Genomic DNA, 507,247 nt, shown 5'->3' on the forward strand with positions numbered 1-507,247 from the left:
TACCGCAAATGAAACATAGATGTTGCTAGAGGTACGATGTAGATTTGCCGGATTGTAATAATATGAATAATTTATGTTTGCAAGGACCCTCTAATGTAACAAAATATCCCAAGGAACATCACACAAAAATGTTAACAAACAAACTTTAACCCTAAGTTGAACAATGGATGTTATATTCGAGGATCATAAACTAGAGTGAAGAGATAAAAACCATGAAGCAGAAAAAGAAGGAAAGAGGCAGAGAGAGGTTTAAGGATGGCATTGCAGGATTTAAGGGGGTGGCAGCTTAAACTACAAGCATAGAAGACAGAGGAATTAAATTTGGAGATGCACAAGGTGTTGGAGTACAGTTATATCTAATGATTCTAGTGCTACAATGTTACAATGGTACTTTATTTGTCACGAACCAGGGTACAGTGAAATTCATTTTCGTATACAGAATCACAATACATAAGCACTTAGATACATCTTAGATAAGTATCTCAGATACACTACAAGTGTATAGCAATAGTTCACTGAGAGGATACTGAGTTGGATGATCAGCCATGATCATATTGAATGGCGGTGCAGGCTCGAAGGGCCGAATGGCCTACTCCTGCACCTAATTTCTATGTTTCTATTTCTATGTTTCTATGAGAGAGTATACAGAGTCGCCAGTTTGGTGCCATTTTGAAGTCCCAGGTTGTAAATGCAGGGTTCTTGACCTGACCATGAAGGCTCATTGTCCGGGCGATGTGGCAGGGTCGGCCTGGTGAGCGTAGCCATGGTGTCCTCCGTGGATCCCCGGTCCGTGGTGGGCGAGCTGGACCTTCCTTTGGCGATCCTCTGTCCGCAGTGGGTGGGTCTTCTGTCTGCAGCAGAGGAGTTCTTGGTCCGTGACGGATGAGCCGGGCCTGCTGGTGGACTTTGCCACGACTTGCCAGGATACTCCCTGGAGGATACTGAAGGAGATTACAGTGATAGGGAGAGGCAATGGCATTGGGAGACTTTGAAAACAAGATAACAAGTTCAAAATTGCTGTGCTGTTTAAAGGGAGTCAACATAGGTCGGAGAGAAGTGGTGGGTGTATGAGATCTATTCCAAGTTGGGACATGAGCAGAGAAGTTTTAGATGATCTTAACTTTACAATGGGTAGATTGAGAGGCTGCAAGAAACTGATTGGACTAGTCTACCCACAGGTATGAGATGGCATAAAGTGCTGGAGTAACTCAGTGGGTCGAGCAGCATCTCTGGAGAACATGATTAGGATTGGGACCTTTCTTCAGAAGGGTCACCTAACCATGTTCTCCAGAGTTGCTGCCTGACCTGCTGGGTTACTCCAGAACTTTGTGTCTTTTTTTTGTAAACCAGCATCTGCATTTCTTTGTTTCTACAGGTATGAGATGAGGTTGGGATGCTGTAATGCATAGTTACTGAGGTACAAACACCTTGATTGATACAAATACACCTATTGATGCTCCTGAATACATCATCAGTGATGTAACCTGGGGTCATTGGGTGTTTCGGGTCTTTCAACATCAGACTCCCTCACCCAGGTGACCCAGCCGTGGCTGATCAGACCACGACTTGTGTTCAGGTGGCATTCGCTCCTCCCCATGGACCTTCTCACCTGATCCAGAGTCATTTCGAGACCTTCTCTGCTGCCTTTGTGGTGTTCTTGATGGCCCTTCTCCTCGCCACTCCGTTTATGCCCAGTGCACTCAAGGCTTTGTAGAGCGATTGCCCTGCAAAACCTCTGCAGCCAACCTCGATGGGCATACACCTTGCTTTCCAGCCCTGCTTACAGCAGTCTATGACCAGCTCTTCATACTTGGCCATCTTCCTCTCGTGGGCCTCCTCCAGACGGTCCTCCCACAGCACTGTCAGTTCCAACAAGACAATGTTTTTGGTCGCCTCTGAGACCAGGAGGATATCTGGCCTCAGGGTGGTCGTGGCAATGTGCTGTGGGAACTTCAGCTGTTTCACCAGATCTACGGAAAGCTGCCAGTCCTACGCAGACGCCAGGATTCCTGATGGATTTCTGGCTGCTGTGGTTCTTGGCAGCTGCACTCCGGCCTTCACAAAGGTGATCACCTGGGTGGTGGGCCGTGCTCGTCTGCAGCTGCTGATTCCCATGCTGATGGCTTCTGCAATGGGTTTGAGAACCTGGTCGTGACGCCAGGTGTACCGGCCCTACCCAAGAGCCTTTGGGCAACAGCTCAGGATGTGTTCCAAAGTCCCCTTGCCTGAGCATTGCGGGCAATCTGGAGATTCCGCTTTGCCCCAGATGAAGAGGTTCGATGGGCTGGGCAGGACATCATACACTGCCTGGACCAGGAACTTGATGCGCTGTGGCTCAGCCTGCCAGAGCTCAGTCCATGTGACTTTTCGGTCCATGGCCTGCTCCCATCTTGTCCAGGCACCCTGCTGCCTCAATCCAACTGCTCTGGTACACCTCTCCTCCTCCACCACCGCCCTAACTTGGCCTGAGTGCCAATGCAGATACATAGTCCAAACGTGTTCAACAGTTGCGGCTCCCAAATCACCTATCCATTCCCTCCACAGATGCTGCCTGGCCCACTGGGTTTTTCTCAGGTTACAAGAAGTCTGGTTCAGCCTCAGCCATTTGGCTGGATGGAGGGTGTGGTTAGTGGTTCGAGTATTGAATTCATGAGGGAAACCAAAGACAAGGGTTTTGGAATTCCCTCAGTTTACTTGGACAAAACTTTCAGCATGAGATGTCAAACAACCTAACAAATGAGAAAACAATAGAGGGGTCAAGCCTGGAGGTGAGATTGATCTGGGTGTCATCAGCCTACCAGTGGTAACTACTGAGATGTTTGGGGAATCAGGGACAGATTCATAACAGGCATACAAGCAGAGGAAGTGAAGCCGCTGCATGTAATTCCCTGGCCAACTTTTAGATGACCAAATAAATGAAGGTAGATTGTATAAATTTTATTTATATAACTCCTGAGTTGAAACAATGTGGGATAATGACTTTAATTGATAAAAAGGACCAGATATCAGAGATAGAGAGAAGTGATTTCTCCTGCTAGAAATGAAGCGTAACAAAGCATAGTCTTCAAATTAAATCGTCGACACTCAGGTGCAAAATTAAGAAGCGTTTTTTTATTTTACATTAAGAGTGGTGGAACTTGGAATCCCCTCTTCCAAAATTCCCTGGATGCCATGTCAATTTTCAAGATTGAGATCGACAGAATATTTTATTGGCCTGAGGGACTGCGTCAAAGGAATCGAGGAGAGGTAAACAGACCCAGTTCTGTGAGCAATACAGTTAAAATTGTCCCATCTTGCTTCACATAATCTTGGGATGCCTTTTCACCAGGATTTGAGTTAAATAATATATGAGCTGCCTAGGATTAGATGATACAATGTTTTTAAAGTTCTCTCTGTTGTTGTGCATGCAGCTCTGAGGAATAATATGCAAATTTGACAGTGTTTGTATAATTGATATTCTACTTTGTAATTTTGCAGTTACCAACAGTTCCAGAAACTTACATTTGCAAATCAGATTTAAAATTTTGACCTCAGTATTATAAAATGTACAATTAGCAGGTTAAAACTACCAGCTGCACTGGAAATGTCTCCAAGCAATCATTTTGGAGGACATTGTGGTTATTACTGTCCCTTAGGTCATCCCTCACTTTCGCTGGTAATAAGCACGTTATGTGCAGCATTGAATATCAATTTATGGGGTTTTCTTCCATTGACTTTGCCAGAATGTCACATCATTGTTTTAAGATCTACATGCTGATGGGGCTATTCTATGTGTTGTGCTCCAACAGCATTCTTCTGTGCCAATCCTTACAAACCCTTTATACAAAATCAATGGGATGATTTCCTCACATTGCAATTTGGTTGGCAAGCATCATTCAATAAGAGCACTCGCCAAAAATTGCACATCATTATTTAACCTTAGGTACACAAAAAAGCTGAAGAAACTCAGCGGGTGCAGCAGCATCTATGGAGCGAAGGAAATAGGCAACGTTTCGGGCCGAAAACCATTATTTAACCTTAGTAGTTGAATTGTGACTTACCATGTCTCTCATGACCAATATGCTCTCTGGGAAGGTGATGGTGTAATATTAGAAAATTATCATTTTTATTGCCATTTATAAGGCACATTCAAGAGCGAGTTATTATGTATTAATATCTGTGTGCAAATGCAACATTTTATTAGAACTGCATTGGATTTTTGAGTCAAAACTGCATTATAATCTAACTCTGTTTCAAAGACTTCACATTGGACTTTAAGTTTAATATTAAATTAAAATATTAAAAATCTGGACATTGAAAAATGTGGTATGGAAAACCAACGAGAACAGAAGTTGCAGTGCAAAAGTCATTGCCATATACCTGAAAAAGGTGATTGGATTAATGAATACAACTCTCACTTGGAATTAATAAAACTGCAACTCATGCGATATTAATTTTACTGGCTGATATATTAAAGCATTGGTTCAGAGATAATGGAGTCATATTAGGAATCGAGCCAAAAGTAGGCGCTGTGAGGAAAATAAAGCTAAAAAGCTAAGGGACAACAGCTTAACCTATAGGTAGACAAAAATGCTGGAGAAACTCAGCGGGTGAGGCATTATCTATGGAGTGAAGGAATAGGTGACGTTTCGGGTCGAGACACTTCTTCAGACTGATCAGTGTTTCACCTTTTCCTTCGATCCATAGATGCTGCCTCACCCGCTGAGCTCCTCCAGCATTTTTGTCTACCTTCGATTTTTCCAGCATCTGCAGTTCTTTCTTAAACAGCTTAAACCATGGTTAATTTTCACAATGCAGATGGTGTTCTGAATTTGTTCATGTGATTGAAATATATTTTTCAGAGAAAGCTTGAAGCTATCTGAAGTCACACTTTTAATTCTGTCATGTATAGTCTTTCAGCTGACTGCATAGCATGCAGGAAAAAGCTTTTCACTGTACTTTGGTACACATGAAAAATAAACACTGGCAAATTTCTACATCATGAGAAATATTTTTCAGTGCTATGGAATAGAGTGTTGGAATGGGACGAACTAGATTGTTCTTTAAGAAGCCACCATCGATTGGATAAGATGATTGGTTTCCCACTTCTCTCATTGTGCCATAAGGATTCTTTGACTATTAACATAGTCACCTGTCAATTAGAGTCATAGAGTCATAGAGTGATACAGTGTGGAAACAGACCCTTCAATCCAACTTGCCCACACCGGCCTAAAATGTCCCAGCTACACTAGTCCCACTTGCCTGTGCTTGGTCCATATCCCTCCAAACCTGTCCTATCCATGTACCTGTCTAACGGTTTCTTAAATGATGGGATAGTCCCAGCCTAAACAACCTCCTCTGGCAGCTTGTTCCATACACCCACCACCCTTTGTGCAAAAAAGCTATCCCTCGGATTCCTGTTAAATCTTTTCCCCTTCACCTTAAACCTATGTCTTCTGGTCCTCGATTCTCCTACCCTGGGCAAGAAACTCTGTGCATCTACCTGATCTATTCCTCTCATGATTTGTACACCTCCATAAGATCACCCCTCATCCTTCTACTTTCCAAGGTATAGAGACCCAGCCTATTCAACCTCTCCCTGTAGCTCACACTCTAGTCCTGCCAACATCGTCTTATACAACTGCAACATGATCTCCCAACTTCTATACTCAATACTCTGACTGATAAAGGCCAAAGTGCCAAAAGCCTTTATGACTACATTATCCACCTGCGACTCGACCTTCAAAGAACCATGCACCTGTACTCCTAGATCCCTTTGCTCTACAACACTACCCAGAGGCCTACCATTTACTGTGTTGGTCCTGCCCTTGTTCTACTTCCCAAAATGCAACACCTCGCACTTCTCTGTGTTAAATTCCATCAACCATTCCTCCGCCCACCTGTCCATTCGATCCCGATCCCGATCCCGCTACAATCTTTCACAACCATCTTCACTGTCTGCAAAACCACTCACTTTTGTAAAATTAGCAAACTTGCTCATCCTGCCCTGGATGTTCTCATCCAAATCATTGATGTAGATGACAAACAGTAATGGGCCCAGCACCGTATCCTGAGGCACACCACTAGTCACAGGCCTCCAGTCTGAGAAGCAACCTTCCACCATCACCCTCTGCTTCCTTCCATGGAGCCAATTTGCTATCCATTCAGCTATATCTCCTTGGATCCCATGTGATCTAACCTTCCAGAGCAGCCTACCATGCGGAGCCTTGTCGAATGCCTTACTGAAATCCTGTACACATCTACGGCTCTGCCCTCATCGACCTTTTTGGTCACGTCTTCAAAAAAATCAATCAGATTTGTGAGACATGACTTCCCACGTACAAAACCATGCTGACTATCCCTAATCAGCCCTTGCTCATCCAAATGTCTGTATAACCTATCCCTCAGAATACTCTCTAGTAACTTTCCAACTACAGATGGTAAGCTCACCAGCTTATAGTTCCCAGCATTTTCCCTGCAGCCCTTCTTGAAGAAATGCACAACATATGCCATCCTCCAGTCTTCCGGCACCTCTCCTGTATTTAAGGATGACTCGTAAATTTCGTAAATTGAAAACATCTCAATTAATTTGAAAGCTGAAGAACTTCAGGGAGACTTTGTGTTTACTAAGAGATTTATTTTAGTGCATCTCAAGAGCCTTCTGTTCCCAATTCTTGTGTCTCATGCACTCCTGGCTGTCTTTCTTTCATTTTGCCACAGGCTTTCTCATCTTCTCATGTCACTGTTCATAATACCTGGGGAACACATTTGTTCCTTTCCTGCTGAAAGCAGTTTCAGGTTGCTTAGTTTTGGAATTACTAATTGTGGACAAGAGAGGTGCAGCAATAGACTTATTGTGAAATTGCTTGAGTTGACTATTTCCTAATCTTTTTGTTCTTGCTGCCTGCAATCTCTCCTCATCATTCAGAGTGAAAATCAAATTCCTGAAATCTATACTTATTGTTTAAAAGCATGGGTATTTTTAAATTTAAAAAACACAAGATGCTGGAAATATGTGTCTTTAATCTGAAATGTTGACTTTATTTTCTCTCTCGAAAGACGTAGCCTGACCTGCTGAGCTTTTCCAGTATTTTCTGCTATTATATTTGTACTTCTGCTGAGTGACACAGTGGTGCAGCTGGTAGTGCTGCTGCCTCACAACGCCAGAGATTCAGGTTCAATCCTGACTTCAGGTGCTATCCGTGTGGAGTTTGCATGTTCTCCCTGTGACCACGTGAGTTTCCTTTAGGTGCTTCTGCTTCCTCCCACATGTCAAAGATGTGCAGGTTTGTACGTTAAATGATCTCCATAATTGTTCCTAGTTTGCAGAGAGTGGGTGCAAAAGTGGAATAACATAGCACTGGTGTGTGAAAGGGTTATTGATGGTTGGTTTGGACTTAACAAAAGTTCCCATCTCTGCAATTTGTTTGATTTTAACACTATTATTTTTTCCTCATGCATATGTAAAAATGCACCATTTCATCATTTGTTGCATGGTCTTGCGCTAGTCATGGAAATTACCAGAGAAATGTGAAGTGTTGTGAGGATATAGTAAAGTCCTGACTGCGGCCGCACCAACATCGGCACTGGGCCTGTACTCGCTGATGTTTAGAATGAGGGGGTCCTCATTAAAACATACAGAATAGCGAAAGGCTTGGATCGAGTGGATGTGGAGAGGATGTTTCCTCGAATGGGAGAGTCTAGGACTAGAGGTCATAGCCTCAGAATTAAAGGACGTTATTTTAGGAAAGAGATGGGGAGGAATTTCTTTAGTCAGAGGGTGGCGAATCTGTGGAATTCCTTGCCACAGAAGGCTGTAGAGGTCAAGTCACTGGATATTTTTAAGACAGAGATAGATAGATTCTTGATTAGTTCAGGTGTCAGAGGTTATGCGGAGAAGGCAGGAGAATGGGGTTAGGAGGGAGAAATAGGTCAGACATGATTGAATGGCGGAGTAGACTTGATGGACTGAATGGCCTAATTATGCTCCTATCACATGACCTTATGATAATATTTCAATATATTAAGCACTTGCTCAGATTTCAGAGGAGAGTAATTTGAGGACGAGATTACACCAAGGTTTCATAAGCAGGACATAAGCAGGACGTACAGCTGCTAGTGCACCTAATCTGCATCCTTATTAGCAATTAATATGTTTATTTTCACTGTTTTAAATAACTTTTTGCATGGAAAATGCTTGTTAAACTGCTGGTAATTGCAGAATCTAGTCACCAACAATTTAATGGCTTGCAGTCATTTAAGTTATCGGTGGTGTGCAAATTTTATTAGGGAAAGGTATTGAGACAGTTATAATGACAACATTTAAAAAACATTTGGACATATACATGGATAGGAAAGGTTTCGAGGGATTTGGGCCAAGCGAGGCAAACTGACTAACTTAGATGGACACACTGAACTTTTTTTTTCCCGTTTATTATATTGTTTACAGTGTACTATGTTTACATATTCTGTTGTGCTGCTGTCAGTAAAGGGCTTGTCCCACTTGGCGATTTTTACGGTGACTGCCGGCATCTTGACTGACATATCAGGTCACTGAAAAATTTGTGGCTTGATGTGGCGTGACGCGGCTTGATGACGTATGACGCGTGGTGTTTTTTCAAGTGTCACAACATTTTTTTGTCGCCGCTGGATTTTGAAATGTTCAAAATCTTTTGGTGACACTGATATGACGCCGGCAGTCACCAAAAAATATCGCCAAGTGGGACAGGCCCTTAAGAATTTCATTGTTCTATCTGGGACATATGTCATTAAGACACTCTTGACATCTTGGTCGGCATGGGTGAGTCGGGCTGAAAGGCCTGTTTCCGTGCTGTACGATTCTATGACTCAATGAAATAAGTGGAAGAGCTGTGTTGGTATCAAGACCTTTCAAATCTCCTAAATATGTTATTCTGGCCTGTTCCCAGGCATTCAATGCAGATTAATTTCCATCCGTTAGAAAGTATAGGCCATCCGCCTCCCGATTCAGGGACGGTTTCTTCCTAGCTGATGTCAGGCAACTGAACCACTCTATCAACAACTATCATCTGCTGGCCAGGGCTTTTTCTTCCTAACAAGGAGCTTTTATACATATTTACAGTTTTCAAAGTACGGCATTACTCAAAACTGTATTTCATGCAGTTTGCAAACATTGACCATCAGATTACAACTTTGTCAGCCATATCCACATGGCACACTCTAGCTTCTGCAGCGACCAACGTTCACCAAAGGCCTCCAAAGGCCCCGCAGTTCTGCGTGCACCCTCTCCAGGGACATGCATGCATGGACATAAGCCTGGATGGCAGTCGACTCAGGCAGAACCCACGACTGCCCACTGACTGGATCATGACCAAGCATAGTCATCTTAGCCAGGGTGTGGCCAGGCCTACCCTGCAACCACAACCCAGTGCTGCCCAAAGGACTACAGGCCTTATAGCCAAGTTAAGACTCAACATTTTTTTAAACTCTGAACCTGAAGGGTACAGATGGTTCCATAAACATGTCACCCGTGTACAGCCTCAGTGTAATCTACTATTCTTACACTCTTGTACGTAAGTATGATTGTGCTTATGTATGGTAAGATGTCTACCTGATTATATGTGACAATGAAGTCCCATTGTTGTATAATTCATAAGGAGCATACTCTATATGTTACTAATTATGCCACATATCCACTAAGGTATTTTATATACAAACCAGTTCTGTACATTTGCCATTTTACAATTTACCTAACAAATGAACAAATCAGTGTCAGATGAAAAATCATCTGATAAAAAAACAAATAAAAGCTAGAAACAAGGAACTTCTGATGCTGGTTTACAAAAAAGGCACAAAATGCTGGAGTAATTCAGTGGGTCTGAGGATATGGAAAGGTGACCTTATGGGTCGGGACCCTTCTTCAGACTGATTGAAGCGGGGTGGGGGGGGGGGGGGGGGAATGCAAGAAGAGAGGAGAGGCAGGACAAAACAAACAAAAACAAAAATATATTAAGTTGCATCATAAATTTCACAGAACATGATTTGGCCCATCATCACCATGTCTGTTGAAACTCAATCCTACCCTGTATTGAAGCACCAAGTCCTTCGTTCTCCTCATGCTCTTCAAGCACGCACCCAAGTATGTTTCAAATGTGGTGACGGTTTCAGTCCTTGAAACTTTTTAAATCTCTTTCCTCGACGGAGATGTGACTATTTCGGTATTGCATCTGCGTCCGCACTGCTGTCTAACATCGTGGAGCTGGCGGTCCCTTTGCTGGGGATCGACTTCGGGAGCTCCAACCGCAGGAGTTTCGATTGCCCCGATCGCGGGAGCTTTGATCGTACCGACGCGGGAGCTTCGATCGCTGGCTGCGGGAACTTCGATTACCCTGACTGCGGTTGAGTTCGACTGCCCCGACCACGGGAGAAAAGAAGGGAAGAAGATAATACGTTATTGCCTTCCATCACAGTGCGCTGTGGTGGATGTTTATGTTCATTTTCATGTAATTGTGTGGCTTGTTGCTTTTTTGGTATGACTGTATGGCAAATCAAATTCCTTGTATGCTTTTACAATACTTGACTGAGAAATTAATTACAAAACAATACAATGTATGTACCGGCAAAAAATGTATTTTTAAAGTACCTACCTCAACTACCACCACTGACAGCTCATTCTGTATACTCAACACCCTCTGTGTGAAAAAGTTGCTCCTTAGGTTCCCATTGAATTTTTTCCCTCTCACCTTAAACCTAAGTTCTTGATTCTCCTACCTTGGGTAAAGGAAGGGCTCAGTGTATTCATGCTAGCTATTCCCCTCATGATTTTATACACCTACAGAAGATCACCCCTAGCCTCCTGCACTCTAAGGAATGAAGTCCTTGCCTACTCACCCTCTCCCTATTGTTCAGACCCTCAAGTCCTGGTAAAATCCTTGTAATTCATGTCTGCACTCTTTTCAGCCCAATATCAGAGTCAAAACCCTCATAAATGTATTATTGCTCAATGAAATGTCTCCTCATAGTCTCTATTCCAAATGGAACAATTATGTCCTATCCAAATATTGTAAATACTCAGCAGGTCAGCCAACAACTTGGGGGAGAGAAATACATGGATGACATTTTTGTTAGAGCTGTTAACATTTACAAACCTGGCATATTGTAAATTTTATGAAGGGGGAAGAGTATTGAAAACAAAGAAAGTAACTTTGATAGGGTGGAGACTAAAAAGATATGGATACCACAGATTGGTGTTGTTTGAGAAAGGGTGGCGAGAGCTCCTTGTTCTCAACCAATTTCTATGAAGGGAAAGTCTTGTGGGAAGTGTGGGAAGAACTGAGCCGTTCTCCCATTTTGTCTTTCAGCATGGGCAGCACTTCACTCTTTGGGAATCGAACTTTACTCCAGTGAATGTACCCTTCTGAGCTAGGCTAAACAGGCCTGGTGCAGGTGTGGCCCACGAACACAGTAACAAAGAGGGGCTTTTTTCCGCAAGGCTACACCTAGACACCCTAACCTTCCTGCATGGATAAAGAAGCATGTTTTTCAGGAGAAAGTTACCAAATGCTGGATCACAATAGTTAACCCTGTAAACAAGTGTATGTGACTAACTTTGCATTTATGCGATCAAAACTGATATAGAAATACTGCATTCTTTGAATCTGCAGAACAGTCTCTTGCTCGACTGTTCTCCTTGTCTGACAAGCTATTGCTAAAAAAGAAGTTAACTGTCACTCAAGTCTCTCGGAAAGTATTCCGACAGTCTACCAGGAACTTATCATTCCTAAAATGTTCAGGCAATATCCTTATAAATCCCTTCGTGCCCACTCCCGGGAAAAACATCTTTCCTGTATTTCTAACTGATAGGAGCAGAATTAAGCCATTCGGCCCATCAAATAATGTGGTGACTAAAACTAAGTTCAATATTCAAGCTGTCATATAACAAGTGTTTTATCTGATTCTAGACAATCCTCTTTGCTCTGATATTCTATGGTTAATCTTGATGGTTCATCCAGCATGCCACTGGGTTTACCAAGTATGTTTTACTTTTGATTCCATGCCTGTGAGCTGCAAACTTGAACAAGTTACTGGAGCAATGCAGTGAGTTCACAGCTTATAACTCCAGCAATTACTGATGTGCAGCAGAGTGAAGTAATTCCTGAAAGGACTGAATTTTCCAAGCAATTTTACCCATTCTACCGACAACTTCAACTGTTGAACGTTTCTACACATTAAGGAAGTTACTTACAGGTTAATGGAACAGCCAGTCAGAAAAGTCTGAAGAAGGATCCTGACCCAAAACGTCACCTATCCATGTTCTCCAGGGATGCTGCATGACCCGCTGAGTTACTCTAGCACTTTATGGGGTTTTTTAATAGAAAAGCCCACCTTTACTATTAGCTCTTTAGTTCTTTGAATGAAACAAGGATTTAGTTCCTTCAGTTTTCAGTGATGAAGCTGGTTGAAGCGTCAATTGGAAGATCTGATATAGCGTGACTATAGCCTAGTGATTTAGAAGTATTTCTAATCATCCATTATCGTTAAATGGTTAGGTTTAAATGCAACAAGAGAATTATAATTAATAAACACTTGTGGTATTTCGGAATTGGCTTCATGAAAATCTCACAGCAACAAATACAAGGTCAGAAACAACCAACCAATCTAAACTTGCCAAAAAGCCAAACCAATGAGACTCTGCTTTTAGTACAACTGATGTTGCTTGAAGTGTGGACACAAAGTGCTGGAGGGGGTCAGGCAGCATCTCTGGAGAAAAGATCCAGAGGACTGGAAAATTGCAAATTGCCATTCAAGAAGGGAGTGAGGCAAAAGAGTGGAAACTATAGGCCGGTTAGCCTGACCTCAGTGAACTTACTTTAAAGTTTAGAGATACAGTGTGGAAACAGGCCCTTCGGCCCACTAAGTCCACACCGACCAGCGATCACCCCATACACTAGCACTATCCTACACACCAGGGACAACTGGCAAATTTGCAGAAGCCAATTAATCTACAAACCTGCACAGCTTTGGAGAATGGGATAAAACCGGATGCACCCGGAGAAAACCCACGCAGTCACTGGGGGAAGGTGCAAACTCCATACAGACAGCACCCGTAGTCAGGATCGAACTCAGGTCTCTGGCACTGTAAGGCAGCAACTCTACCGCTGCACTACTGTGCCGACCTATCACCTTGTCACTTAATTCACAAAAGAGTTAACAGCATATTTAAAATGACGGTCCCAAAACTGACTCACGATTTAAAAAAGAGAAATCTATCAAGAGAAAGGCATGGAAGAGAACTGAAGTGAAAAGGTAGGCACACTGCTTTCCTAAGGCTTGGTGTTTTAGCTACTCTCGCCCAGTGTATGCTTGTCAAACAGATACTCAGCCATACCATTCTCAGGTGCTCCCATGTGGGTCAGATTGGTAATCTTCTTGATGACCTCAACTAGCCAATGCAAGTAATGGGTCTCCAGGAAATCGCACATGTGAGGGTGGGTCTTGTCAGAAGCCAGCTTGCAGAGGTCCAAGAGAGACTGTTTTACAGTCTTTTCCAGGTGAAGACCACACCACAGTGCCTCCAGGCCATTGCTCCACTCGTCTCGGTCACGTTTCGTGACGTCCTGAAGGATTGTGGTTAGTAAGATTTTAGAGTCTATTATTAAGGATGAGGTTTCCGTGTACTTAGAAGCACACGACAAAATAGGCCAAAGTCAACATGGTTTTGTGAAGGGGAGATCTTGCGTGCCAAATCTGTTGAAATTCTTTGAGGAAGCAAATTGCATGATAGACAAAGGAAAGTCAGTAGTTGTAGTTTACTTGGGTATTTTTTTAAAGCGAAGATTGACAGGTTCTTGATTAGTACGGGTGTCAAAGGTTATGGGGAGTAGACAGGAGATTGGAGTTGAGAGGGTAAAATAGATCAGCTATGATTGAATGGCAGAGTAGACTCAATGGGTTAAATAGCCTAATTCTGCTCTTATGACCTATGAACATAAACTTATGTTCTGCACCTATTTCATATTCACAGCATCTTCAGTGTTTTTTGTAGACTAAAGAACTATTTGGGCCTTGAAGATATTCAATGAGTCAGCCTCTGAAGCTCTCCAGGGTGAATAGATCCAACGATACTTTTAAGAACAAAAACAAGAACTTAAGAGTGTAAAGCATCTGGTCTACTATTCCATATACTCTTTGTAAAAACCTGAAGTAAATTTCTGCTAGAGGTTATGACTATTGCTGCATGAGAACATAACAAATTGAAGCAGGATTGGGATATTCAGCCCCTCATGCCAGCTCCACCATTCAATAACATTTAGATTTAGGTTTATTATTGCCACGTGTGCCAAGATACAATGAAAAGCTTTTGTTTCCGTGCTATCCAATCAAGTCAAATAACAGAATACATGAATACAATCAAGGCAAACACAGGTACAATGGGTAGAGCAAAGAGAACATGGCCAGTGTGCAGAATATTGCTTCTCAGCACTGTAGGCTAACAGTTCTAGAGTCTGATAGAGTTGGGCACCTTATCCAAGGAAGGATGTGCTGGATCTGGAGAGGGTCTAGAAGAGGTTTACAAGAACGATCCTAGGAATGAGTAGGTTAACCTATGATGAGCGTTTGTCGGCACTGTGCCTGTACTCGCTGGAACTTAGAAGAATGAGGGGGGACCTCATTGAAACATACAGAATAGTGAAAGGCTTGGATAAGTGGATGTGGAGAGGATGTTTCCACCAGTGCGAGAGTCTAGAACTAGAAGTCATAGTCTCAGAATTAAAGGACTCTGAGAAATGATCCAGAGGACTGGAAAATTGCAAATTGCCATTCAAGAAGGGAGTGAGGCAAAAGAGTGGAAACTATAGGCCGGTTAGCCTTCGGCCCACTAAGTCCACACCGACCAGCGATCACCCCATACACTAGCACTATCCTACACACCAGGGACAACTGGCAAATTTGCAGAAGCCAATTAATCTACAAACCTGCACAGCTTTGGAGAATGGGATAAAACCGGATGCACCCGGAGAAAACCGACGCAGTCACTGGGGGAAGGTGCAAACTCCATACAGACAGCACCCGTAGTCAGGATCGAACCCAGGTCTCTGGCACTGTAAGGCAGCAACTCTACCGCTGCACTACTGTGCCGACCTATCACCTTGTCACTTAATTCACAAAAGAGTTAACAGCATATTTAAAATGACGGTCCCAAAACTGACTCACGATTTAAAAAAGAGAAATCTATCAAGAGAAAGGCATGGAAGAGGACTGAAGTGAAAAGGTAGGCACACTGCTTTCCTAAGGCTTGGTGTTTTAGCTACTCTCGCCCAGTGTATGCTTGTCAAACAGATACTCAGCCATACCATTCTCAGGTGCTCCCATGTGGGTCAGATTGGTAATCTTCTTGATGACCTCAACTAGCCAATGCAAGTAATGGGTCTCCAGGAAATCGCACATGTGAGGATGGGTCTTGTCAGAAGCCAGCTTACAGAGGTCCAAGAGAGACTGTTTTACAGTCTTTTCCAGGTGAAGACCACATAACAGTGCCTCCAGGCCATTGCTCCACTCGTCTCGGTCACGTTTCGTGACGTCCTGAAGGATTGTGGTTAGTAAGATTTTAGAGTCTATTATTAAGGATGAGGTTTCCGTGTACTTAGAAGCACACGACAAAATAGGCCAAAGTCAACATGGTTTTGTGAAGGGGAGATCTTGCGTGCCAAATCTGTTGAAATTCTTTGATGAAGCAAATTGCATGATAGACAAAGGAAAGTCAGTAGTTGTAGTTTACTTGGGTATTTTTTTAAAGCGAAGATTGACAGGTTCTTGATTAGTACGGGTGTCAAAGGTTATGGGGAGGAGACAGGAGATTGGGGTTGAGAGGGTAAAATAGATCAGCTATGATTGAATGGCAGAGTAGACTCAATGGGTTAAATAGCCTAATTCTGCTCTTATGACCTATGAACATAAACTTATGTTCTGCACCTATTTCATATTCACAGCATCTTCAGTGTTTTTTGTAGACTAAAGAACTATTTGGGCCTTGAAGATATTCAATGAGTCAGCCTCTGAAGCTCTCCAGGGTGAATAGATCCAACGATACTTTTAAGAACAAAAACACAAGAACTTAAGAGTGTAAAGCATCTGGTCTACTATTCCATATACTCTTTGTAAAGACCTGAAGTAAATTTCTGCCAGAGGTTATGACTATTGCTGCATGAGAACATAACAAATTGAAGCAGGATTGGGATATTCAGCCCCTCATGCCAGCTCCACCATTCAATAACATTTAGATTTAGGTTTATTATTGCCACGTGTGCCAAGATACAGCGAAAAGCTTTTGTTTCCGTGCTATCCAATCAAGTCAAATAACAGAATACATGAATACAATCAAGGCAAACACAGGTACAATGGGTAGAGCAAAGATAACATTGCCAGTGTGCAGAATATTGCTTCTCAGCACTGTAGGCTAACAGTTCTAGAGTCTGATAGAGTTGGGCACCTTATCCAAGGAAGGATGTGCTGGATCTGGAGAGGGTCTAGAAGAGGTTTACAAGAACGATCCCAGGAATGAGTAGGTTAACCTATGATGAGCGTTTGTCGGCACTGTGCCTGTACTCGCTGGAACTTAGAAGAATGAGGGGGGACCTCATTGAAACATACAGAATAGTGAAAGGCTTGGATAAGTGGATGTGGAGAGGATGTTTCCACCAGTGCGAGAGTCTAGAACTAGAAGTCATAGTCTCAGAATTAAAGGACGTTCTTTTAGGAAGGATTCAAGAGAGTTTATTGTCATGTGTCCCAGATAGGACAATGAAAGTCTTACTTTGCTTCAGCACAACAGAATATAGTAGGCATGAATACAGAACAGATCAGTGTGTCCATATACCATTATATAAATATATACACACACAAGGATAAATAAACAGATACGGTGCAAATAAACAGATAATGGTAGGGAATGTTCAGCGTTTTGTTTCATTTGAGTTTAATAGCCTGATGGCTGTGGGGAAGCAGCTATTCCTGAACCTGGACGTTGCAGTCTTCAGGCTCCTGTAGCTTCTACTTGAAGGTAGCGGGGAGATGAGTGTGTGGCCAGGATGGTGTGGGTCCTTGATGATACTGCCAGCCTTTTTGAGGCAGCGACTGCGATAGATCTCCTCAATGGTAGGGAGGTCAGTGCCGATGATGGACTGGGCAGTGTTTACTACTTTTTGTAGTCTTTTCCGCTCCTGGGCGCTCAAGTTGCCGAACCAAGCCACGATGCAACCAGTCAGCATGCTCTCTACTGTGCACCTGTAGAAGTTAGAGAGAGTCCTCCTTGACATACCAACTCTCCGTAATCTTCTCAGGAAGTAGAGGCGCTGATGTGCTTTCTTTATAATTGCATCAGTGTTCTCGGACCAGGAGAGATCTTCAGAAATATGCACGCCCAGGAATTTGAAACTCTTGACCCTCTCTACAATCGATCCGTTGATATAAACGGGACTGTGGAACCCCATCCTACCCCTTCCAAAGTCCACAATCAGTTCCTTGGTTTTGCTGGTGTTGAGGGCCAGGTTATTGTGCTGGCACCATATGGTCAGTCGGGCGATCTCTCTTCTATACTCTGCCTCGTCCCCATCAGTGATACGTCCCACAACAGTGGTATCGTCAGCGAACTTGATGATGGAGTTCGCACTATGACCTGCTATGCAGTCATGAGTATAGAGTGAGTACAGCAGGTGACTGAGCACGCAGCCTTGAGGTGCTCCCGTGCTGATTGCTATTGAGGCTGACACATTTCCACCAATACGAACAGTCTGTGGTCTGTGAATGAGGAAGTCGAGGATCCAATTGCACAGGGATGTGCAGAGACCCAGATCTGAGAGCTTGGAGGGGATGATTGTATTAAATGCCGAGCTGTAATCAATGAACAACAGCCTGACATATGAGTTTTTGCTGTCCAAGTGGTCCAGAGCGGAGTGGAGAGCCAGCGAGATCACATCCACCGTTAATCTGTTGTGGCGGTAGGCAAACTGCAGTGGGCTCAGCACTTCAACTCCCCCTCCCCCTCCCCCGGCTCAGCACTTCAACTCCCCCTCCCATTCCCAATCCGACCTCTCTGTCCTGGGTCTCCTCCATTGCCAGAGTGAGTAACACCGGAAATTGGAGGAACAGCACCTCATATTCCGCCTGGGTTGCTTGCGTCCGGATGGCATGAACGTTGAATTCTCCCAGTTTTGCTAGCCCTTGCTGTCTCCTCCCCTTCCTTAACCCTCGAGCTGTCTCCTCCCATCCCCCCGCCCTCGGGCTCCTCCTCCTCCCTTTTTCCTTCCTTCTCCCCCCCACCCCCCATCAGTCTGAAGAAGGGTTTTGGCCCGAAACGTTGCCTATTTCCTTCGCTCCATAGATGCTGCTGCACCCGCTGAGTTTCTCCAGCATTTTTGTGTACCTTCGATCTTCCAGCATCTGCAGTTCCTTCTTGAACAACATGTAGTGGGTCCAGATTTTTGTCGCGGTAGGAGTTGATTTGCGCCATGATCAACCTCTCAAAGCACTTCATCACCACCGACGTTAGTGCCACTGGTCGATAGTCGTTGAGGCACATCACCTTGCTCTTCTTGGGCACTGGTATAATTGATGCCCTTTTAAAGCAGATGGGAACCTCAGATCTCAGAAGTGAGAGGTTGAAAATGTCCGTAAAAACTCCAGCCAGTTGGTCCGCACAGGTTTTTAGAACACGACCGGGTATACCATCAGGTCCAGGTGCTTTTCGAGGGTTCACCCGTCTTAAGGATTTTCTGACGTCAGCCTCGGTGACTGAGACTGAAATACCATCCCAGCGAATGGGGGCTCAAGAAGGCGCATCAATATTCTCCCTGTCAAAGCGTGCGTAAAACGCATTGAGCTCGTCAGGGAATGATGTTTCACCGACATTTGAGCTATCTCCTGATTTTGCCTTGTAGGAGGTGATTGCATTCAGGCCCTGCCTCAGCTGCCGAACATCTGTGGAGATGAGGAGACATTTATTTAGTCAGAGGGTGGCGAATCTGTGGAATTCTTTGCCACAGAAGGCTGTGGAGGCCAAGTCAGTGGATATTTTTTAAGGCAGAGATAGATAAATTCTTGAATAGTATTTGTGTCAGAGGTTATGGGGAGAAGGCAGGAGAATGGGGTTAGGAGGGAGAGATAGATCAGTCATGATTGAATGGCAGAGTAGACTTGATGGGCCGAATGGCTTAATTCTACTCCTATTCCTTATGACCTTATGATCAATGTGCACAGTGAGGAAGGATGGAAAACCAGGAATGTATCCTAGCTTATGGAAGGACCGTTGTGAAGTCTGGTAACAGAGTGGAAGAAGCTGTTCCTAGTCTGGTGGTATGTGATTTCAAGCTTTTGTATCTTTGCCCTGACAAGAGTGGGGAGGAGAAAGAATGATCTGGGTGGAAAAAGGTTCTTGTAAAGATTGTGGCTTTTCCTCAGCTCCATTTCCTTGTTCAAACACCATTTCCTTTTATTCCACAAACATTCAAAAATCCAACTGAAAGGGTTTATCATACTCTGAAACGTTGCCCCCAAATTCTAGAAACCCATATGAGAAGGGGGATTTTCGTACAGATGTGCTGGGTATAGATAGATAGATAGATATAATTTATTGCCACACAACCAGGGTTGGTGGAAATTTGGGTTGTCAGCAGCAGTACAATAATAAAGAACACACAATAAAACTGTAACACAAACATCCACCACAGCATTCATCACTGTGGTGGTAGGCACAAAAAATTGGCCATCCTCCTCCATTTCCCCCCCGTGTACAGGACCAGAGTCCAGTCAGTCCAGGATCGGCTCTTCCTCACCGAAGACCGCGGCTTTAGATTGTTGTAGGCCGCAGGCCGGCGGTCGAGATTTAAAGTCTCCGCCGCAGCCAGAAGCACCGTAGACTGCAGGGCCGGCGGTCGAAGCTCCCCTCCAGGAGTGATGGTAAGTCCATGCCGCACACGCGGTAGAAGTTGGCCGCGGGCCGGCAGTGATGGCTTCTTCTTCCCCCGGGTCCCCCACGAGGGATCCCGGGCTGTAGACGCCGCACCAGCTGGAGCTCTGCAGACCGCGGCTTCAGGCTGCGACTTCAGGCTGCCGGCTGCCCCGGGCCAGCGAAACGGAGCGCTCCCCTCCAGCGAGGGCGACCCGCTCCACATCGAGAGTCCACGCTGCGCCCGCCGCTGAAGCCCCGGGCGCGTCTCTGGGAAAGGCCGCGTCGATCCTTGATGTTAGGCCACGGGGGAGGCGACCTGGAAAAAGTCGCCTCTCCATGGAGGAGGCGACCGAAGCGGTTTCCCCCTTACCCCCCCCCACACCACCCCCCACACAAAACACACGAAGAAACACAAAATACACACTTTAAAACATACTAAAAAATAAAAAAAAGCTGGAAAAACTGACGCGCTGCTGACATGGCTGCACACAGAGGAGCGCCCCCTACAGTATGTGGAATGAGTTGCTGGAGGAGATAGTAGTAGCAGAAACTACAACATCATTTAAAAGACATTTGGATAGGCACATGAATAGGAAAGGCTTAGAGAGATATGGGCCAAATGCAAGCAGGTGGGATTAGTGTGGATGGGGCACCTTGGTCGGCATGGACAAGTAGAGCCGAAGGGCCTGTTTCCACACTGAATAATTCTAAGACTTAATGAGAGGAAGTATTCTCTCAAGATTCTCTCAACCTCTTTAGTCAGAGGGTGGTGAGTCTGTGGAATTTGTTGCAACAGAAGGCCAGGGAGGCCAAGTCAGCGGATATTTTTAAGGCAGAGATAGATTCTTGATTAGTACAGGTGTCAGAGGTTATGGGGGGAAGCAGGAGAACGGTGCTAGGAGGGAGAGATAGATCAGACATGATTGAATGGAGCAGTAGACTTAATGGGCCGAATGGCCTAATTCTACACCTATCACTTATGACCTTATGAGTTAATTATTTCTCCAAGTATAATATTATCCATTGTGACTGATGGAGAAGCAGTAGCAGAACGATACCAAGAAAATTTAACAGAGAGGATGGTTAGTCAGGTCATAAATAAGAGGTTTTGAGTAATGAGGCTGTTAGAAATAAATGGCAGAGGCAGTATTTTCACATTTCAGTAACACCAAGTGGCTTTCCAAGACTCCCACATTTACAATGTAATATTCAAAACTGTGCAATAAACCTCTGAGGAACTGTTAAGAACTATAGTTGAAAAACTAAAGCATGAAAAATGTATTTAATTTAGGGGGGGGAGCTGTTTAATTTTGTTCAAATTGATAATTGATGTGACTGGTGGAACAGCTGAAGGACAGTTATGGTGTTTACCTACGGAGGGAGATAAACAGCTTTCAATATTTTCACATCACTTGCCCACAAGTCAGTTACGTGCATGATATATACTCAATGTATAAGAGCCTAAGGGGGGGACAATTGTCTTTAGAATGATATTAAGCGGCAAAAATTACCCAAGTGTGATATGTCAAACAAAAGGATATTAATGACCCTGAGAACATAGTCGATCAGGCTGCTCTTCTCCCCACACGGTGTTGTCATTTCTCACTACTTCTTTATGGCTCGGGCAGCTCCAACTGCACAAAACCTTAGAACCAGATTGGTAACCAGATCAGTTTATTTATTCATGTGTGTATATATTTATATCATGGTATATGGACACATTTATCTGTTTTGTAGTAAATGCCTACTATTTTCTGTGTGCTTAAGCAAAGCAAGAATTTCATTGTCCTATACAGGGACACATGACAATAAACTCAATTGAACTTGAACTTGAACTAATTCTGCTCCACAAGATACTAACAGGAAAGTTCGGGCCAGAGGTTAACGTCCTAAACAGAACAGGTTGAGACGTAGTTATACGGGAGAGACCAGTTTCACTGCAGCACATTAACATTACAAAGGCTGCAAGACTTACTATCGGGGACATCAATAAGCTACAACACTATGAATAATGACCAGTAATATTGTACGTCAGACTACTGTCCTCTGGTCTTACACCACACAGCATTCATTGACAGGGTTATATTGTTTTTAAGTAAAGAGTCTAATATATATTTATTACAAACATCTGCATGTAAAGTTAAAGATGTTCAATAAATGGTCGTTGCTCGTATCTTTGAATATTGATATAACACTGCAATCTGTCAAATCTACATGAAAGTGTAACTTAACCGGTATTGCCCAAGTTTAACAGCAACTAAAAGTGTTGTACAATCCAGTACTTCCCCATGTTGAATTAACATAGAACATAGAACAGTACAGCAGATGGAATGGGCCCTTTGGCCTACAATGTTTGTGCTGAGCATGATACCAAGTTAAACTGATCTCATCTGCCTGTACATAATCCATACCTCTCTATTCCCTGCACTTCCATGTGCCTATCCAAAAACCTCTTAAATGCCACTATCATAACTGCCTCCACCACCACCCCTGGCAATGCATTCCAGATCGCCACCATGCTCCATTAAACTCCACCATACTTGCCCCACACATCTCCATTAAACTTTCTCCCTCTCACCTTATAACTATTGCCCTCAAGTGTTGGACATTTCTACCAAGGGAAAAGGTTCTATCTGTCGACCCTGTCTATACCTCTCATAATTTTTATATATGATTATGAATACTCATTCTGAAATTAGTTCATTGACACATCTACAACCTCAGCATATAATTGATTGGTCCATAAAAAAATCATATCTGCAAAATGTCTATGTTATTGTACTGTAATTTAAGGTTAACATGAAGAACGTATAATGACTAGATTCAAGAACCACAGTTTAAGAAGCAGGGCTAAATATTAGTGTTGTAGACTCATAACAACATGGAATCAGGCCTTTTAGTCCAATGAGGCTTTGTTGATCATCAAGCAATCTATTCTCCATGTATAGTCAACGAGTCATACAGCAGGAAAACAGGCCCTTTGGCCCATCTCGTCCATGCCGACCAAGATGCACCATCTAAGGTAGTCCCATTGCCCACCTTTGGTTTACCTCACTCTAAACCTTTGCTATCCATATACCTGTACAAATCTTCCTTCTAATTCCTTTTTATTTTCCCTACTTTCCCATCAATTTGCCCCAGATCCTACCATTCACCTACACATTAAGATCATTTAAATAAAAAGCCAACTAACCTAACAATGTGCACATCTTTGACGTGTGAAAAACCACAGTGGCACAGCGGTAGGACTGCTGTGACACAGCGCCAGGGATTTGTGTTCAATCTTTATCTCGGGTGCTGTCTGCGTGGAGTTTGTACGTTCTCCCTGTGATTGTGTGGCATTCCTCCAGGTGCTATGATTTCCTCCTATATTCCAAATACATGCAGGTTTGTAGATTAATTGGCTTCTGTATATTGCCCCTAGTGTGTGGGATAGAACTAGTGTATGAGTGATCGATGGTTGGCGTGGACTCGTGGGCTGAAGGGCCTGTTTCCTCACTGTAACTCTAAACTAAACTAAACTAAAACTGGATAGGGGCGGACAATAGAAACCTGCATAATCAGAGGGAAATCGTGCAAAGTTCCCACAGACAGCAATAAAAATCAGCAATGAACACAAATCCCTAGAGCTATGAGGCTATGCTATACATCTGATATCAAAAATGAGGATCCAAGTAAAATCAAGTTACTGAATCTCTCACGTACATTCAAGTGTTTAAATACAATGTTCTATGAACAGGACATGCCAATGGTACTGAGGGCACCAAGTGGAAGAAAAAAGATATTGCAGCAAAAACAGCAAATTTGCCAATAAAAAAATCAACCAGTGAGGACGCAATAATCCAGAACTGAACTAGGCAACAAATTTCCTTTACGGTGTGTGCCTGTAATTAAAAAGTTAACCTTTCACATAGTGCCTACCGGTTAAATTAACACCTTTAATCTTCTATGAGGAAAGTATTCTTTTTTTGAGATTTTCAAATAATCAACTAAATTTGTGAATTATTAATTCAAATTTTTTACACCACTCAGGGTTGTTTGTGATATTTTAGATTTTTTTGCCTCTTAGAAAGAATTTAGAAAATGGTTATTTTTGCATTGGGTTTAGTAAAAAATCTTTCTATACATAAGCACAATCATACTTAAGTACAAGAATGCAGGAATAATAGATTACACAGAATCAGGTTTCAGGCGCCACTTTGTATGATTCAAGTTCTAGTCCATAAAGGCCCATTGTCCTGGAGGCATCACTGCGTCTGAGTTGCAAGGTCAGGGTCAGCCTGGCCAGGTGATGTTGTTGGTGTCCCCCATCACTGGCCTGCTGCTTCTAGCTGCTACAGACCACGTCCAACCTGCATGCTCAGTCTCTTGGCACGGCGTCTGATGCATTTGAACCCATGGCTACTGCAGGGCCTCTAGTGGCCCATTTCAATGAAGTCCCAATCAGACACATCAACCTGCAAGCACACCGTCCCTCACCTCATGTGGCCACTTGTTCGGCCTCTCTGTCCCGGGATGCCTCCTGCAGCTGACCTCAGAGCATCCAGAACTCCTCAGAGGACACCAGAATTAGGACACACATACCCATGTACTGGCACCGTCGTTTTCCTGCAACACCACCACCGGGGGCTGAAGCCTCTTAAACAAAGTGTTAGATCAAATCAAGTCAAGTTTATTGTCATTTGCAAAAATATGGCAAGGTATACTGAAAATCTTGTTTGCAGCAGCATCACAGGCACTTTGACTCAGACGACATACAAACTTAAATTATACATAAATAGACTTGACTGGAGGCTCAGACAGATACTGGACACCTGTGGCAGGGCCTGCACGCCATCACTTCCCACAAGGTGAAACCGAGTAGTTCAAGAGACAGCTATGCATTACTCCTGGTTGAGCTCAATGTTTTCTTTGCTTGCTTTGAAAAGGAAGAACAACAAGGTACCTTCACAAGCCCTCAAAGTTCCTGATGACCATGTAGTATCAATCTCCAAAGCCGACATCAGAAGATCCTTCTCGACGAAAATCCTGTCCCAGAAGATGATGATAGATGCCGTCTTCTTGGGGCAATGCTTCATGTAGTTGCTCTCCATGGTGGTGAGGCTGTGCTTGTGATGGACTGGGCAGAGTCCACCAATGTCTTCAGTCTCTTGAAATCCTGTGTAGTGTAATTGCCCAACCAAGCCATATTGCAAACAGCCAGAAAATGTTCCACAGTGCATCTCTCGAAGTTAGTCAGAGCATTCAGTGACATACCCAATCTCTTTAAACTTTTAAGAAAGTTGAGGTGCAGGCATGCCTTGTTTGTGATTATATCCATGTGCTGGTCCCTGGACTGATCATCTGAGATGTCAATGCCCAGGAATTTGAAGCTGCTAACTCTCTCCATCAATGAAATCTGGTGCGTGGTCTCCTGACTTCCTCTTTCTGAACTCAATCCTTAATTTCTTGGTCTTATTAATGTTGAGCAAGAGGTTGTTGTTTTGACCCCACTCAACCAAGTATTGTATTTCTCTCATCTAGTAATCATCAGCAGTGAATGGGGGCGCCGTGCTTGAATTTATAGATGGCATTGTCATAAGTGACAGAAACAGAATTAGACCATTCAGCCCATCACATCTACTCTGCCATTCAATCATGGCAGATCTATCTCTCCCACCTAACCCCATTTGCCTGCCTCCTCCCCATAACCCCTGACACCTGTACTAATCAAGAATCTATCTCTACCTTAAAAATATCCATTGACGGCCTTCACAGCCTTCTGTGGCAAAGAATTCCTCAGATTCATCACCTTCTGACTAAAGAAATTCCTTCTCGTCTCCTTCCTAAAGGAATGTCCTTTAATTCTGAGGCTATGACCTAGACTCTCCCACTAGTGGAAACATTCTCTCCACATCCACTCTATCCAAACCTTTCACCATTTGGTACGTTTCAATGAGGAATTTGAGGTTCGACTTGTGAGGGAGGTATAGAGGACCTCCCTTAGAGTATAGTGATGAGTATGGTGGGATCATTGAGTTGAAGATCAAGCCGATGAACGGCAACCCAACAGTGCTTCTGTTATTTTGCAATGAACTGGACATTGAAGATGGGTGTTGAAGAAAATCATAATCAGGCAATCAATTACAATTTCAGAAAATTACAGATAATTACCTCTTCATGGCATGATGATCCTCAGTCTACTTCTGATAATTGATTCAATTATTTTACATGGGTTAAAAATAAAGTCTACAGTTATAATCAAAATTCCTCTTTTGAATATGGTACCATATTTGCCAGCTTCCAACCTATGTATGCTCCCAGTGACGTTACGCTATGAAGTGCTATTTAAACTCCTGCATATCCCTGGCATCAGGGGCTGCATCACATTATTTTGCTATCCCAAATACTCAGTATCCTTGAATGCTGTATTAATTTCCATTTTCTATAATAAGTCTTTTTTTTATGTAAGTATCTTTATGATCTGGAATTTTGCAGGTTTTTAGGTTTTAATAAAATAAATCTGAAACATTGAAAATGTGGCATGTCATTCTGAAGATTTGCATGTTTTATTAATACATTCTCCAGTATTCCCCAGATTCTGATTATGTCTGTCCCTAAGTCTCCACATTTCTATAATGCCAACATTTATCAGCTTTCTGCCTGATAAAGTTTCATTGCGGATCCTGTTTGCCAACTGCCCTCCTGTCCACCTTTGAAGCAACAACAGAAAACCATTTAAATTACAATGATCCTTGCAAACTCAGAAACTCTATCATTTAACTCCCTAAAGCCCCAATGAGCATGTAGAGGGCAAGGAGTTAACCTTATGTAGGGGAGTGTGTACAGTTTCTTTCATCTTACTAGTGGGGACACGAAGCCTTTGCAAAAGATATAGAGGAGGGCAACTGAAGTGGCAGCAGAGATTAAACTCTTCATTTGTGGAGCAGACTTAAGGAAACTGGGAATCTTCAGACAAAAGGCAACACTTGTTTTCAAAATCCAGGAGATTGGTGGAAGAATATTCTAATAAATAAAAACAGCATAAAAAGGCATTGCAATGTATGTGACAAAACTAACATTGAATTCTCTAACTTCAACAACCCTTGCATTCCCTCTCTCTCCGTCCCTTCCCCACCCGTCGTACCAGCTTCAAATTCGTCTTGTTGGATCTCATTGTCAATACACGTTCTCACCTAGGCTACAGCTAACAATGGCCTGTTTCCTTTATCATTGTTACTTTTTTGCATATCTTTCATTCATTTGTTCTATATCTCTCTACGTCACCGTCTAAATCTCTAATTTCCCTTTACCCTGGCTCTCAGTCTGAAGAAGGGTCTTGACCCAAATTGTCACCTATTCCTTTTCTCCAGAGGTGCTGCCTGACCCGCTGAGTTACTCCAGCTTGTTCAAGAAGGAACTGCAGATGCTGGAAGATCGAAGGCACACAAACATGCTGGAAAAGCTCAGCGGGTGCAGCAGCATCTATGGAGCGAAGGAAATAGGTGACGTTTCGGGCCGAAACCCTTCTTCAGACTGATGGGGGGTGGGGGAGAGAAGGAAGGAAAAAGGGAGGAGGAGGAGCCCGAGGGCGGGGGGATGGGAGGAGACAGCTCGAGGGTTAAGGAAGGGGAGGAGACAGCAAGGGCTAGCAAAATTGGGAGAATTCAATGTTCATGCCATCCGGACGCAAGCAACCCAGGCGGAATATGAGGTGCTGTTCCTCCAATTTCCGGTGTTGCTCACTCTGGCAATGGAGGAAACCCAGGACAGAGAGGTCGGATTGGGAATGGGAGGGGGAGTTGAAGTGCTGAGCCACCGGGAGTTCAGGTAGGTTATTGCAGACTGAGCGGAGGTGTTCGGCTAAACGATCGCCCAACCTCCGCTTAGTCTGAGTTACTCCAGCTTTTTGTGTTTATCTTCAGTTTAAACCAGCATCTGCAGTTCCTTCCTTAACATTACCCATGTAGTCAGATGGAAAACTCTAGTTCTGCCAATGTTGTCCTGAATTTCAAAATAGTCCCCTTATTAAGTTCAGTAGCTTAAAGCCTGCCCTGGAGTCAAATACATTTTGCATTTATTAAGGTATGATATGCATGATATAGATTTCTCTGAATCTATTTCATTTTGCAGCTGTGGTTTTGAAGGAGACATTATCGAATAATCTTCAAACAAGATTAGCTATTTCTATTGAACCAGCACACAATGTCTACTTTTTAATGAAAACTGTAAAAAAGAAATTTTAGGTTTGTCTCAAGTATTAAGTGCCACAGTTGGTAGATATTTAAAATATATTTTCGCTAGCTTTATACATTTATTCACTCATCCCGCAATAGGCAAAATATTGGTTGCAAGCAAGGCATCACACGTAGCTAATTCAGTCTACATTTACTTCAATAAATCTAACTCAAATCTATTTCAGTATCTTGTTTCTAACATAAACATGCATGCAGCTCCATCGAAGATTAAAGGTGGCCATTTATTTTATTTGAGGATTTAAATAAACTGACTGGATACAAGACTAAGAAATTGTTAAGTGTTGTGTTGCCCAGTTAAACATTACTCTGAATTCCCCCACAATTTAAAAGGTTGCAGAATGCATCAACTAACTCAATTAAAAGTGGTGGAAGACATTTACAGTGTACAATATTAGACTTCTTATTTAAGAAAGGATGTTAAATGCATTGGAAAAAGTTCAGGAATAATATCAGAAATGGGTGGGTTACTTATGAGGAAAAAGAACAGAATAAACGTATCAAATGAAGACACGAGGAACTGTGGATGCTGGATCTTGCATAGTACACAAAGTGCTGGAGTAAATCGACAGGTCGGGCAGCATTTCTGGAGGACATTTACAGGCGGAGTTGGGGCCCTGATTCAGAGCTCCAAACAGAGATGCTGCCTGATCTCCTGAGTTACGCTTTCTGTTCTTACACATGCATCCCTGGAGTTTAGGAAATTGAGATGGAACCTGATTGAAACAAATACAAATCTTGAGGGGTCTTGACTGGATGGATGATTCTTGGAGACGGGTTACTGTATAAAAATAAAAGGGCACCCGTTTAAGACAGGGAAAAGGCAATTATTTTCACTCTCCTTCAGCGAGTATGTTTGGAACTCTCTGTGATTGAATATTGATGTCAGAGGTAGATAGCTACTTGATAAACAAAGCAGTGAAGGATTAGCACCTTCATATAAGTTCATATAAGAATACAGAGTTGAGATTAGAATTAGATCAACCATAATACTATTAAATGCCCTGCTGGCTTTCAGATGCCACTGGCCCATTCCTGTTTTTAAGTCTGTATATTCCTACATAGATATAAAAGTAGATTTCGAGGATCATTAATTCTAGGCCTCGGTGTAGAAGTAGCATTGATTGAAAAACAAAAGGACTATATAATTAACCAATTATTTTGTAAGACTGATGACACTGAAAATTGTTTTAAAGAAAACCTATTACTATTGCTTTCTTGGCTGAAGGAACTAAAGCCAACAAACCTATTACATTCTTAATATCCTGGGGCTAAATATTTATCTTTTATCTGAAGCAGAGGGAAAAAATGCCAATTTTAAATAGGAACCAAAAAAAAACAAAATTGGAAGTGTTTTTCAAATGTTGATGCAAGAATGTGATATAATTTACAGTTATGAGAAAATTGCATTGACAGTGCACCTGCAATAAATATTCTTTAATGGGTCTCAAGTAACAAATGAGCCAATGTGCTGATAACTTCACTGAAGAATTTGTTAGCTTTTTACCAACAGTTTTTGTATGAATAATGAATAAATGAATAATCAGCTGCAAGGGACAGCATGGTGGCGCAGAAGTAGAGTTGCTGCCTTACAGTGCCAGAGACCCAGGTTCGATCCTGACAACAGGAGCTGCCTGTACAGAGTTTGCACATTCTCCCTGTGACCGTGTGACTGTCTGTAAAATTGTAAATTGTCCCTAGTGTGTTGGATAGTGCTAGTGTAGGTAGTGATTGCTGGTCAGTGCGGACACAATGGGCCGAAGGCCCTGTTTCCATGCTGTATCTCTAAAGTTGAAAGTAAAAGTGCAATGTATATCTACTGTGAACCCATGGCAAAAATTGATATACAGGAATGGGTCTCAGTTTGAATAACTGTGCTTAATCTTAACCTTAATGTATGTCAAAATATCACAAATGGGATAAACACTGGCCCACTATTTGGAGATCACCTCATGAGGATCAGAAAAAATAATGCACCTTTTCAAAACTGTGCAAAGATAAATATGGCAGCAAAGGCGTTCTACAGGCAAGTTAGTACAGTATTTGAGAGGGAAAAAAATAATGCAAAGGTATGAGTTCACATTTCACAACTACTGCCAGGAGATTTAAACTAATTTAATAGACGAAGTCTGGAATTATAATCTGATATCAATTGTGAACCTGACATAATCATTTTTTGGTAATAGAAAATACATTTAATTTACCAATGAGCTTCATCTTTCTACATGACTCCAAATTCAAAGCAATGAGATTGACTGTTAACTATCCTCAAGCCAATTGTTTGTATTAAACTGCTTTGCAAAAACAATCATAATTAAACTAAACAGACTGCCTGATATCATCCAGACATTGGACGCACACTGTGCAAGATCCTCCTCGCTTACATCTGGAGACATGCCAAATATGGAACCAGTGACTCTCAGACCATCAAGCATTGGCCTGATGGAATAGTACTTTCAAACCACTGTCCTAAACTCCGCATCACTATTCCGCTATTATAGAGCTTCAATCACTAGTCCTAGTTATAGAGCTTCAAGGGCCTGTCCCACTTAGTGATTTTCTCGGTGACTACCAGCATCATTGACTGACGTATCAGGTCACCAAACAATTTGCGGTGTGATGCGACATGACGCAGCATAATGACGTATGACTCGTGGTGTTTTTTCAAATGTCGCAACATTTTTTTTGTCGCCGCTGGATTTTGAAATGTTCAAAATCTTTTGGCGACACTGATATGACGCCGGCAGTCGCCAAAAAAATCAGCAAGTGGGAGAGCCCTTCAGTCACTATTCCTATTTATAGAGCTTCAGTCACTATTCCTAGTTATAGAGCTTCAGCCCTCCACAACAAAAAGAAGCTGATGGTACAGCTGTACATGCAAGGAAAATATACCCTGGAATTAACATAGATTGGTACTTTATGTTGGTATCCTTTATGAGGGCAGCACAGTTTAGTTTAGTTTAGTTTATTGTCACGTGTACTGAGGTACAGGGAAAAGCTTGTGTTGAACAGTGGCACAGAGGGCAGTATGGTGGCACAGCCATGGAGTTGGTGGCTTAGCGTATCAGAGAGTGGGGTTTGATTCTGACTACGTGCACTGACTGTGCAGAGTTTGTACATTTTCATTGTAACAGCGTGGGTTTTGTGGTCCTGTGTCCTTCCACAGTACAAAGACGTGCTGGTTTGTAGGTTAATTGGCTTCTGTCAATTATCCCTAGTGTGTAGGATAGAAGTAGTGTACAGATAATCTCTGGTTGATGCAGACTGTATCTCTAAACTAAACATGGTAGGCCGAAGGACCTGTTTCTGTGCTGTACAATATAACCCCAATATTGACAACAGGCTGGATACAATTTACAGGTCAGCATTTGCATGGAAAATTCCTGATTACATATAAAAACAAATAATCCATTAATCTCACTTTCTATCGCAAGCAAATTTTAGCATGGAAGCTTCAATTGATGGTCCAGCACTGATCGTTCTAGCACACCACAAGTAGCATGTTAGACTGATAATGGTCCATGTTTTTCCTGATCCACCTTATGTTCTTTAACTAATGTTCCATAGGTTAACACATATCCCAAATCCAAGTACCACTATTTTGCACAATAACCTTTTCTCCTGCATCATTTGAAAAGTGTTCTTATTAAAATTCAAATGCATTGCTCTCTGTAATTCACCCCATTTAACCTGCAGGTTATGTTGTCAAAGAAATGTATTATATTGTCAAAAAACAATTTTCATTTCATAAAAACAAATCAGATCTAATTATGATTTTCTAAGAGTTCTGTTCCCACGTTCTTAATAATGGATTTCAAGGATATAATTAAACTAGAAACAGTGCAAAACAGATCAATACTGCTGTGGTACAAGAAGGAACTGCAGATGCTGGTTTAAACCAAAGATAGACAAAAAGCTCGAGTAACTCAGCGGGACAGGCAGCATCTCTGGAGAGGACAAATGGGTGATGTTTCGGGTCGAGACCCTTCTTCAGACTGGTTAGGGATAACAGAAATGAGAAATATAGATGGTGATATGGAGAAATAAAGAACTATGAATGAATGATATGCAAAAATGTAATGATGATAAAGGAAACAGGCCATTGTAAGCTGTTTGTACGGTGAAAATGAGAAGCTAGTGTGACTTGGATGGAGGAGGGATAGAGAGAGAGGGAATGCTGGGGCTACCTGAAGTGAGAGAAATCAATATTCATACCACTGGGCTGTAAGCTGCCCAAGTGAAATATGAGATGCTGTTCCTCCAATTTGCATTTAGCCTCACTCTGACAATGGAGGACAGAAAGGTTTGTGTAGGAATGGGAAGGAGAATTAAAGTGTCCAGCAACTGGGAGATTAGGTTGGTTCAGGCGGGCTGAGCGAAGGTGTTCCGCGAAACGGTCACCCAGTCTGCATTTGGTCTCGCCGATGTATATGATTCCACATCTTGAACAACGGATACAGTAGATGAGGTTGGAGGAGGTGCAAGTGAACCTCAGCCTAACCTGAAAGGACTGTCGGGGTCCCTGGACAGAGTTGAGGGAGGAAGTATAGCAACAGGTGTTGTTTCTTCTGCGGTTGCAAGGAAAGGTACCTGGGGAGGGGGCAGTTTTGGTGGGAAGGGCTGAGTTAACCAGGGAGTTGCAGAGGGAACAGTCTCTGCGGAAGCAGAAAGAGGTGGAGATGGAAAATGTGGCTTGTGGTGGGATCCCGTTGAAGGTGTATGAAAATTTCGGAAGATTATGTGTTTTATGCGATGGCTGACGGGGTGGAAGGTAAGGACTAGGGGGACTCTGTCTATGTTTCGACTAGGGGGAGGGGGAGCATGGGCAGAACTGCGGGCCAATGATCTTATAGCGAGCAAGATGGTCCACTCCTGCAAAATACAATGGACTGACATGTAGTACGCACCGGAGCGTAACTTCCATCATTTCAGTAACCCCGACCCGACTTCAGTTATGCCTCTCGCAGCCTTGAGGGGGGAACAGTTTATGTGTTTTTAAATGTTTTGAATGTTTTTTTAAATTTTCTTTTTAAACGGCACATACCTTGTACAGGGTGGAACTGCAGATGCTGGTTTAAACCGAAGACAGACACAAAAGGCTGGAGTAAATCAGCGGATCAGGCAGCATCTCTGGAGAGGTCTAGGTGATATTTCGGGTCAACTTTTTCGATAGCTGCCATGACCCGTTTGATGTCATTCTTCGCCCCGGCTACTGGTCTCAGCCCGCACCGATCTGCCAGACATGCTGTGTGTGTGTGTGACTGTGTGTGTTTGGTGGAATCTGAGGGGAGAAGCGCCGGCACCAAGAGCGAGCGAACGCGCGGACAGGCAGATGTAAACAAAGATCATAGAGCGGCATAGGTGGCATTTCGAGACACTATCTTCAGTACTGTCTATATCTCTTGTTCCCCTTTCCCCTGACTCAGTCTGAAGAAGGGTCTCGACCCGAAATGTCACCTACAAAGATCTTTGGTCACCTATTCCGCTCTCTGATCGTTGTTTTTGTCCATCCGTCTGTCCGCGCGTTCGCTTGCCCTTGGTGCCGGCGCTTCTCCCCTCAAACTCCGCCAAACAAACACACACACACACACACACACACACACACACAGCATGTCCGGCAGATCGGTGCGGGCTGAGACCAGGAGCAGGGCAAAGGATGACATCAAATGGATCATGGCAGCTATCGAGAAAGTACGGAAATGGTAAGGGGGAATTTTTTTTTAAAACCAAGGAAATAGATGTTTAACACAAAAAGGGGGGGGGGGGGCGGCAATCGCTCTGTGTCCGTGTCGGAGGGAGGGGGGGTGAGGATGGTTTGAGTTCCTCTTTCGCCCTGACTCAGTCTGAAGACGGGTCTCGACCCGAAATGTCACCTATTCCTTTTGTCCAGAAATGCCGCCCGACCCGCTGCATTTAGTGTCTATCCTTTAATCTCTCAGCCTAATATAGCAGAATCTCCCTGAATTAGCTTGACGTCATGACGTCACGGAAATAGCGCTGAAGATTACCCATGACCATACTATGGCTTTTTAGCGGAGGGCACCATCTTGCTCGCTATAAGATCTTTGCTGCAGGGTATCGAGCAGACACAAGTAAGGGCCTCATCTATGATGGGAGAGGGGAACCCCCCGTTCCCTAAAGAATGAGGACATATCGGATGTTCTAGTATGGAACACATCATCTTGGGCGCAGATGCGGCGTAGGCGGAGGAATTGGGAGTAGGGGATAAAGCCTTTGCAGGAAGCAGGGTGGGAAGAAGTGTAGTCAAGATAGTTGTGGGAGTCAGTCGGTTTGTAATAGACGTCAGTCAATAGTCTATGGTGAAGTTGATGAAGTACATGAATTCTACATGGGTGCAGGAGGTAGCTCCGATGCAGTCATCAATGTAATGGAGATAGAGTTCGGGGATAGGGCCAGTGTACGCCTGGATCAGAGATTGTTCAACGTACCCTACAAAGTGGCAGGCATAGCTGGGGCCCATGCGTGTGCCCATAGCTATGCATTGGACGTGGAGGAAGTGGGAGTAGTCAAAGGAGAAGTTGTTGTGTCCTAGGTACCTCACATGCCCTTCGTCTCTTTAATGACTTCCGCTTTCCTATCCCCCACTCCCTCATCTTTACTATGAACATTCAGTCACTCTACACCAACCCCCACCAGGAAGGCCTTAAAGCCCTCCTTTTCTTCCTCAACTGCAGAACCATCCAATTTCTCTCTACTTACACTAAGCGGAGTAGAGTGGGCAGAAGCAGGCAGAAACAATGGGTCTGCCAGGGCAGTTGTGTTTGTGAATTTTGGGGAGAAGGTAAAAACGGGCTGCGTGGATCTGGGAAACAATAAAGTTGGAGACTGTGGAAGGCAGACAGAGGAGGGGTTTTCAGTTTGCAAACCTGCAAAGGGGGGGGGCTGTGTGTCTCTCTATCTGCGTGTGTGTCTGCGTGTGTTTCTCTGTCTGTGTGTGTGTGGGGGGGGGGGGGGGAGGATGAGGGAAGGAAGGGGGGAGAGGGCGGAGGGGAGAGAGGAGTGTACTTTGCTTGGTGGAGAAGAGGGATGTGGGAACGCTGTACGCAGGTGGTGACTCACTCTCACACTGGGATCCCCCCCCTGCCTTTGCGCAGTCTATCTGACTCCCTGCATCCCCCCCCCCCCCCCCCCCCCCCTCTCCCCTCTATGGAGCAAAGGAAATATGCAACGTTTCGGGTCGAAACCCTTCTTTAGACCCGGCCCGAAACGTTGGCTATTTCCTTCACTCTATAGACGCTGCCTCACACCCGCTGAGTTCCCTCAGCATTTTTGTCTACCTTCGATTTTCCAGAATCTACAGTTAATTCTTAGACGTTTTGCGGTGATGGCTGCATCTGCGGTTCCTTTCTGTTGGGGGGGGGGGGGGAGAGTCCTGGCCCATGGCGGCTCCTGATAAGTGATGTGTTCCCTCCGCGGGTGCTGCCTTGCCTGCTGAGTTCCTCCAGCACTCTGTGTTTTTTATTTGGCTCTGAAGTTGAAGGTGGACCCCCCTGTGTCTACCTTCAACTCCCTGTCTGTGGTGGCTCAGCGGGACGGGCAGGGGCTCTGGGGAGAGGATTGCGGTTCTGGTCGAGACCCTTCTTCAGACAACCACAAATACTCTCACCGACGAGAGTTCAGTTCAGTCTAAAGAAGGGTCTTTTCTCCAGAGTCGCTGCCAGAGGTGAGCGGGCCGGCAGAAGGTGCTGAGATGGCAGTCGGTTCCGCTGTCCGGTGATGGAGGCCGCTCGTAGCCATGCGAGCTGCTTCTCTCCCTGGCCACAATGTGGTGGCTCCGCGCCCGGAGCGCCGTTGCAGTGGTGAGTGAGTTTTACTGGCATAAACCCCGACCCTCTCCTTCTCAACGCTCCTTCCCTCCTCGCAACTTTATCCCTGGCTAGACTCCCCACACGCTGTGAAACAAAGATCTTAGAGCTGTGAAAGGAACTCTTCCCCCGAATTGTCATGTTACTCACGACACGTGACTCAATCATAATTATATATTTATATATGTCTACGAACATTTTTCCCAATTGGGCCCCGCACCTCCTAAGGCCGGCCCTGATTCTAAGTATATTCCGGACAACTGACGTTACACTAACTGTTGTACCTTACTTTTGCTTCACTCCTTTCCTAAAAAAATCCCATCAGTTATCATTCTCCCACAGATAATGAAATAATGTTTCTCCTGTTGTAGGCCTTTGGGAGAAGCCAAAAGAGAAAAACATACTCTCCTGGAACCCCAAAACCTTGCAAGTATCTACAAGGCACACATCAGGAATGTTTTGGGAATAGTTTTTCCTTGCCCTTGTGAATGATATGGTTCCATTTATTTAATGGAAGTCATTGCCATCCAGGGCAAAACAGCTCATTTTGTTTCCTACCTTATCCGCCACCTTAAATATTCACTTTCTCCATCCAGCAACAGGGTGGCAGAGAGGCACATCTAGTCGAGTGTTGCCTCACACCTCCAATGACACAGATTTAATACAGATCTCCAGAGCTGTCTGCATGGAGTTTGCAACTTCTCCCTATTACTGCAAATTGCCCTTCGTGTGCAAGTGAGTGGTGTAATCTGGGGGGAGCTGTTGGGAATGTGGGGTGAATAGGTTACAGGGAAAATTAGTGGGGGAATGGGATTGCTCTGTGAGCTGGTATTGTCTTACTAAACTAAACCAAAACTAATGAACCAAATGGTTACTTTCTATGCCATAAAGAAACATAAATAAGAAGACCTCACCATGGCTGCTTTGTTAACTGTATGACTGAATTTCCATGACTGAATTAAAAAAATTGAATTCAAATATAATATGCCGATATATTGTACTACATCATTACATAATATTTAATTTTTTTTTAATTGAACTGGTAACATCATTATTTCAATCTTTTCATTTAGTCAAAGGCATATTGGAAGGGACCACACAAAGCATGTGACAGGCCCTTTGATGTGAGAACAAAGCATACTACAAATAAATCGATTTATTCAATGGGAGAGTGTGGAAAACATTACAATACTGGGTACAAAATGATATGGAGACCTACTGACACTTGGAGAAGGACTTATGAATCAAAATTCAGAATAAGTAGTGATCAATTATGAATGTAATTCTCTGTTTCAAAGATCTAATTTTAGACAAGCTACTTACTGTTCTCTGCTCAAGTTACACCAACCTTCCAATAAATATAACTGGCACACTGTGAAATCAGGCTTGTCAACATTACAGCATACTGACCACAAAAAAAGTTTGAAAAAAATACCAATTACCATTGAGAAAAACAAGAAAAGTTAACTTAAGTCTTAACTTTTCTTTATGGTACTTCTATTTAACCACATCAACCATCTCATGATAATGCTCTTTTAGTTATTAAAGCAATCTTAGAGAAACTATTCGTAATACCACATTGTTAATTTTCAATTATTCATTTTGCATACAGAGTAGTCTTGCTGGTTACATATAGTGCTTATGTCTACTGTGAAAGATGTTATCTTCCATTGTTTAAATAATCTTAAATATAATGAATAATGCATTACTTTTTTCATGACAGCATTTTGCATGTAATATTGGTTATTAATATTCTGGTGGAAAATACTCACAGGTATAGCTTATGGAATGTAAAGTGGTAATTTGTTTCAAAGTAACATTACAGGTGATGCTATTGTTCCCTAATGACAGCTTGTTTAACTCCAAGCAATATAACCCAATTGTAACTCTACAGCATTGTCATTACAATGCTGCTGCTCAAGAGCCCTCTCCATATGTCATTCATTGTGTTTGAACAATGTGCTTAAGGCTGTATCTAAATAACCTGCATTGTGGATTTCTGGGAAGATTTTCGATAAATCATAGTAGAGTTGTCAAATTAACTAGAGTACCCTGTATAACTAATCTATCGGGTGATTGTTGAGACCTTTCCATCTTCTGAAAGGTCCATCGTCTACCTCACTATGATTTTCCTCTGGGCTTAAAGGAAGATTCGGGTGAACTTTTTCTGGGAGAGGTGGGTATCTTTGGAACCATTCTGAAACAGGAAAGATGGAATCTCACTTTGTTTGATGTTTAGGACTAATCTAATGATATTACCGGTTTATTAATTTTCACAGAACTGAATGCAGTTGATAAAATTCTTTCAGAAGTTCTCAAAGCACCACGTTTTAGCAAAATGTTGGCCTATCCTATGAACAAAAATAATGTTGAGCCCAGTGAAACCAAATCTCGCCAACTAGGCCATCAGAAATTTCAAGCCCACCCCAGCATTTCATAAGATCATGGCTGGTTTCAACTGTGTGCCATTTCTCCATGTCCCTCTGATCCTTAAGTCATCAAATGCTTATCCACCTTCACCCATTATCGCCACAATGCCTCTAATGATCTAGCTTTCACCATCTGCCAGAGCAGAGAATTCCAAGGTTTTACCAACCACTGTGAGAAGAAATATCAACATACTTTAATTTTAAATGATTGTCTCTTGTGTTGGTCCCCTTGTTCAAGACTCTTCCACTACTGACAACAACATTGACCCCCACTCCTCATTCTCCTAAACTAAGGAATATAGGCCCAAACCATTTAGCCTTTCATGGAAGTCAACCATCGCATCCCAGGAATTAGCTTTCCCATTGAGGCCTCAACACCCTGTACTATTACAGTAAAACCACTCTCCATTAGCTAGGTAGGCTTTCTCATCCCCACTACAATCAATCTGTAGACAGGTCCCAACCTGAAACTTCACCTGTCCATGTCCTCTAGAGATGCTGCCTGACCCACTGAGTTACTCCAGCACTCTGTGTTTTACACATGATTTCAGTATTGCAGAACATCATGCCTACATATTCCACTTGTTACATCCTGTCAGTCACAAATGGCCTAATTTACTCCAAATCATTGCTTTCTATGAGAGAGAGAATTCTCAATCCATTCTAACATACTTCCTTCAATTTTAATTTATCCTTCCAATCTGGCATCTTGGCAAATGCCTTTTGGATATTTAAATACATCACATTCACACAATCTCCTATTTTTCAATTCTCTTTGTTACATCCTCAAATCATTTAGGCAAATTTGTCATACAGGATGTACCTTTCAAAGAATTTGAAAGTGAAAAAACAAGAAATCTATGATAGAGTTTGTATAGCATTGTTATCCATGAATCAATACACCCTTATTTATTATTATTACTATTGTTACTATTATGTCATCTGTTTAACTGCAATTTCTGTCCTGCTCTTCACTATGGTTGCAAACTATATGAAATGAATCTTCTCAATTACCAATTACTCATTTAGAGAGTGCGCAGGCAAGAATGTAAGGGCCTTTAAGGGCCTGTCCCACTTGGTGATTTTTTCGGCGACTGCCGGCATCATTGACTGACATATCAGGTCACCGAAAAATATGCAGCATGATGATGTATGACATGGCGATGACGTGGCGTGATGACATATGACGCGGCGTGATGACATATGACGCGGCGTGATTACATATGACGCGGCATAATGACATATGACGCGGCATGATGACATATGACGCGGCATGATGATGTATGAGTTTATGTGTTTATTCATGAGTCATAACATTTTTATTGTCGCCGCTGGATTTTGAAATGTTCAAAATCTTTTGGTGACACTGATGTGACACTGGCAAAATCGGCAAGTGAGACAAGCCCTTAAAGGCCCTTACATTCTTGCCTGGGCACTCTCTAAATGAGTAATTGAGTTGAAATGTATGTGTGTTCATTTTCTCAGGTTTCTAAAGGACCTGATGATCTTAGTTTACTCAAATTAGGTCATTTATATACTTGTGTTGTGACCCAGTTTACATAATAAAGAATGCTTACGGTCAGTATTTTTACATCATGATGATTAGCAAATCATCGTTCAAATAATTCAGGCCCATGTCTTAGAAAATTATAAAGCCGAGAGAGAGAGGCTTAATGCTTGGTAATAGTCCTTTGTCTATAATGTTGAATATTCAGTGTGTCAGATACAACACTTTATATTTAACACAGCGTGACCTTGCTCTATAGCAAGAGGATTGAAGGGAGGTCATACTTTCTCTCTACAGTTCTCTCTACACTGCTACAGCCTGGGTTGGACAGGTGCCAGTTAAATCAATATTTGACCCGAGAGTTGGTAAAACACCAGATAATATTTCATTTTGTATAAAAATCTATGAATTACTTATAGAGTGGGCAAAAAGCCATGTTGGTAACAGAGTGTTTATTGATACCATTCAACCACAAAAGGACACATTTTATTATTAGGCTTAAATCCTGGACAAATCGCAGCCTTCCAGACTCAATATTGATCTCCACAACTTCAGGAAACTCATTCTCTTATAATCCGAAATTATTTATCTTGCTCCATTCACACAACACAACTCACGGCTCCTACAGCTCTGCATTTTGCACCAATTCGCATTCCATTGCCTGTATCCTCACTCTCGAACGTCCTTCATGTTATTGATTTTGTTACATTTTTTCTCTCTAACTGTAACCATTAGTCGAGACACAATATACTGCAGATGCTGGAATTCTGAGCAAAAATCAAAATGTTGGAGGAACACAGCAGGTCAGGCAGCATCTGTGGAGGAAAAAGGACGTAACATTTCAGGCTGGGGTCCTTCTTCAGAAAAAGAAGGGTCGGACCCAAAATGTCTGAAGAAGGGTCCAATCCGATTTGACATCTGTCCTTTTCTCTCCACAGATGCTGCCTTAACCTGCTTAGTTCCTCCAGCACTTTGATTTTTGTAACTATTAATCCCTTGACAAGAACACCTCCACAACTTATCCTGATGGCAACCCTGACATCACCCTGTCACTGATACTCACTTTTTTCTTTTTCCAACCCTTTCCTATCTTCTCTGCAACTTAAAACAAACTTGTTTTCTCTCACCCTGTCAGTTCTGATGATCTACATTAACTCTTGTTTCTTTCTACTGATGCTGCCTGGCCTGATGAGTGTTCCCAGCTGTTGCAGTTTATTGCAGATTTAAAGCATCTGCATTGTATTTAATTTGCACATTACTGGATATTGTACATTAAATAGATTGTATTTTCTGCAGTAACTTATTTGAAGAGTGGACAATGTCAAATTTCTCCCAATATAAACAAAATAAATTATCCAAAGTAACAGAGTAGAGGATCCAAATGGTATACATAAAATCAACAATGACCTGGATGCAAATGTAGATGGGTAGTGAGTATGTTGGCTGACGACACCAACATTTGGAGGAGCTGCAGACAGTAAGGAAGGTTGTCAGAAGATATAGATCAGCTGCAGAAACGGGCAGAGAAATGGCAGATGGAGTTTAACCCGAGTAAGTGTAAGATGTTACACTTTGGGAGGTTGAATGTAAGGGGGAAGTATACAGTTAATGGTAAGACCCTTAACAGGTGTTCAGAGGCACCTTGCAGTCACAAGTTCACAAGTAATTCGGCCTTTTGGCCCATCAAGTCTACTCTGCCATTCAATCATGGCTGATCTTTGCCTCCTAATCCCATTTTCCTGCCTTCTCCCCATAACCCTTGACACCTGTTCTAATCAAGAATGTATTTATTTGGCTAGTCCTAGTTCATAGCTCACTGAAGGTGGCAACACAGGTAGATAGGGTGGTAAAGAAAGTGTATGGTGCACTTGCCTTCATTGCTAGGGGCATTGAATATAAGAATCAAGAAGTGTGATGCAGTTCTATAAGACTTTGGTTTGTCCGCATTTGGAGTATTGCGTGCAGTTCTGGTCGTCCCATGACAGGAAATATGTGGAGGCTAAGGAGGCTTACCATAATGCTGCTCACATTTGAGGGTTTCAGCCACAGGGAGAAGTTGGGCAGACTTGGATTGCTTTCTCTGGAAAGTCAGAGTTTGAGGGGAGACTTGATGGAAGTATATAAAATTATAAGGCATAGATAGGGTAGACTGGCAGAAACATTTGCCCTGGATTGAAATGTCAGAACCATTTTCCCAGGGTGGACATGTTCAACACCAGAGGGCATAGCTTTTGATACAATTAGGAAAGCTTTGATTCGGTCAACAGATGTGGCCTCCAGCAGGTACTGGTGATTGGATAACCACCACGTCTTATAAACCTCATTTAGTTTTTCCATGAGAATATGTGTGGTACAATGCAATTTAATGGTGCTTCATCAGTCAATTTCCCCATGAGAAGTGGAGTGAAGTAAGGTGTGTCCTAGGTACAGTGTTCAGCACTCTATTCAGCATCTTCTAGCATCTTCGGCATCTGCGCTGCTGTCCTTTGCCTTCACATTAGAAACAATGGGAAGCTCTTCAATCTAGCAAGGTTGAAAGCCAAGATGAAGGTGAGAACTTTGCTTATAAGAGAGCTCCTGTATGTCGATGATGTTGCACTAATTGGCCCAATGGAACAAGGACTTCAGGGGCTGATGGACAATCTGTCACATGCTTGCAACAAATATCACCTGATAATCAGCATTAAGAAGGCTATTGTTGTGGGCCCGGGCACTCCACTCTTCCCTGAAATCACTCTTGATACCACTCCACTGGAAACTGTCAACAAATTTGCCTACCTTGGCTCTACGGTGGCTGATAGCCTCTCTCTGGATGAGGAAATCAACTCACTTATATGAAAGGCACTAACCAACTTTAGGAGGCTACCCAAGCGTGCATGGAGGAACAGGAAAGCACCAATCAAGACCAAGATAACTGTCCACAAGGTGTGCATTTTGAGCACATTTCTGTACAGCAGTGAAGCTTATTGACTTATCTACATAGATATAATTTAGATAGATAGAATTTATTGCCACACAACCAGGGTTGGTGGAAATTTGGGTTGTCAGCAGCAGTACAATAATAAAGAACACACAATAAAACTGTAACACAAACATCCACCACAGCATTCATCACTGTGGTGGAAGGCACAAAAATGTGGCCAGTCCTCCTCCATTTCCCCCCCGTGTACAGGACCAGAGTCCAGTCAGTCCAGGATCGGCTCTTCCTCACCGGAGACCGCGGCTTTAGATTGTTGTAGGCCGCAGGCCGGCGGTCGAGATTTAAAGTCCCCGCCGCAGCCAGAAGCACCCTAGACTGCAGGGCCGGCGGTCAAAGCTCCCCTCCAGGGGTGATGGTAAGTCCATGCCGCACCCGCGGTAGAAGTTGGCCGCGGGCCGGCAGTGATGGCTTCTTCTTCCCCCGGGTCCCCCACGAGGGATGTAGACGCCGCACCAGCTGGAGCTCTGCAGACCGCGGCTTCAGGCTGCCGGCTGCCCCGGGCCAGCGAAACGGAGCGCTCCCCTCCAGCGAGCCCCAGCGAGGGTCGCCCGCTCCACGCCGAGAGTCCACGCTGCGCCCGCCGCTGAAGCCCCGGGCACGTCTCCGGGAAAGGCCGCGTCGATCCTTGATGTTAGGCCACGGGGGAGGCGACCTGGAAAAAGTCGCCTCTCCATGGAGGAGGCGACCGAAGCGGTTTCCCCCTTACCCCCCCACACAAAACACACGAAGAAACACAAAATACACACTTTAAAACATACTAAAAAATAAAAAAAAGCTGGAAAAACTGACGCGCTGCTGACATGGCTGCACACAAAGGAGCGCCCCACGGATGGAAATGGAATAATTTTAATTCCTACTGTCTTTGTCGCATCCAGGGAGTTTCTTGGTAGGACAAAATCACCAATGAATCTGTCCTCTTCCTGACCAACATGCCTAGCATCCTAACAATCCTCAAGCAGAAGTGTATCCACCGGCTTGAATACAAGATGGAAAATGGACAAACCCACAAACATGTGCTATACAAGGAGGTTGCCAATGCACGGAGGCCAAGCATAAGATGAAAGCTTCGCTATGTGGACATGATTAAAAGAGATATGACAAATTGTAACATTGGCACTGACAACTGGGAAGAAGCTGCTGAGGACCAGGAAAGGTGGAGAAAGAAGCTCCACATGGGCATGAAGCATCACGACAGCATGTGGTTCAAGACCCTGGAGGCCAGGCAGCAATAGCACAATATGGTCAACAACAATACACTCCACAATTCAAAGGCCAGAGACAACTTCACTGTGGAAGCTGTGGGAGGGTCTACCTGTCAAGGATAGGCCTGGTCAGCCGCAGCAGGAAAAGCAACCACAGATGAAACATTACCCTCCCCAAACAGGACAACGGCAAAGCCGCACCATCATCTCTCGCAGATGGATGGATGCCAACAACAACACCAGAGGGCACAGCTATAAGGTGAGAGGGGGAAAGTTTAATGGAGATGTGGAGGTCAAGATTTTTCAACAGAGAGTTCTGGGAGCCTGGGACGCATTGCCAGAGGTGATGGTGGAGGCAGGTACGATAGTGGCATTCAAGAGGCTTTTAAATAGGCACGTGGAAGTGCAGGGAATAGAGGAATATGGATCATGTACAGGCAGATGAGATTGGTTTAACTTGCATCATGGGCAGCAGAAATATTGTGGCCTGTTCCTGTGCTGTACTGTTTTATGTTCTGTGTTCTAAAGTCACTAATAGAAGTGCAGTCAACATACTTGATTCACAGAGGAATTGTTTTGGTCGCCTCCATTCCAATTGTGTTGTTGTGTTAATGAATTTTTGTTACACTAATGACTGTAGCATGGATAGATCCAGTAAGAGGGACTTGCTGGTGGCACCCATTGTGAACATAGAGAGTCCTGGCAGTGGTGGGGAGGTCACCGAGAACAAGAGGGACTATCAGGATTCTAATGAGTACTTTGTAACTTTGTCAGCACCAGATACGTGGCGATTCTCTGTGTACTTTGTATACTGTCTGCAAAAACAAAGAATTTCACTGTACCTAGGTACATATGGCAATAAGACATCATGGAGATGAAAATGGGTAATGAAGGCTGGAAGGGGGTTGGGGAAAGTTATGGGAAAGGAAACAAAAATGGGAGACCAGAGGTAGATTTGAATGAGAGAAAAGGGAACATAGGAACTGACGATTACCTAAAATTGGAAAACTCAATATTCATACCTATACGCTGTAGACTACCCAGGTGTATAGTCATTACGACAAACCATTACCACTGTCCTAGTAGACAAACAACTCTCAACAGGCCACCCAATTTTCTGGCTCATCACCACATCATGAAAAATAAATTACCCAATTAATCGCACCAAGGAGCCCCTGTTTAAGTAAGATATAACCTACAGTCTGTCCTGAATGTTTTAGATTAAATTGTACATTGGTAGAAGAGAAAGACAGATTGCCTGTTAAGACCACAGGAACCATTGTCAGACATAAAAAGAGACTAGATAGATTTCCCATGGCCATTCTAACAGTTGTACTTAACAAGGTCATGTAATTCCCTGAAAAGAGTGGATTGAATTCATCAAAAGAGGTAGAGCTGGAGAACCATTCCCCACTCCCTGTTTAATCTAGCTACACCATCCACTAAATGCCAATATGCTGCTAGCATGAGGCCATTCTAAATTCTAAGATGGTTTTCAAAAATATTCTTTAATTTACCATTATTCTAAAGCAGTCGATTTAATTTAATCTTCTAAAGCAGTCGATGAAAATAAATTTAAAATTCCATATTTTGGATATCTGAAATAAAAACAGAAAACCCAAGGAACATCTGCTGAATGGCTCACAATATGAAAAGTTAACAAGAAGGGTCTCGACCGGAAATGTCACCCATTCCATCTCTCCAGAGATGCTGCCTGTCCCGCTGAGTATCTCCAACATTTTGTCTATCTTCGATGAAAAGCTAACTCTGTTTCTCTTCCGACAGATGCTGCCTGACTAGCTGAGTGTTTCCCAGCTCTTTCTGCTTATATTTTCACTGAAATGTTATTCACTGTTTATTACTACAAAATAAAAAATAGATATAAATCTAAAAACACTGCAAATACCCAGAAGACTAAACAACATGTGTCGAGAGAGAAACTGAGCTACGATTTCAGGCCGATGATTTTTCTATGCTAGAAATCAAACACATTTTAAATTCCAGAGAGAGAGAGGTGGTGAGAAGGAAGGGAATAGCTGTGACATGATGGAGATTAGTGGAGGCTGACTAACACAAGTTAAGAGACCAGTTAGTTAACTAGTTATGGTGACTGTTTGTTAATAGAAAATCCAAGTTAATTTTATGAAGGAGATGTAAATAATAAAAGAGGAAGAAAACAAATGTTGGAACCATGGGGAAAAAATGGATGCACTCAATGACCAGGGATCATTTATGGTGAGAGAAAAACAGAGTTAATGTTCCAAAGCAAACTGTTGAGACTGATATTTTGCAATTGAAGTATTCATTGTTAAGTCTTGAGGGCAAATATGTTTGCCTGTTGCTATTCATGGAAAGTAGCTGTATTTCAAGTTTATAGTCTATGTGTAGGGGTGACACAGACAGGAAGCAATGGTGGACTAAAATGACTGTGAGGCTTTGATGATTGAAAATAGTATTGATGTTGTTTTTAATTGAAAGGTATGATTGTGGATGTTAAGAATTAAAGGCAATTGTGGGTCAACAAGATCCCGCCTTTGTGGGTGGTATAGTCGTGCATCCAGTAGATACATTACTAAATGACTACAATACAATACATTACAATACGGTTTTATTCGTCACATTGCACATAAAGTGCAAGTGAAATTAATTTGCCAGCAGCGGTACAATGAGAAAGAACACAAAAAAACACAATAAAAATTTAACACAAGCATCCACCACAGCATTTATCACTGTGGTGGAATGCACAAAATTTGGCCAGTCCTCCTCCATTTTCCCCCGTGGTCAGGACCTGAACCCTCCGCAGCCGTCGCTGCGGGCATCCAGATGAATGAAAGTCCAGGTAAGTCCTGAATCGGTGCCTTCCCCACCGGAGACCGCTGCTTCAGGTTGGTGTAGGCCGCAGGCCGGCAGTCGGTGATTTAAAGTTCCCGCCGTGTCGCAGCCAGAAGCACCGCAGACTGCAGGGCCGGCAGTCGAAGCTCCCCTCCAGGGGTCCCCAGTGAGGGACCCCGCTCCCGATGGTAAGTCGCCGCCGCACCCGCGGTAGAAGTAGGCCGCGGGCCGGCAGTCGGAGTGGAAGCTTCTTCTTCCCCCGGGTACCCCATGAGGGATCCCAGGCTGAGGACGCTGTGCCAGCTGGAGCTCTGCAGACCGCGGCTTCAGACTGCCGGCTGCCGCGGGCCAGCGAACGGAACGCTCCCCTATGGCGAGCCCCAGCGAGGGCTCGCACGCTCCACGCCAAGAGTCCGTGCTGCGCCTGCCGCTGAAGCCCCGGGCGCGTCTCTGGGAAAGGCCGCACCGATCCTCGCTGTTAGGCCACGGGGGAGGTGATATGAAAAAAAGTTGCCTCTCCGTGGAGGCGACCGAAGCCTCGTATTTGAATGTAATGTGCCAAGTTAGAAGATGAGATGCTGTTCCTCAAGCTTGTACTGAGTTTTGTCTGAACATTGGTGCTGCATTTGCTATAAGTGATTTACACTTAAATATAGAATTTAAAGTGTCTTTGGAAATATTGTAAGAAATGTGAAAGACACCCCATTAATGCAAAACATTTTACTTTAATTTATTTCCATCCTTTGAACATTTCTAAGAGGCTTAAGAGAGTCAAGTTATGTATTTTCTCAATACAGATCGCCAGAGCGTGGTGTCAAGTGTCAAACACTTTTGTCTATATTGTAATCCAAGATAGCGGCTGTTGAGGGTGAAGGGGAAAGATGGCAGCTGTGAACAGTCCATAAACCTACCTCTGTGCCCCCGGAAAGCATCTTAAAGTTCCATGTTGCTTGGGCAGGGCCGGATTTACCTATAAACTAGACCAGCTTAAACTTAGTTCCTCGAGGTCTAGGGGGGCCTCGGAGAGCCGGATCTACCATCAGGCTTCATAGGCTGAAGCCTAGGCCTTCGAAATCTAGGGGGCCTCCGGCCAAGGCAGGACACCTACCGTTCAACTCTGGGCGCCTCCCTCTCTTTCTCCATCTCCCCCCGCTATCCATGTCCGGGCAGCCGGGCTCCGCTCTCCACTCGCTCCTCATCCGCCGGCACGACAGGCCGCCTTGCACATGCGCATTGCTGCAGCCTGCACGTCCTCCCCCTGCACATGCGCACAACCATGGCCAGCACATCATCGGCAGCCCTGCGCACGCGCACTGCAACGGCAACTGGTCGGCACTGGGCACTTTCTCCCTCGCTTTGAATTGTGGGAGATTTGGACGCCATGGCTGCCTCGCCGCCAGCGCTGAAAACCAACGCGGAGGGGGCCTCACAAGTGGAACAGCTTAGGGCCTCTCTTCATCTAAATCCAGCCCTGGTCTTGGGAAGTGCAGAATGGTGGCCTCAGTGAAGGTAGCAGAGGGGTAGCTTGTGGAGTTGATGGAAGGCGAGGTTGAGGTGGTTGTGATGTTGATGGAGGTGGCCATGGGGGACTCTACAGCAGCTAGGTGAGTGAGTGGACCAAGTGTAGCCTGTGGCAGCTGCATTGGCAGTGGTGGGCAGAGCCAACAGCATCACACTGTGCCAGACCTACCGCCACATCAGCATCCTGGAGGCACTGGATAGTGCCATCAGGACACTGAGCCTAAATCCCAAAATATAAGAAATTTCATCTCATTACATCAAGTTCAAACTTTTCAGAGAAGTAGTTGCAAGATGGGGCTGGAATGTGGCAATTCTGCGTGCTGTTCTAGAAGAGGATCTATTGTACACACTATTGCATGATTTGACTGGATAGCATGCAGAACAAACATTTCACTATTTATTTGTGCATGTGACAATAAACTAACTAAATAAAACTAATTTACTTCCAAGTTATCTGCTGAACTTGTGCGAGCATTCCTACTTGCTATCCCTAGCCAATAGTTTGGTCCCAATCTGGAGAAGCAAGTTCTGCAAAAAAATCAAGGTCCTACATTTCCATTACATTTGGGATTATCATGCACCTGTTGTACTAAGGCAGGTGCACACACTGGAAATTACTGCTTATTGTTATTTTACAGAAAAATTGTTTACTAAAATTATCAAATTTTGATTTTGCAACGGTTTGAACACCTACCTTCCAACACCAACTTCTCTCCGTTGTTTTGTGTCTGAATTGAGCTTTTGTGCCATGTAGTGGACTTTATTTTAAGATCATGACCCAATGTTGGAATTATTTTTCCAACTGAATCTAGCAAACATCCAAAATAGGAAAATCATTGGACTGCACGGTTCCCTCTCTTCAGCAGTCCCTCTGAGATCGAGTATGAATTGCTTCCACTACTGTTGTGTGGACGATGAAATAACTGAAATGACCCTTCGTCTCAACATCTGGAAGACCAAGGTCATTTAACAACATGCCCTCACTGCACCACATTGCTCTCCACAATGAAAGTTCACAACCTGGAAAATCCTGGAAACATGAACCATTTCCCATTGACAAACATGAACATCAACATTGAAATACACCACTGTTTCAATTCCTTTGTGGATGAGGGTATTTGAAGATCAGGATATCAGACCTGCCACAATAGTCATGGTTTACCAGACAACAGTAATCCTCACCCTCTTGTGCGTTTCTGAGATCTGCACTGCCAACAGCAGGCACCTCCTGGAACTGGTAAATATACAATCTCTGCTGTCTGCCGAATCCTCCAAATTTTATGGTGCTAAACGAACATTTGTCAATGTTATCCTGCACCCCAACATCTCCAGCACTGAGGTCCTTATCACTCACAGTGAGCTATCGCAGGCTGGTCCATCATTCACATGGCTGGTAAAAGACTCCCAAAACACACTTTCTATTCCAAGCTCTATCATGGGTGGGGATTACCAGGCAGGTAGATCTGAGGTATAAGCTTTTAGTTCTTCCTTTACCAGTCAAACAGTGGTTTTATTTAAAAATAGAGCAGAAAAATACTGCTAACTAGCCCTGCGTGCAATCAAGCTCATTATATCAATGGCAAAAGACCATTAAATTCACGAAAATAAGTTGGGCATTGCCTTTGGACATTATCCTTTTATTAGTCGATATGAATCCAGTGAGTCTGATGGGACAAAATGTTATTGTGGAAAAGTGAAATGAGTTTAGTTAACCTCAACCCAGCCACCAGCATAATGTGTTTCTGCCTGTTAGGCGCTCCCCCCCCCCCTGGTGAATGCTATGTACTTACCTCTCTGTTTCTATCCCAAGTACAGGCCTCGTGGCTGTGAGTCTGGAATCGAGGGGTTAAAGGCTCCTGTACCCGATTGGCCAAGCTGCGTCAGGTGACGGTTGACTCATCTGAAGTATAAATACGAGAGCTTCCCAGGATTCTCTTCTCTTCGTCGTGGACTCTGACTGATGAGCAGTCTGTTGGTGGGGGCCGAGGCAGCCTGACCACATGGCATAGAACTTTGTGTATTTTCACCATTCCTTGTTATCAGATATTGTATTGGGACGGATAAGGGCTGACCTTAGAGTTTTCGTGTATTTTGGTTTCAGGGTTGTATCTCTTTGGGCAGGTTTTGGAATCTCCGGTTCGACGGCCCATGGTGTGGCTGGCTGGAGCATTGTTAAATTGTTTGTCGGTTTATCCATATCCCTGACTGGGTTGTTTATATCAGGTTTGAGTTTTGTGTTCAAATGAATAATTAAAACTGTTTTTTGAACCTGAACCTGGTTTTTGACTTGTGTTACGTGGCTCTGAAGTACTTGCATTCGGGAGTCGTAACAAAATGGGGGCTCGTCCTAAGTTTTGAGGACCCTAGACGTTTTTAGGGGGTGTTTTTGGTAGGCTTCTGGACTGAGGAAGTCTGTGTGTTGAGAGGGAATTTTTTCTTCCCTGTTTGTGGTAGCATTAAGGCCCAAGTTTTAGCTGGTGGTTTGGGGCTACATTAGAAAATGGAATTTAAGGTGAAAGAGTTTGTTGAGGCTCCTAGTCGGGAGGTGTTTGATAGATGTACGAGGGAGCATTTGATTTTGCTGGCTGAGAACTATGCCGTGACTATTGACAAGCATTCAAAGAAACACTCCATTAAATCGGAGTTGTGGGCTGCGTTGGTGGAGGCTGGGGTTTTGCCTGGTGGTGCAGACAGTCCCCCACCTTCTGTTCAGCCAGGTCAGAACATGGAGGCCATCATTAAACTGAAGGAGATGGAGCTTGAGTCACAGAGAATTGCCTCTTTGTTAAAAGAGAAAGAGCTCATGCATGTTCTTGAAATGAAACGGCTTGAGGAGGAAACCAAAAGGGCTGAATTTCAGCTGCGGGCAAAAGAAATAGATAATTCCCGGGTTTCTTCTAGGGAACGGGAGTTTGATATGAGCAAGAACATCCGCCTGGTTCCCCCATTTCGTGAGGAGGATGTGGACAAGTATTTCACAGTGTTTGAACGGGTGGCTTTGTCCTTGAAGTGGCCTAGGGACGTGTGGACCTTGCTATTGCAGTGTGTCTTTGTGGGTAAAGCACGGGAGGTGTACTCGTCTTTATCTGTTGAAAGCAGTCTGGACTATGAGTGTGTGAAGTCTACAGTATTAAGGGCTTATGAATTAGTTCCAGAGGCGTACCGGCAGAAGTTCCGGCGCTTTAGGAAGTTTGATAGTCAGACTTATGTGGAGTTTGCTAGGGAGAAGGAGGCACTTTTTGACAGGTGGTGCGCTTCTCAAGGAGTGAAGGATTTTGAGCTACTGCGGGCCTTGATGATTATGGAAGACTTTAAGAACTGTCTCCCTGAGAGGGTTACTACTTACCTTAATGAGCAGAAGGTGAATGAGGTGTCTAAGGCTGCAGTGTTGGCAGATGAGTATGTATTGACTCATAAATCTGATTTTGTTGGGCGATCCTATAGTTTTGGTGCACGGCCGGTTGATCGTGGTGGTGTCGCCGGTGGCAGTGTCAAAGCTGTTTCTGTGCCTGCAAGTGGCAGCACGTTGATACAGGGGGAGGTCCGAGCTGATAAGGTTGACGGAAATGTAAGGACTGATGAAGGTCCTGTGTGCTACTATTGTAGAAGGAGAGGGCACATGTTAAAGTCGTGTCCCGTTCTGAAGCAGAAAAATGCAAAGCCTGTGGCTTTGGTGGGAACACAGAAGGCACCTGTCGTACCTGAGGTGCCTGAGTCTGATGAGTGTAGGAATTATTCTGCGTTCATCATGAATGGTTTTGTTTCTCTAGAGGATGGGGGTGATAGAGTTCCAGTATCCATCTTGCGTGATACTGGTGCTACTCAGTCCTTTATATTGGATGGTGTACTGCCGTTTTCTGGGGAATCATCGGTTGGGTCAAGTGTCCCAGTGGTAGGATTCGGGATGGATGACATGGTAGTGCCTTTGCATACCGTGCGTCTCGAGTCCGAGTTGGTTTCCGGCCGGGTAACTGTTGGGTTACGGCCGTGTTTTCCCGTTGGGGGAGTTTCTGTGATTTTGGGGAATGACTTGGCAGGAGGTAGAGTTTTAGTCACTCCTGAGGTGACGGCTGTTCCGATGGTGCAGAGTCCTGATAGATTGGCTATGCAGCATCCTAAGGTCTTCGCAGCTTGTGCTGTCACGAGGGCTATGGCTAAGAGCCAGGCGAAGTTTGAGGATGTGGTAGACCTGAGTGAGAGCATTTTTGGGGATCAGGATGATAGATCCTGTGTTGTGAAGGGTGTTTCTCCATCTCAAGATGGGATAGTGTCTGGAAATGTGCCGGTGTCACTGTCACGTGACCGGCTGGTTGAGGAGCAAAAGAGTGATCCAGGTTTATCTGATCTGTTCGACTGCGCAGTGCCTGAGGGGGATATGGATTCCACAGCAAAGGGGTATTTTCTAAGGGATGGCTTACTGATGCGAAAGTGGTCTCCCTTGGATATATCTGGGCATGATGATTGGAGCGTGGTTGATCAGATTGTGATGCCTCGTCGGTATAGGGGCGAGATACTCTGTTTGGCTCATGATGGTCCTCTGGGTGGACATTTGGGGGTCAATAAGACGTATGACCGCATCTTACGGAATTTTTTTTGGCTAGGGTTGAAAAAGGACGTGAAACAGCACTGCAGGTGTTGTCACATTTGCCAGGTGGCAGGAAAGCCGAACCAATCGATTGTTCCTGCGCCTTTATATCCAATCCCTGTGGTCGGTGAGCCGTTTGAGCGGATTCTAGTTGATTGTGTGGGCCCTCTACCTCGGACAAGGGTGGGCAACAAGTTTTTATTAACAATTATGTGTGCGACTACCCGCTTTCCGGAGGTGGTCCCTTTGCGTAGAATTACTGCCCCTGCGATTGTTAAGTCTCTCACTAAGTTTTTTTCGTTGTTCGGTTTGCCCAAGGTTGTGCAAAGTGACCAAGGTACCAACTTCATGTCGAAGGTTTTTAGTCAGGTAATGAAGTTGTTAGATATTAAGCATTGTTACTCCAGTGCGTATCATCCTGAGAGCCAGGGAGCTCTCGAGAGGTTTCACCAGACTTTGAAATCTATGTTGAGGACTTACTGCCTGGAGTTTGAAAAAGACTGGGATGAGGGGGTTCATCTAGTTATGTTTGCGGTGCGTGAGGTCGTGCAGGAGTCTTTAGGGTTCAGTCCTGCTGACCTGGTGTTCGCGCATACTGTACGTGGTCCGTTGAGGGTCCTGAAGGAGAAATGGTTGCAGGAGGATACAAAACGAAGTATTTTAGACCACGTCTGTACTTTTCGCTCTAGACTGAGGAGGGCATGCGAACTGGCAATGGGTAATCTTGCCTCTGCTCAGTCTAGGATGAAGGACTGGTTCGACAGGAAGGAGCCTGTGGCGGTTGATGGGTCGGAGCTATGTCCTTCTAAGCCTGTTTTGGCTGCAGTGGTGCTGCCCCCTGACACGGGTGGTGATGTGGGGGAGGCACGGTTGTCTGTGGCAGTAACGCAGGGAAAGCTGAGTAACTCTGAGGCTTTGGAGACGCTTCCCTTGCGGTTGTCTCATTTGACTGGCATATCCGTGGCAAGGATAATGTATTGGCTGATGCATTGTCGCGCCAGTGATGTCTGTGTTACTGAATAGTTGCTGAAATTTGGAGGTGTTTTTTTTAGTTCATTTTCAGAAACTTATTCAGTATCTTTGGGTGGGGGTGTTAGGCGCTCCCCCCCCCCCCGGTGAATGCTATGTACTTACCTCTCTGTTTCTATCCCAAGTACAGGCCTCGTGGCTGTGAGTCTGGAATCGAGGGGTTAAAGGCTCCTGTACCCGATTGGCCCAGCTGCGTCAGGTGACGGGTGACTCATCTGAAGTATAAATACGAGAGCTTCCCAGGATTCTCTTCTCTTCGTCGTGGACTCTGACTGATGAGCAGTCTGTTGGTGGGGGCCGAGGCAGCCTGACCACATGGCATAGAACTTTGTGTATTTTCACCATTCCTTGTTATCAGATATTGTATTGGGACGGATAAGGGCTAACCTTAGAGTTTTCGTGTATTTTGGTTTCAGGGTTGTATCTCTTTGGGCAGGTTTTGGAATCTCCGGTTCGACGGCCCATGGTGTGGCTGGCTGGAGCATTGTTAAATTGTTTGTCGGTTTATCCATATCCCTGACTGGGTTGTTTATATCAGGTTTGAGTTTTGTGTTCAAATGAATAATTAAAACTGTTTTTTGAACCTGAACCTGGTTTTTGACTTGTGTTACGTGGCTCTGAAGTACTTGCATTCGGGAGTCGTAACACTGCCTTAAAGCATAATAGATATTAAATTGAAAATCTCACTCAAATATGCCACACTATAAAGTGGAAAAAGATCATATGGCTGAAGTGAAGGATGTTCTTCTAAGGTAAGAAATGATTGGAAGGAATTCTGGACTTATTCTGCCTGAGGCATCATCTTACTGTGTTGATACTGCTACTGACTACCTAAAGTACTACACATCGGGATCATTATTGTACTAATTAATAATTAAGATATATGATTTTTTCGGCGACTGTCACAGTCGTAGCAGGTCACCGAATAAGCAGCAACTGTACCCCCGCTATGACAATGTCTACAACAACCTACCACCTATTCGACGTCAAGCTAGGGCAAACTACCGACAACAGGCGACCCAATCGTCACGACTTAGGATGTCCACCTACCACCACACCTACGACAATCTACGACCACACAGGCGACAACCTACGTCAACCGAAGTCAACCTTCGTCCATCCGCGACAAGCAATGACAACCAACGACCCTGTCGGCGACAACTGAAGACATTTCAGTCACCGGTACTGTCGCCGGTTGACGTGAGATGATGTAGGTTGTCACCAATGGAATTCACCAAAGTCAGCACCCGGCGAAAACCAATGTCATCCTGGCCACAGCCTACAACAGCACCTATGACAGAAGACAGGCAACGTCAAGCCCACTGTCGCCGAAAAGCTTTGAACATTTCAAAATCCAGCGGTGACAAGAAAAATGTTATGACACTTCAGGAGACAACTCACGGCAATACAAGCGTCACCCCGCGACCATTGGTAACGACCTATTTTCCGGCTGTCGTCGAAAAAAATCGCCTAAGTGGCACAGGCCCTTAAATCTATTGACCCTATTTTGAAGGTCTCGAGGTTGAAACTTGTATCACTTATCTGATACAGAGACAAAGGTTGACATTAACCCTGCTTCTTTTGAAGAGGAGTGAATTTTATTATTTCTGTTGATACTTCAAGCATGGATTGAAGTTGATCCAAACTGTCAGGACTTTTGGGAGTATTTTTATGGCTATTTTTGAATGTCAGAAAATAAACTTTGTAATGGATTCATCGGTCTCAAGGTTTCATCGGTTTTCTTTTCCCAAGATTGTTTTCTAGTTGAATAATTTAGTTTAGAGATACAGGATGGAAGCATGCCCTAAGACCCACCAACTCACACTAACCATTGATCACCTCTTCACAATGCTTCTATCATAAACAACTTTCTCATCCACTCCCCACACACTAGGAGCAATTTCATAGTCCAATTAACCTACAAATCCACACATCTTTGGGATGTGGGAAGAAATCAAAGCATCCGGGGAAAAAACACATGCAGTCACAGGGAGAACTTAACTTGAGTATTTTTAAAGCAGAGATGGATAGGTTCTGTATTAGTAAGGGTGTCAAAGGATACGTGGAGCAGGCAGGAGAATGGGGTTGAGAGGGAATGATAGATCAGCAATGATTCAATGGCGGAAGAGATTCGATGGGCCAAATGGCCTAATTCAGTTCCTATGACTTATGCAAACTCCATACAAACAGCACCCAAGGTCAGGATCAAAACCGGCTCTCTGACGCTGTGAGGCAGCAGCTCTACCACCTGTGCCACTGTGCTGCCACAGTGAATACTGGAGCCCACTCACAAAATTACTGCTAGGTATCATAACAGATGGAGCAAATTTCCTCAGAATGAACAACTTTGGCAAAACAAAATGCTCTTGTAATTTATCACCCATTTTCACCTAAGATATTATTCTTAATTTTCTCACCATCAATTGTCTGCTCCCCGAGGGACATATGGGATTAGTCAGTAGGGAGAAACAAAATGCTGGAGTAACTCAGCAGGTGACGCAGCATCTAAGGAGAGAATGTATGGGCGACGTTTCGGGTCGAGACTCTTCTTCAGACTGATGTCAGGGGAGGGGGCGGGATAAAGATGAAATGTAGGCGAAGACAGTTAGACTAGTGGGAGAACTGGGAAGGGGAAGGAGAGAGAAAACAAGGGGTATCTGAAGTTAGAGAAGTCAATGTTCATACCACTGGGGTGTAAACTACCCAAGCAAAATATGAGGTGCTGTTCCTCCAACTTCTGCTGGGCCACACTCTGGCAATGGAGGAGGCCCAGGACAGAAAGGTCAGATTGGGAATGGGAAGGGGAGTTGAAGTGCTGGGCTACCGCGACATCAGATAGATTAAGACGGACTGAGCGGAGGTGTTCAGCGAAACGATTGTCGAGCCTGCGCTTGGTCTCGCCGATGTAGAGAAGTTGACAACTGAAACAGCGGATACAGTAGATGAGGTTGGAGGACGTGCAAGTGAATCTCTGGTTCACCTGGAAAGACCGTTTAGGTCCTTGGATGGAGTCGAAGGGGTAGGTAAAGGGACAGGTGTTACATCTCCTGTGGTAAAACTGTATGCAAATAATTCCCAGCCTGAATTGCAGGTTGCCCATTATTTATTCACACAATCCCTTTGCACTGGCTTTGGTTAATGGACCAGTGGCTTTTATAGCAGGTACACAATGTCCCTTGGGCAACATGGGGCAGGGGAGCAAAGCGTCGCACATGTTAATTTGCAGTTCACCGGATGCCAAATTTCGCCCATCCCCAGAAATATTGATACTGATAAAGGGGGGGGGCAACAGATAATCATCCGATCTCACCTTCCACCCTACCAGCCGTCACATACAACAGATAATCCTCCAACATGTTTGCCACCTCCAACGGGATCCCACCACTGGCCATATCTTCCCATCTCCCCTTTCGGCTTTCTGCAGAGACCGCTCCCTCCGTAACTCCCTGGTCAATTCATCCCTTCCCACCCAAACCACCCTCTCTCCTGGTACTTTCCCTTGCAACCGCAGGAAATGCTTCACTTATCACTTTGCCTCCCCCCTTGACTCCATCCAAGGATCTAAGCAGTCTTTCCAGGTGCGGCAGAGATTCACCCCTAAATTATCCCAAGCAGAAACATGCTGTCTCTGAACTCTTGCTATTGTGTGGAAATGAAATCTCAAGTCAAACTGACGACCATGGTAGTGAACAAATAAGCATCCTCTTCTTTACAGTTCTGCAATGTCGACATATGTATCCAGAACTTGGGCATTCGGAAAATTCCTTCAATTTATGGCACCTGCCAACACTTTATTGCTAAAATTGAATGTGCAATAATGCAAATAAATACGATGGATAACTTCGCAAAGATGTCCTCATCATCTGTAACTGAATAGGACAGTAGTTTGGAGTTAGACACATCTTGCAATTTGTCTAGTGCAGGCAGGTGGGACTAAGGGAAAAAAGTTGTTTGGCACGGACTTGTAGGGCCGAGATGGCCTGTTTCCGTGCTGTAATTGTTATATGGTTATATGGTTAATTTAACTACACTATATGTTTTTATAAGCATACTGATTATAACATATTGAATATGATGGTACAACTTGAAATATGATGATACAATCAGAGGTTATGGGGAGAAGGCGGGAGAATGGGGTTAGGAGGGAGAGATAGATCAGCCATGATTGAATGGTGGGGTAGACTTGATGGGTCGAATGGCCTAATTCTACTCTTATCATTTATGATCATGAACTTTATGATTTGATAATTTCACAAATTTTCAAACAAATAATTTCAATTTCAGCGTTTGATGGCACACCATTTATTGGTTTCATGTGATACATTTAGTTTTGTTTAATTATGTGGTATTAAGAAATTATTACAGTAATGTGTATATTTTTTGCATAATAGTCTGTTAAGTATTTTTAAACCTCTGTGATTTTAGGAATTGATTTTTTCATCATATCTTTACTTTCTTGTTCAGTCCAATTTGCAGTAGACATGTTAGCTGGTCATCCTTCTTATAACACAAGCTATCATTGGAATGTTTCTCTGTATTCTTTAGCTCTTATATTGTTGATATTTTTCAATGAAAAGCTGTTAAATTTTAGCAACTGAAACAAATAATTTCTGTACAATACTTTCTGTGTCAATGTTCCTTAATTTATATTCAGAACAGTACATTTACAAATGTAAGTGAAAACAGATATATAGTAAAATCAAAATAATATATTTTCTGAGATCAGGAACAAAGCAAGAATGTTCTGGAAACACCCACCAGGTTAGGCAGCATCTGAGGAGAGAGAAATAAATTAGTACATCAAATAGATGTCCTTCTACGTGAATAGCAAGATCTTGGCAGAGTGAGATAGTTGAATGAGTACATGACAGACCGGACAAAAGCAAGCATGGAACAAACAAAAGCGGAAAGTTGTGATAAAGGCGAGAGAAAACAAGTGATAAAAAAGAGATATTGCAAGGCAATGGAAGTAACTTTGAATCAAACACGAAAATAGGCAAACAAGGGTATAATTTAAGAGAGTTAAAAGATCAAAATTCAAGTCTTTAAGACACAATTAAAAAAAAGATTATATTATTTAAACCTGCATTTAGTTCCATTTGACACGAGCTAAAGGTCGAGGGTAGATTAGGAGCGGAATGCTTACTTATAATGGCAAAGAAGGAGACCATTCAATCCATTGTGTCCATGCTGGATCCCCGTACAGCACCAGTACCATTTTCCAGCCTGATTTCCCCCATAGACGTGCAACTTATTTTCTCTCACACGCACATCCCATTCTTTTTATTTTAAAGCACGTCTACACTAAGCACTGAATACACTAAGTACAGAAGCCAAATAACCTGCCACATATCTTTTTGATATAAGAAAACAACTATGATATGGAGGGAGTATTTTTCTTATAAGGAATACCTGAGAGAATTTACATGCAAATCAGTAGAGTCTTAGAGGTGTATTAGAGTCTTAGAGGTGTACCCTATTACAGGAAAAGCTAAATTAAGCCAATTACACATCTCTGACAATCTCCATTTCCATCACAATCTAAATTAAAATTGCATCAAGATCTGAGAAGTGCCATCTAATCCCAATTTGTGCGAATGGCTTACAGTAAGGGTATCGCACACTTCTCAAGTCAAGGAGTAAAAATCATTGCCAGTATGAAGTTAATAGTGGGTAAATACTCCTGCAGAGAAATCAGATCCTGTTGCACATGTCTTTATAGAAACCCCTTCCATCATTCCTTACCTTCACGGCAGTATTTTGTGCTGGTATGCCATGGTTGACACGAGTCTTATCCTTGTTTTTTGGTGATTATTTGGGCAGCGATTTGGCAGGTAGCTTCTCTTTGGAAATGCACAATTAAAGCTGCACCATGATTCTGGTGAAAACCACCCTAATAATTTTCATTATGCATTTTTCTGCATAATAGGCATGGCACCTTACTCTGCTTGGGGTCTGGTATTATTGATGCCTTTTTAAAGCAGGAGGGAACTTCAAACCCCAGTAATAAGACGTTGAAGATGTCCGCAGATCTCTGGCCTGTTAGTCTGCACCGGTTTTGAGAATGTGACCAGGTTTACTATCATGTCCAGAAGTTGAGGAAGCTCTCCTGAACTCTCTGGATGTTCACCCTCCTAAACACTTTTTCTAGAGCTTATGAGATAGATGTTGCCAAGAGGACCAGGTACTGCCTGGAGCTTAGTGTTAGACTTTTCTTTGTAACAGAATGGGGAGGGAATTGAGTGACGGTTGTAACAAGTTGAGTTAGTAGCTGCATAGTTTGCTCAGTTTTCAAAGTTAATTTGGGAAGCAGAAATGAATGTACTTTCATTTTATTATAGCTGTTTAGCACTTTCAGCCAGAGATAAAGTTCATATCTTAGAGGTAAAAAAACCTATAACTTCCCTTGTTTGTAATGGAGCCACAAGCATCAACTACCTCTCCAGAATATTGATCAGCAATACTCCTCTATGCTTTGTGTTAAATGAAACTGACAGGTTTCCACAAAGATACTTAATCCAATTGGCATGTTGGTGCACATTTCATTTCTGTACTAGGATTTGGAGTCTATATATTTAAAAATGTGGTGTAAGAGTTATGTTTTAACCTAGTTAAGAACAAGGTATTAACCTACTTCCCTTTCAAATTCACGAGATCCCAACAAATTCATTTAATAAACAATAGGTGCAGGAGTAGGCCATTCGGCCCTTCGAGCCAGCCATTCAATGTGATCATGGCTGATCTTCAAACTGTAAAACTGAAGGACAAGAAGTTTATATAAATTCAAATAAGTTGTAAGACAGAGTCCTTGCCCAAAATATCAACATTTATAAACAGTATTTATAAATTCATAAATAATATTTATAAATAACAAAAAACTCAAATTAAGAAGACCGCACACAGGTATACCAAGCACTGAAGACAATAACACCAAACAAAGCAGGCTAACCACTTCTTAGTCCCATCGACAGGCATCCACAGATCAGATCTGGGCTGTTTCCATTTGTTTCCCATAATCAAGTTCAAGCTGAAATCCTCAAAATATTCCAAGCGATGACTAGGACAGAAAACCACAATCATAATATTAAAGACACAGTAAACCACAAATGCCAACATGGAATTTTTTTAACTCGGCACATGGGAAAAATTACATTTTAAAAAAAATAGTTTATAAGGAAAGAAAACATATTCATTGGAAATGTCCATTAAATGTAACAAAGTTACAACAATTGTCCAAACATTTTGAGAAAGTCTCAGAATCTTTTACTCAGTAAAATTTGTTTTTTGGACAGTAATAATTAAAAGGAGCTGAAGCTCCTCAGCCCTGAATTATGCGTCCTAATTGTAAATTAAGCAAGACAGAATTATGGGGATAAATTTTGTTCCAATGAGCATCTGGGCTTTCTCCCTTTGAAAAGTAGGTTTTATTCTAATGGACACCTGGGCTATTTCTCTTTGAAAATATCCATAAGAGATAAGGTTGGGTAATTTTGCGTCCACTTTTACATAAAATGATACAAATAAAAGTGCATGGAATAATAGTCAGAAATCTCACCTATTCTGCTTTGCTCCATCATTGTACTGCATAGAAATATGTCCCTTTGATATATGTCAGTGCCACGCTCCCGAAGTAGGGCTAGTGATACTGATTTTGTAATTAACAATGATTGCCCACGGAGCTCTGTAACATACAAGTGTTCAAATACCACTTGTAGGTGCCCCTTTTATAGAAATTATATCATCAGAATTTAATACTCGAGTGTGTTTGGTACATGGGACTTTCTATAATAACAAGGAATTAGCAAAATGAGAAATGGGCCTAGTTTCCCCGCAAGTAAAGAACATCATAGCAATAGCAACTCGGGTATAATTGCTGGCTTAATAAAGACTTGCTCATTTAAGGAATTAAAGTAAATCCAAGCAAACTTGTCACTAATATTACTTTAAATTTGACCATTCCCAAGTTAATCAGATCTCTTGAATATGATGTGGACCATTTTACACCTTCTTAAATTTAATTTTAGCATTTTTTGTGTGCAATCAGAATGGGCAAATCCTAACATTGAATTAAAACTAGCTCCAAAATCAATTTGTGTCCACTAAAACTGCAAAGTTAAGCTAGGAACTATAGGGTGAGCTTAACATCTGTAGTTTGGTAGTTTCTACAGAGTATTCAGTAGCAATGTTACAAAATTTTGAGATTTTAAAAATCAAGTCTGTAATTTATCCCATCAGATAAAGCATAAAAATAAGTTTAATTTGACACCTAATTCACTTTCATATCTCAAGTATTTAAAAAGTTATGGCCATTTTCATACTCGGAAATGAGCATCTTGTTCCCTATTGATTTTCTATGGACATAACAAAAAAGCTGTGATCTTGAACAGTCAAAAGCCCATAACTTTCTTAAAAATTAAGAAAACTGAATGAAATTTTCAGTTATCATAGATTGAAGCATTCTGAAACAAATATAAAATAATCTTACTTGGATGACCTGAAATTAAAGCATATAATTAGTTAGTTACCTAATTGTAGCTAATTTCAGACTTCAATTACTAGATCTAAACATCTATCCATTTCTTAATAAATGATTAACATTTTTAAATAGCCTAAATGTCCAAATAATATTCACAAATAATTCACAATAAAACATGATTTTTAAATCTCATTTACATTAATTTATAGGCCAAATGGAAGGAATTTAGTGTTCAATTGCTGTAAATAAATGCCCATTTAAATCAGCTTTCTAGTGGGTCCCTGTGGAACGCGCTGGTTTAGAACGTTCACATTGCGGTAGATTTGTGCCCCAAATGCCCAGAAAAATACTGCGCGATATAATGGGCCCAAATTGAGCTACTCACAATATTAAACTTTGTATAAAGGGTTCTTTAGAAGCCCTTTTTAATGTAAATATATACAGCCTAACTTCAGCTGTTTGCTTTATGAGACTCTGCGGTTGCTGGCGGTCGCGGGTTTAGAGATTGATTTTTAAACTACTATAACTATTTTACGAGGCCTTTAAAACTAATAATAGCTTTTGCGACGGGGTCTTCCAGCGATTTTTCGTTAATAATTAACTAGGCTGAACATCTTCGATTTGAACAGCCTAGAGAAAATCGCGTTTTAAACCCGCCCCCTCTAAACGGCGCCAAAATCGCGCACACTTGCAACGGCAGATTTTCAACGACGCTTCAGGTAGGCTTTGCAACATACCTATATTCAGAGGGATAATATATGCAGGCATTTGGATGAGCAAGGGTTGATTAGGGAGAGTCAGCATGGTTTTGTACGTGGGAGGTCGTGTCTCACAAATCTGATTGAGTTTTTTGAAGACATGACCAAAAAGGTCGATGAGGGCTGAGCTGTAGATGTATACATGAATTTTAGTAAGGCATTCAACAAGGTTCCGCATGGTAGGCTGCTCTGGAAGGTTAGATCGCATGGGATCCAAGGAGAAATAGCTGAATGGATAGCAAATTGGCTTCATCGAAGGAAGCAGAGGGTGATGGTGGAAGGTTGGTTCTAGGACTGGAGGCCTGTGACTAGTGGTGTGCCTCAAGGTTTGATGCTGGGCCCGTTACTGTTTGTCATCTACATCAATGATTTGGATGAGAACATACAGAGCAAGATTAGCAAGTTTGTCGATGATACAAAAGTGAGTGGTTTCACAGATAGTGAAGATGGTTATGAAAGATTGCAGCAGGATCTGGTTCGATTGGCCAGGCAGGCGGAAGAATGGTTAGAAAAATGTGAGGTGTTACATTTAGTGACATCTAACAAGGACTGGACCTACACAGTGAATGGTAGGCCTCTGGGGAGTGTTTTAGAGCAGAGAGATCTAGGGGTGCAGGTGCATGGTTCCTTGAAGGTCAAGTTCACTGACTACAAGAGCAACCCCGCCTGCCCCCACGGTGATATCACACTGGCCAACGAACTAAACACCTTCTTTGCCCGCTTTGAAACTGGCAACACCACCAGGAGTGGAATAACCCCGGCCATGGCGGAGGGACAGGCCTTAACACTGAGCACTCAGGAGGTACAGGGCGCTCTGCGTAGGATCAATCCACGCAAGGCTGCAGGCCCGGATGGAGTCCAGGGAAGGGTACTAAAGGACTGTGCTGTACAGCTGGCGGAGGTATTCACGAGAATCTTCAATCTGTCTCTATCTCTGGCAACGGTCCCCAAGTGCCCGAAAACAGCCACCATAGTGCCGGTGCCGAAAAGGTCCAAAGTCACCAACCTGAACGACTACCGCCCGGTTGCCCTAACTCCAATCCCAATGAAGTGTTTTGAAAGGCTGGTCCTCTCCCACATCAAATCCAGCATCCCTGCCTCACTGGACTCTCATCAATTTGCATACAGGGCAAATAGATCAACAGAGGATGCCATCTCTCTGGCTCTTCACACTGTCCTGACTCACCTGGACAGACAGGGCACGTACGTGAGGATGCTCTTCATTGACTATAGCTCTGCATTCAATACGGTCATCCCCACCAAGCTCACCACCAAACTCCACCAGCTAGGCCTCAGCTCGCCGATATGCGATTGGATCCTGAATTTTCTGACGGAACGACCGCAGGCAGTGAGACTGGGCCCGCACCTGTCCTCCACTCTCACCCTGAGCACCAGCACACCACAGGGCTGTGTACTGAGCCCCATGCTCTACTCCCTCTTCACACACGACTGTGTTCCTGCATTCGACACCAACACCATCGTGAAGTTTGCAAACGACACAACAGTGATTGGGCTGATCACCAACGGTGATGAAACAAAATACAGAGCGGAGGTGCAGAACCTGGTGGACTGGTGCACACGTAACAACTTGTCACTAAACACCTCCAAGACCAAGGAGCTGATTATTGACTTCAGGAGGTCCCATAATGGAGAATACGCCCCAATCTCCATTTACGGGGAAAGTTTGGAGAGAGTGTCCAGCTTTAAGTTTCTGGGCACTCACATTTCTGAGGACCTCACATGGTCCACCAACACCGCTGCGCTGGTCAAGAAGGCACAGCAACGACTGTTCTTCCTGAGGACATTAAAAAAGACTGGTCTGCCCCAACAGCTGCTGACAACGTTCTACCGCTGCACCACAGAGAGCATACTAACGTATGGCATCTCTGTGTGGTATCTCAGCTGCACGGAGGCGGAGAGGAGAGCTCTTCAGCGCGTCGTACACAGAGCGCAGAGGATCATTGGGACACAGCTACCAGCCTTGGAGGGCATCTACCACACACGGTGCCTCAGGAAGGCCGTCAGCATCCATAAAGACTCCTCACACCCTTGTAACGGACTGTTCGAACTATTTCCCTCCGGCAGACGTTACAAGGCCTACGCCCGAACCTCCAGACTCAGAAACAGCTTTATTCCCAGAGCTATAGCGGCTCTGAACCGGCCCTGCTGAGTGCCCCCACCCCCCCTGGACTGTCTCCCTCGGATGGCCACGTCACACAGCTTATTTATTTATTTTACTCTTCTTTTACATCGGTTGGAAGCTGCATACTAAATCTCGTTGCACTGACGTGCAATGACAATAAAAGATATTGTTATTATTATTATTAAGTTGCAGCTAGATAAGGTGGTCAAAAAGGCCTTTGGTACATTGGCCTTCATCAGTCAGAGTATTGAGTATAGAAGTTGGAAGGTCATGTTGCAGTTGTATAAGGCATTGGTGAGACTGCATTTAGAGTATTGTGTTCAGTTCCCATGCTATAGGAAAGATATTGTCAAACTTGAAAGGATTCAGAGAAGATTTCCGAGGATGTTGCCAGGACTAGAGGGTCTGAGCTATAGGGAGAGGTTGAGTAGGCTGGGTCTCCGTTCCTTGGAGCGCAGGAGGATGGGGGTGATCTTATTGAGGTGTATAAAATCACGAGGGGAATAGATTGGGAACATGCACAGAATCTCTTGCCCAGAGTTGGAGAATCGAGAACCAGTGGACAGAGGTTCAAGGTGAAGGGGAAAAGATTTCATAGGAATCCGACGGGTAACATTTTCACACAAAGGTTGGTGGGTGTATGGAACAAACTGCCAGAGGAGGTAGTTGAGGCTGGGACTATCCCAACGTTTAAGAAACAATTAGACAGGTACATGGATTAGACAAGTTTGGAGGGATATGGACCAAGCACAAGCAGGTTGGATTAGTGTAGCTTGGACATGTTGGCCAGTGTGGGGAAGTTGGGCTGAAGGTTCTGTTTCCACACTGTATCACTCAATGACTCTATGACTCTATAAGGTATTTCATTGCTTTATTATATTACTAGAATAACATTAAATACAAAAATATATAAATGTGTGTCATTATGTTACACAACAAATAAAATGTTGACAGAATTCTGGGATTTAATAAGCTATTTTACAAAGTAGTTCTTGTTAAATACTGATCATAAGGAAGCAGCAACTTTTTAATTAATTATATTCAATAACATTTTTCTAACAAAATCTGTGTGTTTTTGTTCATTTATTCTACCCTAATTACAATCTTGAGGATATTTTCCAGAAGCTTGTGAAAATGTTTCCCATGCCAATCATTTATTCCAATTTAGATGACAGTTGCATAACGACCCCAACCATTACTTTATAATGTGTTAATAGGTTGAAAGCAAAACAGGGTATTTATTTTCACCCTGGCCTATGGATTAGTACAAGCATTCAATCAGTAGCTTGGACCAATGGTATGAAATCAGTAACTATCAGGGAGGAGTGGAATAATGGTTACATACAGTAATCACTTGGTACTGCATGTCATCACATCTGTCCGGGAACCAGTACTGCCAACATTATCTTTCATGGACTTCAGACACAGAGGTTACACAACCTTGCATGGAGATTCTGTGCATTGAAAATAACACAGAGGAAAAAAAAAACATTCTATACCGGAAATTTTCAGATGTAAAAGTCAAAGTACATTTTCCATGAGGCAATGAAAATATTTTGCCTGAGGAAATGTAAAGGAAAAGCATTAATTGTGAACAATGAAAATATGGCACTTTATGTGGACCTAATGAAGTGTACTTATCAGCATTATTACAATACATAGCAGGGTCCAATTATCCACTACTTTAGGTTATACATAATTTATTAAATAACAATATCATATCTCAACATATTAGAGGGAAAGGTTACACTGCCGTGCCTTATAATTCATTTGATCATTATAAAGGTCGCATGTGTGAACTCTGGTAAGTGAATGTGCATCCCAAGTGTAATGATTTACAGCGTTATTAAATGTTGAAATAGCTCGGTCAGAAAGCAATAAACAACACGTGCTTAAACTCACAAGTTAGGCAGCTGTCCCTTCTTTAACTGTTCTTTAGGTATGGGATACAGAGCCTCGTAAACTCTTTTATCACCAGAACCATGAATTGCATAGGCATTGAACTTGGTAACATCATCAGGGAAATATCTCCAAGGAACAAGTGCTTTGCCTTCCCAATGTTGATCATCTATTGTTGAGTCATATTTTAAATCCAATTCTTTCTAATATGAAGAGAAAACAGCTTTGTGCTTTTGAATTTTTGCTTCATTTTAGAACATTGAAACAAATACATTCTAAAGAATCTAATCTTCAAAACTCAACAAAGCAAAAGAGAAAATTAAATATTTAAATAATACAATAATCTAACAATAGACTATCAGTACAATTAGATGACCATAAAAAAATATATATCAATGTCAAATAGGTTGCAAAGTTACTTATTCGGGTTTATCTATAAAAAAAATATTGAAAGTCCCACTTTCAAATGATGGGATTGGTAATCAGTTACAGAACTGGTTTAGTTATGCTGGTATACATGAACTTGTGAGTTGCAACATTTTCTTGTGTGCTGAAGGCAACAGTCTCATGCTAATCTGATTTAATTAAACTTAGAAAATAATTAAGAGACAGAGGATGTGTTAAGACATGGACAGAGAGAAAAAGGGAAACATAAAAAATGAACAGTCCGTGATAAAAAATGGAAAACAGGAGATAAATGAACAATGAATAAATGGGAAAAGGTACAAGGTAAGAGGAGAAGGTAATGAAAAAGTAAAGATAGATCTAAAGAAGATGAACATCAGGAGTAGCCTGAAATTGTTGAACTCAGTATTGCATCCCTACAGCAATAAAATAAAATCCATCTGAAATCTGGGTGCTGCTCTCATTCATTCTTTCAAACAGAGCAGGAAACTGAGGAAGAGAGCCCAAAATGGAAGTGAGCCCGTAACTAAAATAGCTAGCTATGTCAAACAAGTAGTGGCGCTTGTGCACTATACAGGTGTAATCCATAAGATGGTCACCCAATTTGCAGTATGAATCTCAATTGCAGAGATCACATTGTGAGTAACAACTACAGTACACTAAACAGAATGATATACAAGTGAATCACAGCTTTATCTGGAAGCACTGTTTTGGACCTTACACAGCGAATAGAAAGCAAGCAAAAGGGCATTGCACCATCTCCTGCACTGACAATGCAAAGACATGGTGGAAAGGGGAGTCTGGGACAGAGGAGTGGTATAGGGTGACACAAAGTAAGCTGTCGCTTTAGACTGTATATAGAAACATAGAAAATAGGTGCAGGAGTAGGCCATTCGGCCCTTCGAGCCTGCACCGCCATTTAATATGATCATGGCTGATCATCCAACTCAGTATCCTGTACCTGCCTTCTCTCCATACCCCCTGATCACTTTAGCCACAAGGGCCACATCTAACTCCCTCTTAAATATAGCCAATGAACTGGCCTCAACTACCTTCTGTGGCAGAGAATTCCAGAGATTCACCACTCTCTGTGTAAAAAATGATTTTCTCATCTCGGTCCTAAAAGACTTCCCTCTTATCCTGAAACTGTGACCCCTAGTTCTGGACTTCCCCAACATTGGGAATAATCTTCCTGCATCTAGCCTGTCCAACCCCTTAAGAATTTTGTAAGTTTCTATAAGATCCCCCCCTCAATCTTCTAAATTCTAGCGTGTACAAGCCGAGTCTATCCAGTCTTTCTTCATATGAAAGTCCTGCCATCCCAGGAATCAGTCTGGTGAACCTTCTCTGTACTCCCTCTATGGCAAGAATGTATTTCCTCAGATTAGGTGACCAAAACTGTACGCAATACTCCAGGTGTGGTCTCACCAAGACCCTGTACAACTGCAGTAGAACCTCCCTGCTCTTATACTCAAATCCTTTTGCTATGAATGCTAACATACCATTTGCTTTCTTCACTGCCTGCTGCACCTGCATGCCTACTTTCAATGACTGGTGTACCATGACACCCAGGTCTCGTTGCATCTCCCCTTTTCCTAATCGGCCGCCATTTAGATAACAGTCTACTTTCCAGTTTTTGCCACCAAAGTGGATAACCTCACATTTATCCACATTATACTGCATCTGCCATGCATTTTCCCCACTAACCCAACTTATCCAAGTCACCTTGCAGCCTCCTAGCATCCTCCTCACAGCTAACACTGCCCCCCAGCTTCGTGTCATCCGCAAACTTGGAGATGTTGCATTCAATTCCCTCATCCAAATCATTAATATATATTGTAAATAGCTGGGGTCCCAGCACTGAGCCTTGCGGTACCCCACTAGTCACTGCCTACCATTCTGAAAAGGAACCGTTTACTCCTACTCTTTCCTTCCTGTCTGCCAGCCAGTTCTCTATCCACATCAATACAGAACCCCCAATATCGTGTGCTATAAGTTTGCATACTAATCTCTTATGTGGGACCTTGTCGAAAGCCTTCTGAAAGTCCAGATATAACACATCCACTGGTTCGCCCTTATCCACTGTACTAGTTACATCCTCGAAAAATTCTATAAGATTCGTCAAACATGATTTACCTTTCATAAATCCACGCTGACTTTGTCCAATGAATTCACCGCTTTCCAAATGTGCTGCTATCCCATCTTTAATAACTGACTCCAGAATTTTCCCCACCACCGATGTTAGACTAACTGGTCTGTAATTCCCCGTTTTCTCTCTCTCTCCTTTTAAAATGTGGGGTTACATTAGCTACCCTCCAGTCCTCAGGAACTACTCCAGAATCTAAAGAATTTTGAAAAATTATCACTAATGCATCCACTATTTCTGCGGCTACTTTCTTAAGTACTCTGGGATGCAATTTATCTGGCCCTGGTGATTTATCGGCCTTTAATCCATTCAATTTACCTAACATCCCCTCCCGGCTAACCTGGATTTCACTCAGTTCCTCCATCTCATTTAACCCCCGGTCCCTTGCTATTTCCGGCAGATTATTTATGTCTTCCTTAGTGAAGACAGAACCAAAGTAGTTATTCAATTAGTCTGCCATGTCCTTATTCCCCATGATCAATTTGCCTGTTTCTGACTGCAAGGGACCTACATTTGTTTTAACTAATCTTTTCCCCTTCACATATCTATAAAAACTTTTGTCCTCCTCTGCTGGACTCTGAATTTCTCCCAGTCCTCTGGTAGGCTGCTTTTTCTGGCTAATTTGTACGCTTCATCTTTTGTTTTGATACTATCCCTGATTTCCCTTGTTATCCACGGATGCACTATCTTCCCTGATTTATTCTTTTGCCAAACTGGGATGAACAATTGTTGTAGTTCATCCATGCAGTTTTTAAATGCCTTCCATTGCATATCCACCGTCAACCCTTTAAGAATCAATTGCCAGTCTATCTTGGCCAATTCACGTCTCATACCCTCAAAGTCACCTTTCTTTAAGTTCAGGACCCTTGTTTCTGAATTAACAATGTCACTCTCCATCCGAATGAAGAACTCAACCATATTATGGTCACTCTTGCCCAAGGGGCCACGCACAACAAGACTGCTAACTAACCCTTCCTCATTACTCAATACCCAGTCTAGAATAGCCTGCTCTCTCGTTGGTTCCTCTACATGTTGGTTTAGAAAACTATCCCGCGTACATTCCAAGAAATCCTCTTCCTCAGCACCCCTGCCAATTTGATTCACCCAATCTATATGTAGATTGAAGTCACCCATTATAACTGTTTTACCTTTGTTGCACGCATTTCTAATTTCCTGTTTGACGCCATCCCCAACTCCAATACTACTGTTAGGTGGCCTGTACACAACTCCCACTAGCGTTTTCTGCCCCTTAGTGTTTCGCAGCTCTACCCATATCGATTCCACATCCTCCAAGCTAATGTCCTTCCTTTCTATTGCATATAGAGATAAGTAAGATGCACTCGATGGTAGGATATTGTTGCAGGTGTCAGAAATGGCGTATAGAATCAGTGAACGTGGAGGCTGGTGGAGCAGAATGTGAGGAAACCATTGTTTCAACTCCTGCAGCGATTGAAAATGAATATTCCATGGAGAATTACATCATCCCTTGCACCCTTGATGTGGAAATCAAGTCAAGTGCGCAAGAGTGGCTAATGTGGATTAATCAAATGTTCCTTGTGGTGCAAAATGGTCCAGAAATAGTCATTAATGCATTTCACTTCAACTAAAAAAAAAAACATAATGCTGAAGAAACAACATAATAGAATTACATTTTTGAACAAACTTCCTTCATTATTTAATACTAATTGCAGCCTCAAGGATGACTGACATCCTTGAACTTCAAACACCATGCCATGATTACTGCAAATGGGCACCAAAATCCATTAAAAATAAATCTAAATATTGAAAGTTCACACTATAACACACTCTTTTGTTTCCTGCATAAAACTTTATAGATTTTGGAGTGATATTTTTGAAATATTTACAAAATTATTTAAGATAAGAATGGAACCTAATACTGAAATTATTATATTTGGAGTAATGGAAGATGGAAATAAATTGAACTCATCTCAAAATTTATTTTTTAATTATGGTTTAATAATAGCAAAAAAATTAATACTTAAATTTTGCAAAAATACATCAATACCAACGCTTAAAATGTGGATCGCAAGCATGTTGGACACCGCACATCTTGAGGAAATGCGATTCCTCCTAATAGATAAATCAGACCAATTCATAACGAGCTGGTCTCCATTTGTCGTCTTTTTAGAATCATATGGTGCAACACAATTGTAAAAGCTAACTGTTTCAGGACTGGACGAGGGATGGTCAAGATTATAAACAATGATCTCCTTACTTCTTTTCTTTATGTCTTATTCTCTTTTTCCTATTTTCATTCTTCTTTTTTCTTCTTTTTCACACACTATATATCTCACGTCTTTCTATTCTTTAATATCTAATTTCTTTTTCTTATTCTTATTCTTCTTTATTATAACAAAAAAAAATAAGAAGCTGTACATAAAATGTATTATGAAAATATATATTAGGCACTTTGGTGCCATATGATTGTACTTACTTCTAATAAAATTAAATTAAATTTAAAAAAAAAAGAAAGTTCACAAAGATTCTTCAAACCTCAACTAAAGTAGGAGTTTACTTCAAAGAATCTGTGGCAATTACCATTTATGTCATGTCTTTGACTGTTCCACTAAAATTATATCAAAATTATTTTGGAACGCCACGAAACCCATATGGAATTTGGCCAATATAATAATTTTGGACCAAGATAGTTTAATTTGTGATGTGTCGTAATGATTCAAATGGTCAGCAACCATCACCATACTATTTTTATCTTCCACTTACCTTCCATGCTTTTCCTTCACCAGCAAGTAATAGTACTAAATGCTGTCCATGTCTAACAATATCAAAACAAATGTTAGACAGATGTGACTGAAATGGAGTTAACCAAAAAACAAGTTTGCATGACATTGAATGGTTTACAAGAAGAAAAAAAAACATTTTAATTTCTCAATAAACTCGGTTAAAAGAAATAAGGAAGGAATAAGCGAGTTCAGAAATTTAAATTCATTAGTCATTAGTATATATGTATTTTAGTTCATTAATGAGAGCATTTAAGTAAGAAAATAAAAGCAAGTAAAAGGAGCAGATGTAAGCCCACTACCATTTCTGATCTGATTTTGGTCTCCTACATTGAGGTCATAGATGCGACTGAGGACTATCATAAGTTGTAGAAATATGTAGTAATCTTTCCGGGAAGAAATGTTGGGAAGAGGGTGGCTCCCTCTGAAGCCTGCGAGTAAAAGGTGTTGGGTGTCATCCCTTTTACCAGATGTCTTTCTCTTGTGTTTTGACCATTTTCCATCTGCTGAATATGGAATAACTCCATTAAATATAGAATTTTTTGTGGTATTTCTGGCCGTTCGATTGAAACCTATTGAATGCCCAGAACGATTGAAAAACCTATTGTAAACAAGCTGGTGATTAGGTCACAATTTAAGTTAATTTTTCTGAGGTTTCTTTTGCAGAGAGTTTTTCACTACCGTGTCTATTAATGCACCAGATATGTACTGGATTTTCAAATATCTATGCATAATAAAACTTAAAATATAGAACATTGCAACATAGGAAAAGTCCCTTCGGCCCACAATGTCTGTGCCAAGCATAATGCCAAATTAAACTAATCACTTTGTCTGCACGTGACCAATTTCCCTCTATTTCCTCCATGTTTACATGATTATCTAAAAGACTCTTAAACACCACTATCTTATCTACTTCAACACTATCCCTGGCAGCATCTTCCAGACACTCACCACTCTGTGTAAAAAAATTTGTCCAACACATCTATATTACTAAATCTCTGATCTTGACTGCTTTTAGCCGACTGTGCTGCGATTTCCGAGAGAACGCCGCAACCTACGGCCGTCATTTTTGGCCACCTCGCTCAGAGCCCCCCTCCGCCGTATGAGTGCGGAGGATTTTTTCCGTCAATGATAAATGAGAGATATGAATGTTTTTACAAAATTCCCCATTCTCTCTGCTGCCCCTGCTGGCGGCAGGGGGAGGGACTATAAAACCAGGAAGTGTCGTGCCTCACTCAGTCTCTGCCAGACCAGGAAGTGAGAAGGTCACGGCTCCCTGAGCTGCGAATAACACTGAAAGCACGTCTACTCCACAGTGAGTCCCCTCGATGCGGCTGTAAAGTGGCTGCGGCCCTTTTTAACAAGTTTGTGTTCACAAAATAAATTTTGGTTGTCGGGTGTCTGCAGCCCAATTGTTTGCCTCGCCTTTTTTAACAAGTTTGTGTTCACAAAATGAATTTTGGTTGTCGGGTGTCTGCAACCCAATTGTTTGCCTCGCCTTTTTTTAACAAGTTTGTGTTCACAAATGAATTTTGGTTGTCGGGTGTCTGCAGCCCAATTGTTTGCCTCGCCTTTTTTAACAAGTTTGTGTTCACAAAACGAATTTTGGTTGTCGGGTGTCTGCAACCCAATTGTTTGCCTCGCCTTTTTTAACAAGTTTGTGTTCACAAAATGAATTTTGGTTGTCGGGAGTCTGCAGCCCAATTGTTTGCCTCGCCTTTTTTTTAACAAGTTTGTGTTCACAAAATGAATTTTGGTTGTCCGGTAGCTGCAGCCCAATTGTTTGCCTTGGCTTGGCTTTTAAAATCGTTGCAACAGTTGGGTGCCTGCCCAAGCATCCATACGGCCCACAATGTCTATACTAGCCCTCTGGAAACCAGTACCTTCAGCCCGCAACACCCATACTAGCACAACAGACAGCCCCCCCCCCCCACCCACTGGCGAGCAGTATTGGAATTGGTGGAGAGGTGGAATATTGCGTTGGTGACCAGCCCTCCCGTGTGATGCTGGGACCCAACGGGTCCCACTTAGTCTAGTCTACTTTCAACGTTCCCTGTTCAACCCTAAAACTATGCCCTCTAGTCTATGACCATTTCACCCTGGGGAAAGGATTCTAACTGTCTACCCTATCTATGCCTTTCCTTATAGTATCATCTTCATCAGGTGTCCCCTCGGCCTCTAACAACCCCAAAAAAAAAACAATCCACAATAAAATCTTGGTTAGACCACATTTGAAGGATTGTGTGCAGTTGTGGTGACTGCATTACAGAAAGGATGCAGAGACTTTGGAGAGGATGCACATGAAGTTCACTAGGATGTTGCCTGAATTAGAGAGTATTAGTACAAGTAGAGGTTGGATAAACTTGGATGTTTTTTTATGGAGCCTAGGAAACTGAGGGGTGATATGACAGAAGTATACAAAATTATTAGAAGCATAGTAAACGTAGAAAGTCGTTCCAGGGAAAGTAGTAAAGGTAGAAAGAAGCTCCAGGGTGGAAATATCAAAAACTGGAGGGCAAGGCTTTAGGACGAGAGGAAAAAATAATTAAAGATTTCAAATGAGATGGGGAAATTTAACAAGATTTACGAGGCAAGCTTTTTTTTGCACAGAGAATGGTTGGTGCCTTGAATGCACTGCTAGGGAAGGTGGTATAAGCAGATACAATAGCAATGTTTAAGAGGCATTTAGATAGGCACATGAACAGGCAGGGAGTGGAAGGATATAGCCCATTTGCAGGCAGATGTGCAGTTTAAATTTGGCATCATGGTTGGTACTGACATCATAAGCTGTAGTGCCTGTTCCTGTGCTCTCCCGTTCTAAGTTCTATGTTCTTTAATGCGTGAAAATCTTGCTGGAGACAACAATGCATATCGTACTGGTGTTGATGGCATTTTACAGAGCTGGATACAAGTAGAAGAGCACTAGGATACTGGAACATTTCGCACCAAAACCACTATATGTTAATGATTAGCATTAATGCACCTGGACATTTATAACATTTCTTAATGTGTCTTTAACATATTTTTCACCTGAATAATGCCATTTTTTCCAGTATAACACAGATACATTTCTAGCCTGCGTAGCTTGTTAAATTAGGATCTTAAACAATCTACAACTTTCAAATATGGAGAGAAACAAAATGATGCTCACGGACACAATTCCACTTCAAGATATTGTTCTTTGCAGCTATTCAAGAAAAATGCTTCCACAACTGTTAAACATGGAAAAATTAAAACATTAAGATTCAGAAAGCAATTGTCAAAATATCTTGGCAATGTTTCATGTGACTGAATAAAATGTTGACACGCCAGGCTAGCTTTATATGCAGGAAGATTATCCAGCAACTAAGGTTTCAGTCTCCTCAGTCATTACTTAAATGATAGTCAGGATATTTCACTGTGTTCACTGGTTACTATTATCTGTCCCCTTCAGCTCAGTTTTTTTTTTTGCCTTACAATAACAACTGAGATTGTATGGCTGCATGGTAACTCATTTCACTGTACCTTAATTGGTGTATGATAAATAAATGTGAACCTTGAATCTTGAATGATACAGAGAGTGACAAAAAACCCAAATAAAGGGAAAGATTAGGTAAAGATAGTGAAAGAGACAGAAACAGAAAGGGATTTTTTTTTTACTTGACATTTAAAAAAATCTCAATTTAAGAAAATGGAATCCATGGGTTTCATTAATTACTCTTTGTGCTTGACGGTGGATGGCAGTCATTACTGAAAAAAACTACTTTTGTTATTAATGCACTAAAAACAGGAACTTCACTTACCTCACAGGGAAAAATATACATGAAATGCCAGTTTCACAAGATGTTGCTGCTGAAGGTCTCAACTGAAATGTTGCCTATCCATTCCCTCTACAGATGCTGCCTGACCCGCATAGTTATACCAGCACTTTGTGTTTTGCTCAAGTTTCCAGTATCTGCAGTTCCTTGTGCCCCCTGCTAAAATTGCCTTGATAGAGACATCCCAAACCAAACACATTAAAACTTGAACAGAATCAGAAGTGAAGCGTGATTAGAAATGGAATAGAAATTAAATTTATATTGTTGGTGTTGATATACATACATTAAACTAAAATGGTTATTCAAGATCTATTGGGGTTTGTTTGTCCTTTCCATTCCATTCCCAGAAAATGTCATAATTTTCCAACTTTCATCTCACATGGAGCATAACAAGTTAGAAAAAGCAAAGAATAAAGAACAGAAAAATATATAAGGAATGGCATATGGCGTTTAATGCAAGCAAGTTGAAAGTGGTATGCTTTGGGAAGTTAAACCAGGGCACACACAGGCCCTTGGGGTGTGTTACTGAACAGAGGGACCCAATGGCTCAAATACATAGCTCCCTGAAAGTGGTGACACAGGCAGAGAGGGTGGTATAGGAATGCTTACTTTCATTATTTGGTGCTGAGATCAGGAGTTGGTATGTCATGTTACAGCCATACAAGACATTTGGATAATCTGGGACTGTTTTCCCTGGAGCAAAGGAGGCTAAGGGGTGAACTTATAAAGGTGAGCTTATAAAGGCTTATAAAGGTGAACTTATAAAGGCTTATAAAATCATCATGGGGGGAGATAGGGTAGATAACCACAGTCTTTTTACTAGGCGTAGAGGAGGTCTAAAGCTAGATAGAATAGGTTTAAAGAGAGATGGCAAAGAGATCCGAGGAGCAGGTTTTCACGCAGGATAGCGGGTATATGAAATGTGCTGCCAGAGAAAATGGCAGAGACAGGTTCAATAACAACATTTAAAAGAAATTTGGACAGGTACGTGGATAGAAAGGGTTGAGAAGGGTATAATCCAAAATCAGGCAACAGGGACTAGCTTAGGTAGGCACCCACTCACACAGGCACCCTCTCTTTTATTGCATTTCAAGAAGCCTAGCTCTTTGACCAAGCTCTTGAGTCACCCATTTATTTTATAGATCAGTGTCAAATTGTGATTGGTTACGCCTTTATATAGTCGCTGAAAATGTTTCATTACGTTGCAGGTACAGTGTTCTATGCAATGAATCGAACTGGATGACGATGAATGTTCAGAGATTTGTACTCTCCAAGCCATGATTTAACTATGCTATAGCTTTTAATAATAATCAAATGTCACAAAGTTCATGACTGAGTTTTTCAATTTCCTAAGATGTGCTTTCAGAAAAAATATCCTAGCACATGTAGTTTAAGAGAATCAGAAAATGACAAGAGATATCAAAGTAAAGAGGAAAACAAATGACTAACTAATGGAGTGGCACTGCAGTATAATGTGAAAAGCAGAGAGGCCACAGACAGTGCCCACACTAGCCAGCACAATAACTGGTGGCAATACTGATCATGACCTCCAGTACATTCCAACATGTGCACTGTAGAGCACAGGCTTGGAAACCTGGAATATACAGCTACAAGCACAGCAGCTCATCAGCAATTCTCCTCAGAATCACAGGATTTGTTGGCAGTGCATTCAAGACCAATGCTCATTTCTGGAGCTGGTTATTTATCTCTGACAGTGGAGGGAAAAGTGTTCTACTAGTCTGTTTAATTAAAAATGGGCTAAAAGATTGCAATGGAAAAAATATTATAAACATTAAAACTCTTTTTTTAGTATTTCCTGAACAATAAAACAGGCTTACTTGTGTTTTTCAATATAAAATTTAGTAAAACAGGTGTTCACGGTACCTTCATAATTCCACAGCTGATTGTAAGGCTTTCCTCTTGGGCCAGCTGGGGATGGCGGATCATTGAAGAAAGGGGCATTTACCTCCATTAGTATTCCCTCATCATCTGGTTTGAGTGACATGGTGATTCCCTGGTGAGTGACTGGCGAACTATCCCATGTTTTTGTAATTGTAAACCTCATCTGGATAAAATTGTAATAAATCAAAGATTTTTTTTAGATAATTACTTGATTTACTGCTATACTTAATAGAAAGATTAATGTCATAAATTACCTTCAGTTTCAGCACAGTGTATTAAATAATAATGTATAAACAACCTGGAGTGCTCCATCTAGTGACTTAGTCAAGAATTAGGAACACTTAACCATCAAAACACTCAAGCTTAAATCCCAGCAATGATGGGGACTTAAAGATCATTAAATAAAAACATTTTAAACAAGAATGACAAATTAAAATAAACTCACGTAAGTTATTGGAAATCTGTTATTATTTAAGGGTGCAATTAAAATCAATTGTGGCGTCAGCTGATACACAGGCCACTTATGGTCAAACCCTCGTCAGTAGCTACGAGGGCTGGCACGTGTTGTCACAGCCTAGGGAGAGTGTCCTGCTACTTAAGCTTATCTCACCTTGAGACCAAGGGAGTCAACAGGTAGCTGGGCCCGAGAGAACAACCTCGCTCAGCAACAGCAGCAATGACAATTACGTTAGCGGACCAACTTAACATGTAACACCTGAATAAAACTACTGTTTGAACCTGCCTGACGTCTGGCCTTATTCACCACGTTTGGTGCCGCTACAATCAACATTATTTTTTAATCACTTAGCAAGCCTTTTAAAAAATGATGCAAGAAGGAACTGCAGATGCTGGTTTAAACTGAAGATATACACAAAAAGCTGGAGAGTGGGACAGGCAGTATCTCTGGAGAGAAGGAATGGGTGACGTTTCGGGTGGAGACCCGCCTTCAGACTCGACCCGAAACGTCACACATTCCTTCTCTCCAGAGATGCTGCCAGTCCCACTGAGTTACTCCAGCTTTGTGTTTATCATCAGTTTAAACCAGCATCTGCAGTTCCATCTTACACATAATTTTGTCCCATTTCATTCCAGCTGTCTGCAATTAAAACCAACCAATATATTAGCCTCTTAACAATGTATTATATCTATTAGTATTGAATTATTTCTTTTCTTGGACCACTCTATACTCTTTTGGGGGAAACAGATAATGTATTAATTAATGCAGACAGAAAGAATTGCAGATACAGGTTTACAACAAAAAGACACAAAGTGCTGGAGTACTTCAGTGGCTCAGACAGCATCTCTGGAGAACATGGATAGGCGACGTTTTGGGTCGGGACCCTTCTTTTAATTGTAGTGAGGGGGAGAAAACTGAAAGAGGAGTAGGGTGAGACAAAGTTAGGCAAGTGATAGGGGGAATGTGTAGGATAGAGAGAGGGAATGCCGGGGCTACCTGAAGTGAGATAAATTAATATTCATACCACTGGACCCAAGCTAAATATGAGATGCTGTTCCTCCAATTTGCATTTAGCCTCACTCTGAAAATAAATCAGCACTAGAAATTTTGTGGATAGATATTCAGTTAGTGTTGAAAGTTCAAGAATATACTGGTAAATTGTAACTGGCAAAAGTTAAACAAGGTTTTGGTGTGCATTGCAGCATCAAACAAACATTTTTTGTTAATGTTTTAATTTATTGTAACTGTCTAGTTAAAAGCTGAAAATGATAATACTTAACTGTTGAATGCTTCTAAACACATTTCAGTTAAAACACTTAAAACTCAAGAATACACAATTGTACCGCCCACCTCAGTTGACTATAAAATCTTTTAAGTGCCCTCATATTGCTTAAAAGTCAATTAGGAGATATTTTTTATATATCTTTGAAAGATTTAAAGAAAATCACCAATGGCACAATTTTTTTTTAAAATCTCCATACTTGAGGCTTTTGTTTCCAATTGCATCAATTCAAGAAGAATACCGCTTGTTCTCCTTACACCCAGCACAAAATTCTAAAATAGGGTATTTAAGCAAAGTTCGCTCTCGAACTTCAAAAAGCTAGTCAGGCCACAGCCTCTTGCTGCCAATTAGCCTCTTGCTAAGGGCCCCATAAATACTCCACACCCACTCCCTCCACAGTTGCCCTCCACCAACAAATTTGGGAACGTCAAAACAGCAGCAAAATCCCAGGTTGCAGCGATAAGAAGGAATGAAAGCAATGCTGACATTTTCATCATTATTATTCCTTATAATCTGGGCCATTATCCTCAGCTCAGGTCTCCGAGGCAAAATATTAGGATGTAAATATGAAGTGAAGAGCTTGAAGTCTGTTTTCTGAGTTATAACTCCAGCTATCATCTTTCCTTGAACATATCTAAAATCTTCTGCTGATGGATATGTGGCTAGAATTGCTTTATTTTGTTGACTAATTATGAATTTGAGGTGTGAGGAGCTATTTCCTTATATTTGGTTCTGTAAATTATTAAGTGGTATTTAGCAGCTTAATCCCGAGTATAATTTCTGAGTTACTGTTTAAGTGTAATTCTGTTGCTAGCCCAATATGGCTTCCAATTACACACTGCAAATGCCACCAATAACAAGTAAAATAGTGCACAATTAATTTGCGTGATTCCTATTATAATATTCATCAATTAAAGCATCGATGTTTAAAATATATGGTCACATACCATTCAAAAAGTGAAAAAACAAAAGCAATTTGCAGGAAGATCTATTTTAAGGTGCAAGTATCAAAAATGCTCATTAAATCTGTGTAAAACAACAGTGTGCACTCACATTTATTTACCCTGTCAAGGTGTACCAAATCCAAGAACAAACATAAGCAAATAACATGAGATTAACAAGAGAATGTGAGAGTACCTCTTGAGTACTTAAGCCTTCTAATCATCTCTAAATAACACAAGATTACAGTTATAATAAATTTAAATACAGCTGCAATGCAGAGAGATTGGAATCAACTGGTCAAAGGCAAAGGTAAAAAAAATTATATTAGCCATCGCATTCAGCAGGAAAATCACATTTGTGCTGACATTTCCACTATAAGCTGTGCAAACTATATGGGAGAGTAAGCAACATTTGCTAGACACCAGATGTCTATGTGAAAATTGCTCGTTTCTAAGCTTCCCCCCAGTCTATTTTCAGTAAAAACACTGAATCAGGCACTTGAAACAACTAAATTTTATTTTAACAAAAGCGCGTCACAGTTCAACCACTGTACCTATTCCACCGCGGGTTCAATCCTCGTATCTGCCTGTTCAAACCCTCTAGGCCTCGCTCAGACAGAGACACTCCAGAAGTTCACGCAGTCCCAAGCACTCTCCCAGAAGATCGACCCTGAACCTCATGATAGCAAACTTTTATATGTCCCGGGACCTCGAGGGACCGAACCACATGGGGATGGTCTCTTAATAACCCAATTACAGATATTGATGAACCCCATACATAGCAGATATTTCCCTAACCCAATATTACAACAGCTCATACATTGCATGAGAAAGAAATAATAATAATAATAATAATATATTTTATTGTCATTGCACATAGGTGCAACGAGATTTGGTATACAGCTTCCATCCGATAGTCTGCCCCATAACAGCAGCTGTTGGGGCAGACCAGTCTTTTTCAATGTTCTCAGGAAGAATAGTCATTGCTGTGCCTTCTTGACCAGCGCAGCAGTGTTGGTGGACCATGTGAGGTCCTCCGAAATTTGTGTGCCCAGAAACCTAAAGCTCCACTGTCCCCGTAGATGGAGATTGGAGCGTATTCCCCATTTTGTGTCCTCCTGAAGTCGATAATCAGCTCCTTGGTCTTGGAGGTGTTTAGGGACAAGTTGTTACGTGAGCACCAGTCCGCCTTGTTCTGCACCTCCGCTCTGTAGTTTGTTTCATCACCGTTGGTGATCAGCCTGATCACCGTTGTGTCGTTTGCGAACTTGACGATGGTGTTGGTGTCGTATGCAGGAACACAGTCGTGTGGGAGGATGGAGTAGAGCATTGGGCTCAGTACACAGCCCTGTGGTGTGCCGGTGCTCAGAGTGATAGTGGAGGACAGGTGCGGGCCCAGTCTCACTGCCTGCAGTCTCTCCGTCAGGAAATTCAGGATCCAGTTGCATTTCGGCGAGCTGAGGCCTAGCTGGTGAAGTTTGGTGGTGAGCTTGGTGGGGATGACCATGTTGAAGGCAGAGCTATAGTCTATGAAGAGCATCCTCACGTACGTGTCCAGTCTTTCCAGGCGAGTCAGGACAGTGTGAAGAGCCAGAGAGATGGCATCCTCTGTTGATCTATTTGCCCTGTGTGCAAATTGATGCGAGTCCAGTGAGGCAGGGATGCTGGATTTGATGTGAGATAGGACCAGCCTTTCAAAGCACTTCATGGGTATTGGAGTCAAGGCAACCGAACGGTAGTCGTTCACGTTGGTGACTTTTGACTTTTTTGGCACCGGCATTATAGTCTTCAGGCACTTGGGGACCGTTGCCAGAGATTGAGACAGGTTAAAGATCCTCGTGAATACCTCAGCCAGCTGTACAGCACATTCCTTTAGTACCCTTCCTTGGACTCCGCCGGGCCTGCAGCCTTGCGTGGATTGATCCTACGCAGAGCGCACTATAACTCCCGAGTGCTCAGTGTTAAGACCTGTCCCTCTCGAAGAAAGCTCTCTCAGGAAGCTAACGAGAACAAGCATTGAAACGTGCCCTGAAATTCAAACAATTTCTCCAAGGCTCAACAGTTCGACCAATCATCAATTTACAGGATGACCGTCTTGCAACATTATTTATACTATTTACAATGCTTTTGCAGCAACCCAATAGAAATGATGCATTTAAGGTTAGCTTGCAAAACCATGTTATCAATTTAAGAGAAACATGGAGAACACCTGGACCCCTTGCCATCCTGCATATCAGTCTGAGCCTAGACTAGCTGGCGCCAATCAAAGCCTGTAAAGTTCAGCTGACAAGGGTTAAGCAATTCTGACAAGTGCAGGGATCCTCCATTCTATGGTGTCTTTAATTTAGCCAATATTAACATTCCCCCGTTTTATCATTCATGATTACCCTCAATATAAATGATAACTCCAGAATACAATTATGGCTGCTATACTTTAACAATGGTCTAACAAGATGTTGATGTAGCTTCCCAGAATTACATCGAGCTTCCCGAATTTTCGTGGGCGTAGCTCCATGATTTCCATCTGATGAGTCTTCACCTCCCGAGTTTTCGTGGGCGCGAATTCCCATCCATCAATCTTGATAGTCCATTGGTCCTTGATTAGAATTTCTAAGAAAACCTGGGAGAAAACAAGTTAACTACTGATACATTCACTAATACTTTTACAGTGATGAAGATGCACCCAGGCATTTCTTACTTCTACCTTTACTGCGGTCATTAAAATAACTTGGTACGGTCCTTCCTAACAAACTTCCGATCCTTTCCTTACCCAATTCTTCACTAAGACATAGTCTCCAGGTTTTACTTCAATGGGAGTAACCATTGAAGGCATATCCTCATAGGCTGCTCTCACTCTACAATGTAAATCCCTTAAGGCTCTTGTCAAGGCTAAGATATAGTCGGTCATCTCTGCAGTCATATGGTGGAAATTAACCCAAATGGTTTTCAGGGGTCCACCGTAAATAATTTCAGCTGGGCTTAATCTCGATTTTCCTGCAGGCGTGACTCTCATCTGAAATAGGGCTATTGGGAGTAATTTAATCCACCGAAGTCCAGTCTCCACCTTTAATTTGGATAATTTGGTTTTAAGGGTCTGGTATGCCCTTTCTACAAGTCCGGCAGCCTGTGGTCGATAAACACAATGTAATTGCTGCTGGGTCCCCAGCTGTTCACAAAATTCCTTATTGATTTGTCCAATAAAGTGTGGACCATTATCTGAGCTAAGTCGAATGGGAATGCCGAATCTAGGGACAATTTCTCTCATTGGCATCTTGACAACAGTAGCGCTTTATTGTCAAAGGTTGGGTATGCTTCGATCCACCGGCTGAATACATCGACTATGACAAGAACGTATTTGTATCCATGGCATCTTTCTAATTCAATATAGTCCATTCGCTATGTCTCAAAAAGACCCATAGGCAATGGTGTTTTCCCTCCTTCACATCCCATTCCTTTCCCTGGATAGTATTGCTGGCAGGCCAGGCAATTACTGCTTACCTTTTGAGCAAAAGATTGTAATTTTGGATGCCACCAAGTAGCTAATAGAGTGTCCCCTACTGCTCTTGCACCACAATGGGTTGCATAATGCATACACTCGATAACCCATACGGCCAATGAGTCTGTCATGCAAGTTTGCCCTGCTGGAGTGGTCCATAGCCCATTCATACAATCCAGTACACATCCCAATTGTCTCCATCTCTCCTTATCTTCTTCAGTAGCCTCTTCTTGTAATCGAACGATTTCTTGGAAGGTCGGGATCAGTTTCTCCAAGGGGGACTTGTTAGTTACACTTTTAGTCTGCCTCATCATTCTAGATACCACCACCTTATGTTCCCATGATACTCTTTTAGCTACTAAATAAGCATTACGATTTCCAATGTCTACTGGGGTCTGTTCTTTAGTATGGGCACTACATTTTATTACAGAGATTTGTCTGGGTAGCATTAAGGCCTTCAATAAATTTGTCACCAATTGTTTGTATGATATTTGGGTTCCTACAGAAGTTAGAAATCCCCTATTTTTCCATAATTGCCCAAAATCATGCACCACCCCAAATGCATATTGAGAATCAGTGTAAATGTTTACTTTTAGATCTTCTCCAATAATACAAGCCCTAATTAAAGCAAATAATTCAGCTTGTTGTGCTGAATAGGGTGATTCAAAAGCAGCTGCTACTACAATTTCCATCTTTTGATTAATAATTGCATACCCAGACAACCTCTCACCCCGTAGTCCAATGGATGCACTACCGTCCACATATAATGTGATGTCAGGGTCTTCTATGGGTATCATCCATCATGTCCCCTCTCACTGATGTTTCCTCCTCTATAACAAATAGACAATCGTGTTCTGCTCCTGCTCGCTCTTCTGGGGTTGAAATAAGAAGAGGCTGGGTAAATTAATGAACAGTGTTTAAACTGCAATTTCGGATTGTTTAACAGGTGGATCTCATACTTATTTTGGCAGGCCATTGTCAAATGCTGGGTTTGAAGCTGCCCCAACAATGCCGATACCGAATGTGAACTGTACACAACAATTTCCTGCTGGAGAGTCAAATTAGCAGCCGATTGTAAACTATTGTAGATTGCAGTTATGATTTGAGTGCAAAGAGGATGTCCCCTAGCTATTGGATCTAATTTGGAGGAGTAATATGCAACTGGTCCTTGCTTTTGCCTTAATACCGATGGCACAGTGGGATAGAATTGTACAATACAGCTGGAAAGGACGATCATATAATGGCCTTCCCAATGCCAGGGCTTGCATCAATGATCTTTTCAAGTTCTCAAATGCTTCTTGTGCATCCTTTGGTAGTTAAAATTCACCCTCCTTGCTGGTATAGGGTGTTAGCTCCTTTGTTTCTAGAGCTATATTTGGAATCCAGGGTTTGCAATAATTGACCATGCCCAGCCATTGCCTCATTTGTTTGGCTTCTTTTGCGACTGGAAATTCGCAGATAGGTTCGAGTCTGCTCTTCTCAAGACTTCTTTCGGTGGCCGAAATTATAAGCCCTAGAAATTTTACTTTCTCCTGAGCTACCAGTACTTTTGATGGGGAAACCACTTATCCTAGATCGGCTAGATGATTTAGAAGTTGTGCAGTGTCTTCCCGATTACCGGATTCATCTTTACTAGCCACCAATAGGTCATAAACATACTGCACTAATGCTGAATTTATTTTAAACTTTAAAGGACTTAGCTGATCCTGCAAACACCTGGAAAATAAAGTAGGCGAGTTGATAAATCCTTGAGGCAACCTGGTTCAGGTATATTGTTGGCCCTTATAGGTGAAGGCAAACAAATATTGGCTGTCTTCATGAAGAGGAAGAGAAAAGAATGCATGTTGTAAGTCGACTATCGAAAAGACTTTGGCTTCAGCAGGTATTTGGGCTAGGATATGGGCAGGATTTAGCTCTAGGGCATGAAGTGGTTCTACAAGAGAATTGATTTCCCTTAAGTCTTGTACGAGTCTATATTGACCTTCCTTACCCGGTTTTGGAATGGCAAGAATAGGGGTGTTACAGATAGATTGGCACTTGACCAATATTCCTTGTTCTAGCAAACCCCAAATTAATTTGTCCACGCTGCTGATGGCCTGTAGTTTCAATGGATATTGTTGGATCTAAGGAAGTGTTACCCCTTTCTGGAGAGCTACATGGATGGGATTGATGTTCGTGCATCCTACCTGAGCAGTGTCCTCCACCCATACTTGAGGGTTCACATACTCGTATACCTCGCTCTCCAGATGACGACGTAAGTGGGTAACAACCTTCCTTGGGGCCTGGTGAAATTCAACAACAAATTGATTAGACAAATTTTGCTTCTGGTAATTACTCGGGTTTGCCAAGGCAATTGCCTTTCTTACCATCGTTCCTGGGTCTTTAGCTCTAGCCGGGAAATTCACCTTTCGAGTGATATGAGGAGCAGCCTCGTCAGTTCTTTTCCATAACTATGCTGGTATTTTAACATATTTGGCAGCTCCCTCTTTCCCTTCCAATAGTGGCAAGACTTTTATTTCCCATTCCTTCGTATGATTTAAAGAAGGTTTCCAGCTCACTATTCTTTCCACTTCTATCATAAGCCAGTGTAATGTGAAGTGCGGGTTCTTCGTCCAGATCTAAGAACCACCATTGAGGGGTCACTATGGAGTAACATCGTCATGCAGGGGCCCAGGGGGTCACTACTGTACCTCTATTGCCACATTCTATTTTTAGTTGGAAAGCACAGAGTAAATCTCTCGCCATCAGGCTGCAATCTAATCCGGTGGTTATCACAAATCTATGTTTGATTGTCTTTCCTCCATACACTACTTCGACTGGCTCAGAGATGGGATACTGGCAAATTTGTCCTTGAAACCCAGACAGATTCTGAACTTGTCTTGATTCTAGTCAATTATAAATTGATTGAAGAGATGACAAGGATGCGCCTGTGTCTACTAGGAAGGTACAGATTTTACCTTCAACCTGTAGAGGCAACATAGGTTCCTCGTCAGTCACTACCAGGTTTGCTAATCATAGGCGTGTAAATGGGTTACTCTGAGAAAAGAAGATTTGTCCCCTTGACTCCTGATGCTTCCCTACAACATTGGTCTGGATATTCCGGAACTCTAACTTCTCCCAGTCCATAGTTTGCTTGTAGTCTAGGGATCCATGATTCGGAGTCAAATTTTGGTATTTCTTTTCTGATCACATATTCAGTTCTTGGTTTTACTGCAGGCGGGCTATCCTGCTTCTTTATTTCCTTCCAATGATATATTACAGCCCTAGCCATTTGACTGGCACTATTTTCTGTCCATGTTATTAGTCTTAATGGCTTCTGCTAAGTTGGTGGGGAAACAAATCAGTAGGATGGCACAATATTGAGGGGAATTTACTCCATTTCTGTAATTTAAGTCACCCGATTGATCCATAAATAATTTAGAAACTGGCTTTAAAAACTCATCCGCTCCTTCTCCCCTTTTTGTCTTACACCTAATATTCTGGCCAAATCGATTGGTTTCTGAAGGGCGTTGGCAAGAGCTGTTTAAACAGCTTCCTCCCTTGCTCCATTGTCTGCTATTATATCTGCAAGAGCTTCATGCGACGGATGTCCTAAATTTGTTAGGAATCTGGCATGCTCACGGGGTAATTATTTGCTGGATCACCGCCCATAAATCCCGGGAATCAGTGTGATAAATGCGCATTGTGGTTCTTAAGTGATCCACAAAAGAAGCGGGTGATTTTCTACGATGGGGTATTTGACTTAAATAGCCGTCATCTCGTTAGGCTTCCATGGGGAATAGACTCTAATTGTACGGGGATTATTTGCACTCACTGCATTGGTTGGATCAAAAGACGGATTAGACATTCCCCTTACAGGGAACTGTCTAAAGGTTGTTTGTTTAGCTTCAGGATCCACCTCAATCTCTTCAATTATGGTCTCACACCCAGATGTCTCTTCCCCTTCACCAGGGGGTTCACGGTACTTTCTAAAAGATTTCCTTCCTTCCTCAACTGCTCGTTCAATTTGTCTAGGGGTATCTTCTTCTTTTGCCATAACTAATTTAGTCTTTTTCCCAGTTTGGCTTCTGGTACCGTGAACTGCTGGATTGTCTGTAATGGACGGAGCTGTCAGAGTTAAGGAAGTTTGTGCCTTGGGATTTAATTGTCTATTCCTATTACGAACTCCGCGATGTGCATTTGAGGTATTGGGATCGTAAGGTGAATAAGGTGGTGGACCTGAATTTCTAGGTCTAACACTCTCCCAGTCTTCTAAATAATCAGTCATCCCCCGTAACCAGTGCCAACCATTGGGTCCTCACGCTTAAGACTTATGGATGATAATCTTTCTGTAAAAGATTTCCTTCTACCTTTATCTTTAATACTCTCAAGCTCTTCCCTTAGGCTACCTGGAGGTTCAAATGCTTCAGTATATTCTAATACTATCCCCCGTTTTAGAGTTGCTTCCTTCCATCTTGCCATTCTTTCTCTGCTCTACTCGCTTTCTGTTCCTCATAATAATTTCTCCACAATTCAATTAATTCTTGCGCCTCTGTATTATCGCTGCCCTGCAAAATAATCTGCTCAATGTATTTTAATCCCTTTACTGTATCTATGCCCCCTCGGGGCCATAATTCCTTCACTAATTCTCTATTTAACGATCCGGAAAGGATTTTCAATCGATCAGCTTTTTGTGGAAATTCACTGCATATTTCTTGCAGATGACTTTCCGAGTCAGCGGTCATATCTTTATTTGCGTGGCTTCCCATTCTGTTGGATAAGGAAGCAACTCTGAACTACTCGCACCTCTTAACAATTTTCTCTTTCTAATTTCGAAATTAACAAAGTCACTTTAGACAATTTTCAAATCAAAATGCTCCAGGAAACAACCAATCACACTCACATACGTTCTCGCAGCCCGTCTCCTATCCCCGATCTTAATCTGAACGCATGCAAATGAACTCTAAACACGTGAGCAAAATTGAACACAAAAAGGAAATTATTCCACTTATAAGAAGTATACGTAACCACACTCCTGCATAAATCAAAAACATTAACTTATTACAAATCACGCACTCCAAGAAATCCTCCACTGGCACGATCAATCAGCGGGATGACTGCTCCCCGACGCAGCGATCGAAGGAGTACGACCCCCGATTCAGATTCCTACACTACGATCTTAAACAAATGCAAATATTTATCTCACACACACTCCTACTTCAAGTTTCGAAATCCGTAAACACTCACAAACACGCAGCAACACAAATGACGGTCTGCGAACACACGATCTAAATCTTAACCTTTAATTCTTAAAATACTCTAAGTTTATTTACATACATAGAATATTTACAAAATCCGGATCCTATGACAATACGAAAAGCTAGATTTTTACAACTTACAAAATGATTTAAAGCACTAGCGCTCAATTCAAGAACACTCAATCTCGACACCGCATCACGCTGTTATCACGCAGTGAACCTATCCCTCTGATACCGAAGATTTTCCCCTTCCTAGTTTACTCTTTGCTGAGGGGTACTATTCCTTAAATGACTACTTTTCCTCCCGAATGTTACTATCCCCCTGCTAAGACTGGACTTCTATAGGGGGACCTCTATCCCTCCTCTCTAAGTTCGACAGAATTAGGGGTACCCTTTGCTATTTGGATTACTTTTCATCAAGTAAACAGGTTCCCGTCTCTCAGGTACTCTTCGCTATCAGGGACTAATCAACAATTGACCAGAGGGTTACTATTCACTGTTGATCAGCCGCTATTCTGAATCGATCACGGACATGCACCAACTCCGAAGTTCTATATACAGGAATTCAAATTCCACCTTACTGGCAGAACCTCAATATGAAATTCAGTATTTGAAAATTTGGCTTTGCAAATATAGACACGAACTCGAACTAATTTTAGTGCGTATCTCTTCTACTATGCGGGCTCTCGAATCAGCTAAAATTGCCCAGTTGAATTCTTGAACGGACTGGAGTATTCTGGCTAATCTATACTCTGTCCATCCAAGCCCAGTACCTTCTCGAGGCTCTTCGTCCGTCACTTCAGGGAGAGACTCAGATACCTACACACAGAACTCCTCTCTGCTGGGCACCGAGTATCCAGCGGCTAGCCGCTTCGTGCTGTGAGTTATCAACGCCGATTTTCAGAGCGCACCTTTTCAATTCGCACTCCCGGCAAAGATCCGATCGAAGGCGAGACCTGTATTTTAATACCCCACCAATTTGGATACCAAGACTAACCCTGGGGCACTCCTCGCCCGATGAAGCGCGTTAAAGCAGCTGCAGTCTGCCAACTACGACCAAAGTTTTGGGCCTCTAATCCAGGAAAGGGACTCTAACCCAACCCCAGCAGGGCCTCTAACCCCACCCTGGTTTTATGGACCCCTAACCCAAAGGCGTGCTAACCACTTCCCCGCGCTTGCTAGACTCTGTTCTAATGATGTCGTTTAGACCCTTTCCCAAACCCGCGAATAATCGAACTGCTCGGACTGACGAAGTGCCAAAAATCAATGTGAAAACTGCACCGTAGGCTCGATTTCACTCGCGATCGAAACAGCTCAACACCCTTGATTGCAAAATTGTGTTTGGGGGTCTTTTGAGATCCAGGACGAGCCTCCAATGTAAATTGCTCGTTTCTAAGCTTACCCCTAGTCTAGTTTCAGTAAAAACATTGAATCAAGCACTTGAAACAACTAAATTTTATTTTAACAAAAGAGTGTCACAGTTCAATTACTGTACCTATCCCACCGCGGGTTCGATCCTCGCATCTGCCTGTTCAAGCCCTCTAAGCCTCGCTCAGACAGAGACACTCCAGAAGTTCAAGCAGTCCCAAGTGTTCTCCCAGAAGATCGACCCTGAACCTCATGGTAGCGAACTTTTATATGTCCCGGGACCTCGAGGGGCCAAACCACACCTTAAGGTGGTCTCTTACTAACCCAATTACATATATCGATTAACCCCATACATAACAGACATTTCCCTAACCCAATAATACAACAGCTCATACATTGTTTAAGGAAGAAAGCTCTCGACGGAAGCAAACACGAACAAACATTGAAACCTGTGCCCTGAGATTCAAACAATTTCTTCAAGGCTCAATAGTTCGACCAATCATCAATTAACAGGATGACCATCTTGCAACATTATTTATACTGTTTACAATGCTTTTGCAGCGACCCAATAGAAATTATGCATTTAAGGTTAGCTTGCAAAACCACTATACATGTTATCAATTTAAGAGAAACATGGAGAACACCTGGACCCCTTACCATCCTGCCACACCAAACGCCACACCAAACGATGGAGGGAGAGATGAAAGAAGGAAATGTCAAGCAAGCTGATTCAATGTGATGCTTGCAGGATGTGGGTGGTACAAATGTGAGAAGTGTATCCAGGTACAGTTCCTGAAGGACCGTGTTGAGGAACTGGAGAAGCAAGTGGATGACCTCAGGATCGGCCGAGAAACTGAGTCGTTCCTCGACAAGTCCTACAGTAAGATTGTTACACCTAAGGTACTGGAAGAGAGAAGGTGGGTGACGGTGGGAAAGGGAAGGAAACATGGAATGCAAAGGTCCCCGGGTGTTGTACCTCTTGAGAACAGGTTTAACCACTTAGGAGCTGTCGGGACAGAAGACGTTAACACACTGAGCGGCGGACTGGCTTGCGAAGTAAATAGTGCTGTTGAGCCAAAACCAAAGAGGCTGACGTCAGGGCGTGGTAGTTGGAGACTCCATTGTGAGAGGTACGGACAGGGGTTTCTGCAGCAACAGACGGGATTCGAGGATGGTGTGCTGCCTCCCTGGTGCCAGGATCCAGGATGTCACGGACAGAGTGCAGAAAATCCTCAAGAGCGAAGGTGAACAGCCGCAAGTGGTAGTGAATGTCGGCACAAACTATGTCGGAAAGAAGGGGATGAATATTCTGCAGCCTGACTTTAGAGAGCTCGGAAAAATGCAGAAAAGCAGGACCTCCAGGGTGGTTATCTCCAGTTTGCTTCCAGTTCCTCGTGCTGGCGAGAGCAGAAACAGGGAGACACAGGATCTGAATGTGTGGCTGAGGAACTGGTGCAGGGGGCAGGGGTTTAGATTCTTAGACCACTGGGATCTGTTTTGGAGTAAGGGGGAACTGTACAAAAGGGACGGATTGCACCTTAACAGGTGGGGGACCAGCATTCTGGCAGGCAGGTTTGCCACTGCTACACGGGTGGTTTTAAACTAAATAGGGAGGGGGGGTGTCAAATGGGATAGTCAAGGACGGAGTTAAAGGGAAAGAGTAAAGGTATAGTTAATGACTCCAGAATAACGGAAAGAAAGCTCACAAACGGATAGGAGAATATGGCCAAGTGTAATAGGGATCGATGTGAAAGGTGAGATGCGTAATGAATTAAAGGTATTGTATATGAATGCGCAAAGTATAAGAAGTAAAGTAGATGAGCTTGAGGCTGTTAGAGGTTGGTAGATATGACATTGTGGGGATTACTGAGACGTGGCTGCAGGAGGACCGGGCCTGGGAACTTAATATTCAGGGTTACACATCCTATAGAAAGGACAGGCAGGTGGGCAGAGGAGGGGGGGTAGCTCTACTGGTGAGGGATGGAATTCAGTCCCTCGTGAAGGAAGACATAGGGATTGACGAGGTAGAGTCACTGAGGATTGAGTTGAGCAATTGTAAAGGCAAGAAGACACTAATTGGTGTTATCTACAGACCCCCAAATAGTAGCCGGATGTAGGGTGTAAGTTGCAGCAGGAGTTAAAACTGGCATGTAACAAAGGTAATGCCACTGTGGTGATGGGGGATTTCAATATGCAGGTAGACTGGGAAAATCAGGTTGGTTCAGGACCCCAAGAAAGAGAGTTTGTAGAATGCCTCTGAGATGGATTCTTAGAGCAGCTTGTAATGGAGCCGACCAGAGAAAAGGCAACTCTGGATTTAGTGTTGTCCAATGAACCAGATATGATAAAAGAACTCGGGGTAAAGAAACCCGTTGGTAGTGATCATAATATGATTAGTTTTAATCTGCAATTTGAGAAGGAGAAGGTTAAATCGGAATTGGCAGTGATGCAGTTGAACAAAGGGGACTATGAAGGCATGAGAGAGGAGCTGGCCAAGGTAGACTGGAAAGGGATCCTAGCAGGAATGACGGTGGAACATCAATGGCAGGAATTTCTGGGCATAATCCAGAAGACGCAGGATCATTTCATTCCGACAAGAGAAACTGTGCCCCTGTCCCACTTAGGAAACCTGAACGGAAACCTCTGGAGACTTTGCGCCCCACCCAAGGTTTCCGTGCGGTTCCCGGAGGTTGCAGGTGGTTGCCGGAGGTTGCAGGTAGTGGAAGCAGGTAGGGAGACTGACAAAAACCTCCGGGAGCCGCTCGGAATCCTTGGGTGGGGCGCAAAGTCTCCAGAGGTTTCCGTTCAGGTTTCCTAAGTGGGACAGGGGCATTAGGGATAGAATAAAACTAAAAGAAAAGTGTATAACACAGTAAAGAGTAGCCGGAAGCCAGAGTATTAGGAAACTTTCATAGGACAACAGAAGGAAACAAAACGGGCAATACGGGCTGAAAAGATGAAGTACGAGGGGAAGCTGGCCAGGAATATAAAGGACAGTAAAAGCTTCTATGTTAAGGGAAAAAGAGTCGCAAAGTCAAATGTGGGTCCCTTGAAGGCAGACACGGGTGAAATTATTATGGGTAACAAGGAAATGGCAGAAGAGTTGAACAGGTACTTCGGATCTGTCTTCACTAAGGAAGACACAAACAATCTCCCAGATGTACTGGAGGACAGAGAACCTAAGGGGGTAGAGGAACTGAAAGAAATTTTCATTAGGCGAGAAATAGTATTGGGTAGGCTAATGGGACTGAAGGATGATAAATCCCCCGAGCCGGATGGTCTGCATCCCAGGGTTCTCAGGGAGGTGGTTCGAGAAATAGTGGACGCATTGGTGATCATTTTCCAATGTTCAATAGATTCAGGATCAGTTCCTGTGGATTGGAGGATAGCTAATGTTATCCCATTTTGCAAGAAAGGAGCAAGAGAGAAAACGGGGAATTACAGACCAGTTTAGCCTGACTTCGGTGGTGGGAAAGATGCTGGAGTCAATTATTAAAGAGATAATAATGGGGCATTTGGATAGCAGTAAAAGGATTAGTCCAAGTCAACATGGATTTTTGAAAGGGAAATCATGCTTGACTAATCTTCTGCAATTTTTTGAGGATGTGACAAGTAAAATGGATGAAGGGGAGCCAGTAGATGTAGTGTATCTAGACTTTCAGAAACCCTTTGATAAGGTCCCGCACGGGAGACTGGTGACTAAAATTAGAGACATGGTATTGGGGGTAGGGTGTTGACATGGATAGAAAATTGGTTGGCAGACAGTAAGCAAAGAGTAGAACGGGTCCTTTGATGACACAAAACTGGGTGGCAGTGTGAACTGTGAAGAGGATGTTAGGAGGTTGCAGAGTTACTTGGACAGGTTGAGGGAGTGGGCAGATGCGTGGCAGATGCAGTATAATATAGATAAATGTGAGGTTATCCACTTTGGCGGCAAAAACAAGGGGGCAGATAATTATTTCAATGGGGTTAGGTTAGGTAAGGGGGAGGTACAGCGAGACCTGGGTGTCCTCGTACACCAGTCACTGAAAGTTGGCGTGCAGGTATAGCAGGCAGTGAAGAAAGCTAATGGAATGTTGGCCTTCGTAACAAGAGGATTTCAGGATAGCAGCAAAGAGGTTCTTCTGCAGTTGTATAGGGCGAGTCCAGAACCAGGGGCCACAGTCATAGAACAAAGGGGAGGTCATTTAAGACTGAGGTGAGAAAAAACATTTTCACCCAGAGAGTTGTGAATTTGTGGAATTCCCTGCCACAGAGGGCAGTGGAGGCCAAATGGATTTAAGAGAAAGTTAGATAGAGCTCTTGGTGCTAGTGGAATCAAGGGATATGGGGAGAAGGCGGATTGATTGGGGACGATCAGCCATGATCACAATGAATGGCGGTGCTGGCTCGAAGGGCCGAATGGCCTCCTCTTGTACCTATTTTCTATGTTTCTATCAGTCTGTGCCTAGACTGGCTGGCGCCAATCAAACCCTGTAAAGTTCAGCTGACAAGGGTTACGCAATTCTGACAAGTGCAGGGATCCTCCATTCTATGGTGTTTTTGGGGGCCAAGGAAAGAGCGTTCACGTCGCGGCCCTGTTTCAACCAATCTTTTCCACCACCACGCACAAGAAGCGCAAGACAGACACCATTGTGCAGATGCCGAGAAGTGTGTTCAGCTCTGGCTGAACAACTTCTAATCTTGTGTGTGGACTCGATAAGAAGAAGATGGTGTTTTTAATTGAGCCAATATTAACATATGCAACTTGTCATGTAGTTCTATTTTATAACAGCATCTCCAGGATAATGGGTGGCACAGTCAAATCAACTGACCCAATGTGATACTCAAGCAAAAAGGCTAATTTACAACATTAAAAAGACCAGGGTTGAATCTAAAGCCTGGTTATCCATTCAGCAAGATAATAGCTGATGCTTGCCCCAAACTCTTTTCCTGTCTCATCCACATAACCCTCAATTCCAACAAAAAATAAATTGAAAATCTACTGCCTTTATGGAACTCCAGAGTATAATACCACTTTCATCACCTGGTGTCAGGCAAATAGACAACATGGCCCAGTCACCAGTGTTGACTGAGCGTGATCAGACTCAGTTTTTGGAATATTGGTATGGAGATTATGACATGTGACATGGATTTGACTGACCGTAGATTACGTAGAAAGGCAATTTTGGATTTAGTGTTATGTAATGAACCAGTTTTGATAAGGGAACTCAGGGTAAAGGAACCATTAGAAGGTGGCGACCACAATATGATAAGTTTTGTCGGTGGGGGCGCTGCAAGCCGGCGCCCTGTCAGCAGCGTGTCCGTTTTTTTCTACTTTTTTTTGTTTTTTTAGTATGTTTTAAAGTATGTTTTTAATGTTCCTCTGTGTGTCTTGTGTGGGGGGTGGTGTGGTGGGGTGAGGGGGAAACCGCTTCGGTCGCCTCCTCCACGGAGAGGCGACTTTTTCCAGGTCGCCTCCCCCGTGGCCTAACAACGAGGATCGGGCGGCCTTTCCCGGAGACGTGCCCTGGGCTTCAGCGGCGGGCGCAGTGTGGACTCTCGGCGTGGAGCAGGCGAGCCCTCGCTGGGGCTCGCCGGAGGGGAGCGCACCGTTTCGCTGGCCCGCGGCAGCCGGCAGCCTGAAGCCGCGGTCTGCAGAGCTCCAGCTGGCGCGGCGTCTACAACCCGGGATCCCTCGTGGGGGATCCGGGGGAAGAAGAAGCTCCGAATGCCAGCCCGTGGCCAACTTCTACCGCGGGCCCGGCGTGAACTTACCATCACCCCTAGAGGGGAGCTTCGACCGACGGCCCTGTAGTCTGCGGTGCTTCTGGCTGCGGCGCGGCGGGGACCGCCGGCCTGCGGCCTACACCATCCTGAAGCCGCGGTCTCCGGTGGGGAAGAGCCGACTATGGACTGGCTCTGGACTCTGGTCCCGACCACGGGGGGAATGGAGGAGGACTGACCAAATGTTGTGCCTTCCACCACAGTGATGAATGCTGTGGTGGATGTTTGTGTCAAATTTTTATTGTGTATTGTGTGTTCTTTCTCATTGTATCGCTGCTGACATATTCATTTCACTTGCACTTTATGTGCAATGTGACGAATAAACCCGTATTGTATTGTATTGTATTGTTTTAATCATCATATTGTGGTCGCTACCTTTTAATCTTAATTTTAAGTTTTAATCTACAATTTGAGAGGGAGAAGGTGATATCGGATGTGTCGGTATTGCAGCTGTGCAAAAGGGACTACAGAGGCATGAGGGAGGAGCTGGCCAAAGTTGACTGGAAAGAAACCCTAGCAAGGATGATGGTGGAACAGCAATGGTAGGAATGGCTGACAAGGGAAGTCAAGGACAGTATAAAGCTAAAAGAGAAGGCATATAACATAGCAAAGATTAGTGGGAAGCCAGAGGATTGGGAGGCATTTAAAGAACAGAGGGTAACTAAAAATACAATACGGGTAGAAAAGATGAAATACGAAGGTAAGCTAGCCAATGATATAAAAGAGGAGAGCAAGAGTTTCTTCAGTTATATAAAAAGCAAGAAAGAGGCAAGAGTGGACGTTGGACCACTGGAGAATGATCCAGGAGAAGTGATAATGGGGAATAAAGAAATGACAGAGGAGTTGAATAACTTTTTTGCTTCAGTCTTCACAGTGGAAGACACCAGCAACGTGCCTGAAATTCAAGAGTCAGGGGTGGAAATTAGTGGAGTGTTTATTACTTGGGAGAAAGTTCTTGGGAAGCTGAAAGGAGTGAATGTGGATAAGTCACCTGGGCCGGGTCGACTGCACCCTAGAGTTCAGAAAGAGATGTCTTTAGAGATTGTGGAGGCATTGATAGTGATATTTCAGGAATCACTAGAGTCAGTAGTGGTGCCAAATGATTGGAAAAGGTTACGGAGTACTTAAAAGTTCACGATAAAATATGCCAAAGTCAGCAAGGCTTTGTGAAGGAGAGGTCTTACTTGACAAATTTGCTGGAATTCTTTGAAGAAGTAAATAGCAGGACATACAAAGGACAGTCAGTAGATGTTGTTTACTTAGATTTTCAGAAACCCTTTGATTAGGTGCCACACGCTAGGCTACTTAGGAAGATGAGAGCCCATGGTATCAAAGGACAGGTATTAGCATGAATAGCAGGTTGGCTGATGGCAGAAGACAAAGGGTGGCAAGAAATCGTTTTTTTTCTGGTTGGCTGACAGTAACTAGTGGAGTTTCACAAGGGTCGGTGCTGGGGCCACTACTCTTCATGTTGTATATTAATGATTTGGACGAGGAGATTGAAGGCTTTGTGGCAAAGTTTGCGGATGATACGAATATAGGTGGAGGGTAGCCTAGAGAAAGCAGGGGCAATGCAAAAAGACTTGGACAGGTTGGGAGAATGGCAGAGCAGTGGCAGATGGTATAAAGTGTAGCAAAGTGTGGAGTCATGCATTTTGGTCGTACGAATAAAGGCATAGACTATTTTCTAAATGGGGTGAGAATCCAGAAATCGGAGGTGCAAAAGGACTTGGGAGTGCTGATGCAGGATTCCCAAAAAGTTAATCTGCAAGTCGAATCATTAGTAAACAAAGCAAGCTCAATGCTAGCATTTATTTCAAGAGGGCTTGTACACAAAAATGTTATGTTGATGCTCTATAAGGCGCTGGTAAGGCGGCATTTGGAATATTGTGAGCAATTTTGGGCACCATATCTGAGGAAGGATGTGCTGGCTCTGGAGAGGGTCCAGAGGAGGTTTACAAGAATGATCGCAGGAATGAGTAGGTTGACCTATGATGAGCGTTTGTCAGCACTGGGCCTGTACTCGCTGGAGATTAGAAGAATGAGGGGGGACCTCAGTAAAACATACAGAATAGTGAAAGGCTTGGATAGAGTGGATGTGGAGACGACGTTTCCACTAGTGTCTGGAGAGTCTAGGACAAGAGGTCATAGCCTCAGAATTAAATGACATTCTTTTAGGAAGGAAATGAGGAGAAAGAAAGTGGTGAATCAGTGGAATTCTTTGCCACAGAAGGCTGTGGAGGCTCAGTTGATATTTTTAAGGCAGAGATAGTTAGATTCTTGATTAGTACAGGTGTCAGAGATTATGGGGAGAAGGCAGGAGAATGAGGTTAGGAGGGAGAGATAGACCAGCCATGATTCAATGGCCTAATTCTCAATGGCGAATGGCCTAATTCTATTCCTATTCCTATTCCTTATGATTTGTTAATGTACTACAGGCAAAGAAAGACTAAGAAAGGCTAATAAAATTTGTGAAGGACAAATAGTTTTTAGTTACAAGGTTGCCAAAGAGTTCTGTTATGCTGCTGCAAGTAAGAATTTCATTGTTCTGTTTTGGCATTTCTGATAATAAAACACTCGACTCTCTATGTGTGCCAGGTGCTGAGCTCAACAGACAAAAAAAAGTTTTACATCTTGACTTCTATATTATTAATCTTCATGTTGGCTAGTACTTCATGTTAACCACAGCTGTCAAGTATTATTTTTCTAAATAGGTCGGATTTTAGAGATTTTAGAAATGACATTTGGAATCAGTGATATGCCAGACTATAAAATAATTTGACAATCCTTGGCTTTTTATCACGTGCGTTCTATCACATGATTACAATGGATGGAAGTAAGTCTGATTTTATTTAGTCAACTTTGCAACGTTTTGAATGAACTATTTAGCAGGATCCTTCAAAACCACATAACTTTTCAAAGTATTTTATTTATAAATTCATGACATAACTTGTGTTAAAATACTTTATTTAGCATCCATTCGATTCTGAAAAGTAAGATGAGGGAGGGCGAATCATTTTGAAAGTATACACAAGCATGAGGCAAGACCATTGGTTGTGGTGAAAAGGGCCACTATAACATTTGTTTGGTTCATGAAATCATGAAAAGACTTAACGCCCACTCTCCTGAAATCTTCCCACCTTTTAACCACAGAAGTCAAGTACAATACCAACTAACAGAGACTGTCCTCTTATACAAAGCTGTATGGGATGAACCTCAACAATGTCCAATGACCCTCACCAGATTTTGTGGCAAGTGAACCTTCTAGAAAGAACACATATAACAGTCTCATCTCCAGCACAGTGTCCTCACGGGCCTCGTGTAGAGATTTTGGCTGTGAATGAAAGATCTGACCGGGAGGTCCCTTCTCACCATCAGACAAGTAAGGCCATGCCGTTTCTTTGAAATTTCAGGTGAAAAAGCATCATGTTAAGTGACTATGCCAGTTTGTTCTGGGTACAATTCAACAAAATCCATCATTCTGCCTGGCTTTGAGGACTTTTCACACAGTTCACAACCTGACTAAAGCGGTCAATAATGTTATTTTATATATATTTTTCATTGAGGGAGACGTCACACCAAATGGTTCAACCTAAAAGAACATCACACCGAACAAAGCCGCACCCATCCTTCACAACAGGACACAGATAAACCTCAGCACCTAGTGGCATTTGGTGTTTGCATGCCCGGGATTATGTACAACTTCAAAATAGCCACACACAAAAGCAATCATCAAAGGTAGAACCACTATGAGTGACAACAGAACACTACTGACCACCCCTTGTACTATCATGGACTTATTTATTTTTCTAATTGTGTTTCGCACTAATGTCTTGGACACACAAGGAACTGTCGATACTGGAATCTTGAGCAAAACACAAAATGCTAGAGTAACCCAGTGGGTCAGGCAGCATCTTTGGAGGGAATGGACTTTGTCCACCCAGTGTGTCAATCAAACCCCGTTCACCTACTATCCACCTATCACAGGCTTTATCCTATCTTTGCCTCTTCTCCAGCTCCCTACCCCACACAGACCTTCAATCAGTCTGAAACAGGGTTCTGAACAGGAACATCACCTATCGTGTTCTTCGGTGATGCTGCCCGTCCTGCTGAGTTACTCCAGCACATTGTGTTGCACTAATGTCCCGTCTTTTTAAACGTCTTGCAGAATTGTGTGTAATTTCCGTGATGCTGTTGTTGCAAGACTTTCGTTGTACCTGTACCTCACTGTACTTGTACACATGGCAAGCAGGGTCTCGACCCGAAACGTCACCCATTCTAGGTATTTTACAATACTTACCTTCAGCGGCGCTGCAATTCTGCCACTGGCCGTGTGCGCGATTTTGGCGCGTTTGAGGGGGGGGGGGGCGGGGTTAAAACGCGGTTTTTTTCCGACCTGGTCCTGGATTATATTTGTTGGAGTGCAAGATGTTGCTAAAGAATCGTTCCTACGGCCATTCTGTGTGTTTTTTTTTTTAAATTCGCCCGACAAGTTAATCGCTGGAGTCATTTTAAAATCAGCTTCTGAAGCCGTCAATGCCGACAATTATGTAGGGGACAGGTAAAAGAAAGTAGTTTATTTTTATGTATAAAAGTGTTTCTTAAGATGCATTTAATTCATATTTTAAGTTGCGAAACGATGATTTTTCCCCCCGAAGAACCGGCAGTGTATTTGCTGCCGATATGGGGACTAAAATCACCGCAATCTCAGCGTTCCAAATGGTCCCGTTCCAGAAAAACCCACAGGCAAGTTGATTTAAATGGCCATTAATTTACAGGTATTAAACATTAAATTCCTTCCATTTGGCCCATAAACCCATGACAATGAGATTTAAAAATCATGTTATATTCTGAATTCTTGTGTGACTGTTATTTGGACACTTAGGCTATTTAAAAATGTTAATCTATTCTTAAGAAATGGATAGATGTTTAGATCTAGTAATTGAATTTTGTAATTAGCTACAATTAGGTAACCAACTAATTATATGCTTTAATTTCAAGTCATCTAAGTAAGATTGTTTCATATTTGTTTCAGAATGTTTCAATCTATAATAACTGAAAAAAAATTCAGTTCTCTTAATTTTTAATAAAGTTATAGGCTTTTGACTGTCCTCGATCACAGCTTTTGTTAAGTCAATGAAAAAGCAATAGGGAACAAGATGCTTATTTCCGAGTATGAAAATGGCCATAACTTTTTTAATACTGAAGATATGAAAGTGAATTAGGTGTCAAATTAAACTTCTTTGCATGCTTTATCGGATGGGATAAATTACAGACTTGATTTTTAAAATGTTGTAACATTGCTACAAGCAGGGTCTCGACCCGAAACGTCACCCATTCCTCCTCTCCAAAGATGTTGCCTGTCCCGCTGAGTTACTCCAGCACGTTGTGTCTATCTTCGGAATAAACGCGACTAGTTACTTCCTCCCTATTCTATTTGGAGACTTGTTGTAAACAGTTTTGCTGCAGGCAGTGGCAGAGTGTGGGCTGCACCTGAAGGGTGGACGAGGGAGCGCTGTTGCTGTTCCTGCTGCATCCAAGCTCACACCAGCCAAAGGGCCCCGTAAACACCCCCATTCAAAGTTTCCCTCCACCATATATAACAACATAAAAACCCACACGCCAAGCTCTACATACGACTACAACTACTTACAGCTCCGAAATGCTCAATCGTTTCGAAGCTCTCTTGTGGTTTCCCGGGCACTTTGCAGTAAACGTGAGGTTGTCAGAAGAGGAACAGTAAACACGACCAAAGATACTCTATGATCTTTGAACACGAGCGAGTGGCGAGACAGGCGCCAGCAATCTGCAGCGGGCGGAACTGTAGTTGTGGCTCTGGTTGCCCAGCCGGACGCTTCGGAGCGGTGGCAGCGCTGGGCCGGGCGGCGGGGTTTTAAATCTCCGAAGGGCAGCGGCCGTTGAGTGCGGGCCGGGCCGGGCGGGCGGACGGGCCGGTGTCGCTGGGCGGTGCGGAGTGAGGGAGTCAGTGCGGCTGGAGGAGGAGCAGGAGCGGATCGCTGTGGTCGGGTCGGTCCCGCTCCGCAGGTCGGTGGCCGTTATTTTCCCCGGCGCGCGTTGTTCGGTTTCCAGGGCGACCGCGGCCCCCGGGCGTCATCCATCCACCCGGCTCCCCGGCTCGCGGTCGGGCAGCTGCTCCCCTTGCTGCAAAACCAACTGCATTCACTGCAGGGTGCTACCAATGATGCACCTTACTTAAAGTGTACAGTGATTTTTTTTTTTTAAACGGCGTGAGCAGCAAAGAAAATATACTGCAAACACGTTGCACAGCAAACGGTGCTGGAGTAATTCAGTGGATCTCCATAAGATAGATGCAAAATGCTGGAATAACTCAGCGGGCCAGGCAGTCTGTGCCGCTGATATCACCAGCATTTTATGTCTATCGCCTATCCATGTTCTCCAGGGATGCTGCCTAACCCGCTGTTACTTCTGCATTTTGTGTATTTTTTTTTTTCGTAAACCAGCATCGGCAGTTGCTTATGTCTACAATGTAAATGCAGTGGAGGCTAATTCTCTGGATGCTTTCAAGAGAGAATTAGATAGAGCTCTTAAAGATAGCGGAGTCAGGGGATATGGCGAGAGGACAGTAACTGATTGTGGATGATCAGCCATGATCATGGTAGTGCTGGCTCAAAGGGCCGAATGGTCTACTCCTGCACCTATTGTCTATTGTCATTTCATCTTAAAGGTTTCAACCGTTTGATTTAAAGAAGATGTGTTTTAATATTTGGTATATTAAAAGGAGAAAATGTTGCGGATTTGAGGTTGTGGGGGAAACAGGCAGGAAAGCAGCGTTGACTAAGATAAGGCAAGCTATGAACAAGCAACAAACATCAGAAGGAACTCCGCAAGCTAAGCAGGGTCTGCTGGGGGAAATGGACAGAGGACCTTTTAGAAAGGTCTTGATCCAAACGTTATCTGTCCATTTCCCTCCACAGATGCTGCCTGGCCTATTGAGTTCCTTTTGAGTAGCTTTTTTTTGCGCTCAAGATTTCAACATCTGCAGAGCTTTGTCTCCAAGGCAAGTTATGATCTTATTGAATGATGGCATAGACTGGAGGGAGCAAGTAAAATATCATAGGTACATAAAAAAGCTGGAGAAACTCAGCGGGTGCAGCAGCATCTATGGAGCGAAGGAAATAGGCAACGTTTTGGGCCGAAACCCTTCTTCAGTAAAATATCATGTTTTGTAGTTGAGAATTTTTGTCAAAATTGTGGTAAATATAAAAATGTGATGTCAGCCATCAGCATTGGTTAAATCAAAGGGTAAATTCATTGTTTGTTGTTCTTTATTATCTCCATTGGCCGAGAATGGATGCTCAGTCATCAAATGTCATTACATGATTGCTTGAAACAATGGTATAAATAATTGTCAGGTAATTCAATGGAAATGTATTGGGTAATATAAAATATTTTATGATGGTAAGGAATAATGAAATGTGTGCTTAATTTTGAGCTATTAAAGATTTATGCCTCAAATATAATTATAGGGGTCACAGTTTAAGGATAAGAGGGAAGTCTTTTAGGACCGAGATGAGAAAATCATTTTTTACACAGAGAGTGGTGAATCTGTGGAATTCTCTGCCACAGAAGGTAGTTGAGGCCAGTTCATTGGCTATATTTAAGAGGGAGTTAGATGTGGCCCTTGTGGCTAAGGGGATCAGGGGGTATGGAGAGAAGGCAGAGATGGGATACTGAGTTGGATGATCAGCCATGATCATATCGAATGGCGGTGCAGGCTCGAAGGGCCGAATGGCCTACTCCTGCATCTATTTTCTATATAGCTTTCTTTTATTTTCCGAATGCTGGCATGCATTTATTTTCAGTGGTAGACAAAAAAGCTGGAGTAACTCAATGGGTGAGGCAGCATCTGTGGAGCGAAGGAATAGGCGACGTTTCGGGTCGAGACCCTTCTTCAGATTGATGTCGGGGGGAGGGGCGGGAAAAAGAAAGGAACAGGCGGAGACAGTAAGCTGTGGGAAAGCAGGGAAGGGGAAGGGAAGGAGGGAGAAAGCAAGGACTGCCTGAAATCGGAGAAGTCAATGTTCATACCGCTCGGTGTAAACTACCCAAGCAAAATATGAGGTGCTGTTCTTCCAATTCGGGACTTAGTGTTAAATAGTTTTTCACTAAGAATGCCCTGATTCAAATGGTGTAATCTTAATTTGTAAGGTCAAATTTCAATCCATATTAATAAGAAAATTGTTGAAAAATACAATATATGGAGATCTGAATGATCCAGTGCTCCATCATTGCATTCATTGGACCAGTTTCAATAAGATGACTGGCCGACTGCCTTGGACATGTGCAGTAAATAGTGCACCAAAGTGTTTACTTTATGAATCATAGCAACATTTAAAAAAAATTCCACAGCAACCAAAACAAGCACAGTTAGGCGTCATCAGGAAATGCTATTGCTTTGTGAAACTTAAAACAAAAGTTAAAAAAGCACTTTGGGCAGTTTTCAATTAGTGCTCATATATTAATTTCTACCTTGCATTATAATAACTTGAGTCAGATTCTGCATATTTGTTCTCAATGGTCCTGAATGTAGTTACAAATTTACTAATTTTGGGCCGTCTGTATAATTTTAAATCATAGTATGAATTACCTAATCTAAAATGTTTTGAAAAGATCTATGAACTTGATAACTAACACTACAGAATGCCACTATATAATTACCTCTGGTCACCAAAACCAGAATGAAATCAAAAACTGCAGTTGTTGGAAATCCGCAATAGAATAGAGAACATAGAACAGTACTGCTCAAGAACAGGCCCTTTGGCCCATAATGTCTATGCCAAACACGATGCCACATTAAACAAATTCTACCTGCTTTGTAATTCATATTCTTCCATACCCTGCATATTCATGTGCCTGTCAATAGACAATAGGTGCAGGAGTAGGCCATTTGGCCCTTCGAGCCAGCACCGCCATTCAATGTGATCATGGCTGATCATCCCAAATCTGTACCCCGTTCCTGCCTGCTCCCCATATCCCCTGACTCCGCTATTTTTAAGCCCTATCTAGCTCTTTCTTGAAAGCATCCAGAGAACCTGCCTCCACTGCCCTCTGAGGCAGGGAATTCCACAGACTCACCACTCTCTGTAAGAAAAAGTTTTCCTCGTCTCCGTTCTAAATGGCTTACTCCTTATTCTTAAACTGTGGCCCCTGGTTCTGGACTGCCCCAACATCGGGAACATGTTTCCTGCCTCCAGTGTGTCCAAACCTTTAACAATCTTATATTTTTCAATAAGATATCCTCTCATCCTTCTAAACTCCAGAGTGTACAAGCCCAGCTGCTCCATTCTCTCAGCATATGACAGTCCCGCCATCCTGGGAATTAACCTTGTAAACCTACACTGCACTCCCTCAGTAGCAAGAATGTCCTTCCTCAAATTAGGGGACCAAAACTGCACACAATACTCCAGGTGTGGTCTCACTAGGGCTCTGTACAACTGCAGAAGGACCTCTTTGCTCCTATATTCGATTCCTCTTGTTATAAAGGCCAACATGCCATTCGCTTTCTTCACTGCCTGCTGTACCTGCATGCTTACTTTCATAGATTGATGTACAAGGACCCCCAGATCCCATTGTACTTCCCCTTTTCCCAATGACGTCATTTAGATAGTAATCTGCCTTCCTGTTTTTGCTACCAAAGTGGATAACCTCACATTTATCCGCATTAAACTTCATCTGCCATGCATCTGCCCACTCCCCCAACCTGTCCAAGTCACCCTGCATTCTCATAGCATCCTCCTCACAGTTCACACTGCCACCCAGCTTTGTGTCATCTGCAAATTTGCTAATGTTACTTTGAATCCCTTCATCCAAATCATTGATGTATATTGTAAATAGCTGCGGTCCCAGCACCGAGCCTTGCGGTACCCCACTAGTCACTGCCTGCCATTCTGAAAGTGACCCGTTAATCCCTACTCTTTGTTTCCTGTCTGCCAACCACTTCTCTATCCATGTCAGCACTCTACCCCCAATACCATGTGCCCTAATTTTGCCCACTAATCTCCTTATCAAATGGGACCTTATCAAATGCTTTCTGAAAGTCCAGGTACACTACATCCACTGGCTCTCCCTTGTCCATTTTCCTAGTTACATCTTCAAAAAATTCCAGAAGATTAGTCAAGCATGATTTCCCCTTCGTAAAACCATGCTGACTCGGACCAATCCTGTTACTGCTATCCAAATGTGCGGCTATCTCATCTTTTATCATTGACTCCAGCAACTTCCCCACCACCGATGTCAGGCTAACTGGTCTATAATTCCCCGTTTTCTCTCTCCCGCCTTTCTTAAAAAGTGGGATAACATTAGCTACCCTCCAATCCACAGGAACTGATCCTGAGTCTATAGAACATTGGAAAATTATCACCAATGCATCCATGATTTCTAGAGCCACTTCCTTAAGTACCCTGGGATGCAGACCATCAGGCCCTGGGGATTTATCAGCCTTCAGTCCCATCAGTCTATCCAACACCATTCCCTGCCTAATGTGGATTTCCGTCAGTTCCTCTATCAAAAAACTTTCAAAAGCCAATATTGTATCTGCTTCCACCACCATGTCTGGTAGTGCCTTTCCAGGCAGCTACAGTACTACTCTCTGGTTTTAAAAAAACCTGCCTTGCAAATCTCCATTTTAAACTTTCTCCCTCTGATGAAGCTGTGCACTCTAGTATTTGGCATTTCGATCCTGTGGGAAAGGTTCTGACTGCACCCTATCAGATCTCCCCTCAATCTCTTCTCTGGCATTCCAGAGGAAAACAATCTAAATTTGTCCAATCTCCCTTTATAGCTAACACTCTCTAATCCAGACAGGATCCTGGTAAACGTTTTCTCCACCATCTCCAAAACCTCCATCCTTCCTGTAATAAGGTTACCAAAACTACACATAATACTCCAAATGCAGCTTCATGAATATTTTGTAAAGCTCCATGACTTCCTCACTCTTAACATTTACCTTTATTACTCCATCTAGTTATGTTGCCACTTTCAGGGAACTATGAACTTTTGACCCCAAGATCCTTCTGCAGCAATGCTGTTTAACAGAAAATGCTGAATATATTCAGCAGGTCAGAAAGCGTATGTGGAAAGGGATGCTGAGTTAATATTAGATTTGTTTTAAATATGCTGTCCCTGCATCTTAAAACCATGCACTTTTTAGCGAAATTGACTCATGAGGCTTTATCAATTATTATGTTTATATATAACTACATGCTTTTGTCAATGCTTCTTGCAATTTCATTATAAAGGCTTGTCAGGTAAATATTTTGTTTGACAAATCTATGCAGTGTGTTATTAATAAATCCAATATTTCCAAGTAATAATTTTGTCCAGCAGTTATGTCCTTTAAAGATGCCAACCAATTTTAATAGAATGACAAAACAATAGTTACTGGGTTTGTCCATTATCCCGTTGTTTTGAATATTTATAACTCTTTGATTTCCATCATTAAGGACTGAAAAGTTGCAACTAGAGTCAATCTGCCATTTCAAATTTATGTTTCTCAGTAACTTAAAACATGTAACAGTGACATAGGATGAGTTTTTACTCACTATCTACTTCTAAAGCAATCTTTATATACCTTCTTTACTAAAATATTGACTGCAATTTCCATTGCAGACAGATGTAAAGTACTCCTTCAGTACCCCATTACTTCTTGATCATTGCTGACACTGGTTATATTCCCCCTTTTCCCTTACTTATCGGTCTCATTTCTGTCCTTGTTTTAGTTAGGTCCTCATTGTTGGTTTACAATCATAATACCATGTTGCAATTTGGTTCTGTTCACATAGAAAATACATGGGTTGCCCAACTTCCTTCTGCTATGCAATTGGCCCTTGAAGCCTTCTTTGCACTATTTTTCCGGACACATCTATATCTTGTAGTTTTTATACTCATTAGGTTGTGGCACTAAGAATAACACAAATTACCAACTTTTTCAGGTTTGCCCTTTAGCCGGCTCCTAAAAGTGTAATTTAAGGTACAAACAAGGAACTGCAGATGCTGGCTTACAAAAGGGACACCAACTGCTGGAATAACTCAGCGGGTCAGGCGGCATCTCTGGCAGATATGGACAGGTGACATTTCAGGTCGGGTCGTATGTCTGAAGAAGGGTCCCGACCTGAAACGTCACCTATCCATGTCCTCCAGAGATGCTGCCTGACCCGCTGAGTTACTCCAGCATATTGTGTCTTTTACTCTGTAATTCAAAATCTATTTTAACACCATAGATTTTGGGTATACGAGAGATACAAGAATCTTCAGATGCTGGAATCTTATTAAAAAAATATGAATTTTGAATGTTTTCCCAGTAATTTGATGTAAACCTCTGGAAAGTGACCATGTTAAACATTTCTCTCAGAAATGTATAATTTGAACATATTGTAAATATATTAAAGTTTTATTACTCGTATTGAATTGTCTCTGCAGTGAAATGACATTCTTAAACCATGACATTCTTAGACCTTCTTTTAAGGTCTGACATCTGGAAACTTTGATTCCAGTGCATTTCCAGTAGAGGGAGTTGTAGACTCTTTGTTGTAACATGTAATCAAAAATAGACAAGCAGAAATTAGCACTGAATGCATAATTACTTTGCTACATTTGGTGGAGATGAATTTCAGATGTATAGATTTTACTAAATTGCAGTTTAAAAGAAGTAATTGATGAGGAAAAAATGTAGTGTTATGACTGAATCCATTTCTTTGAAGCTAATAGTTATAAACAGACTTAATGGTGCCAATTGTCAAATTGAAACAAACTTTTTTTTTGCGAGAAGCTACATTTCAGGAAGAAGTATTTCTAATTGCTGAAGGTTCATAATCAGAGGACATAACTTTAAGCTCAATAGAATCAGAGATCATAGAAAATATAATGAGTGGTAGGATTTGGGATGAATTATCTGTAGGTCAGGTCAAAGGGCGTGACACAGAGTAGCTCAATCTTTCTGTTGTACAAGGCAGCTTCCGGCATACAATAGTAACACACGCAACACGTACGTTCTTACCTGTTAAAAACTGCCAAAAATGGTCAATTTTTGCGCTGTAAAAAATTGTGGAAATAGGGGTAACGGTGAGAGAAAACCTCCAAAATCACTGACTTGCGAAAGAGCAGCGTGCCGGCAGATTGAGGGCAAGTCCCGGCCCACGACTGCCCAGGGCTGGAGAGTGACTGAGTGCTCTGAACCCGAGCACCAAGGTGTAAGCGACCAAAGGAGCGCATCCCTCGGGACAGCCCCCACTCACCCCCGGGGTCAGCGCTGTAGGGCCATGGCCGCCCTCCGCCCCGTCTCCCCACTGTGCGGCCGCACTGTCATGGGCTGTGGGTCGGCAGCGCGCACACACACGGGGCCAGATGGAGCGGGGCCGCGGCTCCGGGCAGCGGACACACGGGGACGATAACCCGGCAACGTCCCAGTCAGCTGCGGCAGAGTTGAGGACTGTCTGGTCCCTCCGCCCACCCAGTGTCACTGACCGCGCTGCACCGGTACCAACACCCCCACACCGGGGTGATTCACCGACCCCCGGACCCCGACCCACACACGGGGTAATTCACCACCCCCACCCACACACAGGGTGATTTACCCCCCCCGATCCCCACACACGGGGTGATTCACCCTCCCCCGGACCCTGATCCCCACACGGGGTGATTCACCCCCCTGGACCTCGACCCACACACGAGGTGATTCACCCCCCCCCCCCCCCCCCGACCCACACACCGGGTGAAGTTCACCCCCTCGACCCACACACCGGGTGAATTTCCCCCCCCATCCCCACCGCCAGTCAGCATGGAGTCCGGATGTCGGGACAGAAGACGGGCCCGCTCTCCATAGTAAGTGCTTACCTGATGTTGTACTCCAGAAGGCGTTGCGTGGCAACAGTACGGGTCACGGGTCGTGACCTCGACTGCCATGTAACCTCCCTATAGATGATTTTAAAAGAGAATTGGATAAATGTGAATGGAAAAATACTGCCAGAGATATCAGAGGGAGTGAAAGGACAGCTAACACTCAATGTGATGAATATTTTGTTTTAGTCCTATATTTATCAATCGTGAAAAACCTATAGGTACTCTTATTTTCAATTTTGAAACCTTATATCTTTTTCAGACTTCAGCTGGAGACACCCACGGTTTGCGTCTTTGGTTTGCGATTTAAAAAATCCAAGAGCATGGATACTCCTGAAGTAGACTTTCTGAGAGATCAAGGTAAATTTTGCTTAGCAGTGGAGTAATGTTCAGAGCTGTTTGTGATGTTTACTTAAGTGCGAAAAGAACATCAAGCTTAAGGCACAGTTTCTAATTGAAAAAAAATAAATGGAACTAAAGTTACTAAGCAAATCATTTGTGAAGACATACATGTTTATATTTTAATTAATATTTCAGACCTTCCATAAGATCATAGAACAGTACAGCACAAGAATGGGCCTTTCGGCCCACAATGTTTGTGCCCATCGTGTTGCCTAGCTGAACTGATCCTATCTGCCTGCAAGTGATCTATATAGCTCCATTCCCTGCAAACCTACGTACCTATCTAAAAGCTTCTTAAACGCCAGTATTTTATTAGCCTCCACCATCACCCCTGGCAATGAAGGGACTGGTTTCCAGAGGGCTAGTATGCAAATTGTGCGCCAAATGGATTCTTGGGCTGGCGTCTCAGTCAATCAAGCCTGTTGTGCTGGCAACTCACTCACTCACGGCTGGTGGGCTGGTAGTTGACTCACGGCTAATCCATGAAATTCTATTTCAAGCAGGGTATAAGGCCACCAAATTCAAGTGCAGTTTCTTATCCCTTCTAGCAGGGTGCAAGGCCACCAAATTCAAGTGCAGTTTCATACCATTTGAAGTAGGGTGCAAAGCCACTAAAGACAGCAAGTCGTGACCTCTCCCTCCCTCCATCTTGCAGAGACTGAGCCACACCCACATTTCCGGGTTTTATAACCCCTCCCCCCCCCCCACCGGAAAAGGTGTGGCTTTCATGGAGTGATTGACAGGAGAGAGATTCTCAACATTTAAAAAAAAACTAATAACACTTTTATTTTTCATTAATGGGAAGAATTCTCTGCATCTGCTCAGCGGAGGGGGACTGAGTAAGATGGCCAAAAATCACAGCCGTAAGTGGTAGCGTTTTATCTAAAATTAATATACAGTGCAAATAGGAAGTAAGTGCATTTACAGTAGTGCCTTTTAACTTCAAGCCAAAGCACCCAAGCCACCATTTGCAGTAAGTAGTGCCTTTCAACTTCATGCCACCATTTGCAGTGCCTTTCAACTTAAAGCCAAAACACCCAAGCCACCATTTGCAGTAAGTAATGCATTTTAACGTCAAGCCATTGCACCCAAGCCACCATCTGCAGTAAGTAGTGCCTTTCAACTTCAAGCCACACCCAAGCCACCATTTGCAGTAAATAGTGCCTTTCAACTTCAAGCCAAAGCAACAAAGCCACCATTTGCAGTAATAGTGCCTTTCAACTTCAAGCCAAAGCTCCCAAGCCACCATTTGCAGTAAGTAGTGCCTTTCAACTTCAAGCCAAAGCAACCAATCCACTATTTGCAGTAAGTAGTGCCTTTCAACTTCATGCCACCATTTGCAGTAAGTGGTGTCTTTCAACTTCAAGCCACACCTGCCATCATTTGCAGGAAGTAGTGCCTTTCAACTTCAAAGCTCCCAAGCCACCATTTGCAGTAATAGTGCCTTTCAACTTCAAGCCAAAGCTCCCAAGCCACCATTTGCAGTAAGTAGTGCCTTTCAACTTCAAACCAAAGCTCCCAAGCCACCATTTGCAGTAAGTAGTGCCTTTCAACTTCATGCCACAATTTGCAGTAAGTGGTGTCTTTCAACTTCAAGCCACACCCAAGCCACCATTTGCAGTAAGTAGTGCCTTTCAACTTCAAGCCAAAGCAACCAAGCCACCATTTGCAGTAATAGTGCCTTTCAACTTCATGCCACCATTTGCAGTAAGTGGTGTCTTTCAACTTCAAGCCACACCCAAGCCACCATTTGCAGTAAGTAGTGCCTTTCAACTTCAAGCCAAAGCAACCAAGCCACCATTTGCAGTAATAGTGCCTTTCAACTTCAAGCCAAAGCAACCAATCCACCATTTGCAGTAAGTAGTGCCTTTCAACTTCATGCCACCATTTGCAGTAAGTGGTGTCTTTCAACTTCAAGCCACACCCAAGCCACCATTTGCAGTAAGTAGTGCCTTTCAACTTCAAGCCAAAGCAACCCAGCCACCATTTGCAGTAAGTAGTGCCTTTCAACTTCAAGCCAAAGCTCCCAAGCCACCATTTGCAGTAAGTAGTGCCTTTCAACTGCATGCCACCATTTGCAGTAAGTAGTGCCTTTCAATTTCAAGACACACCCAAGCCAACCAGGGAGGGGAAGGAGGGGGGCTTTCTGGAGCGCTAGTATGAACCATTTTAGAACCAATAGACATTTTTTTTGCAAGCTTTAGAACCAATAGACATTTTTTTTGCAAGCTTTAGAACCAATAGACATTTTTTTGCCGGCTTTAGAACCAATAGACATATTTTTGCCAGCTTTAGAACCAATAGACATATTTTGCCAGCTTTAGAACCAATAGACATATTTTGCCAGCTTTAGAACCAATAGACATATTTTTGCCAGCTTTAGAACCAATAGACACATTTTTGCCAGCTTTAGAACCAATAGACACATTTTTGCCAGCTTTAGGGCCAATAGACACATTTTTGCCAGCTTTAGAACCAATAGACACATTTTTGCCAGCTTTAGAACCAATAGACACATTTTTGCCAGCTTTAGAGCCAATAGACACATTTCTGCCAGCTTTAGAACCAATAGACACATTTCTGCCAGCTTTAGAACCAATAGACACACTTCTGCCAGCTTTCGAACCAATAGACACATTTTTGCCAGCTTTCGAACCAATAGACACATTTTTGCCAGCTTTCGAACCAATAGACACATTTTTGCCAGCTTTCGAACCAATAGACACATTTTTGCCAGCTTTCGAACCAATAGACACATTTTTGCCAGCTTTCGAACCAATAGACACATTTCTGCCAGCTTTAGAACCAATAGAAACATTTCTGCCAGCTTTAGAACCAATAGACACATTTCTGCCAGCTTTAGAACCAATAGACACATTTCTGCCAGCTTTAGAACCAATTGACACATTTCTGCCAGCTTTAGAACCAATAGACACATTTCTGCCAGCTTTAGAACCAATAGACACATTTCTGCCAGCTTTCGAACCAATAGAAACATTTCTGCCAGCTTTCGAACCAATAGACACATTTTTGCCAGCTTTCGAACCAATAGATACATTTTTGCCAGCTTTCGAACCAATAGACACATTTTTGCCAGCTTTCGAACCAATAGACGACTTTTTGCCAGCTTTCGAACCAATAGACGACTTTTTGCCAGCTTTCGAACCAATAGACGACTTTTTGCCCGCTTTCGAACCAATAGACGACTTTTTGCCAGCTTTCGAACCAATAGACGACTTTTTGCCAGCTTTCGAACCAATAGACGACTTTTTGCCAGCTTTCGAACCAATAGACGACTTTTTGCCAGCTTTCGAACCAATAGACGACTTTTTGCCAGCTTTCGAACCAATAGACGACTTTTTGCCAGCTTTCGAACCAATAGACACTTTTTGCCAGCTGTCGAACCAAGTCATTTTTTTTGGAAGCTTTAGAACCAATAGACACATTCTGCAAGCATTTTAGAACCACTAAGGGCACTTACATTTGAGTAGACATGTGTTCAGTGTTATTCACAGCTCAGAGAAACGTGACCCTCTGCCTTCCTCCATCTTGAAGAGACTGTGTGGCACACCACTTCCTGGTTTTATAGTCCCTCCCCCCTGCCGCCAGCGGGGGCAGCAGAGAGAATGGGGAATTTTGTAAAAACATTAATATCTCTGTCATTTTTAATCGACGGGAAAAATCCTCGGCACACATGCGGCAGAGGGGGGCTCTGAGCAAGGTGGCCAAAAATGACGGCCGTAGGTAGCGGCGTTCTCTCGGAAATCGCAGCACAGATGGCCAAAACCGGTCAAGAACAGACTTTTAGTAATATAGATAGATGAATGAAAGATATGCAAAAAAGTAACAATAAAGGAGAAAGGCTAGACGTTCCCTCTAGTTTGTCCTCTATGAGTACCGCCATGACCTTCTTGATTCGCAAAGCAACTCTTTTACCCCCTTCTCTATTCCGTCTGAAATATCGAAACCCAGGTATGTTGAGCTGCCAGTCGTGTCCCTCTCTCAACCGAGATTCCGTAATTGCCACAACATCATAATTCCAAGTACTGATCCACTCTCTAAATGTATTGGCTTTACCCACAATACTCCTTGCATTCAAATAAACATACTACAGCCCTTCATTATCCCCATAGCCATGAACCTCTCCCTGCCTTTTCTTCCTTTGAGACTTGATTGTTTTACCCTCTTTTATCAGCCATTTCTTTAGCTGACCTGGTGCTCTGGTTCCCACTCCTCCTGCATTTCTAATTTTGAGGAGGTTAAGCATTAAAGGTAAATTCTAATGGGTAAATAGACTAACTGGATATTACCAGCAGATAGGAAAATAATTTTAAAACATTATATTTCTTTTTATAAACAGATTTGTTTTTTGAGGATATTTTTCTGAGTAGATTTACTATTTTTTAGAGTTTCTTCTGACCAATCTAATTTCATAGGGGTACATCTATGGTGGTTAAGATGAACCAGTGAATGGTGCGTAGCCAAGTGGATAGAGATCGGACAGCATGTCATGCAAACTGATATGAAATGTGCTTGCTATACAATCACAATCAGTTTTATTCGTCACTTGCACATAAAGTGCATGTGAAATGAATTTGTCAGCAGCGGTACAATGATAAAGAACACACAAAAACACAATAGAAATTTAATACAAACATCCACCACAGCATTCATCACTGTGGTGGAAGGCACAACATTTGGCCAGTCCTCCTCCATTTTCCCCCGTGGTCGGGACCTCAACCCTCCGCAGCCACTGCTGCGGGCGTCCAGATGAGTAGACGAGGTAAAAGTCCAGGTAAGTCCTGAATTGGTGCTTCCCTACCGGAGACCGCGGCTTCAGGTTGGTGTAGGCCGCAGGCCGGCGGTCAAAGATTTAAAGTTCCCGCCGCGCCGCAGCCAGAAGCACCGCAGACTGCAGGGCCGGCGGTCGAAGCTCCCCTCCTGATTTAACTCCCCGCCGCGCCCGCAGTAGAAGTAGGACGCGGGCCAGCAGTCGGAGCTCTTCTCCTCCCGGGTCCCCAACGAGGGATCCCAGGACGCCGCGCCGGCTGGAGCTCTGCAGTCCGCGGCTTCAGGCTGCCGCAGGCCAGCGAACAGAGTTAAATGAAGCAGCACAACTTTGTTTGCTGAACTGCTTCGTGTCTCCAGAGGAGGGATTGACGACAACAGCTTACGGTGTAATGTAGAACTGTGTTTATGTTTCATATGATCCTTCTCCCTCTCCTCCACAAAATCCTTTTATTCCTTTTTCTTGGTGTACCAACCTGAGTTTCCCTTAAATCTATCTATACTATGTTCAGTCCATAATCCTATGGTAGTTAGCTCCGCATTCTCGCCTCTGTAGGCGATGAGGTTTTTTCTGAATTCCATATTGGATTTATTAGTAAAATGCCTTATAGTTAAAATTCGTAGATCCTATTCCCCATCTTCATAAAGTTAGAAAACTTTTCTCACAGGGATTTCACAACTATAAACTGCATTTGACATCTCGTTCATTGCATTTTAATAGGAGGATGCTGTTTTGCTGAACATAGAATAAAAAATGGAATTTTGAATGTTGTATTGTGTTCAATTTTATCTCTTACAGTGCAACGGTTAAATGCTGTGCTCGCTCAGTACCAAGCAATGCAGCTGCCCAGCTCTGCTATTAATGAGGTACAGTGTCGTCCAAAAATTATTATATTTTCCAAATGTTTTCTTATAGCTTTACATGTTGTAGCTGAATCATACATTATGGATGAGAAAAAATGCATGTGGAGTCGGGCATTTACTTTCAGAACAAACTCTTTATTGGCCAACTTGGGATACACAGGTCTCAGGACAGATGCTCTCATGTCCTAGAATGGATGCTCTTGGATACAAAGCATACATTGCTTTTTATTCTACCCCTTCCTTACATTACCCCACCCTTGGAGTCTGAGGAGTGGTGGCTAGGCTGTATCCAGGCAAGGGTTCACTTAAGGTCACTTTATTTGCAACAAGTCACGGAGACTGGTATAATCCAGTTTCAACCAGGTTTCAATAAAGCCCCTCACCCAGGCTTGAGGATCATCTTACATCTTAGGCTGGTCTGCCTTTGTCCACTGTCCACTTTAACCCAACGTCTGCCTTGATCCATTATGTACCTTTGCATACAGTCAGACAGAATTTTTACTCTGTTCATCTGAAGAGAGTTAATTTTAGTTTCTAATTTGCAACCTTTAACCACAAGTGTGTTCTGTTTAACCTTCAGAACTCCATATTCCTTTGAGTGAAATCAGCAAACTGAGACACAGCTTAAGCTCAGTGGATAGCATAGTGCCATAGAGTTAGATAGAGCTCTAGGGGCTAGCGGAATCAAGGGATATGGGGAGAAGGCAGGCACGGATTACTGATTGTGGATGATCAGCCATAGTCACAATGAATGGCGGTGCTGGCTCGAAGGGCCAAATGGCCTCGTCCTGCACCTATTTTCTATGTTTCTATGGCACAACCAGTCAAAATTGTTGTCTGACAGCTCGAACAACTAGGGTTTAATCCAGAGCTCTGGTGCTACCTGTGCGAAATTCAACCATTCTCCCTGTGGCTGGTAAACTAGTTTAGGATGAGTATAAATGGGTCTTTGATGGTTGGGTAGGACCCAATAGGTCAAAGGGCTTGTTTACGTGCTGTATCTCTATGAGCTTAAGTTCGGAAGAATTGGCTGAGTAAAGGTTGATTTATAATAAACAAATCTGCTATTATTTTTCAATCAGAAATTGATCTTATTTAAATCAAAACTGGGATTTCTGGGGAAGGCTTGTTATATGATAGAAAAGATGCTTTGAAAAGGTTGCATATTAGTTGTTTTTTTCTGTTGATTTAGGTGAAGCATTTAAAAGAGCATGATCCTCCAGCACCTTGGCTCATGGACAAATGGTAAGGGTCACCTTGCTAAATTTTGTTGATAATTATGTTCACTTTAGTGTCACTCACATAGGTTCGTACAGCTTGCCCATGCTGACGAAGATGCAGATCTACACTAATCCCACTTCCCCATATTTGGATTGTATCCCTCTAAACCTTTCCTATCCACGTACCTGTCCAAATATCTTTTAAATGTTGTTAAAGTACCTGCCTCAAGAACCTTTCGTTCCATATACCCATACATATACCAATGTATGCTGTGTGAACATGTTTTTCAAACTTTAATTATCTGAATTGAAAATGATAAATGTTGAGTGATTCAGATTTTTTTTTTGTATAATAAGATCAAAAGGTAAAAGTGTTTGTTTCATACTCTCGTTAATTTGAGTAATGTGGTCATTTCCATTGCCTTGCTGTTAAACCTACTCACGACTGATATGTGATGCAGAGATAATGTACAGATAAAAAGAACAGAGCTTTTAAATGAAAGGGAAACATTGTATTAAAGCCTTCAGAACTGCCAACACATTGAGTAGTTTTTAGAGATAGTGTGGAAACAGGCCCTTCAGCCCATGGAGTCAGCGCCAACCAGTGATCCTTGTACACTAGCACTATCCTACACTATGAACAATTTACAAATTTACCACAGCCAATTAACCTACAAACTTGTACGTCTTTGGAGTGTCTGAGGAAATCGGAGCACCCGGGGGAAAAAAAAGTTCACGGAGAGAACGTACAAACTCCATATAGCCAACGTCCATAGTCAGGATCGAACCGGGGTCTCTGGCGCCGTAGGGCAGGAACTCTACCGCTGTACCACCGTATCGTCATAGTACAATCCTCATAATTTATATTAAGTAAAAGAATGTTGATTAAGTTTCATGATTTATATTATTTGAAGTTGCTGAATTTCTCTAAGTATATCATTTTTATTTTTTTTTAATTGAATTTCCTTTCTTCTCTGACAGCCTTATGGCACCTCTCATAGCAGAGTATGACAAACAGTTGCAAAAAGTGAATGAGCAGTTGAATTGTCACCAGGTAACCTACAACTTGCATTGCTTTATAATTTGAAGATTTTTTTTTAAGTTTATACATCTTCCTTCCAGCAACACATTCTCTTTTACATTTTAACATAGATTTATATGAATGAGATCAAATTAAAGCTTGAAGTTGTTGTAAGAGAAAATGAAAGGTGAGATTACCCAACTTTTTAGTTTAGAATTATTGGCAAGTTAAATATAGTTGGACTTTAAATTGTGCTGTAAAATTATCTTGGCATTATTGATTTGCTTTATCTAAGAATTTGTGAGATGAGATAAATGCATTGTTTGATCCCCAAGACACAGATTTCAACAAACACAGGCTGGTCAGACCACATTTTCAGTTGTAATTCTTCCCTTCAAACACAAACAAATTATCCAAGTGCTTGCATCCAGTCAATGACTGCCATTCAAAGAGTTTTGACATGAATTATCAGGTTTGAAAGCGAGAAGATCCATTTAATAGTTAAGGATATCTTGCTCGTGTTGCTGATGCGTTTCTAGCACTGTTCACAATTTGGCATTGTTCAAAAGCTGAAACCATTTTCTCATTCTCTAAACTGGACCTAATGTGCCACTTATTTACTCGGTATGTGGACGACATCAATCAACTCAGCATAAACTGTAGACTGAACGTCAGACCATCTAATTATTATATTGTTACCTGCAATTAATTCAGGGTAGTGCTCTTATCTACACAAATCATTAAGCACTATATTGTAGTGAATAGATCTGAGCTTAGACCTTTAGTTTTCTTGACTACAATTTCACTGTACAAAAACATTTCACATTTAAAGAAATAGTTAAGTAAGACACTACTTTCTAACTCATTCTCTAAATTGGCTCTGCTCCAGATTGCATGCAGAATTACAGGAGAGTGTTGAAAAACAATTGGAATCTCTACCTTCGAGTGCAAGAATTGGCGATGTTGACATTACAGAAGGAGCAGTGGTGAATAATCTGAAGGAGCAATTGCAACATGCTAAAAAAGTAAGCAATTAGGAACAAAGAGATGGACCAACTTAGCTTTCAAAAAAAGAAAACACGCATTACCATGACGATTTTGAAAGGAGTTAATTGTGTTTAGATATAATCATCTGAAAACCATAGTTGAGTGCCATGAAGACTGGATTCAGTAATGCTTCGATTAGTTTGATAACCAGTGTGTTTTGCAATTGTCTTGATACATTTCATTATTATCTTTCTGGCACCATCTCACAATTTACCAGTATTATCAAATTCAATTGGATAACTTCCATTCTAAATCTCTGTATTACGTTCACCTGAATTATTAATTAATGTAAATGGTAAAAGCTATATGCTCTTTAATATTTTTTCATGGCTATTTTGAGATATGTTTGATTAGTAATTTATCCAAGTTACAAATCCGTTATTGTTGCACAAAAAGAAAGTTAGCTTTATTTTTATATCAATATTTATTGTTTTGCATGATAAAGAAAATTGGAGTTTGTAGTTATATAAACACACAGCATCTGTGGAAAGAGAAATGGGGTTAATGTATTAGGCTAATGAGCTTCCACTTTTTCTGATGAAAGGTTATTAACCTGAAACATCAACTCGGTTTCTCTTTACATAGAAGCTGCTTGACCTGTTGATTATTTCCAGCATTTTCTGACTTCAGTCTGGCAACTTCAGTCTTTTTACTTCTCAAACTCCAGATCAATAAATTGCTTTGCACAAAGCTTCCCTAGTTCCAAGCATTAACATTGTTTCATTTCTGAAATTAAACCCATCTTAATTGTGTGTTTTACTGCAGTTTGAGTGCAACCTTTGAAAATAATATACAGGTGGATGATATCCCTTGGAATGCAGTGACATGAGATTTCAAGTTTGAATTGGGATGGGGGGGACTCTATTAAACCAGCAGTCATTTTGTCACAGCTCAAAGGAGGAAAATGGTATTATTATCAAGTTTATTAACTTGAAAGTTTAGATTAAAAATCTCCTTAAAGGATAGTTCTATACAACTGTTTATATATTACCCATTCTAGCTGTAATATAATTCATGAAACAATGTGAAGAGTGGATGTGTCTTCACAATTCAATTTTAATTTTGTTTTAACTTTCAATTTAATTTGTAGTTTTGTATTCTGATTATTGGCAGAATTTTATTTTCATGGCCTCGCCATAATGGAATTTTAAGTAGGATAACAGTAAATATATATACTACTTTACAGTGTAGGTTAGTTGTTCTTGGGTTTCAGAAAATGTTAAACTTTTTTTTTACATTGATTATCAGATACATCCACAATTGATCTCAAATCTGACTTCATCCATTTATTCACATTTTTGGTGCTGAGGAATAATAAGCTTGTGCCGCTCACTCTTCTAGTACCTCAAAGGAAAAAAATAGTTCATATTTAAACATCTTATCGTAGAAATAAGAAGACCCAAAATATTAACATTCAGTTAGTTTTGAGACATTGCTGCTATTACATAGCAAAACATAACAGCTAATTTATACCCAATTCTATGCTCGAAGTACCAAATGAGATGAGTATTGCGAGAATTTTTTTATTTTTTTCTGTTCTTTGTGCTTCTCCTCAGCAACTCGTGTTTTATATTTTCAGTGGCGTGTTTTATCATTTTGTAGAGTTAAAGAGCTCATTTTCGACAGTCATGTCATAGCTGTATTTCAATGATCAGCAGTAAAATTAGTAAATTATGCAAAGGGACTTTGAGAAAATATTAGATCTGTATAAAGAAATGGTCTACAATTTTTTTTTTCCCCACTGTCGATGCTTTATGCCTAAAGTAAGTCATGCTATAGGATTTAGTCCATAATTATTTTAATTCTAAATTTACTTGATAATGGAAAATCACTTTCATAATAGGCCTCTTTTGTATTCTAGGAAAAAGACCTAGCCTTGGAGTTATGGCAATCAGTTTCGCAAACTTTGGAGCAAATGCAGCAGATGTACCAAGATCACGTGTCAGCAACTCAAGATCATGTCTTTGACCAACAGCAACAGACTGTATGATTTCCTTAGCATTTCAATATTTGATAAGAGTTGGATGAACTAGTGACGGCACAGTCGTGCAGCTGGTAGAGCTATGCCATGGACCCGGGTTCCATGCTAACCTCTGTGTGGAGTTTGCACATTCCTCCATGCGCTCCGGTTTCATCCCACATCCCAAAGATGTTTGGGTTTGTAGGTTAATTGGCCTCTGTAAATTACCCCCAGTGTGTAGGGAGTGGATGAGAAATGGGAAAACATAGAATTTGTGAGAACGGGTGATCAATTGTTGGCGTGGGCTGAAGGGCCTGTGTCCATGCTGTATCTCAAAACTATCTTATTTCTGATGAAATGTAGAGAAGGGTTTTTTTCATTTAAATAAATGTAAATTCCCAAATAAAAGAATTGATTTTAAAGATATGTCAACAAGTTAATAAATTGCTTACTTCTGAGCACTACCAGCAAAAGCATAACTTCTTATGGTATTTTTGTTTCAGGATCAGTTGGCTCAGTTTCAACAACTTGTTCAGCAGCTTCAAATCGCTAATCAAAAATTAAAAATGGTAAGACAAACGCAAGTAAAATGGTCATGTCATATCCAACCCAATCTGTGATTTAATAAAAAGAACTCTTTGGAAAATAATTCCATGAAAAGATTTTGATCCAATACACATTTAATAGAATTGTGTTATGCGAGCTTGAGGATCAATGTATCTTATCTACCAATATGACACATTTTCCTCAAATTTTCTGCTTGGCCCAATGATAAAATTATTACTTTAATCAATATTGAAAACTTCCAGGGACCAGATTCAATAATGGGGTCAAAAGAGACTGCAAATGTTGCAATATTGAGCAAAATACAGATTGCTGGAGGAACCTAGTGAGTCAGGCAGCATCTAAGGAGGGAATTGGACAGACAACATTTTGGATGGTCAAGACCACCTCTTCATACTTTGAGGTGCTGTCTGGACAGTTGCAAATATTTGTAAACATTGCAGTTTTCACCCATCACTTCCTCTGTGTTGCTATGTTAGAGAAATATATTCCATCTAATCATTTAGAAGATCAGAGGCATTATTTTAGGTCACAATTCCCTAGCAACAGATGCTACCTCCCATTGTAGCTTTATCTCGGACTGTCAGACTATTCATATCTTCAATTTCTTAATTGAATGTATATCCCATAAACTCTCCATCACCTAGACTGCCTATATATCCTCCTCCATACTTGCATCTCCTATCTCTCACTTGCCAGGCTTTATCCCACCCCACCTCTCTTTACCAGCCTACTTCTCCAACAGTCTGAAGAAGGGTTCCTACCCAAAATGTCATCTGTCCATTCCCTCCATAGATGCTACTTAACCGCCTTAGAGTTGCCCTAGCAATTTGTTTGTTTTTTTTGCTCGGGATTCCAGCATTTGCAGTTCCTTGTGTCTGTGTTGTTTGGCTCTTGACCTGTGTCAGCTGATCTGTTGTTCGTCCATGCTTTCTGGGCTTAGCCAATCTCTCCTGTATTCTGTGTAGGAAGGAACTGCAGATGCTGGTTTAACTCAAAGATGGAAAACTCAGCGGGACAGGCAGCATCTCTGGAGAGAAGGAATGGGTGCCGTTTCTGGTCAACACCCTGCTTCAGACTGAAGAAGGGTATCAACTAGAAACGTCACCCATTCCTTCTATCCAGACGTACTCTCCTGTGTTCTCCTGGTTTGCTGAAGTATATTGGCTCCTGCAGCCTGTATGCCGCAGATTTTAGGTTATCATCTATCTGGTCAAATTTCGTCATAATCCTTCCATTACATTGCCTGCCTTCATCCAGTTTAGGCCTTACACCCCCGGTCTTCTGCCCTGCCACTGGACCTTCACCTGCCGAGACACCAGGCTGTGGAATTTTCTTTCCCACCACTTTCATGTTTGGAACAGTTAACAATCGTTCCCCTTAGCTATATGTTGGGTGATCCATCCTACTGTTGTAGTGTTAGGCAACATGTCAAGTCTTGTTGAATAGATAACCTCTGCTTATATTTTTTGCCACATGAAAGAAATGCCATGATGCTGGAAACGTTATCTTTCAGACAAGGCATTAAAATAAGGTCTCATCAGTCTGCAGTTAATGATGTCAAAGATGCCCTGGATTGTTTTTAAAGAAGTATCTTCCTGATTAGTGCTCATAGCTGAACCATTATTACCAACATTATAACCTTTTTCAGTCACTTACCTCGACGGAGATGCGCTTTTTCTCCGTGTCACACCTCCGTCCCCTCCTGTGGCCCACAACGTGGAGTGGTGTGGCCTTTCCTGGAGACCGGCCCGGAGCTTCAAGTCGCGGGTGCGGCACGGACTTACCATCGCAGAGCCTGGGATCTTTTGCCAAGGATCGCTAGTGTTGGAGCTCCAACCGCGGGGCCTGTGGACTTTAACACCATGAAGCAGTGGTCTCCGGTAAGAAGCGGCCGACTCGGGAGCTCCATGTGGAGTGTTCCAATCTGTCCCAACGCCGGAGTTTCGATCATCCCGACAAGAGGGCTTGAACAGTTCAAAGGCTCCGACCACGGGTGAACAAAGGAGAAAGATGACTGAACTTTATTGCCTTCCATCACAGTGAGGAATGTGGATTCCACTGTAGTGGATGTTTATGTTAAACTTTATTTTATGTGCTGTGTGTATTTTTGCTTTCTTAGTATGTAACTCAAATTTCACTGTACCTTACTTGGTTCATGTGACAATTAAATTGAATCTTGAATCTTGTTCATTGATGGTATTGTAGTTTGCTTGAACACATTGTCGAACATATTTGCATGCAAAACAATAACTGTTGTCAAAGCAATTATTCTGTTGCCTGCGAAATATTTAATGTATCCTATATATGTAAAGTCACAACATGTATCTGAATATTTTGCTTTATTGTAAACACAATTATTTCTCAGGAAGATACAAAATGCTGGAGTAACTCAGTGGGTCAGACTGAAGAAGGGTCTCCATGCGAAACGTCACCCATTCCTTCTGTACAGAGATGCTGCCTGACCCGCTGAGTTACTCCTGCATTTTGGGTCTACCTTTGATTTAAAACAGCATCTGCAGTTCTTTCTACACAATTATTTCTCGTATGCAATAAAAATAAATATAGACCTAAACACTTAAGACCAATTTTATTTGAGTTGGATAATGATGACAAATTGTTGGCTCGTGGCAGGACAGTGATGCATATGGTGTTTAAAAGTAGAAATCAATGTTAAGAATATTTTAATTGTAAACTTTAAAATAACATACTGTTTGTACCATAATGTTTGGAACAAAGACCCATCATTTATTTATTTGCTTCTGTACTCCACAATTTGAGATTTGGAATAGAAAAAATTACATGTGGTGAAAGTGCACAGTGTCAGATTTTATTAAAGGGTATTTGTATGCATTTTGGTTTCACCATGTAGAAATTACAGCTGTGTTTATACATAGTCTCCCCCCCCCCCCATTTCAGGGCACCATAATGTTTGGGACACATGGCTTCACAGATGTTTGTAATTGCTCAGGTGTGTTTAATTGTCTCCTCAGCACGTAGTCTTTCCTCCAGTCTTTCCATCACCTTTGGGAACTTTTATTGCTGTTTATCAACATGAGGACCAAAGTTGTGCCAATGAAAGTCAGAGAAGCCATTATGAGATTGAGAAACAAGAATAAAACTGTTAGACATCAGCCAAACGAGCTTACCAAAATCAACTGTTTGGAACATCATTAAGAAGAAAGAGAGCACTGGAGAGCTTACTAATCGCAAAGGGACTGTCAGGCCAAGGAAGACCACTGCTGATGACAGAAGAATTCTCTCTTTAATAAAGAAAAAATCCACAAACACCTGTCCGACAGAAACACTCTTCAGGAGTCAGGTGTGGATTTGTCCGCAGAAATGAACAAAAATACAGAGGCTACACTGCAACATACAAACCACAGGTTAGCCGCAACTGGCCAGGTTACAGTTTGCCAAGAAGTACTTAAAAGAGCAACCACAATTCTGGAAAAAGATCTTGTGGACAGATGAGACAAAGATTAACATATCAGAGTGATGGCAAGAGCAAAGTATGGAGGAAAGAAGGAACTGCCCAAGATCCAAAGCATACCACCTCATCTGTGAAACACGGTGGTGGGGATGTTATGGTCTGGGCACATATGTTTACTGAAGGTACTGGCTCACATCTTCATTGATGATACAACTGCTGATGGTAGTAGGATAATGAATTCTGAAGTGTATAGACACATCCTATCTGCTCAAGTTCAAACAAATGCCTCAAAACTAATTGGCCGGCGGTTCATTCTACAGCAAGATAATGATCCGAAATGCACTGCTAAAGCAACAAAGTTTTTCAAAGCTAAAAAATGGTAAATTCTTGAGTGGCCAAGTCAATCACCCGATCTGAACCCAATTGAGCATGCCTTTTATATGCTGAAGGGAAACCTGAAGGGGACTAGCCTCCAAAACAAGTATAGGCTAAAGATGGCTGCAATACAGGCCTGACAGAGCATCACCAGAAAAGACACCCAGCAACTGGTGATGTCCATGAATCGCAGACTGTAAGCAGTCATTGCATGCAAAGGATATGCAACAAAATACTAAACATAACTACTTTCATTTACATGACATTGCTGTGTCCCAAGCATTATGGTGCCCTGAAATGGGGGGACTATGTATAAACACTGCTGTAATTTCTACATGGTGAAACCAAAATGTATAATAAATGGCCTTTATTAAAATCTGACAATATGCACTTTAACCACATGTGATTTTTTTTTTTTTAATTACAAATCTCAAATTGTAGAGTATAGAGGCAAATAAATAAATGATGAGTTTTTGTCCCAAACATTATGGAGGGCACTGTATGTAGTTATGTTATTGTTTCTACTTGATTTGAGTGGCAGACTCTTGGTTGTGCATAGAATCATTGTACAATTTATTCTAAATGAACAAACCATTTTGTCTTTTAAACAGACTAATCAACAGTTTATAAACACAGTGACAGATCAGAATTTGGAACTGGAGCAAAACCACAAAGAATTGAGGTTTGTGTATTATACATGTCCTCATTATAAACCACACCTTCATCCAAAAAACTACCATGAATGTTTGTCTACATTAGAAATGCTGGATTTGTATTCTGTGTAAAATTGATTAACATTTGAGCGGAATATCCATCATCATTACAACATTTTACTGATCTATCTCTTTCTCATTGGCAGCACAGTGGCATACTGGTAAGTTGCTGCCTTATATGCCAGAGACCCGGGTTCGTTGTAACTACGGGTGCTATCTTTATGGAGTATGTACATTCTCCCTGTGACCGTATGGGTTTTCACCGGGTGCTTCAGTTTCCTCTCGCATTCTAAGGATATGCAGGTTTATAGGTTACTTGGCCTCTATAAATTGCCCTATTGTGTAGGACATAGAACTAGTGTATGGGTGATTGATGGTCCGTGTGATCCCGGTGGGCCGAAGGGCCTGTTTCCTCGCTGTACCTCTAAACAAAACTAAGCATGCATCGGTGCATGGGAGTCTTAATTATTATTCCTATAATATAATAGGGTATTCTAATCATTGAATCATATAAAATAGATCTGATAAAAGATCATTAAACTGAAATCTAATCAGACACGTGTGACGAGTCAGACATCTTCTGTGAGTAGAGAAACACAGTCAATGTTTCAAATTGATATCTTTTATCGGAACAATGGAATATTGTTTTGGTATCGGCTAAATATTAGCCCAGAATTTGCAGTTAGTAGTGAGCTGTCTGTGCTGTTGCTGATCTCCCAGATAGGTTTCCAGTCTGCCTGTTTGCTTCCCCAGAGCCAATCTGATCCAAAAACAATGGGCCTGTGTGATAATGGGCCTTCCCTGGTGTTCTTCTTTCATATAAGCATCCAGAACAACGTTTCAAATAGCTGGGAGGGAAATGCTTTAATTCTAGTTCATAGTAAAATATCAAGTTTGTCATGCATTTTGAATGCTTCTGAAAGCTATCAACATTTTGGGGGGAAAAAAATCAAAATATTAAAAATCAATGTAACAAAAATATATTTACAATTATTAAACATCATTTTAACTTTTTTAAAGTAAAAAAATGTTTAATCCGATTCTATTGACGGGTCCAGGACCTGAAATGATATATAGGATAGAACAGTACAGTACTGAAAACTCCACACAGACAGCAAGGTCAGAATTATACCCAGGTCTCTGGCACAGAGAGGCAGTCGCTATGCCAGCTGTGTCACTCCGCTGCCCTGAGACTCTTGACTCTTGCCGATTTCCATGTACAAAATGTTGCAAGCAAAATACTCCAACTTGCAAAGTTTTCTGGCAAAAAAACATGAACTTATATCTGTCTGTCAGAGTTAAAAGTTTCAAAAAATCGCTTCCACCATTGTAAACCAACTGCTGGGGGATGAGGGAAATACCAATTTATCGAATTTTGTAAACTAATCTAAGGAAGTTAGTTGCAAAAAGTGGCTGATGTAATCTCAGATTCCTCCTCCCCCTCATAGTGTCTGTCGTCAATATTTTTCTGATCCCACTTCAGTACTGTGGATCCTACCAACCCACTGACCGTCACATTTACACATTACATTCTTAATTATCCCACCAGTCTCCATCTTCTTTCCTCACCCCAACAGCCAACTCCCAACTGATACAATTGACTACACAACACCCATGACCACTCTCATCCAAACCACTACTTAACAGTCACCTTAATGCTATTGATTTTCAATAGTATGGTTATTTTTCTCATCAGCTTTGATATTAAAAATGAAATAAGACATTCAAGTGCAAGAACAATTTTTGGGTAGATTTTGGTTCTCTGCTAAACATAGTGTAGTATAATTGTGTTGTACTCTGCTTCCGAAATTCAATTCTGCTAACATTAATGAATTTCAGACAGAATATAGCATGTCGTCACTACAGTATTGTGCTGTGGGCACAAGTGATCTCTTGCTGCCATTATCAATCCGAATAAGGTATTTAATTGTCCAAATATTTAATTTTACATAGATCAAATTTAGTATTATCAAGATTTGCGAGCAGATGTGGCACCCAATAAAAAGTGTGAAATCTTTAATCCTTCAAGTACAGACTCCGCATTCAAAACCTGGCATAGTAATGGCATCAGTAGTATCAAAAACCTATACAAGGATGGTATTTTTTCGTCTTTTGCGGAGCTTTCGTACAACTATAGCCTCCCAAACTCCCACCTTTTTCGTTTTTTCCAGATTAGGAATTTTGTGAAGAAGATATTCCCCCATTTCCCAAATCGTCCCCCTGAAACCCTGACCGATTCCATCCTAGCTCTAGATCCCAACCGGAAGAAATGCATCTCTTTTTTGTACAACTTGTTAGGGTCGGGTATATTGAAACCTCATACCTCATTAAAAGCTGCATGGGAGGGCGAGCTGAATATGAAACTAACAGACCAGCAATGGGACTCTGCCTTGGATTTGATCCATTCTTCCTCCATATGTGCCCGTCATGGCCTAATCCAATGCAAAGTCCTTCACAAAGTCCACTACACAAACGCAAGATTATCTAGAATATACCCCGCTGTTAAAGACACCTGCAACAGATGCAATCAATCCCCTGCCAACCATAGTCATATGTTTTGGTCTTGCCCTAAGCTAGCAACCTTTTGGAGGAGTGCTTTCGACGTGCTAAGCAGAGCCTATGGCCAGACTATTCCTCCAAACCCACTGTCAGCTATTTTTGGTATTCCCCCCAACACCAACCTCTCTGTTGCGTTGAAGCGGGTCCTGGCTTTTACAACCCTGTTAGCCCGGAGACTGATTTTGTTTAACTGGAGACTTACCTGTCCCCCGACACACGCCCGCTGGATCAAGGAGGTGGTCTACAACTTAAAGCTTGAAAAACTTAGGTTCTCTCTCAAAAGCTCTACCAAGACATTCCTAGATACATGGAACCCTTTCCTGGAACTTGTTAACTCTCTTAACTTGTTTCCGGACTCGGAAGAGGACTGAGTGTATCACAGCTCTGTCTTATTGCAGCTGCTATCCCCTCAGCCCCTCCCCCCCCCTCCCTCCCCACAATTTATTTATTTATTTATTTATTTTATTTATTTAAACTTTTTTATTTTTTATTTAAAAAAAAAAAAATTTTTAATTATTTTTTTTTTAAATCGTATTTGTGTGGATGTGTACGTATGTGAGTGTTGTTTGTTCCCGGGTGGCGAAGGTGGGTAAGGGTAAGGGTAAGGGTTTTGAGGGTCGTTTACATACTGTTGTACAATTATGTCCTGATTATCACTGTCTGTTATCATTGTATGTATGCAAATTGCTGTTAAATTCAAAATTCAAATAAAAAGATTTAAACTAAAAGTGTGAAATCCCACAAAATCGGATTGAATGATTGTCCAGGGTGTTTTCTGGTGTGAACTAACAATTGGCACACTTGTACCTCTTTTTATGGTGAACATTTACATCCACCCATACAGAGACAAGGTGTGGGTTTGCATGTTCAACAAATGAAAAGCAATATTCTTCAATACTTTACTGAATGTGGCTTTGGCGATGTGTGAAGTGATTCTTGAGCCAGGCCCTACTAGTTCACGTGCAAGTATGTTGTTAAATGAACGAAGCAGATGCTTAATTAGTATTATCTACGTTCCCTTGTACAAAGCATTTGTCGAAAATGTCTCTTTTTTTGTACAGGAAAGCAAAAATTGACCTGCGAACTGCAACAATGAAAATGGAAGAAACGAATAAACTGATGCAAAGCATGCAAGAAGATGTGCAGAGAAATGTATGTTCCAAGATAAGTGGATAAGCCATCTATCTGTGGGTTGTCATTGAATAAGGAAACACATGCAAACACATTTTTTATGATGAGAGGTTGCAAATGCTATTTCATTCAAAGCTATGTTTAACCTATGGATGTTTTCATAGAACCAGAACTTTGTTTTAGGCAGCACCCCCTTTATTGCTTGTGATTTCATTCTCCAATTGTCAGATGTAGCTGAACAGGACCATCAAGTTCAAGTTCAAGTGAGTTTAATGTCATGTGTCCCTGTATAGGACAATGAAATTCTTGCTTTGCTTAAGCACACAGAAAATAGTAGGCATTTACTACAAAACAGATAAATGTGTCCATATACCATGATATAAATATATACACACATGAATAAATAAACTGGTAGTGCAAATAACAGAAAGTGGTTGCTAATAATCAGAGTTTTGTCCGAGCCAGGTTTAATAGCCTGATGGCTGTGGGGAAGTAGCTATTCCTGAACCTGGTTGTTGCAGTCTTCAGGCTCCTGTACCTTCTACCTGAAGGTAGCAGGGAGATGAGTGTGTGGCCAGGATGGTGTGGGTCTTTGATGATACTGCCAGCCTTTTTGAGGCAGCGACTGCGATAAATCCCCTCGATGGAAGGAAGGTCAGAGCCGATGATGGACTGGGCAGTGTTTACTACTTTTTGTAGTCTTTTCCTCTCCAGGGCGCTCAAATTGCCGAACCAAGCCACGATGCAACCGGTCAGCATGCTCTCGACTGTGCACCTGTAGAAGTTAGAGAGAGTCTTCCTTGACAATCCGACTCTCCGTAATCTTCTCAGGAAGTAGAGGCGCTGATGAGCTTTTTTGATAATTGCGTTAGTGTTCTCGGACCAGGAAAGATCTTCAGAGATGTGCACCCCCAGGAATTTGAAGTTCTTGACCCTTTCAACCATCGACCCGTTGATATAAATGGAGCTGTGGGTCCCCCTCCTACTCCTTCCAAAGTCCACAATCAGTTCCTTGGTTTTGCTGGTGTTGAGGGCCAGGTTATTGCGCTGGCACCATATGGACAGTTGCTCGATCTCTCTTCTGTACTCTGACTCATCCCCATCAGTGATACGCCCCACAATAGTGGTGTCGTCAGCGAACTTGATGATGGAGTTCGCACTGTGGTTCGCTACGCAGTCATGGGTATAGAGTGAGTACAGCAGGGGGCTGAGCACGCAGCCTTGAGGTGCTCCCGTGCTGATTGTTATTGAGGCTGACACATTTCCACCAATACGAACAGACTGTGGTCTGTGGACGAGGAAGTCGAGGATCCAGTTGCAGAGGGATGCGCAGAGACCCAGTTCTGCGAGTTTGGTAACCAGTTTGGAGGGGATGATTGTGTTAAATGCCGAGCTGTAATCAATGAATAACAGCCTGACATATGAGTTTATGTTATCATAAATGTTATCAAAGAATGGATACATGACCACCTTTTTGAGTTTCAAAAATGATTTTCTATTTAAAAAAAAGTACCATTATATGATACAATACATTGATAGGTCATGTCTTATAAATGTCAGTAGACTGTTCCATTAATATACCAGGTTTAAATTGCCTCAGTATGACATACATTTTTCTTCTGCATTCCTCCGTTAGCAAAAAGTCCCAATGTATATATTACACACCTATTCAAGCTATTCAACAAGAGGTGGCGGAAGGGCATAAACCTTAAGGGGCTGTCCCACTGCGGGGACCTAATTGGTGAGTTTAGGAGAGTTTGAAAAAGTGTCATGTTGAAGACTTCCTTCGACTATGTTGAAGACTAGCTTCGACTAGCTTCGGGAAAATTGGACACCGAATAGTGGAGAGTGAAGACTACCTCCTTCGAGCATGAAGGAGAGTTACAAAGACCTCCTAGGACCTCGTGTCGACCATGCTGCGAGTATGAGTCGAGGGCAAACTCTTCTAAACTTGCCAATTAGGTCGCCGCAGTGGGACAGCCCCTTTACCCCACAGAGCCTGTGCAGTGACTAGACTTTAGAGATTCAGCATGGAAACAGGTCCTTAGGCCCACCAAGTTCATGTCGACCATCAATCACCCCCATACTAGCACTATCCTACACACTAGGGACAACTTACAATTTTTACTGAAGTCAATTAACCCACAAACCTGTACGTCTTTGGAGTGTAGGAAGAAAATGGACCACCCGGAGAAAAGCCACGCGGTTACAGGGAGAACGTACAAACTACACTCAGCACCCGTAGTCGGGATCGAACTAGGGTCTCTGCGCTACTGTGCTGCCCCAATGGCTACATCAGGTTTCAGTAGGTCCCTTAAGAATATTTGATAACAGATAGCTACTTTCATTGGAAGACCAGCAGGTTTTGCACCGATCAGAAGGCATTTTTCACTGAGTTACTGATATTCCAAAATCAGTTGATGCTTGTCTCGCTGTCTCTGGCTGCTGCAAATAAGGCACAGAACACTGTGTTACATTGCTGCTCAGGATGATCTTTGTATCAAATGTATGTTCTAAAAATAAAATTCATGCAGTCATATCCTACAATTCTTTGGGCGACTGAGGAGACTACTCACGACCATACAGGCGATCATGTGGCGACAGCCTAGTTGCCTGTAGTCGTCTAAAAAAATCACCTAAGTGGGACAGGCCCTTTAGTGTTGCTATGTGCTGAGATTGTGAAGGATATGACTAGTTATGTTGCTGTCCAATTATTTAGATTATGCTGTATTGGCTGTTCCTGGTGAAATAGTGTGTGCACAAGAACATATTCACCTTGTGTCATAAAAATGTTGTTGCTGTTCATGGTTGTTTGATCTGGTGAGGAATCGCCATCTGCTCCATTTCTAAGACTAGATTGCACGTTCACCTTCCAGCACCTGAGTCCCGGGTTCGATCCTGACATTGGATGCCGTCTGTACAGAGTTAGTAAAAACGTGGGTTTTCTCTGGGTGCTCCAGTTTCCATCCACATTCCAAAGATGTACAGGTTTATAGATTAATTGGTTTCTGTAAATTGTCCGTAGCATATATGATAGAACTAGTGTACGGGTGATCGTTGGTCGGTGCGGACTTGATTGCCTGAAGTGCCTGTTTTCATGCTGTAATTCTCTTTCACAAAATTATCTTTAAAAAAAATAATAGTGCACTGCTTGAAATCTGAAGTTATAAATAGTGTAAGAAATACTCAGTCATTCAAGCATAATTTGTAGAAACAGAAATAGAAACATAATAATTTGGGGTTACTGAACATTCATCAGAATCAAATAGCCTGGAAACGTTTTAACTTGATTATGCCAAGTTTCTAGCTTGGTTTGTAACAATAAAACACCATAATTCAGTGTTAAACATTGCCATAAAATAATCCCTTCAAACCCTCTATGCAGGTTTGATTGTGAAGCTTGACGTTTTAGCAATGAACAAGAGTCTATCCAACAAAGCTATTGAAAATAGTTAGTGACTTTTTAAAAGTACATTTCAGACCATTGAATATCGGCTATCTGCTACCCCTAAGTGGCATATTTCCCATCTAAACTTTATTGTTGCATGGATAGCTGATGGAGAAAATGTCGCCAGTTACTAAGTTGTTTGTAGTTTAGTTTAGAGATACAGTGTGGAAGCAGGCCCATTGGCCCACTGCGTCCCCGTCGACCACAATCCAACACACTCAATGGGAACAATTTGCAGAAGCCAATTAACCTACAAACCTGCATGTCTTTGGAATGTGGGAAGAAACCAGAGCACCCAGTGGAAACCCATGCGGTCACAAGGAGAACGTACAAACTCTGTCCAGACAGCACCCGTTGTCAGAATTGAATCCGGTCTCTGGTGCTTAAAATTAAGGCAAAAGCTCTACCGCTGCACTACTGTGCAACCCCCTTGGTTGAGAAGTTTTGGGTATTAGACTAAGGGAGGAAACTTCGAAGGTAGACAAAAATGCCAGAGAAACTCAGCGGGTGAGGCAGCGTCTGCAGTTCTTTCTTAAACAAGGGAGGAAACTTGTTACATTTTGTTGCCTGCAATGATTGTCATGGTTGTTATTATCAACAACATCTTTAATGTAGAAACAAACTTTGGTTAAGAATAATTTTGCTTATCTTGATACCACATTTTTTTCATTATCTGTAGGAGCAGAATGCTGCAGCTGCACTGGGGAGAGAGGAAGCTTCAGACAAACGATTGCAACAGTTACAATCTGCGATAACCCAAAGCGAAGCCAGGTATTATAAAATCCTGATGTCTGCAGTATATTGCATTCTCTTTTACATGCATCTTATGCTGATTTTTTTTTTTCATTTATAAGTTATGCCAAGAATGAGATATTTTATACTTACAGTAACATCGGCTTTTAATCGGCATCTTTCTCCAAATGTAAATACAATGGACAGCCACCAGTCTGAGGAATGGTCTCGATCCGAAACGTCACCCATTCCTTCTCTCCAGAGATGCTGCCTGGCCCGCTGAGTTACTCCAGCATTTTGTGTCTATCTTTGGTGTAAACCAGCATCTGTAATTCCTTCCTACAGCATTGGTTATTACTGATTATGATTATTAACTGTGACTAATACAGAAATTAGTCGAGGTAAATTGTACACTGCTTTTCCCTCCCACTGCGAATGCTTGCTTTAGTGTCTGACAATGTTACCCAAGCCATTCTAGAATATTATACAATGCATTTCCCTTCATGATAGAAAAGTGGGTCAAAAAGAAGCCAATTAAATATTGCATAATCTTGGAAGTAATTATAGGCATGTGGGAGTCCAAATCCTTCGACATGTATTATTGGACTATTGGATTATTTTACAATAAATTCTGTAGCATGTTTTTTTCTTAAATACCAACTAGTTACCTGATACAGTTGGATAAGTTAATCTATGTCACACACATCTATTTAGCAGCATTCAATGAACAGTTACACCAAACTATCAGATTGCAATAATTTTCACATAACTCCTCTAGAGGGGTTTATGATTTTTGAGAACCATGGTAACAATTGTACACTGGTGCAGAAACTTTATAGTAACCTGATAACATTAAAATGATTAAAGTGTAATTAATAAAATTGATACCTATATCTCAGGAAATTAGATTTTTTACAAGATTTGTGCACTTATGCTTGATTGTACTCGTGTCTGGTATGATTTGCCTAGATTGTACACTAAAGAATGTATTTATCTGTATCTCTATAAAACCTTTTTGTGATATCCAAAGATTTAAAAAATGTTTGTTTGGTTTGGAAATTAGAGACAGAGTAATTTAGAGGAATGTCCTAAACTCAAGCCCTGTATATCAACAAACCTCTAAGGCATTAAATAAAGATTAACGCTTTGATCAATTTAAATTTACTACAACCTGCTGATGCTTACAAGTCTGGCTGATCACATCTATGATTTAAACACTTGTAAGTTTACACTGGCACTCAGAACTAGCTTTTGTACATTTGTGGACATTACAAACTGCCAAGAAATAAACAATTTTCAGAAGTATGTGCTAGAATTACAAGAACAGTATGAAATGTATGGCAGAACACTAATCACCATTTCTGTGATGGGCCCTTATGAAAATCTAAGTAACACTCAAGGCTTCCAAGATTAGTTTTCCATTTATTCATTTTTTAAAGTGCCAGTGAAGACCAGGACCAGATCCTGGAGTTCGGGGCATGAGGATGGGGGCAGGAAGTGACAGGATTGTGAATGGAGGGTCGTAGCTGGGGATCAAAGTCCAGGTTGAGGTAAGAGGCCAGATTAGAGGTGGTGGTAAGAGAAAACTGTATTATCAAAATGAATCAGGCCTGGAGGAGATTGGGATGTGGGGGTACAGTGAAAAGGTATACATTTATACAGGTACACATTTAGACAGGTACATGGATAGGACCGGTTTAGAGAGATATGGGCCAAACGCACACAGGCGGGACTAGTGTAGATGGGACATGTTGGCCGGTGTGGGCTTGTAAACCGAAGTGCCTGTTTCCACGCTGTAAGACACTATGACTATAAAGAGAATTGGTATTGAGAGTGGCATCATGATTGGGCTGAGGTGGTTTGTCAGAGATTGGGATCTCCTGGGGATTGCCAGGTCACTAGTCAGGGCCGATTAGCTGCTCTTAGGGTTAGGGGAGCATCATTATCAATATGCTGGAGGAAGAATGAGGGATGCAATGGCTTTAGAGGTACAATTTAGTTTAGAATTTAGAGATTCTGTCTTTGATATTTCCACAATGGAAAAAAGGTTCTGACTGTCTACCCTATCCATGCCTCTCATCATTTTATAATATTCTATCAGGCCTCTCCACAGCCTCAGACATTCCATAGATACCAATCCAAGATTATCCCACTTTATAGCTAATGCCCTCTAACCAGGCTGCATTGTGGTAAACCTCTTCTGCACCCTCTCCAAAGCTTTCATATCCTTCTTGTAATTGGGTGACTAGGACTGCACACAGTATTCCAAATCCAGTCTAACCAAGTCCTATAAAGCAACAACATGACTTCCTGACTCTTGTATTCAATGCCCCGACTGATGAAGGCACGCGTAGCATTTATCTTCTTTACCACTTTATGAGTATAGTGCGGAAAAAAATAATCATAAGAAATATTATATTTGATAGTCTTTATTGGTGAAATCCAGTTTATTGCTGCTTCTGAAATTTCATAGCAAAAGTTTACCTAATAATATCCCCAAAGATATAATAAACAAGTATAATTCTGATGATAATATTATCTCCTTATCATAGGTCGTCTTCAAGTATGAACTAAAGGTGAGAATTGATAGGCTATTTGATTCTAAAGGGCTTAAATGAACAAGATTGGAATCCATTTCAAAAAGAGATAAATTATATTTGGGTAACATTTTCTTATTCTCTCCAGCAATCTCAGAGTGCTACAAAACTGATGAATTGCTTTCAAAAGATAATCTTCCAAAATGTCAGCAGACATCACAACCTTTTAGGAACATTATACCACTTACTAGAAGAACTGGGTGTTGATGATTATATAACAGTGAGGCTAAAAGTGAAACGTTAGATGAAGCACTACAATTCATTAATGTAAATTAAGGACTTTGAGAAGGAGGAAGTGCAACATACAATGGGAATAGCACCATTAAATGAAAATAAAATCTGCATGGTTTGTTTTTATGAAAGATTTTCATGAAAGTGCAACCTGCAAGAATTAATACAGACGCAAATTGCTGGAGTAACTCGGCAGGTCAGGCAGCATCTCTGGAGAGCGTGGCTAGGCAACGTTTTGAGTTGGGACCCTTCCTCAGACTGATTGTCCCACCCCCACTTCTCTTCCAGTACTCTTCCCCCTCACTACAAGGTCAGGTAAGTGGTTGGTGACCATTTCATCGAACACTTGCTTTCAATCCGCCAAGGCCTACTGGATCGAATGGCTAGACACAAAATGGTAGAGTAACTTAGCAGGTCAGGCAGCATCTCTGGAGAAAAGGAAGGGGTGACATTTCGGGTCAAGATCCTTCAGACTGAGGAAGTCTGAAGTACGGTCTCGACCCAAAACGTCACCTATTCCTTTTCTCCAGAGATGCTGCCTGACCCGCTGAGTAAACGAACATCTGCAGTTCTTTGTTCAAAAGGGAACTGCAGATGCTGGAATATCGAAGGTACACAAAATTGCTGGGGAAACTCAGCGGGTGCAGCAGCATCTATGGAGCGAAGGAAATAGGCGACGTTTCGGGCCGAAACCCTTCTTCAGACTGATCTGCAGTTCTTTCCTACACATTCCACCTATCACTTGCCTAACTTTGTCCCACCCTACTCCTCTTTCAGTTTTCTCCCCCCCACTACAGTTAGTCTAAAGAAGGGTCCCGATTCAAAACATCGCCTATCCATGTTCTCCAGAGATGCTGTCTGAGCCACTGAAGTACTCCAGCACTTTGTGTCTTTTTGTTGTAAACCAGTATCTGCAATTCTTTCTGTCTGCATCAATTAATACATTATCTGTTTTCCCCAAAAGCATATAGAGTGGTCCAAGAACAGAAATCATTCAATATTAATAGATATAATACATTGTTAAGAGACTAATATATTGGTTGTTTTTAATTGCAGACAGCTGGATTGAAATGGGACAACATTATGTGTAAGAAGGAACTGCAGATGCTGGTTTAAACTGATGATAAACACAAAAATCAGGAGTAACTCAGTGAAGGAATGGGTGACGTTTCGGGTTGAGTCTGAAGAAGGGTCTCGACCCGAAACGTCACCCATTCCTTCTCTACAGAGATGCTGCCTGTCCTGCTAAGTTACTCCAACTTTTTGTGTCTATCTTCGGGACATAAATGATGTTAGGTATACAAACCTGATAGTTACATAAGGAAATAATACCTTTAGTTGCAGGTATCATTACCCAGGTATTTTGCAGTAGTGATTCTGCAAAATGAAACCAGGGTTAACAATACGAAAGTGAAGACAGAGTGTTTCAACTAGTTTTGTATTTATTTGAGTATTTAGGGTGAAGGGTGATCTAATTAAACTGTTCAAAGTAAAACTGAGCAACTATTGCCTCTGGGATTACTTTGGAACAAAAGGCATAACCTTGAAATTAGAGCTGGGTAATGTGGCGGAAATGCCAAGAAGCAGGTGGTTCGTGCAAAATAATAGAAATCTGGAATTCTCACTATCACCAGTTGTGATGAAGTCTATTGGAAATTTCAGATTTGAGATGTATCCTTTTTTTGTGTAGGCCAGGACATTAAAGGTTAAGCAAACATGATAGATGGATGCAATTCAAATAGGTAGCTTGTTGATCAAATAGATTTGAGCGCTCTACATGTTTCAATGCTCCCATGTAAATCTTTTCTAACCGAGCAGTCAGGCAAATAAGATCCTGGCATTCTATAATACATTTTAATATTGTTTTTACAGATTGCGGGCAGCTGCACAGGTTGCAGAGCAGTTGCAAAAAGAGAAAATTGGTTTTGAGCTGCAAATCGGCGAACTTCAGGAAAAATATGCACAAGCAGAAGACGAGAAATATGAAGCAGTGGCCAAGGTTCGAGATAGCACGCAACTACTTGAAGAAGCAAACTTGCAGAAAGATCAGGTAAGATTTCACAGTAGGCTCTGTCCTTAAGTCAACTAAAAAATCTAAAGGAGTAGCTGTTCTATATCTTCGTTGACAGCAGTGTGGAATGTCCATAATGTACTCAGACTTTTAAGGATTTTTAATGTACATGGAGTTTAAGTCGATATAAATGTATTTGAAGATGTTATTGTTTCACACCTTAGATAAAATTCCGATAATATCTACAAATATGTAGAGCCAAAACTTACTTTTAAAATGTGCATAGCAATAAAATTACAGAGATGGATCGATAGAGAGAAAACATTTTGAAATGAAGGTGCTGATTGTTGAAAGTGCATTCTCCACTGGAGGTAGTGTCATATAGCTCAACTTGCCTAATTCGACCAACATGTTCTATCTACACTAGTCCCACTTGCATGCAATTTGACCTTTTCATTCTAAACATTTTCTATCCGTGTACTTCTCCAAATATCTTTTAAATGTTATAGTATCTGCCTCAGCTACCTCCTCTGGCAACTCGCTCCATATAGTCATATGTGTGAAAAATGTTGTCCCTCGGTTTGATATTAAATCTTTCCCCTCTGACCTTAAACCTATGTCCTCTGGTCCTTGATTCCACTACACTGGGTAAATAAAACTCTGTGCCTTCACGCTATCTATTCCCCTCATGTATCAGTATCCGGAATGGAGTGTGAGTTCAATCAGGAATTGAGAGTTGTCACACAGCAAAAGTAGAAAGGTTGATGACTTGGAAATAAATAAACGCAAGGATGCAAATTTAAAGATGTCTAACTGAGAATCATTGTACATGGGAAGGGACAGAATTGATGAATAAGTGAATGCATTGGATAAGATATGAGCATGAGACATTTGGTAGTACAGGTGCACAACCTTTTATCCGAAAACCTTGGGACCAGACACTTTTCGTAATTCAGAATTTGTCGGCCTTCGGAATGGAAAATTTTTAGCGTAGATTTTAATGGCTGGCTCAGTGGTAGAGTGCTCGGCTCATATCCGCAAGGTCGCGAGTTTGCGCCTTGATCCCGGCAGTTACTCGGTCGCGAGTTTGAGTCTTCAATGTAGTTTTTTCTTGCAGAATAAATGTTTGTATGAAATGCAGTGTAGGAGAGGTGTACTGACTGTGTGGGCAGAACTTTGGAAGTGATTGCCCACCAGTCTAAAAAGCCGCTGTGTCTCCCTGTCCCTGGGATAGCAGGGGACAATCAAACAGCACAATACCCCCCTCCCCCTCCAACCCCAGAGGAATCCGCTCCCCGATGGGCCGCTACGGCAACAAGTGGCAGTTTGCCCACAGCCCGAGCTGCGCCCCCTCATCCGCCACCCCAAGAACAAGACGTACCTTGCACACCATCAGCTTCTGCCCCTACGTGTTCCTCTGGAGTTGGAGCGGGGCTGGGCTGGAGTTGCTGCTGGCTGTGGGTCTCTGGGATCTCCGTGCTTGCAGTGGGCCTGGGGGTCGGTGTCCCGTTGGTCCTGACGTCTCCGGCCACCCCCCTGGACTGGAGCTGAGACTGGGAACTGTACCGCCCTTGCCCCCTCCCTCTGCAACTGCAAACAACCCCACTCTCCTGCAAGGGCGGTACAGTTCCTGGAGGATGGCAGGTGGCCGGAGACGTCAGGACCAACGGGGCTGGGCTGCTGTTGGCTGTGGGTCTCTGGGATCTCCGTGCTTGCAGTGGGCCTGGGGGTCGGTGTCCCGTTGGTCCTGACGTCTCCGGTGACGCACTGACCTGCTGTCATCGCCGACGTGAAGACAGTGCAAAGCCCCCGCACCGGTGCAATGAGCGGGGAGCTGGAGAGGGGAGGGAAGGGGTCACACACATGGCCGGGAAGCAGAGGGGTGTAGGTGGGGTGAAACTGAAGGGAGCGACAATCTGCTGCTGCCTGCCCGCTGAGTTAAAAAGTTCCCACGCAAGACTCACGATACACTGTGTATCGTGAGTCTACCGTGGGAACATTTTAACTCAGCGGGTAGGCAGCAGCATATTGTCAATTATTAACCCTCCCGCGCAATATACCCTCACCTTCTCTTTTATGAATGGGGATTTAGTTCCCCTTTCTTCGAGGACCGACCGGAGGTTCCGCTGTCACCTCTGCGGGCCGCCCTCGGTGAACGTTTTCAAGGACCTTTCTTCAAGGACCGAAAAAATGTCCGCTATTCGGAGGTTTTCGTTATTTGGATCTTCGGATAAAAGGTTGTGCACCTGTACTGAATTTTATGGTGGATGGATTAAGGGAAGAATGACAAGGAGAAATTAAAATAAGATGCAGAAATTGTGGATTTCCAGCTGTTACAAATGTCCAGTTTTTGTGATGGAATCTATATTAGTTTAGGAACAAGTTGCCATGGGATTGACTCATCCTACAACGACAATTGGGGAATAAAATTGTGCCAGGAATAGTTTGAAAATTGGTGGAAGGATAAGTCTTCCTATTGTTGTTAATGTAAATTTTGGATTATTTATGATCAAAATTTATTACAAAAAAGCAAAAACGGTAATGTCTTTATATATTTAACATAGTTTAAAATGTATTCAGGTGCTTTACAGGAGTGTTATCGAACATCATTTCATAATTATGTTTGAACTGCATAAGGTATAGAGGTGAATAGATTTAGACAAGGATTTTCGGAGCTGAATGGTGTAACCTGATTGACATAGCATTAAAGTCAGCCACACAGAACAGGCAAAAATACTGAGAGGCTTGTGGGACTAGTGGAGTTTGCAGAGATGACAAGGACATGAGGATATGTAAACAACAATGAGATTTGTTAAGTCAAGATCCTGCTGGATAGTGTAGTTAATTGAGCTCAGAATTGGGAAAGGTGAAAACGACATAATGCAAGTCTACGGTAGCTGAGGTCACCATGTGAGAAGCTGGCCAGGGGTGTGTAGGAACGGTTCCATCCAGAAGAAGTATGCTTGAAGGATGGTTTCAACAGTAGATTAATTAAGGCAGGGCTGAGGTTGGTTGAGTCATGGATGTTATAGTGCCACCTTTGTGTTGGAGGATTGTTAATGATCATAAATAAACCACAGACACTGTGCAGTCGATATCCGGTCACCAGCTTGTCAACTCATGCTTTATGTGGTGTAGATGATCTTGCTGATGAATTCTTAACCCCAGGTCTTGTAGATCACTAAACCTACAGCAATAGACGGGTAAGTCAAGCCTATGCTCATGAAACAAAGTTTGTGGGTGACTAAAGATGATGGCTTCAGCCTCCTCGAATTTACTTGAAGGACATCTCTGCTCCTGAACAAGCAAAACAATAAATTAAAATAAATGAATGACAGTAGAGAGGAAGAATGATTCAGTGAAATACAGATGGGTGTGATCAACAAATATGTGGAACTGGGATGTTTTTAGATGCAGTCTTAGTGGCATAGCATTTGAATATGAAGTAGCAGGAAGCCACAGCTAGTTCTTTGAGGAACAACAATGCAGAAATATGTTGCAGATGACTGGACAGATAGGAAAGGAAATGGGTGAGGACAGGCTTACCCAGATGGAAAATGGACACTTGAAAATGTCAGTTCATCTAAGTAGCAGTAAGCAGCAATGGTCATGCAATCAGTATCTCTTAAATATTTTTTAAATAGATAGATAGATGGATAGATAGATAGATAGTTAATGTTTTTTTCAAGCACTATTGCTAAAATTAACTACATGGTCAATTCATAATGCTTTGATCATACTTTAAATACGCCAACTTAGACCTATATTTAGAGCAAAACATTCTTAACTACGTATCCCATGACAGGACGAAAATTGGCTGATTTGAAATATTAATGCTAAAATTAAAAATAACCATCAAAATGAGTAACTTTGTTTCTTTTCCCACTTTTGCAAAACATTCAGGTTTTATTACGTGAAAAACAAAAAGATGAAGAAGTGGCAAAAATGAAAGAATCTATGTTTCAGCTCGTTCAAGAAGCTGCTGCTCGAACCAAGAAAGAGGTTGTCAGATCACGGCACTTTTCAACATTTATTTAATTCTGGGTGTAGAACACTGGACCTAACATAATGTTCAATATGGTTTCAATAATTTAAAACAAATGAAAAATATAATACAGATAAGCATTTTGGTACAAGTTTGCTTGTTCCTTTATAAATCTTGCAGCTTTAAAGCATTGACTAGAGTCATTATTTAATCATGAGGTTGTAGATGTAGCCCAGTCCATCACAGACACCAGATTGCACAGCATTGACTCCATCTACATTTCACGCTGCCTCGGAAAAGCAGCCAATACAATCAAAGACTTGTCCCACCCTGGTCATTCCTTTTTCACCCGCTCCTGTCTGGCCAGAAGTTACATAAGCTTGAAAGCACACACCACCAAACTCAGGAACAGTTCCTTTCCCTCTATTTTCGGGTTCTGAATGGTCCTTCCATAAGCTAGGGTACTGTCCAATTCATAGTGTACTTTGGACTTTGTTTATGGAACTGAAGCGCTACAGTTCTGAGAACTATATTCTGTATCTTCCCCTTTGTTCTATTTATTGCACTGGAGTTTGACATGCTTGTATTTATATATAATATTATATGATTTGTTTGGACAGCATGCAAAACAAAGTTTTTCACTATATCTACCTAATAATAAACCAAAACAATAGTCAAGTATAAATATTCTGAGTCTGAAGAAAAAGACCAGAATACTTCATCTTCCATTGATTACAAAGCCTTGACTGTCTTCAGGATTTTTGTTTTAATAACTTAATTTTAGTGGAATCAAAAGAATTGGCCTTTAAGATGGAAAAATTTGAACCTTTTGAGTTATTCCTATAAATTTGTCAATTTTGTAGATCTGCATTTTTAGATATATTGCTGGTTCAGAATTTCCTTTATCAACAGCAATTCAACTTCCTTTCACAAAGCTGACCACACCGGGTCTTGATGGCCAACGTGTAATGATTAGGTCCAGTCTGTCATATTCATCTTGTGCATAGATTTGAAGTCAGGCATATGAACGCAGCATTATTCAATGTGATCAACATTCACTTAAAGTCAATAACCAAGGTCTGTTTCCTTAGGTGCAGCAATTATTTCAAATTTAGTCAATTGATCGACTCTGAGTATCTAAGAATTATGTCCAGCAAAAATCAATTGAAACCACACAGGTGTGCCCTGTGTGCATAATTAGTTAAGTGATGAACAGTGAACAACAGTCAATTGAAGTCCAATTACAGTGCAAGATCAAGAGCGTGAAACCAGTTCATTGATTGGCCATCAATTAGTTTTTAAAAAGAAAATGGCTTACTTCCTTACAATTTTATGCTCATTGTGACACTGAAGAAGACATTATTCTAGTCAAAATTCAAGTAGAATTATGAGCAGCGTTTATTTTTTATACTCAAGTTTGCATACACCTTCAACATACCTTTGCTTTGTTAAACTGACAAAAGTCCAGCACATTGTGGCTGTTAACTCCAAAATTAGATAATAAATATCCTAACACGCTATTATTTATGAATCTACTGCACTAATTTTGTTGACATTGAAACTGTAGACTGATTTAACTTAAACTCAAAACAAATTGCATTTTCAGAGACATTTTTAATGAGGATTAGTTTAATGTTTGATATTAATTGTAATTAATATAATACATATATTTGAAATATTTAATATTTGAAATTAAGTGCTAACTTTTTTGTTTTAATAAGGTTAGTTAAATTGAAGTAAAATGCATGAAGGAAATGCCATAACATTCTCAGTTTTATTTTCCCTGTAGATTGAAAACGTCAGAAAACAAAGTAATGTACAGATATCCCGTTTAACTGAGGAACTCTTTGCTATGCAAATGGTATGTATGTTATCCCTGTGAACAATAAATTGAGGTGAAGGGGGCTGAACTTGATCCAGTATTTAATCACTCGCTTTTTCTCTCAGACAGTTAAAGTCAAGAGCCAGTGTGGGACGGTAAGGAGAGCAAAAGCAAGTTGAATAAAAGTGCAGGTGAAAATGTTAGTTGCAAAAGCACTAGTTAAGAACAGCATAGATGAGGACTTGGGGCAAATTTGCCACGGCAGAGGTCAATGCAAACTGTTTGAGGTGATGATTCCATGACACATGAAATTATTTACCACTTGCCACGGTGGCATAGCAGTAAAGTTACTGCCTAACTGCGCCAGAGAGCCGAGTTCGATCCTGACTACGGTGCTGTGTGTATGGAGTTTGCACGTTCTCGCTGCGACCGCGTGGGTTTCCTCCAACACTTCGAAGTCGTACAGGGTTGAAGGTTAATTGGCTTTGGTAAAAATTGTAAAGTGTCCCTGGTGTGTCGGATAGTGCTAGTGTAGGGTATTGCTGGTCAACACACTCATTGGGCCAAAGGACCCGTTTCAACACTCTACCTAAAACTATTAGTACTAATGCTGTATAAGTCAGATATATAAGCAACGATCAAGTTGCTGAGAAAATATGTCTTCTCAAATGAGAGCAAAACGTGGGTTTTTTTTATCATGTTTCTTTTAGGATATAACAAAGGGATTCATAGCAGATGAAGTTTAGTTACTGTTGTAAAATAGGCACATTAACAGCCAAATTATATACAACAAGCTCCCAGGTTGAATAACATAATAATTGTTGTAATAAAGCTGAGGAAGGGATTAGTATTCACAGCAACAGTGAGGTAATTTCCATGGTCTTTCAAAGAGCTAAAAAATCTTTTGCATCCATGTCAGAGAGCAGATGGAGACTCAGTTTAAGATCTACTTGTTCTGTGAGTGTGCAGTGTTTTATTATTATTAGGAAATAAAATGATATCTTAAGAGTGGCATAATCAACGAGACATCTGGCAGCATTTTGGTTATGTAATATAGTTTCTCTAATATTATAGGAAACCATTGGTGTTTTACTGAAAATTTAAAAAGAACACGACAAATTTTAGCCCTTTATCAAGTTCAAAACTCTTCAAATTTAAATGTTATAAAACATTGTTGAGGCATTTTTTTGTTTAGAGGGATTAATTCTGGATGATAAATCAGCCAAGATGACCAATTCAGACATGTTGAGTATTCAGATAAATAATTGTGCAAACGCCTTCATAGATGTTGATGTTAAATAATGAGATTTATCCTCAACTAAAGTACAACCGCTGTCACAAACAGACATTTCCCTAAAGTAAAAACACAAAATGCGTCAAATACTCAGTAATTCAAACAGAACAAAGTCAATATTTCAGTTTGATGACCTAATCTGAACTGTTCTATTGACAGGTTATGCTAAGTTATGGAAATGCTAAGTCCATTCATCTCTCCAAGGCTGCTGTCTGAGCTGCTGAATATTGCTAACTTTTTTTTTAAATTTCAGAATTTCAACACCTGCTGTTGTTTTGCTTGTTCAAACCTCTGATATCATAGGTTTCATTTATTTGCCAAAGTTTTATTATGTAATTGTTTCTTCCTGATAGAATTGTGAAGATAAACAAGGTCAGATTGATCGGGCTATAAGAGAGAAGCGAGCTGTGGAAGAAGAACTTGAAAAGGTAAAAGAAAAACAAAGTGTGATGAGTTTTGAGGAAATTCTTAACTATTATAAGCATCCATTGCTTTCCTTTCCAACTTAATTTCCCCCCTCCACAATCAAGAAGTCTAACTGTTTTTTGTAATACTTTGTGCAAAAGTAAGGCTGGATATGACATTAACTGAATCCCGGGACCCAATAATAAGAGGTGTCGCTCCAATCCTAGCAACAGGGAAGAAATGGACTCCAGCAGCAGTGGTACTGGACGCAAAAACCGCCCTCCAACACATAGTGGGCCATGTCCAACAAGGCCGAGGGGGCTTTGGCCTGGGAGCAATGAAACCTACCTGGCAAAAGGCTACTCCACCTGGTGGTGGATTAGGTGCGCCACCAGGAAGAAGCAGCCAGGTGTGCCAAAGCCATATCCCAAGCCAAACAAGGCCGCTGGATGAGGTGGGATGGCATTGAGAGGAGGAAGATCACATGGAGAGAGCTGTGGACCATGGAGCTTCATTATCAGAGCCACATATGACGTCCTTCCCTCTCCCATAAACCTAAATCTTTGGCTGGGAGAGGATCCAGCCTGCCCCCTGTGTGCAGTTCCAGCAAACCTCAAGCACATCCTGGTCGGTTGTAAGACCAGCCTAACACAAGGCAGACACACCTGGCGACACATCCAGGTGCTGAGGTGTTTGGCAGCTGAACTCGAGTGCCTGGATTTGTGCCTGGAAGGTCATGTTTGACTAATCTACTTGAATTTCTTGAAGAGGTTACTAGGGAAATTGATGAGGGTAAAGCGGTGGATGTTGTCTATATAGACTTCAGTAAGGCCTTTGACAAGGTTCCACATGGAAGGTGCACAAAGGAGGGCAATAAAATAACTTGCCAATGCCGCCGAACGGTGCAGTCACTGACTGGCGGAAGAGAAAAGATGCTGTCTGGGCTGCCACGTGACCATCTAGAGGCTAACCATAAGAGACACACCCAGGTCTGATCAACCTGCGGTGGGCCTGCGACTGAGGGTGTCTTGTGATAAAAGGCTGAAACACCCAGTGACGTTGAGGTACACAACTGAAGATGTGTCTGATTAGTAGCAAAATCACCTAGTGGTCATCCCCAAGAATGTCAATTGTAGTGAAAATCTTAGGGATTGTAACATCCAGTCCTACGAATCAATCCCCCTCCACAATCAAGAAGTCTAACAGTTTTTTGTAATACTTTGCTATAATGGAAATTACAACGTGCTCTCTGGCTTCTCGTAACTGTTTCAAAGGACATTGCTATATTTCTCCAATATGGATAGAAACAGATAAACAGATTTGAGATATTTAAGTATGTGTAAGAAAGAACTGCAGATGCTGGTTTAAATCGAAGGGAGACATAAAATGCTGGAGTAACTCGGGGTGAGGCAGCATCTCTGCAGAGAAGGAATGGGCGACGTTTTTATAGAAGGAACGTCGCCCATTCCTTCTCTCCAGAGATGCTGCCTCACCCGCTGAGTTACTCCAGCATTTTGTGTCTTCCTTTGAGATATTTAAGATGCAATTAAAAATGCTGGAACACCATAAATACTCAATTGGTTGGACTGTGTCTGTGGTGAGAAAAATCAAGTGAATGTTCTAGGTCGATTATTTTCAGGCTATTATGTTGCCTAAAGTGAATGGGTTGAATGTGGAAAAGAATCAATCCAAGGGAATGGTGAGGCTTTTAAGGTTGAACAACCTGCACAGACTAACTGACGTTTGGGCAAATAAATGGAGGGTATGAGAAGTCCTTAGGATCTGTGGGATCTAAGCAAGGGGTCAAATCGAATGATAATTTTTTTTAAAGTAAAAATGATCTGATATACGTGTCGGATGTCTTTCTATGAAGGTTTTTCTCTTTAAACTATTTTAAATATTTTATGGATTTCTAGGTCTTGTTCTTAAGATTTTTGGCTGCTGGCCACACCTTGATCAGAATGTGCCTTAATTACTGTTAAAATTCTTACCGTTAGTCTTGCTTTGATCACTTTAGTTCTGCATTTTTACATGAAATATCCTTTGACCCTTGTCCTGTGACATTCTTCCATGCTGACCCTGCCTGACTGATCTTGTTTTGCAAACTGTGAGCATGAAAATTTATCATAAGCAGTAAAGCATTCGGGGCTGAAATAATTAGTGTGGTAATTGCAAAAAGAAAGGAAATGAAAATAAACTTTTTTTTTCTAATCAGTTGAACAATATTACATTTTAAAGTAATTGCATTCTCCTTCTGAAGAATATAAAATTTGGGTGCCATTGAGTGGGGGAAATTCCACGACATTGACCAAGTGACAGGTAAAGAACTGGTAATACTTGCCCAAATTAAAACACTGAGCAACTTGGAGAAGATAAAGGTGCTGATATTAGTTGCTTACTCATCAAGATACTCAATCATTTGTTTATATTCTCTAAGTATCACTAAATTGTGATCAGCAGGAGATACACCAATTCTATCATTTATTTGCCGTTATCCTACAACACACTGGCAATCCATGCACATATTTCACCTGGAATCAATTAAGACTAGTACAATCATTGTCTGTAAAGCTTCTAAAGTAATTTTTAAGTCTCTAGTTCCTGATCTCTCATTCGTTGGTCACATAACCAATTTGTATGATGGAAACACAGATTAAAGCAGAATTATGTGTTGGAACACTGGAACAAAACAGAAAATGCTGGAAAACACAGCAGAGTTGGCTGCACCAGTGGAGAAGGATTAACAAGAAGCCTTAGCTTGGATATGCTGTTAAATGCCAGTTTGTAGGGAGCTTCTTCGCATATGTATTAAATGCAAATGTCCTGAACTAATTTGGCAGATGCAGCTGCCGTATCTCTCAATGTATGATTAACTTAGCTCCCTAGTACTGAAATACCACCCTGTTGAGGGTTCCCCAGCAGAGGGGGCAGATAAATGATCCCACTGATCTTATTGGGGGATTATTGGGTTTACAGAGAAGTTACTGAACGGAAAAGTTTTTTAAATGTTTTAAATGTTTTAATTATTTCAATATTGTTTGCAATATTTTCAATAATTTCCTTTTCTTTTTTTAAATCTAATTTTAGATTATTTGTTTAAAAGCTTTTGATTTTCATGACATTCAGATCTGTCAGTAATGACGCAGAGTTATTTAGATACATTTCATAAGACTGACAGCCAGCAGGTTTTGCCTATTGTGAAAGCAAAGATTTCAATCATTTTTTGGGTTATAGTTACTCGACACAACTGGAGTCTGGAACACTTTGGCACAACAGGGTAGGCATTCTGCAAGCAGACTCATTAAGCTTGGACGTAGCATTCCAGTAAAATCTTGTCCATTCACTCTGTTTCTCCGAATGCAGATGTCATCTACTCCAGTATGTTTTACCATTACATTGTGGTTTTAATGCATCTGGTGCTAGAAGGAATGTCACTAGTGTTATCCAAATCTGAAATGGAACAGTTTCTATGTTTTTAAAAAAGAGAAGCAATTGAGAATTGATACTCAGACATCTATACTCTTTTTATCATTTAATTTTTTCCCCGATGCTTCCTTTTAAATCCCAAGTTTACCTGCAGATTTTAAATTCTAACAACAAAACCTCTATTTCAGATTTATCGGACTAGTGCAGGCAATGAAGAAGATCGCAGAAAAATTGATGAACTGCACCTGCGATATCTGAATGCAGAACGTTCAAAAGATGACCTCGCAATTAGTCTACAGGCGGCACAAAACAAAATCAGGAAACTCGAGATGAAGTAAGAACAGATTACAAACTTTTTCTTGGGGTATAAGTGTTTATCAATCTCAAAATATAATGTGGTAGCATCAACATTACAAGGGCCTGCACCTGGAATATCCTAGTCGCATTTCCAGGTACCATGTTTGTCAGTACTCTCGTAAAGTTGATGTAGCATAAGAAGGGTCCTGATCTAAAATATTGCCTGTTCATTACCTCTACACATGCTGCCTGGCCCACTGAGTTCCTCCAGCACGTAGTGTTTTGCACAAGATTCACAGTGAAGGTCCTGCCCTGGTTTGACTTCCCAAAATGAAACACCTCGCACTTATCTGCATTAAACCTCATTAGCCATTCCTCAGCCGGCTGTTCCAGCTGATCAACAGCCTGCTGTAACTTTAGATACCACCCTCTTTAGTGTCATCTGCAAAATATTCTTGCCAATTTTTGTTTTTGTTCTCTGGATGTGTTATTTCCCGCTTCTTCAAATGAGGTTTGATTTTGACATCCACCTCTCTGACACCATATGTTTTCTAATAAATTATTAAATATGTGTAGTAATGTTTGTAATATCACACAGCAGAGTTGGTAGACCTACTGCCTCACAAAGCAGGAGACCCGGGTTCAATCCTGACCTCGGGTGCTGTCTTTGTGAAGTTTGCACGTTCTCCGTGACCATGTAGCTTTCCTCCAGATGCTTCAGTTTATTCCAACATCCTAAAGACATGCGGGTTTGTAGGTTAATAGGCCATTACCCCTATTGTGTAGGGAGTGGATGTGAAAGTGGGATATTGTAGAATTAATGTGAATGGGTGATCAAAGGACAGCATGGACTCGGCGGGCCAGCCTGTTCCTTGCTATATCTCTAAATTAAACCAGATATCTCTTCCCTAATTATCATAAATTGTGTGGATGCCGTTCATCAGACCAAGAGTTTCATCCTTGATTAGTTTATGTATGTTCCCTTCTATTTTAAAAACAATTATTACTCACATCGTCATCCAGTGTCATATTTACTTGTTCTACCTCCCCAATGGATACTAAAACTAAACAAGACTTTAATACCGCTCCCATTTGACTTGTCTATCCCCAGGTCTTCTAATTTCCATTCAGATATTTCTCATTTTATTATAAAAACAAAAAATGTTGCAGTTCGCACAGTTTCTGTGAAAGGAGAAACAGTGGTAACATTTCAGATTGAAAACATTTCATCAAAACAATAGAGTTCTGATGAAGGGGCCTTCCACCTGAAACATTATTTATATATCTTCCCACAGATGCTGTCCTGATCTGCCAGATCCAGCATTTTCTGTTTTTTATATCAGATTTTAAGCATTTGCAATTTTTTGAAATTGTCCTTATTATGACATTGTGTCTGTACTATATTTAGCTTTTTCTTGATGAGTCGCCGCATAATTTGTTTGAATGTTATGCACTTGCATTTGGACCTCAACTTGAATGTTTCAGGTTGAATTCACTCATGTTAAAGTTTGTAATTACGGTTACAAGCTCCATGCAATTAGTGATTGATATCTCACTAAATAGTCAATGAACGCAAACATTCTTTTGCTCTAAGTAATTGTTGTGTGTGAAAAATGGCAGGGTTGCGACTAGTTTTCTCCAATGTCTTGGTTTATTTTAAAACCAAATACACCACCTGTTACTAAGTGCTATAGGCCAGGGTCAAGTTGTTGGGATGAGGTAGCTGGTTGACATAAGGAGCAAGCAATGACATTTTTCTTTCGTGCCTCAGTGAGAGGATTGGAAAGGGGAAAATGAACAACTATTCTTCTCTGGAGCTCAGTGTTGCAATTAAAAATATATATTATTATTGTTTGGTCATTTTGTGCTCGGGCTTGAAGTACTGATATCTTTCAAGAGATAACCCAAATTATTAATTCCCATGAAGAAAGTTGGGGTGAATTTTCAAGAATGGTCATTAACAAATATAACATTTCCATATTCGCAGTAAAGGTTGTCAATGATTACAGGAGTCATTGTGCTTAACATTCTATTTAATTGTGCTTGTTTTATAGTCACGAGGAGGAAATTTCCCAGTGCAAAGAAATGATCCAGAAACTGCAGAGCAGTCTGGACAACATTCGCAGCGATTGTGATGTGGTCAGTGAAGAGCGGTTGAAGCTGCAAAGAGAAAATGAGCAATTTCATAAAGAGATGGAAGAAATCAAGAAAGCTAGTATGAACATTCAAAGGAAAGCAAAGCAACAGGTATGGAGATTGTACAAAACGAATTGTAGATATTTTAAGATGGCAAAGTGTCCAATCTATATACTACTGCAAAAGGAGAGGAAAACATCAAGATATTGGGGAAAGTCTTGTTGTAATTTAAGTGCAGTCTAGCAGCTTAGATCAATAGTTAATCAACCGAGTTGGAGAAGAACTGGTAGGGTGATTCCCCTGATAGAATGATTTCGTTCTGAGCTGAACAGAAAGATGATTTGAACGTGAGTATGAGAAACACAATCTTGAATTATTTTGAATAGATTTAACAGAATGTGGATAACTCAAGCAATCCTGCCACTTAATTCCTCTTGATCTTAGGAGACAGAAGTCAATTGCATTGATAATCTGGTGTCGTGCATAGGTCAAACTGAGTAAGTGCAAGATTTACTTTCCTGAATGGGCATTTATCCAGAAGTTTCACATTTATAGTCACATAGGGTTTTTTTTAAATCAAAATTGTATTTAATTACTTCAATTTGTATTTCCCCAGCTCTTAAGATAGGATACAATCAAATCTCTGGCACAATGATCCAGACCTTGGGACACTAGGCAGTGAGTAGTAGAAGATATCATTGACCATGCAAACAGGATTTGGATAACCATTCCACGGTCATTGAGATTCAAGGGTATGGGATGCAAGTAGGAATGCAGCTCGTGGACAATAAGTGGACATTTTATATTTTTATATATATATATAATGCAAGCAGCACACGTTGGTCAAACCATAAATATTAAATAGGTTTATGCATTTTTATGAGATTGTATGCTTGCATATTTAATACTTGCCTTGTGTCATCTGCCTCCTAACACAATCAGCAAACACTTAATTTAATGAAACACATTTAGGTGAGATAATATTTAATTTGTCACTCCAACCATATGAAGAGTGGCACAATGGTGCAGCTGCTAAAACTGCTGCCTCACAGTGTCAGAGGCCCGGGATCCTAAAATCCTGTGCAGACCAACTGGCTGGAGTTTTTACGGACATTTTCAAACTCTCACTTCTGAGGTCTGAGGTCCCCACCTGCTTTAAAAGGGCATCAATTATACCAGTGCCCAAGAAGAGTAAGGTGACGTGCCTCAATGTCCATCGACCAGTGGCACTAACGCCTGTGGTGATGAAATGCTTTGAGAGGTTGATCATGGCGCAAATCAACTCCTACCACGACAAAAACCTGGACCCATTGCCGTTCGCTTACAGCCACAACAGATCAACGGTGGATGCGACCTCGCTGGCCCTCCACTCCACTCTGGACCACTTGGACAACAAAAACTCATATGTCAGGCTGTTATTCATTGATTACAGCTTGGCATTTAACACAATCATCCCGTCCAGGTTGGAGCTGTAGCGGCGGCAGCAGCAGCGGAGACCCGACTCGGCCCTGGAGCTGTGGCGGCAGCAGCAGCAGCGGAGACCTGACTCGGCCCTGGAGCTGTGGCGGCGGCAGCAGCAGCGGAGACCTGACTCGGCCCTGGAGCTGTGGCAGCGGCAGCAGCAGCGGAGACCCGACTCCGTCCTGGAGCTGTGGCGGCGGCAGCAGCAGCGGAGACCCGACTCCGTCCTGGAGCTGTGGCGGCAGCAGCAGCAGCGGTAGCGGAGACCCGACTCGGCCCCGAAGCTGTGGCGGAGGCGGCGGAGACCTGACTCGGTCCCGAAGCTGTGGCGGAGGCAGCGGCAGCGGAGACCCGACTCGGCCCTGGAGCTGTGGCTGCAGCAGCGGCAGCGGAGACCCGACTCGGCCCCGAAGCTGTGGCGGAGATAGCGGCAGCGGAGACCCGACTCGGCCTCGGAGCTGTGGCGGAGGCAGCGACCACCCGCGGAGTTTGAACCGTCGCCTCGGCGCAGAGGGAGAACAAAGAGGGAAGAGACAGAGACTTTAAGATTTTGCCTTCCACTACAGTGAGGAGGTGTTTGGTGAACTCACTGTGGTGGATGTTAAATTTGTGTTGATTGTGTGTTTTTGTCATTTTTTAAATTATATGTATGACTGCAGGGAAACAAAATTTCGTTCAGACCGAAAGGTCTGAATGACAATAAACGAATCTAATCTAATCTAATCTTACCAAGCTCTCAGATCTGGGTCTCTGCGCATCCCTCTGCAATTGGATCCTCGACTTCCTCATTCACAGACCATAGTCTGTTCGTATTGGTGGAAATGTGTCAGCCAATCAGCACGGGAGCACCTCAAGGCTGCATGCTCAGCCCCCTGCTGTACTCGCTCTATACTCATGACTGCGTAGCCGGTCATAGTGCGAACTCCATCATCAAGTTCGCTGACGACACCACTGTTGTGGGACGTATCACTGATGGGGATGAGTCAGAGTATAGAAGAGAGATCGAGTGACTGTGCATATGATGCCAGCACAATAACCTGGCCCTCAACACCAGCAAAACCAAGGAACTGATTGTAGACTTTGGAAGGAGTAGGATGGGGACCCACAGTCCCGTTTATATCAACGGGTTGATGGTTGAAAGGGTCAAGAACTTCAAATTCCTGGGCGTGCACATCTCTGAAAATCTTTCCTGGTCCGAGAACACTGATGCTATTATTAAGAAAACACATCAGCGCCTCTACTTCCAGAGAAGATTACAGAGAGTCGGTTTGTCAAGGAGGCCTTTTCTAACTTCTACAGGTGCACAGTAGAGCATGCTGACCGGTTGCATCGTGGCTTGGTTTGGCAACTTGAGCGCCCTGGAGAGCAAAAGACTACAAAAAGTAGTAAACACTGCCCAGTCCATCATCGGCTCTGACCTCACTTCCATCGAGGGGATCTATCGCAGCCACACACTCATCTCCCCGCTACCTTCAGGTAGAAGGTACAGGAGCCTGAAGATTGCAACAACCAGGTTCAGGAATAGCTACTTCCCCACAACCATCAGGTTATTAAACTTGGCTCGGACAAAACTCTGAACATTAATAGCCCATTATCTGTTATTGGCACTTCATCAGTTTATTTATTCATGTGCGTATATATTTATATAATGGTATATGGACACACTGATCTGTTCTGTGGTCATGCCTACTATTTCATTGTCCGATCAGGGACACATGACAAACTCTCTTGAATCTTGGATTGATCCTGATCTCGGGTGCTATATGTGTGTGAGGTTTGCACATTATGCCTGTGACCACATGGGTTTCCTCCCATAACACATGTGGGTTTGTAGGTTAATTGGCCTCTGTAAATTGCCCGGAGTGGATGAAAAAGTGGGGTCACATAGAACTGCCATGAACGAGTGATCGATGGACGGCATAGACACAGTGGACTAAAGTGACTGTTTACTTGCTGTATCTCTAAACTAAACTGAAAGGAAATTAACTGTGCAAGCAGTCTTTTGTAAAGACAAAATTGTTTGAGCAATTTGGTTGGTTGGTTATTTTTGGTAATCATGACTTCTCCTTTCTGAAATTTAGAAAGGATGCATTCTGATGGTCTTCTGTGTGATACTGCAAGTTTAGAGATATGTGGAACCAGGCCCTTCAGACTACCAAATCCACCCCAACCATCGTGTTCACACGCATTCTATGTTATCCCATTTTTGTATCTACTGCCTAAACACTCGGGGCAATTTACAGAGGCGACTTAACCTACTGCACATCTTCGGGATGTTGGAGGAAATCCACATGGTCACAGGGAGAAAGTACAAATTCCACACAGAGCACCCGAGGTCAGGAACAAACTCTGGCCTCTGGCGCTGTGAGGCAACAGCTCTACCAGCTGCTCCACTGCACATTTCAGTTTTTCCTGTATGTGAATCATTAGTGGTGAAGAGCAGAGATTTATTATGCACGTTTATGTTTGATAACAATTCACCAGCATCTAAGGTTCCATCAGCTTGACACCCATAATTGGGAATCACTCTAAATCCTTTGCTGCTGGTCTTGGCCAAAATATTTTTGAATGCATAAACACTATCAAATTGGCAAATTGCCCTGATTAGCAATTTGCTCAATCTGATGAACTGTGCAAAAGGGCAAAGTCATATTTTTGATTTCCTTATAATAGAGGCCATTCAGCCCATCAAATCCATGGTGTCTCAAAAAACAATTCCATTGCTCAACTGATTTTTGCCGACAATGATTTCTCTCACTAACTGTCCCCAGATTCTACTACTTGCATGCCCTTACACCATTTTAAATCCAGAAATATATGCACATGGGGCAGCAATATACCAAAATTAGTCTATATTTTGTTTTGTGTAGGTAGGCACTCTGGAACATGAGTGCTCTCTGAAGGAACGTGGATTCGAAATCCAACTAAGGGAACTGGAGGATACCAGTCGCAATTCCAACACTGAATTGAAACACTTATTAGCAGCACAGCAGAAAGCAGCCAGTCGGTGGAGAGATGAAGCCAGGAAACTAACTGAAGCATTTGAAACTAAACAAAACAGCCTGAAGTAAGTGAATTATACCTACTTAGACCTTTTAAAGGTTTAGAAGGAGGGGGGGGGGGGGGGGCTATAAGCAGTTTATTTCAATGATGTTAAAACTGTACATATATCACCCAAACACCAGACTAACATTGGCTTCCATGTGTAACTGACCCGATTGTGCAACAAAGAAACAAGATGGCCTTGAGTGCTAGAATCGTTGCATCCTATGCCATAATATGGTTCTGTTTTCTTGTTTATGTAAGCACTATCCCTGCACAGTCTGAAACCATTTGCCAGGTGGCCTTTTCAACTGCACTTTCGCTTTGAGACAAAAATAACTTTCCCGTTTGAACATGCTATTTTATTTTTCCCTACATTTTCAACATACTACTTTATTTTCAACTACATTTGTTATCTATTCACCCGCTTGGCTAGGATCTCTCTCTCTCTCTCTCTCTGTTGTGTTTTTCTGAAGTTTTCTAGGGCTCTATATTTTGCATTCATCAATAACAACTATTTTGCAGCATAGGATCTTGCTTAGTGAAAAACTTTAAATATTGCATAACAACTGCTCCCAATCCCAGCCTATTTGTGAGATTTTTATGAGCATGCAATCAGAAAATTTATAGAATATGAATTTGCGTGACGAATACTTGGATTTGGTCCCCAACCAGAAAGCTCTAATCCATAAGCTAAATATTTCTTTAAATTGAGTATGTCATTAAGTTAGAATTCAATGAATTTTTTGCAATGTTTACAATGGATTTGTATTGGTGTCTATGTCTGTATGAAACCTCACAAAGTGTATTTTGCGTGTTTTACTTTTTTAACATAATTGGTAGCAAACCTTCGTTTAAAATAAAGCAAATCCAAATTTTGTTGATGAATTGCAGATGCTGAAAATAAAACCGGCACTCCCTTTTGTTTTCATCTCCGTAAAGTCGAAATATTTCAAATTATGCTATTTGACTCTTTTTAAAGTATTGTGATAATAATCATCTCAACCTCTTGTTGTAGCCTAGACAGGTTGGGAATATTAATTTCTGAGATAAATAATACACATTAAATACTCCTTTCATTCCTTCTGTTGGCAGGACAGAGCTCAGTCGACAAAAACAGCACTCCCAGGAATTGGTTTGCCAGCTGGAGGTTACACATGAGAAAGTGGCAGAGGTGAGGTGATTGATCTAAATCACAACTCTAATCAATAGCAGATTTATTTAGCATCCTCATTTAAGAGTTGGAATTATCATTGTTATTGAAGCTTGGTACCCACGTCATTTGATGTCCCCTGAATATAAAGTCTTAACTTTTTTTGAGCTAGATTTGAACTTTTAAAAACCACTGAGAAAAGTATATTATCCATATACAGCAAATACATTTTCATCATCTGTGCTACCTGAATTATCCCTTATAATAGTATTAGTGATATTCCCAATATAAGTAGCAATCAATACAGATTACTCACAGTGAAACATCTGAAATAGGGCTGTAATTTTCCAATTATGTATGCACATGTTAAGAATTACACGATTTATTGTTCGCTAGTCTGTTGTTCATAGCTTTGATACTTAAATATGAACCTGGTGGTATAAATTTGAATTTAAACATTTTCACATGGTATGATCTTAAGCAACTTGTGTCTCCACATCTGCAGACAGTATTTAAATTGAATCCATCTCCTTGCGCAGAAGAGTGGGTACATTGCCCTTAATCCTTGCATTGTGCTTATACATTGTGGCCACACATTGAAGAAGTTTTAACATTTTTTTCCCACTCAAAGCATCTGCTGTTCTCCAGTACTTTGTATCATTTTGTGTAAACGAGCATCTGGTTCCTTGTTGCTGTAGTTCTTTTTAATTTCTCTTCAAACAACTTGGTCACTGGCATGTAAGTCCACACTAAAGCCTGTTGAAATTGCTTATAAACAAGCCCTAAAAACTCTTGACAAAAATCCCAGAATGTACCATCACTGTAGCATCCTGAAGAAATTTGATCTGCTGAGCTGGGAAAACGTAATAAAATATTCGGACTCGATTTTGGTTTACAAAATCTTCCGTGGACTAGCCCCACCTCCGTTAAAGGACTTCATAAAGAAAACCACAAATAGGTCGACAAGAGCAGCCTCCAGGGGTGATTGTATAGTCCCGTTTAGGAAAAGTGTCTTTGGGCAGTCAGTATTTTCATATCGAGCGTCGCAGACCTGGAACGCGATACCATGCGTCATACGGGATCTGCCAACCCTTACCTCATTTACCAAACATCTAAAAACATGGTTACTGCAAAATCAAAATTGCAATCATAATCTACCTTAAAATTATCCTATGGTACTCTTTTATTGCTACTTTTTTACTTTATTGTTTGTTTTGTTTTTGTCTTTTGTTTTTACCTTGTTTGGGATGTGTTTACCTTGTGTTGGGACTAAAGGTGGAAATTAGCTACTGGCTACAATCTTGCATATTACATGCAAATGTTTATTAATATGCACTGTCCCTAATAAAATCAATTCAAAAAAAAAATCAATTCAAATGCTAAATGTTTTACTGCAATTTTATCTGTAATTGCCTTTATTGCTGAATTCTGAAGATAAATCAAAATAAACCATCAAATGGTTTGTGGAAAAGTTAATTTGCTATTGCAGCAGAAGGAACAAGTAGTATGAGCTGGAAGAGTTTCTTTCTTTTCTGTTATTAGAATTTTATTTTATTTTAACTTGATTCATGAATATATTTGCTGAATTGATATTTAATGTATATACTTGCCATCAGTTTATCTAATCCTTTGAGGTCATATTACAATTCAAATGCTGGGGAATTGTTGTTTACAATTCCACAAGAAAAAGTTAACGATCTTTCTCCACAAGAAAACATTTCGGCCCGAACATTTCTGGACTAGTGAATCTGATGGAGTTTGTTACTGTTTGAAATTTTTACATCACTGTTACATTTCTTTTCACCTCATTTGACTAGGGAGGCAAATTGATTATATGTAACAGGTCTACTAAAGGTGGAACTAATAGCCTAACTCCTGAACCATTGAAAGGAAAGAACAATAAATAGATGGAGACAATAATTGAATGAGACTGAAGGAAGAAGAGATGGAGAGGATTTTTTTTAAAGCATTAAGAACGACAGAATTCTGCTCCATTTCCCGGCCACCAGTGAAATGTGGCATGAGGACCATAAATATTTACTAATAACAGTCTATATAATATGAATTACTCACCCAAAAGTGGCCATGACCAAAAATTGATTTTGTGTATGGGGAGTATTTTATGTATCGGTGTGGAAGTAGGTAATTCTTCCAGTTTTTAAACAATGCTAATCAACATAAATCATCCAATAATTTATAGCAAATTGTAACTTCAACCCCATCCCTTTTTCACACTGATAATGAAAGGTCCATACCATTTATGGACTACTATATTTTTCTTTCACCATTTCTTCTACCGCTGGGATCTATTATGTTTTCCATTCATATTTAATAAAGATTATATTAATTTACAAGGTTTTAAAATCTTTATTATCATGAAAGCCTTTTGATTCATTTTCCTGTCTTAGCAAAAATGCATCTTTTACACATTTCCATTTTTATTTGGAACAGTATCAAAAACAGCTGTCGGAAAATCAGGAAAACATTAACAGACTTCAAAGGCGGCTGACTCACTCTGAACACAGAGCGGCTACAGCCTACCAAAAGGTAAACGGCACGTCATCAGATACTCTGGTTAACAACAGTGGTCATTTAAACTTTGAGTTAAAAGATGTTTTCTCCTTTTTTGCCATAAATACAGAGTATTAATTACAGAGAAAATGGCCATTCGAGCTTCATTGGCTTCAAATGGTTTTAGAAATGGCAAGTGTAAACCTGGGCATTGATGGAGGAGGATATTGCACAGGGAGAGAGAATGTGTTCTGGAATAATTGATAGAATGTATTTGTTGTTTTAAGAAACAATGGAGATTCTACTATACTAAGGCTATTTTAGACTGCTACTTAATGGAAAGGATATTAAGAAGCAAGTTTGTAGGGAATTTCACAAATACAAAAGCCACAGTGACTTCACTATACAATTTATAACATGGTTCAGAAATGGCATTATGGGTAAAAAGCAGGTAGTTTCTTAAATGTATTCAGAGCAGTATGTTTCTGGCCCAAAGAAGTTGATAGGAATGTTGGTCCTGGTGAAGTAAGGATCAATGGGGGGAAGCAGTGATCATAATATCACAGCATGATATAGAGTACTCCAAGGTAAAAACAGCCAACTGGAGGAAGGTCACTTTCAGTGGGAGAGGAACAAATATAGCCTGGGTAATTGGAAATAAACCTGCTTTGCAAGACTAATTGACTGATGGGAAGCCTTCAGTGGCACCATTTCAGCCATAGTGTTAATGCATTTCCATAAGAGTTAAGAAATAGAAGCCAGAGTTGCTTGTTCAGAAGAATCATTTAAAGGTGTGTGAACATGATATAAATTGTAACTGGAATCCTATTTGTAGGTATTCAGCAAATCAAGGTGAATTTTAGGTAACATTGGTTCAGCCATTGTCTTATCTGAAGTTTAGTCATCAGTTCCAGACACCACATTTAAGGAAGACGTGAAGGCTTAGGAGAGGGTGCAGAAGAAATTTACCAAAATGTTTCCAGGGATGAAGAACATGAGATGTGGATATTCATATAGTTGGGATTCTACTTCAGATATCGGGATGGCGCAGCAGTAGAGTTGTTACAGCGCCAGAGACCCAGGTTCAATCTTAACTACGCGTGCTGTCTGTGCAGAGTTTGTATGTTCTTCCTTTGACCGTGTGGCTTTTCTCCATGTGGTCCGATTTCCTCCTACACTCCAAAAACGTACAGGTTTGTAGGTTAATTAGCTTTGGTAAAAATTGTACATTTTTGCTAGTGTGTAGGATAGTACTAGTGTATGGGGTGATCACTGGTCAGCATGGAATCAGTAGGCCGAAGGGCCTGTAATTCACTGGGGTGGCAATAACAGATGGTATAGGTGACGGAATCAATTGTAGTGTTCAGAAGAGATTGTATCAGTACATGAAAGGGAAGAATTGGCCGGGCTACGAGAAGAGGATGGGTATCGGGAATTGTCAATGTACATTTCAAGCTTTGTTTTGGCACTACCTGTTGTTTTCCACTATGGCATAACCTGCCTGAATAGTACATAGATAATGTTTTTCATTGTATCTCTGTGCTCGTGACAATAATAAACCAAGAGCTTCTCTCAGAGCAAGAACTTATTGTCCCACCTTCCTATGTATAGTATGGTCTGTCGCAATCCAGGATGGGGCAGGTTATGTACATTGCTGCTAAAGTTCACTGCTGGGGTGAAGGAAGGAAGGAAGAATGATCGAAGTGGTCAATGCCCAAAGGGACAGCCTTATCCTTGCAGCCACAATATTTGGTGTAGCTGTTCCAATTGAGCTTTTGGTTCCTGATAATCCCTAGAATATTGATAGTCAAGATCTAGCACTGGCAGAGCCACTGAACACTATGGGAAGTGATTTAAAAGTTGTGTTACCCTTACAAGAGATGGTCATTGGGGAATTTCACTGGAATAGAGTATTGTTCTTTCTGTAGACGACCCTACTTATCTGGTGATGAAAGGGAGGTAATGAATGAAACAGCCATAGCAGTTGAATTCATGAAGTGCCCCAAGGATCTCCAGTGGTCATTGATCATCCTTCCTCTTGGGTTAGATGTGACTTCTTGTAGTAGGGAGTTTTCCCTTGTTCCTCATTCTACTCTACAAGACCCCTTGAGTCAGTCAGTGATGCCTCATCACCAAGAACAGCCATTCTTGCCTCATTTAGAATTCACCCTTTTTATATTGAATAAGAAATGGAGCAAAAAGATATTGCCAAAACCTTAGTAAACATCACTCAATAACACTGTCATCTTTCGTTTCTCTGCTGACAAACGTGAATAGTCAGTAGAATAGAACTTGGACGACCTGGATTATGACTTTGAATTTTGTTTTACTACAGCTCAGCACAGTGGCATCACAGAGAAGAAAAGCCGACACGCTTTTTGATTTGGAAAGCATTATAAATCATTAAGTACTTGAACTCCCATCTTCCAGTGGAAATAAGCAGTTAACCTGTGCAATAGTATAATCTGTCAAAATGACCAAAAATAAATCCAGGTCTGCATTACACGCCATCACCTGAATTAAAGCTCCTGCTATATGGATTGACAGTGTTGGACGAAACATCTCATCCAATTTATAGATAGATGAAGTTTGTTCATGAAATGATAAATCTAATGGGGTTCTGCCGAAATGTTGGAGTTTTGTTTGGTGCCCATTTGTCTTAATCTTGTCACCAGAGCACATGAAAACCAGTAGTGATTTGTTAATCTTTCAGAATTCGAAGATTGAAAAAAAAAGGTTTGAACTCTGCAAAATGTGACCTCCGTGAAACTCTAAACCACTCTATTCTGAGACTTATAACATAAAATTCAAAGTAACATGCCCGAGCTCCTGTGAATCAGTAGAAGGGTTGGCGAGGTGAGGCAATATTTTTCCCACTTGAATGAAAAGGCGGTGGAGAAGGAACACTACAAAGTGGGATTAACCCAAATTATCATTTTTTGGACAGTATGGTCCAAATGGCTTTTTTGGGCACTGCAAATTTCTAATCACAGTGAAAGTAGCTCTGCATAATTTTGAGCAAGGTATCTTTTTTGGAGATAATACATTTACAAACACTAGTTTTATTGCGTGTTTGGGAGGGCTATCTTGGCCCATTTTCCCTTTTACACGTGTGTGTATTTCACATACTGAATAAATCAGTGTTTCTGTTTAAATACAAATGTCATGTAAATAGAAATTCTGCAGGTTCAAATTGTGCAACTTGTACTCAGCCTCAGCGTGTGGGCTCACAAATTGGAGCAATTTGCAATTGACAGCATTATTTCAGTTTCAAAAGGTGTGCAATGGTATCCAAAAAATTGAAAGCCATGGACAATTTGTCAAATTTCCAGGATGGAATCAAATGTTTTTGAGCCAGAGTTGTATGCTGTGATTTTTTTTTTAGAAACCTAACACAATTTATATTGGATACTGTTATGTTTGTTCAAAATACATTTCTTATGAAAATGCTTTGTAAAATGTACCAGCAAGTTTGCTATGAAGCACCAAGTCTCCAATTTTCTATCTTGGTTCTAGTTTTGGTACACGTGACAATAATAAACCAAGACTCGGTTCATTTGCCATTAGTTTTTCTTAGATCTCTTGAAGTACAATAAATATTTATGTCATTTACCTGTAAATAGTAGTGAGATTACCAAAATCTTAACTTGATAAAACACACATCTCAAAAGTGTATATTGTAGTTCAACTTTACTGGGGAGAAAACAAACATATACATTTATTGCATGGTGCAGACTGGTACATATGTCTTCTAAAGCACAGTGCCTTATTTCAGTGCTCCCACAGTACTTGTAAAAAAAGGTTTTCTATACAAGAATTAGAAACCTACAATGTTTCAGCCTACAACACCAGATGTTGCCATAAAAGGGAATTAACATCTGGCAGAGAAAGCATATTTGAATTAAATAACTTAAGATTCTGTTGTGTTGCTTTGCATAGGAAATGTATAGAACAATATTTGAGAAGAATGATTTTCCCAGACCCAACATATTTAGATAGTGTATTTTATAATAGCACTGCCTTAAAGTCCAGATTCATTGTAATTATGAAAATCTCAATTTATGAAAACATTCCAGATACATAAAAGACAGTGTGCAGACCCTTATTTTTATTCTGGCCTACACAGACCCACAAAGAAGCCCAGTGTCTCTTTCTGTTGGTTCCAGATGAGATTTAATTCTGAGAAATATTTTACAGATTGTTGTACTAGTCTCATACTACTGATGTAAACTCAACATATCAAACACAAAAAGGCACAATTCATCTAAGTATTTTCAACATTCACAGAACAGAACTTTATCTTTTAAAAGTAGTTTTATAAATATTTTACAAGAAAAATAAATACATCAAAGAGCCAGGTAATTTAAAATAGTAATCTCTGTATAAATTTTATTTATCCTTTTATTTTCATGCTCTTTGTAACTAAATGGACACCAGTTAAACTTTGCTAGGCACATGGTGATAGATTTCTTCTGTACAACACCACACTGCAAAGTTTGTTCAGCAGGTCTGTACGGAACAATCAGAAAGGGGATGTGTAAAAACTGTCCCTTTTATATCACTTTAGTGTAAAACTATATATGCATACCAGTAGCAACTACACAGTAGCTCAACTAGCCTAATGTTAAACTACAGTCTATATCATATGAAACTCATACTTTAAACACAATATGGGGAAAATAAATTTTAACTTGAAACTATCAGTCTAAGTTATGGTCATCAAACATACCATTGTACTCAAACTATTAATTTGCTGACTATCTCTACCCAAAAGATTATTTAGTGCAGGTGTAAATCAGTTGGGCATAAAATTAACAAACATTTCTTATGTACAGCACAATGTGATGATACCTGCATGTTAAACACTAACAAAAATTAAAATGCTGCAAATATTTCAAACTAAGTTGCATGTCCAAGATGCATAAATACTCATGTCAAACATGTAAGCAAAAGACCTTTCTACAATTTAAAAAAATAAACACATAGCTATTGCACTGAATAAAGATTAGAAAAGGCCACTTAATAAAATTAAATATACATGTTCAATATTGATAGTGTCTATATTTTCAAATGCATTACAGCACGAGCAGGACATAATTCAATACAGTGCATGCAACACTATGTATTAAGATTTTGAGATTTTTAGTTTAAATAGGTTTCCCCACAATTTACTAAATATGGCCATTGTGTGTTTTAAAACATATATGGGGGTACGATGTTGACGTTTCTTTGAGAATAACAACAGTGGGTTTGTCTGAGACGTTGAATCCTTTTACTAATCCCTAATGGGATTCATGTTTGGTCAAGCCCATCCCTCACTGCACATAATCCCAGGTAAACTGTACCAAAATTTAAAGCAAAAAGGAATGTCCAGTAACTAAATTAAAAATTGGATTACAAAGGTAAATTAAGTTGCCTTAAAAAATCTTTTTTTAGTGCTGCTTTTGTACCCCTTCACTTGTACAAATGTTAAACAAAGACTCATGCGGATTACTAATGAATACAAAAGTAACAGTTTTCTACTGTCGCTTATCCAATATTGTTGCAGGTTAGACTTTCAGAGGGGGACAATTAAAAATGGCGAATTGGAAATGCTCTGGCCCCTCATGCTAATACTGATGCTGCAACCCCAATGGATAATGCATCCCATTCCTCATTAGTCATACAGTTCAGAAATAGGCAACAGGCCCTTCGGCCCAACTTGCCCATACCGACCAAGTTGCCCCATCTGCCCACATTAGCCCCATATCTTCTCTAAACATTTTCAATCCATAGTTCAAATTGTTCAAAACAAAACTCAAAACGAAAAATGTCTTGACAATTCTGTAGTTTTCTCCTCATCCCTTCTGCTTAATTGTTGGACTGGGCTATTTCTGCATTACATATCCCGCCCAACTGCAGATTCAATACAAGTGCCAGCTGATTCAAGTATGTGGAATGAGTCAATAGCATTTAAAAGATCAGTCTAAAATATTGGCAATACCTGCAAGGAACAGACATGTGATCTTTTAAAACGATAAATGCGTAATAATCTTCCATATTATCACATACTAAATGAGTTGTACTCCAGTTTTTCAGGAAGGAAAAAAATGGGGTACATCGCAAAATTCTGGGGGGGGGGGGGGGAAATCATGTAACAACTTCACATACTCATTAAGTGACAAGCCATCCTTCATTAAGTTGCAAGCAATCCTTGCATGTACATATTGCAGAATTTATGAAGCATACAGGACTCCTTGCAAGTTCTGTCTATCTGAACCTCTCTGCGTACACTGCTTAGTGTGGTTCACCCTGACCAGTGAATACTTTGAAGAACTTTGTAATTACAATCTAATACTGCTGAACACTGGGTTGTCATCAATTTACTGAAATGAAAGTTACATCTGCTGAGGCACAGAATTTGCTGCATTTACTTTGCAGTCTGTTTTTATTCAGAATACTAGATAAAGTCTGGTCTGACCTATCACAAGGCCTAATGATTTTTTTAAGTTATTTTAAGCTTTTTTTAAATCATGCTTTAAAAAAATAAACAATAATGAAATGTGGTACACTAACCGTTCAACCACTGAGATCCTAAATTTATTATTTTTGAAATGTTTTTGTAAAGTGTTTAAGGTTTTTAATCTTTAAAGCTGACATGTTAATGATCTAGTTACTCCCCAATAATCTTTGCAAAAGGTCTACCTGGTAACTATACATGGGGCAGATTCATTAGCTGCAAAACTGTAGCATGTGACTTAAACACAAGTGTTTTATTGACAAACATTCCACGACAGGAAATGTCCCTGGGTACCAATACTTGGCCTGAAGAAACATTGTATCACAACAAGGCATGTAGATAAAATATTGTTGCGACTGGTAATGGTTATCAGACGAGGAGTTGACTTCTATGGCCGCACCCCGACCCCACAACCCCAGATCAGGAGGCCAGGATGCTTCTTCGAATAATATCTGTCCCATACCTCCTGTTCACTATTTGAGTTCAGCCGCTGTGGCTTGCAATTGTCTGACTCTGTTTCCGAATCACTCATCTCAACGTCTGGACTGTAGCCATCGTTCTCACTGTCTGGCAGCAGTCTCACCTTGGTTCTCTCCTTGGGCGAGGTTCGCTGGTATTGGGTGGTTTCGGAGATCTGCCTGCAAGCCTCCGGTCTCTCCTCATGCTGCTTCCTTTCTCCCTTTTTGGGGATTTTGAACCCACCCCAGTTTTTCACTGGACTCGTAGGTGTTGTAGGCACTTGTGGTCCAGGAGGAACAGCGGACTGATTGCACGCTACCTTACTCAAGGTACCGTTAAATTTGGTGTGCATGTGACTGCAATCCCCAGATAACCTCCGAATACTAACGGAGGGAACTTTACACACAGTAGCGCACAAAGCTCGCTTGTTTTCAGACTGCCGTAAGGTCAAATCTGCAGACATGTAAGATTTGTCACGTTTTGAACAAGCTCTCTCTCTCGATTCAGTTTTACCTCCTGTACTACGTCTACTGACGTCAGTTTTCTTCCTGTGGTCAGTGGTAGTCAGACCATCATTCCTCTCACAAGTATTACCTCTGACCTCACCACGAATCATGTCATATGGCAGAAGGAGGCTTGGGCTGGAATAATCCTCCCTGACCCTGTGAAGGTTGGGTGTGTTTTTGCATTCACTGGATCGATTTGATTGTTTCAATAAGCTCTGTTTAGCAGATTCAGTGTGGCTTTGCATTCTGCCACTCAACCGAGAACTCCTTTCATGCCAGACTTTATCAGGATGTTGGCTCGTCTCCAGTTCTCTGTTCAACTTCCATTGTAAACCACCCGTGTTGGAAACCGGATGTGATTGTGCCAGCCAACCAAGGAATAAAGCATCTGATGATGGGAATGCTGAAGGCACACCTACAAACAAAGCACACACATTATTCAGATGTTGTCATATTCCTTGAAGGCCTGTATTTTGCATTACATTAAGCCCAAACTTTAACTTTTAACATTCAATGAAAGCATTTATTCTTCAATCTTTTGCAAAGGTGGTGGTACTGCATTGGCAACAGATGGCAGTGAAAAATGATTCCAAGAAAACAAACACAAATAGCTATTTTTTCTGACATTAAATATGCAATATCAGCCTCTATAGTTGAATATTGTCAAATTGTAGCAGTAAGAAAGTGTTATCCAATTTTCAACCTTGGTAAGTTCTATTTAAATAACTTCAGAAAAGTTGTAAAATGGGGGAAAATTCCACAGAAATGAAAAGCATGAATTGTGAAATGTCGTAGAATTTCTGGCATTTACCCCATAGAGTAATAAGTCATTCATTTTTCATTTGTTAAGTTTTCCAAACAGCTTGCAGGATAATTTGTGCTGTGCATGCTTTAATTGAATGCATCATATAGTCAGGGTTGTAGTCTTCACTTTTGTATGTCACACCAACCAATATCATTGCAGAGAAAAGGATTGGCATTACGATGTTTCAGGATGAGATTTTGCACAGTTCCAAAGTTGCCACTTGGCATTTGGGTACAAGCCGTGGCTCAGGAATAGCAATTTTATTTCTGAGTACAAAGGTTGCCCCTTCGAATCTCACTCCAGAGACAAAAGTACAAAGACCTGACTGATGATGGCATCTTTGACTGGAAAGCATTCTCTTGCAATATCAAAGAGGGCTGTTATCGTCAGATTAAAGAGTTAAACCGTTGCCACCTGCATCCCGAGGTGAACACATGAGATTCTATTGCACCTTCCCGCAAGTAGAATGAGAGTGTTCCAGCAGTCACCATGTACAGTATTTCTCCCTCGACCAACTCCCTCTACAAATTGCAGTCATGTTTTCTCCAAGAGTGCATGGCAACTGTAGAATACTTCATGATGTTGGAGGTCGTTAAAGACATTAGACCTAGTCATGAAGAGATAATTCACATGGTGTTTATAACTTGCACCGGCAGGCTTATACGGTGATACTTCCCAACCATCCATAGCTTGACCAGAATTCCATGGAGTGCTATCATCAGCTGATTTTGCTCAGATTGATGAAATGTGGAATTTTAATTAGGTGACTGAGGCAATCAGCAAGGGAGCGTTTAAGGGGAAGACAGATATTAAGCACAGGGCGTTATGACGGAGAAGCTTGAGGAGAAAAGAATGAAGTATGTGGCGTTAGAGTGAGATGAGGCAAGACTGTGCAGAGTATTAACATTCACAAAGACAAGGCCGGACAAACATCCTTTTTTGTGTTGGAAAATTCCACGTCCTGAGAATGCAGTAACTCAAAAAATACATCCTCAACTACAACTCAAATGCAGTGATGATAATGTCAAGATCATCATTTAGTTATTGCAATCACTCTCTCAATCACAAGAAGCATGAATACGGAATCAAACCCACCCCTGTAATCATTCTGAAGAAGGTTCCCAACCTGAAACGTCACCTATCCATGTTCCCCTGGGATGCTGCCTGCCTGACCTGCTAGGTTATTCCAGCACTTTGTGTCTTTCCTTGATAAGCCAGCATCTGCAGTTCCTTGTTTCTACAAGCTGAGTGATACCTGTTTCCAATCTGTTGCATACTCATTCGATAACAAAGTATTGTCAATAAAGTTGAAATCACAATACTGAGCAACATTTAGCTCAGTAAATGCACACTACATAAAGCCGAACAAAAACATCTGCAAGCAACAACATTTGATGGAAATAGGCTGTCACGGAGCAGAAACAAGTCAGGAGACCAACACTGAAGTTTGCCGTTTAATCACTGGTGAGTTCTCCATATTACTATTTAAAATGCTGATTTCATAAACATTGCCCCAAAGAATGGCATCCAATAAAGCACAAGCTCCAATTCTGTAAATCTACTTATACGAAAATGGCAGGAAATTAAGCTCCCAGAGGCTTATATCCTTTCAATTTATTGAGCAAACAATCTCATACAACATTGAATTCTGAAGGAGGAAAAGCAATTAATTCAGGTGCAGCTTACGGCTGGTTTGCTGCAGTACTGAAGACTGGAGAGAAGCCAGTATCATGACCACTGCATCCCTTCTCACAAAGGCCAGGGCTGATAGAAGGAAATACCAAAAGTAACTCAGTAAACCAATTTCCATAACTTATCTCCACCAGCTTCAATGGTGCTGTCAATACCAATCAAAGTTCAAGGACTTTTCATGGATTTCAAGGAAAACCAATGCTCTGTAATGTTTAATATTCTCAGATTATAGAAATGACAGTAATGCTGATTTTTTTCTTCTATAATTAGTTTTCCATTTCCTCCAAAATAAATATGTTTCTTCGACCAGTTATCGTGGACTAATCCTTTAATTACACAATGTAAGAAACTATTCAAAACACCGACTCCACTCGCCACGTACAGCCCCCCTTGCCATTCTACTCAACGCACCGACTGACATGCTGCTATTTCACAGGTCACTACAAACATCAAAGTTTAAAATTGGGTTTTTTTAGACCGTGGTTTAATCTGATAAAATCCACATCGCCTCATGCAAAAGTTCAACACAACAGCAATGATAGATATAGAAAACAGCAAGTCCTTGTTTTCTTTAACTTTAAATTTCTCATTAACAATCCACCTCAGGTATACTGAATCTGTAAAAAAAAGACAGAAAGTGCTGGAGTAACTCAGCCTGTTTCTCTGAAGAACTTCAGCTCTGGCTGGACAACTTCTAATCTTGTGTGTGGACTCGATAAGATGATGGATAGGTGACGTTTCGGGTCAGGACCCTTCTTCAGACTATACTGAATCTATGTTTGGTAAAGAGCAGATGTCACCAATACATTCCTCATTCATTCACACTCCTGTTCATCTTTACGTCTCCTGTTGGTCATCCCAACTTCAATCATCAGGGTATGATAAACAAACAGTCCTTATCCATGTGCCCTTTCATGTGCTGAACCAAAGACATCATTGATTCATTTATCAAAGCAGACGGAATAATTGATCTTGCTCTTAACATGTGTAAAACAATGACCCTCTACCAACCTCCATTATACAATAACAACCTTTGACAATAAAGACCCACAGCAAGACCATGGAAAATGGGGACCACTTCCCATATCCTGGGAACGACCTTAAGGAAAAGGCAAGCAACAAATGTAAAATTCATCATCATCTTCAGAAGCAATGCCTGAAGATCAAGACTACAAGTTGGGCATAATGCTCACGATCTATCAAGTTCAAGTTTAAGTTAGTTTATTGTCATGTGTCCCTGTGTAGGACAATGAAATTCTTGCTTTGCTTAAGCACACAGAAAATAGTAGGCATTTACTACAAAACAGATAAATGTGTCCATATACCATGATATAAATATATACACACATGAATAAATAAACTGATAGTGCAAATAACAGAAAGTGGTTGGTAATAATCAGAGTTTTGTCCGAGCCAGGTTTAATAGTCTGATGGCTGAGGGGAAGTAACTATTCCTGAACCTGGTTGTTGCAGTCTTCAGGCTCCTGTACCTTCTACCTGAAGGTAGCAGGGAGATGAGTGTGTGGCCAGGATGGTGTGGGTCTTTGATGATACTGCCAGCCTTTTTGAGGCAGCGACTGCGATAAATCCCCTCGATGGAAGGAAGGTCAGAGCCGATGATGGACTGGGCAGTGTTTACAACTTTTTGTAGTCTTTTCCTTTCCAGGGCGCTCAAATTGCCGAACCAAGCCACGATGCAACCGGTCAGCATGCTCTCGACTGTGCACCTGTAGAAGTTAGAGAGAGTCTTCCTTGACAATCCGACTCTCCGTAATCTTCTCAGGAAGTAGAGGCGCTGATGTGCTTTTTTGATGATTGCATTAGTGTTCTCGGACCAGGAAAGATCTTCAGAGATGTGCACGCCCAGGAATTTGAAGCTCTTGACCCTTTCAACCATCGACCCGTTGATATAAATGGGGCTGTGGGTCCCCCTCCTACTCCTTCCAAAGTCCACAATCAGTTCCTTGGTTTTGCTGGTGTTGAGGGCCAGGTTATTGCGCTGGCACCATATGGACAGTTGCTCGATCTCTCTTCTGTACTCTGACTCATCCCCATCAGTGATACGCCCCACAATAGTGGTGTCGTCAGCGAACTTGATGATGGAGTTCGCACTGTGGTTCGCTACGCAGTCATGGGTATAGAGTGAGTACAGCAGGGGGCTGAGCACGCAGCCTTGAGGTGCTCCCGTGCTGATTGTTATTGAGGCTGACACATTTCCACCAATACGAACAGACTGTGGTCTGTGGACGAGGAAGTCAAGGATCCAGTTGCAGAGGGATGCGCAGAGACCCAGTTCTGTGAGTTTGGTAACCAGTTTGGAGGGGATGATTGTGTTAAATGCCGAGCTGTAATCAATGAATAACAGCCTGACATATGAGTTTTTGTTGTCCAAGTGGTCCAGTGCGGAGTGGAGGGCCAGCGAGATCGCATCCACCGTTGATCTGTTGTGGCGGTACGCGAACTGCAGTGGGTCCAGGTTTTTGTCGATGTAGGAGTTGATTTGCTCCATGATCAACCTCTCAAAGCACTTCATCACCACCGGCGTTAGTGCTACTGGTCGATAGTCATTGAGGCACGTCACCTTACTCTTCTTGGGCACCGGTATAATTGATGCCCTTTTAAAGCAGGTGGGGACCTCAGACCTCAGAAGTGAGAGGTTGAAAATGTCCGTAAAAACTCCCGCCAGTTGGTCCGCACAGGTTTTTAGAACACGGCCGGGTATACCATCAGGTCCAGGTGCTTTTCGGGGGTTCACCCCTCTGAAGGATTTCCTGACATCGGCCTCTGTAACTGAGACTGAAATGCCATCACAGCGAATGGGGGATCGGGAAGGCACATCGGTATTCTCCCTGTCAAAGCGTGCGTAAAACGCATTGAGCTCGTCAGGGAGTGATGTTACACCGGCATTCGAGCTGCCTCCTGGTTTTGCCTTGTAGGAGGTGATTGCATTCAGACCCTGCCACAGCTGCTGAACATCTGTCTCGTCCTCCAGTTTGGAGCAGAAGTCCCTTTTGGCCTTTTTGATGGCCTTACCAAGGTCGTATCTGGTCTTCATGTAGGCCACTGTATCGTTGGAAGTGAATGCCCTGTGCCTGGACTTCAGGAGAGTGCGGATCTCAAAGTTCATCCAAGGTTTCTGATTGGGAAACACTCGGAAGGTTTTTGTAGGGATGCAGTCCTCCACACATTTCTTTATGAAGTCTGTAACGACTGTGGCGTATTCATTCAAGTCCGTTGCCGAGTCCTTGAACATTGCCCAGTCTACAGACTCCAAACAGTCCTGGAGTTGTTCTTCTGCCCCCCCCGACCAGCTCTGTGCTGTCCTCACTTCTGGGGGTGCGCTCTTTAATTGCTGCCTGTAGGCAGGAAGAAGCAGCACCGCGGTATGGTCGGACTTACCGAAGTGAGGGCGAGGGATAGAACGATAGGCATTCTTGATGGTGGTGTAGCAGTGGTCGAGGGTGTTAGGTCCTCTGGTGCAGCAGGAGACATGTTGGTGGAAGTTGGGGAGTGATTTCTTGAGGTTCGCCTTATTGAAGTCCCCAGCAATGGTGGTAAATGCCTCGGGGTAAGACGTCTGGTGTTTGTTGACCACGGCCTGCAGCTCCTCCAGTGCCAGACGGACGTCTGCCTGGGGTGGGATGTAGACCGCGGTCAGGATAACGGAGGTGAATTCTCTCGGGAGGTAGAAGGGACGGCACTTCACCGCCAGATGTTCGAGGTGTGGAGAGCAGGAGTTGGACAGGACTGCCACGTCGGAACACCACGCAGAGTTGACCATGAGGCAGACGCCCCCTCCTCTCCCTTTCCCAGATGCCAGGGTACGGTCCATGCGGTGGATGGAGAACCCTTCAGGCTGGACCGCTGAGTCTGGGGAGCTGGGGGTGAGCCATGTCTCTGTGAAACAGAACACAGAGCATTCCCTCAGCTCCCTTTGATAAAGCAGCCTTGCCCTTAAGTCCTCCACTTTGTTTTCAAGGGACTGTACATTAGCCAGTAGGATAGTAGGGAGAGGGGGCCGAAGTCCCCTGCGCTTCATTCTGACCTGGAGTCCTGCCCGACGGCCACGTTTCCGGACACAATGGAGGCTTCCCCTTTGTTTCCAGGTACTGTACTTGCTGTACCTGCTGTTTCTGCGGACCTGCGCTGGAACGGGGATTCCCTCACAGACGGCAGCTCCAGCTCCGTAACGAACGGGGGTTCCCTCAAGGTCGGCAGCTGCAGCTCCAGCTCCGTTGTTGCTGGGAGATCCAGCCCGTCGGCTCTGGGGGTCATCCCGGGGTTTCAAGGTACAGTACCTGTGATCCTCAGTCGGGTCGGGAGTTCCACAGCCAGCGTGGGAAAGTTTAAAGTCCAGGGCTCCCACATCTGCGGGAGTTCGCGAAATTGCGAGAGCCTTGAGGATCTCAAGCAGCTTGTCCGAAACGGCACCGATATCTGCCGTTTTTCTGATCCAGGTAAGTTGTTGGAAATTGTAGTTGAGCCTTTTATTTTCCGGAGCTCCGCAAAAGTCGCCGCAGGCAGGCGCCATCTTGGGAGGAAAGCAGTGATACCGATTCTCCTGTCTGCCTCTGAGATAGCAAAGCACTGGAGAGATTCCAGTAACATAAATGAACTATCGTCCTCGCCAGGGCAAACAGTGGAACCCTTATTTCACTGGGCATACCACATCAATTACATGCCTATTTTCATATGTTGTAAAGCAAGAAAAAGACTTAAGGGATCTCAAAAAAGGCAACGTCCTCACCCGCTCTTGGGAATCTTAGACTCGTGATCACTCAATCTGTGAGGAGCATTTGGGATGGTTGTGAGAACTTCAAGCCCAGCAAAAAACAACAGAAGGAGCTCTGAAGAAAGATCCTGCCCCAAAACGTCACCTATCCATGCTCTCCAGTGACGTTGCTCGCAAGAACAACACAGGCTCGACGGTCCGCCTAAACCTACCTGATCTCCCAGTGTTAAACACTTTAACTCCCCCTCCCATTCCCACACTGACCTTTCTGTCCTGGGCCTCCTCCATTGCCACACTGATGCCCAGCGCAAATTGGTGGAACACCTCATATTTAGCTTGGGCAGCTTACACCCCAGCAGTATGAATATTGACTTCTCCAAGTAACCCTTGCTCTCCATCCCTCCCCCCTTCCCAGTTCTCCAACCAGTCTGAATGTCCTTGATTACATTTTTATCTCTGCTTTGTTGTTAGCTTCACCCAGCTAACAATGGTCTATTCGACATTCTCCTTGGATACGCATCGCCTTTGTCTCATTTTCACACCTTACACTTCCTTATCTCTGTAACTCCCTCTCCCCTGACTCAGTCTGAAGCAGGGTCTCAACCTGAAATGTCACCCATTCCTTCTTGCTGGCTCAAAGGGCCAAATGGCCTACTCCTGCACCTATTTCCAATGCTTCTATCCAGAGATGCTGCCTGTCCCACTGAGTTACTCCAGCATTTTGTGTCTATGTTGCTTGACCCACTGAGTTACTCCAGCACTGAGTCTTTTTTTTAACAACAGGATCTCAACACCTCGCAAAATGCCCACCTGTCCTGTCAAGCACCCACTGTGGCAGTCCGCTGGTCTGATAGACCTCATCTGTCAGATCAGAATGCACCGAATTGAGCAGAAGCCTTGCCCCTTAAGAATTGCCTTGGTCGAGGAGGAAGAATCGGTTTGTTGACAAGCAAGACCTCGAATAATAGAGCAGCTTTTCGCAGGTTAAAACAACAAACAGACAAAATGGGACATCAATTAAGAAAAATAATAATCACTGATTTATTTCCCGACATAAAGTGAAGTCGGCACCTACATTTCATTCCAATTCTACAATTAACTCTTAAAGATAACTTTCTGTCTCTTGAGCATTTCAATACCAATCCTTAGTCATTTGACTTCAGTCAGACTTAAAATTTCTAAAACTTCCTGTAGTGAGCACACCACAGGAGATGAGAAATAAAAGTAAATTAAAAAATAAGCACAATATAAAGAAAGCAAGCTGGTTCATTGGTGTTTCTATTCTCAAGGTGAGTGGTCCTTCTGATTGGCTTTCTAGTAATACGCAAAGGAGGAACATTAAAAAAAAAAACACTTTGGAGAACTCTGCTCTCCAATTCTCACTTCCTCAAACCATTGTCCAAACCACAGACCACCTGCATTTCATCTAATCTTGCTTATTAAACCAACATCACAGGAAAGCACGGGAATGGAACCATAACAAGAGTGCTAAAAGTAAGAACAGCAGAAACCCTAGATGTGAGCTTGGTGCAGTGAGCTGAGGAAGTGGTGCGAGCAGTCAGTAATTAGGCAATACTGCCTCCACTTTGTGGAAGATGCATCATGATCACTGAAAGTGGCCAGATGGACTGCAGATCATATGATTTTTACAGCTGAGGGAGCAGTGAAGTTCCTGCCAACAGTAGTTTTAAGAAATCTGATTGTAACACTGGGTGACCATCCAGAAGCAGAAAATTATCTTAAAGGGTAAATAGAAATGGAAAGAAGGCAGGTGCTGACATTTAACAAGTTGGGAAATAATTCAGTGATCTTTATGTTCTTAACGTTGACAGTGTAAGGGAATTTAAAACATCTAGTGTTGGAGATGTGCGTTCTTGTGTTCACTGCTTATCACCACAAACGGCAACAAAGTGAAGCTAGTACATTGTTACCATGACCTCATGCACTAGATGTGGCTTAGTTATGTAGACGGCCAGTACTGACAACTCCTTAAACTCTAGATCAGCCTTCACCCCGCAAGTGAATCGATGCTAAATTAAAAACAATAAATGTGCTTTTATTTTATTTACAATAAGTCAATACATGGAAATTAACCCCTCAACTAAACCTGTCAATGAAAAATGTAAAAGCCAACATTAATCTTACTTACACAGGTAAGTGTCTAGGATTTTTAGCGCTCTTCAAACCCCACACGGACAAAGGAAAAGACAAACAATTGCATTTCAGGCACACAGAGGGTAAACAGATGCGTAATTGGGAATCACAGACACAGAGGGTAAACAGATGCGTAATTGGGAATCACAGACACAGAGGTAGTCGTTAATTAAAGTAACTGGAAGTGTTAAATGGAGCGGAAGTCCATGACACCAAAACAAAGATCAGGATCTGAACACCTGGTGCTCATTGAACACATCATTCATTGTATTAGGGGGAAGGGGATGGAAACCTGCAGCATTAACTGTTGTTATAGCTCCACAGCTGTATCGATGCAATATAGATTCAGTGTTATGAATGGGGAGTGAAAACCAAGCATGAGAGAGCACTGAGTGTTCAAGGCTGCAAGCATTGAGGAAAATCTCAAAACACTTCACAACTTTACAAATTGCCAGTGGCATCTTGAGCAGTGTATGCACCCACCAAGCCTCTCCTTACTTCCATTTGGAACTTGGTCCACACCTGGTCCATGGTATATTCTGACCATGAATGCTTAGAATCTTAAGAGCGAATCTTTCAAATCTAAATACTACCCACACAAATTCTAGAGGCTTTCTGGGGTTCACATCATTTGGGAGCGGCGGTCTGGGAAATGGGTGGCTTGGCTGACCTACCACTTTTTTGGACTTTCAAGGATTTGAGTATAGGAGCAAGGAGATCCTACTGCAGTTGTACGGGGCCCTGGTTTAGGACTGAGGTGAGGAAACAAATTTCACCCAGAGAGTTGTGTATCCGTGGAATTCTCTGCCACAGAAGGCAGTGGAGGCCAATTCACTGGATGTTTTCAAGAGAGTTAGATTTAGCTCTGAGGGCTAAAGGAATCAAGGGATATGGGGAGAACAGGAACGGGATACTGTTTTTGGATGATCAGCCATGATCATATGAATGGCGTGCTGGCTCGAAGGACCAAATGGCCTACTCCTGCACCTATTTTCTAAATTTTCTATGACTTACCAGAAATGCGCTCTTCTTCGAGAAGTTTCATTTGATGGTGGAATATTTGCTCTTGGACTCGACAGATTGATCTCTTAATCTTCTCCCTTCGGCTCACCATGTAAGTAAGGTTTCGAACCTATTGGAGGAACATTGGAAGCTGTAATCCCAGTCACTCAGAACTAGTTATCAACACAAGAAAGCATCCCTCATCTTAAATAATGATCAGAACTCTACGAATCGCCGGTTAATAACAAATGCCGCTTGTCTGAAAACTTACCTACAATGCTTCTTTAAAAAAAAACAAAAACAATATTAGTCCACCTAAAATACAAACAGAAACTGCTGGAACAGCAGGTCAGTCAGTGCCTGCAAGAGGAAGACACATGAATTTCTTGGCCTGTTCAGAACTTTTCCTGATATTTAACTACGGATTATGGAACACCTATGGATTGGTAATGAGTTTTATGAAATCCATGTGTGACTCACCAAGATGACTACACATTCCCCCACCACGAGAGGTTGACCTCATTTCAACAAGCATCACAACTCAAGATGTCTGAAGGCAGCCTTACCACCACACCATGAACTAAAACAGGGGCAGGAAACAAATTTATTCCGGAAAAGCATTAAGAGTTCCCATCATATTTCAGATGTCAAACAAAAGGGAGCAAGAGAGACACCAGGACAAAAGTAAAAGATGCTTTCCTTGAAACATTTTATGCTTATTTACAACAATTAAACCTTATAGTCTTAAAGACTTGACAGAAGAATGGTGAGTGTGTTATTTACATACAGGGCAACATTTGGTGTAACACTCTCACCTTTACAGCACTTACCATCAGCAATATCACTGGAGACATGCTGGCGTCTGTTAATTATCTAATATGGTACAGGTCTCCCCCGGTTAGCGAACCTTCATTCGACAGCTTTTCACTACATCAAAAGACACTTGGACGGGTACATTGATAGGAAAGATTTAGAGGGATATGGGCCAAACCTGGGCAAATGTAACTAGTTTAGGTGTGACACCTTGGTCGGCATCCGTGCAGTATGATTACGATAAGGAACACATTTGGATGCCACCTTTCATACGCAAGTCCCTGAAAACCAGTAACATTTCATTGGGGAAGGAGTCTTTGAAATAAACACTATCTTCAAAATATACACTCCTCCATCTAGCAATGGGGTGAATGAATTATCAATCTCACCTTGTGAAAACAAACGTGTTTGCTTCTGATTTACTGCATCTTTACTGGAAAGGAGATTGACCAGCTTCTGACATACTCTGTGAGACCTAAGAGTTTACTTTATGTTCCACTCTACAAATTGTATTATTGTACAAAGGGTTCTCCGGGAATCTAACACTCTTCCTTCACCAAGGGAGGCCTGCATCCAAACATTGTTTAAAAAATAAAAGTACTTAATGGAAATGGTTACCATAGCTGAATACTCAGTTAGAAGCCATTGAATGTCCTGAGTAAAATCTGTTCTATTGAGAATAGTGTTGGGCAAGTGGTCCCAACTCCCTCACCCCAAGCACGCAAGGCATTTCCACAACACCAATTAAAAATTGCTTGTACGCAGGAGTGTGAGATGTACATGCACGGAAAGGAGCTATTAATCGACATAACAGTAACTGTTAGCAACTGGAGAGGTAGAGCAGTGCACATCTAAGAGGACGCAGTAGCTATTACTGTGCTATACTGGCAATAGTTCAGAAGACAGTGTCAGAGAGGATAGGAATAAGAGCAGAAAATAAGGTCAATCACACAGTATGTACAATATAAAAGAATGGACCCAATTTTATTGGATTTAATTACAGTACATGTCATAATACTGTACATTCAATACTGCACAGAAGTAAATGCCAACAATTTGAAAGAAAAGTAAAGCCATAAAGGGAAAAGCAGAGACACACCTGATTGCAGGTACAGATTAGAAAGAATACAGGTAACGCTGCAACAGCAAATATCTACAGCTTATTCCCTACTGCAAACTGTTACAATGGACCTTACCCCTCAAACCCAGAACAGGCACAGTCCTCATTGCAAACTCAACAAGATTTTGTCACAAAATATTTTGGATACACCACTACTTAGCACACTTCATCGTGGAATGGAGGATGTCCAAAATCTGATTGTCTGGCACTATCAATTCTAACGCTGCATTTAAAGGCAAGTGGAAAAATAATCACCTCCATACAATCAATTCTGCAGAAGAAAGTGGCTCCTTTCAACATGCTAAAAACAGTTGATTTATGAAAATATTCACCAAATTGGATCACAGAACAAAAACAACATCAATTCAAATTAATAGCACCAGTACAGATGGAAATTAATTACATTTCAATTCCTGATGCCACATGAACCTCATCAAGCTGCCTGAATGGAATCACTTCTGAAATCCTGTGTTTAACAGATTGACTTTGCTACAATTGAAATAAGCATTAAGATAACAGCACAGAAATTATGTTAATACAATACCACAGAAATAATTATGATTTTAATTCTAGAATCTCCATGCACATAGACATAGCTGACCATATCCGTGGGCGCTTTCTCACAGTTATGCCCTCTCAATTAGTCTGGTGAATGAATAGCTAATTCACTAAGGAACCATTAAAAAGTGATCAGGATTATGCATAGTTAACAATCGGAATGATCGAGAGTAAGGGACAGTGCCACATAGTGTGAAATGCACATGTCATCATCTCCAAGATGATGACTAACCGAGGCAGAATAATCAGTAACTAGGTTTCTGTTCCTATAGAGAATATCAGAATGAGTCCCTCAATCTGCATGGTTGCACATGACAAGCAAACAATTCAGAACCACTCACCCCAAATCCAATCATCCATTCTCACTGCTGCACTTCTCATTTTCTGCAAGCTTTATACCTAAACTATGAATATTTAAAATGTTAAATGGAATTTGTTTTGTTTTTTAAACCATGAATGACAGAAAATTGATATTAGAGTGCAAGGTCAGAGTTGTAATCTAAATCTAATTCCATGTAACTCATCCTTCATTGGACATTATTCTATATTTATGCCACAGGGTAAAAATAGCACAGCGCTCTCTGCATTACAGCTATTTCTAGATATGTGGAAATATATGCCAAAACTGTATGTTAGATCAGCAACTCTACTAGTACCATGTAAAAAGAAAGAAAAATCACTGATATGTAATGAGAACACTTTGGAACATGACGAGGGAACACAGTGCAGACCAATGGAACAAATCCCAAAAGACAGGACCACAAAAAGAAACAGTTTTACGAGACAGTTCTTGCCATTTAAGCAAACATTTTGCCTCTTGCTCATTTGTGTTTCATTTATTGCACAACCCCAGAAATAAAATGCACACAATCAAAGTTCAATCAAATAATTTAAAAGTGCAATACAGCTTTGTGCCAAATGTGAAGCAGCTTGTCTGAAAGTGATCTGATCTCTCCTGCAATGTGGTAGGAAGTGTTTGTTGTGCCACAGTTATTACACAATCCCCATATGCTTTAAAACCACAAAAGCAGCTGGCTCTGTGCTAACTGGATGGAATCTCAAAAATACTAATGCATGAAACAACTACATGCTCCATACAGGATGTTTTTTTTAAGACCAATATGTAGAAGAACCGAGTGGCGGGCAGGCCATCCTAGGTATTGTGTAATGTGGAAGGATTAGTTAGTGATCTTGTTGTGCAAAGCCCCTTGGGCAACAGTGACCATTACATGGTGGAATTCTGCATTAGGATGGAGAGTGACACACTTAATTCAGAGACTGGGGTCCTGAACTTAAAGAAAGGAGACATTGAAGGTATGAGATGGGAATTGGCTAGGATAGACAGGCAAAGGGTTGACGGTGGAGATGCAATGGCAAAGATTTAAAGACTGCATGGATGAACTCCAAAAATTGTTCATCCCTGTCTGGTGAAAATATAAAACTGCGAAGGCGGCTCAACCTTCGTTAATGAGGGAAATCAAGGATAGTGTTAAATCCAGGGAAGAGACATATGTTGGCCAGAGGAAGCAGCAAACCGGAGGACTTGGAGAAATTTAGAACTCAGAGGAGGACAAAGGGGTCAATTAACAAGAGGAAAAAAAGAACATGAAAGAAAGTTTGCGGGGAATATAAAAACTGACTCTGAAAACTTCTTCAGATATGTAAAAAGGAAAAGATTAGTGAAGACAAATGTAGGTCCCTTACAGTCAGAGACAGGTGAATTTATAATGGGTAACAAGGAAATGGCAGAACAGTTAAACAAGTACTTTGGTTCAGCCTTCACTAAGGAAGACACAAACAATCACCCAGAAATACTATGGGACTGAGGATCTAGTAGGAGGGAACTGAAGGGAATCCACATTAGTCAGGACATGGTGTTAGGTAAACTGTTAGGACTGAAGGCAAATAAATCTCCAGGGACTGATCGTCTGCATCCCAGAGTACTCAAGGAGGTGGACCAAAACATCGTGGATGCATTGGTGATCATTTTACAATGTTCTATAGACTCTGGATCAGTTCCTGTGGACTGCAGGGTAGCCAATGCAACTACACTTTTTAAGAAAGGAGGGAGAGAGAAACTAGGGAATTATAGACCAGTTAGCCTTACGACAGTAGTGGGGAAAATGCTGCAGTCAATTATTAAAGATGTTATTGCAGCGCATTTGGGAAGCAGTGACAGGATCGGTCAAAGTCAGCATGGATTTATGAAGGAGAAATCACGCTCAACTAATCTTCGGGAATTTTTTTGAGGATGTAATAAGTAGAATGGATAAGGGAGAGCCAGTGGATGTAGTGTACCTGGACTTTCAAAACGCCTTTGACATGGTCCCAGACAAGAGATTTACAATATACATCAACGATTTAGATGAAGGGATTCAAAGTAACATTAGCAAATTTGTAGATGACACAAAGCTGGGTGGCAGTGTGAACTGTGAGGAGGATGCAATGAGAATGCAGGGTGACTTGGACAGGTTGGGTGAGTGGGCACTTGCAGTTTAATGTGGATAAATGTGAGGTTATCCACTTTGGTAGCAATAACAGGAAGGCAGATCATTACCTAAATGGTGTCAAGTTGGGAAAAGGGGAAGTACAACAGGATCTGGGGGTCCTTGTTCATCAGTCAATAAAAGTAAGCAAATGGCATGTTGTCCTTCATAACAAGAGGAGTTGAGTATAGGAGCAAAGAGGTCCTTCTGCAGTTGTACAGGGCCCTAGTGAGACCACAGCTGGAGTATTGTGTGCAGTTTTGGTTCCTTAATATGAGGAAGTACATTCTTGCTATTGAGGGAGTGCAGCGTAGGTTCACAAAGATAATTCCCAGGATGGCGGGACTGTCATATGCTGAGAGAATGGTGCGGCTGGGCTTGTATACTCTGGAATTTAGAAGGATGAGAGGATATCTTATTGAAACATAAGATTATTAAGGGGTTGGATACACTGGAGGCAGGAAACATGTCCAGAACCAGGGGACACAGTTCAAGAATAAGGGGTAAGCCATTTAGAACGGAGATGAGGAAACACTTTTTCACACGGAATGTTGTGAGTCTGTGGAATTCTCTGCCTCAGAGGGTGGTGGAGGCGGGTTCTCTTGATACTTTCAGGAGAGAGCTGGATAGGGCTCTTAAAGATAGCAGTCAGGGGATATGGGGAGAAGGCAGGAACGGGGTACTGATTGGGGATAATCAGCCATGATCACATTGAATGATGGTGATGGCTCGAAAGGCCGAATGGCCTACTCCTGCACCTATTGTCTATTGCCTATTAAACCAAAGATAGATGCAAATTGCTGCAGTAACTCAGCGGGACAGGCAGCATCTCTGGAGAGAAGGAATGGGTGATGCTTCGGGTCAAGACCTTTCTTCAGACTCTAGGTCTCGACCTGAAACTTCGCCCATTCCTTCTCTCCAGTGATGTTGCCTGTCCCGCTGAGTTACTCCAGCTTTTTGTGTCTATCTTTGGATGAGTGGGCAGATGCATGGAAGATGTAGTATAATGTGGATAAATGTGAGGTTATCCACTTTGGTAGCAAAAAAAGGCAGATTATTATCTGAAAGGTGTCAGATATGGAAAAGGGGAGGTGCAACGAGACCTTGGTGTGCTTGTACATCAGTCACTGAAAGTAAGCATGCAGGTACAGCAGGCTGTGAAGAAAGCTACTGGCATGTTGGCCTTCATTGCAAGAGGTTTTGAGTTTAGGATCAAGGAGGTCCCACTGCAGTTGGTGTATTGTGTATCCCCTGGTGAGACCGCACCTGGTGTATTGTGTGCAATTTTGGTCTCCTAATTTGAGGAAGGATATTAATGCTATTGAGGGAGTGCAGCGTAGGTTCACCAGGTTAATTCCCGGGATGGCAGGACTGACCTATGATGAAAGAATGGGTCGACTGGGCTTGTATTCACTGGAATTTAGAAGGACGAGAAGAGATCTTATAGAAACATATAAAATTCTTAAAGGATTGGACGGGTTAGATGCAGGAAAAATGTTTCAGATGTTGGGGAAGTCCAGAACCAGGGTTCACAGTTTAATAATATGGGCTCGGCCATTTAGGACTGAGAAGAGGAAAAAATATTTCACCCAGAGAGTTGTGAATCTGGAATTCTCTGCCACAGAAGGCAGTGGAGGTCAATTCACTGGATGTTTTCAAGAGGGAGTAAGATTTAGATCTTAGGGCTAAAGTGATTAAGGGATATGGGGGAAAAATGCAAGAACGGGGGACTGATTTTAGATGATCAGCCATGGTCATATTGAATGGAGGTGCTGGCTCGATGGACCGAATGGTCAACTACCGCACCTATTTTTCTATGTTTCCATACCCACATGGAGCTCACAATCTCCTGACTCATTCTCTACTGTACAGTTTCAGCAGCCAATCTGCTGGCATTCACAGATTATTAATAAGTTGCAACTAAACTCCAACGTAAAAAGGTGGACAAACACAACAAATTAAAAGCAGGTCGAAAATTAAAACAAAGGACAAACCCAACGTGAATTAAAAGGCGTAACACACTTTTGGTTGATCACATACACCATGAGTTTCCGTGCTGCATGACTTTATGCTGGGTGCACAGCAGGTTACCCAAGACTAGAAGATATTTCACAAGCTGCACGCCACGATTAAGCTGCACATGAATGTCATACAAACCCTGAGATTGAGATATAAAGAAATATAAAACAAATTTAAAAAAATAGAAAAATGGTGAAAATAAATATTATTTACTGATTATAAAGTAGTTGGAGGACTTAGTTCATAACAGCAGAGCTTAATCCAGGGCGGCACATTTACTTAACTGTTGAAATAGACAAGTGTAATTTTATGGACATAAATCTTTAAACAATCATTACAGTTTTGCTAACAGTCATAACTGCCCAAGCCCAAATTAGTTCCTATTAGTCAAAGGCTAACAATTTCTTCACTTTTGAAAATCATGTGCATGAGATATTTTATATACATGTAATATACTATGTATATAATATATAACATACATAATGCATAGTTTATATATAAAATAAAATATAAAATAAAATCTATTATGCTACACAATGTCAAATTAATCCATCATCTTCACTGCCAAAGACTCGCTCTCAACCTTCAAATGGAAACTAGGAATCATGGAGGGGCAATCCAGAGATGCAAACTCTATGACATCCCCCCACCCATCCCCAAAGCAATATTCAAGCATTAAGATCGTTAAAATGTATCAAGAACTTGCTGATGTGGGGGAGAGGGGATGTCAGGGGCTGCACTGATGCAACATCTTATTACATCCTCAGATGGCAACTAATGAATTGCTGCTTGAGGTGCGGGCACAACTAATGGCAAGGTAAATGGGGAAGGTAACCTGAATATGAAGCCCCACACAAGGGACAAGGTGGCAAGTCACATGAAGGAGAAATAATGGCAGAATTCTTAAGAATTTCTTAATATGAATCTACAGAAAAACAAGGAGAACTAACAACCGTTTGTAATATTTGCTGCATTAAAGTCACCATTTCCATTATTGAGGCTTTGTTCATCATGAATAAAACGTGCTCCCATCCCGCCTGCAGAATTCTGGAGCTTAGTTATAGTTGTTCTCGTCAATTGTCTCCTCAAGTATTTTCAGCAAAGAAACAATAAAGTATTGGTGTGCCTTTGATTTAATGTCGAGGAATTGTTCCAAAGGCAGTTTCGTCTTCAAATTCCTTAACTAATGGCAATGATTCATTTATTGCCCTAGCCAGTGAGTGTTATAGGAAGCCAGACCCATTTCTCCATCATCACCATACCCATGCAAAGGGATAACAACCTGGAGAGATTCATGAATGCTGTTACCTTCCTTAATCTGCCATTGCTCCATTAAGAAGGAACTTATTCCATTTGGATCAGGAACAAAGCTGAGAATGTGTGGCCTCAATAAATAGGAGACAAGTGCCTGGGATTTGCAGATCCTGGTGCAAAAAAAGCATGGCACATGGTTACTTTATGGTCATCCAGTAATCCACCACCTTCCCAGTGATGAGTGGAATTGCAAGATCTTTGGAGCCTTTGCTCAATACCTGAAGCGATGAACAGGGAAGGTATGGGGAGGGGAAATACAAAAAAAAATGGAGTAACTCAGTGGGTCAGACAGCATCTCTGGAGAAAAGGAATAGGTGACATTTCGGGTCGAGACCCTTCTTCAGCCTGGCATGGGATGGAACTCGGAGGGGATGTGGGGGAGAGAGGGGACGTTAGGAGCATCTGCACGTCTTTGTAAGATGTTTTAAGTTCTCTGGGAAAATATCTACAATACTTGCATACCTTTTTCATGTCTTCACAAAACTAACTTGCATCCATGCGAGGATTTACCTATAAAATTTGAAACTGAATTTTGTAAACAAAACTTCTGATGAAAAATTAGATCTGATCTGCAGAGCACTTCAAGCGTTTCTGTTTCAAGTTAAGTACACGAGGAAGTGAAAGATGTGTTTGACTTCAGGTTTAAATATTCATTTGTGCCCTCAGAAGGTTTCACAAACTTACAGCAGATAAACAGTGCATTTTGCTATTCCAAGTACCCTAATTTTATTTAACTCATTTTGGGTTTCTTCCAGAGGAACTTTCCCTTCCTGGTGACAAACACTCATAGAAGAAGAGAAATGTGATATTGGAAGCAATGTGCATTTCAAGTCAAATTTAAACAAATTGCTCCTATAGTTGATACATTAATAGCCAAAGTCTCCAATGGTGAAGGGAGGAGAACAAAAAGCAAAAAACAAGATTTTTTACCAAGCATCTTTCATGTAAACAAACAACTTGGAGGAATACAAGTTGCAAAATGAAACTGGATCTTCTGAAATAATATAAAGCACCACTCTTCTTGTAAACTGTACCATGTGTCTGATTCTCATGCCTTCCTGATTGTCTGACCAACCAATCTTTCCTAAATCAATGTTTTAAATACTGAAGAGTATATTTTCTAGTTTACAAAATATCACCCTGACTTTCAGCTGAGGCTTTATAGAATTCAAATCACTCTTTATTTGGCACAGAGCCATGCTGGACACAACGTTGAGACTGCTTAGTTTCCAATATATGAAGTGTTGGAAGGTAGTTGCTGAGAAGGGGTTATGATAAGGTCCAGGCAGCCCACTAAAATCTTGCCATTGAGGGGCACGGTTGAAAACACAAAGGCTGACTTGAGCACCTTGATAAAAATTAAGATGAATAGGTCCCGCGAGTTGACCAGTGGGTAACCACTGCTCTCTCAACAAATACAATCTTCCCAGCGGTTAAGTTGTCAATCAGTGCAAACAAGAGCTTCAGTAGAACATTTCCCCTCTATTTTCCGCATCAGCAGGAACAGTTAACAACAAGGATCCAAATTCTTCCTCCCGCAATCAGCTCAGCCACCACTGTTGTGCCTAGAAGCACCAGAAGTGAAACTATAAGCAAGCTCAACAACTTCTCATTCTGCAGTTACAATAATGTTCTTTACTTTCCTATCAAAATGTCACTGTTCTACTTCAATGCAATGCAAATAAAGTAATGCTGGTGTAGATGTTCTGTTGTAACAGAACATCCCCTTATGCTAGTACAGAAAATATCACTCTGTGTTTAAATGTGGTACTTTGGTCACCAATTGCAAAACTGTTGTCAAATATTTACTGCAGAGTTCCAAAAGGAATTCTTATTTTACATAACAAGAGTGATACCAATAAGGAGTTTTTGGACAGATAGAAATTCCTTCAAAATGTTATTGCCTCTTCCTTATTCAACAGTTAAATTTGAACAGCTTAACTGGGGGTGGAGAGTTGGACGATTTTATTGATGGCAGCAGTAGAACTTTCTCCCTGACCCAGGGCAAAACAGTGCACCATAAAGTTAACATTCTTGAAGTGCGCTGGATTGCTTTGCTAAGTGAGTTACTGATGACTCAGCACCAATCGGCATCCCCTTGCATGGGATAATTTATCCAACATGTTTCTTCCAGTTTGAAGCAGCACAGATGGTGATGAAAAACGTGCACCCATCTAGATGGTGGGAATTTTACAAATGGAAGAATATCCTTCAAAGACAGACAGAATAAAAATTGAATTTGTCTTATAAAGACCAGCTCAATAAAAAGCAATGGTAAAAACATTCAGAATCACAACATGAATTTGCTAAAAGCAGGGGAAATTTGTAGGGAGGATGATATTAAATTGCAGAATTGCAGCTCCAAGCAACAGCACTCACCCTCTCAAGGTCCTGTCGGAGGTGGGTGAAGAGCTGCAGCCGTCTGAATAAGACATCTTGCTCCTGCTTTGCCAGATTGTCCTCCTCGTCCTTTTTGGGAGTGAAGAGAGGCTTGTTTAAATTGCTCTTCCTTTTTCCTTTCCAGTACTGGTAAATAAAATCCACAAGCTCCTCGGACAGTTTCAAGTGCTGGGACACTTCAGAGATGCTGACAAAGTTATAAAATTCGTCCTCCAGCTGTTGGAGTTTCTGCTTACGGAGACTGATCCTTTCAGCCTCTGCCTGAGTCTGGTCCATGCTGTCCAGAGCACTCTCCACAATGGTGGGTTTCTCCTCCATCTCCGTAGTGGAATAGTCTTTGGTTCCCTCGCCTGGCTCCTTGCTGCTGTGCTTTGGGCAATACGACTTGAACTTCACTTCGTCATTTTCCGCCAGTATGGTCTTCATTTCCAAACTGCGATCAAAAGCGCAAGTCACATGAAAGGCTGTTCGACAGTTCTTCACTGAACACTGTAGGCATTAACAAAATTAAAACATAGTCGTTATAGAAGACAGTATATTTCAGTCTGTCATGTAGACAGTTCTACTACATCAGCTATTCCTTTGCAATCGTGCTAATTAATTTTAAAGGGGGAGGAAATCAGTGCACATGTCCATTAAGAACAATGATCAAAACCATATTGCTATCCTATCAGAAAGAACAAAACATAAATCTGATTTAAATGGAGAGAAACAGCCTTTTCCTACCCTCAATGCTGGGAACAGTTACCTAATGTACACATTTTAAACTAAAAATCAAGGAAACTGTTTAATTTAGAGAGGAATAAAATATATCCATTATTTAACTTTATACAAAGAACTATAGAGCGCAATGAAGGAAATTGCCCTGAATCTTTAAAAGGCATTGGGATAAGACTCAGCTGTGCAGTGATACAACATACAATTTTAAGCATCAAATAATAGGAAAGACTTCAAGGCCAGGGGTAGCTCTCTGTAAAGAAAGGTGCAAGGGATGGGTGACCTTGGTAATGGGGAAAGGCTGGAGAAGTGGAGATTGAGCTTCTTTGAGAGGATGGGATTTAATTTGATGTTCAAAATAATGAGGATCAAAGAACAAAGAATAATCTATCTGGCAGTGGAAGTAGATTCTAACCAAAAGTTACTGATTTAAGATAAACAGCAAATGTTGAAAATACACAGTAAATCAGGTAGCATCTGTGAAGAATCAGAGTAAACTTTCCAGATCAGTGTTCTTTCCCCATAGACACTCTTATGCTGCTGAATAATTCCAGATATTTTGGTATTCTATCCAATTTCTAGAACCTGTTGCAGTGATGTTGATAAATATGCAGTTTGGGGTAGACAATTATAATCTAGTACACACTTCCTGAAAAGGAGGTGGTTCAATAATCACTTTCTAAATGTAGTTGTGAAGTACTTACAAGGGGAGATCCATCAGGCTGCATGGGCGAAAATCCCGAGGGGGGTGTGGGGGGGGAATGGGGGGACGGGTCTCACCCATGTTTTGAGAGTTTGGGGACATTCCCCTATATTTCCTTGTATGTCAAAATGTAACTTAGGCCTATTCTCTGGCCCCTTTACCCCTCTAAGTGCTCCCACCCACCACCGAAGGAAGCTAGCTAGCGCTTCACTCTTCCCAATTAAGCCAGTGCTAACTGCAATTACCGTATCATGCGTACATACATACGCGTACACCAGGTGTCTCCAAACTATGGCCCGCGGGCCACATCCAGCCCGCCACGAGATTTTATCCGGCCCGCAGCAAGCTCAGCGCAGGACGGAGTGTGTGTCAGTTAGGTGTTGAGTCAATTCGAGTCGGAGAGCACGGCGGCCCGGAGATCTGCTCTTAGTGTTGTTACTGGGTAGGTCCCTTGAATTGTCAGAGCTGAGACATCACAGGGCCGCTGTGAAGAAGGATGCAATGGGGAGGGGGGGGGGTGATTGTTCGGCGGCGGCGGTCTGAATGGGTCGGCGGCGCATTATAACGTGCGATCGTTCCTCTCTGCCCTCTCTCTCTCTCCCCTCTCTCTTTGTTTTAAAAGCGGAGGACTATGCCCTGGAATGGGGGGGGGGGGGACTATGTATAAACACTGCTGTAATTTCTACACGGTGAAACCAAAATGAATAAAATTGACCTTTATTAAATCTGACAATGTGCACTTTAACCATCTGATTTTATTTTCTATTACAAATCTTAAATTGCGGAGTACAGAGGCAAATAAATATATGATAGGTCTTTGTCCCAAACATAATGGATGGTACTGTAATATCATACTCCAAATTTTTTTTTTTAAGGTATGCCTTTTAACAAAATGAGCTTAATTCTCATTTGATGAAACTTTACCTCATGTTCATTGATACGAAAACAGTTATTTGGTGTTATACTTGAAAAATTGCTGGAAAATAAGAGTACGATGATTATTTTCCAAACCTGTATGCAGGCTCCAGTCTTCTCAGTGCACAAGCTGCACACCAATGCCCATCTGCTGGCAGGAACATGTGATATCTTTGTTATGGGCTCCATCTTTTCTGGACAGCCTATGCTAACCTAAATAAACAAGCAAAAAGAAGTGTCAACTAAACTAGACTGATTTTCCTTTTTATTAAATGAAATAAATGTCACGGATGTCACAAGTACACAGAGACAAATGAAATATTGTCTTTATCTCAATATCAATTATGCTTCGCTGAGCAGTAAAACAAAACAAGCCTTTTTATTATTTTTCCAAACCCAAGCCAAATCTCCAGAGAGTAAAATAACGTTTATCTTGGCTCCAACCAATGGCCATAATTCTGAATATTATGCAAGAAATACACATCACGAATGGGTCATAGAGTCACAGAATCATACAGGATGGAAACAGGCCCTTCGACCCAATCTGTGCTTGACGACCAAGGTGTCCCATCTACACTAATCCCACCTGCCTGCATTTAACTCATATCCTTCCAAACCTTTCCTATCCATGTAGCTGCCAAGCCTTTGGTAGCCATTGAATATGGCTATCCCTATTCTGGTGAAAGAAATTGGAGTCAATTACTTGATTCTATTCAGGTTATTTTGGGCAATAAAGTGGCAATTTGCTGTTACATGCACAATGCATGTAATCTTGCACTTAGAAAATCACTTTAATATTCAAAGATCATTACACCTTGATTAAAATCAAAGTTGTCCATGAAAATTTACTATAAAGTGTAATATTTTAAACAGGATGCCAGTCAAATTGAGCTTTTGCTGGTGAACATCAACCAGAAGCTCAGAATTCTTAACATAATAAAAACGACTTATTTACTCCTTCTAAAAAGACAATTTTGCTGTAAAAATTCCAGACATTGGAAAAGTGGTTATTGTACCCTTACATCACAATTTAAATGTTGAAACTTTAAAACTATAAAAGTACAGTCCCCTCCATAATGTTTGGGCCAAAGACCCATTATTTATTTATTTGTCTCTGCACTCCACAAATTGAGATTTGGAACAGAAAAAAAATCACATGTGGTTAAAGTGCACATTGTCAGATTTTATTAAAGGGTATTATTATACATTTTGGTTTCATCATGAAGAAATTACAGCTGTGTTTATACATAGTCCCCCCCCCCCCCCATTGAAGGGCACCATAATGTTTGGCTTCACGGGTGTTTGTAATTGCTCAGGTGTGTTCCTTAATGCAAGTATAAGAGAGCTCTCAGCACCTAGTCTTTCCTCCAGTCTTTCCATCACCTTTGGAAACTTTTATTGTTGTTTATCAACATGAGGACCAACGTTGTGCCAATGAAAGTCAGAGAAGCCATTATGAGACAGGGAAACAAAAATAAAACAGTTAGAGACATCAGCCAAACCTTAGGCTTACCAAAATCAACTGTTTGGAACATCATTAAGAAGAAAGTGAGCACTGGAGAGCTTACTAATCGCAAAGGGACTGGCAGGCCAAAGAAGACTTCCACAGCTGGTGACAGAAGAATTCTCTCTATAAAAAAGAAAAATCCCCAAACACCTGTCCGACAGATCAGAAACACTCTTCACAAGTCAGGTGTGGATTTGTCAATGACCACTGTCCGCAGAAGTCTCCATGAACAGAAAATACAGAGGCTACACTGAAAGATGCAAACCACTGTTTGGCTGCAAAAATAGGATGGCGAGGTTACAGTTTGCCAAGAAGTACTTAAAAGAGCAACCACAGTTCTGGAAAAAGGTCTTGTGGACAGATGAGACAAAGATCAACTTATATCAGGGTGATGGCAAGAGCAAAGTATGGAGGAGAGAATGAACTGCCCAAGATCCAAAGCATACCACCTCATCTGTGAATCACGGTGGTGGGGGTGATATGGCCTAGGCATGTATGGCTGCTGAAGGTACGGGCTCACTTATCTTCATTGATGATACAACTGCTGATGGTAGTAGCATAATGAATTCTGAAGTCTATAGACACATCCTATCTGCTCAAGTTCAAACAAATGCCTCAAAACATAGGTCGGCGGTTCATTCTACAGCAAGACAATGATCGCAAACATACTGATAAAGTAACAAAGGAATTTTTCAAAGCAAAAAAAAAAAAAGGTAAATTCTTGAGTGGCCAAGTCAATCACCCGATCTGAACCCAATTGAGCATGCCTTTTATATGCTGAAGAGAAAACTGAAGGGGACTAGCCCCCTAAACAAGCATAAGCTAAAGATGGCTGCAATACAGGCCTGGCAGAGCATCACCAGAGAAGACACCCAGCAACTGGTAAGGTCCATGAATTGCAGACTTCAAGCAGTCATTGCATGCAAAGGAAATGCAACAAAATACTAAATATGACTACTTTTATTTACATGACATTGCTGTGTCCCAAACATTATGGTGCCCTGAAATGGGGGGACTATGTATAAATATTGCTGTAATTTCTACATGGTGAAACCAAAATGTATAAAAATGGCCTTAATTAATATTCGACAATGTGCACTTTAACCACATGTGATTTTTTTCAATTACAAATCTCAAATTGCAGAGTACAGAGGCAAATAAATAAATGATGGGTCTTTGTCCCAAACATTATGGAGGGCACTGTATATGAAATTATGAGACCGGATAGAAAATTCTCAGAGGCATAGATAAGGTATCATAACCATTTTCCCCAGGGTGGGAAAATCAAATACTAGAGGGCATAGCTTTAAAGTGAGAGGAGCACCGTTTAAAGAGGTGTGGGTCATGTTTCTTTTTCAGACAGGGTTGTGAGGGTATGGAATAATAATAATAATAAATTTTATTTATGGGCGCCTTTCAAGAGTCTCAAGGACACCTTACAAAAATTGAGCATGTAGAGGAAAAACATGTAAGGGGAATGAAATAAATAGTAGAGACATGACTAGTACACAAAGTAAAGACAGAATTCAATACAAAACACAGTATGAGGCAATTAATGCACAGATGAAAAGTGAGGTGGACGTGGGGCTAAGGATAGGCAGAGGTGAAGAGATGGGTCTTGAGGCGGGACTGGAAGATGGTGAGGGACACGGAATTGCGGATCAGTTGGGGGAGGGAGTTCCAGAGCCTGGGAGCTGCCCTGGAGAAGCCTCTGTCCCCAAAACTGCGGAGGTTGGACTTGTGGATGGAGAGGAGACCGGCTGATGTGGATCTGAGGGACCGTGAGGGTTGGTAGGGGGAGAGGAGGTCAGTGAGATATGGGGGGGGCCAGATGGTGGAGGGCTTTGTAGGTGAGGACCCGGATTTTGTAGGTGATCCGGTGGGAGATGGGAAGCCAGTGAAGTTTTTTGAGGACTGGAGTGATGTGATGCCAGGATTTGGTGTGGGTGATGAGTCGGGCGGCTGCGTTCTGGACCAGTTGGAGTCGGTTGATGTAGGTGGAGCTGATGCCAAGGAGAAGTGAGTTGCAATAGTCCAGTCGGGAGGAGATGAAGGCATGGATGAGTCTTTCAGCAGCAGACGGTGTGAGAGAGCGTCTAAGTTTGGCGATGTTGCGGAGATGAAAGAAGGAGGTTTTAATGACATGGCGGGTATGAGGCTCAAGGGAGAGGGTGGAATCAAAGATCACGCCAAGGTTGCGGGCCTGGGGAGATGGGGAGACAGTGGTGCCGTCGATGGTGAGAGTGGGGTTATTGATTTTGCTGAGTGTGGCTTTGGAGCCTATGAGGAGGAATTCTGTCTTATCGCTGTTGAGTTTGAGGAAATTATGTTGCATCCAGGTTTTTATAGCTGGCAAACAGGAGTTGATATGGGAGAGGGGGGGGTTGTGGGGGGATTTGGTGCCAAGGTAAATCTGGGTGTCATCAGCGTAACAGTGGAAGTCCAGATTGAAGTGGCGGAGTATCTGACCAAGGGGGAGGATGTAGATGATGAAGAGGAGGGGGCCGAGTACGGAGCCTTGGGGAACGCCTTGAGTGACTGCGGCTGTAGCAGAGGTGTGGTTGTGGAGAGAGATGAAGTGGGATCTGTTGGAAAGGTAGGAACGGAGCCAGCTGAGTGCAGAGCCTTCAATGCCGAGGTCTTTGAGTCTGGTGAGCAGGATGTTATGGTTCACTGTATCGAAGGCTGCGCTCAGGTCGAGGAGGATGAGGATGTTGAGGGAACCAGTGTCAGCAGAGGTGAGGAGGTCGTTGAGGACTTTGAGGAGAGCAGTTTCTGTGCTATGGAGGGGGCGAAAGCCAGATTGGAGGGGTTCAAGTAGGTTATACGCAAGGAGGTGGGAATGAAGTTGCGACGCAACGATACGCTCCAGGGTTTTTGAAAGAAATGGGAGGTTTGAGATTGGGCGGTAGTTAATGAGAGAGGAGGGATCAAGACCAGGTTTCTTTAAGATTGGTGTAACGGCAGCAGTTTTGAAAGCGGAGGGGACAATTCCTTGGGACAATGAGGAGTTGAAGAGATTAGTGAGGTAGGGGCAGAGAACGGGGAGGCAGGACTTCAACAGGGGAGTGGGGAGTGGGTCGAGGGAGCAGGTAGTGGGTTTGGAAGAGCTGATGAGTTTGGAGATTTCAATAGGGGTGACTTCAATAAGCAGTGTGGAGGAGGGGTAAGGAGGTCAGTGGAGATGTTGAAAGGAGGGGCCTTGGTAGGTGGTGGAGTAGATGCTGGGGAGTCGGGTACAGGGGATAAAGATTGATAGATGGTGCTGATTTTATCAGCGAAAAAGTGGAGGAATGAGTTGCAGAGATCCGGAGTAGAGGTAGGGAGAGTGTTGGCTCGAGGCTTGAGGAGGTTGCCCACTGTGGAGAAGAGGGTTCTGTGGTTTAGGCAGGGATCGGTGAATATGGAGGAGAGGTAGGCAGATTTTGCAGCAATGAGGGCATCTTTGTAGTCAGTGAGGTGGAGTTTGTAAGCTTCAAGGTGGACTGTGAGAGATGATTTCTTTATAAGTCGTTCGAGTTGGCGACCAGTCTGTTTCAGTTTACGAAGTGCAGGTGTGTACCAGGGTGAAGATGTGTTGAAAGTTACGGTTCTTGTTTTGAGGGGGGCCAGAGTGTTGAGGGAGGTAGACAAGGTGGAGTTGAGATGGAATGTGCTGCCAGAGTTGGTGGTGAGGTAAATACTACATTGGCAATTAAATGGCTTTTCGATAGGCTTATGGATATGCAAGGAATGGAGGGATGTGCATTATGTGCCGATAGATAAGAGATGGTCTTAGCATGATGTTTGGCACAGACATTGTGGGCCGAAGGGCCTATTCCGTTATACTGTTCTATGCTGTACTGTTCTATATCAACTGTTTCATGAACTGAATTATTTTATCAATATGGCTACCATCGAATCTCTGACAAAACTGTATCGAGGAACCTTACCTCAGGAATCCATAAAGCACAACTGACATGTACCCACTTTGTCCCACTGCGAGTGGGCTTCATGGCTCCACCTTTCTTGGGGCAGAGCAGGCATTTCGGCTGGACACCTAGTGCACAGGTTCGACATAGCCAGCTACCTTCAGGAACCTTCAGAATCCCATAACAAGCCTGTAACAATTACACAAGGGGGAATTGAATGTGTACTTGAATTGTCTGACACACACAGGATTCAGACACGCCTGTGAATGGCAAATTTAGGTATTCACTGCCAGATTACGCTGCATCAGTTAAAGCAAACCTCACCAGCAACATTGTCACTTGTATGTCTGTCAGTGAGATAAGCATGAAGACTTGGAACATTATTATTCTAGTGGCACCGCATTCAATAATCATTAATGTTGTCCAAATACTGAAGATTATATAGTGCCATTCTCTCTCTCTCTCTCTCTCTCTCTCTCTCTCTCTCTCTCTTAGCAATAACTAATAGTCTTGAGATAGTCAAAGAGATAACAAAGCCTTCACAGACAACATCAGGAATAGCTACTTCCCCACAGCCATCAGGCTATTAAACCTGGCTCGGACAAAACTCTGATTATTAATAACCACTTTCTGTTATTTGCACTTTACCAGTTTATTTATTCATGTGTGTATATATTTATATCATGGTATATGGACACATTTATCTGTTTTGTAGTAAATGCCTACTATTTTCTGTGTGCTTAAGCAAAGCAAGAATTTCATTGTCCTATACAGGGACACATGACAATAAACTCACTTGAACTTGAACTTGAAATGTACAGGAATACAGGGCAAAATTGTGCACCTGACTGGACAGTTCGCTGTTCAATGATGAAGTTATTCTGGTAAATCAGGCATTTTTCATTAACATTGAGTAACGTGCAGTAAAATAGGTATGAGGACAGAGATGAAGTTCAAATGAAGAATCAAAATATAATTTTAAGTTACTGCCCTGGACTCTCGCACTGCTAGAGAAAACAGTTTCTATCAAGCTCTTTAGTCCTATTAATCTCTTTTATCATTTTCAATTAGATCATCGCTTAATTTTTGAACAAAACCAAGCAGATACTCCGCAACAACCCAGATTTGGTTATCAAACCCGCCGACAAGGGAGGTGCCGTGGTAGGCTGGCGCGCCGATCTCTACAAAGCTGAGGCCACGCGCCAACTCTCGGACACCTCCTCCTACTTACCCCTGGACCATGACCCAACTGACGAGCTCCAGGCCACCATCTCCAGCATCATCACCGACTTCATCAACTCCAATGCCCTACCCGACCAAGCCTCCAACCTCATCGTTCCCCAGCCCCGCACGGCCCGATTTTACCTTCTCTCCAAAATCCACAAAACTGACTGTCCCGGAAGACCCATTGTCTCTGCCTGTTCGTGCCCCACTGAACTCATTTCCAAATACCTTGACTCCATCCTATCCCCCTTGGTTAAATCCCTCCATACCCATGTTCAAGACACCTCAGACACTCTCCGTCGTCTCTGCGCATTCCATTCTCTAGGCACTCACCCCCTCATCTTCACCATGGACGTCCAGTCACTCTACACCTCCATCCCCCACCAGGATGGACTTAAAGCCCTCCGGTTCTTCCTCGACCAGAGAAGCAACCTATACCCAGCCACTGACACTCTCCTCCGCCTAGCGGAGCTGGTCCTTACCCTCAATAATTTCACGTTCGACTCCTCCCATTTCCTCCAAATACAAGGCGTAGCTATGGGCACACGCATGGGCCCCAGCTATGCCTGCCTATTTGTCGGTTACGTCAAGCAATCCTTGCTCAATACATACCAGGGCCCCATCCCCGACCTCTACCTCCGCTACATCGACGACTGCTTTGGTGCCACCTCCTGCACCCGCACACAACTGACTGACTTCATCCACTTCACCACTAACTTCCATCCGGCACTCAAATACACCTGGACCATTTCCGACACTTCCCTACCAATCCTTGACCTCACTATCTCCATTGCAGGTGATAGACTTCTGACCGACATCCACTATAAACCCACTGACTCCCATGGCTATCTGGACTACACTTCTTCCCACCCTGCTTCCTGTAAGGACTCCATCCCCTACTCCCAATTCCTCCGTCTACGCCGCATCTGCTCCACGGATGAGGCGTTCCACACCAGGACATCTGAAATGTCCTCATTAGTCAGGGAATGGGGGTTCCCCTCCTCCACCATAGATGAGGCTCGCACCAGGGTCTCTTCCATACCCCGCAACACTGCTCTCTCTCCCCATCCCCCCACTCGCAACAAGGGCAGAGTCCCCCTAGTCCTCACCTTTCACCCCACCAGCCGTCACATACAAAAAGTAATCCTCCGTCAGTTTCGCCACCTCCAACGTGACCCCACCACTCGCCACATCTTCCCATCTCCCCCCATATCTGCCTTCCGCAAAGACCGCTCCCTCCATAACTCCCTTGTCAATTCTTCCCTTCCCTCTCGTACCACCCCCTCCCCGGGCACTTTCCCTTGCAACCGCAAGAGATGCAACACTTGTCCCTTTACCTCCCCCCACGACTCCGTTCAAGGACCCAAGCAGTCGTTCCAGGTGCGACAGAGGTTTACCTGCATCTCCTCCAACCTCATCTATTGCATCCGCTGCTCTAGATGTCAGCAGATCTATATCGGTGAGACCAAGCGGAGGTTGGGCGATCGTTTCGCTGAACACCTCCGCTCGGTCCGCAATAACCAAGCTGACCTCCCGGTGGCTCAGCACTTCAACTCCCCCTCCCACTCCGTCTCCGACCTCTCTGTCCTGGGTCTCCTCCATGGCCACAGCGAGCAGCACCGGAAATTGGAGGAACAGCACCTCATATTCCGCTTGGGGAGTCTGCATCCTGGGGGCATGAACATCGAATTGTCCCAATTTTGTTAGTCCTTGCTATCTCCTCCCCTTCCCCAGTCCCCCTGCTGTTTCCTCCCATCCCCCAGCCTTCGGCTCCTCCTCCTTTTCCCTTTCTTGTCCCCGCCCCCCCCCACCCCCGATCAGTCTGAAGAAGGGTTTCGGCCCGAAACGTTGCCTATTTCCTTCGCTCCATAGATGCTGCTGCACCCCGCTGAGTTTCTCCAGCTTTTTTGTGTACCTTCAAGCAGATATTTAACTTGGAATTACTTATACAGCAAAAAATAGTCACACTGTCATGGAGATATATAGGAGACAGGCCCTTCCCTCTTTATGGGGCGGAGAATGGGGTTGAGAGGGAAAGATAGATCTGCCAGGATAAAATGGTGATGTAAACTAGGTGGGCCAAATGACTTACTTCTGAAACTATGACATGACCTTTTCTCACATTTTCTGCTTTTATTTGGGATGTTCATAAATGTCAATTACTATATTTGGTACTCTCTCTTCCTGCAAAAGACTATTCACCAATAAAGATTCAGATTCAGATTATCCCTCTAACGTTTCACTGCTCACTGTTTCAGATTCTCCGCAAGTTGCACTGCTCATCTTAAACCACCTGCACATATACTTATTTGTTATTCCTATTGTAATGCAAGAAGGTTTCATACAGTCCAATTCTTTTCATGGATGGCTTAATAACGGCAGCACACTCAATAGTTCTGTCACAGGCATATTTTCCAGTTGAATGAATCCATTCAGTGAAAGTCACAGCATGCATGATTGCATGCAATCTTACCTGATGGACACATATGTTGCATTTGTCACAGAAAACCATCTCATTGCCATCTTCACCATCTGGAGACTGACACACATCACAAACCACATCTTCATCATATTCAATCCCGAGACCTTCTTCTGTTTCAATGGCATGGTTCATATTGTCGTCACATCTCCGCTCCAAGTCTTCCATGACCCTCTCCATGGTGAACTCATCTAATTCAGCCATCCCTGTCACAATCAAAAACAAAAAGTAATAATATTGTGCAAGTCTACAGTGTGCATTTGTTATTAAGTTGAAATTTTCCCAACTACTCCCAGTTCAACAAGTACCAATTGTTGTTTCAAAACAGCTGGCCAAAGAGGTTCCTTCCAACTTCATTAGGACTCTAAAATTATTTAGAGCCCTGCAGCACATCAAATGAATTAAAACATAATCTATGATTTATTTTTGTTTAAAATGTCATTAATGTCCACGAGAAAGCAGTTTACAATTTAAGCAGATTTTTTAGGTGCTTTGAATTCGAGAAGATGGTGCAATAATTTAAGTCCTAAAAACAAATCAAAGACATACCATAGCAAGACAAATTAGAGTATGATGAATGGACAACATTAAACAACAGCCTCAGATCTTCCCAAGTGCTTTGAAGCATTTGTTAAAACTCAGGCAATTTTAATCAATTGCTGCAGGGGGTCGACACACAGTTTGTTATGTTAACAGCTCTGAAGAAGTCACACCACAAGCTTCATCTGCTTCTGGTTTTCTCAGCGTGGATCTGTCACATCGGACCTGTTTGTTCAGTTTCCAAAAGTGTGCCTCTCAATGTCCATCCATCTACTGTTATTACAAGCTAACACCAAATTCAACACTCATTTACTTTTCTCCCAATAAGAATCGATTTCTCTCTCTCTCACACATCTTTCATATAATAGCACTTTCACATGTATTTAATTTGTGTAGTGGGATTCAGAATACAGTGAGTATTCTTCAAACACTTATCCTGCTGGCCTCCTACTGGACAACAAATTTTTTAGCATAATCATGAAGAAACTTCATAAGAATATATGCTCCTTGCGTTTGAATTATGCATTGCTGAGACATCGCAAGTGTACCTTCAATACCAAAGCCTGATTTACACGCTCATATTTTTGGAATAATGCACTCAAATTTAATGATGACAGCGCAGTCACAAATATGCTTAACTCACACGTTTTTGAATTACGCGCAGTTTTCATGCACGTAACCCCCGTATAAAATGCAAGGTGGGTGCCTGTATACATTGAGCAGAAAGTGAATATAAGCCTCTTTTCATAGCTCACTAATCAGAGAGATGCATTACTATGGATATATTAAAGTTCTGCTGCACTAAAGGTGGTAACTTTGCAGCATTTAGTGAATAACTCACCCATGTTCACAAGTTATTGCATTAATCTTTTCAGGATCCTAAAGCCTCATTCAATTTCCCTTTGTACTATAAAAGGCACCCCTAACTAGAGGAATCTCTGACCAAGCACAGACTTTACTTGCTCAGTGTGTCGGTAGAGGAAATCTCGGTGGAGAATGGCAACACTAGTCGTTGCCGTCCCGGCACACTGGAACTTTAGGATAACACTGAATATCTTTCTCAGACAAGATTTTGGTTTTGTGCGGCAAAGTGGTAGAGCTGCTGCCCCACTGCGCCAGAGAACCAGGTTCGATCCTGACCTCGGGTGCTATCTGTGCGGAGTGCGCATGTTCTCCCCGTTACCGCATGGGTTTCCTCCGGGTGCTCTGGTTTCCTCCCGGGTTTGTAGGTCAATTGGCCTCTGTAAATTGCCACTATTGTGTAGTGGGATAATGAGTGCAAACAAGTGAACAATGGTCAGCGTGGACTCGGTACACCAAAATACCTATTTCCATGCTGTGTCCTTAAATTAAACTAAATTTTGGGAAGCGGGCAGAGGTATGGGAAGAGCGAGCACAGGACGAGATTAAGAAAGTCAACAGTTTTTATCTCTCAATTTTATAAATGGTGGAGACACTAAAATGGGAATATAAACGGCACTGCAGATTAGCAATAAAAAGAATAATGGGCAGGTAAATGATATGCGGAGAGAGTTAACGTTTGAGGTTGATACGTTTTCATTGGGACTGGTGAAAGTTTAACTGTGGAGTTTAGTTTTGAGTTTAGAGATGCAGCGCGGAAACAGACTCTTTGGCCCACTGAGTCCATGCCGACCAGAAATCCCCATATACTAGCACTATCCTACACACTAGGGACAATTTACAATTTTTACGGAAGCCTAATTAACCTACAAACTTGTACGTCTTTGGGACGTGGGTGGAAACCGGAACACCCTAGAAATCCAGCGCGGTCACAGGGAGAATGTATAAACTCCGAACAGACAACACTCATGGTCAGGATCGAACCTAGGTCACTGGCGCTTTAAGGCAGCAACTCTACCGCTGCGCCGCAGTATTTTCCGTGCACCTTGTATTTTCCCTTGTTCTGGGTGCAATCTGATTTGCTACGTATTTTGAGAATACCTTCACCACCACATCTTTCTTGGGTTTGATTTGGGCACAGAGTTCATGCAAGTCAAAACCCAGCTACAATTCAAATCAGGCTGATAATCTTCTACATTTCACATCAAAATGACAATTTCACTTCTTTCCCTGCTGTACATAAGAATCCTATTGAGATAGACTCTGAAATGTAATTATTGTTATTAAGACAAAATACATACAATTCAGGAAAGATTACCAATAAGTGCTGAAATATCTCAGCAGGTCGGGCAGCATCCCTGGAGAAGATGGATGGATGATATTTTAGATCGGGACCCCACTTCAGAATTGAAGAAGGGTCTCGACATGAAAAAAATTACCGATCCACGATCTCCGGAGATGCTGCCCGACCTGTCGAGTTACTCCAACACTTTGTGTCTTTTTTTGTAAACCAGCATCTGCAGTTCCTTGTGTCTAAGATCAAAATTAAATTGGCAAGTGCGTGATTCACAATGGAATGCCAGGTCAAGAGTTTAAACAGATACCCAGATCTTATTTTCCACTTCTTTAATTTCAACAAGATAATTTTGTGAATAAAACAGATAGTAACTGTTGATTTTTATGTGTAAACGAGGGAAAATATACTCCGTCTGAGCATAAAGCGATCTCTAATCAAGATTTGTTCTGTTGCACAGTGGACCAGGAAGAGCTTAATCTTTAGTTGGTTCAGCAGCACCAACATTTGTAATACTGTTAACATACATTCATTCCTTTTGTATGAAAAACAAAATGACATACAAAACATTGCTTTGTGTTTGAACTAAAATATTCTTTCCTGAAATATTCAAAATGTGATTATTTGGCAAAACCTTAATAAAATCTGAGCAACTCATGAATGTCAATTATCGAATTAGACACTGCTAGCGTGCCCATTTCACACCAACATACTTTAATACTATAAAAAGATTTAAGCCTCAAATCAGTTTGTAATACATGTAAATTATAGTACTTTGTATTGTTGCATCTGTTCAGTAATACATATATCGCAAAGGATAAACGAAAACTACCTTTTCCTTGCAGATTTTCAGCAGATTAAAGCTAAAAGCAGATTAAAACTAAAAAAGAGCAGCATAGTAGTAGAGCAGCCTAACCATGATTCAACCAAAATTATTGGTTTAAACCCTACTGTGTCACTAATATCCTTCATGGAATTTAAATCTACCAACTTGTACACAGCCGAAGAGACTCCAAACCTAGCAATGCTGTTGACTCCTGACTGCTCCCTCAGTTCACGGATGAGTTAGGAATGGACAATAAATGGTGGCATTGGTGTTGAATGTCCAATTAACAAATAAAATTCAAAGAGAATATACCATAAAACTACATTTACCAACTAATCTTGAAATATAACAACCCGTCACGGCGAAACATCAGCTCTAGAGGGCGGCGTCTTGGTGGGGGAGGCGCGAGTCACGGGGTCGGTATCTGAGTTGTTATTTAAGGCCCTTGTCAGCTGAGGAGTAGGGAGCTGTATGCAGAAGAATAAACACCTCTAGAGCACACAACCTGTGTCCGACTAGTTTTTGGCTGGACTCCTGCCAGTCCCCATCACAAGGAGCATGTTATTACGAAGTACCTTAACAATTATGCTAATGAATGACCAGATGGCCAAATTCTGCCCCTATATTTTATGGCCTTGTGTTCTTATGGTCAGGACCCTTTTTCAGTCCCACCCAAAATGTCGTTTGTCCATCTCCTTCCACAAATAATTTCTAGCCCACTGATTTCTTCCAACACTTTGTATTTTATGCCCAAGGTGAAGATGGAGGCAAGAGACACACAACATTTAAGAGGTATCTTGGCTTATCACCTTCTACGCACTTGAATTTCAAAGCGTAGAAGGTGAGAGGCCAAGTGTCGGTGAATGGCATTTGTATAGATGTGTGTTTGATAGATAATAGGGACATAGTGAGCTGAAAGATCTGTTCCTGTGCCGTAGACTTGAGGTGTGTTACTACCTTGCAGGTTACAACTCTTCAACTACACAGTCACGTACTTTTTAAATGTGTTGAGGGTTTGTGTCTCTTGCAGGATGTGACCATTGAATTTTGAGGAAAGATTTGACGCATGCGGAATTGAAAAAAACCGGTATTTCCGCGTAATGTTCTTAACATCGACGATGACCACAGAATGGTCCAAAAGGTTTAACTGTTTAAGGAGTAAATGTGAAGCAAAGTCAATGTTGTCTGAAAGAAATGCAGCAGCCAATTTGTGTACACAAAGAGCATTTAAATGATTACCAGATAATCTGATTTAGTGATGTTAACTAAAATCAAATATCATCCAGGATATCAGTGATAACGTCCCCCACTATTGTTCAAAACAGTGCTATTGGATCTTTAAATGCATGTGAAAGACTAGGCAGAAACTTGGTTTATTGTTTCATCCCCCACTATTACATCACTCCCTCAGTAGAGAGCTGCAACATCAGTCTGAATCTGTTTCATTTTCTGGGCTGTGACTGGAAACGTCTGACCCAGAGACGAGAACTGCACAGCAAGTGAAAGGAAAAGGAAGCCAAATGACAGAAGCAAATTAGCCAGTACATCTGTCAACAGAATACAAGCAAGTGATCAATTTTGGAGGGTGTTACGAGAGTAAAGGTACATAGGCACATTTGCTGAATGTTGCTGGGCACTTTGACTTTCAGAGCTTTTTTTTTTTAAACAGTCAGAAGTAGCGTAATCCTGCATATAATTTTTTTTTTTTTTTTAAACTGCAAAATTGACTCATTGACTATTGACCTCAAGGCAACTATGCCAGAGCAAACAACCACAGTAGTCCCACAGTTAACTGTGAACCAGCCACTTCACCATCTTGGAACATTTTTTTTTATTACCTGGCATTGCATCTCTGACATTATATGGTATCAGCACTGCACTGCACATTTCTGACAAAAGAATTAAGGCAAATAAGCTTCCCTATTTTATGGAAATGTTTCCTGAATAGAACCATAATTCCCTGTTGATAACGTTATCAGAGGAAAAGGATTTGGAATTTTCTACATGGAAATTATGTAGATTTTATACTATGCGGGTGATTGCTTGGACCCAACAGGTTCAAATCTACAGCAAGTGCAAACACAAGGAAAAAAAAGAATCAGCAATTCACCAATCTTCTCCACACACCTTAGTGTTTGGAAAGTCACCAAATTATCTTGCAACCTGTTGCATCAAAACGGGTTTTAGCTTCATAAAATTGGTCATGTTTTTCTATATTCCTCTGGATTAATTAGTCAAGTCAAATCGCTTTTATTTCTAAAGCACATTTAAAAAACAACTCTCGTTGGCCAAAGTGCTTTACATTGGTGGAGGTACTAATGTTATACAACATTGGTTCATAGATCAAGTACATACATAAATACATACATATAGCCCTCCCTCAGAGGACATCAAGAAAGGCTTGAGAGTAAAGATGAGTTTTAAGTCTCGCATTAAAGGAGTCGATGGAGGGGGCAGTTCTGATGGGAAGAGGGATGCTGTTCCACAGTCTAGGAGCTGCAACCGCAAAGGCGCGGTCGTCCCTGAGCTTATGCCCAGACCACGGGATGTTCAGTAACCCCAAGTCGGCCAATCTGAGGGACCTGGAGGTGGTGTGGTGGGTAAGCAGACTTTTGATGTAGGTGGGGGCAAGCCCGTTAAGGGCTTTGTAAACAAAGAAGGATCTTGAAATTTATTCGGAACCACACAGGGAGCCAGTGGAGAGGCCAGAATCGGGGTGATGTGGTCCCTTTTTCGGATGCCCGTCAGGAGTCTCGCTGCGTCGTTTTGGACCATTTGCAGGCGGGACAGGGAAGATTGGCTGATGCCAGTGTAGAGGGAGTTGCAGTAATCGAGGCGGGAGGAGATAAATGTGTGGATGATCTTTTCGAGGTCATCAAACTGGAGGAATTGATTTATTTTAGCTATTGTCCGAAGCCGGAAGCTAGCTTTTACCACGGCATTGACTTGTTTGTCAAATTTCAATGCCGAGTCAAATATCACGCCAAGGTTTTTGACGTGAGGTTTGAGTAATGCGGTAAGGCTTCCAAGGCTGCCTGCTATCATTCTGATTGAGTCCGAGGGGCTGAGAAGGATGACCTCAGACTTACTCTCGTTTAGTTGGAGGAAGTTCTGGGCCATCCAACACTTTATATCCTCAAGGCAGCGGGTAAGGTTAAGTAGATTTGATCGGTTTTTGGGCTTCAGGGGGAGGTCGAGACTTAAAACTCATCTTTACTCTCAAGCCTTTCTTGATGTCCTCTGAGGGGACATTGTGTATCGTCTGCATAGCAATGGAAGGAAATGCCGTGCCTTTGAATGATTTGGCCTAAGGGGAGCATATACAGGGAGAAGAGAATGGGGCCAAGGATGGAACCTTGTGGAACCCCACAGCAGAGGCTAGCTGTCTAGGAGCAAGTAGGAACAGTGCCAGTGGCCAGAGAACTGTTGAAGATGGCGAGAATATTGGGACCGGCTATTGTAATAACATCCTTCAGAAGGGCAGAGCGGACAATGTCAAGGGGGCAGGTAGTAGGTTAGCAATTAGCAGTGCTACTTTATCATGCTCAATGTCACACAAAGTCAACACCATTATTGGGCTTAGCCACAATGGTCAGATTTCCACATAGACAAATACAGGGACAAGATGTGCATCAGATCATAACACCAATATCTTTTAGGATTTCTTTGCTTTACAATAAATCTTTCCTTGTGGCACAGCATAGCAGCTGGAGCCTGTATTCCCCATAGTATTAGAAAATGGAGCACCTTGGCCTTCTTAAGTACTAATTAACAAGCTCTAGTTCCACAAAAATGTCATATGGCTACACTGCACTTGCTGTAAAAAGATCACCAGTCATTCATGTGGTTTTAAATTTGTCCCATCAACTAGCATCCTGCAACAGAAAATACATTTCAAACTTGCTCCTTGTCAAACACATCTACACAACTGTTTTGGCTGGTTGCATGATGGTCTGGTACGGCAATTCCGATGCACAAGAACACAGGGGGCTGCAGAGTGGTGGACTCAGCCCGGTCCACCACGGGCAAAGCCCTCTGCACCATCGTAAGCATCTACACAAGGAGCTTATCATTGAGGATCCCCCAGTCCTCTTCACACGCCATTGAGGAGGAGGAAAGAGCCTGAAGTCATAGAACAACTACCAGATTTGTGAACTTGACCGACACAACCCACATTTAAGAAGGGTTGCAAGCAAAAGCCTGGGAAATATAGACCAGTGAACTGAACATCTGTGGTAGGCAGGTTACTGCAGAGGATACTGAGGGATAATATATATGTGCATTTGGATAGACAGGCTGATTAGGGATAGTCAGCATTGTTTTGTGGGTGAGAGATCATGTCTTACAAGTCTGCTTGAACTTTTTGAAAAAATAACCAAAGAGGTTGATGAAGGCAAAGCTGTAGACGTTGTCTACATGAACGTCAGCAAGCCATGGTCGGCTGCTCTGGAAGGTTAGATTGCAGGAAATACATGGGATCCAGGAAGAGCAAGCTAACTGGATAGACAATTGGCTTCATGGAAGGAAGCAGAAGGTGATGGTGGAAGGTGGTTTAACAGATTGGATGCCTGTGACCAGTGGTGTGCCTCCTGGGATCAGTGCATGGGGCCCATTGCTGTTTGTGGTTTAAATCAACAATTTGGATGAGAATATAGACGGCAATATTACTAAGTTTACAGATGACACTGAAGTGGGTGGTATCGTAGACAGGGAGACAGTTTCAAAGAATACATTAGGATCTTGGTCAGTTGGGCAAGTAAGCTGATGAATGGTTCATGGAGTTTAATAGATAAGTGTGAGGTGTTGCATTTGGGATGTTAAACTAAATCAGGACCTTTACAGTGAATGACAATGCCCTGGAGTGTATTATAGAGCAGAGATCTAGGAGCGCAGTTACATAATTCCATGAAAATGGTGTCACATGTAGATTGGGTAATGAAGACTTTTGGTACATTGGCCTTCATCAGTCAGGGTATTGAGTGCAGAGGTTGGGATGTTATATAACAGTTGTACAAGATGGTGGTGAGGCTGCATTTGAAGTATAGTGTTCCATATACTATAGGAGAGATGTTGTTAAGCTGGAAAGGGTGCAGGGAAGACATAGGAAGATGTTGGCAGGGGTTGAGGGCATGAGATATAGGAAGAGGTTGGATAGGCTAGGACTTTATTTCTTGGAGAGCAGTGGCTGAGGGTAATTTAGTAGAGGTGTATAAGATGAAAAGGGAATCGATAGTGTGAATGCACAAAATCTCTGACCCAGAGTAGGGGAATCAAGAAGCAGAAAACATAGGTCTAAGTAAGGTGAGAGAGAGGAAGATTTAAAAGGAAACTGAGAACAGGCTTTTTCAACAGAGGATGTTGGATATATGGAACAATCTGTCAGAGGAGGTAGCTACTATAACATTTTTTAACATAAAAAACTTTGGACAGTTACATGGATCAGAGAGGTTTAGAGGGATATGACCCAAACGCAAGCAGGTGGGACTAGTGTAGATGGGCATCTTGATCGCGTGGGCAGGTTGGGTCGAAGGGGCTGTTTGCTGCAGTATGACTCTACAAATCTATTCCATGGATTTGTTTTTCTAATTGTGATTTGCATGAATGCCTTATTTTTGCAGTCTTTTAATCAGTCTTGCGTAATTTCATTTATATATCATTTATGTACAATTTATGTTTTGTGTATTGTAATCTGTGAAGCTGCTGCAAGCAAGATTTTCACTGCATCTGTACCTCACCATACAACAATAAACACAACTCGATTTGAAATTAGTCATATTCTGGTTTATATCTAGTCGTATTATGAAATTTAATATTTTACAAAAATAACTAAAACAGTTTCCATATTTTACCATGTGGCATTAACCACACAAACACTATCACGGTGAAATTGTCTAACATAGCACAAGTCACCAATAAGTTTCTTGTGAATCTAAGCAAAATTTGTGAAAATGCATGTGGATGGTGAAAATTGCTTTTAGTTGCCTGTCCGAAGTGCATAATCTAATAGCAGTTACCCACTGCATTCACTCCTGGAATACCATTCCATCGTCTTCAATGAAACAGAATTTCAAAAGCAAATAAATATACAACATGACTGTATCACTGGCAAATAGGCACATTTGACCACAAAATTGGCTGTTCTACTAGTACAATAATACAATAAAATAAATGCTAACTTTGTACAAACAAGTCTCAACTCTAACAGTGTCACTTGCATATTATTATGCTAAGATATTAACCCAAATTCAATTCAAAGTTGAGGATGTTAAGAGTATATTTTAATGGAAACTCATAACCATATAAACTTGCATGCTTCACAACATTCCCAAGCATATAATGACCAATGATCTAATTTAGAAGTGCAGTCACTGTGTCATTGATAATCCCATCTTTGCTCCCAGCAGAGGAAGGATATTAAGTTAATATGATAGAGTGAGGTAAATTACAGTCAAAGTGAGATTTATTCGTAGCACCATTCCGAAATAAGCAGGGGGTATTCTCCTGGTGTTCAGTACCACACTCATACCTCAACCAGCAGCAGTTATAAAAATAGATGACTTGGTCTGTTAGCACATTGTATTGAGCTGGGCTGACTGCTAGGATTCCTACATTAACCTGTGACTGCACGCCAAAATACATCAACCACTATAAATCACTATGGGTTGTTGCGAAAGACTCACATTCACATACTGGTTTATAAAGCTCCTGTAAAAGAGGCTCTTAAATACAGCTGTACGGGAGACAAGATCCATTTACATTAGGCACATTAAAGACATACCCATTCCTCTGAATTCTTCATTTAGCAGTTCAAGCCAGGCCACATCCATATCATCTAGGTCATAGCGACACACACTGTCAGCAAGTGTGCGGATGTCCACATAGCCAAGTTCTGGTGGCTCAGATCCCGAAGAGTGAATATACTTCCTTGGTCTAGAAAATATCACCGCTTTATTCTTTTCATCAGTTGCTCTGTAAAAGCAAAAAAAAGTTATATGCTGTCTGTTCCCATGTGTGGAGTTCCATTGCACCAATCCTCAACAGGAAAGCTAAAAAACATTCAAAGACTCAGAAAACATGATGTTTCTAAGATGTCCTGTGGAGCTTTAACTGAACAAATTCTGTTCACTGGTTTCCAAATACCTCATTAGGGTGTACTCTGGTGGTTCCTGCATTTTTGTTCAAATATTAGAATAACAGTTCAGAAATCAGGCAGTAATTAGTCTGGGGAAGGTGTCCAATATCACTTTGTGGACAATTTTAGGTCATTATAAACCACAGGAGAGAAGACTAGTGCATGCTTTAGTTTCCTCTACATCTAGCACTATTAAACATAAATTGAAGTCTGCAGTTTTACGATGGATATTAAGAAAAACTATTCAAAAGAAGTAGTCAGCTTGTTTCTGGTGAACATTCACTAAACCACAGCCATGCAAGTTACTGAATTAAAAACAGGAAATGCCAGCAACACACCAATGTAATCAGAATCCAAAATGGAAAGAGTAGTGAATGCTTCAGCTAAGATCAACATAGAAAAAAGTCAGGATGCAGGTCATATTCTAATTGCTATGACGTGTGACAATTATGACATGAAATAACCGTACATTAAACTAAATTTCATGTGCATATAATTCTTTTTTACTTAAGGGATAAACTTAATAAGTTCCATTTGAGTTAACATCCATTCCATTCTGTGGAAGCTACACAAGTTTTACACACTGAGCAGATCAACTCCTCGGCATCACATATTGATCATATTATGGCAGAAAACAATGTTATCTCTCCTAAGCAGTGAGCATCAGAAAAGCAATGAGCATCAGAAAAAAAGTGATTTTTTAAAAAAACCCCATAATGTTTCCTGTATCCATACAAATTCTAACTTAACAGGGAACAGCACAAAAAGACGACCTAACATGTCTCTGATAGAACCCACCCCGCCCCGCCCCCCCGGTCCAATAAACCCCACAGGCCAAGTATTTTATTTATGCCACAGAGAACATCGGATCAAAGCAAAAAAATGAAATAATAGATACATTTGTACAAAAAAAGAAATAAATATATTCAACAAATATTAAAAAATGCAGGGAAATAATCACCAGGGAAAAGCTACCCTCTACCAATCATGTTATGGTTTTTTGATATCCATTGGAGACAAGAGACAGCTTTTAGATTTAATATCTTATCCAGAAAAAAGATACCTTCGACAGCGCAACACTCCCTCAATATCGCATTAATGTGATTCTTTTGCACCAAATCCCCAAGTGGATTGTAAGTGAAAACCATTCTAAAGGGTTGTGGGGGGAGGAAATCAAAACATTCTAGAGCCATTAATGTGCAAAAGTAAAACAGGTTAAAGTTGCCATCAGGGTTAAAAAGAAAAGCCAAAATGTAATGTACAATTAGCATGATTTATTTTTGCTGTGCAAGGTCTCGGGTCTATAAGTAAGCAATTAAAGAGAGTGTGGCAATAAATCCTGGGATGAATTAAGTGTTTCAAGGCAAGGATGGTTTATGAAAGTCAGGTGGGCAGTGAGCAACTTCAATCCAATTCCCCGGAGGTAAAAATATTAGTAGCTATGGGCAGTATTGTCACCAGATATCTCAACTTACAAAGTAAAACATCTAGTAAGGATCTATACAGGTGACATATGTATAAATTTACATATTGTAAGGTTTAGAATATTTTTAAACTGGGCATCTTAGTTTGAAACGGTATGTACAGCCTTCAAGGGAGGCAGAACAAAATTTAATGGCAGCTTTCAGAGAATAATTGGGTAAATACGTGAAAAGGCAAGTTATACAATTGGAGGAACAGCACCTCATCTTTTGCTTGGGTAGCTTACACCCCAGGAGTATGCACATTGATTACTCTAACTTCAAGTAGGCCCTGCTTTCCCTCTCTCACCATCCCCTCCCCCTTCGTCCCACCAGTCTTACTGTCTCCAAATACATCTTATCTCTGTACCGCCCACTCCCCTGACATCAGTCTGAAGAAGGGTCTCCACACGAATCATCACCCATTCTTCTCTCCAGAAATGCTGCCCGTCTCGCTGAGTTACTCCAGCATTTTGTGTCTACCTTATACAAGACTATGCAGAATGAGCAAGAGACTGGGACAAATTGGACAATTCCTTCAAAAGATTTCCTTTGGTGCTGTAAAGGAATTATGTTGATCCATAAAGAGATTATACATCTGTACGATAGACTTGGTGGAAAGGGATGCCAGGCAACTAGAGTAACTGAGACAAGCAATGGGCCTGGAACTACAATTTACTATCTCTGTTAAAGTCTCCAGAGGCTAGTAGCAAGCCCATAGTACACATAGTATCTCGAATATAGGCCACCTGGGGTCTAATAACAGTACATCTTCCATCTTCCATCTTCCAGTCCCGCCTCAAGACCCATCTCTTCACCTCCTTAGCCCCACGTCCCCCTCCCTTTTCATCTGTGCTTGAATTGCCTCATATTGTGTTTTGAATTGAATTCTGTCTTTAATTTGTGTACTAGTCATCTCTCTACTATTTATTTCATTCCGCTTACATGTTTTTCCTCTACTTGCTAAATTTTTGTAAGGTGTCCTTGAGACTCTTGAAAGGCGCGCATAAATAAAATGTATTATTATTATTATTACATCAGATATCATTTCATTTAGGATACCTCCTGTTGTGCAAGGTCTATATTCTGGTAACTAATGAAAAAGGCCAATTTAATTCACTTAACAAGGATAGCGGTTGAATTATTCCACTATTGTTAGCAATGTGACCTCGAGAATAACTTGTGTCATTGTTTCACTATCTGAAGAATGAACTTAGCCAAGACCCCCGTCCACTATTTGCAACTATTTTCAAACTCGATGGTTGTGCATCATTTTAATTCAAATTATCACCATTTTGGTGGTTAAGTGCACCACCATTTTTTTTCTGCCCGATGCAAATACATGTAAATGGGATGCTCAAAATAAATCAGATTCCGAATAATTTCTGGAACTGTAGTAACTTAATACGTGGTTTACAAATGGCCCTTATTACTGAGAAATCAACAGCAGTTCTAAATGACTGCATTTTTTTGACTTATTCTTTGTTACCTGGCTAAATCTAGCTCTTGGACTAAGTTGCTCCACAATAAAGTCTTAATAAGGACATTTGTCTAGGCTTGTTGACAAATGCTGAACACAGGCAGGCTGCATAACTGGGCTCACCACAGGGAAGCTGAATATGACAGCACCCAAGGCAACATAACATTCCATGAGAGTACAGCCACATACTTGCACCAAGTGGGGGAGGTTTCAAACTTATGAAACCTCTATCTCAGTTAATTTGTAGGTGGGCTCATCAGTAGTAATCACCTCGCCTGGTCAGAAGATTCATGTCTTAAAATCTACCGTGGCTCATTTTCTCATGCACGCAAGATCCGTGCAATTCACTTGAACCTGCTAACTCTCACTTTAAGACGGTTCCCATTTTTATTAGAAATGAAACTGTGTAGTGAATATAAATAAATTAATAGGAAAAAGGGACTAAGGCACCCTCGGTCTTGGATTATTTCCTGCAATTAACCACGTTGAACTCGCTCTTACTGCAAGCAGCGAAGGAAGATGGGAAGGAGGGGCTGTGCGAGTGTGTGTATGTGTGCGTGTGCGCTGGGAGAACCATACCAGTTCCACTGGGCAACTGAGACACACAAAGGACAAAACCCCAACCATTATCATATTATAAAGCGTAAAGTTTTGGAGCTTGGTTATTATTGCCACGTATAACGAGATATAGTGAAAATCTTTGTTTTACATGTTATCCAGGCAAACTGTTCCATACACGAGTACATTAAGTAGAGCAAAAGAGAAAACAAAGTGCAGAATAGTGTTACAGCTATCTGCAGAGGAAGTGCAGGCAAAAAAAAATACAAGGGCTTCAATCAGTTAGATTGGTTGCTCAGTAAGCTCATCTCCAACATACGAGAGGTCCATTCAAGAGTCTGATAACCAGGGGGTGTCGTGATGCTATGCTGCTGAGCTGTCTCTCTCTCTCCTTTATATACTCCGTCTCGTCATCATTACAAAATCATCGGGTGAAACTGAGTTCTGAGCGTGGAGAACTTTTTTTTTAATTTATTTTTTTATAATGTCCTTAAAGTTTTAAAGCACAAATTGAAAATAAATTACCAAAATGAATCTTCCAATGAGAGAAAATATTGGTTACGAGTTCTGCTAGCTCTGTACCCCAGTCGGTGTCAAATCTAGTGCTTAACAACGCTCACAAGTGAGAGAGGGAGACTAGCATGTGATGGTAGTCACATCTGTCAGAGTACTGAGAAAAGAAGTTGTGAGGTCATGTTACAGTTGTATAAGACGTTGGCGAGGCCACATTTAGAATATTGTGTTCTGTTCTGGGCATCATGTTATTGGAAAGATGGTGTCAAGCTGGAAAGGGTACGGAGAAGATTTACGAGGATGTTGCCAGCACTGGAGGTCTGAGCTATAGGGAGAGGGCTGCGACTCTATTCCTTGGAGCGGGGCGAGGATGTGGGGTGGTCTTGTAGAGGTGTATAAAATCATGAGAGAAATGCACAGAGTCTCTTGCCCAGAGGAGGTGAATCGAGGACATAGGTTAAAGTGATGGGAAAAAAAAAATTTACCAGGAATCTGAAGGATAACTTTTTCACACAAAGGGTGGTGGGGGTATGGAACAAGCTGCCAGAAGTAGTCGAGGCAGGGACTACCCCAACATTTATGAAGCAGTTAGACAGGTACATGGATAGGACAGGTTTAGAGGGATATGGGCCAAACGTGGGCAAGTGCTACTAGTGTAACTGGGACATGTTGGGTCGAAGGGCCTTTCAAAGCTGTACCACTCTATATCCCTATGTAGGAAGCAGTAGTGGCACACTGGTACACGTCCATCACCGATTTTGCATGGGGCATCATGTTGGCATGGACGAATTGGGCCGAAGGGCCTGTTTTCATGCTGTATGAATCTAAGGCAGGAGACGCAAGGAACTGCAGAAATAGGTCCACCACCAATTTTCTGACAACTGGTGGTGGACCTCATTTAATCCAGACAGAATTATGAGAGTGCACTTGAAATCACCCCCAGTAGGTAGCCCCAAAAAAGTGGCGCCTCGGCTGGGTGAAGCGACCGATCTTGACCTTATTGGAACATCTGCGGCCGATTGGCGGGTTGAATTTGCCCCCTGCAGCTGGAGCTCTAGAACTCTGGCCCGGCCAGGGTCGGCAGATCGGCACCCACAGCCGACTTCCATGGCTGATTAATGGGTCGAAATTGTCCCCTGCTGCCAGGGCTCTTGAATGCCCGCCCAGCCAGAGCCGGCAGATCCATCTCCATATCCAGGCCGGTATCTCGGTCCTCCAGCAGCCTAGGCAGTCCATTAGACTACGCTCGGAGGTCATGATCTCTGTTGGTCTGGCAAAACAGATAATCTAGAAAGGCTCTGGAAGAAAAGTGCCAGAAAACCGGTGGTGGGCCCGAATAGTGTTACCCAAATCCAAGCCCTGTTAAATCTGCTTGAATCTACGAGTCATTAAAAAAGAAAATGCATAATGATTTAGTTATCTACATTTATTTCTTATTATTAAATGCCATATGCAAACTCTGTCCAATGACTAAACTTCATAAGTTGCCTGGCATATTATCCCTAGACTTTGAACATGCAATTTACAGGCATCTATCAAATGTTTCAGTGCACTCTCTCAGGCACTAAAAGTGACATGCCAAGTGATCATCTCCACATTGACTGGCAGAAGCCACAAGAAAGCCACACCATAAATTAATTAACACACTAACTTCCTTTCAAATTGTCTAACTGGCATCGGGTATTTAGCCTGTGTCATCGCCGAGTGTTTGCTGGTAGGGTTCATCACTTTATCAAGTTTGCAGATGACAACCCTGATTGGACTAATCCAGGATGGGGAGAAATCTGCCTACAGACAGGAAGTGACACAGCTGGCGTCCTGGTGCCATCGCAAAAGCCTGGAGCTCAATGCTCTCAAGACAGTGGAACTGATTGTAGACTTTAGGAGAGCTCCCCCTCCTCTCACCCCACTCACCATCAACAACACCACAGTCACATCTGTGGAGTCTTTTAAGTTCCTGGGAACCATCATCTTCAAGGACCTTAAATGGGGGGAGCCACCATCGACTCCAGTCAAAAAGGCACAACAGATGATGTACTTCCTGCGGCAGCTGAGGAAGCACAATCTGCCACAGGCAATGATGGTCCAATTCTATACGGCCATCGTAGAGTCTGTCCTCACCTTCTCCATCATGGACTGGTTTGGCTCAGCCACCAAAGCACGACACCTGGAGGCTGCAGCGAATCGTCCGATCAGCGGAGAAGGTTATTGGCTGCAACCTTCCCTCCATTGATAATAATAATAATAATAATAAATTTTATTTATGGGCGCCTTTCAAGAGTCTCAAGGACACCTTACAAAAATTTAGCAGGTAGAGGAAAAACATGTAAGGGGAATGAAATAAATAGTAGAGACATGACTAGTACACAAAGTAAAGACAGAATTCAATACAAAACACAATATGAGGCAATTAATGCACAGATGAAAAGGGAGGGGGACGTGGGGCTAAGGATAGGCAGAGGTGAAGAGATGGGTCTTGAGGCGGGACTGGAAGATGGTGAGGGACACGGAATTGCAGATCAGTTGGGGGAGGGAGTTCCAGAGCCTGGGAGCTGCCCTGGAGAAGGCTCTGTCCCCAAAACTGCGGAGGTTGGACTTGTGGATGGAGAGGAGACCGGCTGATGTGGATCTGAGGGACCGTGAGGGTGGGTAGGGGGAGAGGAGGTCAGTGAGATATGGGGGGCCAGATGGTGGAGGGCTTTGTAGGTGAGGATCAGGATTTTGTAGTTGATCCGGTGGGAGATGGGAAGCCAGTGAAGTTGTTTGAGGACTGGAGTGATGTGATGCCAGGATTTGGTGTGGGTGATGAGTCGGGCGGCTGCGTCCTGGACCAGTTGGAGTCGGTTGATGTAGGTGGAGCTGATGCCAAGGAGAAGTGAGTTGCAGTAGTCCAGTCGGGAGGAGATGAAGGCATAGATGAGTCTTTCAGCAGCGGGAGGTGTGAGAGAGGGTCTGAGTTTGGCGATGTTGCGGAGATGAAAGAAGGAGGTTTTAATGACATGGCGGATGTGAGGCTCAAGGGAGAGGGTGGAATCAAAGATCACGCCAAGGTTGCGGGCCTGGGGAGATGGGGAGACAGTGGTGCCGTCGATGGTGAGAGTGGGGTTATTGATTTTGCTGAGTGTGGCTTTGGAGCCTATGAGGAGGAATTCTGTCTTATCGCTGTTGAGTTTGAGGAAATTATGTTGCATCCAGGTTTTTAATAGCTGACAAACAGGAGTTGATATGGGAGAGGGGGGGGTTGTGGGGGGATTTGGTGCCGAGGTAGATCTGGGTGTCATCAGCGTAACAGTGGAAGTCCAGGTTGAAGTGGCGGAGTATCTGACCAAGGGGGAGGATGTAGATGATGAAGAGGATGTAGATTGATGAACTGTACACTGCAAGGTCCAGGAAGTGAGCGGGTAAGATCATCTCTAACCTCTATCACCCTGGCCACAAACTCTTTGAATCACTTCCCTCTGGAAGGCGACTCCGGACTCTCAAAGCTGCCACAGTCAGACATTAAAAAAAATTTATTCCACGAGTAGTAGCTCTACTCAATAACCAAAAATCTGTAGCCTCTTTTTGCTCTGGTATTTTTTTTAATTCACATGTTTAATCGATAATGTTTTATTATTAATGTTTAATGTTTTATGTATCATTCCTAACTGTCACTGTATGTCACTTGCGGGTGGAGCACCAAAGCAAATTCCTTGTATGTGAATACTTGGCCAATAAATTTATTCATTCACTCATTCATTTATGAGGTCTTGGTAGCAAACAGAAAAGTAACAGGATCGGTCCGAGTCAGCATAGATTTAAGAAGGGGAAATCATGCTCGACTAATCTTCTGGAATTTTTTGAGGATGTAACTAGGAAAATGGACAAGGGAGAGCCAGTGGATGTGGTGTACCTGGACTTTGAGAAAGCATTTGATAAGGTCCCACATAGGAGATTAGTGGGCAAAATTAGGGCACATGGTATTGGGGGTAGAGTGCTGGCATGGATAGAGAAGTGGTTGGCAGACAGGAAACAAAGAGTAGGGATTAACGGGTCCCTTTCAGAATGGCAGGCAGTGACTAGTGGGGTACCGCAAGGCTCGGTGCTGGGACCGCAGCTATTTACAATATACATCAATGATTTGGATGAAGGAATTCAAAGTAACATTAGCATATTTGCAGATGACACAAAGCTGGGTGGCAGTGTGAACTGTGAGGAGGATGCTATGAGAATGCAGGGTGACTTGGACAGGTTGGGGGAGTGGGCAGATGCATGGCAGATGAAGTTTAATGCGGATAAATGTGAGGTTATCCACTTTGGTAGCAAAAACAGGAAGGCAGATTACTATCTAAATGGCGTCAAGTTGGGAAAAGGGGAAGTACAACAGGATCTGGGGGTTCTTGTACATCAGTCTATGAAAGTAAGCATGCAGGTACAGCAGGCAGTGAAGAAAGCGAATGGCATGTTGGCCTTTATAACAAGAGGAATCGAATATTGGAGCAAAGAAGTCCTTCTGCAGTTGTACAGAGCCCTAGTGAGACCACACCTGGAGTATTGTGTGCAGTTTTGGTCCCCTAATTTGAGGAAGGACATTCTTGCTATTGAGGGAGTGCAGCGTAGGTTTACAAGGTTAATTCCCGGGATGGCGGGACTGTCATATGCTGAGAGAATGGAGCAGCTGGACTTGTACTCTGGAGTTTAGAAGGATGAGAGGAGATCTCATTGAAACAGACTAGATTGTTAAGGGCTTGGACATGCTAGAGGCAGGAAACATGTTCCCGATGTTGGGGGAGTCCAGAACTAGGGGCCACAGTTTAAGAATAAGGAGTAAGCCATTTAGAACAGAGACGAGGAAACACTTTTTCTCACAGAGAGTGGTGAGTCTGTGGAATTCTCTGCCTCAGAGGGCGGTGGATGCAGGTTCTCTGGATGCCTTCAAGAGAGAACTAGATAGGGCTCTTAAAAATAGCAGAGTCAGGGGATATGGGGAGAAGGCTGGAACGGGGTACTGATTGTGGATGATCAGCCATGATCACATTGAATGGCGGTGCTGGCTCGAAGGGCCGAATGGCCTACTCCTGCACCTATTGTCTATTGTCTAAAACAGGCGCTTCAGCTCAACTTGTCCACGCCAACCAGGTTGATTAACCAAGCTCAATCCAATTACCAGTGCCTGGCCCATATCCTTTCCCATCCATGCCCCTGTCCAAGTATCTTTACATGTTCCGCCTCTATCACTTCTTCTGGCAGCTCGTTACATATACGCACCACCCCCGTATGAAAAAGTTGTCCCTCAGCCACCTTTTCAATCTTACTTTAAATCTATGCCGTCTAGTCTTTTACACTTCTACCCTGGAGAAAAGACTATGGTTATTCACCTTAACTAGGCCACCTTATGATTTTTGAAACTTTGATAAGGTCTCTCCTCAGCCTCCTATGCTACCGGCTAAAAACATCTACCCAACCTCTCATAGTCTAAACCTTCCAGACCCAGTAACATTATATTAAATGTTCTTATCTTTTATGCACTCTCCAGTTTGATGACATACTTCCAAAAGCAAGGAAAACCAGAACTAAATTTGCGGGCAGCTATTGCTTTTGAAATGACTCCAATTTCTGATGCGGTTATTCAATACAGCAATATATATTACCAGGGTCAAGATAAAAATATAGATTATTTTTAACATTTTTGTTTGTTGGAGGGGAGCACTACAAAAACAGGTATCCAAGTTGTCCTTCTGAAACTTTGGAAGGGTCTAATATGGAATCTAACCTTTAAATTCAACCGACATTAAAAATATTGGGTACTATTAATAGAATAGATTACATTTCCAAACTAGATTAACATTTTATTTCCATCACTGGCTATAAACTTAATGGTGACAATACAAAGGTATTTTAAATTCCAAGGAAGGAGTTCCCCAAAGATGAATGTTCCAACAAGACTAGAGTTTGACCTGTACCCTTACATTATTTTCAGAAGCATCCACTGCACACTTTGGCAATAGAATTTGCCTTGTTTTCCTCTTGCTCGTTTCTATTCACTCTGAGGTCAGCTTAACCAAATAAATCAAAACCTTATGGATCCAACTGTCACTCCAGCATTTGCTAGATGCCAAGTCAACAAATGCAATGTTTCAGATGGCAAGTTTTGAATATGATACCAAACTGCAGTCCAGATAAATAGATAAGAGTCATAGAGGTATGGATACAGGCTCTTCGGCCCAACATGCCCACACCGGCCAACATGTCCCATCTACACTCATCCCATCTGCTTGCGTTTGGCCCAAATCCGTCTAGACCTGTCCTATCCACGTACCTATCTATATCTAAATGTTTCTTAAATGTTGCGATAGTACCTGCCTCAACTACCTCCTCTGGCAGCTCATTCCATAAACCTACCAGCCTGTATGTGAAGATGTTACCCCTCGTATTCCTATTAAATCTTTCCCCCCCTCACCTTAAACCTATATTCGCTGGTTCTCGATTCCCCTACTCTGGACAAGAGATATCATGCGCCAATCCGATCTATTCCTCTCATGATTTTACACACCTCTAAGATCACCCCTCATCCTCCTGCACTCCAAGGAATAGAGTCCCCGCCTGCTCAACCTCACCCTTTTGCTCAGACCCTTGAGTCCTGGCAACATCCTTGTAAATCTTCTCTGTACCCTTTCCAGCTTGACAACATCCTTCCTATAACATGGTTCATGTTCAAATTGACATTTATTTGTCACACGCACCAATTAAGGTACAGTGAAATGAGTTACCATGCAGCCATACAATCAAAACTAGCAAAATACACAATAGAATTTAACATAAACATCCACCATAATGGAGTCAACATTCTTCACTGTGATGGAAGGCAATATGTTCAGTCAATCTTCCTCCTTTGTTCACCGTGGTTGGGGCCATGAACCCTCCGCAGTCGCCGCTACGGACGGCCCGATGAACACAATACTCTAAATGCAGCCTCACGAATGTCTTATACAATGTAACATAACCGCCCAACTTTACATTCAAAGAAAATAGACACAAAAAGTTTGAGTAACTCAGCGGAACATGCAGCATCTATATTCAATGCTCTGACTGATGAAGGCCAATGTGTCAAAAGCCTTTTTGGCCACCCTATCTACCTATGATGCCACTTCCAACATTCTATGTACCTATATACTCCTAGATCCCTCTGCGCTTTAACCATCTTCAGAGCCCTACCTTTCAGTGTAGGCTCTGCACATGCTAGTGCTCCCAAAATGCAACACCTCACATTTCTCTGTATTAAATCACATCAACCTTTCCTCAGCCCACGTGCCCAACTGATCAAGATCATGCTGCATTTTTTGACAACCATCTTCACTATCTACAATACCACCTACTTTTGTGTCATCTGCAAACTTGCTAACCATGCCATGTACCTTCAATCCAAATCATTGTCATAGATGAACAAACAATAACGGGCCCGGCACCGAACCCCGAGACACATCACTAATCACAGGCCTCCAGTCCGAAAAGCAACCATCACCCTCTGCTTCCTTCCATGAAGTCAATTTTCTATCCATTCAGCTCTCTCCTTGATCTCCATGGGATCCAACCTATCATGCAGAACCTTGTCAAATGCCTCACTAAATCCCATGTATACAACGTCTACAGCAGTGGTTCTCAACCTTTTTTCAGTGATGTACACCCTGTGAAATATTTTTTCAGCCAAGTACCCCCTAACCAGCGCAAAAATCTCACGTACCCCCTGGAGTGCCTTCACGTACCCCCAGGGCTACTCGTACCCCTATTTGAGAACCACTGGTCTACAGCACTGCCTTCAACAACCTTTTTGGTTACATGTTCAAAATAACTCGTGAAACACGACCTCCCACATACAAAACCATGTTGACTAACCCTAATAAGCCCTTATCCATCTAAATGCATGCACATCCTATCCTTCAGAATACTCTCTAGTAACTTTCTGATCACAGATGTTAAGCTTACCAGCCTGCACATTCCAGCCTTTTTCCTGCAGCCTTCATGAAAAGAGGCACAACATTTGCCTCCCTCCAGTCTTCCAGCACCTTGCCTGTATTTAACCACTCATAAATCTCAACGAAGGCTCCTGCAATTTCCTCTCTAGGTTCCCAGAGTGTACTGGGATATATCTGATCTGATCTGATCTAAAAGCTTTCACAATCATATCGTCCCATTGCTTGGGTCTTCATTCCCTCCAAATCTAATAGCATGAAAATCAGCCTGATCAACTGACAATTAATCAGCTAATTAATCATTTAATCTTTTTCAAGAGCGCACTGTGCACAAATTAGCTGCCAAAGCTGATCCCTAAAAAAATTAATTACATTAAATTGTTTGCTTAATGTACCTCATTGCAAAAATGCCACCCAAAGAATAAACAGACACTAAATCAGGGGTTGGTATTCGGAGGGATGGACAAAAGGTTGGTAAAATAGGTGATAATTACAGAGGATCTTAAAGGAGGAAGGAAGAGTAAAAGAGGCCAAATATTTGGGCCAATGACAAGTAGTTTGAGGCCAAGGCAGCTGATGGAAAAGCTAAAAGAAAAAGTGAGTTAAAGTTGAGGAGATCCATGCCAAGCCTCAGTTAGAGGAAGAGTTTGGAGCCTGATTGTGGGGGGGGGGGGGGGGGGGCATAGAGTAGGTGGAAGTAATTCAGTAAAGGAGGAATGGAGGTTGGAAGTTCAGTTTATGACTGAAAACAATGCTGAGGAAATCTGGCTCAGTTGAAGGGGAAAACGAAACTGACAAGTGCATATAGTTTTGGAAATCTGAAAAGTTGGATATTGAAAAATATGACAACTTCACAGATGCACATAAAAGTGCAAGAGACGCTACAATAGAGGTCACTAGTCTACGTACACCTTATCTGCAGATGGTGTTACCATCAGGAATCGAGGGCTTTATTCCTTGGCGCACAGGATGATGAGGGGTGATCTTATAGAGGTGTAGAAAATCAGGAGAGGAATAAATTGGTTAACCGCACAGAGTTGTTTGCATAGAGTAGGGAAAAAAAAATTTACACACAAAAGGGTGTATGGAACAAGTTGCTGGAGGAAGTAGTTGAGGCAGGTACCACTGAGGCAGGTACTACTGAAGCAGGTAACGTTTAAGAAACATTTAGACAGGTACATGGATAGGTTTCGAGAAATATGGGCTAAAAGCAGGCAGGTAGGACTAGGTTAGATGGTGCTTGGTGGTCGGTGTAGGTACATTGGGCCGAAGGGCCTGGTTCCATGCTGTATGACTATGACTACGATTCTACCAAGAGCCAGTATGTGGGTGAGAAAAATAGGGCAATGACAGATGCTTGGGAAGATCAGAATGAATGGCGTGGCAGTAAGAAAGGATGACCTCGTTGGATATGCCCTGGTTCAATGGGGAAATACATGGACTGAGCTGGACAATGGAAAGCAAATGGCTAGCAATCATACTGAAATGTTAACATGATGGTAACAGCATTAGCATAAAGATAGATCTGTATGACTATCCAGTGCAACCACAGCATGGAATGACTTTCTGTGAAGGCTAGCTGGTAAATATGCCTCGTAACCTAGGAACCTGGTGTCAAAACAGCAACCTGACAGGGTCGTAGATCCGCATCCAGGTAAAACAAGTGGAAAAAGATACACAAGAACTTCAACAGGTGCTAAAGCAGATAAAAATTATGCTGCCTAACGTGCAACACACAGATTTTAAACTCAAATCCCACCAAAACAATGTGAGCTAGATAAATTATTTATGGCCAAACATACACCGCAACCGCTGCACCATCGAGAGCATCCTTACCAACTGCATCACAGTATGGTATGGCAACTGCTCTGTCTCCGACCGGAAAGCACTGCAGAGGGTGGTGAAAATTGCCCAACGCATCACCGGTTCCTCACTCCCCTCCATTGAGTCTGTCCAAAGCAAGCGTTGTCAGCGAAGGGTGCTCAGCATCGCCAAGGACTGCTCTCACCCCAACCATGGACTGTTTACCCTCCTACCATCCGGGAGGCGCTACAGGTCTCTCCGTTGCCGGACCAGCTTCTTCCCTGCGGCTGTCACACTACTCAACAATGTACCTCGGTAACTGCCAATCACCCTCCCCCCGGACACTCCTCCCACAGGAAAAACACTATGACTGTACGCATATAAATAGATTTATTTATTGAAATCATTCTATGTCGCTCTTCCAGGGAGATGCTAACTGCATTTCGTTGTCTCTGTACTGTACACTGACAATGACAATTAAAGTTGAATCTGAATCTGAATACATGGTATGGTACAGAAGAACAAATCTGTGCACTGATCATACCTTCCTATTCTTGCTTGACCTGCGAATGACTCTTGGTAATCTGACACGTCACTCTGAATTGTGCAAACATTTGCAACTGAGGTAACAAGGGAATAGCTATAATTGCAACCTTTGCAATGCTGTCCAATTCCCAGGAGCGAACAGCAATTGAAGCAGCTTACCTTCAAGATGAACCTGCCGTCTGTTATCTTAGGCAGCCTGAGCACCTGATAACACACTACGCTTTGCTACACTTACTGCAGTTTACACCCAAGATCAGAATTATAGGTTTTTTTAAAGTCAAAGTCAATTTTATTTGTCACATACACACTACATGCAGTGAAATGAATTTGCCAGCAGCGATACTTAAAAGAACACAAAATACACAATAAAATTTAACACAAACATCCACCACAGCATTCTTCACTGTGGTCGAAGGCAACAAAGTTCAGCCAGTCCTCCCCGTTCACCCGTGGTCAGGGCCACAGACCCCCCCGCTACAGATGGCCCTCGATGTACAGGCCCTCTCGTCAGGATGATGTAAACTCCGACGTCGGGACGGTGAAACACACTCCGCGGCATAGAGTTTCCTATCGGAGTCTGCGGCTTCAGGATGTTATGGGACTTTATATCAGAGATCCTATATTCAGTGCAAATCTTCCCTGCATGGCTCAATTTATTCTGAGTGCTGATACAAGAGGCTGCAGATTCTGGAACCTTGAACAAAGAATAAACTGCCAGAGGCACTCAGCAGGTCAGACCGTATCCGTGGATGGTCATCACTTTGGAACAGGACATTTCCCTCCGCAGATGCTGCTAGACCTGTTGAATTCCTTCAGCAGGTTATTGTTGTGGCTCAAAATTCTGAGCAGTGATTGAGTAGAGAAGCGGCGTAATATCTATATTTTTTACACTTCTAAAATTTCACAAAGTATCAGAGATGTTCACATTTAAGATAAGGTATCGCCAAACCCCCCCAGTACGTATTAATCACAACAATGCTGGAAATGCGGGAAATAACTATACAAGGGAGTTTATATTTGAAAATTCCCATAACGATTCGAACCAGAGTTTGCAAGACTAAAAACAGGGCTTCTGATGTGCCGTTTTTCACCTCTGCACTGATTATCTCAGTTAGAGAAAAACTGCACTTTAGCCTTTCAAATTGCATTGTTTTCCTAATCTGGGAGGAATTGCTGGTGGCAGTGGTAATGAGCACATTATATGTCACTCAGTAAAGATTCCTAATGAGGTGGCTAGGGCCCAAATCAAGATATCCAATCATTTTGCTTTTGCTCCTGGAAAGGATGGACTTCACTTTTTTTTCCCCTCATTTATATTAGTCACAATCAATTAACAATGGTAAAAGAGGGGAGCTCTTTCAGTTGGACCATTTAAATTAGTTTAGATTAGAGATGCAGCCCGGATACAGGTCCTTTCGCCCAATGAGTCAACACCAACCATTGACCACTCTCATTAGTTCTATGTTATCCCACTTTCTCTTCCACTCCCTATATATTAGGGGGTCTTTTTCCCCTCAGTAGAATATTAACTTACCAACCCACACGATTTTGGGATGTGGGAGGAAACCCATACAGTCACAGGGAGAACTTGCAAACTCCACATAGACAGCACCCTCAGTCAGGATCGAACCCAGGTCTCTGGTGACGCGAGTCAGCAACTCAACTAGTTGCCCCACTGTGCAACAATGGGTGTCACTGAGAAGAACATCACTCATCCCTTTCATATAATAAACTCTACAAAACTATTCATGTTGGTATTCTGGCTACAGCATAACATTTCTGGTGGTGTATTTATATAAACATCTATGAGTGACCTGGTGGTCAAAGAATCCAGCAGATGGAATCTCTCATGTTTGATGACCACTGCAGTTTCCTCAGAGTAGCCGCCAGGCTCCCAGATTAAATGTAATACAGAAGGACTCGTGCCTGTGGCCACCGACCTCCGACACTTCCCATCCACACAACAACAATGAATGGTCCGTGCCAAACCCAAAAACAGCCTGAATTGAGGAACAATCATTAAGTACCACATGGCTTCAATTAAGAACATGAAACCAACCAATGTTATGGCAACATTTCTCTTCTCAAATACCTGACACTTGCTTGTGGCACTGAGTCAGGGCTAACAGGTACTTGAACTCCTTTCTCCCATTCCTGTCTCCACGAATCAGCCAGAATATAATATTCATCAGAACTCAGCTGGTGCGAATCATGCAGCTTCATGGCCGTTATCAAGTCGGTTCTGTAAACCTGAAATGCAAAGCACAAATTAGTCTGCGGTGCTGATAATTCCTAAATTCTCTGGTAATCAGGTGATTTTATTATCACACATTGCAACAAAGCCATTGAAGCCTAAACCACCCAAACACCATGTCACATTGTACACAAATCAATGTTTAACCACTCCAGCATGTTGATCACTTCTTCAAAAGTACATTAGTGATGTACTTTAGCAGATAATGCTTCAGACTAATTAAATATATCAGGTATTCTAGATACGATTGAGCACACACCGTCCACCCCTCAATGAATTTTGATCCAAAAAAAGCCAATTTTCAGCAAAGGTGGCAGGGTGATTACTATCAGGATGTAATCAGTTTCTTTTGAAGACTGCAATCTGGCAGCCAGCACTGCCTAAAATAAGTTAATTTAATTTGGGGCAGGAATCTATAAAGGGATCGATTATTTGTTTGCTTTGTATTGGACAAGTACCACAGTGCTCATTCTAAGTAATCAGAAAAGCTCCACTGACAATTTTCAATAGGGTATCTCACCCCACTCTTGCACGGTTTTAACGGCCTTGAAAATAGGGCAAAAATACCAAATCCGCATTAGTTAGTAAATCCAGGAACTGCAGATGCTGGTTTACAAAAAAAGACACAAATAGATGGAGTACTGCTGTTAGGTTAGTATCAAGGAAACATTGGCTAAACAATGACAATGTTTAACAACAATGAATTGCCACATTAAAAATGCACTAGTATAATAGGAAGCTAAATAAACTCAACAACCCCTAACTATCATGACAACACGAGGATAACACCGTAGCCGGCCAAAGCGGAGATGACCATGTAATTTCACCGTCAATCAAACTCATGGTATATGTGGTTGATTTTACAAACTTAACTTAACAACCTCCATTTGTCTGTAAAATTACCGTTTCTGCTGCGAGAAGTTGACGGAGATTTTTTCTGGCCATAATATAACAAACTCTTTACTGAGTCATATGCCATGTCCCCCTCCAATTTACTGGGATGGCAATGCCAGCAAGTTCCGAGAAATCTGATTTTTTTTAAAGTATGGGAAATGAATTAAGTGGGACAGGAGCAGGCAGAAACAATGGTTCTGCAGCACAGTTCTGTTTATGGATTGAGGCTAAAGAAGGGTCTCGACCCGAAACGTCACCCATTCCTTCTCTCCAGAGGTGATGCCTGTCCCGCTGAGTTACTCCAGCATTGTGTGTCTATTTCCAGTAAGTTCTGATGCAGGGTTCTGACCCGCAAGATTAACAATTGCCTGACCTAACCCCCCCCCCCGCATGCCCACCCACCGCTTCTAGAGGGATCAAGGAACCACTTGGTTCCTCCTACAGATTGTTTGTTGCTCCAAACTAAATTATGTTGACTGTGCAATAAAAATACCCTAAATTTAAAATACAGATTTTATTTGCACCAACAATGGTTCAATCCAATAGGTTAACTGGACTACTTTGACAACAGAAGGGAATAAATCCAGTCTCAAGGCAATTAAAAATCTGTTATCACTTTAGCCTGGAGGGAAAATGTGATGGAATTCAATAGAGTTTGTAACTCAGTCTGAAATAGGACACAATTCTTTTGCAGGAAGTACATAATGTTACAGCAAATTCTTGAAACACCAGCTTTAAGTCTTCCTGAGTTTTACTAGTCCATTGAACACAACATCGCTGGCAAGGCTAAGTTATTATTCAGCAGTAATTGCCCCCAGGATATTGTAAAGAACAGCTATCAAACATCCACATTGGCGAAAAGTGGAATCACACGCAGGCCAGACAGGGTAACAAAGTTAGAACTCTTAGCTGAAGGAGGTTCAGTCGACTAAACACGGGATGGTGCGACTAGCGTAGATGGGGCATCTTGGTCGGCATGGCAGAGTCGGGCCGAAGGGCCTGTTTCCATGCTGTATGACTCTAAGTTGAGACTAATGCAGTAACCTAAGGCAGACAGGCAAGTGACAACTAGGACAAAAAATGTGCTGGAGAAGTGAAGCCGAGTGCTGACAGTAAACACGTGGAGATTGATCCAATGTTGCGCAGATGAAGCAAAGAATAGGGACAAGGACAGATCCTTGGGCGAGCATGGACAGTGAGAAACCAGCCATTTTTGGAATTGTACCAGTTGCTTGCAGACAGATTATTATTACATAACACGCATAGATAATTGTAAGATATAAAACTGTGTGCAAAGATTGAAATAGTAAACAAACCCTCAACTTCCTCCCTGCAAAACAAATCACCTAAGCAGGATTAATAATGATTGGTATTGAATGATATGCTAGTCGGCATATTTTCCTTCCTAGAGGGGAAATAATTCATCTGTAAAAAACAAGCTTAATTGATCATTGATCTGTTTTGAGTAAGCTTAACTGATCTTACAATAACTTGCGCTTTAGTTTATTAAGTAGCACAATCCACTTCTCTTTCGTGACAGCTGAAAATTAGGTTTTGAAAAATAGAAAAGGGATGTAATAAAGTGCTTAAACACATTTGAGCACGTTTAGTTTAGAAGGTAGACAAAAATGCTGGAGGCACTCAGCGGGTGAGGCAGCATCTATGGAGCGAAGGAACAGGTGACGTTTCGGGTCAAGACCCTTCTTCAGTCTGACGTCACCTATTCCTTCGTTCCATAGATGCTGCCTCACCCGCTGAGTTTCTCAGCATTTTTGTCTACCTTAGATTTTTCCAGCTACAGCTCTTTCTTAAACATTCAGTTTAGTTTAGGTTAGTTTAGAGATACAGCGCGGCCCACTGAGTTCGCGCCGACCAGCGATCTCCGCACACCAACACTATCCTACACACATTAGGGACAATTTACACTTAAACCAAACCAATTAACCTACAAACCTGTACGTCTTTGGAGTGTGAGAGGAAACCGAAGATCCCAGAGAAAACAGACGGGGGACACGGGAAGAACGTACAAACTCCGTACAGCCAGCACCCGTAGTCGGGATCGAACCCTGGTCTCCGGCACTGTAAGGCAGCAACTCTACTTCTGCGCCACTGTGCCACCCTGGAAGTATTGTTGATAATAACCAGTCTCACAGCTCTCCAAAGGGACAAATTTCCAACAAAAACGTACAGAGTCAATTCTCATAAACTGTTATTTCAGTTTAGTTTAGTTTATTATTGTCACGTACCAAGGTACAGAGAAAAGCTTAGATAGGCACAAAATGCTGGAGTAACTCAGCAGGACAGGCAGCATCTCTGGAGAGAAGGAATGGGTGATGTTTCGGGTTGAAACCCTTCTTCAGAGTGTCCCGCTGAGTTACTCCAGCATTTTGTGTCTATCTTTGGTTTAAACCAGCATCTGCAATTCCTTCCTACAGTGAAAAGCTTTTTTGTTGTGTGCTATCCAGTCAGCAAAATGACTATACATGATTACAATCAACCCATCCAGTGTACATTTACAGGATAAAGGATATAACGTTTAGTGCAAGATAAAGTTTATAAAGTCTGATTAAAGGTCTCCAATGAGGTAGATGGGCGGTAAGGACTGCTCTCTAGCTGGTGAGAGGACGGTTCAGTTGCCTGATAACAGCTGGGAAGTTATTAAATTGTCAGATTATATTGACTCTTGAAGGCTGAAAAGTATACGCCTGATTTTTAATATATTGACCAAGAGTAAATCTTGAGGACATGCGTTTATGCCTTGCGTTTGTGACTCAAAAGCTCAACCACAGGTATGTTTGAATATCGGTTCAAACTGGACCTTGATTTTACTTCACAGCCAGTATGATTCATTCTTCACCCTACATCAAACCGATGGTCTTGACGATGGGTTCATGAAAAGAACACGATGGCCCACCTCCTGCACAACACCATAGACTTGTTTTATCTAATCATGTTTTTGCACTAATGTCCTGTTTTTTTGCACAGCCTTCTTTCTTTCAGAAATTCGTTATTCTGGTCACCTTGAAGTGACCACTGCTGGAAGGTTGTATGTGTGGCTACGATCAGCTTTAATGGCCTCCTATCTCTGAACACTGATGGCCAGAGCTCATGTAGAACAGAACCAAAAGTTAGCCACTGGTTAGGTGGTCACAAATGCTTATAAGAAGACAAGCATCATCAGGAAAGGAAAATGGGGGAAAACATTTTTTGTAGACTCATGAGCAGAACAATACCTCGGATGGTTTTCGATCTTTGTGCCTGGAGGTTGAGCTTCTTCTGTGTTGCGATCTGGAATGCTGCGACCAGGAAGTTGAATGACCTAAAAAATGAATGAACAGCATTTTTGTTCTCTTCTGATCAGTCATGAATCGGACAAGTGATCTTTTGTGGTAGGGCAATTTGTCATGCAACAAATCTAATCAGAAACAGCATTTAACCTGTCTGGAACGTTCTGCTTTTATGGATGAGCAGTAAAGTCTCATTAGTGAATGATGTGCTGTCTTTGATCATTTTTCCTTCTCGTGAAAAGAACATTTACACTAAATAGTTTCATATACTAAAGATGTGTCCCAAACCACTTCAAAATCCCATATATCACATTTGAAGATTTCTGGTTTGAATTCCTTGGAAGAGTTGTCAAATAACAGTTAATTTGTTTTGTGGTGTTTTGTGCACTTAAACAGGATGAATGGATACCTCAATGGAAGAGAGAAATTGACTATCAATGATTTTAATCAATGGGTGTCAGGGGTTATAAGGAGAAGGCAGGAGAATGGGGTTAGGAGGGAGAGATAAATCAGCCATGATTGAATTGATGAGCCAAACGTCCTAATTCTGCTCCTATCACTTATGAAATGACGTGACTTCCCTTCCCATTCAATCTTTTTATCCTCTGCCAGAATGATTCCACATGCAAACTGAAAGAACATCACCTCATATTCCATGTGGGTAGCGTACAACCCAATGGCATGAACATTAAATGGCACAATTACAGGTAACCAACCCATTTCAGCTCACCCTTCTCGTCCACTGCTTTGTCTTCCCTTCCCCCCTCACACATCTTTCTGCTACCTCCGTTTTTTTACCCCGTTTTTTTCTCCATCCGAGTTCTGCTGATCTGCTACCCCTCCCCACTCCAAGTTGCCCATTTACTTTTTATTCCCCTCCCCCCAACTCCACTTAATCCCTTCCACCATTGTTTCTCAATAGACAATAGGTGCAGGAGGAGGCCATTCGGCCCTTCGAGCCAGCACCGCCATTCAATGTGAACATGGCTGATCATCCACAACAGTACGCCGTTCCTGCCTTCTCCCCATATCCCTTGACTCCGCTATCTTTAAGAGCTTCAGGTTTTGCATTTCACTCCTCTTTTTTCCTTATCTGGCATACTTTTGTCTCCACTTCACCTCTAACCTTTATTACTGTCCCCAGCTGCCTGCCCAAACACCCTGCTCCTCACCAGCGTCCACCTATCACTTGCCAGTTTTTGCCCCACCCCTTCCCCTCACCTCTCTTTACCAGCCATGTCCACTCAACTCCATCTTTCTGAAGAAGAGGCCCCACCCGAAACATCGTCTCTCTGTTTTCATCCACGGATGCTGCCTGACTCGCCGAGTTCCTTTGGCACTTTGGGTTTTTTTTTACAAAAGGATTGTAAGATGGGTTGAGAAGACAATGAAGCTGGACAGGATGGGAGAGAAAACTGCAGGACAGACCACATATGTTTACATTTCTCCACTGTGTCCCTCAGAGGAGAGGGTTAGGGGGCTTGAACTGCAGAAAGTGCCAAAGAACCAAATACAACTATAAATCCTATTACCTTTTAAAGGGAGCAGAGTTGAATCACTGGGTGTCATGAGAACATCAAACATAATGATCAGTCACCTGATACAGATCCATAATTAATCAGATTAATACAAAACAGCACTACAATTACAATTTGTAATGAGTGGGAATATGCACAGCCGTGCGCAAACCATCCAATCCTTTTACACCTTTATGTTAGATGTTAATTGCAACTTTAACATGATGAAACTCACACAAATGGTTGCTTTCATTTAGTTCCTACGGGGGCAAAGGGCAAGCAAACAACACATGAAAGTCTCAAAACCAAAGATCATTGCAGCTTTGTTACACAAATAAAGAAAATGAAAACCAACTTCAAAAACACAGCTGAACCGATTAAAAGATAACATGGTTAAATGAGAAGCATGCCCTCTTACAGATGAGTTGATTCATCGGAACACACTGCGAATTGTGGCAAAAGAAAACTAGGAATGTTTAGCAACTAAAGGTGAGAATGGATGGAAAATTCCACGGGGCCTACTGACCTATGCTCTGACATGTATGATTTGCACACTCCCGTCAGATGACACTGCAGTTCAGAACTCAAATTGATAAAACAGACCCTCACGTATCAACGTCAGGGATAGTTCATAACATGATGTGGTTATGCAGGCGATTGGGTCAGAGGAAATAAGAAGGAAAAGTGAGCAAATATAAATGTTTCCAACTAACATTTCCTTCACCCGATAATTATTAACACGATCATTATTTTGTAATTTTTTTTCTCTCGTTTTCCCGAGGTCTGGGCATACGGTTCCACAAACTGCAGCCATTTCAAAAGCAGCCGTATATGCAAGGACAATGCCAGTTGTCAGAAATCCAGGTGCACTCAAATCTAGCAGATCACAATCTAGTCTTGGAACGCCTTCCCTCTGCCAAGCAAACAAGTCAGGTTTAGAACCCCGTGAACTACCTTAGCTGAAATCTATGCAGCATAGGGATACGATCTGTAACCTTTCTGCTCTTCATGGGTCGGTACTACCTGTCCACTGACCCAGTGAGGGAGCTGTTTAATGTTTTCAGTGAATGCCAGATCTCATCAGATATCCACCATCAGATTCCTGTGACTGAGAGATATGCAAGCCTAATGCGCATGACTATTCAGGAGCTTCAGACCAAGTGCCAAGGATTGAATTACTTCAGTGGTTACTCTTCTGTGTCACTTGTCTTAAATGCTGAGCTTGATACAACCCGGAGGCTAGATCACTTTCACTGTAAGCTAGCAAAACACTCACTGTCATTGTCATCAGAATCATCACTGCTGCTCGGAAGCCGGTTTCTTTTCATGGTCTTCTCTATTTCTGGCACAAAGGCTGTTAAGAAACAGATCAGAGTTAGTGCCAAGGGCCAATTAACCAACATTAGTCCACATTGTAAAAGAGGGAAGCAAATTGGTTTAAATGCCGCAAACACCATTTGTTCTCTTTCTTCCATCAGGTCAGCCTGGACTTCCACAAGTCAAAAAGCTTGCACTTTCAGCAATGAAGTTGGCCGAATGTCATAATGGAAACGTTGCCTGTGCGCATAGGTCAGATAAACGTAATGGAGTGCATAGTCAGGGGCCACAGCTTCAGATCTTTATGTAATAGAACATCAATAAACAGAAAAATAAAACAAATTGCTTCTGGATGATGAAGAATACCAGTGGTCTGCCAATCCACCCTTTATACAATAATAGCAAACAATAAATTATTTAAATTAAATGGTCGAAGACCTCTGCTAAAATAGCAGTGAGAACATTTTGCAACAAGCCCCACTCTGTAAGTGGCCCATGAATACTCATGTTTACATGGAAACTGCTTAGTAATTAAAACACAGTTTGGTAGACAGTCTAATATTGTCACTAAAACAGTGCAAGAGCCTGATCAACAACCCAACTTCATGACATTCCGTGATTAAAACAAAAATACAGCTGCTTCTTTATGATGTATACATTCTAGCAGCAAAAAAAATGCTGTACCAAGCTACGTACTTGAGTAATTCAAACAATGAATGTCTAGGAAACATTTTCACCTCCAATTTTCTCGCTTCTTCTCAAAAGACAGCACAATGGCACAGCAGGTAGTGCTAGTGCCTCAATTCCAACAACCTGGGGGTATCTAAAATGGGGCATCTTGGTTAGCATGGGCGGGTTGGGCCAAAGAGCCTATTTCCATACTGTATGGCTATGACATTTGCCACTCCCTCAGCTGCTTACTGCTCTAGGTAGAACACTGTAGAAATTAAATCTGGGGTGCAGAATCTGGTAGGATTATTCCTGCACAGTGAATGAGGTGTGAATTCATTATTCTTCATAGTTCACACATAACGCTTTACAATTTGGATTCTGCCCCTGATAACGACTATGTGCAGCTGCATTACGGATAATTTTATCTTTCTAATTCACAACAGTCAGATTTTCCTCCTAAAATCACTCGCAGGGCATCCTTTTGAGGTGACTAAATGACTGTATAACTTTGAAACTTAGTACTCAAGATAATATATTCCAACTGGAACCATTACCTTAAAAATCTAGTTACAACGGATAAGCGGTGAAAATGGCAACTGAGAGTATTAAAAATTAAGTGTCATGTCTCAACAACATAGAATGCAAACCACAAAACTGGAATGGTTGTAAAACTTATAAAAAATGCACTTAACATTAGTGTTCAGATGTTTGAAGCATCTGTACAAAAAGCAAAAATGTTTCCATTGCATTATTTATTCCATCACAGATTGAAATAAAGTAGAAGATAATACTGGTACAGTATGTTCATCACAACTGACTATAGGTTTCATTCATGCTTAAGTTTATGGCAGTGAAAGACACTAAATGCAGATGCAATTCAGCAACTCAGGCAGCATCTCTGGAGAACATGGGTAGGTGACGTTTCGGGTCAGACCAGTCTCCAGACTTATCAGACCAATCTGAAGAAGGGTCCTGACCCAAAATATCACATATCCATATTCTCCAGGGACACTGCCCGAGCCGCTGAGTTACACCTGCATTTTGTGTCTTTCTTTGGTGAACCAACATCTGCAGTTCCTTGTTTCTAAATTAAGTTTTAGGCAATTGAAAGATGGCAGAGTTGTATAGTCAATGTTAGATGCAACAAAATCTCAACAAGCATTTTAGTATATGACAAAATGCAGGAAAGAACAGAGAAAGAATAAGGAGGCATCTATGACACAGAGAATGAATGGGCCAAAGCTCAGTTCAAATAAAGTTAAAAGGCATCTCATGTAAATCCGAGTGGCTGAGAGGATCATGGAACAGATGGTCAATGCAGGCACAATCACAAGGCACAAGAAAGTTAACCTTGGTGTCCCTAATGTTAAAATGGAAGAAACCACAGCTCTCCCAAGACTGAACAACAGATGCATTGGATGACAAACAGGGTCTTACAATGAGAGTCCGGAGGCAAGAGTTTTTAAATTGTCACATGTACCAAAAATACAATGAAATTCTTACATGCAGCAACATAACAGATTGCAAACACTATTCATAGATAACATGACAGAAAAACCTAAAAGTCCCAAATCGTTACAAAAAACCCTACTTCACTAATTCAACCAAGACACTTCGTAGTTCATTGTTTAAACACTGTTCATGAATCTGTTGGCTGTTTGGAAGAAGCTGTTCTTGAACCTGGAGATCACCGCTTTCAGACTCCTGTACCCTCTTCCCAATGGCAGTGTGTTGTGGTCCTTGATGATAGTTGCTGTTTTTTCGAGGCAATGCTTCCTCTAGATCCTTTCGATGCTGGGGAGGACAGTACTCGTGATGGACTGGGTGGTGTCCACCACTTTTTTTGTAATCTCCTACGTCCCTGGGTGTTTGAGCTGCAGAATTAGGTCTTGATGCAACCATTTAATATCCTCTCTACCGCACGTATGTAGAGTTCAAGAGAATATTCATCGACATACCAAATCTTCTCAAACTTCTAAGGAGGTAGAGGTGTTGATGGACTTTCTTAATGAGTGCATCAATGTACTCGCCCCAGGACAAATCTTCAGAGATATTCATACCCAGGAACTTGTTGTTAGCTCTCTCTACCATTAGCCCTTTAATGAAGGCAGCTCAGTGGACACTTAGCCCCCTACTTCTAGAGTCATAATCAGCTCCTTGGTCTTGCTGACATCGAGAGCAAGGTTATTATTCCAGCGCCATTCATTCAGACTATCGATCTCCCTCAGATATTGACTCAACATTACCAGTAATTCGTGCAACAACAGTGGTGTCATCGGCTATTTTAAAGGAGGAGTTGGAACTGTGTCCAGCTGCATAGTCACGGACAAAAGTGAATAGAGCAGAGGACTGAGTACACAATCCTCAGGTGCTCATGTTCTGATGGTTAGAGGAAGAAATATTGTTGCCAATTCGTACTAATTGTGCCAATTGTATTCGGATCCCAATGGGAGTGTAGAATTGCCTTTGGGAAAACTTCACTGGGAACTGGGTCTCTGCACATCCCCATGCAACTGGATCCTCGACTTCCTCAACAGAACAGAATCAGTACAAATTGGCAACTACTCTTCCTTGCCTGGGTTCAAAGTCAGTCTGAAAAAGGGTTTCGACCCGAAACATCACCTATTCCTTTTCTCCAGAGATGCTGCCTGACCTGAGTTACTCCAGCATTTTGTGTCTATCTTCAGTATGAACCAGCATTGGCAGTGCCTCCGTACACATTCAAAGTCTGATAGAAGGAAAATAAGCTTTTTTTTGGATTGCTAACTCAGTGCTGGATTTAAGCAGACGAATACTCGTCATACAACACTATTTGTCTTCTTACATTGTTGTTGGTTATCCGACTGCCCACTGAACACAAATTGCTTTCTTTAAATGTCATTGATTCTCCTCCTTCAACCTGGACAGCAGTTCATTATAGCATTATGAGATAGCACGACTTCACGTTTATTTCAGCAACTGACAACATCTGAATAAGGGGGAAGCCATTTAGAACGGAGATGGGGAAATACTTTTTCACACAGAGAGTTGTGAGTCTGTGGAATTCTCTGCCTCAGAAGGCAGTGGAGGTCGGTTCTCTGGATACTTTTAAGAGAGAGCTAGATAGGGCTTTTAAAGATAGCGGAGTCAGGGGATATGGAGAGAAGGCAAGAACGGGATACTGATTGGGGATGATCAGCTATGATCACATTGAATGGCGGTGATGGCTCGAAGGGCCAAATGGCCTACTCCTGCACCTATTGTCTATTGTATCTAGGTCACCACTGAATTACACGGCATGGACAGTTAGTTTGTGTGCAAGTGTACGATTGTGCAAGGTCAGAAGGGAGCTAAGTGAGCGAGAATGCGATTGTGGCTGTACAAGTCTATGATAGTGCACACATGTAGGTGAACGCGCACATCTCCCTGTACATGGAGTGCACGAGTGTCACAAGCACATCATCCCAGCTGTATCAGCACCACACTATGTAACCTGTGCTGAGCCTCCCTGTACATGGGAGTGCACGAGTGTCTTTATTTATGGAGGCACCTTCACCAACAAAAGCAGGTTCTTCACTGCCCAGTGTACTTATCCCAGCTGTACTACGCGCCACTTGGCAACCACGCTGCAGCTATTTGCTCTCGTCTGCATTTTGCACAGGACAAGCGTACAATGGTCTTTGCTAGGATGCATGGTCCAAGGAAGGATGACTATATCCGTCAGCCAGGGCGGCATCTAAGGGTCTCTGATTCGTCGATGCTGCCATCTGTTGCAGGAAAGCAGCTGTTCCCTCTCAGTTTACAGGAGAGAAAAAAAACTTCCAAGATCTTTTTCCGGAGTTGCTGACATTACATTGCAGCAGAGAGAAAAGGCAGAAAGTGGTGACACAGCAATAGAATCCGTCCCATTGCATTACAAGAGCAGACTGCTGAGGTCGTCACAAGGCCATGAGGCATTACTACTGACTGGCAATACACTTGCTGGAGCTGAGAGAGAATGTGTTCAACTCTCCCCCCTTGCCACAGAACAGACTTCTCCTGAAGTGAATTAATTATGTTATAAGCAAAACACATTCAAGATTGATGTGTTTCAATTAAAAATGAAATTGGCGCTTTAAATATATTCCCTGACCCGTGATTAACCTCTCCCAATGGAAATACAGATAATTTGTTCAAGGGATGAAGGAGGATGAAGAGAAGAATTACAATACATGCCACAGGAAATACTTTTAAATTTAAGGAGCTTCTAATCCCAACAATCCAATTAATTACTTTTTCTTGATTAGTACAGGTGTCAAAGGTTATAGGGTGAAGCTAGGAGAATAGGGTTAGGAGGGAGAGATAGATCAGCCTTGATTGAATGGCGGAGCAGACTTGACGGGCCGAATGGCCCAAATCTACTCCTATCTCTTATGATCCTCCGTTCAGTCTGCCCACAGTGGCAGTCTCTGCAAAGTGGACTGCTGTTATTTCCCACAACTTGCTCAATCCCAGTTCCCACACCCATGACCTCTACCACCCAACAGGTCAAGAACGCCAGCACGTGAATGTTCCCACCCAGAGAGGTTACATGTCATCCCAACTTTGAAATAAATCACCACTCCAGAACCCTCAAACGACAAGCACCATGCAAATGTTTTCTCCACTATGGCTGTAGGAGGTCAAGGCAACCATTTACCTCCAGCCTCCCAGAAGCAATTAAAGATGGGGAATAAATGCTGACCGTACAAGTTCATGTACATAGGTCCTTGGAGTGTGATAGACCATTCGGCCCAGAGTCTACTCCACCATTCAATCATGGCTAATCTATCTTTCTCTCTCAACCCCTTGACCCCCATACATCATAAAGTATCTGTCAATCTCCATCTTAAAAATATTCATTGACTTGACCTCCACAGCAGTCTGTGGCAACAAATGCCACAAATTCCCCACCCTCTGACTAAAGTAGTTCGTCATCTGCTTTCCAAAGATACGTCCTTTCATTCTGAGGCTATGACCCTTGGTCCTAAATTCCCCCACTAGTGGAAACATCCTCTCCACATCCACTCTATCCAAGCTTTTCACTATCCGTTAAGTTTCAATGAGGTCCCCCGTCATCCTTCTAAAGTCCAGCGAGTACAGGCCCAGTGCCGTCAAAACACTCATCATATGTTAACCCAGTCGTCCCCAGTTTCATTCTCGTAAACCTTGTCACATCCTGTAAATTAATTTTTAAAGCCATCATCATCAACAAGTTTAGGTTGCGCTAACCCTCCAACTTCCCCCTTTCTTTTGCAGATGACACAAAGCTGGGTGGCAGTGTGAACCATGAATCTAAATGGCGTCGTTGGGAAAAGGGGAAGTACAACGGGATCTGGGGGTCCTTGTTCATCAGTCTATGAAAGTAAGCATGCAGGTACGGCAGGCAGTGAAAAAAGCAAATGGCAAGTTGTCCTTTATAACAAGAGGAATCAAATATAGGAGCAAAGAGGCCCTTCTGCAGTTGTACAGAGCCCTAGTGAGACTACACCTGGAGTATTGTGTGCAGTTTTGGTCCCCTAATTTGAGGAAGGACATTCTTGCTATTGAGGGAGTGCAGCGTAGGTTTACAAGGTTAATTGCCGGGATGGCGGGACTGACATATGATGAGAGAATGGAGCAGCTGGGCTTGTGCACTCTGGAGTTTAGAAGGATGAGAGGACAAAACATATAAGATTGCTAAGGGTTTGGACAAGCTAGAGGCAGGAAACATGTTCCCGATGTTGGGGGAGTGGCGAGTCTGTGGAATTCTCTGCCTCAGAGGGCGGTGGAGGCAGGTTCTCTGGATGCTTTCAAGAGAGAGCTAGATAGGGCTCTTAAAAATAGCAGAGTCAGGGGATATGGGGTGAAGGCAGGAACGGGGTACTGATTGGGAATAATCAGCCATGATCACATTGAATGGCGGTTTTGGCTCGAAGGGCCGAATAGCCTACTCCTGCACCTATTGTCTATTGTATATTCTTCTCGAGACAGCTCTTGCTGACTCCAACAATAACCATCCAGACCAAGACCATCCGCAAAGTGGCTTTGATCCATGGGTGACCAGAGGAACATAGAACAGTGCAGCATAGGTACTGGCCCACAATGTCTGTGCTGAACATGATGCCTGCACATCATCTATATTGCTCCATAACCATGTGTCTATCTAACAGCCTTGTAAATAGCATTATTGTTTCTACCTCCACAAATGGTTCAATGGAGCTTCATTTGTCACATGTGCAAATGCACAGTGTAGTTATTTTTGTATATTTACATATGCAGGCGCTGCCATGTTTTGGCGCCATTTCCACAGTCCAAAGTCTGGTCCACCCACGCGCTCCGTCTGCTGGAGCAGTTCCCGATCCTGGTAAGAACAGGCTCCTGCAAGGCCTCCTCCGTCGTTTGCGACTGAAATGGCCCGCAAACTGACATCCCTCTCCTCGTCCAGCCATCGTTGTGTCCCGGGGGTGACTCCTGCAACCGACCTCGAAGGCGCTGGAGGCATCACCCTGGTTTAACCTCCTATCGGCCCTTGCTCCTTGCATCCATCGTCTCCAGCGACTCCCTCCCGGTTCTGCTGTCCACCAAGCTTTTGGATTCTCAGGGTGGGTCCCCTGTTCAGAAGCCACCACAATATGTGGCAGCGAGTTCCAGGCACCCACCACCCTTTGTGTAAAAACACTTGTCCCACAGATCTCTTTTAAACTTTGCTCCTCTCGCCTTCAAGTCATGCCTCACCCAAAACCAGCTTGTTGAAATATCTCAGCAAAATCCAGGACAAGGCTCGCTGAGGTAAACTCACACATTGCCTTACATACCTATTCAGGAGCTGCAGAAGCTCCCCACAGGTGTTATTCAGACTTATTGTATTTATTCATTTTATTGAGATGGACGCCATTAGCAAATTCAGAATTAAGTGCCTATCCCCACGTGCACGAGACGGTGATAGTTTGACACCTCTTTGAACAACTGAAGTCCTGGTGAGGGTACTCCAACAATGCCATCACATGGGGAGTTCCAGGATTTAGTCAGCGACAGTGAAGGAAAGATGATACATTTCCAAGTAAGGTCAGGGTGCGACGCAGTGGGGAGGCCGCTAGGAGTGGTGTTCCTTTGCGGCTGCCTTCCTCCTCCCTCATGGGAAAGGTCATGGTTCAGAAGGTGCTGGCTTTGTACACTCCATGAACAACAGCAGTCTACTCGGTAGACCGTGGACACCACAGCCAGGCACACTGTCTGCACAGGGAGTGAACGCTTAGGGGGTTATCAAGCTTCTTAAGCACTGCTGAAGCTGGACTCATGCAGACAGATGAGGAATACTCCATCCTGAGCACACACTGCTCTTGAATGTCGATCAGCTTGGGGACACAAACCACCTGTAGATCCCAGCAGTTATGCTTAATTGAATAATTTTAAATACATTATTGCTTTTAAGCATTTAGGTAATCCCAATAAATTTGGGGGGAAAAGCAGCGGTGTGTTCAATAATTTTGTATGATTTGGGGTTGATTTTGAACGTTTGTGCATCTTTTTCTTAGGTAATTCCCTGCACTTGATGGCAACGTGCTTCCATTCAGGTTTTGGGGGCCAAAGCGGCCAAAGTCTCCCAACTCACTGAGGGCACAGCCTGCAGATAATACTCTGCGTATGCTCGAAGGTCGAGGACCATGACATGGTTGACTCATTCACGTTTGTACATTGAAACCATTTGACAGATGCTTTGATCTAATACGTGTTGTTACCAGCTGTCGCGGGATTCCACTTAGGAAGGCCCTGCTCTATCAGGGACATCACCCATCGCGTTGGCAACAACTGCCTTCAGGAATTCTCACCACGGAATCCCCTCATGTGGGAGTGGTTCGCTGAATATTCCAGGCATGGTTCTTAAATAGCTGACTTTTAGTAACTGCTCATACTGGTAAAATCATACTTAATATTAAATTATAGCTTCTGAACATAATCACCATCCTGAAAGCCACCAGTGTTTTTAAATACCAGCATGCATAGGCTGTGAAACTACTAAGCATGATGAGAGAGAGCTCATCATCAGTTGATCTAGCAAGGTAACTCGAACCACGACAAACAAAAGCGGCTGCGGAAAATGGTGGACATTGCCAGATCCATCACAAGTATTGATCTTGACGCGTCCTATCAGTTCCACTATGGGCTCCACCATTCCTGGCCCTGACTTGTTCTGGTCTTATCCCACCTACAGTTTATTTCCACCCCCACCCCCATCATCTCCCCCTCTACTTTCAGTCAGAGGAAGGGTTCTGACCCCAAAGGCCACCTATTATTTTTCTCCAGAGATGCTGCCTGATCTGCTGAGTTTCTGAGGCCCCCTTCAGTCATGGCTGACCATGGATGTCTCCAGGGTTGGAGGACGCCAATGCGTGACTTTGTTTAACGTGGGGAGACAGCCACCACACGGTCCTTGACAGATCTGGGTCAGGATCCAGTGGCATGGAGTCCAAGACTGGAGACCCTTTTCTGCTGCAGCCTTCATCCACCTTCCCAGCCGTTGTGATGCTTCACTAAGGTCAGCCATCTTCCTCCGCCTGTTCCACCATTGAGGTCTTGGTTGGATTGCTCTTTGTCAGAGACATCCCCCTTGACCTTACTGCTATGGGTGACCCTACCAGGAGCATAGCTCCAGACAGCATCGCTCTCAGGACCACACAAGCTTCTCCACCACGACAAGGTGACAATCCAGGGAGATCCAATTGCTGTGTTACTCATGCAATTTATGTCTATCTTCGAGTTTTGACCTCTCCACAACTGAGAGGATCTACAGGAAGCCCTACCTCAAGGCTGCAGCTGATATCATCAAAGACCCGTATCAACCTGGCCACACACTCATCTCACTGCTACCATCATGGTGGTGGTTCAGGATCCTCAGAACCATTATTTTCACAGTTCATTGGCCAATATGAAGATCCGGTCCGAGGCGATGGCTGAAAGCCCAGCAGCAGACCGGGGCTCGACTGGATCAGGCGCCACTCCACGAGACCGAGGGCGGATTCCACCAAGATGCAGTACAGAATATCACCGGAGACCCTTCATTCCTGTGGCCATCAAACTGTACAACTCCCCCCCCCCCCCCCCTTTTGTCATGGAGTACACTGACTGATTTCTCTCCCCCCCCCACAATCTTTGGGCATCCCCAATCCTTTCCACTCGTCACTTTCATTTCATATTTTATGTGTCTCGTTTTATGACTGTTGGCAGATCAATTTCCCTCTTGGGATAAATAAAGTTATATCGTGTTGTATCGTGCGCGGTCTGCAGCGGCATAGAGTGGCGGAGCAGCGGTGAAGGACACCTAAAACTTATCTTGGCCAGACCAACACTGCAACGCTGCCAGGACAACGTGCCTTTATGGCCAGCTGCACTTAAAGCAATATGGACTTTGAAAGTGGCGACAAAACCTGGCGACCTGACAATATACTACGTGGAACATTTCTATACACATAGAAACATAGAAAAATAGGTGCAGAAGTAAGTATTGAGTATATGATCATGGCTGATCATCCAAAATCAGTAACCTGATCCTCCTTTTTCCACATATCCCTTAAGTCCTTTAGCCCCAAGAGCTAAATCTAACTCTCTTGAAAACATCCAGTGAATTGGCCACTGACTTCTGTGGGAGAGAATTCCACAGATTCTCAACTCTCTGGGTGAAAAGTATTTTCCTCATCTCAGTCCTAAATGACCCTTATTCTTAAACTGTGACCCCTGGTCCTGGACTCCATCGGGAACATTTTTCCTGCATTTAGCCTGTTCAATCCTTTAAGAATTGTATACGTTTCTATAAGATCCCCTCGCATCCTTCTAAATTCCAGTGAATACAAGCCCAGTTGACCCATTCTTTCATCATATGTCAGTCCTGCCATCACGGGAATTAACCTGGTGAACCTACGCTGCACTCCCTCAATAGCAATAATGTCCTTCCTCAAATTAGGAGACAAATATTGCACACAATACTCCAGGTGCGATCTCATCAGGGCCCGGTACAACTGCAGGAGAGCCTCCTTACTCCTAAACTCAACTCCTCTCGCAATGAAGGCCAATTAGCTTTCTTCACTGCGTGCTATACCTGCATGCTTACTTTCAGTGACTGATGAACAAGCGCACCCAGGTCTCGTTGCACCTTCCCTTTTCCTAATCTGACACCATTCAGATAATAAACTGCATTCCTGTTCTTGCCATCAGTGGATAACCTCACATTTATCCACTTTGTACTTCATTATATGTAGTAATACTTTTCTGAACTGTATGCAAAAAAATTACTATACCTCAGTACATGTGACAATAGAGAACAATTGAACTCAAGAACATCAACCATCAAGCTCTTGAAACACACTTCACAACCTTAACCACAACCCAACCTCAATAATGAATGCATTGGTAGACAAAAATGCTGGAGAAACTCAGCGGGTGAGGCAGCATCTATGGAGCGAAGCAAATAGGCAACGTTTCGGGTCGAAACCCTTAATACATTGGACTTTGTACAGGTTACATGAGGTATTTTGGCTTGCTTACCTATTATTACGGATAATTTAGTGTGTTATTATTTGTGTGCCTATAAAGCTGTAGCAAGTAGGAATTTCATTGTTCTGTTGCCTAATGCATATGAAAATTTTACACTCTTGTGTCGAGATGGATTCTATCACATCAATCAGTAGCATCTTTCAAATGGGGACAGGAGGCTGTGGAGTGAAAATTATTTGTACACTAAATTAAGAAATGACAACAAGTTTTGATTCTGTGATGTCTCCTGCAAGAAATTCATGAAATTTGAGGAAAGAGGCCATTCAGCACCTTGAGATCATACTATCATTATTTAGATCATCTGGTCCTTGTCACCTTCTACTTGAGTGTTCATAACCCCCAATATTAATTAATCTCATTCTAAAATGCACAATTGAACTTGTCGGCATCCTTCGTAGTGTGGTGGCGGGAAGCATGGTTGGGATGGAGAAAGAGTTCCAGATTTCCTCTATTAAATGGGCTAAATCTAATTTTACACAACTCTGAGCAGAGGAAATAACCTGTGGCCCTCCACCCTGTGCAAACTTTTAGTCACCTTGCAAAGTGATTGAAATAGTTTATAGAGCAGACAGATGGGAGTTATTTACACTCACATACTTTTTAAATGTTCAAAGCAACACGTTCCTCTTTACATGCTCCCTCCGCAACTCCTTGGTTCACTCATCCCTTGCCACCCAAGCCTGCCGCTCCCTGGATACTTTCCCCTCTGCAACCTCAGGAGATGCAACATCTGTTCCTATACCTCTACCGTCGCCTCCATCCATGGACACCACCAGTACCTCCAAGTGAGACAGAGGTTCACATGCACCTCCGAAACATCTGGTGCTCTTGACATGGCCTCCTTTACATAGCCAAGACCATGTGTGGACTGAATGACCATTTTGCCCAACACTTGCACTCGGTCCACCTTGTGCTGCTGGATCTCCCAGTTGCTAACCATTTTAACTCCCCTTCCCACACTGCCCTTTCTGTCCTGGGTTTCCTTCATTGCCAGAGACAGGCCATAGACAAACGAGAGAAACAGCACCTTACATTCTGCTTGGGTAGCTAACAACCCAACCTTGAATTTTCCAATTTTGGATAAAACTCCCCTGCGCCCCAATTTTCCCCTTTTCTTCCCTGTGCCCCACCTGGGTGCATACCCATTTCTCCCACTAACTTGCCCCCATTTCCTCTCCCAACTATACTCCTTCCTCCGTCTTCACATTTCACTTCCATTCTATCCTTATCCTACACCCTTTTGTCTCTTTTTCATCTCTAACCTTTGTCCACCAATCTGCCAATGACGCCCGCATCCACCTTTCACTTGCCAAGCTTTGTCCTGCCCCCTCCCCCACCCCCAACTCTTTTCCAGCTTTCCTCCCCATACTACCACCCATCTGAGGAAGAGTCCTATCCCTCTACGTCATTTATCCCTCTCTAGAGATATTGCTTGTCCAGCTGAGTTACTCCAGCATTTTGTGGTTTTTCTGTTACACCGCACAAATCATGGTCACAAATCACAATCCAAAAATTTGAGATGCAGAATAAAATTTGCTCTCACGGAAATTGGGTGTAAATAAATCAGTTTTTTTTTTTAAATCTTGTGTTTCTTTATACATGCACAGAATATGTGGCTTTGCATTGCAGAACGTTTTTGTGGAATACAATCCCTACCCTGCCTCTCTCCCTGATAAAGCAAGGTCAGCTATACTGCTTATAATTACTGGCCCAGCGAGACAAGGTTGCATTTCCTGCAATGTTTACCATCACAAGAGAGGAAGATCCACTCATGAATGAAGGAGGATGGTAGCCTAAAGCAAAATATAAATGCGTGCAAGCCTTTAAAAGCAGAAAGTATAACTGCCCAAGCATTAAATATCGAAATAGTTTACAAGATTTCATTGATTACAATCTTTTATCATGAGAGACAAATTAAAGGATTGGGACACACGCCTAGAAATTCCATTGCAACACACGCTTTCAAGCATTGCACAAAAGGAATTAATACAAGACCTAATTGTTGAACACAATGTGGTACTTGAAACACACGCAATATCACATGGTTTCAAACTTAAGACCCTATGTTGCAATGTATGAATCATGTCAGTCTTATGACCTTCTACAATTATATTGTAGTGACAACCTCACCTTTAGAAGCTGGCCTAACCAAGAACTACTGGAAACAAGCAGCAAGGATTCAGCATTGGATAGCAAGAAGTGCTTTGCTTGGGAGGTCCCTGCCTACCATCATCCCTGACCTTGGTTCACAACAACAACAACTGATGACTCACCCTCAATGTGAAGTATGCTCCACGCCCATTCCTGCTCCAACAGGGGTAGATCCCAAGGCAATGTCATACTCTGCGCCTAGCATCAGGCCAACCAGTTTGCATACACAAATAATAGGAAAGCTTACTGTAACACACATGATGACTTCCTTGAATGAAAGTTCATAATTCACAGGAACAGAATTAGGCCATTCGGCCCAGAGTCTACTCCACCATTCATTTATGGTAGATCCATCATTCCCTCTCAACCTCATTCTCCTGCCTTCCCCCCCCCCCCTCCCCCACACAAACACCCCAAACCCCTTACTAATCAAGAATCTGTCAATCGGCGCCTTAAATATATCCATTGACTTGCCCTCCACAGACATCTGTGGCAATGAATTTCACCACCCCCTGACTAAAGAAATCCCTCCTCTTCTTTTGAAAGCTACTGAGGCTGTGCCCTCTGGTCCTAGACCCTCCCACTGGTAGAAACATCCTCTCCGCATCCACTCTGTCTATCCAGGCCTTTCATATCGGTTTGGATAGAGCCCTCTGGATGCTTCAATTAAGACGTCAATTGTTTCAATACCTTATACATTGGGAACGTTCTAGCCCACCACCTCAGCATTACAGGATTTAGAAAATATATAAATCATTGGCAGAAAGCATAAATGTTTCTGGTGGTACAAGTGTATATCTTTGACAGTTACACCACTCGCTTCCACCCCTTTTAGAGACAATACACACACTTTCTAATTTTGGAGATGAGGTGAAAAATGTTATTTGATACGCGAGACAACCTCAGGAAGCAGGAAGTGCAAATCACAGTTTTAGTAAGTCTAAAGTTGCCAATATTTCCACCTGCTCTATTCTTCAAGATGGTTTTCAATTCAAACACTGTTGCTCTACAGAAGGTGGATACAAGGACCAACAGTTAATCACGTGGGAACTGGTGCCAACCGAATGAACCAGAAAAATTCCAAAGTGTAATACCGGAGATGGAAAAAAATCTGAACTAAAGCATAAAATGCTCCGTATTTGCAGCTGCTGCCTCACAGCACCACAGGCAAGGGTTTGATCTTAACCACTGGTGCTGAATGTGTGAAGTTTGCATGTTCTCCCTGTGACCATGTGGGTTTCATCCAGGCGCTCCGGTTTCTTCCCACATCCCAAAGACGTGATGGTTTCCGGGTTAATTGATTTCTGTAAGCTGCCGCTAGTGTGTATGAAGTGTACCCCAAAGTGGGATAACATAGAACTAGTGTGAATGGGTGATCGATGGGCAGTGTGGTCTCGGGCTAAAGGGCCTGTTTCCATGTTGTATCTTTCAATCAATCAAATTCAGGCAGTCACTGTGGCAAGTGTTACTTCCCTGCTGAAAGGTCATTGATGGAGTCAAGAGTCACATTCAGCTCACCATATCCACACTAACCCCAAGCAAACATCCATAACAATCCTATGTTTCCTCTCTCTTCGGCATCTGTCAACCATCTGCATTGGAGGAAATTTACAGGAGCCACTTAATTTGCCAACCATACATTATAAAGTTAACTGATACAGTTATCGTGGGTGAGTAATTTACATACAGATTGGGACAACCTAATTGGTAGTAGCGCTGAGGAAGATTTCCTGGAATGTTTACGGGATGGTTTTTTAAACCAATATGTCGAAGAACGGACTAGAGAACAGGCCATCCTCGACTGGCTATTGTGTAATGAGGAAGTGAGTATTGTGTAATGAGCGATCTTGTTGTGCAAAACCCCTTGGGCAACAATGACTATAATATGGTGGAATTCTGCATTAGGATGGAGAGTGACGGATAATTCAGAGACTAGGGTCCTGAACTTACAGAAAGGAGACTTTGAAGGTATGAGACGGGAATTGGTTAAGATAGATTGGCAAATTATACTTAAAGGGTTGACGGTGGAGATGCAATGGCCAAGATTTAAAGACCGCATGGATAAACTCCAAAAATTGTTCATCCCTGTCTGGCGAAAAAAATAAAACGGGGAAGGGGCTCAGCCATGATCATATTGAATGACGGTGCTGGTCCGAAGGGCCGAATGGCCTACGCCTGCACCTATTTTTCTATGTTCTATGTACTCCGAGCCATTCACTGTTTCTCTCACCAGAGATGGTGCCTGATCTTATGAGCATCCCAGCATCTTCAGATTGAACCCAAATAAATCAGTTGCTTAGATTCATTCCTTTTGGAATAAATCTTATTAAACAACCACAGCAAATTCTGGAGCAGGAAAGTAAGCTGTTAAACACAGAAATCCAAAGGTTAGCACCAGTGATTCAACAGTGGCACAGCTTGTAGAGGTGCTGCCTCATAGCATCAGAGTTCCAGGTTCAATCCTGACCTCGGGTCCAATCTGTGTGGAGTTTGCATGTTCTCCATCCCCATATGGGTTTCCTCTGAGTGTTCTGGTTTCCCTATGTCCCAAAGGCCTGTGGGATGGTAGATTACTTGGCTGTTGCAAATTGCCTCTGTGTGTAGGTGAGTAATAGGATCTGGGGAGAAACGATGACAACATGGAAAGAATAAAGTTGGATTAGATGAGAGAAGGGTTGTGTAAGATTAGTGTAAATGGTTGGCTGATGGTCAGTACAGACTCGATGGGCCAAAGGTCCCGTTTCAATGCTTTATCTCGCTATGATCAAGTTTGTAGACTGAAAGCACCCAAACACACAATGACATCACAACGATCATCTAAATCCACCTTTAACATTTCCAGACTCTTTTCGTACCTCAGCTCAGCTACTGTTGAGTACTTCCTCTCTCCCTCTTACCTCCAGCGTTGCGCCTTCCATCGTTCGTTTTGCATTAGACTCTGCCCAAAATCATCATTTTTTTTTAAAATGCACGCTGTACTGAAATACTCACCAAGCCCCATTCACCAATCGCTTTTGTGGTTGCTAATCCACATTGCTCTCTCAGTTGTTTATTATGCTACGTGTTAAAATTCCCACCTCTGTTTACCAATCTCTTCACAGCCTTGATATCTTTAACTCAACCCCCCCCCCCCCCCATACACTTCCAATGCTTGTTTCCTGTTAATCTCCAAATTTACATGCCGTGTTCCTGGCTGATGTGCTTCAGTATTCTCAAAACGTATCCATAAAAATCATTCCTTAAACCTCTCAATCCCACTGTCCTTCTTTATTGCGCTTTTAAGGAAACCTCTCCCCTCCCACTTTAATTAAATTACTGCTCATCTGCCCAAAATGTCCATGTGGTTTGGTAAGAAATATTTCTGGTAACACTTATATAATGTTTTGGGAATTTGGTTAGTATAAAGTCACGGTATAACATACAAGTTGATACTGCAGAAATAATGAAGACAGGAAATGCTGGAAATTCTCAGTCAAAAAGGGTCTTCAACCTGAAACTGTTACTCTTCCTACAGATTCGCCTGACCTGAATATTTCTGTCCTTTTTTCAGATTTTCAGCCTCTGCAGGTTTTCTTTCATTTTCTGCTACATCTATAATATTGTGCGATTAGGTTGCATGCAATCGATATCGTAGATTGTTGCTCATCACTTTCTCATTTCCTTGCAGAGTTTTGCAATCAGTAACTGAGGTGTGCATTTCCTAAGAGGGGACCCTTCAAGTGGTAGAAGAAATTCACACGTTGCTGCCGAGGACTTGCTAAAACATCATGCTTTAAAACTGTTGTCACTAGAGGGAGGAAATGATCACTGTACCCGGTTGCACGCAATTATTCCATTGCCAAAGACAAAAACCATGAAAGGGATTAGAGAGGGCCACACAAATTCTTCAATTATCTTTTTGCTACATTCACGTATTATATGCCAGCTGGAGGGAAACGCAAACTCACCGATACGTTTAATACATTCACATTATTTTGCTGCACATTACTCTTAGTTTTCTCCTTCCTTCTCCCACACCAGCTACTTTTTCAACAAAACTCAAAGTGCTGGAAGAACTCAGCGGGTCAGGTATCATCCGCGGAGAGAATGGACAGACGGCATTTCAGCTCTGGACCCTTTTCCCCACCCACTCCAATGTCTGAAGGAAGCCGGAAAAGACAATAGACAATAGGTGCAGGAGTAGGCCATTCGGCCCTTCGAGCCAGCACCGCCATTCAATGTGATCATGGCTGATCATCCCCAATCAGTACCCCAGTTCCCCATATCCCCTGACTCCGCTATTTTTAAGAGCCCTATCTAGCTCTCTCTTGAAAGCATCCAGAGAACCTGCCTCCACCGCCCTCTGAGGCAGAGAATTCCACAGACTCGCCACTCTCTGTGAGAAAAAGTGTTTCCTCGTCTCCGTTCTAAATGGCTTACTCCTTATTCTTAAACTGTGGCCCCTGGTTCTGGACTCCCCCAACATCGGGAACACGTTTCCTGCCTCTAGCGTGTCCTGGAGAAGTGGGGCAGGATAAAGCCTGGCTAGTGATAGGTGGATACAGGTGAGGTGGTGACTGTCAGATGAGTGGAATAAGTGACAAAGGTGAAAAGGAGGCAAAATGCTGTCAGAAAAGGAGAGAAGAGGGGGAGTGTTAGAGGGATATGGGTGAAAGGAAACAATGGAAGATGAAATGATGCGCAATGAGTTTGGAAGGAGCAGGGTGACGAGATGTGTTAGAAAATGTATTGCCACTAGGGTGCGGTGGGGGGCGCTTGGGTTTGGAATTGGAGCGCTGGGTTGTAAGCTACCCAAGCAAAATATGAGGTACTACATTTTCAAGAGGGACTGTTATTAGACTGACAGTGACTTTAATATAACGCTACATTGTCTGCTATTGCCATTGTTCATTTATCATGGTTCACGTTCAGAACTGTGGTAAATGTTTTAAAACAGCAGATGAAAATGCATAACATTTGAATTTTCTTTCTCGCTAAATGACCTGATGAATGAACTGTAGGATGATGCTGTCTTTTTAAGCTTGCTCGCATGTGTAAAAGGTGCTGCCTGGGGAAGCTAAACCCCAAAGCTGTTAATGTCTTTGAGTGGATCCAAATGCCTTGGACATCCTTCTGTATGCAACAATCACTTTGTTGTCTCTTATGGGCCTGTCCCAATTAGGCAATTGTACAGACGACTGCCGGCGACTGTCAGAGTGGAACACGCACACACACACACACACATCGCTTCCTTCATCAGCCCGTTATGCTGGCGGGGGACAGGGCAAGCGGGGGAGCACTGTCCGAGTGAAATTCACACGGTGCAAAGCCAATGTGATACAGACACACACCACGATGAACAGGAAGGTTGGCGCTGTAATTAAGATGGTGAAAGCAAAGTGTACGGGAAGGGTCACGCAAGTCCATTAAAAGAGGGGGGGGGGAAGAAGAAGGGAATAAAAAAAAATAAAAGGGGGGGGGGAAAGAAAAGAGGAGAGAAGGGGTGGAGACAACTTTTAAGAAGCCAGAGATACACGGCTGTGAAGCTTGTTACCGGCCGGTTATCCTTGGTTCTGAAAACTACTGCTTACTTTTTTTCATCCCCAATGAGCCAATGAAATTCACCGGTCAGCACCAGCTACAACCTACGAGAACTTACGACAACCTTTGACCTCCTGGCAACCCACTACTACTGTATGAGGTTTCTCGCTCCTCTCCATGGCGTCTTCATTCTGGTCACCGCTAATATTTCAACTTGTGGCAACCATAATGAGGCCGCGACTAGTTCCCAGAATGCGGGAACTCCTCACCGGTAACCACCTGTGAACATGTGGCGACCGCATAGTTTCCTGCAGTCGACTAAAAAGTCGCCTAAGTGGGACAGACCTATTGGTCACATGATGCCTTTTCCTCATGTGCCACAATTTATAAATATGGATATGGTTCCATTTTTATAATTTTTATAATGGAACCATATCCATATTTATAAATTAAGGATATCCATATCCTCTAAATTAATTTGCAACATCACCAAAACAACTATTTAACATTATAGACATAGCAATGTTGGTTCTGTTTTTTTAGTGTTACGATATTTACTTTTTGAATTAAACAGCAAGTTTTTCCCCAGCATTCCTATCTCCTTTAGGTATTAACATCTTGTTTGGGATTTGGCTTCCCCAGGCAGCACATGCGAGCAAGCTTAAAAAGACAGCATCATCCTACAGTTCATTCATCAGGTCATTTAGCGAGAAAGAAAATTCAAATGTTATGCATTTTCATCTGCTGTTGTAAAACATTTACCACAGTTCTGAACGTGAACCATGATAAATGAACAATGGCAATAGCAGACAATGTAGCGTTATATTAAAGTCACTGTCAGTCTAATAACAGTCCCTCTTGAAACTGGAGTCAATCCAGAAGAGGGCAGTTCAAGTGATAGACAGTGACACTTTATCAGCTGAGCCAACATGAGCATTTTTTTGCCAGAAAAAAGGATCCATGGCTTTGAAAGCACAGTAAATCCCAGCCAAGGACTTTGTTTGACAGCTAGATATGAATACCAAAACTGCAAAGATGTAGAAAATGGGAAAATCACTAACGTTATGGAATAAGCACTTCTTTTTGCCTGAAAACATTTAACTGAGGATGTGTGAAGTTTGTGCAAATATAATGATACTCACCAGTGGCACCGTCAGACCCAAGAACACTGCTACTCAATATTGAGCACAAGACCAACATTTAAGATGCAGTGGTTTAAAAAAAGTGGTTGAAACTCTGCAATATAAACTAGAAATCACATCAAGATTTGGATGATTTATTGGTAAATATCATGATAGATCCACACAATGGAATACGTAATTAGAGATACAGCTCCTTGCTACAGTGCACTGAAGATTTTGGAAGTGCATGAGATTCATTTTTCACGCGGGGTTGAGTTTAATGAAAATATTAACTTATTAGAAAAATTAATTGGTAATTCCAGGGAAGCTTTTAAAACCCTGATTCTCAACTAATGTAGTGTACCAAAGCTTCATCAACAATCATTAAAATATATTCATTATTCACATTTGTCATACCAATACTTTAAGCTAGAAATATGTCCACTAATTTTGAGGTAAAAGACATGCAGGTTTGTAAATTAAGTATAAATTGCCCCTAGTGTGTAAGGCGTGGATATAAAAGTGGGAGAACATAGAATTAGTGTGAACAGGGCCGATGTGGACTCGGTGGGCTGCTGCGCCTGTTTCCATGCTCTATCTTTCAATCAATCAATCCTCATGCATAGGATTATTGTCTCATCTTAAGTAGTGAAAGAAATAATGAAAGGCCTGGATAGAGTGGGGGAGATAATGTTTCCAATAGTGGGAGAGTCTCAGAATAAAAGGACATACCTTTAGAAAGGAGATGAGGAAGAATTTATTTAGCCAGATGGTGGCGAATCTGTGGAATTCATTGCCACAAACAGCTCTGGAGGCCAAGTCTTTGAGCATTTTAAAGCGGAGATTGACAGATTCTTATTAGTACGGGTGTCAGGGGTTACGGGGCAAAGGCAGAAAAATGAGGTTGAGAGGGAAAGATAGATCATCCATTGATTGAATGGCGGAGTAGACTTGATGGTTCGACTGTCCTAATTCTGCCCCTTTGACTTTTGAAATAACATGAATATGTTGGGGGTTTGGTCTAATTTAACAAAAATAGTTTCTAAGCTTTCATCTCAAAAGTGCCTACTATGGAACTGATGATCCTTATCATAGTCTACAATGCCTTGTGATTTGACATCAAGCTTTTAAGTAAAAATAATGTATTTTTAACGTAAATTTATATAATAATGGGAAACATCTCAGCTGCTTCACAGAATCATTAATACATATTAATTGGTACTGAAGTTAGTTTGTTTGTGTGATGCGAGTGATATGAGTGAACTGAAACTAGTGAGAGCAGATGGCCAAAACCTTGGTCAAATGGTTAAGGAATATCCAAGGAGGAAAGAGAGATAAAAGGGCCGAGAGAATGAGAGGGAATGTGAAAGAGGGAATACCAAAGCTTAAGATCTTGGCAGCCGAAAGCACGGTCATCATTGATAGAGTGATTGACTGCAGAGAAGCGCAAGTTACCAAAATTCAAACCGCATTTAAAAAAATTAAAAAAACAGAAAAGAGTGCTGGAGAATATGACAAAGTGAAAGGCAATATCATGAGGGGACTGAAAGCAGAGATGAGATTTTAAAATGAATTAAGGCTTTACGATGCTCGGTCAGAAAGAAAAAGGATAATGGTGAATTTTGAGTAACATCAAGTTTATATACAGCATGTGAAGAAAGGTCTGAATGAAATGTGTGGTGATAGTCAAGCCCAAGGGTGATGAAGATGTGTGTTTAAGAGCAGGTGAACATTTTCTGAGGCAGCTGTAGTAACATCATGCCCTTTTACATATTCTATCCTGTGGATATCATTTCCCATTTATTATTTTTCACATCCAATAGCCTTCTATTTTTATCAATAATCCAACTAAGAGGTATATTGTTACTTCATATCTATGCAAACACCTATGCTCCAATTCTATTTTTCTTCAGTAGAGGCAGATTAAACATGTCTGCCTATTTCAAAGAATCTGGAGCAAACATTACTAATTCATACGTTTAATTACTGATTTCTATTTGGGGAATCTATATAGTAATAAGATAATTGATTCCATCGGAATAAATTTGACAGTTAATATTTAATCACCAGGTGACAACTCAGATTTTAAAATCTGCTTTATAATGTGAAGGTACATTTAAATACACTTAAATACTCTAGGTCTTCATAAACCCAGAATTGAAGAAATTAAAACACATGCAGCCAAAACAGATCTGGCGCATGGAATTATTTACCCATAGAGGATCACTGATAAAGAAAAAACGGTAAGATTTATGCGTTTGTGCACATTTTCAAAAGGTTAATAAGCCACTTAGCATTTCAAATATCAGGTACCAGAACCACCCACCTGGTTTTACAAAAGTGTCAATTCTGGCACATTTGGTAATTAACTCAACTCTGAGTCAGAAACTTTGTAGGTTAAATCTGGTACAGAGACATAGTAACCCATAAGTAAAATAAAGACTGACATTCAGATACAGTATGGAAGTGCGTTGGAGGTAGAGGTGGAGGTGTAATCTTCCCGATCAAACATGAAATCAAGGCCAGACCAGGTTTTCAAGGTGGCTGTTAAAGGTCACATGGCACTATTTCAGAAAAGAGCAGAGCCGTCCCAGCCACCATTTAACCCTCATTCAATATTACCAAAAACTGTTTTCAGGTGGTAAAACTGTTGTTTGCAGAGGTTTGCACAAATTTGCTACCACATTCTTTATATTACAATTGCGATTGCACAAAGCAGTGGTCTGATAGGGATGTACAAAGGCCGTGTACCCAAAACGTTGCCTATCCCATGTTCTTCAGAGATGATGCCTGGCCTGTTGAATTACTCCAGTGTTTGTGTAAATCAGCATCTGAAGTTCCTTGTTTCTATATAAACACATCAACTCTCCTTTCTAAATGAACCCCGACGTCATTGATAATTTGCTTATAACTTACACCCAATGGTCCTTACCAAAGATAGACACAAAGTGCTGGAGTAACTCAGCAGGTCAGGCAGCATCGCCAGAGATGCTGCCTGACCTGCTGAGTTACTCCCGCACTTTGTGTCTATCTTTGGTATAAGCCAGCATCTGCGGTTCTTTGTTTCCACCTGATGGTCCTTGATTGACAATATCGTATCCAAGGAATTATAATAGCAGAATATAAAACTTAAGAGATCCCAGAATTTAAATGCAATCAACTAAATTTCACAAATTTGTAACTCTTAGAAAAGATCAATACCACAGATTTACTGAGAATCTTCAACACAACTACAATGCATTCAGAAAGTATTCAGACCACTTCACTTTTTCAATTTTGTTACGACATAGCCTTATTCTAAAATTGATTAAATTCGTTTTTTTTCATCAATCTACACACAATACCCCATAATAAAAAAGTGAAAGAAGTGTTTAGAAATTTAATTAAAATGAAATAACTGAAATATCACATTTACGTAAGTATTCAGACCGTTTACTCCAGGGGTCGGCAACCTTGTTCTGCATAGGGGCCGGGAAGCATGTCTGTGAGCGGATGGCGGGCCACATCTATCACGTGTACACATGGATCCCATCCCCATCCCCCCCCCCCCTGGATGGCAGGCATCAAATCACGTGTTCACATAGATTCCGCCCCTGCGAGGACGCACTGGCCCCTAGTTACGGGTGCTCACGAACATGGCGCACCCACGGACCATTGCCTTGGCTCTATCCTGAAGGCGGTGGCTCAAATATCACACTCACTTATCCCCGGCCGATTAACAACCCCGATCCCGACAGTGAAGCCCAGACACAGAAGATGCACGGCCGTGCCTGCGGCTTTGCGCAGGATGTGGTACAGCCAGAGCTCGCTGCGCTCGGCGGCGCAGGCTTCCTTGAGTCACCGCGCCTGGGCGCCGATGCCTTGGGAGGAGGAGCCCGGCCTCATGCAGGGCGATGTGCAGAAGGATTGAATGCGCTTTTTTCCCCACAATGTTTCACCTGACCCTCGGTCTGAAAATCACCTTCCAGGTTCCAGAGATGTCTGCGGGCCGGATGATTATGGAAAAAAAAAAATACGCCTGCGGGCCGGATGATTTCGGGTTACGGGCCCGTGGGCCGTAGGTTGCCGACCCCTGCTTTACAAAGTACTTTGTTGAGGCACCTTTGCGATTACAGCCTCAGGTCTTCTTGAGTATGACGCTATAAGCTTGGCACTCCTCTCAAGCTCTGTCAGGTTTGATGGGGAGCGTCGATGCACAGCTATTTTCAGGTCCCTCCAGAGATGTTCGATCAAGTTCAAGTCCAGGTTCTGGCTGTGCCACTCAAGGACATTCACAGACTTGTCACAAAGTCACTCCTGCATTGTCTTGGCTGTGTGCTTAGGGTCATTGTCCTATTGGAAGGTGAACCTCCGCCCCAGTCTGAGGTCCAGAACGCTCTGGAGCAGGTTTTCATCAAGGATTTCTCTGTACTTTGCTCCGTTCATCTTTCCCTCGATCCTGACTAGTCTCCCAGTTCCTGCCTCTGAAAAACATCCCACAGTATGATGCTGCCACCACCATGCTTCACTGTAGATATGGTATTGGCCAGGTGATGAGCGGTACCTGGTTTCCTCCAGACATGACGCTTGGCATTCAGGCCAAAGAGTTCAATCTTGGTTTCATCAGACCAGAGAATCTTGTTCCTCATGCCTTTTGTCAAACTCCAAGTGGGCTGTCATGTGCCTTTTACTGAGGAGTGGCTTCCATCTGGCCACTCTTTCATAAAGGCTTGATTGGTGGATTGCTGCAGATGTAGTTGTCCTTCTGGAAGATTCTCACATCTCCACAGAGGAACTCTAGAGCTCTGTCAGAGTGACCATCGGGTTCTTGGTCACCTCCCTGACCAAGGCCCTTCTCCCCCGATTGCTCAGTTTGGCCGGGCGGCCAGCTCTATGAAGAGTCCTGGTGGTTCCAAAGTTCTTCCATTTAAGAATGACGGAGGCCACTGTGCTCTTCGGGACCTGCAATGCTGCAGAAATTCTTTTATACCCATCCCCAGATCTGTCGCGACAATCCTGTCTTGGAGGTCTACGGACATTTCCTTCGTCTTCATGGCTTGGATTTTGTTCTGACATGCAATGTCAACAGTATATAGACACAGGTGTGTGCCTTTCCAAATCATGCCCAATCAATTTAATTTACCACTGGTGGACTCCAAACAAGTTGTAGAAACATCTCAAGGATAAGCAATGGAAACAGGATGAACCAAAGCTCAATTTTGAGCGTCATAGCAAAGGGTCTGAATACTTATGTGAATGTGATATTTCAGTTATTTCTTTTTAATTACTTTGCAAAAATTTCTAAACACCTGTTTTCGCTTCTTCATTCTGGGGTATTGTGTGTAGATTGATGATACAAAAAAATGAATTTAATCCTTTTTAAAATAAGGCTGCAACGTAACAAAATGTGGAAAAAGTGAAGGGGTCTGAATACTTTCTGAATGCACTGTATGTACTCTTCTATATTTAGCAATTAATGATCCGACTTTAACTCAAAATTGAAAACCTACACTGCAACAAATCTAAGGTAACAAAGGTAAAGATATACTAATTTAATACAGCACTTAGTTATGTTAAAAGCACATCAACATTGCATTCGGCAGGCTATACAACTTTTCATTGATCCAAATTTCTTGGTTAGGCCCATTAGGCTATGAAATCCAAATGTTGAAGGCACTTTCTTAACATTATTAAAAGGTAAATAACAATTGCAATGTGGAAACTAAAGTAACACTTGGAAGTTTGCAGCAACACTGACATTTGTTTTTCTTTATCTTGACATAAAATAGATTTACATTGGTCATGTCAAGTACACAATTATAAAAATAAACACACAGCCACGTCAACACCCAGGGAATTCTGCAATTTCACAATTAAACATTAGATAACACACCTAATTAAAGATGATTAAGGAGTTTTATTTTAAAAGAAACTTGATTTCTAAAATGACGAGCCAAGGCTGTCAGATCTGATCGTTCTGCTGGGAGCGGATCCATAAACGCAAAGAATCGGAGGAGTTTACAAATTCCATTCTAGCCTGCAAACAAGCTGAGCTTGCATGAGGTGATGTTTCCAAAAGACATTTATGCATGAAGGATAACAAGCAAAGAAAACAAATAGCAGAAAAATAAATGAATCATCACTAAAGTTAAAAGGGAAATGCCACAAACCCCCAACACCCTAAATTGTTCTCTGGAGATTTGTGTGTTTAATCTTCCTCCTCACAAGCACAAATGCATACTTCAGAAAAACCAAGCCACATGCTGCCAGCTTACACCATTTAATTACAGGCCTACCATTGATAGCAAAATAACAAACCTCCTCAGACACGTAATACAGCAAGTCAGAATTAATTCCCCTTCCCCCCCCCCCCCCCCCCCCCAAAAAAAATTCTCACGTGAGCCAGCAAAGCGATTTTCACACTACTATTGCCTGTATGTAGCTCAACAGCAGGGAGCATATGGCTTTTAACACGTTGTTTGGGTTCAATTGACTAAATAAACAGCTTGGGACACCACTCTGGGTTCAAGCACTCTCAAGAGCTCCTAAAGTGCATTCATTCTCACAACATGCTCCCCATCAACAGGCTCAATTTATAATGTTCTCTGGTCTTCGTCCGGCCTGTAATATTGCACAGTTGTGCACTGGCTGGGAAAGAAAATGTTAACAACAGCACAAAAAAAAATTGTAAGGTCTCACAAGGAGAAAGAATTTATCAAAATTGGTGAACAAAATTGCTAACAAAGCCATATGACTGTAATGATCAAAGTAAGTGTAGAAAGGAACTGCAGATGATGGTATATATACCAAAGATAGACACAAAGTGCTGGAGTAACTCAGTGGGTCATGCAGCATCTCTGGAGAAAAAGGATGGGTGACGTTTCAGATCAGGACCCGTCTTTAGACTCCTGATCAAGGTAACTGGGCAACAAGTGCTGAGCCACAACTGGCCATCTTAAAGTCAGAGGTGCGCTTAAGTCAAGAAAGTCACCATCTTATAGAGAGGCGTTTATGTACGTCCATAAACTGAGAGGAGAGGAAAGGGTCAGTGCCCCTGTCTGCCTTCCCTCTGTGTACATCCCTGCCTTTGATGATAGGAACTACAGCTATTCTCCATAACCTCACCACACTGACCGCTACTGTCTGCCTTTAATCGCTCACTGCAGCAAACCACTGTCTGTCCCTGCCCATCACTCACCACCTTCTGGAAGCCATCTATGTCCACCCTTCCCAAAACATGAAGCATGTCTCATGAAAATCACTGCTACTCGTGCTGTGCACCGCTTTGTTCATCCCAAATATTTCTCCCTTGGGACATAATGCCACATGATCAGCTTCCGTGTGTACAGCCACATCTGAGGAAGGGTCTCGATCCGAAACATCACCCATTCCTTCTCTCCAGAGATGCTGCCTGTCCCGCTGAGTTACTCCAGCTTTTTGCGTCCATCTACCAACAATGCCAGTTTTATTATTCCGACACAGCACACAATGTACTACCATCTCCCGCTCTGATTAAACCAGAATTTGATCCAGCACTAGAGTAACCAAAGCCACACTACTCCCATCACAATCAAAATGATGCCCATTCCGACAATTTCCAATCGACGCTGATCCTCTACAAAAATGAAAATGCCTATTTTAAATTCGAGTCTTACACTTCCTATCTGACCTTTAATTATGATGCTTCAATTCTACTCCCATTTCAGTAGTCCTCAGCCACACTGACCCACAACAACATACTTCTGTGCCTTTGACTCCACGCTTAAGTATCCCAACAGCAGGCAGCATATTTATGGCTTTTAACAGTGTTTGGGTTCAATTGATTTTATAAACAGCTTTGACAGCACCTTGGGTTCAGGCACTCTCAAGAGCTTAGAGAGTGTATTTATTTTCACAACATGTTCCCCAATAGCAGGCTCTACGCTTTGACACATTTACAATGTTCTCTGGTCTTCTTCTAGATTGTCCAACCCACCCAGCTTTTCCAACCCCCTCCACACACAAAAAGGTCTAAGGATTGGACAACACCTACTTACCCTATTGAGTAATCATTCGCGCCATCCTTTACAAGCTTTTTCTAGTTTGTTGACCTCCAAAACATTGTTTTAAATCTTCCTACACAGCGTTCTCAAATGCAATCTTCTCCTATTCCATTAACCTAATTTTTACCTTCACCGTTATCCTATTTTACGTATCCCAACCCTCTGTAGCAAAGCCGGCAGGTTCTCCACTGATCTCTCCATGTTCTTCACCATCCTATGCTCGCCTAAAACCTCACTCCCCATGCCAAAAGAGATGCTGTGACCAGACTTTTGTAAAGTGACAATTCAATGCAAATATGGCTTTTTTTTTCCAGTTACAAGTGTTCTTTACTGCAATGCTCTCAAAGTAAGTGTGCATGACATTGGTGCACATGGGCTAAAAAAAACCCAAAAAACTATGTTTTTGTGCTGCTCTGCTAACACAAATGTTACTCATCTATGGTTGCTGGTCTTATACTTTAGATCCAGGTTCAATCCTGACTATGGGTGATGTCTGTACGGAGTTTGTACATTCTCCCTGTGACCACGTGGGTTTTCTCCAGGCGCTCCAGTTTCCTCCAACATTCCAAAGATGTGCACGTTTGGAGGTTAATTGGTTTCGGTACAAATTGTAAATTGTCCCCAGTGTGTAGGATAGCGCTAGTGTATGGGGAATCGCTAGTCAGTGCGGATTTGATGGGCCGAAGGGCCTGTTTCTGCGCTGTAGTTCTAAACTACTCGTCCTACAACAGAAATAAAACAAATATGGGCACTAGTAACTCCACTGCATTGCAAGAGAGTCTCCATTATTACATGCAACAAAAAAAATTGCATTAACCATAAACATTTCCAGCATAAAAGGAGCTTCCAGGCCATAACTTTCCAGTTAATATAATTACCCACATAATTACCAATGTTTCTATGACTATTCTATGCCTTTAATCATGCAGCACTAACTTTTAAGAAACAGTTTTCATTAACTTTGCTATGGATTTCCAATATAAAAACCATGGATTGAAATCATTTCTACAATGTGTTTACATTTTTTAAAATCTCCAGTGTAATACATCAATCTGCCTCCTTCGAAAGGCAAAAGAAAATTAATCCAACTGTCAAATTACTATTTCATTGCATTTCCGTTGCAACAATATATTTTTATTGGAAACTGTAGACTTTAGACGTTAGTGACATAGCTTGGAAACAGGCCCTTCGGCCCACCGAGTACGCGACACCCAGCAATCACCCTACACTAACGCTATCCCACATACTAGGGACAATTTACAATTTTACCTAAGCCGATTAACCTACAGATCTGTGTGTCTTGAGAATGTTGGAGGAAATCAGAGCACCCAGAGAAAACCCAAACAATCACAGGAAGAATGAACAAACAGTGTAAACAAACTCCGAACAGACAGCATTGAAACCCGGTTCACTGACATTGCAAGGCAGCAACTCTACCGTCGTGCCACTGTGTCACCCAGCTTTACATAAAGTTCAAAATTTCTGTATGAGATTTGCTAAGTCAACCCACCTCAATGACAATGGTCATATTTATAATAGATCTTTTCAATGTCTGTGCAAAGAGATCTAAAAACCAAACGGATTCGGAAATGCAAAGACTTTAGGAACGTCAACAGCAGACCACGTTTTTAGATTTCAATACTTTCAGTATAATTCTCAACCACGAAGTCAACCTTGGTAAAAGTAAACCCGTGCATTTGCATATGCCTGTCAATTTAAAGGTTAGAATCACCATTGACATTTGACAGGAAAAGTCAAATTGCAGAAATTAGGCAACATGCCTCTGGTGGCACCAGCAAACACTGCCTCGCCAACAGTCTGTCTGTCCTTTCCTTCTTTGTGTTTTAATTGTATGTGTTAAATGTATGTTTTTAATGTTCTTCAGCTTATTTTATGTGGGGGAGGGGGGGGCTTTTTCTAATCTGTTACCTCGACGGAAGTGTGATTTATTTCCGTATGGTATCTCCGTCCACACTGCGGCCTAACATCGAGGAGTTGGCGGCCTTTGCTGGAGACCGATTTTGAGAGCTCCACTGCGGTCGTCTGCGGACCTACCATCACGGAGCCCGCGGTCTCTGGTCAGAGACCGACTTCTGGAAATCCAAGCCGCGGGAGTTATGACCGCCCCGACGCGGGCGCTTTGACCACCAACTGCGGGAGCTTCGATGGATGGTTCAACTGCCCCGACCACAGGAGAATAAAGAGGAAGAAGATTGGACTTTTTTGCCTTCCATCACAGTGAAGAATCCACTGTGGTGGATGTTTATGCTAACTTATGTAGTTGCGGGTCTTGTTGATTTTTTTTCGTATGGCTGTATGGTATAGTAATTTGCATATCACTCTACCCTAATCGGTACATATAACAATAAAAGACCTTTGAAACATATCAGGAAGAAACTGTGTAATCAACTTGTAATACACAATGGATCTGTCATTGTGTGACATTACACAAGTACAAATGTCAACCACATAACAACCACAACACTCTGTTAGCATAAGATTTCTTACACTGACCCAGGTTATGTCAACAAGGTGTTCATTGTGAAAAACAATGTGAGAAGGGAGATAACTTTCACAGGATATATACACTTTGCAAAGTCTTTGCACCACCCCAGCCCCATTTAGCGGATTACTGAAAGCAATATTGGGTTTTGAGTAAAATACAAATGGGAACATAAACAAATAATCAATTTTATATGGTGAAAGGAAATACTTAAAAGGAAATAGCTTTGGTAGGTATAATATATCTTCATGATTTTTAAGACAAATAAATAAATTATAGGTGGACTAATAGCAAGATTACAATGATCACTTTTACGGTGATATATACCAGTCAGTTCAGCAGGTATTCAGAAGGAACAAGGGCCTGAGGCCAGAAAGGAAATTTTACAGATGCTACCATGAATACAATTGCTTCTTTATGCGACTGGTGGACTAAACAGAGTTGTTTCCTTCAGAAGACAGGCAGCTAAAGGTACGTTTAATCACCACTTAGACAGGGCTAACAGAAAGATCCTAAATCCCTTCGTAAAGAGGTCAATAACTCAACGACATCAATACAAAGGTAAGAAAGAAATTACACAAAATACTTTTGTTCATTCTAATGAGCAGTAGGTCTGAAATTCACTGCCCAAAAGAATAACGAAGGCATCATTCATTATATTTATCAAATACCCAGATAAGTAGGCATTAAATGTCTCGAATGACGTCTTTGGGGCCATTGTTTATTTTGCTTAAGCTTTCACACATAATTTAACACGTACTCCATCGGAAAACTGTAAAAGCAGCAGGAATGTGCGAATCCACGAAGATATCGGCAGAGTGTACAATTAAAAGACATTTGTAAAGTTAATTTAACAAATCAGGGTAGGGATGATTTGACAAGGATGTCATGATTTCAAAAGCTAACGATTGATGGAGTGCTTCCACTGGTTGTCAAAAAAAGCACAAAACTTTAATGCCATCATAAAAATAATTGAAATGGTGTTTTAACAAAATGTATTTGCACAGAGGACAATTGGAACTTGCAAAACTGTGCAGTCTGCAGACAATCCATGGTTAAAGTAAAACTGAACAATTGCTTTAAAGAGTATTAAAGGGTATGGAAAGATAATTCACGCAAAGAAAAACTGCTTCAAGATCCATATACATGTTTTCCACTAACAATCTACAGATAAGAACATTTTAAAATATAGTCACAGACACCAATTGTCTCCTTCAAAATGAAAGGTTACGTATTGGCATCATTAGGAAACGAAGCCTAATTAACTCAGTGTAGCAGCATTAACACGAGATAAAGGAGAAACTGGCTATTCCCCCCTCTTTTACTCTCTCCTTTAAAAAAGGTCACACAAAGGTCTTAAAAAAGGCCTTCCATTAACTCCATTTCTTCACTGACCCCATAAATCTTGATTTATTTGTTGATCTCTGCCATAAACATATTTAGTGAACGTGCCTCCACAGAACTCAAGGGAGAGAATCCAAAACTCTTGTACCCAGAGTAGGTGAATCAATAACCAGAAGACATGGGTGTAAGTTGAGGGGGAAAAGATTTAATGGGAACCCGAGGAGCAACCTTTCTGTACGGAGGATGGTGGGTATATGGAACAAGATGCCAGAGGAGGTAGAAACAAACTGCAGATGCTGGTTTATACCAAAGATAGACACAAAGTGCTGGAGCAACTCAGCGGGTCAGGCAGCATCTCTGGTAAAAAGGATAGGCGACATTTTGGGTTGGGACCCTTCAGACTGAAGAAGAGTGCCGACCCGAAACATCACCCATTCGTTTTCTCTAGAGATGCTGTCTGATCCGCTGAGTTGCTCCAGCACTGTGTCTATCTGCCAGAGGAGGTAATTGAGGCAGATACTATAGCACCATTTAAAATATGGGATATGGGCCAGGCTGGTGGGACTTGTAAAGATGGGGTATGTTGGTCGGCATGGGCCGAAGGGCCTGTTTCTGTGCTGCATGACTATGGCCATGGCACATCCAGCAGATGATGAGACCACAGGGCGAGGGTGGTCTGGCCGTGCACAATTTATAGTGCAGCCTCTAGCCCAATATCTCAGCACCAAGGAGCTGCACCACTCAGCTCAAACCCAACCCCACCCCCACCCCCACCCAACCCCAGGCAGCCCCTGCACCATGGCTGCTGCCTCCACACGGTGCTGCCCAGAGATGAGATCACCGTTTCATTGTAGGGGCACACATGGAGAGAAGGCCCGAGGGAAGGACTTTATCTTACACTAAACAAGGCACATGATGCACACAACAGGTGGATATCATTTTTTATAAATAAGTAGTTGTGGACTGCATGCCAAGAGCACTATAATCAAAGCAGCTCTACGTGTTAGTGCTAAGCAGGATATATCTACACCCAGGTGTGATTTCACCAAGATGCTATGAAAATATTGCACCACCATATTCACTTGCACTCCAATTCTTTCCTAATAAGGCTAACCTGTCATTTGGCCTCCTGATATTAATGCAACCTGCATGTTAACTTACAAGAACATTTCACAGTAACTTATAATTTTAAATCAGACTTTACTGCCTTTAATTAGATATTAATCAAACTTTACTAGACTTTATCTTACACTAAACATTATTCCCTTTATCATGTAACTATATGTAACATGCAAAAAAAGCTCTTCACCGTACCTTGGTACAAGTGAGGATAAACTAAATGAAACAGACACTTTAGTAAACTAAATGCACAAGAACACGTGATTATGTGGAGTTGGCAGCTGGCCCTTCAAGCCAGCCCCACTATTCCACATGATTATCACCTGTGTGCCCCAGGCCTCAAATCCTCTACTGCATCAGTTCCACATTCAATTCCCTAACCTTTCAAAAATTAATCTGCCTCCCAGTTAAATACACCGAGCTATCTAACCTCCGCCACTCCACACACGGGCTACACCACTGGACATATTCAACTGGAAAATTCCAGAGACTTGCCATCTTCTGCAATAAAAATTCCTATGCAGATCAGTGTTAAAGGTTAAAGGTTCACTCCTTTGTCTTTCAAAGGCATCTCCCTATCAGTGGAAACATCTATACATCTTCATTGTCATGCTCCCTGAGGAACATGTTTCAATAGGATCACTCCTTTTCTAAACTGCAAATAATACAAATCTAACTGTTTCACCCACCTATGATAGGACAGCCTTCTCATCCTAGGAATTTAGCCCAAAGGATCTTTTCTGAACAGGCTCTAATGCCAGTATATCCTTTAAAAAAAAGCCTAATGCTGCTCATAATAAAGTTGAAATGGATAGTAAATAGTTAAAGATCATTTTTGGTTCCTTTCTGATGCCCACCTATTGATCCAAAAGCAACTATTTGCAATTCATTTTCTCTCTCTTTTCTATCTGTTAAAACTGATGACTTTATTTGTACTATAAAAATGCATTATTACCCCCTTCCTACATGTTCCCTACTATTGATGTCAATCTAAAGAGAGACCTAACCTAAAACTTCACTTATCCATGTTCTCCAGAATATGCTGCCTGGCCTGCTGAGTTACTCCGGCACTTTGTGTCCACTCCTGTCAAGCTAACTGTTCTACATTTGATGTTTTTATATTTTAGTCCTTTATTTAATAGCAGGATTACATTTCATAGAAAGCATTGAAACATGCAGGAAGAGCAGGGAGCACAGTGAATAAAGAGAGCGAACTGTTTTGGATCTTCTGAAAATATTCCAAATTTACAAATGTTCAAAGAGGCTCCAACTGCCAACAAATAACCTACCACTGCACATTTCCAAGATCTATAATATTCTCCATCATAGGGGATAGACTACTGACCGACATCCACTATAAACCCACTGACTCCCATGGCTATCTGGACTACACGTCTTCCAACCCTGCTTCCTGTAAGGACTATCACCTATTTCCTTTGCTTCATAGTTGCTGCCTCACCCGCTGAGTTTCTCCAGCATTTTTGACTACCATCGATTTTCCAGCATCTGCAGTTCCTTCTTAAACTTAGAAATGAAAGATAATTTTGCTATTAAAGAAACGCCACACCATTTAAAACAAAAGCTAAGCGACAATCCTTAGTGTCACGAGTCATTGTAAATATAGATCTGCAAAAGGCACAAAAGACAATGAATAAAGAATATGTGGAGAAGGAATATGGATCATGTTCAGGCAGATTAAATCATTTTAACTTGGCATCATGTTCGACATAAACACCGTGGGCCAAAGGGCCCGTTCCTGTATTGATCTCTGTGACCAGAATTCAGATAAAGGATTATAAACCAAACTTTGCGACTCAAACCACTCAATCTTTGCCACTATAATTGTGATAGTCAGATTAAATCCCTTCATATTCACCTATTGATGTTTAATTATTATCCAGCATTGGTTACTCTGTCAGGAAAAGAATAATCAAAACACAAAGTGCTGGAGCAATTCAGCAGATCAGACAGCATCTATGGAGGGAATGGAGCAGCGACGTTTCGGGTCAGAATCCTTCAACGTGAAGAGGGTCTCGACACAAAACGTCATGTAGTCATTCCCTCCAGATATGCTGCCTGACCTGCTGAGTTCTGCTCAAGCGTCCAGCATCTGCAATTCCTTGTGTCTCCAAGAGAAGAGTGTTGCTTATAATCAGACGCTACACTCCGGTCCTTAATCTAAAGAGCAGTAATAAAACCCAAACAATGTGACGATGATACAGACACATTTTCAATAATCAGATTATTATTGACGGCGCATTTAAAAAAAATTATATTAATGTAATGAAACTGACAAGAACAGCTGGCTGAACATCTGAATTCAGATTTAGGTTTACTATGTCTCATTAAAAATTAGGAGCATAAGAAAACTAGACCATTACGCCCACCTAACATATCCCACTCACTGAACATGCACAACACTGATGTTGCCACCAAATATCGTGTTTCCTTGAATCATACCCCAGTCTAAAAGCACACAACTCTGCAATTAAACCTCATGTCCCTTGGCGAAATGAATCACTTAAAAGGATTTCATTTCAGGACTGTAAACCACATGCAAGATTCCACCTTCACTTTACTTCAAGCAACTTTTTGCTCTGAGAAAATCTGACAACCCCTGCCAGTGAATGAATGGGTGGCTGGTTGTGGGAGGGGGAATAACACTATGGGATTTATGGTGTGAAAATGGCTGCCAACTATTCAGCAAGTCTGCATTATAGTAACAAACTTGCTTTGTAAAGTACCAGGGCAGGACGCAAAGGAAAAGGTGGTCCGGTTACTCTGTGAAGAACTAGTTGTATGGCATGTGGTTGGATGGCATGCGCAGAATAGAACAAGTACCATCATAAATATTATATTAAGCAATAGGCTCTGGCATCAACAAACAATTAAAGAGCATACAGCAGATTTTAAAAGTTGGTCATTTAAAACGAGGGGTTTATAAGTGGAGAATGAGTACAGAATCACTTCACTTAAAAGGAGGTAGGAAAGTTACCATGGTTGGCCAGTAAGATAAAATACGTAAATCAACAAAAAAAACCTGTATATACTGGAAACCTAAATTAAAAAGAGAAAAAGTTAAAAATATTCAGCAGGTCTGGTCACATTGGACTGTTTTTCTTCCTTTAGATACAGTCTGACCTGCCAAGCATTTCCTGCATATTATATTTTTATTTTAGGTGTCGACCAAATCAAGACATTTTGATCACTTACATAGACACTAGGTGCAGCAGTAGGCCATTCGTCCCTTCGAGGCAGTACCACCATTCAATGAGATCATGGCTGATCATCCACAATCAGTACCCCTTTCCTGCCTGCTCCCCATACCCCTTGATTCTGCATGCCCTAAGAGTTCTATGTAACTCTCTTTTGAATGTATCCAGTGAATCGGCATCCACTGCCTTCTGAGGCAGAGAATTCCACAAATTCACAACCATCTATGTGAAAAAGTTTTTCCTCATCTCAGTTCTAAATGGCCTACTCCTTATTCTTAAACTGTGGCCCCTGGTTCTGGACTCCCCCAACATCGGGAATATGTTTCTAGCCTCTAGCGTGTCCAACCCCTTAATAATTCTATGTTTCAATAAGATCCCCTCTTATCCTCCTAAATTCCAGAGTATACAAGCCCGAGTGTTCCATTCTTTCATCATATGACAGTCCCATCATCCCGGGAATTAACCTCGTGAACCTAAGCTGCACTCCCTCAATAGCAAGAATGTCCTTCCTCAAATTAGGACACCAAAACTGCATACAGTACTCCAGATGTGGTCTCACCAGGGCCTTGTACAACTGCAGAAGGACTTCTTTGCTCCTGTACTCAACTTCTCTCGTTATGAAGGCCAACATGCCTTTAGCTTTCTTCACTGCCTGTTGTACCTGCATGCTTACTTTCAGTGACTGATGTACAAGGACCCCCAGGTCCCGTTGTACTTCACCTTTTCCTAACCCAACACCATTCAGATAATAATCTGCTTTCCCGTTCTTGCCACCAAAGTGGATAACCTCACATTTGGGAAAAGAGAGGATTTTAAACAAATGGGTGCAGAGTGATGGAACTAAGACCAATTATGGAGAAGAGATTGTTCGTCCAGATACCCTTTTTATCATGTTTTTCAGATCTTTCAAGGGTGACTTTTTGATTTGGATCCGAGGACAAGCTCAACTTTTGAGAATCACCGCCTATAACATTTCCATAATTTGAAATTATATCCATTTCAATATGTAAATCATCCATGTTTAACAAACTTAACCATTGCCTGATTCTTTGTTAGCCAGGCAATGTTGTGCAAGCACTTTGTACAATGAACCGTTGGCAGTGCTGAAGTGTCTCATATGCCAGTGGCACAGATAACAGAACCACTGCCTCACAGTTACAGAAACCCAGATTCAATCCTGACCTCATGCTGCATTGACTTTGCATATTCTCCTTGTAACCTTGTGGTCGTCCCCCCCCCCCCCCCCCCCCGTCGTCGTCCCCCCCAAAAAAAAAAAGTGTTCCAGTTTCCTCCCATATGCCAAAGATATGCAAACTGGTAGTTTGGCCACTATAAATGAAATGTCCTGTTCTCACCATCTCGGCATTTTAACCCAATTTTATATTTAACCCTTATAAAGCATTTTGGTACAAATAATTGCATTTCAGGCCATGTGATTAAACCACAGTCATATCCAAAAAACAAAAATCTGTACAAAAAGGTTGGCTGAGTTACTAGTTTATTACACTAATTAACTCTCAGTTCTTTAGTCCATATTTTGCAACCAATTTAAATATGCGTTAGTCATCCATGTGAAAGGTCAATAATTCCAGGTTGTAAAGTTTCATGTCAAATCAGTGCAATGCTTGTACTGTCCAATCTTTATCTCCTCTCAGAAGATTAATGGGCTGAGATTTAGAATGGGAAGCACCACGAAGTTGTGTTTAAGTTGACTCTTAAAGCTTTCCAAGTCTGGGATCTCATTCTTCAAAAAAGGCTATTGAATTGAAGACTTTATGAATGTATTCTGATTTTTATCTCTTTCTTTCAAAAGGCTCATCTCTCCTTCCGAGTTGTTTTTTTTTTGAGCAAATTTGTAGTTCCCATGTCATGTTTCGTGATTCACACTCTGCACATCTTAGTTAGGAGAATCCTTCCATCTGAGTGCGTGGGGAGCCCCAGTGCTGTCTATTGCATGAGCACAGATCTCTGGTCAAGAGCAATGGGCTGGAAAATGAACCAAGCCTGTGGGTATGTGTGTCAGTGAGGCGAGCAGCAAATCCTGTCCTTTCATCATTGAGAGCAAACTCCATACCCTTAAAGCTTACAGCGAGAAGACTTCTGAAGGCCAAAAAAGAAAATGTGGAAGAGAAATGGGACCCCGTTTGGTCCTCTCCTTTTGAGGACAAGGGTGTATTTTCATTCACAATTTAACTTTTCTTCAACTTGTTTTTACACTTGTATAGAAAGAACTGCAGATACTGGTTTGAACCAAAGATGGACATAAAGTGCTGGAGTAACTCAGCGGGGCAGGCAACATCTCTGGAGAAAAATGATGGGTGATGTTTCGGGTTGAGACCCTTCATTCAGACTCAGAAGTCTGAAGGGTCCCGACCCGAAGTGTCACCCATTCTTTTTCTCCAGAGATGCTGCCCGTCCCGCTGAGTTACTCCAGCATTTTGTGATCCACCTTAGATTTAAACCAGCATCTGCAGTTCTTTCCTACATAAGAAAGAATTTGTGTATTCAAAAATACAGCGCACAGGTAACTTAGTTTAGTTTATTGTCACGTATACCGAGGTACAGTGAAAAGCTTTTGCTGCGTGCTATCCAGTCCTTACTTCCTTCATTATTTTCAGAACAGATATTGCCTCTTAATATAATTTCAGAAATACATCCTACAAATGGCCATGTTAGTCTTTATGCAGCTCTTCCACCAACTATTGTGGCACACTGTGATAGACTGTGATAGATAGTGACCCCACCAAACTGCTGGATGATGAACACAAGAATCAAGGGGCAATGAAAGTTAAACAGACTTCTGATGTTGACAAACATTGCTTTCTCCTCATCCCCCATTTCCACTTTGCTGATCAAATCTCTGAATACACCCGGCAGGATCCAGTACCAGGTGGAAGGAAAGCTTGCTGATATTACAGCACAAATAAAAGAAAACCACCATGGGAAAGATGCCAAGGATGCACCTTGTATGAAGGCAAGAAACAGCGGAAGTGACAAATGACGCAACAATAACCAAACACCTTAACAATGATTCAACAAACCAACCTCTGTGCAATAAATAATCAGGCCTGAACCAGAGATGGATAAAATGTGGTTATTCATACTTCTCATGCAAGATGTCGTTAAGCCCATTTAGTTTAAGTGGGGTATCAATTATTTCCCACTATCTCTACTGCACCCATCAATCTATTTGACATGTTTATCTCTTCACCCACATGTACTGATGATAAGTTACAGTAACCAATTAGCTCAACCACCATCATGTGTTCGGGATCTGAAACCAAAACAGCCAGAGGAAGTCCACATGGGCAAATGGAAAGCAAGCAAACTCCACAAAGGCAGTACGCGAGGTCGGGATCTAACCTGGGTAACTGGGGCTGGGCAACAACAGCCCTCAATTTGCATCACCTTATCACTGTCCAATCACATGAATCTGTCTTTTATGAAGATGCCAACACGATGCATCAAAGATACATCTGCAGCAAAAATCAAACATGTCATTGAAAGTCAAAAGTGGGGAACTTCTCCTCCGATGCATATATGGGTAATGTTCACCCAGTCAGTCATATGTTGTAGGAGAAAAATTAGGCCATTTTGCCCATCAAAGGTCTACTCCACCATTCAATCATGGCTGATCTACCTTTCCCTCAACCCCATTCGCCTGCTTTCTCCCCTTAGCTCATGCCGCCCATACTATTCAACTGTCAATCTCTGCCTTAAAAATATCCATTGACGGCCTCGACAGTCTGCAGTGGCAATGAATTCCAGAGAATCATCACCCTCTGACTATAGATATTCCACCTTATCACCTTTCTAAAGGTACATAGTTTTATTCTGAGGCTATGGCCTCTGGTCCTAAACTCTCCCACGAGTGGAAACATTTTCTCCACATCCACTATATCGAGGCCTTTCACTATTCGGTAAGTTTCAATGAGGTCCCTCCCTCTGATAAAATAAGATAGAGGGTGTAACTTGGCTCCAAAACCTAGATAGCAATTTGCTACCACAGACAAAAGATAATATAATATCATCTGGATAAACAGGGTCTGATTAGGAACAGTCAACATGGATTTGTGCCTGGAAGGTCATGTTTGACTAATCTTCTTGAATATTTTGAAGAGGTTACTAGGGAAATTAATGAGGGTAAAGCGGTAGATGTTGTCTATATGGACTTCAGTAAGGCCTTTGACAAGGTTCCACATGGAAGGTTGGTTAAGAAGGTTCAATTGTTGGGTATTAATAGTGGAGTAGCAAGATGGATTCAACAGTGGCTGAATGGGAGATACCAGAGAGTGATGGTGGATAACTGTTTGTTAGGTTGGAGGCCGGTGACTAGTGGGGTGCCTCAGGGATCTGTGTTGGGTCCACTGTTGTTTGTCATATACATCAATGATCTGAATGGTGGTGTGGTAAATTGGATTAGTAAGTATGCAGATGATACTAAGATAGGTGATGTTGTGGATAATGAAGTAGATTTTCAAAGTCTACAGAGAGATTTAGGCCATTTAGAAGAATGGGCTGAAAGATGGCAGATGGAGTTTAATGCTGATAAGTGTGAGGTGCTACATCTTGGCAGGACAAATCAAAATAGATAGATCCTTTATTGTCATTCAGACCTTTCGGTCTGAACGAAATTATGTTGCCTGCAGTCATACACAGAATCAATAATAACAAAACATACAATAAACACAAATTAAACATCGACCACAGTGAGTTCACCAAGCACATCCTCACTGTGATGGAGGCAAAGTCCTAGTCTCCGTCTCTTCCCTCCTTGTTCTCCCTCTGCGCTGAGGCGATCGATCCAGGCCAAAGATGCCGCTCTCCAGTCCAGCGGACCTCCGTGGTGTTGTCGCCGCCGCCGAAAGCCGAAACACCGTCTCCACTCCGAGACGGCCCGCCACAGCATCAGCTCCGGGCCGCCGCCCCAGCTCCAGGCTGCCTCCCCAGCTCCAGGTCCCGCAGTCTCCGCTCCAGGCCGCCGCCCCAGCTCCAGGCCGCCGCCCCAGCTCCAGGTCCAGCAGTCTCCGCTCCAGGCCGCCGCCCCAGCTCCAGGCCGCCGCCCCAGCTCCACAAATGAGGACGTACATGGTAGCGAATTGAGGAATGCAGTTGAACAGAGGGATCTAGGAATAACTGTGCATAGTTTCCAGAAGGTGGAATCTCATGTAGATAGGGTGGTAAAGAAAGCTTTTGGTGTGCTAGCCTTTATAAATCAGAGCATTGAGCATAGAAGTTGGGATGTAATGTTAAAATTGTACAAGCCATTGGCGAGGCCAATTCTGGAGTATGGTGTACAATTTTGGTCACCAAATTATAGGAAAGATGTCAACAAAATAGAGAGTACAAAGGAGATTTACTAGAATGTTGCCTGGGTTTCAGCACCTAAGTTACAGAGAAAGGATGAACAAGATAGGTCTTTATTCTTTGGAGCGCAGAAGGTTAAGGGGGGACTTGATAGAGGCCTTTAAAATTATGAGAGGGATAGACAGAGTTGCCGTGGATAAGCTTTTACCATTGAGAGTAGGGAAGATTCAAACAAGAGGACATGATTTGAGAATTAAGGGGCAGAGGTTTAGGGGTAACATGAGGGGGAACTTCTTTACTCAGAGAGTGGTAGCTGTGTGGAATGAGCTTCCAGTGGAAGTGGTGGAGGCAGGTTCGATTTTACCATTTAAAAATAAATTAGATAGGTATATGGACGGGAAAGGAATGGAGGGTTATGGTCTGAGTGCAGGTAGATGAGACTAGGTGAGAGTAAGTGTTCGGCACGGACTAGAAGGGCCGAGGTGGCCTGTTTCCGTGCTGTAATTGTTATATCGTTATATGGTAAATTATCCATCAGAAAGCATGATGCTCCTAACTTCTTCCAAACAAAAACAAAAATTGCTGCATGTTCACCTGGTGGTTCAACAGATTAATGATTCAAGGTATGTGCTATGTTGTTGGCAATTTCATTTGGCGCACACTACACACTGTGCAAATCCACGTGGCAGAGATGCAACATAATTACTGTACATTAAAAAAAAATGCTGAATTATTTTTAAAAAGCAATAAATCAGTGCACATCTAAGAAATAGGCAGCAGTTGTAATTCAGATTCCAGCAGCTACAAGTCAAGCTGTCAATGTCAATGGCAACATGCCTAACATTCCCTCAGAATCTGGCATTCCCTATTTCACACAGTTCTAACTAGGAGCAAAACAAACAATTCTGACAAGTGGCTACATCCCAGACAGCTGCTGACAACAATAGACCACTGGAGGGACCATTTTTCACTGACTGCATGGTGAATTCTGTATGTTTGCTGGGAGCCAGTGGTCAACGACCTTGCCTGGGCTTGTGGTTTCTCCAGAATTGTACTGCTTATCGAGCCTGATGTCAAATGAACTGGTGGGACCAGGCCCTTTTCATTGTACAAATGAAAAATTCCCATTACATACCAACACAACAAGTCCGCTGACTTTCACACAACTTGAATGAACATTAAAATTGCAACCCCTCTCTGGCTGATCAATGAGTGGCACCATCATTTATTCCCAAATGAATCTTGCATTGGGTAGGCAGATGAATAAACTGCAGTCACAGTCCCGTCTCCTCCAGATATTTCCTTCTCTCCTGCCAATTCAGCCAGTCCAAACACTTAGCTCAGGGCATTTAATCTGTGCATTGTGCCAAGGTTGTACATAAATCCCCTGCAAACACAATTCCTTTGAAAGATTAATAACTTTTGTATTGTGCTGTGCTCAACATTAGAGCTATCAGTTTGGCAAAACGACAATCGTCAGGTGTCAAATTCCAAAAAGCATTTGTTGGAGGATGGTGGGGACTTGATAAAGGGCGAGTTGGGGAATATTTCACCATGATATTATCGATCTATCAGTCCTAGCCACAGACAACGTGAATCCCACTAAATCTGAAGAGTATCACAAACCTAAATGCTTAATCAGTGCTCATTAACTCTCAACCCAAATAAAACAATTATCAAATCACACTGCAAACACACTTCAAAGAAATCTTCCAGGAAATGCCTTCTTTGCAACTCCTCAGTTATGCTTTGGAAAGGAAGATTACCATTTCACAAAGCAATTATTAATCTCCATGCTTTCCACTTGAGGGATGCTAAGCAAATGATTTGGTAATCAACTTCAAAACAAACTCCACTTGTGGAAAGAAAAGATGCAATTCAGTGAACAACTGAAAGTTCCAGGGTGGTAGAACTACAAAGACACCACAGCAGATAAAAAACCCACAGTCCATCCAGGTATTGCCAATGCACAAGGAGTTGCTCCAAAATCATTTCTAGATCATTGTTAAGAGCTCAGCAAATTGGTAAACACTTTGTTGTTCTAACGATCAGCTCTGACAATTCAAATTCTTCCAGATTCCAGTTTGATGTCTGAAATAACTAGATTACTTGTCGCCAATGATCACTAACGTACATTATTACTGGACCCCATCTCACACATGAAACATAGAAAATAGGTGCAGGAGTAGGCCATTCAATATGATCATGGCTGATCATCCAGAATCAGTACCCCGTTCCTGCTCCCCGCCCCCCCATATCTCTTGATGACGTTAGCCCATAGAGCTATATCTGACTCTCTTGTTACTAATACCTATGAGAGAGAAGCGAGTGTTACCAAACTTCTGAATTCACTGGGGTGGAACCCTCTCCAAGACAGATGTAAAGCTCACCGTTTGACCTGTTTTTTCAAAATGTTAAATGGTCAGCTCGACATAGATTACCAAACCTACACCAAACCCAAACCTATTAGGAGCAGACGAGGGCATTCGATCCAATTTGAGATACTAGCTACCAAGACAGATGTGTACATCAATTCATTCTTCCCCCGCACAATTAAAGCATGGAAGAGTCTTCTTTAGTAGCTCTTTTTCTCCAATAACCCTTTTGTGTTTAAGTCCACCCTCCACTACCTCCAGTTTAAATTCCATTTGGAATATTTTTGGAGTTCCAGAAAACCAAGAAGAAACAAGAATACATCCAGTGAATTGGCCTCCACTGCCTTCTGTGGCAGAAAATTCCACAGATTCACAACTCTCTGGGTGAAAGTTTTTCCTCACCTCAGTCTAATGGCCTACCCCTTATTCTTAAACTGTGACCCTCGGTTCTGGACACCCCCAACATCGGGAACATTTTTCCTGCATTTAGCCTATCCAATCACTTAATAATTATATACGTTTCCATAAGAAGCCCTCTCATCCTTCTAAATTACAATTAATATAAACCCAGGAAGGTCAATAACCAGAAAGTTATGAATCTCCACCGAATTTCCACCACGCTAAGTCATGTCAGTTAATGGTCGCTGTCATTTGGCTTCAGTCATAATTGTTCTCCGATCCATAGCAGCAAACTTCAAATATTGCTTTTGTCCCAGTGAATCAAGTTAGGGCAATCTAGATATAAGAAACCATGCTTGTAATAGGTCCATAAACGTAGACCACGTCTTTTGGAATTGGTCTGCTTTACCTGCTAAGAGGAATCTCATCTCTTCCAGATGTAATGTTTCAAACATATTTGATGTCCACATTTTTATTGTTGGTGTGGGCGCATTTTTCCAAAATTTAAGTATGAGCTTTTTTCCCATTATTAGCCCGTAATTGAATAAATTCTTCTGATACACGTTTAATTCAGGGATACCTTCCGATATTCCAAAAATTATCCATTCTGGTTTTGGTACCAGTTTTATTTTAATTAATTTTGAAAAAATATCAAATATTCCATACCAGAATTTTTGGATTTTTGTACAAAAGACAAAAGAATGCGCTATGGTAGCTTCTTGACACAGACATTTATCACAGATTGGTGAAACATTAGGAAAGATTTTATTTCATTTAGTTTTTGAATAATATAGTCTATGTAAAGTTTTGAATTGGATAAGCGTATGTCGTACGTTGATCGAACATTTATGCACCTGTAGTAAATGATTATCCCAGCTCTCTTTTGAAATTTTTATAGCTAATTCTTGTTCCCAGTCTCTTCTAATTCCATCTGTTGTGGGTATTTCTATGTTTAAAATGATATTATATAAGTACGATATTAGATTAGCTGATTCCGCCTTTGTCTTCATTGCTTCATCCAGTAAGTCGGAAGGCATATTATGAGTCTTTTGTGTATTTTTTCAGATAATCACGAATTTGAAGATATTTAAAATATTGGTTATTTTTCAAATTATATTTCAGTTGTAGTTGTTGAAATGATAGTAATTTTCCCAATTCATACAGATCTTCGAGCGTTTTGATTCCCATTCTTTCCCATTGTATAAATGATTTGTCTATGATTGATGGTTTAAACGATGGGTTATTGACTATTGGTATTGAGAGAGATAGGTTTCTTAATTTTAGATTCTGTTTTATTTGTTTCCATGTTCTAATTGTGCTATGTATAATTGGGTTTTTATTATAATTTTTATTATTCAAATTTATTGGTGAGAGGATAATCGCTCCTATATTACTCGGGGAGCAGTCCCCTTTTTCCATTACAATCCAGTCCGCCTGCTGGGCAGAGTTGTCCAGCAGGTGAATCATATTTTTAATATTTACTGCCCAATTATAATACATAAAGTTAGGGAGCGCTAGACCCCCCAACTCTTTTCGTTTATTAAGGTGTGTTCTTTGTATTCTATGGGATTTATAATCCCATATAAAATTTGTAATGTCTGAGTCCAATTTTTTGAAAAACTTTTTTGGGAGATATATAGGTATTGATTGAAATAGGTATAGAATTTGTGGTAAGAAAATCATTTTTATAGCGTTTATTCTGCCTATTAAGGACATCGGAAGTGTTACAAGCATGAGGTGTAATAGGTCTGTCCTTATAACACTTCATTACCCACAAATAAATAAATGATGGGTCTTTGTCCCAAACATTATGGAGGGCACTGTGACATCCCCGCCAAGAAACTTGAAGTTTTCAACCCTTTACACTTTAGCTGATTGGAGCATGTTCTCCACCACGCTTCCCGAGATCAATAACTTAGCCCTTCATCTTGCTGACATTGAGGGAGAGGTTGTTGCCCTGGCACCATTGTCTATTAAGAACACAGCTGCTACTTTAATCACATAGCCATTGAGAACTGATCACTTTTATTGAAACTTGTGAAATGCAACTCCATTAAACAATATATCCTACAGCCTTGGGTGTTTTTCGCTTGCAGTAACAAAAAATATTCTTATCGTTTTGAAATTTTGTGAAGATCCTGCAGGAAGAATAACTGTTATTGAGCGTCTGAAACTCGCTAGCCCCTAAACTCCTTTCCAACAGTCTTGACAACACGATTTTCTACAACACTATGTTCCTACCAGTTGTAGCAGAACTACTGGGTGGAAAGAAATCTATGCAATTCTGTTCTCAAAACAAGACTGAGAATGTGGGAAGAATAAAAAGATGGATCGATTAATGTTATCAATGATTGTCATTGAGAGCCGGGTGGAATGAAATACTTGTTTTATCTGTCATCAATTCTGGACTAAAATAATATCCCTGATATCAGCACAGGTCTGCATGGTGGAAATAAATGCTTCACATTCCTATTGCAACTTCCAAGCCCTTAAGATATAGATGTCCTTTATATTTCAAAAATGCAATTCTAAAGCCAGATCCTCAGTTTGTAGCAACAATAATATATGGATGCAGATCCTTCTAGATCTTGTAATCTATCAACTGATGTTAGTACAAGCATTAGAGTCAGAGCCATAGAGTGTAGAAACAGGCCCTTGGACCAATTATCAAATCTGGCTCTGCCTCCTCTTTACATCAACTGTGTGTGACAGACATCATTTTATCCACAAATTCTCCAATGTAATTTCTTCTAGGACATTCCTTCCTCTGGCTTTATAACTTGTAAATTATCATTTCGTCTCTAGCCTTTGTCCATCTGCTCATCAAAAAGCGTCCTTGTCTGGGTTCACCTATTTCCTGCCACACTTTATCATGCCTCTACTATCTTCTAGCTTTCTCCCCCACTGCAGTAAGTCTGAAGAAGGGTCACCCCTATCCATGTTCTCCAGGATGCTGCCTAACCCACTGAGATACTCCAACACTTTGTGTCTTCTTTGAAAGGTGTTTCACATCACAAGCCTACATGCTTTAATTAGTTTGAGCAGTACAATGTAACATTTCCTAAAATCATGTCTTCATTATACAAGGGATCAAATACAAAATACAAAAGATTCAATATATTCTCAACGACATTTCCATTCAAAACCGGTGAAGAAAACAAAAACAGTTTTTGGTTAACTCTCGCCAAATCTTTCACAGAACATAAGAATTAGAGGTCTACATTTAAGTTGAATGAATTTGAGATTTATATCAATCTTCATATGCTTAATTATTTACACTGGTGAAGGGAACCTATCCCAAAAGAACAGTCTAGCCAAAGTTTATATAAATATTCACATTTGAAATACAGTGAATGCAGGCAATCTAGAAAATGCATCCGTAAATAGCAATTGTTCGTGTGCTCTCAGCTTGCCAACTATTCTTGCAACTTCTGAAAGACTAAACAGCCAACCCTGACAAACACTGGAAAATTCCACTCTCTCACCACAGGTTTTCAAACTGGCAAGCGACGTAGGGAGAAATAAAAAACCTCTCAACCAAAATGAGTCCACTATTTTCTGGTAACTGCTTCTCATTCATCAAGAACAAACCAGCTTGAAGGTTGACTGCTGAAACCCAAATCTCTTTCCTCCACCGTCACTAAATTATCAACTTCATCTCCAGCATCTGATATGTTCGCTAATACTGCGAAGCCTGATGAACTCATCACCTTCATAACTGTAATAATTCCATTCGTTGCTCATCCACTCTGTCCCTTGCCTAAAACCGCCTGAGGCTGAATGTGATACCAGCACCATTACTAAGATCATCAATTTTTACTTCCGTTAATATTGGCAACAGTTTAATGTTGTTACTTATACCAGGTTCAGTGAAAAACTTTGTTTTACATGCAATCCAGGCAAACCATACCATGCACTTGTACATCAGGTAGTTGAGGCAGCACAGTGGCACAGCAGTAGAGTTGCTGCTTTACAGCACCAGAGACCCAGGTTCAATCCCGACTACAGGTGCTATCTGTACGGAGTTTGTAAGTTCTCCCTGTGACCCCACAGGTTTTCTATGAATTCTCTGGTTTCTTCCCACACTCCAAAGACATACAGGTTTGTAGGTTAATTGGCTTCAGTAAATATTGTAAATTGTCCCTAGTGTGTGGGATAGTGCTAGAGTAAGGGGTGATCATTGGTTGGCGCGGATTTGGTGGGCCGCACTGCATCTCTAAAGTCCATAGTAAAGTCTAAAAAGAGACGATAAACAGATTGAAGAATAGTGTTATAGCCACAGAGAAAGTGCGGATATAAGAAAAAGTGTAAAAAAAGGTGTAATGTGTAAAAATAAAAGAGAAGTAGTACAACGAAGCAAAGATGAGTGGGAAGCAAGAGGATTGGGTAATGTTTAAAGAGCAAGATAACTAAAAAGGCAATACATGGAGAAAAGATGAGGTATGAAGGTAAGCTAGCCAAGAATATAACGGAGGATAGTAAAAGCTTCTTTAGGTATGTGAAGAGGAAAAAATTAGTTAAGACCAAAGTTGGACCCTTGAAGACTGAAAAAGGTGAATTTATTATGGGGACAAGGAAATGGTAGATAAGTTGAACAAGTACTTTGGATCCGTCTTCACTAAGGTGGACACAAACAATCTTCCTGATATATTAGTGGCCAGAGGATCTGGGGTGACAGAGGAAATGGAAATCCACATTAGGCAGGAAATGGTGTTGGGTAGACTGATGGCTGATAAATCCCCAGGGCCTGATGTTCTGCATCCCAGGGTACTTAAGGAAGTGGCTCCAGAAATTGTGGACGCATTGGAGATAATTTTCCAATGGTCTATAGATTCAGGATCAGTTCCTGTGGATTGGAGGGTAGCTAATGTTGTCCCACTTTTTAAGAAAGGCAGGAGAGAGAAAACAGGGAATTATAGACCAGTTAGCCTGACATCGGTGGGGAGAAGGTTGCTGGAGTCAATTATAAAAGATGAAATAGCAGCACATTTGGATAGAAGTAACAGGATCGGTCCGAGTCAGAATGGAATTACGAAGGGGAAATCATTCTTGACTAATCTTCTGGAATATTTTGAGGATGTAACTAGGAATATTGGCAAGGGAAGGCAAAATCAGGGCACGTGGTATTGGGGGTAGAGTGCTGACATGGATAGAAAACTGGTTGGCAGACAGAGTAAGGATTTACGGGTCCCTTTCAGAATGGCAGGCAGTGACTAGTGGGGATACAGCAAGGCTCGGTGCTGGGACCGCAGTTATTTACAATATACATCAATGATTTAGATGAAGGGATTCAAAGTAACATTAGCAAATTTGAAGATGACACAAAGCTGGGTGGCAGTGTGAACTGTGAGATGGATGCTATGAGAATGCAGGGTGACTTGCACAGGTTGGATGAGTGGGCAGATGCATGGCAGTTTAATGTGGATAATGTGAGGTTATCCACTTTGGAAGCAAAAACAGGAAGGCAGATTATTATCTAAATGGTGTCAAGTTGGGAAAAGGGGAAGTACAATGGGATCTGGGGGGTCCTTGTTCATCAGTCATTGAAAGTAAGCATGCAGGTACAGCAGGCAGTGAAGAAAGTGAATGGCATGTTGGCCTTCTTAACAAGAGGAATTGAGTATAGGAGCAAAGAGGTCCTTCTGCAGTTGTATAGCGCCCTAGTGAGACCACACCTGGAGTATTGTGTGCAGTTTTGGTCCCCTAATTTGAGGAAGGACATTCTTGCTATTCAGGGAGTGCAGCGTAAGTTTACAAGGTTAATTCCCGGGATGGCGGGACTGTCATATGCTGAGCGAATGGAGTGGCTGGGCTTGTATACTCTGGAGTTTAGAAGGACGAGAGGATATCTTATTGAAACATAAAAGATTATTAAAGGTTTGGACACGCTAGAGGCAGGAAAATTTTCCCTATGTTGGGGGAGTCCAGAACCAGTGGCCACAGTTTAAGAATAAGGGGTAAGCCATTTAGAACGGAGACGAGGAAACACTTTTTCCTCACAGAGAGTTGTGAGTCTGTGGAATTCTCCCCCTAAGGCAGTGGAGGCCGGTTCTCTGGATACTTTCTCTTGAAAGTATCCAGAGAACCGGCCTCCACTGCCCTCTGTACCCCGTTCCTGCCTTCTCCCCATATCCCTTGACTCTGCTATCTTTAAGACCCCTATCTAGCTCTCTCTTGATAGATAGGGGTCTTAAAGATAGCAGAGTCAGGGGATATGGGGAGGAGGCAGGAACGGGGTACTGATTGGGGATGATCAGCCATGATCACATTGTCTATTGCCGCATCAAGGTGGATTGGAAGATTAGGAATGCATCCTTGGCATAATACGCTGTTCTTGAATCTGCTGGTGTGTACTTTCAGGCTTTTGTATCTTCTCCCTGACGGCAGAGGGAATAATAGACAATAGATGCAGGAGTAGGCCATTCGGTCCTTCGAGCCAGCACCGCCATTCAATGTGATCATGGCTGATCATCCCCAATCAGCACCCCGTTCCTGCCTTCTCCCCATATTCCCCGACTACGCCATCTTTAAGAGCCTCTCTCTTGAAAGTATCCAGAGAACCAGCCTCCACCGAGGCAGAGAATTCCATGGACTTACAACTCTCTGTGAGAAAAAGTGTTTCCTTGTCTCCGTTCTAAATGGTTTACCCCTTATTCTTAAACTATTAAAGTCCCTGGTTCTGGACTGCCCCAACATCGGGAACATGTTTCTAGCATGTCCAAACCCTTAACAATCCTATATGTTTCAATAAGATCCCTCTCATCCTTCTAAACTCCAGTGTACAAGCCCAGCCGCTCCATTCTCTCAGCACAAGTTATAAAGATGCCCAATTCCAGCCCTGCTTCATCTCATCTACTGCGGAAATCCCTATCCAAGTCTTTGGGTGGGTGAAGCTAGAGCTAAAAAAACGCTTGGTTGTCCTCTCTTCCTTTCTATATACTCTGTAACCCAAATTCCAATGGATCTCATTCTACCACTGCCCCCAAGTTAAGAAAAAAATAAATTTTAAAATAATTCCATAGTCATAGTTAATTTTAGCAATGGCAACCCTCTGAGGAAATTGTGCTCTTCTACTTCTCCCTCCCTCACGTGCTCTAATTTTCCTCAGCTTTGCCCCTTGAAGATGCTCCATACAACTTATCTCCACTATTCCGAAGTCTCCACATGTGGCTTGATGTTGAATTTTGTTGGGACAGTGTTTAAAGTAACTTTATATACATAAGATGATGCTGGTTTGTGTGCCCTAACAACCAGAGGTAAACTACCAGATCTGCACTAAACCAAGGTCCCTAGAAAATCAAGTCTGTACATTCAATGCTCAAAGTTTTACTCATGATACCCAAAAGTTTATAATGTAAGAATGAAAAGCAAGTCTTAAATGCTGCATATTCCCTATGCACTTTGACTTCCATAAATCTGCGATACTGGCAGCTTCCAAACTGATATGACATTTATATTGATTCAACAAGTTGAGGGACATGCTTAGCATCCGGATTTAGATCACACAGATCTATTGTGTACACACTTGGACTGTGCAAGACTACCCACTCTACGCTCAGCAGATCTTGAGTGCTTCCCCTATCACACTGCACCCTAATCCCCGATTAATACGTTACATTTAATAGCATCACTAACTAAAAACTTCTCCCTGGCCATCCAACGTTATCATAGATCCTTGCCTGTGCACAAAATGATTTACAGACAGTACTTAAAATTGCTGTACACTGACGTGCATTGGAAGTAAGAGAGACTCTCTCACAATTTTCTGCGATTAAAAATTATTGCTATCACGGTTACAAGCCTTGAATTATTCTGGCCATATAAAAAGGTAAATGTTGCAAATGTATTTCTGAGCCAGGAGGATCGCTCAACAGCAGCACTCACTGCAACAGTGAGTGAGGAGCTAGGTGACGCTGCCTCATTTTCCAGCCAGTACTACACTACCAGAACATACCCATGAAGTTTAATTCAAGTGCTAAGAAACCCAGATGACAATTTGAAAACATTTTTTACTGTTTTTTTAAATTAATTTTAATGCTAAATGATGTACAATCACACCCCAAAATTATGGCTCAGTGAGTTTGTTGTTTTAATAAATGAATGGAATCCAAAAGAAAAAAACTCATAAGCAAATGGTTTCATAAATGCTTGGGACTCAAACTGTAGATGGTGGTGTCAGATCTCTGTCATTTGTGGCGCCTTTTGTTTGAAGCAATTACTTAAACTGCTTGGCTTATTTGTTATTGTATAAAAATGGCAAAACATAGTAAGGCATATTTTGTTTGTGATTCATCAACTAAACTCTGAGATTCTGGATATCCTCATCCAATAGCTCCCCACTAATTGGTGTCATTTAACTGCACTTGAACTATTAAGATGTACCTCATCTGGACACTTTCTTGAACACTGCTAGCACACGTGCACAGCCTTAAGATCAGAAATCCAACTGTAACGACTGAGCCTGCAGCCACAAAATGAGGTTAAACTTATAACATGGTTCAGACATGGTTCAGATTCTTGGCTCGGGTTCCATAAAGAGCTGACAGAAAATGGGAAGGGAAATTAGAAATACAATTCCAGAAGCACATGAAGTAATTTAACTAATTGTTTATATTGAGACCAACCTTAAACTTCCTCTTAATGACAAAAATAATTTGAACCTTGAGTTTTTATACTTTTGAGCCAACTTTAATAAACTATATTCCAACAACTTTCATTGCTACCACTTTTTCAGATGACATTATATATTCTATTTGCAATGCGTCCAACAGGTATTTCCAGGATATTAAACTGCCAAGTACTGTAATTTTTCCCAAATTAGATATCAGTAGTGATGACACAAATCACCTCCAACACTGACACAGAGTTTGTTAATCCACAAATAGATGAGGAGGCAAGGACGTGACCGGTTTCAATGGCGGTACATCTCACCGCCAACAACCTGCCATCACAGTGCAGCACGTACACTCACACACACTCACCTGGACAACCGAGGCCATGAGGGAGCACAAGATCAACAAGGAAAATACATTATAGACACAAAATGCTTTCCAGAGATGCTGCCCGTCCCGCTGAGTTACTCCAGCATTTTGTGTCTACCTTCGTTTTAAACCAGCATCTGCAGATCTTTCCTACACAACTAATCAAAAGGCATGGCTAAATGTACTCAAAACAAAATACCAAAGCAGAGGATGGAGTGACTCAAAGTCTGTGTTCAAAAATGTTGAACAATGAAAATAAGAAGCCCATTCCGCTCACTCTAACCTGCCTACAAGATCAAGCTGATTCTGCATTGCCTTCCAATCCCATCTGCTGACTTCCCTGGACTCCAAACGGTTATCATTCCCAGCCTTAATATATTCAACGAGACCTTCCACTGCTATCAGATATTGAGAAGTCAGAAAACTTGTATTCTACCGCCTTAAGAGATTTCTCCTCATCTCAGTCCCAAATGACAACCCCCTAATTCCAAGGGGATGCCTAAATTGTAGACTCTCCAGCTTCGGAAATAACGTCTAAGAATACACCCTTTAAGCCTGCTCAGAAATTGCATGCTGCTGTTCTTCCCTCGGCCAAACTCGCTCCTCATACCAACTAAGCGATCTGAGATGATTTGTGAATATTGCAGTTCTTTTTAGCCCACACACCACTGACTCCAGCTTCTCAAATGGGATCAAACACTCCAGCAACAAACTCCACGAACCAGCAAAGAAAGTGAAATAATATCCTACTCGTTATACTATGTGAACACAACAGCTTCAGGCACTGCTGCTTAAGAAATTCATTGAATGAAAATCAACAAAAGAGACAGACACAGGAGGTACACCTGTTGTATTTGAAAATTAAGTGATTTTTTTTTCCAAATTGTAAAACAGTACAATTCACAAGCACCTGCCCAATTCCTCTCAACTGAATGGAGCAATTTTAACAGCACAGCTTCTTCACATAATATAAACACTTTATGAACACTAATGAAAGACAGCATTAAGAACCATTAGCGACAGCATCTAGACAAAACTGTTATCATAGTCATATAGCACGGAAATAGGCCCTTCGACCCAACTTAGCAACTCCGACAATAACAATGTTGAGTGGTTAATACAATATCATCGACTCAGGACCATTTCTTTCATATTTCAAACACTTCGAATTTTACAAAAAAATTGTTGGTCGGTGCGGCCTCGGTGGGACGAAGGGCCTGTTTCCATGCTGTATCTCTCAACTAAACCTCACATAAAATGCTTTATAATTTACAGAATTACTAAACTTAAGATTTGCACGTACATACAGATATTAGAGTGGCTCCTCAGCGCAACAGAGGACACTTGATAGAGGTGTACAAAATCACGACAGGTCCAAATAGGGAAAACAGAGAAACTGTCCAATTAGCAGATGGTTCCAAAACACAGGTAATATTAAAGTCAAACAATGTGTAGAAGACAAAGGTTGAACAAAGATGTTTCTTGTTGTAAGCTGCAACTCACTGTCTGTATGGGTGGTAAAAACAGTCACTCAAGGTTTTTAAGATGCAAGTGAATACTCACACAAGGGAAAATAATTTACAAATTAACGAAGAGTAATAAGACCGAATGGATTGCTCTACCAAGAAATAGAGAGAGAATATGCTGAAACACTCAGGTCTGTGGAAAGAGAAAGAGGGATCTAACCCAAATTAACGCCATTTCCCTCTCCACAGATGATGCCTGACCAAATGAGTGTTCCCAGCATTTTCTCTTTTTATTGCAGGTTTCCAGTATCTGCAGTTTTATTTTAAAAGCAGCACAGTGGCGATGTCGGCATTGCTACTGCCTCGGAGCACCAGAGACCCGGATTCGATCCCGCGCTCAGGTGCTGCTTGCGTGGAGTTTGCTCATTCCCCCGGTGACTGCATGGGTTTCCTTTGGGTCCTCCAGTTTCCTCCCACTATCCAAAGGAAAGCGGATTTGTAAGTTATTGACCTCTGCAAATCGCCCCTAGTGTGTAGGCAGTGGATGCGTAACGGGTGATCGAAGGTTTGCATGGATTCAGTGGACAAAGGCCCCGTTTCCATATTATTGTCGCTAAGGTCAAATCTGCTCGTATTTGGACTCGATGGGGCAAATCTCCCACCCTGCAGCAATTCCAGGCTAAAATAATTAACCTGCAATGAACACATTTAGTGCAGCAACATGTTCCTGTAGGTACACTAATTATATAATTAATGCAACTTTGACTGTTCCAAAATAGAGTCCACTTAAAACTTAAAATGCCCACTTAAATAAAAGCATCCCAGGGCAGCAATAGAATCAAGCTTCAGAGAACCCTAAAACAAGAGCCCTATAACTGAGAGACAATGGCAAACATAAACCCAGTTGCATCCAGTAATTCAGTGATGTTGTCAGCTAATTAACTGATCAACAGCTAACTAATGTAACATGGGTCTTTTCACCACAAGTCTACAGACAGTGCCTCGGAAAAAAACCTGTGCACAAACCAGCACCATGGGGTTAAATTTTATTCACGATTTTTGTGGCAGAAGCCGGTGTTTGAACTGGCCTTGAATTCTGCATAGAAATGACTGGCACAAATCAAACAAGTGACAGCTTCTTTATCTTATGGAAAAATAACATTGGAACTGGTTACTTTTTAAGAGAGAGCGCCCCTTGCTCAAAACCACATGATTAACCACAGGTATAATGTGTATACATGATCAGTCACAAAATTAAAATACAAAACGCACTTCCAAGGTTTCTACTGGAAACTAATAATCAACCTCCAATCCCCATTTACTGAGAGATTCAGTTGGAAAAAAAAGAACTGAATAATTATTTTTACTAACCGTAGTGAGTACCTAGTGTCCAAAATAAATCTGTCATAATGACAATATTGTGCAAGCCTTTAATCATAAGCTGAAGTACTTCAATGCCAAGTCTCTGCTTGATGTTTCAGAATATTTTAAAACATTCAAGATACGGGAACATTAAAGTGGAGAGTAGAGAATTGTCAAGTTATCAGAATAAGTTCATGAAAGCACAATTTGACTCAGCAATTTAGAAGTAAGCAAATGCAAGGACGTAGGTGTTAGGAGAGTTGACAGCAGCAGACAATCCAAGAGTGAAAAACTTGCCCAGTATGCCCCAATCATAGAGAAAGTATGACCAGCTTGATAAGAAGGCCATCTAATCAAAGTCACCTTATCATTCAAATCCAGTCAAAGAAAAAGTATGTGCTTGTTTCATGTGACAAAACTGAGAAGCATTGAATGGTATTCATCAATCTAAAATATCATTACTCCATTAAGCCCAGGTAAGGTTGTTATAGTGTCATATATTATAGCATATGTTAAGTTAGACCCGGCCTTGCCTGCACCAGAGCACCAGTCTGGGCTCAGCCTCCTCCAGTCCGGCGCTCCACTGGGCCGCGCTGCGGGCGGCCTTCAGCCCCGACCTGGAGTTGGAGCTGGCTTGGACTCTGGGCTTAGGGCTGGGCGAGGGAGAGTGAAGAGGTTGCTGCTGCCGCCAGCACCACCATCACCAACAGAGCAGCAGCTCCAGCGGGAGTCTGGCCTGCCCATAGCCGGCAGGAGCCCTTCCGCAGACTCTCTCTCCGGCCAGGATGACTCCAGCAACAGCGGCTCCGAGTCACCCCTCTTCGAGCAGGGCCAGCAGCTGCCCATCTTCAGCAGGATCTCGGTGTCGGACTGAGGGGGGGGGGGGGGGGGGTGGTGGAGGTGGAGGGCTGCCGGCCAACTCGGCGGGACAGGCAGAGCCGAGCTGGAGCCAGCGGCTGCAGCGCCGGCTCCAAATCTGGGGCCGCCCCGCCAGCCCAGGGCCACCCTGGACACCTCCGGGACACCCAGGAGGGGACAGGTACGGCCCAGCAGCAACTCAACAGCGGCCGGAGAGCCAGGCCCGACCCCGACCACGGACAAAACGCAAGCCTGCACACAATGCAGCACCACCATTGCCGAGACTGTTTATCGCAAGTGACCTATGACCTGAGCATGCTCAATCGGAGTACCTAACTCGCTTATTATGAATGGATGCATCTCAGTCTGGTATGGCAACTGGTTTGCTCTTGAATGCCTGAAGCTGCAGGGAATGGTGAGCACAGCCCAGTCCATCACAGGCTAGTCACTTCCTTCCATCCAGTTCATTCTTCGGGGTGTGCTGCATCAAGAAGTTTTGTCAAGGCTGCCTGCCACCCTGGCCGTCCCCTTTTCTTTTCTACCTTCTGGGAGAAGACACAAGAGCTTGAAAGCAAGGACATCCAGACTCAAGAACCACCTCTTCCCTATCTGTAACAGACTCCTGAACCAATCACCTCTTTTTTGTAGCTCTTCAGTTTAAACCAGCACCTGCAGTTCCCTCCTATACATTTGTCTGCTCCACTGCAAAATCCCCTCAAGGTATGCCCACTTTGAAGGTCTCCTCCTCTCCGACGAGTGTTCTGCAACATCCTCTCTCGCTGCACCCCTGTCAGTCCTCCTGCTTTACTTTTTTGAATATCTTTCATCCATCTGTTCTATACCACCATCTATATCTCTCGTTGTCCTTTCCCCCGACTCTCAGTCTGAAGGGTCTCGACTCGAAACGTCACCTGTTCCTTTACTCCAAAGATGCTGCCTGACCCGCCGAGGTACTCCAGTTTTATGTGTTTACCTCTTTCACACACCCTTCCCGAGATGGAGGCATGTACAAACTCTACATCACTCAATTATTCCGTAATTTGCACTACTTTACTGTATTTGCACGACTTTAGATTGCACTAAAGTCTTCACACCATTCCGTTCTGTACTTGTCGTTGTATTTATTGCTGAATCTATCATTACGATATATAGTATTTACAATAAGAGCTTCATGCGAGCAAGAAATTTCATTGCAACTGGTGTAGTAAACGACAGATTAATCATGGTCTATACATCAATTGATAAAAGTTTCTACAAGCCACACAAAAATCAACTGCCTACACAGAAATAATATATTTCATATTTTGGAGTATAATTCAAAGTATAGTTAAACGGTAGGTATATCAAACTAATGTTGCATTGCAATTCCTGCTAAGTTCCAAGTTCCAACAATCACAATTCACACCACCACCACAGAAAATGAAAATTGCTAAAACAAGCAGAAAACAGCAGAGCAGCATCAGAAGAAAATAGACCAGGTGTTCACGGGAATGCATACCAAAGATGACAATAGGTGTTCCCCAACCGGAAGCCATGGATGAACCGTGAGATCCACTCCCAGGTGAAGTGCAAGTCTGCAGTGATCAAGTCAAACAAATCCCAAGCCGTGCACAAAATCTATTTATGACCTTCGCTAATCCATCAAGGATGCCAAGGAGCGATTCCAAACTAAGCTAGACAACCAAGACATGGACAACCCGCCCACTGTGGCACGGCTTGCATGATATAACGGACTGCAAAATTGAAGTCGGGCTCGGTATAACTGCTGTAGATCAAGGCTGTATGGGAGTCTGGGGTTATTAGCAACAACGTGTCCCTTCCTGATGAACTCAATGCTGACTTTGAACAGAAGGTCAACGGAAGGATGTTACCAGTCAGCCTCGGGTGCACCTGCAGTCACTGCAGCAGATGCAAGATCAGCCTTCCTGAGAGTAAGAAAATCCATGGAGAGCAACTGGCCCAGAGGAGTTCCCGCCACATCCACCGGATCTGTGCAGATCAGCTGGCAGGAGTATTCACAGACAGGTTTAACCTTGCATTACTCCATTATGAAGTCATCTACATTAAGAAGACCACTATCATACCAGTGCCAAAGAAATGCAAGGTAGAGTGCCTTAATAACTTCAGTCTAGAGGCTCTGATATCCACCATCATGAAGTGCTTCGAGTGACTGGTGATGCCGCACATTATTAACTCCAGACTCCCATACAGCTTTGATCCACAGCAGTTTGTTTACCATCGCAATATTCACAAAAGACGCCATCTGCCTGGTCTTACAATGATCTCTGGCACAACTTGATAACAAGGACACTCAAGTCAAACTCCTATTTATTAGCTATAACTCAGACCTCAAAACCACCAAACTCATATTCAAACTCCTGGAGCTAGGAGTCAACAATCCCCTCTACCACTGGATCCTTGGCTTTTTTATCCATAGACCACACTCAGAGGACAATACATCTTCCACAATAACTCTCAGCACCAGTGCCCTCAACAGCATGCATTCTCAATCCCCTAATTTACTCCCTATAGGGTGATTTCACGAAAGGTCACTGGATCATAGATCCTCACCCACGTGACCGCAAAATCCAACTGGGGTACAAGCGTCACTTCCGGTACATGTTATTGATGCTGAAAACATGCACTTTCACACCCGTTAAAAACCGCGAAAACGGCACGTTTTTTGAGCTGTAAATAACTGTGCCAGTCGGGGTGACCGTGAGATAGTTATCTTACTTTACAGTCCAGAAGATAGATAAAAACGAAGGTAAATACAAGAGGGAGCTGAAGGGGCAAAAACAGCGGAAGTGGTTAGCGGACATTCGCCGTGGAGATATAAAGATCGAAAATATCGGGAATTATCGCGTTTGCTCGCTGCATTTCATCAAAAGTAAGGCATTATTGACGTTTTATCTTTATTCATTTGTTATATGAAAAGTTTTAAAAGTGAAAAATCCGTCAGTAAAATTGCAAAATCGCCCATGGTTCTCAGGTGGGTTTTAACATGCAAAATGAAAACGCTTCTGAAGCTACATTTACCATTTAAATAATCGTAAACTATCAATGCGTTTTGAAATGAATTTTACTCAGATGCAAGCTAAGGAATGGGATAATTGTCAGCTGTTAATTGGACAAAATCAGGACATTTTATTATTATCCAATTAACAGCTGACAATTATCCCATTCCTTAGCTTGCATCTGAGTAAAATTCATTTCAAAACGCATTGATAGTTTACGATTATTTAAATGGTAAATGTAGCTTCAGAAGCATTTTCATTTTGCATGTTAAAACCCACCTGAGAACCATGGGCGATTTTGCAATTTTACGGACGGATTTTTCATTTTAAAACTTTTCATATAACAAATGAATAAAGATAAAACGTCAATAATGCCTTACTTTTGATGAAATGCAGCGAGCAAATGCGATAATTCCCGATATTTTCGATCTTTATATCTCCACGGCGAATGTCCGCTTGTTGTTGACCCTTCAGCTCCCTCTTGTATTTACCTTCGTTTTTATCTATCTTCTGGACTGTAAAGTAAGATAACTATCTCACGGTCACCCCGACTGGCAGTTATTTACAGCTCAAAAACGGGCCGTTTTCGCGGTTTTTAACGGGTGTGAAAGTGCGCGTTTTCAGCATCAATAACATGTACCGGAAGTGACGCTTGTACCCCAGTTGGATTTTGCGGTCACGTGGGTGAGGATCTATTATCCAGTGACCTTTCGTGAAATCACCCTATACACTCATGTCTGTGCAGACAAATTTGGCCTAACACCATCTACAAGATGTCACCACTGTGGTGGGCTGGATCTTGAACAATGATGAGACAGGACAGGAAGGAGTTAGCTTAATAATATGGTGTCAAGATAACAAGCAGAAGGAACTAGTTATTGACTTCAGGCAGCATGGTAAAGTATGTGCCCCAATCAGCATCAAAGGTGCCAAAGTGCAAGGGATTGAGCACTTCAAGTTTCTTGGCGTAAATATTCCCAACAATCTGTCCTGGACCAGCCACATTGAAGTTACGGACAAAGAACAACAACCACTCTACTACCTCAGGAGTCTAAACAAATTTGGCTCGTCTCCAACGACTCTTACCAACTTCTACAGATGCACGGTAGAAAGCATACATACCCTATGATAGGGTGGTGTCACAGCTCGATTTAGGATCAGCTCTGTCCATGACCACAAGAAACTGTAGAAAAATGTGGAAAAAGCCCACTCTATCACACAGAACAGATTCCACCTTCACTTCACATTGCCTCATGAGGACAGCAAACATAGTAAATGACCTTTTTCACCCAGGTCAATCCCTCTTCACCCTGCTCCTATTCGGCAAAAGATACAAAAGCTTGAAAGCACATTTCACCAAACTCAAGAACTTCTTCCCCTCTGCTATCAGACTTCTGAATGGTTCTCTCAAACTAGGGTGCATTTCCAATCCTCTAACCTACCTCATTGCAGACTTTATACTTTTTCTCTGGAACTGTGACACGACAATGCTGAAAACTATATTCTGCATTCTAGTATTTTTCTCAGTTTAGTTTTTAGTTTAGCGATTCAGCGTAGAACAGGCTCCTTTGCCCACACCAACCAACGATCCCCACACACTAACATTATCCTGCACAAACTAGGGACAAATTACAATTGTACCAAATCCAATTAACCTACAAATTTGTATGTTTTTGGAGCGAGAGGAGAAACCCGAGAAAACCCCCGCAGGTCATGGGGAGATCAAACTCCGTACAGGCGGCACCTGTGGTCAGGATCAAACTCAGGTCTCTGGAACTGAAAGACACCAACACTATGTTTGCCACGTTGCCGCCGCCCCTTTGCTCTACCTATTGTGCTTGTTTTTAGTTTGATTGTATTCATGATTTAACTGGTAGCACACAAGCAAAAGCTTTTCACTGTAACTCCGTACATTTGACAATAATAAACCAATATCAAAATGAAGTTACAATACACAAAAGGACACAAAGTCCTAGAATAACTCAGCAGGTCAGGCAACATTTCTGCAGAAAATGGATAGGTGACGTTTCGGGTCAAGACCCTTCTTCAGACTTAAATTTTACAACTGTATTTATTTCCAAATAAGCATTTCCCTTCTACTTCTTCACAAAAGATAAAGTCTGAACTTTTTCAAATTAAAAATGTTATTACATAATAGAAACAAAAGGTACAGGAGCAAGTTCAACCAATTCTAGTTAACCTGCACAGGCAACTTTCTGCACAAGGATCAGTCAATGAATTTGTGTGCTCAGCAGTCCATATCCAAAACATTTGCTCTCGCAAACAGCAATTTGTTTTCCAGTGTTTTATTATAGCACATATTAAGAGGGTTTTTGTTTAAAGTCCAGCCCCCAGTGAATGAGCTACTCTGTGCCAGTTATTCAGTTAGCAACACTGTCTCTGATGAAAAGTACGACACTGCAACACATCCAAGATACTGTAAACTCCTACCCAGTTTTGCTATCAGTGCCACACTGAAACAACCGAGACAGAAAGTGCTGGAGTAGCTCAGCGGGTCAGGCAGCATCTCTGGAGAACATGGATAAGTGACATTTCGGGTCGAGACCCTTCTTCGGACTTTTTAAGTCTTATTCAGACTGTTTAGTCTGAAGGCCTCAACCCGAAACGTCACCTGTCCATGTTCTCCTGGGATGCTGCCTAACCCGTTGACTCACTCCAGCACTTTGTGTCCTTTCGTGTATTAATCAGCATCTGCAGTTCTTTATTTCTATGTATATACACACACAATGACATGGCAGAGACTTTTTTGGAACAAACAATTATCTCACCAAACCAAATATAATGAACAGCAAAAGTTAATCAGGAAGTTTATCAAACAAAGCTGTTTTTTCTCTGAAATTTTGATACAGCGGCTTGAAATATATTCAGTCAACTCGGCATTAAAAAAACATAAAACGTGGAAAGGCTGCAATCATTAAATCAGGAGTGTGCCTTTAGCCCTAACGGTATTGTTTGTCAACGATAACCTTGTCAATGCATACAGTGCAATAGCGGGGATGCATTTGGCCTCCAGATAGAAAGGTGCATCCTACCAGAATTAATGTTGCCTCAATTTTCATGCTGTTTCTGTGTCGTGAATACCAGCAGCTGTGTTTGCAGTGAGCATTCCTGAAGTGCGTGCGGTTTTTCCCCCCGTCTTAAAAATACCAAGTCACAAACTACGATAAATTCGAAAAAGAAAACCCATTCATAATTTCTAACACTATTGGATTATTTTTTTAATCGAGGGAGTAATAAATAATACGCGATATAAACAATACCGACCGCACTCCGCAATGAAGAAAGTTTAAGCCGCGCTGGTTTTGCGCACAAACGGAGGAAACTGACATTTGATAGCCAAAATAGTAAACATTTTATATAAACAAAAGAGCGTTGAGTTAATCACTTACATGCTAAAGTCCCACTGCGAATACACCTTATTTCCCTCAATGCTGTTATCTTAAGCAACATGTGTTGTTGGGCTGGTGTCCTGCCCCCAGTCACCCGTCCCTAAATAACGTGCTATACACATTTTCGGTGCCCCCTCCCCCGCAATTTTTTTATTTTATTTTTGCTCCTCTTGGATTTAACGCAGAGAGGAGGAGGAGGCATTAATTTATCCGGAGGCACCGCGGTGAACATTTCTCTGCAAGTGCAAACATGGAACTGGTAGCCAGCAAGGAGGGCGAGGGCGAGGGCGTTTGCACGCCTGCGAGCGAGGTTGCTTCACATGAACCACTCGCTGCCCGGGCCCGGATCCCGGGCCGTTCTATCCGTGTCACGTTCCACGGCGCCTGGCAACAGCAGCAGCCAAATATACACCGCCCTCTGACTCTGCACAGGCGGGACTCCGCAACCAACTCCGCCGAATGCAACCTCCGACCCCTCCTACAATTTATTTATTTTTGAAAATCCCGTTTGCAATTTTAATAATAACCCATGCATATTAAACATTGCAGCCCGGGGGACCCCGCCTTCCCGGTAACTTTTGCAGAGAAAAGGACACCCTGTCGTTTCCTCGCCTTCTTTCACACCCCCAGCCGGCCCGCCGGTCGCCGCCGCCGCCTCCCCGTTCGTCTCACAACACACAAGCTTTTGGCGCCATATTAATGACGTACTATATTATTTCCATCATTGGCGACCTTCGGGATCAAATTGCTGAACTGGGAAAAAAATCCCCTTGTAGCCGAAGCTCGGCCAACAACGGAAAAGGCATCAAAAGCTTGACATTTTCTTTAAACGCCGGATCTCCTCCTCGGCTTCCTCTCCCTCCCTCCCTTCACGTACTCTCCATCGTCCTCCTGTTTTTTTTCCTTTACATTAATTTCACCTCTCTCGCTCTCCCCTCCCCGAAAGAAAACGAGCCCAAGCGCTTAAAAGTATTGGAAGAGGACAGTACCTGCTGTAAAAAAAATTGTGTGTGTTTGTTTTGTTTTGGCTTTAAAGCTGGTCTGCTGACGTGAGACTGGATGGAAATGGTGAAGATTTTTTGAATGTGGAGTTCAGGCAGCTGCAGTAACAGATTGTGGCTCCCTCTACCTCTCTTTCTCGCTCCCTCTTTCACATATGCACTGACTGACGTTGGTCCTTATGGTGGAGTTGGTTGGGTGAAGCAAGCATTCTACCTTCTCTTTCTGTCGGTCACCACGCTGCCAGACGAGGGAGTGCTTTCATGTTGTGTCAACAAGATTACAGACAGCCTCCTTTGCAAGCCAGCTTTCGTTTTCAACTAGAACTCGATGCCTTGTTTAACAGACGAATTTGGAAAGCAACACACGTGAGGGAGGGTATTTTAGAATTTAATTCACAAACTAAACAGCGTATGGAGGTATACGGATTATGTGCCGGCTGATGAGATTAGTTTATCATGGCAGCATGTTCGGCACAGACAATATGGACCGAAGGGCCTGTTCCCGTGCTGTAAATTGCTATGTCTAACAACCTCACGGCGCCATGCTCAGCCTGGACGTTGTGGGCCGAATGGCCTGCTCCTGTGCCACGCAATACGATGCGCTAATTCCATTTAGAAAATTATTTTAAAAAATAATATTTTTGTATTTTCAAGACATTTTAAAATTGTTTTACAGCTGGTCACTTTCACCATGCAGAAAATAAGGTACTGTGTTGAGATAATTCAGTTCAGTCATGGCAACTGATGACATTTTAAAGTGTTTGACAGCTGACCGCTGTGGTAATGCAGTCAACACAGCAGGCAGCAAGGTAAAGGTGTTGAAATAATTCACTTTAGTGATAGTGATTGATTAGGACAAAAGAGAGAAACTCTTCGAATAGTGCTCCATGATCTTATACAACTGACAAGCCAGATAGAACTTCACTTTAAAGTTGTCCTCAGATACACGACTTCTGACAGTGCAGCAATCAATCAATATTGCAGTGCAGCAGCACCTTAGGTTGTGCAGTAAAGTCACTGGAATAGAAACATTTTTTAAAAGGGTGCAGGAGTAGGCCATTCGGCCCTTCAAGCCAGCACCGCCATTCAATATGATCATTGCTGATCATCTAAAATCGGGATCCCGTTCCTGCTTTTTGCCCATACCCCTTGATTCCTTTAGCCCTAAGAGCTAAATCTAACTCTCTTGAAAACATCCAGTGAATTGGCCTCCGCTGCCTTCTGTGGCAGAGAATTCCACAGATTCACAACTCTCTGGGTGAAAAAGTTTTTCCTCATCTCAGTCCTAAATGAAGTAACCCCTTATTCTTAAACTGTGACCCCTGGTTCTGGATTCCTCAACATCGGGAACATTTTTCCTGCATCTAGCCTGTACGATTTGAGAATTTTATGTTTCTATAAGATTCCCTCTCATCCTAAATTCCAGTGAATATAAGCCCATATGTCAGTCCCGCCATTCCGGGAATTAACCTGGTGAACCTACGCTGCACTCCCTCAATAGCAAGAATGTTCTTTCTCAAATTAGGAGACCAAAATTGCACACATTAGTCCAGGTGCGATCTCATCGAGGCCCTGTACAACTGCAGTAGGACCTCCTTGCTCCTAAACTCAAATCCTCCCGCAATTATACCAAACTTCTGTGCTTAAAAGCTATTGTTGAAGCAAAATATCTCAGGCTAAAGCGTCGGCAGCATTTCTACCCATATGATGCGCTAATGCACAGAGGTTGCCAGACAGGCAGAGTGATGTCAAGTGGCATACAATACTTGTTTTGATATCACCTGGGCAAAATTCTCCAAGCCCCATGAGAACACTGGTCTGGCTTTCGTAAAAGACCTTTGTCCTTGGACACAAAGTGCTGGAGTAACTCAGCAGGTCAGACAGCATCTCTGGAATCTGAAGAAGGTGTCTCGACCCAAAACATCACCTATTCCTGTTCACCGGAGATGCTGCCTGACCAGCTGAGTTACTCCAGCATTTTTGAACATGTATAGGTGACGTATTGGGTTGAGGCACTTCTTTGTAGGTTGCTATGAGAGTTTACCATGTAGGTAATGAAACACTCAATAAGACTGGCAGTATCAATAGAAAGAGAAACAGAGTTAATGTTCAGGTCAAAGTTCCAGAAAGCGTATTTTGTACATTTAATAATTTAGATTGAATTTGATAAATTGGTTATTGTAATTTGTCTCAAGTGTGTAAATGAGTGGGAAAATGGAGGGATACTGATGACGGAATACACAAATGTGATTTGTCCAAGTGGATGGTTGTAGAAACAAGAAATTGTAGATGTCGTTCAAATCCTTGTTCTGAAGAAGGATCCCGACCCAAAATATCACCAATCCATGCTCTCCACAGATTTAGACTTTAGAGATACAGTGTGGAAACAGGCCATTTGGCCCACCAAGACCACGCCGACCTGCGATCGCCCTATACTAGCACTATCCTACATACTAGGGACAATTTACAGCAACCATTTAACCTACAAACCTGTACCTCTTTGGAGTGTAGGAGAAATCAAGAGCACCTGGAGAAAACCCACATGGTCACAGGGAGAACGTACAAACTCCGTACAGACAGCAGACTCCATGAATAACTCCATTCTTTCTCCATTGGAGCTGAAGAATTCAGGTGCTTTATTTTAAATGCCTTAGCTCCATTACAACTAGATTATGTCAGAATGACCATCTTGCACCCAACCCCACTTTTACAGCTCTATGGTTTATATTCAATAATCTGCGCACTATAGTTTAGTTCTCCTGTGTTCAATTTTGAACCGGAATGATTAATCTTCAGAATCATTCAAACATCCTAAGTATATAATCAATAAAGCATTCATTGTCTTTATCACTTCAGGTGCTTCGAGAGGCTGGTCCTGGCACACCTCAAAAGCTGCCTACCCCCCACACTGGATCCCTATCAGTTTGCCTACCGCAAGAACAGGAGTACGGAGGATGCCATCTCAACGGCACTTCACTCCGCCCTCTCCCACGTCGACAACAGAGACACTTACATAAGAATGCTGTTCATCGATTACAGCTCAGCATTCAACACCATTATACCATCAAAACTGATCACCAAACTCGGTAACCTGGGCATCGACCCCTCCCTCTGCAACTGGATACTGGACTTTCTAACCAACAGACCCCAGTCTGTTAGGTTAGACAAGCACACCTCTTCAACCCTCACCCTGAACACCGGCGTTCCACAGGGCTGTGTGCTGAGCCCCCTCCTCTACTCCCTCTTCACCTATGACTGCACACCTGTACATGGTACTAACACCATCATCAAGTATGCAGATGATACAACGGTGATTGGCCTCATCAGCAACAACGATGAGTCGGCCTACAGGGAGGAGGTCCAGCACTTAGCAGCATGGTGCGCTGACAACAACCTGGCCCTTAACTCCAAGAAGACCAAGGAGCTCATTGTAGACTTCAGGAAGTCCAGGGGCGGCACACACACCCCCATCCACATTAACGGGACGGAGGTGGAACGTGTTTCTAGCTTCAGGTTCCTGGGAGTCAACATCTCCGATGACCTCTCTTGGACCCACAATACCTCAACTCTGATCAAGAAGGCTCACCAGCGTCTCTTCTTCCTGAGGAGACTGAAGAAGGTCCATCTGTCTCCTCAGATCCTGGTGAACTTCTACCGCTGCACCATCGAGAGCATCCTTACCAACTGCATCACAGTATGGTATGGCAACTGCTCTGTCTCCGACCGGAAGGCATTGCAGAGGGTGGTGAAAATTGCCCAACGCATCACCGGTTCCTCGCTCCCCTCCATTGAGTCTGTCCAAAGCAAGCGTTGTCTGCGGAGGGCGCTCAGCATCGCCAAGGACTGCTCTCACCCCAACCATGGACTGTTTACCCTCCTACCATCCGGGAGGCGCTACAGGTCTCTCCGTTGCCGAACCAGCAGGTCCAGGAACAGCTTCTTCCCGGCGGCTGTCACTCTACTCAACAACGTACCTCGGTGACTGCCAATCACCCCCCCCACCCCCCGGACACTTATTATCACTTATTATTATTTATTCAAATCATTTGCTATGTCGCTCTTCCAGGGAGATGCTAAATGCATTTCGTTGTCTCTGTACTGTACACTGACAATGACAATTAAAATTGAATCTGAGGTAGCCTCAATCCTTTTCTTTCCCATCCCGTCCAGTGTCATGCATAAGGCCCTGTGAGTTCATTTTCTACAAGGAAATAACATGCAGTGTATGCAATGAAACCTCAGAGGAACACCGAGACCCCCTAAAGTTTGTGTCTGATATTTGAGGTTCTTGGACTGTGAGTGCACAATAATATACATTTGACCAAACATATCATGTATCATATCATATCACATCTCCTCTGGAGTGAGTTTTGGACAGATAGCCCTCTGTCTCAAAGGGACAAAAGCCACCAAACCTGAAGCAAACTTGAAGTTGGCTGCAAGTAAATAAGAGAGTCAGGGTGTTCTGTTTGCTTCTAATTGCGGACATTAAATTAACACTTATAAGCACTAGCTAAACTCCACAATATGTTCTAGGCTTGAAAAGATTGCAAAATATAGATTTCATATTTGTATTTCTATTTTACTAAAAATGCACAAATGCAGTAATTTGCTGCCAGAAACACATTAATGACTTTTCTCAATTTAGAATTTCAACAAATATGAAGTGAGAAGGGATCATTCGTACTCTCAAGGAATGATTGAGCACAGAAACAAGTGTGATTTGGCTTTGTTTCAGCAAGTAGATTGACGTGCAAAAATGATTGAAGAAAATCCAATATCACACTGGACTCATAGATTCAATGATAGCATCAAACACCAGTGCAGAAGATGTGAGCTGCCAAAATAGTAAGATTAAACGAGAACTTACCAGTTTGAAGTTTGATCTGTATTTTATGAGGAGGAACGTTGAGGGAATACATGAAGAACCCACTTACGACGCATGCGTGTCATCCTTCAAAGCAGCGGTGTGAGGTCACAGAAACACTATAATGACCTAATATAGTAAGATTATCAAAGAGATACCAGTTTAAGATATGACTAATCGAGGGTGGGAGCGGAGGGCACGTATTCGCTCAACGTTCCTCCTCATAAAATACAGATCAAACTTCAAACTGGTAAGTTCTCGTTTAATCTTACTATTTTACTTCGGAGTCACGTGAGTGACTATGTGAAGACTTCAAAGCTCTGTGACCTCATGCCGTGGAACGAGTCCATGCTTCACAACTGCCTTGGTTGTGGGGAGAATGATGTTAACATCATTAAACATAATACGATATTGAAACCTCCTAGATAAAAAAGGGTAAGTAAAGAAAAACGAAGTTCCCTTACGTTCCTGTTGCAGGTTCAACCCCTGCCGATTTGGAGGAACGTCCTTCCTCCAGCGATGACGAGTTCGAATGCGTGTAGCGATATGACACGCATGCGTCGTAAGCGGGTTCTTCACGTAGTCACTCACGTGACTCCGAAGTAAAATCTATGACATGCATGCCCAAGCCTGCTTGCACACAATTCCCAAACCTATGCACAATTACACAATTATTTTGAGCAACTCAGGTGGTGAATCTTTTCAGCATCCTTTGCAGGTTAATGTCGTAGGCCCCCCTCGGTCATGACTGACCATGGGTGATGCATCTTAGTTGTTGGCTGCGTGCTCCACACCTCGGCTAGAGTAGTGTCGCTTGTGGCTGAAGAGACCAATGTGGGAGTGACAGTTGCTGTCGCAAAGGTCACATTTGTGCGTGGTCTCTAGTTTGTTGAAGTTGCTGCGCTGCTTTCTGCGTGCCCGCTTGTCTGCCGCTGTGTTCAACAGTTTCTCTTCCCCAGATTTGAGATGTTGGTTCAGGGTACCTCTCCACCTCGTGCGGTCAGCTGCAAGGCTCTCCCAGGACTCCACATCAATGTTGAGCGCCTTCATATCTCTCTTGCAGACATCCTTGTAACGTAGCTGGGGGCGGCCGATGGTTCTCCACCCAGATGTCAGCTCTCCATAGAGGATGTCCTTTGTAATACGGCCATCCTCCATGCGGTGGACATGGCCAAGCCACCGCAGTCTGCGCTGCCGTTGACACAGGCATTGTAGACTGCTATCTTCACTGTCAGCTTTGGGTTGGTCCACACTCGAGTTGTGAGGCGAGTGAGAGTTGTAGCTGCCTTCCCGATCCTCTTATCAATCTCTGTGTCCAAGGAGAGGTTGTCGGTGATGGTGGAGCCGAGGTACGTGAACTGATAGACGGCAACAAGTTCGTAGCCGTCGATGGTGATGACAGGCGGCGCCTCTGTATCCTGCCCCAAGACATTCGTCTTCTTCAGGGTGATGGTCAGCCCAAAGTCCTTGCATGCTCGATAAAAGTGGTCCATCAGTTCCTGCTGGGTGTGGGACACAACTGCAGCGTCATCGGCAAACAACATGTCTCTGATGAGAGCTTCACATACTTTTGTCTTTGCTCTGAGGCGGGTGAGGTTGAAGAGCCTGCCAACTGATCTAGTACGCAGGTAGATCCCCTCCGTTGCAGTGCGAAGGCATGTTTCAGAAGCAGAGCGAAGAAAATCCCAAAGAGTGTGGGAGCGAGGACGCAGCCTTGTTTGACACCACTGCGGATGTCGAAGGGCTCTGAGAAGCTGCCATTGAACTGCACTGTCCCCTTCGTGTTGATGTGGAAGGATTCTATCATGCTCGGCAGTTTTGGTGGGCAGCCGATCTTTGGCAGAGCCTTAAGTAGGCCATCACTGCTGACGAGGTCGAACGCCTTGGTGAGGTCAATGAAAGCAAAATACAGGGGCATCTGCTCTTCTCTGCACTTCTCCAGGAGCTGGCAAAGAGAGAAGACCATGTCTACTGTTGACATTCCAGCTCAGAAACTGCACTGTGACATGTCGCAGAAACCCCACCGGCGACATGTCGCGGAGTGAAGCCTGTATGGTCGCGAGTAGTCGCCCAAAGAGTCGTACCTTGTTCTGGTCACCGCTGGATTTTCAACATGTTGAATATTTTCGGCGACCTGCAGTCGGGTGCCGGCAGTCACCGGAAATGTTGCATAAGTGGGACAGGCCCATTAAAATGCTAAAAGCAAAATGAATCTTTGCAAGTTACTACTCTGGAAGATAGAGGAAGCTAGAATAGCCGTAGAGAAGGTGGATGCATTTTTGAGGATTGGGTAAATTGGGTTATGCGAAACTGGCACAGAAGAGGAGTTGAATGAATGAATATTTTATTTTCACATGTAACAAGTCACAGTGAAATTCTTTGCTTGCACAGCCCGGGTATGCAAACAGTCGCCCATAAAGGGCGCTTACAAAGTTAAAAAGTGCTCCCGCACTAGGTCCCCCTTTGTTCTCTGAACTAGTTGAGTCTAATCTAGTATAGATCAGCTGCAATCATGTTGAATGGCAAACAGCAATTTCTCCATTGTTATTATCCATTTTACATGCCTCACCCTTCCCTTCCCTGTCTCCCCAACACCCTCCCCTTGTGCCCCACCTATACTCACACCAATTTCTCACCTCTCCCTCCACTCACATTCTTTCCTCTGGCTTCACAATTCACAACCCTTCAATCATTTTGTCTCACACCCTTTTTTCTTCCCTGGCCTTTGTCCAATCATCTGCTTATCAAAACACCCATGGCATTTGTGAACCTATTACCTGCCACGCCTTGTCCTGCTCCTTCACTCTTCTAGCTTTCCCCACCTCACCGAAGTAGGATCCCGACCCGGAACATTGTCTTGGACAGAGTGGATGTGGAGAGGATGTTTCCGCTGGTGGGAGAGTCTAAGACTAGAGATCATAGCCTCAGAATTAAAGGACGTTCTTTTAGGAAGGAGATGAGGAGAAATTTCTTTAATCAAAGGGTGGTGAATCCGTGGAATTATTTGCCACAGAAGGCTGTGAAGACCAAGTCTGGATATTTTTAAGGCAGAGATAGATAGATCATTGATTTGTTCAGATGTCAGAGGTTATGGGAAGAAGGCAGGAGAATGGGGTTAGGAGGGAGAGATAGCTCTTCACTATTCCCTTCATCATCTGGAATCACCGAACACCTATGCACGCATCCTGTTTATAGATTTTAGCTCGGCCTTTAATACTATACACCCGATTAAACTCTACAATAAAATGTTGGACATGAGCATCCACCCAGCCATGTGCCATTGGATTCTACACTTTCTAACAAACAGACAGCAAAGAGTCAAGGTGGGTGAAAAACTCTCCAGCCCTTTGACTCTCAACATAGGAGCCCCCCAAGGGTGCGTTCTGTCACCCCAGCTCTTCTCACTTTACACCAACAACCTCACATCCCAATGCAGCTCAGTTAAAATTTTTAAATATGCAGACGACACAACAATAATTGGCCTTATCTCAGACAACAAAGAATCACAATACCATCAAACAGTGGACAGCGCAGTCAAATGGTGCGCAGACAACAACCTCCAGCTTAATACTTCAAAAACCTTAGAAATCATCATAGATTTTAGACGCAATCAAAACCACAAACCCCCGGTCCATGTCAACTCCTACCCCATAACCTCCACGAACTCATTTAAGTTTCTAGGCACCTATATCTCCAATAATCTAAAATGGCACATCAATGCAGACCACGTCATCAAGAAAGGTCAACAACGTCTATATTTCCTCAGACAGCTCAAAAAGTTCAGAGTTGATAAACACCTCCTGGTCCGTTTCTATCAATCAATCATTGAAAGCATCATCACCTCCTCAATCACAGTCTGGTACGGTAACACCGATAGTCACTCACTGCACAGAATACAACGCATTGTCTCCAAGGCCTCCAGGATCATCAACTCCCCCCTCCCCTCAATCCATTCAAGTTATCTCCAACGTACCTCACAACGGGCAAAAAAGATCATCTCGGACCACTCCCATCCAGCAAATCACCTTTTTCAGTCTCTCCCTTCGGGGAGGCGCCTCAGGTCACTTGCTACTAAAACCACCCGCTTTAAAAACAGTTTCTTCCCCTCAGCAATAAGAACTCTCAATTCCGTCCAATAATCAGACAATAATATGACTTTTGATGTATACAGTGTCTTGTCTATGGTCTTTGTTTGTTCTTTTGCACTATGTATTGTTGGTGAGATTTGTGATTTGTGATGTGGTATGGATGCACTTTATTACGGTGATCTGTGTTATTAGTGTTATGTAACAAAAGCAGTGTACCATCATGTACCGAACCCAAATACCACCAACCCTGGTTGCGTGGCAATTAAAGATTCTATTCTATTCTATTCTATTCTAGATCAGCCATGATTAAATGGCAGAGTAGACTTGATGGGCCAAATGGCCTAATTCTACTCCTATCACATGATCTTATCACTCTTATTACATGATCTTATGACCTACCCATGTTCTCCAGGGATGCTGCCTGACCCATTGAGTTATTCCAGCAATTTGTCTAATTTTTCAACTTTAGTTCAGAGATTTATTTTAGAGATTCAGCATTGATCAACTGTTCACACTTATTCCACTTACTCATTAATTCCCTACATACTAGGGGCAAATTACAGAGGCCAATTAACCTAGAAACCCGCACGACTTTGGGATGTGGGAGGAAACCGGAGCACCCAGAGGAAACCTTCATGACCACAGGAAAATAAGTGCAAATTTCATGCAGACACCACCCAAGGTCAGGATTGAACTCAGGTCTCTGGTGCTCTGAGACAGCAGAGATTTACCGGCTGTGCCACTGTGCTGCTATAAACATTGATTCAATTTCTTAAGCTAGTATTATGGCATACCTGTTCAATCTAAACATTGAATGTCTACTTTCACCCATGTGCCTTGCTGTGTGCTAATTCTTTAGCCTCAGGGATTCTATAGCACACGCTGATATCAACAGCAGCAGCAAATTCTTATTGTACAACCTTAAAAATTGTTATCATCTCCGAAGAGCTGAAAGAAAGTATGGTGAGCTTTATAAACTGATCACATTTTGACAATATTTCAAGAACAATATATTGTCATAATTGATGGTTAAGCGTTCATTATCACACTTGATCTAAACAGTAAACTTGGAATATACCAAAATAGCCACTGGAATGCCTGGATATATTACAGTTATGTTTGAAGATCTTTTACTTGGACTTTTCCAGCAGGTAATTACTTGTTAGTGTCTTATGTTATCAGCAGTCCTTTCATTTGCTCTGATATCTTGATAGACTGAGTTCCATGTAATAAAGAGTAAAAATAACCTCTCAGATGCCTTCTGTCACTGAGTCCATCCCTGGCCTCTTCAGGCTGTGCTGCAGCTTCAGAATAATAGGATCCAATTACCAAACAAATGTAATTAACAGCAAACTGCGGCAGAAAAATGTATTTATAGCATCTGCTAAAGTGTGCTAACTTTTGTTGTACTGAAAACAATAAATTGTTCAGAACCCTAGGATTACCACTGGGACTATTTTTACTTCCATGTATTTCCTTTTCATTCTTTCTTCACCAGCTGTGGAGTTCGCTCGGCTTATCTTACTCTGTACACAGATCCCATACAAGCCCATCAAAGGTTCCAGATCAAGCTCAATGATTTGAATAGGGCAGGCTGACACATCCCACAAGTGCAGTAATTGGGGCAAAATGAGGATACCTGTTAATTTTTTTTAAACTGATAAATCAGGAACACATCAGAACAAATCATGCAGCTGTTTTATTTTTTCAATCACAACTCTCATTGAAACCACATGGCAACTGGCTTCAATTAATTAAAACATTAATTTATAATCAAAAGTTTCATCTCAATTGCTTTAGTATCTTGAAAATATAAAATGAGCAAATGCAAAATTGGAGGAGGTTCTGTTCTTCTTAGTTACTCATTTCTTAAAATAGCGTTGGGACATTGTTTCTCCTGATGGTATATTCCATTCATGAACATGACTCCCTAGGCTGTGAATCTCTGGAATTCTCAGTCCTGGAAGGCTATGATATCACTAGGTATTTAAAGAGGATGTAGATACATTTTTGAAAGATCTGGTAACTGTGGGTTGCGGAGAATTGGCCCGGAGAAGAAGTTGAGGCTAGGGATAAGTCAGCCATGACCATATTGATTTAAAGATAAAGCATAGAAACAAGTCCTTTGATTCCCAATGAGACCACGCCGACCTTCGATCACAAATTCACACTAGTTCTGTGGTACGCACTATCACATCCACTCCCTAAACATTAGGGGCAATTTGTAGAATCCAATTAACCCATAAATTTGGATGTGGTGTAAACTGAAGCACCGGGAGGAAACCCCACAGGGAAAACATGCAAACTCCACATAGTCAGCATGCAAGCTCAATATCAAACTCGGGTCTCTGATGCTGTGTGGCAGCAGTTCTACCAGCTGAGCCACACAATGAATGGTGGGGCAGACTTGCCATGTCAGCTGGACTTCTTTTGTTCTTATTTATTTCTGTTCTGAAGAGTCAAGTTGTGCTTGGCCATTTCTATATCTGGTTCTCACCCATCAAACCTGCTGGTGGTTGCTATAAACTCTGGTGGATGCAGTGTTCCCGACATGCCCTTATTGTTGTGGTCATTCGAGAGGGGCAGTGGGTGTCAATAGTGACCAGGCCATTGGCAGTGGAAACTACGCCTAGATCACCCTGCTCAAAATGCCATTTAGAAATAGTTGCAAACTATTCCATTAATAAAACAATTAACATTTCCGACAGTTAATGAATGTTTAAAAAAACGCAGCTGATGGTAATCAGAAAGAAAAGCAGAACATGCTGGCAGCATTGGCGGCACAGGGGTAGAGTTGATGCCTTAAAGCGCCAGAGACCCGGGTTTGATCCAGACTACAGGTGCGGTCTCTGTACGGAGTTTGTACGTTCTCCCCGTGACCACATGAATTTTGCCCGGGTGCTCCGGTTTCCTCCCACACTCAGGTATGTACAGGTTTGTAGGCTAATTTGGCTCCGGTAAAAATTGTAAATTATTCCTAGTGAGTACAAGTATACAGGGATCACTGGTTGGCACGGGACTCGGTGGGCCGAATAGCCTATTTCCGCTATGAATCTCTAAACTAAACTCACTTAGAAGGTCAGGTGGCGGCAGTGGAAGAAGAAACAGAGTTAAATGATTGTTAGAATAGGAAGCCTCTGACAGGGATGGACAAAGTATATGTGTATTTCAAACACAAGAGACTGAAGAAGGTGGTAACTCAAACATTGCCTGATCCGCTGAGTTCCTCCAGCACTTCGTTTTTTACAAATGAATGTGTCAAATTATTCTTATTGGCTGGTATTATGTGTTGCTGACTAGCAATCAGTGCAATTCCACCCTTTGAATTCTGTTTCATCGTGAAATATTGCATCTGTGACATTCGTAATACAATGCTGAATTGCACGAGGAGATACCTTAGATGTCCCTGTGATTAGGAAATCCCTCTCTCTCCATCCCTCCTCCTTCCCAGTTCTCCAACCAGTCTAACAGTCCCTGATTACATTTGATCTCTGTTTGCTTTGTTGTTACCTTCTCCCAGCTAACAGTGATGCATTCTACATTTTCCTTGATCTCCACCTCCTTTGATGTCTCGTTCTCACTCCTTACACTTCCTTATCTTTCCATCTCCCCCTCCTCTGACTCTCAGTCTGAAGAAGGATCTCACCCAAAACGTCACCCATTCCTTTTCTCCAGAGATGCTGCCTGATCCGCTGCGTTACTTCAGCATTTTGTGTTACAGTATGCATATGATGAGCATTTGACGGCACATATTCGCTGGACTTTAGAAGAATGAGGGGGGATCAAATTGAAGTACAGAATAGTGATAGGTTTTGATTGATTGGATGTGGAGAGGATTCTTCCAGCTATGTCCTTCATGATTTTCTAAGATTCCTTGTTAACTTCCTTGGTTCCAAGAGGAACAAGAACCAAACTAATGTCCCTCATCCTTGCCCATAATTTAGTAGATCACTTCTACAATACAATACGGGTTTATTCATCACATTGCAAATAAAGTGCAAGTGAAATGAATATGTCAGCAGTGATACTATGAAAAGAACACACAATCTATATATATTACTAAAAGTCTGTTCTTGACCGGTTTTGGCCCACTGTGCTGCGATTTCCGAGAGAACGCCGCCACCTACGGCCGTCATTTTTGGCCACCTCACTCAGAGCCCCCCTCCGCCGTATGTGTGCCGAGGATTTTTCCCATCGATTAGAAATGACAGAGATATTAATGATTTTACAAAATTCCCCATTTTCTCTGCTGCCCCTGCTGGCGGCAGGGGGGAGGGACTATAAAACCAGGAAGTGGTGTGCCTCAATCAGTGTCTGCAAGCTGGAGGAAGGCAGAGGGTCACGTTTCTCTGAGCTGTGAATAACACTGAACACATGTCTACTCAAATGTAAGTGTCCTTAGTGGTTCTAAAACGCTTGCAGAATGTGTCCATTGGTTCTAAAATGTTTGCAAAAAGTGTTTATTGGTTCTAAAATGTTTGCAAAAAGTGTCTCTTTTGGTTCTACAATGCTTGCAGAATGTGTCTTTTTTGGCTCTAAATTATTTTTTTAGGTTCTTCCCCCCCCTTTCCTCTCCCCCCCCCTCTCCTCTCCCCCCTTTCCTCCTCCCCCCCTCTCCTCTTCCCCCTCTCTTCTCCCCCCCTCTCTTCTCCCCCCCTCTCCTCTCCCCCCCTCTCCTCTCCCCCCCTCTCCTCTCTCCGCCTCTCCTCTCCCCCCTATCCTCCTCCTCTCCTCCCCCCCTCTCCTCTTCCCCCCTCTCCTCTCCCCCCCTCACCACTCCCCCATCTCCTCTCCCCCCTCTCCTCTCCCCCCTCTCCTCTCCCCCTCTCCTCTCCCCTTCTCCTCTCCCCCTCTCCTCTCCCCCCCTCTCCTCTCCCCCCTCTCCTCTCCCCCCTCTCCTCTCCCCCCCTCTCCTCTCCCCCCCTCTCCTCTCCCCCCTTTCCTCTCCTCCCCCCTCTCCTCTCCCCCCTCACCCCCCCTCTCCCTCCTCTCCTCTCCTCTCCCCACCTCACCCCTCCTCTCCGCCCCTCTCCCTCCCCTCTCCTCCCCTCTCCTCCCCTCTCCTCCCCCCTCTCCTCCCCCCCTCTCCTCTCCCCCCTCTCCTCCCCCTTCTCCTCCCCCACTCTCCTCCTCCCCCTCTCCTCTCCTCCCCCCCCCTCTCCTCGCCCCCCCTCTCCTCTCCACCCCTCTCCTCGCCCCCCTCACCTCTCCACCCCTCTCCTTCCCCCCCCTCTCCTCTCCCCCCCTCGGCTCCCCCCCCTCCCCTCCTCTCTCTCCCCTCTTTTTTCTCCCCCCCTCCCCTCCATCCCCTCCCCACCATTCCTCCCCTAAACCCCCTCCCCTCCACACACCCCCATCCCCTTCCCTCCACCCTCCCTCCCCCTCCCTCCTCCCCACCTCTCCCCCTCCCCTCTCAGCACACCCTCTCAGCACACCCTCTCAGCACACCCTCTCTCTCCCCCTCTTTCCCCTCTTTCCCCTCTTCCCCCCTGCTCTCCCCCCTTCTCTCCCCCCTCTCTCCCCCCTCCCCCTCTCTCCCTCCCCCTCCCCCCTCTCTCGCCCCCTCTCTCTCGCCCCCTCTCTCGCCCCCTCTCTCGCCCCCTCTCTCGCCCCCTCTCTCTCGCCCCCTCCCTCTCCCCTCCCCCCTCCCCCTCCTCCCCCGCTCTCTCCCCTCCATCCCCTCCCCCACCCTCCCTCCCCTAAACCCCTCCCCTCCACACCCCCTACCCTCTTCTCTGCACCCTCCCCCTCCCACCACTTCCCTGCTCCCCACCTCATCCCCCTCTCAGCACCCCTCTCTCTCCCCCTCACTCTCACCCTCTCTCTCTCCTCCCATCCTCGCCCACCTTTCCCCCCTCACCCACCTCCCTCTTATCCTCCTCTCCACCCCCTATCCCTCTTGCCCCTCTCTCTGTGTCTCTGTCTCTCTCTCTGTCTCTGCCCCTTCTACCTCTGCCCTCACTCTCTACCCCCCCCCCCCCCCCCCCCCCCGCCCCCGCCCCTCTCTAGATGTGACTGCAAGTTGGGGGCTATGCGTCAGTAGATAGGGTGGTTATGGGGTAAAAGGAGCAAATTAATAATATTAATATAATATCAAGGGGGTAATTAGTGTGAGTGCGGGGGATAGTTAGTGTGTGTGACGCTGCGTGCCGCCTCCCCCCCCCCCCCCCCCCCCACAACCGCACGTTGGGGGAACAGACCCAACGGGTCTGCACTTGGTCTAGTACACAATAAAAAATTAACACAAACATCCACCACAGCATTCATCACTGTGGTGGAAGGCACAAAAATTGGCCAGTCCTCCTCCATTTCCCCCCGTGGTTGGGACCAGAGTCCAGAGCCAGTCCATAGTCAGCTCTTCACCACCGGAGACCGCGGCTTCAGGATGGTGTAGGCCGCAGGCCGGCGGTCGAAGATTTAAAGTCCCTGCCGCAGCCAGAAGCACCGCAGACCGCAGGGCCGGCGGTCGAAGCTCTCCCTCCAGGGGTGATGGTAAGTCCACGCCGGGTCCGCGGTAGAAGTTGGCCGCGGGCCAGAGGTGGAAGCTTCTTCTTCCCCCAGGTCCTCCACGAGGGATCCCGGGCTGCGGACGCCGCGCCAGCTGGAGCTCTGCAGACCGCGTCAGCTTCAGGCTGCCCCAGTCCAGCGAAACGGAGCGCTACCCTCCGGCGAGCCCCAGCGAGGGCTCACCCGCTCCACACCGAGAGTCCACGCTGCACCCGCCGCTGAAGCCTCGGGCGCGTCTCCGGGAAAGTCCATGCCGATCCATGCTGTTAGGCCACGGGGGAGGTGACCCGGAAAAAGTTGCCTCTCCATGGAGAAGGCGACCGAAGCGGTTTCCCCCTCACCCCCCCCCTCACCCCCCCACACAAAACACACAAAGAAACACAAAAAACATACTTTAAAACATACAAAAAAACCAAAAAAAGTTGGAAAAAACGGACACGCTGCTGACAGGGCGCGGCTTGCAGTGCCCCCACCGACCAAGTGGTGCACCCTTTTTAAGCGTTACATCTTTCCTGTAATGTGGTGCCCAGAGCTGATCCCAATAATACAGTTGGTGCCCAACCAGTGATTTATAAAGTTTATTTGTTCATTTATTTTTTAGCCATATTTATAACGCCCACAGTCTCATTTTTTTTTTTTTAACCACTTTCCCAACCTGTTCTGCCACTTTGCGCAAAACAGGTCAATGGATCCATCAAGTCTAACCCAGCTCATTCGAAAGGCATTCCAATTAGTAGCTTCCCACGTTTCCCTTCTCCTCTGCTCCCTAAATCGTGTTTGACATCTCCACTAATAGCTCACTCAGGTGACTGTTATTTATGTGAGTGCTTATTGCAAACTTTTCAGCTATGATTTACATTAATGCCAGATCTGAGCCTGTCCTCGCCTGATTTCTGTAACTAAATACTTTCCATATGGTTCACTGGGTCCCAGGTATGTGCTGGAACCCTGGTTGATGAACTGCTTCTTCAGGGACTTTGAGACCAATGTTAGGTAGATATCAGTATAGCTGAAATCAGCATGGGAAAGTGTAGAATATGTATCTGTCTGCTGTATTTAAAATTATGCTTACTCAGCGATAAATTTACTTCAGGTAGATCAAACATTAGACAGATCTGACAATTAAGGTGAAAGAGATGGCGTTTCAAGTCTTTATGAAATCAGATTACTGTCAGAGAATGACGCTATCATTAGATATAAAATGATTTACCTGCAATTCTGCTGAAGATGTGTTCCATTTGCAGGCTACATTTTCTTAATAGAATTGCACATGTGACAACCTGACAGCTTTAAGTGGATTCTCTGATTTCCCCACAAATCCTCCAGCTCAAAGGACTTCTTTGATGGAAAGAACTCAATATTTGCACTATCCGTGGCACAGTCTTGGTTTTACCTCTCAAATTAAATTACTTTGACTACATTCTTTAGTTCTGCACAGGCATTAAAGTATGCATTGCACTTTAAAATAGAAAAATCTGTTTGCTGGTAATTCACATTGCTGTGGCATATCATATATCAATAAAGGGACTACCCTTCAACACTACAAGGTCACTATCACACAGATCACAAAACCAGCCTTGTTCAGCACATCGTCTCAATCACAATTGCAATTCCTAATGTGTTTTCCTATATCATTAAGCAGTGCATCATTCAGATCATAGCAATATCACCCTCATGTTTTATTTGAAGATAGACAGAAAATGTTGGAGTAACTCAGTAGGTCAGGCAGCATATCTGGAGAAAAGGAACAGGTGACGTTTCGGGTCGAAACGTTCCTTCAGAATGAGATTCAGGGGGAGGGAAACTAGGGGTGTGAAAAGGTTCAAAACAAATCAAAGCTGGCACCGATGACCAAGGTCTGTTGTTGGCTGTGGAAGAGGATAATAATGGGATATATGGATGGGAGCAGTGCAACTGGCAGGATGACTAGGGGATGGGAGGGGCAGAGAGAGAGGGAATGCAGGGATTACTTGAAATCAGAGAAATCAACATTCATTCCGCTGGAGTTAGACTCAAAATGCTGGAGTAACTCAGCATTTTGGGTAAGTTTTGGGTCAGGACCCATCTTCACACCGTGTGCGGATGTGGCGCCGACAGACAATAGGCCGAGGCAAAGAAGCCGAAGTCAAAGAATAGAAACGAGGCCGAAGCGCCAATGAACCGAAAGAGTCTGAAGACGAAACGCCTACTAACCGAAAGGGCGGGACGCCTAAACACCAACAAACTGAAAGGCTGCGTCGCCTAAAAGCAAACTTACCGGATGACCGCTCTGTCATCATGTATTGCGCGCCCAGGTGAGAAGCTGGACGTGCCGCTTGCATCTATTCAAACTAGTGCGCTCTAATTGAAATCCCACATCTTTGCGAGGGAGGGATGGAATAGATGTAATCACCGGCTAAAACAAAGGCCGTTAGGACAGGGAAATAATTCCACCAGTTAATTAACCATGTTCCCGAATGTAAGAACGATTTATACATGTAATACATGATATACACCAGTTAATTCACCGTGTATAAATGTATATCATGCATTACATGTATAAATCGTTCTTACATTCGGGAACATGGTTAATTAACTGGTGGGACGGTACACCGAGATGGTAATAAATAAACCGTCTGTCCCCGCGGCCGGGGTGAATCACCCTGGTGTGTGTGTCAAAGACCGGGGGTCGGAGGGGGGAATCACCCTGGTGTGGAGGTTGGGGTCCGATGGCGGTGCATCGCGGTGACTGTGGGACGCTCCCGCGGGTGGAGACGGAGGAAAGAGAGAAGGGGGAGAGAAGGGGAGAGAGAGAAGGGAGAGAGAGCGGGGGGGTGGGGGGAGAGAAGGGGGAGAGAGAGAGAAGGGGGAGAGAGAGAAGGGAGAGGGGGAGAGAGAGGAGGAGAGAGAGAAGAGGGGAGAGAGAGGAGGAGAGAGAAGAGAGAGAGAGAGGGGGAGAGAGAGAAGAGGGGAGAGAGAAGGGGGAGACGGGAGCGTGGGGTTCATTTTCCCACACAAGCCATAGGTGACTGGGCAATCTGAACCCAAGCACCAAGTTGAAAGCGGCCGAAGGTGTGCATTCCTCGGGACAGCCCCCACTCTCCCACGTCCACCCTCCGCGGGCTGCGGGTCAGGTGGAGCGGAGGTGTGGGACAATGTTCATGCCTTCACGGTGATGTGATGGACACGGGGGTCTGGAACAATCGCTGACAAGTCCCTCCCCCCAGCAACGTCGTCCGTTATTGGACTTTTCTGTTGATTGGCTGTCGATCCTTTGGCCTGTAGGCGCCGCCGCCTTTCGGGTAGGTGGCGTTTCGACTGAGCGGCCATTTGGTAAGTTTGCTTTTAGGCGATGCAGCCTTTCGGTTCATTGGCGTTTAGGCTTCCCGCCCTTTCGGTTAGTTTGCATTTAAGCGTTCCACCCTTTCGGTTAGTAGGCGTTTGGTCTTCGGACTCTTCCGGCTCATTGGCATTTCGGCCTCGTTTCTATTCGGTTCTTTGGCTTCGGCTTCTTTGCTTCGGTCTTTTGTCTGTCGGTGCCACGTCCGGGTACCTTTCAGACACAGATGGAAGCTCTGTTCTCCCAGTACAAATAGGCAAGAAAGTTAGTGTAGAGAAAAAACACAGATGCTGGTCTATACCGAAGATAGATACAAAAAGCTGGAGTAACTCAACGGGTCAGGCAGCATCTCTGGAGAAAAAGAATAGCTGACGTTTTGGGTCGAGACGCTTCTTCAGACCCAAAGCGTATCCTATTCCGACTCTTTTGAGATGCTACCTGATCCGCTGAGTTACTCCAGCATTTTATGTCTATCTTCGGTGTAAATCAGCATCTGCAGTTCTTTCCTACAGTAGCTTTCTTGCCTAGTTGCCATTGTTAGTAAGATATAGCATGAGTTCCAGATCTAAGCTATAAAGAAAAACATTGGGAAATTGACAAAACTTCGTTTTTCAGCCACTTCACCTTATATTTTGGAATAATACCCCTCGCCAATACACTTCCATTTCATTTTGTTTTACAAATTGGGATGTTGTTTCAAGATTAGAATGGGCTACTTGTTTGTGGGAATCTCATAAACCTCATACATAATGGACTAAATTGAACCTTGTGACTTTGGTCTGTTCAAGATGGCTTCTTACAAAGACATTAGCTTGTAAGTTCTACACTTGTCTACATCATCTGCACTTGCATTTTGCTTCAGTCTGGTTTTGTGTGTAATCCCAGCATGCAACCTATAACCTCATAGCAATGATATATACTGCCCTCTACCACTACTCTCTAGCAAGGAGATCATTAAGTGCAGAAGAGTTGGCTGGAAACACCACATCTAAAAATGATGAGGTGCCAGCCTAGTAAAGCTATTAGGCAGTACCACCTGCATGCAAACGAACAAAACCAGCATGAAGTAGATGAAGCTAAATGATCTTACAACCAAACAGATCAGGTTGAATCTTTACAATGCCACCACATATAGTTGTGATTGGTAGCAAACAATTATGCTGTTAACAAGAGAAGGAGTGCTCCAAGAACATCCCCACTCTCAATAATAGCAAGTCCCAGTGTCAGAGTGCTAAAGAAAAGGTTGAAGCAACCACAACCTCATGCCAAATAAATTATCAATTTTTGGCTATTTCCTTCTGGAACTTCTGGAGGGTGGTGAATCTGCGGAACTCATTACCACAGAAGGCTGTGGAGGCCAAGTCAATGGATATTTTTAAGGCAGAGAAGGATAGATTCTTAACTCAGCGGGACAGGCAGCATCTCTGGAGAGAAGGAATGGGTGATGTTTCGGGTCAAGACCCTGTTCGATTTAATTATTCATGCCTTAACCTGTGACCCAACTCATTCCTGCGTGCAGCAAGACCAAGACACCATTCAGGCATGGGCTGCTAAATGGGAAGTGCCATATACTACAAAAGAATATCCAATCACCTACATTAAATGGCATTACTATCACTCAGTTTCACACTCTTGACCAGAAACTTAGTTGCACCTGCCACTCTTTAAATGTTGCTGTTAGTTATTGATGCTGGGTCATGCACCCCGTTATGCTTTTTCTCAAGCCAGCCGTTCCGTCTCAAGCCAAGCACAGGAAAACTCCAAGTAATTTGTCAAGCTCCTGATTGCTTTTCTCTTTAGGTGGGCCAGATTTAAGATTTGTCGAGTAATTCAAGAAGATTTATCTGGACAAACTTGGGAAGGTGAACCATCCATCAGGAACTAGCTCAATTTGTCTCACTACATGACAACAAATTGGAGGAAAGACACAAAATATCCGTCCCTGCAATCAACTGAAGAAGGGTCCCATCTCTAAACGTCACCTATCCAAGTTTTCCAGGGATGCTGCCTGACCCACTGAGTTACTTGAATTTTGTCTTGTTCCTCCAATTAAGCTTTTGTTGGCCTGTAGTGGGATAAATTGAGTTAATTCCTGATCGTTGAAACTTGGTTCACCTTCCCAAGTTTGTCCAGATAAATCTCTTTGAAATACTTGTGGCCCGGATTATTCAGGTCCCGACCCGAAACATCACTTTCCATGTTCTCCAGCTATACTGCCTGACCCACTGAGTTACTCAGCATTTCACATCTTCCCTTAATAAACCAGCAACTGCAGTTCCTTGTTTCTACAAAAGATTAATCCGCATCATTTATACTGTTCGACGTAATTACCGATCAAGAACAAACACGGATATGGCATTCAATATTAATAGGAGGAGAATTGACTTTGTAAGGTGGTGTAATATGGATAAAGCACCTTGGCAGCCATCAGTTTTTATTTCCAAAGACATTAATGGAATTCAAGATCCATCCGAATAACTTCTATCAAACTGAGAGGCCAGATGGAAATAGTAAGCTGCTGCCATAGTTTGTTTGAACATATTGCCACTGCATGGCAGTAACGTACATTGCATTGATTTATAGCATTACTGCCCTGCTACCTTGGAGCTGGTAATTCATAAAGCAGGCTATTTGGCCCATCCTGCTCATACTGATTCTGTCATGGAACTATCTAATCAATTCCAATCTTCATCTGCTTGCCAATTATGTTATATTTTTATTTTGCTGTCAAACATTTATTCAATTCTATTTTAAATTTACTATTAAAATTAATAATACCATCATTTCAGGCAATATGCTCTCAATCATGAAAAAAATGTTTTATTGATTTTGACAATCATTCTAAAGTTGTCCCTTCCAGTTAATGATCCTTCTACTATTTAAACAACTTCACCTTAATTACATTATTAAAACTTTTATTTGAATAATCTGCACCCAACCTTAAATATTCTAAGGAGGACACCACTTTTACACAAAATGTGGCGGGTGTATGGAACGAGCTGCCAGAGGAGATAGTTGAGGCAGGGAATAATGATGGTATTATTAATTTTAATAGTGAATTTAAAATATATTTGATTAAATGTTTGACAGCAAAATAAAAATACAACATCATTGGCAAGCAGATGAAGATTGGAATTGATTAGATAGTTCCATGATAGAATCAGTATGAGCAGGATGGGCCAAATTGCCTGCTTTATGAATTACCAGCTCCTAGGTAGCAGGGCAGTAATGCTATAAATAATTTTCCAATGTTCTATTAGCTCAGGATCAGTTCCTGTGGATTGGAGGGTAGCTAATGTTATCCCACTTTTTAAGAAAGGCGGGAGAGAGAAAACGGAATTATAGACCAGTTAGCCTGACATTGGTGGTGGGGAAGATGCTGGAGTCAATTATAAAAGATGAAATAGCCGCACATTTGGATAGCAGTAACAGGATCGGTCCGAGTCAGCATAGATTAACGAAGGGGAAATCATGCTTGACTAATCTTCTGGAATTTTTTGAGGATGTAACTAGGAAAATAGACAAGGGGAGTCAGTGGATGTAGTGTACTTGGACTTTCAGAAAGCATTTGATAAGATCCCACATAGGAGATTAGTGGGCAAAATTAGGGAACATGGTATTGGGGGTAGAGTGCTGACATGGATAGAAAATTGGTTGGTAGACAGGAAACGAAGAGTAGGGATTAACGGGTCCCTTTCAGAATGGCAGGCAGTTACTAGTGGGGTACCACAAGGCTCGATGCTGGGACCGCAGCTATTTACAATATACATCAATGATTTGGATGAAGGGATTCAAAGTAACATTAGCAAATTTGCACATGACACAGAGCTGGGTGGCAGTGTGAACTGTGAGGAGGATGCTTTGAGAATGCAGGGTGACTTGGACAGGTTGGGGGAGTGGGCAGATGCATGGCAGATCAATCAATCAATCAATCAATTAGTTTTATTCGTCACTTGCACATAAAGTGCAAGTGAAATGAATTTGCCAGCAGCGGTACAATGAAAAAGAACACACAAAAACACAATCAAAATTTAACACAAACATCCACCTCAGCATTCATCACTGTGGTGGAAGGCACAAAATTTGGCCAGTCCTCCTCCATTTTCCTCCGTGGTCGGGACCTCCACCCTCCGCAGCCACCGCTGCGAGCATGCAGATGAGTGAAAGTCCAGGTAAGTCCTGAATCGGTGCCTCCCCACTGGAGCCGCGGCTTCAGGTTGGTGTAGGCCGCAGGCCGGCGGTTAAAGATTTAAAGTTCCTGCCGTGCCGCAGCCAGAAGCACCGCAGACTGCAGGGCCGGCAGTCGAAGTTCCCCTCCAGAGGTCCCCGGCGAGGGACCCCGCTCCTGATGGTAAGTCCATGCCGCGCCCGTGGTAGAAGTAAGCCGCTGGCCGGCGGTGGGAGCTTCTTCTTCGTCTGGGTCCCCAACGAGGGATCCCAGGCTGCGGACGCCGCGCCAGCTGGAGCTCTGCAAACCGCGGCTTCAGGCTGCCGCGGGCCAGCGAAATGGAGTGTTCCCCTCCGGCGAGCCCCGGCGAGGGCTCGCCCGCTCCATGCCGAGATTCCGCACTGCGCCCGCAGCAGAAGCCCCAGGCGCGTCTCCGGGAAAGGCCGCACCGATCCTTGCTGTTAGGCCACGGGGGAGGTGACATGGAAAAAGTCGCCTCTCCGTGGAGGAGGCGACCGAAGCGGTTCCTCCCTTACCCCCCCACACCACCCCCCACACAAAACACACAAAGAAACATTAATAACATACATTGAAACATACTAAAAAATAATGGATACGCTGCTGGCAGGGCTGCCGGCTTGCAGCGCCCCCACCGACCAGATGAAGTTTAATGTGGATAAATGTGAGGTTATCCACTTTGGTATCAAAAAACAGGAAGGCAGATTACTATCTAAATGGCGTCAAGTTGGGAAAAGGGGAAGTACAACGGGATCTGGGGGTCCTTGTTCATCAGTCTTTGAAAGTAAGCAAGGTACACAAAATTGCTGGGGAAACTCAGCGGGTGCAGCAGCATCTATGGAGCGAAGGAAATAGGCGACGTTTCGGGCCGAAACCCTTCTTCAGACTGATGGGGGGTGGGGGGGGGGAGAAAGAAGGAAAAGGGGAGGAGGAGGAGGAGCCCGAGGGCGGGCGGATGGGAGGGTGGGAGGAGACAGCTAGAGGGTTAAGGAAGGGGAGGAGACAGCAAGGGCTAGCAAAATTGGGAGAATTCAATGTTAATGCCATACGGATGCAAGGTCCCCAGACGGAATATGAGGTGCTGTTCCTCCAATTTCCGCTCATACTCCGTCTAGGGGACCTTGCGTCCGTATGGCATTAACATTGAATTCTCCCAATTTTGCTAGCCCTTGCTGTCTCCTCCCCTTCCTTAACCCTCTAGCTGTCTCCTCCCACCCTCCCATCCGCCCGCCCTCGGGCTCCTCCTCCTCCTCCCCTTTTCCTTCTTTCTCCCCCCCCCCCCCACCCCCCATCAGTCTGAAGAAGGGTTTCGGCTCGAAACGTCGCCTATTTCCTTCGCTCCATAGATGCTGCTGCACCCGCTGAGTTTCCCCAGCAATTTTGTGTACCTTCGATATTCCAGCATCTGCAGTTCCCTTTTGAACACTTTGAAAGTAAGCATGCAGGTACAGCAGGCAGTGAGGAAAGCGAATGGCATGTTGGCCTTTATAACAAGAGGAGTCGAGTATAGGAGCAAATAGGTCCTTCTGCAGTTCTACAGAGCCCTAGTGAGACCACACCTAGAGTATTATGTGCAGTTTTGGTCCCCTAATTTGAGGAAGGACATTCTTGCTATTGAGGGAGTGCAGCGTAGGTTTACAAGGTTAATTCCCGGGATGGCGGGACTGTCATATGCTGAGAGAATGGAGCAACTGGGCTTGTAGTTTGTTTAGTTTAGGAGTTTAGAAGGATGAGAGGAGATCTTATTGAAACATATAAGATTGTTAAAGGTTTGGACACGCTAGAGGCAGGAAACATGTTCCCGATATTGGGGGAGTCCAGAACCAGGGTCCACAGTTTAAAAATAAGGGGTAAGCCATTTATAATGGAGATGAGAAAACACTTTTTCTCACAGAGAGTTGTGAGTCTGTGGAATTCTCTGCCTCAGAGGGCGGTGGAGGCCGGTTCTCTCGATACTTTCAAGAGAGAGCTAGATAGGGCTCTTAAAGATAGCGGAGTCAGGGGATATGGGGAGAAGGCAGGAACGGGGTACTGATTGGGGATGATCACCCATGATCACATTGAATGGCGGTGCTGGCTCGAAGGGCCGAATGGCTTACTCCTGCACCTATTGTCTATTGTCTATTGTCTATTGTCTATTGTCTATTGACTATTGACTATTGAAATGTTTAAGAAACAATTTGACAAGTACATGGATAGGATAGGTTTAGAAGGATATGGGCTTAAGAAGGATATAGGTGGAACGAGTGTAGGTGGGACATGTTGGTCGGATAGGGAAAGTTGGGCTGAAGGGCCTGTTTCCATGTTTGCGTGACTCTATGAAGCTTTGACACAGTTTCTCCCGTCTCTTCATATGGTTGAATTGCTTCATCCCTTTCCAAAGGTATTGTATCCACAATTGCACAGAATATCTCCATCTGAGATTTCATAAAGGTTTACATAACTTCCTTGTGATCATGCTCTATTGTTTGCAACAATGCCTTTGATCATGTTTGCATATTTACCAGCATGCACAACTTGTCCTACTTTTTTTCATATGTGTACATGTATCCCTATATTTGTTCGATTCTACACTGTCTTCAAAATTTAGTTCACATAGATTATCTTTATCCTTATTTCCCAGCTGTTTAATGGACCCTTCAGTGCATTTTCTTTTACACCTATTTGCCTTAGTTATGCCAAAGTCTCTTACTTTCTTCCTCTTTTCTTGCACTACCTATTTAAATGTTGTATCACCTGCAAGTTTTTAAATTATTCATTGTACATCCAATGGCAGATCAAAAATATATTACAATGTACAATGCTCCTAAAGCAGACAGCTTGAAAGTGAAATAAAAATCATGTACTGGCTTTAACGTAATGAAACCTCCAAAGGTGCTTCAAAACCTTTCTTTCACAACGAAAGTTTAACTTAGAAATTCTGCATCCACTCCTCCTGAACATCATTGGTTTTAATTCTGCTACTTGGACAATTACAAAGCATATTGGCAAATATATTTTTAAAGTCCATATTTGCAGCGTAATTTCATTCTCTCATTAATTCTTTCCACTACTATGTCATAAAATTGTTACTGACTTTCAATTATTGACTGGAATCTCTCAATTCCAACTTGTCTCTAAACGTTTCCTTATGACCAACAATAAACCTCCACTGCCCACTTCAGTCTGACAGTAAAGAACTGGCTCAGCCCACAATGGTTTCAGTGGTAACTCTTCATTATACAGGATTTACGATAGATGCTGACTGCAGAGCTGTTTTATGTGGTCATAAAATGCTTCATTCTACCTTCATGCTCATTCAGTGCAAAGGACTTGAATGGATGCAGTCTGCCATAGAATCATGGATTGCTGTAATGATGATGACGGCCATTCAACCCACAGTAACTGTGCTGGCTTTTAAGAGCTATTCAAGTATTCCAATTCACATGTCATTCCTCCATAAATCTAAATGTTCCTCATTCATGCATCAATTGAATTCAGCTTCTGAGGTGCTAATGAACTGGCTTTCATCTCCTATTCTGGGTGTGCGCTTCAGATCATATGTTCTCAAAATTAAAATTTAGAAACTGCTTTTACACCCGAACTGAGGTAGATAAAAGTGCTGGAGAAACTCAGCGGGTGCGGCAGCATCTATGGAGCGAAGGAAATAGGCAAGGATTCGGGCCAAAACCCTTCTTCAGACTGATGTAGGGTGGGGGGGGGGGGGGGGCGGGAAGAAGAAAGGAGAAAGGAAGAGGATGAGCCCGAGAGTTGAAGGAGAGCTGAGAAGGGGAGGAGACAGCAAGGGCTACCGGAAATTGGAGAAGTCAATGTTCATGCCGCTAGGGTGCAAACTGCTCAAGCGGAATATGAGGTGCTGCTCCTCCAATTTCCGGTGGTGCTCACTCTGGCCATGGAGGAGGCCCAGGACAGAAAGGTCGGATTCGGAATGGGAGGGGGAGTTGAAATGCTGAGCCACCGGGGGATCAGGTTGGTTAATGCGGACCGAGCGGTGGTGTTCGGCGAAACGATCACCAAGCCTATGCTTGGTCTCACCGATGTAGATCAGCTGACATCTAGAGCAGCGGATGCAATAGGTGGGGTTGGAGGAGATGCAGGTGAACGTCTGTCGCACCTGGAACGACTGCTTGGGTCCTTGAATGGAGTCGAGGGGGGAGGTAAAGCGACAAGTGTAGCATCTCTTTTGCGGTTGCAAGGGAAAGTGCCCGGGGAGAGGGTGGGAAGGGTGGGAAGGGAAGAATTGACCAGGGAGTTACGGAGGGAATGGTCTTTGCAAACAGGGGGGGAGATGGGAAGATGTGGCGAGTGGTGGGGTCACGTTGGAGGTGGCAAAAATGACGGAGGACTATTTGTTGCATGTGACGGCTGGTGGGGTGAAAGGTGAGGACTAGGGGGACTCTGCCCTTGTTACGGGTGTGGGGATGGGGAGAGAGTGCAGTGTTACGGGGTATTGAAGTACTATTGGGTGCTTTTTCAAAACAATAACTGTGCAATGCTTCTGATTTTTGAAAGAAACAGTCCAGAGGGGGGGAACAAGCTGGAGACTGGGTCTTACAGGATGACATTGGAGATGAAGGAGGCGGGCAAGAGGGAGGAGCAAAAATAGTCCAGCTTTTGTTGCAGATTTTTCTTGTCAAGATTGTTTTTTTGTATCACTTACAGCTCATTTTGTAGCTCTCTCACCATGTTGGATGGCCACCGATTTTAGTCCCATTTCAAAAAAAGTTGTGCTAACTGTTCAGAACAAGGCTGAGGGAGGGCAGACAATCCAAACTACAGATGCTGAAAATCGAACACTAAGGCACGAAATCCTGGAAATACTTGGACTGATGAAGGATCTCCGACGTGAGACATTCGCGCTGTTTCTCTTCGCACAGGTGCAGCCTGACCCGTTGAGTATTGCCAGTAGGTTCGTTTTTGTTGAGGGTTTGCTGCACTGTCAGTGATGCCATTTGTGTGTGTGGTATTTATACAAGACTTGTGAGATCACTCAAGTGGATGCCAGACATCCCACCGCACCATTTCACAGAAGAACAGAGGATTTATCCTCCTGAAAAATTGTTATTCCTCAAAGAACATTTTTTTTAAATTGAGTGTTTGATCTTTATCACTTTGCTCTTTAATGGGAGTTTGCTGTCAGCATCTTAGTTCTCTATTTTCCCAATTACAACAGTAATTACACCTTAAATGTACTTCATTGGCTGTGAAGCACCTTGGGATATCCTGAAAGAAATATGAAAGGAGACATATGCAGTTTTCTTTTCTTTACTCAACTTTCTGTACTTTACAAAACTTTATCAAGGTATGAGGCCATCTTCTGAATGTTTTTGGATGTGAATAGATATCTAAGGAAATTGCACAGAGCGTTTTTAGTTTTAGTTTAGTTTATTATTGACACATATACTGACATACAGTGAATAGCTTTTTGTTCTGTGATACCCAGTCAAAGAAAATACTATACATGGTTGCTATCAAGCCATCCACAGTGCATAGGTAAATGATAAAGGGTACAACATTTAGTGCAAGATAAAGCCCGATAAAGTCTGATAAAAGATAGTTCAAAGATCACCAATGAGGTAAATAGGTCAGGGCTGCACTCTATTTGGTGAAAGGATGGTTCAGTTGCCTGATAACAGCCAGGAAGAAACCGTCTCTGAACATGGAGGTGATTTTCCAACTTCTGTCCTTGATTATGCTGGTGGCCTCACCGAGGCAGCGTGAAACATTTTATTTCCTTGGAGCAATTAGAATCTATATTTGGCCAAATCCCACAATGGTTGAAATGTGATGAAGACTGAGCATATTGCTCAGAATAGTTGAAAGGCAATGATGTTCTGCTACTGATGAAACAGAGGAAGTCACAATTAAGATAACCAAAAAGGTAACTATATGGCCAAGGACAAGGTCACGGTCTGTTGGCCATAAACTAAAAAAAATCAACCATTGTCAGCTCCATAGACAGATTCTCTTGGACTTTTAACAGATGGTGACTGCATATGGATTTGAAATAATTTGGAAAAAGCTGTAGAATTGTTGGCAATCATCAGTGCATCACCTGTCATTGTTACAACAGAGTTAAGAGATAACACTAAAAGTAAACAGATGAATAATGCAACATAGATCCAGCATTGGCAAGCAATATGAAATCTCATAATGTCTGTCCTAAGGTATGGAAATATTTTGACTTGTTAGAATCAAGATTTTTTTCTTTCCATTGATGGTACGGATGTAAACTAAATTCACCAACTTTAGCTGGAACTCTATGGTGTTACAACATATGTTGTATGTGCTTCATTCACCGTGTGTTTGGTTCATACAAACACTGACTTGCAGAACTCGCTGCCTTCAGAAGGCACAAGATTCACACCTTTGTGAGTACTGAATAAGATGGTCACTTCTCCATAGAAACATCCTTAGACAAAATGGTTCAATGCTTCTTTATTACCACATATGCACAGCACCGTGAAATTCTTTTTGCACAACCAACAGATGCACAGTTGCCACATTTTGGTGCTGTTTACAAAGAAAAAGTCCAAAGTCCAAGTCTGGTCCACATGTTGGAAACACTATCCAGGTAAGACCAGGCTGCAGCAGGCCCATGACCCGCATCCCTCTCCTCGCCCAACCGCCTCTGAGTCCCAGCCGACCTTGAAGGCTCCGGAGGCAATATCCCGATCCCTCTCCTACCGGCCGACTCTTCACATCCGTCATTACCACTGGCTCCCTCCTTGACTCTCCTCTTCACCTGTAAAAGAGTAGGGAGCGATGAGAAATCCACCAGGATGCATGCTCCCAAATTGGACAACAAATGGTAATGATGAAAAGGAGAGAATATCAGTGAGTTAAAACATGCGATGCTCACCTGTAATGAACACCTCCCTTTATACACTAACTAAGAACACCCAAGAAAAGAAAAATATTTCATCTTTTCTCTATCTTCTGCTTTAATTGCATATGACAAAAAACAGAATCATGGAATTGGAGTAATGCTTCTTGTACTGTGTTGCCAATCATATTTATAAACATATTATTAATCATTGTTGAAATACATAGAATTATAGAATCGTATAGCCAGGGCCAGCCTTAAGCCGATTGGACTGATTTCTCCCAATTGGGCCCCTTCCCTAAGGGGGGCCCCGTGTTAATTTTCCGTATTTCGTACGTAAATACAAATTTGCTTTGTTAAATAAAGATTTAAAAAAACATTCGCCAGACGGATTTTTTTACAAAACGAACATGGATAACAAGGCGATCAAACACAAACGATTTGTTAACTACTACTGTAGCACTTGTTAACAGCCAGTAGTTAACAAGTAGTTATACAATGTGTCATCAATGCCGTTCCAAGTGGTCCAGCTGCCGAAAGGACTCTCCCGACGCCGGGGCAAGACCACCCGGTGAGAACGGCCAGGAACATCGGGCCTCCGTAGAGGCAATTGCGGTGGCCTCAATAGGCCTGACTTTGGGGTGAACATGGGGTGGGGACTGGACATTGTGCCTTCCTCCACAGTGCTACCCACTGTGGGGGGATGATTTTTTTGGTCTAATTGTAGTCTTGTAGGTCTGTGTCCAAGATGGCTGCCGTGAAGGGAGAGTGAACGCTGGCGCGCTTTGGCTGCCGCTGCTCCCTCTTCACACTGTGTTTTTGATTTTCTGTTTTTGGATTGAATCCTGTTTTTAATTTGTGTCTCTGTGATGTCTTTATTACTTGTTTTATTCCGATTATATGTTATTCCGATATACTATGTAAGGTGTCCTTGAGATGTTTGAATAAAATTTATTTTTATTATTATTATTATCAATGCATTGATCCACATTCCTCAATAAATGTAATTGTGTTTTGAACAAGTATTAATGATGCTGCGTTCCTTTGAATACAATTGACGCGGCGTCATTAATACTTGTTCAAAACACAATTACATTTACTGAGGAATGTAGATCGATGCATTGATGACACATTGAGAATTTCTTAAAACTCACCATCATGATTGAGGGCATCTTCTTGGTGAGCTTCTTGGTGTGCAGCAGGTTAGTCATTCAATTTACCTACCGACCCACGTTGTGTCTCCCTGTCTTTCGCTCTCTCTCCCTCCCTCTCTCTCTCTCGCGCTCTCTCTCCCCTGCACCCCATCTCGTCTCTCTCTAGCTCTCTCGGCATTCCCGGAATCATTGATGTTTTGCGGTAGAGAAAAATGCTGGAGAAACTCAGCGGGCGAGGCAGCGTCTATGGAGCGAAGGAAATAGGCAACTTTTCGGGTCAAAACCCTTCTTCAAACCCAGCCCGAAACGTTGGCTATTTCCTTCGCTCCATAGATGCTGCCTCACCCGCTGAGTTTCTCCAGCATTTTTCTCTACCTTAGATTTTCCAGCATCTGCAGCTCCTTCTTAGACGTTTTGCGGTGACGGCTGCATCTGCGGTTCCTTTCTGTTGGGGGGGGGGAAGCGTCCTGGCCCATGGCGGCTCCTGATAAGTGATATGTTCCCTCCGCGGGTGCTGCCTTACCCGCTGAGTTACTCCAGCATTCTGTGTTTTTTGTTTGGCTATGAAGTTGAAGGTGGACCCCCCTGTGTCTACCTTCAACTCCCCGTCTGTGGTGGCTCAACGGGACGGGCAGGGGCTCTGGGGAGAGGGTTGCGTTTCTGGTCAAGATCCTTCTTCAAACAATCACAAGTACTCTCACCGACGAGAGTTCAGTTCAGTCTGAAGAAGGGTCTTCTCTCCAGAGTCGCTGTGCTGCCTGTCCTGCTGAGCTACTCCAGCTTTTGCCTATCTTCAATTTCAGAGTGAAATAACATTTCTCATGGGGCGCTTATAGCGTCTACCCCACCCCCACCCCCTTCCTGCCCAACCTCAGCCTCACGGACATTAGCGTATCCCTGGTTCCTAAAACCCATTTCCATCACTGATTGCAATATATATGTAACCACATTGCAGGTTCTACAAAGATTTTGATTATATTGAGTGGATGTTTCTAGATTAATTTATGGGAATTAAACATTAAATCCCTTCCATCCGCCATATAAATCCATGACAGTGAGATTTAAAAATCATGTATATTGTGAATTCTTGTGTGAATGGGATTAGTTTGTTATTTGGATACTTAGGCTATTTTTAAAAATTATTCTTTTCTTAAGAAATGGAATCTACAGGGCATTCTTAATGGGAAAGTAGTGGGCAGAAAGGCATGTCATGCGTAGTTTGTAGAGCCAAAAACTTGTAGTTTACAATGCCAAAATTGAAAAGTTGAGGAAAACAAGGTGTACAGATTTGCTTATTGGTTACAATCTGAGGAATATGATGATGCTATTGATTATGATATGCCAATGTACCAGCTAGCAACTGACTGTCTCCATAAAGACTTGCTCTATTGCTAGAAATTGTAATTTATTTACCTATCTGTTATGGGCTTACAGCATATAATACAATAATATTAAAGTTCTGATCTTGAGAATATCATATTTTTGAATTTTCAAGGCAGTCTGGGTGTTTATTACTATTTCCGTCACAACAGTCAATTTTGTAATTAGCTACAATTAGGTAATTAATTAATTATATGCTTTAATTTCAGGTCATCCAAGTAAGATGTTTTATATTTGTTTCAGAATGCTTCAATCTATACTAACTGAAAATTTCATTCAGTTCTCTTGATTTTTAAGAAAGTTATGGATTTTTGACTGTCCTCGATCACAGCTTTTGTGTTAAGTCAATGGAAAAGCAATAGGGAACAAGATGCTAATTTCCGAGTATGCAAATGGCCATAACTTTTTTAATACTGAAGATATGAAAGTGAATTAGGTGTCAAATTAAACTTCTTTTTATGCTTTATCTGATGGGATAAATTGCAGACTTGATTTTTAAAATCTCAAAATTTTGTAACATTGCTAGAAAATGTGCCTGCATCTTGGAGGCCGAAGGTTAGGTTGTTAGCCAAGAAAGATAGACTTTGTTATCCCTCAGTACAGCAACATCAAGAATGATGTTGTTGTACTGAGGGATAGCTAAGTCTATCCCTCATTGCTAGCAGCTGATGGGAAGCGGCTGTAATAGGACAGCGCTGTGGGGGGGGAAGAGTTCCATTTACAGCATGTGGGTAGTCTGTCCAGGGGTAAAGTTGTGGGGAGGGCAGGAGCATTGAGAAGGAGGGGGTCGGCCTGGGATCATCCAGCTCAAGAGTGGGTCAGCGGACAATGGATAACAGGACAGCGGGTGATGGAGCTTACTCCATATGTCAGTGCGAGTAACCTCAATTGATCCCTTGTTCGTGCTGACACAGGAGTAAGCTCCACCACCCGCTGTGATATTATCCATCACCCGCTGACCCACTCCTCTCTATGATCTATGCTCTTGAGCTGGTCCCCTCACTGTTCAGACGGAGAGCACTGCCAGTGGTGAGCGGGCAGAAGGCGCTGAGATGGCAGTCGGTTCCACTGTCCGGTGATGGCGGGCGCTCGTAGCCACACGAGCTGCTTCCCTCCCCGGCCACAATGTGGTGGCTCCGCGCCCGGAGCGCCGTGGCAGCAGTGAGTGAGTGGGTTACTGGCATGAACTCGACCCCCTCCTTCTCAACGCTCCTGCCCTCCCCACAACTTTACCCCTGGCCAGACACCCCACACGCTGTGAAAGGAACTCTCCCCCCAATTGGTCCCTTGAACTAGTATAGTAATTCAATAAGATGACAACTGATTCATGTTGTCCCGGTGTGCTCTCATTTTTCCCACCATCTTTGCACCTGCCGTCACCCTCCACCTCCCACCCATTCAGTAATTCAGAATGAAGGAGACTTGGAAGCCTTGGGCAAATTGAATTGTTATTTTATTTATTTTTATTTTTACTTTTACGGAGAGGAGAACAATCTGCACATGCGCGGTTTAAGATTTTTTTAAAGCCGACTGACTGTCATATTACTCACTCACGTGACTCATTCATAATTATTTATTTATATTTCTATGAAAATTGTTCCCAAGTGGGCCCCGCACCTCCTAAGGCCTGCCCTGGGACAGCACTGAAAAGGACCCTTTTAGTCCACTTTGTTTCATGCCGACCTAGTGCTTATCTGGGGTGGAAGCTTGCAACCTTCACGTGGTCTGTCCTGTTTCGACTAATGAAATCAACTCGACGTGCACAAACAGAAGATCAAATAGAACAAGTTGTCCTACAACTTTAGGCTGTGCATGCCACACGAAAGAAGAAGTAGTGCTTATCTGTGTTAATCCCATTTGCCTGCATTTGGCCCATATTAACATTTCTTATCCATGTACCTTACCAAGTGTTTTTTTTAATGCTGCCAGAGATCCCCCCTTTCCCCTCTCAACTTGATTCAGATTCCTGATTCCTCTACCCTGGGTAAAAGACTGTATATTCTGCTATCTATTGGTCTCATGATTTTATGCACCTCTGTAAAATTATCCCTCAATCTCCTGCACTCTAAGGAATAAAGTCCTAGCCTGCCTAACCTTTCCCTATAGCTCATATTTAGTCTAATCAAAGAGTAGATTACATCTTTAATTTGTTACCAAATTGGCTCTATTTGGTCAACAATAAAACCGGTAGCATGACTAATGACAGTGCTAATGTTGACCTCTGGCTATCAGGTTCTGCTCTCCTTTGGGAAGTAAGATATGGACTGTTATGTTGAAATTGAGACTGGGGATGAAGTGGGGAATTTTCCTCTTCTAACCTCATGACCTTCTGACTAACATTGGTTCACTCCTCAAATCAACGGATATAATGCAGTCATATCTTGTGACATTTTGAATTGGATCTGTTACTCATCTCACATTTAATTTCCGCCCACATGATTCAAGTTATAAGTCAAGAAATGTTTTTATTTTTTATTTTTTGTTCATGTCATAAGTTGCTCTGTCATAGGAACAGAATGAGCCCATTCAGTCCATTGAGTCTACTCTGCCACTCAATCATGGCTGATCTACCTTTCCATCTCAACCCCATTCTCCTGCCTACTCCCCATAACCTTTGACACCCGTACCAATCAAGAACCTGTCAATCTCTGCTTTAAAAATACCCAAAGATTTGGCCTCAACAGCCACCTGCAGCAATTAATTCCACCAATTCACTACCCTCTGGCTAAAGAGATTCTTCCTTATCTCCTTTCTAAAGGTACGTCCTTTTATTCTGAGGCTGTGCCCTCTGATCTTAGACTCTTCCACTGGTAGAAACATCTTCTCCACATCCACTCTATCCAGGCCTTTCATTATTCGGTAAGTTCAACGAGGTATCCCTCATTCTTCTAATCTCCGCATATAGAAACATAGAACATGGGTGCAGTAGTAGGCCATTCGACCCTTCGAGCCAGCACCGCCATTCAATATGATCATTGCTGATCAACCAAAATCAGTACCCTGTTCTTGCATTTTCCCCAGTTTTAAGTTTACCTTATCGGAGAAAATCAAAGCAAGCGAAGGGCACAGGGAAACTCCACAAAGGTCTGAAAAGTCTGAAGGGTCTCGACCTGAAACATCACCCATTCCTTCTATCCAGAGATACTGCCTGTCCAGCTGAGTTACTCAAGCATTTTGTGTCTATTTTCAGTGTAAACCAACATCTGCAGTTCGTTCCTCCACAAAGACATCACCAGCTTAGTCAAGCCATGGAGTCACTGGAAGTGAACATCAGCTACAGTGCCTGCACTTTTCTCTTGATCGTTATTTCAAGCCATACTAACCAAGTGGGGCACATAGAAATTCATGACCTCTTCTTAAAAGGGAATGGCAAGTTAGTTTCAAACTGGATGTACTCTATTCCTGCAACAAAATTGTGCAGAATATATTTCAAACATACACCCGATGCTGTATCCCGACATTGCGACTCAACCTCCTGGAGCACCCATGTTGCCCCAAGCGCAACCACCTACCTGATAGAGACCCCGACTCCACGTTACAGAACCGGGCTCGACCAGAAACAGTCATCGTCTCAAGAAACTCGGACAAGCTAGACTGAAACAATGTGGTTTTGGGTGTCCCTTCTTCAGCATACTGTTAGCAAATGTACAAGCTATTGATAACAAATTAGATGAACTTAAAGCTAGATTTATTTACCTTAGAGAACAGAGGTTCTGCTACGTGCTCTGTTTTACAGAGACATGGCTCACCCCCGCCTCACCTGACTGTGCCATTATACCCGAGGGCTTCTAGCTATGCCGGATGGACCACACGGTGTCCTTGGGCCAGGTCAAGGGTGGAGGCGTCTGACTTCTAATTATCTCCACATGGTGGCAGTCCTGACGAGCTCCTGCTCTCTAAAACTGGAATGCCTGACGGTCTGCATCACTTTGGCTATCCTGACATCCGTTTAAGCAGTACAGGACCAGAGCCATCAAACATCACATGTTAACCCAATCATCCCCAGTGTAGATTGATTATGCATGTCAACCAATCACATAGAAGTTAGCATCACTAACCCCACCCCACTACAACATTTATATTAACACTTGCATCCGGCATTGCTCAATTCGAGCAGCAGTTAGGATGTTCTGACATCTAACCATCCTTTATGCTGTTAAAGTCTATGTGCTGATTAAAGATGACTTTGGATCACATAGCGTGTCTGTTGCCTGTCTACACCCAAGATCATTCTCATAAACCTCCTTTGGACCCTCTCCAAAGACAGCATATCCCTCTTCAGATGTGGGGCCCAAGACTGCTCACAATACCTAAAATGTGGTCTGACCAGTGCCTTATAAAGCCTCAGCATTACATCCCTGCTTTATATTCTAGTCCTCTCGAAATGAATGTTAACATTGCATTTGCCTTCCTTACTACCGATTCAACTTGCAAATTAACCTTTTGAGAATCCTGCACCAGCACTCTAATGTCCCTTTGCACCTCCGATTTCTGAATCCTCATCATATTTAGAAAATAGTCTATGTCTTTATTCCTACTACGAAATTGCCTGGCCGCACAATTTGGTATGCCATCTGTCACTTCTTTGTCCACTCTCCCAAACTGTCCAAGTCCTTTCTTCTGCACTTTCTGTCCCTCCGCCTATCTTCATATCATCCACAAACATGGCCACAAAGCCATCAATTCCATCATCCAAATCATTAATACACAACGTGATAAGTAGGGGTGCCAACATCGACCCATGCGGGACACCAGTCGTTACTGGAAGTCCACGAAAAAAATCCCCCCTTTATTCTCACTTTTTTCCTTCCGCTCTTTAGCCAATCCTCTATCCATGCTAGTATCTTCTCTCTAATACCATGGGCGCTCATCTTGTTTAGCAGCCTCGCATGTGGCTTTATCAAAGGCTTTCTGAAAATTCAAGTAAACATCTTCCACTGACTCCTTTTTCTATCCTGCTATTTACTTCCTCAAAGAATTCCAACAGATTTGTCAAGCAAAATCTCTCCTCTACAAAACCATGTTGACTTTGGCCTATTTTATTATGTGCTTCTAATTTACTCAGAAACCTCATTAAAATGGACTCTAAAAATTTACCAACCACTCAAGTCAGCCTAACCAGACTATAGTTTCCTCTCTTTTGTCTCACTCCCTTCTTGAACAATGGAGTAACATTTGGAATTTTCCAGTCCTCTGGGATCTCTCCTGACTCATGTGATTCTTGAAAGATCACTACTAGTGCCTCCCCAATCTCTAAAGCCACCTCTTTCAGAGCCTTGAGGTGTAGTCCATCTGGTCCATCTGACTTATCCACCTTCAGACCTTTCAGCGTCCCAAGCATCTTTTCCTTAGTAATAGCAACACCACTAACCTCTGCCCCCTGACTCTCTTGAATTTCTGGCATTGTTGGTGTCTTCCACAGAGAAGACTGATACAAAAAAATATATTCAATTCATCTGTCATTTTTTAATTCCCCATTACTACTTCTCCAGCATCATTTTCCAATGGTCCAATATTCACTCTTGCCCCGCTTTTATTCTTTATATATCTGAAGAAACGTTTGTTATCCTCTTTTCTATTATTGGCTAGCTTACCCTCATATTATATATTTTTTCCCCTTAATGCCTTTTTAGTTGACTCCTGTCAGATTTTAAAAGTTTCCCAATCCTCTGTCTTCCCACTAATCTTTGCAATATTATACGCCACCTCTTTTACATGTTATGTTTGACTGTGTTTGACTTCCTTTGTCAGCCACGGTTGCCTCATAGTCTCCTGAGAATCGTTCTTGCTCTTTGTGATTAAAAGATCCTGCATCTTCCAGATTACTCCCAGAAATGCCTGCTGTTGCTGCTCTACTGTTATTCCCTCTAGGATACCTCCCAAACAACTTTAGCCATCTCCTCCCTCATGCCTCTGTAGCTACCTGTACTCATGAGTAATACCGATGAGTCCATCATCTGAATCTATCCTCTTCCTCTCAAACTGCAGATTGAATTTTATCATATTATGATCACTCCTACTAGGGGTTCCTTGACGTTAAGCTCACAAATCAAATGTGGTTCATTACACAACAACAAATCCAGTTTTGCCTTTTCCCTTGTAGGCTTGTCCACAAGCTGCTCTCAGAGGAATTCTACAAGAAGCCAATTCAGAGGCATTTTACAAGTTCCTTCTCTTGGGGTCCAGTACCAACCTGATTTTCCCTGACTACCTGTATATTGATATCACCCATGACCAATGTAACATTGCCTTTATTACATGTCAAATGTATCTCCTGGTGTACTTTGTACCCTACATCCTTGCTACTCTTCGGAGGCCTGTATATAACTGTATATAAAGTATATAACTTCACCGCAAACATTGTGGGCTGAAGAGTTTGATCCTGTGCTTTACTTCTCTACATTCTATGTTTTATGCCCAATAAGAGCAATTGCAATAAGCACTTCTCCACTGACATCAATACAGGAGAACAGCTCTGAGGGATTCCGTGCTGACATCTTTAGATTTTTCTTAATTGAGTTTATTTAAATATTGGTAAATATTTTAAGTATTTTTGCTATTGCTTAATTATGTTCTTAATATATTTTTAATGGACCAAATTAGTTTAGGCCTGAAATTTATTGGCTGTGGTCCCCATCCATCCAGATACATTTCCTCTTGATTCAGAGACTAGGAAGAGCTTCCTGTTTTCCTGAGAGGCATGCCACCGGGTGGACGGGCTGTGGCAGCATAACCTTAGGCTCTGCCTCAAAACTGTTTGAGGTCTGTCGCAGCTCACCTACTTTCCAAGGCCTTTGAATTGCTTTTAAAATCTCTACATAAAATGCCAATAAATCATTTATAATTAAAATAACTCAAACATGAACAAGTAAAATGCTGGGAAAAGTCAGCAGGCGATGGATGCAGTGCCTTTGGAAAGGGAAACAGCATTAATGTTTCAGGTCAGAGACTGGAGCAACCAGAACTACACACAACACTCAAAATGTGCCTGAACCCTAGTTTTATAAAGCTGCAGCACGACTTCCTGATTTACATGGGCAGCATCAGCCCCCCCACTTTTTTGGCAAGATATGTTTCATAATGCGTAGCCTATAGTTAATGCACGCAGAGTACAAGTACCACATACTTTTACACTTGTGATGGAAGGCAAAAATGTCCAAACTTCTTCCTCTTTATTCTCCCGCGGTCGGGGCAGTCGATCCATTCGCAGTCGAGGCGATCGAAGCTCCAGCGATCGTGGAGATCAGAGCTCCCGCGTCGGGCCGGTCGAAGCTCCTGCGGCTTGGAGTTCCCGAAGTCAGTCTCAAACCAGAGCTCGCAAGCTCCACGATGTCGATCCCTGGCAGAGGGATCGCGAGCTCCACGATTGTAAGTCCGCAGACACCAGTGGCTGAAGCTCCCAAAGTCGGTCTCCAGCAAAGGTTGCCAACTCCTCGATGTTAGGCCGCAGTGCGGACGGAGATACGATACGGAAAGAAATCGCATCTCCGTCGAGGTAAGAGATTAGAAAAAGATCTCCCCCCCCCACCCCGCTACACACATAAAACAAGCTGAAATTTATTTAGCTCCTATCTCTCATGTAGGCCCTCCATTATCTTAAAAATACTTCAAACAAAACACATTGAAATCATACTACTACAATGCACTAAAACATGATTTTAATACATCAAATTTAATAATATTTGGGGTTGCCCCCCTCCCACACTCTCCCCCCGAGACCGGTGATCAATGATCGCTGAGCCCCCCCCCACTTCCAAAAACGCTCCGCGGCCCCTGTCTTATACTCAATGATCCAACTGTTTGAAGTCAAACATACCATACGCCTTCTTTACTACTCGAAATACTTGTGTTGCTGCTTTCAGGGAACGATGGACATAGACCCCAAGATCCCTCTGTACATCAATACTGCTTAGAATCCTGTATAATTCCCACTTACATTTAGATTCCCAAAGTGCAACACCTCACACGTCATCTTAAGGCCTTTAGTGTCAAATTTATTTTGATAATACAGTTGTGAGATGTTTGAGGTGTGAGTTGAATTAATTACAAGTTATGTATATTTCATGTTGATTCAGCACTGGTTGCACCTACAAAGATTGGACTGGTGTGACCTATGCAGAACCAATCGTTGATCACAGTTTTTGGCTTCATGGTTCACTGCATGTGTGAGCCTGTGAGAAGTTGTTTTCAACATTACATGGTATTGACAGCAGGGATGACAGTTTGTGTCATGATTGGAGTTGTGCATTTGCGGCCATTGAGGTAGGGATTCAAATTTTTTATCACAGTTCGTTTTTATATAGCCCCCAGGAATGTGCGCTGCATATTTATAGAAAGGAAAAAGGAAAGCTTAACATTTGCAATGAGGTCATTATAACCTCAGGACATTCCAAAGCAATTTACAACCAATTTGTGGAATATAGTCCCTATCCCATAAAACTGCTTGGAGATTAGATCATGCCGCATTATGTTTTTGTGCTCTATTTTCAAGAAAATAAAAACAAAGGAATGAAATTTGGGGACTTGCAACGTAGATTTGATTCACCAAAATCGGCCATTTTTGTTCGTGGTTCTGTCTTCGAGAGGCTGGCAATGGCACAGGGCAACAGGAGCCACCCGGTCAAGCTTGATACACTGCAATAGGGTGGCACAGTGGCGGAGCGGTAGAGTTACAGCACCAGAGACCCAGGTTCGATCCCGGCCTGTATGGAATTTACACATTTTCCCTATGACCACATGGATTTTCTCTGGGTGCTCCGTTTTCCTCCCAAACTCCAAAGACATACAGGTTTGTAGGTTAATTGGCCCTCCGTAAATTGCCCCTAGCATTTAGTGTATGGGTGATTGTTGGTTAGTGTGGACTCGATGGGCCGAGGGGCCTGTTTCCACGCTGTATCTCTGAACTATTTAGTTTACCACTGCTGCAGATGCCACTTCCCCAGCCACTAAATTTACGATCTAAATTATTTCAATAACCTTGTAGTTTCACAAACCCCTGTACGTTTCAGGCCAAACCTCAGCGCATTTTCAAGCAAGTCTGTATACCCCAGACTGGGAACCAGTTTAATAGATTCTAGAATATTCATTAGCTATGGAGCAGTAAAATCCCATATTGTAATAACTAACATAGAAACATAGAAAATAGGTGCAGGAGGAGGCCGAGCCAGCACCGCCATTCATTGCGATCATGGCTGATCGTCCCCTATTAATAACCCATGCCTGCCTTCTCCCCATATCCTCACAAAATAGGAAATAAAATAAATTCAGTAAGTTATAGTCATAGGAACATAGAATCATACAGCGTGGAAATAAGTTCTGCGGCCCAACTTGCCCACACCGACCAACATACCCTACCTACACTAGTCCCACCTGCCTGCTTTAGGCCCATATCCCCTAAACCTATCCTTGCCATATACCTGTCCTAATGTTTCTTAAATGTTTAACAAGATTCAAGATTCAAGATTCAAGAAGTTTATTGCCATGTCAACAAGTTGATAGGAATGTGTCTTGGTTCGCTCTCAGACAGATACAATACAGTACAATACAACCACCACAATAAATAATACAGACAATATCGTACGAAGGACAATATATACAGGAAGGACAGTACCCAGCAGCGTCATGTTAAGCGTAAGTGCAAGTGCAAAAGAAAGTGCAAAGTGATTAGTGCAAATTCAAATATCTGATGGCTTGGAGGTAGGTGCTGTCTCTGAAGCGAGATGTTTTACTTTTAATGCTTCTATATCTCCTTCCTGATGGGAGGAGATTAAAGAGGTAATGTGCCGGGTGAAAGTGGTCTGCTATGATTTTTTTGGCCTTTCTGGTGAGTCTTGTTGCGTAAAGTGATGTCACTGAGGGAAGTCTGCTGCAACCGATGATCTTAGAAGCTCGGCGCACTATTCTCTCCAGCCGAATCTTATCCTGCGAGGTTGTGTGACCATACCAGACAAGCATGGAGAATGTGAGTATGCTTTCTATGGTAGACCTATAGAAGTGGGTCATGGCTGGTCGACTGACCCTGAATTTTTTGAGCTGCCGCAGGAAGTAGAGTCGCTGGTGGCACTTACTGATTATGAGACTGGAGTTGAGCTCCCATGATAGGGATTAATGTATGGTGGTCCTGAGGAACTTAAAGGAGGTGACCCTCTCAACCACCTCTCCATTGATGAAGAGAGGGAGGAGGGGGGTGGCCTTCTTTCTGAAATCAACAACCAGCTCCTTAGTTTTTGAGATGTTAAGTATGAGGTTGTTGTTCTCACACCACCTTAGTAGCTCCTCTACTTCACTACGGTAAACGGTTTCGATGTTATTGGTAATAAGACCTGCCACAGATGTGTCATCTGCAAACTTAAATAACAAGACAGAGTCAGAGTGTGAACAGCAAAAGTGTGTGTATACAGAGTACAGAAGAGGTGATAAAACGCAACCCTGGGGGGCGCCGATGTTCAGGAACCTAGCCAGTGAGACATGGTTACCAATTTTTACCACCTGTTTTCTGTCACATAGAAAGCTATAGATCCATTTACATAGAGATGAGTTGACCCCTTCTTGAATCTTGAAATGTTTAACAAGTTCGCAAATGAAAGGCTTTAGGACAGAACAGATCTACTGCAGATTCCCACTTACTGACTTTAGGTCTGCCTTCAACACCGTAATTCCGACAGAACTCATCTCCAAACACCTGAGCCAAGAACTCAGCATCCCCCTCTGCAATTTCCCCCCCAACTTCCTCAGCCATAGAATACAATCAGTAAAGGGCCTGTCCCACTTGGGCGCCATTTGCGCGTCATTTACGCAACATCATTTACGCGTCACGACGCACGAAGCGCGTGTCGTGCATTACACGCACATGGCGTGCATTACGCGCGCATGGTGTGTGGTGACGTAGGCAGTGATGTGCGGTCGCACGCAGCGCCCCAGGATTTTGGGATTCACAAAATCTTCGCATGCCACCTGCGTGACGCGCAAATGATGCCCAAGTGGGATAGGCCCTTCAGGATAGATGACAGAACATCCTCCACAATAATTCTCAACACCAGTGCCCTGTAAAGCTGCCTTCTCAGTCCCTTACTATACCCCCTATGCACTCATGTCTTATTCTGTCTCCACTTCATTTAGGAGGAGCCACCAGGAGCAGAAATATCCTCCACCAACAATGTCAAGTGCAAAATCAAAATTAGCTGATAGTTATGCGTTGTTAATCAGAGAAATATTGACACCGAAGTTAGGCTGTTTGTTGATCAAAACTGGAATTTGTTAAACACAAATTCCTGTTCATTGGTGTTTGTTTTGTAGGTTACAGCTCCACAAGGAGTCAAATAATTAAAAAGTAGTTAATCCTATCAGTGCCATTTCAGGCCATGAGTTCCAACTTCACTCTTCAAGGAATAAAATAATTTTTCCTGAAATTCCTTTTACAAATAAACCAAATTCTATATCCTCCTGTCTCTGACCTCTCTGCTGAGGGAAATGAATTATCCCTGTTCACTGTCTCTCAGCCTCTCATTATTTTATGCATCTCTGTCAAGTCTCCACGCGGTGTACAGAAAAAAACAACCCTAGCCCAGAAATTCTCTTCTCAAAATCACCAAAACACCCTTATTAAGCTCTCTACATCCTTTCTCATTCCAGCACATCCTCTTGTAGTGTGGCAGTCAGAACTGTACACAGTCCCCTAGCTGTGACTTACCTAATGTTTTACATAATGTTGGCATAATCCTTCTGTTATTCTACTCTGTGCCCTGGCAAATAAAGACACCAAGAAGGATCTCGACCTGAAACGCCACCCATTCCTTCTCTCCAGAAATGCTGCCTGTCCCGCTGAGTTACTCCAGCATTTTTTGTCTATCTTCGGTTTAAACCAGCATCTGCAGTTCGTTCATACACATATCCATTTATCCTACTTCTTTCAGGAATCTATGAATATTTCCGATCCAAGCAGTGTTCTTCTGCACTTCTTGGTATCCTCTCATTTATTATATAGTCCCTTACTTTGCTCATAAGTGAGAGGAGCAGAATTTGGCCATTTGGCCCATCATGTCTACTCCGCCATTCAATCATGGCTGATCTGACTTTCCCTCTTAACCCCATTCTCCTGCCTTCTCCCCATAACCCCGACACCCAATTTCAAATGTATTACCACGTACGTCTCTAAACGGAATTCCTTTTCTCATTTCTGTGCCTGCGTATGTAGTTTGTTGTTCTCCTGCAGTTTAGACTTTTCCTATCACCCCTCCCCTCCCCCTCACCAATCCTGTCTAAATCATTGATATAGAACATAAAAATCCAGTATTGAATCACGGAAACATCATTGCACACAGATCTTCAGTGGTTAAAACGGCTATTGATTATTACTGGTTGCATACTGCCAAATTTTTATCCAACTTGTCCCATTGCCTTGAATCCCATGGACGTTTACTTTTCCAGCCAACCCACCACATCCATCAATCTGCTAATTCATCTTGCCAGGAGAAAAACAAAGCTATTTCCCTTTCCTGTACACTATCGCTTCATTGTTGGGCATATCCTGGAGAATTGAAAGGGATTCACAACAGCAAGCTTTTCTCTCTATCTCTCACCTCTCACTCTCCCGCAAGTCAAAGGCAATCAGGCTAATTTGGGGACAGAACCGGGATTGGAGAGTTTGCATGAGAAAGGGGCCTTGTTTGGGGGAAGGGTTAGAGATTGATCAATAGGTTTAAAAATTGGGTCAAGAATTAGATGCAGGGGATCAATAGAGGGAATGGATAAAATTGGCTATTGAGCTATTTTCTTGATAGTCTCTGACTGCAGCTGGTGGTTTCTTTGTTTTAAGAGATACACCACGGTAACAGGCCCTCGGGATCACTGTCCACGTCAACCTGTTATATTGGTGCCAGGTTATCCCACTTCCTCATCAACTCTCCCTACACACTAGGGCTGATTTTAGATGTATACATGTCAAACCCAATGTAGCCCAGATTCATTCACCAAGTACAAGTGCCTCACAACCTCACTCACAACCTCGCTTTCACTGGTGATTCAGGGCACTCCATAACACCAATGTTTTTTAAGGCAATGCTCCTTTCAAAATATAAATATACCCTGCACATTCTTTTCTTTAAACTTAATGAACACAAACAGTCGAGTTTACACCAAAGAAAATGTTGCAATCCAGTAAGCAATGGTGCGCACAACAAACAAATCTCCAAAAATGGCCACAATTTGTCTTTCATCCCTCTATTTCCCAGGGAATACTCCTTGTGATTGGCAATCCTCACCGACATTGTTGGCTAGTAATTAACATTAATTTACACTGTCACATATGAGTGCCACCCCCGGGAGCCCACGTTTATTAGACGGGGATTATGTACACAAGTGCCACACAATCTTACCTCTGCTATACAATGCCAGTGAACTTTCATTTGCTACCAATCATCCCTGGTGTCAATCAGTCAGACTTTCCTTTGTAAAAGTGCAGCTGTTCACAACTCCCATGAGGTTAAAGCATTCAGAGGATGGTCCTTTAACTAAGAATGCAATTTCAGACAACAGGGATAATGTTTAGCAACTGCAAGTGTATTAACCCAAGACTTTTCTAAACTTGGAATTTAATGTGTTGTAAACTTGGACCAGTAATAAATATTTTTTTTCAGCCACCTTGTTTGTCACTTACTCTTACAACAGTGGCATATATCTGACAATGGGGTAAATTGCCCAGTATATACTGTTCACAAAAGAAAAGGAGCAAATGAAGTCTGGCTTATGACACCTGAATCAGTTCAGTTTCATTCACTGGTAATGTGATGGAAGGCGTCATCAAAAATGCTTTCAAGCAACATTTACTCACTAATAATCTCCTCACCAATGGTTCAATGGTCTATTTATGATCACATGAACAGAGATACAGTGTATCATGTTCTGCATGAAACAAGTGAAAAGTTTGTTCTGCATGCTATCCAGTTAAATCATACTATACACGAGCAACAATAGATTCTCTTCTGGAACAGCACGCAGAGAGTTGTCACATTCTGGCGCTCACTTGCAACTTCCGTGTCTTTGAAATATGCAGTTTATTATATTCTCATTTTAAGACCGGGTATTCTGGAGGCACTGGATCGATGGGGCCGACCTGGCCCAGCGCGATGTCTTAATTTCGCCAACACTGGCGAGGTGCCTCCAGGTTTATTGCTGCGTCGAGCGGTGGGCCCATGTCCTTTGTTGCTGGATCCATTCTCCAATGTTGGTGAAATGGAGGTGAAAATACTCCGGTGGCTGGAGACAGGCCTTGCACAAAGCACAAGACCGCAAGAGATCCTCAGGATGGTGCCCTGTGTTCAATCATCTTCAGAACCTTTTTCACCAGGGTGAAAATGTCCAATACTACAGGGCATAGCAACAAGATGGAAGGGAGAAAGCTTAATGGAGATGTGTGGGGCAGGCTTTTTAGGCAGCGTATGGTGGGGGCCTGGTACGCATTGCGAGGGTTGATGGTGGACTCAGATACAATAGTGGAGTCTAAGCGGCTCTTAGATAGGCAAATGGAATTGCAGTGTAAAGAGGGATATGGATGATGTACAGGCAGATGAGATCAGTTTAACTTGGCATCATGCTCAGCACAATCACTTTCCTCTGCTGTGCTGTTTTGTGTTCTATGTATTCCTTTCATCATAAGATCAGGTGGGGATGATCACTGCAGTTCTATTCCACTTCCAGTTTCTAGTTATGCGGCACGGTGGCGCAGCGGCAGAGTTGCTGCCTTACAGTGTTTGCAGCACCGGAGACTGAGGTTCGATCCCAACTACTGGTGCTGTCTGTACGGAGATCTTCGGTTTTCTCGCACACTCCAAAGACATATAGGTATGTAGGTAAATTGGCTTGGTATAAATGTAAATTCTCCATAGTGTGTAGGGTAGTGTTAATGTCCAGAGATCGCTGGTCGGTGCGGACTCGGTGGGCCGAAGAGCCTGTTTCCGCGCTGTATCTCTAAACTAAACTAGTCCGCACCCTCATGCAGAAAGACACAGTCACACATGTTCCAATAAGTGACCCATTTAATTTGTACCCCATGAGGGCCAGACGACAAGCGGGGCTCTCCAACAAGAGGGGCCCTAACCACCCACCTTCAATGGTATTACCATCACTAAAACCCCACCATCAACATCTCGAACAGAAACTCAACCCAGCCTATGAACAACAGAAAGAACAGCTCAGAGACTGGTATCTTAAAGTATCTTTCATTCATTAATTCATTAATTCATTAATTAATTCATTCATTCAGCAAGTAGCTTACTGCCTGACACAAAAAGACCTTCGACCATGGTGCGTCAAGGCACATACTGTATCAGAAGCAAGACTCCATTTACTTGGATGACTGCACTTCTAACAGCTACAACAACTATCAAGAAGCTTAACACTATCCAAGGTAAAGTTCTCTGACTCAGCTCCCAATCAAATACCCTAAACAGTCCTTCCTCCCATCACCGGTGCAATGGCTCCTGTGTATAATGTCTACAAAATGCACTGCACTGACTCAACTGACTACAATAGCTCATCCTCAACACATAATTGCTACCACCTAAAGGAAAAAGGCAGCAGGAGCTTGAGAACACCATCACTGACAGACATCACCCTTACTTGGAAATGCCATCCGTTGTCATCACTGGGTTTATATCCTGGAGCTCCGTGCCCAAGGCACTGTCAGAGTTCAGGAGGACAACTTACTCACACTTTCTGAAGGGCAATTAAGGATGGTCATTAATTCTGGCCATCTATGATTTCCAGTTTGGGATAAATAAAACTAATAATACATTTCCAATTGGAGACACAAGAAACTGCAGATGCTGGAATCTTGATCAAAACTCAAAGAGCTGGAGGAATTGAGTGGATCAGGCATCATCTGTGGAGGTAGACACAATATGCTGGAGTAACTCAGCGGGACAGGCAGCATCTCTGGGGAGAAGGAATGGGTGATGTTTCGGGTCCAGACCCTTCTTCAGATTGAAGTTTCTGGTTAATGTGCCTGCAGGTTACAGGTTTGATGCTATTTTATTATGTTGTGTTTACCTATTATCTGTTGGTGGATTCTCCCTGACATTCGTTGCTCCATTGCTAAATAACTGCAGTGCTTCACTAACCTGCCATGTCATCGTATGCAATTTGAGATCCTAGATGGCTTATTGAATTTTAATTTTCTAAAATAAGCCTTCAACTGAAGGATTGAGGCCTACTTTCATTTTTGTTGGAAGGGGTCCAATTTTATCTGATCCACATCCAGGAAACAGGTTCATTGGCAAGGAGAACATTTTTTACTCATGCTTGAATGCCCTTGAGAAATTAATGGTAGTGAGCTGCCTTTTGTGAAGGCTGCAGTTCTTTTGGTGACTCTCACAATCATGTTACTGAGGCAAATCCAGGATTCGGATGTAATGATGATGGAACAGTAATCTATTTCCACGTCAGGATGTTATAGGATTAGGGGAGGTCCAAATTCAGTGTCTTGGTCAATGTTGCATAGTCCACCCTTGTTATGTTTTAAAGTTACATTAATGATGCCACTGTTGGTGATTTTACAGGGCAGTTGAAGGCCAACTGAATTACAGGGCAGTTGAAGGCAGTTGCTGTGAATGTGGCGTTGCATTCAGGCCACTCATGAAGCGGATTGTTTCGCTCAACAATATATTTCCCTCCATCCTCAATACCTGCCATTCCCTCCTTGCCTGACCCCAACCCTCAATTTCCTCTCGATGTGATTAAATTAAAGGGGACTTGGGACAACTCGTTCACACAAGTTTATGAATACGTGGAAGAAGTTACCAGAAGATGTGGTAGAGGCGGGTGCAATTACGGTTAGAAGACATTTGTACAGGTACATAGATAGGAATGGTTTGGAGAAATAGGGGCCAAACGCAGACAAATGGGACTAGCTCAGTTTGGCAACTTGTTCAGCGTGGATGAATTGAAGCAAAGTGCCTGTTTCCATTCTGTATGTGCCCATGACCCCGTGGGTCCACATTGTTCATTTCCAAGGTTCAGTTGCATAATGGCATTACATTCAGTAATGACCCAAAATGGCAGTGCCTACATGTGTAAGTATGCAGAAAGCATTTCACTGTGCAGTTGTATGTGACAAAGAAAGCACCATTGGACCAGTTTGCACACAAGGTCCTTGAATATCCTGGGTCACTATGACCTTCCATTGGAACCCCAACTCCTCCTCCTCCCTCTTTCAGTAGAATATTGTGCTCACCGCATCCCCGCAGTCAAATTATACGCCAATGGCAATGCCTGCGAATGAGTCCATGGTGAGCAATATCTGATCTACACATAGAACCTGGATCAGGTAGGCGATCTCTAGCTCCTGCCGCACCACTTCCTACAGATCAGTCCAATTTTAAACAATCATGGAAAGCAAAATAATACAGCAACAATCACAGAAACAGCCAGAGGAATCAACTGGCAGCCAGTCTGTATGTAACGGGTGATACAATGGTGGTGAGGAGCTTCTTCCGGCTGCTGAAAGTATGTTTGTTCGTGTGAGACTTATGGGCTTGTCCCATTTAGGCGACTGCAGGAGACTTTGCAGTTGCCACATGGTCGCCACATGTCCGCGGATGGTTGCCGGGGAGTCGCCTTCAAGGTCGTGGGGAGTTTCCACATTTTGGGAACTAGTCGCGGCCTCATTATGGTCGCCGGGAATTTTTCAACATGTTGAAAAATTAGCGGCGACTAGAATGAAGTCGCCATGGAGATTAGCGAGAATTCTCAAGCCGTAGGTGGGTCGCAAGGTGGACCTAATGGGTTGCCAGGAGGTTGAAGGTTCTCGGAGGTAGCCGGTGCTGACCGGTGAATTTCATTGGCTCATTGGGGAAAAACAAAACGTAAGCAGTAGTTTTCAGAACCAAGAAACCGACCGGTAATGATAAATGTTCGCTGAACTTCACAGCCATGTATCTCTGGCTTATTAAAAGTTGTCTCTACTCCTTCTCCCTCCTTCTTCCCCCTTCTCCTCCCCTCTCCTCCCTTCTTTTAAAGGACTTACCGTACACTGTGCTTTAGCTGTCTTAATTACAGCGCCAACCTTCCTGTTCATCGTGTCTGTATCACCTTGGCTTCGCACCGTGGGAATTTTTTAGACAGTGCTCCCCCGCTTGCCCTGGCCTTTGCGGTGTGTGTGTGTGTGTGTGTGTGTGTGTGTGTGTGTGTGTGTGTGTGTGTGTGTGTGTGTGTGTGTGTGTGTGTGTGTGTGTGAGTGTGAGTGTGTGTGTGTGTGTGTGTGTGTGTGTGTGTGTGTGTGTGTGTGTGTGAGTGTGTGTGTGTGTGTGTGTGTGTGTGTGTGTGTGTGTGTGTGTGTGTGTGAGTGTGTGTGTGTGAGTGTGTGTGAGTGTGTGTGTGTGTGTGTGTGAGTGTGTGTGTGTGTGAGTGTGTGTGAGTGTGTGTGTGTGTGTGAGTGTGTGTGAGTGTGTGTGAGTGTGTGTGTGTGTGTGTGTGTGAGTGTGTGTGTGTGAGTGTGTGTGAGTGTGTGTGTGTGTGTGTGTGTGTGTGTGTGTGCGTGTGTGCGTGTGTGTATGCGCGTGTGCGCGTGTGCGTGTGTGCGCGTGTGCGCGTGTGTGCATGTGTGCATGTGTGTGTGTGTGTATTCCGCTTTGACAGTCGCTGTTCCAGTTCCCGGTTTTTCAGGCGAGTGCCGGCAACTTGACAGTCACTGGCAGTCCGCTGAAAAAGCGGCTAAGTGGGACAGGCCCATAATAGAGGGCATTATTGACTGATCTCATGGTCTGCCCACTCCGCACACACTTACAGCAATGTACACTGCACACAATCTAATGCCATCGCCAATATAATCTTTGGCGCAATAAGTATCTGTCATGGTGCTGATGCCATTTCAGCAGCCTTGGGGCAATCAATACATGGGAGGTCAGTTCTCAATTGAAAACACAAGTGTTTAATATTAGCATAAGAAAGCACAAACATTACAAGAGCATAAATCCAGTGATTAGCAAGAATGATCATTTACCTAACCATGTGTGTAGCAATTGAGTTCAGTAATCTCAAAGAAACTTTATTGACGACAGCGCTGTTTTCTGCAGTCATGTCACAGTGAAAGTTTAGATTACAGAAGGACTATGGGTAATTAGACAAGACCATTGCAAAATGCCTCTTCAGCAGTACAACATTTTTATATACTTTTTGATTTATTATACCTTTCACTGGAACATCTGAGGCACAGCAGGCAATATCTGCCAAGGAATCCTAATTGACTTTTGTCCAGAAATTCTAGACAAGTATATATTGTTAGTAGACAAGCAATAATATTTCACAAAGTGCTGGAGTAACTCAACAGGTCAGGCAGCATCCAAGAAGGAAATGGATGGAGGATGTTTCAGGTCGGGACCCTTCTTCAAACTAAAGAATGGTCCTGACCTAAAACATCGCCTATCCATTCCCTCCTACAGATGCTGCCTTCTGACTGAGTTACTCCAGCACTTCGTGTTTTACTCAAGATTCCAGCACCTACAGTTCCTTGTGTCTCCAATATTTCACAAATATTATATTCATGCACAATAAAGAGTTCAATCGGCTTGTAATCATTCTATTCAATTTCCTCCCTTTAATAGCTCTAGTCTGCAATACAAAGTTGGCATTTCTAAGCTTGTTACAGAGAGAATCTTTTGGCAACATCCTGTCTGCATAGAAATTATGCAGAAGGAAATCCCTGTTGAAAAGAGATTAAATTACTCCTTGCTCTGTTGTACAGACATCCTCTTGCTTTGTGTATCCCTCGATTGCATGTTTCGATGTTTGAATTGTCTACACACATCACCTGAAGGTAATTGTGGGAAGAACAGATGTGAAGTTTTATTTTTAACCTAATCAGGACTCGCCCCCTAGAGAGAAACACAAGTATGATTGTCAGCTGAGGATGGAGAATCGGAAACCTTGTAAGGACTTAGTAATTGTGATTCTAAACCAGGATGATTCATATACAGTAGTTAGTGTGGTCTGGTTGTTTTTTTTTAATCCATTAGATAACAAAACATTTTTTTAACAACAGCTTAAGTATGATGAATGTGACTCTGCTGGAAAGAAATGTAAGAAAGGATTGCATTTATACAGCAGTTTAAATTCAAGCTCATGTTTATTGTAATATGCATGAGTATGGTGAAGTGCAAGTACAATGAATAAACATTTGTTACGTTTCTAATGCAGCTCATAAACTGTAAAGATCCCACTTATTGAAGGTACACAGTAATGAAAGACATGCTAGAAATGCACGCTTTAATTCACAAAGGGACAGCAGGAGTAGGACTTGGCCCCTTGAGCCAGCTTCAACACTTAATATGAAGATGGATGATCTGATCCAGGCCTCTTCTCTTCTTCTGTGCCAGTTCCCCATAGCTCTCAGTTCCCTGCTTTAGCATTATATATACTTCCCTTTCAAATATCCCCAATGATCTGGACGTTTCTAATTCTTTTGACACCTTTACAACCTCACAGTTTTGCACAGAAAGGCTTTTCCTGACCTATTTCCCCAGTATATCCTCTCTCCTTTGTCCTTGGTCTCCGATTATTCCAGTTTAAACTTCCCAATCCTATCAAACTGGTGTTGGCACAAATCCTCGACTCTGGTATCCTGATGCCAAACACCTGATTATTAGCCGCTTGCAGAGTTGGTCTCCTCCCTTCCTAATCCCTCAGGTCAACCAGCTCAGCGAATACAAGGTCCAACCTGGGAGATTCTATCAAACCAATGGCTCATTGTAGAGGTAAGTGTTAAATACTCAAAGTTTCTTATTGAGAACTATATTCTGCACTCTGTATATTCCCCTTTGCTCCATCTATTGTACTTTTTTTTAGAGATACAGCGCAGAAACAGGCCCTTCGGCCCAGCCGAGTCTACACCGACCAGCGATCCCCGCACATTAACACAATCCACACACACAAGGAACAATTTACACTTACACCATGCCAATTTACCTACATACCTGTGCATCTTCGGAGTGTGGGAGGAAACCGAAGATACATACATAGATACATAGACAATAGGTGCAGGAGTAGGCCATTCGGCCCTTCGAGCCAGTACCACCATTCAATGTGATCATGGCTGATCATCCACAATCTGCACCCCGTTCCTGCCTTCTCCCCATATCCCTTGATTACGCTAGTCCTAAGAGCTCTTTCTAACTCTCTTTTGAATGCATCCAGTGCATTGGCCTCCACTGCCTTCTGAGGCAGAGAATTCCACAATTTCACAACTCTGGACTCCCCCAACATGTTTCTTGCTTCTAGCGTGACCAATCCCTAAATAATTTTATATGTTTCAATAAGATCCCCTCTCATTCTTCTAAATTCCAGTGAATGCAAGCCCAGTCGCTCCATTCTTTCATCATATGACAGTCCCGCCATCCAGGAGATCTCGGAGAAAACCCTCGCAGGTCATGGAGAGAACGTACAAACTCCGTACAGACAGCACCCGTAGTCGGGATCGAACCCGGGCCTGTAAGCGCTGTAAGGTAGCAACTCTACCCCTGTGCCACCACCGAGTTTTAGTTTGATTTGATTGTAATTATGTATGGTATTATCTGATCTGATCTGATTTGATAGCACGCAAAATAAAGCTGTTCACTGTACCTACATAGATGGAATAATAACAAACTTTAACCTATTACTCATTAAGAGTAAAACTGGATCAAAATTTTTTGAAGGCATTTTCAAATAATTAAATTAAGGATTGTAATTAAGGATATCTTACATAAAGAACAGAAGAAAAAAGGTTGACATTAATGTAACAGATTTCAACAATCATTCACCAGATGACGTGATAGCACAGATAATAAAACCTCCACCTCCTCATGATGGTCGTGTACTTGAGCCCTTGGGATGGTTGTCCGTATTGATCAGCCAACTCACTAGACGGAGCATTCCACTGCAGCTGAACACTTCAAACTGAAGCGAAGGATAAGAAGTAACTACAGGCGACTCCTGCTTTACCCAAATTTGCACTTGCAGAATTCTCAAATCATTACCAAATACTTGAGGTGCAGAAGAAAATTCACTCTCACAGAATTTATGTGGACATAAATAAATCAACTTAATTCAATTTAGGGGTAGCACAGTAGCGCAGCGGTAGAGTTGCTGCCTAACAGCGCCAGACACCCGGGTTCAATCCTGACCACGGGTGCTGTCTGTACGGAGTTTGTACATTCTCCCCGTGACCTGCGTGGGTTTTCTCCGGGGGGCTCCACTTTCCACCCACACTCCAAAGATGTACAGGTTTGTAGGCTAATCGGCTTCGTTAAAATTGTAAATTGTTCCTAGTGTGTGTAAGAGTGTTAGCGTGCGGGGATCGCTGGTCAGCGCGGACTCAGTGGGCCGAAAGGCCTGTTTAGCTGGTGGTAGCTGATTCCATGCAGTACAATTGACATCCCTGCAATCGGTCTCAGTGTCACTAAGGGAAAGAATGATAAGTAACATGCTTGCTTTAAACAATCATACTGCAGGCGACCCCTATATTAATGGGGGCAATGTGTTCCTAGAACTCAGGACATATCATGATTCATTGTAAGCTGATTCTGTGTCATTTGCTTGTGTGTCAGGAAACGCAAGTTGTAAAAAAACATTGTTGGTTTTGGTTGTTTTGTTTTGAGATACAGTCAAGCAAATGACACAGATTCACCTTACAGTGAATCACGATACGTCCTGAGTTCTGGGAACACCAGTGATAAAGCCTATATATTGGCAATGCAATCCTGCACGACAACATCACCCAAACTGATCAGTAAAATGGTCAAAATGGATAAAAGGACGTTTCTAAAGGCAATAAATAGTTTGCAGCAGGGCAGAAGAATGATAAACCTACCAATTTCAACGTACTTTGAGTTAGATATGATGATGGGAATGTCACCATCCATAGAGATACAAATTGACTGGGACTTATAATGGACACCTCACTTTGCCCATTTTACACAAGGTATCCTCTAAAATTTCTGCTGTGGGTACAATGTGGGAACAAGTACGCAGTAAGATTGCACCCTCTGAATGCTGCCTGAATATTTACCAAAATGTTGCCTGGATTTTTATTGACCAGAATGCTGCCTGCATTTGAGAGTATTAACTATAAGGAGAGGTTAGATAAACTTGGATTCTTTTCTCTGAGGCAATTAAGATTGAGGGGAGAGCTGATAGATGTGTAATAAGATTATGAGAGGCATAGACAATCAGAACCTTTTTCCCCAGGAGGACATAGCTTTAAGGTGAGAGGGTAAAGTTTAAAGGAGACGTGCGGAACAAGTTTTTTTTACACAGAGAGTGTCGGTTGCCTGGACGCGCTGCCAGGGGTGGAGATGGAAACTGGTACAATCGTGGTATTTAAGAGGCCTTTAGAAAGGCACATGGACATGCAGGGAATGGGGGGATAGGGATCATATGCAGGCAGAGGAGATGAACTTGGCATCATTTCAGGAACACACATTGTGGGCCGAAGGGCCTGCTCCTGTATTGTGCTGATCTGTGTTCTAAGCACAGAAAGTACTTTTTTGCCCTCTGGTTAAGGCACTGTGAACTGTGTCTCCTTGTGTATGGCAAGGACCAGGACTGGTACCTTGTTCTGCCAAGTCTGTCTGAAAGATGGAGTAAAACAAAAACTCAAAATGCTGGAGTAACTCGACGGGTCAGGCAATATCTTTGGAGAACATGGGTAAATGACGTTTCGGGTCGGGACAATTTCTTCAAAGTCTTCTGAAGGACTCAAGAAGAGTCTTGAGCCAAATCATCACCTATCCATTTTCCCCAGAGAAGCTGCCTCACCCGCTGTTACTCCAGCAATTTGTGTCATTTATTTTATAAAACCAGCACCTGCAGTTCCTTGTTTCTACATTTTGACTGGTAGTTAGAGTAACTCAGTGGGTCAGGCAGCATCTGTATATCCAGCATCCAGTGTTTTACTTCCACAGATGCTGCCTGACCCACTGAGTCAATCCAGCACTTTATGTTTTGCTCAAGATTGCAGCATCTACAGTTCCTTGTGACAAGTAGCTGGTGTGCAACCGACACCCTACACAAGTGTTCATTCAGACATCCAGAATGGGAGTGAAAGCAAACCATCCTCAAACACAAGGGAACACCAATGAAGAAGACAAACTTTCTGAAATACTAGATGATAGACACAAAATGCTGGAGTAATTCAGCAGGACAGGCAGCATCTCTGGAGAGAAGGAATGGGTGGCATTTCAGGTCGAGACCCTCCTTCAGACCGATGTCTGAAACACCAATTGTTGCTGTGCTGACACAGCATTCTGTACCAATGCTAATGTTGCTTTTTTCTTAGATTTAACTTCGGAGTCACGTGAGTGACTACGTGAAGAACCCGTCCAGCATGCATGCGCGACATGAGCGTTCACGCAGTGCAACAGCGACGAACGGGAGTACAGGCGCTCCCGCTACAAGCTTAAAAAGGCAGACCGTCAGGTAAGTACTTACTCTGAGGTCGTAATTACAAAACTTTGCTCTGTTCTGTGCACTCCAGATCGAGAAAAGCTGGAAAATGAGCAAAGCAAGACAAGGAAAAAAGACCGCCCCCCGTGCGACTCCAACAGAACAGGAGCGTTCCATCAGTGGGGGGCGAGAGGCGGAACCTGGACCGCACACGCTGCGGTCCACAATCATTGATACCGAGCCGAGCCCACTACCGCTAGCGCAGCCTGACCAACAGCAGCGGACTGGAGGTAAATCAAAATGAAAAACAAACCGGCTGGTGAAGACTCACCGCCTGAGAGCGGCAGAGGCAGCCGCATGAGCCGCATGGAAAGGCTCATGGAGCAAATGCTCCAGCGAGACTTGCTTCGGGAGCTGGAGCAGTCTCGCCAAGGGAGGTCATGCACTCCACCAGTGCCCTACAATGCACTGGCCATCGCTTCCCCCTCAGCTGAGGGCAGCGTTGGCGACCAGGACTGGGCTGGTCAAGAACAGGGGTCACTGGCCGAAGATGTCGGGAGTACGCACGGGGTACAGGACCAGGAAGAGCTGCTGGGTGTGGTGAATCGCTACGTGGCTACACCACGAGCAGGACGGCCGTTGCAGCCAAAATTGGCGGCCAGCATTGTCTACCTGTCCTTCAAACCCCTACAAGAACAGGTAGTCAATGAGGCACTAGAACTATATTCGTCTCCGGAGAACTGCATTTCGCGCAATGTACCGGCCGTCAACAACCAAATCTGGGGGTACGTTGGGCAGAGTATCCGAAACCAGGAACTAAAATTGCAGCGTATCCTCAAGCTCCTGACGTCAGCTATTACATCCTATGCTCGTTCCGTGGATGGGGTGGACATGACCACCAACCAGCAAGACACTCTGGCTCTGCTGTGTAACGCCCAATACGAAATAAACAACCTCCGCAAGGAGATAATAAGACCTGCCCTCAATCCCAAATTTGCAGGACTGTGCAAAACACCGGCCTCAGAGCCACAGATCCTGCTATCTGGTAAGGACTTGTCAAAACAAGTAAAAGACCTAGAGGAAGAGTCCAAAGCATTCGGCCTCATGAGGGCAGTCCCCGGAACGAGCAGACCCACACAACCCAGATGGCAGTACCCCACTGCGTCCACCAGTCGACGTCAAACTCATGGGACTGGTGAAAGCTCGGGGTACGCATACCATCCCCGAAAGCCTTTTTTAGGCCAGGGCCCAGAGCGGACCCCATGGAAAATGCGCCACCCCCAACCGGCAGTACATCCAGCAGCACAACAACGGATGAAAAAAACGAAGAAAGGAACACTCCCATAACTATGGAGGTAGGTGGGTCTGGTTCCTACCAGCATATAAAAAGTGGGGGAACTGTACTAACAGGGGGGAGGTTACACCTGTTCATGGAAGCATGGAGGACTATCACGAATGATAGTTATATACTTAACAGTATACGTGGATACAAAATAGAATTCATTCAAGAAAATATGCCACCAGTTCAGCATGCACCCCAAAGGGTCTTTACCCTCTCAGTCAAAGAAAAACTAGAGGGTCAAGCAGCACTGGTGAGGTTACTTACAAAGGGTATCATTGAGAAATCCAAACATGAACCTTTGGAATTTGTCTCAAATATATTTACCAAAAACAAAAAAGGTGGTGGATGTCACATCATTATTGACTTAACCTCACTAAATACCTTTGTTAAGTATATGCATTTCAAAATGGAAACATTTGTAACTGCCAAGCAACTGATTTCCAAAGGATACTTTATGGCAAGCATCGATTTAAAAGATGCCTACTATTCAGTACCCATTCAAAAGGATCATCGCAGATACCTGAAATTTACCTGGATGGGGCCACAATGGCAGTTTAAAGCATTGCCTAATAGGTTAACATCAGCCCCAAGACTATTTACCAAGATATTAAAACCAGCCTTGGCAACATTAAGAAAACAGAGACATATTGTCATGGCATATCTTGATGATATCCTAATAGTAGGCAAAACCATGGAATTGGCTATCAGCTGTATTAGCTACCAAACAATTGTTTGAAACTCTGGGATTTGTCTTACATCCAGATAAATCTAAGTTGACGCCATCCACAACTATGGACTATCTGGGATTCACAATTAACTCAGTCCACATGTCTGTAACATTGCCAAAAGATAAAGCAGCAGAATTGGCATATACGTGTAACAATTTAATGGTTAGTGATCGACCAACCATCCGACAAGTGGCAAGAGTAATTGGCAAAATAGTAGCAGCATTTCCAGCTACACAATTTGGACCTCTGCACTATCAAAACCTACAAAGGGCAAAAGTGCAGGCGTTAAAACGACATGCAGGTCACTTTGACCGAACCATGAAATTACCCATTGAAGCAATATCAGAGTTACAATGGTGGATAGAGAACATTTGGCATAGTTCCAGCCCTATCATCATCAATAACCCAACGTTAACTGTACAAACAGATGCCAGTGCTCAAGGCTGGGGAGAAACTAATACCATATCCAGCACAGGTGGTAGATGGACTAACCTAGAATCATCTTTACTACAGACACTGGGCATAAATTATTTGGAAATGTTGGGTGCGTTTTATGGTTTAAATGCATATTCTACGAATATGCACCACTTGCATGTTCGTTAACAGATTGATAATACCACGGAGGTGGCCTATATTAACCATATGGGCGGAATAAAATCGATATCATGTGACAATTTGGTCAACATAATCTGGCAATGGTGTGTCGATAGACATATTTGGCTATCAGCAACTTACCTACCAGGTAAGCTAAATACAGTGGCAGACACCAGGTCACGCAAATTCAATGATAACACCGAATGGAAAATCCTAAAGCATTTGCTAAAATTACAAAGCAATATGGCACACCAGATATCGATCTCTTTGCATCCAGACTAAGTCACCAGGTACCAATGTATGTCGCTTGGGAACCAGACCCTGAGGCAGCAGCGATAGATGCATTCGCGCTGGACTGGGGGAACTATTTATTTTATGCCTTTCCCCCCTTCTGCCTCATCAGTCGAGTACTACGCAAAATACAGATGGACTCTGCTACAGGTATTTTGATAGTACCCGACTGGAATGGTTCCCAGTGGTCCTCGACATGGTCATCGAAACTCCAATAACCTTTCCCAGTAGCCCAGACCTATTGACTCACCCGGTGTCAGGCATAAGTCATCCATGCCATGACAGAATTAACCTACTGGGTTGCAGATTCTGAAAAGACCACTGCTGGGCCTGGGATTATCAGACAGGACCATCAACACGATGACAGCGTCCCACCGTATGTCCACCAGGAAACAATACCTATCGAGCATCAGGAAGTGGGAAAGATACTGCTCGAATAATGGAACTACATAATCATCTACAACTGTAACCAATGTACTGGAGTTCCTGGCTGGCCTTCACCATAATGAAGGACTGAGCTACAGCCAGAAGTGCTCTGTCAGCCTACTTAAAACAGGCACCAGGACAACAGGCCATAGGGTCTCCCCCGCTGGTGATCAAACTTATGAGAGGGATATTCAACTTCAACCCCCCTAGACCTAGGTACACCCATATCTGGGATGTCAGTGTGGTCCTGACATACCTAAGGGGATGGTCACCAGCCAGGTCTCTCACCCTGGAACAGCTAACCCTGAAAACGGTCATGCTGATGGCACTAGTCTCAGCACAAAGAATCCAGTCCCTCCACTTACTGCGACTGGACAACATGGTTATAACACCAGACATTCACCCTTCAGAAGCTGGTAAAGCAGAACAGGCCAGGAACTTCAGGCCTAGTTATGGATTTCCGGGCATACCCACCTGACCCACGGTTATGTGTCATGACTCATTTACTCACTTAGATCAACACAACACGAGATTCCCGAGGGAGAGAAAAAGTCTTATGGCTCAGCCACAAGAAACCTCATGGTCGGGTGTCGAGCCAAACCATCTCAAGATGGCTCAAGCAAGTACTGGGAGCTGCTGGAGTAGATACTGACGTATATACATCTCACTCCACCAGGCAGCATCCACATCGGCGGCTAAAAGGATGGATGTGCCATTGGACCACATCCTGGCTACAGCGGGGAGGTCCATGGAGAAAACATTCCAAACGTTCAACAATAAGCCGCTAGCAGAACCTGTTTTATTTGCAGAAAGAGTTTTAGAATCTGCAAATATATAATTTAAGCCCGGGGGAGCATTTTTTCTTTTTGTTATTGTTTAATAAATACCATTATTGTTTTACAAACAGATTCATGGTTGATTATGATAACATACTTCCTCCCTTGAATGACTTCGGCAGCGAGTGAAGTATGAACTGTTACACGGTTTGAAATCACAGAGCTTTAAAATCTTCACGTAGTCACTCACGTGACTCCGAAGTAAAATAGTAAGATTAAACGAGAACTTACCAGTTTGAAGTTTGATCTGTATTTTATGTGGAGTTACGATGAGGGATTACGTGCCCTCCGCTCCCACCCTCAATTATAGAGATCAAGTGGCATCTTAGTTCTCCTTTTCTTTACTATGTTTATTTCAATTATTGTGTTTCCTGTGATTCCACACCGCTGCTTTGAAGTATGTCGCGCATGCGTGCTGGACGGGTTCTTCACGTAATCCCTCATCGTAACTCCTCATAAAATACAGATCAAACTTCAAACTGGTAAGTTCTCATTTAATCTTACTATTAGTTTAGTTTGGAGATGCAGTGTGTAAACAGGCCCTCCAGCCCACCAAGTCCGTGCCGACCAACGGTCACCCGTACACTAGTTCTATATTGGAACCAATTTCACATCCTACACACTTGGGACAATTTACAGTAGCCAATTAACCTAGACAGCTGCATGTCTTTGGGATGTGGGAGGAAACCGGAGCACCCGGAGAAAACCCACACGGTCACAGCGAAAATGTACAAACTCCACAAAGACAGCACCTGTAGTCAGGTGTCTGGCGCAGTGAGGCAGCAACTCTACTGCTACACCACATTATCCTGCTATGGATTCAAATTAATGTCTGTTTTTTCCTGCCTGACACAACCAGCAGCTCTCAGCTAATTAATGACCAGGAGAATGTTGATAGCCTTTGAATAAATTAAGGCTATCCTTATCCCAACCATTCCTAATCCACAAATATACATCCTGTCCAGCACGAGTTGTTGGATATTTATTAGCAAAGGGAATGTTATTGATTCTCCCCTCTCTGCAATGAGACATTATCAATTACTGCTCCAGGTTTGTGTGGCTAACCAGTAAACCATATGATGAACTTACCCATAAATCAATGGTTTAGCCGAATGGTCTTACCTTTACGGTGAAGCTGTGAAATTAAGGGTTGGAGGATTGGAAGAGTGAACACAGGCCAGAGCTAAATGTATAATGGCTTACTTCTAGCAAATGGAGCACTAATTTCATTTGGAATTTGTATGGCCTTGTTCTTCCATAATAGAAATGCAACCAAGAATCATGGACACTGTGGTGTTCACACTGATGTGATCGTGTTTAAGTGTCGGGAATGTTTTATTGTCATATGTCACACACAGAACAATGAAATTGGAAAGGTAGAGCCCACAATGATCCATTGTGGCTGTGGGGTAGATGATAACGAGTTGTACAGACAGTGAAACTCAACAGGAGGACAGTGAAACTAGTACGATGACTCGGGTGGGGGAGGGACGGAGTGAGAGGGGATGCAAGGTTTGCATCCGTACCTCTGTCTCCGTTCTCCATCCCTCCCCCACCTTAGTCGTCGTACTAGTTTCACTGTCGTCCTGTTAAGTTTCACTGTCTGTACAACACGTTGTCACCTCTACCTTTCCCAGATCATTGTTGCTTTTTGCATATCTTTAACTTTTGTTCTATATCTCTTTCTATCACTGTCTATATCTCTCGGTTCCCTTTCCCGATTCTCAGTATGAAGCAGGGTCTCGACCCGAACTGTCACCTATTCCTTTTCTTCGGAGATGCTGCCTGACCTGCTGAGTTACTTTTTGTGTCTATCTTCAGTTTAAACCAGCATCTGCAGTTCCTTCCTACACAGAACAATGAAATTCTTACTTGCAGCTGCACAACAGAATCAATGTCCCCAATTCTATGTAGCTCAGAACTTATTTGGAGGTTGTTGTGTTTAATAGCCTGATGGCTGTAGTGAAGAAGCTGTTCCTGCACCTGGACGTCACAGTTTAAGCTCCTATATCTTCTTCCCGATGGTGGGAGTGAAGAGTATGTGGCCAGGATGGTGTGGGTCTCTGATGATGCTGGCTGCCTTTTTGAGGCAGCGACTCCTGTAAATAACCATGTCATATTTTTGTTATATGGACTATGGGGTTAAGCTGCCTGTTGTTGAAAGGAGCCAGATTAATCATTTATTGGACAGGCTGCTGATGCTTATTTTTTTAATTTGGGAAGGGAGAGAGCAAAACAACAGTGGAGCAGAATATCTAGGAAGGTTTCCCCGATCACATTAACCCAACCAGCTGCACCTGTTTGGCAAAGGATTGGTGAGGTTCCGAGCAAGTCTGCCACCTTCTCACCTGAATCCTTTCCAACCTATGAGAGTAGCTTACGCTGCTGATATTTTGCTCGTTGCAATGGAAAGCACTTTAGCGGGGCTGGTGTTTTATATTTAGTACATGCACAATGCGGCAAATGCATTTCACCGACATTCAGCAGAGCCACAGCAAGCTGGAACATAATGCTGGTGTCATACTGTCAATTATCATGAGAATCAGTCCTTGTTCAGGTCAATTCTGGCATTCATCAGTACACTCCTTGTGTGCGGCTGGGAAAAGGCTGCTACAGTGCCTCATCTGGATTTTAATTCCTTTTCATCATGATAATGAGAAGGCTGAGAAACAAATTATCCATCAAAAGTGATTTATAATGAACCTAGTTCTTAAACCAAACATTTGATCACCTGCATTCATATCTCTTGATGTTGCTGGGTATCGTATTAACTTTGAAAATACTCACATGAATTGCTTTGGGATATTTTACTGCATTAAAGGTACAATATTCATGTTTAATTTAGTTTAATTTAGTACTGTCTCGTGTACCGAGGTACAGTGAAAAGCTTTTGTTGCTTTTGATTGCAATCAAGTCATCCACAGTATACAGATAAAGGATAAAGAGTATAACATTTAGTGCAAGATAAAATCAGATTAAGGTCGATTAAAGATAGTTCAAAGGTCTCCAGTGAGGCAGATGGGATGTCAGGACAGCACTCTAGGTGGTGAGAGGATGGTTCAGTTGCTGGGTAGAAACTGTTCCTGAACCTGGATGTGTGCGTTTTCAGATTTCTGTACCTCTCGCCTGATGGAAAAGGGGAGAAGAGGGAGTGACAGAGGTGAGACTGGTCCTCGATTATGCTGGTGGCCTTGCCAAGGCAGTGTGAGATGTAGATGGAGTTAGTGGAAAGGATGTTGGTTTGCATGATGGTCTGGCTACATCCACAACCCTCTCATTTCTTGTGGTCTTGGGTGGAGCTCCCAAACCATGCTGTGATGCATCGCGATAAAATGCTTTCTACGGCGCATCTGTAGAAGTTGGTGGGGGTTGTTGGGGACATGGTGAACTTCCTGAGCCTGCTAGGGAAGTAGAGGTGTCGGTATGCTTTCTCGGCAGTAATTTCGATATGGCTGCCCGAGGACAAATTGCTGCTGATAAATGAAGCTTTCAATGTATATATACCAGGGTATATGTACTGAAGAAGGGCCTCAACCCGAAACGTCACCCATTCCTTCTCTCCACAGGTGCTGCCTGTCCCAGCTGAGTTACTCCAGCACTTTGTGTTTATTTCAGTGTAAACCTGCATCTGCAGTTCCTTCCCACAGACAATTAAAGTGGAAGGCAACAGGAAGCTCAGTCGCCCCCTGCAGACTGAACGCAAGTACTTCGCAAGGCCATCACATCATCTGCAAATGGTTTTGCTATTTTAATTTTGCATGTTAGTGACAACGTGGCCCAGTTGGTGGCTCTCATGTGTGAATCAGGAAGCAAAGGGCTTAGAACCCTTGGATGTGTTCATGAGTTAAATAACAAGAGTCTATTTTTCAATCCTTTTTCCCCTAGGTTTTCGAATTGGGGTTGGGAACCATAATGTGAGCTCTCCTAAAGAGGTTGCATGGTAAATTTGGAATTATAAAACATAAAGTGCATTTATTCAGGGCAGAAAGAAGCAAACCTGTCAGAAATGGGACACACCAAAGTATGATGAGAAATATCTGCCCCGCTTCATCCTGTCTGACTGACTCTCATATCCTCATCCATCCCCTCTACTATTTTCCAGAAAGAAAGAATAACGATTGAACCTTTATTTGACTTTATCACATATCTTAAAATAAAATTAATGCAATGAAATATTTGAGTGTGCAGTCACACACAGAAGCTTCTCTTGCAAGGACCAAGATCTGACCCTTAGAGATAACAATAATCAGCATTTCAATTCCACTTCCATGCTGGTGGAAAGTGAAGTGGAAAAGAGCAATTCATCCATTTTTAGAAATATTGAATGTTGTTTAAAATAATAATAGATCTGCACTTTAAAAAATAATATCATTAGACCTTTATTGTTTGCTTGAACTTATCAGGACAGATGGATGAGTTCTTAATTTAACACGTACCCCAAGTGCAGTCTGACAAGGCTGCGCGCTCAGTGCGTTCTTGGTTCTTGGTTACATGGTCCTCCAAAATATTCCAACTGGAATTTAAACTGGAGGTGGTGAAGGGAGGGATTAAGCCAGAAAGGGTTATTGGGAAGAAAGTGCTACTTTAAATTTAGTTGCATCTGGTTGGGTAACTATAGTTTGGTGGAGATTATTCCATGCTTTAATTGTGCGTGGGAAGAACGAATTGCTGTACACATCTGTCTTTGTAGCTGGGATCACAAATTGGATCGAATGCCCTCGTCTGCTCCTAATTGGTTTGGCGTTGAAGTCTATGTTAAGGGTTGATGTCCAACAGTGATTTGATCCTTCGATCCTATTCAACAAGGGATGAGAGCAAATACCGAACATACCAAGCAGACAGAAGGAAGTAAATGCATGAAAAGGCTGGGTCAATTTTCAGTGTTTTCAGTTTTCTTTCTCTTTTTTTGGGAAAGCAATTCAGCAGTTTGTGAATACAAGGAACTGCAGACGCTTGAATTTTCAGCAAAATACAAAGTGCTGAAGGAACATAGTAAGTCAGGCCGCATCTATGGAGAGAAAGAACACGGGGTGTTTCAGGTCAACTGCCTTCTTCAGACTAGTTGCAGTGGGAAGGGGGAGGGGGAGAGAAAGCTGTAAAAGAGGTGGGGGTGTGAGAAAGCCTGGCGTTGGATACAGATGGGGAAGGATTGATTCGCAGATGGGTGGAGTAAGTGACTATGGCTGGAGGTGAAAAGGAGACAAAAGGGTGTCGGAGAACACCCTTCACAAAGGTTACAATGACAGGACAGGTTTAGAGAGATATGGGCCAAATGCAGGCAAGTGAGACTAGTGTAGATGGGACATGTTGGGCTAAAGGGCCTGTTTCCACACTGTATGACTGAGACTCTATGAGGAGAGAAGAGGAGTGGAATGTAACGGCTGTAGGAGGGATATGTGTAGAAGAGGACAGCCATTAAAGATGGAATATTCTTATGTATTGAGAACTAAACTTGCTTGCATCTGCATTCATTTAGAGCTTTAGTTTTAGTTTTTAGTTTTAGAGATACAGCGTGGAAGCAGGCCCTTCAGCACACCAAGTCCACACCAGCCAGCAATCACTCCATACATAATTCAATCTTACAGACAAGGGACAATTTATTGAAGTCAATTAACCTACAAACCTGCACGTCTTTGGAAACCCACGGTGACAGGGAGAACGTACAGACTCTGTGTGGACAACACCTGTAGTCAGGATCGAACTTAGGTCACTGGCGCTGTAAGGCAGGAACTCTACTGCTGCACCACTGTGCTCCTTAATGCAAATATGTACTGTCCAAAAATAACATTCTGATAACTGCAACTCATTCTAAAGAATGGTGATCATTATTTTACCCAAAATATGGAACGATACAAAAACATGGACAATTAAATGTTTTACTGCAGTTTCCTGCAGTAAAACATTCCTGCTTTTACTGCAGTTTCCTCTGGTTAACTGATCACTTAACAAAGCATGCTAAATGAATTGTAGTGTGTTAGTTGTTATGATTGTATATCTTAAAACAGTAGGGTTAATAATAAACATTTGAATGCAAATAAGGACACCTAGATTACCAAAACTCTGATAAGGTAATTGAATGAAAAACGGAATGATTGAATAGATTTCCATATTTGGCTATTTGTAGCTCCTGTTACATACATAGTCAACACTGAATTCCTTCTCACAAGCAAAGGACCACCAGGCTGATGTGGCAAACCCCGCAGAGTAACTGCATCGTTATAATTGCCCTGTGTTTTTATATAGCTGTCTGCATGTACTTGTGTTAGTTTCTACACTAGAAAACATGTTAATTGTGTTACTTCAACAAAATAATGCAATGTACACAAAAAGTTGCAGTCCTCCCAAATGACATAGTTGCAGTAACCTTCCTGTCGAGTCTCAATTTCTACCAATGAGGAACATGCTTATGTAAAAGATCTGCAAGATATCAAATCACCCGCAGAGTAACTCAGTGTGACATCCACTGGTACTTGTTATGGTTTAAATGTTCAGCTTCTTATGTTGGATGATCAGTGATCCTGAACAGCTATTACTCAATGCTGGCTGACTGATACTAATCCAAGGAAAATTTTAACCCCAAAGTGAATGATGAAAGATATTTAAATTAAATTTTCAAAGCTTATCCCTTCTCAACCCGAAACGTTACCTATTCCTTTTCTCCAGAGATGCTGCCTGACCAGCTGAGTTACTCCAGCTTTTTGTGTCTATCTTTAGTGTAAACCAGCATCTGCCGTTCCTTCCTACACTGTTCTCTAACCTGCCTGCTGCCCTGTTTATAACTGGGTCAAGAGGTGGATGGGCAAAATTGGATGAAAAGTCTGGTTGGGAAGCAAAATTCATGCTTCTGTTTAAACATTCTTTATTTAGTTTGCAGAATGGCTTTTGTTGAAGTAACACATTTAACATGTTTTCTAGTGTAGAAATTAACACAGGCACATGCAGGCAGCAGGGCTTGGAAATTCCATATCCTCATTGCATTATCTTGCACTAAATGTATTCTTTATAATTTATCTGTACACTGTGGACGACTTGATTGAAATTGTATTGTCTTTTCTTTGACTGAATAACGCGTAACAAAATATTTTCATTGTACTTGGCAGGCCCGTACGAAGCTTTTCAAAAAGGGGGGTGGCATGGCAGGATTACAAAAAACCTAATGTGAAATAATGTGCGCGCTGTGCACATCATGAGCGCGAAGCGTGAAGTCCCTCGATGCCAGGGGTTTTAGATGCTCTCTAATGCATTCTGAGCCTTATTTTGGAGCATTTTTGCACCAAATTTATGACCAATATTTCAGAAATTAACAGGAATCTGAGAGGTAGCTTTTTTTACAAAGGGTGCTGGGTGTATGTAATGAGCTGCCAGAGGAAGTAGATAAGTCTGGGACTATCCTAATGTTTAAGAGACATTTGGACACGTACATGGATAGGACAGATTTAGATGGATATGGGCCAAACTCGTGTGAGTGGGACTAGTTTAGATGGGACATGTCGGTCTGTGTGGGCAAGTCGGGCTGAAGGGCCTGTTTCCACACTGCATCATTCTATGACTAAAAAGTGAAGAAGAAAAATGCATGTAGATAAGCAGAGCAGATTTGAAAGAGGAGTGAAATGTAAAGGCAGAGAGAGGTGTATGGGTGGAAAGGAACATAGGAAAGGAGGGGGGAGAGTGGGCTTGGGCAGATGGGTGAAGGGAAAATAGTCACAAAGTGCTGGAGTAACTCAGTGGGTCAGGCAGCATCTGTGGAGAAAAGGTATAGATTATATTTCGGGTCAAGACCGTTCTTCAGTAATATTCATGATGTGAAATGCATAGACATTCCTGAATGTTACCCAAACCATTGTGAGCTACTTTGTTACGGTGCTTGCCCTCTCCTATAATGTCTCTCTGCCTTGGGTGATGTAGGACAGGACACAAGCTTTGGGACACGGTGTGAACCTGTTGCCGTCTGTCCCAGCCTGGTAAAAACCTGGATGGAGTGGATGTGGAGAGGATGTTTCCACTAGTGGGAGAGTCTAGGACCAGTGGCCACAGCCTCGGAATTAAAAGACATTCCTTTAGGAAGGAGATTAGCAGGAATTTCTTAAGTCAGAGGGTGGTGAACTGTGGAATTCATTGCCACAGACAGCTGTGGAGGTCAAGTCAATGGACATTTTTCAGGAGGAGATTGATAGATTCTTGATTGATACGGGTGTCAGGGGTAATGGGGAGAAGGCAGGAGAATGGGTTTGAAAGGGATAGATAGAGTCATAGAGTGATACAGTGTGGAAACAGGCCCTTCGGCCCAGCATGTCCCATCTGCACTAGTTCCACCTGCCCACGTTTGATCCATATCCCTCCGAACCTGTCCTATCCATGTACCTGTCTAACTGTTTCTCAAATGTTGCGATAGTCCCTGCCTCAACTACCTCCTCTGGCAGCTTGTTCCATACACCTACCACCCTTTGTGTGAAAACCATACCCCACAGATTCCTATTAAATCTTTTGCCCTTCACCTTAAATGGCTGGTCATCTAAAATCAGTACCCCGTTCCTGCATTTCCCCCATATCCCTTAATTCCTTTAGCCCTAAGAGCTAAATCTAACCCTCTCTTGAAAACATCCAGTGAATTGGCCACCATTACCTTCTGTGGCAGAGAATTCCACAGATTCACAACTCTCTGGGTGAAGACGTTTTTCCTCATCTCAGTCCTAAATGGCCTCCCCCTTATTCTTAAGCTGTGACCCCTGCTTCTGGACTCTCCCAACATCGGGAACTTTTTCCTGCATCTAGCCTGTCCAATCCTTTAAGAATTTTATATTTTTCTATAAGAATCCCTCTCATCCTTCTAAATTCCAGTGAATACAAGCCCAGCCGACGCATTCTTACATCATATGTCAGTCCCGCCGTCCTGGGAATTAACCTGTTGCACTCCCTCAATAGCAATAATGCCCTTCCTCAAATTAGGAGACCAAAATTGCACACAATACTCCAGGTATGGTCTCACCAGGGCTCTGTACAACTGCAGTAGGACCTCCTTGCTCCTAATCTCAAATCCTCTTGCAATGAAGGCCAACATGCCATTAGCTTTCTTCACTGCCTGCTGTACCTGCATGCTTACTTTCTGTGACTGATGTACAAGCACACCCAGGTCTCGTTGCATCTCTCCTTTTCCTAATCTGACACCATTCAGATAATAATCTGCCTTCCTGTTATTGCCACCAAAGTGGATAACCTCACATTCATCCACATTATACTGCATCTGCCATGCATCTGCCCACTCACCCAACCTATCCAAGTCACCCTGCAGCCTCATAGTATCCTCATCGCAGCTCACACTGCCACCCAGCTTTGTGTCATCTGCAAACTTGGAGATGTCACATTTAATTCCCTCATCTAAATCAATAGACAATAGACAATAGGTACTGGAGTAGGCCATTTGGCCCTTCTAGCCAGCACCACCATTCAATGTGATCATGGCTGATCATCCACAATCAGTACCCCGTTCCTGCCTTCTCCCCATATCCCCTGACTCCGCTATCGTTAAGACCCCTATCTAGCTCTCTCTTGAAAGTATCCAGACAACCGGCCAATACACAAATCGTTGATATATATTGTAAATAACTGGGTTCCCAGCACTGAGCCTTGCGGCACCCCACTAATCATTGCCTGCCATTCTGAAAATGACCCGTTAATTCCTACTCTTTGCTTCCTGTTTGCCAACCAATTCTCTATTCATGTCAATCCCTACCTCCAATGCCATGTGCTCTAATTTTGCACACTAATCTATTGTGTGGGACCTTGTCAAAGGCTTTTTGAAAGCCCGGATACAACACATCCACTGGCTCTCCCTTACCCATTCTACTTGTTACGTACTCAAAAAATTCCAGAAGATTAGTCAAGCATGATTTCCTCTTCATAAATCCATGCTGACTTTGACCTGTTTTACAAATGCCCTGCTATAAAATCTTTAACAATCGACTCAAGCATTACACTACCGATGTAAGGCTAACTGGTCTATAATTCCTCATTTTCTCTCTCCCTCCTTTCTTAAAAGTTTCTTACATTGGCTACCCTCCAGTCCACGGGAACTGATCCAGAGTTGAGAGAACATTGTAAAATGATCATCAATGCATCCACGATATCAAGGGCCACCTCCTTGAGTACTCAGAGATGCAGACCATCAGGCCGTGGGGATTTATCTGCCTTCAGTCCCAACAGTTTACCTAACGCCATTTCCTGACGTGGATTTCCTTCAGTTCCTCCCTCCCACTAGATCCTCGGTCCCCTATTATTTTTGGGAGATTGTTTGTGTCTTCCTTAGTGAAGGCAGATTCAAAGTACTTGTTTAACCGTTCTGCCATTTCCTTGTTGCCCATTATCAATTCACCTTTCTCTGATTGCAAGGGACCTACATTTGTCCACTAATCTTTTCCTTTTTACATATCTGAAGAAGCTTTCAGTCAGTTTTTATATTCCCCGCAAACTTTCTTTCATGCTCTTTTCCCCCCCTCTTAATTAACCCCTTTGTCCTCCTCTGTTCTAAATTTCTCCCAGTCCTCCAGTTTGCTGCTTCCACTGGCCAATATATATGCCTTTTCCTTGGATTTAACACTATCCTTGGTTTCTCTTATTAGCCACGGTTGAGCCTCCTTCCCCGTTTTATTTTTTCAACAGACAGGGATGAACAATTTTTGGAGATATTCCACGCAGTCTTTAAATCTTTGCCATTGCATCTCCACCGTCAACCATTTAAGTATAATTTGCCGGTCTATCCTAGCCAATTCCTGTCTCATACCTTCAAAGTCTCCTTTCTTTAAGTTCAGGACCCTAATCTCTGAATTAATCGTGTCACTCTCCATCCTAATGCAGAATTCCACCATATTATGGTCACTGTTGTCCAAGGGGCTTTGCGCAACATGAGATGAGGAAAAGCTTTTTCACCTAGAGAGTTGTGAATCTGTGGAATTATCTGCCACAGAAGGCAGTGGAGGTCAATTCACTGGATGTTTTCAAGAGAGAGTTAGATTTAGTTAGCTCTTAGGGCTAACTGAACCAAGGGATATGGGGAAAAAGCAGGAACAGGATACTGATTTTGGATGATCAGCCATGTTCATATTGAATGGCGGTGCTTGCTCAAAGGGCCAAATGGCCTACTCCTGCACCCATTGTCTGTTTCTATGAGGCACAGAATCACAATCCTGGTCTACAATGTACCCAGTGGCCACAATAGCCTCCCTTGTCGGGAATCTGATACGACCATTATTTACTCTAAAGGGCCTGTCCCACGAGCATGTGACTCCATGCGGCAAGCGCAACCTAACGTGATCACTTGAGCCGTACAGCCTCGCGGGGCCGGTCCCACTTCGATCGCCGGAGCCGTATTGTGTTGTGTGGAGCTGGTCCCGACATCGCGCGGGGCTCCGAAAAACTGACCGTGTTCAAAATTTCCGCGCGGCAACGGCCTACCGGCCAGCAGCCGCCTCGGCACTGTACGCACCGCCTCGACGGGCATACACAGCGTCTTGACGCCGTACGTCATGCGCGAACTTCCCGCGGACTCACTCGACCTCCGCGCGGCCCCCGCTTCTGGTTTGGTCGCGCTTGCCGCATGCAGGTCGCATGCTCGTGGGACAGGCTCTTAAGGGAAAGTTCATAATTCAGTCTTTGGCCTCTGCCTCGTGAAAGCAGCCAACATAATCCAAGATCACTTGCACCCCATCATTCCATCTCTCACCTCTCTCTTTGGGAAGAAGATACAAAAGTTTGAAAACAACCATCACCTGGTTCAGGAAGAGCTTCCTCCCCGCTGATATCAGACAACTGAATGGACCTCTGATAAACCAAGGGTGGAGTCCTCATTTCATATTGCAGGTTTTGTGGAATGCATTAAAATATTTTTTTGGGGAGTATTAATTTGATTGTTATAGTAGCCAATCCTACAGTCCAATGGCAGACATATGTTATTGCAGTGTGATAACCTGCGAGAGATGTTCCAGCTCATCAAATTGGGTGAGTGATGCGGATCTAGAACAAGTTTAGCTGAGACGACGGCCAATTAGCTGCTTTTAATTAATTCTGCTTCACCATTCACTGAATGGCACAGTGTTGCAGCTCCGCGGGTCAGGCAGCATTTCTGGAGAACATGAATAAGTGATGTTTCAGGATATGACCTTTCTTGTTTTTAGCTTTGGTCACCCTGCTCTTGGAAAGATGTCATTAAGCTGGAAAGAGAGCAGAGAAGATGTATGAGGGCTTGAGGCCCTAAGCTATCGGGACAGGTCAGGCTGACTAGGACTTAATTTATTGGCGTGTAGGAGGATGAGGGGTGATCATATTGAGGTGTATAAAATCATAAGGGGAATACGATAGAACTTTATTTATCCCAGGAGGGAAATTGGTCATAAAACACAAATTACATGAAACATGAAATTAAAGCGACGAGTGGAAAAGATTGTGGATGTGCAAAGATTGGGGAGTGAAGTCAGTCAGGCTACCCCACGACAGAAGGGGGAGGAGTTGTACCGTTTGATAGCCACAGGGAAGAAGGACCTCCTGTGGCGTTCTGCCCTGCATCTTGGAGGAACCAATCTGGTGCTGAATGTACTTCTCAGGTTAACCATGGAGGGGGTGAGCTGTATTGTCCAAGATGCTCCGCAGATAGGGTGGCATCTTTTATTCAGAGTGGTGGAAGCACGTACTAGAGGGCAGAGAGTTAAAGTAAGAAGGAAAAGATTTAGAGGAATCCAAGGGGCAACTATTTCACACAGAGGTTGATGCATATCTCGAAAGAGCTGCCAGATGAAGTACTTGAGGCAGGTACCATATCAACGTTTAAAAGATATTTGGACAGGTACGTGGAGAGGAAAGGTTTAGAGGGATATGGGCCAGGTGTGGGCAAATAGAACTAGTGTAGATGTGGCATCTTGATTGTCATGGTTGGTTGGGCTGAAGGGCTTAATTCTATGAGTCTATAACACCCAACTATATATAGGGCATTACCATCGAGGCCTGTGCCTAATGCCCACTGCTAATTGCCCGAGATGATAACATGCATTTACGAGCAACGTTCCCAGAGAGATGGCGACAGAGACGGCCAGAGGAGACCAGTGCCCGTGAGCATCGGAAATGCTCCAAGGGTTCCTGCAGCAGGAAGCGCCCTGGCTGTGGAATGCGAGATGGTTCGAGGTGTTGATGGATTGAGCCGGGGGGATCGCATGGGTCAGGTGATGTTGGAGGCTCCACAGAGGTCTGACCAGCGTGCAGATTGAAAGCAGCCTGAAGCAGCACGGAGTGACGGTGAGGGGCACAGACAGCCTCGCCAGCCAGGCCGGGCCAGGCCAGGCCCTACATCACCATTCCAGAGCTGCCAGGATAATGGGCTTTTAAGGTCTGCATAAGACAGGATATTTTTAAGAACTTGATACTTAAGATTGTACTCGCAACGAGAAGACTGCATGGGTGCTGCCTCGAAAGAAATCTACTATTGTTACACTACAATCATTGTACTCTTGTATTTGTGTGCGATTGTGCTTATGTACAATATGATTTTACTAGATTGTATACAAAACTATAAACCACTGTTGACTATTAATTTAACTACTGTAGTGCATGTAGTGAAGATGCTCCCGGTGAGGTTGGCATGGATTTCAGGATCCATACCCAGTGCCAATGAAGGACTTGTGGTGTACAATGTATTTATCAGGTGTGACTTGATGGTATGTTACTTGTTCCCATACACTTGCTGCCATGGTTTTTCCCATTGATATACTGTAGGTCAATTACTGGTGAGAGGTTCCAAAGTAACCTCGGCAGGTGTTGGATTGGTGGTAAATCAAGCAGGGTTTGGGGCCTAGAATGGTGAGTCACTTGCGGCAGGATGCCCAGCCTCCATCCAGCCTGCTCCTGAAACCATTGTATTTACATCAGGTTAACTCATGGTGAAGATATCAGGCCCTTGGACAAATATCAAGCAATTTGTAGGTCTCTGCCAACAAATGTCTCTGCTTTTGTTGTCAGTCTGAAGAAGGTTCCTGACTTGCTAAGGTCACCTATCCAGTTACTGCCTGACCCAGTTACTCCAGCACTTTGTGTCTTTTTAAAAGTCTACTGCTCCCATCTTTCAAGCAGTTAACAACTCTAATCGAAGGGGTATCGTGTTCACGTCTGACTTTTACACCAATTTTACCGTTCCAAAAAATAAAAACAAAATCAACTCCACTGTAACTGCAAAATCTTTCCTCCAACAGGAACGTGAACCACTGGCTATCAATTCACTGAATCTCCCTTTCTTATCTGCAGATGGCAGTGTTTAACTATATTGTCATCTTAATATGAACTTTGACCAGAATATACGTAATACAATATGTCAGTTCCATATCTCCCGTCAACATTTGGAATGGTACTAATAATAGACCAAATATGTTTGCAGAAGCCAGATCGTTTTTATTTAACGGGAAGGAAAATAAATGACTTATGATGTAATGAGTAAATGAGTCCTTGCTACATTGTACAATTGTGATGAAGCAAATCCTCGTTTGGCAGTGAGCCATCCTGGAGCCAACAACACTGGAGCAACCAAGCACATTCTTGCAAAGCAATAATTTGCTTAAAATTGGCAAGCCACAGGTGCTTGAACAGACTAGTTAATGGGACAGATGCAGCCACAATGGGGTTTCCAATATTCACGCTGGTGTGAAGGAAAAGAAAAAAATAGGCATCGAAATTGAACAATAGATTTCCACATATGCTTCAAAAATATTATTTTGCATTGGCAAATCATTTACATAATTATCTGAATGGTCCATCGAGCTCATCCATTAGGTTTTGAATCCAACGCTAGGTCTGACTAGTTGTTGTAGGAAGGAACTGCAGATGCTGGTTTAAACCAAAGATAGACACAAAATGCTGGAGTAACTCAGCAGGACAGGCAGCCTCTCTGGATACAAGAAATGGGTGACCCTTCCTCAGAGATCTCGATCCGAAACGTCACCCATTCCTTCTATCTAGAGATGCCATCTGTCCCGCTGAGTTACTCCAGCATTTTGTGTCTATATAGGTCTGACTAAGGTAGGAACAGAGATGATTTTCCAGCGCATTCCTTAACACTTTCTGGAAAATCTAACCCTCACAGTTGACTCTGACAGTTCCAATAGTGGAGCTCCAAATCCATCTCTGGCCCCTGAATCTTTCAACATGCTTCAGATTCATGATTTTTATTTTTCCTCCAATGGCTGATATATGATGGAATGGACACCAATAAATAACCACATTGCAGGCTCCAGAATTTGTGGGTCCAAGACAAGAATAATATCAGGGTGCAATAGGTCACGTCCTCATATGTAGCATGACCACAACACACATAAATAATCTCAATTGGTAAGTGGGGACAGGAAGGTTGCGATTAAAATCATCAAATCATTTCAACTCGTTACACACAATGCACAGGTTGACAGTGAAATAGAACAATTGGTTGAATGAAAACTATATTTGTGCTCACTTGGTTAAAAACAATACCTAAATTAAACTCTTGACAGTGTAGGGCACTGAATTAGTTGGCAGTCTCAGCAATTCCTAGGTACATTTAGCAGTCCTGCAACCAGGGGCATCTATCATGCTAAGGATATTTGACATTTACTTTTAACTTCTAACTAAATTATTTCAGTAACATTAGAAGTTCACAAACCTCTGTAATTTTCTCTCCCATTTGCAAGGGTGTCCCTTTCCCCCCCCAGACTGGGAACCACAGTAATTAACTGTATTTTTCTTTGATTTCTTCACACAGATTTATCTCAAGAAACCTGATTGTATTATTGTGCTTGACCTTTTAATTAGCAGTAAAGGTTGGCTATTATGAAACTACAAGAGATGGACATCAAAAACTTTATTGCACTTTTACCCTTACCTTTTGAGAAGACACAGGAGCTTCCATAAAGCGCAGACATCCAGACCTAAGAATAGCTTCTTCCTCCTCTGCTATCAGACACTTGAACCAATTGCCTCTTTCATAAGATCTTCCCACAAGTGTGGCCCCACTTACTCTTTACCTCACTCGGTTTTTCAGTTATTGTACATTTGTTTGTTTTTTGCACAACTTCAGATTGCACTGCAAGCTTTGCACCATTCTACACCTTTGCATTTGTTGCTGTATGTTTTGCTGCATCTATCATTACCATATATTATTGCACTCTGGTTATATGGTAATAAACTAATTTAATCTAAATAAAATTAAACCAATACATATTTAAAAGGTGCGAATGTTACTTGGGTAAAACACAATTTGCATATTATCTTTAGTGATTAATTCTTTTCCCTGAACAATTGTTTTTTTCTGAGTAAAACTGTTCCAAAGGTCATGAACAGGAATGATCAAAGTGCACCTACCTGAGTAAGACTGTTCATAAATGATTTTATTTTAACAACATTTAGACCAGTTTAAGATTTTGCTTTTCTCCCAGGATAAACCAAAGACAATAACATGTATTTATCAGGAGAAAAGCAATATTGAAATATGTCAGGCCTAATATACGACAAAGGAGGAAAATTCTATTCTCTTCTGGAGGGCATTTGGCCTGTTCAGTAAATACTAGTTCCCAGAGCAGTGCAAGCTCAGTGCAATACTAGTTCTCAGAGCCCCCCCCCCCCCCCACACACAATCCTGCCCCTGATTCTCCTGTCACTCACTGACAGGAGGGGTATTTTTAGAAGGCACAGCAACGACTGTTCTTCCTGAGGACATTAAAAAAGACTGGTCTGCCCCAACAGCTGCTGACAACCTTCTACCGCTGCACCACAGAGAGCATATTAACGTATGGCATCTATGTGTGGTATCTCAGCTGCACAGAGGCGGAGAGGAGAGCTCTTCAGCACGTCGTCCACAGAGCGCAGAAGATCATAGGGACACAGCTACCAGCCTTGGAGGGCATCTACCACACACGGTGCCTCAGGAAGGCCATCAGCATCCATAAAGACTCCTCACACCCTTGTAATGGACTGTTCGAACTACTTCCCTCCGGCAGGCGTTACAAGGCCTTCTACGCCCGAACCTCCAGACTCAGGAACAGCTTCATTCCCAGAGCTATAGCGGCTCTGAACCGGCCCTGCTGAGTGCCCCCCACTCCCCATGGACTGTCTCCCTCGGATGGTCACGTCACACAGACACATCTGCACTTTAGTCTGTTTGAACTGTTTTGATTATCTTACTGTTGTAATGTTCTTCTTACAAACCATGTTCTCGGGGTATCTAAACCTAAATTTTATTAGTTATATAAGTTATGACATCGGATGGAAGCTGCAAACCAAATCTCGTTGCACTTATGTGCAATGTCAATAAAAGATATTATTATTATTATTATCAATCCCATTCCTCGATTTCTTTCTTTGTAATATATTCTTTCAAATATATGCCCAACAATTCACGTCTCCCCCCCCCCCCCCCTCCCCCCCACACCAATCCTGCCCCTGATTCTCCTGTCACTCACTGACAGGAGGAGTATTTTTAGGAGGCAATTAGCAGGTTTTGGGGATATGTGTGGAACAGCAGCTTCTATGGTAAAAACAAACAATTGCAACAGGGATAATGAAAATAAAGCATAGGACAGTACTCTAGACTATGTCCCCGATTTCCAGTTTGAGGTCCTTTAAGACCCTTAAATAATTGACTCAACATTCAATAACTTTTGACACGTTGCATATGAATTTTGTTTTCTAATTTCAATCCAAACATCCAGCATTTAGGCAGTCCCTCTCATTATTTATGGAGGTGATGGAATTAAATGTCTTTCAATTGGCATTTTGATTTCTCCAGGGAATCAGTTGCTGGAGAATCCCTGGGGATATTCCAGGCACAAAAGCAGTGATGTGCCAGATCACATGCATGCTAAATTACTTTCCTACATGCTGGGAGATACTGATAGCAAAACAAACATCTGTGAAAACAAGTGTACAGTCAAAACATGATCTGAACATGACTGCACTGAAAGGTCCCAATGTGGATCAACAACTAAGCCACTGCTTTTGGGCCCATCCTTCTCCAGGGAAAATCCACAAAAATCTGGACTGACGCTCCAGGAGATAACTTTCCTATGTCCTTTTCCCTCAATCAGGTATTCCATTTGGTCAGAAAACATGTCTAACTCACAACAAACTCCAATTAATAATCTCCGTTCTATTTGATAAACTTAACACCAGTTCCAAGGTGGTTCAACACCGTTACGTTTTGCTTTACAGATGTTAAAATGAGAGCCCACTTATTCAATCAAGAAACGCTCTCATGAAAAGGCACAAGTGCTGGAGTAACTCTGAGAAGCAGCATCTCTGGAAAAAATGGATAGGTGATGTTTCAGGTCAGAACCCTTAATTAGTGTGCAGTCTTTAGAGTGAATCCAAAACACTGCCTATCCATGTTCTCCAGAGATTCCGCATGACCCACTGAGTTATTCCAGCACTGTCTTTTTTTGTAAACCTGCATCTGCAGTTCCTGGTGTCTAACTTTTAACACTCTCAGGATCCTGTAATGAAAAATTGTACCATTTACCCCTCAATCAGCATCACAAAAATGAATTATTGTTTGATATTAATGTGCATCTTTGATGTTTGCTGTGAATATTGGATACTGAACTCCAGCATTAATAACCATGTTGAAAAATACTTCATTTGTTGTAGCGTTTTGGACATTCTGATTAGAGAAAGTTAGTACACCAATTAGGCTCTCTTTGGAAAAGAGGCAGAAAACAAAATCATTCTAAAGATTCAATTCACAAAACCAGATGAAGAAATGACACCATATAGATTTGGGACTTAAAAAAAAAACTTCTGGTGAAATACTAGTGATAACAAGGCATAAGTTCACCAAATAGAACAAAGATTGTTAATTGTAGGTATGTTACAATACTTACCTACAGCAGCGCTGCAATTCTGCCACTGGCTGTGTGCGCGATATTGGTGAGTTTGAGGGGGGGGGGGGGGGGGGGGGGGGTTAAAAACGCGTTTTTTTTCCGACCTGGTCCTGGATTATATTTTGTTGGAGTGCAAGATTTTGCTAAAGAATCGTTCCGACGGCCGTTCTGTGTGTTTTTAAAAAAAATTCACCTGACAAGTTAATCGCTGGAGTGATTTTAAAATCAGCTTCAGAAGCCGTCAACGCCGACAACGGGGACGGATTTTATGTAGGAGACAGGTAAAATAAAGTAGTTTATTTTTATGTATAAAAGTGTTTCTTAAGATGCATTTAATTCACATTTTAAGTTGTGAAATGGTGATATTTTCCCCCGAAGAACCGGCAGTGTATTTGCTGCTGATATGGGGGACTAAAATCACCACAACCGCAACATTCCAATTGATCGCGTTCCAGAAAAACCCACTCACAAGCTGATTTAAATGGCCATTAATTTACAGGTATTAAACATTAAATTCCTTCCATTTGGCCTATAAACCCATGACAATGAGTTTTAAAAATTATGTTATATTGTGAATTATTGTGTGAATGTTATTTGGACACTTAGGCTATTTAAAAATGTTAATCTATTCTTAAGAAATGGATAGATGTTTAGATCTAGTAATTGAATTTTGTAATAAGTAAAGAGTAGGAGTAAACGGGTCCTTTTCACAATGGCGGGCAGTGACTAGTGGGGTACCGCAAGGCTCAGTGCTGGGACCCCAGCTATTTACAATATATATTAATGATCTGGATGAGGGAATTGAAGGCAATATCTCCAAGTTTGCGGATGACACTAAGCTGGGGGGCAGTGTTAGCTGTGAGGAGGATGCTAGGAGACTGCAAGGTGACTTGGATAGGCTGGGTGAGTGGGCAAATGTTTGGCAGATTCAGTATAATGTGGATAAATGTGAGGTTATCCATTTTGGTGGCAAAAACAGGAAAGCAGACTATTATCTAAATGGTGGCCGATTAGGAAAAGGGGAGATGCAGCGAGACCTGGGTGTCATGGTACACCAGTCATTGAAAGTAGGCATGCAGGTGCAGCAGGCAGTGAAGAAAGCGAATGGTATGTTAGCTTTCATAGCAAAAGGATTTGAGTATAGGAGCAGGGAGGTTCTACTGCAGTTGTACAGGGTCTTGGTGAGACCACACCTGGAGTATTGCGTACAGTTTTGGTCTCCAAATCTGAGGAAGGACATTATTGCCATAGAGGGAGTGCAGAGAAGGTTCACCAGACTGATTCCTGGGATGTCAGGACTGTCTTATGAAGAAAGACTGGATAGACTTGGTTTATACTCTCTAGAATTTAGGAGATTGAGAGGGGATCTTATAGAAACTTACAAAATTCTTAAGGGGTTGGACAGGCTAGATGCAAGAAGATTGTTCCCGATGTTGGGGAAGTCCAGGACAAGGGGTCACAGCTTAAGGATAAGGGGGAAATCCTTTAAAACCGAGATGAGAAAAACTTTTTTCACATAGAGAGTGGTGAATCTCTGGAACTCTCTGCCACAGAGGGTAGTTGAGGCCAGTTCATTTTGCTATATTTAAGAGGGAGTTAGATGTGGCCCTTGTGGCTAAAGGGATCAGAGGGTATGGAGAGAAGGCAGGTACGGGATACTGAGTTGGATGATCAGCCATGATCATATTGAATGGCGGTGCAGGCTCGAAGGGCCGAATGGCCTACTCCTGCACCTAATTTCTATGTTTCTATGTAATTAGCTACAATTAGGTAACTAAGTAATTATATGCTTTAATTTCGTCATCTAAGTAAGATTGTTTCATATTTGTTTCAGAATGCTTCAATCTATAAAAACTGAAAATTTCTTTCAGTTCTCTTAACTTTTAAGAAAGTTATGGGCTTTTGACTGTTCTCGATCACAGCTTTTGTGTTAAGTCAATGAAAAAGCAATAGGGAACAAGATGCTAATTTCCGAGTATGAAAATGGCCATAACTTTTTTAATACTGAAGATATGAAAGTGAATTAGGTGTCAAATTCTTTTTATGCTTTATCTGATGGGATAAATTAAAGACTTGATTTTTTAAATCTCAAAATTTTGCAACATTGCTATTTGGGAGCTTGGAAATTGTGGAGGGAATTAGGCACATATTCTGACCAATTGAACTTTACTGAGGCCAAATGACAGCAAATGTATCACAATAGAGATGTTAAATGGGTTTCCAGATTCATATAATGAGTAGATGGCAGACCCATAGGGGACTGCCAATGACCCCTTGGAAATGAAGAACACCTCTAATTCCTTGTGTATCCCAGGCAGTTCAGCAGCACAAAATCACGGTGCAGCATCTACGATGGAACGCCTACTGATTCTCAGGGCTACTTTCAAAAGAGCAAGCTTGAGAAGTGGAGTGGGGTCTATCCATTGTTCATGCCGAGGCAGAGGTTTGGGGGCTGCAGGGAAATGGCGTGGGAGGCTGAAGCAAATAGGTGGCGCCATTCCTTTTAAGCTTGAAAATTATCCTTAAATTTAGATCAGCCTTTATTTAGAAGGATACGGTGACCGGTAACATAGTATTACTGTTATCATTCCCCCGACTGACTCCTGACTACATAAGCTCCTTGTTTTCCTGGCAATAAGATGCCTGTTTATCAGAATGATGCAGCTGGTGCTCGGGGAGATGGGGAGCAGCAACACTGGAAAAAAAAAGGATCAGCAATGCTGCTTTAAAACAAGGTCATTGAATTCAGCAAAGCTCCAAATTCATCTGGCATGAGAGGTAGTTTTTTTACAAAGCAGCTCCAATTGGGTGAGCTTCACCACATTTTGCCCCATTTGTTTGGAGAGCCGTGGCTCTTTAAGACTTTTTAAAAACACAGAAAATGTGCATGCCTTTAAATGCATTTTTAATTATAAAAGCTTTAAAATCAAAAGAAAATAAGGCAACAACCCGAGCTGTAATATCTAGCTGTATTGTTTCATTCCCAGATTAAACTATTTCAGAGGCATTCCCCACCACGTTTCATTCACTGAGATTTTCCAGTTGAATCAACATAATTAGATATTGATGCAGTTGAAGAATTCATGCCAATCTAAATCTAAACAAATCTGATTCTTTCACACATAGCAATCACATTGGAAAAATGTTACCATTCTTCGCTGAAATTCATTGCAAAAAAATCTCTCCCTCGTCAGTCTGTTCAGCTTAGAATAATGCTCCCTATAATGTTGTGGACAATCATAACATAGCAGCTTCAGCCTTCAGCAGAAGTCATGCAAACAGATTTTGTTGCATTTTTCCAAGAGAAACTGTTAAATGGGTCCACAATTAACAGAGATGCATTTTACCCATCAGCTAATGCTCCTTTTAGTGCAATCCACTCGTTCTCGAGGTGCCCCCCAACTTTGTTTTGTTGGATGACGGATTCCTGAGGCAAAGACTAGACATATTGAGGCAGAAGATCTCAGCAAGGCTGTTCAGATGTGATGGCTGTCAGATGCAAGTTCCCAACTCCCAGGCTTCAAAGTTATACACTGCAGTCATAGGTATCATCTTCTTCCACTATAATATATGATGTAGTATGTTCCTTTATAATAACCACAGGTGCCCATTGTTTGGCATGGTGTGCCAAATAGCCTCTTTCCATGGGTAAAAATATACTTTTAATGCATTTCATTCTGTGACACGAAACATAGAAAATAGGTGCAGGACTGCACCTGCACTGCCATTCATTGTGATCATCCACAATCAGTAATCTGTGCCTGCCTTCTCCCCATATCCTTTGATTCCTCTAGCCCCAAGAGCTCTATCTAACTCCCTTTTAAATTAATCCAGTGAATTGGCCTCTACTGCCTTCTGTGGCAGAGAATTCCACAAATTCACAACTCTAGGTGAAAAGGCTTTTTCTCAACTCAGTTTTAAATGGCCTCCACTTTATTTCCTAGCCTGTGGCCCCTGGTTCTGGACCCCCATCATTGGGAACATTTTTCCTGCATCTAGCTTGTCCAGTCCTTTTAAAAAATTATACATTTCTATAACATCCCCTCTCATCCTAAATTCCAGTGAATACAAGCCCAGTCTTCAAATCTTTCCTCATATGACAGTCCCACCATCCCGGGGATTAACCTCGTGAACCTACGCTGCACTGCCCCAATAGCAAGGATGTCCTTCCTCAAATTAGACCAAAACTGCACACAATATGGTGGCATTCTGTACTGCAATGCTGAAATGGCCAAACTCTCTCTGAACCCACGACCACAGCATCTCGTGCTGACCGGTGATATTTAGAAAAACACACCCAGCCTTGGCTCCAAGATTACTTTCAGCACATGAATTTAAAGCTTTTGCTTAAGGTGACTTCCAGAACGTCTGTGAATTTCGTCTCGAAGAAATGAAAAATTAAAAAATTAATGAAGACAAAACATTTCTCTATATCCATCTTTATTCAGATATTTTAGGAAAAACTCTTATTTACATTCAAAGGGAAATCTAACACTCTGTATTTGGTACACATTCTTTTATAATCTTGTGACCTTACTTATGCCCAGGACTGAAGTAAATTAAACATTAATAGGGTGTGGAACATTGCTAAAATTACAGTCGGGCTTTTTAAAACACTAGTTCAAATTTGAAATGGTGTCAATTATATGCCAGAGTGAACAGTTAAAATATGTGAAAATAACTTCCAGTGCCAACAAAATCCAGAAATAATGTAATACATCACATTGCAGTCACAATGAAGTGATCTGTCAAAACAGATAGTTATACATTTAAATCTGTACAATTTGAAATAGCTAAATTGAGACTTATATACATATATTAATTGCATTGTTTGTTACCGTGCCTCAAACCTTATCAAATTCATGAAATAATTCTCAGCTCAACTACCACACCCCATAAAGGGGATATTTCACAATTAATTATTTCAAAAGTAACTGTGCAAATATTCAATTATTGCAGCATTTAATTCTTCACACTACCAAAATAAATCTTCATCTGCATGATGAATCACATCTATAAAAAAGCATTGTATGATGAGAGTACTGCACACAAAAAACTGAAGATGAAGTAGACCAACGAGTACCAGTTAAAGACATTTTACACAAGTGCAAATTTGTGTAAAATGAGTTAACAGAGTGCTGATATGATATTTACAACTCCTAGAGCAATCAACAGCTAAGGACTGGATAGTTCACTTTTGCAAAAGCCACTGGGATGATTATCTTGTGAAGTGGTCAACACTGGCCAGAGCTTTCCACAGCATAAATGCAGTTATTAATGTGACGTAACTGCTGAATTTACACGATACCAGAATAAAATACATTCACAGCCATTGTAATCTTACATTTCTTTTGATTCATTGTATTTTAAAATGGCAAAATGTGGAATCTCTTTCTGTAATCAAATTAGGTTTTCAAATATTGTAACAGTCATGAACATTCGACATCCCGTTGAAGGATAATTGATCTTCAAAGGGATGCTGTCTCCATTGTACGCTTGATTTTTAGAGACATTCCACACATCAATGCACTCAGGAGCACGCACAACAACCACACAAAATGGAACAAGCTAGAACACCACTGTTATCAAATTTGGTACTATGGTCAGTCCCTATTCCACAGAAAAAATTCAAATCACACACAAACATTTTCTGGTCCTGGAGATATTCCATCTCTGCTTATAAACCTCAGAACAACCAATCGTGAGATAAAGTTGGAACAATGTTTGAGGTTAAGTGGGAATGAATATATTGGAAGTGTTTTACAAGTTGACCTAATATCCCTGAAATCAGCCTAATTTGACAGATTGGAATAAAATCCAAATACAATTTTCAGTTCAAATATTTGGTGCTAGTTCTATCAAATGAGGATGTTACTCAGCAACTATCCTGATAAACAAATTGCACATCACCAATTCAGTAACTGGCTGCAACATCAACAATGGTAACACATTCCAGTATCAAAGATTCAGTAGAATCAAGGCTGAAATCAGAACTGCCTTAGATTACTTTTTGTTGTCCAGTTATCTCATTGTCAAAATAAACTTATGTTTGTTGAACAGATTCCAGAATTGTAGATTCAAACAATTGTTTGCATAGAATCAGCTTTCTCTGCAGGCTGGTGGTGGGGCTGCTACAGCTAGATATGGAAACATGAAGAAAAGCACTTAGCACTCCAAATAGACCCTGCTGAGATCCCAGAATGGAAAATATGTATAGGACTGGATGGTAATGATGTGCAGTGATAGAAAAGTCACCCTGGGTTAAAGCTCAAGATGAAAAGTGTGCATGTGTATGCACAGCGCCAAGTTGATTGTAACCAAACTCCAAAATTCCCAAGTTTTATATCATATTCTTATTTTTCCAAAAGGATGATATGAAAGTGCAAGTATCAGGTCACGAATCGTACATGAGATTAAGCAGCTATGAAAAAGCAAGTTAATATTTTAGCCTCTTTTTAAACTTCTGGTGGTTGGATGAAGCTATTTACTTTCACAGAGAAAAATGCCCTGAGCTAAAGATTACCAAGAAATATATCACACATTTATAAGTACACAGACACCGAGTTCCCTCTTCTGCCTGCAAACAGCAATTTCTCCTTACTATAAAGACAGTGTTTAACCCATTGACAAATGTTTTAATTGTCATATTCACTGATCACAATACAGCAATGCCAGAGTTATTGTGAAAATGTTATAACGAAGTAGAAATTGTATTACATTTTGTTGTCTATAAACTTATTTTGCTGCTCTAGATCATATTGTTCTATTACTCTCGTACCCGCACAGGTAGCACCAAAATGACAGCAGCTCTACTTCAAATGCAAAGCTTATGAGAACAAAAATAGTGGTATTATTCTAAACAGCTTGTGATGAATGGATGCAGCCATAGTGCTGTTGCATTTATAAGTCAAGAACAGCAGAGTTAGGTCAAATATAAGGAAGCATACAATTCTGCAATTATATGCAAAATAAGATGTAATTTTGGTGTATGTAAAGGGATAACTGCAAAAGTGTTAAAAATAAAAACTAGCCTGAAGTTGGATGCATCGGTTACATTAAGCATTAATTAATGTGTTGGGAATAAGGTTTATGGTTTAAGTTTAATGTTACCTAGATTTTTTGAATAAGTAGTATGGAGAAAAAAGGCAGCAAAGATGAAAGATAAACTAGACTGCCACATTTAGTGATCACTTCCATTGTTTGGACATGGAAGGTTTAGATATCATATTTGACAAATATGAGAATATACTTAACAGTATGTTGTGAATTAGGTATAGTTGACGTGCAATAAATATTTTATTTAGAAATATTATTGGGATTAAAATAAAACAACTGCCTATGATACATAGGAGAAGAGGCTGTGCAAAAATCTTAAGGCTGCATCCATAATTTCAATTATATAAGAATATTCTTTTAAGGCTTACTCCAGTGTTAGTATCAAATAACACGATGTTGTAAATCGCAGTAAGAAACCCATCACTGTGACATACAAAGTCTTATTTCCATTTTTTGAGTCTAACACTCAATTGACTACAACATGGCTTCAAACATTCATATATACAGGTTATCGCTTCATAGCAGGACTTCCTTTATCCAGCTCCCTTGTATCTTTTTGCAATGCTGAGAGTATCTGAAAATGCAAGAAAACATTTAGTTAGACATGAAAAACAAAGCAATACATCACAATTTTAATTAAGGTTAGATCTTCACACATAGGGCTGCAAAGGTAATAATAATAATAATAATAATAAATTTTATTTATGGGCGCCTTTCAAGAGTCTCAAGGACACCTTACAAAAATTTAGCAAGTAGAGGAAAAACATGTAAGGGGAATGAAATAAATAGTAGAGACATGACTAGTACACAAATTAAAGACAGAATTCAATTCAAAACACAATATGAGGCAATTCAAGCACAGATGGAAAGGGAGGGGGACGTGGGGCTAAGGATAGGCAGAGGTGAAGAGATGGGTCTTGAGGCGGGACTGGAAGATGGTGAGGGACACGGAATTGCGGATCAGTTGGGGGAGGGAGTTCCAGAGCCTGGGAGCTGCCCTGGAGAAGGCTCTGTCCCCAAAACTGCGGAGGTTGGACTTGTGGATGGAGAGGAGACCGGCTGATGTGGATCTGAGGGACCGTGAGGGCTGGTAGGGGGAGAGGAGGTCAGTGAGATATGGGGGGGCCAGATGGTGGAGGGCTTTGTAGGTGAGGACCAGGATTTTGTAGGTGATCCGGTGGGAGATGGGAAGCCAGTGAAGTTGTTTGAGGACTGGAGTGATGTGATGCCAGGATTTGGTGTGGGTGATGAGTCGGGCGGCTGCGTTCTCGACCAGTTGGAGTCGGTTGATGTAGGTGGAGCTGATGCCAAGGAGAAGTGAGTTGCAGTAGTCCAGTCGGGAGGAGATGAAGGCATGGATGAGTCTTTCAGCAGCGGGAGGTGCGAGAGAGGGTCTGAGTTTGGCGATGTTGCGGAGGTGAAAGAAGGAGATTTTAATGACATGGCGGATGTGAGGCTCAAGGGAGAGGGTGGAATCAAAGATCACGCCAAGGTTGCGGGCCTGGGAAGATGGGGAGACAGTGGTGCCGTCGATGGTGAGAGTGGGGTTATTGATTTTGCTGAGTGTGGATTTGGAGCCTAAGTAGGCATATCAATTGGATTTTATCAAACTGCAACAAAGGGTGGCATGGTGGCGCAGCGCCAGAGACCCGAGTTGGATCCTGACCACTGGTCGGCACGGAGTTCGTATGCTCTCCCCCTGACATGCGTGGTTTTCGCCAGGATTTCCGGTTTCCTCTCACACACCAACAACATAGATTTGTAGGCTAATTGGCGTGGTGAAATTGTCCCCAGTATCTGTTGCATTGTATTAATGTGCGGGGATTATTGGTCAGCACGGACTCGGTCGGCCAAAGTGCTTGTTTCTCCAAGTTAAACTACATGGAAGCCTGCAATTATGAATGAGAATTTTGCCAGAATAGATATTTCATGCCTATTTACTGCAAAAGTAAAGTGACCAAATGTGGTCAAACCATATTGTGCAATGATAAAACATGGAACAGTCGTACTGATGTACCAATTAATATCACTACAAGAATCAGTACATTTCCACTGACTAAAGCTTTCTCAGGATCTTGATTATCATGAATGTTAAAGTCAATATACATTTTTACCACAAGGGCCAGTTAGGTGTGCTTATCAGCATACTGATTCCCAGTTAAATCTTTGGCAGCATGCTGAACTCCAAGTCAAAACACAAAGATAACCCATTTAAAAAAATAACACAAATCTGTTCACAGACAGGAAGTGATTCTGTGTCCTTTACTCCAGTTTGCTTTAATCTCAAAATCCAACAAGCGTTTCCTGTGTTTCACTTTCCACCCAATACGTTCATGAACTTACTGGGCTGGATAAGTAGGAGGAAGAGGCCTTTCGCCATCAAGGCTGTTCTGCCACTCGTTAACATCGAGACTCATCTTCTACCTCAGTGCCACCTTTCAGCTCGATACCCACATCCCCAGAAAACCCCAATGATCAAAAAATCTATCAATATGTGTTTTGAATGAAAATAACGACCAAGCCCCTATAATATTTCTCTTCATTTTTAAAGCTGTGCCTCTCCAACTATTTCCAGTGAAGATGAATGATTTGAAGCAATAGTTGTTTCTCTCTTTACATATCCTTGACTCAGTATTTCAAGTAATTAAAAAAAGTTCAGATCTCCAGCATCTGCAGTGTTTTCTTACCTATCAACATTCGTTAAACCCAATTAAATCAAATCACGTACAAAAGCAAAAAAAATAAAAGTTTGCAGTGTCTTAAACACTGCTAAAGGACAAAAATCAATTGCTTATATTGTAATAATTACATTTATCTGACTTCGAAGGGTAAAAAAAATATCACTTGGCATTAATACATTGCATAGTTCATCTTCCTTAAGATAATCGGGATTTACCTGAGCCCATTTTTTATTTCTACTCTGCATTTGAATGGCTGTTATGGTTCCAAATAGATCCTCGGCTAACATATCCTCAGGGAGCTTGGTCAGGAACTGTGCCATGTGAATAAAGTCCATTTGGGTCAAAATATCCTCATAAAGCTTCAAGATTCCCAGAGCAGTTCTGAAAAGAAATTCTTCTCCATCACGACAGAATACATCCCAGACACGACAAGCAAGGTCCAGAGGAAAAGATTTACTGTACAGCGTGAATATCCTGAAGAAAATACAGTAATTTAATGTAAGAATTGCATATTCATATCATTACATATTAACATATGTACAATATAAATATGTATACAAATATATATAATTTCATATTAATATAATGACAATTCAAATCACATGCCGTCCTGTCAACAAAGTCAGTAAAACAAAAGAGCTAGGCATGCACTTCAGTTGTGGTATGGAGTCGGCATCAACGGTGGTGAAATGGAGATGGTTAAGAGCTTCAAGTTCCTAGATGTAAATATCACTAATAATATCTCCTGTTCCAACCACATTGATACAATGGCTATGAAAGCACACCAGTACCTCTGCATCGTAAGACTAATTAAGTTTGGCATATCTCCAAAAAATCTTAACAATTTCTATAGATGCACCATAGAAAGCATCCTATCAGGATGCATCGCAGCTTGGAATGGCAACTGCTCTGCGCAATAAATTGCAGAGTTATGAATGTCGCCAGTCCACTTTGCAAACTGACAAAGCTTCTCCTTTACATGCCTGTTAATGTTAAAAATATATACAGCTGTGACAGTTTGCAAAACGTTCTGGTGTGCATGGGAGTAGGGCTTTGGTTGCCTTTCGAGACTTCACTGTTGCTCAGATCAAGCTGCTGGAATCACAGACTCAAGATATACCCTCTGTATCCGAACCAGACACCCCTCACTTTGGGCAGACGTGCATCCCAGCAAGATCTGGCCCAATGTATTACCTGCAAAGTCTTGATCATTAAATCAATCCAGACACAGCTTTCCCTATCTATGTGCCACATTCATGCATGTCTAAACATAGCCATTGAACTGTTATGTACAAGGAGTAGGACCTCCATTTCCTTACTCAACATGTGGAATCTTTGTATATTTTAAAGGGACATTAGGGTTAAGGTTGCAACTTTTATTTCTCTTTCAAATAGGAAAACCACTGAAGGGTGTCAGTTTGCTATTATGATTAGGGCTGAAAGTGGCAAAAGAGCGATAGCAGAATTTAGCCCCGACTATATTTTCACTCCGAGAAATTTGTGTATGCACAAAATCACCTATGCAAATGATCGATAACTGTACAATGCCATGAAATGAGTATGCATTCCTCAGAACTGGGTTAATGATTTTTGTCAAGACACTGACATTTTCCAAAAGGTGCTCACAAAAGAAATCTTCATACGATGACATTTGAAATAATGTTAAAGATTCTTCTTCAAGTCAGTTTGCACCACATACGGTATCTTAGGAATTTTTCTTTGTTTTAATGGCATTAAATCTTTTGAATGTTTAACTAGTGTCAAGATGAGAAGAGTCTAAAACAGAAACGTGTAGTACTGAATGCAAACAACTCCCCAATAGTTGGGAAGTTGAGAAGTTAACCAATGCCTTTCCAAGAGCCTAGTACACCATTAAAAAAAAAAAAGCTAATTTGTCTGTTACTAATTACAAGGGGAATACAAAATGACACTCATGTGGAAGTTCAGTCTAATTTATGGAAACTCTGCCTGTCCAACATCCATTGGTCACATGGTTGGTGCACCCTGCAGAACATTGGCCCAAGTTCAAGAGATGCCAGGGAATGAGAACCACCACATAAAATTAGCAAAGTCCCAATTTTATAAAGCTAAAGTTTCATGACAGGCATACTTTTCAAGAAGCTTTAGATGCAATCAATCGGTGGAGGGTGTAATTTTCTGCATCAGCAATAAGGAACCTTCTTATTATAAATTTAAAAACCAATTTCAAAAGTTGTTTTGAGAAAAACTATCAAGAATACAGGATGCAAATTAATATTATGAAAAAAAAACCAGCCAAAGATACAAGAATCTTAAGGAAAAGAACAATGGCAAAGTGAAACAAATGGTCAGAAATGCAATTACACAGGCTTAGAAGCAATTAAAATGGCCTATTAAGAAATATTTAATAAAGTGTTGTTACCAGTCAATTAAATAAATATCTGGGGTAAGGTTGTTTTTCTTGAAGTGTGTAAACAACCCTGGTAAATTTTCCTCAAAGAACACCTCAAAGGCGGCAAAATATTTCAATATCTACATGAAGGAATAACAAAGCATTAAGTTATTATACATGCAATTAATTCTTAATCATATTAATGAGAAAAAAGTTTAAAAAATACCAAGCCTGGCAATATTTAACTGCACAATTTCAGAGTAACTAGTTACTGAATGTTTCATGGGTAGTAGTTAAAGCAGTAAATTTTGCAATAATATTTCACATAAAACACAAAACAAGCATTTTTTCCATTGAATGCACCAGTTAAAATTATGAACAGATTCTCATTTATACTTCAGCAAAAAGTTTATGTAAGCATTAAATCAATTTGGATTATCTCAACCCGAAACGTCACCTATTCTTTTTCTCCAGAGATGCTGTCTGACCCACTGAGTTATTCCAGCTCTGTGTCCATCTTTGGATTTTCTGATTACTTTGATACGTAAGCATAATACATACATTTCAGTATTGTCTGCGGGAAGGTCAAGGGTTAAATGTTATAATATTCTTGAAGTTTAGTCAGAAAGTTAAATCCTTTCTCATAGTCTTCCATGAAACAAAAACAACTTGATTGCCTTTATAGAGGCCCAGGAGCCGTTGGTGAGGGAGGAGTGTAAAAACCCAGCGCGGGGCTTGTTTCAACAGAGGCCCAGGAGCCGTTGGTGAGGGAGGAGCGACGTCCGAGCGGTGAGTGTAAAAACCCAGCGCGGGGCTTGTTTCAACAGAGGCCCAGGAGCCGTTGGTGAGGGAGGAGCGACGTCCGTGCGGTGAGTGTAAAAACCCAGCGCGGGGCTTGTTTCAACAGAGGCCCAGGAGCCGTTGATGAGGGAGGAGGAGCCAAAATCTGCAACGTTCCAATCGCAGATCACACTTCAAATTAAGTGGGCTTGAGGAAGCCGCTGAGTGGTCGAACGGACTAGATGTCAGATGTGGGAGGTCATGGAGTCTAAGTGCCCTCCAGACGTCCACATCTGCGCCAGGTGCGTCGAGATGGGGCTCCTAAGGGACCGTGTTAGGAACCTGGAGCAGCAGCTCGATGACCTCTGTCTGGTCAGGGAGAGCGAGGAGGTCATAGAGAGGAGTTATAGGGAGGTGGTCACTCCAAGACCACGGGAGGCAGACAACTGGGTCACAGTTAGGAAGGGCAATGGGCAGTGGCAGGGACTGGCTGTACACCTTGAAAATAAGTAGTCATGTTTGAGTACGGTTGGGGGAAGACAGCCTACCTGGGGGCAGCGACAGCGGCCGGGCCTCCGGCACAAAGACCGGTCCTGTTGCTCAGAAGGGTAAGGAAAAGAAGAGGAGGACAATAGTAATAGGGAACTCTATAGTCAGGGGGTCGGATAGGCGATTCTGTGGACGCAGTCAGGAGACCCGGATGGTAGTTTGCCTCCCTGGTGCCAGGGTCAGGGATGTGTCTGAACGTGTTCAAGATATCCTGAAATGGGAGGGAGGGGAGCCTGAGGTCGTGGTACATATAGGTACCAACGACATAGGTAGAAAAAGAGAAGAGGTCCTGAAAGGAGAATTTAGGGAGTTAGGAAGAGAGTTAAGAAGAAGGACCGCAAAGGTAACAATCTCAGGATTACTGCCTGTGCCACGCGACAGTGATAGTAGGAATGGAGCGAGGTGGAGGATAAATGCGTGGATGAGGGACTGGTGCAGTGGGTATGGATTCAAGTTTCTGGATCATTGGGACCTCTTTTGGGGAAGGTGCGACCTGTACAGAAAGGACGGGTTGCACTTGAACTCGAGGGGGACCAATATCCTGGCGGGGAGATTTGCAAAGGCTACTGGGGAGACTAAACTAGAACGGTTGGGGGGAGGGACTCAAATAGGGAAAGCTAGCAGTCAGTGTGTGAGGCAGGAGGCAGAGAAGGGTAGCACTCTGACCCAAAATGTAGAGGAGAAAGAAGAAATAGACAATAAACAGAGAATAAGAGAGGATGGGTTTCTTAAATGTGTATATTTTAATGCTATGAGCATTGTAAGAAAGGTGGATGAACTTAGAGCCTGGATTGACACCTGGAAGTATGATGTTGTGGCGATCAGTGAAACATGGTTGCAGGAGGGCTGTGATTGGAAACTAAATGTTCCAGGATTTCGTTGCTTCAGGTGTGATAGAATTGGAGGGGCAAGAGGTGGAGGTGTTGCATTGCTTGTCAGGGAAGATATTACAGCAGTGCTTTGGCAGGATAGATTAGAGGGCTCGTCTAGGGAGGCTATTTGGGTGGAACTGAGAAATGGGAAGGAGTAGCAACACTTATAGGGGTGTACTATAGACCGCCAAATGGGGAGCGAGAATTGGAAGAGCAAATATGTAAGGAGATCGCAGATATTAGTAGTAAGCACAAGGTAGTGATTGTGGGGGATTTCAATTTTCCGCACATAGACTGGGAAACACATTCTGTAAATGGGCTGGATGGTTTGGAGTTTGTAAAATGTGTGCAGGATAGTTTTTTGCAGCAATACACAGAGGTACCTACTAGAGAAGGGGCGGTGCTGGACCTCCTGTTAGGAAATGAGACAGGTCAGGTGGCAGAGGTATGAGTTGGGGAACAGCTCGGGTCCAGTGATCACAATACCATTAGTTTCAATATAATTATGGAGAGGGTCAGAACTGGACCTAGGGTTGAGATTTTTGATTGGAGAAAGGCTAACTTTGAGGAGATGCGAAAGGATTTAAAAGGAGTGAATTGGGACATTTTGTGTTATGGGAAAGATGTGGAAGAGAAATGGAGGACATTTAAAGGTGAAATTTTAAGAGTACAGAATCTTTATGTCCCTGTTCGGTTGAAAGGAAATAGTAAAAATTGGAAAGAGCCATGGTTTTCAAGGGAAATTGGACACGGTTCGGAAAAAGAGAGAGATTTACTATAATTATAGACAGCATGGAGAAAATGAGGTGCTTGAGGGGTATAAAGAATGTAAAAAGAATCTTAAGAAAGAAATTAGAAATGCTAAAAGAAGATATGAGGTTGCTTTGGCAAGTAAGGTGAAAGTAAATCCAAAGAGTTTCTACAGCTATATTAATAGAAAAAGGATAACGAGGGATAAAATTGGTCCATTAGAGAGTCAGAGTGGACAGCTATCTGCAGAGCCAAAAGAGATGGGGGAGATATTGAGCAATTTCTTTTCTTCGGTATTCACCAAGGAGAAGGATATTGAATTATGTGAGGTAAGGGAAACAAGTAGAGTAGCTATGGAAACTATGAGATTCAAAGAAGAGGAAGTACTGACACTTTTGAAAAATATAAAAGTGGATAAGTCTCCAGGTCCGGACAGGATATTCCCTAGGACATTGAGGGAAGTTAGTGTAGAAATAGCAGGGGCTATGACAGAAATATTTCAAATATCATTAGAAACGGGAATAGTGTCGGAGGATTGGCGTACTGCGCATGTTGTTCCATTGTTTAAAAAGGGTTCTAAGAGTAAACCTAGCAATTATAGACCTGTTAGTTTGACGTCAGTGGTGGGCAAATTAATGGAAAGGATACTTAGAGATAATATATATAAGCATCTGGATAAACAGGATCTGATTAGGAACAGTCAACATGGATTTGTGCCTGGAAGGTCATGTTTAACTAATCTTCTTGAATTTTTTGAAGAGGTTACTCGGGAAATTGATGAGGGTAAAGCAGTGGATGTTGTATATATGGACTTCAGTAAGGCCTTTGACAAGGTTCCTCATGGAAGGTTGGTTAAGAAGGTTCAAGTTCAAGTTCAAGTTCAAGTTAGTTTATTGTCATGTGTCCCTGTATAGGACAATGAAATTCTTGCTTTGCTTAAGCACACAGAAAATAGTAGGCATTTACTACCAAACAGATAAATGTGTCCATATACCATGATATAAATATATACACACATGAATAAATAAACTGATAGTGCAAATAACAGAAAGTGGTTGGTAATAATCAGAGTTTTGTCCGAGCCAGGTTTAATAGCCTGATGGCTGAGGGGAAGTAACTATTCCTGAACCTGGTTGTTGCAGTCTTCAGGCTCCTGTACCTTCTACCTGAAGGTAGCAGGGAGATGAGTGTGTGGCCAGGATGGTGTGGGTCTTTCATGATACTGCCAGCCTTTTTGAGGCAGCGACTGCGATAGATCCCCTCGATGGAAGGAAGGTCAGAGCCGATGATGGACTGGGCAGTGTTTACTACTTTTTGTAGTCTTTTCCTTTCCAGGGCGCTCAAATTGCCGAACCAAGCCACGATGCAACCGGTCAGCATGCTCTCGACTGTGCACCTGTAGAAGTTAGAGAGAGTCTTCCTTGACAATCCGACTCTCCGTAATCTTCTCAGGAAGTAGAGGCGCTGATGTGCTTTTTTGATGATTGCATTAGTGTTCTCGGACCAGGAAAGATCTTCAGAGATGTGCACGCCCAGGAATTTGAAGCTCTTGACCCTTTCAACCATCGACCCGTTGATATAAATGGGGCTGTGGGTCCCCCTCCTACTCCTTCCAAAGTCCACAATCAGTTCCTTGGTTTTGCTGGTGTTGAGGGCCAGGTTATTGCGCTGGCACCATATGGACAGTTGCTCGATCTCTCTTCTGTACTCTGACTCATCCCCATCAGTGATACGCCCCACAATAGTGGTGTCGTCAGCGAACTTGATGATGGAGTTCGCACTGTGGTTCGCTACGCAGTCATGGGTATAGAGTGAGTACAGCAGGGGGCTGAGCACGCAGCCTTGAGGTGCTCCCGTGCTGATTGTTATTGAGGCTGACACATTTCCACCAATACGAACAGACTGTGGTCTGTGGACGAGGAAGTCGAGGATCCAGTTGCAGAGGGATGCGCAGAGACCCAGTTCTGCGAGTTTGGTAACCAGTTTGGAGGGGATGATTGTGTTAAATGCCGAGCTGTAATCAATGAATAACAGCCTGACATATGAGTTTTTGTTGTCCAAGTGGTCCAGTGCGGAGTGGAGGGCCAGCGAGATCGCATCCACCGTTGATCTGTTGTGGCGGTACGCGAACTGCAGTGGGTCCAGGTTTTTGTCGATGTAGGAGTTGATTTGCTCCATGATCAACCTCTCAAAGCACTTCATCACCACCGGCGTTAGTGCCACTGGTCGATAGTCATTGAGGCATGTCACCTTACTCTTCTTGGGCACCGGTATAATTGATGCCCTTTTAAAGCAGGTGGGGACCTCAGACCTCAGAAGTGAGAGATTGAAAATGTCCGTAAAAACTCCCGCCAGTTGGTCCGCACAGGTTTTTAGAACACGGCCGGGTATACCATCAGGACCAGGTGCTTTTCGGGGGTTCACCCCTCTGAAGGATTTCCTGACATCGGCCTCTGTGACTGAGACTGAAATGCCATCGCAGCGAATGGGGGATCGGGAAGGCACATCAGTATTCTCCCTGTCAAAGCGTGCGTAAAATGCATTGAGCTCGTCAGGGAGTGATGTTACACCGGCATTCGAGCTGCCTCCTGGTTTTGCCTTGTAGGAGGTGATTGCATTCAGACCCTGCCACAGCTGCCGAACATCTGTCTCGTCCTCCAGTTTGGAGCAGAAGTCCCTTTTGGCCTTTCTGATGGCCTTACCAAGGTCGTATCTGGTCTTCATGTAGGCCACTGTATCATCGGAGGTGAATGCCCTGTGTCTGGACTTCAGGAGAGTGCGGATCTCAAAGTTCATCCAAGGTTTCTGATTGGGAAACACTCGGAAGGTTTTTGTAGGGATGCAGTCCTCCACACATTTCTTTATGAAGTCTGTAACGACTGTGGCGTATTCGTTCAAGTCCGTTGACGAGTCCTTGAACATTGCCCAGTCTACAGACTCCAAACAGTCCTGGAGTTGTTCTTCTGCCCCCCCCGACCAGCTCTGTGCTGTCCTCACTTCTGGGGGTGCGCTCTTTAATTGCTGCTTGTAGCAATTGTTGGGTATTAATGGTGGAGTAGCAAGATGGATTCAACAGTGGCTGAATGGGAGATGCCAGAGAGTAATGGTGGATGGCTGTTTGTCAGGTTGGAGGCCAGTGACTAGTGGGGTGCCACAGGGATCTGTGTTGGGTCCACTGTTGTTTGTCATGTACATCAATGATCTGGATGATGGTGTGGTAAATTGGATTAGTAAGTATGCAGATGATACTAAGATAGGTGGTGTTGTGGATAATGAAGTAGATTTTCAAAGTCTACAGAGAGATTTATGCCAGTTGGAAGAGTGGGCTGAAAGATGGCAGATGGAGTTTAATGCTGATAAGTTTGAGGTGCTACATCTTGGCAGGACAAATCAAAATAGGACGTACATGGTAAATGGTAGCGAATTGAGGAATGCAGTTGAACAGAGGGATCTAGGAATAACTGTGCACAGTTCCCTGAAGGTGGAATCTCATGTAGATAGGGTGGTAAAGAAAGCTTTTGGTGTGCTGGCCTTTATAAATCAGAGCATTGAGTATAGAAGTTGGGATGTAATGTTAAAATTGTACAATGCATTGGTGAGGCCAATTCTGGAGTATGGTGTACGATTTTGGTCGCCTAATTATAGGAAGGATGTCAATAAAATAGAGAGAGTACAGAGGAGATTTACTAGAATCTTGCCTGGGTTTCAGCAACTAAGTTACAGAGAAAGGTTGAACAAGTTAGGTCTTTATTCTTTGGAGCGCAGAAGGTTAAGGGGGGACTTGATAGAGGTCTTTAAAATGATGAGAGGGATAGACAGAGTTGACGTGGATAAACTTTTCCCACTGAGAGTAGGGGAGATTCAAACAAGAGGACATGACTTGAGAATTAAGGGACAGAAGTTTAGGGGTAACATGAGGGGGAACTTCTTTACTCAGAGAGTGGTAGCTATGTGGAATGAGCTTCCAGTGAAGGTGGTGGAGGCAGGTTCGATTTTATCATTTAGAAATAAATTGGATAGTTATATGGACGGGAAAGGAATGGAGGGTTATGGTCTGAGTGCAGGTAGATGGGACTAGGGGAAAATACGTGTTTGGCACGGACTAGAAGGGCCGAGATGGCCTGTTTCCGCGCTGTAATTGTTATATGGTTATCTTTATAGACAATAATCAGCCCTTCTATCCCCAGTCCTGTTATCTTTCCCTTAGGTTGTAAACTATGGAGTTAGATCAATCTTGTCCAAGCCGCTGCTTCTAAATGCCTTTCCACCAGCCATGCGGCCACACAAACATCCTGCAGCTGCAGGGTTTTAAAGTCACATTGGCAACATTGTCGCCATCATTCCGCTTGCAGAACAAAACAGATTCACTGTGGGCGTTGGAAAGAAAGGCCCCACAGGCTGTCCTAGTGTGTATTGACTATCATGATGTTCACATTGTCCAGGGCTGCCAACTCTCACGCTTTGAGCGTGACACTCACGCATTTCAGCCAATATTCACGCCCTCACGCTGAAAGAATTCTCACGCTGACAGGCTGTCTTCAGTCCCTGCACAGCAAAGATCCTGTAGCGGAGCTATAGGATCTTTGCTGCACAGTTTGTCTCTTTGCGCCGCATGACAGCGATCTGCACGGATTGGGGAAGCGCGTCGGTCCCGGGCAGCGGGTGTCAGCGCTTTAGTGCGCTGTCTGCGCGCGCTGCGCTTCCGGCTGCCGCGGCAACCTCGCTCCCTCTCTCCCTCCCTCCTGCCCTTCAACTCACACGGAAGCGCCAACGCCGCCAATCCACGCTACACCGTGCCCGCCAGACCCCATTGGGCGGCCGGGGAAAGAGAGGGAGGGGAGAAAGAAATAGAGAGAGAAAGAAAGGGAGGGATGGAGGCAAGAGAGACAGGGGGAGGGAATGTAGTAAGGGATTGAAGGAAGGGAAGGAGAAAGGGGAGAAAGAGGAAGCATGAGGAAAAAGAGGGAGGGTGATGAAAGAGGGGGAGGGTGAGGAAAGAGAGGGAGGGTGAGGAAAGAGAGGGAGGGTGAGGAAAGAGAGGGAGGGGAGGCAAGAGAGGGAGGGGGAGGCAAGAGGGAGGGATGGGGGGAGGGAGGAAAGAGGGAGGAGGGAGGAAGGGGAGGAAAGAGGGAGGGAGGGGGAGGATGGAAGGGGGGGGGAAGGAAAGGTGTGTGTGTGTGTCTGTTTCCCTGTGTGTGTCTTCTTGTGTGTGTGTGTGTGTGTGTGCCTCCCTGTGTGTGTCTCCCTGTATGTGTGCACGTGTCTCTGTGTGTCTCCATGTGTGTGTGTGTGTGTGTGTCTCCCTGTGTGTGTGTGTGTGTGTGTGTCTCCCCGTGTGTGTGTGTCTCCCCGTGTGTGTGTGTCTGTGTCTCCCTGTGTGTGTGTATCCCTGCGTGTGTGTATCCCTGTGTGTGTGTGTGTGTGTGTGTGTCTCCCCGTGTGTGTGACTGTCTGTCTCCCTGTGTGTGTGTGTGTGTCTGTCTCCCTGTGTGTGTGTGTGTGTGTGTGTGTGTCTCCCTGTGTGTGTGTGTGTGTCTGTCTCCCTGTGTGTGTGTGTGTGTGTGTGTGTCTGTCTGTCTCCCTGTGTATGTGTGTCTGTCTCCCTGTGTGTGTGTCTGTCTCCCTGTGTATGTGTGTCTGTCTCCCTGTGTGTGTGTGTGTGTGTCTGTCTCCCTGTGTGTGTGTGTGTGTGTGTGTGTGTCTGTCTCCGTGTGTGTGTGTGTGTGTGTGTGTGTGTGTGTGTGTGTGTGTGTGTGTGTGTGTGTGTGTGTGTGTGTGTGTGTGTGTGTGTCTTCCTTTGTGTATGTGTCTCCCTGTGCGTCTGTTGTCACATCCTGGCCATAGTCAGGGCTGCCAACTCTCACGCTTTGAGCGTGAGAGCCACGCATTTCAGCCAATTCTCACGCTGACGACAGAATTCTCACGCTGTCTTCAGTCCCTGCACAGTTTGTCTTTTTGCGCCATATCACAACGATCTGTGCAGTCTGGGGAAGCGCGTCAGTTGGCGTCTGTGAGTGACGTCACATCTCTTCTCTTCTCTTCTTTCTTGGTTGGATGTGCAGCCGCCGACAACATGAAGCAGCCGGAGGTAAAACTAACCAGGTGAATCGGTTGTGGGGAGGACCACAATGAGGCCAAACATCTAGGACAGGGTTCGGCAACCTACGGCACATGGGCTGAATCCGACCCGTAACCCGAAAAACCACGTTTTTTTTCAATTCGTTTTCGCAGGGTCGGGGCAGGCGAGCCGACCTGAGAACTGCAGCCAGTTCCTGGGACGCGAGCTGATCTGGGAACGGCAGCCAGTCCCTGGGCACGCAGAATGCCAACTTGATCATTATGGCCAAATTGGGCCAGCCACGTACATGTTGTATAACTCTGACTCTATGAAGATCTGAATGGGCTTAGAATTACAATTTAAGCAAAATTGCCCCCACTTTCCCCATTTTGATTCTTGAGATTAATATCCCTTTGCTCTGTTAACAGCGTTAAAGTACTTATGAGGTCGAGTCAGGAAAGGGAACATGTTATTTCTTTTGTTTGCTTTAATTTGTTAGTTGATTGTTTGTTGAGTGCCATCATTTCTGAAATGGTCTTAAAGTAACTTAACTGTTATAAAGCAGTAATAACTGATTTTTGTCCAAACAATTGGAACCTGCATAAAATGTTTGCATTATTAGCAGGACTGCCAACTCTCACGCATTGAGTGTGAGACTCACACATTTCACAAAATTCTCACGCTCTCACGCTGATCACAAAATTTCTCACGCTCAAATATCTGTGGGTGTTGAAAGTTCAAAATAAAGCAAAAATTGTTTTAGAGGTGAGTAAAAACCACGAGGGGAATATCAGGTGAATGCATAGTCTTTTTCCCAGCATATGTGATTCAAGCACTAGAGGGGATTGGTTTAAAGCAGGGCTATCAAACTACCAGCACCAACCCCCCTCCCCCTTCCTCCCTGAGGCACGGCACACACCTCCCACCCTCACCTCCGGCGGCTCTATGTCCGTCGACCGCTCTGTCCACACCCCATGGAGTTTTAACCCAGGCCCGGAGCGGACCAGGTGCCGCCTCCGGAGGTGCCGCCTCCGGAGCCTACTATGGGAGGGGGGACACCCCCTCCCACACCCTCCCCCCCTCGGTCACTACGCTCCCTCGCAATTTCTCACTCTCAACTCTCACCCAATGTTGGCAGCCCTGCATTGTCAGAAAGTCTAACTGATTGAGATCAGAGATGTTTGAGATGAAATGAAAACCTAATTCATTAATAATTCAATATTAACAACTAAATTCACAAAATCAAGGATAGCAATGAACTCATGTTAACAATGTCTAAAAATGTGGATACAAGCTGTGCATTCATAGATTTAACTTTATAATAATGTCTGTACCTGCCCTAATGTTAGTAATTTTATCAAATGAATTCAAAGAATCATTGGCTTGTCCCACTGAATTGATTCAGGAACTTTCATAATAGTCCACTAATGTACTAACATACTCACAAGGCTGTGGTCCACACGAAAAAATGCCATTTGACATGGTTTATTCAATAAATTAGCAAAGGCAATGAAGGCATCTGCAGTATCCAGGTTCAGAATCAGCACGGCAGCAATGAAAGACATTCCTTGCACCTTTTGAGGAAGAAAATTTAGTTACCATTCAATGTCTATAATTTAATCAACTGAATGTACAGCACAGTGGCACAGCTAATAAAGTAACTGCCTCACAGCATTTGGAGCCTGGGTTCAATTCTGACCTCAGGGACTGTGAGTGTGGAATTTAAACATTCTCTTTGCAATCTTGTAAGTTTCTCTCCAGGTACTCCTGGTTTCCTCACATTTCCTAAGGACATGCAAGTTGGTAGATTAATTGGCTACTGTAAATTAGACCCAGCATGTAGGCGGGTGGTAGAATCTGGGTGGGAGTTGACAAGAATGTGGGGGAATACAACGGTGGCTACAAAGAATTTAACTTTCACAGATAAAAGCACCCATTTAATTAGGCTGTGGGCCGAGGAGCTTTTTTGTGCAGTTTCGTGACCCAACTCACGGAACTACAGGAAATGTTCACATATTGTGTAAAAATATTATATAAATCATCTCTGAAACTCAAGAACAAAACTTGCACATTTTTATTAAATTAGAGAAAAAACGGAAAATCTTCGGGTATTTTTAGTCCAATCAAAGCACGTTTGACATTGAGTCGGACGCCAGTTGGCCAATCACTTGCTTTGTTTCAGGCTAGTTAGGCAGGGAGCACACAACATGGCTTCTACTGATGCCTGTTTTACTGGAGATTCCGATGAAGGTTCTTTGTTGTTCTGTGGAATACATGTCGTGGAAACTTGCAGCAGCGTAATTGAATTTAGTGAGAAAAGCATTAAGAAGTCTGAAGAATGTGCAGCTCAGTGGATAGAAGTGGAACAAAGCCTTGAAAGCAAAGTCCCTGCTGAGGTGCTGCAGTCAAACTTTGTGAATCAACTGTAACTAAAGTCTGAATTTATGAAAATTAATCTGTATGGACTTTAATTAATTTAATTGCAGCCTTTTATAATGTAAATAAATGATATTTGGAGGCTGTACTATCATTCACTCACTCACTCATTCATTCACACATTCATGAAGTTGAGGGCCTAAACTATGTGTATCCATAACAAAGTAAATTAAACATTTTCACCAATGCCAGCTTGTTGAAGTCTAATAGGTTTTCATTAACATCTATTCTCGGAGCTGCCTGCTATAACTTGACATATGTACTTAACATAATGAAGCCGGGGTCTCAAATAAGAAGAGGCCGATTCGCGACCGCGGTGTGTGTTTGGATCATCTCCGCGCGGGGGGGGGGAGGCTGTACATAGTGCCGTCTGTAGCAGCCGTTTCCAGGCCCCGACCACTGGAGAAAAATGGAGGAATATTGATTGCACTTTATAGGCTTCCATTGGAGTGAGAAATGGTCAGAAATGGCTGATGTTTATGTAGAAATGAATTGATGTGAACTTGAACTAATTTATCTATGGTAGTAACAGTGTTATTCTCATTAACATTAAGAAGAGGTTGAAATTTTATGAATTGAAGTCCATGCAGACTTAATGACTATGAGATGGGGTTTTTTTGTAGCCTCTGCCTGACCCTCCACTTGAACTAACTTATCAATGGACTTATCAAAACACTTGGAATCTGATGAAGAATATTCAGATGAAGATCAGATGTAATGTAAACAATTATATTGGGGAAATAAATGATTATATAAAGTTTTATTTTAATGTCGATCGTTTCACTGTTTATTTGGTCAAATTATTTAAACAATGAGTGAATTACTTATGATAATGGCGTGCTGGTGAATGACAGTGCGACAGTCCACCCACCCATCCACACACACATCCATCTGTACGCACACTTCCATGCATACACACACACACATCCACCTGCACGCAGACATACATCCACACACACATCCATCCACACACACATACCTACACACTTACATCCACACATCCACAGATACACGTTTGACAGGTATACACAGACACACACACAAACTACAGATACTCAAACAATGCAACACTTTTAGGGTTATTTTAGGTTAAAGGTAATAGTCCTCATTTGCAAAGGCACCATCTCTAACAAATATAGGCTCATTGTAGGTTAAAATGAATACCCATCGAGTAAACATCAGAGCATTCGATTCTTGGTCAGGGTGTGACATTTACATCAGAAATAAGACAGGTCTCCTACAGGACTGTTCCCCAGCCTGGAACTGCCCCTGTCCCACTATGGCCGTGACCCCCGCTCTGCACACTGACAGTCAGAGGGGTTCAGTAAAGGGAGGAACCCACAAGAACTGCCCTCACCCATTAATTAGGCTGATTCAGGAGCAGGACCTCTGCGACAGTGTCATTAAAAAAACTCACTATATTCATCATATTATTTTTATATAATATAATTATACTTAATTATATATGATTAGTCATATATATATATATATATATATATATAGGCATTGGCCACTAGATGACGCTTACTTTCCCGATCTCATTTTCTAATTAGTTTAATTAATTAATGTGCAACTTTTGGCACTGACGAGTTATGAAATCCTTCTCAATTATATTTCATCTAAATCTGTGGAAAATTTCATGTAGTTCCGTGATGTGGGTCACGAAAATCGATTTCTAGACACATTTTTGTTGCTCGACCTACAGCCTAAATGTACAAAGAATATACATTGTTGCAGTACCTGTACAGAGAAAATATTTGGTTTGTTCTAACAAAAGCATCAGACCTAAATTAGTAATTTTGTTGTACAGACTTTAATAAATCTTCAATTATTTTTACTTCATTTCAGAATTTAATCATATGGAAATTTCTAAACTCTGCAACATTACATCCTCATATTCCTTCTTCCCCATTTTCTATAATCAGCTTAAAATATTTCCAACAGTACAACATACACTTAAGAGTTCTCACAATATTACAATGAGACATGGAAATATTATATTGATTCACAAGTTCCAAAAGCAAAATACTGATTTGCGGGAAACTTTAAGATAGAAAATGCTAAAATATTGGGGAGGAAATGTTATCACGCTGAAGCAAACTGTTTTCTCTCTGCACACTTTCCACCCGAACTAAACAACTCCAGCACTGCCTCAGATTAAATTAGTTGGAAACATACTTCATCCTTCCACTAGATAAGCGGGATGGATTTTTCTAAGCTTATCATTAAAAGATAAGAAATACATACTTGTCACTGTAATTAATTTAATTTTGAAACGCCTTACATTTATTTTATGTTATGAATTGCTAAATGTTTATTGTGCTGTACTTCACATAAAAAGAACAGCTTTAACCATTTAACAGGCGACTAAAATATTGCTGAGAGATACGTTTTAAGCAGCATTCTAAAGGGTAAAAGAGGGCACTGCTTTAAGGTACATATGCAGGTAACTTACATATCCTACATCAGGTCTGTAACAGGTGTATGCTCCTAGAATGCTGTGCAGTATATCATAATAAGGACCTCCCTGTGGAAATAGTAGATAACAGTTTTGTCCAGTGTAATACAGAAGCACTACAAATCTAATTCTACATTACTTTTTAACATGACTACCATGAAGGCAAAAGCAGTACACTATTACAGTGAAGCTACTACAACATGTAGAAATGTAGACCGTTTATAAAAAAAAATGTTGCATAGCATCATCAGTGCACTGATGTTGCACTGTGAGAAGAGATCATCGTACGTTTTAATGAACTTGTAAAGAGCTGAACAATAGTGCACAAAACGTTGATGTTTCTCAATTTAATGCAGAAGTGTACAGATATTGACTATGTATATTTCAAGCTGTATAATAACCTAATTTTAACGCCAAGATTTATATAATTTTGTAATGATGAAAAAGTGGCTTACAATCACATTCATTAACCTTAAAATAAATATATATTTATTAGAGAATTGCATTAATGTAGTATTGTGGACATTTGTTTAGCTTACATATTGTTATTGTTACGTGTACTGAGGTGCAGTGAAAAGCTTTTGTTCCGTGCGAACAAGTTAGTGGAAAGACAATACATGATTACAATCGAGCCATTCACAGTGTACAGATACACAAAGGAATAATATTTACTGCAAGATGAAGCCAGTAAAGTCCAATCAAAGATAATCAGAGGGTCACCTATGAGGTAGATAGTAGTCCAGGACTGCTCCCTGGTTGTGGTAGGATGGTTCAGATGCCTGATAACAGCTGGGAAGAAACTGTCTCCGAATGTGGAGGTGTGGGTTTTCACACTTCTAGACCTTTGCCCAATAGGAGAAGGGGAGAAGGGGGAGTGGCTGGGTCCGATTCGTCCTTTATTATGCTGCATTTGTGTCTTCATCTCAAAAAACTAAATTTGGAAATGACTAAGTTTTGAGATGTGCACTCATTAAAAAAATGTTCAACTAGTTAACATCCTGATCCATTTTCAGTACGTTAATAGTTTAGTCATGGTAATGATTAGCTACAAAGATTTCCAGAGCCAGTAGTTATACACAATTGAATATATATATATTTATAAAATCATCCCAATAGATTTTTAGCTTCTAGTGCAGGAAATAATTTCTCAGTTCCATGCTTACCTGCTGAAAAATGCAAAAGTTAGGAAATGTACGAGAAATGTCCAATTTTATGAGCTCTAGACTGGCTTCCCTGTCTGCTGCAGATAATCCTTGATCTGGAAAGTATAAGATATACATTCCTCAATAGATTATAGTAAATAGTTACAGGCACAGGGACAGCAGATGCTGAAACCCTGTGGAGAACACAAAGTGCTGGAGCAAATCAGGGTGTATCTCTGGAGAACATGGATCAGGGACGTTTTGGATCAAGGATCCTTCTTCAGACCCCAATAAATGATTAGGAAGGAACAGCAGATGCTGGTTTAAGCCAAAGATAGACACAAAATGCTGGAGTAACTTTGATTGAGTGATGATTCAGGTCGAAACCCTTCTTCAGATGCTGCCTGTCCCGCAGAATTATTCCAGCATTTTGTGTCTATACCAATAAATGGTTACTTTGTTTAATTTGTGTTGCTGGAAACGAGAACCTTAAGTAAGCAAATATCGAATTCTTAGCAATACCTGGAAGAATGCAATTTTCTTCATGCCATTCGACGACTTCATACCACATTTCTCAAAAATAAATAAAACACAGCTTGACAATAACCAATTTGATTTTTGTTAACCTTGAGGGTTGTATTAGTTTGTTTTTGTTAAGTGAAGGAAGCACAGGGTAAGGTTTATAATCAATCAATGATTGTGCCCGGACATCAAATCCAAGCAAATCTGCAGGCCATAAATCCGATATGATATGGTTAAATGCAAAAGAAAACTCATGTTAGTTCTACTCAAAACTCTCTATTAGTACCAAGCTAACATTTCAAAATAAGTACCTTCATTGTCTATGTCCGAGTGTGCTGTACTGAGAGATCTGCATTTGTCTTTAGCTCGCGACAAGCAAATTTCATATAGTTCTGAAAGACAACATTTGAAAAGTAAATTTCTAATACATCATAATAATAAGTAACAAAAATAAAATTCAAAGTGCATCAGTTTTTAGTGCAACAATTTTAGTCAAGTAAAATGAAGCATGTCACTTTCAAATATCTTACGAAGATTTATCTTATACTAGACTAAGTGGGACCCGTTGGGTCCCAGCATCACACAGGAGGGCTGGTCATCCAACGCAATATTCCACCTCTCCACCAATTCTAATATTGGTGGGCAGTTAGGGGGGGGGGGGGCTTTCTGGAGCGCTAGTATGGGTGTTGTGGGCTGAAGGGACTGGTTTCCAGAGGGCTAGTATGCAAATTGTGCGCCAAATGGATTCTTGGGCCGGCGTCTCAGTCAATCAAGCCTGTTGTGCTGGCAACTCACTCACGGCTGGTGGGCTGGTAGTTGACTCACGGCTAATCCTTGAAATTCTATTTCAAGCAGGGTATAAGGCCACCAAATTCAAGTACAGTTGCTTACCACTTCTAGCAGGGTGCAAGGCCACCAAATTCAAGTGCAGTTTCATACCATTTGAAGTAGGGTGCAAAGCCACTAAAGACAGCGAGTCGTGACCTCTCCCTCCTCCATCTTGCAGAGACTGAGCCACACCCACATTTCCGGATTTTATAACCCCTCCCCCCCCCCCACCGGAAAAGGTGTGGCTTTCATGGAGTGATTGACAGGAGAGAGATTCTCAACATTTAAAAAAAAACTAATAACACTTTTATTTTTCATTGATGGGAAGAATTCTCTGCACCTGCTCAGCGGAGGGGGACTGAGTAAGATGGCCAAAAATCACAGCCGTATGTGGTAGCGTTTTATCTAAAATCAATATACAGTGCAAACAGGAAGTAAGTGCATCTACAGTGGTGCCTTTTAACTTCAAGCCAAAGCACCCAAGCCACCATTTGCAGTAAGTAATGCATTTCAACTTCATGCCACCATTTGCAGTAAGTGGTGTCTTTCAACTTCAAGCCACACCCAAGCCATAATTTGCAGGAAGTAGTGCCTTTCAACTTCAAAGCTCCCAAGCCACCATTTGCAGTAAGTAGTGCCTTTCAACTTCATGCCACCATTTGCAGTAAGTAATGCCTTTCAACTTCAAGCCATTGCATCCAAGCCACCATTTGCAGTAAGTAGTGGCTTTCAACTTCAAGCCACACCCAAGCCATCATTTGCAGGAAGTAGTGCCTTTCAACTTCAAAGCTCCCAAGCCGCCATTTGCAGTAAGTAGTGCATTTCAACTTCATGCCACCATTTGCAGTAAGTAGTGCCTTTCAACTTCATGCTGCCATTAGCAGTAAATAGTGCCTTTCAACTTCAAGCCAATGCGCCCAAGCCACCATTTGCAGTAAGTAGTGCCTGTCAACCTCATGCCACCATTTGCAGTAAGTAGTGCCTTTCAACTTCAAGCCAAAGCACCCAAGCCACCATTTGCAGTAAGTAGTGTCTTTCAACTTCAAGCCACAATTTGCAGTAATAGTGCCTTTTGTACTTCAAGCCAAAGCTCCCAAGCCACCATTTGCAGTAAGTAGTGCCTTTCAACTTCAAACCAAAGCTCCCAAGCCACCACTTGCAGTAAGTAATGCCTTTCAACTTCAAGCCACAATTTGCAGTAAGTAGTGCCTTTCAACCAAGCCAATGCACCCACGCCCCCATTTGCAGTAAGTAATGCATTTTAACTTCAAGCCATTGCACCCAAGCCACCATCTGCAGTAAGTAGTGCCTTTCAACTTCAAGCCACACCCAAGCCACCACTTGCAGTAATAGTGCCTTTCAACTTCAAGCCAAAGCTCCCAAGCCTCCATTTGCAGTAAGTAGTGCCTTTCAACTTCATGCCACCATTTGTAGTAAGTGATGTCTTTCAACTTCAAGCCACACCCAAGCCATCATTTGCAGTAAGAGGTGTCTTTCAACTTCAAAGCTCCCAAGCCACACCCAAACCATCATTTGCAGTAAGTAGTGCCTTTCAACTTCAAAGCTCCCAGGCCACCATTTGCAGTAAGTGGTGTCTTTCAACTTCAAGCCACACCCAAGCCATCATTTGCAGTACTTCTTCTTCTTCTTCTATTTAGTTTTGTTTGGCGGTTGGCAAACAACTTTTTAGTGCATTACCGCCACCAACTGGTATGGAGTGTGGATGAAATAACATTATAACTTATATACTAATAACCTATATCTTTCCGAACAAATTGGTTACCCTGAGAAAAAGCAATAGGATTTGATAGCACTTATATGAATTCTTTTGTAAAATATCTATTAAATCAAATTGTACTTTTTCTTTTCTGAATCGTTCACTCATTTGTCTTCTTTCTTCCTCATACCTCTCACAATGTATAATGACATGCTCTATTGTCTCTTCTTGCCCACAGTATTCACATCTGCCTGTATTATGCTTGCCTATTATAAAAAGTGTACTGTTCACACCAGTGTGTCCAAATCTGATTCTTGAAATTACTGTCTCCTCTTTTCTGTTTTTTCCTGCACATCTCATTTCTCCCACTTTCCTCTGGACTCTGTAGAACCACCGTCCTTTCCGCTCTTCCTCCCATTGCTTTTGCCATCTTTCCTTCAGTCTTTGCTTCAGTCTTTGATTTCAGTTTTACCCATGTTAATACTTAAATCAATCTTACTTCTTTTTGTTACCTCTTTTGCTACCTTATCTGCCATTTTGTTTCCTCTCATGCCAATGTGTGCTGGTACCCATAATAATATGACTGTAAGCCCCATCATTTGAATTCTGAATAGTGTGTGTTGTATTTCAATCAAAATGTCTGGTCTACTGTCTGAATGGCTGTGCTGTAAACTCTTTATTGCTAAACTTGAATCTGAACAAATAACTGTCCTTAAAGGCCTGGTATCCTCGACCCACTGTACCGCTAACAATATTGCAATCATTTCACCTGTGTATACTGAGACTTCATCAATTCCCACGCCCTGCCCTACCAAGCTTCCAACCTCATCGTTCCCCAGCCCCGCACGGCCCATTTTTACCTTCTCCCCAAAATCCACAAACCCGGCTCTCCCGGCAGACCCATTGTCTCTGCTTGTTCGTGCCCCACCGAACTCATCTCCACATACCTTGACTCCATACTATCCCCCTTGGTCAAATCCCTTCCAACCTATGTTCTAGACACCTCAGACACTCTCCGCCGCCTTCGCGCATTCCACTCTCTAGGCCCTCACCCCCTCATCTTCACCATGGATGTCCAGTCACTCTACACCTCCATCCCCCACCAGGATGGCCTCAAAGCCCTCTGGTTCTTCCTCGACCAGAGGAGCAACCTATACCCAGCCACTGACACTCTCCTCCGCCTAGCGGAGTTGGTCCTCACCCTCAACAACTTTACGTTTGACTCCTCCCATTTCCTCCAATCACAAGGCGTAGCTATGGGCACACGCATGGGCCCCAGCTACGCCTGCCTCTTTGTCGGGTACGTTGAACAATCCTTGTTCAATACGTACCAGGGCCCCATCCCCGACCTCTACCTCCGTTACATTGACGACTGCTTTGGGGCCACCTCCTGCACCCACACACAACTGACTGACTTCATCCACTTCACCACCAACTTCCATCCGGCACTCCAATACACCTGGACCATTTCCGACACTTCCCTACCATTCCTTGACCTCACCATCTACATCGCAGGGGACAGACTTCTGACCGACACACTACAAACCAACTGACTCACATGGCTATCTGGACTACACGTCTTCCCACCCTGCCCCCTGTAAAGACTCCATCCCCTACTCCCAATTCCTCCGCATACGCCGCATCTGCTCCCAGGATGAGACGTTCCACACCAGGGCATCGGAAATGTCCTTGTTCTTCAGGGAACGGGGATTCCCCTCCGCCACCATAGATGAGGATCGCACCAGGGTCTCATCCATACCCCGCAACACTGCTCTCTCTCCCCATCCCCGCACTCGCAACAAGGGCAGAGTCCCCCTAGTCCTCACCTTTCACCCCACCAGCCGGCAAATACAACAAATAATCCTCCGCCATTTCCGCCACCTCCAACGTGACCCCACCACTCGCCACATCTTCCCATCTCCCCCTATGTCTGCCTTCCGCAAAGACCGCTCCCTCCGCAACTCCCTTGTCAATTCTTCCCTTCCCTCCCGTACCACCCCCTCCCCGGGCACTTTCCGTTGCAACCGCAAGAAATGCAACACCTGGAGCGCTAGTATGAACCATTTTAGAACCAATAGACATTTTTTTGCAAGCTTTAGAACCAATAGACATTTTTTGCAAGCTTTAGAACCAATAGTCATTTTTTTTGCAAGCTTTAGAACCAATAGACATTTTTTGCAAGCTTTAGAACCAAGACACTTTTTGTATGCTTTAGAACCAATAGACACTTTTTGCAAGCTTTAGAACCAATAGACACTTTTTGCATGCTTTAGAACCAATAGACACTTTTTGCATGCTTTAGAACCAATAGACATTTTTTTTGTAACCTTTAGAACCAATAGACATTTTTTTTGCAAGCTTTAGAACCAATCGACATTTTTTTTGCCAGCTTTAGAACCAATACACTTTTTTTGCAAGCTTTAGAACCAATAGACACTTTTTTTGCAAGCTTTAGAACCAATAGACATTTTTTTGCAAGCTTTAGAACCAATAGACATTTTTTTGCAAGCTTTAGAACCAATAGAGACACTTTTTGCAAGCTTTAGAACCAATAGAGACACTTTTTGCAAGCTTTAGAACCAATAGACAATTTTTTGCAAGATTTAGAACCAATAGACATTTTTTTGCAAGCTTTAGAACCAATAGACACTTTTTTTGCCAGCTTTAGAACCAATACACTTTTTTTGCAAGGTTTAGAACCAATAGACACTTTTTTTGCAAGCTTTAGAACCAATAGACATTTTTTTTGCAAGCTTTAGAACCAATAGACATTTTTTTGCAAGCTTTAGAACCAATAGACACTTTTTTTGCAAGCTTTAGAACCAATAGACACATTCTGCAAGCATTTTAGAACCACTAAGGGCACTTACATTTGAGTAGACATGTGTTCAGTGTTATTCACAGCTCAGAGAAACGTGACCCTCTGCCTTCCTCCATCTTGAAGAGTGAGTGAGGCACACCACTTCCTGGTTTTATAGTCCCTCCCCCATGCCGCCAGCGGGGGCAGCAGAGAGAATGGGGAATTTTGTAAAAACATTAATATCTCTGTCATTTTTAATCGACGGGAAATATCCTCGGCACACATGCGGCAGAGGGGGGCTCTGAGCGAGGTGGCCAAAAAATAACGGCCGTAGGTGGCGGCGTTCTCTCAGAAATCGCAGCACAGATGGCCAAACCCGGTCAAGAACAGACTTTTAGTAATATATATAAGAAGATAGATTACATTGATCCAATTTTGTTCCTGCATAGGTTCTTATCTCACAAGTTCACCACCATTAGGAATAGATGTTTGTAGAACAGAAAGTTAACATAAATTGACAGCACCAGAGATACTTTTTGAGGAGTAATCAGGTGGTTAATAAAAGGTTATAAAAAAACAGTACGTCAAACTTTCAGACAATATTACTTTCAAACAATATTAGTCAAGGCAGTATAGCCTAGATCTTAGCTTGAAAGTGTGATGGACAATGTAATTTGTACAATGCAATTTCAAAAGCAAGAGAGAAATTTGATACATTTTGCAATAAAAGGCAGACAAATATCACAGTTACATTAAAAAGATATCACAAGGCAAGCTAATCCATTGTAGCATCGGAAAATTTCTCAACAATCCATCACAATTTTTAATCCAAACAAGGAGATAAACATAACCTAGCAAACAATATAGCCATTAAATAAGCACAGAAAGATGACAGAAATTTTGCAGCAATTAGGGTAACCATGATATGGTATTTATAGTAAAGACACCCGTACAAGACGTTTGGGATGGGAAAGAAATTAGGTTAGTAAACTCCTGGATTTGACTGCACTTACCTAAAATATTCGGTACAAAATTCACCTCCTTCCACTTATTTCCATTTTGTTTTTAAACGTACCAGTTGCCAATTTGAAGCATAGCAAACAAATTTCCAACTTCTGCAATACTTCTAATTTGTAAAATCATTGAAGCTGGTTAGCTATAGGGACTTACCGTGAGTTATGTTTAAATCATTTCCTATTGCCAAGCACCACACCTTCCCTCTTACACTTGGAGGAATTCCTTGCCACCAGAGATCGCGAACTTTACGAGAATTGCACCTTCACAGTTATAGACAATAAAAGTATGTAACTATAAAAACACATACCAGATGTATTAATTTAAAAAGCTCACTAGGATAAAATTAATATATTTTAATAAAAATCAACGCATTTTACCAAATGCTAATGCTTTCTGCAATCCAAATAATTTGTATTGTTACAGGGAAATCCAGAATGGCAGATCGAAGAACGCCATATGCTAAATTTTAAATAAATACTGAAAATGCTGGTAAAATTGAAGTCAAACAGCATCCATGCAATGAGAGAACAAAAAAACAAAAACAATATTTGAAGTAGATGACCCTTAATCAAAACTGGAAAAGTGAGTAAACATGTGTTTTAAAATACAAAAGGTGTGGGAAGGATGGAGAGAGTGCAAATTCAAACTATCAACCTTTACTTTAAATTCCAATAGTGGGAAACACACTTGTTAGCTCACTTTTCTGATTTTGACATAGGATCATTGACCTAAAAAGTCAAGTGTCTCTCAACGTGATTGCTGTCAAATTTAATATACTATACTCATGAAGAAATTTGTACTTTACATGTTCTTTGCCTCTCACATTGGGCTGCACTTTCAATTCTTTCTACAAAGTAACAAACCCCTCAATGCCTATGCTTAGAAATCAGTCTCCTCAAACTCGTTCCGGGATTCGGCCTGAATAGCCATTGATGAAAACTCCACAGGTTCACCACCAACTCAGTGAAGACATTTCTCATCTCAGCACTAAATCTCTTGCCCTGTAAATCTTTGATCAGTGACCCCTTGTCCCAGACACCCAGTCATGGTGGCTTTCAAATTTGTTGAGGATCACATACGGCTCATTTTACCGTCTTACACTGAACCAAACACCACTAATTTCCCAGTCTCACACATGCAGAATGGTCAAATGCAGCCATTGAGGCACCTGTCGATAGCTTAATTCATTCAGACAGCGGGCAAAACTCATGATAAAGAAATGAACATCCAGCGGCTTGTGCATTGCTGATATCATCATTATCGCGTGATAGTAAATACTTTGCAGAAAATCCCACAGCCAATATGTATTACATCAGTCCAATACAATGAGCTTAGAAAATAAAAACAAAAAAGTGCCTTTATATAAGGTAGTATTGTTTTGTTTCTCTCACTCACATAGTCTCCCAGTTGGGTAGGACTTCATTGTTCCAAGTCATCACAGCATTACCAATGCTTTCCTCCAGTTTACACCTGTCTTCCAATAGCTTCCTTCGTCTCTGGGCATCTTTTTGTTCTACAATGAAACACACCCACCCAAGTTGAATGTGAACTTGTGTGATTTTAAGTTGTGACTTTCTTAATGCTCAGATGAAGTAATGCTCCATGTTTGTATCTCCCTGCATTTTGCTCTTCCCCTCCAATTCAAACCTCACCACCAATAACGTTTGATCCTGACCTCAGGAGCTGTCGGTGTGGAGATTGCACCACACCAGTCTGCGTGACTGCATAAGATTCCTCTGGATGCTTTGGTTTCACCCACATCCCAAAGACGTGCGAGCATGTAGGTTAATTGGCCTCCGCAACATGCCCAGTGTGATGGGGGTGATGAGAAAGTGGGATAACATAGATCCAGCGTTAACGGGTGATCCATGGTCGGCATGGACTTGGTGGGTCGAGGGGCCCGTTTCCAGGTTGTATCTCCAAACTAAACAAGACCCACAAAACTATATTTTTATTTCATAAATATTGTCTACCATATACAATACCATACGTTAAAATTCCAAATAATAATGTGGTAACCTCGTCTTTTCACTTGAGCCACCATCTCCGCATACTGCTGCCTATGTTTCTGAGCTTCTTCAGCTGGTTTTGCTGGGAGATTTCTGAAAAGAAATTGAAGGATTAGTTACTCAAGCCTGTCAATTTTCTCATTTTGGGCCACTCAAAACTACTAAATAGTTCAACACAATGAATCTTTCTCAGTCCAAAAAACCTGTAAAATGGTACAACCAATTCAGCAAATGATGGTCATTTGAACATTCTGCAGCACACAAAATTGCTCTTTAAATGCAATACTCCTGTAACATTCTCAAGACGAATTTTATAGGTTATGCAGGAGTGAATGTGGTGACAGTGATCATGAAAGTTGTTACACAACTAAAATGAAATTAAAAATTAGCAGCTTAGGAAATTCAATGACTTGTAAGCGATGCAGTCAAACAATTAATGAAATAATTTGATGAGGTGAAGGGATAATAACTAAAGGATAGTGATCACCAAATACAGCTGTACTAAAGAAGAGAAAAAGATTTGCCTTTATCAACCACTTTATCAAGTACTGGAGCAACTCAGCGGGTCAGGCAGCATCCCTGAACAACATGGATAGGTGACGTTTTGGGACCGGATTCTTCTCCGGACAGATAAGTAACCCTCTGAGTTACTCCAGCTCTGCGAGTCTTTCTTCATAAAAATCGGAAATAAATACACAAAATGCTGGATACACTCAGCTCAGGCTATATTAAAGTGAGAGAAAATGTCCTGTTATTCTCAGCATTTGTTTTCTTTATGCTGTTGATGAATTTGTGCAGTAATGTGGTAAATATGACAATGCCATAATACAGCATACTTTCACAAACAGAGAAGTGATAGTTACCTACATTTCTTATGCTGTTGAAGGAAATATTGGTTAGGGAACCAGGGCAACTTTCTTATTCTTTTAAAATATCTCAGAATATTTGACATCCACTTGGGACAGTTGAAAGGACCTTAATCTCACATCGCATCTGAAACGTGGCAATCTAGGGCCTGTCCCACTATGCAATTTTTTTGGCGACTTGCTGCACCTGTCATAGTCGCAGCAGGTCGCTCAAAATTTTCAAAATGTTGAAAATCCTGCGGCGACCAGAAAAAGGTACGACTCTTTGGGCAACTGCTCACGACCAAACAGGCGTCACCCCGCAACATGTCGCCAAAAAAATGGCGAAGTGGGACAGGCCCTAAACATCCCTTTGTCCTGTACGAATAGAATCTACCAAGACTTTTAAATTGTGATGATCTCCTGCATGAGACTCGAACAAGCAACCTTCTGAAGCCAGTGAGCCAGAGTTGAAGTTTGTTAAATGAAGCATGCAATGCTCATTTCCTCACACAAGAGTAAAATATTGCAGATGGTGGAAATCGGAAATAAATACACAAAATGCTGGATACACTCAGCTCAGGCTATATTAAAGTGAGAGAAAATTGGTTAATATTTCAGGTTGATGATTTAAAATAAAAAAATCAGAACCAGGCCAGCAATTCCCATCTTGCATAGTGGACTGCTGCTCTTATCTTCAGATTTCCCAATCAATCTGGAGTTTTCCCCAACCTCTCACCCACTCTACATCTTACCAGAATTTCTGGCATGACACTGACTACCTAGCCCAATATATCCATTACATCTGTTCTAATTTATCTTGTAAACCTTCATCCTATTCACATTGGGCCATTGTTATTAAACCTGTAGACAAAGGTAGCATTATTGGTGAACCAACCTGCATTTTGTTAAGGGTAATTGGCAGCTCTGCACAATCTCCTCATATCTCCACAGGAACCGAATGCCACACCACTGCTCTCCGGTCACTCGCCACATCGATCTTTTCCCTCAATCCTCTGCTTCCCAGCTGCATGGACCCCACTTCCACCCACTCCCCAGGACCCAGAAGCTGGATTTCCCAGGGAGATATGGCCTATACTAGTCCCACACAATTCATTTTACACTTAACATAACTATTGCAACGAGACCTGGGTGTCATGGTACACCAGTCATTGAAAGTAGGCATCAGGTGCAGCAGGCAGTGAAGAAGCTAAAGGATTTGAGTGTAGGAGCAGGGAGGTTCTACTGCAGTTGTACAGGGTCTTGGTGAGACCACACCTGGAGTATTGCGTACAGTTTTGGTCTCCTAATCTGAGGAAAGACATTCTTGCCATAGAGGGAGTGCAGAGAAGGTTCACCAGATTGATTCCTGGGATGTCAGGACTTTCATATAAAGAAAGACTGGATAGACTCAGCTTGTACTCGCTAGAATTTAGAAGATTAAGGGGGGATCTTATAGAAACGTACAAAATTCTTAAGGGGTTGGACAGGCTAGATGCAGGACGATTGTTCCCAATGTTGGGGGAAGTCCAGAACAAGGGGGTCACAGTTTAAGGATAAGGGGGAAGTCTTTTAGGACCGAGATGAGAAAATCATTTTTCACACAGAGAGTGGTGAATCTGTGGAATTCTCTGCCACAGAAGGTAGTTGAGGCCAGTTCATTGGGTATATTTAAGAGGGAGTTAGATGTGGCCCTTGTGGCTAAAGGGATCAGGGGGTATGGAGAGAAGGCAGGTACAGGATACTGAGTTGGATGATCAGCCATGATTATATTGAATGGCTGTGCAGGCTCGAAGGGCCGAATGGCCTACTACTGCACCTATTTTCTATGTTTCAATCATTGTTTTTCCTTATCCAATGTCTTTCCACCTCCATCCAAACAATTAAACTACTGCCTGCTGCTACTTTAGGGCCCGAGCCCCAACCATCAGTACAAAAAAAAAATCAGATTAATGTGTTAGTTTTTCCTCTTTCCAGAATCTTCAATTCACCTGATGGATATTTCCAGCATGTTTCTTGATTTTGTTTTATTCCAGCTTACATGCTCTGATATTAACCATTAGCAATCCCTCCCTGAACCTTTGACCAGCCCATTTAATTGCTCTCGAGATTCCCCAAATAATTTTATGGCAATAATTACTTTTAAATTCTTGACATGAATTATATTCATGAATATAGACACAAGATCCATGTTCATAATGAAAAATAATGACACCTTTGGATGTTGGTTGAACAAGGCAACAATCTAGGACTTTATTTTACATCTCTCAAAATCAACCGAACAATCAAACTTCTTCAATTGTGAACCCTCAAAATGGCAATTTATGTTCAATTTATAAAGTAACCATTTCCCCATCCTCTTCTCCTCTTCCCCATCCTTCAAATCTTCAAAATGTTTCTTTCCAGCAACCACAATGCCTGATACACTTTCGATCACCTGCATATCTTCCATATCCTTTCCAAATTTAGACAGAAGCCATTGTAGAATTAGTCTGAACCCATTCCAGTAGATTCAGGCAATCGTTTAAAGCCATTCACAAATATTTCCTCTTTGATATTTGATGCTGCTCAAGTAATTTAGCAAAAGCTTAGGAATATACCATGGTTTTAACAACCAGAAAAACATATTTTCCAACTTAAGCCAGCTATTTTGCTTGCAGGACCGTTTTGAAAGAGAAACGTTAATACATTTTTCATTGCACTGCACATTTCTATGCATCTTTCAGAGAAAATTCAAAAACGTATGACCCAAGTAATTATAAATAATCCAACATAAGTGGGTTACATAACTTGTGTAAATAAGGCTGGATGCAAGAAACAAAGGGTTATAAAGTTACATCAATATAACTTTAGTGCTGCTCACACAATTCTCCTCACACCATCCCACTTCTTTCCAAATGCATTCTTCACATAGTTGTGGGATCTCAACTGCCATTCAAACGTTAGCTAACGTTGCACACACCAGACATCAAATTTATTGTTTTATCGATCATAATTGCATATACTATTTACTCTACGAGCTTCATGGGAACAAGGAATTTCAATGCACCCTGGTGTATATGATAATAAACTCGTCTGAACCTGAATTTGAACTGCTCTTATTCTGCATGGATCAGTGCCATCTAAGCCACAATTTACCCATCAAGTTACTTAGAATAAAGTGATGGGGAACAGGCCTGCATAATTATCACATGCATTTTCCTTACATCTACTGTTAACATTTTTGAGCCCCAATGACATAGACTTCCACTGGAAACTAACAAAATTGAATGAATGAATTGAAAGACACAGCATGGTAACAGGCCCTCCTGCCCACTGAGTCTACGCTGGCCATCGATCATCCGTTCTCAAAAGTTCTATGTTATCCTGCTTTACAGTATTTTTGATGTATTACAGAATCAGAGAACAGCTATAGCACAGGGGATAGCTATTTAGCCCACTGTGTCCAAGTCAGTTCTCTTTGAGAGCAACTCAGGACTTCCATCCAACCAGCTATTTGCTCGCAAAGAGAGGCAAATCTATAACCTTGTAAGTTTTTCTTCACAAATTATTTATCCAATCCTTTAAGGCCACAATGGAACTTACTCCCACTACATCTGCAGATAGCACGTTCCAGATTCCAAGCGCACACAACATAGATACAATAGGTGCAGGAGGAGGCCATTTGGCCCTTAGAGCCAGCACCACCATTCAATGTGATCATGGCAGATCATCCACAATCAGTACCCCGTTCCTGCCTTCTCCCCATATCCCTTGATTCCACTAGCCCTAAGAGCTCTATCTAACTCTCTTTTGAATGCATCCAGTGAATCAGCTTCCACTGCCTTCTGAGGAAGAGAATTCCACAAATTCACAACTGTGTGAAAAAGTTTTTCCTCAGCTCAGTTCTAAATGGCCTGCCCCTTATTCTTCAACTGTGGCCCCTGGCTCTGGACTCCAACAGCGGGAACATGTTTCCTGCATGTCCAATCCCTTAATAATTTTATGTTTCTATAAGATCCTTTCTCATCCTTCTAAATTCCAGTGAATAACAATGTGAAAAAAAATCCTCACATCATTCTTTATGTACTTTATGCCCATCTTTTATTTATTTTACATCCATGACCTCAAGACCTTGACCCCCCTCCACGAACCACCTTCCCACTATTTATCATTTCCATTGGTTCCATCAAATCTCCCCTCAGCCCTTTTCACACTAGAATCATGGCTTTACTAATCTATCCTTGTAAGTGTAGTCTCTTATGAATATACTCAGGACATGGGACCATTACAGGTAAACCTATTTTGACCACCCCAACATCCACATACTGGCTTTATATAACCCAAGTTATTGTACTGTTAATGTATTGCAAGTTATTGTTTTGTAGGTTTGTCCATTCAGTCAATAATCACTGTAGAATATAACAAATTAGAGGTGCACTCGTGTAGTTTTAGATTCAGACGCATCCATTTTCTATGGCAGCATAAAAATGTAACTTAATCTCAAGGAACAGCTTTCATCTCACGCCCAAGAAAAAAAAAGCAGATCACTCATGTTTTCCAACTACATTAAAGACAGATTGGTTTTATGTAAATATAAGCTTATACAAAATGTAATTTAGCACAAATCAGAAGATATGAATATTATTTAATTCTAATTATACTTGCCATTAATGTAGAGATGGGAGTTTGCATACTTTAATACTTTATGATGTACAAACTTGCTTATGACAGAAAAGGTTATGGGGTTAAGAAATTAGTTGTTATGCACTTACGCTGGCCTGTCCTCAAGAATAAGGGCTGTTGTGGAGAGAGGTTCGAAGTCTAGATTTTTCCTTACACATTGATTCGGAGAGGGGGACTTCTGAGCTCTCCCACATCCTTCTTCATATTCCTGTAAGAATAGATAATTTACTTGCATTTCCAAAGCTACTGCTAATTAATTTGAAAGACAATGAAACACACACAAGTTCAATTTTTGGCTTCTGCATCCTTACTACTGTCCGGGACTCTTACTGTTGGAAGCTCCTCCCCAAACTTACACATTCCATTGGTTCCTATTAGACAAGGTACATTGAGCACACGAGAGCAATTGAAAGGGCAAAGTCAAACTCAAGATTTTACAATATTGGACTTTTGCTCAACCCTGGACTTTGTTCATTCCACACAATTGGCTGAGTTGCAAAGCATTTGGATTAGCACTTTAATCAGTAGAAACAGGAACCACAGATACTGCTTTATAAAAAGAGACACCATGCAACTCAGCTGGTCAGGCAGCATCCCTAGAGAACATGCATGGGTGATGGCTCAACCCTTCTTCAGGCCGATCGTTGGTAGGGGGGTGGGGGGGAGGAGGAGGAGGAGAAGAGGGGGAAGAAAGGAAGAAGGGGCAGGACAAAGCATGAAAGTTCATAGGCGAGCGGGGGGTTTAATAGGCAGTTGGTTGGACAGTCTAAGATCAAAGTAATGAGACAAAGGTTTGAAGATTTGCAAATTATGAAGCAAGAGGAAGGAAGGGGAGTGGAGGGGAGAAATAGGTGTGAGTCCAGGTGGGGGGGTAATGGTGTTAGAGGTTGCCTAAAATTGTAGAATTCAATGTTCATACCGTTGGGTCAAGCTACTTCATATCTTCAATCAGCAAGTTATAGCCAGCTACTGACCAAGTGCTGGTAAATGGGATTAGTTCATCGGTGCTTAATGGACACCATAGACATGCTGGGGCGAAGGGCCTTTTCTATGCTGGAAAACTGATCAGTAATTTACACCCTTTGCAAAGTTACTGCATCAAATGTAGTTTGTTGTACAAGTTAGCATTCGGTGATACCAAATTGTCCGAACAAGAAGTTTCTTCCTCTTATTTTTAATCCATAATCACTTTATCTATTTGTTCTAAATCTAAAATGAATTTAACTTTATTTTCTATCTTCATTCACTATAAATGTATGTTTCTACCCAACAGTGCTCCAAATAACTTATTGAAAGTCATACAGCGTGGAAACGGGTGGATAAATACACAGGAATTTGGCAGTCCATGAGTAACGGGCAAGACTTCAGCAGGCACTGGAATTAACAATTAAGAAAAACAAACACCATGCTCAATGGCTCCATAGAAACATAGAAAATAGGTGCAGGAGTAGGCCATTCGGCCCTTCGAGCCTGCTCCGCCATTCAATATGATCATGGCTGATCATCCAGCTCAGTATCTCATCCCTGCCTTCTCTCCATACCCCCTGATCCCTTTAGCCACAAGGGCCACATCTAACTCCCTCTTAAATATAGCCAATGAACTGGCCTCAACTACCTTCTATGGCAGAGAATTCCACAGATTCACCACTCTTTGTGTAAAAAATGATTTTCTCATCTCGGTCCTAAAAGACTTCCCTTTTATCCTTAAACTGTGACCCCTAGTTCTGGACTTCCCCAACATCGGGAATAATCTTCCTGCATCTAGCCTGTCCAACCCCTGAAGAATTTTGTAAGTTTCTATAAGATCCCCCCTCAATCTTCTAAATTCTAGCGTGTACAAGCCGAGTCTATCCAGTCTTTCTTCATATGAAAGTCCTGCCATCCCAGGAATCAGTCTGGTGAACCTTCTCTGTATTCCCTCTAAGGCAAGAATGTCTTTCCTCAGATTAGGAGACCAAAACTGTACGCAATACTCCAGGTGTGGTCTCACCAAGACCCTGTACAACTGCAGTAGAACCTCCCTGCTCTTATACTCAAATCATTTTGCTATGAATGCTAACATACCATTTGTTTTCTTCACTGCCTGCTGCACCTGCATGCCTACTTTCAATGACTGGTGTACCATGACACCCAGGTCTCGTTGCATCTCCCCTTTTTCTAATCGGCCACCATTCAGATAAAAGTCTACTTTCCTGTTTTGCCACCAAAGTGGATAACCTCACATTTATCCACATTATACTGCATCTGCCATGCATTTGCCCACTCACCCAACCTATCCAAGTCACCTTGCAGCCTCCTAGCATCCTCCTCACAGCTAACACTGCCCCCCAGCTTCGTGTCATCCGCAAACTTGGAGATGTTACATTCAATTCCCTCATCCAGATCATTAATATATATTGTAAATAGCTGGGGTCCCAGCACTGAGCCTTGCGGTACCCCACTAGTTACTGCCTGCCAATCTGAAAAGGACCCGTTTACTCCTACTCTTTGCTTCCTGTCTGCCAGCCAGTTCTCTATCCACATCAATACTGAACCCCCAATACCGTGTGCTTTAAGTTTGCATACTAATCTCTTATGTGGGACCTTGTCGAAAGCCTTCTGAAAGTCCAGATATAACACATCCACTGGTTCTCCCTTATCCACTCTACTAGTTACAACCTCGAAAAATTCTATAAGATTCGTCAGACATGATTTACCTTTCATAAATCCATGCTGACTTTGTCCAATGAATTCACCACTTTCCAAATATGCTGCTACCCCATCTTTAATAACTGACTCCAGAATTTTCCCCACCACCGATGTTAGACTAACTGGTCTGTAATTCCCTGTTTTCTCTCTCCCTCCCTTTTTAAAAAGTGGGGTTACATTAGCTACCCTCCAGCCCTCAGGAACTACTCCAGATTCTAAAGAGTTTTGAAAAATGATCACTAATGCATCCACTATTTCTGCGGCTACTTCCTTAAGCACTCTGGGATGCAACTTATCTGGCCCTGAGGATTTATTGGCCTTTAATCCATTCAATTTACCTAACACCACTTCCCGGCTAACCTGGATTTCACTCAGTTCCTCCATCTCATTTAACCCCCGGTCCCTTGCTATTCCCGGCAGATTATTTATGTCTTCCTTAATGAAGACAGAACCAGAGGGGCTGATAACGATGACTACCAAGCTTGCTTCTGAAGCATATTAACGTGTCTACCAAATATCTCAATGCTATCCTTGGATTCAAGAAAGACCAAAATGGTTGGCAACAGCCTGACTTCTTGCTAAGCTTATGAAGCATGTTTATCAGCAGTGGACCAACATAAACGTTGTAAAGTCAGATTAGATGTTGCAATTTAACAAGCAACAGGAAACAAAATGCAGAAGCAGCAAAAGATGAAACTAAAGAATGAGGCAAAGTTTTTGTAAGCAAAGACAAGAGCAATAGAGTTAGCAGTCTGAATTTTCAAAGGTGATTAAACTTGATGAATACTTAGTTTAAAAGAGAAAAGAAAAAGGGCAGATTTCTTGTTGAGTAGAACATTTAAATTGTGTTATATATTAGCAAAGCAGGTTGCTATTTTGTCAGTATTTGAAGAAAGAGATTCACTACACGAGAATGCAGCACCTCTTTGACCGGATAACACCAGAATGGTAGTGTCACTTTAGCTAGAGTAATGCACCACAGTAAACATACGGAGTGAAATAACAGGTAAAATAATAACAATGGGAGATGCAATGTACAGTAAACAAATTGTGAGATTTATGGACATGTTCAGTGGAGGATTGTTAATGGACAAGAGGAGTGGCTGGAAGACATGGTCTTTTGTCTGATGTTTCGGAGATATAGAGTGGAACTAAACATGACACAATACTTCAATACTTCAGGAAAGCAGCCAACATAATCAATGATATCCCACCCTGAACATTCCTTCTTCACCCTGAAGATACAGAAGCTTGAAAGCGTGTGCCACCAGGCCTCTTCTTCTTCTTCTTGCGTATGGCGTGCACAGCCTAAAGTTGTTGGAAGCCACCAGGCTCAACAACCACATCTTCCCCCGTTATCAGGCTTACAAATAGTTTTTCCACAAGCTTGGGTACTATCTAATTCACCTCTACCCCACTGTAGACATTGAACTTTATCTATGGAACTGATGCGCCACAATGCTGCAAAATATATTTTGCATTCCACATCTGCCCCTTTGCTCTGACTGAAGAAGGGTTTCGGCCCAAAACGTTGCCTATTTCCTTCGCTCCATAGATGCTGCTGCACCTGCTGAGTTTCTCCAGCATTTTTGTGTACCTTTGCTCTGACTGTTGTACTTGAGTTTGACGATTGTATTTATGTTTGGTATATATGATCCGTTTGGATAGCATGGAAAAACAAAGCTTTCCACTGCATCTTTTCACTTGTCACACGAGACATAGGGAGGTTGCACGGCAGCCGAGGTCACGACCCATGACCCGTACTGTTGCCACGCAACGCCTTCTGGAGTACAAGCGGTGAACGTCAGGTAAGCACTTACTATGGCTGACAGCACAGCGGGCCCGTCTTTTGTCCCAGCATCCGGACTCCACGCTGGCTGGTTCCACACTAGCGGACCCCGGGCCGTCTGTTCCCGCGGCTGGGAGGGGGGTGGTGGTCCGTCAGGGTGGGGGGTGGGGTCGGGTGCCGGTGCAGCTCACTCAATGACTCTGGGTGGGCGGAGGGACCAGACTGTCCCCAAATCTGCCGCAGCTGACAGGGATGTTGCCGGGTTATCGTCCCCGTGTGGCCGCTGCCCGGAGCCGCGCCCCCGCTCCATCCGGCCCCGTGTGTGTGCGCGCTGCCGACCCACAGCCCGTGACAGTGCAGCCGCACAGGGGGAGACAGGGCGGAGGGCGGCCGTGGCCGGACAGCGCTGACCCCGGGGGAGAGTGGGGGCTGTCCAGAGGGATGCGCTCCTTCGGCCGCTTACACCTTGGTGCTCGGGTTCAGAGCAAAGATACTACAGCATTTGGTTCAGAGCACTCAGTCACCCTCCAACCCCGGGCAGTCGTGGGCAGGGACTTGCCCTCAATCCGCCGGCAAGCTGCTCTTTCGCAAGTCAGTGAGTAGTAGTGATTTTGGCGGTTTTTATTCACCCCTATTTCCACAATTTTTTACAGCGCAGAAATTTACCATTTTGGCAGTTTTTAACGGGTAAGAACGTACGTTTTGCATGTGTTTTGCATGAAGCTGCCGTGTACTCCAGAAGGATTGAGCTATTTCATGCGTCACACCCTTTGACCTGATGACGTTACGTGCAACCTCCCTATAAACTGAAAAAAAATGCTCTCTTCTGCTGACTTCCAGAGATGCTGTCCGATTGGTTACTGTTACTCCGGCACCTTGTATTTTTTAAATAAATGTTAACGGATCAGAAATTTAGATTCTGTAAATAGGCTTTAACACTATTCCATAGTTTGCATCCTGAATAGTAGTTTAAACATGATAATGTTATTCCTGCTAATAAAATTAAAACAACTTTCCAAACAATGAATTTGAATTTGGCACGATAAAACTGACACAAAGGCAGAGATTCTTCGAGTTTTCAGGAGAATTTCTGAGAACTAACTCCTTGGTTTGTAACTATGCCTACAAATTGTAACGTTGGTCTATTTGGAATGTCTGTTGCAATAGTGCAGTAACAAGTTTAAATTGTATGAACCGTCAATGATATTGAACATTGTTAATTTAATAGATGCCATCACATGATCAAGTTTTCTGAAGATTCTCAGGTTCACATTGAGAAGAATTACAAGTGAAGGCATTCAATTTTCACCACCGCAAATACTCAAGATGTTTATATAAAGTCAAGAGTGTTTAATTGTTGCATGTACTGGGAATGGAATTTTAGAATTTTTAGTTGTTGCAGCCGTTTACAAGCACATTAACACAACACACTAAGTAAATGGACACCAAGTATTGGAAGAACTCAATGGGTCAGGCAGCATCTCTGGAACACATGGGTTGGTGACATTTCGGGTCGGGGCCGACCCAAAATGTCAACTATCCATGTTCTCCAGAGATGCTGCCTGAACCGCTGAGTAAAATTTTATGTAAACCAGCATCTGCAGCTCCTTATTTCAACACAATAAATAAACAATGATACAATAAATTATCAGATACACTGGGTGACTGGACCATAATAGTGCAAGACAAAGTTGGTAGCGCAACCCTTAAAGTCCACTATAGTTTGGTGCTGAGGTTATTCAGGGAAGGTTCAAAAACCTGATGGCTGACAGGAAAAAGCTATTCATGAACCTAGTGGTAACAGTTCTTAGGCTCCTATACCTTCTTGATGGTGGCAGCAAGAGCATAGGCAGGATGGTGTGGGTCTCTGATAATAATAGCTGTCTCCTGTAGGCAGCACTTCCCATAGATCCCTTTGAGGCTGGCAGGTCAGTATCAGTGATGGGCCGGACAATGACCTTCCACTTTCTGCATCCTCCATCGTATGGGCAGAAAAGTAGCAACTAATATTCCATTCCGCAGATATGCCAAGCAAACGAGAGCCGAATGGTATCCTTTGGACCTTCAGTTAGATTATGATTGCACTGCCTTTCTTCATGAACATCTTGTGCTGAATTTTGCCCAGGAAAATAACTGGTTAAGAATTCTGTCAGGAGTGTCTATTTCCCACCTTTTCCAAAGCAATCCCACTATCAACCGTACCCAAGGCGAAGGAATGCCCTGTTGATCTGGAGGAATGCAGCGATAACCACACTCGAGAAATTCAACACCGTCCAGGACATAGCAGTTAAATGGCACTTAAGCCTCCAGCCTCAAGTTATATTTCCTTCACCACCAGAATACAAACTATAACAACAATTTGACAAAGGTTCTCGAGTTACATCTCAAGCCAACCTCTGCAGCCAAGATGGACAAAGAGAGCTGAATTTCACAATGCACCTCTGTTAGTTTACAATCACCAAATTAAAATCCTGAACCTCCCCATCTTCCTCAAGTTGGGAGCAAGTTGACCATAAAAGCTGCAATGATTCAAGCACTTTGGTTATTGATAACAGGTCTGTGTCCAAAACATTGATTATATACACCATGAACATTTCTGAACTAAGAGATGTTATCATCCTCTACTCTTTCTAAAGGCACCCTTCATGCCTACTGCTTTATTTCTTTTAATCAATTGCCTTGGTCTCTAAACATACTTAATCCAGTGCATTTAACCTGTCTAACATATATGATCTCATGAGATTTTTCCATGCAAGCATCCAGGCATTTCCATTGTGCTGGTTACTTCCAGGCATGCTTTATAGAAACTGTATTTAGCCATTTGGTGGCAGGGAATAAAGATTTATGTGACTGGTCTGTTGTACTACAAACAGTTAATTTGCTCAGAAAGTAGAACTAATAGAGACGATGAATGAAACAAATCACGTGAAAATGCCCTCATAAAAACAAGGTGGCTTCTTCATAAGGAATATAGTAAGTGGAAATGGGTTACAAGTAAATGTTGCGCATAAACTATTTCTCAGCATTCAGAGCAGTGCAATTTTTAGGCTTCATGGACAGAAGAGTTAACCAATTATTGCTTTAGGGAACAGAACTGTACACCATTCAGCCATCAACTGAGTAAAGAGAATTTATTAAGTTAGGGTGTGGGTTAAAAAACAGGACCTACAAGATTGTAATATAAGCATTACTACCCATGCCTCAATCTAGTGGGGCAAGAAATAGAAAGACCGCGGTTAAATACGTGGTTAAGAGCTGGTGCACAAAGGAGGGCTTCATATTTAGGGATCATTGGGCGCTCTTTCAGGGAAGGTGGGACCTATACAAAAACGAACAGGTTGCACTGAACTGGAGGTTCGCTTGCGCTACTCAGGAAGGTACTGGTCCCTTTAGAGGGAAACAAACCATGTCAGGCGAGTGGTGTTTCAGTGGAAGAGCATGTTGTGAAGTGATTGCAACTCCTTAAGTTTTAAGAAGGTTATGAATAACGATAAATCTGGACCTTTGGAGAAATTACCAAATTCGGGGAAGTCAAAATAAAACATTATTAGTCAGGAGCTAGAGAGAGAAAATAGGGAGCAGCTGTCAACTGACTTGTGGGAGCAGATTAAAGACATGCTGATCAAAGTTTGATCACAAAGTTTAGGATCAATAAGGAAGCCAAGGGAAGGGACTTTTGGATGATAGTTTAAATATAAGTGTGGACAACAAGAACAAGGATGCAGATTTTAGATTTATGAAGATGAAAAAGGACAGGGCCTTTGAGGAATATAAAGAAGCATAAAATAATTGTAACAGGGAATTCAGAGGATCAGAAGGGGCCATAAATGTCAAGCAAACGTTGGCAAGTTGAGTTAATAAGGATCCCCCAACATTTTATACATACGGTGCCCTCCATGTTTGGGACAAAGACCCATATTTATTTGCCTCTGTACTCCACAATTTGAGATTTGTAAAAGAAAAAAAACCATGTGCTTAAAGTACACATTGTCAGATTTTATTAAAGGCCATTTTTATACATTTTGGTTTCACCATGTAGAAATTACAGCTCTGTTTATACATAGTCTCCCCCCCCCCCATTTCAGGGCACCATAATTTCATTTCAGGACACATGGCTTCACGGGCTTTTGTAATTGCTCAGGTGTGCTTAATTGCCTCCTTAATGCAGGTGGAAGAGAGCTCTCAGCACCTAGTCTTTCTTCCAGCCTTTTCATCACACTTGGAAACTTTTATTGCTGTGTATCAACATGAGGGCCAAAGTTATGCCAATGAAAGTCAAAGAAGCCATTGTGAGACAGAGAAACAAGAATAAATCAGTCAAGCCTTGGGCTTCCCAAAATGAACTGTTTGGAATATAATTAAGAAGAGCACTGCTGAGCTTAGGGACTCGCAAAGGGGCTGGCAGGCCAAGGAAGACCTCCACAACTGATGACAGAAGAATTCTCTCTATAATAACGAAAAATCCCCAAACACCTGTCCAACAGATCAGAAACACTATTCAGGAGTCAGGTGTGGATTTGTCAATGACCACTGTCTGCAGAAGACTTCATGAACAGAAATACAGAGGCTACACTGCAAGATGCAAACCACTGGTTAGCTGCAAAAATAGGATGGCCAGGTTACAGTTTGCCAAGAAGTACTTAAAAGAGCAACCACAGTTCTGGAAAAAAGGTCTTGTGGACAGATGAGACGAAGATTAGCTTATAACAGAGTGATGGCAAGACCAAAGTATGGAGGAGAGAAGGAACTGCCCAAGATCCAAAGCATACCACCTCATCTGTGAAACACAGTGGATGGGATGTTATGGCCTGGGCATGTATGGCTGCTGAAGGTACTGGCTCACTTATCTTCATTGATGTTACAACTGCTGATGGTAGTAGCATAATGAATACTGAACTGTATAGACACATCCTATCTGCTCAAGTTCAAACAAATGCCTCAAAACTCATTGGCCGGCGGTTCATTCTACAGCAAGACAATGATCGCTAACATACTGCTAAAGCAACAAAGGAGTTTTTCAAAGCTAAAAAATTGTCAATTATTGAGTGGCCAAGTCAATCACCCGATCTGAACCCAATTGAGCATGCCTTTTATATGCTGAAGAGAAAAATGAAGGGGACTAGCCCCCTAAACAAGCATAATTTAAAGATGGCTGCAATACAGGCCTGGCAGAGAATCACCAGAGAAGACACCCAGCAACTGGTGATGTCCATGACTCGCAGACTTCAAGCAGTAATTGCATGCAAAGGAAATGCAACAAAATACTAAACATGACTACTTTTATTTACATGACATTGCTGTGTCCCAATCATTATGGTGCCCTGAAATGGGGGGGACTATGTATAAACACAGCTGTAATTTCTACATGGTGAAACCAAAATGTATAAAAATGGCCTTTATTAAAATCTGACAATGTGCACTTTAACCACATGTGATTTTTTTTCTATTACAAATCTCAAATTGTGGAGTACAGAGGCAAATAAATAAATGATGAGTCTTGGTCCCAAACATTATGGAGGGCACTGTATATTTAAAAACAAGGATCAGACTACTCGAAAATAAAAGCAGGAATTTATACCTGAAGTGGAGGGATATAGGCAAGGTACCAAGGAGAAGGACAGTGAAAATAATGAGATTTATGTGGGTACAGTGATATGCTAGCACATTTTGAGATCAAAGTGCTGGTGTTGGGTCTCTTAAATTGTATTAAGTAATAAATCCCCAAGATCTGATAGGATCTAACCCACGTTCCTAAGGGAGGGGCAAAAGTGCAATTGCTTGAGGCATGACGTAGATCTCTGTATCCCCTCTAGCCACAGGCATGTCCCCAGAGGACTGGAATCTAGCCAATGCTGTTCCTTTATTTAAAAACGGGCAATAAGAATAATCCAGGAGAGTTATACGCATGAGCCTCACATGAAAAGCTGGAAAGTTATTGGAGAGGATTCTTAAGAATATGACTTACATTTGAAAAATAATGGGTTAATTTGGGACAGTGAGCATTAGGGTAGGTCATGTCTTACAAACCTGACAATTTTTTGAGGAGGTAAGGATGATTGATGAGTGGAGGGCAGTGGATGTTGTTTACATGGACTTCAGTAAAGCATTTGACAGCAAGGCTTTTTTAACTGCACTCCAACTGTAGTGCTGCAAAGCTGTTACATTATATGCTGCCCTCTGGTATTTTTTGTACTGATTGGCTTGATTGCACTTGTGTATAGCATGATTTGGCTGAATAGCAAATCTTTTCACTATATCTCGGAATGCATGGCAATAATAAATACAGACAAAAAAAACAAGGTCCCTCTTCTAGGCAGATCCAGTAGTTTACAATGTATGGGATCCCTGATGACTTGGTAGTTTGGATTCAGAACCAGTTTACTTAGAAGGTGTAGCGTAATGGTTGAAGGGTGTCACTCTGGCTAAAGGTCTCTGACCAGTGGTATTCTCAAGGATCAGTGCTGGAATCTCAGTTGTTTGTGATATGTTGGCACGTGGAGTTTAATCTGGGCAAATACAAGGTGTTGCACTTTGGGAAGTCGAATAGAGTCATAGACCTATATAGCACGAAAACAGGCCCTTCAGCCAACTTGTCCATGTCGACCAAGTTGGCACACTAGGAGAGTCCCAATTATCTGCATTTGCTCATAGCTCCTTGCATTGAGTTTTCATAGTCAGGAAGCCATGGTATAGCTTAATATATACATTATGGTAGTTAGGCTGCATTTGGAATATTGTGTGCCGCTCTGGTTGCCCCATTACAAGAAGGATGTGGAATGAAAAGGGGTTTTCCAGGATACTATCTGGATTAGAGATATTAGCTACAAGGAGAGATTAGATAAACTCAGATTTTTAAAAAATGGAAACAGAGACTAAGGGGCGATCTGGCACTAAATCACCAAAATTATCAGAAGCACAGACAGTCAGAACTCTCCTCTCCCCCCCCCCCCCCCCCCCCCCCCCCCCACCAGAGTGGAAGTGTCAAATACTAGAGGTCACAGCTTCAAGGTGAGAGGGATTAAAGGAGATGCAAGGGGAATGGTTAAGAGATATGCGGGGAAAGTTATTTTCATTACACAGAGTGAAGGATATGTCTGGAACAGAATCCAAGGGGTGGTGGTAAAAGCCAATACAATAGCAGCATTTAAAAATCTTCTAGATAGGCTCATGAATATGGAGGGCTATAGATCACGCACAAACAGAAGGGATTAGTTTAATTTGGCATCATGTTTGGCGCAGATGCCACAGGCCAAAGGTCCAGTTTCTGTGATGTACAGTGCTCTGTTTGTGCACAAATTTATTTTACCGGGAAAATGACAATTTGGATTATGTTGGTAAATTTAGGTGGCAAGGAATGGATTATTCATCTTTCTGTGAATAGCCTAAAATTTACATCTTAAGATTTATCTTAATGTTTATTGATACATGTTTAACTGAAATAGCATGAAATCTTGTGCTATAGCAAGGTTTTGTTTTAAATGTGGCTGCAGGCTAAAGTTTAACACAAAAATAGCTTACAGGTGATACACAAATTCTTTGAACGATGCTATATTGTCAGCATTCTGATCAGTTCTTACATTTGCCATTAAGAGGACAATGCCAAAAACCAAAAGAAAGCCTAGAAGTAATTTAATTTGGGAATACATATTCAGATGACATAAGAATGAAAGAAAAATAGTTCCCAATCAAATTAGTTCAAATGCCCACAATTATCCTTTGTACCGATGGAATGATCCACCACTCTTAACTCAGGCACTGAAGCCAATTATGAGCTGTTCATTGTTTACGAATTACCTGAACACAGGAATCCAGGACCTTCTGCACCATTAACCTCATCACACAATCTTTACATACTCAGCCATTACGCAATCTTGGTGGCTGCAGCTGCGTGCATCTGCCAATGCACCTGTAAAACTGCATACAGCAATCTACAGAATGTTCTTGAAAATAAATAAAGTTCAATCTAATTCCCATTTTATAAACTACCTAGAACAGTGTATTAGGCAAATCTACTTCAAAATATTATACATTTCAGCAAATATTTGTTTTAATTAATCTCCCAACTATGTATCTGTACCAATCAAGATATTTTGTTCATATTTAGTTAGTGGGCAATTAGAATAGAGACAGCGCTAATAGAAACATGCCAATCAAATAACAATGTATTCAATCAAAATTGTTTAAATGTTAAATTGAGTTAATATTTATGTCAATCAGTTTTGTCCCATGTAATAAAACATGATATTTTCCCTTTAGCTGTATATTTTTAATACTTACTTATTACTTAACAGTTACAAATATGTACTGATAATTGTAAATAATTAAACAATGCTCTCAGTTATCTGCCAGATAGAACTGCACGTGACATCTACTTAATCAACTCAAGGACTAGAAGGCATAGTTTAAAGGTGAGAGGGCTAAACTTTAAAGGAGGGGTGAAGGGAATTCCACCCCCTTCCCTCCCCACCCCACCAGAGTGGTGGGTGCCTGGAATGCCCTTCTGGAGATGGTGGTGGAGGCATCTACGATAGTTGGTATTTAAGGCTTTTAGATAAACATGGATATGCAAGAACTAGAGGGATATCAATCACGTGCTGGCAGAGGAGATTAGTTTAACTTGGCACCATGTTCGGCACAGACAATGTACTGTTCTATATTCTAGATTCCATTCTCCCTTTTGTGGTTCCCAACTATATTTAAAGCATGAACTGTCTTTTTGATTAATCTCCCTTTACTTTTTCACTCATAATATCGCTCCAAGGACGTAAACAATATCCCTTCATCTCCTCCCTCAGATCCATCCAGGAACCCATCAGGTCCTTCTTGGCGAGACAAAGATTCACATGTACTTCCTTTAAGCTCATCTACTGCATTCGGTGTTCCTTTTGTGGCCTCTTTTATATCGGCAAGATCAAGAGTAAACGAGGTGACCGTTCACCAAACACAAGCGCTCAGTGCACCAATGCCTGCTGGATCTCCACAGATGCTAACCATTTTTGATCCTCTTCTCATACTGACCTCTGTCCTGGGCATCCTCAATTGCCAGAGTGGGGCCAAATGCAAACTGGAGGAACAGCACTTCATATGGGTAGCTTATAATCCAATAATATGAACATTGAATTTTCCAATTTTCCACCCCCCCTTTCCTGGGCCCCATCTAGATTTGCACCTACTTTACCCCTATCCCTGTCCCCTCACACCAATATTCCTACTGGTTTCCTAATTCTCACTCTCCTATCCTTAATTCAGTCTTTGTCTTTTCATGTCTGGCCTTTATTCAATGATTTGCCTAACAAAAACCTCCTTCACCTGTATTGATCTATCACTTGCCAAGCTTTGTTCTCCCCCCCCCCCCCACCCCCCACCACTACAATCATTCTGAAGTAGATCCCCAACCCAAAATTTCACATATCCATGTTTTCTAAAGATGCTGCCTGACCCACTGAGTCACTCCAGCACTGTCTGAGGTTCCTTCTGTCTCTCTAAACAATGTCAATTATGTGATTTGTGAACAAAGATAGACTCAAAATGCTGGTGTAACTCAGTGGGCCAGGCAGCATCCCTGGAGAAAAAGGATAAGGGACATTTTGGATCAGTAGCCATCTTTAGACTGACATATTTGAACTAGGCTACAGAGGCTGAAGCTGGTTGATATAAAAGCCTTTATTCATCAAGAGAAACATGCAGTGCATTCAGAAAGTATTCAGGCTCCTTCACTCTTTCCACATTTTATGTTACAGTGGATTAAATTAATTTTTAAAATCATCTACACACAATACCCCAGATTGAAGAAGCAAAAACAGGTGTTTTTTGCAAATAATTAAAAAGAAATAACTGAAATATCAAATTTACGTAAGTATTCAGACCCTTTGCTATGACACTCAAAATTGAGCTTAGGTTCATCCTGTTTCCATTGATTATCCTTGAGATGTTTCTACAACCTGATTGGAGTCCACCAATGGTAAATTAAATTGACTGGACGTGATTTGGAAAGACACACACCTGTCGATATAAGGTCCCACGGTTGACAGTGCATAACCAATCAGGCCTTTATGGAAGAGTGGTCAGACGGAAGTCACTCCTCAGTAAAAGGCACATGACAGCCCGCTTGGAGTTTGACAAAAGGCATGAAAACCAATATTCTCTAGTCTGATGAAACCAAGATTGAACTCTTTGGCCTGAATGCCAAGCGTCATGTCTGGAGGAAACCAGGCACTGCTCATCACCTTGCCAATACCATATCTACGGTGAAGATGGTGGGGCAGCATCATGCTGTGGGATGCTTTTCAGCGGCAGGAACTGGGAGACTAGTCAGGATCGAGGGAAAGATGAACAGAGTAAAGTACAGATAGATCCTTGATGAAAACCTGCTCCAGAGCGTTCTGGACCTCAGACTAGGGCGGAGGTTCACCGTCCAACAGGACAACGACTCTAAGCACACAGCCAAGACAATGCAGGAGTGGCTTTATGACAAGTCTGTGAATGCCCTTGAGTGGCCCAGCCAGAGCCCGGACTTGAACCTGATCGGACATCTCTGGAGAGACCTGAAAATAGCTGTGCATCAACGCTCCCCATCCAACCTGACAGAGCTTGAGAGGATCTGCAGAGAAGAATGGGAGAAATTACCCAAATACAGGTGTGTCAAGCTTGTAGCGTCATACCCAATAAGACTTGAGGCTGTAATCGCTGCCAAAGGTGCCTCAACACAGTACTGAGTAAAGGGTCTGAATACTTATGTAAATGTGATATTTCAGTTATTTCTTTTTAATTACTTTGCAAACATTTCTAAACACCCATTTTCGCTTTTTTATTATGGAGTATTGTGTGAAGATTGATGATTTAAAAAAAAAGAATTTAACCCATATTAGGCTGTAACATAACAAAATGTGAAAAACATGAAAGGGTCTGAATACTTTCTGAATGCACTGTACATGCTCTTGGAGATCCGTTTGGTGGAATCTCCCAAACCCAAAGTGCATCGAGTTTTTATACTCTTGTCAAATATAACAGCAGGTGATTGATTCAATACAATTTCAATAGCTAGTGATACTGTTTCGTTCGATATTTTGAGTCTGACAAAAGGTTCCGTTTACAATGTAGCTGACGGGGAAACATCCTCGTTCCAACATCTTTGTTGGTTGAAAGTAATTCATATAGCTGATCGAAAAGCTTTAAAAACAGAAAACCCAAGCACCAGGTATTAATGTTGAATCGACTCACTTCAGTACAGAAATACAATTATTGGTAGGCAGATAAATATGCCTATGACCATGCTTGATGTGCCACATTACAAATGAGACTGGTCTGGAAGCTCATTCATCTCCATTACTATGGTGTGAAATAACTTAAGCTGAAGATTTCTGGTTTGATCGAAGCCAATTAACATACGCCACTGTCTAACATTCAGCACATGTATACGAGAACAGACAGCTTGTCTGTTTGCAAAGCTGTCCTTTTAATTTCAAACTGATTACTGTTGTCATGTATAAGAAAGAACTGCAGATGCTGGAAAAATCGAAGGTAGACAAATATGCTGGAGAAACTCAGCGGGCGAAGCAGCATCTATGGAGCGAAGGAAGAGGTGATGTTTTGGGTCTGAAGAAGGGTCTCGACGTCACCTAATCCTTCGCTCCATAGATGCTGCCTCACCCGCTGAGTTTCTCCAGCATTGTCTACTGTTGTCATTTATTTCAGAATATCCTGAAGACTGGTTCTTGTTTATGGCTACTACGTTCACGTAATTTTAAAACTCCTGAATAACCCCCAACAGACAACATGACGATTAAACCGACCAGATCTCTCCTCTAGACAGCAAATTTACTCCCATGCTTCAGTTAGCAAAATAAAAATTCAAGAAAGATTTATATTTTTCAAAATTATTTTTAGTAATGTGAAAATTGTTTTTTTTCCAAAGTTGAAAATATGATGCAAAGTAAGATGGTGAAGCAACATGTACACTCGAGTAATGTCAGGCTTTCAATACAAAGAAAATGCACAGTACCCTGCTGAGAACATTTGGAATTAAATGCAGAACTGCATCTCTGCAAAATGTGATCATGATCTTTCAGCTTAACAATTTCCCCAAGCATTTGACCAGTTTCTTTAAGCAGTATAAAGACTCCTTTCCTTCTAGAAGCCTAATCAAGGTACAGATTATCCAGAAATTAGGCTGAAAGCAGAATACTAGTTACAGCATGATTCATCTTCACATTGTGTGCCAAGCAGAACAAAAGAAAGACTGCATCAATAAAATGCACTGAGGTATCAAACATGTTAGAAATATATACTTAATGCAAATCTGAATAAGATGAATAAATAGGCATTTTAATCTCACATCTTTAAGGTGTGTTCTTACCATGAAAGCTGCCCTTACAATAATCCAACCGAGAACAAGAATGAAAAGCCTTCATCATATCTTAAAGCTCAAGCTGCTGCTTCAACAATACTAAAGCACTAGCTAAATTCATTTGTTATGACCTTCTCTCTCTCCTCAAGTCCTCACTACAGCATACAGAATATCACTGAGGTCTGCAGTTAACCACCGTCAGTGAAGAAAAGGGCTGCAGCCATATTAATCATCTGCAGAGTGGAAACATCCAATCATTTTCTCAGACTCCCCTATTATGCCTTAGCAGCAAAGCACTGACAAGGATGGGCAGGAGCTGATTTTCAAATTGAATTAGTCACGGCCTCCTAGGTTTATAAACAATTACTCAAGTTGGATTGCAGCACGCCAAAGGATGAAGCTAAAATCCCCACTCTTAAAGGATGAAACAGCTAAATAATCAGATTAAATATCATTTTGGAATGTTAAACTATTTAAAAATGTCAGGTTCAAACTTTATTTAGAATAAAAAATGTATACAGTTTTTATACAGGTTGGTACAGACAATGCTTAAATCATTAATTGGGTCTCCAAATGTTAATATAATGACATGAGGTTATTACCAAAGATTGCTGCCAAACATCTTTGGGGGTGATAAACTCATCTCAAGCGAGTTTAATCGGTGGGTTACCAAATTAAAAAAAAAATTTTACATGGATGTTTTTTCACTGCAAATATTTTATATGGGTTTTATACCAAACATAGGCACCTTTAAGCAAGAGCTCTATCTCTTAAAACAATTTCTAAAAAAACATTATGAATGTAACGGATATAAAAATCAAAATAATAAGAGATTGCTCGGTCTACTGCTTTGATATTTAATTAGAATTACTTCTTACATTTGAACTACTTCGACATCTATTTCTGAAATGAAATACTACATCAAAAATCACTTCTAAGATTAATGACCCCTTCACCGAAACAATTTATCCCTCAATATTTTTTCCATTCAATTAGAATCATATATCTGCATCACTAAGACCTCTATTGCATTGCCTGACTTTACAATAACTTAACATCTGTGATCTGATTTTCATAGTTCTGGATTTGATTATTCCCATGCATTCCTGACGGTATGTACCAACTCCCACCATTCCAACTCTCCAGTATTTTAAATTTCAACACTCCTCTAAACATAGCTTTGTGCACTTCCTCCAACAATGGTGGACTTATGATTCTCAACTGTGGAATGCCTTCCCATAACTTTTGCTTTCAATTTTCTTTCCTGTTTCTACCCCAACCTTCAGACCAAAAAGTTTGCTATCTTGTCATATGATTAAAAATTATTTCATGACACAAGGGTCATTTTATTACAATACATATACATTAAATCAGTACCCATTTTAAACCCGTTGACAACCATAAGCTTTATTTATAGCATTACTCAACCAATATGTTGAAAGATGTCGGTTTTACACTATTATCCCCTTATATTCAAGCAGTAAACTAGTTGTGAACCTACTTTTATATCCTTTCCTAAATTAGGTTATTAAAATTACCCTGAAACTCATTAGGCTTCTGTTCTACCTTCAATAGAGACAGAGTAGCACAACTTCAAAATTGAATATAAATTTTAAATTAAATGCACGAGACATGCAAAATAGTTCATACCATTCCAAGAATCAATAATGTTATTTAATATTAGAGGCGGTTCTTCTATAACACAATAGTTGCTTTCCTAAGAAACCTCATTACAGAAAATCACATCATAATCTTGTCAATGGGGAAAGGGGGTTTAATGGGCTGTCCCACTTAGGCGACCTAATTGGCGAGTTTAGAAGAGTTTAAAAAAATGTCATGTTGAAGACCTCCTTCAACTATGTTGAAGACTAGCGTCGACTAGCTACAACTAACATCGGGAAAATTGGACACTGAATAGTGGAGAGTGAAGACGACCTCCTTCGATCTCCTTCGACCTCCCTTCGACTATGATGAAGACTATCTACGACTACCTTCGACTACCTTCGATTACCTACGACTAACGTGCCGACCAACTATGACCTACTACGACTAAACCTACGAGTAAAAAAAGTATCGATTTTTTCCATGGCAAACTTTTTTTACTCGCGGGCATTTTTCAACATGTTGAAAAATATGCAGCGACCTATCTGAGGCCTCGAGTACACGGGGACTACTCTCGAACATGAAGGAGAGTTACAAATACCTACTACGACCTCGTGTCAACCATGCTGCGGGTATGAGTTGAGGGAAAACCCGCCAGAAATCGCGGATTAGGTCGTCCAAGTGGGACAGCCCCTTAAGGACTATAGAGTTTCAGATTCACATTAACAAAGGACCCTCCCCTGACGACCCCTGCCCCACCACCAGGATTTTCAAAAGTTTCAATAGCAATGTCTATTTTTATTGCTGCCGGCTAAAGTACTGAAGGCTGCAAGTTACATTGTTTATAATATAGTATCCTTGCACTAATGTCAATAGAAGTCATTGCTTGTCAATTTCAATGATCATCTACAATTGAAGGAGCAGCTATGCTCTTAAGAAACAATGGTGTATGATTACTGTGGGGAGGTTAGATATAAACATGTTTTTTGTCCCCTTTACTGTTTAAATCGGACTGCTTTTTTCCCCTGTTTGACAATTGCCAAAGTAACTATTCAGTGGTTTTCATTCCGGATCAATATCCCATTATAACTCAGCCTGCGCAAGGCAAATAGTGTTCCCTAATTTATCGCTATGTTATGGCATATCGCTGTGTTATGAAAATGTGCATTAGAGCAGCACTACCTGTATTAAGTCTAGAGACCAAACCACAATGGATCTACCTACCAATTTATTTGTTCACATTCATTTTTGGAAAATTATGTCTCGCCCATCACCTGCAGTGCAAACCTCTCCAATGTTGTTGATTAGATATTCACTTTAGGTATTCCTACGTGATATTTAATAAAAATATGAAGGTAAAGTCCATTACATTTTGAATGGAAGTCTAAAAATGTTTTCAACATAAATGATTCAATGAACTGTTAAGGACGTTTCGACAAAAGCCTCTATTTGATTGATTGGGTGAGAGATTGAGTGGTTCAAACAATTATTTAAGGCTGGCTTTGGCATAATTTCTACAGAGCATGTGGTGGAAACTAAAATGTCATGCTGAAGTTCTGTCTGTGATAGGAAGGACACCAAGATGTGATTCTGGAAGACAGCAGCAAGATGAAATTGATGAAGATGCAAAAGTTGAATATGTCCAAATGTAGAGCACATTTGTTTTCAGTGTACCAAAATACAGTGGAGCTGCATGATGAGCAAATCAAATTTGAACAATTAAGTGCTTTTAAATATTTAAACAAACTCATGCAACAAGCTCCACTGTAGGAAATAAAAGTTAAGATGTCCTTTGTAGAAGTTTATTGAAACATTTTCATAAACAGAACTTTAAAAGGAGATTTTCTTGCCTTCCTTTCCAGGACTTACTCAAGCTCCACTTATATTTAAAACAGACATTCTTCAGAATGCTGAGACTTCCTATTATTATCAATTGATTGATTGATTGATTGATTATACCTTTAATAATCCTTTACAGGAAATTACAGTGCCACGACAGCTTCAAGACAGACATAACACCACACATTTCCTCAAATGGCTTCCATACTTAACAAGTTAAAATACAAGTTAAAATACAATTAATTAAAAAAAAGTGCAGTTATTTATGCGCATTATATAACCGCATTATATAACCTTATAGCAGCTGGTAAACAGGACTTCCTATGTCTCTCAGTTTTGCACATTGGTGCAATCAGCCTCTGACTGAAGATGCTGCTCTTGATCACCTTCAGGGCATGGAGTGGATAAGTGGGGTTGGTCATTATTGAACCCAGTTTGTTCAGAGTTCTGGCCTCTGCCACCTGCTGGACCGTTCGTTGCTCAGCCCCAACCACTGAGCCGGCCTTCCTGATTAGCTTGTCCAGTCTGTTTTTGTCCGCTATGCGGGTGCCATCTCCCCAACAGGCCACAGCAAAAAACAGAGCACTGGCCAAGAGGAATGGCAGACTCCTACAAGCAACTTGCATTTCAAAAGGGTGCGAGTTGAAAATTCAATGGTTTCTTTATTCTTACGAGCATCAAGGTAAAATACTTTTTTGCATAGTGCAGCAAGACTGTCACCATACATAAGCACAATCCCTCGAGTAGTACAGAATATACAGAATTGCCCACTGGGATAGCTCCCTTGCCTGGGATCGCTCCAACCCCAGCCTGCGGACTTACCATCAAAAGCTTGCAGTCTCGGGTGAGGCCGAGTCGGGAAGCTCCAACGCAGAAGGTTCTACCAGCCCCAAAGCGAGGTTCGATCGCCCGGCACGGGGGAGCTGACATCCCCCCCGATGCAGGAGCTGATCTCCTCGACGCGGAGGGCCCGAACGCCACCGGCTACGAGAGTCAAGATCGTCTCGTCAACGGAGGGCTCGTGGCCCCCAAACGCGGGAGAACAAAGGGAAGGAACTTGAACTTTATTTCGCCTTCCATTACAGCGAGGAATGTGTAGGAGTCACTGTGGTGGATGTGCAGGTTAAAATGTGTTTTGGGTGTTCTGTTGCTTTTTATTTGTATGACTTGGCAAATTAAATTCCTCGTATGTCGCAAAACATACTTGGCAATAAAGTACTATTCTGATTCTGAGTATATGCATGAGGCGCTATTTTACAGTCTCACTGCAGCTGGAACTAAGGCCCTTTGCAGCCGTTGCCTTCATTCCAGTCATCCCGCGAACCATAGTCAATCTGGGTGCGTTACGTTGCCCCTTTATCTGCATCCACTGGGGGAAAAAAACAACTAAGCAGATAAAGCAAACTCCCAACCATTGATGTAGCAAGCTCTTTATTTTAAGCACTTAAAAAAAAAAAATTTATGCTCCTAATAGTCCAAACAGAAAGAGAAAATTTTTCAAGTGCCCAGTTCTACATCTGAAAATTAATCACAAATATGAAGTGCACTGGCTTTCCCAAGTGCTTTCCTAAACATGTGCAGAGGTGGAAACATTAAAAAAATCATGCCAAATTACTTGACTATTTATCAATTACAGAGATGTATGACCATCTATATTACTAAATCTCTGATCTTGACCGCTTTTGGCCCACTGTGCTGCGATTTCCGACAGAACGCCGCCACCTACGGCCGTCATTTTATGGCCACCTCGCTCAGAGCCCCCCTCCGTCTTACGGGTGCAGAGGATTTTTCCCATCAATGACAAATCAGAGAGATATTAATGTTTAAAAAAAATTCACCATTCTCTCTGCTGCCCCTGCTGGAGGGAGGGGGAGGGACTATAAAACCAAGAAGTGGTGTGTCTCACTCACTCTCTGCAAGATGGATGAAGCCAAGGGTGACGTATCTCTGAGCTCTGAATAACAGTGAACAAATGTCTACACAACTGTGAGTACCCTTAATGTAGTTTGAAAATGAAAATATGGTTTGTTTGAAGTAAAAAGGCACTGCCTGCAAATGGTTGTTTGGGTGCTTTGGCTTGAAGTTGAAAGGCACTACTTACTGCAAATGGTGGCTTGGGTGTTTTGGCTTGAAGTTGAAAGGCACTACTTACTGCAAATGGTGGCTTGGGTGCTTTGGCGATGTTGAAATGCACTATTTACTGCAAATGGTGGCTTGGGAGCTTTGGTTTAAAGTTGAAAGGCACTACTTACTGCAAATGGTGGCTTGGGTGCTTTGCTTGAAGTTGAAAGGCACTACTTACTGCAACTGGGTGCTTTGGCTTGAGGTTGAAAGGCACAACTTAGTGCAAATGGTGCCTTGGGTGCTTTGCGTGGTTGAAAGGCACTACTTATTGCAAATGGTGGCTTGGGTGCTTTGGCTTGAAGTTGAAAGGCAGTACTTACTGCAAATGGTGGCATTAAGTTGAAAGGCACTACTTACTGCAAATGGTGGCTTAGGTGCTTTGGCCTGAAGTTGAAATGCACTATTAACTGCAAATGGTGGCTTGGGTGTTTTGATTGACGTTGAAAGGCACTACTTACTGCAAATGATGGCTTGGGTGATTTGGCTTGACGTTGAAAGGCACGACTTACTGCAAATGGTGGCATGAGGTTGAAAGGCACTACTTACTGCAAATGGTGGCTTGGGAGCTTTGCTTTAAAGTTGAAAGGCACTACTTACTGCAAATGGTGGCCTGGGAGCTTTGGCTTGAAGTTAAAAAAATTCACCATTCTCTCTGCTGCCCCTGCTTGAAGGAGGGGGAAGGACTATAAAACCAGGAAGTGGTGTGCGTCACTCACTCTGCAAGATGGATGAAGCCAAGGGCCACGTCTCTCTGAGCTCTGAATAACAGTGAACAAATGTCTACACAACTGTTAGTACCCTTAAGGTAGTTTGAAAATGAAAATATGGTTTGTTTGAAGTAAAAAGGCCCTGCCTGCAAATGGTTGTTTGGGTGCTTTGGCTTGAAGTTGAAAGGCGCTATTTATTGCAAATGGTGGCATGAAGTTGAAAGGCACTACTTACTGCAAATGGTGGCTTGGGTGCTTTGGCTTGAAGTTGAAAGGCACTACTTACTACAAATGGTGGCTTGGGTGCTTTGGCTTGAAGTTGAAAGTCACTACTTACTGCAAATAGTGGCTTGGGTGCTTTGCTTGAAGTTGAAAGTCACTACTTACTGCAAATGGTGACTTGGGTGCTTTGCTTGAAGTTGAAAGGCACTACTTACTGCAAATGGTGGCTTAGGTGCTTTGGCTTGAGGCTGAAAGGCACTACTTACTGCAAATGTTGGCTTGGCTGCTTCGGCTTGAAGTTGAAATGCACTATTTACTGCAAATGGTGGCTTGGGTACTTTGGCTTGAAGTTGAAAGGCACTATTTACTGCAAATGGTGGCATGAAGTTGAAAAGCACTACTTACTGCAAATGGTGGCTGAGGTGCTTTAGCTTGAAGATGAAAGGCATTACTTACTGCAAATGGTGGCTTGGGTGCTTTGGCTTGAAGTTAAATTACTGCAAATGCACTTACTTTCTGTTTGCACTGCATATTGATTTTAGATAACACGCTACAACATACGGCTGTGATTTTTGGCCATCTTACTCAGTCCCCCCTCCGCTGAGCAGGTGCAGAGAATTCTTCCCATCAATTAAAAATAAAGGTGTTATTAGTGTTTAAAAAATGTTGAGAATCTCTCTCCTGTCAATCACACCCTGAAAGCCACACCTTTTCCGGTGGGAGGGGGAGGGGGAGGGGTTATAAAACCCGGAAGTGTGAGTGTGGCTCAGTCTCTGCATGATGTGGGGGGGGAGAGGTCATGACTCTGTCTGAGCTGTGAATCAACTGAACACACTGAATGTCTACTGAACTGTGAGTTTGGTGTTTTATGGTGGTTTCACCCTGCATGTAATGGTATGAAGTTGCATTTGAATTTGGTGGCCTTGGACCCTGCTTGAAGTGGAATGAAACTGCACTTGAATTTGGCGGCCTTGCATCCTGCTTGAAGTGGTATTAAACTGCAGTGAATTTGGTGGCCTTGCACCCTGCTCATAGTGGTAAGAAACTGCACTTGAATTTGGTGGCCTTGCACCCTGCCTGAAATGGTAGGAACATGGATTTGAGGTTGGTGGCCTTGCACCCTGCTTGAAATGGAATTTCAAGGAATAGTCACGAGTCAACTGCCAGCCCACCAGCCGTGAGTGAGCTGCCAGCAGATCAGGCTTGAGGGACTGAGCTGCCACCCCAAGAACCCATACCAGCACTCCAGAAAGCCCCCCCACTGGCCACCAATATTGGAATTGGTGGAGAGGTGGAATATTGCGTCGGGGGACCAGCCCTCCCGTGTGAACATGGGACCCAACGGGTCCCACTTAGTCTAGTGACAGTATAAAAATGAGGCAAAGCGATCAATTTTATCTCATATCAAATGAAAATAATACTTCACAGCAATTTCACTCTACCCCAGGGAATACAGCTTAGCTGTTTTTAGAATTCGTCACTTTTACAATCTCTAATCAACATTTTTTTTTAAAGAATGGAAATCGAGACAACTCCAACTAACACACTTTCCCTTCCTCCTGCCTACCTTTGGTTCTCCTGCAGTGTGGAGTATACTTTCACTGATAAAATTCACAACAAGTCTATTGTGGAAAGTTGTCTGCACCATCTTGTATTACCTATAATGTCCTTTCATTGAGCATTTCAAGTGTCAAGTCAAGAGTGTTTTATTGTCATATGTCCCGGACGGGACAGTGAAATTCTTACTTGCTGCAGCACAACAGAATATGTGAATATGTAAATATTGTATATAACGGGGAAAAAAAGAAAAAGATCAATAATTAACAAATATAGTGCAAATAACAAATAATAATATAGTCTTTTTGCAGTTCAGAGCTCATAGCTTATTCGTTGTGATTAATAGCCTGATGGCTGTGGGGAAGAAACTGTTCCTGAACCTGGACGTTACAGTCTTCAGGCTCCTGTACCTTCTTCCTGATGGCAATGGTGAGATGAGTGTATGGCCAGGATGGTGTGGGTCTTTGATGATTTTGGCTGTCTTTTTGAAGCAGCAACTACGATAGATCCCTTCGATCTCAGAGAATTGCTAAGGACAAACTGCACCCCCTCCACATACACCTGGATCTCCTGCCATCAGGCAAGAGATATCGCAGCATCAAAGCCCGGACTACAAGACTGCTAAACAGCTTCCTGCCACAGGCTGTGAGGCTGCTAAACAGTCACTCTGTACTCACAGTCACCTGATTCTGCGGCTTGGCACGGACACTTTAATAACTGGCACTGGCCTCTTTAATAACTGGCACTGGCCACTCAAATCAGCTGCCCCGGACATTTTTATGATTGGTTTTACTGTATTTTAACGTTGTTGTTTTACCTGCTTTTAACTATTTATACTGTTACATCAGGGACTGGATTGTTTTTAGTGTTATGTGTGAAATGTTTTAAATTTCATGTGCGATGCTCCGGTATTCCCTGGGAAACGTCTTTTCATTTTGCACTGTACAACTGTTGCTTGCAAGATGACAATAAAGGTTGATTGATTGATTGATTGATGGTGGGGAGGTCAAAGCCGGTGATGGACTGGTCAGTGGGCACAACTTTTTGTAGTCTTTTTCGCTCCTGGACATTCAATTTGCCGAACCAGGCCACGATGCAACCAGTCAGAATGCTCTCTAACGTGCACCTGTAGAAGTTTAGGAGAATCCTCTTCGACATTCCGAATCTCCGTAATCTTCTCAGGAAGTAAAGTCGCTGATGTGCCTTCTTTACAATTGCATCGGTGTGCTGGGTCGAGGAAAGATCTTCTGATATATGCACGCTCAGGAATTTGAAGTTATTGACCCTCTCCACCATCGTCCCTTTGATATAAACATGATTGTGGGTCCTCATCCTTCCCCTACTAAAGTCCACAATCAGTTCCTTGGTCTTACTGATGTTGAGAGCCAGGTTGTTGTGCTGGCACCATTTAGTCAGTCGGTCGATCTCACTTCTATACTCTGACTCATCCCCATCTGTGATTCGTCCAACCACAGTGGTGTCATCGGCGAACTTGATGAAGTTCGCATTATGACCGGCTACGCAGTCATGCGTATAGAGTGAGTAAAGCAGGGGGCTGAGCACGCAGCCTTGAGGTGCTCCCGTACTAATTGTTACTGAGGATGAAGTGGTTCCTCCAATTTGAACAGACTGTGGTCTGTGGATGAGGAAGTCGAGGATCCAATTGCAGAAGAATGCACAGAGACCCAGTTCCGTGAGCTTGGTAACCAGCTTGGAAGGGATGATGGTATTAAACGCCAAGCTGTAGTCTATAAACAACAGCCTGACGTAGGTGTTTTTATTGTCCAAGTGGTCCAGTGCGGAGTTGAGAGCCAGTGAAATTGTATCCTCCGTTGACCTGTTGTGGTGGTATGCGAACTGTAGTTGGTCGAGGTTCTTGTCGAGGTAGGAGTTGATGTGCACCATAACCAACCTCTCAAAGCACTTCATCACCACAGACGTTAGTGCCACTGGTCGATAGTCATTGAGTCACGTCACCTTACTCTTCTTGGGCACCGGTATTATTGATGCCCTCGTAAAGCAGGTGGGAACCTCAGACCTCAGAAGTGAGAGGTTGAAAATGTATGTAAAAACTCCAGCCAGTTGGTCCGCACAGGTTTTTAGAACACGGCTGGGTATACCATCAGGTCCAGGCGCTTTCCGAGGGTTCATCCCTCTGAAGGATCTTCTGACGTCGGCCTCTGTGACTATGACTGCAACACTGTCAGGGCGAATAGGGGCTCGGGAAGGCACATCAGTGTTCTCCCTATCGAACTGTGCGTAGAACGCATTGAACTTGTCAGGGATTGATGCTTCGCTGTCGTTTGAGCCGCCTCCTGATTTCGCCTTGTAGGAGGGGATGGCATTCAAGCCCTTCCACAGCTGCCGAACATCGGTCTCATCCTCCAGCTTAGAAGAGAAGTCTCTTTTGGCCTTTTTGATGACCTGACCAAGGTCGTATCTGGACTTCTTATAGACCTCTGCATCGCCAGACCTGAATGCCCAGGATCTTGCCTTCAGAAGAATGCGGATCTCATGGTTCATCCAAAGCTTCTGGTTAGGAAACACTCGGAAAGGTTTTTAGTTGGAACGCAGTCCTCCACACATTTACTTATGAAATCTGTAACGACTGTGGCGTATTCATTCAGGTCCGTTGCCGAATCTCTGAATATTGCCCAGTCTACAGACTCCAAGCAGTCCCGGAGTTGTTCCTCTGCTACGGTGGTAAATGCCTCGGAGTAAGCCATCTGGTGACCACGGCGTGCAGCTCATCCAATGCAGACGGATGTCTGTCTGGGTGGGATGTAGACCGCGGTCAGGATGATGGAGGAGAATTCTCTCGGTAGGTAGAAGGGACGGCACTTCACCGCCAGATGTTCGAGGTGTGGAGAGCAGAAGTTGGACAGGACTGCCACGTCTGAGCACCACGAAGAGTTGACCATGAGGCAGACGCCCCTTCCTCTCCCTTTCCCAGATGCCTGCGTACGGTCCATACGGTGGATGGAGAACCGTTCAGGCTGGACCGCTGAGTCTGGGGTGCTGGGGGTGAGCCATGTCTCCGTGAAACAGAACACAGAGCATTCCCTCAGCTCCCTTTGGTAAAGCAGCCTTTTATCAACCATTTATGCCACTTTTAAAGGAGTTGCGATTCAGATCACAAGGCTGATGTATCATGGAACATGGAAAGTATTGAATGGAAAGAGACCAAAGTCTAGTAGGATACCTTTTAGTCATCATATAACTGATCAGCAATCTCAAATTAATTTAAAACAAACCGATGATATTACAAAAAAGTAATGGTATGTTTTGGGAACCATTGCAGGAAAAGTCACTTGAATCTTCCAAGCCTGACATACTTAGTATATGCTTTTCTTTAAAACTGACTCCTTGGGAATAATTATTTTATTTTCAGAATTAGGGATTTTGCTGCCTAAAACGGAAACTCTCCCAAAATGAGATATAGCAGCTTATAGTAAACAATTATAGTCAGCCCCACATGAAGCTTTTGAAGATTGTAAAGTACAAAGATGAAAAGTAGAAGGATTTTTGATATTTGGAAATTCTACAAACAGGGGGCAGATGATATTCACCGTAGAAAAATTAATTGTGTTGAACTTAAGGCCACAAAATCCAGGAAGAGTGTATATCTTATTAGGGTCCCAGCATTTTCATTTCCTGTGCACAAAATAATGGTATAGGGAACATGAAATAAATGTGGGGACACTGACAATAAATAAAATCTTCCACAATATCAATCAGTAGTAATAGGTGAAGCACATCAACATTTGGGAATAATCTGATGTGCTATTATTGGTTCAAAATTGAGTACATGTTGTATTTTACAATTATTAGTGTCACACCTAGAAAGCAGTGTTGCATTTCTGAATATAAAATGAATGTAAAATGAATGTAAAATTGTGGTATGGATGCTGAATTGAGCAATTAGGAAAAGGCTGTTTGGTTTATGTTACGCAAGTAAACAAATCAAATTGAACAACTGCATACAATCCTCCAACACTTTCACCACCTCCAACGGGATCCCACTGCTGGCCACATCTTCCCATCTCCACCCCTTTCTGCTTTCCGCAGAGACCGTTCCCTCCGCAACTCCCTGGTCAACTCGTCCCTTCCCACCCAAGCCACCCCCTCCCCAGATATCTTCCCCTGCAACCACAGGAGATGCAAGACCTGTTCCCTTTACCTCTCTCCTCAACTCCTTCCAAGGACCCCAACAGTCTTTTCAGGTGAGGCAGGGGTTCACTTGCTCATCTCATCTATTGTATCCGCTGTTCCAGGTGTAAACTTCTGTATATCGGCGAGACCAAGCGCATGCTCGGCGATTGTTTCGCTGAACACCTCCGCACAATCTGCCTTAACCTAACCTGCCTTAACCTCCCGGCTGCTCCGCACTTTAACTCCCCCTCCCATTGCCAATCTGACCTGGGCCTCCTCCATTGTCAGAGAGAGCCCCAGTGCAAATTGGAGGAACAGCACCTCATATTTTGCTTGGGTAGCTTACATCCCAGAAGTATGAACATTGACTTCGTTAACTTCAAATAGCCCTTGCTTTCCCTCTCTCTCTCTCCATCCCCTCCCCCTTCCCAGCTATCTCACCAGTCTTACTGTCTCCGACTACATTCTATCTTTGTCCCACCCACTCCCCTGACATCTGTCTGAAGAAGAGTCTCGACCCGAAACGTCACCCATTCCTTCTCTCCAGAGATGCTGCCTGTTGCGCTGAGTTACTCCAGCATTTTGTGTCTACCTTCGGTGTGAATTTAAACCAGCATCTGCAGTTCTTTCCTACACAAATTGAATATAGAGATATGGTAGGGAGGGGTGTGCATGTTGCATTCAAGACTCTGAAAGGATTTGATAATGCAGACAAACCACAAGTAGTACCCACAATTCGGCATTCCGATTACAGAAATTAGCCGCTGCAGAATTCACAGATCATAATACAAAGACTTCAAATGGTTAGCATTGTTCGCCAAGGACTGCTGTATTTTCCAGTTGCTAACCACTTTAATTCCCCTTCCCATACCCACCTTGCCATCCTGGGTCTCCTCCATTACCAGTGACACCATTTATGAACTGGAAGAACAGCACCTCATATTCTGCTTGAGTACCTTATCACCCAATTATAACAACATTGAATTCTCCAATTTTAGGTAACACCCCTCTCTCCTTTCCTGTGCCCACTCTCACTTCACTGTGCACCCATTTCTCCTGCTATCCCGCCGCCTCTATCCTCATCCACAATTATCACTTCCTCTCGTTTTACATTTCACTCTTCTCCTTATCTTATCTCCCTTTTGTCTCATTGTCTCCGTCCATACCCATTATATCATTAGCTTTTATCCATCCTTCTGCCAAGGGAACCCTCCTGTACCCGCTAATCACTTGCCGGGCTTTGTCTCCTCCCCACCTCTTTTCCAGCTTTCTCTCCCCTTCTACAATCAGTCTGAAGAATGGTCCTGACCCAAAATATCACCAACCTATGACCTCCAGAGATGCTGCCTTGCCCGTTGAATTACTCCAGCACAGTGTCATATTAATTTTCTTGTCAAGCTACCAACTGTACCAGTGATACAAATAGAACGCAAGCATTTTATCACCTTCGCATACCAGAATGCCTCAGGCTCAAGCATTTCAGCACTCAGTTACTAAGTTCAATATAGACGCTTCAATACAAAAAAATTATTTGGAGTACAAATCAATGTGAATGGATTTAAAAAAAAACTATACCATTCACAATGATGTGCTCTGGATTTATTTGGGAAAAATCTTGCCAAAAATTAGTGGGGCTGCGTAGATTTGCCATTGTCCAACTACTCTTTAGCCCAAGTGTCCTTCACTGCAGTTTTAAAAACTGTAATAAATATTGAAATATCAACTAGTTTCAACTAGAGACATTAACTATATAGTCGTTACCAGAACTTAGAAATTAAAACCCTTCATGGAGTACTTTTAAATAATAACGTCACCTTTAATCAGATTTCAGACTAGAAATAGAGCACCACACTAATATATTGACATTTACTCAATATAAAATATCCTGAAAAAATTTACTTCATTAAAAATGACAAACAATTATCACCAATAACAGGTCAACGTATGTTTCAATGCAATTGCTTTAAAACATTTTTTTTTCAGTTTTATTTCTGTTTGGTTTCATGCAATTTATTATTAAAACAGGGAAAACACTATGATTATGAGTATCACCAATACCTGCTGAATTCTCTCGGAATCTTTGAGAGTGCTTTCCTTGGCTGGCATCTTCCCAAACAATTTCCAGCCTGGAGTATTCTGGTCTAATGGTATGGAATCTTTTAGTTTCTTAGCAAACAAATTCCTGAAAAGTAGAAGCAGAAAGCTATTATCTGGAATTCATCTAATTTTAAAAAGATGGCTAGCAAATGAACATTAGCACCCCAGAGAGGATGAAACATTATTTTTTCATTACACCAATTTATCTGAAGTTCTGTATATTAAATAAGGTGGCCCTGCTGCTTGTGAACAGTGGCAAATCTATTCAAAATTTGTTGCCCATGATTCACAATGCAATAAATTCAAGCAAGCTGCTGATGCAAAAATTCAGAAATCAAAGTCGTAAAAATGCACAGCAGTTCATAAGATCATAAGTGATGGGCATTAACATAATGAAGACTTGTAAGATAATGTGCTGGAAATAATCAGCAGGTCAAGCAGCAACTACAGAGAAACAGAGTTAGCAGGTCAATGACCCTGAAACATTTCTCCACGGAGGCTGCCTGATCTGCTGAACATTTCCAGCACATTGTTTAATGATTTTCAATTACCAAAGATTTCATTAAATTCATCAAATAGAAATATTTATGAATCACACAGTATTATGAGAGATCACAATTGCTAAAATTCAAACTAATCCTGCTGGCATTGGCCATTTTAGATTATTGGAGGTTTTTTTAAAATCCATTCACATTGATTTGTACTCCAAATCAGACTGTGGGTCTGTCCAGTTTGCTTCAATCAACTATCCCTATTTTCTAGTCAGTACAAACTTGAGAAAAGATTCACAATCTGAAACGCCGGGAGAATTTATAACAATATAATCAATGCATACTTCATTGATCATTTAGTGGTCAGAAAAATGATATCGATTGCAATATAGTATGCTTCAATTCATTACAAATCACTTCCCTTTTTAAAAAGATGTATGAAGTAGTTTATGTCTTATTTTGCTTAAGTTGCAACATCTTTCACCTGTCATATATCATGTTTATTTCAGCACTTAACATTTCACCAGCAAATAGGATGATACTGTGTTGTACTCAATTTTGCTTGCATTAAATATTGCGACAATGAAATTTCCTGTGTTTTGTTAGAATATTTTCTGAATACTATTTGACGACTATTAGCAGATTAAATTATTTAAAGGATAAAGGTGCCGATTACCACTGGGGAAAAAAAACCAATGGCAAATGGTTTCACTCTTCTGCCAGAGAGTATTTTTTCAATTGCAATATTATGTTAATAAGAGAACATTAAATAAAGTCAAAATATATTGCTAAATTATAAATTAAATTATACCTAATGAAAGCTGTATTCAAAAGCACAAATCTGGCTTCTTTATTCTGTTACCTCTAATTTATCTTTTTTGTTAAATTTATTGCTATGGTTAAAGTAGTTAGTTCTGCTATAATGTGACAGTTGTGTTCCTATGAAAACGTTCATCGTAGAAAACCTTGTTATAGAAGGGGGAAATAAGTGTTTTTTGGGGGGGTTGGGGAGAAAGAGAAAAGGTTTGACACTATAACCAAGGATTTTCAAAAATAAGTCTTTGTAATAGGTGCAAGTTATTTTTTTGTGAATGCAAGCTAAACATTGTAAAGGATGCATGTCACATTGTTTAACAGCACATTTGCACAGGTATCAAAATAAGTTATTGCTTGTCAATTTCAATGCCCACTTGCAGTTAAAGTAACAGCTGTATTTTTAAGCATGATGTCTGATTACTGCAAGAAAGTTACTTCGAAGTCTTTTTCCCCCAAGATTGCTACTTTTGTTTATCAATTTCTAAAGTAACTTAAGTGGTTCTCTAGTTCCTGATCCAAATCACTACAACCAATTTGGCCAGGTTAATACAGTGTTCACCATCAATCACGTTAAGTCTAATTCTCATTCTGGAAACACGTATTAAAGCCGAACTCCTTGTTCATATTTCCCAGAAAGCTGGTATATAGAGTGGTGAGGAAGGCAAATTGCATGCTTGCCTTCATCAGTCAAAGTATGGAGTACAAGAATTGTGACTGTACAAAACATTGATTAGGCTAAACTGAAAAGTATGGTGTTAGTTCTGTTTGTTACATTGCAGGAAAGATGAGATCAAGCTAGAAAGGATGTAGAAAAAATTCACGATGATGTTGCCTGGATTGGAAGATTTAAATTATCAGGAGAAATTAGATTGGCTAGTTCTTTATACTCTGGAGCAAATGGTGTTGAGAGGTGACTTGACCAAAGTATATAAAATGATGAGAGGTATAGATGGGGTGGATAGCCAGTGTCCAAGTGAGGGGCTTAAAGGGGATTTGAGTATATTTTGACCCACCCCACACAGAGTAGTTGGTATCTGGAATGAACTGCCAGAGTTGGTGGTGGAGACAGGTACAGTAACAATATCGAAGAGACATCTTGATAGATACTTAAAGTAAAGTAGGATTAGTAAAGGTAGGCATGATGGTCATCATAGATGTTGTGGGCTGAAGGGCCTGTTGCTCTGCTGTAAAAACCCTTTGGCTGTCGACCAATTTTACAGCAAGCTACGTCTGTTATCAAAGAAAAGCAAGTTCAAGGCCCCAGTGTGGAATGTTATCCAGTTGGCCAATTCTTACAAACGCCACACCAGGAAACAAAAACAAATTCTTAAGTTACACAGCATGTTAAAAAAGAATCGGAAAACGTGATTAGGATACAGGCTAAAAGATCAACACTTTCAACTATTATATCTTACAGAGAATTATGGATGCTGCCCAGACGATCACACAAACCAACCTCCTTTCCATTGACTCCATTTACACCAAGCTGCCTCCGCAAGGCCACCAGAAAAATCAAGGACAAGTCTCACCCTGGTCACTTCCTCTTCTCCCCTCTCCCATCAAATCAAGACATACAGAAGTGTGAAAACACACACCTCCAGATTCATGGATAGTTTCTTCCCAGTTGTTTTCAGACAACTGAACCATCCTATCAACAACTAGAGAGCAGTCCTGAGCTACAATCTACATAATTGGACTAAACTGTATACTGTACTGGACTTTATCTTGCACAAAACATTATTCCTTTTTATCATGTATCTATACACTCCGGACGGCTCTATTGTAATCATGTATAGTTTTTCCGCTGACTGGTTAACATACAAAGGTTTTTACTGTACCTCGGTACACGTGAGAATAAACTACACCAAGAGTTAAATAAGGGGTGTGTCAGGAAAAATTTAAGGGATTTGGTGACATGTAAGCTTGCTCAGACCAGATGGGTCAGCTTCTTAAAGCATGAGTTCGTATATCCCCAGGATCTGTGAATAGCACAAACTAATGAAAATGAACTTTGATAATTGTGACTTCATTACTGTGTGAGAACTGTGTGTTGGCAATTCACTTGGGGGAATGCCCATGTGCTTCTCTGAACAGAAACATGGGATCTAATGCTCACCCAACAGCATTTCTGACCTATATTCAGGACCTCGCCCAAAAGATTCTCACATATCACTGTAGGCAAAATTTGTCTCCTCATACCACATTTGGTTGTAATAAATGACCACAATGTAGTTTGTACAAGAATGGCTACGTGAAAATAAAACTGTAATCATATAAAAGCATCTCTGCCATATTTTCTAATTTTCTGTTGCATCACAAGTGAATCACTAATAAGCGCATTAAAATTAAGGAACATTTTCAAACCTTACAGTGTTTGCGAATTGAAAAGTACACTTATTATTCTTTCAGCTATATTTAAACAGGAGGAAAAATAAATATACTTTAAGAACAGGCACAATCTCATATGACAAAAGAATCTTTGTGGAACAAAGCAATAACTGATTTCCATTCAAGGGGGCAGATCAGCGTGTGTGCGTGTGTATATACACGCGCACCATTTTTCCCCTTCTCTCTCATTTATTATATTGTTTACAGTGTACTGTGTTTACATATTCTGTTGTGCTGAAGCAAGTAAGAATTTCATTGTTCTATCTGGGACATATGACAATAAAACACTCTTGACTTGATTAATGAAAAAAGCATCCAGCTTTGTACAACGTAACTAGGCATAAGGTTCCAAAATGATACAAGTTAGCATTTTCCATTTATAAACTTCCCAATTCTTATTTCAATTCTGCCAGATAGAAAAAGACTTCCTTGCCCAATTTAAGAACTCAAATATGCCTTTATATGCTAAATAAATAACCTCAATTTAATTCTAAAACTTCCTTAACTCAACACCTCAGGATTTTCCCACCAATGCAATGGGAAATAGAAGAAAATTAGTTTGGAGAAGCTCAGTTACAGTATACACAAAAACATGTTCAATGTATGTGCAGAATTCTCTGCTTCAGAGGGAGGTGGAGGCTGGTTCTCTGGATGCTTTCAAGAGAGTTAGATAGAGATCTTAGGGATAGCGGAGTTAAGGGATATGGAGAGAAGGCAGGAACGGGGTACTGATTGTGGATGATCAGCCATGATCACATTGAATGGTGGTTCTGGCCTACTCCTGCATCTATTGTCTATTATTAGTCCTTGGCCAACAACAATCCTACTGCTATTCCATTAAATTTAATGGGGAAATATGCATCATGTATTCACAGAAATATTACTGCTAACAAGGCCTTATATATATCGACAGGGAACTCCTTACCTGTCAGAACAGAAGAGCAGTAGCCATAATTTCAAATAATCAAAGTCTCGAGTAGAATATCAGAGGCAACAATTGCTCCATGTTGGATTCACTTCTGTATTTTGTCGCCTTTATTCTCGTCACAAGCAGTAACAAGTGCACTGTTGGACTTAAAATATTAATCTAGGTCACGTCCTGCCAGCTATCCAATACAGTACTAACACAGACGACAACTGAAAATGCATACCTCAAGGAGGGGACAGGTTGCAATTAGACCTGCCCACTGAAAGTCATTTTAAAATAAAAGCAATTCACAGGTATTAAACTGCAAGCAGGGGTTCTACAATTACCGTAAATCCTTCACCATCAATCTCAATTAATGGAAGAATGGAGGCTTTCTAAATGCATTTCAATAATCTAAATAGGGAAGTTGTGATTTCTATGGCACAAAAAGCAAAGGTTCGCAATAACAGAAATAAAAGCTGAGCATAGTAACAGCTGCCAAAACAAAACCCCTACACTTGCAGTGAATAAGGAAGTCGCATAATGAATTAACTTCCTGAAAACTCTTTATCTTAACAGCACAGTTATACAAATACCACATGTTGTCGACTCTAAAAAGGCAACAGGACACGTCATTTTATGTGCTAGAATGAACAGTGGTCCATTCATGAAGGCAAAGTTTCTGACTATACTCACAAAGCAGTACTAAAAATGTCTCAATCTAGTTTGGCTTGGATCATTGTCTCGTGCACTGTGATACAGAGAGAAACTTTGTTTTGCGTGGTATCCAGGCAAATCATTTTATTCACGACGAGTACATTAGGTAATGCAAAAGAGAAATATAAACAGTGCAGAATAAAGTGTTACAGCTACAGCGAGAATGCAAATAACAGACAAAAAGAGCTACAAAAGTAGATTTGTTATATACTGCAATTCCAGCTTTGTTTGATACCAGTGCTGCTGTATATTTACATTAACCCTCTTTATACATTACAAGTGCAACTGCAAAGATAAATTGAAAACTAACATAGCAACATAGACAATAGGTGCAGGAGTAGGCCATTCGGCTATTCTAGCCAGCACCGCCTTTCAATGTGATCATGGTTGATCATCCACACTCAGTACCCCGTACCTGCCTTCTCCCCATATCACTTGATTCCGCTAGCCCTAAGAGCTCTATTTAACTCTCTTTTGAATGCATCCAGTGAATCGGCATCCACTGCCTTCTGAGGCAGAGAATTCCACAAAAACACAACTCTCTGGGTGAAAAAGTTTTTCCTCATCTCAGTTCTAAATGGCCTACCCCTTATTCTTAAACTGTGGCCCCTGGCTCTGGACTCCTCCAACATCGGGAACATGTTTCCTGCATCTAGCTTGTCCAATCCTTAATAATTGTATATGTTTCTATAAGATACCCTCTCATCCTTCTAAATTCCAGTGTTGTTCCATTCTTTCATCATATGTCAGTCCCGCCAACCCGGGAATTAACGTCGTGAACCTACGCTGAACTCCCTCAATAGCAAGAATGTCCTTCCTCAAATTAGGAGACCAGAACTGCACACAATACTCTTGGTGTGGTCTCACCAGGGCCCTGTACAACTGCAGAAGGATCTCATTGCTCCTATACTCAAATCCTCTCGTTATGAATGCCAACATGCCAGTAGCCTTCTTCACTGCCTTCTGTATCTGCATGCTTACTTTCAGTGACTGATGTACAAGGTCACCCAGGTCTCGTTGCACTTCCCCTTTTCCTGGTCTGACACCATTCAATAATAATATGCCTTCTTGTTCTTGCCACCGAAGTGGATAACCTCACATTTATCCACATTATACTGCATCTGCCATGCATCGGCCCATTCACCCAACCTATACAAGTCACCCTGCATCCTCATAGCATCCTCTTCACAGTTCACACTGCCACCCAACTTTGTGTCATCTGCAAATTTGCTAATGTTACTTTTAATTCCTTCATCTAAATCATTTATATTGTAAATAGCTGCGGTCCCCGCACCAAGCCTTGTGGCACCCCATTAGTCACTGCCTTCCATTCTGAGTTTTAATTTTAATTTTTATTTGAACAATTCAGCTGCACAAGAGAGATATTTAAAATTCTTTCGGACTGTCCTTTGATAACAAGCATGTTCCATTTGCACAGACATTAGGCAAATTTTGTTAGTCAGAAAATAAAGATACATCATTTGATATGGTAAACAAACCTCAATGGTATTGCAACGAGTGGCATCAAAAGCACTCGAGACTCAGAACTCAGAATTGCCATTCATAGGAATGAATGCATGTACAGATGTTGGACTTTTGAATTTAATAATGGGAGCTTGCTCATAAATAGAGATCTCCATAATTCCAATGATGACTTAAGCAACAAAACAAGTTCAGAGTTTTAGAATATCAAGTCATAATCACAAGATTCAAAAGCGGAAAGATCTGTCACACGATAAAGAAAGAAGCCAATTATCACCTTGAACCTGCTCTGTAAAAATCTAGATTACCACCAAAATTTAAATTCCCACAGTGGTCAAGAAGGGAATTTGAATTGTCTTATCTGAATTGTCCGTCAAGGTATTACGTTACTAGTCTAGTAAATTACCACCACTATAACTTTATGGTATCATCACCATAAACAGAGGGCAAGAAAAACTTTATAAAGACTGGAGACTTTGGAATTTTATGTTTAGTGATTGAAGAAAAGCTTCAGCAAACTAATTGTGCCTACTACTACTAACTGAGGGAAAGACACCAGAGGAACAAAGTACACAAATGGGATTAGATTCATTAATTCAGTGACAAATCCCGACTGACTAAATGCGATGCTTCCATAATAAAATCTGCGTCTTTAAAACCTTCAACCAAAAGCATCAAGTGATCCCAAGCTTTACTTGCAGTTTCTCTAAAACTGATATTTTTTGCATAAGAATAGCATTGCCTTATACCAGGGGTGGGGAACCTTTTCATGTTGGAATGCCGCATTGTTAGCTGTAATCTAATAAATCCACATCCAAGAAACTTCAATTAGATAGACTTCAAAATGTACATTATTTTGTAATAAACTACTATGTACTAACTTCAAGAAAATGAAAAAAATGTTAATTCTACAGTTAACTAACCTTTTTTTAAAAAATATTTTTATTAGAAGCATGTATACAAATAATAGTAAACGACAATTTAATTACAGATTTCTTACATAGCTTCAGTTTTTTTTAAAGAATTTTTTTAAAGAATAAAGGTAGAGAGAAAAAAGATGAGAGAAACTAATAGAGGAAAAAGAAGGAGACGCAAAAGGAAACTACTAATAACAAGATTGTGGAGATAGATCCAGGAAATGTTGAGTATAACTATTCATCCAATCCCAAACTCAGGTTTCAATGCTGATTCTGTGCTAAACCAATTCACTTTTTCAAAAATTCAATAAATGGAGACCATATTCTAACAAATAATTCTGGTTTGTCAATTAAGACAAGTCTTATTTTTTCCAAATGCAAGGTCATTTCCGTAATCCACTTTTTAATTGTGGGGGCTGCTGGTTTTTTCTAAAATTTTAGTATTAATTTTTTTCGCAGTTATTTCGCAGTAATCAAGAAATTGACTTATCGTAAAGTTTGTGCTATGTTCTGATAATCCTAATATTATTCATTTTGGCTCTGGGTCCAGTTGGATATTGATAACTTCAGAAATAATTTTTAAAATGTCCACCCAGAAATTTTGAATTTTTATCCAAGTTACAAAGGTGTGCGTTAAGTTGGCTTCTTTAAATTGACATCTATCACAGAGGGGGAAAATATTTGGAAAAATCCTATTTAATTTTGCCTTCGAATAATGTAGTCTATAAAGTATTTTGAATTGTATCAAGGAGTGTCTAGCATTTAACGAACAGTGATTTATATATTGTAAGCTTTCATCATGTGTCTTTTATTATGGGTTGAGCCAACTCGTCCTCCCATGCTTGTCTGTATGATTCTGAAGACGGAACCTCAGTATCTAAGAGGATATTATAAATAAAAGATATTAATTTATTTGAATTGGGATGTCTATTCAAACATTCATCAAGGATTTCTGGACCCCTAAATCTATAATCTTGCGTGTGTAGTTTTATATAATCTCTGAGTTGCAAATATGTAAAAAAATTATTGCCGTGTAACTCGTTTTTCTGCTGTAGTTCCTGAAATTAGAGAAAATTGCCTTTTTGATAAAGGTCTCCCACCATTTTATTGAACAAATCCTCTATCTAAAACAGACGGTTTAAAAGAAGGGTTATTTGCAATCGGGAGAAAAAGCGATAAATTACCCAATTTTCGAGTGGGTTTTAATTGTTTCCACATACGTATAGCACTATGTATAATCGGATTTCCTCCGTATGTTTTTTAATTCAAATTAATCGGAGTTAAAAGAATCGAGCCTATTTCAAAAGGTAAGCAGTCCTCCTTCTCCATCTTTAGCCAGTCTGGCCGTTGATCAATGTCATCCAGCCAGAAGGTTATATTTTTAATATTAACTGCCCGATCTATATATTACTAAAAGTCTGATCTTGACCGCTTGTGCTGCGATTTCCGAGAGAACGCCGCCACCTACAGCTGTCATTTTTGGCCACCTCGCTCAGAGCCCACGTCTGCCTTCCTGGACCAGAGTATTTTTCCCATCGATGAAAAATCAGAGAGAAATTAATGTTTTTTAAAAATTCACCATTCTCTCTGCTGCCCCTGCTGGAGGGGGGGGGGGGGAGGGACTATAAAACCAGGAAGTGGTGTGCCTCAATCAGTCTCTGCAAGATGGTCACTCTGAGCTCTGAATGACACTGAACAAATGTCTACACAGCTGTGAGTACCCTTAATGTGGTTTGAAAATGAAAATATGGTTAGTTTGAAGTAAAAAAGCACTGCCTGCAAATGGTTGTTTGGGGGGTTTGGGTTGAAGTAAAAAGGCACTCTCTCTCTCTTTCCCCTCCTCTCTCTCCCCACCTCTCTCTCTCCCTATCCCTCTCTCTCTCGCCCCCATCTCACTCCTTTTCTCTCTCTCTCTCTCTCCCCCTCCTCTCTCTCTCCACATCTCCCCCCCCCCTCTCTCCTCTCCCCCCCCTTGATATTAATATAATATCAAGGGGGGTAATTAGCGTGAGTGCGGAGGGGGGAGTAATAGTAATATAATAGAAAGTTTGCTAAAGCGAATCCTCCATTAATTTTGGACTTGCATAAATGTTTTTTATTTATTCTGTGATTCTTATAGCCCCACATAAAATTTGTAACAATTGAATCAATTTTTTTGGAAAAAGATTTTGGGAGATATATCGGAATTGATTGGAATAATTATAATAATTGTGGGAGGAAAATCATCTTTATAGCATTAATTCTACCAACTAAAGAGATGGGAAGTGTTTTCCAATATTGGATATTTCTGTGTAATTTAGTAAGTAAAGGAGGAAAATTTGATTTGAATAAAAGTATATTTCTTGGTCACATAGATTCCAAGGTATTTAAACTTTTCATCAGCAATTTTAAAAGGATACTGTTGAAGTATAAGCGGGTTTTGTTCCCTTATTGGCATAATTTCACTTTTATTCCAATTAATTCTATATCCCGAGAATGAACCAAATTGAGTTACGAGATTTAATAAACTCGGAATGCTAATTTCTGGGTTTGTGATGTATAATAATACATCGTCTGCATATAAAGAAATGTTATTAACTGTATGTTCAGTATTATACCCATGTATTTCTGAGTGGGATCTAATACTCTCTGCAAGTGGTTCCATAGCCAGGGCAAATAAAAGCGGGGAAAGTGGACATCCTTGTCTACACTCTCTAGATAAATTAAATGTATGTGACATTTGATTTGTCAATATTCTAGCCGTTGGGTTTGTACAGTATATAGGAGTTTCACCCATGAACAGAAGTTTTCACCGAGATTAAATTTTTCCATCACAGAAAAGAGGCAGGGCCATTCCACCTGATCAAATGCTTTTTCAGCATCTAATGAAATGATTGATAAATCTTCATTAATATTTAACATTTGAATATATTATATTGAACAAATGTCTTAGATTATAGAATGAATATCGTTTCGGGATAAAAACTTTTTGATCGGGATGTATTAACTTGTGGATCACCAAACTTAATTTGTGAGCTAAAATTTTGGCTAGTATCTTCTGATCAGTGTTTAAAAGGGCCATGGCTCTATACGAGCCTGGGTCTTCAAGATCCTTATCTTTTTTTGGAATTAGTGTTATTGTTGCAAGTCAAAGTTTGTGGCAGTCTCTGTTGCTTAAAAGCGTAACTATATAGAGTCTGTAAACGTGGGGAGACCAGGTCACTAATTTTTTAATAAAATTCATTGTTCAAACCGTCGGAGCCACGGATCTTCCCATTTTTCAGAGATCTGATAGTTTCTTCAATATCTGTTAATGTTATTTCTGTGCCCAATAAGTCTCTATCTCTCTCATTTAGACCTGAGAGGTTGCATTTCTGCAAAAAAAAATTAATGTTCACTGAGCTCTCTGTTGTTTTTGCTGAGTATTATTGTCTGGTAATATTGCAGGAATCTATAATTAACGTCCTTAGGTAGTGTGAGCAAATCTCCTTTATCTGATCTGATTTTGTAGATTGTTCGTTCGTCCTCTAATTTACAGAGTTGACGAGCTAACAATTTCTGTGGTTTATCGCCAAATTTAAAGTGTATTGGTTTAGTATGATGGAATAGCCTTAAAATTTGAGCTGAGAGTATATGATTTAACCTATATTTAAGAGCAGCAATTTTGTTATGTTTTATCATAGAAGGAGCGATCGCATTTTCTAAGTCTAACTGCCTTATCTCTCTTTCTAGGTCATGTTGTTTAGTGCGATTCTTCTTGTTTTGAGAAGCTTGAAACGAAATAAGACACCATCTGACAAATGCTTTAAAAGCTTCCCATAAAAGGGAAGCATATGTTTCTGGAAGGTCATTCATCTGCAAAAACATTTTATTCTGCGTGTTGAGGTAGTCATAACATGCCCTGTCATTTAGAATTTGTGGATTGAATTTCCATTGAGTCGTGTTCTCCGATATTCCTTGTGCTTTTACCATAAAAGTTAAGGGAGAATGGTCTGAAATAATAATGTTTTGATAATTTTGAATCAAAGGTGTAGGGAATAAGTTTGAAGTCCACTAAGAAATAATCAATTCTTGAGTAAGTTTTATGCACTGGAGAATAAAATGAATACTCTCACCCCAAGGGATTTTCAATTCTCCAAACATTTTAAATATTGGCAGTGTTTATGTATGAGTTTAATAGTTCACACGTCTTAAATTTTATTTTATTTTGAGTTGACGATCTGTCCAAATAAGGATCTAATGTGCAATTTAAATCTCCACCAATTATCAAATAATACTGTCCGAATTCTGGGATAGTATTAAATATTTTCTTAAAAAATAACGGTTTATCAAAATGCATAGATAATAACCAATATCAATCTTGTAGAGTGTAATTCACCCACTAATAACGGATCTACCTTCGGTATCCATGATAGATGAGATATGATTGAATGGTAAACCCTTACGAATTAAAATAGCTACCCCTCTTGACTTATAAGAGAATAACTAACCTTTTAATGACTTTGTTGTGTGCTTTTTATGTGAAAGCATTTGAATATTTGGTTACAACATGGAGGTACACAGTTTCAGCAGATCTTCTAGATGGGTATCCATCATTTGTGACCTTAAGGGTATCTTAATTTGGGTTAGGTAGGAGAATGTAGATTCGCAGCAATAAGTTGTTGAAAAGCAAGCAAGTGTTTTTCGTGCAAGTTGCCGAAGACGTGGATATTCTATTACATTTTATCTAGATCTTTCTGAGCATCAAATAAGGACTTTAAAATGTCATCTTCTGAGAGCTCAATCAATTCCATCTGTAGTTCTTCAGGAGCTTTGCAGACATCAACTAGGTGAGGTTGAAATGCAAATTTGAGTGTGATGTCATGATTCTCAAAGTCAGTGAACCTTTCATTGTATTCTTTAATTAATAAGTCTATAACAACTGCGTATTATTCAAATGATTTGCATGAATCCTCCTGCTCATCAATGACCTTCGCTAACTGGGGAAAATGTTCATCCAAAATTTCATTTTGAAGAAGAGTTTTGAAAAGATAGCTTTTTTCCAAAATGCTTCGATTTTTTTGCCACATCATATATAGACTTAGTTTTACCTTGCAAATAAATATTCAAGTCATTTTGCTTTGACATGATATCACACGGAAATGCAGTATTTCTATAGAAATCTTCTTTCAATAATTCACATTGCTGATTCTGTTCTTCATGAAATTTATAGATAAACATTTTGCTAACACCAGTCCCTGCTATAGCCAACACACTTTACAATGATGCAGCAAATCCACACTGAATGCCTCATCGTCCAACTTTAACATATTATGAAACTGATGATGCCGTTGCATTTGCACGAAGATAGTTAACAATACCCATAACTTGTTGCAAAGTGGCACTTAAAATAGTAGATTTAGCACAGAGATTTTGCTGATGCAAGATACAATGAAAATAAATGAGAGCATCTGGATCTGATACCTTTATCTGTGCAATAAACCCTTCATGTATTCCTGTCATGGAAGGTGCACCGTCTGTACATACACGCACTAGTCGGGGAGGATTATTTTGTTGAATCTTCTTTAACTCTTTGGTATTTTAAATACGTTAATTTTAAGATTAAAATAAAAATAATAAAAGACGAACAAAAACATGAATAAAAAAAATAAAAGGATTTGTTCTACTAAATTTGGATTCAGTCAAAAGGCCGCATTTAATGGCCTAGAAGGTTGCAGGTTCTCCACCTCTGCCTTATACTGTACTGTTTTACTAATAGAGGATATATGAGCCAATATATAAAAATCCACATGTGGAACAGCGGATACAGTAGATGAGGTTGTAGGAGGTACATGTAAATCTCTGCCTAACCTGAAAAGACTGTTGGGGTCCTTGGAAGGAGTCGAGGGAGGAGGCATAGGGACAGGTATTGCATCTCCTGCGGTTGCAGGGGAAAGTACCCGAGGAAGGGGTGGTTTGGGATTAGTTAACCAGGGAGTTATGGAGAGCACGGTCTCTGCAGAAAGCAGAAAGGGTGGTGATGGGAAGATGTGGCTAGTGGTGGGATCCCGTTGGAGCTGGCAAAAACAGAGGAGGATTATGTGCTGTATGTGACAGCTGATGGGGTAAAAGGAGAGGACTAGGGGGGAGTGGGAGCAAGAGAGGAGCTGCGGGATACCGAGACCTGTGTGAGAGCCTCATCTATGATGGAAGAGGGGAACCCCCATTTCCTAAAGAATGATGACATCTCGGATGTCCTGGTATGGAACACCTTATCTTGGGCGCTGATGTGGCGTAGGAGGAATTGGGAGTAGGGGGGCTTTGCAGATAGGAAGTGTAGTCCAGATAACTGTGGGAGTCAGGAGGTTTATAATAGAGGTTAGTTGATAGTCAATCTCCTGTGATGGAGACGGCGAGGTCAAGAAATGGAAGGGTGGTGTCGGAGAAGGTCCAAGAGAATTTGAGTGCAGGATAGAAATTGGTAGTTAAGTTAATGAAGTCCACGAGTTCTGCATGGGTGCCGGAGGTAGCCCCGATGCAGTCATCAAAGTAGTGGAGATCGGGTTTGGGGATAGGGCCAGTGTATGCCTGGAACAGGGATTGTTCAATGTATTCTACAAAAAGGCAGGCATAGCTGGACCCATACAAATGCCCATGACTACGCCTTAGATTTGGAGGAAGTAGGAGTTGAAGGAGAAATTGTTGAGAAGATTATTTTGGAAAATTAAGAAAACAATTACTTCATATAGCATGTTAACAGCAAACAGTTCTCAGAATCCCCAGGATAGGCTCCACTCCAGAAAGGAATAGCCAATGCCTTCAGGTGTTTAAAAAGTGTTGAATTGGGAACATGGGGTGTGTGGGAGAGAAGGAATGGGGAAATAGGTATTTTACTGTGTTTTACAAGGAGTTTTCATTTAAAATGATTGAAATTACTGTTTGATACCATTTGTTCAAATTTTCACAAAACGTAAACCTTATTTAATCTCGTCAAATAAAAACTCTCTCGGAGAGCTCAGAAGTCCCAGTAACATTACATAGGTCATCCATCATTAATAAATGATATGTGTCAATTTGTTTCAGATGAGAGATAAATTGATCCTAACTCCAGATAGAATCAGTTGTGTGTATGTGTGTGTGGGTGTGGCTGTGTGGGTGTGGCTGTGTGCTTGCGGGTGTGTGCTTGCGGGTGTGTGCCAGATTCGGCCTTTGATTCCTTGCTACGCCAAAACAACTCGGAAATTCTCCAAGATTTTTCCCATTCCTTTACATTCAATCATCCACTCTTCAAAACATTTGGACATTTTTATGTACACGGTTTTTAATAAAATCCTTCCCCCCCCACCCCCCCCAACCACTCATTTTAAAATCTAAATCGGACTCACGAGCTGCTTGACGTCACAATGCCAACATGCCGACCTATCCAGGCCCACCTGCCTCCAGGCCCCGTCCCTCCCCGCCGCTGTGGATTAAAGGCGCAGAGAGATGGAGAAACTTCTGCAGAACATTCTACAGCTCCGTTCCGCTGTAGCTTCTTCCCTCCCTCTCTCCTCTCTCCTCGCTACCCATCACAAGGGACAATCGCCTGTCTCGTTCCTCCCCCCCCCCCCCCCCCCGGCTCTGTCACGCTGCCGGAAGCCACGATTGGCTGGTCCCCCCCCCCCGCTGCTTTTCACCGTCCTCAGATCGCTCCGTGCCTCGCTCGCGGCCCGCTTATGAAAGAGAAAGTGATTAAGATATATAATAATTTTTATGTAGGGGTTTCCTGAGACATGAAAATTATTTCAAGGGATCGGAAAGGGCAAAAAGGTTGAGAAACGCTCCCCTACACCATGATTACAGATTTTGCTCATCTTGTATAAACAAACATCCCCAGAGCTATCAGGAAATAAATGTCAGACAGAAAACGAAAACTTTTAAATTTAAGGGAGGTGGTTTCCAATGGTAGTGCATAAAGCTCATTATTCAGCAAGTGTTTATACACATTTGTGGTTAAAAGAGAAAGTGCCAAAAGAAAGCCCAAGAGAATCAGGTACAATCAAACCACAGCCCAACCATCCAAACCAAAGATACTAAAGTTTACTTTCCATTGGCTGTGGTCAGGTCACACATTAATTTTGCATCCCATCAGGCCTCTAAAGTAAACAGTCAGTGAGGAACCTTGAGGCACTTCAGCACCCTCTGGTGGAAGTTTTAATATTTCTTTGTTAAAATGCTTGGCCAACATTTTCCTTTCACGTATTTGAAGGAGATCATTCTAATGGCAGATTGCTAAATTAGTTTGTAATTTTAGGTCTAGGTTCATTATTGTCATGTGTACTGAGGTACAGCGGAAAACTTTATTCTGCGTGCTATCCAATTAGATTAGATAACACTTTAAGGGCCCATATTCGCTCCCTACTCTTTTGCACTTAATATACTTGTAGAATTTCTTTGGTTTCTCCTTTACTTTATCTGCCAAAGCTATCTTATCCCCTTTTACCCTCCTGGTGTATCTCTTAAGTGTATTATTCGCCCAAGATGTCAGTTAAATAGTAGCTAGGGTCCGTCACCGTGCCCGTCGGAAACCAGCACCCGTGTCGCTAATGTTTTCAACGATGATGAATGAATGAATAGGGTATTTAACGAAATTGCTCAGCTAATCAGAGTAAGACAGAACAGAAATGGGTCTTTCAGTCCAACATGTCCAAGCCTTCCATTTTATTCACACACATCCATAACCCACATTGATATTCTTCTGTGCCTCGCTTTCAAGTGCCTGTTTAAATGTCACTGAAATGTTATACTCATCTGTGATACCAGCACCGTGTCTTCATCACGCAACAAGTTCCTAAAAATCAACCACGGGTAAAACTTGTTCACCTTACCGCCATGTTCTCTTGTTTTAGATGGCCCTGCCTTTGGTTTAAAAACCTCTATGTATGTACCTCCATCAGGTTAACCCCTTCTCCATGCTCCAGGAAATATCACTCAGTTTATCCAATCTCCCCGTAACTAAAGTCCTTCAATCCACTTGAGCACAAACAAAAGCACAAAACACATCTTTTCCATTGTCTATGTGACTCTTAACTACACACAATACTTTAAGTGAGGTATAACCAGTGTCGGTCGAGTTTATCATATGCATAAGTACTGTGAAGTGAAGTTCCAGCATAACATCTTAATCTTTACATTCTATACGCTGACCTACAAAGGCAAGCATGCCATATGTCTTCTTCACCACCTGTGTTGCCACTCTCAGGTACTCTGAGCTGAACCCCAGACTCTTTAAATCAACATTCCTCTGTACTTTATTGCCAAAATGCATCACCTCCTACTTGTCAGGACTATATTCGATCCACCACAGCTCTGCTTTCCACCTAACTTTTATCCTGCTGTTGCCTTAGACAATTTTCCCTGCTATCCACAACGCCACCAACGTTGTGTTATATTTCCAACATTCACATCCAAGTCTATATCATAAACAAGATGTCCTAGCACCAATGTCTGTGGTATGCCACTAGTCAGCCATGCAGCACAGAAACATGACGTTTAGCCCGACTCGTCATGCCGACCAAGATACCCCATCTATGCTAGTCCCATCTACCCTCTTTTGGCCCATATCCCTCTAAGCCATTCCTATCCATGTAACTATCCAAATGTTGTTTAAATGTTGCGATATTACCTGCTTCACCTACCCCCTCTGGCAGCATGTTCCATATACCCACAACCTCTGAAAAGGTTGCCCCTCAGGTTCCTATTAAATCTTTCTCATACCTTAAACCTGTGTCCTCTTTCTGATATCCCGACTCCAGATAAAAGACTCACCCTATCTATTCCCCTTGTGATTTTACACAGCTCTAAAATCTCCCACAGCCTCCTGCATTCCAAGGAATAAAGACCTAGCATGCTCAACCTCTCCCTGGAGCTCAGGCCTAGTCCTGATGACATTCTTGGCTGCACTCTTTCCAGATTAACAACATTCTTCCTATAGCAGGATGGCCAAAACTGAACACAATACTCTGCATGTGACCTCACTAACATGTTGTACAACTGTAACATAACATCCCAACATCTATACCCAATAACCTGATTGACTAAGGCCAAGGTATCGAAAGACTTCTTGACCACCCGATCTACCTGCCAAGCACTTTCAAGGAACCATGTAACAGCACGCCAAGATCCCTCTGCTACACAATGCTCCACAGGGCCCTGCCATTCACTGTGAAAGCCCTGCCCTGGTTTGACTTCCAAAATTCTAACATTTCTAACTTCATTGCACCAAACTGCATCAGGCATTCCTCACTCCAATCGCTCAGCTGGATGAAGATCATGCCTTAATTATTGAAAATTGTCTTCACTATCTATGATATCACCCACTTTTGCGTCATCTGCAAAATTACTTATCATGCATTGTACATTCTCATCCACTGGTCCATTGGTCACAGACTTGCAACCAGAAAAGTATTCATCCTCACCCTTACCACCTAATACAAGCCAATTTTGGATCCAATTAGCCAGCTCGTCTTCTATTAGTATGCGAGATATTATTAAATGCCCTAGCAACATCCATATATAGCATTACTGTTCTGCCTTCAATCTTCTTAGTTACTGCCTTTAAAAAAGTATTTTCCCCACACAAAGCCATACTGACTATCCCTGATCAGCCCCTAGGTTTCCTTATGTACACTATCCTATCCTTGGGATTTTCTCCATTAATTTCCCCACCACTGAGCCAAGGCTCACTGACCTGTTGTCATCAGTCTTCTCCCTACTGCCCTAATTAAATAAAGGTATATCATTAGCTATTTGACATGTCATTTAATTTTTGAAAGGCATCAGATTTTGCCTCTTATGTTTGCCTCCATCTTGATGACTTGATCAAAACAATCTGGGAACTGCATTCACCCAAGCAACAGGTTATTAGTAATAATATTCTGAAAATTAAGCATTAAGTGAAGACCAACACAAATAACCTCAATATCCATAATATCCTTACATACATGCCAACATTTAATCCGCTGTGTATACATTTCTCCTAATATAACCCTCTGGCTCTTCACATAACAAAAACTCTTTCTACTACTTATACAGTATTTAACAACTTTCATTTCCATTACCCTGAAAGCAGAGTTAACCTTTCTTGTGCAGCTTCCTAATCAACATTCCATAATTCAGGCCAACTGATTTTTAAGTTGAATTAGAAGAATTAGCAGGTGCCTTTACTTTAGAAGAAAATTGGGATTTGTATTTTAGTGATCCAATGAAGTAGAAGATGGTTGAGAAAGATAATAAACAATATAGAATCACAAGCAAACAAAGTAATATGTAGATGCAAGGAACTGCCGATGTTGTAGTACTCGTACCATTACATTTCAGCGATATCTCTCTAATGAGTGAGAAAATAATGGTCCACAGGGCCCTGCCATTCACTGTGAATTCACTGCATCCAATTATAAGAAATTGCATAAGCACCCCAATAAGAAACAATGTAAGACAAAAGTAAGCCTTGGTTATTTTTTGGATTGGGGTGGAGAGATCAGAAGATTAAAATAAGAAATAAATTTCAGTTCATCGATAGTCACTCAAAACCATTTTGACTGTCCTCTCATGGAGGACGCCAATGCGTGACTTTGTTTAACGTGGGGAGACTGATGCACAGACAGCCACCACGCGATCCTTGACAGATCTGGGTCAGAATCCAGTGGCATGGAATCCAAGACAACCGGGGACCCTTTTCTACTGCAGCCTTCATCCGCCTTCCCAGCCGTTGTGACACTCCACTAAAGTCAGCCATCATCCTTCGCCTGTTCCACTGTTGGGGTCTTGGTTGGATTGCTCTGTCAGAGACCTCCCCCTCGACCGTACCGCCACGAGTGACCCTACCAGGAGCATAGCTCCAGACAGCATCGCTCCCAGGATTTCAGGACCACACAAGCTTCTCCAACACAACAAGGTGAAACAAAGCTTTCCACTGTTCCACTGACAATAAACTAAAATAAACTGTGGCAGATCAAAGCAAACAATGGTGTGAATGGAGGAAAATAACCAAGAGAATAAACTACATGACAGTTTAACAACATTCAAGAGAACATAGATATTTTGGATGTGTGCAAATACAACTATATTTGCATTGTTATATTTAGAGAGAGAGAGGGTTTTCTCTCACCACAAAGCAAGCACGTGTTCTGCCCATGTTCTGTGAAATAGAGAACTGACTCAAAGGTAAAAATACAAGACTGTTCGACAAATAGACAGAGCTTTCCGCAACAGAGATACATGTCAGCGCAATTAATTAAAAGGAGTTATGTAAAATGTTCAGGGTTGTTGACTGAAAAATACTGGAATTTGAGACCGAACTATAGTACACCTACAGTTCAAGAGTAATACAATGATCTTATTGAATGCCGCTCAAGGGGCCACTTGGCCTGCCTTTACTATTTCTTAGATTCTTCATGATAATCAAAATAAATGCCTTGTGAACATCACTTTACACTGTACACGTTGCTACAAATATTAAAAATATGCCACTATAAAAGTTACTCGGCTGTCGACATTAGCAAGATATTCAACACTGCCAGTTACTGCACTATCAACCTACACATTGTCAACACACTAATGGAAAGAGTCTATACATGCTGCTTGAACACAATCAAGCAACGTGTCTTTAACAACAACCTTGTCAAGTGTTCACCTTGGGTTCCAATGGTACAATTCCACTGTCGTCATCGTTACAGCCTCCTTCCAAACATGAACACAGGAAATGTATACTCGAGGTGAAGTGAAAGTGATTAACCTCAAGACAAAGTCAGTCCTTGAGGTTATGGAGCATTTGACAAAATGTAGAACCAAGGAACCAGAGCATGGCTTAAGTGCGTATTACCAGGGGAAAATAACTCTCAAATGACAAGTTTATTTAAAATTGCTATGGATCAATCATTTGAAATGCTGAGACCCTGGCAAAGGTGGTCATTAGAGCATGTCAGCCCCTCTATCTTCAGCAGCAATGACCTTCATTTCAACACAAGGTCAAACACAAAGCTATTTGTTGATGAATGGAGCCAAATAATTAAACCAATATCAACTTAGAACAGCACAGGAACTTCAGCCCACAATATTTGTACCAGACAAGATGCCAAATTAAACTGATCCCATCTGCCTATGTGATCCATATCCCTCCATTGCCTGCATATTCATCTCTGGAGAAAAGGAATAGGCGATGTTTCAGGTCGACACCCTTCTCCAGAGATGCTGCCTGACCCGCTGAGTTACTCCAACATTTTGTGTCTATCTTTGGTATAAACCATCATCTGCAGCTCCATGCTACACATCCTGCATATTCATGTTGCCTATCAAAAAGCCTCTTAAACCACAATCATATCTACTTCCTCCACCACCATCCTTGACAGCATGGTCTAGGCACCTACAAATGCGGTAGTGTCATAGCGGTAAAGTCTCTGCCTAACAGTGCCAGGGACACGGGTTTAATCCTGACTACAGGTAGTGTCTGTGGAGGGTTTGTTTGTTCTCCCTGTGCCACGTGGTTTTCCTCCAGGTGTTCTGGTTTCCTCCCATATTACAAAGATGTGTAGGCTTGTAGGTCAATTGGCTTCTGTAAATTGTTCCTATTGTGTAGGACAGACTCAGCGTACGGGTGATCGCTGGTCAGCGTGGACTCAGTGGGCCGAAAGGCCCGTTTCAACGCTGTATCTAAATTAAACCTGTGTTAAACATTGGTCCAAGCCCTTCCTTTAAACTTTATCCCTTGCACTTTAAAGCTATGCCATCTAGTATTTGACATTTCCACCCTGGACAAAAAGGGTTTGAACATCTCCCCAATCTATAACCCTCATAATAGGTATGTTACAAAACTTACCTTCAGCGGCGCTGCAATTCTGCCATTGGCCGTGTGCGCGATTTTGGTGCGTTTGAGGGGGGGGGGGGGGCGGGGTTAAAACAGGGTTTTTTCCTGACCTGGTCCTGAATTATATTTGTTGGAGTGCAAGATGTTGCTAAAGAATCGTTCCTACGGCCGTTCTGTGTGTTTTTACAAAAAATTCACCCGACAAATTAATCGCTGGAATGATTTTAAAATCAGCTTCTGAAGCCGTCAATACCGACAACTGGGACGAATTTTATGGAGGACCAGGTAAAAGAAAGTAGTTTATTTTTATGTATAAAAGTGTTTCTTAAGATGTATTTAATTCACATTTTAAGTTGCGAAACGGTGATTTTTTCCCCCCGAAGAACCGGCAGTGCTGCAGATATGGGGGTATAAATTCACCGCATCCTGAACGTTCCAAATGGTCCTGTTCCAGAAAATCCCACTCGCAAGCCGATTTAAATGGCCATTAATTTACAGGTATTAAACATTAAATTCCTTCCATTTGGCCGATAAACCGATGACAGTGAGATTTAAAAATTATGTTATATTCTGAATTCTTGTGTGAATGTTATTTGGACACTTAGGTTATTTAAAAATGTTAATCTATTCTTAAGAAATTGATAGATGTTTAGATCTAGTAATTGAATTTTGTAATTAGCTACAATTAGGTAACTAACTAATTATATCCTTTAATTTCAAGTCATCTAAGTAAGAATGTTTCATATTTGTTTCAGAATGCTTCAATCTATAATAACTGAAAATTTCTTTCAGTTCTCTTAAATTTTAAGAAAGTTATCGGCTTTTAAATGTTCTCGATCATAGCTTTTGTGTTAAGTCAATGAAAAAGCAATAGGGAACAAGATGCCAATTTCCAAGTACGAAAATGGCCATAACCTTTTTAATACTGAAGATATGAAAGTGAATTAGGTGTCAAATTAAACTTATTTTTATGCTTTATCTGATGGGATAAATTAAAGACTTGATTTTTAAAATATCAAAATTTTGTAACATTGCTACTCATAATTTTAAACACTTGTATCGACTCTCTCCTTAGCTTCTGACTCCCCAGACAAAACAAACCAAGTATGTCCAACCTCTCCTCATAGCTAGTGCCCTCTAATCCAGGCAGGAATCTGGCAAACCTCTTCTGCACCCACACTAAAGCCTCCTCATCCTTCCTGCATTGGGGTGACCAAAAATATACATAATACCGCAAAAGCAGTCCAACAAAAGTTTTATAAAGCTGCAGTGAAACAATCTTAAGCATCCCAGCAGACTTAATTATATTATATCGTAATTATATTAAATCTCCACCACCAATATCCTGGAAATTATCAATTAAAAAGTAGAGGACTTTTCACCAAAATGTTCAAGCAGCTAAATCAAAAATGTAAATTGCAGTAAGTCACCCTCAACTCGCCATCTGAAATGCAATGACACACAGACGCTGTTCTTATGTAGAAACATTGGAAAAATAAGAGGATTTGGCTCGATGAGCACATTCTACCATTCAATATGATCATGGATGACCACGTTTTTTAAACATGAAATTCCCCAATCTCTTCTCATATTTCTTGATACATTGTGTCCAAGTCTATTTCACAAAATATATTGAGCAAGTTTGCTCCACCGTGTTTCTGAGAGAAATGATTTCTCATCTATCTCTTGCATTTTCATCCCACTGCTGATGGCAGACTGACCTATCTGTGGTTCTGAGATTTCAATCTCCTTCCTTTTTAAATGGAGAATTACATTTGCTGCCCTACAGTCTGCATGAACCATTTCATAACCCACTTCATGACCCACCATTTCCATGGCCATCTCTTTCAGTGCTCTGGTTGCAGATTATTAACCCCTGAGCATTCATCAGCTTTCAGTCCCATTCATTTTCCAAGCACACTTTTAAAAACTGAAAATTAATTTATTTCAACCTTTTTATCAGATTATTGGTACACTTCCATGGTTATTTACATCATCTCTTTACGAACCAAAGTATTTGTCTGCATGCTCTGTTATAATTTCCCCAATTCTGATTGTGAAGGACTTACATTTATCTTATTAATTTTAGATATTTGTAGAAATGTTTACAGTCTGCTTATGTTCCTTGCAATCTTATTCTGATAATCTATTTTCAAATGTCAGCAATCACTTGGTCTTTTTGCAGTTCTAATGGCTCAGAATCCTCTGGCTGGCAACTACATCTGGCTGCACTGCATCACCTTCTACTTCTAATACCATGCCCAATTTATTTTATTACCCATTCTTCAGTTGCTTTTCCTTTTGAGTTGTTGTGCTGGGAAGGAACATAACTATTGCAACCCTATGTTAATTCCTCAAATGTTAGCCATTGCCTCTACCAATGAACCTCTCCCATCTCTACTAGCCATTCTACTCCTCACTTCCTCGGCTTTCCATTTAGATTTAGAATCTAAGCTGCTGTTTGAATTCCATCACTTTCTATCTTAATGGTCTATGATAATTCTTTCACAAATTACACGGTACAGAAAAATCATAAAATCAGTACACACCACAGAAAGAGGCCAATTAGTTCCTTGTGTGCATGTCAGCTCATATTTCATACTTCATCATTGCACCAAAAATATGTCCCTCAACATCATAATTACTAAAGATAGAAAAAATGCTTCAGTAACTCAGCAGATCAGGCAGCATCTCTGGAGAAGTGGATAGGTGATGTTTCGGGTCAGGATTCTTCAGCCTGAATATAGCGGAGGGGGAATGGGTGATGAACTGGAAGTCCAGGACAAATCAGGGCTGGCAAAAGATTACCTCAAGCAGCATGGTTCCGATAGGCCAAATGTTGACCTGGAACTGTGTGATCCCAAGAGGAATATATTGTTGTGGAATTGGTTTACTGACAGTGGAAGGGGAGGGGTGGGGGGGGGGGGGGGGGGGGGGGGGGGGGAGAAAGAGGTTCATGGATAAGCTACTTAAAATTAGAAAATTCAGCGTTCACACCACAGGGTTGTCAGCTACCCAAGCAAAATAAGAGTTGCTGTCCCTCCAATTTGCATATGGCCTCACCCTGGCAATGGAGGCGGCCCAGGACTGAAAGAACAGTATGGGAATGGGAAGGGGAGTTAAAATGGTTAGCAAATGAGATCCAGTAGGCCATGGCAGACCGAGCAGAAGTGTTCAGCGACATGGTCGCCGAGTCTACACTTAGTCTCTCTGATGTACAGGAACCTACATCGGGAGCACTGGTTAATTTTCAACCGGTTAATATTAATCACTAACCTGATATGTACGGTATTCATCATTGCCTATCAATGCTTCCCACTCGTTGCTATTTCTTACCTCAAACAAAATTGATGTTAACTCCATGTCATGATCAGCCCAGTCAAAGCAATTTCTTATCACTGCTCTGGTATCCCTTATCAATGGCAATGCAGACACAACTTTTGTTTCGGCCTGTTCTTCCTAAATATCAAACTTTCTGTTCCCTGCAGCCTTATTTCCACGATCAAAATTAGATCAGTACCATTTATTTTAATTTGTACGATTAATTTGCTAATTGCAAATGTTGCAAACATTTAAATATTGCACCTTTAGATTTGCCACTTTAACATTTTACTGAATTGCGCAAGAATACAGAACACCTTTCTCATGGCTATTGACACAAGATCAGAAGGAAAATATTCATATGAACATACCACCTTCATCCCTGCTCGAACTGAAAGTGTAATGTTTTAAAAGACAAATAGTGCATTGTACCTGGTAAAAAAACTGGCAAGTGTACCAAATTTTTTGTATTTGGTCTCGTGTTCTGAAGAACCATCTGCTTGCATGGAAGTGTCTCTGAAAGAATTTAGACTGATGTCAGTGAACTGTGCCTCATCAGTTTCCAGATTTACAATTGCACTGGAATCACTGGTCACCAGACTATCTAAAATATCCTCATTGCTTACAGACAGAGTTGTGGATAGTTCAGTACTCAGGCTTGAAATACTGCTTACAGATATCTCATCAGCTTTGTTTACTCCTCTGGCAGATGGACTGTACAGCTTCACATTATCATAACCAGAGCGAGGGAACGTTGAGGATTTTCGTAATGCACTGTCGGTCTCCAGTCGTATAGCCGGCGAGCACACACCAGGTGGGAGACTACCTGAACCTTGTCCATGTTTGTCGTGTGAATATCCAGCACACCGGGATGAGTCAACATTGTTTGTTCTGACGTTTAACACACCACAATGGATGGGTTCTGGATTTCCAACTTCGAGCGTGGGAATACCAGAGTCTTCAGAATTAAGGCTATTACTGTCTTCATATCTGGAACAGTGCAAATTGTGCTTGTATGTTGGAACGGACAAAGACCACATTGTTTTCACTTCACAGTTTTGAAAATTTACAACTTCACAACTGTCAACACACTGCCCAGCAGGAGTCATGACGTTGGTCCATACAATGTCCTCCAATATCTTAGGTGTGCTGCTTTGTGTACCTAAAAAAAAAGAAAATAACACTGAATGTTGGATATCGAACAAAAATCAGAGAACTAAAAACTATCGTACAATGTTAACAAACACTTAAATTGTAGAAACACCTTTTCATACCAAATTGAGAAAGCATGACCACTGCACAAAAACCATTAAGTCATGCTGTTAATCTAAACAATCATTGTCATTCTTATTCCGGAAAATAAATGAGTCTGGGTTTGAACCAAATAATTTCAACAAAATGAAAGTTTTTTTTGCTTCCAATGACAACTAACAACATTAAGCACAAAAGCTTTAGAAAGTTATTACGATTGATGCATTAAGAGAAAAAACAAGTGGAGCGTATTAACTCAGACTATTGAGACAACATTATCAGGCATTATCAAAATAAGACCATGTCTAGCAAGTTGAAAAAGTCCCAACGTAGTTGTCGGTATGAAAATCATACATTTTAAGGGAAGGTGATAAGAAATCAGTGCAAAAACAAATGAAATTAATTCAAAATGTCTTCTTCCCAGATTACTACCAATATTACATAAATTGTAGTAACTTTGAGATTAACATGCAAACAAAGAACCCCAAATCGTTGCTTGTGGTATTTTTCATTTACAAAAGCTCCCTGTGGAGTACAGTAGTAGAGCATTGATGTGGCAGATGGAGTACAGTGATAGAGCATTGGTGTGGCAGATCCCCAGCCGTTAAATTGGGAATTTCATTCACAGTACTGAACCTAACACAGCAATTGCATTGCCATTGCTACAGATCCAAAGAGTTGGCTGCCAGGAACAAAAGCAAGTTTCAGTTAATTTATACTATTAAAATTGTTTTGGCTTATTTAAATGTATGTCTGTACGTTTTTAAATGGAATCAAGGGGTATGGGGAGAAGGCAGGAAGGGGTTACTGATTGAGGATGATCAGCCATGATCACATTGAATGGCAGTGCTGGCTCAAAGGGCCAAATGGCCTACTCCTGCACCGATTGTCTATGTATCTAAGTGCATTTTATTGTTTTAATGTCAAAGTTAATTTTCAGGTGGTTTAGTTTTGATGCATCACTGGAAGACATTCATATCTACAAACTTTTACCATTGCAGAGCAGCACAATTCAGGATCAAGCCAGCAAGGGATCCACTGAAATTAATAATGGGGGTTGCGTATCGGCAAGTGGTAAACAGTGGTGGATCCCAACTTGTAGGCAATTCTTGGCAGACTAATTAGAACCACGTTTTGCACGTGGCTAAGCCACAGCCAATGAGAAATGCTGAATATGGATTGTCAGCAGAAAGATGTGCAAGAAGGAATTGCAGATTTTGGTTTAAACCAAAGATAGACACTAAAAGCTGGAGTAACTGAGCACAGCATCTCTGGAGAGAAGGAATTGGTGGCATTTCAGGTCGAGACCCTTCCTCAGTAGAAAGATGTTCTGTTTGCTCATCTTGACGATGATAATGTACTAAAAGCATCCTTATGCAAATAATTCATCTTAAATATTGATTCCAAATATAATGAACGTCAGTTTATGAGAAACATGACGAGCCATTTGAATTTGTTTTACTCTTTTTAAAGTCACTAACCGTTTTCACTACTCCAAACTCCCTCTTTTGCTGTACAATACTCTAGATCTTGATTGCAAAGTACTTCCTCTATTTCTGTATCAATGAGGAACTTTGCCCCATGACTGTTATTTCCTTCCTTCCTGTTGAATTTGTACAAGAGTCTGATGACCTACTGTTGACATTGAATGGCATTAATATCCTTGGAGAATACCACTGACCTGAACTAAAGTAGACAAGCCACCTAAATACAGTGGTTGCAAGAGCAGGCCATAGGATGGGTATCTTTGCCAAGTGACTTCTCTCCTAACAACCCAAAGCCTTTCAGCAAGGCACATCAGCAGCATGGTGTTATTCTCTCCACTTATCTTGGATGAGTGCAGCTCAAACATTATTCAAAAAGTTTAATATTCTCCAAGGTAAAAAATTCCCTTGGGTCCCCATCAAGCACCCTAAACGACATTCCTTCCACCTTCAGTGCATTGTGACTGCAGCACGCACCATTTACAAAATGCATTGCAGTCATGAGCCAAAGTTACTTGGACCACATCTCCCCAAATTTTGATCATGATCAAGAGCAGCAGATGCAGGGGAAGACCACCACCTGCAGGTCCCCCTTAAAATCACACACTCTCCTGACTTGGAAATATGTCACCAGTCCTTAATCGCTGCTGGACCCGAAGCAGGAACCAACTTCTCCCAACACGAGTAGGAAGGAACTGCAGATGTTGGTTTAAACCAAAGATGGACACAAAAAGCTGGAGTAACTCAGCAGGACAGGCAGCATCTCTGGAGAGAAGGAATGGGTGAAGTTTCGGGTCTCGACCCTTCTTCAAGAGTCTCCACCCGAAACATCACCCATTCCTTCTCTCCAGAGATGCTGCCGGTCCCTCTGAGTTACTCCAGCTTTTTGTGTATCTTCTCCCAACATGAGATTTCCTTCACAAGAAGGTCTGCGGTGGTTCAAGGCAGTAGCTCACCACCACTTTCTCAATGGCAATTAGAAATACGTGCGCAAGAGGATGAATTGCATGATTGCAGCTATTATCCAGCATGGAACTAGTGGGCCTGTCCCACTTAGGCGATTTTTTAGGCAACCACAGGCCACTAGTTTGTCGCCACATGTTCGCCGGGAGTAGTCTCCTCAGTCGCACAAAAAGTCGTAGCTTCTTTCTGGTCGCCGCTAAATTTTCAACATGTTGGAAATTTTTTGCTGACCGTGGGTTTGGCGCCAATGAGAGTAGCTTGACCTCCTGGCGTAGGTGCTGCAGTAGGTTGTCGCCAGGATGACGTAGGTTGTCGCCGTTTTTTTGGCGACCTGCTACGACTATGACAGTCGCCGGCAGTTGCCCCAATAAAATAAAAATTGAAGGAAAAAATAAAAAAATAAAAAATCGTCGTGGGATAGGCCCATAAAGATCCTAATGGCTTCTTTCTAAGTTGTAATGAAACAAATGCATGCCAAGTCAGTAAAGCCCAGGTCCTCTAGGTGAATAAATAACAGGTTCGATAGGGATCACGTGGCCTCAAGTTTTAAAGGCCATGACTGAGCTGAGTTGAAGTATATAGAAATATATGCTATTAATTAATTGGACATGGAGATAATCTCCGTGAAGAAAGGAATTCCTTCATTGGACAAGTCATCTGGTTCCAACAGCAGTCACAAACGAATGTTCACAAATTAGTTCTGTGAACTCCCTACATAGATATTTAACATTTTGTCTGTCAGGATGTGCGACATGGGATAGAAACATAGAAACATAGAAAATAGGTGCAGGAGTAGGCCATTCGGCCTTTCGAGCCTGCACCGCCATTCAATATGATCATGGCTGATCATCCAACTCAGTATCCTGTACCTGCCTTCTATCCATACCCCCTGATCCCATTAGCCACAAGGGCCACATCCAACTCCCTCTTAAATATAGCCAATGAACTAGCCTCAACTACCATCTGTGGCAGAGAATTCCATAAATGTGTGATAAATGTTTTTCTCATCTCGGTCTTAAAAGACCTCCCCTTATCCTTAAACTGTGACCCCGTGTTCTGGACTTCCCCAACATCGGGAATAATCTTCCTGCATCTAGTCTGTCCAACCCCTTAAGAATTTTGTACATTTCTATAAGAACAGGGGTCACAGTTTAAGGATAAGGGGGAAATCTTTTAGGACCGAGATGAGGAAAACATTTTTGGTGAATCTCTGGAATTCTCTGCCACAGAAGGTAGTTGAGGCCAGTTCATTGGCTATATTTAAGAGGGAGTTAGATGTGGCCCTTGTGGCTAAAGGAATCAGGGGGTATGGGGAGAAGGCAGGTACAGGATACTGAGTTGGATGATCAGCCATGATCATATTGAATGGCGGTGCAGGCTCGAAGGGCCGAATGGCCTACTCCTGCACCTATTTTCTATGTTTCTATGTTTCCCCCTCAATCTTCTAAATTCTAGCGAGTACAAGCCGAGTCTATCCAGTCTTTCTTCATATGAAAGTTCTGCCACCCCAGGAATCAGTCTGGTGAACCTTCTCTGTATTCCCTCTATGGCAAGAATGTCTTTCCTCAGATTAGGAGACCAAAACTGTACACAATACTCCAGGTGTGGTCTCGCCAAGGCCCTGTACAACTGCAGTAGAACCTCCCTGCTCCTATGCTCAAATCTTTTTGCTATGAATGCTAACAGACCATTCGCTTTCTTCACTGCCTGCTGCACCTGCTTGTCTATTTTCAATGACTGGTGTACCATGACACCCAGGTCTCGTTGCATCTCCCCTTTTCCTAATCGGCCACCATTCAGATAATAGTCTACTTACCTGTTCTTGCCACCAAAGTGGATAACCTCACATTTATCCACATTATACTGCATCTGCCATGCATTTGCCCACTCACCCAACCTATCCAAGTCACCCTGCAGCCTCCCAGCATCCTCCTCACAGCTAACATGACCCCCAGCTTCATGTCATCCACAAACTAGCATTCAATTCCCTCGTCCAAATCATTAATATATATTGTAAATAGCTGGGGTCCCAGCACTGAGCCTTGCGGTACCCCACTAGTCACTGCCCGCCATTGTGAAAAGGACCCGCTTACTCCTACTCTTTGCTTCCTGTCTGCCAGCCAGTTCTCTATCCACATCAATACTGAACCCCCAATACCGTCTGCTTTAAGTTTGCATACTAATCTCTTATGTGGGACCTTGTCAAAAGCCTTCTGAAAGTCCAGATATAACACATCCACTGGTTCTCCCTTATCCACTCTACTAGTTACATCCTCGAAAAATTCTATAAGATTCGTCAGACATGATTTACCTTTCATAAATCCATGCTGACTTTATCCAATGATTTCACCACTTTCCAAATGTGCTGCTATCCCATCTTTAATAACTGACTAGCATTTTCCCCACTACTGATGTTAGATTAACTGGTCTAATTCCCAGTTTTCTCTCTCCCTCCCTTTTTAAAAAGTGGGGTTACATTAGCTACCTTCCAATCCTCAGGAACTACTCCAGAATCTAAAGAGTTTTGAAACTCTCTATTATCACTAACGCATCCACTATTTCTGGGGCTATTTCCTTAAGTACTCTGGGATGCAGCCCATCTGGCCCTGGGGATTTATCGGCCTTTAATCCATTAAATTTACCTAACACCACTTCCCGACTAACCTGGATTTCACTCAGTTCCTCCATCTCAATGACCCTGGTCCCCTGCTATTTCCAGCAGATTATTTATGTCTTCCTTAGCGAATACAGAACCAAAGTAGTTATTCAATTGGTCTGCCATTTCCTTGGTCCCCATGATCAACTCACCTGCTTCTGACGGCAAGGGGCCTACATTTGTTTTAACTAATCTCTTTCTCTTCACATATCTATAAAAACTTTTGCAGTCAGTTTTTATGTTCCCTGCCATGCTAATATTTTACAACTGTGTCCATAGAAACATAGAAACATAGAAATTAGGTGCAGGAGTAGGCCATTCGGCCCTTCGAGCCTGCACCGCCATTCAATATGATCATGGCTGATCATCCAACTCAGTATCCCGTACCTGCCTTCTCTCCATACCCTCTGATCCCCTTAGCCACAAGGGCCACATCTAACTCCCTCTTAAATATAGCCAATGAACTGGCCTCGACTACCCTCTGTGGCAGGGAGTTCCAGAGATTCACCACTCTCTGTGTGAAAAAAGTTCTTCTCATCTCGGTTTTAAAGGATTTCCCCCTTATCCTTAAGCTGTGACCCCTTGTCCTGGACTTCCCCAACATCGGGAGCAATCTTCCTGCATCTAGCCTGTCCAACCCCTTAAGAATTTTGTAAGTTTCTATAAGATCCCCTCTCAATCTCCTAAATTCTAGAGAGTATAAACCAAGTCTATCCAGTCTTTCTTCATAAGACAGTCCTGACATCCCAGGAATCAGTCTGGTGAACCTTCTCTGCACTCCCTCTATGGCAATAATGTCCTTCCTCAGATTTGGAGACCAAAACTGTACGCAATACTCCAGGTGTGGTCTCACCAAGACCCTGTACAACTGCAGTAGAACCTCCCTGCTCCTATACTCAAATCCTTTTGCTATGAAAGCTAACATACCATTCGCTTTCTTCACTGCCTGCTGCACCTGCATGCCCACTTTCAATGACTGGTGTACCATGACACCCAGGTCTCGCTGCATCTCCCCTTTTCCTAGTTGGCCACCGTTTAGATAATAGTCTGCTTTCCCGTTTTTGCCACCAAAATGGATAACCTCACATTTATCCACATTATACTGCATCTGCCAAACATTTGCCCACTCACCCAGCCTATCCAAGTCACCTTGCAGTCTCCTAGCATCCTCCTCACAGCTAACACTGCCCCCCAGCTTAGTGTCATCCGCAAACTTGGAGATATTGCCTTCAATTCCCTCATCCAGATCATTAATATATATTGTAAATAGCTGGGGTCCCAGCACTGAGCCTTGCGGTACCCCACTAGTCACTGCCTGCCATTGTGAAAAGGACCCGTTTACTCCTACTCTTTGCTTCCTGTTTGCCAGCCAGTTCTCTATCCACATCAATACTGAACCCCCAATGCCGTGTGCTTTAAGTTTGTAAACTAATCTCTTATGTGGGACCTTGTCGAAAGCCTTCTGGAAGTCCAGATACACCACATCCACTGGTTCTCCCCTATCCACGCTACTAGTTACATCCTCGAAAAATTCTATAAGATTCGTCAGACATGATTTACCTTTTGTAAATCCATGCTGACTTTGTCCAATGATTTCACCACTTTCCAAATGTGCTGCCATACAGCACAGCAAAATGGCAACATTAAGAAAATTATAGCCACTTGGGCAAGGTTAGGAATTCACAGCGAGAAGTAGTCACAACTCAATGACCAAGTAAAATTTTGAGGTGATGGACGAATTAATAAATTCAGTTACAGAGTACACCTGGATTTCCAGAAATACTTCCATAAATTGCCTTCATGAAAAGCTTTTTAAACCTCAACCACTGCGATAGAGATCACTTGTGCCGCCATAGTGCCAGTGCCGGTGCCGAAAAAGTCCAAAATCACCAACCTCAACGACTACCTGCCGGTTGCCCTGACTCCAATCCCTATGAAGTGCTTCGAAAGGCTGGTCCTCTCCCATATTAAATCCAGCATCCCTGCCTCACTGGACTCTCATCAATTTGCATACAGGGCAAATAGATCGACAGAGGATGCCATCTCTCTGGCCCTTCACACTGTCCTGACTCACCTGGACAGACAGGGCACGTATGTGAGGATGCTCTTCATTGACTATAGCTCTGCATTCAATACGGTCATCCCCACCAAGCTCACCACCAAACTCCACCAGCGAGGCCTCAGCTCACCAATATGCGATTGGATCCTGAACTTTCTCACGGAGCGACCGCAGGCGGTGAGACTGGGCCCGCACCTGTCCCCCACTATCACGCTGAGCACCGGCACACCACAGGGGTGTGTACTAAGCCCCATGCTCTACTCCCTCTTCACTCACGACTGTGTCCCTGCATTCAACACCACCACCATCGTGAAGTTTGCAGACGACACAACAGTGATTGGGCTGATCACCAACGGTGATGAAACAAACTACAGAGCTGAGGTGCAGAACCTGGCGGACTGGTGCGCCAATAACAACTTGGCACTAAACACCTCCAAGACCACGGAGCTGATTATTGACTTCAGGAGGTCCCATACTGGAGAACACGCCCCAATCTCCATTTACGGGGAAAGTGTGGAGAGAGTGTCCAGCTTTAAGTTTCTGGGCACTCACATTTCAGAAGACCTCACATGGTCCACAAACACCGCTGCACTGGTCAAGAAGGCACAGCAACGACTGTTCTTCCTGAGGACATTAAAAAAGACTGGTCTGCCCCAACAGCTGCTGACAACGTTCTACCGCTGCACCACAGAGAGCATACTAACGTATGGCATCTCTGTGTGGTATCTCAGCTGCACGGAGACAGAGAGGAGAGCTCTTCAGCGCGTCGTCAACAGAGCGCAGCGGATCATCGGGATAGAGCTACCAGCCTTGGAGGGCATCTACCACACGCGGTGCCTCAGGAAGGCCCTCAGCATCCATAAGGACTCATCACACCCGTCACGGTCTGTTTCAACTACTTCCCTCCGGCAGACATTACAAGGCCTTCTACGCCCGAACCTCCAGACTCAGGAACAGTTTTATCCCAAGAGCTATAGCGCTCTGAACCGGCCCAAATGAGTGCCCCCCCACCCACCCCTTTTGGACAGTCTCCCTCAGATGGTCACGTCAATCAATTCAGCTTGCTTATTTATGTATTGTATTTATTTACCTTTCTTGTACATCAGTGGAGCTGCACACTAAATCTCGTTGCACTGACGTGCAATGACAATAAAAGATATTATTATTATATTATTGCTGGGATGGATAATATTGTGTTTGCATTCTAGTAAGCAAATGCAATCAGCTAAAGGCCAACCAGGGAATTATTAAGTTTTACTCTACCCTTGCAATTTTATCTCAATCAATAAACCGCAGGGACCTAATGCAATATTTCAAAATTGCTTGAATCAGCCTTGCTAATTGCTAAAGACATATATACTAAACCCTATTACCTCTTTACTCTATCCATTAAAAGCCTATATCAACTCTAACATTAATGAAGACCATGCTAGTTAATTGTCATTAGTTTGAAAAGTAATTGCTCACTGCTGTGCTCTGCTTTATTAGTCAAGCTTCTATCTGCAAACCCACTCAGGCACAATTTTGCTAATTTGGTTTTGACTCTTTGAAATGCCTAATTTAACCAATTAATTCAGAACATTCAAAGGTTTCAAAAGGAAACATTTCAATGATTAGACTATGAAAAGCTTTTTTTTTTTAAATTTTTTTTTTAAAATAAATATAAACTTGCCACATGTTAATAAGAAATGCTGATCCACTACGCTTAACAGTGGGCTAAGAGATATCCCAAAGTACATTCACACTACCTGCGTACTGTTAATGCATGGAGATTATAATTCTCCACCAACACTGCAACAAGGAAATCCAAAAGTAAAGACCTACAAAGACAAACAAAGCAAGATTCTCTCTTCAGGGATTATTTATCAAATATATTTATGATTTCAGATTACTAGACTGTAAATTATGTGCCAAGATAGCAAGATAAAAAATGTTAGTCGAGTGAAAAAATGAATAGTTCAAAAATAAAAAAAGGTTTCATGGGAGTAAAAATCCAGTATCATTGTTTCATCACTTTTAAATACCACATTAGAGAAATTAATTACTTTACCATGATAAAGTAATGTTCACCACTATCCTCTCAATGCAAGATATTTCAATATATCAAACCCCTCTGTGTAATCAATACATAACAAAGCAGTATGAGCGTTTATATCTATATAATGGTTGAATTTAATTAGATTCAACATCCTGGGATCATCTTTCTCCAGAAACATAAATGAACCACCTTGGAGAGTTTCTGTCAAATGACTCACACCTTGATACTCAAAACCTTTCTACCATCTAAAAAGTACAATTAAAAAATGAGGGAATATTAACTATTGCCTTGATTAATATAGCTGCAATAACACACATTTCACATTTCATTTGCTCTATATCTATCTACATCACTGTCTATATCTCTAATTTCCTTTTCCCCCTCACTAGTCTGAAGAAGGGTCACCCATTCCTTCTCGCCAGAGATGCTGCCTGCCCTGCTGAGTTACTCCAGCATTTTGTGTCCATCTTCGTTTTAAACCAGCATCTGCAGTTCCTTCCTGCACAAACACATAACACACAAGAAACTAGGAACAAGGTAGTTTGCTTGACTGGCACTCTATCCAGCACCCTAACGTCACGACTGCATCATCTATAAAATACACGCAAGTACATGCTAAGCTACTCCAACGGGCAGTCCCAAAACCCGTGGCCTGTGCTAACAAAAAAGGATAAGGACAACAAGTGCATGGGAACACCATGGCATGCAAAAGGCAAAGTTCTGGAAGAAAGTACATAAAATGCTGGAGTAACTCAGATCAGACAGCTTTTCTAAAGAACATGGATAGGTGACTTTCAGGCTGGGACTTTTCTTCACACTAATTGTAAGGGAGATGGCTTAGCAGAAGGCTGGGCGAGAGGATAGGGCAAGGGGGCTTTTTGATAGACATATGGTAGGACAAATGCCAGACATGCAAAGACAGAATGTGTGAGACAAAAGGATTGAAGAGTTATGAATTGTGAAGCCCAAGGAGTACATGTGGGCAGAGGTTGAGGGGAGAAATAGGGGGTGAGTGTCCTGGTGGATGTTTGGGCGGAAGGGGCGATTTTTAGAGGTTACTTAATATTGTTGAATTCAATGGTCATCCCATTGAATCGAGTTGTAAACTGCCCAAGTGGAATATGAGATGTTGTTCCTCCAGTTTGAGTATAGCCTCACTCTTGCAATGGGGGAGGCCCTGAATGGAAAGGGTAGTATGGGAAGGGGTTATAAAAAGAGTTCTGTAACTTCAAACGCAGTAGATCAGGTTAGATAAGGTGTACGTGAACCTCTGTCTCACCTGAAGGACTGCTGGGGTCCTTGAATGGTGGCGAGGGAGGAGGTATAGGGACAGGTGTTACAGCTATCAGCAAGACAAAGGAGATTGTGATCAACTTCAGGAAGCGAGGCAGTACCCATACCGCAGCATACATTGGCAGCACCGAAGCAGAGATGGTTGATAGCTTCAAGATCCTAGGAGTGACTATTACCCGCAACATGTCCTGGAGCAGCCATATCGAAGCAATGGCCAAGAAAGTACACCGATGTCTCACTTCCTTAGAAGTCTTAGCAACTTTGGCATGTCTCTGGCAACTCTCACAAACTTCTACAGATGCTCTGTAGGAAGCATTTTATTGGGTTGCATTACAACAGGGCTTGGGAATAACTCCATCCAAGACCACAAGAAATTGAAGCGAATCGTGGACGCAGCCCAGACCATCACACAAACCAATGTTCCTTCCATGGACTTCATTTATACCTCACACTGCCTCAGCAATGTCAACAGCATAATCAAAGACGCGTCTCATCCGGGAGACTCCCTCTTCTCCAAGAGGTAAAATGTAAAAACGCATACCTCAGATTTAGGAAGAGTTTCTTCCCAGCCGTTATCAGGCAACTGAACCATCCTATCAACAACAACAAAGTGGCTCTGTAATACGATCTACCTCATTGGAGACCTTGCACTATTTTTTAATCAGACTTTACTGGACTTCATCTTGCACTAAACATTATTACCTTTCTCTTGTATTTGTAACTGTGGATGACTTGATTATAACCATGTATAGTCTTTCTACGGACTAGATGGAACACAACAAAAGTACTTTTCACAGTAGCTCGAGACGCATGAAAATGAACTAAACGATAATTTAAACAGGTTTATTAATTATATTCTGACTCACTGAAGAACAAAGTAGCAGAACATTCCAAACATCTTTTATCACTACAAACGACCAATTTTAATCACATCAGCTCTAACTCTTCTTTTATCTACTTATGACTTACATAACTGAAAGAGGCAGATTATGGGCCGTTTACTGAGAAGGCAGACTGTGAGGAAAGGGGGATGGTCACCGAACAGCAGAAGGGGGTGTTATCGGAGATGGAGATGACCCTGGGAGATTGAACTGGTTGCTGGTGGAGAGGGACTGGAATGGAGAGAGGAGGGTCCGGAGGGGGCAATAGAGGTGGAAGAGAGGGGGAGGGGGAGCTGTAGAGGTGGAAGAAGAGAATCCGAATGGGAAGCGGAGGCCCGGAAGGGCAATAAAGGTGGAAGTGAAGGGTCGAAGAGCCAGTGAAGGGGAGGGAATGTAGAGGAGCGGTTGGGCGGCGCGACGCGACCAGGAGGCGTGAACGGGAAGGGGAGGGTTGGACCGGAGAAGCGCCGTGAACGGGGAGGGGAGGGTTGGACTGGGCCGGGCCGGAGAGAAGCGCCGTGGACGGGGAGGGGCGGCAGCGGCATTGCGGGCGGGCGGTCACTCCCCGGGCCGGGGCTCTGGACTCACCTTCAGGAGCCTCGGCGAGGAACCGGAGGCATCGGGAGGGGGTGGGTCCGGGGCTGAGGCCGGGTCCGGGGCTGAGGCCGGGTCCGGGGGCGTCGCTTTGGTCGTCATGAGGTCGGTCTGCGTCGGGCGCGGCTCGGCCGGGTCCTGCTGGGTGGCGGGAGGGGCCTTCCATGGCCGGCCCCGGTGCGAGCGGCGCTGCGGTCGGTCGGTCCCTGATGCGGGGGTTGGGTCGGTCGGGCTGCGCTCAGCTGGGGGCCGCGGTGCCGGTGCGGACTGGGACCGGGACGAGTCGCTGCTTCTCTCCCCGTCGCCTCCTCCACGTCCTCGTCGTCGCGGCCGCCGCCATGTTGAAGCCTTGTTGACGTCACGTGGACAGCGTGATCAATCGAGCGTCGGGATCATCGATCCCTTCAGACCGGAGCAATCGATAGATCGGCGCAGGCGCACTGTGTGGTGACGCTGGTGAACGGCCCAGACAGACACAAAATGCTGGAGTAACTCAGTCAGCGGGACAGGCAGCGTCTCTGGAGAGAAGGAATGGGTGACGTTTGCATATCATACTGGTTATTACTTTGTTGAATACTGCAGGAAACCTCCAGGGCAAACCAATGAAAGCGGTGATGCAACAGAGCAACAGTTTCTGTGGACAAACACAAAAGGCTGCAGTAATTCAGCGGGTCAGGCAGCACTAGTGCCGGCACTGATCTGTTCTGAACCTTTCCATATCTCTAGTTTCCCTCTCCCTGACATCACTGAAGAAGGGTCTCGACCCGAAACGTCACCCATGCCTTCTCTCCAGAGATGCTGCCTGTCCCGCGGAGTTACTCCAGCATTTTGTGTCTATCTTCGTTGTAAACCAGCATCTGCAGTTCCTTCCCACATAAGAGCATTTTTATTGTCATTACTAAACCAACTGGGACCCGTTGGGTCTTTGATGATGTCGTCCAGTTTGTTACACCTGTCCAGTTTTCTGTCGGAGGTAGCCGCTAGCATCAACTCAGATCATCGCTCACAACAGTTGTTGTCCACCTGCTCGATATTTCCAATATTCTCTCAAATTTCAAAATTTCCAGCAACACACAGCTGGTAGAGCTGATGTGAATTCGATCCTGACCTCAGATGCTACATTTTTGGAGTTTGCACATTCTCCCTGGGACCATGTGGGTTTCCTCCGGATGCTCTGGTTTTCCACATCCCAAAGACATGCAGCTTTGTAGGTTAATTCTCACATATTTCCATGGAGAATGCACTTGAAGGATTGACTCACATCTTAGCTGCTAAATAAGTTCCAAATAGTCTATTGAATCAGAAAATGCTGAGAAAAAAAAAAATCAAACAAACAAACAAAAAAACTGCTCTATTGGTACATCATAGGAATAGAGAACAGGTGCTAGAAATTTAAAACGTTTTTTATTCCTCACCCAGATTCTACCTCATTGCAAATATGTAATTCTCTTGAAAATGTCTTTCTGCTCGAAACTTTATTCAATTGAAGTGAACACAAGTGTAATAATAGAAATTGTGTTTGACCACCTGGAAAGCGATTCAAAATTATCATTCTGTAACATTAAAACATGTACCAAGTAATTGAAACAGATACCAGGCGGGAGCTAGGAAGTGAACTAAACATTATATGTTCAGGGTAGCAGGGGAGGCCCAGTGCAGAACTTGAGGTCATAGGGCAAGCTGCAATTGCAATTATTTATGACTGGGGAGCTTTAACTGAAAATAACTCTTGGCAATAATTGCAACACCGTTCATGGAAAGAGGTACTTTGTTAGTCACCCAAATTTGTTCCTCATTAGATCACAGGCAGATTAATGCTCTAATACACTTTTGACACGGTCAACTCACAGCAGAAACAAGAAACTGCAGATGCTAGTTTGCCAAGGAAAGATACTAACTACTGGAGTAACTCAGTGGGTCAGGCAGCAACATGGATAGCTGATGTTTCGAGACATTCGTGACTCGAAATGTCACCTATCCATGTTCTCCAGGGATGCTGCCTGGCCCACTGAGATACTCCTGCATTTTGTGTCAAGTCGTAGCATAAAGGGGTAGAGAGAGCAAGAAAGATCTCATTGCAACAGTGGTGATAACTAAATTATAATTTTTCAACATTCGAGTAAAGGTTTCCACCACAGAATAGTGAATTCCATTTAATAGAGAAGAGTTAGACAATTAATCATGTTTCATGAATTCATGATGCAGTGCTTCCAGTTGATCAGGTGCAGCATATGTCTTGCAGTGACACCAGTGGTTTAAGCATAGTACACGAAAGAAACACCAGCTGATCTGGCGAAACAAGATATTCTAGTCTCACGAGCAACACTGACTGCTTGGACCAGTTCAATTTGAGTAATATCCAAGATGGAGGGACACTGTTTATACTTAGTTACTCAGGTCTTGAGCAAAGCTATTAATATGCACTATTACCAACTGCCTACAATGGTAGATAGACACAAAAAGCCGGAGTATCTCAGCGGGTCAGGCAACATCTCTGGGGAAAAGGAATGGGTGACTTTTCGGGTCAAGACCCTTCTTCCTAATTTTATTTACTTGGACATAGTTTAGTTTAGTTTAGTTTAGAGTTACAGTGCAGAAACATGCCCTTCAGCCCACCGAGTCCGTACCGACCAGTGATCTCCACACACACTATCCTACACACACTAGGGACAATTTACACTTATACCAAGCCAATCAACTGGTTGGTGATGGGTGGATCCAGATGAGTTGAGGGGTGGGGATTAATGGTCTGATGGAAGTAGTTGGGCAGGTGGGGCGTGGGAGGGTATGGAAACAGTGAATAGCGGGTGAGGAAACCTAGATGCACGGTGTGTGTGGGCGAACACTGGGGATGTGGGTTACCTAAAATTGGAAATTTCAATGATCATTCAATAATATTGGGTTGGAAGCTAAACCAAACAGAATCTGAGCTGTTGTTCTTCCAATTTGCATTTGGACTCTCCACAGCAATGGAGAAGGCTGATAAAACAGGAGTGTAGGAGTGGGAAGGAGAGTAAACATCATACGTAGGTGGTCATTGCAAATAGTGCAAGTCCTCTTCAAAACTGCCGTCTAATCTGCGCTTGGTTTCTGCAGTGTAAGGAATTCCCCAAAAGCAGGTGACCAGATTGAAAGAGGTGCAGGTGAAGTCTGCCACAGTTGGATGTACTGTTTAGATCCTGGATGATAGTGAGAGAGAATAAATATGACAATCCCAAAGAGAGGGAATTGGTCTCCAACAATTCTTTCAGATATTATGCTTCGTATTATCACAAAGTACAGGGGTGATGGGGTAAACCTTAACAACGAAAGGAAATGGTGGGCAGGCCTGATCACCCTGTATGGACTGGATTAAATCATTTGTTTGATCACTAGAATAAGTTATTTTCCAACTCGAGTTAGAATTACTGGTATGTTGAAGTTACAACTACTGTTAAGAATTTAAAATGTGTGTAAAATGGCCCATATATAAAAAAGACTGTCAGTGCATGGTATATTTTGTATGTTGATATTATTTAATACCAAATAATCCTTAAGTAGTTTCTTGTAGAATTTACATATTACATTTTGTAGAGTTTTATATGCTATCAGTTGCAGTGGTGATTAGTTTTAACGTTACATTTCTGGATCAAGATTCAAGAGACATTTATTGTCAAATGCACCAATTGGTACAGTGAAATTTGTGGTCATCATACGGCCATACGAATAAAAAAAGAACACAGCACACGATAGACTTTAACATAAACATCCCCACACAGTGGAATCAAAGTTTCCCACAGTGAGGGAAGGCACCAAAGTTCAGTCATCCTCCTGTTTGTTGTTCACCCGTGGTCGTGGCCTCCCGAGCCCCCCCCGCAGTCGCCGCTACGGGCGGCCCGATGTTCAGGCTCTCTCGCCGGGATGATGGAACTCCGATGTCGGAACGGAAGAACATTCTCAGCGGCTTGGACTTCCGAATCGGCCACTACTGCTGTGTGAATTTGAGCTAGTTTTACACCAGGTTAAACAGGAACACACAAGAAACTGCAGATGCTGGAATCTTGAGCAAAACACAAAATGCCGGAGGAACTCAGTGGGCCAAGCAGTATCTCTGGAGGAATGGACAGGCGATGTCTTGGGTTGGAATCCTTCTTCAGGCTGAACAGATGTTGCCTGTCCACTCCCTCCATAGATGCTGACTGACCTGCTGAGTACATTACTGTTTGTTGTAAAGAAAACATCACTCTGCAATATGCTGTGCTGTGGGATCCGTGGTAAATCCCATTGTATGAATTGGATACATTTTGCTTTTTTAAAAGGTTCCAATTATAGAATAGATTTGTTGGCTGGGTATTTCTTTGAACTGGGCTGACAAAAGGATGTTCTAATTGAAGTGATTAAGATGATCAAACAGACTGATTGATGGATGCTCTTTGCTCTGGCTTGTGGCTCAGGTAAACTTAAATTTGAGGGTCCATTCTTCACACAAAGGACCATTGAAATCTGAAACTCCCTTCAAAAGGTTGTTGAGGCTAGTTCATTTGAAATTTGGCCAAAAGTCGCGATGCAATTTTTCTGAGGAAAGAAGATTAAATGGTAAGTAACAAAGACAGGTACATGGAGTTAAGTTACAAATGAGCCACAATTTAATTAAACGGCAGAACAAGTTTGAAGTGCTGAATTGTCTCAACCCATGCAGCCATTTCTAAGAATTTACCGTTCTAATGCTGCAGTAATCAGTGCCAGGATATTGATTTCCCCGAGGGGAGAGATGAACAATTGAACAGTTAGGCCAGAAAACTACAAAAAAATGCTCCCAGCTTCAGCCTTCCTGTACACGAGGAACACTGGAAAAGATCAGTTGGCTTCAATGTTTTATACAAAATAGGAAAGAGGGGTAAATGCAAGGTATACCCCCAAAATAGAAACAAAATACAAGCAATGTTTTATGTTCTTTTCTTCACAGTTTAGAGTTAATATTAATGCAAGGTTTGTTGATTTTTGTTGTTGTTGCAGATGTATTGCATTATGTGTGAACTAAAAATTAGCATATACGAGCGTTCATTTTTAGCTCATCGCATTGCAACAGAAACTAACGAAGAGATCGTGGTGCCCCTGAGCTTCCTGCCCTTGAAGGATAGAATGTGAAGTCAATGTGCACATACTGTATGTGCAAAGCAAGCAAAATATCAATCAAATAAAGACTTGCATTATTTTAAAGTTGCATGTTGAGCTCAGAACTTTGAGAAAGTACTTCAAATGAATCGTGCCAGTGTTAAAATGTTCCAATTGTTTATTTGGTGAAAATATTTTTGATGTGTTTGATATGAATAATTAAACAATCTCTCTTGATACAAAGTTTGGCTGGTTAGCAATCTTGGTTTTAACATTTTAATTTCCAGATTTGATGCCAATTATTTTCCAATGTTATTGCCCAACCCCCTTTTCTCCATAACTCCCTTTTCTATTTACCCATGCAGGAGGGCGCTAAGACCAATTGTCAACGTTGAATGATTGCCCAGTTGAACTCAGATAGTGCTGACTTAGCTCTGTTTTACTCCCATGCTTCACAATAATGGTCAATGCCAAAGTGTCTGCTGTGAATATGAATTAGAGATGCACAGCAAACTCTTGCAGAAGCATTTATTCAGGAGGTTTACAATATGTGAAATAGTACTCCTTCCCAAGCCTAACATAGGGACAACTTTGTCTCATTGTGCCTATGTTTATATCAGAAATCAAAATAATTATTCAAGGAATTCTAAAATGTTCTTATTGACCCAACACAATGGGTTTCAACTTGAACGTCTCCAGCAATTATAACTCTAAAAGATAGTGACCCTACCATCATTCTAACTATCTTGTGAGGACTAAGAGGAAATGCTATTATCTATGAGCATATTCATTGTTTTGTTACTTCCAAATAAGGAAATAACTATTTATTTGATATTTTTTCTATTATTGACATTGGGCATCCAATTGCAATTCTTGCACATATTTATTTGAATGGATAAAGTTGAATTTTGCTGGAAAAAGGTAATAATTTGGATACAGACAGGTTATGTACATATCCCCCTGGCAAGAAGCTTTGAATTATTGTGGCGCTTCTGCAGCAAGGGTTTCTTAAAATTTAACATTTAGGCCACTGAATACGATCGGCACACAGCAACTATTCAACAATGCGTTGCAATATTTGAGGAATGTGACAGACTTTTGATTCTTCAACATTTAATGTTCCAAAAATTTGAAGGATTATATATTAATCTGCATTGATTTAGAAAGGAAGCAAAGCAGATACTTCACAAACCAAATAGCGCAGTTACACCAGATCATGGGATTAAATGAAACCAAGGCGGTTGAGTCCAGTTCTCCCTTGCAGTTGAATTATGGCTGCCCTGTACCTTAACTATATCTACATACTTTAGTTCTGTAACCCATCCATACTCTACCCTCTCAACAATCACAGTATTGTTATTTTTCATTAGTCTTAACAACCTTTTGGGGGAAGAGGTCAGATTTCCAATGTGAGGATTTGCTGAACTCCACTTAAGGTTACACCCTTTTGTTCGATATCTACAACCAGAAGAGCTGTTCCCTCTGCACTGTCAAATCCTTTAATCCATAAATATCTCAAGGATCCCAATGCAGCTTCAAATAAAAGGAAAAAATGAATTTTAAACACCATCATACTTAAGAAGAGAGTCTCCAAGTATTAGTTTAGTTTAGAGATACAGTGTGGAAACAGGACTTTTGACCCACCGAGTCCGCACTGACCAGCAATCACATGTGTCAGGGATAATGGGGAGAAGATGGAGTATGGTATGGGGTTAGGAGGGAGAGATAGATCAGCCATGATTGAATGGCAGAGTAGACTCGAATGGCCTAATTCTGCTCTTATCACTTATGACGTTATGATCCCCGCTCATTAATACTATCCAACACTTGGGACAATTTTTACACTTATTCCAAGCCAATTAACCTTCAAACCTGTATGTCTTTGGAGTGTGGGAGGAACCCGAAGATCTCGGAGAAAACCCATGCGGTCACGAGAACGCACAAACACCGTACAGACAGGCACCGTAGCCAGGATAGAACCTGGGTCTCTGGCGCTGTAATTGCTGTAAATCAGCAACTCTACCGCTGCGCCACCATGCCGCTCCGTATTATTGGAAGTTCATTGTCTTGTCCCAATGGCAACATCTCAATTGTGTCTTCGTAAACATGTTTATGATTTTGCTCTATCATGTGCATAAAGGAAATATTTCTCCAGGGATTATAATAATAAAAGGGTGTAAATAGGTTTGGATATTCATATTGGTAACTGCATTCAAAAATATGAAGGAGATACTGCCCGGAAACTGGTTTGTATAGCATCTTATATTATTCCCTCAAACTGATCTAATTTTGAGTTTACTCAGACATTTTGTTGGAAATAATTTTCAATTAAAATCCTTCCACATAAAAAAATGTTTTGGGCCCCAACATGCACTATTCACGTCAGGCATGCATCTAATGATTTTGTTTGTGTTATGTACAATACCACCCTGGAAATAAAGATATTATTCCATACATTGGACCATATTCTGGAACAATTGCAACACACTCCGTTGTTGCTTCATTTTGCTACATGAACGGACATTCATGATGAAATGAGAGTCTGATTTTTGGAAGTGACAGCAAGTTGTTCAGGCCTTTTGAAGTTAATGGTCTGGGCTACCAGTAACAGGGAGGACATTTCCAGTAGGTATCAACTGGTGTCTTTGTGGTGCCAACGCCAGCAACTCACCATTAGAGTCATAGTCAGGTAGCACGGAAAGGGCTTTTCAGTCCCATCTGCCTATATTCATACCTTTCCTATATAAATGTCTTTGAAATGTTGTTATAAGATCTGCATCAACAACCTGCCCTGGCAGCTCCGTGTTGTGTGAAAAAGTTGCCCCTCAGGTTCCGACTACATTTTCCCCTCTCACCTTAAACTTATGTTCTGTTTCCTCATTTCCTACTGGATTACACACTGGTCATAAACCCTATCTATCCCCCTCATGATTTTATACACCTTTATAAAGTCATCCCTCTGTCTCCTGTGCTCCAAGAAATAAAGTTCTAGGCTGCCCAACCTCTCTCTCTCTCTCTCTCTCTCGCGCAGGCCCTCGAGTCCTGGCAAATCCTCGTAATTATGGGCAGAAGTGGACACCTCCAACAGTTGCCTAATACAGGGACAATGTGCTCCTCCAGCAGTTCCCTGGGTCACACAATGACACAAACTTCGATATGTGGGGATATGGATCATATACAGACAGAGGAAATTAGTTTATCTTGGCATCTTGCTTGGCAGGGTCATGTGTGTCAAAAAGCCTGTTCCTGTGCTATACTGTTCTCTGATTACTGCTGGAAGATTATAAGTTTGATGAAAAACTCCTTCCGGTCTACGTCAAACTTGGCACATCTCAAGGTCCAAGAAAATATGTAGATTTACTGAAGCCTACAGCAGCTGCGAGAGAAAGGAAACAGTTTAATATAGTTTAATAATAACAGGTTAACAGTCTGAAGAAGGGTCCTGACCCAAAATGTCATCTATTGAAGTTCTCCAGAGATGCTGCCTGACTTGCTGAATCACTCCAGTTAACGTCCTTTTGTGTAAACCAGCATCTGCAGTTCATTGTTTCTACAGTTTAATATACATAAGTCATAGCACAGTGAGGGTCTTGAAGGTATGAAATTACTGACAATTTTCACTCATGGAATGTGAAAGAGAAACTGATGTCATGCTGAAAAATATTATATTTTTAATAATAAGATTGACATGGTTTCACTGTGATGTGTTACATTGTACTATCTATTTAAATTTAAAAAAATTACAAATAAAGAATATTTTTGCAAAAAGATGACAAGGGTAGGAAATAAATGTTGGCTTTGACAGCAGCATTCCCATTCCATGAACAAATATTTTTGTCTTCAGCTTCCCATCTACTTCCGACTTTACTTCATCGCAACTCATTCAGAACAAACGGGACTGGATACCAATCGGCTGTAGTTACTGCCAAAGATCATAGAGGAGCTCTATGATCTTTGGTTACTGCGTTCAAACGCCTGTAATCACCGCAAGGTCTCCAGCCCCTGGATGCTTTGGGCACCATGTGCAACGGGGAAGCCCAAGGGCTATCCGGCCACTGGACAATCCCCATGTCCTCCATAAGTTGGAACTCGTCTCATGCGATGCGCAGTTTATCGGGCGGGAGACGGCACGCGCGGGCGTGTACCGGTCGTCCCTCTGTGGTAATGTGGTGGACCACGCCATGACGGGGCGCTGCCCCATCGAACCGGGGCGTGAGCAACCCTGGAAAGTCAGCGAGCAGGGCTGCGAAAGGTTGCTGGATCCCAGCTACCTCGACGAGTTGCTGTAGGGGCGTTGATGGGTTGCGCTGCTTGGCAGGGCATGGGTCCGACAGGGACCATACGACCACCTCGCACATCGACTAACAGGGAGAACGCTCGCAAGAAATCGGCCCCCAGGATCGGTTGGGCGTCGTCAGCAACGATAAACTTCCACCTGTACTGGTGGGAGGCGAAATTTAGATTCGCTGTCCGCGTACCGTAGGTGCGAATATCGCTCCCGTTGACGGCCAAGAGGACGTGTCCCACCTTTCCAGCACGAACGTCTCGGGCGCTTGAAGGCAGGATACTAGCATGAGTCCACCAGGAAACGGTGACCGGAAAGGCGATCGCGGACGAAGAGGCATACGTTGGGGCCGATCATGTTCGCCTCTATGGACGATCGCCCAGGGCGTTTCCCGGAAACGAACAAGGACTCCGACATCTTTGGGCTTCGGGTCCGTATCGTTGGTGGTAGTAGCACCATCTGCGTTGACCATAGACCACTGGCAGCGGCGGTTCCTCTTCGACGCTGGGCTGGGTCTCTTCTTCTTGATGTCGGCTCGGCTGCACCCGTTGTGTGACCGGGGTGTGGGCGTCGGCATAATAGTCCCGCCGTCTGTGCGCCCACAGTTCGTCGGCTCTTTCCACGAGCCGCTGCGGGTCGCTGAAATCGGCTCCCGCTAGCATTAGCTGTACTTCGTCGGGCATCTGCTCTAAGAACGCCTGTTTAAAAAAGGGCGGTGCCCGTCCATCAGTGCCAACATCTTTGCCATGATCGTCGATGGCCTTCGGTTGCCGATGCAGTCCATATGTAGCAGCCTTGCCGCCCTGTCTCTACGGGTAAGACCGTAAGCGTGAAATAACAGGGCCTTCAACCCTTCGTACTTGCCGCTGGACGGAGGGTCTCTGATATAGGGCAACAGCCTTGAGGCACAGTCCTGTGGTAATGCTCCTACCACATGAAAATACATAGTGTGGTCGTGGTCGATACGGTGTAGATGAAACTGTGCCTCCACATGGGCGAACCACACCTGAGTTTTAATCAGGCCAAAAGGCTGGCAGTTTGAAGGCCGGTGAGCCCTGCCTCGTGCTGGCCGATTCTGCGGGAACACTCTCTTCCTGCATAATTCTTCTTGTCTAACGACAGCTAGACAGGTCGGGGTCACCAACTTAGTGGTCTGAGAAACGATTACTGGAGTTTTCAACAGATCTTTATTCAAAAGTTCAAGTTGCAGCATACAGGCTTATCAGACACGTCTGCCCACAACAGTGGTCAGCGCTGAACTAACGCGCGCAAGGGAAAAACCGCTTGAAAACAACAGCCCCTCCCGAGTCACGTGACCGCGGCTTCCGAACGCCTTACAATACCACTTTTTTCTTACTTCTTTGTTGCTTCCCCTTTGTGCAACAGGGGCATTACAAATAATAAGATTAGATGTTATAAGATTAAATTGCAACTGAGTCTTATCTACTCCACACATTAAAAGGCACAAAATGGGCACATTTTAAAACCATTATTAAGAAGAATATAAAGTAACAGGAAATAAGAAGGCGATTTTTGATGGTAGAATCTTACACAATGTTGCAAATGTGTGGCACAACACTGTTCAGACTTTTGCAACTTGGAACATAACCACACATAATTGTAGAGCAGTATTGTTGTGTTGATTTTAACAACGCCCAATATTCATCCTGTGAAATGTTGGAACTTGCTGGGACCTGAGCACCATTTGAAATTCTGTCCTCCAAACTGCATCTAGACAAAATAAAAGCAGTTGAGGGCAAAATTGGGGTTGGTGCCAGACATTTTTCCAGACTCAGTTAATGCCCTTATGACAGCAAAATATCCATGAGTTGGCGTGTGATCACTGTAGAGTCAAAGTTAACAAAGCAGTTAGCGTCTGTGCAGTGAGTAGAACAGTTGATTGAATATCATGTGAATCACCACATACAAAGCTAAGCTGTCACCAGTGCTTGAGACTCAATATCTAGTGGATAGACACAAAATGCTGGAGTAAAGGGGCTGTCCAACTGCGGCGACCTAATCCGTGAGTTCAGAAGTGTCTTCGACCTTTTAAACTCGAGGGCACTCGCCTGAAAAATCTCGAGCTGGATCGACCGACCTCTCACACACACACACGCACACACACACACACACACACACACACACACACACACACACACACCGCAAAGGCGGGGGCCAGGGAAAGCGGGGAAGCACTGTCCGAACTTCACACCCGCGATGAAGAGGAAGGTAAAAGACGACTGCACAGTGTATGGTTAAGTCCTTCAGAGAGTGCTGGGGGGGGGGGGGGGGGGGGGCAGAGAAGGGGAGAGACGGGGAGAGAAGGAGAGAGAGGGGGGGGAGGGAGGGAGAAGGAGTGGAGATACTTTTAAGAAGCCAGACAACATTAAATAAAGTTTAGTGGGCATTTTACCTACCGTTCGGTTTTCCTGGGTCCTGAACACTCCAATGAGCCAATTAAAATGCCCGGTCAGCGAAGGAGATTGCCTATGGCTGCCCTCGACTGCCTGTAAATAAATAGCGACACCATTCCACTGCACTACGAGTTAAAAAGAACCATGCCGACTGTAGATCGGTTATTGCATGTGAACCAATCATAGTAGAGTAGCATCATGAACCGCACCTTACTGTATGCTTTATATTAACACCCACTTCCTACATTAAATAGTCCTGGAAGCGGTAGTGATGAACTAACAACTAACAACCTGCTGTACCACTCGCTATACTATGTTACAATTAAAGATTACTTTAAACTCCAGACCTGTGTAACATCATCATTTACATGGTGTCGAACCCACGCCTCCAGTTGGAGACCAGAGTTTAAAGTCATCTTTAATTGTAACACATAGTATAGCAGTTCAAAGGACTCCGTGCTCATTCTGGACAGGGCATGTGAAATCAACCTAAAATTCAACCAGAAGAAATGCAAGTTCTGGGTTCCAGAGGCAACCTATGTTGGACACGTGTTCACTTCTGATGGTCTTAAGCCCGACCCGAAGAAAACTGCTGCCATCAGAGAAATGCCAGCCCCTACCGACGTGCTAAGCCTACAACGATTTCTGGGTATGGTGAATTATCTAGGAAAGTTCACACCGAATCTCAGCGAACTAAGTTCACCACTGAGACAACTCACCCGCAAGGACACTGAGTGGACCTGGTACCAGCAGCATCAACAGGTATTTGATTTTTTTTAAATCCAGCTGGCCAGCGCTCCCACCCTGACATACTTTGACGTGAAGCGTCCTGTCATGATAACCTGAGATGCCTCATAATACGGGCTGGGCGCAGCCTGCCTTCAAACCTCTGCCGATGGGACTGTACTACCTGTATTTTATGCCTCCCGCACCATGCCGGACACCGAACAGCGCTATGCCCAGATCGAGAAAGAGCTGCTAGCGGTGGTCTTCGCTGGCTCAAAATTCAAGGATTTCATCTTTGGGAACACTTTCACAGTCGAAACAGACCACCAACCACTTTTAACCATCCTGAACAAACCTATACACGCAGCACCTGCACAACTGCAGCGTATGATGATGCAGCTCCAGCGGTTCGACTTCAGAATCGTTTACAAAAAAGGTAAAGACATGCTCGTTGCCGACACTTTCTCTCGTGCACCAAGGGCATCCAGTGAACGACATCCCTATGAACGTGATGAGCTTACGGTTCTCAAGATTGACTTTGTTCCCATGGAACGATTGCACCGTTTGGCTGAACACACAGCCGCTGATGGCACTACAGCTACTCTCATCCATAATCAAAAGAGGCTGGCCAGACAGACAATCCAGCACACCACTGGAGGTGCAGCCGTTCTTCCTAGTCCGCGATGAGCTGGTAATACAGGACGGTGTCATTGTTAAAGGACACAAAGTCGTGATCCCTTCATCCTTACAAGACGAATACTACAAAGAGGCACACAACGGTCACCCAGGTACTGAGGCCACGTTGGCCCTCGCACAGAGCATGTTCTACTGGCCCGGTATGGTCAAATACATACGGGACAAAACAGCCTCATGTCCCACCTGCAACAGTTTGGCACCACACCAACAGAGACAGCCTCTACTACAACAACCCCCACCAGCACAGCCTTGGACATCGCTGGCAGCAGACATTTTCGAATGGCACGGTAAACACTACCGAGTCCTAATTGACTCCTACTCCAACTGGTTCGAACTCAATTTACTGCCCACCATTACATCTGAAATGGCTATTCAAAAGCTACAGAGACATTTTTCCGTATTCGGCGCACCAGTCCGCCTGCAAACTGACAACGGAAGACAATTTACCAGTCACACATTCAAACACTTTGCTAACCGATGGAACTTCCACCATGTCACAAGCAGCCCTGAATACCCTCAAAGTATCGGGTTCGCTGAATGGGCCATCAGTGGCCCAAAACAACTCATGGAACGCTCCCACCTGGCCAAGTCAGATGTTTATCTCGACCTTTTAAACCTCAGAAACATTTCCAGAGACGGGGTCCTAGGCTCACCAGCCCAACGCCTAGGTTTCGTTGTCGGCCCGTCTAAGGAACCCCGCTCCTACCTTGTCAACGTCGATGGTGCCCTGTACAGACGGAGCCGCCAACACTTGCTGCTTGTAAAAGAACCTTGTCCACCACCAGCCGATCCTTTTGCTCCACCTCTGCTGTTCAAACCATCTGCTACTGCTGCTGTCATTAGTCCCAGCATATCCCGTTGTCCGCCACGACCGGTGATCCCGTCTAACAACAACACTACCTCTCCCGCATGCTCACCCTACCGGTCGCCTAGAGTGTCCCCAGCTGCTTTTCCCCTTCCGGGTTCACTGCCTCCCTCCCCCACTAATTTTTCTGGTGCGGAGGGAGAGGGGTTGGTCTGTACGCATTCGGGTCGTATTAGTAGACCGCCTGACAGATAAGGCGAGTATGTTTAAATTTGCGCGTCTTACCTGTGCTTAACTATATTGGCTCTTTACGGGGAAGGATGTAGATTGGTTATTGCATGTGAACCAATCATAGTAGAGTAGCATCATTAACCCCACCTTACTGTATGCTTTATATTAACACCCACTTCCTACATTACGTAGTCTTGAAAGGGGTAGTGATCAACTAACAACTAACAACCTGCTGTATCGCTATACTAAGTGTTACAGTTAAAGATGACTTTAAACTCCAGACCTGTGTAACATAATCATTTACACCGACCAATTTTTACTCGCCGAAAAATTTTCAGCATGCTGAAACATTTTCCGCGACCTAGCTGAGGCCACGAGTATGCGGGAACTTCCCTCAAGCATGAAGGAGAACCCATTCTCGTTACTTCTAAACAACATATAGAAGCCATTCGAGAATTGGAAGCCTCTACTACTGAAAATGCTCAGACAGCACACAGACTGATGGCTGAATTGGAGCATATTTCTGGGTAACTTGCCAAGGAGACTGAAAAATGTCTTGATCTGGAAGGGCGTTCTAAACGCCAGGATTTAAGGATTGTTGGGGTGAAAGAAGGAAAAGAACAGGGTAAAAACCCTAGTGATTTTGCGGCCCAATTACTCCAAGATGTACTTAACCTGGATAAAAAACCCAAATTGGATCATTCCTACGTTTTAGAAGACATCATGAAGAAAGTTGCCAACAACAGAAATCTGATCTTTGAAGGGGATAACATACTAATCTTCAGAGATTATCCAGCTGAAGTCGTCAAGAAAAGAGCACTCTTTACCAAGTCGAGAGTCATTCCGAGGGATATACCAGATCTCAGATACGGTCTACTGTATCCAGCCAAACTGAGAGTTACACATAAAGCGAAGGAACACCTCTTTACCGATCCGGATAAGGCATTCAAGTTTTCCCAAGATACTGCTGATTCCGTCAAGGATAAGTAACTGTCTTATTGAGTTTATCTCATGATGCCAATCAAGAGGACTATATTGTATCTACACTGAAGTTATACTGTGTCTTTAATTCATTCCAACTGTATTCACTTATACAGTGGTTATAAAAAGGGTTAGGGTTTATACCGGGCTTATAATTCATTTATATTGTATGCATTTATACTGTGTTTATATTGAATATGCTGTTATAGGATTGCAGACACAGTCGGTTAATACTTCAAACAGAGAACCTGAGAGACCGTATGACAGAGAGTGGGGGAACAAGGCAGAGAGGGGGAGGGGTAGGGGCAGAGTTGTAGAGAGAGAGAGAGAGAGAGAGAGAGAGAGAGAGGAATGGAGAGGGAGTGAAGTAGTGATATAGAAAGTTAATGTAAGTGAGAGTCGGTCAGAGGAAGTTCTGGGCAGGTTTGGGGGACTGGGGATTGATGGGGGTGGATGAGAAGGACAGGGAGAGGGAGGAAGATAGGGAGAGTGTGGGTAAGTGCTGGGAAGTATTGAGCAAGTCTTGGCAAGTCTGGGGGAAGTTCAGAGATTGAATTGGAATGTGTGGGAAAGGTGGTGGGAGACAGAGAGGGAGGGAGAGAGAGAGAGAGAGATTGCTTTGTCTATGCAAACTACAGGTGGAATTAACAGATTGCTATAAATTCACCGACTTTGAACCGGTCAATAGTTTAACATATTAATATCAGAAAGCTATCTAATAAGTCTTATATATTAATCTAAATTCCCAATATTCATTTATCTACTCAGTGTACAAAAAGATACTTAACCTTTTGGGAATATTGAATCCTTGACGAACTTATACACTGTTTTTTTATTCTGTTCTGTTCAGTGTTTTTTTAACTCCTTAAGGAGCGGAGTTATTTGATATTAACATCTAGGGAAGTTATCATGAATTACACCACCAATGGGTGGTATTCACCAGCAGCATGCCTTTATGCTGCAATTTCTGTTGTCTTTTTTTTTCACCTTTTATTTTTTCCGCGAGATAGTTTATCTATTGTTGTTAACGCACTTTTTTCTGGGAGATTCCTCCAGGGGATAGGGGGAAACGGAACAGGGCTCACCCACCCAGCAACTAAAAGATTCATTTTAAATATTGTGTTGGACCATTTCTTCTTCTTATCGAGTCCACACACAAGATTAGAAGTTGTTCAGCCAGAGCTGAACACACTTCTCGGCATCTGCACAATGGTGTCTGTCTTGCGCTTCTTGTGCGTGGTGGTGGAAAGATTGGTTGAAACTGGGCCGCGACGTGAACGCTCTTTCCTTGGCCCCGTTGGGCCATTTGAAACAAAGGAACCCATGTAAGTTTTAAAATGCAAGACGACGCCACTAGGAAAATTGGAGGAATTATGTTTTGTAGTTGGAACGTCGGGGGCGTTAATGAGCCAATTAAAAGGGGTAAGGTTTTAGCCCATTTAATATCTA

At 42.4% G+C, this 507,247-nt stretch overlaps 4 protein-coding genes and 1 long non-coding RNA gene across 11 annotated transcripts; 2 read left to right on the forward strand and 3 right to left on the reverse strand.

Annotated features, from left to right (window-relative positions):
* Positions 1-58,334: 58,334 nt before the first annotated feature.
* Positions 58,335-102,974, reverse strand: c1h4orf33 (chromosome 1 C4orf33 homolog). 2 transcript variants are annotated; one of them, XM_033020842.1, is made up of 7 exons: positions 102,534-102,974; positions 78,316-78,496; positions 75,786-75,846; positions 72,618-72,669; positions 67,328-67,527; positions 60,998-61,105; positions 58,335-58,821 (listed from the first exon to the last, which is right to left on the reverse strand). In XM_033020842.1, coding segments are annotated over exons 2-7 (603 nt in total). In that variant the 5' UTR covers positions 102,534-102,974; the 3' UTR covers positions 58,335-58,820. The 2 variants fall into 2 exon arrangements, with proteins under 2 accessions (XP_032876733.1, XP_032876726.1); XM_033020835.1 differs by lacking the exon at positions 102,534-102,974 and adding an exon at positions 91,242-91,288 and having other exon boundaries at positions 60,980-61,105.
* On the forward strand, positions 102,743-164,949 carry sclt1 (sodium channel and clathrin linker 1). Of its 2 annotated transcripts, XM_033020813.1 has the most exons (22): positions 102,743-102,925; positions 111,018-111,115; positions 116,745-116,812; positions 118,002-118,054; positions 119,011-119,083; positions 119,182-119,237; positions 119,940-120,075; positions 121,959-122,081; positions 122,561-122,626; positions 127,041-127,111; positions 130,763-130,853; positions 134,960-135,051; positions 139,713-139,890; positions 143,755-143,853; positions 145,626-145,697; positions 147,306-147,380; positions 150,972-151,117; positions 153,135-153,327; positions 157,548-157,744; positions 158,815-158,893; positions 161,324-161,419; positions 163,719-164,949. In XM_033020813.1, exons 2-22 carry the CDS (start codon positions 111,079-111,081, stop codon positions 163,788-163,790), a joined length of 2,073 nt encoding a protein of 690 aa, XP_032876704.1. In that variant the 5' UTR covers positions 102,743-102,925; positions 111,018-111,078; the 3' UTR covers positions 163,791-164,949. The 2 variants fall into 2 exon arrangements, with proteins under 2 accessions (XP_032876704.1, XP_032876712.1); XM_033020821.1 differs by lacking the exon at positions 118,002-118,054 and having other exon boundaries at positions 102,900-102,925; positions 163,719-164,546.
* A 111-nt stretch (positions 164,950-165,060) lies between these two features.
* On the reverse strand, positions 165,061-300,198 carry jade1 (jade family PHD finger 1). Of its 3 annotated transcripts, none has more exons than XM_033020792.1 (11): positions 299,987-300,198; positions 235,589-235,666; positions 232,742-232,827; positions 228,453-228,610; positions 211,698-211,888; positions 201,393-201,604; positions 197,717-197,884; positions 192,374-192,490; positions 189,922-190,431; positions 179,245-179,362; positions 165,061-169,262 (listed from the first exon to the last, which is right to left on the reverse strand). In XM_033020792.1, exons 2-11 carry the CDS (start codon positions 235,638-235,640, stop codon positions 168,271-168,273), a joined length of 2,604 nt encoding a protein of 867 aa, XP_032876683.1. In that variant the 5' UTR covers positions 235,641-235,666; positions 299,987-300,198; the 3' UTR covers positions 165,061-168,270. The 3 variants fall into 3 exon arrangements, with proteins under 3 accessions (XP_032876683.1, XP_032876674.1, XP_032876691.1); XM_033020783.1 differs by lacking the exon at positions 299,987-300,198 and adding an exon at positions 298,998-299,850; XM_033020800.1 differs by lacking the exons at positions 192,374-192,490; positions 299,987-300,198 and adding an exon at positions 298,998-299,852.
* An 84,053-nt stretch (positions 300,199-384,251) lies between these two features.
* On the reverse strand, positions 384,252-490,823 carry tbc1d14 (TBC1 domain family member 14). 3 transcript variants are annotated; one of them, XM_033020855.1, is made up of 14 exons: positions 490,561-490,823; positions 477,780-478,509; positions 452,469-452,592; positions 421,474-421,592; positions 415,885-415,967; positions 415,261-415,378; positions 414,019-414,125; positions 407,815-407,895; positions 407,003-407,097; positions 405,837-405,908; positions 402,391-402,519; positions 391,967-392,076; positions 389,781-390,039; positions 384,252-387,458 (listed from the first exon to the last, which is right to left on the reverse strand). In XM_033020855.1, the coding sequence occupies exons 1-14, from the start codon at positions 490,730-490,732 to the stop codon at positions 387,393-387,395; spliced, it is 2,265 nt and encodes a 754-aa protein (XP_032876746.1). In that variant the 5' UTR covers positions 490,733-490,823; the 3' UTR covers positions 384,252-387,392. The 3 variants fall into 3 exon arrangements, with proteins under 3 accessions (XP_032876746.1, XP_032876754.1, XP_032876764.1); XM_033020863.1 differs by lacking the exons at positions 477,780-478,509; positions 490,561-490,823 and adding an exon at positions 457,128-457,309; XM_033020873.1 differs by lacking the exons at positions 452,469-452,592; positions 477,780-478,509; positions 490,561-490,823 and adding an exon at positions 438,217-438,367.
* Positions 490,824-490,956: 133 nt separating this feature from the next.
* LOC116973142 lies at positions 490,957-495,903 on the forward strand. Its single transcript, XR_004412003.1, has 2 exons — positions 490,957-491,237; positions 495,562-495,903. It is a non-coding gene; the product is annotated as an uncharacterized LOC116973142 (long non-coding RNA).
* The last annotated feature ends 11,344 nt before the right edge of the window (positions 495,904-507,247 follow it).

This window comes from Amblyraja radiata, chromosome 1 (genome assembly GCF_010909765.2).
Source record: "Amblyraja radiata isolate CabotCenter1 chromosome 1, sAmbRad1.1.pri, whole genome shotgun sequence".
NCBI classification, from domain to species: domain Eukaryota; kingdom Metazoa; phylum Chordata; class Chondrichthyes; order Rajiformes; family Rajidae; genus Amblyraja; species Amblyraja radiata.

Bases quoted from the DNA above. Each gene is read 5' to 3' on its own strand.
- c1h4orf33 (XM_033020835.1), bottom strand. From the start codon at position 78,496: ATGAGGTTTACAATTACAAAAACATGGGATAGTTCGCCAGTCACTCAC. The intron at 75,847-78,315 runs GTACCGTGAACA...CATGTTTAACAG, and splicing joins TCAGCTGTGGAATTATGAAG to TTGTGGAAGCATTTTTCTTG. The intron at 72,670-75,785 runs GTGAGCATCATT...TGATATTGTTAG, and splicing joins CTTGAAGTGGAATTGTGTCC to ACATGGACAGCATTTAGTAC.
- sclt1 (XM_033020813.1), top strand. From the start codon at position 111,079: ATGGATACTCCTGAAGTAGACTTTCTGAGAGATCAAG. The intron at 120,076-121,958 runs GTAAGCAATTAG...TTTGTATTCTAG, and splicing joins AATTGCAACATGCTAAAAAA to GAAAAAGACCTAGCCTTGGA. The intron at 161,420-163,718 runs GTAAACGGCACG...GTTTTACTACAG, and splicing joins CGGCTACAGCCTACCAAAAG to CTCAGCACAGTGGCATCACA.
- jade1 (XM_033020783.1), bottom strand. From the start codon at position 299,058: ATGTTGCTTAAGATAACAGCATTGAGGGAAATAAGGTGTATTCGCAGT. The intron at 228,611-232,741 runs GTATTGTTCTGC...TTTGCATTTCAG, and splicing joins AAGATCGAAAACCATCCGAG to GTTTACAGAACCGACTTGAT. The intron at 197,885-201,392 runs GTAAGATTGCAT...TAATTGTTACAG, and splicing joins GCAACATATGTGTCCATCAG to GCTTGTTATGGGATTCTGAA.
- tbc1d14 (XM_033020855.1), bottom strand. From the start codon at position 490,732: ATGGAAGGCCCCTCCCGCCACCCAGCAGGACCCGGCCGAGCCGCGCCC. The intron at 421,593-452,468 runs GTATTGGTGATA...CTATTCTTACAG, and splicing joins ATTCCGAGAGAATTCAGCAG to GAATATGAAGAAGGATGTGG. The intron at 407,896-414,018 runs GTAAGTCCCTAT...GTTGTCTTTCAG, and splicing joins TGATTTAAACATAACTCACG to AACTATATGAAATTTGCTTG.